General features: G+C 44.2%; 8 protein-coding genes and 2 long non-coding RNA genes across 19 annotated transcripts; 5 read left to right on the top strand and 5 right to left on the bottom strand.

Moving 5' to 3' along the window:
* Nucleotides 1-37,152: 37,152 nt before the first annotated feature.
* On the bottom strand, nt 37,153-58,308 carry mpv17l2 (MPV17 mitochondrial inner membrane protein like 2). 4 transcript variants are annotated; one of them, XR_011883239.1, is made up of 6 exons: nt 57,118-58,308; nt 48,344-48,505; nt 42,904-42,980; nt 39,477-39,605; nt 39,047-39,162; nt 37,374-37,459 (listed from the first exon to the last, which is right to left on the bottom strand). XR_011883239.1 is itself a non-coding variant. In XM_072244250.1 (5 exons), exons 1-5 carry the CDS (start codon nt 57,305-57,307, stop codon nt 37,370-37,372), a joined length of 648 nt encoding a protein of 215 aa, XP_072100351.1. In that variant the 5' UTR covers nt 57,308-58,308; the 3' UTR covers nt 37,153-37,369. The 4 variants fall into 4 exon arrangements, 3 of the variants coding, with proteins under 3 accessions (XP_072100351.1, XP_072100353.1, XP_072100352.1); XM_072244250.1 differs by lacking the exon at nt 39,047-39,162 and having other exon boundaries at nt 37,153-37,459; XM_072244252.1 differs by lacking the exon at nt 39,047-39,162 and having other exon boundaries at nt 37,366-37,459; nt 39,473-39,605.
* A 13,698-nt stretch (nt 58,309-72,006) lies between these two features.
* Nucleotides 72,007-87,226, top strand: LOC140188370 (uncharacterized). Its single transcript, XM_072244583.1, has 6 exons — nt 72,007-72,423; nt 74,206-74,251; nt 75,959-76,137; nt 81,651-81,705; nt 83,515-83,584; nt 85,091-87,226. The coding sequence occupies exons 1-6, from the start codon at nt 72,061-72,063 to the stop codon at nt 85,119-85,121; spliced, it is 744 nt and encodes a 247-aa protein (XP_072100684.1). The 5' UTR covers nt 72,007-72,060; the 3' UTR covers nt 85,122-87,226.
* An 8,672-nt stretch (nt 87,227-95,898) lies between these two features.
* Nucleotides 95,899-121,446, bottom strand: LOC140188373 (uncharacterized). Its single transcript, XR_011883289.1, has 3 exons — nt 121,287-121,446; nt 120,708-120,813; nt 95,899-95,953 (listed from the first exon to the last, which is right to left on the bottom strand). It is a non-coding gene; the product is annotated as an uncharacterized lncRNA (long non-coding RNA).
* Nucleotides 106,039-120,519, top strand: plvapb (plasmalemma vesicle associated protein b). Its single transcript, XM_072244581.1, has 6 exons — nt 106,039-106,486; nt 108,270-108,315; nt 110,022-110,674; nt 116,263-116,317; nt 116,924-116,993; nt 118,480-120,519. Exons 1-6 carry the CDS (start codon nt 106,124-106,126, stop codon nt 118,508-118,510), a joined length of 1,218 nt encoding a protein of 405 aa, XP_072100682.1. The 5' UTR covers nt 106,039-106,123; the 3' UTR covers nt 118,511-120,519.
* Nucleotides 121,447-130,433: 8,987 nt separating the features above from the next.
* On the bottom strand, nt 130,434-157,115 carry LOC140188372 (uncharacterized). The gene is made up of 3 exons (XR_011883288.1): nt 157,047-157,115; nt 135,535-136,407; nt 130,434-131,195 (listed from the first exon to the last, which is right to left on the bottom strand). It is a non-coding gene; the product is annotated as an uncharacterized lncRNA (long non-coding RNA).
* Nucleotides 156,960-274,650, top strand: ano8b (anoctamin 8b). Of its 3 annotated transcripts, XR_011883287.1 has the most exons (18): nt 156,960-157,574; nt 206,290-206,401; nt 215,787-215,921; nt 216,535-216,673; nt 217,341-217,437; nt 219,418-219,534; nt 222,191-222,318; nt 223,139-223,300; nt 224,859-225,011; nt 227,633-227,759; nt 234,936-234,991; nt 247,217-247,291; nt 258,759-259,475; nt 266,470-266,661; nt 267,006-267,137; nt 269,347-269,457; nt 269,600-270,966; nt 273,453-274,650. XR_011883287.1 is itself a non-coding variant. In XM_072244579.1 (17 exons), exons 1-17 carry the CDS (start codon nt 157,460-157,462, stop codon nt 270,278-270,280), a joined length of 3,246 nt encoding a protein of 1,081 aa, XP_072100680.1. In that variant the 5' UTR covers nt 156,960-157,459; the 3' UTR covers nt 270,281-274,650. The 3 variants fall into 3 exon arrangements, 2 of the variants coding, with proteins under 2 accessions (XP_072100680.1, XP_072100681.1); XM_072244579.1 differs by having other exon boundaries at nt 206,290-206,400; nt 215,789-215,921; nt 269,600-274,650; XM_072244580.1 differs by lacking the exon at nt 156,960-157,574 and adding an exon at nt 191,679-191,829 and having other exon boundaries at nt 269,600-274,650.
* A 5,632-nt stretch (nt 274,651-280,282) lies between these two features.
* Nucleotides 280,283-302,253, bottom strand: dda1 (DET1 and DDB1 associated 1). Of its 4 annotated transcripts, none has more exons than XM_072244585.1 (6): nt 302,197-302,253; nt 297,476-297,556; nt 288,037-288,142; nt 287,555-287,616; nt 286,598-286,748; nt 280,283-282,819 (listed from the first exon to the last, which is right to left on the bottom strand). In XM_072244585.1, exons 1-5 carry the CDS (start codon nt 302,197-302,199, stop codon nt 286,638-286,640), a joined length of 363 nt encoding a protein of 120 aa, XP_072100686.1. In that variant the 5' UTR covers nt 302,200-302,253; the 3' UTR covers nt 280,283-282,819; nt 286,598-286,637. The 4 variants fall into 4 exon arrangements, with proteins under 4 accessions (XP_072100686.1, XP_072100687.1, XP_072100685.1 ...); XM_072244586.1 differs by having other exon boundaries at nt 286,621-286,748; XM_072244584.1 differs by having other exon boundaries at nt 280,283-286,748.
* A 4,058-nt stretch (nt 302,254-306,311) lies between these two features.
* babam1 (BRISC and BRCA1 A complex member 1) lies at nt 306,312-326,644 on the bottom strand. The gene is made up of 8 exons (XM_072243971.1): nt 325,928-326,644; nt 324,761-324,819; nt 322,155-322,275; nt 320,686-320,764; nt 319,796-319,820; nt 317,223-317,352; nt 316,001-316,087; nt 306,312-307,241 (listed from the first exon to the last, which is right to left on the bottom strand). The coding sequence occupies exons 1-8, from the start codon at nt 326,621-326,623 to the stop codon at nt 307,041-307,043; spliced, it is 1,398 nt and encodes a 465-aa protein (XP_072100072.1). The 5' UTR covers nt 326,624-326,644; the 3' UTR covers nt 306,312-307,040.
* A 6,799-nt stretch (nt 326,645-333,443) lies between these two features.
* On the top strand, nt 333,444-362,083 carry LOC140188075 (colorectal mutant cancer protein-like). Of its 2 annotated transcripts, XM_072244017.1 has the most exons (14): nt 333,447-333,643; nt 337,298-337,470; nt 338,509-338,651; nt 340,264-340,412; nt 341,860-342,066; nt 343,096-343,221; nt 343,424-343,572; nt 344,255-344,395; nt 347,498-347,568; nt 351,516-351,781; nt 352,428-352,607; nt 353,298-353,359; nt 355,847-355,969; nt 359,504-362,083. In XM_072244017.1, the coding sequence occupies exons 1-14, from the start codon at nt 333,638-333,640 to the stop codon at nt 359,676-359,678; spliced, it is 1,971 nt and encodes a 656-aa protein (XP_072100118.1). In that variant the 5' UTR covers nt 333,447-333,637; the 3' UTR covers nt 359,679-362,083. The 2 variants fall into 2 exon arrangements, with proteins under 2 accessions (XP_072100120.1, XP_072100118.1); XM_072244019.1 differs by lacking the exons at nt 353,298-353,359; nt 359,504-362,083 and having other exon boundaries at nt 333,444-333,643; nt 355,847-355,963.
* Nucleotides 362,084-373,369: 11,286 nt separating this feature from the next.
* Nucleotides 373,370-400,991, top strand: ccdc124 (coiled-coil domain containing 124). The gene is made up of 5 exons (XM_072244065.1): nt 373,370-373,446; nt 385,854-386,030; nt 396,013-396,202; nt 397,346-397,457; nt 399,105-400,991. The coding sequence occupies exons 2-5, from the start codon at nt 385,872-385,874 to the stop codon at nt 399,340-399,342; spliced, it is 699 nt and encodes a 232-aa protein (XP_072100166.1). The 5' UTR covers nt 373,370-373,446; nt 385,854-385,871; the 3' UTR covers nt 399,343-400,991.
* The last annotated feature ends 72,742 nt before the right edge of the window (nt 400,992-473,733 follow it).

Here is a 473,733-nt window from a genome sequence, read left to right as displayed (position 1 = left end):
ACTTAAATATAGCCAATGAACTGGCCTCAACTGTTTCCTGTGGCAGAGAATTCCACAGATTCACCACTCTCTGTGTGAAGAAGTTTTTCCTCATCTTGGTCCTAAAAGGCCTCCCCTTTATCATTAAACTGTGACCCCTTGTTCTGGACTTCCCCAACATCGGGAACAATCTTCCTGCATCTAGCCTGTCCAATCCCTTTAGAATTTTATACATTTCAATAAGATCCCCCCTCAATCTTCTAAATTCCAGCGAGTATAAGCCTAGTCGATCCAGTCTTTCATCAGATGAAGGTCCTGCCATCCCAGAAATCAATCTGGTGAACCTTCTTTGTACTCCCTCTATGGCAAGAATGTCTTTCCTCAGATTAGAGGACCGAAACTGCACACAATACTCCAGGTGTGGTCTCACCAAGGCCTTGTACAACTGCAGTAGTACCTCCCTGCTCCTGTACTCGAGTCCTCTTGCTATGAATGCCAGCATACCATTCGCCTTTTTCACTGCCTGCTGTACCTGCATGCCTACTTTCAATGACTGGTGTACAATGACACCCAGGTCTCGTTGCGCCTCCCCTTTTCCTAATCGGCCACCATTCAGATAATAATCTGTTTTCCTGTTCTTGCCACCAAAGTGGATAACCTCACATTTATCCACATTAATCCAAAAAAACATTCCATAATCCAAATTATGGAATGTTTTTAAGAAAGAGCAGCAGATGCAGAAGATCAGTTCCGGGGATGATATTCCAGACAGTCAGGGTGCATGGTGGAGTGAGGAGCAGAGTGGGAGGCTTCAGAGACAGGGACTGGAGAAACAGAGAGTTGAAGCAGGAAAGGTGATAAGACTGCAGGAAGGGAGCAGGAAGGCTGTGGGACAATGTTTGCTGTTCTCATCAATGCATCAATTTAGGAAAATGAAGGGACTTCTCAGGCTGAGAAAACAGAAATGCAAGGCCCAAATGTTCTTGAGAACAGACTCATAAAGTTGAAACATTACTTTTTGAAGTGACTACATTTTTTTAGTGTCAGCAAAGCTCAATGGTAGAATTTCTGCTCAAGTCAAATAACTGAGGGGTCATATCCCATTCCTAGAAACATTGCTAACACCAGACGGTAGTAACAAGGGAATGTCGTACTTTGAAGGGGACACTAAAAAAGAACATTGCACTCTCAGAAAGGTGGTAAGAAGAATGTGCTTCACTCTTCAGGGGACAGCGTTGAGGAGGAGCAACAAGGGAGGACCGTACTGTTGGAAGGGCAGTATTAAGAAAGGCCCAAACTGTTGGAAAGCCAGTGTTGACAAAGTGCTGCATTATCAGAAGAGCAGCAATGCTGGAGAAATGCTCCATTCAAATGGCAGTAATGATGGAGTGGTACTCTGTCAGAAGGACGTTCATTTAGATTTGACACTAAACTAATCCTTAGAGTCTTATAGAGCAGAAACAGGTCCTTTGGCTCAACCAGTCCCATTTACCAGTGTTTAGCCCATAACCTTATAAACCTTTCTAATCCATGTACTTGTCCAACTGTCTATTACGCTGTTCGGTCTCAAGAAAATATAAAAATATCCGATAACCATCAGGGAGGAGGTTGAGAAGCCTGAAGACCCACACTAATATTTTAGGCAACACACATCAAAGTTGCTGGTGAACGCAGCAGGCCAGGCAGCATCTCTAGGAAGAGGTACAGTCGACGTTTCGGGCTAAGACCCTTCGTCAGGACTAACCAAAAGAAGAGCTAGTAAGAGATTTGAAAGTGGGACGGGGAGGAGGATGGGGAGATCCAAAATGATAGGAGAAGACAGGAGGGGGAGGGATGGAGAATCCATGAATGTTACCTCTCTCTTCCTCTTTGACACTTTTTTGTAAGTTATAGTAATTTTTGTGTCTTACACTGTACTGCTGCCCCAAAACAACAAATTTCACAGCCCATGTCAGTGATAATAATCCTAATTCCGATTCTGAAGATGAGGATGGGAGTTCTCCCCTGTGACCTGAGCTCATTATTCATCCTTCAGATATTATTAATAAAGGAGATTAGTGGGTAATTATCATATTGCTGTGGGCTCTTACTCAGTTGCTGCTTTTTGTACACTACAACAATGGAGGCAGTCAAATATTCAACAGGTCTTCTGGAGTGTGAACCCGTGAAAAGTATCTGGCCCAGATGGTATCCCTGGCTATGTCTTTAGATCTTGCACAGATAAACTGGCAGAGATATTTTCAGGTTTCTTTAACCCCTCCCTAATTCAACCTGAGATTCTTATCTGCTTTAACAAGACCATTATCATCTCAAAACCAAAGAAAAATAAGGTAATTTATGTTAATGACTACTGTTCAGTGGCTTTGACATCCATCATCATGAAGTTCTTCAGGAAACTGATCCTGGCACACATCAGCTCTTGTCAACCAGACAACCTTTGCCCTCTGCAATGTGCTACTGTTGAAAACAAGTCCAAGGTGGATGCCTTCTCCCTAATTCTACACTCATCTCAGGACTCCATCTACAAGTTTGCAAATGACACCGGCTTTGTGGGCTGAATCACAGATAACGATGAGGGGAGGTATAGGAAGGAGACAGAGAACCCAATTACATGGTGTCACATCAACAACCTTTTCTTCAAGATCATTGACTTCAGGAAGAGGGACAGTACACATGCTCCTGTTTATCACATGGGCGATGAGATCAATATGGTTGCGAGTTTCAAGTTCCTAGGAGTAAGACATCACCAAAAGCTTGTCCTAGTCCAGCATGGCCAGGAAAGCTCACCAGCACCTCTTCTTCCCCAGGAGGCTAAAAAAATCTGGCATGTCCCCAGTGACCCTTGCCAATTTTTATAGATGTGCCATAGAAAGCATTCTACCTGGACGCATCATGGCAAATGCTTTGATGAGACTGTAAGGAACTGCTCTGAGTTGTGGACACAGCTCAGCACATCACGGAAACCAGCCTCTCCTCCATGGATTTTGTCTACATTTCTCGCTGTCTGGGTAAAGCACAAAGCATAATCAGAGATCTCCACCCAACCTGAGCATTCTCTCTTCTCCCCCTCCCCAATCAATACAAAAGTCTGAATGCACATACCAGCAGGCACAACACCAGCTTCTATTGTACTGTTATATTGAACCCAATCTTCTTTATGATCTACTCATTATGTTCTTGCACTTTATTGTCTGCCTGCTCTGCACTTTCTTTGTAAAAATACCACCATACGTTGCATTCTATACTATGTTTCCCTTGTACTACCTCAAGGTACTGATGTGCTAGAATGATCGCTCTGTAAAACAAAGTTTTTCACTGTATCATCGTGCAAGTGACACTAATAAGCGAATTTATCAATTTGAGTTCTAAAGCAGTTGGAGACATTCTAATGTCATAAGAAACATGAAAGAATTGTGAAACTTTCTCTGGCTATTTTTAGATTTATTTTTTTGAGATTCAGAACTTGGGGGGGGGAGTGGGAAATTCAAACACAAGTGGAACAGATCATATCTTCACCACTTCCTCTCGTATCAAATTGTCAACTGATAATCTCTACTACACATCACAATGTTAAAGAGGTCTGACTGCAAAACTTGCAAGTGCTGACACTTGCTGTTTATCTCTCCCAGCAGCTCCTGACTGTGGAAGGCTTATCTCTCTCACCTCCGGCTCACATTGGAGTGTGCTCAGCCCTTAATCCACTCACTTCTGTGTAAAAACCAGGCCGATGCCTCCGGGGCAGTCCTGAGGGAATGTTGCACTCTAAAGGGGGCATTAACAAGGAACTTTATCAAAGGAACATGTCAAAGTCAGAGGAGCAGTTGTGAGGAAGCTCTGAATTGTCAGAGGTAAACTCAGTGAGGTGATGATGGTCAGAACCATGGGAAAACGTTCTGACAATGTGGCTCACCCTTATTGCTATTCCTTTGGTAGTGCCACACTCCCTCATTTCTACCTCTTGATGGTGTGACACATCCTTCTTTCTGACAGTGGAAAGTTCCTTTGTTAGTAATCCTTTAAATACTAGAGATCCAGTTTTGATCAGTACGTGGGGCAGAGCTTGTGACACACTGCGCCGTTATGTAACTGATAATACAGAGATCAGCGTGCTGATGTAGATTCTCTCCGGTCCAATTTTGCGAAGTTCTCAATTTCGTTGAGAACTATTCCAAGTAAATTTGATTTATCTGAAAACAGGCATGATTTGTTCCATAAGTGGGTTTCCCTGTTGGCTGGTTAATAAACACAGTAGCTGTATCCAGCATTAATTAACTAAGGGATAGTAAACGTACCCAGACCCTTTGAGCTGTGGATAGTTATCCCAAGGCAGCATGGAGAAAGGAGCGGGACATCCATCTCAAGTCTCTTCTGTAACAAAGTTAGATCATGGCTGGTCTATAACTTTACATGACTAATAATCCATTCACGGCCTCGGCTGTTTCTTTCCTTCCACTACTGGTCTTGTATATGACATCATCTCTGTCAGCTAAGCGGCCTCCGACAGCTCCAGTGTGATCCATGTGCTCGGAAAGAGTTTCTCAGTGAATCTGTAAACCAACTAATGTGTCAGGAAATGGAAACTGGATTATCAAAATGCTTAAAACATACCTGACGAAGGGTTCTGGCCCGAAACGTCAACCGATCTTTTCCACTGGTGCTGCCCGACCTGCTGAGTTCCTCCAGCGTGTTGTGAGTGTTGCTTTGACCCCAGCATCTGCAGATTATTTTGTGTTTAAAACATACCTTTCTTTCTCCGTCACTATATAGTGGAATGTAACTTTTATTGCCATGAATTTTAAGAGCTGCAAAGTCCAGTGTTTAATTTGCACCGTATTTTCATCTCTTGGTGATTTGCCACGAGGAGGAACTTCTGTGTTGAGATTAACCATCTTGTATTTACTCAGCCATTGCTGCTTGACTTGCTGAACATCTCTCAGTGTTTTCTGCCCAAGACTTCTGATGTCCGTAGCCTTGCAGATTTCTCCCAATCCTGCTGTAAATCATGTCTCTTTATCAGCCACTTAACAGAAGGTATACGACAACAGGAACAGAGAATGATTAGCATGATATCTGATCAGCTATTCTTATATTTCTCCTCTTCAGCTGACTGTTACGTAATCTCACTGAGTCTGCATGCTTAAACCTGAATTTGAAAGGTCGGTTGATTTTCATTCATTAATCTTGGATTACCATCCAGAAAATCAACTTACTGCTCAAACCTACTTGAGTGGTATAATAAAACTTTAATTTAAACAGCTTTTACTCCCTAATAATTTTTTCCAATAATGTCCCTTGCTCTATTGAGATTTTTTTTAACTGACAAGGAGGAATTTTCAACATATTCAGAGGGCATAGAAAGATACAAAACACTTGTATGTCCTTCAACTGGAAGCAGGTCTTTAGGATATAGAGCATACACCCAGTGTCCATTTTACTAGGTAACCTGCTTGATAATGTAAATATCTAATCAGCCAATCATGTGGCAGTGACTCAATATATAAAAGCATGCAGACGTGGTCAAGAGGTTCAGTTGTTGTTCAGACCAAACATCAGGTAGGAAAGAAATTTGACCATGGAATGATTGTTGGTGCCAGATGGAATTGTTTGAGTATCTTAAAATTGTTGATCTTCTCAGAATTTTCATACACAACAGTCTTTAGAGTTTACTGAGAATGGTGCAAGAATCAGAGTAAGTCCAGTGAACAGCAGTTCTGCTGGCAGAAATGCCTTTTTAATGAAAAAGGTCAGAGGAGAATCCCCAGTCTGGTTCAAGCTGACAGGAAGGTGATAGTAACTCAAATACCCACACATTACAACAGCAGTGTGCAGAAGAGCATCTCTGAACACACAACACATTGAATCTTGAAGTGGATGGGTTACAGCAGCAGAAAACAGTGGCCAGAGAGTGTACAATCTATTGGTGAGGGTGTACTTGCTTGTTGAATTGGTGTCAGTGTGATTTCAGTCTAGACTAACCATTGTTTCCCATTGTCTTTTGGATGGGGGAGATACAGCTGTGTGTCACTTTATTCAATTCTTTAAGAAAATTACAAAGTTGGGAGCATAGTGGAACTCTGATAAAAATTCCATTACTGACCTTGGGATAGGAGATGGAAGAGGTCAAGACTACTAAACCATGAACTTGGTTTTATGTTATAGAAAACAGCAAATGGTGGAAAGATTCATAAATGACAAAGGGTCATCAATCTGAAACATTAACTCTGTTTCTCTTTTCATGGTGCTGCCTGAACTTGGCTCAACAGGCTGAGGTGAGAACAGGCTTAGGCAAGAACGGGCAGAGGTTCTAAGTAAGTCTCTAGTAAGTTTTTTCCTCTTCCTTTCTCTATTAGTATATGGCTAGTGCAGTGAGAATGGGGCCTGGGTTAGTGGTATCACTTCGTGTGAGATGTGGGAACTCAAGCATCCATGATAACTGCATCTGCATGAAGGCATCGAGCTGCAGCTCTTTAGAGACTGTTAACAAACTGGAGCTGCATACGAGAGACTGAGGAGGTGATAGACAGGAGCTACAGAGAGATAGTCACCCCTAGGTTGCAGGAGGCAGGTACACGAGTGACTGTCAAGAGAAGAAAATGGAATAGGCAGCCAGTGTGAGTACCTCTGTGACCGTTCCCCTCAATAATAAGCACACTGTTTATAATACTGTTGTGGGGTGGGTGGGGAAGCTGCAGTGACTGGACCTCTGACACTGATGTGGCTCTGTGGCTCAGAAGGGAAGAGCAGTGAAGAGGCATGCAGTGGTGACGGGGGATCTCATAATCAGAGGAGCAGAAAACAGCTTCTGTGGAGACACCCAGCTAGTATGTTGCCACCCATGTGTGAGGGTCACGATGTCTCTGATCAGGTCCATAGCATTATAAAGGGGAGGGTGGCCAGTGACATAGGTAGGAAAAGGGAAGCGGTCCTGAAGCTAGAATATAGGGAGTTAGGTAGAAAGCTGAAATGCAAGACTTCCAGGGTAGTAATCTCTGGATTGCTGCCTGTGCCACGTGCCAGTGAGGCTAAGAATAGGATGATTTGGCAGATGAATGTGTGACTCAGGAACTGGTGTGGGGGGAGGGGCAGGGTTTCATATTTCTGCATCACTGGGATCACTGCTGGGGTAGGTGTGACCTGTGCAAGAATGATGGGTTACATCTTAACCCAAGATGGTCCAATATCCTTGCGGGCAGGATGGCTAGAGATGTTGAGGACGGTTTAGACTAACTTGGCAGGGAGATGGAAACTGGAGCAATAGTGCTAAGGATGGGGCAGTCGGTAGTGAGACTTTGAGGAAGGACTGGCAGATGACGACGGGCAAAATTGCAATCAATGAGATAAGTTGAGGCGTAACATGAGGGCAAAATCAAAAAGGGTGAAGGTGTTACAGTATACTTGAATGAACACAGTATACGGAATAAGGCAGATTGGCAGGTTTGGTCTCGCAGACATCACTGAGTTGTGGCTGAAAAATCATAGTTGGGAGCTTAACATCCAAGGATACACATCGTATCAAAAGGACAGGCAAGTAGGCAGAGGGGATGGGGTGGCTCTGTTGGTAAAAAATGAAATCAAATCTTGAGCTTAGAAAAATAGAGGGCTACGTGGTAGGGAAATTCTAGTCAATTTCTAGAGTAGGTTATATGGTCAGCACAACATTGTGGGCCGAAGGACCTGTAATATGCTGTAGATTTCTATGTCTCTATGTTTTTTTATCCTTAGAAAGAGGTGACATGGAATCGGAGAATGTAGAATACTTGTTGGTAGAGTTAAGAAACTGAAAGGATAAAAAGACCCTGATCGGAGTTGTACACAGGCCTCCATACAATAGCCAGCATGTGGGATGCGAATTACAATGGGAGATAGCAAAGTCATGTAAAAAGGGAAATGCTACAATAGTCATGGGGGATTTCAATCTGCAGGTAGATTGAGAAAATCAGGTTGGTGCTGGATCTCAAGAGAGGGAATTTTGTAGAATGCCAACAAGATGCCTTTTTAAAGCAGCTTGTGGTTGAGCTCAATAGGGAAAAGGCAGTTCATGTAATGAACTGGATTTGATTAGAGAGCTTAAGGTAAAGGAACCCTAAGGAAGCAGTGATCATAATATGATAGAATTCATCCTGCCATTTGGAATGGAGAAGCTAAAGTCAGATGTATCAATATTATGGTGGAGTAAAGGGAATTATAGTCACGAGAGAGAAGCTGGCCAAAGTTGATTGAAAGAGCCCACCAGCAGGGATGATGGCAGATCAGCAATGGCTGGAGTTTCCAGTGGCAATTCAAGAGGCATACGATTGATACATCCCAAAGACAAAGAAGTATTCTACAGAGGATTACGCAACCATTGCAGACAAGAGAAGTCAAAGGCAGCATCAAAGCAAAAGAGAGAACATATGATATAGCAAAAACTAGAAGGGGAAATTAGAGGACTGGAAAGCTTTTAAAAATTGACAGAGGGCAATTAAAAAGCAATAAGGAGAAACAAGATGAAATAGGAAGGTAAACTAGCCAGTAATATAAGAAGATACCAGAAGATTTTTCAGATATATGAGGGGTGATTGATAAGTTCGTGGCGTAAGGTAGAAGGAGTCAATTTTAGAAAACCTGGCACATTTATTTTTCCTTCATTTACACACTTAGTCCTTTGGTTGTGGAGAATATGGATCCCTTCTTTGTAGAAGTCGGCATCTTGGACCTTCAGACAGTGGTCCACAGCAAGGGTGATTGATAAGTTCATGGCCTAATGTAGAAAGAGATGAGTTATTATCTTCAAACTTTCTGCATTTTTACTTAAAGTGTTGAACTGCACGTGTATGTAACAAGAGCTGTATAACTCATCTCCTTCTACCCAAGGCCACCAACTTATCAATCGCCCCTCATATAAAGAGTTTCAGAATGTATATTGTATACATTTCTCTGACATTAAATGTTCCTATTGAACCTATTGAGTAAAAGAGAGGCCAGAATGGATATCGGACCTCTGGAAAATGCCACTGAAGAGTAAGTAAAGGGGAACAAAGAAATGCCAGAAAAACTTAAGTACATTGCATTAGTCTTCACTGCGGAGAACACTGGCAGTATGCCAGAAATTGGAGAATGTCATGGAGAAGAAGTGATTGTAGTTGCTATTCCTAGGGAGAAGATGCTTGGGAAACTGAAAAGCCTGAAGGTAAATAAGTCACTTGGCCCAGATGGACTACACCCCAGGATTATGAAAGAGGTAGCTGAAGACATTGTGGAGGCATTAGTAATCAGCTTTCAAGGCCATCTTGATCTTGCAAGATGACACCAGTAACCATTGTGACTAACAGTGACGTCCTGCAGACAGTTCACAAAACTCGTTCTTCTCCTTCTTTTAAATATACTTCTTCTACTAACCTGTGTGTGACTGGAGCCTGTAATTTACATTTTGATAATGTATTTTTGGGCTGACTGAGTGACCTGGCACCTTTGCTGTCTCCGAGGGAATTCAGCGTGGCTGAGAACATAGTGTGTGGCCTAATGGCAGAGTGAAAACCCATGATTGGCTCCAATACTCATCAATCTCAGCGATTAAAGTGTCAAGCAAGGTTGAAATCAATGAGGCTGAGAGCTGGAAGGTGTCTACCTTTTAGCAGCGTCTGCCTCTCTTTGACCAGACACCCTCTCCCTCTCGCTCGTTGCTGCCGGAGGAAGGTGCAGGAATCTTGGGTCTTGGGCAAGGTTTGACTGGCACGCGTCGTGGATCGTACTCATTTTTAGAGGACGCTGCAGTTCATGTTATGTGCTTTTGCTTTCTGGTTACTCCTTTCTTTATTGATATTTTGCGCCATTTGATTGGGCCACTTTGACGCGGACTGGTTCTGCGGCCTGCAGTCAGTGAATGACTCGGCGCTAAACTGAACTGAACTGAACAGAACATTACGTTACATTCTTGGACTGTTTCAAAGACTCTGCCGTTTTGACATTTAATTTTTTTTCCACTCATTTTTTGCCATTTGCATGATTTGTTCTTTTTTTTTTGCATGTTGGACGTTTGATGTTTTTGAGCGGGATCCATAGTCTTTCTTTGTTTTGTTGCTGCCTGTGGAAGGATAAATCTCAGGGTGGAATACTGCATAGATATTTTGATAATAAATGTGTTTTGGATCTTTGAAGAATCGCTAGATTCTGGAATGGTTTTGGAGGACTGGAAAATTGCAAATGTCATTCTACTCTTTATGAAGGAAGGGAGGCTGAAGAAAATAAATTATTGACTACTAAGAATGACCTCAGTGGTTGAGAAGATGTTGGAATCCATTATTAAGAATGAGGTTTCGGGGTACTTGGAGGCACATGACAAAAAAAGTCCAAAGTCAGCATGGTTTCCTTAAGGTGAAATCTTGCCTGACAAATCTGTTAGAATTCTTTTGAGGAAATAACAAGCAGGATAGACAAAGGAGAGTCAGTGGATGGTGTTAACTTGGATTTTTAGAAGGCCTTTGAAAAGGTGCCACACATGAAGCTGTTTAAAAATATCAGAGCCCATGGAAAGAGATTAGCATGGATAGAAGATCGGCTGACTGGCAGGAGGTAAAGAGTGGGAATAAAGGGAGCCTTTTCTGGTTGGCTGCCGGTGACTAATGGTGTTCCGCAGGGATCGTTGTTGGGATTGCCTATTTTCACATTATATGTCATTGATTTGGATGATAGAATTGATGGCTTTATGGCCTGGTTTTTGTATGATACAAAGACAGGTGGTGGGTCAGGCTGTGTTGAGGAAGCAGGGAGTCTACAGAAGGACTTAGACAGATTGGGAGAATGGGCAAAGAAGTGGCAGATGGTCATACACTTTGGTAGAAGGATTAAGGGCATAGACTATTTTCCAAACCGGGAGGAATTCAAAACTCAGAGGTGCAAAGGGATTTGGGAGTTAAGTTGGTGAAGGAAGATAATTGCAGTGTTGGCATTCATTTTGAGCAGATTAGAATATAAAAGCAAGGATCTAATGCTGGGGCTTTATAAGGCACTGGTCAGATCTCACTTGGAGTACTGTAAACCATTATGGGTCCCTTGTCTATTAAAAGATGTGCTGGTATTGGAGAGGATTGAGAATGATTCCAGGAATGTAAGGATAAGGTATGAGGAGTGATTGATGGCTCTGAGCCTGTACTCGTTGGAGTTTAGTAGAATGGGGGGGGGGGCAGATCTCACTGAAAACTATTGAATATTGAAAGGCCTAGATTGAGTGGATGTGGATAGGATGTTTCCTTTTGTGGGGGCATTTAGCACCAGAGGGCACAGCATTACAATAGAGGAAAGTCCATTTTGAAAAGAGATCAGGAGGAATTTCTTTAGCCGGAATTTGTGGTATTCATTGTCACAGATAGCCGCAAAGGCCAAGTCATTGCCTATATTTAAACCGGAGGCTGATAAATCAGGGCATCAAAGGTTATGGGGAGAAGGCAGGAGAATGTGGATGAGAGGGATATTAAATCAACCATAATTGAATGGCAAACAAGAGAAAATCTGAAGATGCTGGAAATCCTAGCAAAAAACCCACAAAATGCTGAAGGATCTCAGCAGGATAGGCAGCATCTGTGGATAAAAAATACAGTTGACGTTTCCGGCCGAGACCCTGCAAAAGGAATGGAGGAAAAAAGATGAGGAGTAGATTTAAAAGGTGGAGGGGGGAATGGAGAAACACAAGGTGATAGGTGAAACCGGGAGGAGGAGGGATGAAGTAAAGAGCCGGGAAGTTGATTGGTGAAAGAGATACAGGACTGGAGAAGGGGGAATCTAATAGGGGATGACAGAAAGCCATGGAAGAAAGAAAAGGGGGGAGGAGCACCAAAGGGAGGCAATAGGCAGGCAAGGAAATAAGGTGACAGAGGGAAAGGAGATGAGGAATGGTGAAGTGGTGGGGGTGGGTCCATTGCCAGAAGTTCGAAAAATCGATGTTCATGCCATCAGGTTAGAATAAAAGGTGAGGCAACACTTCATCTGTGGGCCTGTTGGGGTCATATACTGTGTCCGGTGCTCCTGGTGTGGCCTCTTCTATATCGGTGAGACCCGACGTAGATTGGGAGACTGTTTCGCCCAGCACCTACGCTCCGTCCACCAGAAGAAACGGGATCTCCCAGTGGCCACCCATTTTAATTCCACTTCCTATTCCCATTCCAATATGCCAATCCATGGCCTCCTCCACTGTTGCAATGAGGCTACACTCAGGTTAGAGGAACAACACATTATATTCGTCTGGGTAGCCTCCAACCTAATGACATGAACATCAATTTCTTGAACTTCTGGTAATGGTTCCCCCCCGCCCCCAACCTTCACCATTCCCCATTCCCTTTTCCCTCTCTCACCTTATCTCCTTGCCTGCCCATCGCCTCCCTTTGGTGTTCCTCCCCCCTTTTCTTTCTTCCATGGCCTTCTGTTCTCTCCTTTGGACTCCTCCTTCTCCAGCCCTGCATCTCTTTCACCAATCAACTTCCCAACTCTTTAATTCATCCCTCCCCCTCCCAGTTTCATCTATCACCTTGTCTTTCTCTCTCTCCTCTCCTACTTTTTAAATCTACTCCTCATCATTTTTTTTCCTTCAGACCTGCCGAAAGGTCTCAGCACAAAGCATCAACTGTATTTTTTTTCATTGATGCTGCCTGGCCGATTGAGTACCTCCAGCATTTTGTGTGTAACAATGGAATGACAGATCATGCTTGATGGGCTGAATGGCCTAATTCTGCCCCTGTGTGTTATAGTTTTATGACTTGCTGAGTGTTTAGTGCTTCCAGCATTTTTTGGCTTTGCTTCCTATTTCCAGCAACTGCAGGTTTACTTTGCTTTTCAATGTGACATTTATCCTGACCTGAGATTTCCAGTTGAACTACAGGGATCAGGCATGTGTGCATGAAATTCCCAGGAGTAGGATGTGCCTGGATAAACCTGAAGAACCTGGAATTAGAGGCAAATGTGAGGACAGTCATGAAGGATGGGGTAAGATCCATCGATGGAAGGTGGCAATCGGTCTGTTTATGACTGGGCTTTGCTGACATTGAGGTGTATTGACCCAATGTCTACATCAAGGTGTTTCCAAATGGCTTTTAACTTTCATCTCAGTGATACATTCCAAGGCACTTCATGCAAGTCTTATAAAGCCAACCTGCAAATAGTAAGCGACCAGAGCTTCATATGAATGGCAAGTTTTAAATTATAGTAAATAATAATAAAGCAAGAAAGCGTTGAGCCTTTTGTGCTAGATTTGGAATGTTGTGTTCTATCTGCAGGCGGCATGAAACATGGAAAAAATGTACCCTGGGTGCTATTTTTAAAAAAGCTGTGTGTGAACCATGGTTTGTTGATCTACACAAACACTGCACTTAGACCTCAGAGTCTCTAGTAAGCTCCAATAGCATCTCTCTCACTTAAACAGAGACTTCTATGTCTATGAGCCTCTCCTGACTCATGACTAGTTTTCCAGTTACTTCATTCCTCTTTAATTGGGATCACTTTTCATAGCCAGTTCCAGGAATAGCACCAAGACAAATGAGAGATTTTCCTTTACTGACACTGGTTTATTTGGCTGCTCATCAAACCATGACTATTGGATCTTTTATTTTTATCTTTTTGGCATATAGAACTTTGGTTCAACACTTCAGGCAAAACCTTTGGTATGCAGAATTTACCCAGTACCGCAGTGATTGAAGGCTTGGATTATGTGCTCAGATCTCTGAAAAAAAGTTGGTTTATTGTCTTATAAGTATGGGTGAATGGAAGGTTTTCATGAAAGTTTATAAGTTATATTGAAATGTCTCCAATTTATGTCAGCTCACATTAATCTTTCTGAAGAGACTAACAATACCATACATCATCACAATGGAACAATCAGGCTGCAGTGGGAGAGAAGATAATGAAATTAGAGGGATGTTTGCTAAACTTTTAAACTGGTGGCTATGTTATTCCCGAAATTAATCTAATATGAGACAAAGCTGGCCAATCCTTGCACTGGATGCACTTCTAGAATCATCCAGCCCTGGGACATAATGCTCACAAGGGTCTTGGCTTTGGCTCCCCCGAAGTAAATGGTCTTTATTCTCTTTCATTCTTGTGAGACAGTAGTAGGACTGAACAAGTGATGGGGCTTGGAGGTCACATTACAGACCCAAAGAGAATAAGTGGTCTCCATGTCCTTGAGAATCACTTGGAATCCTTGAGCTGGTCTGGAGCTGGTCTGTTTGTCCAGCACACACTAGAGATTAATGGTTCCTCACAAGGTAAGGAGGAACTGGGACGGAATTCCAGGAGCCAATGCTTCAGTAGCAATTATCCCCTTATTGTTAAATGTCAAATACAGGTAATCGAAGATGTAAATCATTAAATTGTGTTTCCAGAATTCAATAGACGATCCGATTAATTATCATTGACAGAGTCCATTACAAACACTCAACTGCTAAAATATGATGCAAACCAAATTTTGACTGAGAAACTCTTCCCAGTCAAAATGTTAAACTCACTGTTTTCCCACATCTCAATTCACTGGAGACTTGTAATGGGTTTTCTGAAATGTCATCTCTCAAACTGGAATCGCAAAATATTTTCAACAAAAAGTATTACTTTCCCAAAATCTTCAGAAGAAAGGTCAAAGTTGGGTTTAAAAGAGAGAATGAGGGTGGGGGTGGCTCATAGGGCACTGTACAAATGTTTAGTACAAGGAAAACGGGAGAATATTTGGATGGCAATATTATCAGGATAAGGAAGGTGTACTGCAACTTCTAGTTGGCCAGTCTCTGCATCATTCTGATAGCACCAAGTCAGGTGACCCTGATGAAGGATCTAGGCCTGAAACGTTGATCCATAGATGCTGTCTGACCTGCTGAGATCCTCTAGCATTTTGTGTTCGTTGCTTTGGTTTTCCAGCATCTGAGGAATACCTTGCACTTGTGACTCTGATAACATTGGAAGCCTAAAACTTTGTGCTGACAGCCTTGGGAAAAACCTGTGTGCAGGGCATCCTAGCCTTGTGTTTCTGTGTCCAATCCCAATCCAGGTCCAAAACTTAACGTCCAGATTAAATAAAGCCTCAGTTAATAAAAGGCGACATTAATCATTCGGAGTTTTCGTTGCTGTGGTTTAAGTTGTTGAAAACATGTGCATAAGAAACAGGGCCAAGAATCAGCTCTTCACTGTATGGTGGTACACCAGATGACAATAAACTGATACCAATCAGTCTCTTGAGGCTACTCCAACATTTGATAAACTCAAGGCCTGTGTGAGCACAGTTTCAGTTCCACTTTCCTGTCCACTTCCTGTAACACTTACTACCTTCATGGAGCAGAAATCCATTTTAACTTACTCAACAACTGAACTTCTGCAGCTTTCTGGAGTAGAGAATTTCATAAGATTTACACAAAAATAGATTCTCATTTCCATTTTAATCGGCAACCCCGTATCCTATTGATTAAACAGGAAACATTTGCTACTTCAGATCTTCCAGTAACTTAAATTCCTTCCTATTATTGTGTCAACGATACACAGATGAGTTAACGGCCGTTAAATGAAACATGTTTTTCCTCTTGGACTTGATATGGATCCAGTTGCCATCACTTGGTTTAGAGGATGATGCAAATAGAACAACTTAAATCCAACCTTATGCAATGCCTCAGAGTAATGCAGGCTTTGCTGTAGACTGCAAAAACTGGACAACTGAGAAGTGAAAGCTAATAAAACCAGAAGACGCTGGAATCGCTCAGCATGTCAGGCCGCTTCTATGGAAAGTAAGATTCATTCCAAAGCATGTGGCAGGTGAAGAACCATCTCCTACACAGAAAAGTGTAACCAGCTCTCCACGAAGTTCAGAGACATTACTGTCATACAGATGGTCACTGGAAATATAACCGGACCAGCGACATTAAAATGGCAGATGAACCTGAAACATAGAATATCCCACTCCGGTTCTATGATCTATGATCCTGGACTGCTGAGCCCTGAGGAAGGGTCTCAGCCCAAAACGCCCACTGTTTACTCTTTTCCATTAATGCTGCCTGGACTGCTGAGTTCCTCCAGCGTTTTGTATGTGATGCTCCACTCCTTGATCTATCCACTATCTACAAGGCACATAGTGAAGCACGATCGGGTGCTCTCCACCCACCTAGACGAAGGTAGCTCTAACTCCACTCAAGAGCTTTGACGTGATTAAGGACAAAGTTGCCTGTTTCATTGATGGTCCACCCATTTTAAATATTCATTCCCTTTACTACCACTACAGACCACGGTTACTCAACACTTCCCACTCCTGCAGCCACTAAGTACTGATGAGGACAAAGACAGCAGACACATAGAGACGCCACCCCTATTGGGTTCTCCTCAAAGTCACACACCATTGGAACGCCGTTCCTTGGGGCCACCAGGGGTTGCAGGTGCAGGAATCTGCAGCAACCAGTGAGCTGCAGGAGGAGCTTGTCGGGTCAGATCAGGCAGAGCAGCAGGTGGGGGAGAGAAAGAAACTGGGTGTCGGGTTTAAATGGGGTTTAGTGAAAGGAACCCAAATCCATCGGCCAATCACCCCTGCTCACCTGGGTCCATAGTTCGTGCTCCGCTCTTCACTTCTTTGCGCTGCTGTCATCACCCCGCTACTCTTCCAGTCCAGATGAAGGGTCTTGACTGTCCATTTCTCTGACGGATGCTGTCCAACCCACTAACGTTCTCCAGCAGATCATTTACCTTCATCCTTCGCTGGCCTTTGGAACTCCCTACCCCAACGGTGCAGTGGGACCACCTTCACCATGCGTCACAGCAGTTCAGGAAGTGGCTCAGCACCATCTTCACAGGCAGTTAGGAATGGGCGGCAAGTATTTTCCCGTGAAGCCAATAGTAATATCCAAATAAAGTTGGAAATGAATTGACCCTGCAGGTCAGGAAAACAGACAGAGCCCCAGATGTAATGAGTTGGCATACATGGTCAATTTCATTACAAACTAAGTGTTGCCTTATCTGGCTAGGTCCTTCTCAAATGTTTAGAAAGTTATACTTTATTTATTTTATTTTATTTGGAGATATGGCGTGGAACAGGCCCTTCCAGCCCAACAAGTCAGACTGGAGCCTCCCAACCCTCGCCTAGTCACAGGACAATTTATAATAACCAATTAGCCTAATAACCAGTACATCTTTGGACTGTGGGAGGAAACGGGAGCACCGAGAGGAAACCCACATGGTCACGGGGAGAACGTACAAGGTTCCTTACAGATGGTGTCAACTCTGAGCTCCAGAACGCCCCGAACCGGAAAGGTGTAGCGCTAACCGCTAACAATTGAACAATTGCAATACCTGTACATGATTCCTCATCTATTATTTCTCCCCACCTGCCTGGGGCAACATTTATCCCAAAACACAACAGCACCAAACATTGAACTGACCAAAACCACAGCTGGAATCTTCCTCCCGAGCTCCTACTGTCCACAGACTGGCTGAGACAACTGAGATCTTCCTCCCGAGCTCCTACTGTCCACAGACTAGCTGAGACAACTGAGATCTTCCTCCCGAGCTCCTACTGTCCACAGACTGGCTCCCCAGCCTCCTGCATTACTGAGTCAAACAGCAAGGAGGTAGTCCCTAATGCCCAACTCACCCATGCCAACTGTGTTGGTCAACGAGCTAGTCCCATCTGTCTGTGTTTGGCCCCTAGCCCTCTAAACCTCTCCTATCCATGTACTGTACTCATAGTTTCTCAACATTGCTAATATGCCTGCCTAACAATTCCCAACAGCTCTTCCCAAATATGCATCACCCTTTGTACAAAGAAGCTGCCCTTGACATCCATTTAAAATCTTGCCCATGTGATCTTAAATCTATGCCCTCTTGGTTTTAGTACCTCACCCCTGGGAGAAGGGTTAAGTGCCTTCACCTGTCTACGCTCTTCAGGATCGCACATACCTTTATCAGGTTCCCCTTCAATTTCTTACATTCTAGGGATTAAAGTCCTGGTCTATGCAACCTTTCTTTGTGACTCTGGCTTCCGGTTCAGGCAATATCCTGCTAAGTCTTTTCTGCACTCTTTCAAATACAATACCATCTTTCCTATAGCATGGCATTCACAAGTGTACACAATATTCCAAGTGCAGTCTCACTGCAACTTAACCTCACAACTCCTGCACTCAGTACCCTGACTGATGAAGACCAGCATGCCAGAGGCCTTCATTACCACCCTGTTCAAGGTTCAAGTTGATTTAATATCTTTTCCTGTACACAAGTTGAAGGAGAATGAAATAACAGCTAGTCCGGATCTGGTGCTGCACAAAAAACCCCACAAAAGATAAAGAACACAATCAATTTTTTTTTAAAAAGCACAATAAATAAAAATACATATGATAGCTTATATACATATGTAGATTGATTGCAAATCCATAAAGTGACCCTAGGTTGTACATAAGGTGACTGACAGGAAATAATACCGAAGTGGTGGGAATAGTGGGTGCAGGTGTTGGATCAGCTTTACCACTTGTGGAAAGAACTGTAACTGTTCTTGAGCTGCTGGTCCTGGTGTGGATGCTCCCAGATGGGAGTGGGACAAACAGTCCATGAGCAGGGTGACTGGGATCTTTCATGATGTTACTGGCCCCTTTCCAGCACCTTTCTGTATATATGTCCTTGATGGTGGCTAGTTTGGTGCTTGTGATGCATTGGGCAGTTTTGACTGTCTGTTGTAGAGCCCTCCTGTCCACTGTGGTGCAGTTTCTGCACCAAGCAGTGACTCAGCTGGTCAGCATGCTCTCTACTGCGCTTCTGTAGAATGATGTGAGTATAGATGTGTCAAAGTCCAGCTCTCTTCAGCCTCTTGGAACGTAGGGGCATTGATGAGCTTTCTTGACTGTGTGGGACGCGTTCTGGGACCATGAGAGGTTGTGTGTGATGTCCGCTCCTGGGAGTTTGAAACTGCTTGCAGTTTTCACCGCAGTGCCGCCAACATAAAGCGGGGGTGTGAGTGGAGTGAACTGTGCACATGCACTCTTAGGTCCCATGGCTTTTCCCAGCGCCCTACCATTCACCATGTAAGTCGTACCCTGGTTTGATCTCCCAACACTAAGATTACATCCTACTTTGTTTTCAGTCTCAGCTCTGCTTTCTAAATTCAGGTATTCTCACGCTTAACATTTCTAATCAGGATCGAAGTAGGAACTGCTAAATAGACTTTAGTCTTCACCACAATGTCACATTGAACACTCGCAGAATGGGGATATGATGGGTTAGTTGACTGTAAATCTCCGATCAGTACAAGCTAATTGTACTATAGTAAACTGGAGGCTGATACTGGGAGATAATGTTGAAAGGCGGATCGTCTTCCAAATACTTTCACTGGTGGGAAAATGAAGACAGAGACTGGAATCTTGTAAATAATGAAGAGTTTAAAAGTAGCATGTGAAACAGGACCCTGGTGAATTTAAACATGTAAATAGATCAAACGAAGAGCTAAGGAATAAAATAACTCTCTGGGGTTAGTAAAACCACAAGTTCTAAATGGAGTTTATTGAGTTCTCATTAAAGGTTTCAGCCAAAAACGTCGACTTGTGGCAACCCACGTTCTACACAGGCGAACCGGCTCACAAAATGATGTGTGCGTCAGCAGAGAGGCTGGCCCCAAAATGGCACTGGGCCGCCTTCTTCAGCAGCAAGGGGAGAAAACTGCCAACTTTCCGGACGCTGCGACCACGCGTGTGGTTTGACCAAGCAGAAGCCCAGTTCCAGATTCGGCAGGTATCTTCTGATTCCACGCATTACTATTACGTGGTGAGCTCCCTTGACCAGGAGACAGCCGCTCAGGTTGGGGATTTCATACAGTCACCCCCGGAAGAAGGCAAATATGCAGCATTCAAAGCGCTGCTCATAGGGACCTTTGGCCTCTCATGGCGTGAGCGAGGTGCCCGCTTGCTGCACCTGGGCGGTTTGGGAGACAGGCCGCTGTCAGCATTAATGAATGAGATGCTGGCCCAGGCTGAAGGACACAAGCCCTGCATCATGTTTGAGCAGGCATTCCTAGAGCAATTGCCCGAGGATATACATCTGCTGCTGGCCGATGCAGATTTCAGTGACCCCCGGAAGGTGGCGGCCTGGGCAGACGTGCTGTGGAAAGCCAAGGGGGAGAGCCGGGTGTCCGTCCGACAGATTACCAAGCCACGCACCCAACAGCAAGCCAGAGCAGGCCCAGCAACAGAGCGCACACAACCCAGAGGCAGGAGTGAGGAGGCCAATGAACAGTGGTGTTTCTACCACCAGCGGTGGGGCACAGAAGCCCACCGTTGTCGCCCGCCCAGCAAGTCCCTGGAAAACGCCAGGGCCAGCCGCTGCTAATGGCTACGGTGGCTGGCCACCAGGACAGCCTCTTGTACGTCTGGGACAAACAGTTGGGACGCCGCTTCTTGGTCGACACCGGAGCGGAAATCAGTGTCTTACCCCCGATGGGGTACGGCACCCACAACAGGGAGCTGGGACCCACCCTGAGGGCCACAAACAGCAGCACGATTCGGACCTAAGGCACCCGCACAGTACAGCTGCAGTTCGGCGCCAGCCGGTTCACATGGGACTTCACACTGGCCGCCGTGGCCCAACCACTCCTGGGGGCAGACTTCTTGCGAGCTCACAGCCTGCTCGTCGACTTGCAAGGGAAAAGACTGGTCCATGCCAAGACTTTCCAGACGTTTTCCCTGGGTGAAGCCAAATTACCGGCCCCACACCTGAACTCCATCACGCTGTCTGACAACGAATTCACCAGATTCCTGGCGGACTTTCCATCGATTCTGGCACCGCAGCTCATGGCAGCCATGCCCAGACACGGAGTACAGCACCACATTCCAACCCAGGGACCACCCATCCACACCCGTGCACGAAGGCTCCCCCTGGACAAGCTCCGCCTGGCAAAGGAGGAGTTCAAGAGGATGGAGGAATTGGGGATCGTATGGCAGTCCGACAGCCCATAGGCCTCCCCCCTGCACGTGGTGCCCAAAGCAGCCAGGGGCTGGAGACCATGTGGTGACTACCACAGACTGAATGAGGCTACAACTCCAGACTGCTACCCCGTGCCGCACATACGGGACTTTGCAGCAAACCTGCACAGGGCAAGCATTTTTTCCAAAGTAGACCTCGTCTGGGGCTACCATCAAATCCCGGTACACCCTGAAGACATCCCCAAAACAGCACTCATCACCCCATTCGGCCTGTTCGAATTCCTCCGAATGCCGTTCGGCCTAAAGAATGCCGCACAGACGTTCCAGCGGCTAATGGATGCGGCAGGACGCGACCTGGACTTTGCGTTCATCTATTTGGACGACATCCTCATAGCCAGCAGTAGTCATCAGGAGCATCTGTCCCACCTCCGCCAGCTCTACTCCCACCTGAGTGATTTCAGCCTCACGATCAACCCGGCCAAATGCCAGTTCGGACTCGACACCATTGACTTCCTGGGCCACAGGATTACCAAAGACGGGGCAACCCCTCTGCCCACCAAGGTAGACGTGGTCTGCCACTTCCCCCGACCCAACACAACCAAAAGCCTGCAGGAATTCATGGGTATGGTGAACTTCTACCACCGCTTCCTCCCCTCAGCAGCCCGTATCATGCGCCCCCTGTTCACTCTGATGTCGGGTAAAGGCAAGGACATTACTTGGGACGAAGAGGCTGCGGCCGCTTTTGCTAAAGCCAAGGAAGCCTTGGCAGACACCGCAATGCTGGTGCACCCAGAATGGACGTTCCAACCATCCTCACGGTGGACGCATCCAACACAGCAGTCGGTGGGGTACTGGAGCAATTCATCGAGGGGCGCTGGCAACCCCTGGCGTTCTTCAGCAGGCACCTACGGCCACCCGAACTCAAGTACAGTGCCTTCAACTGGAGGTTGTTGGCACCATATCTGGCAATCCGACATTTCAGGTACTTCTTAGAAGGCAGGCCATTCACCGTGTTCATGAACCACAAACCGTTGACCTTCGCATTCACGAAGGTGTCCGATCCCTGGTCGTCCCGCCAGCAACGACATCTGTCCTACATCTCCGAGTACACGACGGACGTCCAGCATGTCTCGGGAAAGGACAACACCGTGGCGGACGCACCTCCAGACCAGTTATCCAGGCCCTGTCCCGGGGGTGGACTATGCAGCACTGGCGGAGGCACAGCAGGCAGACGACGAGGTGCCCAGCTACAGGACCGCAGTCTCGGGTTTGCAGCTGCAAGACTTCCTCGTAGGCCCAGGTGAGAGGATCCTCCTGTGTGATGTGGCTATCGGCCAACCTCGCCCCATCGTCCCGGCAGCCTGGCGGCGGCGAGTTTTCAACTCCATACATGGCTTGGTGCACCCATCTATCAGGACAACCGTTCGGATGGTCTCCAGCAAATTCGTGTGGCACGGACTTTGCAAACAGGTCAGCGAATGGGCCAAAACGTGCACACAGTGCCAAACGGCCAAGGTGCAGCGGCACACCAAAGCCCCGCCGCAGCAGTTTGAACCCAGCCGCCGGAGGTTCGACCACATTCGTGTGGATATCGTGGGGCCCCTGCCAGTGTCGCGAGCAGAGCGGTACCTCCTAACTATGGTAGACAGGTTCACGAGATGGCCAGAGGCGGTTCCGCTCACTGACACCACTGCCGATTCCTGCACCCAAGCACTGATTGCACCCTGGGTAGCACGCTTCCGGATATCGGCCCATATTATCTCCGACAGAGGCGCCCAGTTCACCTCCAGCCTGTGGTCGGCTGTGGCCAGCTTGTTGGGAACACAGCTACACCACACAACTGCCTACCCCCCACAGTCGAATGGACTAGTGGAGCGCTTCCACCGTCACTTGAAGTCGGCTCTCATGGTCCGCCTGAAAGGGCCTAACTGGGTGGACGTGCTTCCCTGGGTCTTGCTTGGAAGCCGCACAGCGCCCAAAGAGGATCTGCACACCTCGTCGGCCGAGCTGGTGTACGGCGCACCCCTGGTCGTCCCAGGAGAGTTCATACCAGCCCCAAGAGGACAAGAGGAAGAACCCGCAGCAGTCCTGGACAGACTACGCGAAAGGCTCGGCAACCTGGCCCCCATACTGACTTCACAGCGCAGACAGATCCCGACCTGCATACCCAAAGACCTACAGAGCTGTAGGTTGGTATTCGTACGAAGGCGCGCACACCAGGCACCGCTACAGTGGCCGTATGAGGGGCCGTTCAAGGTGATCAGGAACAACAGGTCCACGTATGTTCTGGACATTGGGGAGAAAGAGGAGGTTTTCACAGTGGACCGATTCAAGCCGGCCCATGTGGACTTGACACAGCCAGTCGAGGTTCAGGCACCGCGGCGCAGCGGTAGACCGCCCAAACAGAGACTGATCCAGACTGTGGACATTGGGGGTGTATCGCCGGTTCTGGGGGGTGGGGTTATGTGGCGACCCACTTTCTACGCAGGCGAACCGGCTCACAAAATGGTGCGCGCGTCGGCAGAGAGGCCAGCCGCAAAATGGCACTGTGCCGCCTTCTTCCCCAGCAAGGGGAGAAAGCCCATGCACGGGAAGAGACTTTTGTAATGCACCTCTGACGTCATTTCCACCCGGAGAGGGCGGGAACGGAACTGCGTAAAAGCCAGTGCTGTGAAGTTTGAATAAACTGGTCTCGAGTGCCACTTACAGACTGCATGTCGTTATTTCTGGCGCTGTGTGTAGCACATCACTACAGACTGTTTATTCCTCTCCATAGATGCTGCCTGGCCCACTCAGTTCCTCCAGCATTTTGTGTGTGTTTTATTTAACTACATTCTTTTGTTAGTTGAGTTAATCCAATAAATAGGTACAAAGAAGCACGTTTCAGATCTATGGAATGCACATCCATTGCTTTGCGGTATCTCCAGGAAACTCCCCTTACCCTGGACAACCAGAGGAGTAGGAAGAGTCATCACATGCAAGAGCACGAGCTCTGAGTTGTGGAACTTGAGCAACAGCTGATGTCACTACAGTCTACCCACAAAGGTGAGTGTTTCATGTCCAGTACATTTCGGGACAGGATCATCCCATAGCTCAGGGGAGTCCAGAGAGAGTGTCAATGAGGGACAGTCAGACAAACAAAATGCATCAGGCAGGGTAGTGCAGGGACACTCCCACCCCTGAAAGAGCAGCTTATTCTCTAACCAGATTGCTGAATATTAATGGAAAGACTGTAGCCATGGGGAGTGCAGCCAGAGCTAATAGCATAGCACCATGAGTGGCCAAGCAACATAGAAGGGATGCGATAAGTCAAGAGAGCAATATTATTGGGGATTCTACTCAGGGCAGATGCTTCCTTTGCTGCAGTCATTCCAGAATGGTGCACATCTCCTTGGTGCCAAGGAAAAGGACGCTGCTGACAACAGCAGAAAATCCTGGAGGAAGAGGGTAGATCATCAGAAGACATGGCTCATGATGGCATCCAAGGAAACAGCTAGTTGAGGTTACACACAAGGATGAGGTTCTGCAAGCAAATTTTAAGAAGTTAGGAGAAAGAATAAGAAATAGAACTTCAAAGAAAGCAATCCGTGGATTAGATCCTGTGCCAGAGTGGGTTGAATTGGGAGCATTAAACAAAACGAAGGGATTTAGATTTCTGGAGCTTTGGGACCTGCTCTGGGGGAGGTACTACCTGTACAGACTGGACAGATTGCAATTAATGGAACTGAGACAAGCTTCCTCATGCTTAAACTAATTTGGTGAGGTGAAGGTTGTCCATGGGAAGGTAGCATTGAAAAGTATGGAAAAAGTGCAAAAAGTATTGATAAATACCAACAGGACAAGTAAGTGAAAACTATTGGGTGGAACAAGACTAAGAGTACTGAAAGCATGGTTGGAACAAATTAAACATTTTGGCTACTTTGTCTTTACTACAGCTTCACAAACTTTTGGAGAGGCTAAGATTTTCTGAAGACCAAGCAGGGGTTGTCCCTGGTCTTGGACAAGGGCTGACTGCAGATGGGATCTCCCTTTGGGATGGCCCTCGGGAGATCACCATAGAGTGGGCAATTTTATCAAATGTCCGGTCTTTCATTCCCGCTGAGCTCCTCCAAATTCAGCTGCACTACCTGGAGGAAGTGAGCTTCCTCACCTGGCCACTCAGTCTTCGGGGGGGGAGCAGCCCTGCCATGTCGTCATCTACCACTGGCAGACTTCGTAGGCCTGAGACTGAGACAGGGGATGGCCCACAATGTCTTCTGGTTTATAAAGGGATGGCAGTCCATCTCTGCAAGGAGGTGGCACACATTCCAAAGGGTTGCCCCAATCCCTAGGTCACCAATTCCGCGTGTGCAGCTCAGGGTGATACTGATGCACCCCCTTTCTCCCCTGCATAAATCTGGAGCTAGAGGGTGGGGAAAGGGTAAACTACCAAGGAGGAGTAATGCACGGAAGAAATGAAAGATGCAGAGATTTGTTGAAGGATCTGATGAAGATTGACTCCGAAGGCAGCAACCTAATGGACTTGGGAATGTTGGCAGAACTTACCAGTCCCTCGTGGGAACAAACCTCCAGGACTCTTCTGCGGCAAACGGAAGGTGGGTGGAGATCTTTGCATTTCAGGTGTTGACTGAAAGGGCCCATCCTTTTGTGTGACTCTTGACTCATTTGTAGTGGTTACTGTGACACCACACAGCACCGGCTGTAAGATCAGGGTTCAGTTCTCACTGCTGTCTGTAATGAGTTTATACGTTCTCCCCGTGACCACATGGGTTTCCTCTGAGCCCTCCAGTTTTATGCCCACATTCCAAAGACGTAAGGGATGGGGCTGGTAAGTTGTGGGCATGCTATTTTGGTGCCGCAATCATGGCGACACGAGTGGGCTGCCCCCACCACTTCTTCAAAACAAATGACGCATTTCACCGTATGTTTCGACATACATGTGACAATAAAGCTCACCTTTATCAGAACGATCTCTGAATCACTTTCACCACGTCAGGCACTGCTGACTGCTGGCCAGATTACTGCCTGATCCACTCCTGTCTCCATAAACTGTCTCCAAAATAACAGCAAAAGCAGGAACCGTGCCTCATGAAAAATCCACATCTGAGGCAATGTGTCAGGTAGGTGCCTCCTTACCAGAGGGGACAGGACGTTTTGCATGGAGCATCACATCCGCGATGACTTGGGAGACTCCCGAGCCCTGCTGAGGACACTTGGCTGATATGCCAGCAAGCCTTGGCTATGAACATGCCCCTTCAGCTAGGACTCTGGACAGTACTGCTCCGGGTGTTCTCCTTCTCAGAATTATAACCTCTATTACCATTTACTGGAGATAAATAAAGTAACTGCATTTAACTTGCATCATTAGCTGGAAGTATCTCCTCCTTGATTGGGAGGAGGTCTTATCACTCAGAATAGTGAGTATTGACAGCTATACCCCCATCAGAAAAGAGACTAAAGTAATTAGGTAAATTAATCTTTTAACTGTTCATTGTTGCAGTATAATAAAGTGAGGATACTGATAGACCTATAACTGTAAGGTTTTAAGGTTTTAAGTTTAGGACTCTAGAGCAGGTACACTCAGTACCATCACAAGTGGAGGTCACTTAATGCAAGCACCCTCCCCTGCCCTTTTACTTTGGGCAACTTGCACGGAACTTTCCCATAGTAGATCACAGTCTCCCAGGCTTTGCTTCCCTCTATAGTTTGGATGAACTCAAGCAACAAGGAAAGAGAGGGATAGCGGATTGATCTGAATATATAAAGGGTCAGCTCCTCATGTCTGACTTCATTTCACTGACACACCTCTGATCTTAGATTGATCTTTCATTGGATTGCTCCTGGGCCTGGCACAAGGTACCCTATCACAGGCCAGGTGACAGACCGCCAGAGAATTTGTCCATTCTACAGCCTCATCCTCTTCCACTGTCAAAAGTCAAAGTCAAATTTATTATCTGAGTACATACATGTCACCACATACAACCCTGAGATTCCTTTTCTGTGTGCATACTGAACAAATCTATAGAACAGTAACCATAAACAGGATCAATGAACAACAAACTATGCAAATGCAAATCTAAATATACAGCAATAAATAAATAGTATGAAATAACACGAAATGAAAGGGCATGAAATTAGAAGATAAGGAGTACTTAACATGAGACCACCGGTTGTGGGAACACCAGGAATAGAGTGAGTGTAGTTATCCCCTTTTGTTCAAGAGCCTGATGGTTGAGGGGTAGTAACTGTTCTTGAACCTGGTGGTCTGGGTCCTGAGGCTCCTGTACCTTCTACCTGATGGCAGCAGTGAGAAAAGAGCCTGGCCTGGCTGGTGAGGATCTTTGATGATGGATGCTGCTTTTCTACGGCAACGTTTCACGTAGATGTGCTCAGTGTTTGGGAGGGCTTTGTCTGTGATGTTGTGGACACATTTGTACCAAGGTGCACTTGGACACAGAGAACATGTCACCAGCTGGCTCACGAGGCTTTTGTGCAACGTGGTGGTGGGGTGGGGTGGGATGCAGGGGATGGATACGGGGCAAGATTTTAATGTAGTTTTCTTCTGTTTTTAAAACTAAAATATAGAAACTGGAAGTTGAGATATAAAGGCCAAAAATCACAGGTTAGAGTAGAGTACAGTTCACTACATTGTCCTATCAAACACCTCCAGTAAAGAACACATTCTACATGTGTTAAATGTAGAAGAAGGTTGCCTTAATACTTTCCCATCAACATTCCCAGGTTAGACATTAACAGCTTTATGATCCATAATGTATTATTATTGCCATACAGGCTCAGTTGTCACGCACCTATAAAGCAAATTAGAAGCTATTTGTATTCGTTTCTTATCTGTCTTCCCATCTACCTGTTGTTAAGAACGCAAGAACAACCCCGCCTTCACAGGTTCTCAGTATAAACTTGGCAATGGAGAAGCTCTCTGAAATGATCAATGGGGAAAAAATATCAAGTCACTTGCAGAATTCTAACTGAATATTTTTGAATGAGGTAATAGAGAGGATTGATGAAAGTAACGTAGTGGATGTCAATTTTTAAAAAGTGTTTGGCAATAAAAAAGTTAGTTAATAAAATGAAATGCTGCTGAACCATAAAAGGATTTATGGCAAATGGATTAAAAATTAGCAGGGACATTTACACACTAGAAGATCAGAAACAGAAGGTGTAGATAATCTGGGCCTTCATGCCCACTCTGTCATTCAGTATCATGGCTAGTCCTGTACCTTGCTGCCACTTTCCTACACTGGATCCCAACTCCCTTCATATGTAATAAACTTTCAATTCAGTCTGTAATGAAGTCCATGGCTGAACTACACTCAGTGGCCATTTTATTGGGTATACTTACAGACCTGCTCATTAATGCCAATGATGGCAGCCACTCAACGCAGAAAAACGTGCAGACATGGTCGAGGTTCAGTTGTTGTTCAGATCAAACACCAGAATGGGGAAGAAATGTTACATAAGTGATTTTGGCTGTGGAAGGATTGTTGGTGCCAGACGGGGTGGTTTGAGTGTCTCAGAAACAGCTGATCTCCGTGGATTTTCGCACACTACAGTTTACAGAGAAATGGTGCGTAAAACAAAGGAAAAAAGAACATCCAGCCAGCAGCAGTTCTGGGGGCAAAACTACTTTGTTAATGAGAGAGGTCAGAGGACAGACTGGTTCAAACTGACATGAAGGTGACAATAACTCAAACAACCACGCGGTACAACAGCAGCGTGCAGTAGAGCATCTCTGAACACACAAACATGTTGAATCTCGAAGAGGATTAGTCTGCAGCAGCAAAAGACCACAAACATACACTCAGTGGCCACTTTATTAGGTACGGGAGGTATCTAATACGTGACCACTGATTGTATACTGAATAGCCCAGTTCTTATTCTATAACCATGACCCCTGGCACTAGATACACCTTCTACAGGAAACATTAATTTCACATGTACCCTGTGAAACTGTAAGAATTTTGGATGTTACAATGGCAGACTGTTCTTGTTTGAACAGGACGCTGATAAAAAGTGGTGCTTCCCAGAAGTTGGTGTTGGGACCATTGATGTTAGTGACAGAGATTAATGACTGTAGGTCAATTCCTTATCTCCAAATCTATCTCATCATGGCCCTTGCACTTTGCTTACCTGCACTTTAATGTAGCTGCTGCACTATATTCAGTATTCGATTTGCATTTCATTATCTTGATGTACCCGTGTATTGCATGAGCTGCCTGCAAATGATGATAAACCAATTCAATCTCAGGCTCGAGTGTGGGGGGGGGGGGGTAAAAATTCAGGAACCTTGTGAGTGCTGTAAACAGTGCTGAGAATAGATGCAAACAGGGTAAGGAACAGGCAAAGAAGTAGAAAGTGAATTTTAATGCAGATAAGTGCAAAAGACTCATTGTACCAAACCCAGACTGGAGAATGTAGATACCAGAGATTCTGCAGATGCTGGAAATCCAGAGAAACACACAAAAGGCTGGTGGAACTCGGCAGGCCAGGTGGCCTCCATGTACGGGAATAAACTATCGATGTTTTGGGCTGAGACCCTTCAGCAGGTTCAGAAGAAAAGGAAGGAGGATGGGCCACCAGGGCGAAGGTGATAGGCAGGTAAGGAAAAGAGGCAAGAGGACAGAGTGATGAATAGAAGAGAGAAGGGGAAAGGAAAAACAATTTCAGGATGGAGAAATCAATGCTTATGCCATCAGGTTGGAGGCTACCTTGAAGTAATATGAGGTGTTGTTCCTCCACCTGAGAGGGGCCTCATTGTGACAAAAGATGATGTCATGAACAGGATAAGAATTAAAATGACTGGCCACCAGGAAATTCCACTTCTGACAGATGGAGTGGAGGTGTTCAAGAAAGCAAACTCCCAATTTACGTCGGGTCTCATCGATATAGAGCAAGCCGTATCATTATACCGGATACAATAGACAACCCCAACAGGTTCGCAGGTGAAGTGTTGTCTCACTTGGAAGAACTGTTTGGAGGTAAGGGAGATGATAAATGGACAGGTGTAGTATTACTGTCAATTGCCGGGATCTGAACCAGGAGCAAAATCAGTGGGGAGGGAAAACTGGGCAAGGCAATCACCGCGGAAAGTGGTGAGTTAGAGGGGAATTAAGGATGTGTTTGCTGGTGGGATCCCGTTGAAGATTGCGTAAGTTGTAGAGAATGATATGTTGGATGCGGAGGCTCGTGAGGTGGTAGGTGGGGACAAGAGGAACTCTATCCTGTTAAGGCGGTGGAAAGGTGGAGTCAGCACGGACGTCTGGGAAATGGCGGAGATATGGGTGAGGGCAGTATCAATGGTGGAGGAAGGGGGACCAACTCTTTGAAGAAGGAGGCCATCTCTAATGTTCTGGAAAGGAAAGCCTCATCCCGGCAACGGATGTGGAGGAGATGAAGGAACTGAGAAAAGGAATCGCGTTTATAAAGGAGACAGAGTGGGAAGAAGTATAGTCAAGATAACCATTGGAATCAGCTTTATAAAAGATGTCAGTTGAGAGTTTGTCTCCGGAGACGGAGACAGAGAGATCAAGAAAGGGGAGGGAGACATTAGAAATGGAGCAAGTGAACTTAAGGGCAGGGTGGAATTTGGAGGCAAAGTTGATGAAATTGCTGAACTCAGCACGGGTGCATGAAGCAGCACCAATGCAGTTGTCAATGCAGCGCAGGAAGAGTTCCGGAGCATTATCAGTGAAGGCTTAGAACTTGAACTGTTCTACGTAGCCAACAAAAAAAAGCAGGCCTGGCTGGGGCTCATGTGGGTGCCCATGGCTACCCCTTGAATCTGGAAAAATGGGACGAGCTGAAGGAGAAATTGCTGCGGGTGAGGACCAGTTCTGCCAGACAGAAGAGGATGGTGGTGGAGAGAACTGGTTGGGTCTTCTGTTGAGAAAGAAATAGAGAGCTTTAAGGACTTCTTAATGGGGGATAGAAGTGTACAGGGACTGGACATCCATGGTGAAAATGAGGCGGTCAAGGCCAGGGAACTGAAAATTGTTGATGAGATCAAGAGCAAGAAGTTTCACGGACATAGGTGTGAAGGGACTGAACCAAGGAGGAAAGAATGGAGTCAAGCTATGAGGACAGGTATTCAGTGGGGCAGGAACAGGCAGAGACGATGGGCCTACCCAGACAGTCAGGTTTGTGGATCTTGGATAGGAGGTAGAAGCGAGCAGTATAGGGTAAGTGAACTATGAGCTAGGTGGCAGTGGGTGGGAATTCTCTAGAGTTGATGAGGTTAGCAATGGTGTCTGTTATGTTTTGTAACTCCAGAAAATAGTTTATTTTCATATTTTTAAGTGAGGCACTCACATATGACATGGTGGTGTAAAGACATCTGCCATTCATGTATTTCATACACATAATCCAAATTAAATTATTTAAGCAAAAAATGCAACAAGATATTTACAAGATTACTCAAATATCACTTAAATATTAAATACATAACACTCCTCCCAGCTTAGCTATAAACTCAACTCAACATGGAATGCATCTCAACTTGAATATATAATATTATACTCTAATCATTATACACACACACACACACAATATATTATATAACACAATAATTATACAGACATCCACAGCATAGTAAATTTTAAATTGTGACATTCAGGCCAAAAGCCGGAGCTTGGGAGGGATATCTTCGCAAATACCTCTATTTCCACCTTTAATACCCTTATTTTTCCCTTTCAGGGTTGTTTTGAAGACGCAGGCTTCAGTTCTTTGCAGGAATGGGACCAGTTCTCAGGGTTCCACGACTGGCCGTTATTCGTCATGCCAAGGGTTTGGCCTGAGAGTTTCGATCGTGTTTGGAAGTCTAAGATCTCAGGGCTCTGGAGACGGGTGAATCGAGGGTTGGTGTCACAGCAGGAGACTCGTGTGTCGTTGGGGAGGGAGGCCGGAAAATCTTTTGCTGTGGGCCAGAAGATGCGTGGTCTTTGCGATCTTCTGACACAGAGCTCGTAAAAAGCGACAAAATGGACTTTTAACATTGTAAACCAGCGGGTTGTTGTTCTCTCTCCCGCTCGCTGTGAAAATGGGGGACATCTCCCTTTCCCTTGCCAGGGAGAGAGAGAACCTGTGGTTTGTCGAATGTCAGATGAAATACAAAGCCTTTGGGGTAACTTTGGTGTGTCTTTACTATTGCTCAGCAGACGGTTGGGTTCGGTGACGGTACCGATGTGCTTATTTTGCTGGTGGGGGGAGGGGGAATCGTTGCTCGCTCCCGCTTACGCGCGGGAGGGGGAAGCTTGAGAGGGACTTTGGAGTTCTCACGTTTAACTGTCGTTCATTCTTTGGGGCACTTCTTTGTTTTCGTGGGTGTTTCTGAAGAGAAAGCATTTCAGGATATATATTGTATACATTTCTCTGATATTAAATTCGACCTTTGAAGATTTAGTTGTGGAGGTTTCTTACTCTTATGGGATAAGGTCTTCTCTGAAAAGGGGATCACTCTACTTGGTGTGTGATACTTGTGGCTGTGAAACAATCTCAGGTTTTGGGGGCTGCTCCATAGTAGCTGTAGGAGTTGACTCTGGGAATGCAGGAAGTGGTTCTGACAGCTCTGGGCACCTTTCTTCTCTAACAATTGACTCTACTCTCCTGATAGATGTGTTGGCTCCAGATGACATCATATGCAATCTCCACTCTGTGGGAGAGTTGTCCTGTTCTGTCCTTAATCTTTCCAAGTACCCACTTTTGATCAGCTCTGTAATCCCCTGCCAGGACTGCTTGTCCAGGCATGAAACATCAAACCTCCATGTTTGAGGATGTCTCAATTTGTCTCAGCTATTTATCCTGCATACTCCTTCTGAGATTGGATTTGAGAAATGTGAACGACCCAGGAACAACATAGCTGTGAGTTGCTGGTTGTGGAGTGAGCTGCACTGCAATATGAGAGGAGGAAATTTGTGAGCTTCTGATTCAGTGTTAAGCAGTGCAGTTGTTCCCAACATTTTTTATGTCATGGACCCCTACCATTAGATAAGGCGTCAATGGACCACAGGTTGGGAATCTCTGATGTAGTGTGTGTTCTGCTGATAAAACATTCCACCAAGCCATTTGAAGCTGGATGGTATGGGGCAGATGTAATATGTCTTATTCCATTCATTTTCAGGAATGACTGAAACTGCTCCACAACAAACTGTGGTCCATTGTCACTGACTAGGAGTTCTGGAACATCAGTCTTTGAGAAGCACCTTCTCAATACATCAGTGTGCATGGCTGTAGTGGAAGCTGATGGGAATACTTCTGGCCAGTTTGCAGCTGCATCCACTACCAAGAAATTTGTGCCCATGAATGGTCTGGCAAAATCCACGTGGATCCTCTGTCAGGAAAATACAGGCCATTCCCAGGGATACAGAGGCACTGCTCTTGTCATCTTCTGGACATGTTGGCATCATGAATGGGGCACAGCAAGCTGCTCGATCTGCTGATCTATCCCAGGCCACCAACGCTTTGAACCAACACCTTCATTTTTTCCACACCTAGATAACCAGCATATACAGTAGCTCCTCCAACACGCGAGCTCTCAGCTTACATGGTACAACTCAGTCCCTACGTAAGGCAACCCTAGGCAAGGACAAGCTCATCCCAGTGCTGGTAAAAATGGGGGAACTGGAATTTTCACTGCATGTTCCAGCCATTTTGGATGGCCATCTAGACCTGAGACAGTGTGGTGTCTATACTGTTTTCCCCTTGCACCATGTCAGCCAGAAAAGGGAGACGTCTGATTTGCATTCAGGAGAATGTGTTGAGGAGTGTCCTCCTTTGTAAATTTTTCATCAATTTCTTTTTCCGGGGTAAATAAGTCATTCCATCAGCATTTCTATGATTAGTTGTCCTTTTTTTTTACATAATATCTTTATCACAAATTTGGTGCTATATATACAAAACAGTGACCAACACAATTACTTCACTACAAATAGACAATACACATTAAACCAAAATGTTTCTATCTCTATCAATGATGGCACTAACCCCCCCTCCCCCCGCAGAGCCCAGTGGTCCCAGAACGCCTCTAAGGTCACCGTAGACTGTGCATGTCCTTCTCAATATTTACCTGGGCACGAACACACCCCCTAAAAGTTGTCCTCTTGAATTCAATCTTGTAAGTGCATCCTCCAAGAAACAGAGCCCATCTCTGCATTTGTGCTGCTGCTGTTTGTGAATTACTCTTCTGTGGATAGAAAATGGACACTAGTGGTTGATGATCAGTAATGAGGGTAAATTCTCTCCCATACATGTATTAGTTGAAATGTTTCGCACCCCAAACCTGACTCAAAGTTTCTCTGTCAATCTGTGCATAATTTTTCTCTGCAACACGAAGGGAACTTGATGCAAAGGTAATGGAGCATTCACTTCCATCACTCATAACGTGTGACATGATCATAATATGTCAGTACAATGTGTGACGTCAGCTTTTCCTTTATCTTTTGGAAAGTCATCTCACACTACTTTGTCCATTGCTATTTCTTCCCGATCTGTAGCAATGGGTTCAAGGGCTGGAGCACAGTAGCAGGTTTGGCAAGAGCCTGTTATGGTAATAACTGTAACATCCTCTAGCCTTGGTGCATCCATCTACCACTGCTTGAATTTTCTCAGCACACTTGCGAAATCCTTATGCGTCAATGGTATAACCACAAGTGATGCTTGACCTAAAGAATTCAAACGTGGTGTGTTCTGCTCTGAACCCATAATCTTTTTAACTCTGTCTTGATATTTTGCAGATGCTCCTTGTCATGCTCACCAGTAAGGTGATGTCATCCAATTAACACTAGGTGCTGAGGCAGCCTCGCAGCACCTTGGCCATAGCTTTCTGCCAGAGTGCAGGTACAGATGCTAGAATCACCACAGATCCTGACAGACCCATCTTTCTTGGCTACTGCGACCACTGGTGTTGCCCATGGGCTCCACTCAACCTTGGAAACAAGGCCTCCAGTCTCCCATGTGATATAACTCACTGGTTACTTTATCACAGATGGTATAAGGAACTGGACTGGCTTTTGTAAAATGGGTGTGGTAGTTTCATTTAACACTATTTTTACCCTTGATAGATTTGAGTTTTCCAATGCATCCTTGAACACTGCTGGGGCATCAATCTCTCTCTTAATAAGCTTCCAGTTGTCTCTATTGCAGGGAATGTGGCATGCAAATAGCAGATGGATCTCCAATCAAGTTGTAGTTGTCTCACCCACTCACATCCCTACAATACTGGTCCTGTTTTTAACCCACATAGAAGCCCAGTGTGGCTTGCGGCTGTTGTATTTCACTGTTACCAATGTCATTCCCACAGGAGTTATAGTTTCTCCAGTGTAAATTCTTAGTTGGATATCTGCAGGTTTCAGTTTGGTATCTTTGAAAGGCCATTCAAACCCATTTTGTGTAATGACTGAAACAGCTGAGCCAGTGTCCAATTCCATTTTAATTAATCTGCTGTAGCCATAATTGTCTCCTGTTAGTTTTCACATTTAAATCTTACCATTAATAAGAGTTTTCATCAACAGCATGCAAATTAGTGCTCTTTTTGAAACTGCAACTTGAATTTTTATCCTGTGCAGTCCATTATTTTTGGCTGCCGAAGATGCTCTTTGTCTTACTTTGTAGCATTTTTTCCAAGTTTCACCACTAAACCTGCATTGGTCTGGTGTACGTGAACTCCTGCCACAACGGTAGCACAATTATTTCAGCCAGGCATGTTTTTGTTTTGACGTTGCAGTTTTGTCATTGCTCACTTTCATTTTGGATTGCAATTTGGTGGCAAGGCTGGGACTGGTGTGGAAAGAGTGGAGAGCAGTGCATTCAGAGGGGGCAAGGTTGGAGGAGGAGGGAGCAGGGATGAAGTTGATAGTCATACTTTATTGATCCCAGGGGAAACTGGTTTTCGTTACAGTTGCACCATAAATAATATATTGTAATAAAACCATAAGTAGTTAACCATAAATAGTAATATGTAAATTATGCCAGGAAATAAGTCCAGGACCAGCCTATTGGCTCAGGGTGTCTGACCCTCCAAGGGAGGAGTTGTAAAGTTTGATGGCCACAGGCAGGAATGACTTCCTATGACGCGCTGTGTTGCATCTCGGCGGAATGAGTCTCTGGCTGAATGTACTCCTGTGCCCAACCAGTACATTATGTAGTGGATGGGAAACATTGTCCAAGATGGCATGCAACTTGGACAGCATCCTCTTTTCAGATACCGCCGTCAGAGACATCCAGTTGATGTCTCATTGCCAATTAGAAGTGAAAAGATCCGGAGCCTGTAGAGAACCAGAGCAGGGTTTAAAAAGGAGTCACTGGTGCGGGGTGGGGAATTCTCACCAAGGAAGTGGGCTCTGAGATGGAGGTTACAGAAGAAGAGCTTGGCGTCATGGCGGGCACAGAACTCACTGAGGTGCAGGCGAAGGAGGATAAAGGTAAAGTCTTTGCTGAGGACAGAACATTCCACCTCAGAGGAGAGAAGGTCGGAAGGAGTGGTGAAGACAGAGCAGGGATTAGAGCTGGGATCGGTTGGGGGAGGGGGGAAAAGAAAGTTACTGGGCCTCAGAGGAGATGTGATGATTGGACCGCACAGAGAAAGTAGGGTAGGAGGAAAATGGAAGCTCTGAGGACCCAGAGGTGATGTGGGAGCCTGGAGACCGCAGTGTTGGAGTTTTGGGGGAAGGGGAGCCCAGGGTCCAGTGGCAGCAGAGGAGGTCTTGGCCTGGAGGAGGTGGCAGCTGTGGTCCGGGCTGGAGTCGGAGCTAGAGACCACGTAACACACAGTCTGAAGGCATACGGGGTCTTCCAATCTGGAGTTGGCGGATGGATGTATCTAGACAGTCAGCATTTATAGGGATGGGGAAAGCAGCTGGTGAGCCTACTACCTGCCCAGAGAATCCTCGCCCACTCTCCTCCCTCCGCTCCCTGTCAGACTTACCTGGAATCAGATGATGAATCCAAATCTTCACTGGACAGAGGGTAGCAGGAGGAGAGGCAGACCCATCTGCTCCGTCTAGTGGCAGCCCAGTATGTTGCATCCTCTCCCCGAGACCGGAAAGTTGTGCCTTTGTCTGAATTCAGTACAAAATTCCCTAACTAAAGGACTCACCTGCCCTCAAATGGTAAATATAAAAGATAATGGACCCTATCTAAAGAGCTACAAATGGATCGATTATACATCTTCAAGTTGAGAGATTTTGCTGTGTGCAAATTGGCTTCTGTGAGTCCTATTACAGCAGTTACTACAAAATGTACCTCACTAGATCAGACAGCTGAGGCAGTGAAAGAGCCATCAAAATGCAAATTTGCTGCATACTTAAAATATAATTTAATTTGTCAAATAATTCAGAATGTTAAAAATAGCTCTGAAAAATAATTACAACCAGAAATACTATAATTCTTCCCGAGGTGGGGCAATAGGGAAAGTACGACTGGTTTACATTGGCTGACTGACACCGGAGAGGCTCCAGGCCTCGTCCACCAGCTAAGGTCCTGAGGCAGCGCTACTGCTCAGCTTCTACAGATGCCAGTCCTGTCCCCTGCCCCTCTGAAACATTGGTCTCCTCCAACAAGGCCACTTGCTCAGGCGGGATCTGAGGAAGAAGAAAGAATTTGCATTTACTTGGCAATTCCCACATCCTAAAACACCTTGCAGCCATTGACCACATTCCACATTCTTAATGAAGCACATATAACAGCTAATTAGTTCATATAAACAGCAATATGATAACACCGGACAGCAAATTTTTTTGGAAATGAAGTGTTGCTTCCTCAGAAGTATTTTTCTGTTATGATAGATCACTTAAAGCTGAACACAAATATAATTTCAGGCTACCTGTGTCACATAGGAATTTGGGGAAACAAGAAATTAATAGTTTAGCTAAGCTAAAATGTTTTGTTGATGATTTTCATTGCTAAGAAAATTTTCAACAACATCCTTGAATACATTCCATGCGATTTTCTCCGGTCTCACTAGATCTTTGAATTCTTTATCATCGATGACTGATTGTGGACCAACAAAAATGCCTTCCTCAATCTTGGTATCAGTTATTAGAACATAGAAATCTATGGCATATTACAGGCCCTTCAGCCCATAATGTTGTGCCAACCATGTAACCTACTTTAGAAACTGTCTAGAATTACCCTACTTTGGGTATAAAACTAGCAACCAAGTCAAAGCCTGAGCTCCTCGCATTTGTTGTGCAACGTGTTCTGTTGATCTTCGAGCTTGGCTCAGAGGTTTTTTAATAAGAGGAATCAAGCTCTGTCTTTGAGATTAAAGTGTATACTCGCCACAAATATAACAAGGTACATTGTTAAGACAACATTGGCAAGACAAACACAAACACTGCTGAAAATATAATTACTTTATTATAATGAGTACACACAATATGCTATGCTCGTAGAGGATGTGCATTGTGAGCACAAACCAATATGCATGCAAACGAACAGTGTGTACGTGATGCTTTGATAGTCTTTCTAAAACCCGTCCTGCCATGCACCATCCACCCCACCTACGCATGCCTGGATAAGATAGAAAACTTTTCAGCTTAAATTGTGGGCAACATTTTAATTGAGTTAAATTATGAATAGAAATAACAAATTTAGGCAATTTCAAAAAAATGGTGTGTGATAGGAAAACTTCATGGCAATTTTCATGCTCAACAGCCCAAAATCCATAAGGTACACCCAAAAGTATTCAGGAAACAAAATCTTTGTTGTTCAATGTAATCTGCTTTTTATTTTGAAATGAAATTGCTTGAGGGATAAGCATTGAATTAAGTGATGCTAATCAGCAGATTGAGGAATGAGGGATTAAATGCTGCAGGGTTAGGTTAGAGAAGTTTTTCCCCTTTCAGCAAAATCATTTGAAAGGAGATTTGACAGAAGTGAACATGATCACAGCAAGTTTCGACAGGATACACGGTGGAAGGTGCTCTCCTTAGCAGTTGGTTCATCGTTCGAGGACATTCATTTAAAGCTTTGTGTAAAAATACATGATGAAAATGATGGCAACTTTTAAAAAAATATGCAAGTGTAGTTTGATTTTAAAAATCACAAATGGTGGTGAAAATTGTGTGGTATTAGATGACTGATCCAAATTGACTTGTACAGCACATTAAAACACAATACGTGGTGCCAATATGCATTTCTTCAAAAGTTAAGCAATGGATTTTCACCTCTGTGAGCAGAGTTCAATCTGACTTGGAGATGAACCCATCCTGAATTATGGTGATTTTTGAGTTGATCTTTACCAAGTTGTGTGGTCATGGATCGCAGTTTTGCATGCCACCTGCTGAAAAATAATTGCACACACTCACTCCATGGTACAACTCACCCGCAACACAAGTACTTAAGGCAGGGCTAGGAGGATGGTTAGGATAGCAGAGTGACCTTTATGTTGCATCGTCCCTGCCCTGGGAGTGTATGACAGAACAATGCAGATGGAACTTCGCTCCATATCCAACCTTTTTTGGTGCAGAGGGAGCTATAGTCTGGTATCTAACCCATACTGTCCATGGACTGGGGGTTTGTGACTGGTCAGTATAGAAGGACATTATTCCCTTTCTGCACCCACCCCATGCAGGAGTTCAACACAAACTCACCTACCTCGTGCTTAAGGTAAGAGAGGTAAGTGTCCCATCCGACGGTTAGAAAATTCACGTATAGGACACGGTACTTCGGGGACAGGAAGTAGAAGTTGATTATCTGTGCGGCAGGCCACACCATCCAGTCCGCCTAGAAACAACGAGTTCAGTGAAATGTTAGTTTTGTAGCAGTGACCCCACTTTGCACTGGTGAACATGGACAAGACCAACCAGGGCAGCTGCCTCTCTCTCTCTCTCTCTATTGCTTTCTTATGATACATTCCCTCCTAGTGATGGCCAGAGCTGTCAATACCTATCGGGAGACTGGAGCCATCCCTTGAGCTTGGGGAAACAGTGTCATGGCTTCAGGCCCAGAGTGCAAAGAAAAGGCAGGAAACAATCCTTGGCTGTAGAAACACACAGAGGAACTCTGCAAAACAACTGTTTATTCCCCTCCATAGGTGCCACCTAATTTAATGAGTTCCTCCACCATTTTATACGTGTTGCTCAAGATTTCTAGCATCTGCAGAATTTCTTGTGCTTGGCTGTACAAAGCACTGGCCAGTGAGTGGCCTGCATTCACTCTGGGATAGCATAACTCAGTCAGATTCAATTTCCTTGGGAAAAGGGGGAGAAGACTTTTGCTGTGTAAAAAAAAAAAAAAAAAAAACAACCTGATACTCCAAAGGATTCAATTGCAAGGTGTGGTTGTGCCGAGTAGACTCGTGTTCCCTCCGGTCGGGGAGATCTCACTGCGCTGAAAGATGCTGATGAAGTGTGAAGGCAGAACCTTGCAGCAACGGAGAGAAGAATTGGCAAGGGTGGAGTCATGCAAGGGCAGAGGGAGCGGGGAACTTCTCCAGTAGTTTCAATGTGAACAAAGCAACATCACTACAAACCAGGAGGGGCCATCATTTAAAACTGACGTGTTTGGAAACCTCTCTCAGAAGGTGAGGGATCTTTGGAATTCTCTACCCGGGGGTTGGGTGTGGAGGCTGGATTATTAGATAAATTTAAGGTGGAATTGATAATCATTGGAAAGGTGGTGGAGGAACTGAGGAAAAGGCATTACATTTAGCAATGATCAGCCATGATCACATCAAGAGGCAGGACAGACTCGAGGGGCTGAGTGGCCTATTCTCTTATCTTCTGCACTGGGTCTGCGGAACAATTATGAATATGCCAACAAATAGGAGCAGACTTCTTGGCCCCTGGAACACGTTCCTTCAGGGTAATGATCATGACTGAACTGACTAACCCCAACTTTACCTTCCTGCCCAGACCCCAGTCACATTTCACATACTTGTTTATCCATCAGCTTTCATAACTAAAAGACAGTTCAGAGATAACATTATCAAAGGGTAATTAAAGCGGCACGTGAAGCAAAAAAAACCAGATAAGGATCAGCTTTCATCTCACTGAACACGGAACAGTCTCAGCTGGCTGAATGGCTTCCTATGTTTCTTCGGCTGCAGCAGCCACACCCAACTCATGGTCAAAGATGGCTCTCCGGGGAGGGACGGGAGCAGGATCTTTTGCTGCTTCCCAAGCCAAAGGAGGGGTCCGAAGGTGAACGTGACAGATTGGAGGTCAATAAACTCAGCACTCACCCCCACTGCAGGGTGGGAATGGGGTACATTGCTAGCTGCAGTGAGCTGACACATGACTGTGTCTTGTAGGTGGTATATTTATGATGCTGCACTCTCCCAAGGAGATAGCGAGCACCTTAGGCCTTCAGGAGAGGGAAACCAGAGGTCCATTAGCCAGTTCTCACTGGAGAATCAGAGGTGGGGAGGATCGGTTACTTTAAATTCCTGGGTGTTACTATTTAGGAAGATCTGTCCTAGAATCAGCATGTAAGTTTAAATGCAAAGAAAACACAACAGAACCTCTTCTTCCTTAGGAGTTTGCAGGGATTTGGCATGACATCAAAAACTTTGACAAACCTGTAGATGTGTGGTGGAAAGTGTACTGACTGGCTGCATCATGACCGGGTATGGGAATACCAATGCTTCTGAAAGGAAAATCCTACAAAAGGTAGTGGATTTGGCCCAGGGCATCACGAATGAGACCCTCCCAACCATCCCAACCATTGAGCACATCTACATGAAAGGTTTTTGAAGCAAAGCAGCTCCATCATCAGAGGTCCTCACCACACAAGCCGTGTTCTTTTCCCGCTCGCTGCTGCAATCGGGTAGAAGGTACAAGAGCCTCAGGACTCGCACTACCAGGTCCAGGAACAGTTACTACTGCTCAACTATCAGGCTCTTGAACAAAAGGGGATAACTACACTCACCTGCCCATCCATTGAGATGTTTCCACAACCAATGATAACACTTTAAAGACTCTACCCTGTTATTTCATGTTCCAATTATGTTTTGCTATTTATATTTGCATTTGCAGAGTTTGTTATTTTCTGCACTCTAGTTGATCTTTCATTGAATCTTATTACGGCTACTATTCTATAGATTTTCTGCGTATGCCTGCAGGAAAAATAATCTCAGGGTTGTATGTGGTGACATACATAAAGTTGACTTCGAAGTTTTCAAACTTTGAACTGCAGACTTGAGAAACAAGCAGCCGTGGAAGGATAAAAGACCAGGTTAACCTCTGACATCGAGCAACTTGCAGTGCCACTGCATTTCTCCCCCAAACACGAGATGTTTCAAAGCACCTCACACCCCAGAAAGAAGAGCATGGTCACGAACAAAAACACACAAGACCCCAGAGCTATGTGACAGAGACCTGGCTACTCTGTTTTGGAGACAGTGGCTGCAACACAATTACAATTTACAGAACTGTGCAGAGTATTAGGAACCCTAGATCTACACATGTGCCTAGGACTTTCGCACAGTACTGTAATAATTTTACATATTGCACTGTACTGCTGCCACAAAGAAAAGAAACAAATTTCATTACATTTGTGAGTGATGATAAACCTGATCCTGATCTGGGTCTCTTATTGTTGACTGAGAGTGGGAAGGGGGCAGGGAGAGGGGAATCATGGTTGGGAAAAGGGAAAGGGAGAGGGGAGGGAGTGGGAAGCACCAGAGAGACATTCTGTAATGATCAATAAACCAATTGTTTGGAATCAAATGACCTTGTCTGGTGTCTCAAGGCTAGGTGCGTCACCCCTGTCCCAGCTCTCCTTCTCTGCCACCTGTCCTGCAACCCTCCTGTGGCGCTCCACCCTCGCCATTCCCAACAGGTTTTGCTCCCGCCAAATTTACAAACTCGCTCTCTGCTCCACGTTGACAATTCAGTACTGTGCAAAAGTCTTAGGCACCCCAACTATATATATGCGCCCAAGACTTCTGCAAAGTACTGTAAATATGTTATTCACCCTTGCCTTGCTCCAAACCACAGAAAGTGGGGGAGAGAGAGAAATGCTTCAAACCGTATCACGTGAACAAAGAACAAGACATGGATCTTTGATTTCATGACTGTACCTTGTAAAATTCCCAGAACTTGCTCCTGAATTCTCTCACGCATTCCATGGCACTGTGACCTTCCAATGCTCCCATTCCTGCCAGAACAGAATTTAATATTCAAGTCATTTGAGCTAATCAATACCATCATTCCCCCACAAGAACCCCTCAACACCGGCCACATGCCCAGGAGGAAGTGTCCTCCGGTTTCCTGCTGTCCTCCGTTGCTGAACAGCTTTAAAATCATCCCCGAAGCATTCTGCTTCCACTTCATGGCTCGTCCCTCTTGTTCTGGTATAAACGCCATTAAACTTCATCTGCACATCAAAAGATTCATCCCTCAGTCTTGACTATTCTAGGGAATCCAAATGTAGTCCACCAAATTCTAGCAAATACAAGCCCCAGTATTATTTATTATGAAAAGTTTATTATACACCACCTCCTGCAAATCCCAGTTTCCCTACGTGTGATACATAAACAGTAATAGATCTGTTCAAGTCTGAACTAGCCTGTAACTAACATTTTTAAAACCATATCACTTGGGATGTGGACCATGCAGACTTTGCATGTTCTCTCTGTGATTGCACTGGTTTTCTCCAAGAGTTCCTGCTTCCTCCCACATTCCAAAGACATGTGTTGGAAAATTAATTGGCAGCTGTAAATTGCCATTGAAGATAAATGATAAAGATTAGCGTTATTTGTCACATGTACTTTGAAATATACAGTGAAATGCGTTATCTGCGTCAAAGATGAACACAGTCTGCGGTCGCACTGGGGACAGCCCACATGCATCCACAAGCTTCTAGTGCTAATGTAGCATTCCCACAACTTATTAACTTTTGTGCAATGTGGAAGGAAACCACAGCATCCTGAGAAAACACATGGTCACAGGGAGAACATACAAACTCCTTACAGACAGCAGTGGGATTTGAACCCTGATCTTCAGATCACTGGGTCTGTAAAGCTTTACATTTTATTTTCCCTCTTCACCATATCTCTCCCCCACCGCCCATTGTATCTCCTCCAAGATTCTACCACAACCATGAATTCTAAGGGCGGCACAGTATGTTTGGAGGAAATGCAAATAGGGGAGATATGGTGACAAGGGAAATAAAATGGGATAAGCATGGGATCAGTGTAAATGGATGCTTGACGGTCAACACAGACTCGGTGGGCCGAAGGGCCTTTTTGTGACACTGTCATAACTGACTGAGCCACACAGAGACTGCACTGCAGATGATGGAAAAAAGTCTGTATTCAGCAAAAGCAGATATTGAGGAGGAGAGCTAAAGACAAACTCACTTCTGGGAGAATCCTCAATAGAATTTCACTGAACTCAAACTACAAGGAGGATTTTCATTCCCTAAGCATCAAGGCTACCAGCAGAAGATTTAATACAGCTCCAATAGTTTTCTTCAACATTTTGGGTGTTAAGAAATGGGTCTGTTGAATTATACATTTAGAATATCTCAACTGACAAGAACATGTGTGTATTTGGGCACTTTTATTGCTAATGTGGACATCCAAACAGACCGTATTGTAAGATGGCTCTTACTAGAGACAACAGTACTTATTCACACAGCTATCCTGACCTAACATTGGAGACTGGTTCCTGTTTGTATTAACTGGCTGCTATCGCCATAGCGCCTGAAGGATGTCATCTACCAAATAACCCTTGACCCTCGTGGACTAATTACTTTTTCACACGCTTCCCACCAGTACATTTACTCAGTGTCAGGCATGTTGTAATCAATTCTGCTTGTTAAATGTACAAGGTGTTGCTGAGAGCAGACCTGGAATTTTTTTGAACAGCTTAGTTACCTCGTTATAGGAAAGACATCATTAGGTACAAAAAAAATTTATGAGAATCTTGCCAGGTCTGAGTTACAGGGAAGGGTTAGGCAGACTAGGACTATTGCTTGGAGTGTAGGAGACTGATTATATATAGACACACCTTACAGATGTGTATATAATCATCAGGGGCATAGATCAAGCGAATGCCCAGTTCTTTCCCCAGGGAAAAGGGATCAAAAAATTAGGGTTAGGGTGAGAACAGAATGGTATAAAAGTAAAGCAAGGGACAGTTTCTTCAAATAGAAGGGGGAAGCAGGTATGAACACAGAACACTACAGGCCCTTCAGCCCAAAATGTTGTGCCAACCAGGTAATTTTCTCTAGAAACTGCCTAGAATTTCCCTAGTGCATTGTCCTCTATTTTTCTAAGCTCCATGTACCCAAGAGGCTCTTAGAAGACCCTATTGTATCCACTTCCACCACCGCCATCGGCAGTGCATTCCTCCCACCCACCACCTACTGTGTGAAAAACTTACCACTGACATCCCCTCGGTACTTATTTCCAAGCACCTTAAAACTATGCCCCCTCATGTTAGCCACTTCAGCCCTGGGAAAAAGCCTCTGGCTATTCACATGATCAATGCCTCTCATCTTATACACCTTTATCAGGTCACCTATCATTCTCCATCGCTCCAAAGAGAAAAGGCCAAGTTTATTCAACCTATTCTCATAAGGTACACCCTCCAGTCCAGGCAACATCCTTGTAAAACTCCTCTGCACTCTCTCTATAATATCCACATCCTTCCTGTAGTGAGGTGACCAGAACTGAACACAGTACTCCAAGTGGGGTCTGACCAAGGTCTTATATAGCTGTAACATTACCTCACGGCTCTTGAACTCAATCCCATGGTTGATGAATGTCAACACACCACACGCCTTTTTAACAACAGTGTCAACCTGCACAACAGCTTTGAATGGTCTATGGACACGGACCCCAAGATCTCTTAGATCCTCCACACTGCCAAGAGTTTTACCATTACAGGTGTCCCCCGCTTTTCGAACGTTCGCTTTACGAAACCTCACTGTTATGAAAGACCTACATTAGTACCCTGCTTTCGCTTTCAGAAGGAGTTTTCACTGTTACGAAAATCAGCGCGCGATAGAAGGCAGCGCGCCGCACGCCCCGAGCAGCCGCTCTCCAGAGATTCGGAACTGCATTCTCGCTGGCATTGCTTAAACACATGCCTGTGAGCAGCCATTTGCAAGATGAGTTCTAAGGTATTGGAAAAGCCTAAAAGAGCTCATAAGGGTGTTACACTTAGCGTAAAACTAGACATAATTAAGCGTTTTGATCGTGGTGAACGAAGTGAAGACTAAGTGAATTTGGCTTGTGGAAGCTGACGAACATGATGTTGAAGAGGTTTTGGCATTGCATGACCAAGAACTGATAGATGAAGAGCTGATGCAATTGGAAGAAGAAAGGATAACAATCAAAACCGAATGCAGTAGCGAACGGACCAAAAGTGACTGCGTGAGATTTTCGCTGCAGTGATGAAGTACAACTTTAATTTTGAAAGGGTACATAGGTTTAGGGGATATTTACAGGATGGTTTGAGTCTATATAAAGAACTGTATGATAGAAAAATGCGCGAGGCTCAGCAGTCAAGCAAGCCTTCCGCATCAGCCACAGCAGACGACGAACCTCGACTTTCGACATCAAGGCAGGCAGTCATAGGAGAAGATGAGCTGCCTGCCCTGATCGACGACGAGATGACACCCCAGTGTCCCACCACCCCAACCCCCAGGCCGCGGACAGATACTGTACCAATTCGTGGAGAATGCAGCAGTAGCTGGGAGGCACACATTTAAGAAAAAAGACGAAATAAACATGCTAATTAATTAGGTGCCACCCAACACGTAATTAATTAGCATGTTTATTTCGGCTTTTTTCTTAAAGATGTGCTGGATGCCTCCTGGCTACCACTGCACCCCTGCATGCTTCTCGGTTCGGAATCTGTCGGCGGCCTGGAGGATGGGGGCCACTGCACCACCCCAGCCTGCAACGACTCAGTCTAACACACCATCGTCAGTGTGCTCGGCGCTGAACCAATTCCAGCAAGTGATACTACACTGTACATACATTATTTCTAGTCTATATCGGCTGTGTATTTTTACGTGTTATTTAGTATGATTTGGCAGCTTCATAGTTTAAAGGTTACTGGAGAGTGCGTGCGCCGTGTTTTTGCCAACGGCGCTTGCTTGAGACTTTCTGCCGAGAACGCTTGCGCGAGATTTTCGCTACGGAGAACAGTGCAGTAATGATTGTGGAAAAGTATTTCTACTTTATATAGGCTGTGTATTTATCATATCATTCCTGCTTTTACTATATGTTACTGTTATTTTAGGTTTTGTGTGTTATTTGGCATGATTTGGTAGGTTAATTTTGGGTCTGCGAACGCTCACAAATTTTTCCCGTATAAATAAATGGCAATTGCTTCTTCGCTTTACGACATTTTGGCTTACGAACCATTTCATAGGAACGCTCTACCTTCAGATGGTGGGGGAAAGCTGTAATATTATATTCTGTCTTCAAATTTGACTTACCAAAATGAACCACTTCAAACTTACCCGGGTTGAACTCCATCTGCCACTTCTCAGCCCAGTTCTGCATCCTACTGATGATCCGCTGTAACCTTTGACAACTCTCCAGACTATCCACAACACCCCAACCTTTGTGTCATCAACAAACTTACTAACCCACCCTTCTACTTCCTCATCCAGGTCATTTATAAAAATTACAAAGAGGAAGGGTCCCAGAACAGATCCTGCAGAATACCACTGGTCACCGACCTCCATGCAGAATGCGAACCATCTACAACCACCTTTTGCCTTCTGTGGGCAAGTCAATTCCAGATCCACAAATCAAGGTCTCCTTGGATCATTACTTTCTGAAGGAGCCTTGCATGGGGAACCTTATCAAATGTCTTGCTGATATCCTTATACACTACATCCACTGCTTTACCTTCATCAATGTGTTTTGTTACATCCTCAAAGAATTCAATCAGGCTTGTATGGTACAACCTGCCTTTGACAAAGCCATGCTGACTATCCCTAATCAGATTATGTCTCCCCAAATACTCATAAATCCTGCCACTCATGATCTTCTCCAACAACTTACCAACCACTGAAGTCAGACTCACTGATCTATAATTTCCTGGGTTATCTCTACTCCCTTTCTTGAACAAGGGAATAATACTTGTAACCCTCCAATCCTCTGGTACTTCTCCAATCCCTATTGATGATGCAAAGATCATCTCCTCCCTCGCTTCCCACAGTAGCCTGGCATATATTTCATCTGGTCCCGGTGAGCAAAACACAGGCAAATGGGATTGGCTAAGAAGGACATCTGAGTGTGCATGGACAAGATGGGCTGAAGGGTACACTCGATGTGGCTAGGTTTGTTTTACGTGTTGTAGGGTGCAGAAGGTTGGTACCACTGCAGCCTCTATCCCCACAATCTTCGTCGTGATTGGTTAGTTTAGAAACTGCAGCTGCTCCTCCCATTGGTTAGCTACCCAATGTCAAGTTTCAAATAGTTAGCATGGACAGACAGCAATGTCTGAGATAACGATACAAATTCTCTGGACACAAGACATTGTTACACTTACCAAAGAAATAGATGAAGCCGAAGATGGGTGAAGCGATGAACTGGTCCAGCAGCACCTTTTTCAACACCACGGTCACAGTCCGTCCCGGGAACCGCCCATCCAGTGCCTTGTACCAGAAGTGCCCAATGGGGCCGATTAAACAACCCGTGGCAAACATGCGCCCTGGGAAAAGAGGGAAGAAGCACACCACAATGAGCATGGCTAAAATCATGTGCTCACGTACACTGACGGCCATTTTCCATTAGCTTGTCCCAGTCCAACCATGAAGATGCTGTGGCCAAAGCACACCAAGACCTCAGAAGGCCAAGGACATTCAGCATGACCCCTGATGAGCCTCACACAATTTTACAGATGCACCATAGAAAGCATCCTATCAGGATGCACCACAGCTTGATATGGCAACTGTTCTGCCCAAGACCATGGGAAGTGGCTGGATCACTGGCGTGTCTTCCTGTTTGCCATACCAGCCACCTTTGCCTTTCCACACATGCCTCCTGACCTGTTTCATTCCTTTCCCAACAGCATTTTCAGCTTTTAATTTTAATTTCATATTTCCAGATCTTTGGCTTTATAGATCTTCTGAGCCTAGTATCAGAATACTGTCTTGTGGGAGGTGTGGCTTATTCTGATTGTCGAAAGTCGCTTCCGTCGTGATTGGTTAGTTTGGAAACTGCAGCTGCTCTTCCCATTGGTTAGATACCTAATGTCATGTTTCAAATATCCTGGGTATAGAGAGCACATCTGCAAGGATTTCTCTCTCTCTTCCCATGTCTAAGGTGTGCTTCACAAAACCGTTGGGAAGGTACCCTCTTTGCGCACTTTTAACGAAGTACCCACCTGCTGCGTTTTCAACCTGTAGTTTCTGTAACTTGGGGAACTGAATGTTTGGTCGAATTTTTACTGTTTGCAAATAAATAATTAATGTACTTATTTGCAGTCTGTGTTTTCTGCCTCACTCGCCAGACCTGTGAACCTGCTTCAACAAGGACAGAACACCTTTGTCATGGAGCCGCAGAGGCCCTTCTGCTCCCCGAGTCCACAATGACATGAAGCACCCATTCAGATCAATCTTTCACCCACATTCCCATCAGTTCCACAGGGTTTCGAACACCAGACGGAGAACACTAGGCACAATTTGGAGTGGCCAGATAACCTGCCTACCCCCATGTCATTGGGATTTAGAAGGGAAGTGAAAAATCTGGGGGAAATGAGCAAACTCCATATAAATATCACTTGAGGTCAGCATTGAACCCAGGTCACTAGGGCTGGGACAGAGTAGGTCTACTGGCTGGGATACCATTGGAAAATGATGCATGCCCAATAAGGTCTGGGACTTAAACGGGTGGTGTTTCCCTGGACCTGCTGGCTTTGTCATAGAGTCACAAGCACAGAAACAAATGCTTCAGCCCACCAAGCCCACATTGAGCATCAAGTGCCAACCCCACACTTAAGCTATTTTGTTCCTCTCGTACTCCCATCAAACACACTTGGAATATTGTTAAGTTCAGTTAGGGGTCCCAGCGGAGCTACGCTGGCTCTAGAGAGCAGCTTCTTCAAGCTCAGCTGTGGAAACATCTATTTTTAATGTCTCTCTTTTTAAGGTGGATGGGTTTCTGTCAAAGTCCCTGGCCTACAGCTGCACTCAAACTGCGGATGAACATTGAATCACAGTGGATTTAATTTGGCTTTTTTTGGCACTGAACAACAGAAAAAGACTCTTCTGTGTCAAAGTGAAAACAGATCTCTACAAAGGGATCTAAATTAATTACAAATATAAAACACAAAATAATTGATTGCATAACTATTCACCCCCATTAATATGACCAAATCATCACTGGTGCAGCCAATTGGTTTTAGAAGTCACATAATTAGTTAAATAGAGATCATCACATGCAGTTAAGGTGTTTCAATTGATTGTAGTAAAAATACACTTGTATCTGGGAAGTCCAACTGCTGGTGAATCAGTACCCTGGCAAACACTACACCATGAAGACAAAAAAACACTCCAAGCAACTCTGCGGAAAGGTTATAGAAAAGCATAAGTCAGGAGATGGACACAAGAAAATTTCAAGGTCACTGAAAATATCTCTTGGAATACAGTTAAGTCAATCTTCAAGAAATGGAAGTTGTAACTCTGCCTAGAGCAGGCCTACCTCAAAAACTGAGTGTGTGTAAGAAGGGGAGGGAAACCACCAAGAGACCTATGACACCTCTGGAGGAGTTACAAGCCTCCGTGACTGAGATGGGAGAGACTACACATACAACAACTGCTGTCTGTGTGCTTCACAAGTCAGTTTTATGGGAGGGTGGCAAAGAGAAAGCCACTGTTGGAAATAAAAACACTCACATGAACTCTCAGCTAAAGTTTGCCAGAGAGCATGTGGGAGACTCTGAAATCAGCTGGAAGGTTCTATGGTCTGATGAAACCAAAATTGAGTTCTTTGGCCATTGGACTAAACACTGTTTGGTGTAAGCCAAACACTGCACATCATCAAAAACACATTGACCCTACCATGAAGCATGGTGGTGGCTGCATCATGCTATGGGGATGCGTCACTGCAGCAGGCCCTGGAAGGCCTGTGAAAGTAGAGGGTAAAATGAATGCAGCAAATTACAGGGAAATCCAAGAGGAAAACCTAATGCAGTCTGCAAGAGAACTGCAGCTTGGATTTGTTTTCCAGCAAGACAATGACCCCAAGCATAAAGTCAAAGCTACACAGAAATGGCTTAAAAATGAAGTTAATGTCCTGGAGTGAGTCCAGACATCAATCTAACTGAGAATTTGTGGCTGGACTTGAAAGGGGCTGCTCACTTGTGAACTCTATGCAATCTGATAGAGCTTGAGCAGTTTTGTAAAGAATCAGGAAAAATAGCAGGGTCTAGATGTGCAAAGCTGATAGAGAACTATCCACACAGACTCGAGGCTGTAATTGCTGCCGAAGGTACATTACTAAATGTCCACTGTACCTCTTCCTATAGACGTTGCCTGGCCTGCTGTGTTCAGCATTTTTTGTGTGTGTTGCTTGAATTTCCAGCATCAGCAGATTTCCTCATGTTTGCGTACATCTACTAAATATTGACTTGAAGGGGGTGGCTAATAATCAAATATTTTGTTCAATAATTGTTAATAATTTAGACCAATTTGTCAAAATTTGTTTTCACTTTGACACTAAATAGTCTTTTCTGTGGATCAGTGTCAAAAAAGTCAAATTAAATGTACTGTGATCCAATGCTGTAAAACAATAAAATATGAAAACATCTGGGGGAGGGGAGGGTGAATACTTTTTATAGGCACTATATAGTGACTGGTTTGAGGCAAAGTCCAACATCTTGACTCCTGTCATCAAAGCCAAGCGTGCAGCTCTCACAGAGTACAAGTGCTCACCATCCAACCAAACACTCCAGGCACTTCGAGCTGCTAGAATCAAAGTGCAACAGACTGCAGGGCAGTGCGCAAATGAGTACTGGCTGCAGCTCAGTGAGGACATTCAGACAGCAGCTGTGACAGGCAACATCAGATTGATGTATGATGGTACCAAGAAGGCCCTTGGCCTATCGCAGAGCAAGACAGCACCCCTGAAGTCACCCAGCGGTGAAATAATCACTGATAAAAGCAAGCAGATAGAACGCTGATAGAACACTACCCTGAGCTCTACTCGAGGGAAAATGTTGCTGTTAGCTCAGCCATTAATGCCATCGATTGTCTACCAGTCATGGAAGAACTCGACTCTGAACTAACCATTGAGGACTTCAGCAAAGCAATTGGCCCCAGGGAAGCTCCTGGCAATGATGGGATTCCTCCAGACCTGATCAAACACTGCAAGAGCTCACTCCTCCAACCTTTACACGAGATCCTCCGTCAGTGCTGGAAGGAAGGAGCCGTACCATAGGATATGCACAACTCCAAAATCATCACTTTGTACAAGAACAGGGGTGATAGAAGCAACTGCAACAACTACAGGGGGATCTCCCTCCTGAGTATTGTCGGCAAAGTCTTTGCTTGTGTAACTCCGGCACGTCTACAAACGCTGGCAGAATGGGTCTACCCTGAGTCCCAATGTGGTTTTCGCACAAGGAGGTCAACTGTCGACATGATTTTCTCACTACGTCAACTCCAGGAGAAGTGCAGGGAACAACAGAAATCCCTCTATGTTGCTTTCATCGACTTGACCAAGGCATTCGACCTTGTCAGCAGGGATGGGCTCTTTCAGATTCTCCTCAAGATCGGCCGACCCCAAAACTCCAAAGTATAATCGAGTCATTCCATGACGACAGGAGGGCTACTGTTCAGTACAATGGCAGCTCATCAGAACCCTTTGCTATTTGTGGTGGAGTCAAACAAGGATGCGTGTTGGCCGCAACATTATCCGGCATCTTCTTCTCTCTGCTATTGAAGCACGCATTTGGGACATTGACAGAAGGCATCTACATGCACACCAGGTCTGATGGGCGGCTGTTCAACCCTGCGCGCCTGACAGCGAGAACAAAGGTGCGAAAGATCTTAATACATGACATGCTCTTTGCCGATGACGCTGCTATAACCTTGCACACCAAACAGCAACTACAAACTCCCATGGACCTCTTCTCTAAGGCATGCAAGGACTTCGGGCTTACCATCAGCCTAAAGAAATGTCCAAATGTCCTTGCCCAGAACGTAGTGGAGACACCAGTCACTACCATCGACAATTACAATCTAGAAGTGGTCCATGAGTCCACATACTTGGGGTTAACCATTAGCGACACTCTCTCCCTTGATGCTGAAATCAATAGGCGTATTGGCAAAGCAGCATTGATCCTTGTTCAACTCTCCTCACGGGTCTGGGAGAATCCAAAACTCGCTACAAAGACCAAGACTGCTGTGTACAATGCATGCATTATCAGCACCCTCCTGTATGGTAGCGAGACCTGGACCATCCACTCCAAACAGGAGAGGAAACTCAATAGTGTTCCCACACTGGACTTCCCACAATGTTCACGTTTTTAAGACAATGCAGACTGCACTGGCTGGGCCATGTCCGTCGTATGAAGGATGGTAGACTGCCAAAGGACATCCTCTACTGTGAACTAGCCACAGGCAGGAGGACTGTTGGTAGACCCCAGCTTCGCTTCAAGGACCTCTGCAAGTGCGACGTGTTAAAAATCAACACAGAGTGCTGGGAGGATACAGCAGATGACCGCAACACAGGGCAAGGTACTCTTCAGCAACACCGAGAGCAAGGCGAAAGAGTGATCCTGAGTCAGTTTGAGGTGCGGAGAGCACACTGAACAGTGGACAACAATTCCACAATGCCCTACACATGCAGCAACTGTGGCACAGCCTGCCGTTCCAGTGAAGAAATTAAAGGGGTTAAAGAGCAATTTCGATGTTGCTGACACACCAGAGGATGCAGTGGACTAATTATACACTGTTTTCTGAGCATACTAGACATCGTTCCCTAAAAATGCTAGACCAAGATTTAAATAAAGATCACCTGATGAGACAATGACTTGAGGCAGGTTCTTAGAAGTAAACAGGAACTATTCATGCTAAGCAGGTTCTTAGAACAATGATTCGCTAATGATCAATTAAGTTACAAGTACCTTATGTTACCGTTGCTGGGCAAGTAAAGAAGAAATTGGGCAATTGCTTAACAAGTGTATGTGACTACATGTGTATAAAAGAGCCATGCTTGTACAAGTAATCAGAGACCCCGATGCAGACTCCAAGAGGGTGCTGAAGGAGGGTTCTCTCGAGTAGCGAGCTACTAATAAAAAAGCTGTTGCTTTATCTTCCGTAGTACTGTGTGTTGGTGCATTGGGTAACGGGTAATAATTAGAAGTAAGGTTTAACACCAGGATCGGCCTCAATAGCCACAGTCGACGCTGCTCGACAGACCACCGACTACCAGAGGCACAGTACCCATGATTGACTATCACCAACGGAAGCCACACACATATAGCAGGGGAAAAGTTTGCTGTTAATTCTCAAATCGCTGAACTTGGGGGGGGGGGGGGGGGCAGCCTTAAACATCACAATCAGCAAGTTTTATTTTACTTGTTAGTCTCCCCTATCACTGTGTGACACCTCTCTGCCCCTTTATTAGGGAGAGAGAAAGCCTGTGGGATGTTGAATTGGCAGGTAAACACAAACACGAGGAATTCTGCAGATGCTGGAAATTCAAGCAACACACATCAAAGTTGCTGGTGAACACAGCAGGCCAGGCAGCATCTCTAGGAAGAGGTACAGTCGACGTTTCGGGCCGAGACCCTCTGTCAGGACCAACTGAAGGAAGAGCTAGTAAGAGATTTGAAAGTGGGAGGGGGAGATGCGAAATGATAGGAGAAGACAGGAGGGGGAGGGATGGAGCCAAGAGCTGGACAGGTGATTGGCAAGAGGGATATGAGAGGATCATGGGACAGGAGGCCCAGGGAGAAGGAAAAGGGGGAGGGGGGAAAACCCAGAGGATGGGCAAGGGGTATAGTCAGAGGGACAGAGGGAGAAAAAGGAGAGAGAGAGAAAGAATGTGTGTATATAAATAAATAACAGATGGGGTACGAGGGGGAGGTGGGGCATTAGCGGAAGTTAGAGAAGTCAATGTTCATGCCATCAGGTTGGAGGCTACCCAAACGGAATACAAGGTGTTGTTCCTCCAACCTGAGTATGGCTTCATCTTTACAGTAGAGGAGGCTGTGAATAGACATTATCAGAATGGAAATGGGATGTGGAATTAAAATGTGTGGCCACTGGGAGATCCTGCTTTCTCTGGCGGACAGAGCGTAGATGTTCAGCAAAGCGGTCTCCCAGTCTGCGTTGGGTCTCGCCAATATATAAAAGGCCACATCGGGAGCACCGGACGCAGTATATCACCCCAGCCGACTCACAGGTGAAGTGTCGCCTCACCTGGAAGGACTGTCTGGGGCCCTGAATGGTGGTGAAGGAGGAAGTGTAAGGGCATGTGTAGCACTTGTTCTGCTTACAAGGATAAGTGCCAGGAGGGAGATCAGTGGGGAGGGATGGGGGGGACAAATGGACAAGGAAGTCGCGTAGGGAGCGATCCCTGCGGAATGCAGAGAGAGGGGGGGGAGGGAAAGATGTGCCTAGTGGTGGGATCCCGTTGGAGGTGGCGGAAGTTACAGAGAATAATATGTTGGACTCAGAGGCTAGTGGGGTGGTAGGTGAGGACCAGGGGAACCCTATTTCTAGTGGGGTGGCAGGAGGATGGAGAGACAGCAGATGTGCCTGAAATGGGGGAGATGCGTTTGAGAGCAGAGTTGATGGTGGAGGAAGGGAAACCCCTTTCTTTAAAAAAAGGAGCACATCTCCCTCGTCCAGGAACGAAAAGCTTCATCCTGAGAGCAGATGTGGCAGAGGTGGAGGAATTGCGAGAAGGGGATGGCATTTTTGCAAGAGACAGGGTGAATAGAGGAATAGTCCAGATAGCTGTGAGAGTCAGTAGGCTTATAGTAGACATCAGTAGGTAAGCTGTCTCCAGAGATAGAGACAGAAAGATCTAGCAGGTAAACAGTTAGTTTATGTTGGACTGCCTTTGCTTGTTTGGTGGGTGCTGCAGCTTTTTTGCTGAAGTAAGTGGGGGAGGAAGGGTCTTGGGCCGAAGTGTCAACAGTATTTATTTCCTCCATAGATGCTGCCTGGCCTGCCAAGTTCCTCCAGCATTTTGTGTGTGTTGTTTCAAGGAAAGAGCAAGTAGAACATAAAAGGCAACAACCTGTGCAAATGCAAATATAAATAAATAGCAATAAACAACAACAGCATGAAATAACAAGATCAGTGGTTGTGGGAACAATAGGTAAGTGTAGTTATCGCCTTTTATTCAGGGGCCTGATGGTTGAGGGGTATTAACTGTTCCTAATGCGAGTCCTGAGGCACTTGTACCTTATACCTGATGGCAGCACTGAGAAAATAGCATGGACTGGGTGGTGAGGATCTTCAATGTTAGATGCTTCTTTCCTACGACAGCATTTCATGTAGATGAGTTCAATGGTTGGGAGGGATTTACCCATGGCATACTGGACCAAATCCACGACCTTTTGTAGGATTTTCCGTTCAAAGGCATTGGTGCTCCCATACCAGACCATAATGCAGCCAGTCAGCACGCTCTCCACTACACACCTCTAGAAGTTTGATGACATGCCGAATCTCTGCAGACTCCTGAGGATGTAGAGGCGCTATCGTGCTTTCTTTACAATTACATTTATAAGATGAGTCCAGGACAGGTCCACTAATATAGTGACATGCAGGAATTTAAAGTTACTGATCCTCTCCACCTCAGATCTTCCGATGAGGCCTGGCTCATGAACCTTGGGTTTACCTCTTCAGAGGTCTACAATTAGCCTTGGTCTTGCTGACATTGAGTGAGAGGTTGTTGTTATGACACTACTCAGCCAAATTTTCAATCTGCCCCATCTGCTGATTTATCACCACCTTTGATATGGCCCACAACATTGATTTCATCAGAAAACTAGATTATGGTCTTGTGATCCAAATGGACAGTACTACACTGCTAACAAGAGAAAATCTGCAGATGCTGGAAATCCAAGTAACACAACACACAAACTGCTGGAGGAACTCAGCAGATCGGGCAGCTTCTACAAAAGAGACCAAAGGGTCTTGGCCCGAAACGTCGACTGTATTTTTCCCCCCACAGATGCTGCCTGACTTGCTGAATTCCTCCTGCATTTTGTGTGTGTTGCTAGTATTATATTGCTGTTCACAAGCTGGCCGCCCCAGTTCATATATTACACCACTAGCTAAATTTCAGAAGTTCATTCCTTACCTGTCCGAGACCAATCCCGCTGGTAGGTAGCATTCCGCCGGATTTCCCGGGTTTGCTGGATAATGTCGCCCATTGCCATCAGACTCCCACAGCTAACGGTGTTTGTTAAAAGCAGAAATCTGCCACTGAATAGGGGCTTCCAGTAGCCAAGCAAGCGCACAAACAGTCTTCGACTTGGGGGCACCGCCATCCTGGGTACCAAGGGGAGTTGTGGGGGGGGGGGGTGAAGATCACAGCTAAATGCTCAGACACTGAAGACTGCTTCAACACCCTGCCTGTTAGCAGTCGTTACTTCTCTCAAAACAATATTTTACTGTTGATAGTACCTTCCAACCTCCATTCTGAGTTTCTCAATGTCACCCTGGAACTTTGTGCCCACAATCTGGCCAGATACCGTTCACAGCATCAACTGCAGATTACAATCTAGCCTTGATAAATTTGACAACTGCAAACGGTTTAATAAGGATTAAATATTTAATCCTTATTACTAACGGTTATGTTCTAGGAACGTACAATTAAATTTCTTTCTTGCTGATAATGCTTTCCTCGTTTGGCAAACACTTTCAACACATGATCCCGTGAAACCCCCACACCGAGATTCAAACAATGCGGATTTGGAATTAATCCTGGGCCTCAGTGAAAGAGACCGCAAGTCTTAAGACGTTCCTGGGCAGTTGCAAAGATGCTTTACACACTCTTTCTGAGCCTCAATGTGCCATTACAAGTTCAGACTTCAGTGTTCACCTGCTTGTTTCCCTTCCTCTCTTTACCCTTGCCTCAATTCACACACGTTACCACCCTCCTATTTTTTACTTCCTGTCTTCTTTCTCTATCCAATGCAATACACTTCCTAGCTCCAGATTTTCTTTCTTTGCGTCGCCCTATTCCAAAGAAAGATCACCATTTTCCCCACAAATCTTATAAACGCATGAATTCCTATTCCGGTCCCGACAGATGTCCGTCGCCTTCGACTTTGACTTCTTTCACTTTATCCTCGATCGCTTGCTCTGTGTGAGCCACCTCGGTCCTGCTCACTCCCCCGTCACTGACCCTCGCTCTCGCCTTCCTCCAACTCCCCGATTGTCACTTTCTCTATTCTCCGGCTGTCATTTCCACATTTAACAGAGTCCTCCCAATGCTCTCGCTCCCCTTCCCATCGGAACCTTGAATCACATGGCTTCAATTCCGGAAGGACATCCCCCTCCGACCAATACAATCACAGCGTTGCCTTGATTGATGCCAAGATTAGCCAGTAAATAGGCGGTACTGCCATGTTTTACCGGCTTTCTTCACCAATGATACCAATGACTATTAAAGCAGACAGAGGAGCGTGGCTTTGTTACGTACAGGCTGTTCTACGTAAATTAATAGTTAAATACCTGCTGGAAGGGTGTCATCCCTTTGCCCGGATACGTCACCGACTAAAATTTAAGGCAGTCATGTGCTTAAAAGTTATAGAACATTATTATTCATTAATTTGATGAATGAAGTGGTTGATTTTGGCGAAAAACAAAATAAATCTACTGGAACACACTCAAACTGCTGGAGGAACTCAGCAGGCCAGGCAGCATCTATGGAAAAGAGTACAGTCGACGTTTCGGGCTGAGACCCTTCAGCAGGACAGTCTACTGATACACAGTGAATCACACCAGTCATACCACAGCCCAACAGGAGCGTGGGGAGCTGCCTTACTGACTGTTGTCCTGTAGCATTCCTATCTTCTGTGATGAAGTGCACTGAGAGGTTGGCTGTGGCTACAATCAACTCCTGCCTCAGCAAGAACCTGAATACACAGCAATTTGCCTATCACTAATGTAGGTCTACAGCAGATGCAATCCCATTGGCTCTTTATGTGGCCTTTTGAGCACCTGGACAATACTTGTGCCAGGCTGCCATGTATCCAATACAGCTCAGCGTTTAATACAACCATTCCTGTAGGCCTGCATCTGAAACCCAGGCCTCTACCTCCCTGTGCAACTGAATTCTTGACTTACTCACCGGAGGACCATAGTCTGTGCGGATGGGAAATAACATCAGGGCGTCACTGATAATTAACACTGGTGCACCTCAGCGAAGTGTGCTTAGTCCACTGCTACAGGCTTTCTACACCAATGACCACGGCTATGTACAGCTCAAACAGCTTCTATAAATTTGCTGACAACACTATTGTTGGCAGAATTTGAGACGGTGACCAGAAGGCGTAAGGTGCAAGATATATCTGCTGGTTGAGTGGTATCGCAGCAACAGCCTTGCACTCAGTGTCAGTAAGACCAAAGAACTGACTGTAGACCTCAGAAAGGGTAAGAAGAGGGAACACACACCAATCTTCATAGAGGGATCAGAAGTGGAGAGAGTGAGCAATTTCAAGTTCCTGGGTGTCAACATCATTTAGGATCTATCCTGGACCAAACATATTGATGCAGTTACAAAGAAGGCACAACGGTGGCTATATTTCATCAGGAGTTTGAGGAGATTTGGCATGTCACCAAGGACACTTGCAAATTTCTACAGATATGCCCCAGAGAGCATTCTAACTGGCTGCATCACCGTATGGTATGGGAGTGGGGTGTCCACTGCACAGGGTTGAAATAAGCTGCAAAAAGTTGTAAACTCTGCCAGCTCTATTTATGGACACTAGCCTCCCCAGCATCCTGGACATCTTGAAGGAGTGATGCTTCAGAAAAGGGGCATCCATCATTAAGGACCCTCATAAATTAGGACATGCCCTCTTCTACCATTAGGGAGGGGGTAGAAATGCTGGAAATATGTTCTTGTCAGATCAGGCAGCATAGCTGCAGAGAGAAACCTGGTTAACGAATCAGGTAAACACTGATTGAAATGCGCCTGAAACATTAACTTTTTCTCGCTACCTGGCCTGCTGAATGGCATGAGTGAGCTTTCGATGGTTGCCAGATAGGAGTGAATGACAAGCAGAGTCTGTGTCAGGGACTGATTTCTGGACATAAAAGGAATCAAGGGCTCTCAGGCAGGAACATTTTTGAGATAAAGGATCAACCATGATGTTGTTAAACTGTAGAGGAGGCTCAAAGCCTGCCCCTGCTTCTGTTGGTATGTTTTGGTGATGCTGCTTGAAGGGAACATTGCCCAAGTTGAACCACCTTGGCCCCTTTCACTGGTGTGGCAGTGTATCTTGTTTAACACACACTGAATGCTGGAGGAACTCAGCAAGTCAGGCAGCATCTGTGGAGGGGAATAAGTAATTAACATTTCGGGCTAAGACACTTCACAGGTACTGGGAAGGAAGGGAGCTAAAGCCAGAATAAGAAAGTAAGGGTAGGGGAAGGAGTACAAGCTGACAGGTGATAGGTGAGGGGTAGGTGGGTGGGTGGTGGAGGAGGATAAAGTAAGAAGCTGGGAAGTGAAAGGTGGAAGAGTTAATAGCTGAAGAAGAAGTAATCTAATAGATGAGTGTAGCCCATGGGAGAAGGGGAACCGGAGAGAAGAGATGGACAGGTGAGGAGAAGAGGAAGTTTGAGAGGATAACCAGAATGGGTGATGAAGAAAGGAGGGACTGAGGGACGTTAAGAGAAATCGATGTTACTGCCATCAGGTTGGAGGCCATGGGCAGGATGGGAACCATAAGCACTCATTCTCCTTTCTCCCCCCCCCACCCCCCGTATCTTATTCTGGCTTCTGCCCCTTTCCTTCCCAGTTGATGAATCATCTCAACCTGAAACGTTGATTGTACATTCCCGTCCGTAGATGTTGCCTGACTTGCCGAGTTCCTCCTGCATTTTGCTTATGTTGCTCAAGATTTCCAGCATCTGCTGTATCTCTAGCATTCATTGTATGTATCTCATTCAATGTCTTGCCCTGAAAAATCATTAAGAGCACAGCATTTCATTAATATTTGTCCTTCTCTGCCTCACTCTAATCCACTCATCCTCAAATCGACAGCCTGAATTACACCCCGACTCCCTCTTCTCCTGCCTTTTTTAATTGAGCAGGGTAAACACTCAAATGTGATCATGGACAGTAGGTGGCAGCATAGGACAGGTCAACCCCATGGTACGTATTTGTAAATCAATTACCTCATGATAAAAGCAGATGGTTGGAAACATTTACTAGGGATGGCAATTTTCAAAATGAGTTTCAAATTAACATCAAGAGAAAGAAAAATGAAAACGTAAAATGTAATCACAATAAACTGGCAAGAGAAAGAAAAACAGATAGAATCAGAGATAGAAATAGAGATAGGAAGAGACAGAGAACACAAGCATACTAAGTTCAAATTAAAATTTGTTATCAGAGAACATTCATGTCACTACATACAACCCTGAGATTCTTTACCTGCAGCATACTTAGCAAATCTATAGAACAGTAACTGTAAACAGGATCAATGAACAACAAACCATGTAAATGCAAATATAAATAAATAGTAATATATAATGACAGTATGAAATAACAAGACAGAGTCCTTAAAGTGAGACCATCGATTGTGGAAACACCAGAAGTAGAATGAGTGTACTTATCCCCTTTTGTTCAAGAGCCTGGTGGTTGAGGGGTGGTAAACGTTCTTGAACCTGGTGGTGTGAGTCCTGATGGCAGCAGCGAGGAAAGACCATGGACTGGGTGGTGAGGATTTTTGATGATGGATGTGGCTTTTCTATGGCGATGTTTCACGTAGATGTGCTCAATGGTTGGGAGGGCTTTACCCGTGATGTACTGGGCTGAATCCACTACCTTTTGTAGGATTTGCTGCTCAAAGGCATCGGTGTTCCCATTCAGGGCCTTAATTCAGCCAGTGAGCACACTTCCCACCACACATGTGAAGGAGAGGATAAGGCCGAGAGAGAGGGACAGAGAAAGAGGAAGATCAGCTCCACCTAGGTTTGAAAGATCCATTTCTACTTGCAGATCCGAATGAGATCTTAAGGGTTTCGGCCAGAAATGTCAAATATACTCTTTTCCATAGATGCTGCTGAGTTCCTCCAGCATTTTGTGTCTGTTGCTTATAAATTTATTGTTCCCTTGCACCACTCACTATAACATTCTGATACTCGCTACACCCTTCAATGTCAGTCACACTGTTAAAAGCCAGACCCACCATCTATACTCCCCTACCCCTCAGTGTCACACTCCGAGACAATACATGACTCATCGTAGCACCATGATATAAACTGTAACCCTCATCGTCACAATCCCATAAACGAATGTGTGTGTCGTTAACATGCCAGTGTTCTTCACGTCTCTGTAAAACGCTCTGATACACCCAAAACCCTTCACTGTAAAATTCAGATTTTCCTATGTTTCCCATTGTAACTCTCTGATAGATTCATAGAGTAATGTAGCCTGGAGGAAGCCCTTTGACCCAACTTGTCCAGGCTGACAAGAAAGCCGGTTAGCTTTCAGTTCGTATCCCATTAAATCTTTCCGTATATCTGTCCAAATATCTTTTAATTGTTGTTATTATACCCGGCCCGACTACTTCCTGTGGCAGCTTGTTCCATAGATACAACAGCTGCAGCACCCTCTCCATGCTCAAGTTGCATCTTGTGTCTCTTTTAAAACTTTCCACTCTCACCTTCACCCTCTGGTCTCCCACCCCACACCCTCCTCCCCTCCAGTCCTTGATTCCGATTCCCTAAGAATAACTGCATGCACTCACCTTTGCTACCTGTGATTTTATACACTTCAGACTCCTACATTCCAAGGAATAAAGACCCAGCCTGCCCAAACTCTCCCTGTAACTCAGGCCTTCGAGCCATGGCACCATTCGCACAGGTCTTCTCACTCATGCCTCCTTCTCATTGCTATCGTCCATTCCTCTTCCCTCTCTACGCCCATGACTGGGTGGCTAGGCACAGCTCAAATGCAATCTATAAGCTGATTACAGAACCATTGTTGGCAGAGTTTTAGATGGTGACCAGTGAGATCGATCAGCTGGTTGAGTGGTGCCGCAGCAACAACCTTGCACTCAATGTCAGTAAGACCAAAGAATTGTTTGTGGATTTAATGAAGGGCAAGATGAGGGAAAACACACCAGTCCTCATAGAGGGATCAGAAGTGAAAAGAGTGAGCAATTTTAAGTTCCTGGGTGTCAACATCTCTGAGGATTTACCCTGGGCCCAACATACCGATGTAGTTACAAAGAAGGCAGCTGTATTTCATTCGGAGTTTGAGGAGATTTGGTATGTCACGAAAGACATTCGAAGTTTCCACAGGTGTACCTTGGAGAGTATTCTAACTGGCTGCATCACCATCTAGTAAGCAGTTGGGAGGGGGGCACTGCACAGGATCAAAATAAGCTGCAGAAAGTTGTAAACTCGGGCAGATCCATCATGGGCACTAGCCTCCACAGCGTCCTGGAAAGGAACATGGAGCAATGCCTCAAAAAGGTGGCATCCATTATCAGGAACCTGAAGAGAGACACTCAACATTTCAGGAACAGCTTCGTCCCTTCTGCCATCAGATTTCTGAATGGATGTTGAACCCATGAACACTACCACACTATATTTTTGGAACTATTTAATTTTTTATATACTTACTTTAATTCATAGCTCTTTTATTACTATGAAAATCCATTTTTTATTACTAGGAAAATTTTGCCTGATTATCAGTTGGAATTCTTCGAAGAAATATCAAGCAAGATAGACAAAGGAGAATTGGTTGATGTTGTGAACTTGGATTTTCAGAAAGCCTTTGACAAGGTGCCACACATGAGGCTGCTTAACGAGCTATGAGCCCATGGTATTATTACAGGAAAGATTCCAGCAGGGATAAAGCAGTAGCTGATTGGCAGGAGGCAAAGAGTTGGAATAAAGGGAGCTTTTAATGGTTGGCTGCTGGTGACTAGTGGTACTCTACAGGGGTCTGTGTTGGGACTGCTTTTTACATTATATGTCAATGGTTTGGATGAGAGAACTAATGGTTAAATTGTAAAGTTTGAAGATGATATGAAGATAGGTGGAAGGGCAAGTAGAGTGGATGTGGAGAAGAGGATGTTTCCTATGGTTGGAGAGTCAAGAACAGGGAACACAGCCTCAGAATAGAGGGGTGTGCTTTTAGAATGGAGATGAGGAGAAATTTCTTTAGCCAGACAGAGGTGAATTTATAGAATTTGTTGCCACTGGCAGCTGTGGAGGCTAAGTCTTTATTTGTATATTTAAGGCAGAGGACGAAAGATTCTCGATTGGTCAGGACATGAAGGGATACAGGGTGAAGGCGAGACAGTGGGATGGAGAGGAAAATTGGATTAGCCATGATGAAATGGCAGAGCAGATTCAATGGGTCAGATGGCCCAGTTCTGTTCCTATGGTCTTGTAGTCATATGTATTACACTGTACTGCTGCCGCAATATAACAAGTTTCACAACATATGCCAGTAATATTAAACCTGATTCACATTCTGGTTCTTTGAACAATTTCCAGCTTAATTATGTATTCCAAGTGCAGCTTCATCAATGTCTTGTACAGTTGCAAAATAATATGTGAACATCTATACTCAGTGCCCTGAATGAGGAAGTGAGTAAGTGAGGTCGACCATGGATATTGCAACTTAGCTGTCTAGATACGCAAGCCTGGGCAGTATGATATGCAGAGCAAGCTGTTGCCCATGTAGCAAGCTCCCCCTCTCCAAGCAAATGATGAACCCAAAGGAATGGCAAAGTCTGATACAGTTTGATACCAGCAGTGTCGCAGGAGTTGCCAGTCAGCATTGAACTCTATGTAGGACTGCCTTAGGGACTCCAGCTCCGGATTTTTCGCTCTCGGTTTACTCCCGAAGCCTTCCACATGAGTGGGTTTAGCTGCAAGGCAGCAGAGGTTTGAGATCAGTTTTCCTTCTCCTAGATGAGCTGCCAACCACTACTGACGAGCTCCATCTGCCCTAAGTGATTGGTTTCAAAGTACCAGTAACCTGCCCTCGCCCCTTCTCCTCTCATAGAAGTGGCTCCACCGGGCTTAGTAGCTCAGCCACACGTGAAGGCCAGGACCTGGACTTGGTTGTCAGAGGCTGTTAGTGGTGCATGCCGTTGGGAGCATTTAATAGGTAGTGGGAGCTTGTCCCCATTACCACCCCCAGCTATAACAATGTTGAGGAACCAACGAGGAAGATCAGTGTGCCAAAAGAATTCTTCATCACCTTGTCTACCTATGCTGCCATTTTCAGGGAACAATGTAATTGTACTCCTAAGTCCCTCTGTTCCATTACACTCCCTAGTGCTCTACCATTAGATATACAAGTCCTATGCTGGTTTGTCTTTCAAAAATGCATCGCCACACACCTAACTGTATTAAAATCCATTTGCCACAGTTTAAGATCCAATCCACCCCATTCTTTATTCCTTGGAGTTTAGGACTATAGGGGGTGGGTTGTGACCTTAAGAGATTTATAAAATCACGAAAGGCATGGATAAAGTGGATGGTTGGTAGCAGTCTTTTCCCCAGGACAGGGGAGTCCCAAACTAAGGGTGAGAGAGGACAGATTTAAAAGTGTCTTGAGGGGCAATTTTGTTCATGCTGAGAGTAGTGAGTCTACTGGAAGTGGTTGAGGCAGGTACAATAGTGCCATTTAAGAAGCACTTGAAGAGGTCCATGCTATAGGCTGAATGCAGGAAATTGGGACGAGATGGGTGGGCACTATGGGTGTCATGAACTAGTTGGGCCAAAGGCCTTCATGTGTACTGCATTGCTCAAAATAAAAGATCTGAATGTGTCCCACATCATTCATTGTAACAAACTCATCCATTCTGCACATGTAACTCTTTATGACATACTCCACAGAACCTGATGTACGTACAATGTATTTTTCATGTTTTGCAGCAAAGGGCTCATATAACCCATACTAGTCACAACTCACTGCATACTGCGTCTCTCACCCATATATTCTGATACTCTTGATCCCTCCTTGCAAAACTCCAATGTAGCTATCAGCCCCAACTTTAACAATCTGATAGAACCCATACCTTCCATTAAAACACTTTGATAAATCAAAACTCTACCCATGAAGATCGAGAGGGCACAAGTTTTGATATCTTCTTTGATCTTATTCACTAGCTTACCTTCATATTTCATCGATTCCCCCTTATGGCTTTATGGTTGCCTCTATTGGATTTTAAAAGTTTCCCTATCCTCTAACTTCCCACTAATTTTTGCTCTATTAAATAACCCCTCTTTTCCTTATGTAGGCTTTGATTTCCCTTACCAGCTATGGCTGTGTCATCCTGCCTTCACAATATTTCTTCTTTGGGATGTATCTGTCCTGTGCCTTTTGATTTGTTCCCAGACACTTGGCATTGCCATCATCCCTGCTAGGGTGCCCTTCCAATCAACTCTGATGACCCCCCCTCTTGTGCCTCTGTAATTTCCTTTACTCCACTGTAGTACTGATACATCTGACTATAGCTTCTCCCTCCCAAATAGCAGGGTGAATTATATCATGTTATGATCACTGTTACCTAAGGGTTCCTTTACCTTAAGCTCCCTAATCAAATCTAATTCATTACACAACACCCAATCCAGAATTGCTGATCCCCTAGTGGGCTCAGCCACAAGCTGCTCTAAAAAGCCATCTCATAGGCATTCAACAAATTCTGACTCTCGGGATCCTGCACCAACCAATCTGATTTCCCCAATCTACCTGTATATTGAAAATCCCCAATGACTATCATAATATTGTCCTTTTGATATGCTGTTTCTATCTCCCATTGTAATCCATACCCATATCCTGGCTACTCCTATATAACTCCTACCAGAGTCTTTATAACTTTGCAGTTTCTGAGCCTCACCCACAATCATTCTACATCTTCCAATCCTATGCAACCTTTTCTAAGAATCTGATTTCTTTTTACCAACAGAGCCATGCCACCCCTCTGTCTACCTGTCTGTCTTTTCGATACAATGTGTACCGTTGGATGTTAAGCCCCCGACTCTAATCCTCTTTCAGCCATCAATCAATGATGCCCACCAAGACACACCCACCAATCTCTATCTTTGCTACAAGATCATCTACCTTATTCCGTAAACTGCATTCAGTCAAGTCTAAAACCTTCATTCTTGTATCCGTCTCCCTTTTCAATTTTGTCCCCCCTTTGCACTGTAACTCATCCCTCTGACTGTACTTTTGCCCTATCATCTGCCTGTCCTTATTGACAGTCTCACTATACACTACCTCTACTTGTAAACCAACAGCTCTATCCTCAGCTCAATCAGAGTAATCGCTACAGCGGGAAAGATCCTGTTGAAGATGGTAGAAGTTTCACTGAATGATATACTGGATACAGAGGCTCATATGTTGGTCGTTAAGTATGGGAAAACCTATCCCTGTTAGGACAGGATGGGTTGTTAGGGAAGGTGTGTGGGAATTTCTGCTGAGACTTTCTGCTAAGTTTGAGATCAATTTGGTTATTAGGCAATTGGCAAGAGCCAATAAAAAGAAGTTAGTTTTAAGCAGAGCAGCCATTATAGGAGTGACCATAATGTGAGTGAATAGAGTTAGAGTGGGGAATTGAGGCTTTGATTTGAGGCTTCAACGAAAAGAGAAGAGGCCAAGGTCCTGGAGGCCAGTTTGGAGTTGTGAATGTGTGAGTGAGCCAGTGCAGGAGTCTGAGGTCAGAGGCATTGGCTCAAGAGGCTCTTGCAAGCAGGCATAGGTGAGATAAGAATAGGAAAGCTTTTTTTTATTCGTAATTAACTTAATAGTAATAATAGGTAACCGTTAGTCTCATGAGACCATGGATTTGTGCCTGGGAAGGTTTCCAGGGCACAGGCCTGGGCAAGGTTGTATGGAAGACTGGCAGTTGCTCATGCTGCAAGTCTCCCCTCTCCACGCCACTGATGTTGTCCAAGGGAAGGGCATTAGGACCCATACAGCTTGGCACCGGTGTCGTCGCAGAGCAATGTGTGGTTAAGTGCCGTGTTTAAGGACACAACATGCTGCCTCAGCTGAGTCTCGAACTAGCAACCTTCAGATCACTAGACCAACGCGTTAACCACTTGGTCACGTGCCAACACACATTAACTTAAAAGCTACCAAATTACACCTAATTAAATAAATTAGGGTCAGAATCAGATGATGTGCTGTAACCGCATGATGTGGGAACTGGTGGACTCCATTGTAGTTCCTCATGACCACATCTGCAGCAAGTGTTGGTTGCTCAAGAAACTCAAGTTCTAAGCTGAAGATCTGGAATCTGAGCCTCAAACACAATGATGCACCCGAGAAGGAGAGAGTCGCATGGACTCTGTGTTTCAGAAGGCAATCACATCCATTCGACTATCTACTTCAAATGTGGTCTGCGGCCAGGGACGAGAGGGTGTGATTGCAAGTTAGGTAGATAGACAGATCCAAGAGGTAATGCTACGGGAGCCTGAGCCGTAGAGCTTGCCCAACAGGTCTGAAATTGGTGCTCCCTTTGAGAATGAGAGCAGGAGCCACAGGAAGGACGAGTAAATGAACAGTGGCACTGTGGTTCAGGGAGCTCTTCAAGAGGGGAAGAGAAGAGAAATGTAATTGTATTTGGGATAGTATAGTTCGGGGAATAGACACAATTCTCTGTCATGAGAATCGTGAGTCCCAAAAGCTAAGATGTCTTCTTGGTGCTTGGGTTCAGGACATCTAATCTGCAGAGGAATTTGGAAAGGGAGAGGGGAAAGATCCTGTTGTCATGGTTGATGTGGGTGCCAATAATTTAGGAACAACAAGAAGAGAGGTTCTGCTGAGGGAATTTGAGCAGGATAGAACTAAGTTAAAATGCAGAGCCAAAAAGGATAATAATTTCCAGATTGCTATCTGAACCACATGCAAATTAGCACAGGATTAATAAAATCAGAGAGCTAAATGAGTGGCTCAAAGATTATGTGGGACACGTGGGTTTGAATTCATGGGTCATTGACACCAGTGTTGAAGAAGGAAGGAATCACATAACAAGGGTTGTGAATGGGGCTTTAATCTAAGTGGGGGGGAGGGGAAAAGGATAGATAAAGTAAAAAGGAAGGAGAGTGAACGAGATGTAACTGAAGTCTCTAGAATAAAGGACAAGACAAAGTTAGAAAGTATCAAGAATTTAACTTCAGGTGACATGAAAACAAAACTGAAAAGAAGGGTGGTAAATACAGGACCAAAGGTGTTAAATTTGAAAGCACAACAGAATAAGAAATAAGGTAGGTGACCTTGTAGCACAGTTCGAAAATGGCAGGTATGATGTTGAAAATATCACAGAGTTGAGATTGAAAGGAAATGGCAACTGGGAACTTTAACATCCAAGGATACAATACACATCATATTGAAAGGACAGGCAGGTGGGCAAAATGGCTTTGTTGGTAAAAAGTGAAATCAATACTTCGAAAGAAGTAACATAAGATCAGAAGATGTAGAATCCTTGTGGGTAGAGTTAAGAAAATATGAGGCTAAAAAGATGCTGATGGGAGTCACCTGATTATACAGATATCTGCACAGTAGCCAGGATGTGGGATACAAATTACAATGGGAGGTGTAATGGGCGCTGTTTATTATGGGAGATATAAACAGCATGTGTAAAGGGCAATGCAATGAATGCCATCAGGGATTTCAATATGCAGGTAGATTGTGAAAATTGGGTTGGTGCTGGATCTCAAGAGAAGGATTTCTAAAATACCTGCAAGATGTTTTTTTTATAGCAATTTGTGGTAAATCCAACTAGGGAAAAGGCAATTCTGGACTGGGTATATGTGATGAACCAGATTTGATTAGGGAGCTTAAGGGGGGTACAGGAACCCTTAGGAGACAGTGATCATAATATGATAGAATTCACACTGCAGTTTGAGTAGGAGATGCTAAAACTGGATGTATTGGCATTACAGTTGAGTAAAGGTAACTACAGGAAAATGAGAGAGGGTCTGGTCAAAGTCCATTAGCTGTGACGACGTAGAGCAGCAGTGGCTGCAACTTCTGGGAGTAGTTCAGAAGACGCAGGGCCAGTTCATTTCAATGAAGAAGACGCATTGTAAAGGCAACCATGGCTGACAAGGGAAGTCAAAGTCAGCTTCAGAACTTGAATCAGAATCATGTTTAATGTCATTGGCATATGTCATGAAATTTGCTAACTTAGTGTCAGCAGTACATTGCAATACATGATAAATATAGAAACAATGTAAATAAATAAATTACAATAAGTATATATATGTATATTAAATAGTTAAATTAAAAATATTGCAAAAACAGAAGTAAGAAAAAAGTGAGGTAATGTTCATGGCCTCAATGTCCATTTAGAAATCACAGCAAAAGAGACAGCATACAACACAGCTAAAAATGTGGGAAACTAGAGGATTGGAAAGCTTTTAAAAAACAACTGCAGATAATTAAAAGAGCAATAAAAAGAGAAAAGTTGAAATATGAAGATAAGGTAGCCAATAATATTGCATTGTGGAGGGTGCAGAGGACGCTTACCAGAGTGATCCCAGGAATGAAAAGGCTAACATGTGAGGAGCATTTGATGACTCTGGGCCTGTACTCACTGGAGTGTAGAAGAATGAGGGAGAATCTCATTGAATCCTACTGAATATTAACAGACCTAGACAGAGTTGACATGGAGATGATGTTTCCAATGGTGAGAGAGTCTAGGACTGGAGGGCACAGCCTCAGAATAGGACATCCCTTGAAAACGGAGATGAAGAGGATTTTTTCACCAAAGGGTGGTGAATCTGTGGAATTCATTGTCACAGACAACTATGGGGACCACATATTAAATAAATTTAAAGCAGAAGTTGATAGGTTCAAAGATTACAAAGAGAAAGTAGAAGAATGGGCTGCAGAGGGAAATTACTCAGGCATGATCAAATGGTAAAGTATGCTCAATGGGCTGAATGGCCCAATTGTGCTCCTATGTCTTACAATCTTATGGATGTGGAGGAGATGCAGCATCGATGGGAGTGGAAGGGAAACTCCATTCTTTGAAGAATCAGGATATATCTAATGTCCTAGAATAGAAAGCATCATCCTGAGGACAGATATGGGAAAAACAAATCAACTGTGAAAAGGGAATATAATTTTTACAAGTGACAGTGTGGGAAGAGCTGCAGTTAAGATGGAGTGAAAATCAGTAGGTTTGTAAAAGATGTCAGGGCGCAGTCTGTCTCTGGAGATGGGGATGACAAGATAAAGGGGACGGGAGTATTAAAGTTGGACCAAGTAAATTTGAGGGCACTGTGGAAGTTGGAGGCAATGTTGATGAAATTGGTGATCTCGGCACTGGTGCAGGAGGCTGTATTGATGTCCCACTGTCCTCTCCTATTTCTCAGTTGTCCACCATCCTGTCCTGTTCTTCAGTTGTCCACTGTCCTCTCCTATTAGGTTCCTTCTTCTTAAGCCCTTTACCTCTTCCACCTATCCTCACCCAATTTCATTCCTCATCCCACTCACCTCCCCCTTTCCCCTCCTCACCATTTTATTCCTTCCCAGTCTAACAAAGGGTTTCAGCCCATAACATTGTCTGTTCTTTCCCCTCCATAGATGCTGCCTGAATTGCTGAGTGTGTCCAGCATTTTGTATGTGTTATTCTAGGTTTCTAGCTTCCGTAGAATCTCTTGTCTTAATGATATATTGTTTGGTATAAGCAGCATCCTCTCTCATACTGCTCTTTCTTGTTCCCTTTTGTTTGGACAAAGTCTGCTTCCTTCAGGAATGTTGTTGCTTCCTCCCAGTGTCAGGGGACCCACTCCGCACCTTGGAGCTAAACTAAACACTCGTCAGGGATTATGAATGAGGGCACTTCCTGTGCTGTGCTGGGAGAGAATGCTTGTTTATTTCTGGTCCCTGGAATACATGACTTGCAGGAAACGGTCTGACAGTAGACTGGACTGAAAGACCAATCATCTTGAGTGGTGGATGTTTGATTGCATTCACATGTAATTCGCAGCTGTCCATCAGCAGATCACCCCACCCATCCTGTTCTTCAGTATTTTAGAATATTTTCTGGAGGAACTTAGCAGTTTGTGAGCTCCAGCCATGGACCACAACAGCCGCCCAAAGAAGAAACTGGGCTATAACACAAAGGACTACAACACAATAAAACCCAACAACTGCAGTTCCCATTTCAGGTACTGTCTCCTGTTCACCAGCCTCATCCAGATGCTGATAATTTTGGGGCTTGTTCTTTTCATGACCTATGGAAACACCTACAGCAGCCACCAATCTCACCTTGAGACCAGTCAGAACCAGTCTGTTCAGTTGATCAGGGAAGTCCAAAGCCAGAAAGGTGCCGTCAAAAGCCTGACGAAAAATCTGACAAGCTGCAATTTCAAGAATGGCAATCTCACAGAACAACTGAAAATTATGAACAAGACTATTAAAAGATGGATTTCACAGAAGGCAAGTATTTTTTGATTCATGAGGTGCATAAAATTATGAAGGATCTGGAGAGTGTGAATAGGTAGGAACAAGTTTCCTTTGCACTGTGAATTACCAGAGGACTTAAATCAACAAGTGTTAATTAGAGGGGAGATGGGGAGAAGCTTTCTTTTACCCAGAATGTGTCAAAAGCTTGGAACTCTTGATCCGAAAAGATGATAGTGGTAGAAACATTGAACATGTTTAAATTAGGATGGGATAAGCATGCAAGAAGCCCTTCAGGTTTACAGACTGAAACTTGGGAAGTGGGATTGGGTTGGATAATGTGGAGAAGAATAGCCAAATGGTCTTATTTGTAGCTATTGATGTCTATGACTCAGTAATTCTGTAACTGTGTAGTATCATGCCTTTTGCATCAACAATACAGCAGAATGTACTTAAGGAGGCTATGAAGTCTATAGCAGTTTCACATAAATAACTCTAAACCAAATCCCCTTATTTACCTTCTCTCCGAAGCCATGCAAATTCTTTCCTGTCAGATCCTTACCCAGCTCACTAGCTAGAATTGAATCTCCCTCCATTGCTACCCCTGACCTATCTCTCTTGGCTTGGAGTCAGGAATTTCCCAACTATCAACTCTGGAGTGTTATTACACCAACACTGGTATCGGGACACATGAAAATGTGGCCAAAGATTTAGTCAAAGACTGAGGCTCTAAGGAATGTTGTAAGAAAGGAGAGAAAAGGAGGCTTGGGGATTGGCAGCAGAAGACATTACGATCATATATTCGAGCTCCATTCCAGAGATTTGAAAGCAGAGTTTAATCTGTTGATCCCAGTGCAAAAACTGGGGGTGTTGTAGTGCATTGAGGTACTATATTTTGATAAAGGTTTTAATTTTGGTGCCCGTGGAGGAATTAAAATCTGGAAGGAAACATCAAACTTGATTGGGTCAAGGACTGTGGAAACAGACAAACCATTGTCTTTGATCTTGCCATGAGGTCGAAGGAATGGAGGCTGCCGTTCTGTGAAGCGGCTCTGTGACCTCCATTTTGTGGACTGAAATTGCTTGGCTTGATTACTGTTTCAAAGTGGACCCGATGATATTCTTGGTAATCTGCTGGAACAGAGATCATTTCCAAATCCATTTCTGTTTCCAAAAGGTGTTCTTTGGCTGGATATAGCATGCAGGCTTGTGACTGTTGGGGTCTGGGTCTGCTCTGAGTGATTCAAGCTGGTTGCTGGTTTAGTGACTGACTTTAAACAAAGAGCCGTAAATTACCAGTTGTCAGTTGTCACTTGTGGAAGAAGGTCAATTAATGGATACTGGCTTGGACCGGAGCCAATGAGAAGGTGATAAAGGTCAGTCAGTTAACCCATTGCCAATAACACTGAAATGCAACAACTGGTAAGGATTGAATATAAACGCAGAGGTTTTCAGATACCAGATAGCGGCAACTCTCTCCAGAGACCCACCATCACAAGGAGAAGCCCCCGTGCCAGGAGATGGGAGGAGGATCAATCATCTGGCCAGTGGAGATACCCTATTTCAGTATTATAAATTGGAGAAGTGGTCTGAGTGAGTATTGATACAAAGAGAACAGTATAATTTATGTTCTAAGTTGTTGAGGCAGGGTCAACAAAGTTTCATTGTTGTTTGTGAATAGACAATAAAGTGCGAACTTTGATTAATCAGAACCACGTTTAATACCACCGGCATATGTCGTGAAATTTATTCACATATTTATTCAGAAAAATTATTTTGTGCTGAATAATAATAACTCTCTTTCCTTTTGATTTATAGAATTACACGGATTATTTGAATTTACCACTCAACCGCTATTTTGAACGTAAGTCACTGTAATTAACATCTGCTCCATCCATGTGTAATGTAAGGAAACTTCTTGTCATGGGAATATGAGATTCTTCCCAACAAATTTTAAGATGAAGATTAGTAAGACCAGGAGCTTAAGATTTAGCTCAGCAGGAAACTAGGTTGAGATCAACCATGATCTCATTGACAGGGTAGAATTAGTGGGAGATTTAAAATTACATTAGATAATTACCCATCGTGCAAAAGGCTTGGATGGTGTGGAATTTGTTAGAAGTACAGTATTTAAGAAAGCTTCCTCAATCAAACAGTGGGTCCTGCTAGAGAGGATGTAACACTAGACCTTCTCTTAGGGAACACAGTAGGTCTAGTGACTGGCGTGCCAGTGAGGAAGCACCTAGTGACCAATAAATATAATTATGGAGGTATACAAGACCAGTCCACAAGTTAAGGTCTTAAATTTGGGCAGGGCCCTTCTTGGAGCCATTAGGCAGGAACTTGCAGAAGTTGATTGGATGAGACTGTGTGGCATGCGGGAAGTGTTTATAAGCAGGGTATCAAGTGTTCAGAGACAGCATGCACTGCTTAGGGAGAATGACAAGTCTGGCAGATCTGGGAAACCTTGCTTAATGAGGGATATTGAGTCACTGGTCAGAAAAAAAAAAGCATACATCAGATTTGAGCAGTCAGGATCAAGCGAATCGCTCAAAAGGTATAAGAAGTGTAAGAGTACACTTAAGAGAGAAAACAGGAGGGCAAAATGGGGGCTCGAGATAGATCTAGCAGGAAGGGTTAAATAAAAATCCCAAGAGATTCTGCAACTATATTAAGAGTGAAAGGGTGGCCAGCGAGATAATCGGTCCCCGTAATGACTAGCATGCCATTCATGTGTTGTGTCACAGCAGTACAGAGTTCACTGAAAGTGGTGCTACAGGTAGACTATGGTGAAGAAGGCTTTTGGCACTCTGACTTTCGTCAGAGTGTAGGAGTGCAGGAGATTGAGGAGTGATCTTCCAAAGTTATATAACATCATGAGCGGCATTGATAAGTCTTTTGAATACAGGGAATATAAAAGTAGAGGGCATGAAGGAGGGTTTAAAAGGGACCTGAGAAGCAACTTCTTCATGCAAAAGGGTCTGAAATGGTATGAGTTACTGGAGGAAGCGGTGTAGGCAGGTACAGCTACATTTAAAAGGTACATGCATAGGAAACACTGAGGGGAAAATGAGCAAAATGTGGACAAATACGATTAGCTTAGATGGACATCTTAGTCGGTATGGATAAGTTGAGCTGAAGGGCCTACTTTCATGCTGCATTACTCTAGGACTTTGATGATGTTGAGCAAATTCAAAGAGCGAATAACCTCAGTCTATCCAGTAGTCCTAGAAATCTTTGATATACTTTCTACTTTCTACTTCCACATGAAAAGTCATTAGATCACACTGGATGGCAGACATATCAGAGCACACTGTAGTGCAGTGTTCACATTCCTTTCCATCTACTAGTGGTGGTAATCCTACTATGTAGCAACTCAGCATGCTTCCATAATGCATTGGTGCACTACGCTGTTCCCGAAAGCTCTGGCAGACTGTGCTCCTAAAGTGTTCTGCCTGACCATTCCCATAACAAACTCTGTACTGTAACTGCTGAATATGAAAATAGCAGGTAGCAAATGTTAATGCTGTTTCCACATGTTTCGTAACTCCAAACATCATTTTATAAACAGAATATTTCAGCTTGAAGAGAAACAACACTGATCTCAAAATTAAGCTTCAAAAGTGCATGTTTGATCAACAATTGAAGGAGAGTAGGGAGAAATGGAAAGAGGGAGAACTGTATCCGCCGTTTAACAGATATTACCCGTTTAACAGAAGAACTGCCACATCCTTTGAATCTTCCTGCCAGGTGAGTGTATGTGTGTGTTTTATCCCATGGCAAGGTGTCTTAATTTCACGGTGTCACAAAATTTCTTGGTGTTAGGATATTTCCCACCCTTCCCTAGGAACGAACCCTGGGCACCCACAGATATATTTATCATTATAAGCCACTTGCACCCACCGAACTACCACTCACTGGATGGTTTTTGATTTTTGCACTATTCTCTGTAAACTCTCGAGAAAATTGTGTGTGAAAATCTCAGGAGATTAGCAATTTCTGAGATAATCCGAACACCCCGCCTGGTACCAATCCACAGTCAAAGTCACTATGATCAAATCTCTTCCCATTCCCAACAGCAACTGAAATTCTTGACCATGTCTGTATGCCTTTACGCACTGAGTTACTGCCACATGATTGGCTGATTAGATAATTGCATCAGTGAGCAGATGTCTAGATACAACGGCCACTCAGAGTATATCATGAAAATTGTTTTGTGGAAGCCATACAATGCAATACATAAAATTTAATATGTTACAATAAATAAATAAATGGTGCAAAAGAATAGAAATTTAAGACTCCCATCAGCCTTGCCTGCTTCCAAAGGAAACAATTCCACCTTACTGAATCATTCCCTCTGGGTTAAAACTTTTGCAATCTTGGTGACATTCTCACAAATTTTCCATGTTAACACACCTTTCCTGTAACTAATCGCCTTAAATTTACACAGTATTCAAGTAATGTTCAAGCAAGCATTGCATAAAATTCTAGCATATTCTCTCTGTTCTTATATTTAATATCTCATTTAATAAAGAAAATTATCTAGTATGACTTCTAAGCCACCTTATTTACCAGTGACACATACAAAGTGCTGGAGGAACTCAGCAGGACAGGCAGCACCTATGGAAAAGAGTAAACAGGTGACATTTTGGGCTGAGACCCTTCATCAGGACCGAAACGTCAACTGTTTCCTCTTTTCCATAGATGTTGTCTGGCCTGCTGAGTACCTAAAGCATTTTATATGTATTACTTTGATTTCCAGCATCTGCAGATTTTCTCTTGTTTGCTATTTACCAGCAATGTCATCTTTAAGAATCTGTGTATGTGTACTCAGAAATCCGCCATATTTCCATATTTAAGTACTTTTTATCTGTCAATTTTTGTACTGCTACAGACAAATTGCCTTGCACTTCTCAGGATTAAATTCCATTTGCCATTTTCCGCCAGATGTCCTAGCCATCTGCAGAATAGAGCTTCCTCCTCACTCTCAATAACACGTGCATTTTTTTGTATCTCTGCAGATATTTTCACCATGCCCTCTTCAATTAAGTCTAAAATACACAACAAAGAACAAGTGACTGCATACCTAGCCACAGTGCCCCAAACACCTATCAGCCCATATCCTGCTCTGCCTGCCACTGAGCCGATGCTCACACGCACACACAAATCACAATACTTAAAAATGGAATCTGTACAAACAGCAGACGGCCCCAGAGAGGCTGTGGAACACAATGGGAAGAAGCAAGCCCCAATAACTTTATTAGATACAACTTCCTTCCCATACTTGATTTGGCTTAGGGTTTTATTGCTTTAACTCCCTTGGAGCTTTTCTCAATTGCTTCCTTGACTATTATAAGACAAAGGACATGTATTTCTATAGAAACATGCACATAATGCTGGAGGAACACAACAGGTCCTGTAGCATCCATGGAGAGGAATAAACATTCAACATTTTGGCCAAGACCTTTCATCAGCACTGGAAAGGAAGTGGATAGAAGCTGGAATACAAAGATGGGGGTGGGGAAGGAGTAGAGGCTAGAAGGTGATAGATTAGTTCAGGTGATGGGATGGGAAGGTGGGTGGGTGGGAAATGTGAGAAGCTTGGAGGTGATAGGTGGAAAAGGTAAAGGTCTGAAAAAGAAGGAATCTGATAGGAGAGGAAAGTTGTCCATGGGAGAAAGGAAAGGAGGTGTGGCAGCAGAGGAAGGTGATAGGCAGGTGCAGAGAAGAGAAGTGGTAAGAGGGGAGCCAGACTGTGGAATGAAACAAGAGAGAAGGGAGAGGGAGAGAAATTGCTGGAAGTTAGAGGAATCTACGTTCATGCCGTCAGGTTGGAGGCTACCCAGATGGAATATTAAGTTTTGCTCCCCTGATCGTGGCAGTAGAACCATGGAGTGAATCATGTTCTCAAAGTAAGTGGCCAACAGCTCATGACTAAACAGTACGGCGAGCCTTTGGAATTCTGAACTGAGCGGTTTATGGAGATTCAGTTATTGAGTTTGTTGGAGGTGTTTGGATGTTTGGGAAATTAAGAGATATTGTTGCTGAGATCAAAGATCTTACAAGTCCCTCATATTCCTTACGATAAGAAAGGAGGCCATTTGCCCAGTGAGCCTATGGGATTGCCCCCAGAGCAATCCCATTCCACCACTTATTGTCTTTCCGCCTATTCTCCCTCATATACTGTCTAACAGACCCTGGATTCCCCTACCACCCACCTACCTCTGTTAGGGGGGTAATATGCATTGACAGCCAGCGTGTCTTTAGGATGGGGGAGGAAACAGGAGTACACAGGGAAAACCCACACACTCACGGGAGGACATGAAAATTCCACACTGACAGCATCAGAGGTTCCTGAAGCTCTGGGGCATCTGCACTACCCACTGCGGCATCACGCTGCTTATTACTGAGTGATAGGAATATATGGTGTTGTAGGATGGCTTCCCCTATCACGGGTCTATGGATCCCTTGCTTAATGGTACTGTATTGGTTAATGGCATAACGAAAGGTTGGGAGCTCCTGCATGATATTTCTTTATTTATGTGCAATACTGACCAGTTGAAATTTTTTTGGGTGCTGGCAACTTCCTGTCCTCTTCCCTGACAGTATGTAGCAAAAGCAGACATTCTCATCGGCTTGGCATTATTTACTCAAGTATCTGGAGAGGGGTTTGAACCTACTTTCATCATACTCAAAGCTGACACTTTAACTGTATGGTGGTGGTCAAAATGGTCTGGGGTCTCAGTGTGACAAACCTTGGCTCTTTCTGTATCTGCTCCCCACAGGGAAGGTCATATTTATTAATAGAATAAAAAGCCAGTGACTAATTGTCGCCTCTTGAGTCTGTCAGTGAAACCGGATCTTTCATCCTTTGCTCACCCCTGGAGGGTGAGGGATCAATGCCAGTGTCTAATGTTGCTGCATCCTTGTTCATGGTTTGACGCCTACTCTGAAAACTTCCTGCTTCTTCTTGGCAACAGTAATTAGCTAACCTGTGACCCTTATCCCAGCAGCCCCGACGGGCTCTTCCTAATGAGTTGATCGCAGATGAACAACTATCTTCAAACAAGTACTCAGTAACGAGCAACTCTGCTTCATGCTTAGTGCAAATAAGATGGCAGCGCGACGCAGCTCGCAGCGGCCAGTCCGGTGGTGATGTCTGTTATTTGTCAAGGAGGGTGCCGTGCACAATCCTGATTTGATGGAGATGGACGTGAGAGTACGGAGGAACATCTGGTGAAACTTTTGAAATCCCTGCTTCACTGCTGCTGCTAATGTGTGGTCCAGAATCTCCAAAGGAGAAGGCCCCGAGTCCTTGGCTTTGCTTGTTGCTTGGCGGCCGGGGCAAGGTTGAAGCACTCGGCAGAGGATGCTGCTTGGAGAGGCTGAGTCGGAGGGGCTGGTCGGAGCTCGAAGTTTGCAGGTGGACTCAGAGTTTGCTGCGGTCGGGTGCTTCCAATGGTGCTGCATCGGCGAGTTAGCGGCGCTTGGAGGTTCATGGCGGGGAGAGTTCCTCCCTTCTGCCGCCTGCGTGAGATGATGAGTCTATCAGGACTTTGAGACTTTTTTTTTACCCTGCCTATGGTCTGCTCTTTATCAAATTATGGTATTGTTTGTACTGTTGTAACTATATGTTATAATTATGTGATTTTGTCAGTTTTAGTCTTGGTTTGTCCTGTGTTTTCTTGTGATATCATTCTGGAGCAACGTTGTATCATTTTTTAATGCATGCATTTCTAAATGACAATAAATGAAAACTGAACTGACTGACATTGCCATCTCTTTCTGTTCCTCTCCCCCATGTGTCTTTATTCAACTTCAAGCCACCTCTTTTCTTTACCTCAACCCTTCCCTACTACTTTCAGGGGACACAAGTTTCCACAGAATTCCCAGCCGGATTTTGAGTGACTGTTTAACATTAGCAGCCTCTGGCCTCACACTAGTTACATATGATATTGTAAGAATTCATTCGGAGCATTACATCCACACTGGCCAAAAAGAGGGACCATTCAGTTCCCCATTTCTCAGTCTGTCCCTTTAAGGGATACAGCCTTTCATGTGCTCGAGCACACACTTTCCTCAATAGGCTTTTCAGGGAGAAAGTTCCCAGATTCCTGATGAAGAGCCCAAAATATTGACTGCTTGTTTTCCTCCATTGACGCCGCCTGACTTGCTAAGATCTACTAGCATTATGTGTGTTGCTTTGGATATCCAGCGTCGGCAGAATCTCCTGTGTTTATGAGTTCCCAGAGTCCTGACTCTTATTTGAGGAAATACCCTGCCAGCTTTCCACCCGTAACACCCATTGTCTAATCATCACCCGTCAGTTATCCACTTCCCTGCTAAGCAACAAAGCTCCTTCCTGTTCATCATGTATTGGCCTCCTATTATTTTGCTGACTTCTATTAAATGTCCCCTCAGTTTTCTTCATTCCAAAGGAACCAACCACAGCACAGTGAACCTCTCAGTCCTCAGCATCCTTGTAAATCTCACCTGCTCTCCACTGAGCCTGCTTCCAGGGCTGTACACAGTGCTTTAGATATGGTCTAACTCATGTCATCATCTTCCTGCTCACCATATCCCAACTAACTATGGCAAGTATCCCACAAGCCTTCTTAATCACTCTATCCATGTGTTCCCATGCCCCCACATTAAGAGATTTGTAGATACCATCCCATGATCTTTCCCTAGTACTGCTTTGTATCCCAACTTTCATCTGAATTACCTTACTTTGTTTGCCCTCTGCAAGTGTAAAACCCCGCATCTTTATTCCATTTGGCTGATTCTCAAATCTCCAATCTTTGGAACTGCATTCAGAATGAGTTTATTATTGTCACGTGGTGCAGTGAAGAGCTTGTCTTGCACACTGATCATACAGATTAAATCATTACACAGCACATTGAGATAAAACAAGGTAAAACAATAGCGGAATACAGAATAAAGTGCAACAATCTGCAGCAAAGGTGCAGTGCAGGTAGACAATAAGGTGCAAGATCATAACGAGGTAGATTCACTAGCCTAAACTAACACAGAGTGCCTACTCCTATCCCACAGAGCTAGGACTGGGAGTTTCCTGTCCCACACTAATGTAGATCCTAGGTTGCCTCCAGAGGGACTAGGCCATGCCTGTGCTATACTTACAAATGCTCTGGGCCATCCTGCCCCACAGCGAAGGAGATCCTGGCCATTCCTGTCCTGGTCAACCACAGGCCCTGGGTGAAAGTTGCCATACTGTAACTAATAACTTGTTTGTATATAAACAGGAGAACGTCAACCTCTTGCAAAAAATGGTGGATTTACTAAACGACCAATTGGCAGGTAAGGAGCCGAAAGATTCTGTACCTACCATTTGAACTCACACGCATTTACCTACACATAACTTGCATCAGCATGCTGTACGGGTAAAAAGGCCCTTCAGCCCATTTACTCCCCATTGACGATTATGCTACACATGAGCCTTCTTCCACCCCACCCATCACTGCATCCTTCTATCTCTCCTACCTTCCTGAATCTCCTCAGCTTCAGCTTAAAGCTCACTCCAAATGAACCCCAATTCCCTCGCGAAAGCAAATTTCACTCTTTCTATACTGACTGGGAAAATCCAAAATTCCTGGCTGAATTTAATGGTGTCTGTATTTTCTTAGTGGTCTGCCCCATTTTGAATTCTCCGACATATTCATCAAGGCTCACTGATCAAAGTGAGTCACAGAGTGCTACAGTACAGAAAGACGCCCTTTCACCCGTCTAGTTCATGCCAAACTGTTATTTTGCCTAGTCCCAACAATACTCACTTTCTGAGCATAGGCCCCCCCATACCCCTCCCATCCATGTACTACTCTTAAATACTGTAATTGAACCCACATCCACCTCTTCTGCTAGCATCTCATTCCACACTCTCACCACATTTTGGATGAGGAAGATCCCCCTCAGGTTTCTCTTAAACATTTCACTTTTCACCCTTAATCCATGACCTTTAGTTCTAGTCTCACCCAGTCTCACTGCTTATACCAACTTCAACATAACATCTCAACTCCTGTACTCAGTGCTCTGATTTATGAAGGCCAATTTGCCTAAAGCTCTCTTTATGACCCAATCTACCGTATCTGTGACATCACTTTCAAGGATTTATGGATCTACATTCCCAGATCCCTCTGCTCTATAGCCCTCCTCAACGCCCTACTGTTTACTGTGTATGTCCCAACCTAGTTTGTCCTGCCAAAGTGCAACACCTCACACTTGTCTACATTAAATTCCACCTGCAATGTTTCATCCCATTTTTCCAACTGGTCCAGATCCACTGCAAGCTTTGATAGCCTTCTTTGCTGTCCACTACACCTCTAATCTTGCTGGAATCCATAAATTTGCTGATCTAGTTTTCTACATTATCATACAAATCATTAATATAGATGACAAACAACAACAGACCCAGCACCGATCCCTGCGGCACTCCACCAACAGTCACTTACCTCCAGTCAGAGAGGCAACCATCCAGTACCACTCTCTGGTTTCTCGCTAAGCCAATGTTCAATCTAAGTTTTACATCTTCATCCTGGATGCCACATGACTGAACCTTCATGACCAGCCTCGCGTATGGGACTTTGTAAGAGGTTTTGCTAAAGTCTGCGTAGATAAGGTTCACCACCTTTCCTTCTTCAACTTTTCCAGGAAGCTTCCATAAAAAGGTTGTTAGACACAACCTACCGCACACACACCAAGTACTTAGACCCATTTCACCAGTGCAGCTGCTAGTGCTGTTCCTCCATATCTCTGGCAACCTGGGTTCGAGCCCGATCTCCAGTGCTAGCTGTGTGCGGGCCGCATGTTCTCCTAGTGACCCTCTGGGTTTTCTTCCAGATGCTACAGTTTCTTTCCACATCACACGTTAATTAGTTCATCATGTCAGCTAACTGGCCAATGCAAAGTACCCTTAGGAGAGCTAGGTGGGGAATATCGGAGCAATTGGCCAATGCAAAGTACCCTTAGGAGAGCTAGGTGGGGAATATCAGGGGAATATTTGAAAGGAAGAATTATCGGGGAAGACACCAGCCATGGGCTTTGAGGCTGACCGAGAGGAGGAGAAGAATGGAGAAGGTGCTTATGTAAATCATGTTTCTGATGTTATCCTAGCCATGCGGCAGAAAGAAGCATCCATGGACCTGAAGCTGAAAGAACAAGAAGCCAGATGTTGGAACTGGAGGTAAGTTTGTGCTGAAACAGAGGCTTTCTTCCTGGTGATAATCCCCTCCTCCCTGATCACTCTTTGTAACACAAACTCACCAGCTCCCACTCCATAATCCTGACCCTATACCTCAACCCCACATCCCCCCCTCAATCATTGACCATAAACCTGACCCTATAACCCCCACCACCATACCACACCTGATCATGGTACACACTCTCGTTCATTCACCAACCTATCTCACCCCGCTGACTATAACCTGATGTCGTCTTTCAGCCGCGTGACTGTACATAACCATGATCCAGAACCTCCTCTGTGTGTCAATGATGATGACTCTGACCTGTAATCCCAAGTAACTAACCATATCCATAATCAAGATCCATCTCTGTCTGGAGTCACTGATGATGTATTTGACTTCATACACCTCTCCTCTATTTATACTAAATCACCCTTGACCTCTCTCCCTGTCATCATTCTTTCTGGGGTCTACTGAGTAATGCTCAGAACCTACCACATGGCTGCTTTTCCACCTCTGTCCTGAAGTGACGAGAGTTTATCTCTCAGTGAGGGCATCATGCTCTGGCCGGGATCTATGCCGCAGTGAACTGCACACTTTGCCTGCAGAGTGATCGGGAGGAACAACCCAGCATAATCTCTGGGTGACGTTCTGAAAGGGTTTTCAACTGAGGCTGGCTCTTAACACACTGCTGTGCATCGGGACATCTTGTGGACTCTGACATCTGATAGAAGGATGAAAAAGTATAAAAGACATGCAGAGGGTAGATACAGTCTTTTATCCGGGTGGATATGTCAAATACTAAAGAGTGCAGGCTTAAGATAAGCGAGGGGGATGTTAGAGATTTGCAAAGCACATGTTTTTACATCTGGATTGATAGGTGCCTTGAATGTGCTGCTAGGGAGCTGCCAGAAGCAGATATGATTGGAATTTGTAAGAGACGTTGTGTAAAGGCCCAAGAAGAGTTTATTCATGTAAGGGGCAGTTAGACAAGACAAATGAACAGAATGGATAGATGGATATTGACCATATGCAGGAAGATGGGATTAGTTTAGATTGGTACCATAATTGGCACAGATTGCGCTATGCTGACCTTTTGTTCTGGTAGAAAAAATTGGGAAATTAATTGGAAAACTGGGAACGAGTGATCAAGAAAAATGTGATATGCAGCAGGAAAATAATGGGATTAACTGATGGGAAGAAGAGAACATGTGATTTGGAAATGGATAGTAGAAGAGTACATTGGTTGTAAAGTGTTGTAAAGAATAGAGAATAAGGAGTATTGACTGATGGGAAATATTTGTTATTTTATCCTAGGAGATGATTGGCATGAAGGTGTAATGTTGGTTCTCTAGCCCTAGTTGTTTAGTAGTGGAGTCACACACAAGCCCAGTGCAAATGTGGTTGGGAGAGACCCTTCTAAGTTGGGCATGAGTGAACAGAGCAAAGTAAAACCAGATATTGACTAGTGAAAATTATTCACATTTAAATATTGATCTGTTCTCCAGGATGTCAGAATATCGTGTGAAGACACCATGATCTGCATGAAGTCAGAGAGAAAACCCTCATCAGTATCAATACGTCCAGTGGAATCCTCTTTTTCTGATACTTGTGATACACACTCTGTCTTCTTAGTGTCTTGTGTAGCTGTTGTTGTTCCTTTTCACGGCTTGAGGTGCATCGGGTGCCATATTTTTTTCTGTTTCCTTAGCATTTGTCTGTTTTTAAAAAAAAACGCTCAACCCAACACATGGGCAGTGAGACTCATTTGGAATTAAATTAGTGGTTTGAGAGGAGGGGGTAAATATTGTTAATTTATGTTTGGTATAGAGGTGTGGCATAATGGGGTCCCATGGGATTAGTTTGGGATTATGCAGGGATGTCAGAGAGAAGGGGGTATAGGATTAATCTGGGGATGATTCAGTAAAGTGGGAGAGAAGAGGGAAGTGGGATTAGTCTGGAGTACCCGGAGAGCAAAGCCTTCAGCTTCGATAATATTCCTGCTTCAATCAGAGTTGTGGAAAGCCAAGGGCTAACTTTGCACTTGAGGTTTTTTCCCTTGATTTATATGTAATCATGAGGAATCAGGAACAAATCCCAGGATCATGATTTATAATTTATCTGAAGTTGAACTATACCAATAGAAACAGTTCCTCTCAAACCTTCATTCCAAACAAGCCAAACAAAAAGAATTCAAAACATCAACATGATTGGTCTGGGCAGTGCAAGTTGGCAAGTTGGCAAAGTATAGATCAAGGTGCCCTTATTTGGCCTCAGGTTACTGATTGGACAATTTGCAAGAGATGGTCAGTAATTCTGTCACAAGCAGGGCAAAAACTTGGGAAACAGAATTCCATTTCCAACAGCAGCCAGTGTGTGTGATATGCAAGGACTGGGATAACAGGATTCCAGTGGGTGTCGTGTGTGCGCATAATGCTTTCATAACTAGACTGAGGATTTCCTCTGTTGCATTTGGCCATGTGGCAATTCCTTAGGTATGAGAGAAAATTGTTCATGTTTCAAGTCATTCTACTTCTCATTCTACTTTAAAGATGGCAAACATAAAGAAATAAGCAAAATATTAATCAAAAGATGTTAATCACTGGGTTCAAACCACATAAATATTAACTATTGATGTTAATCCAAAAATATTAACCATCAAATATTAACTAACAAATGTTAATTAATGAATGTAAAATAAAGGATTTTAACTCAGTTTTTACTCAATGCTGGGGTGTGACAAAGTTGGGAAGGCCAACAATTACTCCCTGTCCCTATGTGCTCTCAGGAAAGTGCTGGTGAGTTGTCTAGAACAGCTACAGTTCTTCACATGAAGATCCCCCAAATAACAATAGTTAACCAAAAGTTATTAACCAAAGACAGTTAAGTACAATACGTAATATCTCAGCTGCTAGTTCAACCCCTGATCTGGGAACAGTGGTAGATGTATTAACAAGTTTGATCCTCTAACAGACGAATTTTCCATTTGGCTTGCAAAGTCTAATTTTTATTATTTGTTGACACACAGCACGGAACAGGCCCTTCCAGCAGCCCCCGACTTAACCTCAGCTTAACCGCGGGACAATTCATAAAGACTAATTAACCTACTAACCGGTGCGCCTTTAGGACTGTGGGAGGAAACTGAAGCATCTGGGGAAATCCCGCGCATTCCACAGGGAGAACGTACAGACTCCTTAGAGATGACGGCGGAATTGAGCTCTGAACTCCACTGCCACGAGCTGTAATAGCAATGTTCTAACTGCTGTGCTACCATGGTGAAGTGGAAAACAGTTATGAGATTTATATTCTGTATCAGTTCTTTGTCTATTGCATGTACTTACAATATTTCTTTAGATAGCAATACTGTTACGTTGTTACGTACAAGTCTCTCAGTCCTCCATGTACTGGATATAGAATCTTCACATACCCTCTCAATTATCCTTCCCATTTCTTATGCTGTATCCCTCTCCCATCTTTAATTCTAACTGACAGGATTTATATTCAAAGGAGTCTGTGGGCAGTGGAAGGGCTCCCAGGTTAACTTTGATGACAATTGTAACTGGCATTGAAGAAGTTTGGCTCCGGGCTGCCTACGGCACTGTATTGTTCAAACCAAAGGATTAATAAACAAATGCTGAATGCCACTGTTTGCTGGAGTGTGATTCACAGATAAAAAATTAAGAATAGGCTCACACTTCCGCAACGTATCTGAGTCTGCATTTACGTCCATTCATCTGGGCGGTTGCCTTTTGTTTCATATTAGCCAGATTAATGTGTACTTCAACTCCAATTAACTGTTTCTGCGCTAAGTCAAGGACTTACAGAAATCCAAATCCATCAGAAGAGGCCATTCAATGGTTCTGGTCTGTACAAGGTCCATGCAGAATACACACAATGTGCTGGAGGAGCTCAGCAGGCCAGGCAGCATCTATGGATGGGAATATACAGTCAACGTCTTGGGCCAGGGCGCTTCATCAGGACTGGAAAGGAAGGGGGAAGGAGTCTGTTTAAGAAGGTGGGAAGCTGGGAATCTGGGAATCTGATAGATGGAAGAGATAAGGGGCTGGAGAAGGGGTAATCTGATTGGACAGGGTAGAAGACCATGGAAGAAAGGGAAAGGGTGGAGCACCAGAGAGAGGTGATGGGCAGGTAAGAAGTGAAGGTGCGATTCTATGCAAAATGTTGTGTCTCTCTCTCTATCCCTCTCCGATGCATGCAATAATCACAGTTAACTGAATTCTGTTTCCAAACTATTTATTGATCATTTTGTATGTTGGTTATTTAACATGCACCATTTTAACAATCACTAATGCATTTCCTTTCATTGCTAAACTGAGCTATTACCTGCACACTTGCAAAGTATCTAAATTAACAATGAGGGGCTCCCTCAATCCCTATATGTAGTTTACCTCTCGTCTGCAATGGTTAGTCTCTGGAATTGTCACTCCTGATGTCTTCAACAATCTTTCTTTCATACAGTTCTCTTCTCGGCCAGTCCTGTCATCCTTCTCAAATCCATTTACTGGGTGTTTTCACTTTGGCTTTTGTTCAATTCTGGAAGGTGTTCTGCTCACTATTCAAAGGTTCAAAAGTTCAGTTTATTTTCAAAGGATACAACTCTGAAATTCTTCAACTCCTGGTAGCCATGAAACCAAGAAAGAAAAGTAAGGCAGCACAATCACCAACCCCCAAATCCTATCTTAATGCAAAAAAAAGATCAAAAACAGATGAGGCACATCGACCCCCAAATCCCTCCTCCCACACAAAAAAAAACAAAACTGATCAGGCACTCGACCCCCAAAACCCTCCTCCCACACAAAAAATAACAAAACAGATCAGGCACGTTGACCAAATCCCTCCTCCCACGGAAAAAATCAACAAAATTGATCAGGCATGTCGACCCCCAAGCCTGCAGAAGCCAAGGTGACCAAACATACTGCCATCTTACCAGAAGCCAATGGCTTTATCACATCTTCAGTTCATCTTCTTGCAGTTGGTATTTTATTCTGTAGCCTCCATATAAAAAGATCTAACAGTATTCTTTTCAGGTCCCATTCATCCATACAGCACACTTACTGGGTCCTTTCAAGATCACTTCCTTGAATGACATTCCAATACTGTACCCAAATACATCCTTGTACAATATCAGAGAAGGTGACTCCTTATAATATTGGGGACTGTTATATTCTTTATTCAAAGAGCCTTAAACACCAAAGTAAATGTATCATGTAGTCTTGGTGGCGTGACATCCCTTTACCTTTGGAATCTCCCAGACCTCTTTCTTTTTATATGTTGATTCAAGGGATGTGAACATTGCAGGGTGAACCAGCGTTTAACGGCTGTCACTTGCTGCCCTTGAGAAAGTGGCAGTGAGCCTCCTTTTTGAACTGCTGCAGTCCTTGAGGTGTGAGTATGTGCATAATGTTGTTAGGGAGGGATTTTTAGAAGTTTGACCCAGCAACAGTAAAGGAATTGTCCCATGGCCTTCTTCCAGTTATTCCTGATGAACTTGTGCATATCTATCATTCCTTCAGGATGGGTCTTTATGTCAACTTGTCCCATTTCTGCAGTATTTGGGATTTCCTCCTTGGCGCATTTTATTTAACTATGTGTTCCATTCAAATCCCCCGTGTTCCTGGTACACGTTATTATCATCCATCTTTTATCCCATCTACATTCTGGTTTAAGGTGGCACTGGTGAAGCTCTGCGACTACTTTCTGGTGACAAAGAAAACAACTGTGTACTTTATTAATCACACTCTTCCTGGTAAACGATTACTGCAAACAATAGGCTGCAGCTTCCCTGCTGGAGTTGAGCTCTTGAACCACCTGTACAACCTGGCATTTTTGCGGTGTGAACTGAAGTTTTGAAGGTGCAGGACCGTTGTGGCTTGCAGTGTACAGGCTGAAGTGAGGTGGCCGGGTCCAGGGAATGAGCCAATATATGGCCATTGCTGAAGTGGACAATTCGGGGGGCAATTCAATGCAGCAAAACCAAGGTGAGGCAAACGGAGGTGAAACAGAGTTGAGGCGGAGCTTGGGACTAATACCTAGGAAAGACCTGAGGTTTGATTGATTTAAGCACCTGGACGAATTGGAAAGTCGGGTATGGGCCAAATCGAGGCGGCAGGACTTAGGCCTGAGAGCGTATTGAAGCAGCAGGACTTGGATCCAAGAGCGAGGAACAACCTGAGCTTTGGACGATTTAGGTACCGGGCCAGATTGAAAAGGTCAGGGTATCGGGGCCAGAGGTGAGGGAATAGCTCATTCAGCTCGTTGTTCTGCAAGGTTTACTCATTTCTGCATTGAACTGGGCCTGTGGCTTTTCAAGCAGCACGAGTGAATTTGATTCACTCTTTAGTCTGGGTGTCCAGTACCACTATGAAATTATGGAAAAGTTACTACAAAACTCAATCTTCCAAAAGTTATTAAACCCTCACATGATTTTACTCACTTCTATTCCTAGAATCTATAAGATTAAAAATAACTTCAAACATTCAAAGTTTCCTTTATTGTGAAAGTATGAATGTACAATACAACTCTGATATTCGTCTTCTCCAGATAGCCATGAAATACAAAAAACATGGGACCTGCTGAGAAGAAAGGCCATCAACCTTCACCCCAACGACACGAAAAAGAAACAGAACTTGCAAACCCCAAAGCCCCTCCCTCTAAAAAAAACAGCAACGATAACATCAAGTCCCTAGCCCCCTCCCTCACAGAAAAAAACAGTGCAGTAACATTAAATTCTGAAAAGCAGAGTGACGATAACATCAAATCCCAACGCCCTACTTGCAGAAAAAAAACAGCAACAATAGCATTTCTGCTCAGCTTTCATATCTGCATATCATTGAATAGTTTCCCCTAAAACTCCCAATTCCACCTCATATATCCTGCGAGGCTTTTCCCTCTCATTCCCATCATTATCCTTTGTTTCCTTGACATTGTTTCCAATTTAACCATCATGTCCCAGTCTTCAGTGTGAGGCTTACTGGCTGACTGAGGAGTCTGCTTGACATCCCCAACAGCTAATGTCCCATGGAATTTACGTTCCTGGATCTGCACAAACTACTTCCATTGATTAACATGTTGCCACCCCGTCTTCCGCTTCCCATCTTCATCCACTGAGAATCTGTGCACAAAAAATGTTGATGCGGCATCCATGGTTTCCCTTCTTCCCGTGCTCTCTGTCCTTTTCTCACTTCCTCAGGGTCTTCACCTCCCCCACTTTTCGTTTTGGCAAAAACAGCCCCTTGAGGCCATCATCTCACACTTGTGGGGCTCTCCTGTCTTCATCAGGTTCTCCACCAAAAAAGTGGGATCGTTAATTTGTTTTATCTGAATATCTCTTCCTTGTAGTACCGGTGTCCAGAGAGACGGAGCTGACTGACCTAACCATTTTAAGTTCCTCCATCCAATGGAGGCTGGACAGATTGAGCTCTGTTTAAGATGCTGGGGGATTAGTGATGATGATGTCAGTAAAATGCCGAAATGCTATTTTGTAATCTGAACACTCATTTGCATTTTACAAGACAAACACTTGGAGTACATCAAAAACAAGTTTTCCAAAGGAAACCCAACACTCAAAATCGGTCCATGATAAAGTCTTGAGCAACGTCTTTTTAACCTTCTGGGAATACAATTCTTGTTAGAGAAACAACCTTTGTTCTGATCTCCCAAAATACCAGTTTCAAATTCCCAATTTAAATATACATTAATCATTAACAAAATAAAATCCATGGTTGTAAGATCTTTTCTTTGCAATTTTTGCAAACAATGGAAAACTGACAATAAACTATTAATTTCCACAGTAAAAAAAATTAACACAACTTAAAAAATGAAGGCAAATAAAAGATGGATACACACTGTCTCAAACACTCACACATTCACAAAACTTCTTAGTGATATTGCCTCTTAAAGCATAGGAGGTTCTTCAAATTTGTTTCTTATACAGTTAAATAATCTATCAGTCAGTCACATGCTATTCTGTCTGGAGCATAAGATTTATGCAGACATATTTAAACGCAGATTTAACAAACTAGTAATGGCTTTTCATTCATTCAGTCTCTTGCTGCCTGTGATCTCTCTCTCTCTCTCTCTCTCTCTCTCTCTCTCGCTCTCTTTCTCTCACTCTCTCATTTTAAGGCATTCGAGAAGTCTATCGATACTTAAAATTGACGGATCCCGGACTGCAGACTCGGGTTGTAAGTGCTGTTTCCCTTTGAGAAAAAGAAAGCAAGAGAAACGTGCTGGGCTGTAAGTAGGTTGGAAATGCTTTAGACTCCTCACATTCCCAACTATCCTTCTGACAAATGTAAAGTCTCAAGCAAGATTGCAGTATCAGAGGAACATCAGGGACTGCTGTGTACTTTGCTTCACCGAAACATGGCTAACACGTACCATTTCGGATGCAGAGCTGCAGCTCGATGGCTTCACATTTTACAATAAAAACAGGACATCTCAGTCCTTTAAAGGCAGAGGAGGTGGAGTATGCTTTAAAATTGAGTCATTGTAGTGCAGAGATGTGGTGGTTCTGTCTCAGTCCTGTTGACCCAACCTGGAACATCTAGTGGTCAAATGTTTTCCTTTTTCATCTGCTGCAGGAATTTTCTGCCATCATCCTTCTAGCAGAGTATTTTCCACCTTAGGTTAGCATCACATGTGCACTGGAGGAGCAAATCTCCGTGATCAGCAGGTATGAACCTGCACTCCCTGATGCCTTCCCTATCATCTTGGGGATCTCAACCATGCCAGCTTGAAGAAGTCTCTGAACAACTACCACCAACACATCACCTGTCAACACACCTGACCACTGTTATACCACCATCAAGAACGGCTACCATGCTATCCCATGCCTACACTTTGGAAAGCCTGATCACCTGGCTGTACTTCTACTCTCAGCATAAAGGCAGAGACCAAACACTGCAGCACCATGATGAGGACCAAGAAGGTATAGTCAAGATAGATGGAGGAGCACATATAGGACTGCTTTGAGTCAATGGACTCAGCAATATTTAGGGATCCTTCTATGGGTCTGAATGTATACGTCACAATTGTCACTGATTTCATCAAAACATGTGTGGATGGGTGCGTGCCTTCAAGAACATACCGGACATAACCAAATCAAACACTGTGAATGAACCAGGAGATTCATAGCCTGCTGAAGGCTTGATCTGTGGTATTCAAGACCAGTGATCCAGAATTATACATGAAGTCCAGGTACAACCTGTGGAAGACAAATCCGATTGAGGTTAGAGCAGAGTGAACTGCCTCAATGGCCATCACTCAGTGGCACTCACGTCTACAGTGATGAAATGCTTTGAGAGGTTGGTCATGGCTAGAGTCACAAGGACCTGGACCCATTGTAATTTGCCTATCGCCACAATAGGTGTACAGTGGATGCAATCTCATTGGCTCTCCACTTAGCCTTGGTTCAGCTGGACAATAGTAATACTTATGCCAGGCTGCTGTTTACTGACCACAGCTCAACGTTTATCACAATTGTACCTTCAGTTCTAATCAAAAAGCTCCAAAACCTGGGCCTATGTATCTCTGTCTGCCTTCCTCATTGGGGCAGCACAATCTGTGTGGATTGGAAATAACATCTCCTCCCCGCTGACAATCAACACTGGCATACATCAAGGATGCATGCTTAGCCCTCTGCTCTGCTCTCTCTACACCCGTAACTGTTTTTCTAGGCATTGCTCAAATACCATCTGTAAATTTGCCAGTAACACAAATATTGTTGGCAGAATTTCAGATGGTGTACAGGAGTAAGATAGATCAGCTGGTTGAGTGATCTCACAGAAAGAACCTTGCACTCAACTTTATTAAGACCAAGGAAATTATCGTGGAAGCCTAAGTTGAGGGAACCCCCACCAGTCCTCATTGAGGGATCAGAAGTGGAAAGAGTGAGCAGTTTCAAGTTCCTGGGTGTCAGCATCTCTTAGGATCTATCCTGGACCAAACATATTGATGCAGTTACAAACAAGGCACAACAGCGGCTATATTTCATCAGGAGTTTGAGGAGATTCGGCATGTCACCAAAGACACTTGCAAATTTCTACAGATATGCCACAGACAGCACTCTAACTGGCTGCATCACCGTATGGGAGTGGGGTGTCCACTGCACAGGGTTGAAATAAGCTGCAAAAAGTTGTAAACTGGGCCAGCTTTATTTATGGACACTAGCCTCCCCAGCACCCTGGACATCTTGAAAGAGTGATGCTTCAAAAAAGGGGCATCCATCATTAAGGACCCCCATAAATTAGGACATGTCCTCTTCTCATTGCTACCATTAGGGAGGGGGTAGAAATGCTGGAAATATGTTCTTGTCAGATCAGGCAGCATAGCTGCAGAGAGAAACCTGGTTAACGAATCAGGTAAACACTGATCGAAATGCGCCTGAAACATTAACTTTTTCTCGCTACCTGGCCTGCTGAATGGCATGAGTGAGCTTTCGATGGTTGCCAGACAGAAGTGAATGACAAGCAGAGTCTGTGTCAGGGACTGATTTCTGGACATAAAAGGAATCAAGGGCTCTCAGGCAGGACATTTTTGAGATAAAGGATCAACCATGATGTTGTTAAACTGTAGAGGAGGCTCAAAGCCTGCCCCTGCTTCTGTTGGTATGTTTTGGTGATGCTGCTTGAAGGGAACATTGCCCAAGTTGAACCACCTTGGCCCCTTTCACGGTGTGGCAGTGTATCTTGTTTAACACACACTGAATGCTGGAGGAACTCAGCAAGTCAGGCAGCATCTGTGCAGGGGAATAAGTAATTAACATTTCGGGCCAAGTTCACTTCACAGGTACTGGGAAGGAAGGAAGGGAAGGAAGGAAGGAAGGAAGGAAGCCAGAATAGGAAAGTAAGGGTAGGGGAAGGAGTACAAGCTGGCAGGTGATAGGTGAAGAGGTAGGTGGGTGGGTGGTGGAGGAGGATAAAGTAAGAAGCTGGGAAGTGAAAGGTGGAAGAGCTAATGGCTGAAGGAGGAATCTAATAATGACTGTAGCCCATGGGAGAAGAGGAACCGGACAGAAGAGATGGACAGGCGAGAAGAGAAAATTTGAGAGAATAACCAGAATGGGTGATGAAGAAAGAGGAGGGACTGAGGAACGTTAAGAGAAATTGATATTATTGCCATCAGGTTGGAGGCCATGGGCAGGATGGGAAGCATAAGCACTCATTCTCCTTTCTCCCCCCGTATCTTATTCTGGCTTCTGCCCCTTTCCTTCCCAGTCGATGAATCATCTCAACCTGAAACGTTGATTGTACATTCCCGTCCGTAGATGTTGCCTGACTTGCCGAGTTCCTCCTGCATTTTGCTTATGTTGCTCAAGATTTCCAGCATCTGCTGTATCTCTAGCATTCATTGTATGTATCTCATTCAATGTCTTGCCCTGAAAAATTGTCAAGAGCACAGCATTCCATTAATACTTGTCCTTCTCTGCCTCACTCTAATCCACTCATCCTCAAATCGACAGCCTGAATTACACCCCCACTCCCTCTTCTCCTGTCTTTTTTAATTGAGCAGGGTAAACACTCAAATGTGATCATGGACAGTAGGTGGCAGCATAGGACAGGTCAACCCCATGGTACGTATTTGTAAATCAATTACCTCAGATGATAAAAGCAGATGGTTGGAAACATTTACTAGGGATGGCAATTTTCAAAATGAGTTTCAAATTAACATCAAGAGAAAGAAAAACGAAAACATAAAATGTAATCACAATAAACTGGCAAGAGAAAGAAAAACAGATAGAATCAGAGATAGAAATAGAGATAGGAAGAGACAGAGAACACAAGCATACAAAGTTCAAATTAAAATTTATTATCAGAGAACATTCATGTCACTACATACAACCCTGAGATTCTTTACCTGCAGCATACTTAGCAAATCTATAGAACAGTAACTGTAAACAGGATCAATGAACAACAAACTATGTAAATGCAAATATAAATAAATAGTAATAAATAATGACAGTATGAAATAACAAGACAGAGTCCTTAAAGTGAGACCATCGATTGTGGAAACACCAGAAGTAGAATGAGTGTACTTATCCCCTTTTGTTCAAGAGCCTGGTGGTTGAGGGGTGGTAAACGTTCTTGAACCTGGTGGTGTGAGTCCTGATGGCAGCAGCGAGGAAAGACCATGGACTGGGTGGTGAGGATTTTTGATGATGGATGTGGCTTTTCTATGGCGATGTTTCACGTAGATGTGCTCAATGGTTGGGAGGGCTTTACCCGTGATGTACTGGGCTGAATCCACTACCTTTTCTAGGATTTGCTGCTCAAAGGCATCGGTGTTCCCATTCAGGGCCTTAATTCAGCCAGTCAGCACACTTCCCACCACACGTGAAGGAGAGGATAAGGCTGAGAGAGAGGGACAGAGAAAGAGGAAGATCAGCTCCACCTAGGTTTGAAACATCCATTTCTACTTGCAGATCCGAATGAGATCTTAAGGGTTTCGGCCAGAAATGTCAAATATACTCTTTTCCATAGATGCTGCTGAGTTCCTCCAGCATTTTGTGTCTGTTGCTTATAAATTTATTGTTCCCTTGCACCACTCACTATAACATTCTGATACTCGCTACACCCTTCAATGTCAGTCACACTGTTAAAAGCCAGACCCACCATCTATACTCCCCTACCCCTCAGTGTCACACTCCGAGACAATACATGACTCATCGTAGCACCATGATATAAACTGTAACCCTCATCGTCACAATCCCATAAACGAATGTGTGTGTCGTTAACATGCCAGTGTTCTTCACGTCTCTGTAAAACGCTCTGATACACCCAAAACCCTTCACTGTAAAATTCAGATTTTCCTATGTTTCCCATTGTAACTCTCTGATAGATTCATAGAGTAATGTAGCCTGGAGGAAGCCCTTTGACCCAACTTGTCCAGGCTGACAAGAAAGCCGGTTAGCTTTCAGTTCGTATCCCATTAAATCTTTCCGTATATCTGTCCAAATATCTTTTAATTGTTGTTATTATACCTGCCCCGACTACTTCCTGTGGCAGCTTGTTCCATAGATACAACAGCTGCAGCACCCTCTCCATGCTCAAGTTGCATCTTGTGTCTCTTTTAAAACTTTCCACTCTCACCTTCACCCTCTGGTCTCCCACCCCACACCCTCCTCCCCTCCAGTCCTTGATTCCGATTCCCTAAGAATAACTGCATGCACTCACCTTTGCTACCTGTGATTTTATACACTTCAGACTCCTACATTCCAAGGAATAAAGACCCAGCCTGCCCAAACTCTCCCTGTAACTCAGGCCTTCGAGCCATGGCACCATTCGCACAGGTCTTCTCACTCATGCCTCCTTCTCATTGCTATCGTCCATTCCTCTTCCCTCTCTACGCCCATGACTGGGTGGCTAGGCACAGCTCAAATGCAATCTATAAGCTGATTACAGAACCATTGTTGGCAGAGTTTTAGATGGTGACCAGTGAGATCGATCAGCTGGTTGAGTGGTGCCGCAGCAACAACCTTGCACTCAATGTCAGTAAGACCAAAGAATTGTTTGTGGATTTAATGAAGGGCAAGATGAGGGAAAACACACTAGTCCTCATAGAGGGATCAGGAGTGAAAAGAGTGAGCAATTTTAAGTTCCTGGGTGTCAACATCTCTGAGGATTTACCCTGGGCCCAACATGCCGATGTAGTTACAAAGAAGGCAGCTATATTTCATTCGGAGTTTGAGGAGATTTGGTATGTCACGAAAGACATTCGAAGTTTCCACAGGTGTACCTTGGAGAGTATTCTAACTGGCTGCATCACCATCTAGTAAGCAGTTGGGAGGGGGGCACTGCACAGGATCAAAATAAGTTGCAGAAAGTTGTAAACTCGGGCAGATCCATCATGGGCACTAGCCTCCACAGCGTCCTGGAAAGGAACATGGAGCAATGCCTCAAAAAGGTGGCATTCATTATCAGGAACCTGAAGAGAGACACTCAACATTTCAGGAACAGCTTCGTCCCTTCTGCCATCAGATTTCTGAATGGATGTTGAACCCATGAACACTACCACACTATATTTTTGGAACTATTTAATTTTTTATATACTTACTTTAATTTACAGTTCTTTTATTACTATGAAAATCCATTTTTTATTACTAGGAAAATTTTGCCTGACCTATCTTCAAAGAAATAACAAGCAAGATAGACAAAGGAGAATTGGTTGATGTTGTGAACTTGGATTTTCAGAAGGCCTTTGACAAGGTGCCACACATGAGGCTGCTTAACGAGCTATGAGCCCATGGTATTATTACAGGAAAGATTCCAGCAGGGATAAAGCAGTAGCTGATTGGCAGGAGGCAAAGAGTGGGAATAAAGGGAGCTTTTAATGGTTGGCTACTGGTGACTAGTGGTACTCTGCAGGGGTCTGTGTTGGGACCGCTTCTTTTTACATTATATGTCAATGATTTGGATGAGAGAATTAATGGTTTCATTGGAAAGTTTGAAGATGATCTGAAGATAGGTGGAAGGGCAAGTAGTTTTAAGGAAGTGGAGAGGCTACAGAAGGACTTAGACAGATTAGGAGAATGGGCAAAGAAGTGGCAGGTGGAATACAGTGTTGGGAAGGATATAATCATGCATTTTGGTGAAATAAATGAAAGTGTAAATCACTTTCTAAGTAGAGAGAAAATACAAAAAACTCAGGTGCAAGGGGACTTGGGAGTCCCTGTACAGGATCCCCTAAAGGTTAATTTGCAGATTGAGTCTGTGGTGAGGAAGGTAAATGTGAAGTTATCATTCATTTCAAGAGGACTAGAATATACACACAAGGATGTAATGTTGAGACTTTATAAAGTGCTGGTGAGGCCTCACATGGAGTATTGTGAGCAGTTTTGGGCCCCTCATCTTAGAAAGGACTTGCTAAGACTGGAGATGGTTCCAAGGAAGTTCACGGAAATGATTCCAGGATCAAACAGCTTGTCATATGAAGAGCATTTAATGACTCTGGGCCTGTATTCACCAGAATTCAGAAGAATGAGGGTGACCTCATTGAGACCCATCAAATGGTGAAAGACCTCAATAGAGTGGATGTGGAGAAGAGGATGTTTCCTATAGTCGGAGAGTCTAAGACCCAGAGAACACAGCCTCAGAATAGAGGGGTGTGCTTTTAGAATGGAGATAAGAAGAAATATCTTTAGCCAGACAGAGGTGAATTTATAGAATTTGTTGCCACTGGCAGCTGTGGAGGCTAAGTCTTTATTTGTATATTTAAGACAGAGGACGAAAGATTCTCGATTGGTCAGGACATGAAGGGATACGAGGTGAAGGCAAGAGATTGGGATGGAGAGGAAAATTGGATCAGCCATGATGAAATGGCAGAGCAGATTCAATGGGTCAGATGGCCCAGTTCTGTTCCTATGGTCTTGTAGTCATATGTAGTCACTACTGACGAGCTCCATCTGCCCTAAGTGATTGGTTTCAAAGTACCAGTAACCTGCCCTCGCCCCTTCTCCTCTCATAGAAGTGGCTCCACCGGGCTTAGTAGCTCAGCCACACGTGAAGGCCAGGACCTGGACTTGGTTGTCAGAGGCTGTTAGTGGTGCATGCCGTTGGGAGCATTTAATAGGTAGTGGGAGCTTGTCCCCATTACCACCCCCAGCTATAACAATGTTGAGGAACCAACGAGGAAGATCAGCGTGCCAAAAGAATTCTTCATCACCTTGTCTACCTATGCTGCCATTTTCAGGGAACAATGTAATTGTACTCCTAAGTCCCTCTGTTCCATTACACTCCCTAGTGCTCTACCATTAGATATACAAGTCCTATGCTGGTTTGTCTTTCAAAAATGCATCACCACACACCTAACTGTATTAAAATCCATTTGCCACAGTTTAAGATCCAATCCACCCCATTCTTTATTCCTTGGAGTTTAGGACTATAGGGGGTGGGTTGTGACCTTAAGAGATTTATAAAATCACGAAAGGCATGGATAAAGTGGATGGTTGGTAGCAGTCTTTTCCCCAGGACAGGGGAGTCCCAAACTAAGGGTGAGAGAGGACAGATTTAAAAGTGTCTTGAGGGGCAATTTTGTTCATGCTGAGAGTAGTGAGTCTACTGGAAGTGGTTGAGGCAGGTACAATAGTGCCATTTAAGAAGCACTTGAAGAGGTCCATGCTATAGGCTGAATGCAGGAAATTGGGACGAGATGGGTGGGCACTATGGGTGTCATGAACTAGTTGGGCCAAAGGCCTTCATGTGTACTGCATTGCTCAAAATAAAAGATCTGAATGTGTCCCACATCATTCATTGTAACAAACTCATCCATTCTGCACATGTAACTCTTTATGACATACTCCACAGAACCTGATGTACGTACAATGTATTTTTCATGTTTTGCAGCAAAGGGCTCATATAACCCATACTAGTCACAACTCACTGCATACTGCGTCTCTCACCCATATATTCTGATACTCTTGATCCCTCCTTGCAAAACTCCAATGTAGCTATCAGCCCCAACTTTAACAATCTGATAGAACCCATACCTTCCATTAAAACACTTTGATAAATCAAAACTCTACCCATGAAGATCGAGAGGGCACAAATTTTGATATCTTCTTTGATCTTATTCACTAGCTTACCTTCATATTTCATCGATTCCCCCTTATGGCTTTATGGTTGCCTCTATTGGATTTTAAAAGTTTCCCTATCCTCTAACTTCCCACTAATTTTTGCTCTATTAAATAACCCCTCTTTTCCTTATGTAGGCTTTGATTTCCCTTACCAGCTATGGCTGCGTCATCCTGCCTTCATAATATTTCTTCTTTGGGATGTATCTGTCCTGTGCCTTTTGATTTGTTCCCAGACACTTGGCATTGCCATCATCCCTGCTAGGGTGCCCTTCCAATCAACTCTGATGACCCCCCCTCTTGTGCCTCTGTAATTTCCTTTACTCCACTGTAGTACTGATACATCTGACTATAGCTTCTCCCTCCCAAATAGCAGGGTGAATTATATCATGTTATGATCACTGTTACCTAAGGGTTCCTTTACCTTAAGCTCCCTAATCAAATCTAATTCATTACACAACACCCAATCCAGAATTGCTGATCCCCTAGTGGGCTCAGCCACAAGCTGCTTTAAAAAGCCATCTCATAGGCATTCAACAAATTCTGACTCTCGGGATCCTCCACCAACCAATCTGATTTCCCCAATCTACCTGTATATTGAAAATCCCCAATGACTATCATAATATTGTCCTTTTGATATGCTGTTTCTATCTCCCATTGTAATCCGTACCCATATCCTGGCTACTCCTATATAACTCCTACCAGAGTCTTTATAACTTTGCAGTTTCTGAGCCTCACCCACAATCATTCTACATCTTCTAATCCTATGCAACCTTTTCTAAGAATTTTATTTCTTTTTACCAACAGAGCCATGCCACCCCTCTGTCTACCTGTCTGTCCTTTCGATACAACGTGTACCGTTGGATGTTAAGCCCCCGACTCTAATCCTCTTTCAGCCATCAATCAATGATGCCCACCAAGACACACCCACCAATCTCTACCTTTGCTACAAGATCATCTACCTTATTCCGTAAACTGCATGCAGTCAAATATAAAACCTTCATTCTTGTATCCGTCTCCCTTTTCAATTTTGTCCCCCCTTTGCACTGTAACTCATCCCTCTGACTGTACTTTTGCCCTATCATCTGCCTGTCCTTATTGACAGTCTCACTATACACTACCTCTACTTGTAAACCAACAGCTCTATCCTCAGCTCAATCATTCTGATTCCCACCCCCTGCCAAATTAGTTTAGACCCTCCCCAACAGCTCGAGCAAAACTGCCCGCACAGATATTGGTGCCCCTCATCTTCAGATGTAACCTGTCCCTTTTCTACATGTCATACCTTCCCCAGAAGAGATCCCAATAATCCAGAAATCTGAAGCCCTGCCCCAAATCACCCTATTCTTTCCCTCACTGCATGTTGTTCCTCCAATATGAGTTTGGACTCATTATGACAGCAGAGGAGGCCATGGACACCATGCACAGACGTGTCAGAATGGAAAAAGGAGGTTGAGTCGATATGAGTGGACACTGGGAAATCCTGCCCTTTGCGGCAAACAGAGTGATGGTTTTTGATAAAGTGCATCCGGTCTTGTCAATGTAGAGGAGACCACATCATGACAATCAAATGCAATGGACTCCAACAGATTTGCAGTTCAAGTGTTACCTCAGCTGGAAGGATTGTTTGCAATCCTGAGTGGTGGCGAGGGAGGAGGTGTAGGGGGCAAGCGTAGCACTTGTCACACTTGCAGGGATAAGTGCCAGGAGGGATAGCAGTGGTGAGGCATGAGTGGACAAGGGAGCCGTGTTAAGAGTAATCGCTACAGAGGGAAAGATCCTGTTGAAGATGGTAGAAGTTTCGCTGAATCATACACTGGATACAGAGGCTCATATGTTGGTCGTTAAGTATGGGAAAACCTATCCCTGTTACGACTGGATGGGTTGTTAGGGAAGGTGTCTGCTGAGACTTTCTGCTAAGTTTGAGATCAGTTTGGTTATTAGGCAATTGGCAAGAGCCAATAAAAAGAAGTTAGTTTAAAGCAGAGCAGCCATTATAGGAGCAGCCATATTGTGAGTGAATAGAGTTAGAGTGGGGAATTGAGGCTTTGACTTGAGGCTTCAGCGAAAAGAGAAGAGGCCAATTTCCTGGAGGCCAATTTGGAGTTGTGAATGTGTGAGTGAGCTAGTGCCGGAGTCTGAGGTCAGAGGCATTGGCTCAAGAGGCTCTTGCAAGCAGGCATAGGTGAGATAAGAATAGGAAATGTTTTTTTTAAATCGTAATTAACTTAATAGTAATAATAGGCATCCGTTAGTCTCATGAGAGCATGGATTTGTGCCTGGGAAGGTTTCCAGGGCACAGGCCTGGTCAAGGTTGTATGAAAGACTGGCAGTTGCCCATGCTGCAAGACTTCCCTCTCCACGCCACCAATGTTGTCCAAGGGAAGGGCATTAGGACCCATACAGCTTGGCACCAGTGTCGTCGCAGAGCAATGTGTGGTTAAGTGCCGTGTTTAAGGACACAACACGCTGCCTCAGCTGAGTCTCGAACTAGCAACCTTCAGATCACTAGACCAATGCCTTAACCACTTGGTCACGCGCCAACACAAATTAACTTTAAAGCTACCAAATTACACCTGATTAAATAAATTAGGGTCAGAATCAGATGATGTGCTGTAACTGCATGATTGGGAACTGGTGGACTCCATTGTAGTTCCTCGTGACCACATCTGCAGCAAGTGTTGGTTGCTCAAGAAACTCAAGTTCTAAGCTGGAGATCTGGAATCTGAGCCTCAAACACAATGATGCATCCGAGAAGGAGAGAGTCGCATGGACTCTGTGTTTCAGAAGGCAATCACATCCATTCGACTATCTACTTCAAATGTGGTCTGCGGCCAGGGACGAGAGGGTGTGATTGCAAGTTAGGTAGATAGACGGATCCAAGAGGTAATGCTACGGGAGCCTGAGCCGTAGAGCTTGCCCAACAGGTCTGAAATTGGTGCTCCCTTTGAGAATGAGAGCAGGAGCCATAGGAAGGATGAGCAAATGAACAGTGGCACTGTGCTTCAGGGAGCTCTTCAAGAGGAGAAGAGAAGAGAAATGTAATTGTATTTGGGATAGTATAGTTCGGGGAATAGACACAATTCTCTGTCACGAGAATCGTGAGTCCCAAAAGCTAAGATGTCTTCTTGGTGCTTGGGTTCAGGACATCTAATCTGCAGAGGAATTTGGAAAGGGAGAGGGGAAAGATCCTGTTGTCATGGTTGATGTGGGTGCCAATAATTTAGGAATAACAAGAAGAGAGGGTCTGCTGAGGGACACCAGTTTTGAAGAAGGAAGGAATCACATAACTAGGGTTTAATATAAATGGGGGGGGGGGAATGGGAAAAGGATGGATAAGGTAAAAAGGAAGGAGAGTGAACGAGATGTAACTGGAGTCTCCAGAATAAAGGACAAGACAAAGTTAGAAAGTATCAAGAATTTAACTTCAGGTAACATGAAAACAAAACTGAAAAGAAGGGTGGTAAATACAGGACCAAAGGTGTTAAATTTGAAAGCACAACAGAATAAGAAATAAAGTAGGTGACCTTGTAGCACAGTTCGAAAATGGCAGGTATGATGTTGAAAATATCACAGAGTTGAGATTGAAAGGAAATGGCAACTGGGAACTTTAACATCCAAGGATACAATACACATCATATTGAAAGGACAGGCAGGTGGGCAAAATGGCTTTGTTGGTAAAAAGTGAAATCAATACTTAGAAAGAAGTAACATAAGATCAGAAGATGTAGAATCCTTGTGGGTAGAGTTAAGAAAATATGAGGCTGAATATGAGTAAAGGTAACTACAGGAAAATGAGAGAGGGGATGGCCAATGTTCATTAGCTGTGACGACGTAGAGCAGCAGTGGCTGCAACTTCTGGGAGTAGTTCAGAAGACGCAGGGCCAGTTCATTTCAATGAAGAAGACGCATTGTAAAGGCAACCATGGCTGACAAGGGAAGTCAAAGTCAGCTTCAGAACTTGAATCAGAATCAGGTTTAATGTCATTGGCATATGTCATGAAATTTGCTAACTTGGTGTCAGCAGTACAATGCAATACATGATAAATATAGAAACAATGTAAATAAATAAATTACAGTAAGTATATATATGTATATTAAATAGTTAAATTAAAAATATTGCAAAAACAGAAATAAGAAAAAAGTGAGGTAATGTTCATGGCCTCAATGTCCATTTAGAAATCACAGCAAAAGAGACAGCATACAACACAGCTAAAAATGTGGGAAACTAGAGGATTGGAAAGCCTTTAAAAAACAACTGCAGATAATTAAAAGAGCAATAAACAGAGAAAAGTTGAAATATGGAGATAAGGTTGCCAATAATATTGCATTGTGGAGGGTGCAGAGGACGTTTACCAGAGTGATCCCAGGAATGAAAAGGTTAACATGTGAGGAGCATTTGATGACTCTGGGCCTGTACTCACTGGAGTGTAGAAGAATGAGGGAGAATCTCATTGAATCCTACTGAATATTAACAGACCTAGACAGAGTTGACATGGAGATGATATTTCCAATGGTGAGAGAGTCTAGGACTGGAGGGCACAGCCTCAGAATAGGACATCCCTTTAAAACGGAGATGAAGAGGATATTTTTCAACAAAGGGTGGTGAATCTGTGGAATCCATTGGCACAGACAACTATGGGGGCCATGTATTGCGTATATTTAAAGCAGAGGTTGATAGGTTCAAAGATTACAAAGAGAAAGTAGAAGAATGGGCTGCAGAGGGAAATTACTCAGGCATGATCAAATGGCAAAGTACGCTCAATGGGCTGAATGGCCCAATTGTGCTCCTATGTCTTACAATCTTATGGATGTGGAGGAGATGCAGCATCGATGGGAGTGGAAGGGAAACTCCATTCTTTGAAGAATGAGGATATATCTAATGTTCTAGAATAGAAAGCATCATCCTGAGGACAGATATGGGAAAAACAAATGAACTATGAAAAGGGAATATAATTTTTACAAGTGACAGTGTGGGAAGAGCTGCAGTTAAGATGGAGTGAAAATCAGTAGGTTTATAAAAGATGTCAGGGCGCAGTCTGTCTCTGGAGATGGGGATGACAAAATAAAGGGGACAGGAGTGTTAAAGTTGGACCAAGTAAATTTGAGGGCATGGTGGAATTTGGAGACAATGTTGATGAAATTGGTGATCTCGGCACTGGTGCAGGAGGCTGTATTGATGTCCCACTGTCCTCTCCTATTCTCCAGTTGTCCACTGTCCTCTCCGATTCCTCAGTTGTCCACTGTCCTCTCCTATTAGGTTCCTTCTTCTTAAGCCCTTTACCTCTTCCACCTATCCTCACCCAATTTCATTCTTCGTCCCACCCACCTCCCCCTTTACCTGATCTCTCCTGGCACCTGCCAGCTTGTACTTCTTCCCCTCCCCAACCTTCTTATTCCTTCCCATTCCTGACAAAGGGTTTCAGCCCATAACATTGTCTGTTCTTTTCCCCTCCATAGATGCCGCCTGACTTGCTGAGTGTGTCCAGCATTTTGTGTGTGTTATTCTAGGTTTCTAGCTTCCGTAGAATCTCATCTAAATAATATATTGTGTGGTATAAGCAGCATCCTCTCTCATACTGCTCTTTTTTGTTCCCTTATGTTTGGACAAAATCTGCTTCCTTCAGGAATGTTGCTGCTTCCTCCCAGTGTCAGGGGACCCACTCCGCACCTTGGAGCTAAACTAAACACTCGTCAGGGATTATGAATGAAGGCACTTCCTGTGCTGTGCTGGGAAGCAATGCTTGTTTATTTCTGGTCCCTGGAATACATGACTTGCAGGAAACGGTCTGACAGTAGACTGGACTGAAAGACCAATCATCTTGAGTGGTGGATGGTTGATTGTGTTCACATGTAATTCGCAGCTGTCCATCAGCAGATCACCCCACCCATCCTGTTCTTCAGTATTGTAGAATATTTTCTGGAGGAGCTTAGCAGTTTGTAAGCTCCAGCCATGGACCACAACAGCTACCCAATGAAGAAACTGGGCTATAACACAAAGGACTACAACACAATGAAACCCAACAGCTGCAGTTCCTATTTCCGGTACTGTCTCCTGTTCACCAGTCTCATCCAGATGCTGATAATTTTGGGGCTTGTTCTTTTCATGACCTATGGAAACACCTACAGCAGCCACCAATCTCACCTTGAGACCAGTCAGAACCAGTCTGTTCAGTTGATAAGGGAAGTCCAAAGCCAGAAAGGTACCATCAAAAGCCTCATGAAGAATCTGACAAGCTGCAATTATGAGAAAGGCAATCTCACAGAACAACTGAAAATTATGAACAAGACCATGATAAGGTGGATTTTGCAGAAGGCAAGTATTTTTTGATTCATGAGGTGCATAAAATTATGAGGGATCTGGAGAGTGTGAATAGGTAGGAACAAGTTTCCTTTGCGCTGTGAATTACCAGAGGACTTAAATCAACAAGTGTTAATTAGAGGGGAGATGGGGAGACGTTTTCTTTTACCCAGAATGTGTCAAAAGCTTGGAACTCTCGATCTGAAAAGACGATAGTGGTAGAAACATTGAACATGTCTAAATTAGGATGGGATAAGCATGCAAGAAGCCCTTCAGGTTTACAGACTGAAACTTGGGAAGTGGGATTGGGTTGGATAATGTGGAGAAGAATAGCCAAATGGTCTTATTTGTAGCTATTGATGTCTATGACTCAGTAATTCTGTAACTGTGTAGTATCATGCCTTTTGCATCAACAATACAGCAGAATGTACTTAAGGAGGCTATGAAGTCTATAGCAGTTTCACATAAATAATTCTAAACTGAATCCCCTTATTTATCTTCTTTCCAGAGCCATGCAAATTCTTTCCTGTCAGACACTTACCCAGCTCACTAGCTAGAATTGAACCTGCGTCTATTGCTACCCCTGACCTATCTCTCTTGGCTTGGAGTCAGGAATTTCCCAACTATCAACTCTGGAGTGTTATTACACCAACACTGGTATCAGGCCACATGAAAATGTGGCCAAAGATTTAGTCAAAGACTGAGGCTCTAAGGAATATTGTAAGAAAGGAGAGAAAAGGAGGCTTGGGGATTGGCAGCAGAAGACATTACGATCATATATTCGAGCTCCATTCCAGAGATTTGAAAGCAGAGTTTAATCTGTTGATCCCAGTGCTAGAACTGGGGGTGTTGTAGTGCATTGAGGTACTATATTTTGATAAAGGTTTTAATTTTGTTGCCCATGGAGGAATTAATATCTGAAAGGAAACATCAAACTTGATTGGGTCAAGAACTGTGGAAACAGACAAACCATTGTCTTTGATCTTGCCATGAGGTCGAAGGAATGGAGGCTGCCGTTCTGTGAAGCGGCTCTGTGACCTCCATTTTGTGGACTGAAGTTGCTTGGCTTAATTACTGTTTTAAAGTGGACACGATGATGTTCTTGGTAATCTGCTGGAGCAGAGATCATTTCCAAATCCATTTCTGTTTCCAAAAGGTGTTCTTTGGTTGGATATAGCATGCAGGCTTGTGACTGTTGGGGTCTGGGTCTGCTCTGAGTGATTCAAGCTGGTTGCTGGTTTAGTGACTGACTTTAAACAAAGAGCCGTAAATTACCAGTTGTCAGTTGTCACTTGCGGAAGAAGGTCAATTAATGGATACTGGCTTGGACCGGAGCCAATGAGAAGGTGATAAAGGTCAGTCAGTTAACCCATTGCCAATAACACTGAAATGCAACAACTGGTAAGGATTGAATATAAAAGCAGAGGTTTTCAGATACCAGATAGCGGCAACTCTCTCCAGAGACCCACCATCACAAGGAGAAGCCCTCGTGCCAGGAGATGGGAGGAGGATCAATCATCTGGCCAGTGGAGATACCCTATTTCAGTGTTATAAATTGGAGAAGTGGTCTGAGTGAGTATTGATACAAAGAGAACAGTATAATTTATGTTCTAAGTTGTTGAGGCAGGGTCAACAAAGTTTCATTGTTGTTTGTGAATAGACAATAAAGTGCGAACTTTGATTAATCAGAACCACGTTTAATACCACCGGCATATGTCGTGAAATTTATTCATATTATTTATTCAGAAAAATTATTTTGTGCTGAATGATAATAACTCTCTTTCCTTTTTATTTATAGAATTACACGGATTATTTTAATTTACCATTCGACCGCTATTTTGAACGTAAGTCACTGTAATTAACATCTGCTGCATCCATGGGTAATGTAAGGAAACTTCTTGTCATGGGAATATGAGATTCTTCCCAACAAATTTCAAGATGAAGATTCATAAGACCAGGAGCTCAAGATTTAGCCCAGCAGGAAACTAGGTTGAGGTCAGCCATGATCTCATTGACAGGGTAGAATTAGTGGGAGATTTAAAATTACATTACATAATTACCCATCGTGCAAAAGGCTTGGATGGTGTGGAATTTGTTAGAAGTACAGTATTTAAGAAAGCTTCCTCAATCAAACAGTGGGTCCTGCTAGAGAGGATGTAACACTAGACCTTCTCTTAGGGAACAAGGTAGGTCTAGTGATTGGCGTGTCAGTGAGGAAGCACCTAGTGACCAATAAATATAATTATGGAGGTATACAGGACCAGTCCACAAGTTAAGGTCTTAAATTTGGGCAGGGCCCTTCTTGGAGCCATTAGGCAGGAACTTGCAGAAGTTGATTGGATGAGACTGTGTGGCATGCGGGAAGTGTTTATAAGCAGGGTATCAAGTGTTCAGAGACAGCATGCACTTGTTAGGGAGAATGACAAGTCTGGCAGATCTGGGAAACCTTGCTTAATGAGGGATATTGAGTCACTGGTCAGAAAAAAAAAGCATACATCAGATTTGAGCAGTCAGGATCAAGCGAATCGCTCAAAAGATATAAGAAGTGTAAGAGTACACTTAAGAGAGAAAACAGGAGGGCAAAATGGGGGCTCGAGATAGATCTAGCAGGAAGAGTTAAATAAAAATCCCAAGAGATTCTGCAACTATATTAAGAGTGAAAGGGTGGCCAGCGAGATAATCGGTCCCCGTAATGACTAGCATGACATTCATGTGTTGTGTCACAGCAGTACAGAGTTCACTGAAAGTGGTGCTACAGGTAGACTATGGTGAAGAAGGCTTTTGGCACTCTGACTTTTGTCAGAGTGTAGGAGTGCAGGAGATTGAGGAGTGATCTTCCAAAGTTATATAACATCATGAGCGGCATCGATAAGTCTTTTGAATACAGGGAATATAAAAGTAGAGGGCATGAAGGAGGGTTAAAAAGGGACCTGAGAAGCAACTTCTTCATGCAAAAGGGTCTGAAATGGTATGAGTTACTGGAGGAAGCGGTGCAGGCAGGTACAGCTACATTTAAAAGGTACATGCATAGGAAACACTGAGGGGAAAATGAGCAAAATGTGGACAAATACGATTAGCTTAGATGGACATCCTGGTCGTTATGGATAAGTTGAGCTGAAGGGCCTACTTTCATGCTGCATTACTCTAGGACTTTGATGATGTTGAGCAAATTCAAAGAGCGAATAACCTCAGTCTATCCAGTAGTCCTAGAAATCTTTGATATACTTTGTACTTTCTACTTCCACATGAGAAGTCATTAGATCACACTGGATGGCAGACATATCAGAGCACACTGTAGTGCAGTGTTCACATTCCTTTCCATCTACTAGTGGTGGTAATCCTACTATGTAGCAACTCAGCATGCTTCCATAATGCATTGGTGCACTATGCTGTTCCCGAAAGCTCTGGCAGACTGGGCTCCTAAAGTGTTCTGCCTGACCATTCCCATAACAAACTCTGTACTGTAACTGCTGAATATGAAAATAGCAGGTAGCAAATGTTAATGCTGTTTCCACATCTTTCGTAACTCCAAACATCATCTTATAAACAGAATATTTCAGCTTGAAGAGAAACTGCACCGATCTCCAATGGAAGTTTGAAAAGTGCATGTCTGATCAACAGTTCAGGGAGAGGAGGGACAAACTGAAAGAGAGAGAATTGGAAGAGCAGATAAGAAAACTGTATCAGCAGCTGTGGGACATTGAAGGAAACTGCACCTCTATGAGCAAGGACTTCAGGACTACACTGAACGAGGCCAAAGCAAATTATGAATCAAGCTTCAGTAAACTGACCTCAGGAAGGCCATTCTATAGTTCGGACATAAGAGATCAATTGGACCAAATCAAAGCCAACTGCAGCCCGGTTTCATTAAGTTTCGAAAGGGAAATTCAGCAGCAGTTGTCCAGAATTGACAGAGAAATCCAAAGGGTGCTGTGGACCAACGTTGATCAGCAGCGGATGATCAATACCCTGAAAAAGGGAAACGAAGAGTGCAAGAATGGTGAAGCCATAAAACTGGATGATAATACAAAGAAAGTAGAGAAACTTGTGGAGGCCAATAAGCAGTGCTTGGGAAGGATGATAGAGGTTCAGCAGCAGAAGGATGACTTGGAAAATCGTCTGAATAACCTGAGGAACAGACAGCAACCTTACCATTACTCATTTAACAGAAGAACCGTCCCATCCTTTGAATCTTCCTGCCAGGTGAGTGTATGTGTGTGTTTTATCCCGTGGCAAGGTGTCTTAATTTCACAGTGTCACAAAATTTAGTGGTGGAAGGATACTTCCCATCCTTCCCTTGAAACCAACCCTGGGCACCCACAGATATGCAAGTTAATCCCACAGAGGGGAAATGAAGAGAATTGTCTTCAGGTGGAGAGTTGTGAAGTTCTGGAACTGCAAGAAGAGAAATACTTTCTCATTTGGCAGCATAAAAACATAACAAGGGTATTCAGGTTACTGAGCTGCAAGTCTACAAAAACACGATGGGCCAAGTGGCCTCCTGCATTTACACTTCTGTAAAGTTTCGATCCGAATCTATAAAATCACAAGTCACAGAAAAGTTTGACATAGAAAGAGCACATTCAGCCCATCATATCAGTGCCAGTCAAAACAAACGCTAAACAGCCGAATCACAATTGCAAAGATATGATCCATACCTTCACAGGACATAGATTTTCAAGTATTCATTTGCTATTTTCCTCAGTACATTAAATTCAAGCCCCTGAGTTAATATTCCCTCTATCAGGGACCATACAACATATCCTTCGTAAACCACTCTTCCCTGGCCCATTATAATTTTACACACCTTAGTTAGAATTAGGTTCATTACCACTGATATACACTCAGAGGCCAATGTTTTAGATACTGGGGAAGAAACCAGTGTGGACTTCTGCTGCTGTAGCCCAGCCACTTCAAGGTTTAACATGTTATGTGTTCAGAGATGCTCTTCTGCACACCACAGTGATTATTTGAGTTACTATCGCCTTTCCATCAGCTTGGGTCAATCTGGCCACTCTCCTCTGACTACTCTCATTATAAGCCACTTGCACCCACCAAACTACCGCTCACTGGATGGTATTTTTGATTTTTGCACTATTCTCTGTAAACTCTAGAGAAAGTTGTGTGTGAAAATCTCAGGAGATTAACAATTTCTGAGATAATCCGAACACCCGCTTGCTACCAATCCACAGTCAAAGTCACTTGGATCAAATTTCTTCCCCATTCTTTCCCATTCCAAACAGTAACTGAAATTCTTGACCATGTCTGTATGCCTTTACGCACTGAGTTACTGCCACATGATTGGCTGATTAGATATTTGCATCAGTGAGCAGATGTCTAGATGCAACGGCCACTCAGAGTATATCATGAAAATGGTTTTGTGGAAGCCATACAATGCAATACATAAAATTTAATATGTTACAATAAATAAATAAATGGTGCAAAAGAATAGAAAGTTAAGACTCCCATCAGTCTTGCCTACTTCCAAAGGAAACAATTCCACCTTACTGAATCATTCCCTCTGGGTTAAAACTTTTCCAATTTTGGTGACATCCTCACAAATTTTCCATGTTAACACACCTTTCCTGTAACTTATCGCCTTAAATTTACACAGTATTCAAGTAATGCTCAAGCAAGCATTGCATAAAATTCTAGCATATTCTCTCTGTTCTTATATTTAATATCTCATTTAATAAAGAAAATTATCTAGTATGACTTCTAAGCCACCTTATTTACCAGTGACACACACAAAATACTGGAGGAACTCAGCAGGACAGGCAGCACCTATGGAAAAGAGTAAACAGGTGACATTATGGGCTGAGACCCTTCATCAGGACCGAAACGTCAACTGTTTCCTCTTTTCCATAGATGTTGTCTGGCCTGCTGAGTACCTAAAGCATTTTATATGTATTACTTTGATTTCCAGCATCTGCAGATTTTCTCTTGTTTGTTATTTACCAGCAATGTCATCTTTAAGAATCTGTGTATGTGTACTCAGAATTCCCCCATATTTCCATATTTTTAAGTACTTTTTATCTGTCAATTTTTGTACTGCTACAGACAAATTGCCTTGCACTTCTCAGGATTAAATTCCATTTGCCATTTTCCGCCAGATGTCCTAGCCATCTGCAGAATAGAGCTTCCTCCTCACTCTCAATAACACGTGCATTTTTTTGTATCTCTGCAGATATTTTCACCATGCCCTCTTCAATTAAGTCTAAAATACACAACAAAGAACAAGTGACTGCATACCTAGCCACAGTGCCCCAAACACCTATCAGCCCATATCCTGCTCTGCCTGCCACTGAGCCGATGCTCACACGCACACACAAATCACACTTAAAAATGGAATCTGTACAAACAGCAGACGGCCCCAGAGAGGCTGTGGAACACAATGGGAAGAAGCAAGCCCCAATAACTTTATTAGATACAACTTCCTTCCCATACTTGATTTGGCTTAGGGTTTTATTGCTTTAACTCCCTTGGAGCTTTTCTCAATTGCTTCCTTGACTATTATAAGACAAAGGACATGTATTTCTATAGAAACATGCACATAATGCTGGAGGAACACAACAGGTCCTGTAGCATCCATGGAGAGGAATAAACATTCAACATTTTGGCCAAGACCTTTCATCAGCACTGGAAAGGAAGTGGATAGAAGCTGGAATACAAAGATGGGGGTGGGGAAGGAGTAGAGGCTAGAAGGTGATAGATTAGTTCAGGTGATGGGATGGGAAGGTGGGTGGGTGGGAAATGTGAGAAGCTTGGAGGTGATAGGTGGAAAAGGTAAAGGTCTGAAAAAGAAGGAATCTGACAGGAGAGGAAAGTTGTCCATGGGAGAAAGGAAAGGAGGTGTGGCAGCAGAGGAAGGTGATAGGCAGGTGCAGAGAAGAGAAGTGGTAAGAGGGGAGCCAGACTGTGGAATGAAACAAGAGAGAAGGGAGAGGGAGAGAAATTGCTGGAAGTTAGAGGAATCTACGTTCATGCCGTCAGGTTGGAGGCTACCCAGACGGAATATTAAGTTTTGCTCCCCTGATCGTGGCAGTAGAACCATGGAGTGAATCATGTTCTCAAAGTAAGTGGCCAACAGCTCATGACTAAACAGTATGGCGAGCCTTTGGAATTCTGAACTGAGCGGTTTATGGAGATTCAGTTATTGAGTTTGTTGGAGGTGTTTGGATGTTTGGGAAATTAAGAGATATTGTTGCTGAGATCAAAGGTCTTACAAATCCCTCATATTCCTTATGATAAGAAAGGAGGCCATTTCCCAGTGAGCCTATGGGATTGCCCCCAGAGCAATCCCATTCCACCACTTATTGCCTTTCTGCCTATTCTCCCTCATATACTGTCTAACAGACCCTGGATTCCCCTACCACCCACCTACCTCTGTTAGGGGGGTAATATGCATTGACAGCCAGCGTGTCTTTAGGATGGGGGAGGAAACAGGAAAATCCACACACAGGGAAACAGGGAAAACCCACACACTCACGGGAGGACATGAAAATTCCACACCGACAGCATCAGAGGTTCCTGAAGCTCTGGGGCATCTGCACTACCCACTACAGCACCACGCTGCTCATTACTGAGTGATAGGAATATATGGTGTTGTAGGATGGCTTCCCCTATCACGGGTCTATGGATCCCTTGCTTAATGGTACTGTATTGGTCAATGGCATAACGAAAGGTTGGGAGCTCCTGCATGATATTTCTTCACTTATGTGCGATATTGACCAGTTGAAATTTTTTTGGGTGCTGGCAACTTCCTGTCCTCTTCCCTGACAGTATGTAGCAAAAGCAGACATTCTCACCGGCTTGGCATTATTTACTCAAGTATCTGGAGAGGGGTTTGAACCTGCTTTCATCATACTCAAAGCTGACACTTTAACTGTATGGTGGTGGTCAAAATGGTCTGGGGTCTCAGTGTGACAAACCTTGGCTCCTTCTGTATCTGCTCCCCACAGGGAACGTCATATTTATTAATAGAATAAAAAGCCAGTGACTAATTGTCGCCTCTTGCGTCTGCCAGTGAAGCCAGGTCTTTCATCCTTTGCTCACCCCTGGAGGGTGAGGGATCAGTGCCAGTGTTTAATGTTGCTGCATCCTTGTTCATGGTTTGACGCCTACTCTGAAAACTTCCTGCTTCCTCTTGGCAGCAGTTACTAGCTAAGCTCTGACCCTTATCCCAGCAGCCCAGATGGGCTCTTCCTAATGAGCTGATCGCAGATGAACACCTATCTTCAAACAAGCACTCAGTAACAAGCGACACTGCTCCAGGACTGACATTGCCATCTCTTACTGTTCCTCTCCCCCATGTGCCTTTATTCAGCTTCAAGCCACCTCTTTTCTTTACCTCAACCCTTCCCTGAGGGAAGTGGATTGCATATTCCCACAGCTTTCAGGGGACACAAGTTTCCACAGAATTCCCAGCCGGATTTTGAGTGACTGTTTAACATTAGCAGCCTCTGGCCTCGCACTAGTTACATATGATATTGTAAGAATTCATTCGGAGCATTACATCCACACTGGCCAAAAAGAGGGACCATTCAGTTCCCCATTTCTCAGTCTGTCTCTTTAAGGGATACAGCCTTTCATGTGCTCGAGCACACACTTTCCTCAATAGGCTTTTCAGGGAGAAAGTTCCCAGATTCCTGATGAAGAGCCCGAAATATTGACTGCTTGTTTTCCTCCATTGACGCCGCCTGACTTGCTAAGATCTACTAGCATTATGTGTGTTGCTTTGGATATCCAGCGTCGGCAGAATCTCCCGTGTTTATGAGTTCCCAGAGTCCTGACTCTTATTTGAGGAAATACCCTGCCAGCTTTCCACCCGTAACACCCATTGTCTAATAATCACCCGTCAGTTATCCACTTCCCTGCTAAGCAACAAAGCTCCTTCCTGTTCATCATGTATTGGCCTCCTATTATTTTGCTGACTTCTATTAAATGTCCCCTCAGTTTTCTTCATTCCAAAGGAACCAACCACAGCACAGTGAACCTCTCAGTCCTCAGCATCCTTGTAAATCTCACCTGCTCTCCACTGAGCCTGCTTCCAGGGCTGTACACAGTGCTTTAGATATGGCCTAACTAGTGTCATCATCTTCCTGCTCACCATATCCCAACTAACTATGGCAAGTATCCCACAAGCCTTCTTAATCACTCTATCCATGTGTTCCCATGCCCCCACATTCAGGGATCTGAGGATACCATCCCATGATCTTTCCCTAGTTTGTATCCCAACTTTCATCTAAATTACCTTACTTTGTTTGCCCTCTGCAAGTGTAAAACCCCGCATCTTTATTCCATTTGGCTGGTTCTCAAATCTCCAATCTTTGGAACTGCATTCAGAATGAGTTTATTATTGTCACGTGGTGCAGTGAAGAGCTTGTCTTGCACACTGATCATACAGATTAAATCATTACACAGCACATTGAGATAAAACAAGGTAAAACAATAGCGGAATACAGAATAAAGTGCAACAATCTGCAGCAAAGGTGCAGTGCAGGTAGACAATAAGGTGCAAGATCATAACGAGGTAGATTCACTAGCCTAAACTAACACAGAGTGCCTACTCCTATCCCACAGAGCTAGGACTGGGAATTTCCTGTCCCACACTAATGTAGATCCTAGGTTGCCTCCAGAGGGACTAGGCCATGCCTGTGCTATACTTACAAATGCTCTGGGCCATCCTGCCCCACAGCAAAGGAGATCCTGGCCATTCCTGTCCTGGTCAACCACAGGCCCTGGGTGAAAGCTGCCATACTGTAACTAATTACTTGTTTGTATATAAACAGGAGAACGTCAACCTCTTGCAAAAAATGGTGGATTTACTAAACGACCAATTGGCAGGTAAGGAGCCAAAAGATTCTGTACCTACCATTTGAACTCACACGCATTTACCTACACATAATTTGCATCAGCATGTTGTACAGGTAAAAAGGCCCTTCAGCCCATTTACTCCCCATTGACGGTTATGCTACACATGAGCCTTCTTCCACCCCACCCATCACTGCGTCCTTCTATCTCTCCTACCTTCCTGAATCTCCTCAACCTTCCATAAAAAGGTTGTTAGACACAACCTACCACACACACAAAGTATTTAGACCCATTTCACCGGTGCAGCTGCTAGTGCTGTTCCTCCATATCTCTGGCAACCTGGGTTCAAGCCCGATCTCCAGTGCTAGCTGTGTGCGGGCCGCATGTTCTCCTAGTGACCCTCTGGGTTTTCTTCCAGATGCTACAGTTTCTTTCCACATCACACGTTAATTAGATCATCATGTCAGCTAACTGGCCAATGCAAAGTACCCTTAGGGGAGCTAGGTGGGAAATATCGGAGGAATATTTGAAAGGAAGAATTATTGGGGAAGACACCGGCCATGGGCTTTGAGGCTGACCAAGAGGAGGAGGAGAATGGAGAAGGTGTTTATGTAAATCATGTTTCTGATGTTATCCTAGCCATGTGGCGGAAAGAAGCATCCATGGACCTGAAGCTGAAGGAACAAGAAGCCAGATGTTGGAACTGGAGGTAAGTTTGTGCTGAAACAGATGCTTTCTTCCTGGTGATAATCCCCTCCTCCCTGATCACTCTTTGTAACACAAACTCACCAATAATTCTGACCCTATACCTCAACCCCACATCCCCCCCTCAATCATTGACCATAAACCCCCACCACCATACCACACCTGATCATGGTACACGCTCTCGTTCGTTCACCAACTTATCTCACCCCGCTGACTATAACCTGATGTCGTCTTTCACCCACGTGACTGTACATAACCATGATCCAGAACCTCCTCTGTGTGTCAATGATGATGACTCTGACCTGTAATCCCAAGTAACTAACCATATCCATAATCAAGATCCATCTCTGTCTGGAGTCACTGATGATGTATTTGACTTCATACACCTCTCCTCTATTTATACTAAATCACCCTTGACCTCTCTCCCTGTCATCATTCTTTCTGGGGTCTACTGAGTAATGCTCAGAACCTACCACATGGCTGCTTTTCCACCTCTGTCCTGAAGTGACGAGAGTTTATCTCTCAGTGAGGGCATCACGCTCTGGCTGGGATCTATGCCGCAGTGAACTGCACACTTTGCCCAGAGAGTGATCGGGAGTAACAACCCAGCATAATCTCTGGGTGATGTTCTGAAAGGGTTTTCAACTGAGGCTGGCTCTTAACACACTGCTGTGCATCGGGACATCTTGTGGTCTCTGACATCTGATAGAAGGATGAAAAAGTATAAAAGACATGCAGAGGATAGATACAGACTTTTGTCCGGGTGGATATGTCAAATACTAAAGAGTGCAGGCTTAAGATAAGTGAGGGGGATGTTTAAAAGAGATTTGCAAAGCACATGTTTTAACATCTGGATTGATAGGTGCCTTGAATGTGCTGCTAGGGAGCTGCCAGAAGCAGATATGATTGGAATTTCTAAGAGACGTTGTGTAAAGGCCCAAGAAGAGTTTATTCATGTAAGGGACAGTTAGACAAGACACATGAACATGATGAATAGATGGATATTGGCCATATGCAGGAAGATGGGATTAGTTTAGATTGATACCATAATTGGCACAGATTGCACTATGCTGACCTTTTGTTCTAGTAGAAAAAATTGGGAAAGTAGTGGGAAAACTGGGAATAAGTGATCAAGAAAAATGTGATATGCAGCAGGAAAATAATGGGATTAACTGATGGGAAGAAGAGAACATGTGATTTGGAAATGGATAGTAGAAGAGTACATTGGTTGTAAAGTGTTGTAAAGAATAGAGAATAAGGAGTATTGACTGATGGGAAATATTTGTTATTTTATCCTAGGAGATGATTGGCATGAAGGTGTAATGTTGGTTCTCTAGCCCTAGTTGTTTAGTAGTGGAGTCACACACAAGCCCAGTGCAAATGTGGTTGGGAGGGACCCTTCTAAGTTGGGCATGAGTGAACAGAGCAATGTAAAACCAGATATTGACTAGTGAAAATTATTCACATTTAAATATTGATCTGTTCTCCAGGATGTCAGAATATCGTGTGAAGACACCATGATCTGCATGAAGTCAGAGAGAAAACCCTCATCAGTATCAATACGTCCAGTGGAATCCTCTTTTTCTGATACTTGTGATACACACTCTGTCTTCTTAGTGTCTTGTGTAGCTGTTCTTGTTCCTTTTCACGGCTTGAGGTGCATCGGGTGCCATATTTTTTTCTGTTTCCTCAGCATTTGTCTGTTTTTTAAAACAGTGGTTCGAATTAGTGTGTTTGAATTAGTGGTTTGGGAGGGAGGGGGTAAATGTTGTTAATTTATGTTTGGTATAGAGGTGTGGCATAATGGGGTCCCATGGGATTAGTTTGGGATTATGCAGGGATGTCAGAGAGAAGGGGGTATAGGATTAATGTGGGGATGATTCAGTAAAGTGGGAGAGAAGAGGGAAGTGGGATTAGTTTGGAGTACCCGGAGAGCAAAGCCTTCAGCTTCGATAATATCCCTGCTTCAATCAGAGTTGTGGAAAGCCAAGGGCTAACTTTGCACTTGAGATTTTTTCCCTTGATTTATATGTAATCATGAGGAATCAGGAACAAATCCCAGGATCATGATTTATAATTTATCTGAAGTTGGACTATACCAATAGAAACAGTTCCTCCCAAGCCTTCATTCCAAACAAGCCAAACGAAAAGAATTCAAAACATCAACATGATTGGTCTGGGCAGTGCAAATAGTTGGCAAATTGGCAAAGTACAGATTAAGGTGCCCTTATCTGGCCTCAGGTTACTGATTGGACAATCTGCAAGAGATGGTCAGTAATTCTGTCACAAGCAGGGCAAAAACTTGGGAAACAGAATTCCATTTCCAACAGCAGCCAGTGTGTGTGATATGCAAGGACTGGGATAACAGGATTCCAGTGGGTGTCGTGTGTGCGCATAATGCTTTCATAACGAGACTGAGGATTTCCTCTGTTGCATTTGCTCATGTGGCAATTCCTTAAGTATGAGAGAAAATTGTTCATGTTTCAAGTCAGTCTGACATCTCATTCTACTTTAAAGATGGCAAACATAAACAAATAAGCAAAATATTAATGAAAAGATGTTAATCACTGTTAAATATTAACTATTGATGTTAATCCAAAAATATTAACCATCAAATACTAACTAACAAATGTTAATTAATGAATGTAAAATAAAGGATTTTAACTTGGTTTTTACTCAATGCTGGGGTGTGACAAAGTTGGGAAAGCCAACAATTACTCCCTGTCCCTATGTGCTCTCAGGGAAGTGCTGGTGAGTTGTCTAGAACAGCTACAGTTCTTCACATGAAGATCCCCCAAATAACAATAGTTAACCAAAAGTTATTAACCAAAGACAGTTAAGTACAATACGTAATATCTCAGTTGCTAATTCAACCCCTGATCTGGGAACAGTGGTAGATGTATTAACAAGTTTGATCCTCTAACAGACTAATTTTCCACTTGGCTTGTAAAGTCTAATTTTTATTATTTGTTGACACACAGCACGGAACAGGCCCTTCCAGCAGCCCCCGACTTAACCTCAGCTTAACCGCGGGACAATTCAGAAAGACCAATTAACCTACTAACCGGTGCGCCTTTAGGACTGTGGGAGGAAACTGGAGCATCTGGGGAAATCCCGCGCATTCCACAGGGAGAACGTACAGACTCCTTAGAGATGACATTGGAATTGAGCTCTGAACTCCAATGCCACGAGCTGTAATAGCAATGTTCTAACTGCTGTGCTACCATGTACTTACAATATTTCTTTCAATATCAATACTATTAAATACAAGTCTCTCAGTCCTCCATGTACTGGATATAGAATCTTCACATCCCCTCTCAATTATCCTTCCCACTTCTTATGCTGTATCCCTCTCCCACCTTTAATTCTAACTGACAGGATTTATATTCAAAGGAGTCTGTGGGCAGTGGAAGGGCTCCCAGGTTAACTTTGATGACAATTGTAACTGGCATTGAAGAAGTTTGGCTCCGGGCTGCCTACGGCACTGTATTGTTCAAACCAAAGGATTAATAAACAAATGCTGAATGCCACTGTTTGCTGGAGTGTGATTCACAGATAAAAAATTAAGAATAGGCTCACACGGTATGTGAGACTGCATTTACATCCATTCATCTGGGCAGTTGCCTTTTGTTTCATGTTAGTGAAAAAAAATGTGGAACAAACATTAATGTGTACTTCAGCTCCAATTAATTGCTTCTGCGCTAAGTCAAGGACTTACAGAAATCCAAATCCATCAGAAGAGGCCATTCAATGGTTCTGGTCTGTACACGGTCCATGCAGAATACACACAATGTGCTGGAGGAGCTCAGCAGGCCAGGCAGCATCTATGGATGGGAATATACAGTCAACGTCTTGGGCCAGGGCACTTCATCAGGACTGGAAAGGAAGGGGGAAGGAGTCTGTTTAAGAAGGTGGGAAGCTGGGAATCTGATAGATGGGAGAAATAAAGGGCTGGAGAAGGGGTAATCTGATTGGACAGGGTAGAAGACCATGGAAGAAAGGGAAAGGGTGGAGCACCAGAGAGAGGTGATGGGCAGGTAAGAAGTGAAGGTGCGATTCTATGCAAAATGTTGTCTCTCTCTCTCTATCCCTCTCCGATGCATGCAATAATCACAGTTAACTGAATTCTGTTTCCAAACTATTTATTAATCATATTGTATGTTGGTTATTTAACATGCACCATTTTAACAAACACTAATGCATTTCCCTTTATTGCTGAACTGAGCTATTACCTGCACACTTGCAAAGTATTTAATTTAACAATGAGGGGCTCCCTCAATCCCTATATGTAGTTTACCTCTCTTCTGCAATGGTTAGTCTCTGGAATTGTCACTCCTGATGTCTTCAACAATCTTTCTTTCATACAGTTCTCTTCTCGGCCAGTCCTGTCATCCTTCTCAAATCCATTTACTGGGTGTTTTCACTTTGGCTTTTGTTCAATTCTGGAAGGTGTTCTGCTCACTATTCAAAGGTTCAAAAGTTCAGTTTATTTTCAAAGTATACGACTCTGAAATTCTTCAATTCCTGGTAGCCATGAAACCAAGAAAGAAAAGTAAGGCAGCACAATCACCAACACCCAAATCCTATCTTCATGCAAAAAAAAATCAAAAACAGATGAGGCACATCGACCCCCAAATCCCTCCTTCCACGCAAAAAAAAACAAAACTGATCAGGCACTCGACCCCCAAAACCCTCCTCCCACACAAAAAATAACAAAACAGATCAGGCACGTTGACCAAATCCCTCCTCCCACGGAAAAAATCAACAAAACTGATCAGGCACGTCGACCCCCAAATCCCTTGTCCCGCACAACAAAAACAGAGAAGATCGGGTGAAAAAAAAAACTGAATATAAAAGCTATAAGACTGAGAAAAAGAAACAGGATACTTGACACCTTGTCTCTCGCTTTTTTGATCCATTGCATTCTCACACAATTCAATCAATTTAACCCTCCCCACCCCGCATACCAATTTCAGCAATCATTAGATGACTATACCTTGGCTTCAATTTGCAACATAAATACAACACACACATAATTTAAAAGATTATAATGATTGTGGGAACTACAATCGGGTGAATAAACTGGAAACCATCTCGTAAATAAACACCCAGTACCACTTTATCAGATACATCCTGTACCTAATAAACTGGCCATTGAGTGTATGTTCATGCTCTTCTGCTGCTGTAGCCCATCCACTTCAAGGTTTGTGTTCAGAGATGCTCTTCTGAACACCACTATTGTAACATGTGGTTACCTGTCGCCTCCTGTCAGCTTGAACCAGGCTAGCCATTCTCCTCTGGCCTCTTCCATTAATAAGGCATCTTCACCCACAGAACTGCTGGTCACTGGATGCTTTTTATTTTTTGCACCACTCTCTGTAAACTCGAGAGACTGTTGTGCATGAAAATCCAGGAGATTTGAAGTTTCTGAGATATTCAAACCACCCTGCCTGGCACCAACAATCATTCCATAGTCAATGTCACTTAGATCACAGTTGTCCCCCATTCTGTTGTTTGGTCTGAACAACAGCTGAACCTCTTGACCATGTCTGCATGCTTTTATGAACTGAGTTGCTGCCACATGATTGGCTGATTAGATATTTGTATTACTTATGAACTGCAGCTCTGTTACCATCATGACAAACTTCTTATTTACCCATTCATGTACTTTGGCCAAATATTTTGTTACATGAGGGTGAACCTGCATGAATGTTTTAAATTCCTTTAATGAGATAATAGGAGGCAACTATGACCTAATTGACATTGACGATGGAATGATTGTTGGTGACATACTAGTTTACAAGACTCACTATATACTCCCAACTTCGAATCAGGTAACGTCTGTTCATCAAACAATCATAAATTTGATAAATATGTTTCTGGTACTCATTTGTGAAAGGTTCTGCTCATTCTCAATTGTTGTGTATCATATGCTTATTAATTACACATTTCATATTGCTTTTCATCATTAAGAGGCAACCTCTACCACATACAATTTGCTGCAGATACTTGTAGAGAGCATGACTCAAATACAAGTGTATGATATGGACATACCACTCTCGCAGACTATATTCTAAATCCTTTCCCTCATTTGTCTTAGTATCCCAATCATTATATGTGTCATAAAATGCTGGTATCCGTTACTGACCTTCATACATTTGGGGCAAGGTCATGAATTTCCAACAATTCTCCTTTTCAAACCCATCGGTCACCAAAAACAGAGTGTTACATGCCAACAACAAACAAAAGCAACAGGAATTCTGCAGATGCTGGAAATTCAAGCAACGCACATCAAAGTTGCTGGTGAACGCAGCAGGCCAGGCAGCATCTCTAGGAAGAGGTGCAGTCGACGTTTCAGGCCGAGACCCTTCGTCAGGACTAACTGAATGAAGAGTGAGTAAGGGATTTGAAAGTTGGAAGGGGAGGGGGAGATCCAAAATGATAGGAGAAGACAGGAGGGGGAGGGATGGAGCCAAGAGCTGGACAGGTGATAGGCAAAAGGGGAAACGAGAGGATCATGGGACAGGAGGTCCGGGAAGAAAGACAAGGGGGGGAACCCAGAGGATGGCAAGAGGTATATTCAGAGAGACAGAGGGAGAAAAAGGAGAGTGAGAGAAAGAATGTGTGCATAAAAATAAGTAACAGATGGGGTACGAGGGGGAGGTGGGGCCTAGCGGAAGTTGAGAAGTCGATGTTCATGCCATCAGGTTGGAGGCTACCCAGACAGAATATAAGGTGTTGTTCCTCCAACCTGAGTGTGGCTTCATCTTTACAGTAGAGGAGGCCATGGATAGACATGTCAGAATGGGAATGGGATGTGGAATTAAAATGTGTGGCCACTGGGAGATCCTGCTTTCTCTGACGGACAGAGCGTAGATGTTACAAGCATGCCTTAACAAAGGTTCAATTACCAGACCTGTGGTATCTTTCACACCAAATAATCCTTTCCAGTATGGATCCTATCCAGTATATAAATTTAATTTCAATGCACTCCTTTGTTGTTCCATACAACTTAAACTAGAATAGGCTTTATTTGCTTCTCTAGTTAAGTTTACTGTTATTTAAACAAGTTCCATAGAGAGTTACAAATTCCCAATTCTTGACTTGTCCTATTGAATAGAATTTCGTATATCACCACACCCAGTCATTGATAACCATCTTCAATCGAAGTTTAATTGTCATTCGACCATACATGAATACTCATGAATACAGACAAACGAGATAGCGTTATTCCAGGTTCAAGGTGTAAACCACAGTACCAACAGTCACACAGAGCATGTACAAGATAGCAAGCATATATTGGTTCTCAGCCACACAATAGAAGAGTCTAAACTCGAGCCAGCAGTCTACAGTCGACTGCAATAGAGCATGTCTTCTGCTGAGCAAACACTAGGGAAGAGGCACCAGCTGTAGCCTGGATGCCGCACCACACCACCCCCCCCAGTGGAGCGCACCGGCTCTGACGCCTCTCTCTGGTGGCCATAAACAGGCGACACTGTGGACTGGGGCCTAGTCCTTGCTACGACCAAGACCCCACTCTGCGCCACTAAATCAGTGAACCGAACTTCCGGCGCACCACATTAACAATGGCCAAAAGGGTCTTGCAATCACAAAAAAATGTGACCAAGACAACCACTCACAATTAGACTGTATGCCTCCTTCGACTCAGGCAGCAGCCTGTTACTGATGATGGCAGTAAAATGCCGAAATGCCACTTTCTAACCTGAACCCTCATTTGCATTTTACAAGACAAACATCAAAAACAAGTTTTCCAAAAGAAATCCAACAGTCAAAATCAGTCCATGATAAAGTCTGGAGCAACATCTTTTTAACCTCGCAAACACGAGGAACTCTGCAGATGCTGGAAATTCAATCAACACACATCACAGTTGCTGGTGAACGCAGCAGGCCAGGCAGCATCTCTAGGAAGAGGTACAGTCGATGTTTCAGGCTGAGACCCTTCGTCAGGACTAACTGAAGGAAGAGCTAGTAAGAGATTTGAAAGTGGGAGGGGGAGGAGGAGATCCAAAATGATAGGAGAAGACAGGAGGGGGAGGGATGGAGCCAAGAGCTGGACAGGTGATTGGCAAAAGGGATATGAGAGGATCATGGGACAGGAGGTCCAGGCAGAAGGAAGCGGGGGGAACCCAGTGGGTGGGCAAGGGGTATAGTGAGAGGGACAGAGGGAGGAAAAGGAGAGAGAGAGAAAGAATGCGTGCATATAAATAAATAACGGATGGGGTACGAGGGGGAGGTGGGGCATTAGTGGAAGTTAGAGAAGTCAATGTTCATGCCATCAGGTTGGAGGCTACCCAGAGGGAATATAAGGTGTTGTTCCTCCAACCTGAGTGTGGCTTCACTGGGAGATGATGTGGAATTAAAATGTGTGAAATATGTAAAATCTCCCAGTGGCCACACATTTTAATTCCACATCCCATTCCCATTCTGATATGTCTATCCACGGCCTCCTCTACTGTAAAGATGAAGCCACACTCAGGTTGGAGGAACAACACCTTATATTCCGTCTGGGTAGCCTCCAACCTGATGGCATGAACATTGACTTCTCTAACTTCTGCCAATGCCCCACCTCCCCCTCGTACCCCATTCGTTATTTTTTTCTATACATGCATTCTTTCTCTCTCTCTCTCTTTTCTCCCTCTGACTATACCCGTTGCCCATCCTCTGGGTTCCCCCCCCGCCTTTTCCTTCTCCCTGAGCCTCCTGTCCCATGATCCTCTCATATCTCTTTTGCCAATCACCTGTCCAGCTCTTGGCTCCATCCCTCCCCTCCTGTCGTCTCCTATCATTTTGGATCTCCCCCTCCCCCTCCCACTTTCAAATCTCTTACTAGCTCTTCCTTCAATTAGTCCTGGCGAAGGGTCTCGGCCTGAAATGTCAACTGTACCTCTTCCTAGAGATGCTGCCTGGTCTGCTGCGTTCACCAGCAACTTCGATGTGTGTTGCTTGATCTTTTCAACCTTCTGGGAATACAATTCTTGTTAGAAAAACAACCTTTGTTCTGATCTCCCAAAATACCAGTTTCAAATTCCCAATTTAAGTATAGATTAATCATTAACAAAATAAAATCCATGGTTGTAAGATCTTTTCTTTGGAATTTTTGCGAACAATGGAAAACTGAGAATAAACTACTAATTTCCATAGTGAAAAAAAATTAACACTTAACTTAAAAAAATGAAGGCAAATAAAAGATGGATACACACTGTCTCAAACACTCACACATTCATGAAACTTCTTCGTGATATTACCTCTTAAAGCATAGGAGGTTCTTCAAATTTGTTTCTTATACAGTTAAATAATCTATCAGTCACATGCTATTCCGTCTAGAGCATAAGATTTATGCAGACATATTTAAACATAGATTTAACAAACTAGTAATGGCTTTTCATTCATTCAGTCTCTTGCTGCCTGCAAGATCTCTCTCTCTCTCTCTCTCTCTGCCTCTCTTCCTCTCACTCTCTCGTAAGCAACGTCATTTTAAGGCATTCAAGAAGTCTATCAATACTTAAAATTGATGGATCCCAGACTGCAGACTCGGGTTGAGAGTGCAATTTCCCTTTAAGAAAAAGAAAGCAAGAGAAATGTGCTGGGCTGCAAGTAGGATGGAAATGCAGAGGCCTTAGACCCCTTGCACTCCCAACTATCCTTCTGGCAAATGTAAAGTCTCTAGAAAATAAAATTGAAGACCTCAGAGCAAGATTGCAGTATCAGAGGAACATCAGGGACTGCTGTGTACTTTGCTTCACCAAAACGTGGCTAACACCTCCCATTTCGGGTGCAAAGCTATAGCTCAGTGGCTTCACATTTCACCATAAAGACAGGATATCTCAGTCCTTTAAAGGCAGAGGAGGTGAATATGCTTTAAAATTGAGTCATTGTAGTGCAGAGATGTGGCGGTTCTGTCTCAGTCCTGTTGACCCAACCTGGAAAATCTAGCGGTCAAATTTTATCCTTTTTCATCTGCTGCAGGAATTTTCTGCCATCATCCTTCTAGCAGAGTATTTTCCACCTTAGGTTAGCATCACATGTGCACTGGAGGAGCAAATCTCCGTGATCAGCAGGTATGAACCTGCACTCCCTGATGCCTTCCCTATCATCTTGGGGATCTCAACCATGCCAGCTTGAAGAAGTCTCTGAACAACTACCACCAACACATCACCTGTCAACACACCTGACCACTGTTATACCACCATCAAGAATGGCTACCATGCTATCCCATGCCTACACTTTGGAAAGCCTGATCACCTGGCTGTACTTCTGCTCTCAGCATAAAGGCAGAGACCAAACACTGCAGCACCATGATGAGGACCAAGAAGGTATAGTCAAGATAGATGGAGGAGCACTTATAGGACTGCTTTGAGTCAATGGACTCAGCAATATTTAGGGATCCTTCTATGGGTCTGAATGTATACGTCACAATTGTCACTGACTTCATCAAAACATGTGTGGATGGGTGCGTGTCTTCAAGAACATACCGGACATAACCAAATCAAACACCATGAATGAACCAGGAGATTCATAGCCTGCTGAAGGCTTGATCTGTGGTATTCAAGACCAGTGATCCAGAATTATACATGAAGTCCAGGTACAACCTATGGAAGACAATTCCGATTGAGGTTAGAGCAGAGTGAACTGCCTCAATGGCCATCACTCAGTGGCACTCACATCTACAGTGATGAAATGGAGGAGTGGAGGAGGAGAAGATGGCGGTGCGACGGCAGCACGCGCAGCCTCTCCGGTGAATGATATCTGTAATCTGTCAAGTAGAGGACCGTGCACAATTCTGATTTGATGGAGACGGATGTGAGAGTACGGAGGAACGTCTGGAAAACTTCTGAAATGCCCGCTTCGCTGCCGCTGCTACTGTGTGGTAACCAGAACCTCCGGAGCAGAAGGCCCTGAATCCTCGGCTTTGCTTGTTTCAGCGGCTGGGGCGAGGTCGAAGGCGCTCGGCAGAGGGTGGCGCTAAGGAGGCTGTATCGGAGGGGCTGGTCGGAGGCTTGAAGTTTTCGGACGGACGGACTCAGTGTCGGCTGTGGTCGGCTGCTTCCAAGGCATCGGCAAGTTGACGGTGCCTGGAGGTTTATGGCAGGGAGTTTCTCCCTTTTGCCACCTGCTATTGGGGACTCGGGAGTCGATCGACTCGGGACTTCGAGACTTTTTTGCCGTGCCCATGGTTTGTTCTTCATCAAATTATGGTATTGTTTTGCACTGCTGTAACTATATGTTATAATTATGTGGTTCTGTCAGTGTTAGTCTTTGGTTTGTCCTGTTTTCTGTGATATCGCTCCAGAGAAACGTTGTATCATTTCTTAATGCATGTATACATTTCTAAATGAAAATATAAGAGGACTGAGTGTTCTCATAATCTAACCATTGAAATGCTTTGAGAGGTTGGTCATGGCTAGAATCAACTCCTGCCTAAGCAAGGACCTGGACCCACTGTAGTTTGCCTATCACCTCAATAGGTCTACAGTGGATACAATCTCATTGGCTCTCCGCTTAGCCTTGGTTCAGCTGGACAACAGTAATACTTATGCCAGGCTGCTGTTTACTGACCACAGCTCGACGTTTATCACAATTGTACCTTCAGTTCTAATCAAAAAGCTTCAAAACCTAGGCCTATGTACCTCTGTCTGCCTTCCTCGTTGGGGCACCACAATCTGTGTGGACTGGAAATAACATCTCCTCCTCGCTGACAATCGTGTGGATAATCAGACGCTTTTCCCCAGGGCTAAAATGGATAGCACAAGAGGGCACAGATTTAGGGTGCTTGGAAGTAGGTACAGAGGAGATGTCAGGGGTAAGTTTTTTACGCAGAGAGTGGTAAGTACGTGGGATGGGCTGCTGACGGTGGTGGTGGAGGCGGAAACAATAGGGTCTTTTAAGAGACTCCTGGATGGCTACAGGGAGCTTAGAAAAATAGAGGGCTATGGGTAAAGCCTAGGTAGGTCTAAGGTAGGGAAATGTTCAGCACAGCTTTGTGGCCCGAAGGGCCTGTATTGTGCTGTATGTTTTCTCTGTTTCTATGTAACACTGGCATACATTGAGGATGTATGCTTAGCCCACTGCTCTACTCTCTCTACACCTGTAACTGCTTTTCTAGACATTGATCAAATACCATCTATAAATTTGCCAATAACACAACTATTGTAGGCAGAATTTCAGATGGTGATGAGAAGATGTACAGGAGTGAGATAGATCAGCTGCTTGAGTGATCTCACAGAACAAATCTTGCACTCAACTTCATTAAGACCAAGGAAATTATCGTGGAAGCCAAAGTCAAGAACTCCCACCAGTCCTCATTGAGGGATCAGAAGTGGAAAGAGTGAGCAGTTTCAAGTTCCTGGGTGTCAACATCTCTGAGGATCTATCCCACGAGGAACATATTGATGCAGTTACAAGGAAGGCATGACAGCAGCTATATTTCATTAAGAATTTGAGGAGAATTGGTATGTCACTAAAGACTCTTGTAAATTTCTACAGATGTACCAGGGTGAGCATTCTAACCAGCTGCATCACCATCGGGTACGGAAGGGTCACTGCACAGGATCAGAAAAAGCTGCAGAAAGTTGCTAGTTCCATCTTGGGCACTAGCCCCCCCAGCGTCAAGGACATCGTCAAAAGATGATGCCTCAAAAAGGCCGCTGTGGGGTTGCTGATGCGGTGTGGCCTGAAGGTCCAGAAGGGCCTACTCTGTGTTATATTGCTAAATAATCAAAATAAAGTGAATACATTCCTCCTCATCTCTGTCCTAAATGGATGTCTCTCTATTCTGAGGCTGACCCCTCTGGTCCTAGACTCCCCCACTGTAGGAAACATCTTCTCCCCATCCACTCTGTCTAGATATTTCAATATTTGATGCGTTTCAATGAGATCCCCCCCACATTTTTCTAAACTCCAGTGAGTACAATCAGGTACTGCTCACACATTAACCCCTTCATTCCCAGAATCATTCTTGTGACTCTCCTCTAGACCTTCTTCAACGCCAGTACATCCTTAGATAAAACTGCTTATATTCCTGGCACAATCACTCCACAATCCATCCAGATGCAACTTTATCCGTGCTACTTCTTCATCTCTTTCCCTTAACAATCCCTTTAATTATCTATTCTCCTTTTTGTTTCATACATAACTCCTCCAAACAACTAGCTACCGCTGCTGTGCCCTTTATCTTTTCTCGGCCTTCTGTTTGGTAATTAGGTACCATAACTCTAGTTTGTTTGAAAAGAGTTCATACATTTAAAAAGAGAAGGCTGATTCTTTCCTACATATTCATAAACAATAATTTCCCAGGAATTGCCACATTCCATTTTTAAATCAGCTATTATTCCCTGGCTTCCTGCTGCTGTTCTGCTTGCTTGGCTACCTGTCAATTCACCGCAGTTTCTCAGCTTTCACTGAGCCGGCCTTATTCTTTCTTTGTTTTTCTTTCCTTCTTTCTTTCTCTCTCTTTCTCTCTGTCTGTCTGTCTGTCTCTGTCTGACTGTCCATCTATCTCTCCTCTCTCTTTTCTCTGTCTCTCAGTTTCTCTCTCTTCCTCCCTCTCTCTCGCTCTGTCTCTGTCTGTCTGTCTTTTTGTCTGTCCCTCTGATTCTGTCTCTCTCTTTCTCTCACAGTGACAACACTTCCAAGCAAATAATCACTCACCAGAGTTCTATTTCCACACATCTTTATTAAGCCGCGTGACACGAACTATTTTACCATGCCCTGTTAGATGTACTTTATCTGCTAAGCTGGCACATGTTACCCACACACTTGTGAAGTGGTCAGGTTCAAACTGAGGGGCTTCCCCAACCACCAGACTTGGGGGTTTAACCACTTCCCTGTGATGGTTGGCCTCTAGGATTGTTGCTCCTGATATCTTCAGCATGTTTCTTCTACCCAGTCTTCTTGTCCTTGATCATCAGAGGTGAACAGATCCATTTAATTTCTTTCTCACTTTACTTCCTCCATATTTGTTCCCTCCTGACAGCATTTAATTGTTCTTCCTCCCACACAGTCCTGAAGGTTAGTTAACCTTGCATCCACACCCTATCCTGGTCCTTGACTCTGTCAGATGCTCTCTTCAGCCAGCTCCTCAGCGAAGAGTGCTCTGCTCACCAAGCCTGATGGAACACTTGACATCTCAGGCTACAAAGAGCCACACACACAAAATGCTGGAGGAACTCAGCAGGCCAGGCAGCACCTATGGAAAAAAAGTACAGTCAATATTTCAGGCCAAAACCCATTCGGCAGGACTCAAAAAGCATTCCAGTTTGCCCTCCTCTCCTGCTTTATCAGCATAATCTAGTAACATTTCCCCCTTCAACTACTTAATCAGTCTGATAGATCTGTCAATAAGTTAGCTTTATTTATTTTTCCTTATTTATTTTGAAATACAACACGGAATAGGCTACCAACACTCGATTAACTGTTGCCTGGTCACAGGACAATTTACAATGACCAATTAACCTACTAACTGGTACGTCTTTGGACTGTGGGAGGAAACAAGAGCACCTGCAGAAAACTCACACATAGGATATACAAACTCCTTACAGGGAACACTGGGATTGACCTCTGAACTCTTATACCCTCAGCTGTAATAGCATTACACTTACTGCTACACTACTGTGGTATCTGTTTCTGTCAAAAAGGTGCAGAGATAGGAGAGCATGTGTAGGACCAGAGGACTGAACTGAATTGACTTTATTTCTTACATGCATGAGGAATAAAAAGCTTTATGTTACGCCTCCAGCTGAACGTGCAATGTGCAAATTATAGTAATTTGCAATAAACAGTATGTACAACAGGTCAGTCAATATAGCCTATAAATACCATTGTGTCAGTGTGAATTAATCAGTCTGTTGGCCTGGTGGAAGAAACTGTCCCGGAGTCTGTCGGTCCTGGATTTAATGCTGTGGTACAGTTTCCCAGATGGTAGTAGCTGGAACAGTTTGTGGTTGGGGTGACTCAGGTCCCCAGTGATCCGTCTGACAGGGTGAGACCAGGATTGTTGTGGTGATAAGTCGTCGATGAATACTTTGGTGCACATCTGGTAAATAAATATGATTCTGAATCTGAGGCTTTTGGTATAATGGTCAATGAGGGATATCAGGGAGAGGAAGAAAATGAAAACTAACAAAGTACAAAGTAACATGGTAAATGCAAAGAGATAGAAATGCCCGTCAGAATCAGTTTCAATATCATCAACATATGAAATTTGTTAACTGTACGGCAGCACTACAATGCAATACTTGATAAGTATGGAGAAACAATACTGAATTACAAACATTTGTACAATAAGTATGTAGACTGTATGTCTATTACAATAAGTAGTGCAAAAAAACAGAAATTAGAAAAAGAAGTAGTGAGGTAGTGTTCATGGGTTCAATGTCCATTTAGGAATCGGATGGCAGAAGGGAAGCTGTTCCTGAATCACTGAATGTGTGCCTTCAGGCTTCTGTATCTCCTTCCTGATGGTAACGATGAGAGGAGGACATGTCCTGGGTGGTGAGGGTCCTTAATGATGGGCACTACCTTCCTAAGGTACCGCTCTTTGAAGATGCCTTGGATACTACGGAGGCTAGCACCCATGATGGAGCTGACTAATTTTACAGGTATCAGGCAGCTACAGGGGAGAGAAAAATTGAGTTACTACCATAGATGGATAACCTTCAGAGGAACTGGGCAATTCTGACACAAACAAAGGAAATAAGTCACTTGAAATTACTCAGTTTGTTACAGGATCAGGAAGGCTGCAACTTATCCAGAGGAAGCTCAAGCTTATTTTGGATCTTTTTACAGCAGTGTAGCAGTGCAAGGGGCTACAAATAGATAGGTGGGGTTATGATAGAGAATTAAAGTGACAGGAAAACAGAAGCTCAAGGTCATCCCTGTGGACTGTTCTTTAAGGTATTCACTCAGTCTGCATTTGGTTTCTCCAACAGAGATAAGACTACACGGTCAACACTGAATGCTGTAACTAGATTGGAAAAGGTGCAAGCTTCACCTGGAGTAAGGGTTCTTAGATGACAGGAACAGGGGGAGTTAAGAATACAGGTCTTTCATCTCCTGCAATGTCAGGAAAAGTGTTGCGAGAAGGGGAGTGTTTGCTGAAGATGAAGGGATTGCAAAGGGACTGATCCCTTTGGAATGCCAAGAGGAGAGAGAAGGAGAATATGTACTGTATCTGATGGTGGAATCTCACTGAAGGTGGCAAAGTTGTAAAAGATGATCCTTCCTTTATCTCAATATTGTATGATATTTCCATTCTCTCCTCAACCCTTTGATGTCCTTTATTTCTAGAAATTCATCCTTCTCCTTCTTAAAACGGTCAGTGACTTGGCCTGTATAGTGTCAGTGGTAGTGATTTCCACACCTGTACCACCTTTGAGTGAAGAAATTCTCTCCATCTCACTAACAAATCACCAACTCTGCAACCAGACCTGTTACCCCTTATTGCAGCCATGGAAACATCCCTTACCTAAGCAACTATCTAACCCTGTCAGAACTTCACAAGTTTCAATTAGATCTCCTCTCGCTTCCCCAACCTCCAGTGAATGTGAATCTAACTCTCTTAATTTCTCCTCCTACAACAGTCCCACCATTTTAGGAATCAGTGGTGATTTTTTGTTGCATTCTCTCTATGGCAAGAATATGCTTTCTTAGATAAAGAGACCCAATGTGCACACAATATTCCAGATGTTGTCTCACCAAGGGCTGTATAATTGTAGTAGAACTCTTTGTTCTTATTCTCAAATCAGTATGAAGGCCAACGAACCATTTGCCTTCTCACTGCTTGCTGGACCTGTAACTTTACTTTCATTTGGGATGTCATCTAAAACTTTGACAAACTTCTATCATGTGTAGTGGAGAGTTTATTGACTGGCTGCATCACATCCTGGTATGGAAACACCAATGCCTTTGAATAGAAAATCCTACAAAAGGTCATGGATTTGACCCAGTACATAACAGGTAAAGTCCTCCCAACCATTGAGCACATCTACACAAAACACTGCTATAAGAAAGCAGCATCCATCGTCAGAGGTATATGCTCACCAGCCAGGCCATGCTCTTTTCTCGCTGCTGCCATCAGGTAGAAGATACAGGAGCCTCAGGACTCACACCACCAGGTCCAGGAACAGTTACTACCCCTCAACCATCAGGTTCTCGAACAAAAGGGGATAACTACTCTCACTTCCCCATCCATTGAGAAGTTTCCCAGAACTAATGAATTCACTTTATCTTGTTATTTCATTTCCTTGTGATTTATTGCTATTTATTTATGTTTGTATTTGCACAGTTTTTTGTCTCCTGGTTTGTCTTTCCTTGATCCTTTTATAGTTACTGTTCTATAAACTTGCTGATAGTGCCTACAGAAAAATGAATCTTGGGGTTGTATGTGGTGACATATATGTACTCTGATCATAAAATTTACTTTGAACTTTTGACAGGTGTACAAGGACACTCACTTCACTTTGCACACCAGCACTCAATTGATTTTGTATATCTAACACAATTTAAATCATACTGTCTTTCTGCTTTACCCACTAAACTGATAACTTCACATTTATCCACACGACACTGCTTCTGCTACTTTTTGCACACTCGCTCAATTTTCACAAGTCACAATCTCACCCAGCCCCAATTAGTGTCATCAATTAATTTCAAACTGCTACATGTGATTCCCCCATTCAAATCACCGTTAGCTGAGGCTTAAGCACTGACACTACCTATCTTTAAAAAGGAGCTTTCTCTGTTTCCTTTCTGCTAATCAATATTTATTTCAAGCCAATAGATCTTTCCCCAAGCCGTATGCGTTAATCTTGTGCACTAAGCTTTTATGAGGGACTTTCAGAAAATCCACATACAACACTGCTACATCCTCAAAATATTGAGGTAGTTTTATCAAACATAATTTCTCTTGCAGAAATCCATGTTGCATTTGTTGAATTCTGTTGATGTTTTTCTATTGCCCTGTTATTCCATTCTTTACAATAGTCACCAGCTCTTTCTCCACTGTTGACATGTTAGCCATCTCCCTTGTTCTTCCGCCTACCTCCACAGCCCAAGACCTGAGAAGAAACAGACTCAGAGGCAGATCTTTGCTTCTTCTGTCTAACATTAAGTCTTGCTTTCTATTATTGCTTTGCCCTTGCACTAACTTAATTTACTGATGGCATAAATTGATCTGTCAAATTTTTCAATGTACCTCTGTACATGTGGCAGTAATAAACCAACTACCAATTATTAACTCACAACCAGCAACTTGCAGACCCAGCAAGGATAAATTCACTCACCACAACTCTCAACTGATTCCACAACCCTCAGTCTTGCTTTTAAGGACTCTACAACTTTGGTTTCCAATATTATTTATTTATTTTTTTAAGTCACATGGTTTGTCTTCTTTTGCACATTATCAGTCTGTCTTGTGTACCTTGAGGCCCTCTGTTGGTCAGGTCGACCATAAAAGTTGCACCCTTGCCGTCTACTTGTTATGCAAGTATAAAATGGAGAGCAAGCTGTTGCCCATGTAGCAGACTCACCCTCTCCACACATCTGATGAGTCCAAAGGAATGGCAAAGACTGACGCAGTTTGGCACCGGTGGTGTTGCAGAAATTGCATCATGGTTGAAAGCAATGTAGGACTGCCTTAGGGACTCAGCTCCGGAGTTTACTTCCAAAGCCTTCCCCATGGCAGCGGAGGTTTGAGATCAGAGCTTTTCTTCTCCTAGATGAGCTGCCAACCACGGCTGACGAGCCCCATCTGCCCGAAGCAACTGGTTTTAAGGCAGCTGTCACCCTCTTTTGCCCCTACTTCTGCCCTTAGAAGTGATTCCGCTGGGCTTATGTTCATTCAAAGGTTCAAAGATTCAAAGCACATTTATTATCAAAGAATGTATAAATTATACACTTTGACATGGAAGCCACAAAGCAAGAAACCCAAATAACCCAATTTTTAAAAAAGACAGACCAAAAATCAGTGTGCAGGGAAAGAGAGAGGAAAACAAAGCACAATTCATGGAAACAATAGAAGCCAGTTAACATCATTCCGAACGAGACTGAGTCCCCATATCCGCTCCTGCAGCAGCTGGAGTAGGCCCAAGCCTCGGCCCCAGTTCAGCAGCCGGATCAGTTCACAGCCTCGGCACCGCGGAGAAAGAATGAACATTCATAGGAGAGCCAGTGAAATCAACCAACCCTTTGCCTCCATTCCCAACACTTGGGCTTCCAGTCTATCTGTGCTGGCGTTTCAAATGTCCAAGGTAGTGCCTTGCTCTGGGACACGGAGCCCGGCACCGCGATACACTTGGGCCGCCCAGCCCGAAATCATTCTCAATCTCACCAATCGGCTCGGCTCTTGTTTATGTAGAGTTTTTCATTAATTCCATTGTATTTTTTTACTATTATGTAAATACCTGCAAGAAAATGAATCACAAGGTAGTATATGGTAACAAATAAGTACTTTGATAATAAATTTTACATTGACTTTGATTTAAATAAGTTCTGGCTGAAGTTTTACCCTAGGGTAAATTTCCTGCACTAATTTTGATTAAATTAGTATCCAAAAATCTGTCCATGTCTGATGAGAATATCCTCAATGAATCAGACCTCTTGACAGAGAATTCCCAAGGTTCACCATCCTTGGAGTGAAGAAATATCTGTTCATCAGAGTCCTCAGTGGGCAAATCCTTACTTCAAGACAGTATCTCAGGTTTTGGACACCCCTGTCAAGAGAACACCCTGGAGCTATGTCCCGACCTGAGATCCATGTGCCTTCCTCCCCACCTTAAGTACATGAGTGACCACTTTAAGGGAACAATGCTGTCCAATTCTATGAATCTATGGCCAGGACTCTTCAGTCCCTCAATGCTTAAAAACAAAGTTCTCCTATTTTTACTACCTCATATTTGTCAACATTATCTTCCATTTGCCATTTCTCTACCCATTCACACACCTGCCTGCAGCCTCTCAACCTGACAGTGTATCCGCCTGACAACCTAAGCTGTCACCTGGATCCACTTCTTCAGCAGACTTGGATATATTACACTTGATCCCCCTCATTCAAATCATGGGTAAAGATTGCGAACCACTCTTGCCCCCAACACCGGTCCATGTAGCACACTTCAGCCACGGCCTCATAGGCTAAAACTAACTTACTTCTTCCTTCTCTCTGATTTCTCCCAGCTAAGCAACCTGCAGTCCAAAAGACTGTAAGATATAGGAGCAGAATTAGGCCAATTGGCCTATTGAGTCTGCTCAGCCATTTCGTTATGGGTGATTTATTATCCCTTTCAGCTCCATTCTCCTGTCTTCTCCCTGTAACCTTTGACACCTTTACTAATCAAGAACCTGTCAACCTCTGTTTTAAATATACCAATGACTTCTCCTCCACAGCCGTGTGGTAATTAAGTCCATATTTCCACCACCCTCTGTCTGAAGGAATTCCTCCTCATCTCTGTTCCAAATGCATTCTGAGGCTGTGCCCTCTAGTCCTAGACTCCCCTGCTATGCGAAATAATCTCTCCATTTCCACTCTATGTAGGCATTCCAATATTCATGCTAATTTATCACCGCAATCCCCCTTTCCTTGAATAACCGCTTGTGTGCAGCTTGTAAAGAGTGACACAAGGGACTGCAGGTACTGGAATCTGGCTCTAGACGTGAACTGTTGGAGGAGCTCAGTGGATTGGACAGCATCTATAAGGAAATGGCCGTTTGACACATTTCAGCCAGACACACTTCATCTGGACTCAACCTGAAACATCCATTTCCCTCAGTGTGGATAAACGGCCCACTCCACGTTGTATTACTCCATGGCTTTACCACCTGCTCCGTTCCCACACCAGATTGTTCTCTGCACCTTATTGAAGGCCTACTGAAAGTACAAATGTACCCTCCCCCCTGTGGTATCTCCTCATTACAATATCAAAATGTCTCTGACAAACCTGCCTTTCCTTTCATAAATCCAAGCGTATGAACAGACAGAGGCCCTTCGGGTTGGTGTACCACATCTGACCCAGCATGCTGTGCAGGGAGATAAGAAGCTTAGCTTCGTACAGAAGGTGACAGTGATGGAAGGACAGCCTGTCCCTGAGGTACACAACGGGATGGTGGATCTCTGCTTTTGAAGCACAAACAATGAAACGGGCCTGAACAGTGGCCAACACCAACATTCCCAAGAAAATATCTCTTCCTCAAGTCAATGTTTACTAAAATCAAAACAACACCTCTTGCCTTTTGATTGCTAGCTCTGAGGTAATAACCGGTATGGGAGATGCTAAGTAAACACAGCCCGTCTCGTTGGGAGTGTCAAAGCTAATGCAGACTGCAGTGAGGGCTTTTTTTTTATCCCAAGTGCAAAACAGGAAGCCACAAATAGAACCAGGGATTTCTGTTTTAGAAAGCTGCTCCAATCAGCCAAGTTCCAACCATTTCAGTGATCAGCAAATGGATGAAACGTCAGGAGAAGGGCACTTGTTGGAAATGGTCAGAATTAAAACCAAATGGAGCAATGCTTAAAGGACTCAAACATTTCTTTAAGATGATTAAAGACGCTATCAAAGACAAAGTAGTCCATGTGACTGGCATCCCAATCCAGACCAAACATTCATTCCCTGCAGCACTGGAACTCCTTGGCTGCACCATGTACCGTCTACGTGTACCGTGTACCACTCAAAAACTTCTGTAGTTGTTCCATGGAGAGCATTCTGACAGGCTGCATCACTGTCTGGTATGGAGGTGGGGAGGGGCTACTGCACAGGATCGAAAGAAGCTGCAGAAGGTTGTAAATCTAGTCGGCTCCATCTTGGGCACTGGCCTACAAAGTACCCAGGACATCTTCAGGGAGCGGTGTCTCAGAAAGGCAGCATCCATTATTAAAGACCTCCAGCACCCAGGGCATACCCTTTTCTCACTGTTACCATCAGGTAGGAGATGCAGAAGCCTGAAGGCACACACTCAGCAATTCCGAAACAGGTCCTTCTCCTCTGCCATCTGATTCCTAAATGGACTTTGAAGCTTTGGACACTACCTCACTTTTTTTAATATACATTGTTACGTACCCCGTAACTGGGTTGCCAAACCAGCAGAAATGGATCACTCAGTTGGAGTCTGGATTACTGGAACTAAGAAAGTTTTATTAAAGAAACAAGCAACACAGTACTCTAATCAAAAGGATAGTAAATGCAACAGTTCAGCAATGATAAACACACATGTACACAGAATTAAGATAACAGGATCAATCAAGCTCTATCGTCGTCTAGGGGTAAATGACCAGTTTCAAAGTGACGCAAAGTTCAGTTCAACTGAGTTCAGTTCAGTTCACAGTAATCACTGCCGTGGCGATGGACAGTGGGGGGAAGGAGAGAGAGAGCAAAAACGAATGAATATTCAAACGGCTTCCACACAGACCTTCGATATTCTTCGCAGTCAGCTTTCCGGTGAGCCCTTTGTGATGTCTTCTGAGGTCACCGGCTGTGACCCCTCCATTTCCAGATACGATCATTTCTCTGCGGTGAACCTGGCACCCAGGCAAGGGCGGACACACACCAGGTTCCCGCTGATCGTACCTTTCCACCCTGTGCGTCTATAGCTTGGTCCCGCGATCCGCCCTCCAAAACTCCCACCGACTTGTGGGAGGCGCACCACTTCCAGGGTCTCGTTACCTCGTGGTGTCGTGTGCGTCGCCTTAGCGAACCTGTCCCTTTTTATCCCCCTGCTGGGGTATCGCCTGTCCATCACTTCAAACAGTTCAGGGTTCAAAGGGGAGCCGATCTTGACAGCTCTCCTTCCGTCCCTTCATTAACATCTCCAAATGCTGCTCCATTGTTTTCCTTATCTCTCTTTCTCCTGAAGACAGGTGGCAGACCAACTGCTGATCCCGCTGGTGCCAGCACAGGACAGCTAACATCTTAATCTATGTGTACTCTCGTCACAACAGTATTTCTGTTTTTGCACATTTTCAATAATCTATTCAATATACATAATTGATTTACTTGTTTATTTATTATTATGTTTTACTTTATTTATTATTATTACCATTATTTTTCTCTCTCTGCTAGATTATGTATTGCATTTGACTGCTGCTGCTAAGTTAACAAATTTCACATCACATGCCGTTGATAATAAACCTGATTCTGATTCTGATGTACCATGTACCATCTACGTGCACCATGTCCCATGCTCTTCAGTTCTACAGTTACCCATCCAGGCTACTCCACCGCTGAGGGGTTGAGGTGCATGGGAGTACCACACCCGGCAGATTTTTCTTCACTCACTCACCATCCTGACTGAACTGTATCATCATTCTAAGGTACATTACAGAGAACAGCAGTTCCAAAGAGATCCTACCACCAAGCACATCTTTACTTCCACCCCTCTCTCCACTTTCTGCAGGGATCGCTTCTTCTATGGTTCCCTTCTTCACTCGTCCCTCCCCACTAATCCCCCTCCTGGCACTTATCCCCGCAAGCAGCCAAAATGCTCCACCTGTCCATTCACTTCCTCCCTTGCCTCCATTCAGCGCCCCAAACGTTCGTTCCAGGTGAGGCCTGCAAATCTGCTGGGGTTATCTGTTGTGTCCGGTGCTCCCAATGAGGCCTCCTCCACACTGGTGAGACCCATTGTAAATTGGGGGACCGTTTCATCGAGCACCTCCGCTCCATCTGCCAAAAGCTGAACTTCCTGGTGGCCAAACATTTTAATTCCTATTCCCCTTCCTGTTCTGACGGGTTGGTCCATGGCCGCCTCTTATGCCATGATGAGGCCACCCTTGGGGTGGAGGAGGAACCTCTTATACTCCTATATTCCATCTAGGTAGCCTCTCACCTAATGGCATGGACATCAATTTCTCCTTCCATTAACAAAGTGTTTCCCTCCCCCTCTCCTCTTCTTCTATTCTCCACTCTGTCCTCTTACCTCTTCTCAGCTGCCTATCACCTCCCCCTAGGTCTCCTCTCTTCTCCTATCAGATTTCTTCATCTCCAGCCCTCTTCCTTTCCTACCCACCTGGCTTCACCTATCACCTTTTAGCTATCCTTCTCCCGCTCCCCCATCTTTATAGTCTGGCATCTTCCCCCTACATTTTCAGTCCTGAAGAAGAGTCTTGGCCCAAAATGTCGACTGTTTATTCATCTCCATAGATGTTGCCTGACCTGCTGAGCTCCTCCAGCATTTTGTGTGTGTTGCTTTGGATTTCCAGCGTCCCTGCAGAATTTCTCATGTTTATGAATAACAGTCCTAGTTTATACTGCAGAGAGTAGCAGTCTTTTATGAATGGTACATCTAGAAGTGGCTGTAATTTAGGATCCTTTAATACTGATCTTATACAATATTATCTGAAGGGGTGAAATCTGTTTTTGCATTCCCTCAATACTCACATCTTCTCCACTGACTCCCATTATCACATAGCTTGCCTACTAGCCAGGACTGGTAGGGGAAGAGCCTCTCCAGTTAAAATTGGGAAGGCAGATCATCTGATGTTATCATGGGTGACTAGTCCACTACAGACTGCGGTTCCCAGCTACTATTCCATTACTATCTCTTCCCATAGAGACAGGTAGCACCACACTGTTCACAAACTTGCGATTACAGTCCTCAGCTAACTTTCTTTCCCTGTATTCTTGACATCACTAAGGCTACATATTCCATGGTCTCTCTCCCTTTAGCATTACAGTCACTGAAGATCTCTAAGCTCTTCCAACTCTGTCCTTTTGCTCATATCCAAAGTTACTCCACCACACAAAACCACATCTTCATCGATTTCAGTTCCAACCACTGGAATTTTTGATTGAATGATTCCCTAGTCCAACAAGACAGACCCTTGACTTCACCATCTACCTCATTATTATCTTGTACCTCATTGTTTACCTGCACTCATTTTCTCTGGTAACTTTTCTTTATTTTGCATTCTGTTACTGTTTTACTTTCTTCTACCTCAACGTACTGTGTAATGGTTTGATCTGTATGAGCAGTACACAAGGCAAGCTTTTCACTGTATCACAATACATGTGGTAATAATAAACCAATTCCAATTCCATTTCCAATGTCCTTCGTTAACCAACCATGCAGCTGCTTTGTCTTGGATGGTGTCAACTTTTCAAAAGGCTGAAGGAAATGTTTTGGTCCTTTAAGCAGCAGTGCAGTGGATTTTGTAGTGCCTCAGGATTTCAGTTACAAGGCTCGCACTTCTGAATTAAATCTTTAACTTTAATTCGATTAATTACATTTTTAAAAATTGTATTTGGTATACAAGAATATATGGTGACCTCAGAGCTGGCAGATTATCGTATCAAAAACACACCTGGTCTGACAAAGCCTTCATGGGCAAAACCTATCTAACCTGGGCTAGAACATAAGAAACAGACATTTAGCAAGATTATGGTCAATTTTCCACCTCAGCTCCACAGCCCCACACAATCTCCCTATCTTCCCTTGGATCCAAAATTATATTAAAATTCTGTGTCTTGAATGCACTGAGCCTCTACAAATGTTTACTCACTGGGTAAAGAAATTTGTCACCTCAGTCACTATTGCCCAAGGCCTTATTAAAAGACTGTGTTTCCTGGATACACTATCCAGGGGAAACAAGTTCCCCAGAATTACAATCTGCAATAGGTCGGTTCCACTGAAATCACCTGATATTATTGTTATTATTATTATTGTTGTTGTTACTGTTGTAACCTGATACTTTGAACTTTGAACTTTAACCCTAAGGTCCTCTGACTCAGCCCAAGAGTACAGGCTAATTGGAATCTCACCCTCGTGGCCTCACTCCTGTCCGAAATGGCCATACTATCATTTTGAGTCTGTGGCCTCATTTCGAAACTCCACAGCAGGGAAATATGATCAACACGTAATAAGCCCTTTTAAGAATTTTACACCTTTCAAAATCAGAATCAGATTTATTATAACTGACATAGATGACATGAATTCTGTTGTTTTGTAGCAGGACATAAAATTATGTATATTTTATCTTTAATGATACAGCATGGTAACAGGCCCGACTGGCCCAAAAGCCCGTGACCCCCAGTGACACCGATGTGATCAATTAACCTGTTAGCCCATACATCTTTGGAAAACTGGTCCTGTAAAGTGTGACACTAACTGCAACACTACCTTTACTCAACGTTTTAAAAAACTATTATAAATTCCATGATCCAGGAGATTGTTTCTCTTCCGTTTTCCTCACCGGAAAACTAGACACTATCGTCACAGGAAAAAGATGTGTAATTTGCATTCCATGTTGGACAGCAACATCTCTTCCTGAGGGGTTCCTGGCAATCACTCTCATCCTGTTCGAGTGGGCAGCTGAAGGTTTCAGCGGTTCAGGTCTCACCAGCACTCCTGCAGGTAAGTGTGACTCTTTTTCCTGACCATCTGGAGCATCCACCTCGATGTCACTCTGGCACATTTGGGGATTTCTGTCACTCGAGCTACTCCTCCAGGACGTAGCATGACAGGTTTAGACTGGGTGTACCACACAGTTCCTCATTTCTGCTCATCGCCCCACTTAGGAGGAAATTGCGCCTTCTCAAAAGCAGCTCTGAACACCAGGTGGACAGACAAGGATTTCAAATAATTCTCTCCATTTCTTTCCTTGCACGCTCCCACGAGTCTTCTTATAATGGGGGTACCTGTTCCCACAAGAATGAGCAAGCTCGGAGTTGAGAAGTCAAGGACTATGCTATATCACCCTCAAGATGATCTCCAGCCTGAAAGATTCAACAGGACATTGCTGGGCATGCTTGGAACTCTGGATGCCAACAAAGAGAGCAAGTGGAACCAGCATATTGGATATTTGGTGTCCTTCTACAACTGTACTCAGAATGAAGCCACTGGCTACTTGCCATACTATTTGATGTTCAGACACAAAGCCTGTGGATCTTTGCTTTGGAACTGCCGATGAGGACTTGCCACAGAAGAAGTATCTCAAGTACGTGTCTGATATGAGGAAAGAACTGCAAAAAGTTTATGAGCTAGCAGCTGCTTCAGCTACCAAACAAAACCAGGGAAACAAGAAGAGACATGATCCAAAACTCAAGTAGTCTCTACTGATCCCTGGAGACAGAGTTCTAGTAAGAAATTTGGGACTACAAAGGAAGCATAAGTCCGCCGACCACTGGGTTTCTATGCCTTATATAGCGGAGAGCTAGATGCCAAATTTGCCAGTTTTCCAGTTGAAGCCAGAAGATGGGAATAGTCCTGTCAAAATTCTCCAAGGGAATCATCTCTTACCCTTAGGGCAGGGAGTGCATGTTGACCCAGAGCCTGATATGGAGCGTACACCTAGTAAAAGAACTCTGCAAAAGAATAGAAGAAAGGCAACAAGCTGAGGATAAGCCAGATGACAGTGTGATTTCAGTGGAAAGACCTGAAGAGAAACCCACTGAATGGTGTATAGTCTCAGAGAATGAAAAAATATTTGGGAATATGGTATGCCTTATCTTATGGAAATTTCCCAAGAGTTGATGAAGATGCTTATGAATCTTCCAGACCAGACCTGGATGTAGTGGGGAGGACAATCATTGGACAGCCAGACATGATATTAGACAGTGAAGGGGAACTGGGCTCAAATATCATTGGAGATAAAGCTGAGTTCAATCGGGGTGGGGGGGGGGGTGCAGACAGGAGGAACTGAGTTGCCAGAAGGTACAACCTGTTGGTACAACTGATAGACAGGGTGAGGCATCCCCAAGTAAACAGAAACAGTCACAAGGAGTCAAAAAGTCAGGAGTCCTCCAGATAGGCTGGTATATGATGCATCTGGGAAAAGTGTTGTGTCAATCCCAATGGTGAGACATGGTATTTCCATTTACAAATGGATTGGAGGTCCTGTAATCACAAAATTTATTTGAATACTGTATTATTAACAATAGATTGTTAAGTTCCAAAGCCTTACAAAGTCATGAGAGCATGACTATTTTTGGGTGGGGGGGGAGAATTTGTAATACCCTGGTTAAGAAGATGTTTTATCGTATTGGTACAGTTATGCTATTGAGTATTTTATTTTCCGTAGCTTTTCTGTAAAATGTAGTGTATTCTGCTAATCAAACTTTACAGTGTAGTATTTTGGTTTCTGTTAAGATAAGGAGTCATTTGCTCCACTTAGGAACGTTGTGTCAGCCAGTCAGGTTGGTCTTGATAACAACATGGTCAGCAGGCTACCATGGAACATTTGAGAGAGATTGGCGGCATCAGATTTCTAGGAGAATGTTGGTTGGTTTTGGGTCTTCTTGCAGGAGTTTGGGAGAAGTGGAGAAGAGGACAATGGAAGAATTGCAGAACCCTGCATGAAGAACAGACACCGTTGTAAGGATTTCTTTGTGCAGGCAAATGGTTCCACACAGGAAGTGCCAGTACTCCTGAGTTAGCCAGTTCAAACTGTTCTGCAACAAACTGTGGTCAGTGGTAACTGATTAAATGTTCTGGAACACCTGTCCTTGAGAAGAGGCTTCCTAACACATCAACACTGTGCCAGGCTGTAGTGGAGGCTATTGGGAAGACTTCTGGCCATGCTGTATCTGCATCCACTACTACCAACAAATTTGTGCCCACGAACGATCTGACAAAAGCCACATGAATCCTCTGCCAGGACAATGCAGGCTATCTCCAGGAATGGAGACAGGGCCCAATTTAGTGGGGCCAGGGCCCCTGGGCTGGAGGCCCTGATGGGCCCCTGCCGACACCGTAAAATGCTGCTGTACCAAGCAAAAGAAGGCAAGAACAAGAGCAAAGGTCATACTGGTCTAAATATCAAAGCTGTGCACCAAGACATTGGCTTAGTACAATATGTAGGCTATAAACTTACAGGCCTTAAGAGGAAGGACAGAAAGTAATGCAGATTCTTAGTTTGAAGGACAGCATCTAAAGCACTCAGAAATTGACCTAGGCTTAGTTGGCTTAGTAAAGTTATGAGGAAGACGAAGTATGATGTACCCAATTTTAAATCTTTATTTAGCTATTGCTGCACATACCATAGGCTATATTTCTCAAACAATGCCAAAGTATTTTTATCTAGGTATTTTTCTCAACCGTGTGTTCTGAGAAAGTAAAATGGAAATGAGAGACAAAAAGGCCAAGAGAGATGGCACTATGGCAAACTAGTAAACTTGACAATACTCCAACAATCTTTTCGAAAAATGAGATCTAGCACATACTACCCTATTGCTGTGCTGTGTGGCTTGCAGAGTAAAGACCACTTATTAGTAGACACACTCTGACTCAAACTGTTTTTGTAGTTCTGTATCTATTCTTCTACTGTCAGACGCTAGTGTAACGTAGGTCAGTATCGTTTAGATTTTTTTTAGATTATGAGGACACACAGTCCTCTTTTATTGTCATTTAGTAATGCATGCATTAAGAAATGATACAATATTCCTCCGGGTTGATATTACAGAAACACAGGACAGACCAAGACGGAAGAGCTAACAAAAACCACATAGTTATAACATATAGTTACAACAGTGCAAGCAATACCATAACTTGATGAAGAACAGGCCATGGGCACGGTAAAAAAAGTTCAAAGTCTCTCTAAAGTCCCACATCTCAAGCAGACGTGAGAAGGAAGAGAACTCTCCCTGCCATGCCTGACCACAGTCCGACTCTGAGTTATCTGAAAACTTCGAGCCTCCGACCAGCCCTCCGACACCGAGCACCATCTCTGCCAAGCGCTTTGACCCCTGCCCCGGCCGCCAGCAGCAGGCAAAGCTGAGGACTTTGGGGCCTTCCCTCCGGAGGTTCTCGATCGCACGGTAACAGCGGCAGCGAACTGGGCATTTCAGAAGTTTTTCCAGATGTTCCTCCATGCTTCTCATGGCTGTCTCCATCAAATCAGAATTGTGCACGGTACCCTATTTAACGAATACGATATCATTTCACCGGAGGGGCTGCGCACGCTGCGTCACGCCGCCATCTTCTCCCGCCGTTTTCCTGTGGTGTTCGCTATTTTCATGCTCTCCTATGCGCTCAGCGGCATGTTTCCAGTCACTAAAGCCAGTTTGGAAGATGGACTGACAGATACCATCACTGAAGATGCGGCATGCAAAACAAAACACACAGCCGGTGGAAGGGGAATATAGAGCCATCGCCTTGATATGTACTCACCGTTGATGAGCTTGTGTTTGAAGTGAAATTTGGAGAAAAAACATCTTTGCTGTTTGTATACTTGTTCCGAAGCATTGATATCCACATCCTTATTCTGGCAGGACTCCGGCCCTTTCTTAGCCCAGTATGCTCGGACTGAATCATCTAACGTTTCCTTTCCCCAGCGAGCAGGATCAGTGCTGTAAGGATCCTCAGTAGTGGTAACGTTAACATTAATGGTGGCCCGACTTGGTTGTTCAGAGGCCTCTGTGGTCGGGAATCCCAAAGTCATGCTCTCTGCCTCTTCAACGTTAGCTGCTGACTGTGGCAAGGACGGTGGTCCTGTGCTAACGCTGGTGCTAGCGCTAGCTGTTGAACAAGTCTCCGTTTGTCCACTGGTCTCAGACTGTGACAAGAGCGATGGTACTGCTGCATCATCGAGAACAGGTTTAAAAAATTCTGTCAATTTCAATGTCTTTTTTAACGCTTATTTCTCACGGTCCTCTTTTTCTTGTTTATTTTTTCTTTTCTGTGCTCCACTCTCGTATTTTTTTTTGGTCCGCCATGATGATAGCTACCTATTTTGGGCCCCTCTGCAGCTCTGGCCCCTGGGCTGCAGCCCAGCCTAGCCCTGCCTAAAGCCCGGCCCTGGATGGAGAGGCACTACTCTTAGCATCTTCTGGATGTGTTGGAATCCAGAACAGTGCATGGTGAACTGCTCGATCTGCAGATCTATCCCAGGCCATCAGAAAATGCTCTAGGGCAATGCTTTCATTTTGACCGCCTAAATGACCGGCACGTACAGTAGGTCCTCCAACATGTTGGCTCTCTGCGTGAGTGGTATAGCAACTCTCATTCCCCACATAGGCAACCCCTGTCAAGGGCAAGATCATCCCAGCGCTGGTAAAAACGGGGAAACTGGAATTTCTGCTGCACATTCCAGCCATTTTGGGTGGCCATGTAGACCTGAGACAGTGTGGGGTCTTTTCAGATTTACCTTTGGATCATCTCTGCCGTAATAAGGAGACTTTTGATTGCATTTGGGAGAATACATAAAGTGGAGTGTCCTCTTTCGCACATTTTTCAGGTATTTCCTTTTCCAAGCATAAACAGGACAATCCATCTGCATTTCCATGATTAGTTGTCCTTTTGAATTTGAGCTTGTAATTGAGTCCTCCAAGAAACAGACCCCATCTCTGCATTCGTGCTGCTGCTGTTAGTGGAATGCCTGTCTGTGGATTGAAAATGAACAATAATTGCTGAAGATCAGTAATGAGGATAAACACTCTCATTACAAATCTAGGTAGGACTCAGCTAAGTCTACTTTGCTGAAGTGTTTGCCTCCAGAAAAGTTTGTAAAAGTATCCTCTATCCTGGGCAGAGGATATTGGATAACTTTCAGTACTGGATTGATGGTTGATTGCAATGAGATGTTTTTACTCTTACACTGGCGATAATGTCTAATATATCATTTGCCTTTCTAGTTGCTTGCTTCACCTTCTTGTTGACTGCCTTGATTTGTGTCCACGACATCCAGATCTTTAAAACTAAAAATACTCCATTTAATTTTTTTCCCACCAAAGCAAACAAGCTTATTATTGTCCACTTACGTTCCATTGGCCAGATTCTTGCCCTTATCCTGGCAACATCTCCCTGAGACTTTGTGGCATCTTCCTCACAACTCACATTTGTTTCTATAAAATTGGATATGCTACACTTGATCCCCTTGTCCAAGTCTTTGATATGGATAGTGAACAACTGAGTCCCAACATTGATTGCAGTTATGCCCCAATAGTCATTGCCTCCCAACCAAAAAATGAATCATTCACTCCTAATCTCTGTTTTTCGTCTGTTAGCCAATCCTCAATCTATTAGCCCCAAACTCGGAGTTTTAATTTTGCTGCAGGCTGTCTGAAAATCCAAGCATGTTGTCACCACTATTTTGTGTTTGGATACAGTTATTCTCATCTATGAGTGATGCTGAAACGACAGCAAACATGGTTAGCTCTGAACATCTCTCTGAAACAGCCTAGCAAGCCATTCAGATGTACTGTACCTGTTAGTGTGAGGCAGCTTGGGAAGCCAGCTCACCACCACCACCTTCGCACTGGCAATCAGAGATGGACATTGAATACTTGCCATCCCAAACACATTTGCATCTGAAAATCGAATAAAGGAAATAAAAAGATCTCCGTCCCTCTCTCCTATTTGAAATTACTCCTTAAGTCTTGACTTCTCACCCACCTCACCACCACTAGCACTTCTCGGACTATTTTTCTCAATTAATAAACCTCCTGTGACGTCCCCTGGAATGCTTTTGCCCTTTAAAGAAGATGATGATATTGTCAGCTTCAGCCCTGACTCTGCTATGCTGGCATCCATTGTTTTGTTTCAGCTAAGATTAGAATAAGCTGAAAATACTCAGCCAGTCAGGCAGCACCTATGCAGAAAGAACAAAGTTGATGTTTCAGCTTGATTAACTTTCAACAGAAATGGAAACAGTTAGAAATGAAACAATACTCAAGGGAAAGGTGAGAACAGCAGAGGATTTAATCAAGCGAAGTTCTGTGATAGGATAGAGATGAGGAGAAGCTGAGAGATACAAACACTGGTGCTGTGGGAGAGTGGGTATTGAAGCAGGGCAAATAATAACAGAAGTATCTGGGAGGAGGTATTAATTAGAGAGGAATAAAACAGAAATTGCTGAAATCAGAGCTGCTTGTTTGCTTCCACTAGCACTTTTAATGCAGTAGTATTGTCCAAGATCTTTCACAGGCATCTAATTGAAAAAAAACCTAGACAGCTGGCTCTAGCAGATATGAACATCAATTTAACCATTCTTATCCTTGTTTTGAAATCCCTACCTACTGCCCTCCTTTATCTTCAAAACTTCCTGCAGCTCAACAATCCTCTGAGATCATAGAATCACAGAGTTAGTACAACACTCAAAGAAGCAATTTTAACCATTGCAACCATGTTAGCTCTCTTCTAAACTGATCTAGATTTTCCTCCACCTCTCTCCCTCCCCCCCACTACACACACACACTTTCCCTGTATCCCTAGAATTCTTTTACTTTGTAAGACTTTATTCTTTTGAAAGCTTGTAATGAATCCGTTTTCGTTAACAATAGAGCAATAGCACACTATTCAGATCATGTCCCAAATGCAAACTATTCTTTTTTTCTCACTTTCTCCTGATCCCACTGCCAATCCCCTCCATCCATGAACTCAGATCACAGATCTCTTTCCAATGGAAACAATTTTTTTCTTCTTTACTACATCGAAACCTCTCATGATCTTAAATTAAATGGTTGATTAAATTTCCCCCTAAACATCCCTGCTTTAAAGAGAATAATCACAGTTTATCTCGTCTCTCCATTTTACTGAATTTCCTCTTCCTTGGTTTTATTCTATTAAGTCTCCTTTGAACTCTTTAGAAAACCTTTGTATCTTTCTTAAGATGTGGTGCCCAGAGCTGAGTACAGCCCCATACACCAACTGAGGTAGAACCTGTGGTTTATAAAGATTTAACTTCATTTCCTGGCATTTATGGTCTCTGCTGCTATTTATAAAGTTCAACATCCCATGTGATTTATTAAGCCCTTTGTTAACCTGAGATATGAAGTATTTGTGTACAAATTACCCCAGGTCTCCCTGATTTTGAAACCCCTTTCAAATTGTTCCTGTTTTCTACGTCAGGATCAGAATCAGAATCAGGTTTAGTATCACTGGCATATGTCATAAAATTTGTTAACTTAGCAGCAGCTGTACAATGCAATACATGACAATATAGAGAAAATGCAAGTCAATTACAGTAAGTATATATGTACAGTATCTTAAATAATTAAATAAAAAATGGGCAAATAAAGAAATAATATCTTTTAAAAAGTGAGGTAGTGTTCATAGGTTAAATGTCCATTTAGGAACTGGATGGCAGAGGGAAAGGAGCTGTTCCTGAATCACTGAGTGTGTGCCTTCAGGCTTCTGTACCTCCTTCCTGATGGTGACAATGAGAAGAGGGCGTATCGTGGATGATGGGCTCCTTAATAATGGACGCTGCCTTTCAGAGGCACCGTTCCTTGAAGATGTCTTGGATACTAAGGAGGCTAGTACCCAAGATGAAGCTGGTTAATATAACAACTTTCTGTAGCTTCTTTCAATCCTGTGCAGTAGCCCCCTCCCCCACCCTCCGCACCAGACAGTGATGCAGCCTGTCAGAATGCTCTCTACCGTACATCTGTAGAAGGTTTTGAGTGTTTCTTCCAATTCTGACTATGTGTGAATCCCTGATTTTCATTGTTCTGCCTTTGGCAGATTATTTTCAGTTGCCTGGGATTCAGTCTTTGGAATTCCTTCCCTAAAACTCTCCAACTCTTAACTCTCTTACCTCTTTTAATATGCTCTCAAATACCCACTGCTCTGATCACTTGTCTTAATATCATCTTCCATATCTCAGAGTCAGACTTAATAATTATTCTTGTGAAATTCCTTTGGACATTTTACCATGGTAACAAGTGGAAGATATTGTATTCCTGTGGCCATGGGCAACGTTCCCTCTAATTTTTTTTTAACAGTTGTGCAGACCAACCATTCCTATGAGTAGGGGATTTTCACACAACCTGAAAACCGTGCGGCACTTTAAATGTATTTTTGTTATATGCTTACAACTTCCATTCTGAGTTTATTGTTACAATTTGTAATGTTGCAACTTAAAACATTGAAATTGTAACTAGGTTGAAGCTCTAAAATGTTTCAAAGTAAAGGTTGTGCTATGTTTATTATTTAGAATATTTATGGATTATATTCAATGACAAATAATTAATGACAGGGTGTTTCAACATTATATTAACATTCAGTACAGCGCAAAAATCTTAGGCACATAGGAAATTGAAAATTTGGCTGTGAGGTGTCTTCACAACAACGTCTCACTCAATGTCAGCAAGACCAAGGAAATGATTGTAGATTTCAGAAGAAGGAAACCAGAGGTCTATGAACAGGACCTCATCAGAGGATCAGAGGTGGAAAGAGTTAGCAACTTTAACCATCAGGCTCTTGAATAAAAGGGGATAACTACGCTCACTTGCCCCATCATTGACATGTTCCTACAACCAATGATCTCATTTTAAGGAATCTTTATCTTATTATCTTAGAAACATAGAAAACCTACAACACAATACAGGCCCTCCAGCCCACAATGCTGTGCCAAACATGTACTTACTTTAGAAATTACCTAAGCTTACCCATAGCCCTCTATTTTTCTAAGTTCCATGTACCTATCCAGGAGTCTCTTAAAATACCCTATTTCTGATTCCACTCACTGTCACCAGCAGCCCATTCCACGCACTCACTACTCTCTGCATAAAAAACTTACCCCTGATATCTCCTCTGTACCTACTTCCAAGCACCTTGAAACTGTGCTCTCTCGTGTTAGCCATTCCAGCACCGGGAAAAAGCGTCTGACTACCCATACCATCAATGCTTCTCATCATCTTATACACCTTATGTTCTCATATTTATTGCTATTTACTTATATCTGCATTTGCACAGTTTGTTGTCTTCTGCACTCTGGTTGCTCTGTCATTGATCTGTTGTAGTTACTACTCTATAGATTTGCTGAGTATGCCTCACAAGAAAATAAATCTCAAGGTTGTATATGGTAACAAATATGGACTTTGATAATAAACCTTACTTTGAACTTTGTTATATTTTGGTGTCTAAGACTTTTGCAAAATACTGTATTTGTCAACGTGGAGTGGAGAGTGAATTTGTAAGTCTAGCAGGAGCAAAGGATGTTGGGAATGGCGATGGGTGTGGGGCAGGTAGTAGGGTAGGCATGTCAAGGGGTGGGTGGGGTGCCACAGATTCAGACATACCCATGTCAGAAAATTTGAGTTTTTTATGTAAGGAGTACAGTTGTTGTTCCTTTCATCCCCATGTGGAGCATCAGGGGGCAACCTTGCTATTTCCTTAGCATTTGTCTGCTTGTTACAAGGCCAAGTTGCTAGCTCGATGCTCGACAGATGGAGAGCATGCAAGGAGCCGGCCGGATTCGAAACAAGGACCACTCGCCTCCAAGTCCAGTGTGGATGCCACTACACCACCAGCCGGCAAAGCAGTACAGTGCAATACATAAAATTACCACAGTACTGTGAAAAAGTCTTAGGCACATATATAGATTTCAAAATTATATTAGCATAATTTCAAAACTGTATTAATATCACAGAAAATAAAATTCCAGCTGCACAGCAACAAAGGCTATGTACATGGGAGCACCCGTGCAGTTTAGAGAAAACAGTGGCCATGGGTACAGTTTACACCACGACAGATCCATTGAATTTTGCTGAGTATTTGTTGCTTTGCACCAAGAATGAAAGGCAATTCCAAACAGAGCCAGAAGAGGGCAGAACAACCCATCCCAACAAATGATAAACATCTAACAAAGAGCATCAAATTCATTCACAAACAAGAGAAAATCTGCAGATGCTGGAAATCCAAGCAACACACACAAAATGCCGGAGAAACTCAGCAAGCTCGGGGTCTCTGCCCGAAATGTCGACTGTACCATAGATGCTGCCTGGCCTGTTGAGCTCCTCCAGCGTTTTGTGTGTGTTGTATCAAATCCACACCGGGTTTGTTTTAAAAACGCAAACAACAGGAATTCTGCAGATGCCGGAAATTTAAGCAACACACATAAAAGTTGCTGGTGAACACAGCAGGCCAGGCAGCACCTCTTCCTAGAGATGCTGCCAGGCCTGCTGTGTTCACCAGCAACTTTTATGTGTGTTGCCGGGTTTGTCTTACCCTTCTTTGCATAGGAATGGCCCCACTGGCTTTTTGTGACCATTTCTCATGAGTTAGGTAGAGAATAAAGTTCCCTCTGCATCATCACATCAAACACTCTCGGGGTAGTGTGCATCCTGTTCAGTGAAGATCACATTTTAATCTAAAAATGCTGTGAATGTTGTAAGTAAGTAAATAAAGTTATTTTTAAAAATTAGCTCAAGGACACAAGAACATATGCTGGAGATGGCTACCAATTCTCTGAAGCCTGCCCCACTATTAATATGACCATGGCTGATCTATGCTGGCCTCAGCTTCTCTCTCATAACTTTTAATTCTTTGATCTTTCACATATTTATCTGTCTCTGCCCTAAATATATCTAATGATCTGGCCTCCACCACCCTCTAGGTGAGAATTCTAAAGATTCACTACCCTCTGAGAGGAGAAATTTATGCACACCTCAGCTTTAAATGACTGGCCCCTTATATTGTAACTATGTCCTCATGTTTGTAACTCTCCCATCAGATGCATTTGGATACACAGAAGAGCTCTCTGTACACTGCCCCATCAAGGACTCTCAGGGCAGGGGCAGCATAGGTGGCATGAAACGCTCTCTAGGAGAAGATTCACAAACACAAGATGCTGGAAATCCAAAGCAACACACACAAAATGTTGGAGGAACTCGGTAGGTTAGACAGCACCTATAGAAAAGAGTAAGCAGTCGATGTTTCGGGCTGAGACCCTTCATTAGAACTGTCCTGATGAAGAGCCTTGGCCCAAAACGTCAACTACTTACTCTTTTCCATAGATGCTGCCTGGCCTGCTGAGTTCCTCCAGCATTTTGTGCGTGTTGCTAGGAGAAGATTGTACAGAGTCGAACTCAGGGTCGCTGTCTTGTTATCTCTTCTTGCCAGAAAGTGGATGTGGGAGCTTCTTCCCCCAACTCCAGATGAAGCATTTCCCTTTGCACCTAACAAGATATTGTATTTGTGAAGAGGCACAAAACACTGCAAATGTTGGAATTGCAAGCAATCAACAATCTGCCAGATGAAATTCAAGATTGGAACAAAACTGTGGACCAAAGAACCTGTACTGGGCTGTATTGTTCTATGTCCTATAAACTCAGTAGTTTGAACACCATCTGTTGGGGGTGGGGGAGGAATTGTTAAGGTTTTGGTCATCTGCAGTCTCTTGTGTCTCCATTTTACAACTCCGTTGCGAAGTCTCTTCAAGGTATGCCAGCTTTGTTTCTCCTCACTCCGACAGGAGATCTGTGAGACCCTTTCTCACTGCTTCCCCTCCATGGTTTCCACTGGTCTACTGCTCCTTAATGGTGCAGCATTCCCTGAAGGTTAACTTGCAGATTGAGTTGGTGGTTAGGAAGGCAAATTCAATGTTAGCATTAATTTCAAGAGGACTGGGATATAAAAGCAACGATGTTATGCTGAGGCTTTGTAAGACATTGGTCAGATGAAACTTGGGGTATTCTGAGCAGTTTTGGGCCCCATATCAAAGAAAAGATATGCTGGCATTGGAGAGGGTCCAGAGAAAGGGTTAACATATGAGGAGCATTTGATAGCTCTGGCCCTGTACTTGCTGGAGTTTAGAAGAATGAGATAGGATGTCAATGAAACTTACAAAATATTGAAGGCCCTAGATAGAGTGGATGTGGAGAGGATGTTACCTATAGAGGGGAGGTTTAGGACTAGCAGGAATGGATGGGCATCCATTTAGAACAGAGATGAAAAAGAGTTTCTTTAGCCAGTGGGCAGTCAATCCATGGAACTCATTACCATAGACAGCCATGGAGACGAAGCCATTGGGTACATTTAAAGTGGATGTTGATAGGCTCTTTATTAATCAGGGTGTCAATGGTTACAGGGAGAAGGCAGGAGAATGGAGTTGAGAGGGATAATAAATCAGCCAAGATAGAATGGTCAATAAGTCTTGAAGGGCCAAATGGCCTGATTCTGCCCCTTTATCTTATGGTCTTATGGTATTAACAAGATACTTGTAAAACAGAAATGTAGCATCAATATCCACTCAATAATGTCCCTCAAACATGATGCGATGATGATAGTCAGTGATATCTCTCTCCTTGGTGAGGAATATTAATGGAGGGGCAGCAGATGACAAGGCAAATGATCCGATACATCGGTTAGATGCAGGAAAAGAGGACTAGAAATGAAATATTTCTTTCTATGTCCATTCTATACAACAGAATTAATGAACTGGAAAGTCTTATCAGTTCCAAAAGCGACTACTCCCTCACTGCAATCTATTGCTTTACATTGTTAATATATGCTGATATTCATGTATTTGCCCACATTTAATCCATAGGTTTCAATAGGTACATTTAATGTCAGAGAAATGTATACAAGGTACATCCTGAAATTCTTTTTCTTCACAGACATCCATGAAGCAGAGGAGTGCCCCAAAGAATGAATGACAGTTAAAGTGTTAGAACCCCAAAGTCCCCCTACGCTCCCTCCCATGCACAAGCAGCAGCAAGGCAACAATCCTCCCTCATCCTCACCAGTAAACAAGCATCAGCACCCTCAACCGAGCACTCAAGCTTGTATCTTAATCTTGTACTTTATTTTTTATATAATTCTTAAGTCTTCATAATTTTTGAATGTTGTTGTTTTGGGTTGCAGGTTATTCCCGCTGACCAGCACACCACAGCAAATTCCTGATCCACGTAAATGTAAATGGCGGATACTGTTGTTCCTGGATCCTTGATTCAGGAATAAAGGTTGTCGGGGAGACAGAGTGAAACTCTCCCGTTCTTCTTTGCGCCATTTGAATTATGTCCACATCAGTGACAAGCTGGTCCATCTGTTTAAGGTCGCCACCCCCAACATTGTAGCACTCTCTCAGTCCTGCTCCACCCTCAGACCAATTAATGCAAACTTCAATACCAACTTGTGTCTCGGAGGCGACACCGCCAACAGATGCCCACTGTTCTAACAGCAGGCAAGACATCTGTAACCTGCAGTTTAAAGGCTCCCATCTTCTCTCCCTAACCTCCTCCATTACTGACGGAGAGTGAGTTAACTTGGCCCGGCCTCTGTTTTTAAGTTTTTCTTTCGCCTTCTACGCTACTGCCCCATCGCCCTCTCTGCCAAGCAGTCGCTTGTCACCTCTATGATATCCTCTGCCTAGCCCTGTTTGCTCATTTGTACACAATACCTGCGTCAGCTGTCTCACAATATCGCCATTCCTCCGACCATCCATCCTTCCGTCAATCTCTGTCACTCATTTCCCCAAACACCCCCCCCCCTCCCTCTCTCCCTCCCTCCCTCTCTCTGTCTTTGTTCGAGGCTCGGGCGGGGACATGAACCGGATGATTAATCGGCTGGTGCATTTTATCCTCTAGCCTTGCTGTGCTTTACTGGTGTCTGTGTGTATTTGTGTGTGAGAGAGTGTGGTTGGGGAGGGAGGGAGGGGGGGTTATGATCAGTAAGAGCTCGCAAGCATTTCAAAAAGCTAAAAAAAAGCAAAGGACGAGGTGCGCTGGGGGGTATTAAGAGACAGACCCCACGCCCCCCTTCATCCCAATGCGACCCGTGTAGGCAGCAGCATCCGTTCCTCTAGAACTGGACATGCCGGAGATGAGGAAAGCAACGGACAAGGAGAGCATCGAGAGGGACAAACGACCTCAGCCCGAGGAGATGGAAGAGGCGACTGAGAACCGGGCGGCCACCGCTGGAGTCCTGGGTGAGTGGAGAAGCGGGTTTCTCCGGGAAAGGAGCAAAGTCACATTGCAGCTTACTGGGGGGAGACAGAGGGGGGACGCGAATCCCTCTTTCAGTTTGCCACAAAAAAAATGAAGTACATTGGTCGCGGAAGGTGAAGGAGACGGGGTCTGCCCGACATTCAGCGGTAAACTGATGAAAGGAGGCATGGGACTCCCTCATCTTTGGTGGGATCTTGCCTTGCATCACGGGATCATCTGCATTCCCAGTCAGGAGACAAATGGTATTGGCTCCGATTATTTCTTTCCGCAGAAATTCGAGCCTTTTGGGGGGAGGAGGGATGCCGAGTGTGTGTTTTCAAATTCAAAGCTGTATTTACTTATTATAACATTGATCGGAGCGGGTCTGATCATCTCGGACTGCGGACTCCCAGTGACTCCGTGATGCATTAATTTATTGATCCCACAAATGCACCGGATTCCAGTGCTGGCTACGTACGGGCAGCTGTGCACCAGCTGTGAAGGGTACACGTTTGTCACACGGGAGTCGGAGGGTAAATTGTACTCCCAGCAATGCCCAATGCAGTCAGCACAGCTCCTGACCTGCTCACTGATAGGCTGCGTCTCCCTCACATCCGGTCGCCTCTCCCAGCCAGGTGGGTTGCGGTTGTCCATCTTTGTGCCTCCAGTCCCTCACACGGACACGCGCGCACGTATGCAGGCACATTTCCACAGGTATATGCGTGTGCAGACACGACTTCACGGTCACACCTGCCACACACGTTCTGAAACACATGCACGCACGTGTAATCACGTACAAATGCTGATATAAAAAAATGAGGGGCCACAAGTAGAGTGTATGGTCGGAAAATTGTCCCTATAGTGGATGAAATCAAATATTTAGGGTAAGAGGTTTAGAGGGGATGGAAAGAAGAATCTGCATACACACACACACACACACACACGCACACACACGTTGGAATCTGGATCACACCGCCTGAGTAGGTGATGGTAGCAGTGGCTCCCACATCTTCAGAATTATTGAGACGAGCCCTTGAATTTCAGAGGCAGAGACTAAGTGGTGTAAATGAAATTAGTACGGAAACACGGCTTGCTGACTCCTCTCTGCAGACGCTGGCTGAGATCCTCCAGCATTGTGTGTGTGTGTGTTCCTTAGTGTGGAGAGAATGCTTCATGGTCTGACCAGCCTATTCCTATGCTGTCTGGCTCTATGTTCTATAAATCCACCGCTCTGAATGCACACACCTTTGCACAGGAGTGCATGTTGACAGTCACAGGAATGTAAATGCACACCCACACGCTATCTAACTATGGAGTGCAGACACGTGCACATATGCATGCTTCGACTCATAAACAGATACACAGAAAAAACGCAAACACGTTGTGGCAAATGTACTTTGCACCAGTCTTCGTGGTGGGAGACACCAGCAGTGAGCCAGAAGTTCAGGAGTGTCAGGGGGCAGAAGTGTGTGAAGATGCCATCACTAGGGAGAAGGTTCTTGGGAAACTGAAAGGTCTGAAGGTAGAGAGGTCACCTGGACCAGATGATGTACATCCTAAGGTTCTGAAAGAAGAGGCTGAAGAAATTGTAGAGGCATTAATAGTGATCTTCCGAGAATCAATTGATTTTGTCATGGTACCGGAGGACTGGAGAATTGAAAATGTCACTCCACTCTTCAAGAAAGGAGAAAGGTAGAAGAAAGGAAATTATAGGCCATTTAGTCTGACCTCAGTGGTTGGGAAGATGTTGGAGTCGATTGTTAGGGATGTGGTTTCGGGCTACTTGGAGGAACATGATAAAATAGGCTGTCGTGAGCATGGGTTCCTCAAGGGGAAATCTTGCCACACCAATCTGTTGGAATTCTTTGAAGAAATAACAAGGAAGATAGACAAAGGAGAATCAGTGGATGTTGTGTACCTGGATTTTCAGAAGCCCTTTGACAAGATGCCACACCTGAGGCTGCTTACCAAGTTAAGGGCCTTTGCTTTAAACCATGCTAGTATCTTTCCTGTAATAACAGTGGCTGATTGGCAGGAGGCAAAGCGTGGGAATAAAGGGAGCCTTTTCTGGTTGGCTGCTAGTGACTGTGCTGAGGTCTGTGTTGGGGAGGCCAAGTCATTGGGTATATTTAAGGCAGAGGTTGATAGATACTTGATTAGTCGGAGCATGAAGGGATACAGGGAGAAGGCAGGAGATTGGGGCTGAGAGGGAAAATTGATCAGACATGATGAAGCGGTGGAGCCAAATGGCATTATTCTGCTCCAGCATCGTAAGGTCTTATAAAGGCACACACATAACTACATGTACACTTACAGACATAAGCCTGCGCACACACACACACAGATACGTACACACAAACACAAGGAGGGTCTAGGTCTCGTGCACCCAGGAGCATGTTCTTAGATGATCCGCCTCCCACCCCAGGGTGCTGAGTTCCTGCGTATTACTGTCACTGATGCCTCAGCTCCATTCGGAGAGCCCTGAGGGGGTGCTGTCCTTTGCGGCTCAGTAACAGAACATAGAATAGCACTGTACAGGCCCTTTGGCCCACAAATATTGTACCAACCTTCAAACCTGCTCCAAGATCAATTGAACCATTCCCTCCCATGTGGCCTTCCATTTTACTTTCATCCGTAAATGGTGCACAGTTATTGGTAACCAGACCTCAGACATGTAGAGTGAGGAGTGGGAATGGGATGGTGAAATTTAAAGTTAAATAAATCCTATTGGACAGGGCAATCATTTACTGAAATACTAATTATAAAAGAGCCACTTCCCACAGAGTAAATAACATGCCTGCAGCCATTGTTTTGATTTCACAAAATGATCAGTTCAAGGGGTATTATCAACACATCCGCATGATTTATCTAGACTACTTTCACTACTGCAAAATATTCACTGCTAGGTTTCTGCTGAAGTGTTACACTTCCACAAAAAATAATTAATTTCAAAAGCAAATATATTGGAATTTTCTCTTTATTAAATCGAGGGACATTAATGCCACGGATGAATAATTTCCCCTAAGTAACACCACACACTCCCAGGCTGGGTCAAAGTGGCTGAAATACAGAGTAAAGCTCCCTTACGCTAACCCATCAAGCACTCCTGGTAAGTGGGTTCGATACAGAGCAAAGCTTCCCGACGCTGACTAACCTGATACTTCCAGGGCAGGGCTAAAGTGGGTTAGATACAGAGCAAATCTCCCTCTATACTGACCCATGTAGCACTCCTGGGGCAGGGCTAAAGAGGGTTAGATACAGAGCAAAGGTCCCTCCACACTGAGATGGAAATAAGTTGCAGAAACATGTAAAATTAGTCAGCTCCATCATAGGTACTGGCCTCCGTAGCATCTTCAAGGATGCTGCCTTAGGAAGGCAGTGTCCATCACTAAGGATCCCCACCACCCAGGACATGCTCTCTTCAAACTGTTAGCAGCGGGATGGAGACATACACTCAGTGATTCAGGAACAGCTCCTTCCCCTTTGCCATCCGATTTCTAAATAGACATTGAACACTGCCTCACTACTTTTTTACTTCTGCCCTTTGCACTACTTATTTTGACTACACTATTTAATAGACATGTATATTTCCTTTATATTTATTTATCATGTATTTCATTGTGCTGCTGCTGTAAAGTTAACACATTTCATGACAGAAACCGCCAGGATGTTATGTGACAGGTATCACACCAAACTTCTCCAGGCTGCTTAAGTTTCTTCCAAAAGTGAGAGTGTTCCAATTCTGTTGAATACTAGAACATTGTAAATGATGTGGCAGACAATAGAACTGTGTTGTTGCCACTCACTCCCTGTGCCCAGATAACAACTACATGAAGCCCTTCCCAGTTTGGCAGTTTCTCAACCCTCATGAAAGAATAACATTCTCAGGGCAGTGGTGAGGAATGAGGGAGCCCCGCGTCTGATACTCCTGGGTGCTCTTGTGCTCCCTCTTAAGAGTTAAATACAATTCAAATCAAATATCAGTACTCGAGTGAGCCACTGACTAAGCTCCCAGTGTAAAATTGTGAAAAAGTTTCCTTAGAGGGTTGTGTTTAATGGTGTTCTCCCAGGGTTTGATCAGTTCCTCTTAGCCCTTCAGCAAGGAGTGGGGATGTTTTAAGGAATGTGACAGCCTCTGCCATGGCTGGGTGATGACTGTTTGTTCTGTGTGTCAAACAGGGTCAGTGCCTGGTAATTTGTTTTCAATTGCTTTTACCAGATACCCTTTGGAATTTGTTTCATTTTACACTCATTTTACATTCATTTTACACTCGCAAACACTTTGCAATTCTCTATCCTGTGCATTTGTAGATTCATTCAGTGCAAAGATCAGTAGACGCCTGGGTATCAGAGGATCTGGGGGCAAATGGATAAGGCAGGAAAATGGTTGACATAGAAGATCAGCTGTGATCTTACCGAATGGTGGAATAGGCTTGAAGAAGCAAATGGCCAATTCCTGCTCTTGTGCCAAATAATGTTGGGAGTGGAGACTAGTGTTGAGCATGCGTGAATGACCACCATTCTCAAGGAAGGTCATATTGAGGAAGGAGGCTGGCAGGGAAGATAGTTGATGGGGAAAGGTATTCAGGATGTAAAAGTCAAAAGCTCAATGTGCAACGCTTCTCCCCCCTCAACCACAAACCATCTCAAGGCAGCAAATCCAATGGCTATGTGTAACCCTGCCTCAGTGTGTCTTTCTGACTGGCGCAATCAAACCCGGTGGCGTGCAGGTGAGCTGTCCCATGACCTGGCCCATAGTCATCATTTGAGCAGCATCACAAGTCAACTGGGCCAATAGTAATACAGTTTGTGGAGCTTGATGTGCAGAAAATGGCTGCTGCATTTGTTACAGTGTGTCAATAATCTCAATACAGATAACAATAAGTTTGAAAGAGTGCAGAGAAAGCATACATGGACATTGCCAGATCTTGAGGACCTGAGTTATTTGGAAAGTTTGAATAGATTAAGACCTTATTCCCTGGAGTGTAAGAGAATGAGGGAGATTTGAGAGAGGTATGCAATATTATTCGAGGTGTAGAGAGAATAAATGCAAGCAAGCTTTTCTCACTGAGGTTGGGTGAGACTAGTACTAGAAGTCGTGGGTTAAGGGTAAAAGGTGAAATGTTTAAAGGGAATATGAGAGAGACCTCCTTCACTCAGAGTGTGGACTGAGCTGCCAGCGGAAGTGGTGGATGTGGGCTCAATTTCAACATTTAAGAGTAGTTTGGATAAATACATGGATGGGAGGAGTATGGAAGTGGGGCAATGGTCTGGGTGCAGATCAATGGGACTAGATAGAATAATAGTTTGGCATGGACTAGGTGGGCTAAAGGGCCTGTTTCTGTGCTGTAGGACTCTATGACTAGCTGGAATTGTGAAAGGTATTTCCAGGCTGTAGGTTGTTTCTTAAAATGAATGGACATAATTTGCTGTGTGAAGGCTCGTCTTACGGGCTGTGGGTGTCACCGACAAGTTCAGTATTTATTGCCCGTCCCTAATTGCCTTTGAGGAGGAGGTGGTGAGCAGCTGCTTGGAACAGCTGCAGTCCCTGTGCTGAGGACACATCCATGGTGTTGTTGAAGAGCTCCCTAGAACTTCCACCCACTGACGATGAAGGAACGGCGATATATTTCCAAGTCAAGGTGGTGAGTGTCTTGGAGGGGAACCTGAGGATGGTGGTGTTCTTGTCCTTCATGGTAGAGGTTGTGAATTTGGGAAGCGCTGATGGAGTAGCCTGGGCACGTAACTGCAGTGGATCGAGTACTGTGATGTGAGAGGCAGGGACAAACGAAAGCTGACATACCCAGCAGTATCTGTCAGACAGCAGATAGATCGGAGATGATTGAATCACCAGCCCTAACAATAGTGACACTTCAAATTTCCTTTTCTCGCATTCTAACCCAGCTGTCATTCCAGTCAGGAGATAAGGGCAGTGCCATTATCTTCCCTTTGTGTTTATGTAATTGTTTTTGTAAAATCCCGCATGTTGGAAGTAGATGCAGCAACGACCTTCAAGGGACTGGAGTGCAAACCAAGAAGCCGGTTTAATATAGTATCTTTAACACTTTAATGAGGCTTTTTCCTCAGAGTGGCTGAATCCAGATCAGAGGCAGTCTCAAGATAAGGGGTTGGATATTCAGGAGGAATTGCATCACTCGAAGTCTTGTCAATCTTTGGGGCTGTGGGTGCTCAGTCACTGAGATATTCAAAGCTGAAATTAAAGAATTTTGGACTCCAAGGGAAGCAAAGAATAAGGCAGGGGGTGAAACAGAAAAGAGTGTGTGCTGGAAATCCAAAACAGTGGAGAGGGGAATAGAGTTGGTGTACTGAGAAAGCACAAGGTAGGCTGTCATCTTACTGCTGTCTGTCCCTGAGACACAGTGAGTTTCGTCTGGGTGCTTCAGATTCCTTGCACATTCCAAAGACATTCAGGTTGGTAGGTTGTGGGCCCGCTGTGTTGGCATCAGAAGCATGGCAACACTTGAGGCCTGCCCCCAGCATATCGTTGGACTGTGTTGGCTGTTGACGCAAACAACACTTTTCACTGTATGTTTTGATGTTTTGACATACTTGTGACAAATCAAGCTAATCCTTATGAATAATCCAAGAGGGCATAACTTTAGGGATTGGAAGGAAAGCATGGCGGATGATATCAGGGACAGTTTTTTTACATAGAATGGGAGATGCCTGGAAGGCATTGCCGGGGGTGATGCCAGAGGCAAATACATTAGGGACATTTAAGAGACTCTTAAATAGGCACATGGATGAAAGAAAAATGGAGGGTTATGTGGGAGGGAAGAGTTAGATTGATCTTGCAGTAGGCTAAAGGGTTGGTGCATCATTATAGGCTGAAGGGCCTGTGCTGTGCTGTCCTGTTCTATGTTATGTGTTTATTGAATGACAGTGTAGGCTTGAGGGGCCGAGTGGCCTCCTTCTGAAGGTGTTGTATCTGTTGTACCAGAAATATTATTTAAAACCAAATATAGAAAGGATATTGTTTCCAACCATAGGCATCCCCCAAGTGTTTTACAGTCAATAACATACTGTAAATGCAGTCACTGTCTTTCTGGCAAGATGTGCTCCCTCAGCACTGCCTCTCCAACTGTGCAGTGCTCCCTCAGTACCACCCCTCCGACAGTGCGGCATACCCACAGTGTTGCTTCTCTGACAGTGTGGTGGTACTGTCCCTCTGACAAAGTGGCACGCCCTCAGTACTAGCCCCTGAACAGAATGGCACCTTCTCAGTTTCATTTCCATGGTACCTGTGCCCAAGATCACATGCACAAATATTCTGCTGGCCCATGGCATGGAGTGCTGCCCCTCAATTCTTTAAACCCCGCCCATAATAAAATCTAGATAATGATTACCTTTACTGCCAAATGAAGCAGCAAAGGATTTTTTTTACAACCAGAGAGCAGTGAGATGTTTTCACAGGAAACATCTCTCGCTGGATTGGCGCCAGCTAGACAGTTGCAAGGAGACTTGACATTGGATAATGCGTTTTGAAATTCTCACAGTTGACCAATTACAAGCCAGATATAAAATATTTGTCATCATTAGTGCAGCAACAAAAGTCTCACTGAGAGTAAATTGTATTTATTTAACTTTCCTTGATCTTTAATCAATATGCACCAAAGCTTATAATTTCACATTTGCAGTTCTTATGTTATATATGAGGTACAAAAACATTACTATTTAAAAATGATGTTATTTTTTAACTGTCTTTTTAAATGATTTTAGAGATAATTTTCTAAAATGCTGCAATAATTTCAGTCTCTGTTATACTTTATTAATAGTAAAACAATGAATGTGCACAAATAAGCAACAGGCTCATCCTTTTTCCTTAAAAATGTCCATAATTATTGTTATTAATTCAGTAATCAGTGATGATCTCAGCTCAAAATTGCCATGGCAAGTGAGAGAAGTTTTTAGAAGATTATCACCCATTTGGGCCGACACTCTCAAATGTGTTTGTATTCTCCACTTCTGCACTAGGCTCTCTATCTCCTTACCGCTTAGTGCCGCACTCACTAAAGACTGAGTAGCAGTGCGGCCCATCCAAACGAACAGCTAATACACCACACAGCATGATCTCACTAATAGAAATGCGATATCATCAGATAATCAGTTTTAATGATATTCATTGAGTGATAAATGTTGGCAGTCATTGACACTGGGTAGATCCACTGTTCTGGTACTGTGGAATTCTGTATCATTCGTGATAACAAGTGATGATGATTCCAGATGATTTGAATGATAACACCTTTTCCAAAGCATTGCCACTCTGGTAGAGTAGCATTTCCTCAATACTACCCCACTGTGGGTGAGGCACTCCCTCAGTGTAACCTCTCTGATGGTGGGTCATTCCATCAGTCTTGCCTCTCAGTACTGCTGTTAAGTGCTCTCTCAGTCCTGCCCATCCACATTGTGGCATTCCATTAGTGCTGCCCCTCGGACTGTGCAACTCCCCCGGTGCTGTCCCTCAGGCAGGGCGGCTCCCCTGCTGCTGACCCCTGGACAGGGCGGCTCCCCCGGTGCTGCCCCCCCGACAGACAGCTCCCTCGGATAGTGCATCTCCCTCAGTGCTGCCCCTCGGATAGTGCATCTCTCTCAGTGCTGCCCCTCTGACAGAGCTAACACCCCTTATAGTGCACTGGAGCGTCATATTAAAATGTTGCCTGTGGCATTGGACTTGAACCCAGCTGAGTGTAAACTGACACTTGTCATGAACAAAGATACTCAGACAGGTAACTTGGCTGGGCTTGTATCCCCTGGAGTTTAGGAGAAAGAGAGATGACGTGATTAAAACACATGAAATCTCAAGGTGCCTTGAAAACGTGGGTGTAGAAGAGATGCTTCCTCCAGCAGGAGAATCTAGAACAGAAATCAATGTTTAAAAATAAGGGGGTCACCCATTTAAGACAAGGATGATGTTTTTTTCTCAAAGGGTTGTGAGTGTGGAACTTTCTCAATGAGCTGTGGAAGCAAGGTTTGTGTATTTTTAAGGCAGCGTTCAATAGATATAGTAGATGATAAGCAAATGGGTGAAAGGTGACGTTGGCTAGATAGGAATGCAAAACTGAGATTACAGCAGATCAGCCAGGATCTTATTAAATGATGGAGCAAGATCAAGAGGCCAAGTGGCTTGCTTTTGCTTTTAATTTTCATGTTTGTATGACCTTGTTCCAGAGGCAGGTGTTAATGTGTGACTTCGATGAAATGAGAGAGATGGAAAGTGACGAGGTTTAGAGAGGGAATATCAGAGCTCAGTGCCCGGGAACTTGAGAGCACAGCCGACAGTGGTTGGAGTGATTAAATTCAGGAGAAGAACAGCGGTCTCAGAGTGTAGTAATGCTGGAAGAGGTTGCAAAAAGAAAGCTGATAGTTATGGAATTTTAAGATGAAGCCTGAGAAACAAACTATTCTTGTCTGTGTAATTGGAGCAATGAATACTGTTATGTTTTGTAACTCCAAAACATAAAAACTGGTTGGGTTGAGTTCTTCGTTCTTGGCAATTGGAAATTGTCAAGATCAGAGAACAACTCAACCCAACCATCAACCAACTGAGCTACACATTTAACAAATTATTTCCATTCTTAAAAACTAATTGAAAGGAAAACAAGGGAGCCAGGAATGCAAGTCTAACTTAATTTTTACTTTAAGCAAGGAGCATACGAATGATGTAGCGGTGTGATAACGTATGCCATTTACGTACTTTTACATATTTCACACAATGCATTATGTAAACAACAAAGAATGCCTAATTAACCAATATATTTACAATATTACTCAAATATTACTGAAATATTAAATACACAACACTCCTCCCTGCTTAGCTATAAACCAACTCAATATAGAATGCATCTCAACTTGTATACAGAATTGGAAAGGGTGATGAATGCAGGACTAGAGGTGTTATATTTGAATTCACGCAGGATACAAAATAAGGAAGTTGATCTGTGAAGTAGCACAGTTAGAGATTAGCAAGAATGATGCTGAGGGTATCACAAAGCCATGCTGAAAGGCGAACGTAATTGGGATACACAAGGAGACATAGTCTATCGAAAAGACAGGCAGGTAAACAGAGGAGGAGTGGCTATGCTGGTAAAAAGTTAAATCAAATCCTGAGAAAGAGGTGACATAGGATCAGAGAATGTAGAATCCTCGTGGGTGGAGTTAAGAAACTGCAAGGCTAAGGAGACCCTGATGGGAGCCGTTTACAGGCCTCTGAAAATTAGCCAGAATGTGGTTTACAAAGTGAGATAGAAAAAGCGTATCAAAAAGGCAATGTTATATTAGTGATGAGGGATTTTAGTATGCAGATTCATTGGGAAAATCAAGTTGGTGCTGGATCCCAAGAGAGAGAATTTGTAGAATGCCTCCCAGATGGTTTTTGGAGCAGCTTGTGGTTGAGCCACTAGGGGATCAGCTATTCTGGATTGGGTGTTGTAAAATGAAACGGACATGATTAGGGAACTTGAGGTAATGGGCCCCTTGGGTAACAGTAATCATAGTACGATAGAATTTATCCTACAATTTGAGAAGGAGAAGCTAAGGGCTGATGTATCAGTATTCCAGTGGAGTAGAATGAATTACAGAGGCATGAGAGTGGAGCTGGCCAAAGTTGATTGGAAGGGGACACTAGCAGGGATGACAGCTAAGGAGCAGTGGCTGGAGTTTCTGGAGCAATTCAGAAGGTACAGGATAGATACATCCCAAAGAAGAAAAGGTATTCTAAAGGCAGGATGACACCATCGTGGCTGACAAGGGAAGTCAAAGCCAACATAAAAGCAAAAGAGAAAGCATGTAATAGGACAAAAATTCATTGGAAGTTAGAGGATTGGGAATATTTTAAGACCATAAGTTACAGTAGCAGAATTAGGCTATTTGGCCCATCAAGTCTGCTCTGCCATTTCATCATGAGTTTTCCTCTCAACCCCAATACTCTGCCTTCTCCCCGTATCCCTTCATCCCCGACTAATCAAGAATCTATCAACCTGCGCCTTAAATATATATAAAGACTTGACCTCCGCAGATGGCTGTGTCAACAAATTCAACAGATGCACCACCCTCTGGCTAAAGAAATTCCTCCTCATCTCCGTTCTAAAAGGATGCCCCTCTATTCTGAGGCTGTGTCCCCTGGTCTTAGACTCTCCCACAATAGGAAACATCCTCTCTGTCGAGGCCTTTCAACATTCGATAGGTTTCAATGAGGTCACCCCTCATTCTTCTGAATTCCAGTGAGTACAGACCTAGAACCACCAAACGCTCCTCGTATGACAAGCCATTCCATCCTGTAAACCAACAGAAGGCAACTAAAAACCCATAAGGGTGGGAAAGATTAAATATGAAGGTAAGCTAGCCAATAATATCAAAAATGATATCAAACACCCTTTCAGATATATAAGGAGTAAAAGTGGTTGAGAGTAGATATTGGACCACTGGAAAATGACGTTCAAGAGATAGTAATGGGGGACAAGGAAATGGCAGATGAACTGATTAAGTATTTTGCAGCAGTCTTCACTGTGGAAGATGCTGGTAGTGTGCTTGAAGTTCAGGAGTGTCAAGGGGCAGAAGTGAGTGCAGCTGTGATTACTAGGGAGATGGCACTTAAGAAACTAAAAGGTCTGAGGGTAGATAAAGTCACCTGATGGACTAAATCCCAGGGTTCTGACAGAGGTGGCTGAAGAGATTGTGGAGGCACTAGTAATGATCATTCAAGAATCAGTAGATTCTGGCATGGTTCCAGGGGACTGGAAAATTGCAAATGTCACTCCACACTTCAAGAAGGGAGGGAGGCAGTAGAAAAGAATTTATAGATTAGTTAGCCTGGCCTCAATGGCTGGGAAGATGCTGGAATCGATTGTTAAGGATGTGGTTTCAGGGTAGTTGGAGGTACAAGACAAAATAGTCTGAAGTCAGCATGGTTTCTTATAGGGGAAATTTTGCTTGAAGTCTTGAAGAAATAACAAGCAGGACAGACAAAGGGGAATTGGTAGTTGCTGTGTACTTGGATTTTCAGAAGGCCTTTGACAAGGTGCCGCACATGAGGTGGCTAAACAACGTAAGAGCCCAGGGTATTACAGGAAAGATACTAGCATGGCAGCAGGCAAAGAGTGGAATTAAAGGAGTCCTTTCGGGTTGACTGCCGGTGACTAGTGGAGTTCCATAGGGGTCTACGTTGGGACCACTTTTTACGTTGTATGTCAATGACTTGGATAATGTAATTGATGGCTTTGTCACCATGTTTGCAGACAATACGAAGATAGGTTGGGGGGCAGGTAGTGTCAAATAAACAGAGAAACTGCAGAAAGGCTTGGACAGATTAGGAGAATGGGCAAAGAGGCAGCAGATGGAATACAGTGTCAGGAAGTGTATGGTCATGCGCTTTGGTAGAAGAAATAAAAGCATAAACTATTTTCCAAAAGGGGAAAAAATTCAAATTCTGAGATGCAAAGGGATTTGGGAGTCCTGATGCAGGATTCCCTAAAGATTAATTTACAGGTTGAAACAGTGGTAAGGAAGGCCTGTACTTGCTGGAGCTTAGAAAAATAAGGGGGCATCTCATTAAAACTGATTGAATATTGAAAGGCCTAGACAATGTGGATGTAGAGAAGATGTTTCTTATAAGACCAGAGGACACAGCCTCAAAATAGGGGGATGCCCATTTACAGCAGAAATGAGGAGGAATTTCATTAGGCACAGTGATGAATCTGTAGATTCATTGCCACAGGTGGCTGCATTCATTTAAGGCGGAGGTTGATGGGATCTTGATTAGTCAGGGCATGAAAGGTTATAGGCAGAAGGCAAGAGAATGTGTTGAAGAGGGAAATGGATCAGCCATGATAAAATGGCGGAGCAGACTCGATGGGCTGATTGGCCTACTTCTGCTCCTATATCTTATGGTCAAATATACACAATATAACTACTGTATAGACCTCCACAGCATAGTAAATTTAAATTGTCCCATTCAGTCCTAAAGTTTGTGGAACAGTCCATGTTCCAAGCCACACTGGTGTCACTCCCCAACTTTTCCTACGCTACATCGACAGCTGCATCGGTCCTGCTTCCTGCACCCATGTGGAGTTCGTCGACTTCATTAATTTTGCCTCCAACTTCCACTTTGGTCCATTTCCAACAACTCCCTCCCCTTTCTCGACCTCTCTGTCTCTATCTTTGGAGACAGCTTATCCACTGATGTCTATTATAAACCCACAGATTCTCACAGCTACATGCACTATACCTCTTCCCACCCTGTTACTTTTAAAAATGCATCCCCTTCTCTCAATTCCTCTGTGTCTGCTGCATCTGCTCTCAGGATGAGGCTTTTCATTCCGTAACGAAGGAGGTGTCCTTTTTCAAAGAAAGGGGTTTCTTTTCCTCCACCATCAATGCTGCCCTCAACTACATCTCTTCCATTTCATGCATGTCTACCCTCACTCAGTCCTCCCACCACCACACCAGGGATAGGGTTCCTCTTGTCCTCACCTACCACCCCACCAGACTCCACGTCCATTCGTCCCTCCCCACTGATCTCCCTCCTGGTACTTATCCTTGTAAGCGGAACAAGTGCTACACCTAGTCCTACACCATCTCCCTCACTACCATTCAGAGCTCCAAACAGTCCTTCCAGATGAGGCGACACTTCACCTATGTGGTCTGGTGGGATCGTATACTATGTCCGGTGCTCCCAGTGTGGCCTCCTATATATCGGTGAGACCCAACGTAGATTGGCAGACCGCTTCACCGAGCACCTGTGCCCTGTCCACCAGAAGAACCAGGATCTCCCAGTGGCCACCCATTTTAATTCCACTTCTCATTCCCATTCTGATATGTCAATACATGGCCTTCTCCACTGTCGTGATGAGGCCTCACTTAGGTTGGAGAAACAACACCTTGCGTTCCGTTTGGGTAGCCTCCAACCTGAAGGAATTGAACATTGATTTCTCGGTCTTCTGGTAATGCTGCCCCCTCCCCCCACCTTCACCATTCCCCATTCCCTTTCTCTTTCTTGCCTTATCTCCTTGCCTGCCCACTGCCTTCCTCTGGTGCTTTCTTCCATGGCCTTCTGTCCTCTCCTATTAGATTCCCCCTTCTCCAACCCTGTATCTCCTACACCAATCAACTTCTCAGCTCTTTACTTCACCCCTCTCCTCCCCTTCTAGTTTCACCCATCACCTTGTGTTTCTCCCTCCCTTCCCCCATCTTTTAACTCTACTCCTCATCTTTTTTTCTCCAGTCCTGCTGAAGGGTCTTAGCCTGAAATGTCGACTGTCCATAGATGCTGCAAGACCTGCTGAGTTCCTCCAGCATCTTGTGTGTGTTGCTTGGATTTCCAGCATCAGCAGATTTTCTCTTGTTTGTTGTTTAATCACTGTGAAGGTTTCTTACTCTTGTGGAATAACATCCTTCCTGACAAGGGGGATCGCTCTGCTTGCCAGGCGAGACTTGTGGCTGCGAAACAATCTCAGGTTCTGGGGCCTCCTCCATGGTGATTGTAAGTGTTGACTCTAAGACTGCAGGAAGTAGTTCTGAAAGCTCTGGACACCTTTCTTATCTAACAATTGACTTTGCTGTCTTCAACTGATTGATGTGTCGTCTTCTGATGGCATCAGGCACAATCTTCACTGTGTGGTCCAGTTCTTTCCGAGTATCCACTTTTGATCAGCCCCATAGTCCCTCGCCAGGACTGCTTGTCCAGGAGTGAAAGATCAAACCTCCTTATTTGAGCAGCCCTAAGTTTGTCTCAGCTGTTTGTCCTGCCTTCTCCCTCTGAGATTGGGGTTGAGGGGATCCAAATGTGAAGGCGGGGAATGACCCAGGAACAGCTCGGCTGGTGAGTTGTTGATTACGGAGTGAGCTACATTATGACATGCAAGGAGGAAATCGGTGAGCATCTGATTCAGTGTCAGCATAGTGTGTTCTGCTGATATTGCTCATTGTGCGTTCTTTGAACTCTGGACAAACCTTTCCACCAAGCCAATCAGTAGTGGGGTGGTACAGTGCAGATGTAATATGTCTTATTCCATTCATGTTCAGGAATGACTGAAACTGTTCCATTGTCACTGACTAAGAGTTCTGGAACACCAGTCTGTGTGGTTGGATTGTACAACTCTCAATTCCCACATATAGCAACCTCCATTGAGGGCAGGTTCATTCCGGCGCTGATAAAAATGGGGCAACTAGAAATTCTGCTGCACATTCCAGCCATTTTGGGTGACCATGTGATCCTGAGACAGTGTGAGATCTTTTCTAGTTTCCCCTTAGTTCATCCCTGTCGTAACATGGAGACTTTCGATTAGCTTTGGGGAGTATGTGTCAAGATGAGTGTCAAATTTTGTAACTGTTTCAGGTATTTCCTTTTCCAAGGGTAAACTGGACAATCCATCAGCATTTCCATGATTAATCGTCCTCTTGAATTAAATCTTGTACTTGTGTCCTCCAAGAAACAGAGCCCATCTCTGTATTTGTGCTGCTGTTGTTAGTGGATTGAAAATGAGCGCCAGTGGTTGATGGTCAGTAATGGGGGTAAAATCTCTTCCATACAAGTACTGGTTGAAATGTTTTACACCCTCAGCCAGACTCAAGGCCTCTCTGACAATCTGTGCGTAAATTGTCTCTGCAGTGGTAAGGGAATGTGATGCTTTGGGGAATTCACTTCCTTCACTCATAACATCTGACCTGACTGTGTCTGTCTCATTAGGTGAGGTATCACAGGCAGGTTTCACTAGATATGTGTGAGTACAGCATCTGATCTCACTATTTCTTCTGTCTTTTGGAAAGCCACCTCCCACTGCTTTGTCCATTGCCATTTCTTCTCGATCTGTAGCAGTGAGTTCAAGGGGTGGAGCACAGTAGCCAGGTTTGGTAGGAACCTGTTATAGTAATTGACAAACCCTGAAAGGACTGCATATGTGACACGCCCTTTGGCCTTGGGGCAGCAACCACTGCTTGACACTTATGTACACTTGTGCAGACTTAGGTACATCTTGTTCGTCAATAGTGTGACCATAATAAGTGATGGTTGGTTTACAGAATTCACACTAGTCGTGCTGTGCTCTGAGCCCATCATCTTCTTCCCTTTTTAACACTGTCTTCAGATTTTGGATATGTTCCTTGTCATCCTTAGCCGGAACGATGATGTCATCCAGGTAGAACCGAGTGCCTGGGCAGCCTTGCAGCTCCTGGTCCATTGCTTTCTGCCAGAGTGCAGGTGTAGATGTTACTCCAAAAATAAGCCTATTATACAAATAAAGCCATTTGTGAGTGTTTATGGTGAGAAACAATTTGGACTATTCTTCCATCTCCATCTGTAGGTAGTTCTCAACTAGGTCCAGTTGCTGAAGTGTTTTCCTCCAGAAAATATCCTCCATTAGAAGGTATTGGTCTACTTTCATGACTGGGTTGATGGGAACCTTAAAACCAACACAGGTCCTGACTGACCCATTCTTCTTGGCTACTGGGACCACTGGCTCTGTCCGTGGACTCCACTCAACCTTGGAAAAGCCTCCATGAGATCTAGTTCACTGGCTACCTTATCACAGATGGTATTAGGAACCAGATGGGCTTTGTAAAACTTGCGTGTGGTATTTTTATTTAACACTATCTTACCCTTGATATGATTGAGTTTTCCAGTGCCATTCCGGACGCTGCTCTGGCATCACCCAGTAACTTAATTCTTAGTTAACTCTTTTGCAGTGGATGTGGCATGCAAATGCTGGATTGATCACCAATCAAGTTGTAGTTGGCTTAGCCAATCACGACCCCACAATGCTGGCCCTCCTGGTTTTACCACCATACAAGCCCAATAGGATTTGTCATTTGTTGTATTTCACAGATACAGATGTCATTCCCACAGGAATTACCTTTTCTCCAGTGTAAGTTCCTAGTTGGATATCTGCAGGCTTCAGTTCAGTATCTTTGAAATGCCATTCAAACTCATTTTGTGGAATGACTGAACCAGTGTCCAATTCCATTTTAATTAATTTGCTGTTCACTTCTAGTGTAAGCCATATTGTTTGTCTATTGTTAGGTTTTACATGGGTGCCCATTTCCGTGCCATTCTCATCATTATCAGATTTTTCATTGACGTTATGCAGATAAGTTCTCTATCTGGAACTGCAATTTGACCTTTTATCTTTTCTTCTTTCCTGTGCAACCTGTTTATTTTTGTCTTCCTGATAAGCCCTTTGAATGCCTCCTGCTTTGTTGCACTTTTTTGCAAGTTTCGCCTTTAAATCTGTATTGATCTGGTGTATGTGATCTCCTGCCACAATTTGTTCAGCCATCTAGGTTTCTGTTTGGACGTTGAAATTTTGTTCATGCTCACTTTCATTTCTGACTGCAACTCAGTTATGCCTGTCTGCTGTTTCCATTGATACAGCAATTTCAACTGCTCTGTTAAATATCCACTAAAACTGACACTGTGAGGTTTTTAGTTAATAGCAGACAACATGATTCACTTTGAATGCATTTATTGATGATGCAGTAATATCCCAGAATGACATCAAGCCATTCAGCAACTCCAGACCAGGCCAGTGTTTCTGCTCTGCACCTCTGCACCTACCTCCTCTCACCCCCTCAACCACTCATCTCTCCTACTCTTTTTTTCCCCCTGTGTGTTTATTCACCTCCTTTTTAAATCACCTTTATTGTTCATCCCCACCAGGACCTGTTGGTATCAGTTCCACATTTCCCTTGCTCCCTGGGGAATAGTTTCTCCTGAGTTCCTTGTTGGATTCATTAGTGACTGTCTCAGTTGAGGACCCTGAATGCTGGTCTCCCTTGGAGTTAGAAACACCATCTCTACATCTTCTTATTCTCAGGCCCTCACACAGGATAGGGAATGGCATGCTCCTGTTCCAGTTCTGTGATTTCTGATGCACACTATCTCTGCAAATATCTGGTCAAATTCCTTTGGTGTACGGCTCACTGCTCGGTCCTTGGATATTATTTATTTATTTATCCATCTATCTATATATTTTTGAGGTCCATCCGACCCTTCGAACTGCACCACCCAGCAACCCCCAATTTAACCCTAGCCTAATCATGGGACAATTTACAATGACCAATTAACCTACCAACCGGCACGTCTTTGGACTGTGGGAGGAAACTGAAGCACCTGGAGGAAACCCACGCAGTCACAGGGAGAATGTACAAGCTCCTTACAGACAGCAGTGGGAATTGAACCTGGGTCGCTTGTACTACGCTGCTGTGCTGCCCAATGCCATCATCCGTTGCCCTGGAGTCCCATCTCTCTTCTGTCTGTGCCTCATGTACCTGGGATGGAGTTTAACAGAGTATCCTAGCATCCAGACCCGCACTAACACCAGATGTCCTCTCTACCTGGCAAGTTATCCCCTTCCAGTTCTAAACACACTAAATGGAGGCTTTAGTTTGTGGACCCTGCCTGTGAAACTCATTGTATTGATTTTACTGCGCCACTCTGCTGCCACTACAGAGCACTCTGCTCAGCAGGGTTGAGTTTCTCATTTATATTTGATGGGAATTCTATCTATGTTTTGTGAAACATCACATGATCCCAGGCAGGGAACAGCCCAAGTAATCCGTTCCACAATTACACAGGCTGAGAACGGACTCAGAGTTACTCACACCCGGAAGGATAAAGGCAGCGACACCCTGCATCTTGTGTAGAACCTTAGTACACCAGAATATCGCCAGGATTTTCATGTGAACCCTCTGAAACTGAATATCATAATTGGACCAGAATCTGATTTATTATCACTGACATGTGCCGTGAAAATTGTTGTTTTGTGGCAGTAGTACAGTGCAAGACATAAAAATCACTATAATATAAAAAACTGCAAAGGAGGAATGACAAGGTAGTTAACCACAAACAGGAGAAAGTCTGTAGAGGCTGAAAATCCAGAGCAACACACACAGATCACCGAAGAAACTCAGCAGGTCAGGCGGCATCTATAGAAAAGAGTAAACAGATGACGTTTTGGACCAAAACCATTCTTCAAAACTGAAAAGGAAGGGGGCAAGATGCCAGAATACAAAGGTGGGGGGGGGGGGAGGGGAAAGAGGCAAGCTCAAAGTCAGATTATCGTCAATGATTTTGTATGAGGATTGGTGGGGCTTACAGAGAATAGTGAAGGGGGCAACGGGAAGGTCTGGAAACACAGAAGCCAGTGTTTGGGGGATGTTGGGTGAGTGGGGCAGTGCAGGGGATCAGGATCAGAAAGAACAGCATGGAAGTGGGATAGGAAATTAGTTCTCTGAAGACTTCTTCAAAGTGAAATGAAGTAACAGTGGGGATGGAGGGGGGAGGGATAGGGTTAAAGAGTTAAGTCATGATCCCACTGAACAATGGAATCGGCTTGACATGCTGATTAGCCTTCTGCTGTTGCCATGTGAATCACCCCTGAGGAGACAGTTCAAATGATCACTATAGCCGGAGCACTCCGGAGAAGTTTATGCTCAGCTCCGGCTCTGTGGAGGAGCTGAACTGGAGCTTGATGGTCTCGTGTGAGCAGCGAATTCCCTGCACCAGCACAGTCTCTGTACACTATATCTGGAGACTGTGTCATCATAGCCAGTTTGAGCATAGCGAGCTCCCGTGGCCAGCACTCTGATAATGACCCCCTGGTTGGGGATACACACCGGGACAACCTCTCTCAGTCTTCTTCTGAAGTGCCAAAGGATCTTTCTGACCACATAAGAGAGAAGATGTCTCAGGTTCTGCTCTGTCTGACAAGCAACTCATAGGATCGTGCAGGCTCTGGCCCAGGGATGTTGGGATACAGAGGGGGGAGAGGGATCTGAGCCCAAACCTTATGATTTGGAGGTACAGTGACATCCAAAGTACTGCTGGAGGGCTGAGAACCCTCCTCCCAAATGGACACCCTGCACCAGCAATGGATGGAGCAGGGTCAGGGGAACAGGGAAGGGGCATTGGTAACAGCAGTGAAATGATTGAGAGTTGTCGATTGCCGCAGTGGGAGAGGAGGAGCTGGGCTATGCAGACAAGGACCAATCAAAGATCAGCATGACCTCACGCACAACCATCTAGGTCAGAGGGATACCTGGAGAATGGGTCCCCAGGCCCCCTTTTTACTCTGCGATGTGATTCAGGGAAACACAAATGATAAGGAAAAATAGGACTCCCGGTGCCTGCCTGTATCTGTACACTTAATATGGATATTCTGGTCTGGGCACCACACCATTCCCCTTCTTGAAGGAATCTTAAACCACATGGCTACTGCCACAGTCTTCACTCTGCTTGAGGTCTCCCTGACCCTGGAAATCCCTTCATTAGGGTCATTTGTCTATCTCTACCTCAGCCCAGTCCCCACCCGCTACCTGCCCATTGACTGCTGACCTTTGTCCAAAACCCGCACCAGTCACCAGCCTGCACACGATCTTTCCTACCAGCCCATAATTGATGTTGGGAGTGGTTACAAGGAAGAGAGGGCCAGAGGGAGGGAGCCATGATGGTCCCAGATGGCTGCTGGTGATTGAATGACAGAGCAAACTCGATAGGCTGAATGGCCTAATTCTGCCACTAGATTTTATTGGATTATCGTCAGGAATTCATAGCTTTCCTGAGGAGGGTTTTGGGGTCTTTGTCCTGTGCTATTACGTTTCTCAGAGCTAAACCTTCAAATAAGCTAAGGGCGGCTGAGGATATCAAACTGTTCAATGCCTCAAGCTTTCATTTCTAAGCAAATGTGTTTCCTGCTATGAGAAATGTTATCTCCACCCCACTATTAAATCTACCCCAGTCATCTTTATTTGAAAAAGAGGAATGATAGCCTCTCACCCCTTTCTCGTTACAAATGACAGGGTACGTAATACATCTTGCAGCTTATCAATGCCTGTAACATAGTAAACATGGGCTTACTGTCACAGTTATCAACCAATCTTCACAAGGGGTGAAGTTCCTCTGTGCCTCCACACACAAAACGCTGGAAGAACTCAGCAGGCCAGGCAGCATCTATGGAAAAGAGTTAACGGTCAACGTTTCGGGCCGAGACGTTTCATCGGGACTCCAGTCTCAGCCCAGAACATTGACTGTTTATTCTCTTCTATAGATACTGCCCGGTCTGCTGAGTTCCTCCAGCATTTTGTGTGTGTTGCTTGGATTTCCTGCATCTGCAGATATTCTCTTGTTCCCTCTGTGGCTAAGTCCCTTTTGGTCCCAATCTTCCTCTTTGATTCAGAAAGTTTTGGGTTCGAGTACACTTGAGCACAAAAATCCAAGCAGAACATTGAAGTGCATAGCGAAGGGACTTTTGCACTCTAGGGTGTGCTGTCTATAAGATGAAATGCTAAAATGGGCAGAGAGGTGCAGCAGGCCATAATGTCAGAAGACAGATTCAGAGTCAGATTTAATTTCACTGGCACATGTTGTGAAATTTGTTCGCTTTACGTCAGCAGTACAATGCAAGACATGATAAATAAATATAGAGGGGAAAAAACTAAGTTACATTAAGCAACCAGAAAACCAGAACTAAAGTAGATATATATGCCTATTAACTAGTTATCTTAAAATAAGTAGTGCAAAAAAATACAGGAATAAAAAAGTAGTGAGGTTGTGTTCATGGTTTCAATGTCCATTTAGGAATTGGATGGCAGAGGGGTAGAAGCTGTTCCTGAATCAGTGAATGTGTGTCTTCTTCCTGGTGGTAGGTGTTGCCTCAAATCTCCAGCAGTCTGGATTTGAATGATCTCCAGTTCTGTCTGTATTGAGGTTGAACAAGAGAAAATCTGCAGCTGCTAGAAATCCAGAGCAACACACACAAAATACTGAAGAAACTCAGCAGGTCAGGCAGCATCTATGGAAATGAATAAACAGTCAACGTTTTGGACCGAGACCCTTCTTCAGCACTGTGAAGGAAGGGGGAAGACCCCAGAATAAAAAGAAAAGTCTGGGGAAGGGAAGGAGGCTGGCTGGAAGATGATAGGTGAAGATGGGTGGGTTGGAAAGGTCAAGGGCCGGAGAAGAAGGAATCTGATAGGAGAGGAGAGTGGACCAATGGAGAAAAGAAAGGAGGAGGAGACCCAGGAGGAAGTAATAGGCAGGTTTGAAGAGGGGGAATAGAGGAAGACAGTGTCAGGAGAATTTGTTTACCAGAAGGAGAAATCAAGACAGACGCAGACGCAGCATGGATTCAGAAAGGACAGGTCCTGTTTGACAAACTTAGTGGAGTTCTTTGAGGACATAATGAGTGCAGTGGATGGAGGGGAACAGGTGGATGTCGTATACTTGGATTTCCAGAAGGCGTTCGATAAGGTGCCGTACAAGAGACTTATAAATAAGATACAGATGCATGGAGTCGGAGGAAGTGTATTGGCATGGACAGTGGATTGGTTAACCAATAGAAGGCAGAGAGTTGGTATAAATGGGTGTTTCTCCGGTTGGCAGTCAGTGGTGAGTGGGGTGCCGCAGGGGTCAGTGCTGGGCCCACAGCTGTTTACCATTTACATTGATGATTTGGAAGAGGGAACTGAGTGTAGCGTAGCAAAATTTGCTGATGACACTAAACTGAGTGGAAAAGCAAATTGTACAGAGGATGTAGAGAGTCTGCAGAGGTATATAAATAGGTTAAGTGAGTGGGCCAAGGTCTGGCAGATGGTATACAATGTTGGTAAATGCAAGATCATCCACTTTGGAAGGAATAATAGAAGAGCATATTATTACTTAAATGGTGAAAGATTGCAGCGTGCTGTTGTGCAGAGGGACTTGGGAGTGCTTGTTCGTGAATCGCAAAAAGTTGGCTTGCAGGTACAACAGGTTATTAAGAAGGCAAACAGAAGGCCTTCATTGCTAGAGGGATTGAATTCAAGAGCAGGAAGGTCATACTGCAACTATACAGGGTACCGGTGAGGCCGCACCTGGAGTACTGTGTGCAGTTCTGGTCTCCATACTTGAGCAAGGATATACTGGCTTTGGAGGCAGTGCAGAGGAGATTCACCAGGTTGATTCCAGGAATGAAGGGGTTAACCCATGAGGAGAGATTGAGTCGCCTGGGACTCTACTCTCTGGAGTTCAGAAGAATGAGAGGGGATCTTACAGAAACATACAAAATTTTGTAAGGGGTAGATAAGCTAGAAGTAGGAAAGTGGTTTCCATTGGTAGGTGAGACTAGAACTAGGGGACATTGCCTCAAGATTCAGGGGAGAAGATTTAGGACGGAGATGAGGAGAAACTGTTTTTCCCAGAGAGTGGTGAATCTGTGGAATTCTCTGCCCAGGGAAGCAGTTGAGGCTTCTTCACTAAATATATTGAAGAAACAGATAGTTTTTTACGTAGTACGGGAGTTAAGGGTTATGGGGAAAAGGCAGGTAGATGGAGCTGAGTTTACGGACAGATCAGCCATGATCTTATTGAATGGCAGGGCAGGCTCAATGGGCCGGATGGCCTACTCCTGCTCCTATTTCTAATGTTCTTATGTTCAATATTCATGCCATCAAGTTGGGGGCTATCCTGTTGGAATATAAGGTGTTGCTCCTCCACCCTGATAATGGCTTCATTTTGGCACAAGAGGAGGCCATGGATCAGCACATCAGAATGGAATGGGAATTAACATATTTGGCAACCAGGAAGTCCAGCTTGTGACGGATGGTGCAGAGGTGTTTGATGAAGCAGTCCCCCAATTTGCAGCAGGTCTCACAAATGCAGAGGAGACTGCGTAGTCCCTCCTCACTAATCTCCCTCCACGCATATCCCTGTAAACGGCCTAAGTGCTAGATTTGCCCGTTCACCTCCTCCCTCAACTCCGTTCAGGGCCCCAGACAGTCCTTCCAGCTGAGGCAATTGTGACCAGTTCTCCCAAAGTGGCCTCCTCTACATTGATAAGACCTGTCGTAAATTTGGGGACCAGTTCGTCAAGCGCTTCTGCACCATCCCTTGGTGGTCAAACATTTTAATTCCCATTCCTATTCTTCTACAGATATGTTAAGAGCAAAAGGATTTCAAGGGACAAAATCGGTCTTCTGGAAGATCAGAACGGTATTCTATATATGGAGATGGGGGAAATCTTAAATGGATTTTTTTCATCTGTATCTACTGGGAGACCAACACAGAGTCTATAGAGATGAGGCAAAACAGCAGTGAGGTCATGGACCCTATGCAGATTACAGAGGAGGAGGTGTTTGCTGTCTTGGGCCAAGAAGGGCCAAAAGGCCTGTTTCTGTGCTGTAGTTTCTATGGTTCTATGGTTCTATGATACAAAGATTGCGGTATTGTAGATAGCATAAAAGAATGGCAAAAAATACAACAGGAGATAGATCATTTGCAGATATGAGCAGACAAATGGCGGATGGAGCTTAACAGGATCTTGTCCTTAACAATGTATTGCACTTGACCTACCAAGGGGCAAAACCTCATATTTGTCCAGGTTAAACTCCATCTCCCATTTCTCTGTCCATATCTACAAATGATCATTATCCCAGTGTATTCCTTGCCAGAATTCTACGCATTCCAGATGAATTCAATGCCTCTTACACATGCTTTGAAAAGGAGAATAAAACGACACCTGCACTCAACATCAGTAAGACCAACGAAATGATTGTGGACTTTAGAAAGGGGAAATCGAGGGAACACACACCAGTTCTCATTGAGGGATCAGAAGTGGAAAGGGTGAGCAGCTTCAAGTTCCTGGGTGTCACCATTTCTGTGGATCAATCCTGGGCCCCAAAATATTGATACAATTACAAAGAATGCACAACAGCAGCTATATTTCATTAGGACTTTGAGGAGACTTGGTATTTCTCAAAGACGCTCACAAGATTCTGCGGATGTACAGTAGAGAGCATTCGAACTAGTTGCTTCACCATCTGGTATGGAGGGGCCACTGCACAGGATCGGAAAAGCTGTAAACTCAGCCAGCTCAATCAGTGGCACTAATAGGGTTGCCAACTGTCCCGTATTAGCCGGGACATCCCGTATATTGGGCTAAATTGGTTTGTCCCATACGGGACCGCCCTTCTCCCATATTTCCCCCGCTAAGGTAGAGCGTTCCTAGGAAACCGTTCGTAAGCCGAAGAAGCAATTACCATTAATTTATATGGGAAAAATTTTTGAGCGTTCCCAGACCCAAAAAATAACCTACCAAATCATACCAAATAACACATAAAACCTAAAATAACACTAACGTGTAGTAAAAGCAGGAATAATGTGATAAATACACAGCCTATATAAAGTAGAAATAATGTATGTACAGTGTAGTTTCACTTAACAGATCGGGAAGGTTAAGCCAAAACGGATTTGTAGAAAAAAATTGGCACGTACATGCATGCACACGTCACGCATGTGCACATGTGCCCGCGCAAGGCTTCACGGTCATGGTAGTCTTTCTCGGGGTAAACACAAGTGTCCCATATTTGACTGCTACTTTTGTCCCTTATTTGGGAGTGAGAAAATTGGCAACCCTAGGCACCAGCCTTCCCAGAATCGAAGATACCTTCAAAAGGCGATGCCTCAAGAAGATGGCATCCATTATTAAGGACCTCCGTCTCCCAGGACATGCCCTCTTATCATTGCTACCATAGAGGAGCTGCAGGAACCTAAAGACACACACCCAAAGTTTCAGGAGCAGCTCCACCATCAGATTTCTGAATGGACAATGAACCCATGAACACCACCTCACATTTTTTTTTTACTTTTTGCTCTCTTCATGCACTACTTAATTTAATTTATATAGTATATATTTATTGTAATTAATAGATTTAAAGATATGATTAAAATTATTATATAATAATTATTGCACTGTACTTCTGCTGCAAAACAACAAATTTCATGACATATGCCAGTGATTTTAAACCAAATTCTGTACAGGTATTCTGATTCTGAATGTTGATGAGCAGAGTGATCGTTGGGTCTAAGTTCACAGCCTGTTGAAAGTGGCTACAGGTTGATAGGGTGATTAAGAAGGTATATGGCATGCTTGCCTTTATTAATCAAGGCAATGATTTCAAAAGTCAGGAAGTTATGTTGCAGCTTTACAAAACTCCAGTTAGGCCACATCTGGAGTATTGCAGACAGTACTGGTCGCCCCATTATGGGAAGGATGTTGAAAACATATGTTCTAACTGGAAGTAAATGAGAAACTTCCTGTAGCCGTTATTGAGATGTGGTTGCAAATTAAGCAAGGTAGAGAATTGAATATTCCCGGATAGTTAACTTCCAGAGGAGATAGGCAAAATGGAAGGGGTGGAGGGGAGGCCCTAAAAATAAATTTTGGGATAAAGACAATGGAGAGGAAAGATCTTCAACTGGAAGGTTCAGTAAAATCAGTTTGGATAGAGCTGTGAAGCAGCAATGAACAGTAAAGACCATGGGAGTTGTATATAGACCCTCAAGCAGTTGTGGTCATTTGGGGTAATAAATCAGATTAAAGTATAGAACAAGAATAATAATCGTACAGGACTTTTTCTTTTGTATTCTGGGCAAACCAAGGTCATGGAAATAGTGTGGAGTGTATAAGAGCTGGTATTACAGGATGCCAATCTTGAGAAACCAACAAGGGAATGCATTCACCAGCAACTTTGATGTGTGTTGCTTGAATTTCCAGCATCTGCAGAATTCCTCATGTTTGCAACAAGGGAATGGTTTATTTTAGACCCAGTAATGTGCAATGAGAAATGGCTAATTAATAAGCTGACAGTTGAGCCTTTATGGAAGAGTATAGATTTAATGACAGAATTTTATACAAAAATAACAAATAAAAATCCCTTATATAAGCAAAGAGGAAGGGAGAAAATGGGAAACTACAGACCTTTTGCCAGCAGTAGGAAGAGTGGTAACAGTGTTCTCAGAAAATGATAATAGCACTGGGCTGTTGAACGTGGAGTTCCAAAAGGGAGTTTATGTTTGACAGACCTGTAAGAACAGTTCGAAGTTATAACTAGCAGAATAGATTATTGAAATGGTGGATTCAATAAGATGGCATCAATATTCCCCCTAAGGTGTGGTGTGAGTGCGTGCACACATCTTTTGCTACTAGCGCACAGAAGGTTGCCACCCTCTACCTCGCTGGCATGTTAAGTATATTTCCCGATCGTACCCAATCACATTTCCATTTCCAATCCTGCCTTGAGTTACAGAAAGAAATATGTGAATAGATGTATTACTTTGGACTGGAAGCCAACGTGGATAGGGTGGCAGAGGTATCAGCGCGGTCACCCAAGCGCTGTGCACTGTAGGTGGTAATAATAATTTGCAAATGGGTACCAAGTATAACACATCCAAATTTGATGATGGGACAAAGTTGGGTTGCAGTGTGAGTTGTGAACAAGATGATGAGTTGCTTCAGAGTGTTGTAGACAGGCCAGGTGAGTGTGCAAAGACATGGTTTATGGAAAATGATGTAGAGGTTACCTATTGAGAGGATGAACACTGAGCTGTAATAAACAGCAGCCTGGCGCTTGTATAGCTGTTGTCCAGGTGCTCCGAAGCTAAGTGAAAAGTGACTAAGACTGAATCCACTATAGACCTCTTGTAGCAGTAAGCAAATTACATTAAGTCCTTGCTCAGGCAGTAATATAAGCCTTGAGTATTAATGAAGCTGGAGCATCATGTACTACTCTGGTCCCCCCTTCTTAAGGAAGTTTATCCATGAGATTGAGGGATCTGCAATAACCAGTTAACAATCCATGACAGTATATTGCCCCAGTGCAGATAATTTAACCTTTTTACTAACGTCCACTTCTGGGAATATATTGAAACCTTTCTGAAAATTCATTTACATCACATCCCCAATTGTTCCCGTTTATCTATTTTACAGGTCATGTTTCTGTAATCATCTCCAGTCAATAGTTAAACTCAATTTTCCTTTGATAATTTTCTGCACACTTCTATTATTCTTTTAAAGATGTTCTATTGTTATAACATTAATTATACATAGGTCCAAGCACTGTTTGCACTACTAATATTTGCAGTTCAGGAAGGCTCACAAGGTTGTATCCTGGGTTGAACTGTCATCTCAAGGGGAATCCTGGGTGGGTTTGTCCCGTACTTATGGGAGCTCTGAAGAAAAGGAGGTGATGTTATTCTGAAAGGTTTGACAGGGTAGATGCTGAGAGAACGGTTCCCAGGCAGAGAAATGTAGAACTGGGTTACGCTCTTACACAATAGCAGGTCACCCATTTAAGGCAGAGATGTGGAGGAACTTCCTCTTTCAGGAATCACAATTCCTGGAATTCAGACAGCTGTGAAGGTAAGTACATTATGTATAATTGTGTGGGGGTGGTAATAGGACTGGAAGCTCCTGGGAACATTGAAGGTCAGACAGCATTTGTTGAAAGACAGAATTAACATTTAAAATCAAACATCCTTTGTTAGAGCTGGATGATGGGGAGTGGGCAGAATATTTAGTTGGGACCAAAATCAAATCAGCCAAGATGGTATGGAATGACAGAGATGTCTAGAGTGCCTAACCTGGTGAACCTTCTTTTCACTACCTCCAAAAGCAAGTATACCCTTTCCTACAAGAAGAGAGCAAAACTGTTTGAAGCATTTCAGCTGTGTTCTCAGCAGCACCCATAACATTGCACCAGAGCTCTGCTATTCCGTAAGCCTCTCTCTTTGGCCTACCTTTGAACCAGGTGGCATGATAATCAGATTTCTTGCAGAACAACATCAGGCCATTCTGCTCTATGCCTGATCAGACACCTCCATCATAATCTATTTCCAGTCTTAGTAAGTATTCTGTGTCAGTTTTCACTGTGGAAGGCACCAGAAGTTTGCCAGAAATTCAAGTGTCAGGGGGCAGAAGAGAGTGTAGTTGCTAATACTGAGGAGAAGGTGCTTGGGAAGCTGAAGGGTCTGAAAGTAGATAAATCACCTGGACCAGATGTACTGCACTCCAGGGTTATGAATGAGGTAGCTGAAGAGATTGTGGAGGCATTAGTAGTAATCTTTTAAGAATCATAAAATTCCAGAATGGTTCCGGAGGACTGCATCCCAGGGTACTTAAGGAGGTGGCTTTGGAAATCATGGACACATTGGTAATCATTTTCCAATGCTCTATAGATTCAGGATCAGTTCCTGTGGATTGGAGGGTGGCTAATGTTGTCCCTCTCTTCAAGAAGGGAGGAAGAGAGAAAACAGGGAATTATAGACCGGTTAGCCTGACGTTGGTAGTGGGAAAGATGCTGGAGTCAATTATAAAAGATGAAATTATGACACATCTGGATAGTAGTAACAGGATTGGTCTGAGTCAGCATGGATTTACAAAGGGGAAATCGTGCTTGACTAATCTTCTGGAATTTTTTGAGGATATAACTATGAAAATGGACAAGGGAGAGCCAGTGGATGTAGTGTATCTGGACTTTCAGACAGCCTTTGATAAAATCCCACATAGGAGATTAGTGGGCAAAATTAGGGCACATGGTATTGGGGACAGAGTACCGACATGATTGAAAATTGGCTGGCTGACAGAAAACAAAGAGTAGCGATTAACGGGTCCCTTTCGGAATGGCAGGTGGTGACCAGTGGGGTACCGCAGGGTTCAGTGCTGGGACCGCAGCTGTTTACAATATTATATTAATTATTTAGATGAGGGAATTAAAAGTAACATTAGCAAATTTGCCGATGACACAAAGCTGGGTGGCAGTGTGAAATGTGAGGAGGATGTTATGAGAATGCAGGGTGATTTGGACAGGCTGGGTGAGTGGGCAGATGCATGGCAGATGCAGTTTAATGTGGATAAATGTGAGGTTATCCACTTTGGTGGTAAGAACGGGAAGGTAGATTATTATCTAAATGGAGTCAAGTTAGGAAAAGGGGAAGCATAACGAGATCTAGGTGTCCTTGTACATCAGTCACTGAAAGCAGGCATGCAAGTACAGCAGGCAGTGAAGAAAGCTAATGTCATGCTGGCCTTCATAATAAGGGGAATTGAGTATAAGAGCAAAGAGGTCCTTCTGCAGCTGTACAGGGCCCTGGTGAGACCACACCTGGAGTACTGTGTGCAGTTTTGGTCTCCAAATTTGAGGAAGGACATTCTTGCTATTGAGGGAGTGCAGCGTAGGCTCACAAGGTTACTTCTCGGGATGGTGGGACTGTCATATGTCGAAAGATTGGAGTGACTGGGCTTGTAAACTCTGGAATTTAGAAGGCTGAGAGGGGATCTTATTGAAACATATAAGATTATTAAGGGATTGGACATGCTGGAGGCAGGAAGCATGTTCCCGCTGATGGGTGAGTCCAGAACCAGAGGCCACAGTTTAAGAATTAGGGGTAGGCCATTTAGAACGGAGTTGAGGAAAAACTTTTTCACCCAGAGAGTGGTGGATATATGGAATGCTCTGCCCAAGAAGGCTGTGGAGGCCAAGTCTCTGGATGCTTTCAAAAAAGAGATGGATAGAGCTCTTAAAGATAGTGGAATCAAAGGTTAGGGGGATAAGGCAGGAACTAGATACTGCTTGTGGATGATCAGCCATGATCACAGTGAATGGCGGTGCTGGCTCAAAGGACTGAATGGCCTACTCCTTCACCTGTTGTCTATTGTCTATTGACTGGAAAAGTGCACATGACACGCCATCCTTTAAGAAGGGAGGGAGGAAAAAAAAGGAAATTATAGGCTAGTTAGCCTGCCTTCAGTTGTTGGGTGATGTTAATGTCTATTATTGAAGTTGAAGTTTTGGTGTACTTGGAGTCACTATCAAAAAGGCCAAAGTTAATATACAAATACGAGGAAATCTGCAGATGCTGGAATTTCAAGCAACACACATCAAAGTTGTTGGTGAACGCAGCAGGCCAGGTAGCATCTCTAGGAAGAGGTACAGTCGATATTTCCGGCCGAGACCCTTCGTCAGGACTTGAAGGGTCTCGGCCGGAAACGTCGACTGTACCTCTTCCTAGAGATGCTGCCTGGCCTGCTGCGTTCACCAGCAACTTTTATGTGTGTTGCCCAAAGTTGACATGGTTTTTTTAAATGGGAAATGTTGCCTGACAAACCTGTTGGAGCTCTTTGAGGAAATAATGGGCAGGATAGAGAAAGGAGAGTAAGTGGATGTTGCTTACTTGGATTTTCAAGAGACCTTTGACATGATGTCACACATGAGGCTGCTAAACAAGATAAAATCCCATGGTATTACAGGGAAGATACTAGCATGGATTGTAGGTTTGTGGAGTGGCAGGAGGCAAAGAGTGGGAATAAAAGGGGCCTTTTCTGGTTGGCTGCTGGTGACTAGTGGTGTTCCATAGGGGTTGGTGTTGGGACCTTTTTTTTCACTTTATATATCAGTGATTTGTATGACAGAAATTATGGTTTTGTGACCAACTTTGCAGATGCTATGAAGCTAGGTGGAGGGAAAGCGAGTGTTGAGGAAGCAGGGAGTCTGCAGAAAGACTTGGACAGATTAGGACAATGGGCAGAGAAGCTGCAGAAGGGTTAAAGTGTGGGAAAGTGTATGGTCATACACTTTGGTAGAAACAGTGAAGGTGTAATTAATTTTGTAAATGGGGAGAAAATTTTAAAATTCAGGCATGCAAAGGGACTTGGGAGTCCTCGTGTAGGATTCCTGAAAGATTAATTTGCAGTTTGAGTCAGTGGTGAGGAAGGCAATTGCAATGTTCGTATTCGTTTTGGGAGGACTAGAATATAAAAGCAGGGATATAATGTTGAGACTTTATAATGTATTGGTCAGAGCATTATTGGAGAATTGTGAGGTTTGGGCCCCTTCTCAAAGAAAAGGTGTACTGGCATTGGAGAGGGTCCAGAGGAGGTTCATGAGATGATTCTGGGAATGAAAGGTTAACATATGAGGAGCATTTGATGGTTTTGGGCCTGTACTCCCTGGGGATTAGAAGAAAGGTGGGGGGGATGTCATTGATGCCTGATGCCAGCCCCCTAGGCCTGAGTCAATGTTGTTGTAGTAGTAGTAGGTGTCATTGAAAGCTATCAAATATTGAAAGGCAAACACGAGGAATTCTGCAGATGCTGGAATTTTAAGCAACGCACATCAAAGTTGCTGGTGAACACAGCAGGCCAGGCAGCATCTCTAGGAAGAGGTACAATCGACGTTTCAGGCCAAGATTCTTCATCAGGACTAACTGAAGGAAGAGCTAGTAAGAGATTTGAAAGTGGGAGGATATTGAAAGGCCTAGGTAGAGGGGATGTGGAGAGGATGTTTCCTATAGTGGGGGACTCTAGGACCAGGGGGCACAGCCTCAGAATAGAGAGAAAAGGGACTGTCCCTTTAGAATGTGAGGATGAATTTCTTTAGCCAGAGGGTGGTGAATCTGTGGAATGTATTGCCACATTCAGCTGTGGAGGCTAAGCCATTGGGTATATTTAGTGGAGGTTGACAGGTTTGTGATTTGTAAGGGCACCCAAAGGTTACAGGGAGAAGGCAAGAGCATGGGGTTAACAGGGATAATAAATCAGCCTTGATGGAATGGTGGAGCAGGCTTGATGGGCTGGATGGCCTAATTCTGCTCCTGTGCCTTGTGGTTGATCCCCTCTCGCTTTTATTTTATCAGTTTTCTTTTAAACCCATCTCTCCTCTTCTCCCCTGAATCTTCCCATGGGAGTGAGCTCCACATTCTTCCCACACTCCAGAAAAATAAGTTCTTCCAGACTTCATGATTGAGTTTGTTGGGGTCTATTTTATTGTTACAATTTTGTCTGGTCAGCACGCCTGTGAAATTCGGAGGATGGATTTACTCTGCTATAGGGGATATGAAACACTAAAGTCTGTGGCTTCTGCAAATCCAATTAAAGGCAATTCCTATAGTTCACTTTTTCTTCAAACATTTGTTAGATGGATGAAAAGTGATCTTGGAGTTTACTGAATATGACCCCATGAATTCTTGGAATTCCGCATGTCAAATAAAAAGAGGTACTCAAGCATCAGGGTCAAATTGGTTTTAATTCTAGTCTAGCTTCTATCCAAGACTTTGCTTATTTCTGATCTTGGGTTCGGTGATCATGCAAATTCAGTTTTGCCTAGACTTGAGTCCCAATCTGCATTCAGGCCTCATCTGCATTTAAGATGCAGACCGGTTTTCAATTTCCAATGTGCCGCAGGTATCCCAGAAGTTCACGCTTTATAGACTATGGGTCCATTTTCCAGGTTTGACTCTCCCTCGCCAACCACTGAGGTTTGAAGCTTAAAATCAGAGCAACTTCTGTTGTAGAAACCACCAGGACCTGAAGGGGGTTTATTTATTTTTCAACATATTCCTTGCTTTTGGTGGAGATTGAGATAAAGTTGCCCATTTGGAATAATGAATCTGCCTTCCTTAAAAGTGGCTATAGAAGGGTTGTTGATTAGGAGGATGTACCAATGAGGGGCAAGTGGAGGCAGTCCTTTGACAACACCAGATGAAGTTTCAACCAGAGCAAGCACCAGCTGCAGCAGAGGCAGCCAATGAATTTTGAGCCAGTAGCCTAAATTGGCATCAAGGTAACCTGAGAACTGACCTTTCACCGCACTGACCCATCCCTCATCTGGTGCTTAGAGTGCATGAGTCCTTGAAGTGGGAACAGTCTATGGATCCATGGTGCCCAGGGATTTTGAGGGGACCAGCAAGGAGCCCATTGTCTGAATGCTGCGTCAGGAAGCATTTGCTTGGATTCTGGCAACCGATGGATTCACACAGTAGCTGAATTCTCCTGAGCATAAAACTAGAGCAAGACTGAGAGAAGGGGTGGAAGTGAAGAGAAGAGAGAGACAAACAGACATAAAGCAATAGGGAGGGAGCAGAGGGAACAGAGTGCAGAGAGTACGAAAGAGAGACAAGGTGGAGAGAGGGAAAGAAAATGGGGAGAGAGTGAGGGCAGAGGGCAAGATTGTGGGAGCAGAGACAAAATTAGGGGAGAGAAAGACAGAATAGGACAGAGGGAGGGAGAATAGAGAGATAGATAGAGGTAGAGGTTCGGAGAGAGCAGGGGAAGAGTGGAAGAAAAGGCACAGCTGGGTAGAGAGAGGAGACACGGAGAGGAAGTGGGAAAGTGTAAGGGAGAAAGAGCACAGAGGGAAGAGAGGGAAATGTGAGAGAGATGTATAAAAACTGCAACACAGGTGAGGAAAAGGGGCTGTGGGTGTAAGTGAGAGAGAGAGAGAGAGAGACAGACTGACAGACAGACTAGAGCAGAGCAAAGGAAAGAGACAGCCTTAAAAGTAATCTGCTGCTGAGAACATGGGGACTGCTAACCAACCTGTGTTTGCTCAGTGTTAATAACAGCTGAAAATGTGTGGCTCCCTGCTGGAATCTCTTGGCTTTTACAGAAGGGGATCAGACACAAGCTGGACACCAGGTCCTATTCCAAACACTCCCAGGTTTGTGCGTTTTTAACTTTCTGTCTCTGAAAGGGCTGTGAGTGGACAGACACCAACAACTCATAATATCGGGGCTATTTATCACGTGTGGGACCTAGAGGGTGGGGGTTTGGGGGAATGCAGTACAGCTGGGTCTGTTCCTGTCCTGACTTGATAGCCACACTCTGTCTCTGTCAGACTCTCTCAGTCATACATGATGTATCAGTGCACACATTCACAGAAACACAAATGTAGAATTCTTGCTTTCCATCAAGCTCATAAGCAGTAATGCTTATTAATACACACACACACACACACACACACACACACACACACACACACACACACACACACACACACACACACACACACAGAGTTACACAACGCTTGGCAGGGCCAGGGCTGTGATATACTGTATGTTATTAGCCACCACTGCCACCCTGTCACCTTTAGTATGCATGTACTGGAGTGACTCTGTCCTGAGGGAGCTGCCAAGTACATATTTAAATATGTGAACATGTAAATTAAGATTAGTCATTGCTACTAAAAATAAAATTGAGGCCTGAGAGGTTTGAAAAATGGGAGTGGGGTGGATAGGGAGAGTGGGAAGAATCTGCTTCCATTTCGAGGGAGACAAATGTAAGCACAGAATGCAGGAAGGGACGGGAGAGAACTGTCAGATCAGTGAGTGCTGGAGACGTGCGGCTGACTGTCAGGAGTGGCAGAGGTACTCAGGCATTTCAGAGCAGGGCGAGTAACAGGGCCTTCCATTTCTTTTAAATATTTAACCAATAAATAACAAAACGAATCTTCAAAGCTTGCTTGCAAAATACTTTGTTTACACCATATTTTCTTCAGGATGACTGGGGGCCACTTGGCCCATCGGGTTTATGTCAGTTCTGAGAACAACCCCATTCCACGCTAACCAATTCCCCCCATTTTCCTATCAACTGCACCTCTTGGATTTCGCCGTCAGCCACCAAGAGTGTGCAGTTTTCTTTGTTTTTCTTGAAAGATAAAATGGGTTTCCACTGATAGGTGAAAGATAAAATGGAACCAATCCCGTGTGGTTGTGGGTCGTGTTGGTCAGTGGTGTGTTGGCAAGAAAAGTTAACAAGTTTGTACTACTTTGAATGTGTGTGGGCTACTGACCTTGATATGTTTAAGTATGATATAGGCCGGAAGCTGATTGGTTAGTCTTGACTATTTTATATTGGAATTGGTTATCACATGTACAGAGATACAGTGAAAAGCTTGTCTTGCATACTGTTCATACAGATCAGATTATTTCAATGTGCATTGAGTTGGAACAAAGTAAAACAATAACACAGAGAATGAAGTATGACAGCTACAGAGAAGTACAGAGCAGGTGAACAATGAGGTACAAAACAGGCTTGGAGGCGGTGCAGAGGAGGTTCACCGGGTTGATTCCAGAGATGAGGGGTTTAGACTAGGAGCAAAGATTGTGTTGCCTGCAGCTGCCCTTGTTGGAATTCAGAAGAATGAGAGGGGATCTTATAGAAACATGTAAAATCATGAAAGAAATAGATAACGTAGAGGCAGGAAAGTTGTTTCCACTGGTAGGTGAGACTAGAACTAGGGAACATAGCCTCAAGATTCAGGGGAGTAAATTTAGGATGGAGATGAGGAGGAACTGCTTTTCCCAGAGGGTAGTGAATCTGTGGAAATTGCTGCCCAATGAAGCAGTGGAGGCTACCTCAGTAAATATATTTAAGACAAGGTTAGATAGGTTTTTGCATAGTAGGGGAATTAAGAGTTATGGGGAAAAGGCAGGTGGGGGAGATGAGTCCATGGCCAGATCAGCCTTGATCTTATTGAATGGTGGAGCAGGACTGATGGGCCAGATGGCCGACTCCTGCTCTTGTTTCTTATGTAAATTATAATGAGATAAGCTGTGAGGTCGAGAATCCAACTTACCATACTAGGGAACTATTTAATAATAATATAACAGTGGGTAGAAGCTGTCCTTGAGCCTGGTGGTACGTACTTTCAGGCTTTTGTATCTTTTGCCTGATGGGAAAGGGGGGAAGAGGGAATATTTGGGGTGGGCAGGGTCTTTGATTATGATGGCTGCTTTACTGAGACACCAAGAACAGACAGAGCCCATGGAGATGATCTGCTGAACTGTGTCCACAACTTGCTGCAGTTTCTTGCAGTCAGGTGCAGAGCAGTTGCCATACCAAGCCGTGCTGCATACTGATTAGCTGCTTTCTATAGTGCTTTGGAAAAAATTGGTGAGGGTCGATGGGGTTACGTCAAATATCATCACATTATCATTTTTATGTATATTTATCAAAAATCAGGGATAAAAATTCAAATAACTCTCCGAACTGAATCAAAATTCAAAGCCTATAGATAACAGGAAAGAGCAGGTGTAAATGGCTGGGTGGCCACTGTGTGTGGCAAGCATGTGTGGGGAGAAGCTCTTCTGGGATAGAATCTAAAACAATACAACACAGGAAGGAGCACTTGGCCCATCACACCTATGCTGTTTCTTTGAAACAGCGATCCACCCGTGGCTCTTTCCCCACAGTCCTACACACTTCCCATCATTCCCCCCATTTAGCCAATCCTCCTTCCAAGAGTTCCTGCAGAAGCTGTACCCATGGCCTTTGCAGGAAAGAAACACTACCTCAGGGACAGGAGGGCCTACCTGACCTCTCAAACCTGCTGGGCCATTTGATAAGCCTGTGGTTGATCTCATTGCAATCTCAGTTCTGCTTTCCTGTCCGCACACAGGGATCCCCCACCTTTTCTTATCATCAAGAATCCATCGAATTCTGCTGTAAAAATACTCGAAGACTCGGCATCCTCTGGCCCTTAAGGGAGAGTTGTAAAACAGGAACCATAGGGCTGAATAATCTGAATCTGTCATAGTTTGTAAGCACCCTTCATGGTGATGATCACAAACTTGGACACTAACTGGTAAAACCCCAGAGGCCAGTAGTCAATTGGTACTTCAGGGGAAGAAAAGATTCATGCCCCATGGAGGTATCTTCCTTCTAAGGGACTGTTTGGTGAACATTCTGCAGGACTGAAGAAAGTTTGTAAGTTGATTCCCTGCCGAGAATTCCTTTGGCAACTGCTGGCTGGAGTCAAAGTTGAGGCAGCAGTGGTTTCATGGACAGCTTAAAGCTCCTGGCACTGACTCAAGCTGGATCTGTTTCTTTTCGGAGCTGGCCTCAGTGACAAGCAGAGGCTGCAATGTGCTAAGCCTGAGCCCTGCTTTAATTCAGGCACAAGATCATCAATTTGTATTTCTAAAGCATCTTAAACAGATATGCATTATATTAAGCCCCCCGAGATCTAGAAGCAGGAATAGACATTCAGTAAAATCCCGGGTGTCCCCATGCATCCATGTTCTCACCTGATCCCCATTTCCTCAATTCCCTCTTCTCCTTCCTCTTCCCTCCGGGAGAAGGCTCAGGAGCTTGAAGACTCCTACGGCCAGGTTTGGGAACAGCTTCTTCCCAACTGTGATAAGACTGCTGAACGGATCCTGACCCGGATCTGGGCCGTACCCTCCAAATATCCGGACCTGCCTCTCGGTTTTTTTTGCACTACCTTACTTCCCATTTTTCTATTTTCTATTTATGTTTTATAACTTAATTTTTTAATATTTACTCATTTTAACTATTTTTAAGGTTTTTAATATATAATATTTGTAATCCAGGGAGTGTGAAGCGCAGAATCAAATATCGCTGTGATGATTGTACGTTCTAGTACCAATTGTTTGGCGACAATAAAGTATAAAGTACAAGTCCCATTACGATCCCAGTCTTGAATATACTCAGTAACTGAGAAGACATCCTGCAAATTCCTGCATAAACTCAAGGATCAACTTTATTCACCTTGTACGTTTACACAAATAAGTACAGTTGGCCCTCCTTATCCGCGAGTTCCGCATGCGCGAATTCAACCAACCACAAATAGGGAAAACCTGGAAGTTCTTTCTCCAGCACTCGTTGTTCGAGCATTGTTCGCCTTGCGTCTTGTTCGTTTGCTACTTTGTTTCTGTGAAAAAATGGCTCCTAAAAGCAATTACGTGGTCAAAGCAATTCCTCAAAGGGTAAGAGGAAGTGTAAAGTGCTCTCTCTCGCCGAGAAATTAGAAATATTAGATCTTTTGAAAAGTGGCATGTCGCATTCCAAAGTGGGCCGTAAGGTCGGTAAGAACGAATCGAGCATTCGTACAATAAAGCAGAAAGAAGCTGAAATTCGTGGAATTGTTAGTGATAGGAATGGCTGGCTGGCTGTGTAAAGCACTACAGCCTCAAGAACTTAAAGATCACGGGAGAATCGGCATTGGATGATGCCAAGGCAGCATCAACGTTCCCAGAAGAGCTACGATGGTTGCGTCTGTACTGAACCTGTACAGACTATCTTTCTTGTCATTATTCCCTAAACAATATAGTATAACAACTATTTACATAGCAATTACATTGTATTAGGTATTATAAGTCAACGGAACAGAAACACTGAGAGCGGCAGGTCCTGTGCTGCCCTGGGTCCTAAAGTCCACCCACACTGAGACAGGTTAAATAAGGGACTTGAGCATCCGCATTTTTTGGTATCTCCTGGGGTCTCGGACCCAATCCCTCACGAATAAGGAGGGCTGACTGTAATTTACTGTGGTGTGTTGGTCAGTGCAGGCCATGCAAAAAAAAAAAATCAACAACATTCAACAATTATAAAGAATTACATTAAAATTAATAATTATATTTTTTAAATACTTCACCAGCAACAAACCCCAAAGAGCCCCAACCCTCTGGAGAGATTACTCTTTCTCTCAGTCCGAGGTGGTGGCCCCGTATCCTGAGACTGTGCGCCCTGGGCCTAGATTCTCCATTCTGAGGAAAGAGCTCAATATCCATTCCTCTCAGAACATCTCTCCAGGATGTTATGATGAGTCACATCAGAAGATATCAAGGTCAAAGAGCATTTTTAAACACCCAAGAGTTTTAATGAAGACAAACAAGCTGAGGGGATTCTAGAGTTTGTGGCCACCATTGGAAAAGCAATAAAATTCAGGTTAGGATTGGAGGAGTGAGGGAATCTTGGAGGATAAACACAGGTTTGGAGAAAGGGAGGTCCAGATCACTTTGGGATTTGAAAATGTTTGAGTATTTTAAAAGCTGGCCCGTCTGCTTGCCAACCTGGGTAAGCAAGAACACATGTGATGTGTGAACGGGACAGAGCAATAGCCAGCACACAGGCTCAGGAGCTTTTGATGACTGAAGCTTCAAGACGGTTGAACACAACACACAAGTTCCATAGCTTTCGATGACTGAGGCTACAAGAGGGTTGAACACAGCACACACAGGCTCCAGAGGTTCTGATGATTGAGGCTACAAGAAGGTTGAACAAGGTGGCAGGGAGGAGGTTGGAACTTTGTATTCTGGATATATATGAGGGGGCAGGTGAACTTTGGGAGGGTAGGAGATGACTGTGCCTTATGTTGGCTGTAATCTGCCACAGAGTCACTTGTAGTTCAGTGACAGAGCCCAGAAGCTAAAATTGGGAGCCTTCCCCATACCTACTTCAGGTGAAGTCAGTCCAAGACAATGGGAATGAACTTGGAATAAAACATTGCTCAGGATTGATGGATGAACACTGTAGTACTGGTGTGCTGGGTGGATTGAACTTAGACTGCTATCCAAAGTTAACAAAGGCCTTTGCAATAAATTGGTTGCGATTGAAATTACTGGGAACACTTGGGGTCAGGGTGTAGGCTTGGGTTCCTGCCATTCTAAGGGTTTGCTGAGAAATAGTTTGAACTGAACGCTAGAAAGACTCTTTTTTTCCAAGGGAAGGGTAATTAAACTGGAGAGACAGGATTCGGTGAAAGGGAACTAAAAGGATTACCTTTGAGGGATGGTGACAAAAACTGTTGGGTGGCAGGAGAGACATTTATGAAAGGGTGAGGGGAGAAGTGACATTCAATCATCTACATGTCCTATTGCTGTCCTAAAGGCTTTGGGTTAGGAATGCACTGTTTGGAACCCTTGAAGAAAGATACATTTGATCTTAGGGGAGAGAATCACAGGATTCCATAGAATGGAAAACAAAAAAATGGGATGTATGGCTGATTAAGTGCCACCCCTCCCCTTCTCTCACATAAACATCCCCAACCCCAGCAATTCTGCCACAATCTCTCAAAGACAATCCTTTCAGTCCCCTCCCATCCAATCCCATCTCTCCTGTCTACTTACCCTGCCTAGGGGAGAAAAAAAACTTCTGGCATCCATTGAAAATTACTTCTCTATTTAGTGCCAGCATTGTACATTACTAGTTCAATGTAAACTGATGTTAGACCATAAGACATGGGAGCAGAATTAAGCCGCTCAACCTATCGAGGCTGCTCTGCAGTTTGATTGTGGCTGATTTATTATTCTCTTTCAACCCCATTCTTGTGCCTTCTCTCTAGAACCTTTAAGACCCTCAGTAATCTAGAATCTATTAACCGTTGTTTTAAATATGCTCAGTGACAGAGCCTCCACAACCATCTATCTATGGCAATGAATTCCACAGAATTATCACCCACTGGTTAAAGAAATTCCTCCTCATCTCTGTTCTAAAGGGACATCTTTTTAGTCTGTTCTGGTTTCATGTTGAATACTTAACCTTTTTAGAGTCTCTGGTAATGATGAAAGCTCAGAAGGAAGAACCGTTGGCTCTTTGGCAGTAACTTAATCATTGTTGCGCTCAAACAGGGGGTAAGAGATAACTTGGCAGAGGTTAATTTGGCCCTTCAGGCAACACCACTCTACATCAGAGAATCATCAGTTCATTATATAGTGGCTAATGTCGCTTCGAGGCTCCACTATCCCAATGCTCAGCATTCCCTCCTCCCAGCCCTGCCATCTGTAAGCACCATTCAATTACAATCTACAGGTTCCTTTTCCAACCATCACCCCTCACTCACCAGTCCAGCAAACCCCTGCTTTTAAAATTCTCTCCCCTGCTTTCAGATCCTTGCATTACCGCACCTGCCCCCTACCTTGGAAACCTCCCTCTGCCTCCTCTCCAAGGACTCTCTACACTTCCAGTTCCAGCTTCTTGATTAGGTGATTCCAATGACTGCACCATTGGTGGCTGTGCCCCCAACTGTTGGGTCCTTGTGGTCACCTCCTTCATTCGCTCCTCCTCCAAAATTCTTGTTAACCTACCTGACTTTCTGAGGCTCGATGTCAGCTCCTGATGCAGCCCTGTGTTAAAATGTACCCAAGAAGTAGACACGCTTGTTGAGGGCGAGTCCGGTGCCCCTCTCTGTGGCTGGCACTTGTGGAAGGAGCATCGGGAGCCAGCTGCCCGTGAAGCCCAATTCCCGGGAAGTAACGTAACAGTTGGGAGGTAACCCAAGAAGAATGTCAAGGATTGACAAGTGTTGCTTTAGGCTTAAGGGTGAGGGTTTCAGCTTGTTCAGAGCACAAACTAGCATCAGTCTGTTGCCAGAAGACTCATTAACACCGAGATCCCTGGGCTTATTGCTTTATAATGCACTGCAATCAGTTTATTTCATCCCTGTTATATGGTCGAGATCCTGAGATTACATTCATTTCAATGATCAGGGTGGAGATGCCTTCCCAGCCCAATGTTGGTCACTCACACACACCCTACACCCACTGTTCCATGTAACCTCACACCCATATATGAAAATCACATCCCCTGTATACATGCACACAAGTCATTCACCCGCTCAGACTCCTGTGCAACGTCACACATCCCAGCCCCCTCGCCCACCTCTGCAGCCACATCCCTTTAACCCTCAGATCTTCTACAACCATCTGCGTCCTCACATCCCGAGCATTCACACAACCAAGCACCCTCACTACCACTTTCACAGCTCCTGAGCACTGAGATTACACTTTGCATCATCATTCACTGCATGCCTCCACATCCCTCTTGAACCTTCCCATCCTCCATACCCTTTCACACCCCATCCTCACGCGTGTCTCGCATACCCATGTCTCTAGCTCACACAGAGCCTCATCCTCTGAATTATCTGCTTGTTGCAAACATTCGGTGCTGAGATCAGCACCTCCACTGACGGATCAAGTTCCTCCCCTGTCACACCCTGGCAGACAGACTGGCTGTCTCCCTGCAAGGAGTGCCTGTCATTCAGTCTGTCTTACAAATTTACTTGAATTCTTTGAGGAGGTGACGAAGGTGGTTGATGGGTGTAGGGTAGTGGACGCTGACCACGTGGACTGTCTTAGTAGACTGGTCCAGAAAATTAAGTCTTCCTCGCTAGTAAATTGGACACAAAATTGGCTTGGTCATAGTAGATACTGGGTTGTGAGGCAGTTGGGGGAGGGGGAAATGCTCCTCTGACGGCTGGTTTGTAACCAACAGTATTCCTTAAGGATCAGTGATGACATCTCAGCTGTTTGTAGTATACAGTTTATACAGTGCCTTGAAAAAGTATTCAGTCCCCACAACTATTTTCACAAGTTACTCTCCCATTTAATAAATTTTAAAATATGTTGAAGTAGGATTCTTTTAAGTTAATCCTCAAAACATTATGCATCATGTCAAGTCAAAAGAACATTTCCAAAACATGTCAACAATTTATTAAAAATTTAAAACCAAAATTCTGAGGATGAAAAAATATTCATCCCTTTTATAATTACTATGCTAACTTTCCTCAGGTGCAATACTATATATTATCTTACAACTCACCCAATTTGTTGATGTAGGAAATTGGAGGATCACCTGTTTTCAATGAATTCATAAGAATAAATACCCACTGTCTCTGTAGGGTCCAACAGTAAGGTAGATCAGTGGTCCCCAACCGCCGGGCCGCGAGGAAACGATGTGATTTGGCGATATGAAGCGATATGAGTCAGCTTCACCTCTCCTCATTCCCTGGCACGCACTGTTGAACGAGCGCACGCGAGGTCGTTACCCACGCGAGCTCATTACGCACGCAAGGTCGTTACCCACGCGAACTCATTACGCACGCGTCATCCCTGTCAGCGGAGAAGACGATCAGCTCCTCGAGCTTGCAAATGACGGCGGGCTGAAAAGTATGTTTGACATAACATCTCTGCCAGCATTCTGGATCAAAGTCAAGGCTGAATATCCTGAGATAGCCACGAAAGCACTGAAAACGTTGCTTCCATTTCCAACATCATATCGCTGCGAAGCGGAGTTTCTTGCAATGAATGCAAAGAAAACTAAATCGCAGAATAGACTGGACACAAGGAACCCCCTTCGAGTATCGCTGTCTCCCATCACCCCTCGTCTTGTTGTAGGAAAACAAGCCCAGGGCTCCCACTGATTCAGCGATATTGGTGTGTTACAATGATTTTATATGTTCATACGAGGAAAATATGCGCTGTGTGTTTAATATCCAAACGTTACTTAAAATGTTATGATGCTATTGACTTATAAGTGGCTTATATAATTGACTTATCCCTATATTCATATGAGGAAAATATGCCCTGTGTGCTTAATATTAAATTCGTTAGATAAACTCTTTTAGAAACTAAATTGAGTGTATTAGCCACTTACAAGTGACTTATACAGTAGTTGAATTATCACCTATATTCCGGTCGTGATTAACACCCGCCCCCCCCGTCGTCGTTGTTTAATATTGTCAATATTAAACCGGTCTGCGGTGCAAAAAAGGGTTGGGGACCCCTGTGGTAGGTTTTCAACAGGCCAAACCAAAATGAAGACAAAAAAAACATTCAAGACAAGTCAGGAAATGATAATAGGGAAGCACAAATCTGGGGAAGGATACAAGACCATCTCAAAGGCACTGAACATACCTCAGAGCTCAGTGTAGCCCATCATGAAAAAGTGGAAATAATATGAAACCACAGCCACGCTGCTCAGGTCAGACTGCCCTTCTAAACTTAATTGCCATAGAAGAATGGCACCTGTAAGAGAGGCTACTGTGATACCAACAGTCACTCTGAGTGAGCTGCAGAAATCAATGGTTGGAACTGGAGATGAAGTTCATGGCTCTGCAATCTCTAAGGTCTTGTACAAAAAGGGTGTTCATGGAGGAGTGGCAAAGAAAAGGCCCTGGCTGAAAAAAAACACAAAAGCATATCCTTGCCCCTAAAGAGTTTGCAAAATGTCAATGAGACAATACTGTAAAGACGTGGAAGAAAGTCTTTTGGTCAAATGAGACTAAAGTGCAACTTTTTGGCCTCAATACTAAGTGGTACATGAGCCATAAGTCTAATACTTTGCATCAGCCAGGTAACACCATACCGACTGTAAAGTATGGTGGAGGTAGCATCATGTTATGGAGATGCCTTTCAGCAACGGAGACTAGAAATCTGGTCAGGATTGATAGGAAGATGAATGCTGCTAAATACAGAAGATCCTGAATAAAAAATCTGCTAGCCTCTGCCAGAAAGCTTAAACTGGGGAGCAACTTCCTCTTACAGAAAGACAATGACCCCAAAGCACACTGCCAGAGCAACCACTGAGTTGCTTCAAATGAAGGAAATTGATGTCTTTGGGTGGCCCAGTCAGAGACCTGACCTTAACCTGATCAAACATCTCTGGCAAGACCTCAGTCAAGATTGTTGATCACTACTGCTCCTCAATAAAGGGGCAAAGTAGCGATTAACGGGTCCCTTTCGGAATGGCAGGCGGTGACCAGTGGGGTACCGCAGGGTTCAGTGCTGGGACCGCAGCTGTTTACAATACATATTAATGATTTAGATGAGGGAATTAAAAGTAACATTAGCAAATTTGCCAATGACACAAAGCTGGGAGGCAGTGTGAAATGTGAGGAGGATGTTATGAGAATGCAGGGTGACTTGAACAGGCTGGGTGAGTGGGCAGATGCATGGTAGATGCAGTTTAATGTGGATAAGTGTGAGGTTATCCACTTTGGTGGGAAGAACAGGAAGGCAGATTATTATCTAAATGGAGTCAAGTTAGGAAAAGAGGAAGCGCAACGAGATCTAGGTGTCCTTGTACATCAGTCTCTGAAAGCAAGCATGCAAGTACAGCAGGCAGTGAAAAAAACTAATGTCATGCTGGCTTTCATAACAAGGGGAATTGAGTATAAGAGCAAAGAGGTCCTTCTGCAGCTGTACAGGGCCCTGGTGAGACCACAGCTGGAGTACTGTGTGCAGTTTTGGTCTCCAAATTTGAGGAAGGACATTCTTGCTATTGAGGGAGTGCAGCGTAGGCTCACAAGGTTAATTCTCGGGATGGTGGGACTGTCATATGTCGAAAGATTGGAGCGACTGGGCTTGTATACTCTGAAATTTAGAAGGCTGAGAGGGGATCTTATTGAAACATATAAGATTATTAAGGGATTGGACACGCTGCAAGCAGGAAGCATGTTCCCGCTGATGGGTGAGTCCAGAACCAGAGGCCACAGTTTAAGAATTAGGGGTTGGCCATTTAGAACGGAGTTGAGGAAAAACTTTTTCACCCAGAGAGTGGTGGATATATGGAATGCTCTGCCCCAGAAGGCTGTGGAGGCCAAGGCTCTGGATGCTTTCAAAAAAGAGATGGATAGAGCTCTTAAAGATAGTGGACAAAGGTTATGGGGATAAGGCAGGAACTAGATACTGATAGTGTATGATCAGCCATGATCACAGTGAATGGCGATGCTGGCTCGAAGGGCCGAATGGCCTAATCCTGCACCTATTGTCTGTTGTCTCTTGTCTATAAAGCTTGAGCAATATTGCATGGAGGAATGGGAAATCTTGCTGCATCACATTGTGCAAAGCTAATAGAGACTTAGCCAAAAATACTACTGGCCAAGAAGACTACAGGCTGCTGACGACCAATGGCTCAACTAGTTACTGAGCAAAGGCGGATGAATAATTTTGAATTGCTGTCATTTCAATTTTGAATTTTTAGTTTTTCATGCTTTACTATTTTTCTTGTTTTGTGGGCCCTGCTGTGTAAAAAGGAGCATGTGATTCACAAATAAAAATTCTCAGTTAAATTGATCAAAATCCCTGGTTGTAATTCACATGTGTGCTGAATGCTTTTACAAGGCACTGTAAATAACTTGAATGAAAATCTGGTGATCTGATTAGTAAATTTTCAGGTGACTCAAGGATTAGAGTCATAGAAAAGTACAGCACAGAAACAGGCCCTTCAGCCCATCTAGTCCATGCCAAAATAGTTAAACTGCCTAGTCCCATTGACCTGCTTTGGGACCATAGCCCTCCATTCCCTGGCCATCTATGTACCTATCCAGACTTCACTTAAGCGTTGAAATTGAGCTTGCGTGCTTCACTGGTGCTGGCAACTCGTTCAACACTCTCACAGTCCTCTGAGTGAAGAAGTTCCCCCTCATGTTCCCCTTAAACTTTTCACCTTTCACCCTTAACCCGTGACTTCTGGTTGTAGTCCCACCGAACCTCAGTGGAAAAATCCTGCTTGTATTTACCTTAACTCTACCCCACATAATATTTTATACCTCTATCAAATTCCCTCTCAATCTTCTACATTTCCAGGAATAAAGTCCTAACCTATTCAATCTTTGCTTATAACGCAGGTCTTCACAACTATTCACACCTCTGGTGGAGTTGTGAATAGCTTGGAAGGTTGTCAAAGAATAAAGCAGGATATAGGTCAGTTACAGGTTTAGGCAGAGAAATGGCAGATGCTGGAAATCTTGAGTAGCTCATTCAAAATTCTGGAGGAGCAAGTCAGGCAGTATCTATGATGGGGAATAAATAATAACGTTTCAGGCCGAGGCCCTTCATCAGGACTGGAAAGGAAGGGGGCAGAGAAGAGAAGATCTGCAGTTGCTGGAAATCCAAGCAACACACACAAAATGCTAGAGAAACTCAGCAGGCCGGGCAGTGTCTATGGGAAAAAGGACAGTCGACATTTCAGGCTGAAACCCTGCTGAAGGTGTTGCTAGGAAGAGGGCAGAGGAGTTCAGCTGCTCCGCTGTGAAGTCTCTTCAAGACAGGCTCTGAAGAAATTTGTCCTCTCTTGGATGGGGGTTCAGTGAGACCATCCCTCACGGGTCCTCCTTTGTGGTCTCTGCTGCTCTCCAGCTCTTTGGTTCTTCAGCCCTTTACCTTTTCCACCCATCTTCATCCCTCCTCCTCCACCCTCTCACCTTCCTTCTCACCTGGTCTCACCTATACTCTCCTGGCTTCATCCCTCCTCCTCCACCCTCTCACCTTCCTTCTCACCTGGTCTCACCCATCCACCCATCTTCATCCCTCCTCCTCCACCCTCTCACCTTCCTTCTCACCTGGTCTCACCTATACTCTCCCAGCTTCATCCCTCCTCCTCCACCCTCTCACCTGGTCTCACCCATCCCCACCCAGCTTCATCCCTCCTCCTCCACCCTCTCACCTTCCTTCTCACCTGGTCTCACCCATCCACCCATCTTCATCCCTCCTCCTCCACCCTCTCACCTGGTCTCACCTATACTCTCCCAGCTTCATCCCTCCTCCTCCACCACCCTCTCACCTTCCTTCTCACCTGGTCTCACCTATACTCTCCCAGCTTCATCCCTCCTCCTCCACCACCCTCTCACCTTCCTTCTCACCTGGTCTCACCCATCCCCACCCACCTTCATCCCTCCTCCTCCACCCTCCCACCTTCCTTCTCACCTGGTCTCACCTATCAGTTGCCAGCTTTCACTCCTCCCCTTCCACTACCTTTTAGTCTGGCTTCTGCCCCCATTCCTGGTGAAAGGACTCAGCCCAAAACATTAACTGTTTGTTCTCTTCCTTAGATGTTGCATGATTTGCTGAGTTCCGCCAGCATTTTGCAGAGAAAGAGCAGTCTGGAAAAGTGTGAGATGTTGAAATTTGGGTAGTCACATGCAAGAGGAAACTACAAAGTCCTTTGTATTGTTTGAGGCACTGATGTACAGAGGGGTCGTGAGATGCAGGTTTCTGAAAGTGACATCACAAGTGGATAGGGTGATAAAGGATGGCATATCATATTGGAGAGAAATAAAGCTTTTGCTAGGCTACATTTGGAATGTTTTCTGTAGATCCCATTGCTGCACGATAGGAAGGATGTGGAGACTTCGGACAGGGTGCAGCAGAGGTTCACCAGCATGAGGAGGGAGATGTGTTTTAATTGCATGCACTTTAGGGATTGGAGACTGAGGCCGCACTGGGAGGAGTGAAGTTGCATTTGGGCTAAGGTTGCAGTGGTGGTGAGATTGCAATAGGTAGGTGATGTTACAGTGAAGGGAAGATTACACTAGGAAGACCACAAACAAGAGAAAATCTGCAGATGCTGGAAGTCCTGCTGAAGGGTCTCAGCCTGAATCGTCGACAGTGCTTTTTTCCATAGATGCTGTCTGGCCTGCTGAGTTCCTCCAGCATATTGTGTGAGATTTCACTGGGGAGGAAAGTTGTACTGGGAAGAATGCTGATACGTTTGAGACTAAAATCGCATTTAATACAAAAGTGTAATGCTTTAGTACCTTTCTCCTCACTCGATTCCTTTACTTCTTGCCTGCTGATGCTGTTTTTATGTCTCCATGCAGATAAACTATTCGGGAAAAGTTTCCTCCAGGCAGGGCGCTATATCATGTCCCATAAATCATGGATGAAGACAGTTCCGACTGAGAATTGTGATGTACTGATGACATTTGCAGGTATGTCCTTATCCTGTGTTAAGATAATTAGCGACCTGTCTCAGCAGTTTCATACTGAGAACCTAGTCTGGTAAAGTTGGATATAGAGTGTCAGGGATTGGTACCTTACATAAGATCACCTCTCATTCTTCTGAACGCTAGGTGGTATAGGTCTATTGCTGCATTATATGAAGGGCAGTACTGAGGGAGAACTGCAGTGTAGGAGGGGGGCAGTGAGGAAATACTGCACCTTTAGTGTGGCAGCACTAAAGGAATACTCACTGTTACAGAGGCTTTATTGAGGGAGTGTTGCACTGCTGTTGTGTCAGTACTGAGGGAGTTTTGAACTGTTGTGTCAGTACTGAGGGAGAGCTGCAGTGTTGGCGTGTCAACACTGAGGCAGTGTTGCACTGTTGGTGTGTCAATACTGAGGGAGTGCTGCACTGTTGTGTCAGTATTGAGGGAGTGTTGCACTGTTGTTGTGCCAGTACTGAGGGAATATTGCACTGTTAGTGTGCCAGTACTGAGGGAGTGTTGCACTGTTGTGTTAGTATTGAGTGAGTGTTGCACTGTTGTTATGTCATTACTGAGTGAGTGTTGCACTGTTGATGTGTCAGTATTGAGGGAGTGTTTCACGCATGTGTCAGGACTGGAAGTGTTGCACTGTTGGTCTGTCATTAATGTCAAAGTGTTGCACTGTTGTCAGTACTGATGGAGTGTTACACTGTTGGTGTCAATACTGAGGAAGTGTTGCACTGTTTGTTAAGTACTGAGGGAGTGTTGCATTGTTGGTGTGTCAGTACTGAGGGAGTGTTGCACTGCTGGCGTGTCAGTATTGAGAGTGTGTTGCACTGTTGTGTCAGTACTGAGGGAGTGTTGCGCTGTTGTGACAGTATTGAGGGAGCCTTGCGCTGTCGTGTCAGTATTGAGGGAGAGTTGCACTGTTGTGTCAGTACTGAGGAGAGCTGCCCTGCCCCTGGGCAAGTATTGGAGTGCTGCATTCTCAGAAAGATGTGTACCTTGCGTATGCAAAACTGTTGGAGGCTTTCTGTTGAAGCAGTTGTTACACTGTTGAAACCAGTGCTGATGGGAAGAGAAGATGTGGGGTGTCAAGAGGAGGTGTGTGGCACACACAGTAGCACAGAGCCGGTGCTGAATAACCTGCCCTGTGGTGTACTGTATAATACATATCGATAAATACAGGGCACATATGCATAGGATAAGTTTGCAATTATTTGACTCGGTTAAATACATGTAAGTGTAAGTATTAATAGACAATTCAACGTAGGACACTATAGCATGTACAGGCCCTTCAGCCCACAATGTTGTGCTGACATTTCAACCTTCTCCAAGATCAATTTAACCCTTTTATCTGCAGATAAAAATAGGGAGGGTTATGTTAGAGGAACAGTATAGACAATATTCAAAGTCAACGATGAATTTATTGTCATATGCACCAGTACATTTCCACACAGATGCAAAGAAAAGCTTACTTGCAGTGGCATCACGGGCATGTCACATCATATAAGCAGCATTCACAAGAGAAACATAACTTGTGCACAGAACAAAAAAGTCAGTTTTAGTCAAAGTGTGGCTGAACTGCAGTGATCACGGTTTTGCCAGTTTCATCTTGAAGTGAATGGTTGAAAGGAGTGACTGTTCTTGAAGCTAGTGATGTGGGACTTCACAGTTCTGGACCTCCTGCCTGAAAGTGACTGTGAAAAATTGGCATGGTGTGGATAGTGGTGATCTTTGATGATAGATTGACATGTAAGGCTTGAGAAAAGTAAAGTGTATCTATTTGGTATATCATTGACTGTGCAGATACCTATTTAGAGTTATTATTAATGTTCAGTTTGTTACTTTGGTTCATCCTTTTCAGTTAATCTTTTCATTAACTTGACTATTAAAAAATGTTAGCTAATCTACCTGATTGTGTTTTATGCAACAAAATTGGGAATGGTAGTAACCCCTGCACAGTCACTGCAATCTGTCTCCAACCGTGTTGTCATCACTGAGTTATTCTGGAGCTAGCCAGTCACCTTACCCAACCAGCAGATTCTGTTACAAGTCCATAAACAAATTAACCAATGATCTCATTTTGAAAGCTGCATTCTTAAAGCAAAATAATGTATATGGTTCATCCTATACAACTGGTATGGAAATACACACAAATGAGTGTTGTTGAACCATGTCAATTCATGTTGAAAGGTGACCCCAGCTTTTCATTCACTTTCAGGAGGTGAGCACTGCTGACAAGATGCTGTTTACTGCCCGTCTCTAATTGTCGTTGAGAAGGTGGTGCTGAACAATCCTTGTAAACCACTGCTGTTCTGGTGAAGCTAGTGGGGAGGGACCTCCAGAATGTAGACCCAGTAACCACAAAGAACCTACAATCTATTTCCAAATCAGGATGTTGTTTGTCTTATGTGAAGGTGATGGTGTTGCCTGGTGCCAGTTTATTGGAGCATTATGTAAAAAAACAAAACCCGATGCGTTTTTAACGGTGAATTCGACAATTTCAGGAACCAGCTATTCTCCCTCATACTTCCAGTGTCTAGGTTTTCTTCTCTCTCCTCCTGGCTATCTCTGACTTACACCTCCCCAGATACCTGTTCACCCATCCCCTTTCAGCTGGTCCCACCGGGTGCCTCTCTCTTCGTCATGAACGTGCCATTTTGTTCTCACTCTCCTCCCTTTGTCTGCTACTTTGAACTTGTCTTATATCTGACATCCCAGTTTTGATAAAAATATGCTCTTTTTATTCATTCAAGGGATGTAGGCTCTGCAGACTGAGGCAGCATTTAATTGTCCATTTCTAATTGACCTTGTGAAGGCAGTGGTGAGCTGCCTTCTTAAACGACTGCAGTCACATCAGCTTGAAAGCTTAACTGCTTCTCTCCACAGATGAGATTGACCTGTGGAGTGCTTTCAGTATTTTTCTGATTTCTGGCATCTTCAGTGTTTTGCTTCTAGATATATAGGTCTAATGTTAACTGCTCAGCAATGATGACATTTAGATCTGAGAGGAACGAAAGGACACCAACCTTCCACCCAGGGGAGGGGAAGGGATGAGGTTAGTTGGTTATACAAAGTATTAGAGAGGGAATTTAAATGGTCTGGTGGCTTCAGGGAATCTTTAGTTGGGGGCAGTAAGTAATGCTTTTACATGGAAGGATACAGAGAGGGGAGATGTTGGCAGAGTAGGAGGAGGTGGATCGAGGTGGAGAAATGAAGGCGACTGAGGACACAAGAATTAAATGCAGGTTGGCACAGGGTTGGAGGGACACTGCAAAGGTGAACCTGAGGGCTGTAAAATTTGGAATAGTATGTGAATTTATACCGGTACCAGAGTCAGGGAAAGCACAGTACTAAAGAAATTTGGTGGGACTGAGAATATTGTGCACAGGTTCTGGTTTCCTTGTCTCGGAAGGATATAGGTTAGTTGTTCCCAAACCTCGGAAGGATATAGGGCAGTTGTTCTCGAACCTCGGAAGGATATAGGGCAGTTGTTCTCAAACCTCTGAAGGATATAGGGCAGTTGTTTCCAAACCTCGGAAGGATATAGGGCAGTTGTTCTCAAACCTTTGTGGGTTATTGTCCCCTTAGCTCCCAGACCACAGTCCCAGTGTCCACTCTCCCTTTCCAGCCAATACATAAAAACCATAAAGAGATTACGTGATCAATGTAATCAACTCTGAGGCACTGAGGATCAAATGCTTATAATAAGTAACTAATTTCTTAGATGAAGCCTGTAATTTCTCAGCTGCCCTCTTTACGTTTATCACCCCCTTAGAAATTCCCACCAGCTCCGGGGGGGCAGGGGATGGCACGATATGGTCCACTTTGGGAACCGCTGATGTAGACTGAAAGAGGGTGACAGGGTTATCCAGTGAGAGGAAAGTGAGCAGGCTGGGCCTGTATTTGCTCAAGTTTAGAAGAATAATGAGTGATCTCATCAAAGAATACAATTTTTTATAGGACTTGACAGGGTAGACATTGCTGGCATGTCTAGAACTGGTGGTCACATGCCTAAAATAAAGGATCAACTATTCAGTACAGTGATGACTATAAATATCTTTACCCTGAGAATAGTGAATCTTGGGACAGTGGTGATGCTCTGTCATGATTATTTTAGACAGAGAGGAACACGTTTGGATATCAAAGGAATCATAAAGTGGTACTGAGATGAAAATCAACCAAGGTCTTATTGAGTGGTGGAGTATGTGCCAAGGGGTGAAGGGGAGGCCATAGAGTCTCTGCTGTGACTCTTAGCTCAGACACTGAGCGTAACAAACAGGAGCAGGACTGGGTTATTCAGGCCACTCTGGGTTCTTCAAACATTCAGCGCGGACCTTCCACCCCTGCACCCTATTCAGAATCAGAACCAGGTTTTATATCATTGACATGTGTCATGAAGTTTTTAAATTTGTGGCAGCAGTACACGAAATACACTATAAATTACAATATGAAATATATACTTAAAAATAAATTAAATGCATAGTGCAAAAAGACAGCAGAAATAGTGAGATAGTGTTCATGAATTCATTGTGCATTCAGAAACCTGATGGCGGAGGGGAAGAAGTTGTTCTTAAAATGTTTAGTGTGTGTCTTCAGGCTGCTAATACTCCTTTCTGATGGTGGTTAATGATGGATGCCGTCGCCTTTTGAAGGTGTCCTCGATGCTGGGGAGGCCAGTGCACATGGTGGAGCTGGCTGAGCTTGCAAACGTCTGCAGCTTTTTCCAGTCCCTTCCCATACCAGACGGCCAGGCAACAAGTTAGAACGCTCTCCATAGTACATTTGTAGAAATTTGCTGGAGTATCATGTCAGATGAATCCTTCAGGATCCCGGAAATCTCTCCAACCGTAAATGTGTCTCCCTGTTCTCTGGTGCAGAGAAATCAGAAGATTAGCCACCCTCTGAGTGAAAAAATTTCTTTTTGTTTCAGTCCCAGATGACCTGTCCCTTATTCTGAAGTACTGATCCTAAGTTTGAGGCTGCTCACCCAGGGGAAACATCTTCCCCGTGTCTACCCTGTGACCCACTGAATTTTATGCCTTTCAGTGAAGTTACCCAAACTAGTGAATAGAAACATGGGTGTCTCAATCTCTCCTCACATTGCATATCTGTCTCTTATATCAACCCCCCCCCCCCATAACTATAGCTGGAGCCAACCCCAATGGCTGATTCGAGATCCATCACCCTGGAAACTGGACTGATGCCAATTGGGTACAGTTCCAGAGGTGGGCACAGTACCTGAAGGGTCCAGGTAAGGAAAAATGGGTGCGAACCATGTATTCCTCCCTGAAATAATTGCCAAGTAATTCCATGCTAAACCTTAGATCTAGAAATAGTGACAATCAGAGTCAGGTTGGTGGAAGAGGGTTGCTATCAGCAATCTCTCCTCAATGCCAGACAGTGAGCAGCTAATGCACTGGGAGCCACAACACACACCTCACTCTCAGTGGATTCTGTCACCATGGACACACATTCACAACCTCCAACAGAAGGGAGGCGTAAGAGACTACAGCTACTGGACCTTGGAGTGAAAAACAAATTGCTGGAAAAGTACGTTGGTTCAAGCAGCACATTTGGAGACAAAGGGATGGAGACTGCTGGGACCTGACCCAAAGCGGCAACCATCCCTCTGTCTCCACAGATGCTGCTCCAAGCTCCGAGGTCTCCTCAGCAGTTTGGTTTTTGCACTCTCAGAAGGACCAGAGGAACGAAGGAGTCTGGAGGTTCACAAATGCAAATCTCATGGAAAGGGCTGCTGGCAAACACACACGGAGTTCATCATGGGGCCTAGAAAAACAGGAGACAGTCATTCTACCCCTCCAGCCTGTTTCGTAATTCTCTGCATCATGCCCGATTTGTATCCTAACTCAGTTTGCTCCCTTTATCCTTTATCCGTCCGTTTATCCAACAGTAAATTGTTAACCAATACATGGATTATGTAGAGTGTAGAGCATTGAAACAGGCCTTTTGGCCCTTCTGGTCTTGCTGGTATTTCTATTCCACAGCAACCTCATGTCCCTCCTTCCCCCCCCCCCCATCACTGGGGGCAATATGGTAGCGTAGGGGTTAGCACGACGCTATAACAGCTCAGGCGTCAGACTTCAGAGTTCAACTCCAACGTCCTCAGTAAGTAAGTTTATACATTCTTTTTGTGTACGCGTAGATTTCCTCTGGGTGCTCTGGTTTCCTCCCATAGTCCAAAGATGTACTGGTTAGTAGGTTAATTGTTCATTGTAAATTGTCCTGTGATTAGGTCAGGGTTAAATATGTGGGTTGCTGGGTGGAGCAGCTCGTTGGGCCGAAAGAGCCTGTTCTGTGCTCTATGTTTAAATTCTTTTAAAAAATCAATAAATAATCATCTTTCCCTTTCTACCTAGTGTGCGTATCCTGTTTCCCCTTGCACCTTTCCCTGCAGTTGGAAAAGTTGCTGACTTTAATCCAATAACACTGCTCAGCAGATTCTGATTTTCACACCCTTTCAGATTTTGATTTTGTATTTTCTGCCGGTCCTGAATAAACATCGACTGTTTATTTATTTCCATAGTTGCTACTGGACCTGCTGAGTTTCTCCAGCATTTTGTGTGTGTTGTTCTGGATTTGCAGCATCAGCAGAATCACTTGTGTTTATGATCTGCTATGTTTTGTTGTTACACTTGGTGAGGGAATGAACCACACTCACCACCTCGCTAAGAAATGAAGCATCCTGCAGGATTTATAAGTGACTGAGGTTAATGGTTCCACGTTGAGGGGGGTCATAAATCAGCCATGATGGAATGACAGAGCAGACTCAATGGGCCAAATGGCCGAATTCTGTTCCTAAGTCTTATGGTCTAAGTACATCTCACCTACAAGTACAAATATCTTATTTATTTATTTATTGATTTGTTTGTTTAGCGATACAATGTGGAATTGGCCCAGCAACCCTCAATTTAACCTGGCCTAATCACAAGACAATTTACAATGACCAATTAACCTACTAACCAGAACATCTTTGGACTGCAGGAGGAAACCAGAGCACCTGGAGAAATGTTAACGGTATCTCTTTCCACTGTTGCCACTCGTTCTGCTTTTTTTTATTTCTTAATTTTCAGGACCTCTCTCATTCTAGCTCGATTTTCTGTTACTGGAGAGGGGAAAAAAAAAACATAATTCCTATGTTTGCAACCTCCCACTTTTGGCATCTATGAATCTTTTTCTGAGCCTTCCCAGTGCCTTTACATCCTTCCTACAATATGGAGCTTTCAATTGTTCGCAGAGCTCCAAGCATAGTTTAACCAAGAGTTGGTACGAGTTCATCGAACCCACACACAAAGACCAAGGGAAGGTGATCATCCTCTCACGTCTTCCCAGGCCAGATACAGAGTAACCCCAGAATTTCAAGTTCTTTTAACACCAGAGCAGAGCTGACTGAACAGAAGGCTGACAGGATGTTGGGCCGTGGTAGGTCATGCCCTGACCAATCAAGAATCTATCAACATCTGCCTTGAATAAACCTAAAGACTTGGCCTCCACAGCCACCTCTGGCAACAAATTCCACAGATTCACCACTCTCTGGCAAAAGAAATTCCACCTCATCTTCATTCTAAAAGGGAAGTCCTTCTATTCTGGTCTTAGACTCTCCCACCAGAGGAAACACCTTCTCCACATCCACTCTATCAAAGCCTTTCAATATTCGATAGGTTTCATTTAGGTCACCCCTCATTCTTCTGAATTCCAGTGAGTAGAGGCCCAAAGCCATCAAACGGTCCTCATATGACAAGCTTTTCAATCCCAGAATCACTTTTGTGAACTTCCTTTGAACCCTCTCCAACATCAATACCTTCTTTCTTAGATAAGGGGCCCAATCCTGCTCACAATATTCCATGAGGCCTCACCAGTGCCTTATAAAGTCTCAACATTACATCCTTGTTTTCATATTGTTGTCCTCTTGAAATGAATGCTAGTATTGTATTTGCCTTCCTCACCACTGACTCACCTAGCAATTTAACCATTCGGGAATCCTACATGAGGACTCACAAATCCCTTTGCACCTCATATTTTTGAATACTCTCTCCATTTAGAAAATTGTCTGCCTTTTTATTTCTTCTACCAAAGTGCATGACCATACACTTCCCAAAACTGTAATCCATCTGTCACTTCTTTGCCCATTCTTATAATCTGTCGCTGTCCTTTTGTAGCTTCTACTTGCTCAAAACTACCTGTCCTTCCACCTATCTTCATATTGTCTGCAAACTTTGCAACAAATCCATCAATTCCGTCATCTAAGTCATTGACATATAATGTAAAAAGAGTGGTCCCAACACAGACGTTTGGGGAACGCTATTAGTCACTGGCAGCCAACCAGAAAAGGCTCCCTTTATTTCCACTCTTTGCCTCCTGCCAATCAGCCTCTGCTTTATCCATGCTAGTATCTGTCCAGTAATACCAGGTGCTGTTAACTTGTTAAGCAAAGGATGCAAAAGTAGCATCAGGAGGAGACCTGATTGCAGGGGGATATTGATTAGATCGGGAAGTGGGCCAAGGAGTGGCAAATGGTTTTCAATACCGGTAAGTAGGAGTGATGCATTTTGGAAAGTCAAACCAACATACGTAGGACTTCAACTGTCAATGGTAAGGCACTAGGGAGTGCGGTGGAATAGAGGGACCTACAAGTGCAAGTGCATAGCTTGTTGAAAGTGGCATCATAGGCAGCCAGGGTGGTGAAAAAGATGTTTGACACAGTGGCTTTATCAGTCCAGACATTGAGTTTAGGAGGTGGGTCATTGTGTTGCAATTGTATAATTGTGTACAATTGTGGTCACCCTACTACAGCAAAGAGGTTGTTATATGGAAAAGAGTGCAGAGTAGACTTACCGGGATGTTGTCAGGACTGGAAGGCCTGAGTTGGTCAGACTGGCTCTTTATTCCTTGGACTGTAGGAGTATGAGGGCTGACCTTATAGAAGTGTTTGAAATTACAATATGCATGGATAAGCTGGATGGTAATAGTCCTTGCCCCAGTGGCCCTTCAACAAACTGACCTGTACCTCCTTGAGATATAGGAGGAAAATGGATTTCCCGGAGGACACCCACGCAAAGACAGGGAGAACATGATAACTCCACATAGACAGCACTGGAGATCAGAAATGCAGGGGCTGCAATGGTTCAAGAAGGCACCGCCTTCTCGAGGGTAGCTGAGGGATAACTGTCTTTGTGGTGGTAAACATCCTGGGATCCAGGTAAACAAAAGCCATTGAGGGGAGTAGTAAATCATAAAAATAAGAGGATCTTGGTACGAAACATCAACTGTTTACTCCTTTCCATAGATGCTGCCTGACTGCTGAGTTCTTCCAGCGTTTTGCCTGTGTTACCGCTGAAGGGAGATCACTTTCATGTTTTTTTTTCCACAGATACAACTGATGACCACACGTTGCTATGGCTGCTGAATCACATCCGGCTGGGAATCCCGGAGCTGATCATTCAGATTCGGCATCATAAGCACACCAGCGTTTACGCTTTCTTCATCACGGCCACTTATGAGAAGTAGGTGGGAGCCTGGCCTTGTGAGCCCTACAGTGAGATGGAGGCTGAGTGCTGAAGGTTGTAAACAGACACAGGAATGCAGTGGGCTGCAGTAAGGGGTTAGAGTCGGGGGAGGAGGGCACTGTCCTGGATTATCATGCTGGGATGAATCGGAAGTGGGATGGGGACCTGGGGTACCAGTGGGTCCTGTGCACTTGCTGATATCTGTTCCATTATGCAACCATGTCCATCTATCTGCTCCAACCCATTACAGTGAAGGAGCATTGCCTCTGTTTGTGCGCATGGTTCCAGTGTGTGTCCTTGCAGCATCTCTAGTCCTTGCTTGAACACCAGTTCCAGTCTCTGATCACATGCCGATTACAGTCCCTATACATACAGACTCAGTCTCAGTCTCTGTACGCATGCTGATTGTAGTCCATGTATGTGCGCGAGCCGCAGTCTCTATACGCATGCTGATTGTAGTCCGTGTATGTGCGCGAGCTGCAGTCTCTGTACGCATGCTGATTGCACTTCGTGTACCCACGCGAGCCGCAGTACACGATTGCTTTCCCACTTGGCCGGCCCCCCCCTCATCAGCCGGAGTGTGACTCCTCTGTCTTGATATCATGGGCAGCTTGCTACGAGGAGCTGAGGAAATGGGTCTGCGTAAACCAGTGAAGCAGGAGTTCGGCGGCGGGACCAGGGTGCTGTGTTGTGACGAGGATTACATCTATGAAAACATTGAAAATGAAATCTATTTCTTCACTTCTCAGGTGAGACTGGCTGGGGACATCTCCTTACACCAGCTGTCCCATTGCTCACAATGGGGCTACACAAAGGTCGACAGAGAGACTCGGGCACAAAATCCAGGCAGTGAGTGTTGGAGAGGGGTGGCTCTGTAAAGACTTATGAAAGCTGGAGAGAGAGAGTGAGAGAACAAGGGGGACATAGAGAAGGCAGGCGTAAGCTAGAGAAAGACAGAGTGGGAGAGAATGAGTACTGAGAGAAGGAAGAAGGAGAGTGGGAGAGATACAGAGAACAAGCAAGGAGGGGTAATAAGGAGAGAGGGAGAAGTGAGCAGCGGGGGAAGAATAGGAAAGTGACAGCGAGGGGCAAAGAGCAGAAGGAAGGGAGAGAGGGGGCGAAGCAGAGATGACGGAATGGAACAAATGTAGGGATGTTGAACGTTTTTCTGAGTGGAAGCAGCTCAGGTAGTTCCGGAGAAGAATAAGCCACTGCTGAGCAAAGGGAAGCTGCATTTGGGAGAGAGGAATAGAGGGATCGGGGAAATCAGAGAGGGGATGGAGGAGGCTAGAATGGAGCAGAAACCTCAGTGTGGAGCCGTTGCAGCTGCTTGGGCGCTGTACATTGTATGCAACTGAATGCCGCCTTGCCCAAGCAAGCATCAGGAAGTGAAATGAGCTGGTGTGTGTTTTGCAGGAACGGCAGAGTATCATCAAGCACTGGCTGGACAACCTGCGGGCCAAGCAGGGAGAGAGCCTGCACAACATCCACTTCCTGGAGGGGCAGCCAATCAGTAAGGCCTGTTTGAATCGTACAAGCAGAAGCAGGTTTGGTGGAAGGTGGAACTGATTTTGTTTTGTGTTACTGGGTCAGTCTATCCTGCCCAAGTCGTGGGCATAACTGCGGGTTGACACTCCCCTGAGGAATGCTGCACTGTTGTGTCTTAATCTGATGTCTAGCCTGCCCTCTAGGACAGGCTCAATGTATCCCACAATCTGAAGAAGATCAGGGTTAATACTGGTCTTCGTCAGTAAGAACAGTGTTTACCCCTCAGCCGATATCCCTGATAAAAATTATTGGATCATTGTCACAATGCTGTCAGTGATAATATTGTGTGGATTGGCTTCTGCAAACAGTGCTCTCTCTCCCTACGTGACACACCTGTCCACTCAACCCTCCCCGCTGATCTCCCTCCTGGCACTTATCCCTGTAAGCAGGACAAGTGCTACACCTACCACTTCACCTCCCTCACCACAGTTCAGGGCCCCAAATAATCCTTCCAGGTGAGGCGACACTTCACCTGTGAGTCTGTTGAAATCACCTGCAGTATCTGGTGCTCATGGTGTGCCTTCCTCTACATTGGTGAGACCTGAGGTAGACTGGGGAACACAAGCACCTTCCAGCACAAAATGCGAGATTTCCCATTCCCATTTCAGCATTTCCACGGTCTCCTCTACTGCCACAATAAGGCCATTCTCAGGATGGAGGAACAAGACCTCATATTCCATCTGGATATCCTCCAACCTAATGCCATGAACATCGATTTCTCCAACTTCCAGTAATTTCTACCCAATCCCTCCTTCTCTTATTTTCCATTCCCCTCTCACCCCTTCTCTTCACCTGCCAATCACTTCCTTCTGGTGCCCCTCCTCCTTCCTTTTCTTTTCTGGTCCACAGCCCTCTCCTATCAGTTTCCTTCTTCATTCCTTGTGTATAATGATGACAGGCATTGATCATGTGGATAGCCAGAGGCTTTTTCCAAAGGCTGAAATGGCTAACATGAGGGGTCGTAGTTTTAAGGTGCCTGGAAATGGGTACCGAGGGGATGTCAGGGGTAAGTTTTTCACACAGAGGAGTGGTGAGTGCGTGGAATGCACTGCTGGCGACAGTGGTGGAAGTAGATGCAATAGGGTCTTTTAACAGCCTCTTAAATAGGTACATGGAGCTGAGAAAAATAGAGGGCTAAGCGCTAGGAGAATTCTAGGCATTCTCTAGAGTAGGTTACACGGTCGGCACAACATTGTGGGCTGAAGGGCCTGTAATGTGCTGTAGATTTCTGTGTTCAGCCCTTTACTTTTTCCACCTCCCAGCTTCTCTTATCATCCTCCCTGCCTCCTTCCACCCACCCACCCACCTACTCTCTCTCCTGGTTTCACCTATCACCTTCAGCTTGTACTCCTTCCCTCCCCCATCTACTTACTCTGACAGCTGCCCCTTTCTTTCCAGTCCTGATGAAGGATCTCAGCCCAAAACGACAACAGTTTCTTCCTCTCCATGGATGCTGCCTGACTTCTTGAGTACTTCCAGCATCTTCTGTGTGTTGCTCAAGATTTCCAGCATCTGCAAATTTTCTTGTGTTTAGATAATTTAGTGATGTCACGTAAAGACTCCTACCTCGAATCCGCCCTGAGGTTATTAGAGTTGGTTCTTTAACATAAACCACTTTCTTCTTCCTACCTCCATCTCTGTGCCCTGACTCCAGACCCCAGAGGTCCTTGTCACTCTCCTGACTGCCTCCGAAGTTCCCCCTGTGAACCATGACTCTGAGGGCAGTGTGGAATCTTATAATCTCAGGTTCGAATCTCAGGCCAGAGTATAAAGCGCTGTCCCGGTGTACGAGGGACTGAAGAGTAAATGGGTGTTGAGTTCTTCAGGAGGATGTCAGGGGAAGAGGTGGACTGTTTGAGTGCTGGGGAAGGATGGTGACGTGTACAGAAAATGAAGGGAGTGGCCGAATGTCCGTCTTGTCACTGACCACCGGTGCTGTGTCCAGTTGCAGAGCTCATGACTCGAGGAATCATTCAGCAGGTCCTCCCCCTCCACGAGCAGCGAATGCTTAACCGCTTGGTGAAGTCGTGGGTTCAGGCCGTCTGCGAGTCGCAGCCAGTAGGTAAATGCCCTGCCCGTGCTGCTTTACTCATGCATTAGAATGAGCAACTGAGTTGTAAAAGGAAGAGATACAAATGTCGGGAAGGGCCGTGAGGCGGCGAAATTCACAGGCTCAGCACTATATCCAATTGCATTATTCCTCTGCTTCGAACATCCTGCCGCCCTGCACTGTAGGGATACCCTGCCGCCCTGCACCCTGGGGACCCCCCTACCACCCTGCACCCTGGAGCCCTCCTGCCGACCTGCACCCTGGGTTCCCCCCCACCGCCCTGCACCCTGGGGACCCCCCACCGCCTTGCACCCTGGGGACCCCCTGCCACCCTGCACCCTGGGGGCCCTGCACCCTGGGGACCCCCTGTCACCCTGCACCCTGGGGCCATCCTGCTGCCCTGCACCCTGGGGCTCCCTACCGTCCTGCACAGTGGGGCATCCTGCCGCCCTGCACCCTGGAGCCCTCCTGCCGACCTGCACCCTGGGGACCCCCTGCCACCCTGCACCCTGGAGCCCTCCTGCCACCCTGCACCCTGGAGCTCTCCTGCCAACCTGCACCCTGGGTTCCCCCCTACCGCCCTGCACCCTGGGGCCCCCCCACCGCCTTGCACCCTGGGGACCCCCTGCCACCCTGCACCCTGGGGGCCCTCCTACCGCCCTGCACCCTGGGACCCCCTGTCACCCTGCACCCTGGGGCCATCCTGCTGCCCTGCACCCTGGGGCTCCCTACCGTCCTGCACTGTGGGGCATCCTGCCACCCTGCACCCTGGGTCCCCCCTACCGCCCTGCACTGTAGGGATACCCTGCCGCCCTGCACCCTGGAGCCCTCCTGCCGACCTGCACCCTGGGTTCCCCCCTACCGCCCTGCACCCTGGGGCCCCCCCACCGCCTTGCACCCTGGGGACCCCCTGCCACCCTGCACCCTGGGGGCCCTCCTACCGCCCTGCACCCTGGGACCCCCTGTCACCCTGCACCCTGGGGCCATCCTGCTGCCCTGCACCCTGGGGCTCCCTACCGTCCTGCACTGTGGGGCATCCTGCCACCCTGCACCCTGGGTCCCCCCTACCACCCTGCACCCTGGGTCCCCCCTACTGCCCTGCACCCTGGGGACCCCCTGCCACCCTGCACCCTGGGGCCCTCCTGCTGCCCTGCACCCTGGGACTCCCTGCCATCCTGCACCCTGGGGACTCCCTACCACCCTGCACCCTGGGGACCCCCTGCCACCCTGCACCCTGGGGCCCTCCTGCCACCCTGCACCCTGGGACTCCCTGCCGTCCTGCACCGTGGGCTCCCTCCCGCCGTCCTGCACCACGAGGTCCCCCTGCCACCCTGCACCACAGGGCATCCCTGCCACCCATGGCAAGAGGTAGGTGTAAGCCATTCAGCCCTTAAGCCTGCGCTGCCATTTAGTAGGATCATAGCTGACCTGACATTCCTCGTCCCCTTTCCTGCCCTTTTCCAAAAACCTTGGTTCCCCCTCAGTATTTATGATGTTCTACCCCCTTGTAATTGTACACATTTCAGTAAGGTCTCTCATTTGTCCAAATCCACTGAGTAGAGTCCCAATCAGCTGAACCTTTCCCTGTAGTAGAACAAACTCCCACAGCCAGGGTCATCCTGGTGAACCTGCCCTGAACCACCTCCAATGATTTAATACCTTTCCTTGAAAAGGAGAACCAGATTGTTTTCCCAGGACGCCAGATGTGTACAACAGGGTTTCCCTATGTTTATACTCAAACACTTGAAATAGTGTTACATGAGTTCAGTGCACTTGTGGTTCAGCATTCTGTGTTTCATGTGGAAGGCTCCCAAATCCCTCTTGTGCTGCAGCTTTCTAGAGATCTCTAAACAATGCTACGCTTTAGTTTCTTCTTAAATATATACTTTATCCCACAATATAGTGCATTCACTAACTTTAATGCCCACTTACTTAATCTGACAATATCTCCCTTTGAGTTCTGACAAAGGGTCACAGATCCAAAACGGTAAGTGTTTCTTTTTCCACAGCTGCTGCCTGAACTGCAGCTGTTCCAGCATATTGTTTTTGTTTCAGATTTATAGCATCTGTAGCTTTTTTTATTTTTCTCTCTATAAGCTATTTACAGTCTCCCCATAGCCCATTTCCTAGCAATTTTTTTTGTTGTAAACATAATTGACTACTGTGCTCCCGCTTCCTTCCTCCAAGTTGTTATGGGATCTTCCCTGTCCCCTGCAGTATAGGGACTCCTTCTGCTCTGCACCATCATCCGTGTTCTGCCATTCATTGCGGAAGCTTCATGTCATGTAGGGCTATCCCGGTGTCCTGCACCATTGTACAAACATCTTCCATTGTCCTGCGCTGTAGGGCCCTCCTTCTGTCCCGTGTTCTGGGGCCCTCCTTCTGTCCTGTGTTCTGGGGCCCTCCTGTCCTGTGTTCTGGGGCCCTCCTTCTGTCCTGTGTTCTGGGGCCCTCCTTCTGTCCTGTGTTCTGGGGTCCTCCTTCTGTCCTGCATTGTGGGGCCTTCTTTTTGTCTTGTGTTGTGCAGTCCTTCTTGTCTGCTGCACCATTAGTCCTCCACTGTTACGCAGAGTCTTAGAACTCAAGCAGTTTCCTGACGTCTCCCTGTTCCTAAGATTTCCCCTGTAATTTCATCTCTTTAATCTGCCTTCTCTTTGTTCTGTTCCAGACGATATCTGTGACTATTTTGGGGTTAAAATAGCAATGTACTTCTCGTGGCTCGGGTACTACACGTGGTGCATGATCTACCCAGCTGTGATCGGTTTTGGACTCTGGGCATTTACAGAGTCTGACCAGGTAAGGTCTTTGATGAATGAACTCACCGGCCCAGTTTCAATCACTCGGGAATGTGAAGATCAAGTATTGTCCTTAATCCTCTGAGGTTCAAGCAGTTTGGTCAGGTCCATTGGCAGGCCGAGGATCATGGCAGTCATTACAGCCTTAAGAGGTAATGTTTTAAGCTCTACATTAGAAGGTCAGGTGGACCATACTAACACTCTGTTGCAGACCTGAGAGAGCGCTGCACTGTCAGAGCAGTCTTCCGTCAGGTAATTTGTTGAACCTGGATCCTATCTGCTTTCCCAGGTGGATGTTAAAAATCCCACAACATTTGAGGAACAACCCCAGTGATCCAAAGACAACAATTATCTCTCAACAACATCACTTATAACAGCATCACCTTCCAGCTCATGAGGCGTAAAGATAAAGATCACCTTTATTTTTCACATGTATGTCAAAATATTGATGAAATGTGAAATGTGTCATTTGAATCAACGACCAACACAATCCGGCCCTGTATTTGGGGGCAGCCTGCAAGTGTCTGCGTGCTTCCAGCAGCAACGTAGCATGCCCACAACTTATTAACCTGTGTGGGTTCAGAACATGGGAGGAAACCCACACGGTTACGGAGAAAACATACAAATTGCTTACAGACAGGGGCGGGAATCGAATTCCGATCGCTTACACTGTGAAGCATTACACTAACAGTTATGTTATTGTGCTGCCCGAGTTGCAAAAGCCTACCACACTGGTAACTATACTACAGTACAAGAATTCCTTGGCTACACGGACACATGAAAGGTACAAAAATAAATTCAACTCTTTCTCTCTTTATCAGACAAGCCGTGACGTGATTTGTGTGGCCTTTGCCCTGTTTAATGTTGTGTGGACCACCTTGTTTCTGGAGGGCTGGAAACGGCAGAGCGCAGAGCTGGCCTACAAGTGGGGCACTTTGGACCGGCCAGCAGAGCTGATAGAGGAGCCCAGGTCCCAGTTCAGGGTGAGGCAGCTCAAGTATTGTGGTGGCAGTGGTGTGAATGTGGTACAGTGTGAAAATTTGTGAGGAACCAGAGAATTTATGCCATAGAAACAACTGCTCCATGTCAGCCTCTTCCCACCCCTCTCTGTCTCCCCCATCTCCATCTCCTTCCATTCCTGCCTTCCATATGTTTATCCACCTATAAAGACAGGCCTACCATTCCCACCTCCACTGTTCCCTGTTCGAGTGAGATTCATGTTCCCTACACGTCCTGGTTTAGAACTTTCTCCAGATTATCTATTGAGATTATTAGTTGTTATCTTATCCTTATCATGCCACATTCATTTTTTAAACACCCCTAATCTAGGTTGAAATTGCCACAGTGCCTGCACGTGAGAATTTGCTGAACAGTCAGAGGCACTGCCTTGTCAAAACCTACCAAAAGTGGTGGATGCAGCCCAGTCCATCACAGGAAAAGTCCTCCCGGCCCCTGAGCACATCTACAAGGAGGGCTGCCTCAAGCAAGTATCATCCATTATCAAAGACCCCCACCATCTGGGCTATGCTCTCTTTTCACTGCTGCATCAGGAAGGAGGTACAGGAGCCTTGGGTCTCACACCACCAGGTTCAGAAACAGTTATTACCCTTCAACCATCAGGCTCCTGAACCAATGTGGATAACTTCACTCACCCCAACACTGAACTGTTCACTGAACACAACCTATGACCTCACTTTAAGGACCTAACGACTCAGGTTCTCTCTCTCGTCTCCTTCCTTCCTCCCATCCCGTCCCAGCCCATCCCATCCCATCAGACTTCGTAGTTTTTCATTGATTCAATGGTATTTCTTTGTTCTACGTAAATGCCTGTAAGAAAATGGACCTCAGGGTTGTATATGGTGGCATATATGTTCTTTGATAATAAATTAACTTTGAACTTGCTGATGAAACTGAGGTTCCAACTTCTCACTCAGAAGGACTAAAGGTTTCACAGCACTGTTATTTTGAAAAGACCCAGTCCAGTGACTGACCCAACCCAATATCTAATCCTTTATTCAATATCGCTTTCACAGTTGATTGTCACATTGTAGTTGGTGGGGTCTTGACAGTCAAGTTGGCCGCCGTGTTTGCTCCATCCAAGAGGGGCTGGGTGGAAAACATAGTGGAGCACCTGAGGCTCTGAAAGATGATGTCAAAAGTGCAAGACTGTGTATATAAGCTGATGATGAGCCCGTGGTCTGCAATGTGATAAACTCATGTTTTAATTCCATTTTTATTTATTTTGTTTATTTCATTTATATTATTTAATTAGAGATACGGTGTGGAACAGGCCCTTCTGCCCAAATAACCCACCTGTTCAACACTAGCCTAATCACAAGACAACTTACAATGACCAATTCACCTACTAACCAGCACATCTTTGGACTGTGGGAGGAAACCAGAGCATCCGGAGGAAACTTGGTCATTGAGAGAACATACAAACTCCTCACGTCCATTGAACTCTGAACTCCGATGCTTTGAGCTGCGATAGTGTCGCGCTAACCACTATGTTACAGCGGCAACTTCCTTTCTTTCTTTCAGGGTGTCAAACGAGTCAGTCCAGTTACTGGTTGTGAGGACTTCTATTACTCACCGTGGAAACGGAGGTTGTTCCAGTACTTTGTCAGTCTTCCTGTATGTCTCTTCTGTCTCTGCATTGTGTTCCTGACCATGTTTATCTGCTTTGAACTGCAGGTCAGTACTAGTCTTTCGATGAGGGCTTGTGACCAAGTGATTGTATAGCAATATCTGATTATTGTAGCTAAGGAGACTCTCTGGTGTGTAAAGGTCAATTGTAAGCATCAACACTCACTGAGGAAATTGCATCCACATTTCTCATGGGATACTGTGATATATATGGAAAAAAATTCAACTAGCTCCTGTTTACAAAAATGTCAATTGTCGGAATTAAAGAATGGTACAACTCACAGGCATAATTGCTTCATCACTACAAACCCAGTTGAATAATGACATTTCAGTGGGTTAAAGCAGCTGTCCTTTTTAAAGGAAAGTGAACCAGACACCCTCCCATTTATTTCAATGTTAGAAGTGTCAACTTTGAGATGAGATTTTAAACTTGAAAGTCCTAATCTTGAATATTCTACTGAGGTCAATATTCTTCATTCAGTCAACACCTGGTCTTTATCATGGAGTTATCAAGAGTAACACATGCAAAATGCTGGAGGAACTCAGCAGGTCAGGCAGCATCCATGGAAAGGAATAAACAGTTGATATTTCAGGAATATTTGAGTAATATTGTAAATATGTTGTTTGATTTAGCATTCTTTCTTTCTTGAATAATTCATTATGGGTTACGTGTAAGAAGTGCATGAATGGCATATGTCATTACGCTGCCAGATCATATGTACATGCCTCAGTAAAGTAAGGATGTAGACCATACGCATCTCCTGGCTCCATATTTCACTCTCAATTAGTTTTGTTTTGGAATTACAAAACATAACTGTGGTGACAAGGAGGTTTTAAAACAAACACAAGATGACTGCCTACCTGTTGAAGCACAGTGAGTCAAATTTAAAAAAAGCACATCACATGTTTTTCTCTTTGGAAGGGGAGAGAGACATTCAGGTTTTTAAAAAGGCAGAAAATGGAGAAATTCAGTGATTCATAAACAGTGAGTACCAGGTAATAATAATAATAAACAATAAAAAGCAGAAATAGCAAGCTACATCGAAAGGTAGACATGGTTGATGACACAACAGATAACTGGTTGAGGTATACTGAACAAATTGAGCAATATTTTAAAGCAAATGGAATAGCTGATAAGAAAGAATTACCAGTGTTGCTGTTTGCTTAGAAGTTTGACTGCTCCAACCAAACCAGCTGAAATGAGCTTTGCTGATATCATGAAAGTAATATGGGTGCATAAGCCTTACCTGACAAGCAGAAGGATCTCCTTTGTCAGGAAAGATGTTATCCCACAAGAGTAAGAAAGCTCCACAGTGAATAAATCATTAGGCCCGAATGGGACAATTTAAAATTTACTATGATGTGGATGTCTATATAGTAGTTGTACAGTACAGGGCCTGCGTTCTCAGCACACTGCTTTACAGCAGTGAGACCTGGAGCCTCTACTACAGACAAGAGCGGTGTCTCAATGCCTTCCACCTTCACAGCCTGAGACGCATCCTGGACATCACGTGGACTGACCGAGTCACCAACAATGAGGTCCTGGCCCACGCCCAGATACCCAGCCTCTTCACCCTGCTCCAACAACACCGTCTCCGCTGGCTGGACCACGTACACCGCATGTCGGATGGGAGGATCCCGAAAGACCTGCTGTACGGGGAAACTGGCCTCCGACAAAAGAGCACAAGGGCGGTTCTATCTTCGTTTCAAAGATGTCTGCAAGAGAGACATGAAGTCACTGAACATGAATGTCAAGAGATGGGAGGACATCGCAAGCGATCGCTCTCGCTGGAGGGTGGAACTACGCAAAGGTCTAAAAAGAAGAGAAGAGAAGCTGAGGCTTGCTGTTGAAGAAAAACACACTCGTCAGAAACACAGCACCAAGACAACACTGGAGGACAGCGCCTTCAAGTGCAGTCGCGCAGCCAAGACTGTCATTCCCATGTGGGCCTCTACAGCCACAACAGACGCTGCTCTACCATCACAGACTGAAGCAAGACTTTCCAGGCGCAGATCCATGGTCTCGCAAGACTAACGGATGCCACAGGAGTTGTACTATATAATAATCTATATGTGTGGGTAACATTTGAGACATATTGTAACTATATTGTTTGATTAAGTATTCTTGTTAATTTCAATAATTGGTTAATGTAAAAGTATGTAAACAGCATACATACATCATTAAGCTGCCACATCATATGTGTGCACTTCACTAAAGTAAGAGCGAAGTAGACATGTTATCCCTGGTTCCGTGTTTTTCTTTCAATTAGTTTTATGTCTTGGAGTTGCAAAGCATAACAAACATTGACTGTTTATTCCTTTCCATAGATGCTGCTTGACCTGCTGAGTTCCTCCAGCATTTTGTGTGTGTTACTCTGGATTTCCATCATCTCTGGGATCGCTTGTATTCGTGATAATGGTGCAGTCTGTCTGTCTTTACAAATTAGTTGCCATGTTTTCTACAAAAGTGACAACAGCTCAAGAAGTAACTTGGTGACCGTGACCACTTTTCAATGTCCTTGCGTTCCATGGAAAATAAAGAACATTTAGTATTAATTTATCAACAATAATGCACTGGGTACAGTGCCTGAAACCACACCACGCACAGCCTGTGAGAATGCATATCCTGTTGCCTTTATTTATAAAACTTTTGTTTTCCTCTATTCCAGGAATTTGTGATCAGTATCAAAGAACTGCCTCGGATTGTCACCTACTTTCCTAAAGTCTTACTGGCTATTGTGGTTACAGTTCTCGATGATGTTTACAAGAAAATTGCCTATTGGTTAAATGACATGGGTAAGTGCAAACTCACTCCTTCCACTTCCTAGGGTGTTTGCTGTCTTTGAAGGTTTAATTTTTGCAATTTTATTTTTGAATCAAAGTTAAAATTTAGTTGAAGAACAACACACTACAGGTGCTGTAGATCTGAAACTGAAACAACACTGGAAACTCTCAGCAGGACAAGCAACAATTGTGGAAAGAGTAAAGAATTATATTTCAGATAGGCCAAAGCCAGCATGGTTTCCTGAAAGGAAGATCCTGCCTGACAAACCTACTGAAATTCTTTGAGGAAATTACAAGCAGAGTAGACAAAGGAGATACAGTAGACATGGTGTACTTGGATTTTCAGAAGGCCTTTGACAAGGTGCCACACATGAGGCTGCTTAACAAGATAAAAGCTCATGGAATTACAGGGAAGTTACTGGAGTGGGTGGAGCATTGGCTTGTCAGCAGAAAACAGAGAGTGGGAATAAAGGGATCCTATTCTGGGTGGCTGTCGGTTACTAGTGGAGTTCCACAGGGGTAGGTGTTGGGACCATTACTTTTTACAATGTATGTCAGTGATTTGGACTATGGTATTAAGTGATTTATGACCAAATTTGCTGATGATACAAAGATAGGTGGAGGAGCGGGTAGTGTTGAGGAAACAAAGAGCCTGCAGAGAGACTTAGATAATTTAGGGGAATGGGCAAAGAAGTGGCAAATGAAATACAATATTGGAAAGTGTATGGTCATGCACTTTGGTGGAAGAAATAAACGGGCAGACTATTATTTAGATGGGGAGAGAATTCAAAATGCAGAGATGGAAAGAGACTTGGGAATCCTTGTGCAAGATACCCTAAAGGTTAACCTGCAGGTTGAGTCGGTTGTGAAGAAAGCGAATGCAATGTTGGCATTCATTTCTAGAGGTATAGAATATAAGAGCCGGGATGTGATGTTGAGGCTCTATAAGGCACTCGTGAGACCACGCTTGGACTATTGTATGCAGTTCTGGGCTCCTTATTTTAGAAGGGATATACTGACATTGGGGAGGGTTCAGAGAAGATTCACAAGCATGATTCCAGGAATGAAAGGGTTACCGTATGAGGAACATCTGGCAGCTCTTGAGCTGTATTCCCTGGATCTCAGGAGAATGAGGGGGGATTCTGAATGTTAAAAGGCCTGAATAGATTAGATATGGCAAAGTTATTTCCCATGGTAGGGGATTCTAGACTTCAAGATTGAAGGACATCCTTTTAGAACTGAGATGCGGAGAAATTACTTTAGTCAGAGGGTGGTAAATCTGTGGAATTTGTTGCCACGAGCAGCTGTGGAGGCCAAGTCATTGGGTGTATTTAAGGCAGTGATAGGTTCTTGATTAGCCAGGGCATAAAGGGTATGGGGAGAAGGCAGGGAAGTGGGGATGACTGGATGAAGTGGGTCAACCCATGATTGAATGGTAGGGCAGACTTGATGGGCCGAATGGCCGCCTTCTGCTCCTTTATCTTATGGTCTTTCAGAAACAACACACAAAGTGCTGGCGAAGTCAACATGTCATGTGGAAAGGGAAACAGGGTTAATGATGCGGAAGGGTCTTTGACCTGAAATGTTAAACCTGTTTCCCTTTCTGCAGATGCTGCCTGACTGGCTTAGTATTTCCAAAATGCCGCATTATATTTTAAGAACGAAGAGAATGGAGAAGCTGGGATTGTTCTTCTCGATGCAGGGAAGGCCAAGGGGAGATGTAATCAAGTGTCCAAATCACAAGGGTTTAGTGCAGTAAATAAGGAGAATTTGTTTCCAATGGCTGGGCAGTCAGTGGCCAGAAGACATGGATTGAAGGTGATTAGGACAGGATAGGCGGGGGATGAAGAGTCTGCCGTGAGTTGTGGCCACCTGAATGGGCTACTTCAGCTGTAGGGAAATATGACGGGGCTCCAGCAAAGTTGGACTATTGGAGAGCATGACTAAAGTTCCCTTCAACCATCAGGCTGTTGAATTAGTGTGGATAACTTCACGAACCACAACACTGACCTAATCTCTGATCACAACCTATGGACTCACTTTCAAGACTCTACAACTCATGTTCTCAGTATGTATGTATTTATTTATTTATTTATTGTTTTTATTTGTTTTTTTCTGTTTGTCATCTTTTTCACATTGTCAGTCTTTGTGTGTATTTTTTCATTGATGCTGCTATTTTTCTTTGTTCTACTGCGAATGCCTGCAAGAAAATGAATCTCAGGGTAGCGTATGGTTACATGTACAGACTGATAATAAATTCAGTTAGAACTTTGAACAAAGTTTAAGGCATACATAGGAATCTTTGGTGCTCTAAAACTCTTGGCAGGAGGGTTATCTGAGGATGAACAATTCCAACAGCAACCAATCAGTGACAAAACCTTGAAATTTGCGCCTTATTAATGTTAACTGTGGGTTTTTCTGTTAATCAAAGTTGAAGAATATGGAAAATATAGAGTTGTGACACGGATCACTTTGAGATTGAATGTAGGTTCTAGATTGAGGTCCTGTCCATCATTCCCACTTTCCATGCCCGTCGAGCTACAGTACGTAACCCAAACCGATATGTCTTGCTATGATTAGACACAATGGATTTCATAGCCACCAAGCAGGCTGGGGCAGTGTGTCCCATCTTGCAGGAGAACCTGTATCACAGGCTTGCTGTAATTTTTTTAAGAAGACCGCTGTACTCTTTGTTGATTTTGTGTTGACCTACTTCATTTCTGGGTACTGGAGCAGGTTTCTACATCCAGATTCAGCACCAATAATCCCAGGTCAGTTACCTGAGGGAATGAAGACCCCTCCCCCACCCCCACCCCCAGCAGTGCAGCCCCGTGAGAACTGGTGACTAGGTTGGTAGCACTGTGTGTACCACAGGGAATAGATGTAGTTCAAAGTGCCTCATACACAACCCAAGCACAGGTCCTCCCCAGCTTGCAAACATCTGATTTATATACATTCCATACATACTACCGAGCATTTGGGGGAAAGGCAGGAGGGATTTGCCAGCTGCTGCTAAACGGGACCTTTTCAGAATGGCAGGCGGTGACTAGTGGGGTACCACAAGGCTCAGTGCTGGGACCCCAGTTGTTTACAATATATATTAATGACTTGGATGAGGGAATTAAATGCAGCATCTCCAAGTTTGTGGATGACACGAAGCTGGGTGGCAGTGTTAGCTGTGAGGAGGATGCTAAGAGGATGCAGAGTGACTTGGATAGGTTGGGTGAGTGGGCAAATTCATGGCAGATGCAATTTAATGTGGATAAATGTGAAGTTATCCACTTTGGTAGCAAAAATAGGAAAACAGATTATTATCTGAATGGTGGCCGATTAGGAAAAGGGGAGGTGCAACGAGACCTGGGTGTCATTATACACCAGTCATTGAAAGTGGGCATGCAGGTACAGCAGGCGGTGAAAAAGGCGAATGGTATGCTGGCATTTATAGCGAGAGGATTTGAGTACAGGAGTAGGGAGGTACTACTGCAGTTGTACAAGGCCTTGGTGAGACCACACCGGAGTATTGTGTGCAGTTTTGGTCCCCTAATCTGAGGAAAGACATCCTTGCCATAGAGGGAGTACAAAGAAGGTTCACCAGATTGATTCCTGGGATGGCAGGACTTTCATATGAAGAAAGCCTGGATGAACTGGGCTTGTACTCGTTGGAATTTAGAAGATTGAGGGGGGATCTGATTGAAACGTATAAAATCCTAAAGGGATTGGACAGGTTAGATGCAGGAAGATTGTTCCCGATGTTGGGGAAGTCCAGAACGAGGGGTCACAGTTTGAGGATAAAGGGGAAGCCTTTTAGGACCGAGATTAGGAAAAACTTCTTCACACAGAGAGTGGTGAATCTGTGGAATTCTCTGCCACACGAAGCAGTTGAGGCCAGTACATTGGCTATATTTAAGAGGGAGTTAGATATGGCCCTTGTGGCTACGGGGATCAGGGGGTATGGAGGGAAGGCTGGGGCGGGGTTCTGAGTTGGATGATCAGCCATGATCATAATAAATGGCGGTGCAGGCTCGAAGGGCCGAATGGCCTACTCCTGCACCTATTTTCTATGTTTCTATGTTTCTATCCTCTGCCGGGTGGAATCTCGGTTTGTGACCGTATTTCTAACTTGCAAACTCTTTGGGTTATGAACCCTGCTGTAACCTTGGAAGCACTAGTCAAAGAGTCTGCTTCCATTGTCAGCCATGGCTTATTGGTCAGCACGCTTGCCTCTGAGCAAGAGTTGTGGGCTCAAGTCATTTCAACCTTATATCCTCTCAGTGGTCTATGTGCAGTATCAAGGGGGAGAGGGCTGCATTGGCAGGTGCCATCTCTATTAACTGAGCCTCCATCTGTACTCCCAAGTAGATACCAAAAGATCCAATGGCACTGTATCAAACAATCATAGGGGTATCTCACATGTACTGACCATTGTTTATCCCTTATCAGAAAATTCAGTGAAAATTAGCATCTTATCAGTTAAAGGACATATAAACTGGTCATTGTCACATCTCTGTCTGTGCTCCTCTCCTTCCTTCCATCCTTCCATGATCCACTGTTGTCCCCTATTCGATTCCTTCTTCTTCATCCCTTTACGTCTTCCACCTATCACGTCCCAGCTTGTTACTTCATCCCACCCACCTGACCTTACCTATCACGTGCCAGCGTGTATTCCCTCCCCTCCTCCCCACCTTCTTAGTCTGGCTTCTTCCCCTCCCCCCCCCCACTTCTTTCCAGTCCTGATGAAGGGTCTTGGGCCAAAACGTCGACTGTTAATTCTCCTCCATAGATGCTAACCTGCTGTCTCCTCGAGCATTTTGTGTGGCCAGGAAATGCCTGGTCCACTTGATGGGCCGCAGATTTACTGGCCAGGAAATCTCAGTCCTCGTATTTCCACAAAGTGCACATCGAATCTTTAACTCTTTACAAGGTTGATGGTGAAATAGTGATGAGAAAAATAATGTTGATCACAGTGACATTATATTGAAGAGTATTTGATAAACAGAGAGAAAGACTTGCACCTATCAGCACCACAGGACATCCCAAAATCCTGCGCTGCCGGAAGGAGAGAGAGCAGCGCGCCGCACGTGCGCAGCCCTCCGGTGAAAAATGATATCATATCTGTTAAATAGGGGCCGTGGACAATTCTGATTTGATGGAGACAGACGTGAAAGCACAGAGGAACATCTGGAGAAATTTCTGAAACACCAGTTCGCTGCTGTTGTTACTGTGTGGTCAGGAATCTTCCGGAGGGAAGGCCTCAAAATCGCCGGCTTTGCCTGCTGTTGGTGACTGAGATTGAGATTGAATCGTTCGGACAGAGATGGTGCTCAGTACTCGGTGTAGGAGAGCTGATTGGAGGCTCGAAGTTTTTGGACGACTCAGAGTCGGACTGTGGTCAGCATGGCAGGGAGAGTTTTTCTTCCTTCTCCCGTCTGCGTGAGATGTGGGACATTTGGGAGACTTTGAACTTTTTACTGTGCTCATGGACTGTTCTTCATCAAGTTATGGTATTGTTGCACTGTTGTAACTATATGTTATAATTATGTGGTTTTGTGAGTTTTTTCAGTCTTTGTCTGTCCTGTGTTTTGTGATATCACACTGGAGCAATATTGTATCATTTCTTAATGCATGCATTACTAAATGACAATAAAAGAGGACTGCGTGTCTTCATAATCTAATTTGAAGAGGTTTACTATAGTAAAAAAACATATCAGTCAATCTGAACACAGCCTGTATTGTACCCAACCACCTGCTCTCAGGGCAAAGGTGCTCATCTGTGAATATATGATTTTAAGAGCCCATTCCTTACCTTCCAGTGTTTTTGTGGTGAAGTCTCTCTCCCCCTCTGTAGTGTCATCCAGTTGAATTGTGCTCTGAGATCGCTGGACTCTAATTTTGGCCTCTCTCCCTCATACAGTGATCACTGCGTTGCTGCTGTTTGATAACTCTGGAGTGAAGAGATTTGAAATCTTTCCCCAAGTAGCTGAATGTAAAATGCCATTGTAGAGTTCTGTATCATAAAGTGAGCTTCCCTGCAGACCTTACAGGCGACTGACCTTGCGATTATCAACTCTTAAGGCCCACCATCAGGAGGGCTGGGCATTGAAACGTCCCTTTTGCGCAAAGAAAAATGCCGTGGAGAGGAGGAGAGGATCAAAGTTCCTCGATTATCCCTGGATGATGTTCCTTTCGGTTTAAGATTAAAGAAGTTCTGAGAATGTTAAAAGGGACTTGATCGTACGATATACAAGATTTATTTCTTCCATTGGTGTGAAAGCAGACCAAAGGATAAAGATAAAGCTGAAAGAGTCAATTTATTTGTCATATACACACTGAAACATCGAAACATTCAATGAAATCTGTTATTTGTGTCGATGACCAACAGTACAGATATGTGCTGGGGGCAGCCCACAAGTGTTTCCATACTTCTGGTGCCAACAGAGCACGCTCATAACTTACTAACCCTAACCTATGCATCTTTTGGAATATGGGAGGAAACCAGAGCATCTGGAGGAAATCCATGTGGTCATGGGGAAAATGTACAAACTTCTCAAAGGCAGCAGTGGGAATTGAACCCCAATCACTGATTGCAGCCGCTGTAATACCATCACTGTAACCACTACACCACCATGCCAAAGGGGCATGGCTGGAAATTGAAGGCAGGCTGCTCCCACTAAAAGTGTGAAAATCTGGAATCTCTTCCCTGGTTGGTTGTAGGTGCTGGGAATCAATTCCAGAGAATTGTGTGGAATAAGGGTGCTGAACACAGGCTCTGAAGTTCTATTAGTTATTATCAATGTGAATGGCGGAAGAAGGTTAGACAGTCGAATAACCTCTGCCTGTTTTACAGAGCAGTCAGGTCCCTGAAGTCTTAATTGCACCTCCTACCTTTTAGACCACAGACTCAGCTTGTTTTCGTTAAGTTTGTGGTGATTTTGGGTATCTGCTCATCTTTAAACCATGCTGCATCTCACCTTGTTTTGCTCCCAGGTCTTGATCATATGCCTGAACTATTAGGACTGAGCAGACTATTCAGTCATCTCATGGTCTGAGTGGTTATAGAGGAAATATTGCAGGGAGATTGGCTGCTGCACTAGGCTTTGTCTCATTACTACAGCTGCTGTTTCCAATGATTCACAGTCTCGTCTCCTCAACCATCTCTCAGTCTTGTTCTTCTGTCTCCTTTCTTTGCAGAGAATTACCGTTTACAGAGTGCCTATGAGAAACACCTCATCATTAAAATAGTTTTGGTAAGTATTCACTTTCTAAAAGTTCATTCAAGCTGGCATAAATATCCCTTGCAATCATAACTCCCAACCCTAATTGTCCTTGAGAAGGCTTTGGGGAGGGAGTTGTGGCATTTAGACCTGGTGATGTGTAAGACTGATGATATGCAGTACAGTATATCCCAGTCAGCATGGTCTGTGACATATACGTGGGCATTCCCTTGTGCCTGCTGCTCTTGTCCTCCTTGGCAGTAGATGTTATGGGATTGGAAGATTCCGGAATTACACCAGCACCACATTTCAACAGTCCCCCCTTGGCTGTAAAGTGACTTGGGACATCCTGAGGTTGTGAAAGGAATGGAAGAAATGTAAATGCTTCCGATTTTGGGACAGTGCAGTGCGATCTCCAGTTCCTCCCACAGCTGACAGACGCCCTCTCTACTCCTATGTGGTGCAGGTTGGGGGTGGATACTAATTCAATTCAATTCACTTTATTTTCTGTAAGGAACTTTGTGCACTGGTAAAAACAACATCACAGAGCTTATGATACACAACACCACACTACATATAATTAAACACAACATTAAATACTCACAATAGATAATAAACACTAATAATTAATGCATGTAATTTAAAATACAAATACACATAATAAAACTTTTCACTGTCAAAGGTGCTATGCATATGACAAATTCAAAACTGGGTGTTAAGGAGGCAAATGGAGGAAGGCACAAATGAGACGAGGCTCTTCTGGTGCTGATGGACAGGGACCTGTAGCGGCGTCCAGATGGCAAGAGAGTGTAGTGTGTGTGAAATGTGTGTGTAAAGTCCTCTGTTCTTTGCTGAGCCTTCTTTATTGTCCATCTCTTATGGATGCTGCTGAGAGAGTCTTGCTCCTGGCCAATGATTTTTCTACTTATTCCGACAATTCAGTTGGGTGGGCTGAGATCAACAGTGCTCATTGTTCTAAACCATGTCGTGATGCTGTAGGTTAATATTGATTCCATGAAGCATTTATAAAATGTCTGGAGAATCGATGACTGGACCTGAAGTTTCCGCATCTTCCGAAAGAAAAATAAGCGCTTGGAGAGCACCAACCCACCATTGGTCCTAAAAGTGATTTTGTTATATCATCATCATCATCACCAGGTGCCGTGCCCAGTTTGAGCTTTGACTGCCATGGCCCACACGCTCCTGTTTCGGGTCAAGTGTATCAATTCATTGGTATTCATTTCCAGTTCTGTCGCTGCTGTCTCCATCATCATTTGTCTTTGTCTTCCCTTCAATCTTTCCCATAATTACTGTGCATTCCAACTACTCTTTCCTAATCACATGTCCAATGGTTACGTTGCCTTTTCATGATCTCATACATTATTTCTCTTTTTGTGTTTGCTCTGTTCACAACATCCTCATTAGATATTCGTTTCATCCATGATATTCTCTGCATCCTCCTCAAAAACCACATCTCTGCTGCTTCAATTTGTTTCCTCATGTTACTAGATATTGCCCAACATTCTGAGCCATATAACATAACTAGATAAACGTAACATTTCAGTACTCTGAGGCAGGTTGTCATGCCTAGTTTAGTATTGGTCAGTATACTCTTCATTCTCATAAAGGTGTCTTTTGCCATCCCTATTCTTCTTTTCATGTCCATGTCGCACCTGCCATCTGATCTCACCCAGCTTCACAAAGTAGCAGAAGTTCTGTACTTGTTTTATGTCTTTCCTGTTTATTCTCAGCCTGCAGATAGGATTATCCTTCTTTTTGGATATCACCATACATTCTATCTTTTTGCAATTAATAGATAGACCCACTTTTGCACTTCCTTCAACAATTTTATCAATTAAGTTTTGTAGTTCTTCCTCCGTACTTAAAATCAACACAGTGTCATCTGCATATCTGAAATTATTGATGTTTTCACTGCCAACTTTGATTCCCAAGATGCCTCTTATTTTTTGTAATATTGTTTCACTGTACACATTAAATAAATCAGGGGAGAAAACAGACCTTTGCCTAACGCCTCTCTTGATTTTCGTAAACTGACTCACTTCTCCATCTATTCTTACAGTGGCAGTTTGTTCCCAGTACAGATTTCTGATTAGGCGGAGGTCGTTTGAATCTAGATCTAGAGTTTTCTGTAATATTTCAAATAACTTATTGTGCTTCACTTTATCAAATGCTTTTGTGTAGTCGATAAAACAAACAAACAAATCTTTTTGCGCTCGAGTACCACGTTCTGATAGTATCCTTAACAACAATATTGCGTTTCTTGTACCTTTGTCTTTCACAAAACCACATTGTCCTTTACCTATTTCAGCTTGTCTCTCACTTTTAGCTCTTGTCATCAAAATTCGTAGAAGTATCTTGGTGATATGACCCATTAAACTTATGGTCCTATTTAATTCACATTCTACTGCTCCAGCTTTCTTAGGAAGAGTGATAAATACAGATTTTTTCATCTCTTCTGGTATTATTCCAGTCTCATAAATGTCATTGATTAAATCAGTAAGTTTTTTAATTCCATAATCTACAAGGGCAATAATTTGTTCTATTACTAATTTATCAGGACCTGCTGCCTTTCCTTTCTTCATCTTATTTATTGCATTACGAACTTCAGATTTTAAAATACTTGGACCTTCAATATTTCTTAATTTCTGGTTTTTCGACTCGATCGTCTTCAAACAATTCCTGAATATACTCAGTCCATCTGTTCATAATCTCATCTTTTTCCATGATAATGGTACCGTCCTTGGCTTTCAAACATCCACCTGAAGAACAGAGGAGCTTTTTACCAGTGATATTCTTAATTTATTGATGTAACCCTTTTGGATCAGTAATAGGGATTCTTTCTATTTGCTTACATTCCTGGTTTAACCATTCTTCTTTGGCTTTTTGACATAAGCTTTTAACTTTTTTATCTAAGGACTTATATTCTATAGGATTTGCTTTCTTCCGTCTCCTTTCTTTCATTAGATTTTTGATTTCATCTGTCATCCATTTATTCTTTGTGCTTCTTTCTTTTCTGGGAATCACTGACTTTGCTGATCAAGCCAAGGCATCCTTTAGAGAGTTAAATTTCATTTCTACATGATTGCTATCATCCTCAACAGATTCTATTTCTAGACTTTGAAATCTATTCCTTATTTCAATTGTAAATTTTTGTCTTAAGTTTTCTTCTTTAATTAATTGCAAGTAGTCAAGGGATTGTTCAGGTTTTTGCTTCTTTAGTTTTTTAAGTTTTACTTTTACATGACATACTACTGGGTTATGGTCACTATTACAGTCTGCACCTGGATATGTTTTGCATTGAGTCATTGAGTTTCTAAATCTTTGGTTTATAGTAATAAAGTCAATTTGATTTCTAGTGTTATCACCTGGACTTTTCCAGGTCCACAAGTGTCTTGGATGGTTTTTAAAGCAGGTATTCATAATGACCTGACTATTCATCTTGCACCATTCTACCCATTTCTCACCTTGTTCATTTCTTGCCCCAGTCCAAATTTTCCTTTGGTATTTCCATCAGCACCTTGTCCTACTTTAGCATTTAGATCTCCCATGACAATAACAATATCTTGAGATTTGCATCTTTGCTTGTTCAAGCTCTTCATAGAATTTATCTATATCCTCATTTGTTCCATCTGTTGTTGGTGCATATACCTGTATAATTGCTAAATCAAATGGTTGTCCTCTGAATCTAACAAGGAGCACTCCTTCTGATATTGCCCAATGTCCTAAAACACTTTTTGCCATGTTTTCATCCATAAGAATTCCTACTCCATTAGTATGGGATGTTCCACAAGAATAAATTAGTGTTTTATTTCTATACTGACATGTTCCAGCACCTATCTAACAAACTTCGCTAATTCCCATGATGTTAATCTTTAGTCTTTCCATTTCATTTATCACATTGTCCAATCTTCCTGCTGGATATAGGGTTCTTACATTCCAAGTGGCAATAATTTTCTTTTGTGTTACTTGAATTTTATGAGCAGTAGCTTGATGATGGTCGGGGATCCCCTGCTGACCAGAATCAACCCTACCGAGCGAAGCATCTTCAGAATTGTCTTGAATATCCTCTTGAATCTGTTGTTGTGTGATACATTTTGTGAGTTTGACCATGGTTTTCTTAGCAAATAGATTCTCGGAAACCTAGTATCTAGCAACGGTGGTTTGCTATTGCCTACCATTGGGCGAACTAAAGAAATCGCCATTTCCCTTCCCAAATGTTCATCTGCCTGTACTATAGCCGTTGACATTTGAGGTCATAGCTCATCCGCCTTCTCCGTCATAAGTTCAGTTACTGAACCAGCCGGATCTGCCGTTGGCCTTCGCTCGTATCCTGAGCGAGGAAACCTTGCAGGTGCTACCGTTCTGGGTCAGAGCAGCCCTGGGAGCAATGAATGACTAAGGGGTAACTCCACTTTCCCCAAAGCTCTGGGAGTCCCCAATCAGAGCCCCATCGCCGGTTGCAGTTTAGAATCATAGCCAGGACATTTTTGTTATATATAGTTGTAATATCTATAGCTATTACCTTTCCCACCAACAACTGACAGGTAGGTCTGGGGGTGGGTGCAAGGCTGAGTGAGGACCAGTTGGAGTGAGCCTAAGTCTGATTCACCAGAAAATCTTTGGCACAAAGCTTTCTCTTTCCGGCACAACTCATGGAACAATTGCGACCCCACGCTGTCCCACGTCATCACTATTCCCCTTCCCCTCCCGATTTTCTAGGGCACCTGCTGTCAGCGTGATTGGGCAGATTGGAGTGCCACAGCTAGCAGAGTTGTTGCTTCATTCACAGCACCAGAGACCCGGGTCCTGGGTTCAGTTCTGCCCTTGGGTGCTGTCTGTGTGGAGTTTGCATGTTTTCCCTGGGATTGAGTGGATTTCCTGCATGGGTTTCCTCCCATTTGCCAAAGATGCACAGTTGACAGGTCAATTGGCAGCTGTAAATTGTCCCGAATGGTGGATTATAAGGGGAGTTGGGAGAGTTAAAAAGTAGGGTTTGTTTAAGAAAAGTGTAAGTGGAGTGGCTGATTCGGTGGGCTGAAGTGCCTGTGTCTATGCTGTATCTCTGACTCCGTCCATGATACCAACTCCCACCTGCTGAGATGCGATTTTAAATTTCCTCTGCCCAGGTACCTGCTCTGATCCTGGCCACTTTCGCTAAAGCTCAGAGCAGTGGTGACAGGGTCCCAGCAGGCACAGTTACAAAGTCCTGCTAGTATGCCAGAGGAAATGGGGGGAGTAAGAGGATGGGGGAGGAAATAGGGGGTGCAGAGAGAGGGGTTTAATTTCATCTCTTTGGGTTAAAGAGGTGAAAGGAGATGGTTCCCTAGTGACCCTGTAATTCTGATCTGGGCTTGGGAAGGCAGCGGTGTAAGTTACTGCTTTGGATAAAATTAGGGGCATTTGACATTTGACATTCAGCCCAGCCAATAGAAGATGTGAAGCTTTGAGCAGACCTCACAACTCCCAGAGCCCTGCCCACTGTGACCTGGGGCTGGGAAATTGACCCCTGCCTCCACGAATGTGTCTGATGAAAATGAAGAAGCGAGTGGGGACAGTTGAGATACCCTGCGCACCACAGTTTGCTTGGTGACATTGAATTGTGTAGCGGGAGAGAGATTTCAAAAGAAGCGAGTGGGGGCAGTCGAGACATTCTGTGCGCTACAGTTTCCTTGGAGACATTGGATTGTGCACATTGGGCACCTGGCAAGGACCAATAAAAATAAGTTAAATTTAAGTGGAGCAGTCATTGTGGGAGTGGTCATTGTTTGAGTGGATCAGTGTTAGAGTGGGGAGTTCAGGCTTTGGCGAGGAGAGGCGGTGGCAATAGGTAGATTTGTTTTTCTAGTTTAATTTTTCTTTCCTGTTGCACAGTTAGAGCAGTGGGGATGCCAGGCAGGATGGTGGAATGCTCCTCTTTCGTGATGTGGGAAGGTGGGGAGACCTCCACTCTCTCTGTTGACTACACTTGAAAGAATTGCATTGAGCTGCAGCTACTTTCAGACCATGTTAAGGAAGTGGAACTGGATAAACTCCAGATCATTTAGGAGGCTGAGGGGTTGATCAACAGGTGATACAGGGAGTTGGTTGCACCCAAGGTGTAGGATGCAGGTGACTGCGATTTAGGGGAAAAGAGATAAGCAGCCAGTGCAGAGCAACCCCTGTGGCCTTTCCCCTCCATTTTGGGTACTGCTGGGGCAGGATAACTGAGCAGAGGAAATCCACAGCGATCGGGTTTCCGGCACTGAGTCTGGCTCCGTGGCTCAGAAGGCAAGCGGGGATAAGAGGTGAGCTGTAGTGATGGGGACTCATTGGTTAAGGGAAAGGCAGGAGGTTCTGTGGAAAAGAATGAGATTCATGGATGGTATGTTGCCTCTTGGGTGCCTGGGTCAGGGATATCTCAGATTGGATCCACAGCATTCTTACATGAGGACGTGAGCAGCAAGAGGTGGTGGCCCATGTCAGTACCAATGACGTGGGGTAGGAAGGGTGACAAAATCCTGCAAAGTGTGGTCAGGGTGTTAGGTGCCCAGTTAAAGGAAAGGACCTCCAGGGTTATGATCTCAGCATTGCTACCCATACCACGTGCTAGTGACCCAAGAATTAGGGAGATCATACAGTTTAACACGTGGCTGAGGAGATGGTGAAGCGGGGAGGGCTTCAGATTTTAGGATCTTTAGGCTCTCTTCCAGGGATGGTGAGACCTGTACAGAAGAGATGGTTTGCACCTGAACTGGAGGGGACTAATATCTTTGCAGAAAGGTTTCCACAGGGGGAGGCAGGGTGTGGTTACAGTAGAATTGCAGGAAGATGGGAACCAGCGTACCACAGCAGATAGCGGAATGGTTTGGGGCAAAGATGTTGTTAAGCCTATAGGAATTGAAAGGTTGAGCATGGTGGGACTAATGATCTGAGTTAGACTATAAGACATAGGAGCAGAATTAGGCCATCTGGCCCATCGAGTCTGCTCCGCCATTCAATCACGGCTGATCCTTTTTTTTAATCTCCTCCTCAACCCCAGTTACTGGCCTTCTTCCTGTAAGCTTTGATGTCATGTCCTTTGATGTTTGTGTGGGCACGTGGCCAAGTGGTTAAGGCGTCGGTCTAGTGATCTGAAGGTCGCTAGTTTGAGCCTCAGCTGAGGCAGCGTGTTGTGTCCTTGAGCAAGGCACTTAACCACACATTGCTCTGCGACGACACTGGTGCCAAGCTGTATGGGTCCTAGTGCCCTTCCCTTGGACAATATCGGTGGCGTGGAAAGGGGAGACTTGCAGCATGGCAACTGCCGGTCTTCCATACAACCTTGCCCAGGCCTGCGCCCTGGAAACCTTCCAAGGTGCAAATCCATGGTCTCACGAGACTAACGGATGCCATCAAAAAAATCAAATCAAAAAAAATTATGTCCAATCAAGAATTGATCAATCTCTGCCTTAAATGCACCCAACGACCTGGCCTCCACAGCTGCATGTGGCAACAAATTCTACAAATTCATCACCCTTTGGCGAAAGAAACTTCTCCGCATCTCTGTTTTGAAAGGGCGCCCCTCTATCCTGAGGCTGTGCCCTCTTGTCTTAGACTCTCCCGCCATGGGAAACATCCTTTCTGGGAAACATCCACTATGTCTAGGCCTTTCAACATTCGAAAGGTCTCAATGAGATCTCCCCGCCATCCTTTTGTGTATATTGTTGTGTATATTTCAATGGAATGAGTATTGTAGGAAGGGTGAATGAACTTAGGGCCTGGATCAGCATGTGAAACTATGACATTGTAGCCATTAGTGAGACTTGGTTGCAGGAGGGGTAGGACTAGCAGCTCACCGTTCCAAGATCCTGTTGTTTTGGCTGTGATACAGTGGGAGGGATTAAAGAGGGAGAGGTGACATTACTAGCCAGGGAAAATATCATGGCAGTGTTCAGACAGGACTGGCTGGGGAGTTCATCCACTGAGGCTATATGGGTGGAACTGAGGAATAAGAAAGAGATGACCATGTTAATGGGATTATATTATAGACCAGCCGACAGTCTGCGGGATTTAGAGAACCAAATTTGTAGAGAGATTGCAGACTGTTGCAAGAAATATAGGTGAATTTAACTTTCCATATATTGACTGATACTCCCTCACTGTCCTGTAAAAGGGCTGGATGGGATAGAACTTGTCAAATATGTTCAGGAATTTTTCCTTAATCAGTACATAGAGCACCCAACTAGAGAGAGTGTGTGATACTAGATCTCCTGTTATGTAATGAGACAGGGTAGGTAACAGAAGTCTGTGTAGGAGAATGCTTTGTATCTCGTGATCATAATAGCATAAGTTTCAAGATAAATACTGGGAAGTTATTAAAAAGTATTCTAAGGGGTCAGATATATATTTAGATAGACAAGGACTGAGATAGTCAACATGGCTTTGTATGTGGTAGGTCATATCCAACCAATCTTATAGAGTTTTTTGGGTAACTTACCAGGAAAATTGAAGGCAAAGCAGTGGATGTTGTCTACATGGATTTTAGCAAGGCTTTTGATAAGGTCTCCCGTTGGGGGGGGGGGGGGGTTGGTCAAGAAGGTTCAGTCGCTTGGCATTCAAGATGAGGTAGTAAATTGGATTAGATTTTGCCTTTGTGGGAGAAGCCTGAGAGTGGTAGTAGATGGTTGCCTCTCTGACTGGAGGCCTGTGACTGGTGGAGTGCCACAGGGATCAGTGCTGGGTCCGTCGTTATTTGTCATCTACATCAACGATCTGAATAATAATGTGGTAAGCTAAATTGGCAGATTTGCAGATAACACCAAGACTAGGGGGGTGTAGTGACAGCAAAGGAGGTTATTAAAGCTTGCCACATACATCTAATGCTAGAGGAACTCAGCAAGCCAGGCAGCATCTATGGGAAAGAATAAATGCTCGACATTTCATGCCTAGACGCTTCACCAGGACTGAAGCTTGCAGCAGGATCTGGACCAGCTGGAAAAGTAGACTGAAAATGGCGGATAGAATTTAAGACAGACAAGTGTGAGGTGTTGAACTTTGGGAGGACAAACCAGGTAAAATGTACCAGGAGAGTGGTAGGGTACTGAGGAATGCAGTGGCACAGAGGGATCTGGGAATAGAGTTCTTTAATTCCTAGAAAGTGGTGTCACAGGTTGATAGGGCCGCAAAGAGAGCTTTTGGGATGTTGGCCTTCATAAATCAGTATTGAGCACAGGAGTTGGGATTGTATGTTAAAGTTGAATAATACATTGGTGAGATCTAATGTGGAGTATTGTGTGCCGTTCTAAGCAACATCAAAGATAGTCTTAACCCAGGACATGCTTATTTCTCACTGCTGCCAATGGGTAAAAGATAGAGGAGCCTCAGGACTCGCACAACCAGGTTCAAGAACAACTACTACCCCTCAACCAACAGGTCTCTGAACAAAATGGGATAACTATACTTACTTAAGGACTCATTTATCTTGTTATTTCTTGCTAGTTATTATCTCACACAGTGGTGGGACAGAGTCTGTGATTATTCCACACGATGGTGGGACAAAGTCTGTGATGATTCCACACGATGGTGAGGCAGAGTCTGTGATTATCTCACACTGTGGTGGGACAGAGTCTGTGATGATTCCACATGATGGTGGGACAGAGTCTGTGATGATTCCACACTGTGGTGGGACAGAGTCTGTGATGATTCCACACGATGGTGGGACAGAGTCTGTGATGATTCCACACTGTGGTGGGACAGAGTCTGTGATGATTCCACACGATGGTGGGACAGAGTCTGTGATGATTCCACACTGTGGTGGGACAGAGTCTGTGATGATTCCACACTGTGGTGGGACAGAGTCTGTGATTATCTCACACTGGTGGGACAGAGTCTGTGATGATTCCTCGCTGTGGTGAGACAGAGTCTGTGATGATTCCACACTGTGGAGGGACAGAGTCTGTGATGATTCCACACTGTGGTGGGACAGAGTCTGTGATGATTCCACACTGTGGTGGGACAGAGTCTGTGATTATCTCACACTGGTGGGACAGAGTCTATGATGATTCCACAGGATGGTGGGACAGAGCCTGTGAATATCTCACACGGTTCTGGGGCAGAGTCTGTGAAAATCTCACACGGTCGTAGGACAGAGTCTGTGATGATTCCACACGTTGGTGGGACAGAGTCTGTGATTCTCGTACACGATGGTGGGACAGAGTCTGTGATGATTCCACACTGTGGTGTGACAGAGTCTGTGATGATTCCACACGATGGTGGGACAGAGTCTGTGATTATCCCACACTGTGGTGGGACAGAGTCTGTGATTATCTCACACTGTGGTGGGACAGAGTCTGTGATGATTCCACACGGTGGTGGGACAGAGTCTGTGATGATTCCTCACTGTGGTGGGACAGAGTCTGTGATGATTCCACACTGTGGTGGGACAGAGTCTGTAATGATTCCTCGCTGTGACGGGACAGAGTCTGTGATGATTTCACACTGTGGTGGGACAGAGTCTGTGATTCTCGTACACGGTGGTGGGACAGAGTCTGTGGTGATTCCACACTGTGGTGGGACAGAGTCTGTGATTCTCGTACACAGTGGTGGGACAGAGTCTGTGATGATTCCACACTGTGGTGGGACAGAGTCTGTGATGACTCCACACTGTGGTGTGACAGAGTCTGTGATGATTCCACACTGTGGTGGGAAAGAGTCTGTGATGATTCCACACGATGGTGGAACAGAGTCTGTGATGATTCCTCGCTGTGGTGGGACCGAGTCTGTGATGATTCCACACTGTGGTGGGACAGAGTCTGTGATTCTCGTACACTGTGGTGGGACAGGGTCTGTGATGATTCCTCACTGTGGTGGGATAGAGTCTGTCATTATTCCACACTGTGGTGGGACAGAGTCTGACATTACCTCACACTGTGGTGAGACAGAGTCTGTGAATATCTCACAGACTGGTGGGATAGAGTCTGTGAATATGTGCGCTGTGAATCTGTGCGCTGTGAATATGTGAGTCTGTGAATCTGTGCGCTGTGTTTTCCTTGTTTCAGCCGGTGGCATGTTTCCATATCACTTCCACCACCACTGAAGCTCGTCGCAGTGACCCTGTCTGCACTGACCTTTCCTTTCCTTCAGTCTCCGTTACACACTGTGTTCTGGTTGGCTGACCCTTTGGCAGAGATTTTACGACCCCTTCTCATGATTATGTACAATCCTCATGATCATCTTGCTGTTGTATCTGACTGCTTCTGGATTCTGGCTCAAACACACTTCATAAATTAGACCTCGCTACCGACAAGCTCTGGCTCAATGTTTGTACTGAATGTGTACCTGGGTTTCGAACTGAAAACCCAAGTGTTATCCCATCATTAAAAAAGATGCATCATCTGGTAGTTTCTCACTGAGTGTGAGAGCTCTCTTTGTATAATTGTCTGTGTATTTTCAGTTTGACAGATTCATGTACAGATTTGGACAACAAAGGTTCAAAGGATCACTTTATTGTCAAAGTATGCATGTACAATACACTCCGATATTCCTCTTCTCCAGATAGTCATGAAACACAGAAAACGATGGGAGTTGTTGAAAGTAAAGACATCAGCCCTCCCACAGAATAGAAAAAGATACAAAACACAAACTACACAACTCCTCCCTTGCACAAAAAGAAACAGATCGCCCACACGGATAATAGCAGCTGGAACATCAGACCCCAAACCCCTAACCCGCTGTCTCGCACTAAAATTAACTGATCACCCACCCAAAAAATGGCAGCTAGAACATCAATTAGCCCAAAACCCCCAACCCCCACCCTCGCAATAAAGAACAGCAACAATAACATCAACCCCTCCCCACCCTCTCCTTCACAAAAGAGAATTGTGACAATAGCAGCATGCCCCCAATCCCTCCCTCACGCACACAAACTAACAGATCGCTGTCACACTAAAACACAAACAGGAACATCGGACCCCAAATCTCCAACCTCCTCCCTCGCACAAAAAGCAACATATCGCCCACCCTCCAATTGGCAACGAGAAAGAAAACCACAGGAAACTGAAAGAGACCAATATAAACTACAGTCCAATAATGACATAAATCTCAGAATTTCAAAAGCAAAGTGACTATACTTTAAAAAGTTCTTTGTGAAAGATGTTGTGGAAATGACTGAGAGTTCTGGGTAATACATTCACTCTCAGTGGGTGGGGTAATGAGTGAGGGTGGGGTTAATCTCTATGGGCAGAACTCAGCATAATATTTTATTTCATTTCTTCCCCCTAGTTTCAGTTTGTGAATTCCTATCTCAGCCTTTTCTACATTGGATTCTACCTCAAAGACATGGAGCGTCTCAAGGAGGTAAGGCCTCGCTTCACACATCTCGCACTGCACGTGTCCACCCTCTGGGCGAACCGGCTAGCATGGGGATGAATGGCTGAGTGGCCTGCTCCCGTGCTGTCAAACTAGGTAGTGACAGCCAGAGGGTGTGCATTTGCAGTCAGCAGTCTGTGAGGTTGTTGCAAGCTGTGGTATTGCTTTCTGTTCCTTCGCCCAGGGGAGTGGTGGCAAATGACTGCAAATCGCCGTGGTTCATCTTTGTTTCCCTCATGTCTCTCTCTCCTCTCTCCTCTGCAGATGTTACTAGTCTTCTCTCTGAGTAAAAGCCTTCTGCGGCAGGCTAAAGACGCCCTCCTCCCGTACTTTGTTCTCAAAGTCTATCTCCTCATCATCTTCAAGCGAAACATGTTGATGAGAGCCTCCACTGTCTGCTCCCGGTGGTTTATCGGCAAAGTACAGATGTCCCTGACTTGCTACTGCATGCTGTGATACAGGCTGAAGTGCAGGGTTCAATCTAGGCCATGCCACTAACAAAATTTCCTTCAATGTGACTTCTGGCGATGTCGCTAGATGCCACTTCTACTGCCCACCTAGATAACACCTAAAAAAATGCTGCTTCTGTTGCCCTGAGCAGCTGCTTATCAAATGCCCAAGAGGGCATTGAGTGGAATGAGAGAGACAGCGAATTAATGAGCTTTTTTATTGCTTTAAGTCCCTTTGCGTTGTAACTTTACACACTTTCCTGGAGGGTCTAGCAAAATAAAAGTAGGGTTGGCACCATTATTCTTTTCTGCCTTGGCACTCTTCCCTCAGAAAGATGTGCAGCTGCAGAAGGGCTGGGAAGTTAATCTAATGCAGAGAGAAGAGTTTGTGGAATCCTTAGCCCACACACCCTAGATGTGAATATTCCTGTGGGTGGGTGGGAACTCTGGAATTCCGAGCCATAGCTCCGGTTACTGCTAGCCGACTATTTTTGGAAAGCAGTTCAAGCCAAGTGTTTCATAATCTAGAAACAAATGGTTAACCAGTGTCTGTAGGACCCAGAATTAGTATCTCCATCACTCCATCAAGAGTCAATGTCTGTGGGACCCACACCCTAGTGACGGCCAGTGTCTGTGGGACCCCTACTTCAGTGAGGGTCAGTGTTGATGGAACTTATCAGTGTTCAGTCTTGTCAGTGAAGATAGGTTGGAGGGGTAGGTAGTGCTGTGGAAGCAATGCGATTGCAGAAAGACCTAGACAAGTTGGAAGAATGGGCAAAAAAAGTGGCAACACACATAAAAGTTACTGGTGAACGCAGCAGGCCAGGCAGCATCTGTAGGAAGAGGTGCAGTCGACGTTTCAGGCCGAGACCCTTCGTCAGGACTAACTGAAGGAAAAAAAGTGGCAGCTGGAATACAGTGTTGGGAAACGTATGATAATGCATTTTGCTAAAAGGAACAAAAATGTAGACTGTTACCTAAATGGGGAGAAAATTCAAATATCAGATGTGCAGAGGGACTTGGGAGTCTTTGTTTATGACTCCCAGAGGTTAATTTACAGGTTGAGTCTGTGGTAAAGAAGGCAAATGCAATGTTGGCATTCATTTCAAGGGGAAAAGCAAAGATAATGCTGAGGCTTTACAAGACACTAGTCAGGCTGCACGCAGTATTGTCAACAGTTTTGGGTCCCATATCTCAGAAAGAATGTGTTGTCATTGGAGAGAGTCCAGAGGAGGTTCATGAGGATGATTCCAGGAATGAAGGGGTTAATGTATGAGGAACATTTGGCAGCTTTGGGCTTGTACTCACTGGGGGATCTCATTGAAACCTACCAAATGTTGAAAGAACTCGATAAGGTGGATGTGGAGAAGATATTTCCTGTGGCAGGGGCACCCAGGACTAGAGGGTGCAGCCTCAAAATTGAGGGGAGACCCTTTAGAACAGAGATAAAGAGGAATTTTTTTTAGCCAGGAGTTTTGAATTTGTGGAATGTTCTGCTACAGACAGCTGTGGAGGCCAAGACGTGGGTATATTTAAAGCGAAAACTGATAGTTTCCTGATTGGTCAGGGCGTCAAAGGTTATGGGGAGGAGGGGTTGAGTGAGATCCGGCATCATTCATGATGGAATGGTGGAGCAGACTCAGTGGCCTCCACATATGCCTTGTGGTCTTCTGTGGGACATGTATCCTGTGCATGAAGGTCAGTGTCTTTGAAATCTGTGCCCCAGAGAAGATCAGTGTCTCTGGGACCTGTACCCCAGTGAGGGCCAGTATCTGTGGGAGATACATCCCAGTGAGGGTCAGTGTCTATGGGACCTGTACATCCCAGTGAGGGCCAGTGTCTGTGGGTCCTACACCCCAGTGAGGGTCAGTGTCTGTGGGACATGTACCTCAGTGAGGGTCAGTGTCTGTGGGAGATACAACCCAGTGAGGGTCAGTGTCTGTGGGACCTGTACCTCAGTGAGGGTCAGTGTCTGTGGGAGATACATCCCAGTGAGGGTCAGTGTCTGTGGGACCTACATCCCAGTGAGGGTCAGTATCTGTGGGACCTGTACACCCCAGTGAGGGCCAGTGTCTGTGGGTCCTACACCCCAGTGAGGGTCAGTGTCTGTGGGAGATACACCCCAGTGAGAGTCGGTGTCTGTGGGACCTGTACCTCAGTGAGGGTCAGTGTCTGTGGGAGATACAACCCAGTGAGGGTCAGTGTCTGTGGGAGATACACCCAGTGAGAGTCAGTGTCTGTGGGACCTGTACCTCAGTGAGAGTCAGTGTCTGTGGGAGATACAACCCAGTGAGGGTCAGTGTCTGTGGGAGATACACCCAGTGAGAGTCAGTGTCTGTGGGACCTGTACCTCAGTGAGAGTCAGTGTCTGTGGGAGATACACCCCAGTGAGGGTCAGTGTCTGTGGGACCTGTACCTCAGTGAGGGTCAGTGTCTATGGGTCCTGTACCCCAGTGAGGGCTAGTGTCTGTGGGACCTGTACCTCAGTGAGGGTCAGTGTCAATGGGACCTGTACACCCCAGTGAGGGTCAGTGTCTGTGGGACCTGTACACCCCAGTGAGGGTCAGTGTCTGTGGGACCTGTACCTCAGTGAGGGTCAGTGTCTATGGGACCTGTACCTCAGTGAGGGTCAGTGTCAATGGGACCTGTACCTCAGTGAGGGTCAGTGTCTATGGGACCTGTACACCTCAGTGAGGGTCAGTGTCTGTGGGAGATACAACCCAGTGAGGGTCAGTGTCTGTGGGACCTACATCCCAGTGAGGGTCAGTGTCTGTGGGACCTGTACCTCAGTGAGGGTCAGTGTCTGTGGGACCTACATCCCAGTGAGGGTCAGTGTCTGTGGGACCTGTACCTCAGTGAGGGTCAGTGTCTGTGGGAGATACACCCCAGTGAGGGTCAGTGTCTGTGGGACCTACATCCCAGTGAGGGTCAGTATCTGTGGGACCTGTACACCCCAGTGAGGGTCAGTGTCTGTGGGAGATACACCCCAGTGAGAGTCGGTGTCTGTGGGACCTGTACCTCAGTGAGGGTCAGTGTCTGTGGGAGATACAACCCAGTGAGGGTCAATGTCTGTGGGACCTGTACCTCAGTGAGGGTCAGTGTCTATGGGTCCTGTACCCCAGTGAGGGCCAGTGTCTGTGGGACCTGTATCTCAGTGAGGGTCAGTGTCTATGGGACCTGTACCTCAGTGAGGGTCAGTGTCAATGGGACCTGTACACCCCAGTGAGGGTCAGTGTCTGTGGGACCTATAACGAAATGAGGAAAATTGGAAGAGCAATCTAGCTTTTCCAGATTATTCAGAGCAACGATTGTCCTTTTTTTATGAACAAATAATCAGTAGATTTGGATTTCAGGAGATCAGCACCTGATCGGAGACTGACAGATGGACTCTCATGCCTGTAACATTCCTACCTTATCCATTAACTCAGAACAAAACCTTGAGGCATCTGCAGCCACAAATCCCTGGTCCAGCCTCCTGAGCCCAGTTTCTGTCTCTCTTCATCTCATTGCCGCCTTCCCTTGCTCCTATCCGGGGTTGAGTACACATGAGATTGAACACTGCTTAGTATGCATGTGAGTGGGTGTGTGATTTTGGCGAGCTCCTTGTGTGACAGGGAGCCAGCAAGGAGGAGTCAGACTCCTGGTGCGGTGTGGGCTGTTCGTTCAATTTCAGGGCCTGTTTGTGCAGAACAGTACTAGGCTGCGGGTGTCACAGAACGAGTAAGTGGAAAGCAGCACCTCCTACGGTTTGAGGCACATTGTTGCATGTGAAGGCATCCTTTGTCCTGTATCGCTGAACTTGCGTTTTCTAACACTGGCCTTCTCTCAGACCTAACCACTGTTAGCTGCATAAAGCATGATTGTTTGATGGAGTATGAGGTTGTTTTGTGTGACCACGTGAGTTCTCCACTGGTATGAGGGAGAGTGGGCTGGCTAAGTGCACATGGCAAAAATTGAAGGAAGTTTGGGCATGATTTGGAGAGGTGAATAAACTCTTGGAGGACAGGAAAGCAGTGATTTCAGAATTTGTGAATAGGTGTGAATTTGAAACTCTCTCCAGGGGTTGAGTCTATTGATACATCCAGTGCAGTTCTGGGAGAATACTAAAGTGTCAGAGGTGATATCTGTCATGAAAAGATATCTGACGTCTTGAAGATCCCCATGGCCACTACTTGGACAATGACAGGATTCTCACCTGTGTCCTTGCCCAATATGTATCCCTCAGCTGGCACGGAAAAGCGGATCATTTGGTCATGGTGGCAATGGTGTTTGTGAGATCTTGCTGTGCATAGATAAAGGCTCCTCTATTCCCCACAATAGAGCAGTGAGTAAATTTCACAAATGTGTCTCTAATTTGCAGACTTTGGGACATACCGAGGATGGGATCGGTGCTAAGAAAAAGCAAGTCTGTCTTCTGTGTTTGCTAAACAGGAGCAATGCAATAAATTCCCTGAAGCTAAATGTCATAGGACCAATGAGATGGCACAGAGTGAAGCAGTTCACAGGGCAGATGAATGCTTATAGAGACTCCACGTTTCCCTTACCGGGGTCACAGACATTTTGGGGAACTCCTGAGCACAGAGAATCTGCACTGCAAACGACTCCCTAAACAAGGTTTGCTGTAGATTTTCTGTCTGTCAGCACGGTGAGCTCTTTGACCCTGACACATTGCTCTAGGCAATAGCAGAAACACGAAGCTCTCCCTGCACCCTCTCCACTTGCACTATTTGTGATGTCAGCTCAGAGGAATGGTGGCTAGTAACTTGCTTCCATCTGGGCACCGACTTGCCCTGTGCCGAGGAGATGTGGCCCCATCCACAGCAGGTACCTCAAAGCACTGGAGAGGGGCCACCAATGTCACCTTTGCAAAATCCTCTAACTAGACTGGTAGGTTGAGCAAATCAATGCCAGGTTCCTTTCTGGGACCAACATGCCCAGCAACAAGGTTCTAGTCACACCCTGTCAGTTTCGTCGGACAGTTCGCACTGTGTACCACACACTCAAGCACAGCAGGATATGACCAAGCGTATATAACATCTTCACTGACTCATGGAAAACCCTGGCCAGCTGCTCAACATAGACTGGAAGCACCCAGGTGGCACTGTGAAACCCTAGTCTCTCCATCTCACCACTCAGACTCCTAACGGAGTCTGCATAACGATTGCTCTACCTCTCCACGTACTCACTGTGCCAGAAAGCACCCTCACCCTTCCTGTGGCATACCTTGCACTGGCCTCATTAGCCACCTCAGAACCCACAGCACCAGAGAGGAAGCAGGCAGTCCTCAAGATGAAGGTGGCCCAATCCAATTCATCCCGGCCACGATTAGCTTCCTCAGTTCTTGCTTGCTGATGTCCACTCCCTCCCTGCCTTACAAATTTCCTCAGTTCTTGCTTGCTGATGTCCACTCCCTCCCTGCCTTACAAATTTCCTCAGTTCTTGCTTGCTGATGTCCACTCCCTCCCTGCCTTACAAATTTCTGACCCAAAAAAGAGCCCTGGTGGCAAAATTCATTAAAACTGATTATCTGGTTGTTACTGTTATTTATGGGAGCTTGTTCTGCTTAAAACTGCAAACATTTCTAACATTGCAAAAGTGACAACACATCAGAAATGTTTTGTGATGGCGTTCGTTTATCTGGTTCTTGGGGGATACTGGATGCCCCAGTGTTGATGTGGTGAAGTGAAGACTGAGTGAGGGTCAGTCTGCTCAGGTTCACAGTGCTACCTGCTCACGTTCACGTGCAGAGAGGACACGGTGTAGGGTGGAGTGTTGGCGGGGGGTCGTGGATGAGAAAGCGCAACCAAAGAAGGGCCAAGAAAGCAAGACCTTCAGATTCTCTAAGAATTATAGCTGAATTTCCAAGTCACTGCTGTGTGGAAGACCTGGGGTTGTTGAGCAAGGAATGGTTTCCCATTTTCTTTTCTCCTGCAGATTTCCTCTGGGTGCTCCGGTTTCCTCCCACAGTCCAAAGACGGAACTGGTCGGTAGGCTGATTGGTCATTGTAAATTGCCCTGTGGTAAGACTCAGATTTGATTGTGGGGGTGGCGGGGTGGTGTAACTTGAAGGGCTGGAAAGGCATATTCCACGCTGTATCTCAATCAGTAAATAAATATACATTTTTGGTTAGAAGTTACAAGAAGAATGGGGCTGAGGAAGAGATGTGAGCTGGGTGATCTCGTTGGAGATGGGATGCCATGTGATACAATGCCCAACTCTCCATGCATCAGGACACCTTCCAGGTCCCCCGAGGCTGTTCACCATCTCCAGGGCACAAGACAGGAATGTGATGGAGTCCTCTCTGTTTGCCCGGATGACAGAGCTCCAGCAGCACTTGAGAAGAACAACATTCAGGACAAGCAACACACATCAAAGCTGCTGATGAACGCAGCAGGCCAGGCAGCATCTCTAGGCAGAGGTACAGTCGACATTTCAGGCCGAGACCCTTCGTTAGTCCTGACGAAGGGTCTCAGCCTGAAACGTCAACTGTACCTCTTCCTAGAGATGCTGCCTGGCCTGCTGCATTCACCAGCAACTTTGATGTGTGTTGCTTGAATTTCCAGCATCTGCAGCATTCCTGTTGTTAACATTCAGGGCAAAGTAGTCCATTTGATTGTAAGACAACAGTGGCTGCAAAGCATACCATCCACAAGGTGAACTGTGATTAATTGTCAAGATTAGCTCAATAGCACCTCCCAAGTCCATTCAGCTTTAGCACCAGGCAGGACAAGAGCAGCAGGCACGGGAACCACCAAAGTTTTCCGTTCCAGGTCTCCCATCACCTTGACATTTAAATCTTGGTCCCTCGTTAACATTGGGTGTAAGCCCTCCCCAACAACCGTGGGTGGAGGACTGCAGCAGATCAAGAATATGGCTCACCAACACCTTCTCAAGGATAGTAATGAACTTTGGTCTTTACTGCAACACCCACATCCTGAAAACTAAAGAAAATGAAGCTCCCTGCACAGATGTTGTGTGGGAAAGATTCCCAGAACCCTACTGGTGTCAGAGTTAACCCCCCTCACCTGCATGTCTGTCTGCTGCAGCACCTCAGAGAAGCCAGCTTCTGGCAGGCAACTGCAGTGCGGAGAAAGATTAGCCTAAATCAGCACAAGCAGCCCAGGCTTGGGAGAATGGTGGAGGGGGAGGGGAGCAGATTTCCAATTGAAGTGTCCTTGCACGAAGTTGGAGCCTGCAGGCAGTCAATGGGCTACAGCATTGGGGAGGAGTGTGTCTGCCCACTGACCAACATCGTCACTCAATTCAGGCTCTCCCTCTTTCAACACTCTGAATTTACTCAAGCTGTGTCACATCTGCTCATTCATCTCCCAGCTGCCTCTCCCTTCTCTCTCAAACAGGATAATACAGATCTTCCTTCCACACCCTCTCCCCTCCGCTCTCCTGGTGTGGCTTCACCAGAAATCTGACTAAAATTCCAACAGAATTAATTCTTTAGCGCTTGAGGAGGGCTGTGACATCAGGAAATATGCGATTCAGATCTACTCTGGGAAGAGATGTTGGAATCTAGCATGGTTGGAGAAGGTTCCAGTAATGGGGCTGTTGAGGTGAGGAGTGAGGTTTTGCAGAATTGGGAGACTTGCATAAACGCACTACCTCAGGATATCCCTTGCCGAGTCACAGACGATAAAGTGGATCAATTTAGAAAAATATGGGCAGAGCTGTGATGTCGGAAGTACAACAGCCATTTAAAACAAGATAGCCACTGTACAGAAAGTAAGGTTCAGCGCAGAATTAAATGAGTCAATATTCTCTATAAGAGGAGGGGGCACAGATCCTCAGGACACTGAACGGTGAAATGGAAGCATATTCACTTATGGGATGTCAGCATTGTTAATGAGATCGGTATTTATTGTCCATCTCTAACTGCCATTCAGCTGGATGACTGGTTCAAGCACAGTTTTGCAGCTGGTGGAGCTGCCATCTCGCAGCTCCTGCGGCCCAGATTCAGTCTTAACCATGGTCCTCTCTGTGTGAAGTTCGCACGTTCGCCCTGTAACCAACGTGGTTTTCCTCCTGGTGCTTCGCTTTCCTCCACATCCCAGTAACCTGCAGCTCCATTGGTTAATTGGCTCCTGGTGTACAAGTGAGTGATAGGTTCTGAGGGGAGTTCATGGGAATGGGGGGGAATAAAATGGGATTAGTGAAAACAGGTGCTTGCTGGTTAACATTGTCATGATGGGCTGAAGGGCCTAATTCTGTGCCATATCACTCTATGGTCTTCTCAATTTTTTAAAAAATAATTTATTTTTCAGAAACTGTGGGTCATTTAAGTCTGGCATTTACTCTCCTCAGGAATGTGATGGCATGAAGTGGAAGTTGAGTCATCTTCTCGAACCACTGTTTAATGTAATTAATTAGTGGGTCTAGAGTCGCTTCAGGAGAGCAGATTTCCCTCCCTGAAGAGCATTGGTGAACTAGACAGGGTTTTACAATGATTAGTTCATGGCTACCATTCCTGAGACTCACATTATACTGCGGATTTCCCATTGCCATTGGGAGGGTGGGTTGGATTTAAACACATCCCTGAACTTTTGCTCCAAGGAAAAGTGCCTGGCAAAGAAACCCACGCCCTCACCCACCTCAGAGGGAAGCAGAGCCAGGGTCAGTACAGTAACTAGAACTGGCATCTCTGACATTGTAGCATTTCCTCAGGACGGCTCTTGAGAGTGGAATTACAAAGACGTGGCTTTGTAAGGCATTGATCAGACCGCAGTTGGAATATTGTGAGCAGTTTTGGGCCTCTTATCTAAGAAAGGATGTGCTGGTATTGAGAGGGTCCAGAGGAAGTTCATGAAAATGACAGGATTAATGTATGAGGAGTGTTGATGGCTCTCGGCCTGTACTCACTGGAACTTAGAATGAGGGGGGAGATCTCATTGAAACCCATTGGGTATTGAAAGGCTTGGGTCAAGTGAATGTAGAGAGGATGCTTTCTATAGTGGGGGAGTCTAAGATCAGGTGCACAGCTTCAGAATGTAAGGACGCCCCTTTAGAACAGAGATGAGGAGGAATTTCTTTAGTCAGAGGGTGGTGAATCTGTGGAATTCATTACCACAGACAGTGGGGAGAATGGGTTAGAGAGGGTTAATAAATCAGCCATGGATGAATGGCAGAGCAGACTCAAATGGGCCAAAGAAGCAGAATTAGACCATATGTCTTGTGGTCTTTTAGCAGAGATACCTACACCAAGACATCTCACCAGCATGACTGATGGCACACTCAGCCAGCCTGATAAATATGACCAACACCAGCTTCCGTATGTATTATGTCACAGCACAAAACCTGATTGTGATTCACATTCGGTGAGTGGCCAGGGATGTGCTGAGGTGGAGAAGGGAGATTCCCTCTGCAGTGCGGATTGCTTCCTTCAACCTAGGGAACTGCAGAGGGTGATTGACTCGATACTCAGTCAGTGTTGATGCCTGACTGTTCCAGACAGCAAGAGCTGGTGATGTTAGCAACCAGAAGAATGTAGCAATTACAACAGGTTCTTCCTATGTTGAAAGGTCAGCTGTAGATTTACCAAGTGACAACATTGAGAAATCAGTCACACAGGGACAGAGCTGAACAGTTTGAATAGGCTCAGTAAGGATCCAAGTCATGGGAGGGAGAGGGAGCATGAGTGCACACCTGCGTGTTAGTGTGTGTACATGTGCATGTATAGGGACTGAGAGCTCCATCATGAGTAGGTGTGTAACAGGAGCTGACTTCGCGTGTGTTTGTGTGTGTGTGCATGCACGTGTGTTTGTGTGTACAACTGTATACTTTACAAGGACTTAAGAGTCCCAGTAACGACTGGGTGGGTAACAGAGACTTAAAAGCTGATAAATCCCAAGGGAAGGGCTTGGAGATGTATCCAGGCCAGCTACTGGAGGCAAGGGAGATTTGACGGTTAGCAGGACAGACACAAGGTGCCAGATGACTGGAGGACGGCAAATATGGTCCCTTTGATAAAGAAGAACATCAGGAATAGGCCTCAGAATCTAACATCATTGTTAGGGGAGTTATCGGAAAAAGTTCTGAGGGACAGGATTAATGAAGGATATTCAGTGTGGCTTCTTTGTTAGAGGGAAGATCCTGTTTGATCCATTTAAGTGAATTTATTGAAGAAGTAATAAAGTGTGGCGGGGTGGAGATGCGTCTCTACCAAGGGAGGTGTAAGGTGCTCCTTCCCTCCGCTAGCCTGCAGGTCACCCTTACCGAAGGTGTAGCACCTGCTTTGCCCCCCCCCGACCCAAACAGACTCACCTGAAACCATGGGAGCAGGAGGTGGAGTCATACGAGCAGGTGGTGCATATCACAAGTTCTGGTTATGTGACCACTGACATCAGACAGACAATCTCTGAAGAGTATTATAATGGCTGAGGTCACCTGTCATATGAAGACAATGCCCAGAAGAAGGCAGTGGTAAACCACCTCTGTAGAAAAATTTGCCTGGAACAATCACGATTGCCCACGTCCTACGACACGGGACATAACGAACGAACGAATAAAGTGTTTCATTGAGACTAGTGCTGTGATGCATTCTACATGAACTTCAGTAAAGCATTTAACAAAATCCTGCATGAGAGGCAGATCCAAAAGGTTAGAGCCCATGGAATCGAGGGCATTAAATGCAAAAATGGCTTGACGAAGGGAGACATGGTGTGATTGTGAAGGGTTGTTGTTTTTTTTATGATTACAAACTTGTGACAAAAAATTGATGCTGGGACTTTACTTATTAATATTTACACTAATGATTTGGATATGAGTTTATAGGACGTGATTAGTAAGATTGCAGATGATTACTGGTGTTGATAGCAGGGAGAGTGTTCAGGCTACAAATAAATATTCACCAACTGAAAAATGGAATTTAATCCTGATAAGTGCAAGGTGATGTACTTTGTGAGGACTCATAAAGGTGGGATAGTGAATGGTGGAAGATAAAAATATAAGGGAGGACATTAGCTGTGCAGTGTTGACCAGATTGTCTTTCTGCTGACAGATGTTGGCCACGCTTCTGATCACCAGGCAGATTATCTTGAACATGAAGGAGGTTCTCCAGCCACTCTTCTACGAAAAGTACAAGCAGGGAGACCTCACACTTCAAGCACTGTCCAGCACCCTGAGGAATCTGTTCAAAAATGTCCCGGACCGGTTCAGAGGGGAAGGGACACCTCCGGACAACCCGGTCGAGCAGGAGTCTGAAGAGCTGGCCATTGATCAGGGCAATGAGAAAGGGGAAACCAAGTGTGAGAACGGGGCGTGTGGAGCACCTGAAGAAGAGGAGGAGCAGAGGGAGGAGGATGGCGACGAGGAGAGTATCCTGGACTGTGGGCTCCGGCTCTCCAAGAAGGTCAGCTTCGCCGGGGGTGGCCAAGGCCCCGCCAAGGAGGAGAGGAGCTGTGAGATGGAGGGCGTCCTGGATGGCATGCTGATGGAGGAGGGCAGCCCCATCCTGGTGGAGAGAGGCTCCGAGGGAGGACTCATGTTCGAGCTGTGTGAGCATGACGCAAAGATTGAGGCAGACTACGGTCACATTGCAGAGGAGAACAAGGAGCTGAGCGTCACGCTGAGACAGAGGAGGAAGGACAAGAACACAGAGCAAGGGGAGGACACCGAATCTACAGCAAACAGGCTGTCCTGGATGGACCCACCTGATGACTATGAAGACGCCCCCCTTACACAAGGAGAAATTGAGAGCTTAATGCAGAAATATGAGGTTAGTCCGTATTCTCAGTTGTGATTATATACCATCAGTTAGAGAGCAGACCTTCCAGCATATTGTACACTTAGTACTGGAATCTTTGTCCTGCTTATATACACACACACTGCTACACAAGAAGAAATTGAGAGCTTAATGCAGAAATACGAGGTTAGTCCGTATTCTCAGTTGTGATTACATACAGTCAGTTAGAGAGCAGACCTTCCACCATATTACACAAGGAGAAATTGAGAGCTTAATGCAGAAATATGAGGTTAGTCTGTATTCTCGGTCGTCATTATATACAATCAGTTAGAGAGCAGACCTTCCACCATATTGTACAGTTAGTTAGTGCTAGAATCTTTGTCCTGGTTATACACAAACACACATGAAGTCTCCATTATATACAAACAGTGCTGGGTCTCTCAGTCCTGATTATACACACACAGTTAGTGCTGGGGCACCAAGGCTGCATTATATACAAACAGTGTGGGAAGCCTCAGTCCCTGTTATACACACATAATTCAAATTTCACAATGAATTTATTATCAAAGTGCATATCTCTGAGATTCATTTTCTTGCAGGCATTCACAGCAGAACTGAGAAATTCAATAGAATCAATGAAAAACTACACACAAACCAACCAATGTACAAAAGAGAACTAACCGGGCAGATAAATAATGCTGAGATCACGAGTTGTAGAGTCGTTGAAAGTGAGTCCAGTCCGTAGGTTGTGGGATCAGTTCACAGATGAGGTGAGTGAAGTTATCCACACTGGTTCTGAAGGGTAATAACCTGGTGGTGTAGAACCTTCCTGATAGCAGTGGCCTGGACGCTGGGGGTCCTTGACGATGGATGCTGTTTTCTTGCGGCAGCGCTCCTTATAGATGTACTTAATGATGGGGAGGGCTTTTTCTGTGATGGACTGAGCTGTGTCCATCATTTATTGTAGGTTTTTCTGTTCTTGGGCATTTGTGTTCCCATGCCAGGCTGTGATGCTACTAGTCCGGATACTCTCCCCTGCACATCTACAGAAGTTTGTCAAAGTTTTATATGACATGCCAAATCTGCACAGACATCCAAGAAAATAGAGGTGCTGGCGTGCCCTCTTTGTGATGGCGCTCACCTGCTGGTCCCGGGACAGATCCTCTGATATGATAATACCAAGGAATTTAAAGTTCCCAACCCTCTCCACCTCCGATCTCCTATTGAGGTCTGGCTCATGGGCACCCAGTTTCTTCCTCCTGCAGTCAAGAATCAGCGCGAGGGCCTTGGACAGGGGAAGGGGCAAAGGCAGGTTACTGGCTCCTTAAAACCAGTCACTTTGAGCAGGTGGAGCTCGACAGCCATGCTTAGCAGCAAATTTAGAGAGGAAAAGCTCTGATCAGAAGCCGCCGCTGCCTTGCGGTATACCCTCTCAGGGGAGAAGGCTTTGGGAGTTAAACCCCAAACAGCAATCTAGAGCTGAGGTCTGTAAGGAGGCCGTAGGTTGAATTGAACACTGATGGACAACTCCTGCAACGCCGTTGGTGCCGAATTGTATCGGTCTCTGCCGTACCCATCAGCTGCGTGGAGAGGGGGAGCAACATGGGCAACAGCTTGCTCTCCATCTTGTACTGCCGTGGCTTGCTTTGTCACGTAGACATCTGGGCCGCAACCTCCATGGCCTACTCTGACCAACGGAGGGCCTCAAGGTCTTCGCAGTAGCTCTCCAATTGCGCCCTCTGCTGGAGGAACTTGGTGCCTGCTTTTATCGCTGCCTTACAGAGAGGACAACTGCAGGATTACAGTTTAATGTTTAAAGTCTCTGCTGTTTGCTAAAAGATAGCCAGGGCTGCTATCCAGTCCAGCTCAGTCCATCACAGGCAAAGCTCTTCCCACCACTGAGCACATTTACCGGGAGCGCTGCCACAAGAAAGCAGCATCCATCATCAAGGACCCCCACCATCCAGGTCATGCTGTCTTCTTGCCGCTACCACTGGGCAGGAGGTACCCCCCACCTGCAGACTCACTTTCAAGGACACTACAACATGTCTTCTCCAGTATTTATTTATATTTGCTTAATGTATCTTACACATTGGTCACTTGTCATTCTTTATATATGTATAGTTTAATTGTGCAATTCTTTATTTTCCTGTAAGTACCTGCCACAAATGAAACTCAGGGTACTTTATGGGGATATATACATACTTTGATAATAAATTTACTTTGACTTTGACTTGTAAAGGATGGACTACAATGACCGGATAGCTGGAGTTTACAAGATGTTTAACCAACACCATCCTGGTCAACAGCCTGAACCCTTGCTTTGTTTTCTCCTTTCTATTTTCGGTACATTGTTCTCCCACTTCCTATTTCTTTCATTCTTACCGATGGCATTGTTGATTTATATACATAACCTGAGTCATTACTGAGATATCTCTGCACAGTCAGGCATAATCTACCTGATTTTCAACTGAGGATCTTTCTGCCACCTGGGCTGATTGTAAATATGCAGCATCTTGTCATTATTCTGAATGAGGGTGTGGGATTGAGATTCAGATTAGGTCATACAATGAAACTCCTTGCTCACAAGAAGCTCATAGTGTAAACAGTATACATGGTAATAATAAATATGAGTGCCCAGCAGCAGAACGGTGCAAAGATTTTAGAGCAAAAAGAAATGTTAAAGTGACAATTACTGAGTGAAGCAAGTTTTCCTAAAACTTGAATACCTGGAGATCCTCATTTTGCTGTTTAAGGGTATAATTTGACCACTCTAATTGCCACATGCAAAGATGACAACACTTCAGAAAGTCTTTCATTCACTGGGACATATCCTGAGCTGATGAAAGACACTTTTAATTCAAGGGTTTCTTTAAAAATACTTTTAATATAGAATACTGAACCGGACTGTTCGCTAGGCAGTTTTAAATATGTTTATATGCCAGTACGCCAATGTTCGCACAATAAGAACTTCACTCATTCCAAATATAGTCCTCTGAGTAAAATAATTCCAGTGTCAGGAATTTGATGATAGGAAGCAGAGCTGATTCCACATTCCATTTTCAATCTGTTGTTCATTACACCTTGAGTCTCAATGTACAAATTGAAATGTTTTTTTTTTAAACATCCAATTATTTCCTGAAACTGCACCACAATACTTCCCAGCATGGGGAAGGCCAGTTAGTTCACCATGCCTGTGCCATCATTTGAAAGAGTTATCTTCACTTTTCTTCCTACGAGCTTTTAAAGTTTTCCCTCATAACCATTCAGGAATTCACTTTTAAAAGTTCGAATTGAATCTGCTTTCTCTGTCCTTACTGAGTTTGTCCAAAGGCTGTGTTTTGAGGAAAAGGAAGTTTTGCAATAATGTGTCACTAAGGAATATCCCAAGTTGCTCTACACCCATTGGAGTCCTTCAGAAGGGTAGCTTCTATTACTTTGCAGGAAATATAAATACTGAGCAGCACGGAGCAAACCTCCACAAACAGCAATGTGATAATGACCAGACAACACACATAAAAGTTGCTGGTGAACGCAGCAGGCCAGGCAGCATCTCTAGGAAGAGGTACAGTCGACGTTTCGAGCCGAGACCCTTCGTCAGGCCCGAAACGTCGACTGTACCTCTTCCTAGAGATGCTGCCTGGACTGCTGCGTTCACCAGCAACTTTTATGTGTGTTGCTTGAAATTCCAGCATCTGCAGATTTCCTCGTGTTTGCGTTTTTAAAATGACCAGGCAATTTTGTTTAGTAATACAGTGTCCTAGAACCTCCTCTGTCTCTCAGTGAGAAGAACCCTGCTGTTCCTCCTCTTAAAAAGGGTCTATTTTAAATGATCACTTGAGGCCTCAGTTTGACAGCGCCCCAGTGTGTGCTCCATCCCTACTCAGGCTGAGACTATCCGTCTATGTCCTTACGTCTCCAGAGTTGAAATTAAATCACCTTATAAGTCATGAAAGGTCCTGCCTGGGCACACTGACTCTAGGTTGTGTTGTAATCCAACAAAAAGAGATATTTCCAAAAATGAGGGGGTAGAGGGTGGAAGGGAGAAGTGACTGTACAAAATACTCAACAGAGGAGTGTGTGTGTGTGGAGGGGACAGATAATGACGACTGGGGAGAGCTACCTACATATTTAGTAAGGATTGAGACCTGTATCACACATGCTGCTTCACTATTTTTCCTCCCTACTAACCTTTCCTGGCCAGCCGATGGTGTAGTGGCGTCAGCACTGGACCTCGAGGCAGATGGTCCCGAGTACAATTCCGGCCGGTCCCAACCTGGGCAGCAGCAGTATCTGTGCAGAAGAAAGGCTTGGCAATCTACTAACGTATCTTGTCACGAAAACCCTATCCATAGGGTCACCATGTGTCAATGGCACTCAACAATGAAAATCTCTCCCACCCTTTTCCCAGTCTTGTATTTTCCATTTCATTATTCTCCACTCTTCTCCTTATTGTTGTCTCATCCTTCCTCTCTCCCTTTCTTGCCTTTTCTTTCCTTACTGTGTCTGGAGTATACCATCTCAACTCTCCCTTTCCTTCCTTCTAGCTTGTTCTAACTAATCAATCTCGCCCCTTCTCTGATTCCTCTCCATTTCTCTTTTCTTTTCTGTTTCCCTATCCCATCCCACTCTTCCACTCTCTCTCTCCTGCCCCCCTTCTTCCTTTTTCCTAGATATCCCTCAATCTAATATCCCACCATTCCAAATCTCTCTGCACTCATGACTGTGTGGCTAAGCAGGGCTTAAATGCCATTTATAAATTAATAGATGACATAACTGTTGTAAAATCTCAGATGGCGACAAGGAGGCATACAGAAATGAGATGGATCAACTGGTTGAGTGGTGTCACAATGACATCACACACAATATCAGTAAGACCAAGAAATTGATGGTGGACTCCAGGAAGGGAGAGTCAGTAGAAAACACACCATTCTCATTTAGGGGTCAGTAATGGAAAGGATGGACAGCTTTAAGTTCTTGGGTGTCAATATCTCAGAAGATCTACCCTGGGCCCTACTTTGTTTGGCATTTGAGGAGATATGGTATATCTACAGATGTACCATGGAGAGGGTTCTGACTGGGTCAGTCACAGCCTGGGACGGAGGTTCCACTGTACACGACCACAAGGGGCTCAGGAGGTTTACAGAGTCAGCCAGCTCCGTCACGGACACAACCCTCCCCACCATCCAGGGCATTTTCATAGAAGGCATGATCCATCACTAAGGACCCTCGCCACCCAGGACATGCCCTCTTCTCATTATGACCATCAGGGAGGAGCTACAGTGGCCTTAATGATTCCCTACCATTGAGTGCATCTACGAGGGATGATTGATAAGTTCGTGGCCTAAGGTAGAAGGAGTCAATTTTAGAAAACCTAGCACATTTATTTTTCCTACATTTACACACTTAGTCCATTGGTCATGGAGCATGCGGATCACTGCTTTGTAGAAGCCGGCGTCTTGGACTTCCAGAAAGTGGTCCACGGCAAGGGTGATTGATAAGTTTGTGGCCTAAGGTAGAAGTAGACGAGTTATTAACTTCAAACTTTCTGCATTTTCACTCAAAAGAGTTGAACTGCACGTGCATATAACGAGAGTGGTATAACTCATCTCCTTCTACCTTAGGCCACGAACTTATCCATCACCCCTGCTGTGGACCTCTTCTCCACGCTGAGGCTCAGGTAGTTGTTCTTGCACCATTTGACAAGCCTCTCTAGCTCCTTTCTGTATGCCGGCTCATCATTGTTGCTGATGAGGCCAACCACTGCTGTATGATCAGAGAACCTGATGATGCGGTTTGAGCTGGATCTGGCTGTGCAGTCATAAATCAGCAACGTGAACAGCAATGTGCTGAGCACATAGCACGGAGTGGTGGGAGGGTGGGGATACCAGTGCTCAGTGTGTTGGAGCATGAGGTGTTGCTGCCAACTCAGACTGACTGGGGTCCTTCTGTCAAGAACGCCAGGATCTAGTTACTGAGAGGGGTGTTGAGCCCCAGTGAGGACAGTTTACCCACCAGCCTCTGAGCTGAAGTCAATAAACAGCATCCTGGCGTGTGAGGCATCATTTTCTAGGTGGGGCAGGATGGAGAGGAGGAGTGAGGCTATGGAATTGTCAGTGCACTGGTTTGGTCATAGCCAAACTGGCAAGGATTCATGTAGCTGAAATGTGGGATTTTATACAATCCATTACAAGCCACTCAGAGCACTTCATGATTGTCGAAGTCAGTGTCAGTGGGCGGTAATCGTTTAAGCCAGTTACCACTGCTGTCTTGGGCACTAGAATGATGGTGGCTGCTTTCAAGCCTGCAGTTACAATGGACTGTTTCAGAGAGATATTAAAGATGTCCATTAAGACCTCTGTTAGCTGGCTTGCGCAATCCCTCAGCACTTAACCAGGTATGTTGTCCAGCCCTGCAGCTTTGCGTGTGTTTACCCTGGCTATGATCATCATCACCTCGGCTGTGGCCAGACACGGTGCCTGTTCCTCGGGGGGAGAAGGGAGCTTTACCTGATGTCACATCATTCCTTGCATCAAATCGTGCATAGAAGACATCGGGCCTATCAGGAAGGGAGGTGTTGCTGTCATTAACACGTAGGGTGGATTTGTAACCTTTTATGATTTGTGTACCTTATCACATGCGCCACTTGTCCCTGGTGCCACAAAGGTGCCTCTGAATTTTCTGTGCATACTCACGCTTTGCCTTCCTGATAGCATGAGGGAGCGCGGCTCCTACTGACCTTAGAGTCGTTCTGAAGGCAGCAACCCAGATTTCTGAATAGTCCGTGAACTCATGAACTCTAACTCATTATTCCTCTTTTTTTGCACTATTTATTTATTTTGTAATTTATTGTAATCTTATATATTTGCATTGTACTGCTGCCACAAAGCAACAAATTGCATCATATAAGACAGTGATAATTAACCTGATTCTGATTCATTTAACACTTTCTATTCATCCTTCTTTCACCTCACTTTTGTTCCTCCATTCTCTCCTTTTCTGACACTTAACTTCCTTTCCTCTTCAGGACACTTTCCAGGACTACCAGGAGATGTTCATCCAGTTTGGGTACGTGGTACTCTTCTCCTCTGCCTTCCCCCTTGCTGCAATGTGTGCCCTCATCAACAACATAATTGAGATCCGCAGTGATGCCTTCAAACTGTGCACGGGATCCCAGAGGCCGTTTGGCCAGAGAGTGGACAGTATTGGCCAGTGGCAGGTAGGGCAAATATCTGCACGTCCATTTGATAATGCTTTCCTTGAGTATAGTTATGACATTCGCAGTTTGCCTGAATACATACGGTGATGGATGTTTCTCATAATATGCTATAAACAATTTGATGTCGTATAGTCCCACTGATGTGATAATAAACCAGGTTTTCTTCTGCAATTTAGAGTCCCTTGCCCTGGTGTTTATGTTGTAAATGTGACTGAGGACCATTTTTCTGTGGTGATTGACCATCTGTGGCTATGGAGACCCTAATATTCCTGTACCCCCTGGGCCGAGGACAGATACCGAGGCTGCCTTTCTGCTGAGCTCCATTGTTCATTCTTTCTCCACAGAACGTGATGGAAGCCATGGGAGTTCTGGCCATCATCGTGAACTGCTATCTGATTGGTCAGTGTGGACAGTTGCAACGCCTATTCCCATCGCTCAGCTCAGAGATGGCCATTGTCCTCGTGGTCATTCTAGAGGTAGGGGGGCAGCACGGGGTGAGAGGTGTGCAGGGATGATTCAGGGCGATGAGGAGCAAAGATGGATATCAAAGTGTTACAGTGAGGGGTGTGAGACATATTTCTTAAAATCTGTTGTATATCAGAACATCATGGTGAGGGGTGCAGGGTAGATCAGATTACTGTCAGAGCTGCAAAGAACAGTAGTGGTTTATATTAGCGTGTCACGTTACCATAGAGGGTTTGCTGGTATGTATCTGAATTAGGTGCATTCATATATTACTGTATGGTGTATATCAGCATAACCATAAGATACAGTAGAATGAGGCCATTTGGCCCATTGAGTCTGCTCCACCATTTCATCATGGCTGATCCATTTTCCCTCGTAGCCCCAATCTCCTGCCTTCTCCCCCCCCATATCCCTTCATGCTCTGACCAATCAAGAATCTATCAACCTCTGCCTTAAATATACTTTATACTTTATTGTCACCAAACAATTGTTACTAGAACGTACAATCATCATAGCGATATTTGATTCTGCACTTCCCACTCCCTGGATTACAAATTGATAGTAAATATTAAAAATATAAATTATAAACCATAAATAGAAAATAGAAAAATGGAAAGTAAGGTATTTCCAAAAAAACCAAGATACAGGTCCGGATATTTGGAGGTTACGGCCCAGATCCGGGTCAGGATCCGTTCAGCAGTCTTATCACAGTTGGAAAGAAGCTGTTCCCAAATCTGGCCGTACGAGTCTTCAAGCTTCTGAGCCTTCTCCCAGAGGGAAGAAGGACGAAAAGTGGGTTGGCTGGGTGGGTCGTGTCCTTGATTATCCTGGCAGCACTGCTCCGACAGCGTGCGGTGTAAAGTGAGTCCAAGGACGGAAGATTGGTTTGTGTGATGTGCTTGGCCGTGTTCACGATCTTCTGCAGCTTCTTCCGGTCTTGGACAAGACAACTTCCATACCCGGTTGTGATGCACCCTAGAAGAATGCTTTCTACGGTGCATCTATAAAAATTAGTGAGGGTTTTAGGGGACAGGCCAAATTTCTTTAGTTTTCTCAGGAAGTAAAGGCACTGGTGGGCCTTCCTGGCAGCAGACTCTGCTTGGTTGGACCAAGTCAGGTCATTTGTGATACTGACCCCGAGGAACTTAAAGCTTTTTACCTGTTCCACTTGCGCACCACAGATGTAAATAAAGACTTGGCCTCCACAGCTGCCTGTGGCAATGAATTCTGCAGATTCACTATTCTCTGGCTAAAGAAATTCCTCCTCATCACCATTCTGAAAGGACAGCCTTCTATTCTGAGGTCATGTCCTCTGTTCTTAGACTTTCCCACCATCCTCTCCACATCCACTCTGTCAAGGCCTTTCACATTTGTTTCAATAAGGTCACCCCTCATTTATCTGAATTCCAGTGAATAGAGCCATCAAACACTCTTCATACAACAAGCCATTCAATCCTGGAATCATTTTTGTGAACCTCCTTTGAACTCTCACCAGTGTCAGCACATACTGTCTAAGCAGCCCAAAACTGCTCAAATACTCCAAGTGAGGCCTCGCCAGTGCTTTATAAAGTCTCAACATTACATCCTTGCTTTTATATTCTAGTCCTCTTGAAATGAATGCTCACATCACAATTGCCTTCCTCACCACTGATTCGATGGGTAAATTAAACTGTAGGAAATCCTGCACAAGGACTCCCACGACCCTTTGCACCTCAGATTTTTGTATTGTTTCTCCATTTAGAAAATACTCAACCTTTCATTTATTCTACCAAAATGTATGACCATACACTTCCCAACACCGTATGCCATCTGCCACTTTCCTTGCCCATTCTCCTAATCTAAGTCCTCCTGTAGCCTGTCTACTTCCTCAAAACTACCTGCCCCTCCACCTATCTTCGTATTGCCTGCAAACTTTACAACAAAGCCATCAATGTCATCATCCAAATCATTAACGTATAGTGTAAAAAGAAGCGGTCCCTACACAGACCCCTGTGGAACAGTACTAACCACCGGCATTTACAGCATGGGACGCGACGTATGTGCGGGATATTCAGATGTTACCGTGTGGGGCGGGGTGTCTCTGAAAGTGTGCCGCAGTATTTGATGTGGAAAGTGCCAAATGGTTATAGCAGGGTGTATCAGTGGGATGCGGTGAGCCTAGTGTGACAGCAAGGGGTTTCACCAGTGAATTGACTAACGGTTTGGGTTTGTTTTCGGCAGCATTTCGCTTTCCTGTTGAAGTATGTGCTCCAGATCGCTATCCCAGATGTTCCCACCTGGGTGGCTGAGGAAATGGCGAAGCTGGAGTATCAGCGACGGGAGGCTTTTAAGGTAATTGTAGTGGGCGTAGGGGAAGGTGGTAAATGTTCTGTTCCGGAGCCGCAGGGGTTGACAGAGGCTCCGGGACGGGACAGGACAGGACAGGACCGGGACGGGACGGGAGCTCCTAACGCTGTTCTTCCCTCTCGAGCAGAAACACGAACGCCAGGCACAGCAGCGGTACCAGCAGCAGCAGCGGCGGCGGCGGGAGGAGGAGAAGCAGCGGCAGGAACAGCGAGAGAGCGCGCAGAGCCGCCGGGAGCGAGAGGCGGGCCGGGAGGAGGGCCGGGCCGGCGCCGCGCCCTCCGACCAGCCCCAGGGCCGCTCCGGGGGCAGAGCCAAGACGGCGACGGCGGCGCCCAGCGACAAACCGAAGCGGCCCAGCTCGCTGCTGGCGTCCAACAACGTGCTGAAGCTGAAGCAGATCATCCCGCTGCAGGGCAAGTTTCTGTCGGGGGCCGGTGGCGGCGGGGGGACGGCAGGCAGCGGGGCGGGGGCCAAATCCCCGCAGTCCCCCACCGGCAGCGAGAGCAAGCTGCCCGGCTTCCTCACCTTCAGGTTCCTTAAATCGCCGGCGGACGGGCGGAAGGAAGGGACAGCCGAGAAGGTACAGTCGCCCACCAAGCCCTTCAACCCGGGCAAACTCTTCAACTTCGGCAAGTCCGACTCCAACAGCAACGGCGCCGCGCCGCCCCAGCCCCAGCCCAAGGCAGCAGCAAGCGGGAGCGCCCCCGGAGAAGGAGGCGAGAAAGCTCCCGCCAGCCGGGCTGACCTGAACGGGCTGCCGGAGGAGACCACTGCCCCTGGCCCGGAGTCTACCAGCCCCAAGCGTTAACTCAGCCCGAAGGGTTTGTAGCCAGCTGGAGGTGTCTGAAACCTCCTGCAGATTTCCCTTCTCTCGTTATTACTTTGTAAAAAATAATAATATTCAGGGATAGAAGTCTGTATTTGAAAAACAGAATTCTCATCATCTTCAGGTTTTTATACAACATGGTTGGGGGTAGACCCTTTGATTTACCAATACCGCAATCTGCTTTTTTAAGTTGTCCACGGACACTGGAGACTTTTGTGTCAACCTTCCCATCTCGGCAGGTCACGGTAACTAGAGGGACACGATCAATCACACAAGCCACGTCTCACTTTGCATTTTGCAAATCAGGCAGAAGTCCCAGTGAACCCGTCCACGACCAGTTGTATAAAAAAGTTGCATTTGAACCCCTTTGTCACCATTTCAAGGTGGGGAACAGGTGTCGCTTCTGTAGAGCGTGTGGCCAGAGCTGCCACCAATGGGTTCCTGGGTTTGCAGAGCCTGGCTGTCTGCCCCGAGTCAAAGGCAACAAACCTCCTGGAGATTTCAGACGGGAGGGGGAATTGGGACTGTGAAGACTTCATTTCACTGGTTAGGTAAATAATGAAAGTATTCGATTGACGTTTGAAAGGCATGATGGCGAGAGGCTGTTTCCTCAGGCTGGAGAGTCTAGACCAAGGAACAACCTCAGGATAAGGAATCTGTAATTTAAGGTGAGGTGGCAATTCCTGTAGCGGATGGGTTGTAAATCCTTAGACTTTTCTGCTATTGAGTGTTCTCCAAGCTGAGAGCAAATGTTTTTTTATGTTTTGGGTAGTAAAATGGATGTAGAGGATTGATTACAATCTTGAATGGCAGGCTTGAGGGGCTGAATTGTCTCCTGTTATATATGGTGGCCTTGCATATTATACTGTTTGTGACTGCAGGAGCAAAGGACAAAAGGTTCAGGAGAGCCTTGGGTTGCTGGCTCCCACTGGGTGTAGGCAGATACCATATATTTTTTGCACACCACCACAACACCACCTATTCTCCTTGCATCTGTCCCCAGTATTTTCATAACTGTGTTATCTTAAGTGATCAAAAGATATAAAGAAAAAGAATTATAGGATCCCCATGCAGGACTTTCCTCCATTTTGCAGCACGGCCTGGGAAATATTTAAAGTATTATCGTTTTAGAGAAGAGGAATATTGGGCTCATTAAGGAAATGGATGGACTACTGGTGTCAGTAGACGGTTCCATTTGATGGATCACACTTTGTGAGCATGCCAAGCTGATGGCTGAGAATAACACGGGAATGCTGTCCTCCGAAAGGAACATCAGGCTTTCCCATTCATGGGACATTGGTTACCAGGGATGGGCTAAGAGGAAGTCATTCTGTTGTGTTCAATGAAACTTAAATTTATCAGGGATCGGCACCTTGGCAAATTGAATAAGTGGGGCTACAGATACGGCTTTAAAGAAAAAAAGAGTGGTCAAAAGGTTCGGGTGAAGGGAAAACTGCATTTAAAGTGAAAGCAGTTTGGGTAATGGTAGGCGAGTCAGTAATTATGTACCATCACAAACAAAACTGGGAGGAGTTGCATCGAAATGCATAGACAGTGTAACAAGGATGGCAGATTAAAGGTATAAGTAATAATGATTTTGATTTAACGGGCTTTTCTGGGATATGATCATGCAGCAACCGAGGATGGGAATTCCAGCAAGTTTGTTTGGGAATTGGAAAGGAAGGGCATGGAATGTGGTCCTGAATAATAAAGGATTTCACAAAGGCAGTAGGGAGAAATGATCTGGCTCAGAAGTAGAATCGGTGTAGTTGGGATAAGAGATGAAAAGGTACAGAAAACACAGGTAGCAAACGAGAAAATCTGCAGATGCTGGAAATCCAAGCAACACACAAAATGCTGGAAGAACTCAGCAGGCCAGGCAGCATCTATGGAAAAAAGTACAGTCAATGTTTCAGGCCGACGCCCTTTGGCAGGACTGGAGGGGAAAAAAAGCTGAGGAGTAGATTTAAGGAGGGGGGAGGGAGAGAGAAACACTAGGTAATAGGTGAAACCTGGAGGGGGAGGGATGAAGTAAAGAGCTGGGAAGTTGATTGGTGAAAGAGACAGAAGAGTTAAGTGACCCAGAATACCAGTTATACACAGTGGCCACTTTTTTAGGTACAGGAGTGGAACCTGGTCTGGTCTTCTGCTGCTGCAGCCCATCCACTTCAAGGTTTGATGTGTTGTGTATTCAGAGATGTTCTTCTGCACACTGCTGTTGTAACACATTATTTGAGTTACTGTCACCTCCTGGTCAGCTTGAACCGGTCTGGCCATTCTTCTCGTCCTCTTACATTAACAAGCATTTTCACCCACAGAACTGCCGCTCATTGGATTTTTTTTTGGTTTTCCGCGACATTTTCTGTATATTCCAGAGACTGTTGTGCATTTAGATTCTAAGAGATCTGCAGTTTCTGAGATACTCAAACCATCCCATCTGACACCACCAATTATTCTACAGTCAAAGTTACTTTGATCAATTTCTTCCCCATTCTGAACAACAGCTGAACCTCTTGACCATGTCTGCATGCTTTTATGCATCGAGCTGCTGCCACATGACTGGCTGATTAGATATTTGCATTTGCAAGCAGGTGCACCTAATAAAGTGGCCACTGAGTGCATTTTGGAGAGTTAAGTGATGAGATGAGCTTGTAGAAAAGCTAATACAATAACATGGAAGAATTTATTCTTCATAAAGACTGAAAGTTGAAGGAAAATATTAGAGACTGGATTTGGTTTAGTTTACCAGAATGACATGTCATGTAGAGTCAACGAAGGAACAGCCCACTGTAGTGTTTCATATAATGAACTGAACTGAATTAGTAATCTTGGAGTGAGTGATTACTGAGGGGAAAATATTCAGCATATGATTATTCAGATTATATGGCATTCAAGTCAGAGATTTGAGCCTTGAACTTAAAGCTAGTTACATAGTTATGAAAAAAATGTGTAAATCTCTGATTAGGCTTTAGCTTGGGAATTGTGGTCTGGGCTTCATATTTTAAGGATGACAAGAACTTGGAGAGGGTATACTTGAATTTTAGCAGAAATGATGGTTTGTTCTTAGAAGAGAAGATTTAATAATAAGGTTTTTATGTTTCAATAGGTTTTTGTAGATTAAATAATAACAAAAGACTTCTCCTTGCTATCACAGATTTTAGATCATCTGCAAAAGAAAAATGCTGTAAAGAATTTTTTTCACAGTGAGCCGTGATCGGGAACCTGCTGCTTGAAAGAGCAACGAAACACGTTCAGTAATAAATTCCTAAGTGAATTGCATAAATACTTGCAAGGAAAAGTTTGCAAGGCTATGGGGAAAGTCCAGAGTGAACAACTAAATCAGAGTTGGCACAGACATCATAGGCAGGATGGCCTCCTGTGGTACTAAACGACTGAGAAATATGTTCAGAGGATCAGAAGCTTTATTGTAGAAAGCTAACTACAAAATCAGAAAAACATTCAAGTCTTTGCTGCCAAGTAACTTCAGGTCTTCTCCCACTATTCTTTCTCCAATAATGGTGCAGTGATAAACAGAAGCAACACAGAAGTAGGCCTTTTGGCCCATTGAGCCTACACTGCTCACTATTTATGCTAATCTTATGTTAATTCCATTTTATTCACCACCCCACATTCTTATCAGCTCTCTTCACCCCCCCCCCATTTCTACCACAGATCTAAACACAAGGGATAGGTTTTACATAGGTTAATTAACTTACTAATTCACATATCCTCCTTATGTGGAAGGAAACAGGAGAGAACCCATCCAGTCATGAGAATGTGCCAGCTCCATGCCCCCAGCTCCTGAGATCAAGGTTGAACCTGGGTCTCTGGCACTGTGAGGCAGCAACTCTGCCAGCTGTGCCACTGTGCAACCACAAGCCTTGTATCTTTCTTGAGTGACAGTATGGGAAGCATTAAGATACTGACTGCAAAGACAGCATAATAGCACACATTGAGATGAGGTTTTACTAGACAGAAGAGGGTTTTTAGGATATAATCATGTCTGTTCTCCCTATCCGTTCCCTGTACCACTGTGTGTTCCCCTTTATGTTAATTACAGGAAGCCCTGGTCTGCAAATCTGACCTTTTATGAGTTTTAAACTACAAATCAAACCCAAGTATTACTACACCATTCCTGATGAGAATAAAGTTGATAGAAATAGTGTAACTTTACACTTCAGACTGAAGTACTTACTATCCTTTATCAATATATGGTGAATGTGGTTTCTTATGGTTCTATATATAAATGTATATAAGCATGTATAATGGTCTGTGCACCAAGAAACACTTTCAGCATATATGTTTAAAGTGTTCCAGTGTAGAACGGATTAAATATATCACTTGGATCTAAATGGAAATGCTTATATTGAATTTTGTATTAAATGGCACCCTGTGTTTATTGGGTAAGGGAATTACTACAGTAGAATTGTGCCCTCTGGTGACCTCCCATTCCGTTCACCTTTCCAAGAAAGGATTTGCATTTAATAGTGTTTCTTCACAACCTCAAAGCAAGCCAAGACTGATTTTTAAGGGTGAATTCTTGCTAGAATAAAAGCAGCACTGCAATATTCCACAACCATCAACTAGGTAAAGGTTCAATTTTTGAGTAATGCTGATTGTGGAATATTGGCTCAGATGAATATGGAGATGTTGGAAATATTCAGCAGGTTGAACACAATCTATGGTGAGAGAAATAGTTAATGTTTCAGTATTATGATCTCTCACCATATCAGTCAGGAGACAGAGAAAACTCTTGAGAATCTCAGGGTCTTTTATATCTCTCTGAGAAGACAGCTGGAGTCTCTCTCCTGAATGATCAACAATGTTGCTGCAACTTGGGCTGGGATTTTTCTCAAGTCCTGAGAGAAGTGAACCCACAGTCGAGTAATCTACTGAGCCATGGCTAATATTGGTGTTCGAAGATACAGTCAGTTGAGTTCAGTCTACTTCAATAAAGCTGCACTTTATGCCCACTGCCACATTGTTTGGAAGTACTGTCATCACGGTGGCTAATCTATAGTGAAATCTCATTGAAAAATTCTCTCCCTGTCCATTCCAGTTAGAAAGACAAGTTGAAAGGTCTGAACCTAACAATGAGAGGCAAGGGAATAAAGAGCGGAAATTTAACTTCAAAGTGGCCTTAACTGTAAAGGGCACGTGAGCAAATTAGTTCAAGCAAGGCATGCATCCTGGCAAACAGTCACAGAGTTCCCTGTTTCTATTGTCTCATTTTATTCTTGTCAACATTTTGTGAGCTTTGTTCTTTAACGTGAGATTCTGTGCCAAAGTACACAAGAGGCATTACAGGTAGAGAGAATCACACTCTCAGCAAACTTTAGAGATGATTGCAGCTCTGCTCCTTGGGATTTAGTTCTGATCTATTTCACCTGTCTTTCTCTTGTCCTGCTTCCAATAGATGTTGCTTCCCCACTGAGACTTTGCCAGAAATAGTATTGCTGAACACAACAAGCTATTCAGCCACAGCAGCCTTGCATGCAAGTTCAAACACCTCACTCCCACCACACTTAGTAAGCAGTTCTGTAAAAGGAAAGTGATTTAAAATTTTCCCTGTTTGCAGCCTGTGAAGATAGATGTGACGCACCAAGAGCAGAGTTTGGTGTCAGGCCAGAGCACTCCTGGTTTTACTGGCATTGTTCCGCACTGGGAATTCTCTCAGTAACTGAGCTACTCCCTTTGGAATTGGTGCACAGATGGTTCTAGAAATAAGGACTGAGTAATCGTTCTTTGGAATATTCCTAAAGGGGCACTTTGCATCTTAATGACTTAGTATTTAATAAAGGAAGACACTTTGGTAACTATCACTTATAATACAGAGTAGTTTCTTACTCGGTGAGTTCGCATGTTGGGATACCCTCATATTTGAGAAGTAAGGGTTAGGTTGGCTGAGAATGGGAATGGAAACCAGAAACAACTGTTGGAACAGTACTGCTCAGTTGTCAGGAGTGGGACGAGATCCCATGATCTTCTAACGAGAGAATTCTGTCCCCAGAGGCTGAGCTGCCTGCCTGCCTTGCTCAAATATCTGCTGGAAGTTAGAGGGGCTTGTTTTCTTCCAGAACACTATACATTTTATTGGGCAGTTTTTAAAAAAAAATAATTGTTCAGAATCTGGAAGCACCAGCAAGGGGAGTGTTTATTTCTTGTTCTTGAGAAGCTGATGGTGAGCCACCTTATGGAACGGCTGGAATCCTCCTTTGATATTGGAGAGGGAGCTGAATGAAGGACAGTGCTATATTTCTATGTTGTGGTGTGTTGCTTGGAGAGTGGGGATGGGGTGGTTCTGATAGATGTTTGTGTTGCTGTGCTTGCTGCCCTTGTCTGACTTGACAGAGGTTACAAGTTTTGGAAATGTTGTTTTGGCAGCCTAGCTGAGTAGTTGCTGTAGTGCAGGGAATGAATAAAATGGTGGATGGGATAACAGCCTAGCTGGCTGGTTTGTCCACATGGTGGTGAGCCTTCTGAATGCATTCATCCAGGAGTGGTGTTTTGCAGAGAGGGGAATTGCACCAGGAGATGGGTCACACCACAGTCTATCCAGCCTCTGATCTGCCCTTGTAACCACAGTTGAGACCATGATGATACCCAGTGAAGGATTTAGTATTGTAATGCTACTGAAAGTTACAGGGTAGTAGGAAGTCATTTGTTGGGTCTTTTGAGGCATGAATGTTTCTTGTCACATATCAGCCTAGGCTTGAACGTGACCTAAGTCTTGCTCTATGCAGGTATGAATTGTTGCATTTGCTGTGATTTCTCAGTGGAACTGAACATGGAACAATCGTTAAGAACATCATTGTTCCCTTATGCTGGAATAAAGATTACTGATGAAGCTGACTGGGCCTAGGACACTGCCATGAGGTATCCTGTGGTTACACTCTGGGGCTGGGATGGTTGAATTCCAGCAATCACAACCTTTGAGGCAAAGTCCCAACCATAGGGATGTTAATATCCAGGGGCCATCCTTTAAGTGCTCCTGCAGTAAATTAGCATGTCACTATGTGGATCTGTCAACCTGTGCGACTAACCTTTGGAAATACACAAGAACAAAAAAGAAATTGCAGTTGCAGGAAGTTTGAAAATATTCAGCTAATCAGCCAGTATTTATGGAGGGAGAAACTAGGGAAATGTTTAAGGTATTTTACTTTTCATCAGCACTTGGAGCAGGGGTTCCCCAACCTTTTTTTATGCCATGGACTTCTATCATTAACTGAGGGGTCCATCAACCCCAGGTTGGGAATCCCTGACTTGGAGGACATTATAAAAGCTTCAGAGAAGGTGCAGGGTAAAGAGAACAAAGAGAATGTCTGATATAGGTTTGAGACCAAGAGGTAACGCTATTGGTGTCAGTTGACAGGAGCTGGTGAAGGCTTTTTCACCACAGCTACTCTTTTGGAGTAGAAAGGAAAAAAGGGAAAATGCTGGAACTGTGATGTGCAAAATATTGCAGTTGCTGGAATCTGAAATAGCACACTCAGCAGGTTAAATTGCAAGTTGATGGTCTGTTAGAACTATTTCTGACACAAAGTGGAAAGGCTGGTTAACTGAAATAGTTGAATTCAACTTTGAATGTTGATAACTCGACTGATGTTTTTTCCTCAACCATGTTTGGCCTTACAAATCTATGTGACCATTGAAGCCACAGTTAGTCCTATGAAGAAAGGCTGCTTTGAGGAACAGCATCTCAGCCTCTGACTAGGTAAATTATGCATTAAGACTCAACAATTTACAATAACTAGTTTTTCCAAATTGTCAGAGGTGGTCAGTTTTGACAATATGCCATCACCTTGTAATATTAACTCTGTTCAGACATTCCATGACTTGTAACCAGTTCAAGTATTGGAGGATGAAGTGATGCTGTAAATATTACGTCAGTGCATAAGCATCCATGACTAAATTATGGGCTGTTTTGTTTGCTGACATATCATATAAAGGGGGCACATAAATAAAGCTTGAACTTTCTTTGAAAGGACATGAAGAAATTCAACCAACTGCCAGTACCACATAGAACTGTGATTTGTCCTGTGGTTAGTTAGCATGCAGCTAAAGGACATCCAGGAGGAATAGTTTCTAAAAATAAAGAAATGCATTTGCTGTTAGATTCCCATTTCTATGGCACCTTTTACTTCGGAATATCTTGAAGTGCATCACAGCAATGAAATGCATTGTAAAATCAATTTGTACAGAGCAAGATTGTACAACTAAACACTGTGATCCTGTTTTAAGCTTTAATGACAGAAATGTTGGGTAAAATTCCCCACTCTTCAAAATATTGGCTGCGGGTTCTTTACATCCACCCAAGACGCCAGACAGGCCTTGACTTGACTTCTCATCCCAAAGTTTATTTTAATGAACAGCATTAATTCTTCTTGATCAAAAACGCTCTATTTCCAATTAGTGTTACAGTCCAGCCTCTACAAGTATTTGTCCTCAACAGTATCACTTTCAAAGATAATTATGCCCAAGGAATATATGGAGCTGTTGGATGGATAAAAGCATACAAATTAGGAGTAAGTCTAGGCTACTCTGCTGCTTCACCTTCCAAAGGGATTGTGACTGACTTGGTTATAATGCAAGTTGCATATTTATGGAATTGCTATGCAACTGTTGACAGGAACAGCCTATGTAGCAGATTGTACTCATTGTGGACCCAGTCTAAAACCAGTGTTGTCATAACGTAGGATTACAATTTGTCCTGTGGTTAGTTAGGATTGTGCTAAAAAATGCTCAGGATGAATAAAGGAGAAGGGCCATTGTACAAAAAAAAATAAGGATGCAATGTAAATATGTACTCTTCTGGCACATTTACAGAAACAAAGTACCAGCGAGACAAGTCTCCTCATCACTGCATCTTCCATTTTACTGATGTACAGAGGTTTTTAATTAGTTTCTATTTCATGCAAAAGGGTTTATTTATTTTGTCATATTTTTGTAATGCTGCATAAAGAACAATAAAACTGTGCACAGAAATGACTCTGATTTTATCCTACCTTCATCAATTAACCTTCAAGACACTCTACCAGTGACCTAAACCCAACAACAGTTTTTAAGATGTTTCAAATGAAAAGGCAGGGATGTTACTCTTCATACTGTAGAGATGATTATCAGGGCTATGTAAGAGGCAAGAACTGAAAAAGAGTAGACATCTAGGTTATCAGCATGGCAGAGATGATGAAAGTAGGGTGGGCCAAAAAGAGGGATTTGAAAACAGAAAACTTGACTATTTGACAATGTTTGATCAGGAGCTAGAATTAGTTCTTTTCACATAGGGCAATGATATGTTGGCCGGTGGTGCAGCGGCATCAGCAGCGAACTTCGAGGCCAGCCGGCTCCTTGCATGCTTTTCATCCGTGCTGGGCTCAGTGTTGAGCTAGCAACTCGTAAAATCAGTCAAATGCTAAGGAAATGGCAAAAATGCTACCCGATGCATCACAAGGTCTGGAAAAAACGAAACACAACGCGATGATAGAACTTGACAGTCGAATGTTGGCCAGCTCAGGGAAGAAATACTGGCCATTCAGAAACTCTCATCCAAACTGGCCTCTCAGATTAAGTTCAAATTGGAGGGAAGAGCTTAAAGGGGTCTGGACATTTGCTGCAAATTCACAGCGTTAGCCTGAATTTCATGCTCAAGTGGATATTGAAGCCATAGTGGGACCGATGCTACTGAGCACAGGCAGGAAGTTCAAAGGTGCTAAGACTATTTAACATGATGAATTACAAAGTGGATTAGAGCTGAGAAAGTGAATTTGCCACTATTAACAGTTGAGGTGACAAGCGTGAATGTATTCCGATAGGAACAGGATAAGCACAAGGTAGAAAGGATTAGAAAGCGCCTGCTCTATAAGCAGTGGGAGAAGGATCAAATGGAACATGGGCCAGAGGATCAAATAATCTGTATAATCATTCTGTAAAGTAAGCAGGTCACAGATTCAAACACAGTTAAAACAAAAGGTAAACAGCGGTAAATGGTATTTGTCAAAATATTTTAATTTGCATCTAGAAGGTACATTAGCTTTTGTCTGCTAAATTCACAATAGAGAGCTCAAAAAAATTTGTACAAATTGAGAGCAGCAATAGACCAGATCAAGGTAATTATTGACAGTGATCTCACCAGCTCACATCTTTTCCAATTCACTACATCTTTTAAAATGGGAATTAGGAGGAATCCCTTCACACCCTCACTTCCCTCTTTACCATTGTGTCCCACATCATTGTGTGCTCCTGAGCCACACATATTAGAACAGGACCAAGGCTGTGTAGAAATTATGTACTCCAGCTTAAAGCAAAGAAATTGAAGTGGGAGCAAAGGGAGGGAGATAGGGGCACTGATATACATGTTTTAAAAAAATCAAGAAATCTGTTTACTGCCCCTGTTCAATACCAGTCACCCCAACTGGGAAATGCATGCATATGATGAAATCAGAATTCCAGCTTTGTTTGCAATTCCCCACAGTCAAAGAAACCACCACCACAAGCTGTAGCCAATTTAAAGGGAGGGATAAAGGTGGTGATCAGAGGTTGACTGATGATCTTTACATTTCTTCTACACAGTCGAGCTGTTACACGTTGTCTCCTGGAAACCCCTCCAGGTTTTCCTAAAGTAAGAAATAACTGACCCTCCGGGCCCAACTTCTCTTTGTAGTAAACTGAGCTCAAGGAAGGTTCCCACTACACAAGTGCTGTAGTCTTCAAACATTTCTACTTCCCGGCAAGTGACCTCAGTATACATCTTGACACTTTCCTAGGAAAACCCACCCAACCCCACACTCATTCCAAAATTTTCCTACTCTAATATCTAATAAAGGCTTTGCCTTTTGTTCAAAGCAAGAAAAGGTACTGATCAGTGAAAATAACTGCATTTCTATAGCACCTTACACTGCCACAGTACTTCAGAGCCAATGAAGTACATTTTGAAGTGTAGTCACTGATGTAATGTAGGAAATACAACTGGTAACCTGCACTCAGCAAACAGATTATTATTCAGTGATGATGTTCAAGGAATAAAAGGTCTAGCAAAATTCACCAGGGAAAACCTCAACTTTATTTTCCCACATTAGATCCACCTTGATTTAATATCTCACGTGAAAGGTAACACTCTTAGCAGTGCGGCACTCCCTCAGTGCTGTACTGAAGCATCAAGCCAAAATATTCCTTGCCAAAACACTAAGTGGGGGGGGGGGGCTTGAACACTCAACATTCTGACTTAAGTGAGAGTGTAGCCTGAGTCTAGGCTACACAGAACAAAAATAATTTATAATACTTTGGGGAAAATAAAAAAAATCAAAACAAAATGGTTATGACTAGAGAAAAAAAAGTTTGGGTAGTAGTTCTGGGACCCTATTGACTGTCAATAGGGTAGATAAGTCTGCAAGTTCAATAGGACTATACAGCAAAGATCAAATGATATGAACACCATGAGTACTAATAATCAGGGGTAAAGCTAACAAAATGAACACTCAGCACTGAGGACCTGCCACCCAGATTGCTCACCATCACTTCTGTAGACTCCTAGCAGCCACATCCTTTCAAAGTTCCTGTCCTGCCTCACAAATCAGATCCTTCTCAGCCACGTTCAATACCAATCGTCCGGCTATCAGTAGGTTCAACCTTACATTAGCATCATTACTATCTTGCATCACCACTTTGCCACCACCTAAACAATCCCCAGCATCTCAGAGTGACATCTAATGGCTGTTTAACTACACCTTTTTACAGGAGTCTGTAGCTTTTGATGGGGAAGATAATGGGAGAAGGTCAGACAGAACCATTCACTTCAATGTAGATAGATCTAGGAACGCTCTCCCTTCCTGTTAGCAGGCTGTTGCGCAGACTTGTTAAGTGATCAGTCTATAATCCACCAATAGTTTTGATGAGCTCGGTAATCACACTGGTCTGGACCCAGTAATACAAAAAATGTTTACATCCTTCACACTTACAAACACCTTTATTACAAGGCTTCTGTGGCATTTTATTTATTTAAAAAATTCAGTAAAAGCCAGTGATTGATTGGTAGCAGCTCACATAGTTCATGCAGAGCAAATTTAAAAGTGATCAAGGGAACAAGCAGGGAAGAGCAACTTTGTATAATGTGCTGATACAGCGATGGGCAATGATATTTGAACAAGAGTTGGTCCATTGTCCATCTTCTGTGGCCACAGGGATATTTTTGTACGGGCAAAGGACTGCACCAGACAGCAAATTATAAAAAGCAAGGTTCCATTCACTCCAGTGCCAGTGAACAGGAGGGCTGATGCTTAAAACTTAGAAATAATAAGCATATCCAAAGATAATACCCCAAACCACTGTCCATGATTAAAGATTTCAGAAGGATTTCATCATGCCAGCAGGTAGGTGCGTGTGCGTGTGCAGGTATGGGGGTGTGTGTGCACGCATGTGGACGTGTGCGAGAAAACACAGCCAAATCAAACATTCTCACAATTGGTGTGAAATTTTCAGACCAGGAGCATCATATGCACTTCGTCTCAAGTTCAGGAAGCAATTCACTGCAGAGAGAGAAAAGACACACTGAAATCCAGGCTTCCTCTTCACACCCTGATCTTCTTGACCAATAATAATTTCACATTGTGCCTGAAAGCACCAGTTGGTTGAGGGAAGTATGATCTACTGTAATCTTGCCCAAAGGAGCTAGGAGATCTGAGGGTACGGATTGGAATAGCCTATCAGTAACTGCACACACTTGAATACTGTGCAACCAATTCATTGCCCTTCAGTGAATGATAGAAACCCACTTAATGCTCCAGCTAACTCATTTCTGAGTGCCTAATATAATTTTTAAGAGTGAGGAGCACTGGCCCAATCTGGAATAGAAGGGAGACAAATTGTAGAAATTATGTGCTTGGCTTCTCAACACTGCCAATGCTGAGATTACAATCCTCAGCAAGTAACCTGCTGGAAGGGAAGAACATTGCTTCTGTTTTTGTTTGTATTCAGTGCTTTAAATTAAAATGCAAACTGCAGCTTACTGTTTTAAATTCTAGGGGTGGAACTGTACTTTCAAAACCCCCACTTCACTAAACCAGATACAGTACCCAACCCCCTCCCCCACCCCATCTCGCTTGGATGGCCTAAACCAGGCTGGTAAATTAGTGAAATTAAGACCACTTATTGGTGCCATAGGTGTGTAAGCATCTAAGCGGTCATGTCAGGAGAGCTAAGAAATGCTCAACAATATGAACCGCATTTGAAGTCATGCATCTCAAATGAACAGAACACATCCAAAAAAAAGTTCATGAAACCCAAATCCCAATGATTGGAAATAGAAAAATGAAACTGCTGAAAGCACAAGTAGGCAAAAGTGAAGGACAGAGGAACAGTTATTAATTCAGATTGAAGTTTTACATAAACACAGAACATTTAATTTGTTCCTCATGGATTCTGCATGACCAGCTTAGTATCTCCAGTACTTTCTCTGTTCTTACTACGACATTAGAAAGGACCTGTGTTTCTCTGAAACCTATCATGTTTTCCTGACAATGAAACCCTCTCTAGACCATGACCTTTGATTTTATTAACATAGTGATTTTAGACAGACTTAAATGTGGGAAAATTAATTCAACGTTTAACTTGACAACTCTCAGTCCGTCTTCGACAAATAAGGATCAAAATCCAGATGATGCCACATGCTAAACATTGAAGTATTACCAACACTGTGTTTCATTTACTGTGTGGTACGAAGGCAGCCATCTGAATAAGTTTTACCATCCATCAGACGGAAAACTTTGCAACTTTATCAGCAAGTTTTTGTTGAAATTCTAAGTAAGGGTCTTTTTGAAAATATAAGGAGGGAGGAGAAAAGAAATGTGATTAAAGCATCTAACACCAGTTGGGAAACCACAAGAACCACATAAATAGTTTCAGCTTGTATACAGTTTGCACAGTTTTATCAGCAAAGCTTCGGCATAACATTATCTGCTAATGGGGCACATCTGCTAGCTCCAAATCAAGGTCAAACACACTGGGTGATGGGGTCTAACGGCCCCGAAGCACCAAGCACTTCATTTCACTGTGTCCTTTGGTCTAAAACTAGGCCCATCGCTCACCCTCCTCAGTGAAAGCAATGTTGACCCTGGGAACACAAAAGCACCAATCTACCTCCAGGCTGAAGGCTCTGAAAGCAGTTCTTAATTAAACATCACCCTCACTCATATTTGCCACTAAACAAAACCTCATAGTTCCTTAGAAAAGATCATGTAGAGTAAGAAGACCATCACAGGAGAATGGAGAATGGAAGTGCTGGATGACACACAACAGCTCCTGATTAAAAAACACTTTGCCCTCAAGTTTCCACATAATCAGTCACTGGGCTTGGAGGCTTAACTTGGTTGATAATAAAAGGGCAAGTTATAATTGTACCTCAGTCAAATGACAATAGAACATCAGAGAGCTGCAATCTCATGGCAAATGTAGTGACACATATTAATCCAGAACTGCATAGCAGAACTTAATTGAAAGCGAGGCATTTTGGCAAAATTTGAATAGGTATGAAAGACTGAAACAACTCAACTAAATAATTCCCTTTGCTGCTAATCAATAAAGAATAGCAAGGATCAGAAAGATTGTCACAGCAAGGAGCACTGCTTGCAAAGGGAATGAAATAGTAATTGTTTTGGTGTATGGTGCTGTGGGGGGGGGGTTAAAGCAGAAAAGTGGTTGTGAATGTACAAAAAAAATTAACGTAATGTGTAATTGCTGTATAGGACATGAGGTTTTGCCAAGCCCAAAATTCCTCTCATTCCTTAAAGAAACTGAATAGCTTGATATCTTAGCAAGAAGAGAGGAGGAATAGATGAAGTGTGGAGAAAGGAGTAATACTGGAAAACCAGCTCAAGCAGGAAGCAAAATAACACTCCATCATAACGGCCCATGCATGAGACATAACACAACTTTGCACCTCTGTGCATCAGATTTAATTTTAAGTGTCTATCCAATTCTTGCCTCAATGCGTTATACATATTCAGACCAACAAGAAAAGCAGTAGCACCTCTTCCTTTCCCAAGGTTGGTTCTGAAGCTAAGTGTCACACGTGGAAGATTGTTTTTCTCCCCCCACCCCCACCGCCAGTAGTTAAAAAATTGCTTAGAAACAGTATACTGCACCACGAACAAAAGTTGTGACGTGTAAAATCAACACAAGAACAACGTAACATTTTCTTAAGCTACGCTGCATTCTGCTCTCTCCAGTCTGACATTTAAAAAGTCAATGCCTATGTTAAAATTGTGTTGGGGGGAGGGGGGGGGAGAGAGAGAAAACACGATGTTATACTAGTGCATTAAACACCAGTACTTTCATTTCAGGGCTGGGATATCCTACTGAGGCTCCCTGGAAGCGATTCCTCAGCATGCAGAGAGTTAGAAACAGTGATTTGCCAGCATGCCTGACAGTAACTCTTTGGACTTCAAAATTGTTTATTATTTTAAAAAAAAACAACAAACCTATACAAATGGCTTCCCTTTCTTAAACTAAAGCATAAAACTGAAGGTCCCATGAGGCTAGTTAACAGTCCCAAAATCAAATGTTTAATCTGTGAGGGCCATGAATGACAAGGGCCCAGTACACCCAGCAATGTTGCAATTGCCAAAGGTCTCCTAGGTTGCTAGGCAAATCCTGCAATGTTTGCTAAAGAGCTGAGGCTGTTCTGGGGCAGATCAAACCAGTTAGCTCTCATTATCTTGCATTCTGATGCTTTAGGCAAGAACTATTGAGAGGAGGATGGGACAGGGGTCATAGTTGTTTGGATCCTTAAAAAAAAACAAAAAGCAACTACTGGATGATCCTCAATTATAATGAGATCAGGAGGGTTTCAACAATAACTAGTGAAGCAGGCAAGTCTGCCTCTGTCTAAATATCAAGACAAGCACCTCAGTAGCAAAATGTGCCACATCAAACCCATTGGGGGCTTAAAACTGTCTGGTGGTGGATAAGGGAGACACTAATTTAGACATTGGGGTCAGTACCAATTAGAGAGATGTGCACTGCAAAAATATTACCATTCCGGAAGCTCACATTATTACAATGTTTCACCACAGATTTTTCATGACACTCATCCAGTCTTTGTCCCAGGCCCCAAGTAAAACCTGAAGCAGTTAAGTCATTCACTGATACCAACTGGATATGTGCAGGGCTTCCGTTTGTTGTACTTGAAATCCCCACCTGCCTCCTCGCTTCCCCTCCCCCAGGCCTTAAATTACATGTAAATAAATAAAGGTGCTCCTATGATATACAAATGAAGGACTGTATGGTGGAGAGACAGTAAGACATTACATGATGAAAAGGGAAGCACTTGCATCTGCAGTTCGGAGGACTAGGTGTCTTCAATCATATCCTGGCTGTCTGTGCGGGCGATTTTCCTTGGCGGTGCTGAGCTCTCGCCTTCAATGTCCACTTGCTCTTGATCTCGTTTCTTTGCTGCATTCTACAAAGATTAGGAAAGAGAACAACATTTCAGCAGAGAAGAGCACCCATGGAGACGCTTCTGAAGCAAGCCAAGGCAGTTCCCATCTTGATTAATCATCTGTATTGAATTTGCTGGCCTCACTGTGTATGTATGCACATTGGGAGGGGGTAGGGAATGTGGAAGCAAGGGTTTGTCTTTCTGTTTAGCTTGAAACAGTTTGGCCCTGCAGTCAAGTGAAGGCTCATAGATTTAGTTATACACAGAGAAATAGGCCTTTCAGCCCAACTTAGCCATGCTAAACAAGATACTACATGATGTTATGCTTGTTCCATAAGCTATTCTCACTTGCCTGCCTTTGGCCTAAATCCCTCTAAAATATTTATTTATCCATATCCCCATCCAAAGGTTTTTTCCCACAGATTGTAATTGGATCTGTCTCTGTCGCCACCTCTGGAAGACCCAGAAGTCATCAGTGTACTATTTCACTGGAACTCCTGCTCAAAATCTCACTTGCCAAGGCTTTCTCCATAGCAAACCACCCCCCCCCACCCCCATGTGATGCCTTGCTTCTCTGCATGTTCTAATTCCAATGAGCTGTCCCCTATCCCTGGATGTTCCAATGTCCAGGAAAAGCTTCTTAAGGTGCAGCAGTTGTATCCTGAACTTCCTCCATGGTGGATCAAGCCTCAATAATGCCTGAATCCTGCAATATCCTGGCCACCCACAACCTATCAAAGCCAAGTTACTGTGGACGACCCCGCCCCCACCCGCCTCTTCTGCACATCTTCACATGCATCCTAAAAAGCTACTACACCGCCACTCACCTTTTTGTCCCACTGCTGATGGAGATATCGAAGCAAAATATTGGTCTTTTCTGTCACAATGACTGTGAAACGGAAGAAGAGACTTAAAAGGGAAGTTGTCCACAACAGGTTAATACAATAACAACAGCTATTTAAAGAAAAACACCGTACAGCTTTTGGCAATCAACTCTAAGCTCAGATTCAAATTCACTCAAGAAACTGGGGTATTTTCTGGCAGTGAATCTTATTTGGTCTAACAATACTAACCCAAACTGTGAAACTGCATTTACCTAGGGACATTTCCAAAAGGGACTGTAAAGAGAAGAACGTGGAAGTAAACACAGACTGAAACTAAGTCTCAGTGGTAGACGACCAGGAGTGAAGTGGGAAGTAAAGATAGATGTGGACAATGTATGTCCCATCACATCATTTAGAGAACATCCTAGACATTCATCCTCCCCTCCTGTACAGGGAAGTAGAGACACCAATAATACTATATTTACCCAGAGTTGTGGCATTCCTGATGGCTATATCTATATGAGAAAGGGAGCACTCACTCTGTTCCGATGGGTATTCTCGTGTTGGCAGGTATACAGATGGTCTTCTATTCTGCAAGAGATTTTAAAATTCAATAATTCAGGTACACCAGGCAAAATTGTTTTGCATGACCATTTGCTCTTGTTGCTGGCTGTGTTCATTTGTTACGATCCACAGTCCACCACCATTTCATATCCTAATCTATACCGCAACAAATACAGCTCTTACTACTGCATTTCTAGACACACACAAACAGAAAGCTATCTCAAAGGCAGATAAGCTACATCTTATTCAACACACACAAAATGTAGGAGGAACTCAGCAGGTCAAAGCTGAAAGTAAAATTTATTAGAGTACATACATGTCACCACACACAACCCTGAGATTCGTTTCCACCTCCAGCCTTAACCCCAGAGTTCATTAGAAAACCCACACTCGCCTGACTTCAGTTCTTGTTCATCTCCTCCAGATACTACCCAGATGACTGTGCCTTCACTTGCCGAGACACACGTTTTGAAACTTTTGGCCTGAGTTCATCTGTCTCTTCTCTATTCAAGTTTCTTCTCACCTTAACATCTCTTCCTTTAGTTTGAAAATTGCATTTGGGCAATTAACTCTCTGAAGTGCTTGGGAAGTCTGTCTACATTAAACATTAAAGTAAGGGCAGGGAAGGAGGTGAAAACTTATTTTCCAAAGGTGAACTGGAACTGAAGTCACAATGATCTGGAAAGGTGAGGTGCAAAAATAAAAGACAGGTGTGATCTGACGAAAGTAATGAAAACTACAAAGGAGTTTGATATGGTATCTATCACAGGGGGATGTTGAGACAAATAGAAAGATACACTTAGTGCCCACTTTATTAGGTACCTACTGAGGCCACTGAGTGCATGTTCATGGTCTTCTGCTGGTATAGCTCATCCACTTCAAGGTTCAACATGTTGTGCATTCTACATACCACTGTTGTAAAGCATAGTTATCTGAGTTACTGTTGCGTTCCTGTGAGCCTGAACCAGTCTGGCTATTCTCCTCTGACCACCCTCATTAACAAGGCATTTTTGCCCACAGTACCTTTTGATAAGGTACCCCATGCAAGGCTTTATGAGAAAATAAGGAGGCATGGGATCCAAGGCAAAGAGTGGTTGTAGACGGGTCATATTCTGCATGGAGGTTGGAGACCAGTGGTGTGCCTCAGGGATCTGTTCTGGGACCCCTACTCTCCGTGATTTTTATAAATGACTTGGATGAGGAAGTGGAGGGATACGGTGCATTGGCCTTCATCAACCGTGGGATTGAGATTAACAGCCGAGAGGTAATGTTTCAGTTATATAGGACCCTGGTCAGACCCCACTTGGAGTACTGTGCTCAGTTCTGGTTGCCTCACTACAGGAAAGATGTGGAAACCATAGAAAGGGTAGAGAGGAGATTTACAAGGATGTTGCCTGGATAGGGGAGCATGCCTTATGAGAATAGGTTGAGTGAACTCGGCCTTTTCTCCTCAGAGAGGCGGAGGATGAGGGGTGACCTGATAGAAGTGTATAAGATGATGAGAGGCATTGATCGTGCGGATAGTCAGAGGCTTTTTCCCAGGGCTGAAATGGCTAACACAAGAGGGCACAGTTTTAAGGGCTTGGAAGTAGGTACAGAGGAGATGTCAGGGGTAAGTGTTTGGTTTTTTTTAAACATAGAGTGGGATTGCATGGAATGGGCTGCGAGTGGTGGAGGCGGAAACGATAGGGTCTTTTAAGAGACTCCTGGACATGTACATGGAGCTTAGAAAAATAGAGGGCTATGGGTTAGCCTAGGTAATTTCTAAAGTAAGTATGTGTTCAGCACAGCATTGTGTGCCAAAGGGCCTATATTGTGCTGCAAGTTTTTATGTTTCTGTCACTTAGTGGATATTTTTTGTTTCTCGCACTATTCTCTGTAAACTCTGGAGACCTTTGTGCATGAAAATCACAGGAGATCAGCAGTTTCTGAGATACTCAAACCACCCTGTCCAGCACCGATGATCATTCCACATTCAAAGTCACTTAGGTCACATTTCTTCCTCATTCTGTTTGGTCCGAACAACTGAACCTCTTGACCTTATCCACATGCTTTTATGCAAAGAAGAAACAGCCTGCCCCAATGTTTTTCAAATCATTGTCAGGGACTTCAATCAGGCTTATTTTAAGAAATCTCTGCCCACTTGACCACTACTATACTACAATTTGGAATGCCTACCATTCCATCCCTAGACTGCATTTCGGGTACCTGATCATCTGGCCGCCCTCCTTCTACCTGCATACAAGCAGAGGATAAAGGGACAAGGACAGAAAAAAAGAGATGGTCACAGGAGCAGCTAAGGGATTCCGAGTCTTCCCCAACTAGATGCCCTGGATTATCCAAGAAATCAGCAATCTGCAAAGGGCCAGATCAGTGGCGTTTAGATCTGCACACCAAGTAAAATACAAAAGGTCCATGTACAACCTCCAGAATGTATTTCACATGCAAAGTGGCAATTCCAGACCAAACTTGAATCGTGCAAACAGTAAAGGTAAGCAAGTAGCATTCAGAACTGAAGTTCATGAAAGTGAGTCCACAGCCGATTCAGAACCCCATTGCAGGCCACAGCCTCAGTTCAGAGCAGAGACGAGTAAACCTCGAGGAGCAGAGATGAAGTTCAGAGCGGAGACCAGTAAACTGCATGGAGCAGAGAGCTCAAGTTCAGAGCAGAGACGAGTAAACCTTGTGCAGCAGAGAGCTCAAGTTCAGAGCAGAGACAAGTAAACCTCGAGGAGCAGAGAGCTCAAGTTCAGAGCAGAGACGAGTAAACCTCGAGGAGCAGAGAGCTCAAGTTCAGAGCAGAGAAGAGTAAACCTCGAGGAGTAGCAAGCTGAAGTTCAGTGTACAGTCGAGTAAAGCTCGTGGAGCAGTGATTTGAACTAACCTATCCAGCACCTCTAGCCTCCACACCCTGACATTTTCAATCTGGCGCGGCACTCAAGTCGCCCAACCTCAGGTTGTTTTTGCTCTCGGACCCGGGCCCTGCTGCAGTGATACGCTCTCGAGCCTGTGCCCCACTGTCTTGATTCAGCCCATAACCAACCTTTCCGATTTGGCTCAGCACTTAAATCAATCAAACTTTTCGGGCCTGGCCCCCACCTCGACTCGGTTCTGCTGCATCACATTGCCTCCAAGTCAGCTCCAGCAATGGCCATACCTTGACTCATACCCCACTTCAGTCCGGACCATACGACACAACAGCCATCCTGTACCTTCGAGACTTCCGTTCACACTGCAAAAATGCCAGGTTGCACAGGCACTTCAAAAGCTCAGCTCTGACAGGGAAGTTACAGTCTATTGTTTGCAGTAATCACTTACCAGAAAAAGTGTGATTAATATTCGTTTTATTTGCCACCAGCAAGTACTCACTGAGTTTCACCAGCGCCATCTTAAACCAGAACCGACACAGATGACAGCAAGGTTTTGGTCCCAGATGAGCTCAATGCCTTTTATGTCCACTTTGACCGTCAAAGCATGCAGTACCTTCACAAACTCCCATAGCCCACCATGGCTCTGTGACTTTGGTCTCAGAGGCCAATGTGAGAGCATCCTTCAAGAAGGTGAACCCACGGAAATCACCTAGTCCAAATGGAGTACCTTAATTTCCTCAATTGCAGACCACAGTCAGTTCGGACTGGCAACAACATTTCTTCTGCAATCTCCATCTGCACAGGTGCACCACAAGGCTGTGTGCTCTACTCATAACTGTGAGGCAAAGCACAGCTCCAATGCCATATCTAAGTTTGCTGACAACACCACTGTCATGGGCCAAATCAAAGGTAGTGATGGATCAGCATATAGGAGGGAGATTGAAAATCTGGCTGAGTAGTGCCACAACAACAACCTCTCACTCAATGTCAGGAAGACCAAGGAGCTATTATTGACTACAGGAGGAAAATGGAGGTCCATGAGCCAGTCCTCATTGGGGGATCAGAGATGGAGAGGGTCAGCAACTTTAAGTGCCTTGGTGTTATCATTTCAGAGGATCTGTCCTAACTTCAGCACTTAAGTGCCACTACAAAGAAAACACAGCAGCTCCTCTACTTTCTTCGAAGCTTGCAAAGATTTGGCATGTCATCTGAAACTTAGACAAATTTCTCTCGACATGCAGTGGAGAGTATATTGACTGGTTGCATCACAGCCTGGTATGCAAGCACCAATACCCTTGAACATAAAAGCCTACCAAAAATGTTAGATACGGCACAATCCATCATGGGTAAAGCCCTCCCCAACACTGAGCAAACTTACATGCTGTCACAGGAAAGCAGTATCTATCATCAAGGGTCATCACCATGCCATCTTCTCACTACTGCTATCAGGAAGCAGGAAGGTGGTACAGGAGTCTCAGGACCCTACACCTCCAGGTTCAGGAACAGCTACTACCCTTCAGAGAGCAGATAACTTCACTCAGCCCATCACTGAACTGTTCCCACAAACTATGGACTCACTTTCAAGGACTCTATCATGTCTCAATATTTACTGCTTATTAGTTAGTTTTACTTTGTGCTTACTGTGAATGTCACAAGAAAATGAATCTCAGGGCTGTATATGGTGACATAAATGTACTTTGACAAAAATTCTGAGCTGCTGCCACATGATTAGCTGATTAGATGTTTGCAATAATGAGGTGTACAGGTGTACCCAATAAAGTGAGTCCTTCATATACAAGGAAATGGTGGATCAACACTTTCAATATTTAAATTTCATAGTCTCACTTTAACACCACAGCACTGTATCACTGAAGCAGAGGAAGCTTCCAGCATATCCTTTGGGCAAGAAAGGGAGTGAATCAGAGAGACATAGCAATATTTTGCCAAAAATATGGTGTCCAGTTAATAGCAAAAGGTGAGGACATATTTAGAAAAAGGCTAAGCAAAGTGGCACCAAGAAGACCTAAAGAACTGTGTCAGTGAGTTGTATACTCCAGACCTCTATCATCATGCCAAAAAGTATATATTGGTGAGACTGGAAGGCCATCGAAGACCAGGATAGCAGAAATGATGCCTTAAAAAACTTGGAGCAAAACAAAGTGGGATTGCTGAACTCAGCCTATCATGTTCATGCAGACTGAGGCTTGACGAGCCAACATCCTTGGCAAGAGGAAGATTAGGGAATCTAGAGATGGAGCATGTGGGGGACCTAAATGTTAGAGATAGTTCCAGTCTGGAACCACACATTCCTAAAGAGGGTTTGGCCTAAAAATTAGCCAATCAGAACAAGGCCAATTCAAACTAACCAAATCAGGAATAGGCAATTCAGATCCAGCCAACAAGATCAAGCATTATGCTCTGCCCATGCTCTGCTCACTCGCAAGTGTACATATGGAGGTGTCTCTGGGGCACTTGTCATTTAACTAACTTGTGTCTGAGGAAGATGGTCAGGTTTACCGTTGAAACACTGCAATCAGTATTCATAAGTATGTGACTGTTAGGGCCAAAGGGTAGTATGGATAGAGAGAATAGTACTGTACAGCACAAAAATGGGCCCATACAGCCCATCTCACCCATGCTAACCATGATGCCCAACCTCAACTGCATTAGGCCTGTGCCCCTCTACACCTTTCCATCCAAGTAGCTGATCTATATTCTGCTATCCTTTGCTGAACTTCCACAATTCCACTAATTTTTGTGTTGTTTTCAAACTTACTAACCTGTCTACATTTTTCTCCACATCATTTACGAATATTACAAACAGCAGAGGCCCCAGCACTAATCTTTGCAGACCACCACTGGTCATGGACTTCCATCCACCTCTATCCTGTCTTCTATGAGCAAGTCACAATGGATTCCATGCATCTTAATCTTCTGGATCAGCCTATGAGGGACCATATCAAATGCCTTACTAAGTCCATGTAGACAACATCACTGCCCTCCCCTCATCAATAACCTCTTCACCACTTCAAAAGCAAAATCAAATTTGTAAGATATGATCTGCCTCATATTAGCCCATGCTTTTCCAAAAGCCAGTTAACCCTTTCCCCAAGAATCCTTTCCAACAGCTTCCCTACTACTGGCGTGAGGCTCAATGGCCCACAATTTCCTGGAATACCTTTATTTCCCTTCTTAAACAAAGAGACTTCACTTGAGTTAAAGAGGATTCAAACATCTTCGAAGCTCCAGCAAACTCCTCCACTGCCTCTCTCAATGAACTGGCAAAGATCCCATCTACCTGGGAACTAAAGACAACATAATCCACATTCTACCACTCTGCCTTTATCAATTTTTCTCAAAAGAAAAACTCAGCCAGATCTGCAAGTCAAGATCTTCCCTGCATAAAACCAAGCCGAATCCTCCTACTCAGTCCCTACCTTTCTAATTGTATATAAAACCTGTCCCTCAGAATCTTCAACAACTTATCCTACCACAGATACAAGAATCACCATCCAGTCGTTTCCAGGCTTGCCCCTATTGTCCTTTTTAAACAAGCGATCAATATTAAGCATCCTCCAGTCTTCTGGTATCTTACTCATCTTCAGACTCAGAATTAGGATTAAAATCACCAGCATATGTCATGAAATTTGTTGTTTTTGCAGCAGTACAATGCAACACACAATAATAGAAAAAAAACATGAATTGCAGAAAATATTAGTTAAATCACATAGTGCAAAAATAGCATTAAGAAAGTAGTGTTCATGGGTTCAACCCCCATTCAAAAATTTAATGGCGGGGGGGTGGGGGAGAGCTGCTCCTGAATGGTACAATGATACAAACATTTCCAAAGCCTTAGCAATTTCCCCCTTTGTTTCCTTTAACATCCGGGGAGAGATCGCATTCATCTACACTAACGTGTATAAAAATGGATAAAGGGTGGATCAAAAGATTTAGAACAAATGTCACTGCAGTCCTCATTTTGGGAACAAGGACAGACTTTGTTATGCACATTCGAGCTTCTTCGCAGTTTTTGGTAGCAATGGACACTCAAACTCTGCTGTCATTCTTCCTGATTGGATGCAGGGTACAATCTAGGTAAATTAAAGAGGAGCAAAGCAAATAGAAAGAATAAATGTTAAGAAAATGGATGAGGCCACGTACTGAATAAACTGCAGCTTTGTGTAGATTCCCTCTCGGATGGCTGCATGCTAAATATTTGTGTGGCAACTCTCGAGTCATTCAATCAGATTGTCATACAAGTAATTTTCTTTAATCCCAGTCTATACTGAATGGGAATCAGGGACTACCCTTTGTCTATGAAACTGAAGGGAAGTGGCTTCTGGCAACAAGTAATTATATGGATGGCAAATGAAGATGGCTTCAAGGTACAACAGGCACTTACTTGTCCAGGCTGATTGAAACTCACACCTGGCAAGGAACCAGAAGGACTGTGGAATCCTTGGTGATTTCAGGGAATCAAGGTAAGATGTACCAAATCAAAAAAAAACTCCTTTGCCTTTTGTAGTGGAACAGGCTAAATGTGCTGCTATGATATTTATATTCAGGGCCCTGAATGGGTTAATGTCTTCAGAGATACAGTGGCATGCAAAAGTTTGGGCACCCCGGTCAAAATTACTGTTACTGTGAATAACTAAGCGAGTAAAAGATTAACTGATTTCCAAAAGGCATAAAGTTAAAGATGACACACTTCTTTAATATTTTAAGCAAGAAACCTTCTTTATTTCCATCTTTTAGTTTCAAAATAACAAAAAAGGAAAAGGGCCCGAAGCAAAAAGTTTGGGCACCCTGCATGGCAGTACTTAGTAACACCCCCTTTGGCAAATATCACAGCTTGTAAACGCTTTTTGTAGCCAGCTAAGAGTCTTTCAATTCTTGTTTGGGGGATTTTCACCCATTCTTCCTTGCAAAAGGCTTCTAGTTATGTGAGATTCTTGGGCCGTCTTGCATGCACTGCTCTTTTGAGGTCTAGCCACAGATTTTCGATGATGTTTAGGTCAGGGGACTATGTGGGTCATGGCAAGACCTTCAGCTTGTGCCTCTTGAGGTAGTCCATTGTGGATTTTGAGGTGTGTTTAGGTTCATTATCCTGTTGTAGAAGCCAACCTCTTTTCATCTTCGGCTTTTTTACAGACGGTGTGGTTTGCTTCCAGAATTTGGTGGTATTTAATTGAATTCATTCTTCCTTCTACCAGTAAATGTTCCCCGTGCCACTGGCTGCAACACAAGCCCAAAGTATGATCGATCCACCCCCGTGATTAACAGTTGGAGAGGGGAGCTTTTCATGAAATTCTGCACCCTTTTTTCTCCAAACATACCTTTGCTCATTGCGGCCAAAAAGTTCTATTTTAACTTCATCAGTCCACAGGACTCGTTTCCAAAATGCATCAGGCTTGTTTAGATGCTTCTTTGAACCTTTTGAATAGAACTTTTTGGCCGCAATGAGCAAAGGTATGTTTGGAGAAAAAAGGGTGCAGAATTTCATGAAAAGAACCCCTCTCCAACTGTTAAGCACGGGGGTGGATCGATCATGCTTTGGGCTTGTGTTGCAGCCAGTGGCACGGGGAACATTTATTGGTAGAGGGAAGAATGAATTCAATTAAATACCACCAAATTCTGGAAGCAAACCACAATGTCTGTAAAAAAGCCGAAGGTGAAAAGAGGATGGCTTCTACAACAGGATAATGAACCTAACACACCTCAAAATCCACAATGGACTACCTCAAGAAGCGTAAGCTAAAGGTTTTGCCATGGCCCTCATAGTCCCCTGACCTAAACAACATCAAGAATCTGTGGATAGACCTCAAAAGAACAGTGCATGCAAGACGGCCCAAGAATCTCACAGAACTAGAAGCCTTTTGCAAGGAAAAATGGGCGAAAATCCCCCAAACAAGAATTGAAAGACTTTTAGCTGGCTACAAAAAGCGTTTACAAGCTGTGATATTTGCCAAAAGGGGTGTTACTAAGTACTGACCATGCAGAGTGCCCAAACTTTTGCTTCGGGCCCTTTTCCTTTATTGTTATTTTGAAACTGTAAACGATGGAAATAAAGAAGGTTTCTTGCTTAAAATATTAAAGAAATATGTCATCCTTAACTTTATGCCTTTTGGAAATCAGTTCATCTTTTACTTGCTTAGCTATTCAAGATAACAGTAATTTTGACCAGGGGTGCCCAAACTTTTGCATGCCACTGTATGTATAGATGCAAACTCAGTATGACCCAATAGTGCACGCCCAATATTATCACAAACAAATGCTGTCTGGCACTCTAATAACACCACAGGTTAAATACCCAAAGCTGTGTTTAATTTTTTTTTAATCACTTTCATATAGGAATATTAATATTCTTGGTTCAATATGCCAACCCCCTATTTATGCCACATTTGGGACACAGTATCACTCTCAGCGAGGTTTACCCTGGCAGTAAGTAAGGCATACTGCTGATTTTCATAAGCCTTTGGCAAGCACTCACCGAAGCTTTGCAAACTGAATCTGCGTGAAACCGGCTGAAATTGCTTTCGTTATAGACTGGCAGTCCTTTCAAGAAGTCCGCCTACAAATAAACACACATAGACAACCATGAACATGAGAAAGTCTGCAGGTGTATCATTTATACATTCTTTGATAATAAATGTACTTTGAATCTTTGAATCCAAAGCGACACACACAAAATGCTGGAGGAACTCAGCAGGTCTATGAAAATGAATAAACAGTCAACGTGTCAGGCCAAGTGATTCCAAACCATGAAATGCCAATTCTCAAGCCAGAGCAAGTTGCAGAAGGAACCAAGACTTCTGAACTAAAAGCAATGGAAGAAAACATCATTTCCAAACTGACGGGAGGAAATTGGAGAGCCATGGCCCTTCCTTAAGTTACAAAACTAGAACCACTATCCACAGCCTACATCCACTGCCTTCAAAAAAAAAAGGGGTGAAGAGAGTCAAATGATTGCCAGTTTCAATATGCAGTAATTGAGAGATGAAGGCAAATGCACCTCTATCGGACAGACTGCCTCTGACAAATTTACTTAGAGGGAAAAAAGTCATTATTAGAGAGTCAAGATTGTCTCTGAAAAGAGATGGAAAACCATCACAACATGAGATGAGAAAGCATAGTTCACTAATAGCTGATGGTGCAAAGGTAGGTGAAGGCCATCAGGTAGTAACAGTGACTCCAAACTCTGAGCTAAACTGAAGAGAGACAAGTTCAAACTCACAGCGAGTTAACAGACAGAACAAAACATTTGTGCTTTGTAGGACAGAGGAGGAATCATCACAGCAGTTGGAGGCTATTTCCAACAAGTTCACCTACAGAGAACCTTTAACATAGCAAGTTGTCTCAAAACTTTGTCCAATAGAGTTTAGTGCCCACTCAGGAGGTATTAGAACAGTTGATCCCAAGTTAGCAAAGAAGCTTTTGGGAGTTCTGACAGGTTGAGAGATGGTATTCGGAGCTTAGCAGCTGAAGCCGAAACTGCCAATGACAGAATGATTACAATTGCGAATGATCAGAAGTGCAGAATCCTGGAGATGGAGAGACAAGAACAATATGAAGTGGGATCCAGACTCAAAAGTACCAGTAGAAGTCCTATTTACACTTTAGGAGTGACATGGTGGTTTATAAAATTATGAGGGGTATAGATTAAAAAGACAGCCATAGACTTTTCCCCAGGGTTGGGGTGTTCAAAACAAGAGGGCACAAATGCAAGAGGTGAGAGATTTAAAAGAAACTTGAAAGGCAATGTCTTTACATAGAAGGTAGTAAGTTATTGCAATAAGCTTCTAGAGCAGTGGTTCCCAACCTGGGCTTCATGGCACAGAAAAGTTTGGGACCCCCTGTGTTAAAGAAAGTGGTCTGGGCAGGTACAAATGCAACATCCAAGAGGCATTTGGATAGGTACATGGAGGGGAGAGGCTTGGAGGGTTAAGAGTCGAACATGGGCAACTGGGACTAGTAGGGAGGACAATGTGTTTGGCACAGACCAGATGGGCTGAAGGACCTGTTTCTGTGTTTTCCTCCAACTCAGAAGATACAGACACTGCTTCAAACCAAGTGACTCGAAGAAGAAAGTAGATGTAGCCATTAGTAGAGAGTTGAGGTCATGGCTGGCAAACAAGTGGGAGAGCCTCGCAAAAGGTTATTAAGCTCGATAATTCACTGCTTCTGGCAAGTGATGGCAAGAGATTAAATTTAGACTGGAATCCTCTGAACCTCAGCCGATTCTGAGCTGGAAAGGACATCATGTCAATAATAAATGTTCAATAAATCATGTAAATGTGTTACGGTTGGTTTGACTAATTTACATAAACAATGAATTTTTTTGCAGCTATGACAGGTTATCAAGTAAGAATCAAAAATCTAAAAAAACTCTAAATATACATAAAGCATTGAAAGAATTTAAGTAGAATCTCCCAAAGGTTTAACAGCTGAATCCGATTTAAAAGAAAAATCTAGAAGGCATTCCATTGTTCAAAGTCATATGGGTGTCAACTTTCACAGAGCAGAAAAAAATCCCATCAATAAAAACGTAGAATTGCTAGAAAGCACATTGCAAGAGTGGAATTTGAGTAATTCTATCTTAAGATAAATTTCCAGAGGAGTTTCTAGGACGAGATGGAAAATAAGGGCTTCTTGGATGTTGTTTGATAGTAGGGAGTGGCTACTGATTAGTTCCTAAGTACAGGTTCCTACAAATGAAAATGGGGAAAAGTTCCCATAAACACAGATTCCTGCAGATGTAAGTGGGCAGTGATTATAACCTGAGCAAAGATTTCCTACAACACACATAAAAATTGCTGGTGAACGCAACAGGCCAGGCAGCATCTCTAGGAAGAGGTACAGTCGATGTTTCCAGCCAAGATCCTTCGTCAGGACTAACTGAAAGAAGAGATAGTAAGAGATTTGAAAGTGGGAGGGGGAGGGAGAGATCTGAAATGATAGGAGAAGACAGGAGGGTGAGGGATGGAGCCAAGAGCTGGAAAATTGATTGGCAAAAAGGATATGAGAGGATCATGGGACGGGAGGCCTAGGGAGAAAGAAAGGGGAGGGGGGAAGCCCAGAGGATGGGCAAGGAGTATAGTGAGGGGGACAAGAGGGAGAAAAAGGAGAGAGAAAAAATAATAATAAATAAATAACAGATGGAGTACAAAGGGGAGGTGGGGCATTAACTGAAGTTAGAGAAGTCAATGTTCATGCCATCAGGTTGGAGGCTACGCAGACAGAATATAAGGTGTTGTTCCTCCAACCTGAGTGTGGCTTCATCTTGACAGTAGAGGAGGCCGTGGATAGACATATCAGAATGGGAATGGGACATGGAATTAAAATGTGTGGCCACTGGGAGATCCTGCTTTCTCTGGCGGACAGAGTGTAGGTGTTCAGTGAAACAGTCTCCCAGTCTGCATCAGGTCTCACCAATATATAGAAGGCTGCACCGGAAGCACCGGACGCAGTATATCACCCCAGCCGACTCACAGGTGAAATGTCACCTCATCTGGGAGGACTGTCTGGGGCCCTGAATGGTGATGAGGGAGGAAGTGTAAGGGCATGTGTAGCACTTGTTCCACTTACAAGTATAAGTGCAGGGAGGGAGATTGGTGGGAAGGGATGGGGGGGGAACGAATGGACAAGGGAGTCGTGTAGGGAGCGATCCCTGCGGAAAGCCGGGGGGGGGGGGGGAAGATGTGCTTAGTGGTGGGATCTCGTTGGAGGTGGCGGAAGTTACGGAGAATTATATGTTGGTTAAGATTTCCTTAGACACACTTGAGTACAGACTACTAAAAAATTGAGCAGTGTTCTTTCCATATAGCAAGTGATACCCCACAAGGAAAATTGTCTGCTGCAAAAGTACCCTTAGATAATGCAATGCAAAAAAAAAATCACAAGTAATAGCAGTATGAAGAGATTACAGCAGAGATACCATTGTGTTTACATTTCCCCAAATGAAGGTTAAAAACCACAGTCAACCCTGAATGTTTCAACCCTCAACATTTCACTGGCATTTTAACAGAGTTGCAAATGATAGTGGTAACATTAGAGTACAATACTGGTAGGTACAGGTCCATCATTGGAGTAGCCCTCACAGATACAAGTCTTTTACTGTATAACAGGGATGCAGTACTTAAAGAGACATCTGCCACTACATGGCAATAGAACAGTATTAATGGAGTAGGTTTGTCCCATGGCTTTGTAGCCATTTGTACTGCAGCTTGGGGTATCATCTTTCACAATTCCCTCCACTTCTTGAAAACAAAGACCCATATAACTTTGAATATTGGAATACATTTTCTGAGATTTCTCCTTGTGACTTTAAATTGGATTCAGCAGTTGAGAATTACTTCATTTAGTGGATTGTTTCAAAACTTTAATTATCTACCCAATATGTTATCAGTGTTGTACAATATTGGAGGCACAGATCTGACACTGTACAAGATATTAATATCAGAATCAGAAATCAAAAACTATACCCAACCTTTGCCCACAGATTCCCTGTATTCCTAGCCCTTTTTTCCCCTGATACTTCCCACCTATTCCCTTCCCTTACTCACACTCCTGCACTTCCCCACATACACAGCATTCCTCAACATCACCACTTGTCCATCTACTCACCCATACCGCTTCAACTTCGTCATTCTCTACCCACCAACTACACCCACATTCCTCCTACCCCCCCCCCTCCAATTCAAACCTCTTTTCAACCCAGCAGCTGCCCTGATTCACCACGCCCCGGCAAAATACACCAACCTAGTCCACTCCAGCCCCAACCTTACCCCATTCCACCCACTCCAGCACCACACTGACGCCATGTCCAACACCCAACCTCCCGCACTCCAGCCCCACCCTAACCCCAATCCAACGCCCCTGCCCCACATCCCCAACTATGACAATTCACACCACCGCCATTCCTCTATTCCTCCCGCCAATCCTACCCTTCAGTCACTACGCCTCCATTCCCCGTTACCCTTCCATATCCCACCCCACTCTCAACCCCCACCTGCAAAACCTCTCTTCCTTCCTTCCACCCACCGTCTTCCACTACTCAGCTCCATCTCCTCCGCCGCCACAACCCCTTTGCCGACTCCCACCGCCCCGTGTTGCGATTTCCCCAGACACTATGTCTTCCACTCCGACTCATCCCACCCTGTCAGCAGAGAAAGGCCCAAGAACAGGGTCTCTCTCCGCGACTCCCTCACTCACCATCTTCTCCAGCTCCGCATCACTCTACCTCTCACACAAACCTGCTAGCCCGTTTACTCCCGCCTCCATACTAGCGATTGCTCAAATCGCAGAGGACGGAAAAAGTTTTCTCGCTGATTAGTTATTAACCCTGTCAATCAAATGCCGTCTTCCGCCACTAAGTTTAGTTGAGCCGCAGTGACGATTTTCCGTTGCAGCAGGTGACTTACAGACGCCTCATCATTGGTGAGCGCATAGCATTCTGGAAATGGTAGTTCGATCAGGAGGAATTCGGCGAGAACAATTCATGTCACACTACAAGTCCCAGGGGGCGCTGCGGCCGACTATCTCCCCCACGCCCACCCCCACTCCCTGATATGAACAAGGTTCTGGTGGTGGATTTCCTGGGGTATGTTGTTCAGCTGAAAATCGCCCACTTCAAGTTCTATCGTGCATTCATCTGCTGATTTTATTTTGCGTCTCGGACGTTTAGGGGATTTTCCCCCTAGTCTCCAGCACCGGCGAGGAATCACTCTCCCAGACAACTGCATGAATAATTTCATCAGTAGCTTGAGACAATTTATTCTCTATGAATTGATGAGGAGAATAAGCTGTCTTTTTTTATTATATACTACGTAATAGCTTAATACTATATGATTTTGATGTCTTTCACTTTCTGTTTGCATTGTTATTGATATATATATACGAGATAATTCTGTTTGTATATATGCTCTTTTTAAATCAATAAAAAGATTAATAAAGAAAAGAAAGAGACAATTTATTTTAAGGACGGACAGACAGAAGCAGGTTGCAGTGTTCAAATACAAAAGACCCTCAAGAGGCCTTGACATGGCGTTTGTATTTTCTCTCTGCTTCTCTATCCAGATCTGAGGGGCAATAATCTCAGTGTTTAAGAATTAAATAAGAAATGTAGTCTCTCCAAAGATAATGTCCTCTACTCGTGAGCCTTAAATGCAAAATCGCTCAGTAACTCAAGGCTGTTTTCTGGACGGCAGGAAAAAACCACAGATCTTGAGAACTAGGTCTGAAAATTGCCCAAGGATCAGACATGATCTTATTGATTGATAGAACAAGCTTGGAGGACACCTGGCCTATTCCTGCTATTTCTATTGGTCTCATTCAGCACTGTAAGCCTTTCCAATATGTAGTATGCTCCTTGCTGATAGGAAATTAAAATGCATAGGTTATTTATTCTACAAACTAGCAAAATTCTGCACATCTAAGCAGGGCCTGGCATCTACTGCTTTTTCTGTGCTATGTTTTAAGTGCCCTGCATATCTTCCCTCCCAAGCCTAGGACATCTGACTTTGCATTGGCAAACTATACAATGCTTCAGTGTTATCGATACTGGCTTTGGAAGGCTATGGTAAAACTTACCCTCACCCCACTGAATATCTTGATCCTTGACCTGTAAAGGCAAACATTCTATTAAGCATTTTTGCTATTAAATCTCTCATATTAATAAATCTAAATATCTATGGCTTAGGATAACTTTGCTTGCTGTTCCACTACATTTAGTCCTCTCTCCACAGTGCTGAGACTGTGAGACTGTTCCAGCTGCTCCAGGCTTTGTATCTGCAACTCTTAAGATTATCCCTGGGCATTAAAACTCAAAAACCTATTTATAATTCGCATTGCCTCTTCAGAATGCTTTTTTTTTGCATGGAAAGTAAAAGTTACAAAGCCATCCTGGATTTTTCCAGACCCATAGGGAGGGCAGACAGTGCAAGATTGTAAGGGAAAAATGTTTGACTGGAAACGTCTTGAGTAATAAAGTGCATTTGTTGACCATTTATAGGATGTGGCAGGTAGAGCATTCTGAAATTAGAGGTATGAATCTGCAGATGCTGGCATCTAAAGTGACAATGTGCTGGAGGAACTCAGTGACTTAAACAGCAACTGTAGGGTAGCAGAGGGGGAGGAATTATCAATGATTTGAACTGTCAAAATACTACTTCTGGAGTAAATTACAGATGGCCAACCCACCTCCAAGTCCTAATGAAAATGTCCTTTTTATATAACATCTCTCATAATCTGCGAAAGTTCCACAGAATATACAGCCACTAAAGTATCGGCAAAGCCAAAAGTTTGTCCTCAACAATATACCAGCCGCAGCCACGTGTGGTCTACGCAGGCACGTATTCCACCTCTCTGTTACTTAAATCAGCAACTGGCAGATTCTCAAAGCTGCCTCCTGATCAGTGAATTCTTGCGCAATGCACTGCCCCACTCCCGGAAATGTTCTAATAGTTGGCCCAGATGTACCAGCTGATACAACAGAGGAACAATTATCAATGACTGATATTCTCAAGCCCTTAAAAATAAATTTAATCAACATATCTAATATTTTAATGATTAAAAATAAAATGCTTACAGACACGAGAAAGCACTTAAAACATTTTTCCCTCCAAAAGATTAAATTTACCTGTACATGGTCTCTCTTTCGAGACCATTCCTCTGCATTGAAACTGCATCATCTAACGCATCACAGATTTCACCAGGAGAAAACCCAATGCCACTACAGGGGAACAAGAAGCTGTTGCTCTGCAGCTGTAGTCCATGTGGTATCGTACATCAGAGCAAGGTACCGTGTTGGGATGATGATAATGGTAATTTTGGTTCAGGAAGTCCTGCTTCTGTTTGGAGTACTTTGGGGCACTGGGCATCGGAAAGTTTGGTGAACTATCACCAATCCAGCTCCAATTTCAGAAACATGAGGGAAACACAAGATGTTCATGTTATGAAAGACCCCAAGATTTCCCCATCCTATCATGCCAAATTAGTTCTAAATTTATTGACTATTTTGATTTTAAACCCATCTCTTCCTGCAAAAGTGTTCTGCACCAAATCCATACTACAAAGAGAAGAGTAATAAATAATCAAAATGACACACTTTTAATGATGTTCTTGAGAGCTAATTAGCTTTGGTAGAATGCTCTCTGTTTTTCTACCCTGGAGTATTTTAACAATCTATAACAGGACCTTAATTTAACATAAACTCCAAAAGATGAGAGCTCTGACAGGGCTACACGGGAGTCTCAGGCTTTGTTAGGGACTAGGATAATTTATTGATGAAAATACCGCACTGAGCCAAGGCTAAGATTATACAAGGCAAATATAGAAACTCATTTCAGATTGCAAGAAGCATTCATGTTCACAGATTGAGCACAAGGATGAATACCATCTTACGCTGATTCATGGTGAAGGTAAAGAAAACCCTGAAGTGGTTTAAAACGAATCTGGTACCTCAGAATAGAGAAATCTTAGGGTGCTTCACAATGTGAACTAGGATCACTGACAAATATCGTGAAATTTATTGTGCTTTCCTTATGTTTCTAATTTTGGGAGCTGGCCAGGTGACGTTTTATCTGAACTTCCTGACTCCTAGTGTCCCCGAAGTATTCCAAACAGAAGCTAGATTTCCTCAACAAAAAAAAAACCCTTCTTCCCATCCCGCTACTGCTTTGCCCCCCCATCTTAGCACTATAATCCCTTTCAACATTACACCTTCCCTCAAACCTCAATTTACAGGCCAAGTAGATCTGCTGCCTCATGGTTTCAGCAGCCCAGGTTCAATCCCAGCACAGGCTTACTGTGGATGGTCCAGTTTGCTTCCACATCTCAAATATGCAGATTGGTAGATTAATTGGCTGTAGCAAACAGCCCCTTGTGTGTATGTGAATGGTATATATGCAGAACGGGTTGGGGGCATTGCTGAGGAAAATTAAATGAATTAGAATAGGATTGGTGCAGTAAAAAAAATGAGAGTTTAACAGAGGAGGTTAAACTGATCCTCTGTTTCTGTGTTGTGTCCATGATCAACGTTGACAGTGGTTGTGATTCAGCAAACAAATCATCAGCAAGATGGATGGGAAGTTTTCAAACAGGACATGCCAACTGGTCTGAGATGAAGAGGGGCAGCGGGAAGCTCCCTGGAAACATATACAACAGCAACAGAATGAAACAGTGAATACAGAGATCAGGCAGGTTAAATCAGTTAAGGGTCCATGTGACCTACACCTATTTCATTTGGAAGTAGCAGGGACTAGGTAATCCAAGCATCCTACTTCTGTGCTGTACGATCTAGAAATCTTCAATATTAAAAAATACAGAAATTTCTCAAAGTAGTTTTATTTCATTTAAAGCAAACAAAAATCGGCAAAAATGTTTTGCTTCAATACAAGCTTTCATTAAAGAATTATCTTGCCAGTGTTGCTGACTGGGGTTGAAGAGTTGTATTTACATAATATGTTATGCATTTGAAAGCAATGAATGCTTCTGAATTCTCATGAATTAACATGAAGTGCAAAGACTGACATACAGCAGCCATTAGGCACAGTAACACCATAGGAACAAACAAGTAACAAATCAGGCAGGAACGTAAATTGGTCTTGTGCTTTGGATGACAGAAGAACCTGTTCTTCAAAAGCAACACAGAATCGCCATTGCCGAATGGAAGAGACAGGCAAGATCCCGTATGTCTGGTCTTAAAGCAATGCAGTTGACCTTCAATACTACATGGTGCAAGAGTTGGAGATTCAGCCTACATTTTCCAACCACCATAAAAACTTAATAGTGTGCCACCATGCAAGATTGTGCTCATTTCGAAATGCTGAACAGGATCTATATTCTCCATTTTATAGTCAGAGCTAAACTGGACTGGAGCTACAGGACGAGGCAGCAGGTGTAGAACCTCATTGAGATGGTAGTCATTTACTGTAAGGCATGAGCGTAAGAACAATAGGAGAGAAAGACAGACACTGTGTGAAAGGAGAAATAGAGATGAAGAGATTAAGACAGTTGAGAAAGAATTTTAATTTACTTCTCCCAGAAACATCCTTCCATCAGACAGTCGCTTCCACTTCCACTGAATCTTCATCCTCCAGAAGACTATAAACTGCATGGACCTGGACTGGCCTCTGCAGCGGATGTGCGAGTAACTTGGCCATGCAGTTATGCAGCTCCACAGCTTGTCCAGTGAGTGACACGTCGTATTTGTAGCCGGTTCCCTTTGTGTCCAAGTTATTGAAAAATGAATGAGCTTCCTGTGTGAAGAAAGAAAATTTAATATCACTCAGGAATCTAAAAACAGAATAAAAATAGGAAGTACCTTAATGTATATTTAATTATTCCATTCATCATCCTGGCCTCAAAGTCAGAATATTCCAGAGGATCTTGAACCTATTCAAAGCTTATAAAGAATGAAAATTATGCTGAATATCCAGAATACTCAGATAGAATGCTGTATATTACATGTGCTGTGTTGTGGCTGTGACCATTAAACAAGAACCTTCTGCCCAGAGACAGAAAGGACAACAGTTATCTAGTCTCTCAGCCAATATTCCCTTACAGACAATATTAAGTAAAATACATGAGCCTTAAGCACATTATTTACTGATCCCACAGGCAACAATCTGTTGGAACAACTCAGCAGGTTGAACAGCACCTTTGGGAGGACGGGAATTGCCAACATTTTGGGTGGAAACAATGACAATTTATTTCCTCCACAGATACTGCTCAACCTGCTGAGTTTTTGCAGCAGATTGTCTGTCGCTCCAGATTCCAACATCTGCAGACACTTGCATCTCCATTGTCTGCAAGACCTTTCTGTGTGAAGCTCGACTACTGCATTTCCTAGTCACAGTAGCTTTGGCTGCTTCAGTCCCCTTCTCTCCATAAAGTCAGACGAGGGGCATTCACGAAGAACCTCTTATTTATCCGTTACCTATGGCTTCTCAGCCATCACAGTTGATAGAGCTCTCAACCACATCTGTTCTGTTTGCAATATTGCTACTAGGGGGACTGGTTAGGTCGACTTTATCCGCTCAGGGGATCTCCCATTCACTGCTACCAACCTTATAGTTCCCACACCTCGCACTTCCCGTTTCTACCTCCTACCCAAGATCCACAAACCTGCTAATCCTGGTAGACCTATTGTCTCAGCTTGCTCCTGCCCCACCGAACTCATTTCTGCATACCTCGACACTGTTTTATCCCCACTTGTTCAATCCCTTCCCACCTATGCTCGTGACACTTCTCACGCTCTTTAACTTTTTGATGATTTTAAGTTCCCTGGCCCCCACCACTTTATTTTCACCATGGATGTCCAGTCCCTATATACTTCCATCCCCCATCAGGAAGGTCTCAAAGCTCTCCGCTTCTTTTTGGATTCCAGACCTAACCAGTTCCCCTCTACGACCACTCTGCTCCGTCTAGCGGAATTAGTCCTTACTCTTAATAATTTCTCCTTTGGCTCCTCCCACTTCCTCCAAACTAAAGGTGTAGCTATGGGCACCCGTATGGGTCCTAGCTATGCCTGCCTTTTTGTTGGCTTTGTGGAACAATCTATGTTCCAAACCTATTCTGGTATCTGTCCCCCACTTTTCCTTCGCTACATCGACGACTGCATTGGCACTGCTTCCTGCATGCATGCTGAGCTCGTTGACTTCATTAACTTTGCCTCCAACTTTCACCCTGCCCTCAAGATTACCTGGTCCATTTCCGACACCTCCCTCCCCTTTCTAGATCTTTCTGTCTCTATCTCTGGAGACAGCTTATCTACTGATGTCTACTATAAGCCTACTGACTCTCACAGCTATCTGAACTATTACTCTTCTCACCCCGTCTCTTGCAAAAATACCATCCCCTTCTCGCAATTCCTCCGTCTCCGCTGCATCTGCTCTCAGGATGAGGCTTTTCATTCCAGGATGAGGGAGATGTCCTCCTTTTTTAAAGAAAGGGGCTTCCCTTCCTCCACCATCAACTCTGTTCTCAAACGCATCTCCCCCATTTCATGCACATCTGCTCTCACTCCATCCTCTTGCCACCCCACTAGGAATAGGTTCCTCTTGTCCTCACCTACCACCCCATCAGCCTCCGGGTCCAACATATTATTCTCCGTAACTTCCGCCACCTCCAACGGGATCCCACCACTAAGCACATTTTTCCCTACCCCCTCTCTCTGCTTTCCGCAGGAATCGCTCCCTACACGACTCCCTTGTCCATTCCTCCCCCCTCCATCCCTCCCCACCAATCTCCCTCCTGGCACTTATCCGTGTAAGCGGAACAAGTGCTACACATGCCCTTACACTTCCTCCCTTACCACCATTCAGGACCCCAGACAGTCCTTCCAGGTGAGGCGACACTTCACCTGTGAGTCGGCTGGGGTGATATACTGTGTCCGGTGCTCCCGATGTGGCCTTCTATATATTGGCGAGACCCGACGCAGACTGGGAGATCGTTTCGCTGAACACCTACGCCCTGTCCACGAGAGAAAGCAGGATCTCCCAGTGGCCACACATTTTAATTCCACGTCCCATTCCCATTCTGATATGTCTATCCACGGCCTCCTCTACTGTAAAGATGAAGCCACACTCAGGATGGAGGAACAACACCTTATATTCCATCTGGGTAGCCTCCAACCTGATGGCATGAACATTGACTTCTCAAACTTCCGCCAAAGCCCCACCTTCCCCTCGTACCCCATCCATTATTTATTTATATACACACATTCTTTTTTTCTCTCTCTCTCCTTTTTCTCCCTCTGTCCCTCTCACTATACCCCTTGCCCATCCTCCGGGTTTTTCCCCCCTCCCCCTTTTCTTTCTCCCTGGGCCTCCTGTCCCATGATCCTCTCATATCCCTTTTGCCAATCAATTGTCCAGCTCTTGGCTCCATCCCTCCCCCTCGTGTCTTCTCCTATCATTTTGGATCTCCCCCTCCCCTTCCCACTTTCAAATCTCTTACTAGCTTTTCTTTCAGTTAGTCCTGACGAAGGGTCTTGGCCTGAAACGTCGACTGTACCTCTTCCTAGAGATGCTGCCTGGCCTGCTGCGTTCACCAGCAACTTTGATGCAGTGAAATGCGTCATTTCTGTTAACAAATGACACACCTTAGGATGTGCTGGGGTCACCACACATTCTGATGCCAACATAGCATGCCCACAATGCTTGGCAGAACAATGCAGAATGGAACACGTAACAAATCATCAACAGCAGAACAAGCCTCTTTCCTCCTTCCCACACACACGAACAGTCCTCCAACTCCAGGGTAGGCCTCCAGTCGCCAGGCTTCGGCCATTGGGCTTTGACTTCCAATTGACCTTTGGGCCTTGATCTGCGGTATCAACCACCAGACAAGAATCCAAACTCCAGGCTCAAACTCTGGGCACACCAACTCAGCGTCCTCACGCCCCCTCGTGCCTCCTGCTCACACAAACATCTGATCCCAGGACCCAGCAACCTGGGACCGCACAACATGCACAGATGTTCTTTGTCACCCATCCGCATGGCTGGCCTTTCAGCACAGCACAGAGGGCCTAGAATCCAGATGTCTTCCACTACCAGTTCCAACACGCTTCCTTCACCACTGCGGCCACGTTTCTACTCACAACATCCAACGCCAGCCAAACTCTCTACAATGCTGCCTGACCTGAATACCTCCATCCTCCCTTTCACTCCAGTGCGCCAGAAGATGCAGTACTTTGTATTTTGTGATTTAATTTCTTATTTCTCGGACAATAGGGAACATTCAGCTCTTTCTATTTACCTCTCTTCCACACAGATCAGCTGTTACTAAATTTTTAATGCCACCTATCATTCATCCTCTCGAGCTCCAACCTACCACAGATATTCTCTCCTCTTTTGTCCTCTTCCCCCTCATCTCTTAATACAACTTGAAACATCCCAATTTCTGACAATTGAGATTTCTGGTGAAAGTTCACTATTTCACATTCCACAATGAAAAAGGGATTTGTTTTGTTCTCTCTTGTACAACTTTATATAATTTATGTTTAACATGTTTTCCTTGTGATTGATGCTTCTGATACTATGTGCCCACGATGCTGCTGCAAGATTTTCATTGGGGCGGTACGGCAGCGTAGTGGCTTGCACACACGCTTTACAGTCCCAGCGACTTGGGTTCAATTCCCGCTGGTGTCTGTAAGGAGTTTGTACGTTCTCCCCGTGGCCACGTGGGTGCTCCAGTTTCCTCCCACAGTCCACTGGTAGGTTAATTGGTCAATGAAAATTGTCAAATGATTAGGGGTTACTGGGCGGCATGGCTCAAAGGGCCTATTCCACGCTGCACCTCAATAAATAAACTTGACTTTGACTTAGAAAGTGCACTGCAATTGCTTGCTGAGATTTCTTTGATGATGTCTCTCAAAACTTCAGCAGCTAGAAGAGCAAGCTCAGCAATGCACAAGAGCACCACCACCTCTAAATTTTCCTCCCAAGCCATACACCACCTCTCCTTAATTCTGCCTGTCTAAACTCGCTTCTGTCGTGATTGGTTAGTTTAGACACTGCATTGCTTTTCCCATTGGAGAGCTGCCTGGTGTCCAGTTTCAAATATCCTGGGTATATAGAGAGTACGTGTGGGAGGTTCCTTCTCTCTTCTTTTGTTTCAGGCAAGCAGTGCACATGACCATTGGGAAGGTAAGCGCTGTGTGCGCTTTTAACTAAGAATGTTTGTTAAATGCACACATATTTGTTGAGCATTCAGCTTGGTAGTCTCTGTAACTTGGGGAATATGGATGTTTGGTCGAATTTTCACTGTTTGTAAATAAATGATTAATATACTTATTCCCGTTTTCATTGTTTTCTGTCTCACTTGCCAGACCTGCAAACCTGTTTGAACATTATACCACCCTGACGTGGAAATATGTCACTGTCCCTTCTTCACCTGAGCTGAAACAAAGCACACTCATCCCAACAGCACTGCATAACATCTTCAGCACATGGAATGCTGTGGGTTAGGGTTGTGGCTTTTCATAACCTGAGGGGGATTAGAGATTGGCAATAAACATCAGACCGATCAGAAAGGCAACTATAGGTTTCCCCCGGCATCCGAAGGTAGAGTGTTCCTATGAAACGGTTCGTAAGCCGGAATGTCATAAAGCAAAGAAGCAATTACCATTTATTTATATGGGAACATTTTGTGAGTGTTCGCAGACCCAAAAATAACCTACCAAATCATGCCAAATAACATAAAACCTAAAATAACAGTAACATATAGTAAAAGCAGGAATGATATGATAAATACACAGCCTATATAAATTAGAAATACTTCTCTACAATGATTGCTTGCACTGTTCTCCGTAGCGAAAATCTCACGCAAGCGCTCTTGGCAGAAACACTCTCTCCAGTAACCTTTAAGCTATGAAGCTGCCAAATCATACCAAATAACACATAAAAATACACAGCCGATATAAAGTAGAAATAATGTATGTACAGTGTAGTATCAATTACTGGAATTGGGACAGCGCCGAGCACACTGATGATGGTGTGCTAGGCTGAGTCAGAGGTTGGGGTGGTGCAATCGCCACTGATCTGGGCCGACATTTACATGCCGGCTGGCACTTAATTAATTAACTTGTTTATTTCGGCTTTTTTCTTAAAGACGTGCTGGGTGCCTCCCGGCTACCGCTGCATTCTCCGCGAATCAGTATCTGTCCGCGGCCCGGAGGTTGGGACCACTGGGGTGGTGGGACATGGGGGTGTCATCCCATCGTCGATCAGGGCAGGCAGGTCATCTTCTTCTATGTCTGCCTGCATCAATGTCGAAGGGCAAGGTTCGCCATCAGCTGTGGCTGATGTGGAAGGCTTGAAAAACGACGGTATGCTTGACTGCTAGCCTCACGTATTTTTCTATCATACAGTTCTTTGTAAACTACCTTGCAAATATGCCCTAAACCGACGTACCCTTTCAAAATTAAAGTCGTACTGTATCATTGCAGCGAAAATCTCACGCAGTTGCTTCACGTTCAGTTCCTGGACGACTTCACTTTCGGTCCGTTCACTACTGCATTCGGTTTCAATTGTTGTCCTTTCCTCTTCCAATTGCATCAGCTCTTCATCTATCAGTTCTTGGTCACGGGATGCCAAAACCTCTTCAACATCATCCTCGTCAACTTCCACAAGCCAAACTCACTTTATCCTTACTTCGTTCACCATGATTGAAACGCTTAATTATGTCTAGTTTTACGCTAAGTGCAACACCCTTACGAGTCCTTTTAGGCTTTTTTGATACCTTAGAACTCACCTTGCAAACGGCTGCTCACAGGCATGTGTTTAAGCAATGCGGGCAAGAATGCAGTTCCGAATCCGGGGGAGAGCGGCTGCTGGGGGCGCGTGCTGCTTTTTTTTCGCACACTGCTTTTTTCTAACAGTGAAAACACCTCCTGTTAGCAAAAACAGGGAACTAATGTAGGTCTTTCGTAACAGTGAGGTTTCGTAAAGCGAACATTCAAAAAGCGGGGGCCACCTGTACTCCAAGAAGAACGAAAAATATTACGTCTATTCAAAAGTAGTTATTTTGTTCCTGTTGAAGCAACACTACAGAAATACTGGCTATTCCTGACAGTCTTTAATAATCTGCTCACCAAGATGTAAATTGATCTTTTGTCTGTTTTCTGCAGTTGTATTACTTATCCAGTTAAACACTGCTTGTAATATCTGAAGCAGTCAAGACCTTGAGGGGGTAATGAAAAGCCAGCTCACCAACTACACATTCATTATCTTAGGTGCTAGAGAAAGATTGTAGAAAAAAAGATACATAATTTTAAACAGAATGATAGAACATTCCTCCTATTCCCCTACATTCCTCCTTAGAACATCTGGAGAATAAAGACGCATACGTAAGGCTCCTTTTCATTGACTACAGCTCTGCCTTTAATACCATCATTCCAAATAAACTGATTCCTAAGCTCCGGAACCTGGGCCTTAGCACTCAGATCTGCAGCTGGATCTTCAACTTCCTCACAGACAGGACCCGGGCTATAAAAATAGGGGACAAGCTCTCCTCTACAATCACTCTGAGCACCGGTGCCCCACAAGGCTGTGTACTCAGCCCCCTGCTGTACTCACTGTACACCCATGATTGTGTAGCCAAGTTTCCATCAAACTCAATATATGTTTGCTGATGACACCACAATTGTAGGATGTATCTCAGGTAATGATGAGTTTGAGTACAGAGAGGAAATTAAGAACCTGGTGGCATGGTGCAAAGACAATAACCTATCCCTCAACGTCAGCAAGACAAAGGAATTGGTTGTTGACTTCAGAAGGAGTAGCGGACCGCATGACCCAATTTACATCGGTGGTGCGCAAGTGGAACAGGTCAAAAGCTTTAAGTTCCTCAGGGTCAATATCACAAATGATCTGACTTGGTCCAACCAAGCACAGTCCACTGCCAAGAAGGCCCACCAGCGCCTTTACTTCCTGAGAAAGCTAAAGAAATTTGGCCTGTCCTCTAAAACCCTCACTAATTTTTATAGATGCACCGTAGAAAGCATTCTTCTAGGGTGCATCACAACCGGGTATGGAAGTTGTCCTGTCCAAGACCGAAAGAAGCTGCAGAAGATCGTGAACACAGCCCAGTACATCACACAAACCAATCTTCCGTCCTTGGACTCACTTTACACCGCACGCTGTCGGAGCAGTGCTGCCAGGATAATCAAGGACACGATCCACCCAGCCAACACACTTTTCGTCCCTCTTCCCTCTGGGGAAGGCTCAGGAGCTTGAAGACTTGTACAGCCAGATTTGGGAACAGCTTCTTTCCAACTGTGATAAGACTGCTGAACAGATCCTGACCCGGATATGGGCCATACCCTCCAAATATCCAGATCTGCCTCTCAGTTTTTTTGCACTATCTTACTTTCCCTTTTCTATTTTCTACTTATGATTTATAATTTAAATTTTTAATATTTACTATCAATTTGTACTCCAGGGAGCATGAAGCGCAGAATCAAATATCGCTGTGACGATTGTGCGTTCTAGTATCAATTGTTTGGTGACAATAAAGTATGAAGTAAAGAACTTTATTTTACCGAACAAGATTATTCAATGCGAACCGTATCAGATCAATTGTGAGAATGTGGCAAGAGCGCATGTGGCCGATTGATCGCGCAGTGAATCGACTGGGCCTCCTGCACACAGAAGGCTCTCTCTTTTTTGCGCGGGCTTTCAAGTGCACGTTTTTTTGTCTCAGCAGGCCCGGTTTGTCACCACCAAACTGTTAAGTTGCCCACTGTGTACTGTTACTAACGTGATTCAGTAAAAATGTTTAATCCTACTACTCCGTTGTTGGTCTTGCTCTCCACATATACAACACAGCCCATCATCGAAAAGTAGCTATTAAGGCCAATTCTATCCCAGACAAATGATTATCTAGGTACTTATTTTAAACTTGCTTCTTATCACACTTACAGGCAAAGAATTCCAACTATTCTTTTGGAGGAAAACCACTGCCTTCCTCCCTGCCCCCCTCCCACTCCTTCCACCACTCTGAACTCTGACCCCTGACCCTACCACTAAGTAGTGTAAACCTTTATTCCCTGAATAAAGCAACCTCTAATAATGCAGGTTCTTGTTACTCATCTTATCTCTGCTATTTATGAATTGTGCCCTCATATTCTTGTTACACAGAAAATATCACAGGCTTTTCTCAAAATGGGTGTAACCAATATACAGTGCACTAATGCTTTATACATTCTTATCACTTATGCCCTAATCAATAAGAATGAAGATATATATATCTTGTAATATTTATATGGAGCAAATTAGGTAGCACAAACTGTTTTCATTGATTACCTTTAGACCCGATGCATACCTGTCCCACTTTATTGCTTCCCCCTCTCCACATGGGTAAATGTGCTGCCCCACTCCCCTTGCAAAATATCTGCCATATTTTCTTTACAACAGTAGCTGCACCGCACATTATGAGAAAGGTGGACAAAATGAGCAAGACAAACATTGGAGATGTTGGGAGGGTGGGGAGGTAGGGGAAAGTACAACACTACCTTGGAACCAGGCTCCTCTTCCATTTCGTCAGTTCTGTTGTAAACATAAATCACATCGAAGAAAAAATAAGGGGATTGCAGAATTTTCTGTGGGGAGAGGTGTAGAAACACATTGATTATACTGGGCATCAAGTAAAACTGTATATCAACTTAGAAATGTAATCTTTCTCAGCACATTACATCCCACAGGATGGAACAAATGAAAGAGGTGAAAACTGATGAACTTCATTAGGGAGGAATATTGAGCAATAATGGAAGTAAGTCTGTTGAGGTACAAAGTGAACCATTGTCCAACTGGAGTGGATACAAACAACAAAATGAAGCTAAGCAGAAATTAAGTTAGCAGGTTCTCGAGAGGCTTTAAGGCAGAAATAGATAAAGCAATGTGAAAGAGTACAGATGAAGAGCTAGAGATAATCGGCTAGGAAAAAAAAACTCCAGGCCCAGGAACAGTTGAGGACAAATGCAAGAGTGCAGGAAGTTGGAGGGACATGAAGGAATTGAGAAAGTGGAAAGAGGATGACTGCAGGATGACAGTGTCATAGGACTCAGAAAGTTGGCAATCCACCCAAAATGACACAAGGTAGAGACTACCTCACACTCTCATTCTAAAACCAAATGCCCAAACCAGACCTCTCTGGAATGATGGGCTTCTGAGATCTTGCAGATTATTGAACAAAACAAAAAAAACAAAAAAAAAAATTACCCCAACAATCTAGAAACCTTTCACCCTCAACCCCACCATCCCTTCATTTCCAAAATCCCAGATACCCCAATTCCATTTTCCCATTTTATCTCTCAATCCAGAAATACACTATTGTTTTTGGTCACGTTCTCCAGTAATTCTACAGGCTCTGCTTTTTTCTTCCCAACCCAAGAATTATTTGAATTCATCACAAATATGGATACCTTTTCCCATTCTTCTTCAATTTCGATTTCTCATCTGATCAATGCATCTTAAATTACAAAAATCCATTACCTCAATTTTGAGTGTATTGACTGAGCACTCCAAACCCTCTGAGGAATAGGATGCTCAGGTAGTTGGGATCCTTTGAAGGAATTTCTCATGTTGGTGGCTGACCAAAAACATTTTCTAAAATGGATCAAAGTAGCCAAAGGCTGTATCCCATATGCACCCAGCAAGCAGTATCTTTGTCCCCATTATTGCAAGGGTTGGGGGAGTTACAAATTCAAACAGGAGGCAAAATATCATGCTACTTACGCTGAAATGCTCCACTGAAACTGACTGCGGGTTGCAGGGTGTTCGAATGTAGACTAGTATCATCCGTACGATGTATGGAGGCGGGATTGTCTGCACATTTTCTGTCACTGGCAATTCAATTTTCTGTTGTCTGGGATCAGATGCTAAAATGAATTAATCTGAGTAATAAGCTCAGCCTAGCAAGGTTATGAAAGGTCACAAAAACTCAAAGCCCTTCCCAAGATGTGGAGGACTCTGCCAGTTTTCTATCTGGAATGTGTACAGCACTCACAATTCAATGAAGAGCCACAATTGCGCTTGCGTTCAACTGTCACTCACTGGTTAGCACCTCAGCTCAAAGTCAGGTTGAGGATTCAATACTACTCCAAAATCCCATGCAAAAACACAGTTTGGCACTTCCAGTGCAGGAAGCAAGGGTATGCAGTTCTAATAAAGGTGTCAACTTTCAGGTGAAACACTTAATTAAATCCTTGCCCTCCCTCTCAGGTGAACGCAAACACTCCCATCAATTGAGGAGCAGGGCAACTACATTTAGTGCCTGGACAAACTTTATTCCTTTTAGCTGCATCACTAAAGGATCTTTTTTGCAGTCTGTATCATATTGATGTTGTGAGATCTTTCCATGAACACCGTGACATTTACAACACTACAACAGTGTGGCATCTGTTAGTCTCGCGAGACCATGGATCTGCACCTGGAAAGCTCCAGGGCGCAGGCCTGGGCAAGGTTGTATGGAAGACCAGCAGTTGCCCATGCTGCAAGTCTCCCCTCTCCACGACACTGATGTTGTCCAAGAGAAGGGCAAGGGCCGATACAGCTTGGCATCAGTGTCGTCACAGGAGTTGCCAGAACAAGGTTGAAGGCAATGTCGGATTGCCTTAGGGACTCCAGGTCTGGATTTGTCCTCAGGGTTTACCCCTGAAAACCCTGTCCCATGAGTGGGTATGGCCGGAAGGCAGCGGAGATTTGAAATCAGAGTTTTCCCTCTCTTAGATCAGCGGTCCCCAAACACCAGGCCGCCAAGCATGTGCTACCAGGCCGCTAGGAAACGATATGATTTGGCGATATGAGTCAGCTGCACCTTTCCTCATTGCCTGTCATGCCCACTGTTGAGCTTGAACGCACGCGAGGTCATTACCCGCACGTCATCCACGTCAGCGCGGGAAGGAGATCAACTCCTCCAGCTTGCAAATGACGGCGGGCTGAAAAGTATGTTTGACATAACATCTCTGCCGGCATTCCGGATCAAAGTCACGGCTAAATATCCTGAGATAGCCACAAAAGCACTGAAAACATTGCTTCCATTCCCAACATATTTCTGCAATGAATGCAACGATAACTAAATTGTGGAATAGACTGGACATAAGGTACCCCCTTTGAGTATCGCTGTCTCCCATCACCCCTCGATAGGACCGTCTTGTTGCAGGTAAACAAGCCCAGGCCTCCCACTGATTCAGCAATATTGGTGTGTTGCAATGATTTTATATGTTCATACGAGGAAAATATGTGCTGTGTGTTTAATATCCAAACGTTACTTAAAATGTTATGATGCTGTTGACTTATAAGTAACTTATATAACCATATAACAATTACAGCACGGAAACAGGCCATCTCGGCCCTTCTAGTCCATGCCAAACGCTACTCTCACCTAGTCCCACCGACCTGCACTCAGCCCATAACCCTCCATTCCTTTCCTGTCCATATACCTATCCAATTTTTCTTTAAATGATAATGTTGAACCTGCCTCTACCACTTCTACTGGAAGTTCGTTCAACACTTACTTCAAGCTCCCCTGTCCTCCCCTGATAATTGACTTATCACTATATTCATGTGAGGAAAATATGCACTGTGTGTTTAATATTAAATTCACTAGATAAACCCTTTTAGAAACGAAATTGAGTTTATTAGCCACTTATCACCTATATTCCGGTCGTGATTAACACACTCCCCCCCCCCCACCCCGAACAGAATTGCCAAATATGATGTGTAGGGGAAAAAAATCGGCAAGTACACGTATGCGCACACAGGTGCCCGCGCAAGGCTTCATGGTCATTGTAGTCTTTCTCGGGGTAAACACAACGTATTTGACTGCTCTTCTTGTCCATTGGCAATGCTACCCCCCCCCCCCACCCCCAGTCAGCCGGTCTGCAGTGCAAAAAATGTTGGGGACCCCTGTCTTAGATGGACTGCCTTCCCAGGCTGACGAGCTCCATCTACACTACAACAGTGACTAAACGTTAAAGTTGCTCATTAGCCGTACTGCTCTTTCTGATGTCAAATGATTACGACAGGCACTGTAGAAATGGGAATGTCCTGTGCACATTTACAGTGAATCCTCAGACAGCACTGTGCTCTGAAGCAGCACTTACTTGCTTACTGCATACCAAGCTGATGCAAAGTACTGCCAAGCTTATTTTCATACTTATTTACACAGAGGAATGTGTCAGATTCAAAGATTACTCAACCTGGTCTGGAACTCCCCACTCACTGAGAGCTTTCTCAAATATATTTTTTGGATGCATCAGCTCAAGATAGAACACATTTTTTAAAAAGTTGGAGTAAGAGCTACTTACACAAGGTTAAAGAGCCCATCCAGATCTGGAATTAGACTTTAAGGAAAAAAAATGAAGAATTATGTAGCATCACAGTACAGAGTGATCACTAGGCCAAATGGAATTATGCTCTACACAAGCCTCCACCCAGTCACCAATAACCTACCATTTCTTTCTCTTTTATCATAAACATCGAGCCTGCCTTTATTCTGTCAAAGACATTTGCAACCAGTCCCTGCATACTCACCATCTGACGTCTGAAGGATGCCTCTTAAGTTTATTTCTGATTACTGTGTAGCAGCAATTCTTATTCTTGATTTCAACTTTCACATGAGGAAATTGTTTCCAAAAAGCCTATTATTCAAACACTTCTGGATTTGAAGATCACTCACTGATTTCCTCTTCATTTTCTTCATCTTGCTGTAACCTTCCAGTTGTGACAACACCTTTGTAAATCTTCCCTACACTTTCTAGTGTTGCAACTGGCCAACTTGCCCCGTCAGTCTCTTAAACACTGTTTTGTACAGGGCCAGGCTATCCAACAGTATTAGAGTGACAGACATATCTCACTATGACTGCACAGTGCCACTATCACAAAACCCCAGTTCTGTAAACAGCTAAGTACGATCAGTTCTGACTCAAGCCAACTTTAGAAGATGCATATCTCTAATTATATCACTGGAGAGCTTCGACAGTTCAAGTGAAATACAATATGAAACTTCCTCTTCTATTACAGTTTACTAAGCTCTTAATATTGGACATGGAATCCTCGGTCTGGTTTATTCATGCCCAAACATCTCTGCAACAGGCACAGAGCATACCCTGCAATCTTATAGGATGACAGCAACACAGTCCATTACAGCACACACAATCCAATTCAGGACTCATGGACCTCCACGAGAAAAGGATACCGAAAGACTCACAGACATTTGTATCTAGGTCGTACAGACAGCTGCAAACTTCCCGGGGGTCAGAGGTGAAGCCAGACAGCTGGAATGAAGGAAAGAGAAATGGAACATGCATATCAGCTAATAATTCAGATCAATGCTCCAATATTTCCAATCATCTGCTTGGTTAGTACATAGACTGAATTATATTCTAGTGCCATCAACTGGCTTACTTTTGGCACTACACAGTGGTTGTTGACATGGCAGCGAGGGCCAGTGTGCAAATTCAAAACATGCAGGTAGGGAAAATGGTCTAAAATCACTCCAGTGATTTGGTTTTTGATCCCGGTATGAACAGTTAAGGATCAATGCTGTTTTGGGGTCACAGGGCAATTCCAGTGGTTTGAATGGTACCAGCTAGGCACACTTTCTTCCCTCCGACCTCAGCTTTAGACTGTACATTGTACACTCCATCGTCCCTCCCCCTGTCCTCATCTACCACCCCACCAGCCTCCGGGTCCACCATATAATTCTCCGTAACTTCCGCCACCTCCAACGGGATCCCACCACCAAGCACATCTTCCCCTCCCCCCCCCCCGGCTTTCCGCAGGGATCGCTCCCTACGCGACTCCCTTGTCCATTCGTCCTCCCCATCCCTCCCCACCGATCTCCCCCCTGGCACTTATCCTTGTAAGCGGAACAAGTGCTACACACACTTCCTCCCTCACCACCATTCAGGGCCCCAGACAGTCCTTCCAGGTGAGGCGACACTTCACCTGTCAGTCGGCTGGAGTGATATACTGCGTCCAGTGCTCCCGTCCTTCTATATGTTGGTGAGACCCGACGCAGACTGGGAGATCATTTTGCTGAACACCTATGCTCTGTCCGCCAGAGAAAGCAGGATCTCCCAGTGGCCACACATTTTAATTCCACGTCCCATTCCCATTCTGATATGTCTATCCACGTCCTCCTCTACTGTAAAGATGAAGCCAAACTCAGGTTGGAGGAACAACACCTTATATTCCGTCTGGGTAGCCTGCAACCTGATGGCATGAACATTGACTTCTCTAACTTCCGCTAATGCCCCACCTCCCCCCTCGTACCCCATCTGTTATTTATTTATATACACACATTCTTTTTCTCTCTTTCCTTTTTCTCCTCTGTCCCTCTCACTATACCTCTTGCCCATCCTCTGGGTTTTTTTCCCCCGCTCCCCCTTTTCTTTCTCCCTGGGCCCCCTGTCCCAAGATCCTCTCATATCCCTTTTGCCAATCACCTGTCCAGCTCTTGGCTCCATCCCTCCCCCTCCTGTCTTCTCCTATCATTTTGGATCTCCCCCTCCCCCTCCCACTATCAAATCTCTTACTAGCTCTTCGTTCAGTTAGTCCTGACGAAGGGTCTCGGCCCGAAACATCGACTGTACCTCTTCCTAGAGATGCTGCCTGGCCTGCTGCGTTCACCAGCAACTTTTATGTGTGTTGTATTGTTCTTACCCAAGTGACTTCATCATTCACCACCACGAGGGCAAACTCATGCCGCTTGTCAATCTTGTGCTTTGTCCTGACAAACATTTCTATCATTTTCTGAGCAATGTTTAATGCGTTGGTTTTGGAACTAAGTAAAAAAAAACAAAAGAATAAAATCAAATTCAGCAATTCCCAGTACCTAATCAAAGTCAAATCACTACAGTCCCAGTACCTGAGTCACAGCCGATCCAATAGCCTCAAGGATAAATGAACTATCAACCCAACTATCACCCAGTACCACAGAAACTTGCATTGAATGAGACAGTCACTTGGCCCACAGTTCCTACTCACCCTCCCACCACACCACCCCCCCCCAGACAGAAGAGGGATAGTGTTCCGCTGGTCTTCCCACCCCACCACCCTACATTTCCACTACATCAAGCTTCATAACTTCTACCACCAGCCGCAACTTCCCCTCCCCACCCCTTTCCACATGGATTACTCGCTCTGTGGTTCCTCATCTGCTCATCCTTCCCCAAGCACTTTCCCCTCCAACCATAAGAGGTGTTACCTCTACACCTCCTCTCCTACCATCATCCAGGGCTCTAAACAGCCCTCCTGGGTGAGGCAGACATTCACATGCCTTAATTATTAAATCTAGTCTCCCTGACGTGGTCTCTTTTACATTGACGAGACCAGGAATAGACCAGACAACAGCTTTGCTGAGCCACAGTACTCCGTCCACCATGGATGTCTGGATCTCTCGGTTGTTATTCTCCTTCTCATTTCCATGTTGATATGACTGCCCTCAGCATCTTCCTCTGCCAGGGTAAGGCTAAACACAAACCAGAGGAATAGCACCTCATATTCTGCCTAAGTAGGCACCCAATGGCAAGAGTACTGAATCCTCCAACTTCCAGTAAACTGCTCTCCTCCTGATCTACTCACATCAGCCACCATCACGTTGTTTTTTGCCCTTCCTTGAGTCACTCGATCTTCCCATCACCCACACACTCCTCCGCTGTTCCCATCTATCTGCCATTCCATGATCCACCTTACTCCCCGCAGCTTCCATCACCTTCACCTTTAGCCTTTTGTCACCCGCCCAGTTTCCACTGCTGCTTTCAATCTACCTCCCTGCATCTGCTCTTGCTACACCCCTTCCCTCCATCTCTTTAAACCAGCTATCTCCCCTCTATCTTTCAGTCCATAGCAAGGGTCTCAACCCAAAATGTCAACTCACAAACATGAGAAAATTTGCAGGTGCTGGAAATCCAAGCCACACATACACACACAAAATGCTGGAGGAACTCAGCAGGCCAGGCAGCATCTATGGAAAAAGAGAACAGTCGACATTTTGGGCTGAGACCCTTCTTCAGGACTGCTGCCTGGCCTGCTGAGTTCTTCCAGCATTTTGTGTGTGTCGCCAAGAAGTCAACTGTCCATTTCCCTCCATAGAAGTTTCCTGACCCACTGAGTTCTTCCGCAATCTTGTGTGATTCTCCAGATTCCAGCACCTACTGTCTCCTGTGTCTCCACCTGGCCCACTGTACATGGCTGGGATTTTTTTAACTACCTAATTAGTTGCCAATTTTTTACTATTCCACAGCTATAATCACCCACAGCCCCATCGAGTAGTTATCCAATTCAGCTATTAAACTTGCTTGCACATTCCACATCACAACTCACTGTACAAATACATTCTAATCTTTCCTTTTACCAATTATGATAAATCTGTGCTGTCTTTGGTTTTTTTCTTTTTGCTAACTCCTGGAAACAGTAGTCCTTAGTTTCTCCATAAAAACCAAAATAACCTTTAATGTTCTTTGTGAAAATATAAATTCTCCTCTCAGCCGTTTTGCTGCCAGATTAATTCCACAGGGACAAAACTTGAAGAGACTAATTGCATTCTCAAAGTCAATACAGAATAAAATCCAAAACCCTTCCCTATTGGCCACTCCACTAAACAAAATGTTATGACAAAACTAAAATTCCTCACATGGAACTCAGCTCGACACTAAACTCTAAAAACCCAATCAACATCAACTCAACTTACTCTCAAAGCAAAACCCCTCTTTCTTCCTCCTCACCCGCACTGCAGTCCTCCGAGACTTCCATTCCACTCACTCTGCATGGATTCTGCTAAAACTACAATCCTCGATTAGTCATTCAATCTTACAACCTGCACTTGGACACAAGAACAAGCTTGTCTAAAAGGCTGACTTCCAAATCAGATAAAGAATGGCAGCCACACTTGATTCACATAACATTTGCCTCATCCCATCTCAGCTACACAAGCCTCCTCTCACTCAGTCTCACCTTACCTTAGGAATATATTCTATTGTTTTTAAAGCAGTTTCATTTTAAATACATCTCTGCTTGTTGCCTCAACTACTCCCTGTGGGAACTAATGGTACATTTTCACCACTGAGGCAAATGTTTCCACTGATTCTACTTATTAAAGACCCATCTTATCTGTATCTCCTCTAAATCAGCACATTAAATAGCTTCATAAAGTTTCAAGCTTCTTCAGCATTCAGTTTTCCTGCAGAAAGAAAGCGCCAGTCTGCCCAATTTTCTGGCAGATGTTCATAGATGGCAAGCGTCAAAATAATAAGAAGTAGTATCCTAACCCATTCATCGACTCTAGTTTCTGCAGTGACATCTCCTCTGAGAGATCCAAGCAGATGACCTGTGAAGAGAATGAGACAAGACTTGAAGCCAGGCCTTTTGCAGTCTGAGCCTACATGATAGACACATCACTGACCCACGACCCAGATCTAACCGACTCAGCAAAACATTGCAATGCTTAAAACCTTACTCTAATGTAACTAGGACCATCACACCATGACACACAAACTGGTGCTCAAAAGAAATCACACTTTAAAAATGTCTACAACACACAGAGACCATCTTCCTTGTTAGTGGCACTCTCCATAAACTGCAACTTTGTCAGTAATCCAGGATAAACTTTCACTTGGGCTACCTTCAGTCCTTCAATCTCACTGTCCTACACATGCTTCAACATATAATACATTTAAATATATCCCAATCTCCTCACTGTAGATCGTCCCTTCTGCTGTTTCTGATGTATCCTCATCTCTCTGTATACATCCTTCTATGCAACAGCCATCTGTGATGATCAGAACCCCAATAAAAGGACCTTGAGCTGTAAATCCTTTCCCTGAAAGTTTGCTATACAGTAATCACTATCAAACCTGGCTTTTCCCCTCCCCACATACAATACCCATTGGGATTATGGAGAAATATTTGTCATAATTTGGATATTTCCAGCTACAGAATTAGGTTAGGAGCCAGGATGGAAGTAGTTTGGGTCACATAATGACTGAGCACTCAACACACCAGCTTCATACCTACAGAGAGATACTGTACTAATAATCCAAGTTGCATAATCCTTATTCCTAATTTATTTCTTATAACTCAATTATAATGTAATGAGTGCATTAGCTTCCTAACCTCTCTATACACAAAAGGCCATTTCAAATCTAACTAATTCCCTCCCGCAAGACAACCAAATTCCATTTATCAATCAAGGTCATTCAAAACTTCCCCTCCTTTCCAGATAACTCATACATTAAGATGTCTCCAGCTTTCGATTCTACATTACATATTCTTCAGATTTTATTACATAGCTTCCTGCAGAACAGAAGTGCACCATCACAAAAGTTTAGTAACTGATTCGGTCAACATGCACTACAATAATTTTCCCTAATTATATATTTTATTTCCAAACGGTAATTGACCACTGTTTTTTTAAAAGCAACCACAACAGAACTTACCACTTTCTCTGGGCAGTTAACCTTTGGGGTCCTGATCTGAATCTCAGGCTGGGGTTGACTTTGGAACTGCAGTTGAGATTGGAATTGGGGCTGACTCTGGGATTGGGGAAGGGCTGAAGACTGACCTTGCGGCAGGGTCTGGTTTTGAAGCTGAGGTTGGCTTTGAGACTGGGGCAGCGACTGAGGTTTGGACTGGAATTGGGACTGGGACTGAGACTGAGACTGGGGCAGTGACTGGGTTGGACACGGGGGTGTAGGTTGGGACTGACTTTGGGTTTGATTTGCGGTTTGGGATGGATTGGGGGACTGATTTGAAGACTGGGACTGGAATTTACTTTGGGATTGAGTTTGAGTTACGGACTGGGGCTGGAACTGGCTTTGAGATTGGGACTGGGGTTGAGACTGGTTCTGGGTCTGGAACGAGGGCAGACTGTGGGCTTGGGCCTGGGCCTCCTGTTCCTGCTGCCTCCTCCGACTACCCCTGGTCCTTCCCCCGACTCCTGGGCTCTCAGTTCCAGCCTCTCCATCTCCTTCTCTACTGCCCGACTGCGCCCCCTGACCGGGCGGATCCTGTCTGTCCTCTGCGCCCTCGGGGTTGGACCGGGTACTCGGCCGCTGAACGCTCGGGCCCGAAGCCTGGGGCTCGGGTTCAGAACCGGCCGGCGCCTCTCGGCCTTCCTCAACGGGCGCCGACATTTCTCCACTACAAACACCAGGGCGGAAATCGTCCTTAATGGTTTCTGGGAGATGTAGTTCCTCGCCTTCAGTTTCCGCCTGTGAAATCAAAAGAAGGACTACAATCCCAGAGGAAACAGTGGCGCCGCTATTTTGTAGTTCCTGATGCCTCTTTCCCATTGCACTCAACGAGAAATAAACTACATCTCACAGAATGCTGCGTGAAACTTCGCCAGAGCATGTCTTTTGTTTTATCATCTATCTTGTTATATGATTACCGTAAATCAATCTATTTCTAAAAGGCTCATCCATTCCAACACAATGTATGACAACTCATGGATAACCAGAAAATACTAATTTATTTCCTTTCTTACTTACGAGAAGGGAACGATTTTTTGTTTCTCAACTTTTATTGTAGTGAATTATGGTCAGGGAGGGCAAGTATATCTTTAATTGTAGCTGTTAACCTCTATTCTATATGTGGAAATCTCTCCTAATTTTGGCTGCTTCAGAAATTCGTGTTGGGATTTTAGAAATTCCACTGTTTTATTTCTGCTACTTGATGATGTGTAAACTATGATTCTAATCAATTAAACCCATTGTTGATTAGATCCCACATACAGACTGGGCTCAAAAGTGTTCCAATCTTCTCCGCCTTCCTCACTGTACACCTTAGCTTCAACAAGTATCCCGCTGGACTGGAACTGATATACAGCGTGAGCTGGACATTGTTTAAATTTTATTAACACTACTCCAGGACCATTAGCCATATCTCATTTATAGTAAACAGACTATACTGATTTGCATAAGTGCATAATTGGAGCTGCAAGTTATTAATCCTTTCATTGGAAAAATAATTAACTCTTTCATTTGCCCCGCAATAAAACTTGTTATCTTTGCTGTTAATTTTCATTCTACTTTCTCCTTCACACTTTCTATCTCTGACTCCTTCTTGAATTCTGTCTCCAGTTCAGCGATAGGTTAACAACTAGATAATCTATTGCAGGCCACAACTCTGTAGCCTGTTTCTACGATTCCTATACTATACCACAAGTTTCTTTGTCTCTCTTGCTCGGTGCTTCCAAGTTGAAATTCCTTTTTCCACAATTGTGGTTTCTTCTCTGCTCGAGTTGACATAACTGAAATATTAAATAAACAACACTCCTCCCTGCTTAGCTATAAACTCCAACTCAACATAGAATGCAAATCAACTATATACACAGTGAAATACAGTTATAATATAGACATCCACAGCATAGTAAGTTTTAAATTGTCCCATTCGGGCTGGAAGATTTTATTGCTGTGGAGGCTTTCTTACTCTTGTGGGATTACGTTCTTCCTGACAAGGGAGTCACTCTGCTCGGCATTTGAGACAAGGTGGCTGTGAAACAATCTCAGGTTCTGAGGCCTCTTCCATGGTGTTTGTAAAAGTTGGCTCTGAGACTGCAGGAAGTGGTTCTGACAGCTCGGGACACCTTTCTTCTTCTTTTCTCTCTCTGGGTCCACTTCCATCCCTTTCTTTCTCTTTCTCACGTTTCTTCTTTCCACCTCTTCCTTCCTTTTGTTCTCATTTATGCATCTTGATCTTGGGAAGGTCTACTTAGTTCACTGGCGTATCCTCTTATATACTTCATTGCTCCCTTTATGATCTGATTTGTTTCCGCATCATCTAACAACGTTTTTGTTTCTCCATTGACTCCTTTCTTTTTGGCCGTTCATTCATCTAGCTGGTCTTTGCATCTACTTTTACAAACAGCTTTTTGTCTCCCATTTGAAGTTCATGCAACAACCTTAATGCACTCAGAGTAGATTCTGGTTCTTTACACTCACAAAAGCCGAATGCTTGCAACTTTCCTGAACCTTGTTAAACTCTCTTCCAGCTTAAAACCAAGCCACGTTTTGCAAGAAACTGCCTGACTAATGTATCAGAAGCTTTCGCAGACAGGTTGCCTACGAAAACTGTCGTAGTCGGGCCAGTGCTTTCGTCACTTTCACGCTTTCTCTGAGCGGCAAGGTTGTTCCTTGTTGCAATATGCTTTCCAACCAGAGGCACAGAGGTTGGCACCAACACCTGCTTGTCCTCTTTTGGGCAATGGTGTTTGGCATGGAGACAGTTGTGGCATCATCCTGTATCTTTCTTAATTCACTTTAAGTTGGCTTCATTGCATGGGATGTGTCATGCAAATGGTGGATGGATCTTTGATCAAGTTGTAATTGTAGTTATTTCAGCCAAACATGACCTTACAATGCTGGTCCTTCTGTTTTTACCACATACAAGCTCAATGTGGCTTGTTGGTTGTTGTATTTCACTGTTATAATTGTCATTCCCACAGGAGTTATCTATGCTCCAGTGTAAGTCCTTAGTTGGATACCTGCAGGCTTCAGTTTAGTATCTTAGAAATGCTTTTCAAACTCATTCTGTGGGATGACTGAAACAGCAGAACCAGTGTCCAATTTCATTTTAATTAATTTGCCATTCACTTCCGGTGTAAGCCATATTACTTGTCTATTGTTAGTTTTCAAGGCTCCCTAGTCCTGTATCACTCTCATCATTGTCAGAGTTTTCATCAACAGCATAAAGATCAGAGCTCTTTTTGAAACTGCAACTTGACTTTTTAACTTTTTCTCTTCACTGAGCGGTCCATTTATTTTTGTCCGCCTGACATGCTCTTTATATGTGTCCTACTTTTTGCATCTTCTGCAAGTTTCACCTTTAAATCTGCATTTGGTTGGTGTACGTGAGCGCCTGCCATTGAGGTAACACAATTTGTTTGGCCAGCCAGGTTTCTGTTTAGACGTTGCAATTTTTGTTCACGCTCACTTTCATCCCTGACTGCAACTCAGTTGTGTCTCTGTCTGATGTTTCAATTGATACAGCAATCTTGACTGCTCTTTTAAATGTAAATTGTGCTCAGTTAAGAGCCATTTTTGAATGCTTTCTTTTGAGATTCCACAAACTAAACGATCTCTTAGTGTATCATTAAGTCCATTACCGAACTGACAGTGCTTAGATACTCTCTTCAATTTTGTCATCTATGCTGAAATGGACTCCCCTTCTTTTTGATCGCACTTATGAAATCTACAGCATTCTGCAATCAACAATGGCTTTGGTTCTAAGTGTTCCTGCAGTACTTTGACAATAGCAGTGGTTTGGTTGGAGCAGTCAAATGTAGAAGCAATCTGTATGCCTTTAAACCCATTGCATTTAGCAAAATTGGTACTTGTTTCCCTTTGGTTATTTCATTTGCTTCAAAATGCTATTCCAATAGCTCAGTACACATGAACCAATTAATCAAACTCATCAATCTTTCTGGTGTATCCAGCCACATTTGCTTTTTTTTAAATGATTATTATCCGATACTCACTCCTTATGAACCCAGAATTATTCAACTTACTACCTTTTTTGTTTATCTTGATCATGTCTTCCCTTCCAAAGACCAACTCTGCACGTGCTGGGCTGCTTTTATTTTTACTTGCTGCATTTCTTTCTTAGTTTGAACGTCTCACTGCACTTTAATGGGTCGGCAGCTGTGTCGGGTTAATTCTAAAAGTACCTCGTCGCCAAAATTAAACTAAGTCAAAGGAAAAGCCAGGAGTCTGGGAATGTGGGTGTAACTTTGTCGAGGCTCGCATGCATCATGTGGTAGCGTGATGACATGCAATTAATGTATTTGACAGATAACCTGTAATTAATTACTTAATTGAACAAGAATGCTTAATCAACCAATATGTATACAAAATTGCTCAAATGTTACTGAAATATTAAATACACAACTGCATAATTTCTGATAGTTCATTTCTTCCATTCCCTCCCTCTTTCGACAGCTAGATGGTATCATTCCCTTTGGAACTCTTTGGTTCACACTTGCATCTCCTACTTCCCACACAACTGCAAGAGAAGCAACACCTGCCTTCCCACCAGGTAACCAAATGACTACCTGTGTATCATGTTCATGGTGTAATCTCCATTTGAGGAAGCCATTGCCATTAAGAGTGACCCTGAATTTCTGGTTGTCTGTCACTTTGATTTTCCATCCCATTCCTGTTCTGACCTTTCTATCTTTCAGTCTTTAGTGATTCCACTGAAGCACAACATAAGTTCAAGGTCTTCCAGCATGGCATGTTACAGCCCTTGGGAGTGAATGATCTATTCAACAACTTTAATATCTCGTTTCAATTGTGTACATTTCCAGTATTCCGGTTTCTTTCTTCTGCTAATTTCAGATTTCATACTTCCCCTCTTATACATACACCCTGCAGACATACGTTTAGTTTCTTACCTGCCTTTACCATCCTTGTCGAGCAGGCATCATCCCCCTTTCATCACTCCAAATCACCAGCTCCAGCACTGCTTTTTTGGTCTCCAGCTTAACACAGACCTGCCCTTTTGCTCTCCTCACTTCCTTTGCACCTTAAAACAAATTTTAAATTCAAAGTTCTCTCAGTTCTGACAAAAGGTCATCAACTTTAAATTTATTTTCTTCTCCACAGATGGAACTTGATCTGTGGAGTACTTTCTGTTTGTAATCCAGGAGCCCTTTCCCACCACATCATAACACTAACCCCAAACAATTAATATTCTCAATGAATCCCTTTAAAATCTGGAAATTATCCAGTTTCTTGGGAGCCACCTGTCAGGACTTGGAGCTTGTCATTGACGTCTTGGAGGGGGTTCAAAGGAGGTTCACAAAAATGATTCTGGGATTGAAGGGCTTATCATATGAGGAGTGTTTGATGGCTCTGGGCCTGTACTCACTACACTTCAGAAGAATTGGGGGGTGGGGGGATCTCATTGAAACCTATCAGATGTTGAAAGGCCTCAATAGAGTAGATTTGGAGATGATGCAGACATACCACCTCTCCCGGAAGTTCCAGGAGTCTCTGGCATATTGATAGTGGCTCCCTGACGCCCGCAAATTATATACAATATCCCGGAAATCGATTTTTTTGAGAGCGAGCGAGCGAGAGAGAGAGAGAGAGCAAGTGACAGAGAGAGCATCCTGATTGGTCTCTCTTTGTGCTAAGTAGACCTATCAGTTTTCTCTGTGGGCAGGCTTTAGAGTCGACCTCTCTCTCTCTTTCATTGTCCATCAGTTCAGTTTAGTGTCCTGCAGCGCCATGGCAGAGTGTTCCAAAAAAAGAAAATATAAAACGTACTTCACCCCAGACTACACTAAAGTATACCCCAGCCTACTAGGGGTCAAAAATAATGACGGTGTTGCTCGCTGCACTGTTTGCAACAGTGACTTTTCTATTGCCCATGGTGGGTTAAATGACTGTAAAAAACATGTTGAGGTGAGTCCTGGATTATGTCTCAACTAACCTTGAAAAACTGGTGCCAAACTACAAAAGTTTGCCTGTTGATGGATTCTGGGGGAAGCTGTCCAAAGTAAAATCTGTGAGCACAGGGCAGTTGAGATTCAAAGAGCTCTGCCAGTTGATGAAGCTGCTTTTGGTGCTGCCGAATTCTAATTGTGATGTAGAAAGGGCATTCAGCATGGTGCATCACATTAAGACAGAACTCAGAAGTCAGCTGTCTCACAAAACACTTGTGATTCTGATGTCTTGCAAAATTAACAAATTCATTGACATAGACTGCTATGAGGTTGAGACTTCTGGTTGAGACCTCCCTGAAATGAGTTTTTGCAGGGTGGGATGTCTTGGGGATGTTTCCTATAGTAGGGGAGTCTAGCACCAGAGGACAGTCCCAGAATAGAAGGACGTCCATTTAGAACAGAGATTAGAAAGAATTTCTTTAGCTGGAGAGTGGTAAATCTGTGGAATACATTGCCACAGGTGGCTGTGGAGGCCAAGTCATTGGGTATATTTAAGGCAGAGGTTGATAGATTCTTGATTAGTCAGGGCATGAAGGTGGGAGATTGGGGCTGGGAGGGAAATGGATCAACCATGATGAAATGGCGGAGCAGACTCAATGGGCTAATTGGCCTATTTCTGTTCCTAAATCTTATGGTCTAATGATCTATGGACTACCTTTGGCTGACTAATAAACAGGGAGATCAAAGATCAAGATTTAAAGTCATGGTCTACTCGAAGGAAATGATTCCAAAACTGCTGCATACTTGTGAATCACAGTTCAATGTGCAAGAGATACACTGCCAAAGCTGTCTCTGCAAAATGCTTCAAATCCATTGGGAGGATGTCTGCATCTTCTTCCAGGTCCACATCCCCCGCTGTGAGGATCAAACCATGCGTTGTAGCTAGAGTTGAATAAACATGTGAGGGGAAGGGATAGGAGGCAGTAGTGACTGGAGAGGATGTGAAGGGAAGGGAGAAGGTTAGTGTGGGATAGATTCACAAGCATGGAGCAGAGAAGTCACATGATATGTTCAAATTCAAAATCCTGCAGATGCTGTAAACCTGAAATAAAAAGAGAAAATGCAGGGAAATACTCAGCAAGTCAAGTACAGGGATAGAATTAATGTTTCAAGTTGATAGCATTTTATTAGACTAGGTTTAATGTGACCAAATTGAAAAGATAGGATATCAGTGTTTGTGAACTCACGTTGGGCTTCATTGGACTAGTCTGAGAGGCCAAAGACAAAGAGATCAGATTGCAGGTGAGGTGGACAATTGAAGTGAATGGTAACTGGAAGCTCAGGGTTATCCTTGCAGATTGAATGAAGGGGTTTTGCAAAACTCATGCATGCCACGTATAGTACAACAGACTGAAGAATGACCTGTTTCTGTACATGTAATTCTACTCACTTGACAATTTCTTATGTGTTGCCTTTTGCTCTTTGAGGGTTAATCTGAAAGAGGATGTTAAAATCCAGAGATTGTTGACTTGGAAGCAGCAGCAGAGGAAGGGCACTTCCGACCTTTGCTGAGACAGGAAATCCCAGGGACTGCCAACGACTAGCCTTTTGTTTCACAAATTGAACAAATCTCTAAATTGAGGTTGCAACCCAAAAGAGAGTGAAGCCTGGGCAGAGCAGCAAACGGCAAGAAGTCATAAAGGCCAACCTCTCCTTTACCTTTCTCCAGAACGAAAGGAGTTGGAATTTCTGCTCAGGAATGGAGGTATGGTCTTATAGTGTTATACTCTCTGTCACTCAAATTGATCCTGAAGACATAATAGGCTGGGATCAAATGCTGGTAGATGGGATTAGTATGGATCAGTACTTGGTGATCAAGGTGGACAGACTGGGCCTGTTTCTATGCTGTATTCTCTCATTCGGGGCATTCGTTTCTGATCTATTAAAGCCCAATAGCTCTGGCGTGGGGCTCCCATCCTGGGATCGGGGCTAAGCCATGCTGGATTAGCCAAAACAGGGACTGATACAACTCAATTCTACTTGCGAGTCAGACATTCATGGGTTCAAACCCAACGAGAAAGACAACGTCTAGGCTGACTTTGCTGTTCTGCTCTGTCAGATGCGACGTCTTTCTGATGAGAGGCTAAACCTGAGGTCTGGTCTGAGAAGAGCAGGTTGGTTCTCTCCGCCCTGCTGCCTACTCTTAATTCCCAAGCATTAGAGCTAAAGAACAGATTGTGTTGTAATGGTGTAGCAGCTGGTGTAGCGTCATTACAGCACCAGCAATCCGTGTTCATTTCCACTGCTGTCTGTAAGGAGTTTGTACATTCTCCTCGTGAAGACGTGGGTTTCCTCTGGGTGCTCCGGTTTCCCTCCACATTCCGAAGACGTACAGGTTACGGTTGCTAAGCTGTGGACATTCTATGTTGACACTTGCAGGCTGCTGCCAGCACCTACTTGGACTATGATGATTGTCGAAGCGAACGACATATTTCACTGTATGTTTCAATAAATAAAGCTGATCTTTTACCTTTAATCTTAATTCTCTCATTTCTCTTTAAGGGAGCTCAATGTATGCAGGTTATCTGGTGTAAATCACTGCATTCATTTACACGATCACCATTTACTGTCCTTCCCCTATTACCCCTCAAACAGAAGTTAAGATTCATGAGACTGGAGTTACTATTACCTCAGTCTGGGAAAGGACAAATTCTGTTCCTTCTGTTTCACCCTTTACCTTTTCCACCTATCACCTCCCAGCTTCTTACATCAACCCCCTCCTCCACCCACCCACCTATCACCAGCCACCTGGTACTCATTCCTCTCCCCCACCCCTTCTCTCTCCCGTTCCCTTCCAGTCCTGATTAAGGGCCATGACCCGAATCGTTGACTGTTTATTCCCCTCCATAGATGCTGCCCGATTTGATGAGCTCCTCCAGCGTTTTCTGTGGGTTGCTGAAGTTTCAGGTAGAGGGTGTTGCGGAGCCATTAGGTTACGAAAGCTGATGCATCAGTTCAAATCTTTTCAAGGCTGTGTGTGAACTGTTTGAGGGTTGATGTCAGGCAGTGCATTTAGCAATAAGTTCGTTCTCCTGATGTTCCTGTTGATACAAGAAAAAAAGTCAGGGGTATCAGAATGGCCCGGGACTAGAGGGACTCGATCCACTGAGAGGCTGGAGAAACTGGGTGGGCTCTTCTCAGAGCAGAAGTTGTTAAGAAGAGATTTAAAATAAAGACAAAAATTACTGGGAATATGCAACGCACCAGACTGTAACTTCGGGAAGAGAAACCAGAATTACTGTTTTTAGGTCAAACACCGCTTATAAATCCATTTTCTTAAATGTTCACTTCAAAAGAGATTTAATGGAGGGGGTAAGGAGGGAGGGAGAGGGGGAGAGAGAGGGAGAGTGAGAGAGAATTCCATTTTGTAGAGCTTTCACAGACTAGTATTGGGTGACAGAGTTGTTCTTGAAATGATAGCACTGTCATGACATTAGAATATGACAGGTCCAGCATGGTAAAACAATGTGATTTATTGACATGATGAAGCTGGAATGGTTCTTTTTAAAACAGAGAAGATTTTAGGGTGAGGTTTTCAAATAATGAGGGGTTCTGACAGATTAACTCGGGTTTGGAGCAGCGGGAGGGTTAGTGACCAGAGGGACGAGGATTCAGAGTGATTGGTAGGAGCAGGGGGAATGAATATAAATGCAGTGAGTGATGTGGAACATGGTGCTTGCACTGGCAGGGGAAGAGGCTCAACGAGAACCTTCAAAAGGAATTGAAGAAAGAGTTGAAGGATAAAACGTATCATAGAATGGAGGTTATTGGACAGCTCCTTCAAATAGCTGATAGAACATCCTGTGGGAATTTTGAATTGAATTTTTAAATTGACTTTAGTCCTTCACATACGAGGAGTAAAAATCTTTACGTTATGTCTCTGTCTAAATATGCAATGTGCAATGTATAGTCATTTGTAGTAAATAGTATGTACAACAGGACAGTCAATATAGCATAGAAATACAATTGTATCAGCATGAATTAATCAGTCTGATGGCCTGATGGAAGAAGCTGTCCCAAAGCCTGTTGGTCCTGGCTTTTATGCTGCGATACCGTTTCCCAGATGGTATCAGCTGGAACAGTTTGTGGTTGGGGTGACTTGGGTCCCCAATGATCCTTCGGGCCCTTTTTACACACCTGTCTCTGTAAATGTCCTGAATAGTGGGGAGTTCACATCTACAGATGCGCTGGGCTGTCCGCACCACTCTCTGCAGAGTCCTGCGATTGAGGGAAGTACAATTCTCATACCAGCCAGTGATGCAGCCAGTCAGGATGCTCTCAATTGTGCCCCTATAGAAAGTCCTTGGGATTTGGATTTAGAATTTAGATCACACACAGGAACTTCAGGTCATGCTGGCCTGTTACTCAGATCTGTGTACAGAACCATTTCACTGCTCCATCACATCTCTTGGTGTCACAGGCCATCAGTGACATGGAATCATCTTACTGGCTATTGGATAGTCACATCACAGACATGACCCCAAGTTTATCACACTAACACTGAGCGCGTCTTCACAGAGTGACAGAACTTTAGAGCCAAGGAGGAGAATTCACGCAACATGTCCATGCTAGGAAATGGATTTTGTGTTCATCCTATTTCTTCCCCTAGGCCTATAATCCTGTAGAATACAACCCTCTGTGCTTCTTTGATTATATTTTAGACTTCAAACATTTGTTTACTATCAAAGCATGTATCTGAAGTTTGTCTTCTCCAGATAGCCGCGAGAAAAAGAAAGAACACGAAAGTCATTCAGAGAGAAAAGGCAAACCCAACCCCCCCCCCCAACCCCGCGCACACAAAAAATCGGAACAGGAATATCAACCCCACAAAAAACATTCCCTCGCACAACAAAACAGAACAGGAACAGGCAATAAAAAACACAACATAAAAACCGTAAGTCTGAAAAAGTCCACAGTCCTTAAACACAATAGTCCAATCCATAAGGCAGAACCACGATACCATCCTATGATACCACTGACATTCATCAAAAGAGAGGGACAGCTCATGAGGCAGAGAGGACTACCTGCCTGCCACAGCGAGCCACACAGTGATAGGCTGCTCACAAACTCCTTCTCTGGTAGTGATCAAAAGGAAGGCAGTCGGCCTTCCACTTAATGAAGATTTCTACCTCCATTGGCCTCTCAGATAGTGAGTAAAAGAGCTTCACCATTCATTCAATGAAATACTTTTATTTCACCCCCCCATTCACTACTAATTAACCAAAATCTATGCTCCTAAAGATTGACCACTCGAAAGAGAGGGGAAAAAAGTCATTCTATGTACAGTGTCCAGGGCACTCAAAATCTTGCACATTTTGTGTTGTGACCATTACTCGACTCTTTTTGTTCTGTCTCACAGCTGGAGGTATTGCTGGAGGAGGAGGAGGAGGAGGAGGATGAGGAGGAGGAGGATAAGGAGGACGAGCAAGAGGAAGTGGCTGTCCTGCGTTACGAGAGGCAGATCACAGAGTTACTTGTTGTTATTCTCAAGCTGAACAAAAAGATCGACAGATTGACTCTCACCACCAGCAGGTAGGCCTAGCTAAGGATTCCTGATTTTCCCATTGTTACTGTGAATGGCAGTAAGGAGAGTTTCCTTTTAATTAATCAGCTATCAAGAAAGCTTTGAGGCTCCCATCTTTCATTCCAGCAACCCCCCCCCCCCCCAAACAGATGGGCAATTCTCCACTGCACCTATTGATAGATGATGTCAGTCATTTAAGAAGGAAAGACTCATTTCTGTTACATGTTTTGCATTCCTTTCAAAGATTTCCAGCCAGTGAGATGCTTCCTGAAGTGCACAGCTGTTGAAATATAAGAATATGAGGTCACTTAGTCCCTTCAGACTGTTCCAACACTCTCCGAGATCATGGCAGGTCTGATGCTTTCACTCTGTGTAACTGCTTGCCAGCCGAGCGTGACCCGCTTGGCGTAACTGGCTCTGAGTGGCCATTCAGGAGGGCCAAGTCAGCATGGAGTGACTAGAGAAGTTTGACTAGCTCAGCTGGACGACTACTATCCCCTGCCCATAGATGGTAGCTGTTAACCTCAACATGGTCAAGCTGCATGAGGTTCCTCCACCTGCTGCTTCAGATGTGTTGTTCCTTCCGTTTTCCCTCTGGACTCCATCTGGCTGCTCATTAACCTGTCCCCGGTCACTTGCGGGTTCCTTAAACCACTTATTTGGGGTGATCTCATTGAAGCCTATCGAATGGCGGAAGGCCTCGATAGAGTGGATGTGGAGATGTTTCCTATGGTGGGAGAGTTGAAGACCGGAGGACCCAGCCTCAGAGTTGAGGGGCGTCCTTTTAGAACGGAGATGAGGAGAAATTTTTTTAGCCAGAGAGTGGTGAATCTGTGGAATTCCTTGCCACAGGTAGCTGTGGAGGCAAAAGTCTGTATGTGTATTTAAGGCAGAGGTTGATAGATTCTTGATTGGTCAGGGCATGAAGGGATCTGAGGGGAAATCGGGAGATTGGGCTGAGAGGAAAGTTGGAATGGTAGAGCAGACTTGATGGGCCAAATGGCCTCATTCTGCTCCTACGCCTTATGGTTTTATTCTCCTTGCAGGGTAGACGATGAATATCTGGAAACCTGCTCCGATCTCAGTGACAACCAATACCCAGAGAGCAGGATGTTTCAATTTCCAGACCAGGGCCTCTCCACAGATTCCAGCTGTCCTGGACAGCCTTGTCCAACCTCATTGCTAGCAGGTTAGTAGGAAAAGCATTGCTGAGTACCAGGTATTGAATGCCAGCACTGGTACAACATCAGAGAATACAATCAGCTCAAGTCTCTGGACTGGCATGGTGCCCCAGTAACAAGGGAGTGCTGCACACTCATGTTCTGAATGCTTGAGGAACTCAGCAAATGAGGTAGCGGCCATGGAGAGGAATAAGCAGTTGGCATTTCAAGCCAGGACCCTTCATCAGGACTCCTCATAACGTATCTAGGCCCGAAACATTGATAGTTTATTTCCTTCCATTGATGCTTCCTGATTTGCTGAGTTTGTGTTGATCAATACTTCCAGCATCTACAGAACTGTTTATGTTTAGTCATGCTCTGGCCCTCCATAAGCTTCTCCAGCTCCCTGCTCTGTTCTGATCCCTAACTAACAGTATGTGGGAAAACCATCACCATAAGGGCTATAGGGTCTCAAAATGGCAGCTCATCATCATTGCCTCCCACTACTTCAGACATGGACAAGCAATGCTGGCTTTCTGTTTGATGTCTACATCCCAAAAAATTAGTAAGTCAAACTGAAAATCCTGGTCACATACAGTAATTGCTCTTTAAATGGCGACTGTGCCTTCATCCGCCTGAGCCCTAGGCTCTGAAATTCCCTCCCTAAGTCTCTCTCCATCTGTTCCTTAATTAGATTATGGGAACATTCAGTCCTCTTTTATTGTCATTTAGAAATGCATACATGCATTAAGAAATGATACAATGTTTCTCCGGAGTGATATCACAGAAAACAGGACAGACCAAAGACTGACACTGATAGAACCACATAATTATAACATATAGTTACAGCAGTGCAAAGCAATACCATAATGTATTGCTATAAGAACAGACTATAGGCACAGTAAAAAAAGTCTCAAAGTCCCAAGTCAATCGACTCCCAAGTTTCTGATAGCAGACGGCAAAAGGGAGAAACTCCCTGCCATAAACTTCCAGGCACCATCAACTTGACGATACCTTAGAAGCAGCCGACCCCAGCCAACCCTGAGTCCATCCATCCGAAAACTCTGAGCTAACAAGCAGCCTCTCCGATACAGCCTCCCAAGCACCATCCTCTGCCGAGCGCCTTTGACCTCTCCCCGGCTGCTGAAACACGCAAAGCCAAGGATTTCGGGGCCTTCAGCTCCGGAGATTCTGGTTACCATACAGTACCAGTGTAGCAAAGCAGACATTTCAGAAGTTTTCCAGATGTTTGGCTGTGCTCTCACATCCGCCTCCATCAAATCAGGATTGTGCACAGTCCCCTACAGATAACAGATATTCATCACCGAAGTGGACGCGCGCGGTGTCGTCGAGCCGCCATCTTCTCCCTCCTCCCGGGAGAATTAATTAACCCTAATCAACACACTCCTTGAAACCAAATACTTCATCCAAGATTTTAGTTACCAGCCCTGACAACCCCTTTAGCGGCCTGGTGTCTAATTTAGTTTGATAACATCCTGAGAATACCTAGAGGTGTATAAATGCAAGGCTCGTCGACTCAAGATTCCGGCCACATTGTGCAGTGCACTGATCAGAAGCACAATTCTTAATCAATACTACCCGTGCGTTGTTTGCTCACTGCTGCTCCATTTCCTTCTGCAGGTGAACCCTGCGACCTCTCGGGGGCGCTGCACCAGGTGCTGACAGAAATCGAGGACACTGTGCACACGTGGAGAGCTGAAATCCCACACCCTGGTGACGTCTCTGAGGAAAAGGAGGCTACCCTCACACGCTGGGAGCTGGTCGCTCAAGTAGGGATCCAAAAAACCAACCACTGTCCCAAAAGCTAGACACTTGTCCACAGAGAAGACACTAATCGAACCCTGAGAACTGATACAGACCCTGGAGGTTGTGTCAGAGACTGGCTGGTGGATCAGGGAATGGTCATTGGGAAAAGACTACTTGCTTCTGAGGATGGAAGTTTTCTGTGTCCTAATGTTGTTGTTGGAGCCTAGTAAAAGAGGAGAGCAGAGAAATCTATTTAAGTTGATTGGACAATAGTGGAGAAACGGTTTCCTCCTATAGTGAAGTCTGGAACAAAAGGATGTAACTGTTACCCAGTCACTAACATGACATTCAGTAGCAGTTTGGTCCCACAGTGACTGGTAAGAATGTGGAACATGCTTTCACGTGGGGACGTGGGGACTCTAAATCAGACGTCATTGAGTCCTGGTGTGAGGGAGGTAGTGGTAGACAGATAAGCAGGACACCCCAACAGGGAGGGGTCATGTATCGGCCAATAGATTTTTGGGCTGAACGTTCTGCTCATTACATGGTTTTATTGTCTGGAGTTTAAAAGGTTATGATTTTTATCTATTGAAGTTTTCGAGGTTTGGGGATGGTTGCATCCGGGGGTTGGGGGGAGGGGGCATCTCCAGAGGTTTGGACGCAATTTGTTCAAGTGTGAAGTTAGGAGACACAACACTGGGTGGTACAAATTTGGAGCAACTCACCCAAAATGCTGGAAGGACTCAACAGGCCAGGCGGCATCTATGGAAAAGAGTAAACAGTCAACGTTCCGGGCCAAGACCCTTCTTCAGAATGCCCTGATGTCCTGTCCTGAAGAAGGGTCTCGGCCCGAAACATCCACTGTTTACTCTTTTCCACCGATGCTTCCTGGCCTGCTGAGTTCCTCCAGCATTTTGTGCATGTTGCTTTGGATTTCCAGCATCTGCAGATTTTCTCATGTTTGTGGTAGAAATTTGGAGCTCTTCTTCTCCAAACGGCAAATAATGCCTGGTCAATTGTTCAATCTCTTTCGTTGATTCAAGGGACAAAAAGCAGTGGGAGTAATTCTAAGTGAGGCCACAGATCAGCCTTGAACTCACTGCGAGTTAGGAGGCTTCCTGTTTCTGTGTTGTACCCCTCCACCCAGTTGCCGGTGCCAACCTCTTGTTGATTCCACCAGACATCCTACCCCCCACATCCTGACAACCTGCTGCTCGGGTTTCAGATCCCCATGGTTGTACTGGCCTTCCTTCCTTGGCAAATGCCCACCCCTGTTCACTAATTATACCTCCCCTTCCACCCCAGCCATCAGCAGCACATTCACTGGACTTCATGACAACCAAAAGTCACACGCCAGGGAAGAAGACGACTCAGTGAATGAGTGAGCACTTGTGTTACCTAGTAGCCCCCACCCCCAACTCAGTATGTCCATGTTACCGTGCCTGCCATAACCTCTCCTCCACCCCACAGACAATCGAGGAGGTGGAACGGGAGCTGGACATTGACCTGACCCCAGAGCTACGGGAGGAGAGGACGCAGTGGGAGTTGGACATGGAGTGCCTGAGGGAGAAGAACCAGCAGCTCAGAGACCAACTCCACGGGAAGGAGCAGGAGCTGCAGTCTACCATGATGGCTGTTGGCAGGATTCAACGGGAGAGGGACAAGCTTCGTCTCAAGGTGAGTGCACACTGCCCCACCAGCCAACGTGGCTCCCAATGGATGGAATGGGTGCCTGCTCTGTTGTACTTCGAAAGGGTCCAGGAACTTACAGAGTACTCCAGAACATCTTAGGTATACTTGATCCATTCAAGAAACAAAAGCTTACCTTTTCACATGAGCTTGTGCCAGAAAGACAGAGTCAACACTGAACACTCCCAGACCAGGTACAACTTGAGTTAGATTTAGGGTGGAACTCCCTCTGCATTGACCCATCAAATATTCCCTGTCCCTGGACGAGGACAGCATGAGCTGTATACAGAGCGAAGCTTCCTATACGCAATCCCATCAATCACTCTGCAGTCATGGAGTCAATCTCTATCTAAACAGACCCATCAAATATTGCAAACAGGGGCAGAAGAGGTTAGATACAGAGCGAAGCTCCTTATGAATATCCCATCAGTCATTCACAGAAAAGGGACGGCTGAGTCTATATAGAGAGTAAAACTTATTCTGCACAGTGGCTTATGAGCATCAAATGCCTTTCTCCCAGCGTGGAAATTACTAATATGAGGGGACATGACTTTGGAGGAAAGTAGAGGTGGGATGTCACAGCTATATGCGTTATAAGCATGATACATGATGTCAGGGGCAGTGGTAGAGGCAGATATGTTAGGGACATGGATGAAAGAAAAATGGAGGGCTGTGTGGGAGGGAAAGTTTGGATTGATCTTGGAGTAGGTTAAAAAGTTGGCACAACATCGTGGGCTTAAGGGCCTCTACTGTGCTGTTCTGTTCTCTGTTAAAACCAGTCCTTCATGGCTTTGGATTGTTTTTGCATTTCTAGCAGTGTATTATGTTTATGTGTGCATATGTGTATATAATTGTGGATGGTAGTTGTTCACAAAAGAGTTTGCAATGTCTATGTATGTGCATGAGGTAGTTTTTTGTGCATGTTTGTGTCTAGCTGCATGTGTTTATTGTGCTCTTGACTGGGCAGCAGAGTTATTCCATTTGGTTACATCCTGATTGCTTTTGTCCCTGCTTTAGGCTGATGAGTTGCTGTCATCTCTCCAGAACGTGCAGCAGACTGAGAGAGACTCTTCACCTCCCAGTGTTACGGGCAGCACTGGATCCGACACCATTGGCAATGAGATCGAGGCGCCGGTGAACAAAGTAATTCTCAGGGCACAGGGTTTCAATACTTAACCAGGTGTGCGTCTGTGAATTCCATTCTGTAGATGATGACTGGGGTGCTGTTACCATGGATACCCCTCAGACCTGATCCAAAGCAGTGGGTAGTGTTGGTCTCTGTAGGAGGGGTTCTTCCTCCATTTGAGAATGAGCATCTTCATCCCTGCCCTCATCTCCACTGCAGGATCCTGGCTTTGCCCTTGAACGATTGATGCAGTCATTCCAGAATTGTTCAGGCGTGCAGGAGTTCTCCCGATTCCTTCTGACACACGAATCCAATGTGGTCGGAGTCAGGATTCAAGACTCAGAAATGGAAGTGGATCAGCTGAAGAAGTAAGCAATTGAACTGACATTGTAGAATTCCCAATGAACCATGTACTTTGGAATCTCACCCACTCCTGTATTTTTCTTGATGAATAATTTGGAGGAAGATATCTTAATCATTTCATTCTTGGATGTGGATATTTTTGGAATGGCTGGTAGTTATTATCTTAAGATGTTGGAGGGAGCTATCCTGGCCATTTTCCATGTGCCTTTACTGCAAAATTCATCAAGGAACAAGGATCAATTTTGTTTGCCATACGCATACATTTTCACGGATTGGAAATTTTCTGTGGTGTGATGGTCAGGGTGCGATATGCAACACAAAACAACATTCAACTATTATAAAGAGTAAAGAATTATATAAAAATAAAGTTAGAATACTGAGGTGGAATAAAATGTGCATAAATACATGCAAACAGTGGTTCAAAGTGTTCACAGTGCAGTGCAGTAACAGTAATAGATAGAGTGGGGTGAGGATGGAGGCTAACTAAAATGGTCGATCAAATTAACTGCACGGGGAAGAAGCTTTTAAGGTGACATGACATTTTTCTTTTAATAGTCCTATCAGTGCTTTCCAGAAGGGAGCTTTGGGAAAAGGCAGTTTGTGGGGTGGGATGTCTCCAGTCAAGGTGACTTGGAGGGGTGAAAGATGTCCGTTTTGATTGCTGCTTTGCTCCTTTTCGTTCTGTAGTTCCATCGGTGAGTGGAAGGAACGCAATAACCTCCTGTCCCGGGTTCTTCAGGAGTGCAAGGGTGACTGCGAGAGGCTGAGTATGTTACTGGGGAAGCACGAATCAAATAGCACTGCACTGAACCTTGCTCTACAGTACAGGTGAGACCTACACCCCCTTAAGCTGTGAACCTATAAGGATTTGAAACTTTTATGCACAAATTGTACAAGGGGAAGGAGAATCCTAAGGGATTCTTCAGATACGTTAAGAGCAAAAGTATTGCAAGAGACAAAATTGGTCCTCTGGAACACCAGAATAGCAAGCTATGCATGGAGTCAAAAGAGATGTGGTTAATCTTAAATGGATTTTTTGCATCAGTCCTTACACAGGAGATGGACATAGATGAGGCAAAGCAGCAGCAAGGTCATGGACCTTATACAAAATCAGAGGAGGAGGTGTTTGTTGTCTTGAGGTAAATTAGGGTGGACAATCCCCAGGGCCTGACAAGGTGTTCCCTCAGACCCTGTGGGAGGTTAGTGCAGAAACTGCAGGGGTTCGAGCAGAAATATTGAAAATATCCTTAGTGATAGGTGAGGTACTGGAGGGCTGGGGGATATCTAATGTTGTTCCGCTGTTTAAGAAAGGCTGTAAGAATAAACTAGGGAATAATAGGCCAGTGAGTCAGAGGGGAAGTTATTGGAAGGTATTCAAAGGGACTGGATATATAAGTATTTGAGTAAGCAGGGACTGATTGGAGATAGCATGGCTTTGTGCGTGGTAGATTATGTATAACCAATCTTATGGGGTTTTTTGAGTAAGTTACTAGGAAATTTGATGAAGGTAAGGCCATGGATGTTGTCTACATGGACTTCAGCAAGGCATTCGACAAGGTCCCGCATGGGAGGTTGGTCAAGAAGGTTCAGTCACTTGCATTGAAGATGAGGTAGTACATTAAATTAGGCATTGGCTTTGTGGGAGAAGCCAGAGAGTGGTAGTAGATGGTTGCCTCTCTGACTGGAGGCCACAGGGATCAGTGCTGGGTCCGTTGCTGTTTGTCATCTATACCAATGAACTGGATGATAATGTGGTTAACTGGATCAGCAAATTTGCAAATGACACTAAGATTGGGGAAGACTATCAAAGCTTGCAGCAAGATTTGGACCAGCTGGAAAAATGGGAGATGGAATTTAATGCAGACAAGTGTGAGGAGGACCAGCCAGGGTAGATCTTACACAGTGGGTGGTCGGGCACTGAGGAGTGCAGTAGAACAGAAGGATAGGGGAATACAAGTCCATAGTTCATTCAAAGCGACATTAGAGGTAGGTGGGTTCATAAAGAAAGCCTTTGACACATTGGCCTTCATAGATGGAAGTATTGAGGACAGGAGTTGGGCTATTATGTTGAAGTTGTATAAGACATTGGACAGACTTAATTTGGAGTATTGCGTGCAGTTTACCTCCCTACAGGAAAGATGTAAATAAGGTTGAAAGAGTACAGAGAAAATTTACAAGAATGTTGCTGGGACTGGAGAAATTGAGTTATAAGGGAAGATTGAATAGGTTAGAACTTTATTCCGTAGAACATAGAAGATTAAGTGGAGATTTGGTAGGGGCATACAAAGTTATGGGGGGTATAGGTAGGGTAAATGCAAGCAGGCTTTTTCCATTGAGATTGCGTGAACTACAACTGAAGTTCATGGGTTAAGAGTTGAATGTGAAATCTTTAAGGGTGGAGGGAAACTCCTTCACTCAGAGGGACACCAGAGTAAGGAATGAGCTGCCAGTGCCAGTGGTGGATGCAATTTTGATTTCAACGTTTAAGAGAAGTTTGGATAAGTACATGGATGGGAGGGTTTGGGAGGGGTTTGGAGGGTTATGATTTGGGTGCAGGTCGAAGGGACTAGGCAGTTTAAATGGTTCAGCCTGGACTAGATGGGCTGAGTGGCCTGTTTCTGCACTGTAGTTTTCTATGAGTTTGTCGTAGGGCACTCTCTCCCTCCACTCCCTCCTCCAATTTGAGGAAAATGGTTTAAGGAGGAAAATATAATACTGAACAGGATACTGACTGGTCCCCTACAGCCAAGTGAATCAGTATTACTCCGGGGCCAAGGTGCAAAACACAGCTCTCTGTGGTACATCTATTGCAATTTGCTTGAGTCTTTGGTGACCCACCAAATCTCCTTAAATTCCTAATGAATTATAGCTACTGGCATGCCTTCACCATGATTGCATCAATATGGTGGGCCCAGGATAATGCCACATTGTCCTGGCTCTCTGGGGAAAGGATTTTCTCCTGAATTTCTGACTGGGGACTTAGGAAAAAACATATTTCTGAAATGACAATACTCACCAGGTTAGGCTGTATCTGTGGGAGGAGGAACAGAGTTCACATTTTAGGATCAAGAACCTTTGTCAGGTGGACGACGCTCTTCAGATCTTTGACTTGAAACATTAGCGCTTTTTCTTCTCCCACAGATTCAGCTTGACCTGCTGAGTATTTCAAACATTTTCTATTTCTGACATCTGTTGTTTTAAAAATTTCACCTGTGGTTACGGCTTTTGGTCTCTGGTTACTCCCATGATAGAAAGAGCTCTTCATCGATCCTATTGATCCCCTTCATGATCTAACAGATCCTTCTTGGGTCATTGCTTATTTTGCAAGAGAAACTACCCCTCTTGTTCAAACTTGCTTGATAAGTACAACTTCTTGTTTCTGTTAATCACCCTTTGCACTTCCCCAGTGTTTTCCCATTCTGCAACACAAAGGTGAGAACAATAGGTCTGGCCCAGGTGTTCAAAGGACAGAACTGTGCAAGATATTTCAAGTAAGGTCCAGCCAAGAAATATGGAGGTCAGTTAATGAAAATTTTTGAAAAAACTGCAGATGCTTGAAATCTGAAGTAGAAACAGAAAGTGCTGGAAATACTCAACAGGCCAGGCAGTGTCTGTGGAAAGAAAAACAATGTTAATATTTCAGGTTGGAGACTCTGAAGTGGGAAAGAGAAGTGTTAAAAATAGCTATTTTAGGTTGTAGTTGTTTTTATTACAGCATCTGATTTTTTAAAATTATTTATTATGTGAAGAACAGAACTACGCTGTAAATATGTTGTAAATATGTTCTAAATATGGTCTATGCTCTAAATATGACCTGACAAGATATTAGCAAACCAGAGCTGCCTAGTGCTTCCAGTTTTGATATGTTCAACTACTTCATTTCAGTTTGCTTTCTCTAGAAATGACTCTTTGTAAATCGGTTTCTTATAGTGAGGACTGCATCGAGGCCTGTGGAAAACTTCTGGTCAAGGCTGAAACCGTAGGAAGACAACCGGATGCAGGTGATACAGTTGCTTGGGTGAATAGTGGGGCTGACCATACCAAGGAAGTGTAGTCCAAGCTGGGGCCAAGGGAACCCTGTCATCACAGCGCTCAGATCACTTGGCTGTGTTAGCCAGTTCCTCCCACTCTCTGAACAGCTTGCAAATTTAAGAAGCCTTTGGTTGCAGACTGCAGGCTGAGGTTTTTCGGAGGAGTGTAAACCCACAACTTCCATAGATGTGAGCTAATATGCTGCTCACTGAACCACAGATACCCGAGTGAGGGAGTGGTACGTAGTTGATGCATCCTGAATTGGTGTCCCAGTGACAAGCAAGTCAAGGCTAGTCCAGTGGTCAGTGGAGATATGAGGTTACATTCCAGTCACTTGATACCAATAAGATTGAAAGAGTACAGAGAACATTTACAAGGATGTTGCCAGGACTTGAACAGCTGAGTTATAGGATAAGGTTGGACTTTACTAATATAATCTTTTACAGCTATAAAATACAGAAATTCAGCAAATTAGTATATATATATATATATATATATATATAATTAATAAAGATGAAAAGAAAACATATGTATGCTAATGAAAAAAATTTTATAAAAGAAAAAGAAGGAAAAAAGAGAACCCCAGCTAACTAAAAAAAACCCCACTAACTATAAAACAAAAAAAAGGGGAAAAAAACCCATTAGGAACCAACTCCCGGAGCGATACATCTTACAATCATAGAAAACAACCACCAAATCACATTTATATAATATAAAATTGGAAGGTAATCATGTAAATTGATTCAAATTAAATGATAGTATTTAGCAAAAGAGCCCCACTTTCTCTCAAAATCAAATCGGGGGTCAAAAGTTCTACTTCTAATTTTTTCCAAACTAAGACATAAATTTACTTGGGAAAACCATTGAGTTAGTGTAGGAGCAGAGGTATCTTTCCACTTCAATAAAATAGCTCTTCTTGCCAACCATGTGACGAATGCAATTACATGTTGGTTTGAAAATGAAATACCCTGAATATGATGTGGAACTATTCCAAAATAGAACAGTCAATGTATTAGGTTGTAAATTAATTTTCAAAGCTTTAGAAATTGTAGAAAATAAAGATTTCCAAAAAAGATTTCAACGAAGGACATGACCAGAACATATGTGACAAAGTAGCTATTTCATTTTTGCACCTATCACAGTAATTACCTATATTAGGAAATATTTTGGATAGCCTCTCCTTTGTTAAATAATAATGGTGAACAATTTTAAACTGAATTAAAAAATAATTGGCACATATTGAAGAAGAATTAACCATTTTCAAAACTCGCGACCAGTCTTCATTAACAAAAGTCATATTAAGTTCTCTCTCCCAATCTTGTTTAACCTTTAGTGAGAGATTATCTTTTTGTAGTAAAAATAAATTATAAATTCTACCAATGGAACCTCTCACTAAGGGATTCATATTCAAACTAGTGTCCAACAAATCAGATTCTTGCATATATGGAAACGTAGAAACATACATTTAAAAATGAAATGTAATGGACTTTACTCCCTGGAGCGTAGGGAAATGAGGGAATATTTGATGGAGTATACAAAATTATGAGGGGTATAGACAGGATAAATGCAAGCAGGCTTTTTTTCCACTAAGATAGGGTGAGACTAGAACTAGAGATTATATGTTAAGGGTGAAAGGTGAAATATTTAAGGGGAATTTCTTCACTTACAGCGTGGTGTGAGTGTGAAATATGCTGCCAGTGGAACTGTTGGATGCAGGTTTCATTGCAATATTTAGGAGAAATATGGGAGGGTTATGGAGGTCTATGGTCCAGCTGAGGGACAATAGAATCACAATTCGACACGGAACAGATGAGCCCAATGGCCCGTTTCTGTGCTTAGTGCTCTGTGAGTCTATGACCATGACTCATTCACAATCAGAATTTGACACTGAGCCCTGGGCAGCCAACCAAAGGATTGGGCATAAGGGCAAGATTTTAGAGCGCCAGTGGGAGGACAGAAAGGCAAAGAAATGAAGGGAGAAAATTGCATACCAGGCAGAGCTGCCAGCGATGAAGTGATGTCAATAGTAAAGGAAGAGGCCGCACTTAGAGAAGCATAGAGATCAAAAATTTCTTCATTAAGTGGGTAGTGAACTTTGCAATTCTCTATAAAGGGTGCAGTGGAGATGCAGTTACTGTATATACACCCGGTGGCCACTTTGGCAGATATAGGGGTGTAGAGGTACTGAATATATTTCTGTATGTTTGTGGTCTCCTGCTGCTGTTGCCCATCCACTTGATGTTCAACGTGTTGTGCATTCAGAGATGCTCTTCTGCACACCACTGTTGTAACATGTGGTTATTTGAGTTACTGTCGCGTTCCTGTCAGCTTGAACCAGTTTGGCCATTCTCCTCTGACCTCTCTCTCTAACAAGCATTTTCACCCACAGAACTGCTGCTGACTGGACTTCTTTTGTTTTTCACACAATTCTCTGTAAACTCTAGAGACGTGCGTGAAAATCCCAGGAAATCAGTAAATTCTAAGATACTCAAACCACCCCATCTGACACCAACAGTCATTCCACAGTCAGTCACTTGGATCACATTTCTTCCCCATTCTGATATTTTTTTTCTGAACAACAACTGAACCTCTTGACCATGTCTGCATATTTTTATGCATTGAGTTGCTGCCACATGATTGACTGATTAGTTTTGCATTATCGAGCAGGTTTACAGGTGTATTTAATATAGTGACCACGAAGTATATTTTCAAGGTAGAGGTGGATAGGTTCAAAGTTCAGAGTAAATTTATTATCTATGTACATCTATGTCACCATATACAACCCAAAGATTCTTTCTCCTGCAGGCATTCACAGTAGAAACATAATAGAATGAAAGACCGCACCCAACAGGACAGACAAACAACCAACGTGCAAAGAACAACAAACTGTGCAAATACAAGAGAAAAATAATAATAAATAAATAAGCAATAGATATCGAGAACATGAGATGAGGAGTCCTTGAAAGTGAGTCCATGGGCAGTGAGAACAGTTCAGTGTGTGAAGTTATCCTCTCTGGTTCAAGAGCCTGATGGTTGAGGGGTAATAACTGTTCCTGAACTTGGTAATGTGGGTACTGAAGCTTCTGTACCTTCATCCTGATGGCAGCAGTGAGAGGAGAGCTTGACCTGGTTGGTGGTGATTTTTGATGATGGATGATGGATTTGATAATTTGATTTGATGATTTGGATTTGATGATGGATGATGGATTTTTGATGATGGATGATGGATTTGATAATTTGATTTGATGATTTGGATTTGATGATGGATGATGGATTTTTGATGATGGATGCTGCTTTACTGCAACAGTGATCTGTGTAGATGTGCTCAATGGTGGGAGGGGCTTTAGCCGTGATGACCTGGACCATATCTACAACTTTTTATGGGCTTTTCCGTTCAAGGGCATTGGTATTTCCATACCATGCCATGATGCAATCAGTCAATATACTCTCCATCACACATCTTTAGAAGTTTGCCAGAGTTTTAGATAACATACCAAATCTTTGCAAAATTCTAGAAGTAGAGGTGCTGCTATGCTCTCTTCATAATGGCACTTGTGTGCTGGACCCAGGGCAGTTCCTCAGAAATTGTAACACTGAGGAATTTTAAATCGCTGACCCTCTGCACCTCTGATGAGGAGCAGCTCATTGACCTCTGGTTTTCTCCTCCTGAAGTCAATAATCAGCTCCCTGGTCTTGCTGACACTGAGCGAGAGGCTGTTGTGGTACCACTCAACCAGATTTTCAATCTCCCTCCTATGTGCAGATTTGTCACCACATTTTTTTTAAAGAGAATTGAGGAAAATGGTGGATGTGTAAGAGAATGACACTGAGATAAAAGATCAGTCATGAATTGATTGGATGACAGTACAGGAATGAAGGGAGAATGGTCTAGTACCTTTTTTTTTAACATTCTCAGGGGAGCCAGAAGTTGACAGCAGTATCGCCCATCTGAGAGGAGACATTGTCAAACTAAGGCAGGGCTACACTGCCATGAAACAGACCATCATCAATCTGGGGGACATTTCACCCGATCTGAAGCGCTACCAGCAAAGTGGAAACAGTGAGGTCATGCCAGTGGTGCGGGATCTACCCCCACCTGGGTTCTGCTCACGTTTTCCTGGCATGCTTCAGCAACAGAATAAAGGGAAGGAAGAACTGCAGCAAGATCTTCTAGCTGTCAGGGTGAGTGGCTGGGCTGGCAGCTGCTGGCTTTTTTTGTAAGATGGGGATTTTACAAATTATGAAATGAAGTTGGTTAAATTGGTTTAAAATTCCAATTACCCATAATGTGACTGAATTGGGAGGGGGATCAGGGTTTGTTGAGCTGAATGGCCTCCTCTTGTTATATAATACTACAGCACAGGAGGAGGCCTCGTAATGTTAGAGAGGCCCCATCTTACTCTTGAACAAAATTATTGGCCATCAAATCTGAAAGTTTGAACTGTGGCCTCAGTTTAAAATTTCAGCTAATATGCTCTGAGAGTATATCAATTCCCTTAGAGGTACCAGTAATCTTAGACTGTAGGTGGAAGCCTTTGGAGGGTTTTGAACCCACAACTTTCTAACATAAGTGTGAGGCAGAGTGCTGTTCACTGGACCACAGGCAACGTCCTAACATAGCTGCTAGGCAGAACCACAGCTGACACCTGCGAGAAGGAGTGGAGGACAGTTGGTGTCTCAGTGACAGCCAGATCAAGGCTAGTTCAGTGGCCTGTCGAGGTTTGAGCTAACACCGTAGAGGTTCAGTAGTCATTGTCTTATGCATTAGATGGTCAAATGACCTAATAGTAATATATTCTCCATCTCCCTGGATCACTGTGACTATCAGGAAGATATGTCCTGGATGAAAAGTCAGCTGAGTTGGATGAAGAAGGAGAAGAAAAGATTGGAGCAGAAGCTACAATCTCAAGACCATCAGGATGAAGCCATAAACCTCCTTCTTACACACTGGCAAGAACAGCGGGATGAATGGTTGCAGGAGGACCCCAGGACAGACTGTGTTAGGCAGGTATGTCCAAGGATAGAGTCACCAACAATGTGCAGGAATTTTGCCTATGGATATTAGGACATCGACCAGTCTGTGCAGATACCTTAATTATGGGATGTTTGTGTTCCTGCTCCTGACCACAATCCAATGACCACTGATACTCTGCTGGGATCGGTGTTCACTCTTGAAGTCAGGGGTATAGTGGTGACTGAGGAAGTTATGAAATAGGAGTGGAATGGGGTTATTCAGCTGGCATTTAGTATGACCTTGCCAGATCTGAAATCACAATTCCACTTTCCTTGATTCCATGACTGTCCAAAAATCTAACAGCCCCAGCCTCAAACGTTCTTACAGAACTGAGCAGCCCAGGTCACTGAGGGAGGGAATTCCAAAGATGGACTACCATCAGAAAAAATTCTCAGCCCCAAGTGGCTGACCTGCCTACCCACGGCCCCAGGCTCCCCAGCCTGGGGAGGGAGTATCTCACCATCTGCTCTTTTGACCCCGCTCGGATCCTCGTGTGCATCAATGGAATCACTCCTCACTCTTCTAAACACTGTCAGTGCAGGCTGGACCAATAACCTGCTGGGAACCAGAACTTCCCTTCCGAGTCCGGCAGTAGCAAAGAGGGGATAATTTTTTTAAAAATCAGCATTTTACATTCCCTGTGCCAATCCTGCTGAGGTCTGATTGACTCCGCTCTAATTTTAGGAAACCAAGTCAGCAATGCATAAGGAGGAGCTGGTGTCTGAACCCACAATGGTCTCCCCGCCGTAAGTACAGAATTCACAGGGCAAAATGTCCTGGGGTTACGCTCAGGGTAAGCTCACATTCTGCCTGCTCCTTAGGGCACACCACTTACTTGAGATGCCCCCCTAAACCTTTTGTTTTCCTACATGTCTTCCTTTTAGTCAGGCCCTCCGCTCCTTTCCGACCTCTGGATTTACCCCCAGGTCTACTGCTTCTGGTGTGGGGTAAGAGGGAACAGCAACAGTGAAACCAGTGGCCTGAAGACTGAGGTAGCTCATTCCAACATGCTCTGGCTGCTAGTAGCTTGGCCCTGGGTCTCGTCCGGAGCGTGTGGCATGCGGACGCCTGAAATGCACAGGGGGAGTGCCCTGTTGGGTCCTCCTCCCACAGCAGCTGGAGAAGAGCCAGATGATGGCAAGAATGGATAGGATTGGGGTGACGGTTAACATTGCCTCCCCCCACATCGTGCAGGTGGGGAAGGATGACCATCTCACCAGGCCGTTTGATAACATGACCCAGTCTATTTTGCTCTCTAGGGTTCCACCATCAGAAAGACTGAACCCACAGGGAGCCCTTTACATGGGGTTAAGGCCACTGCCCGCTCCTTCAGAAAACACAGAACCTTCCCATACAGAAGCTCCCTGGGCTTCTGTAAGTTTGGCATAATACTGTTACGGTGCCAGCAACCGGGTTTCAATTCAACCTCTACCCGTGAGGAGCGTGTACATCCTCCATGTGCATTTCCTCCAGTTGCCCTGGTCTCCTCCCACCTTCCAGAAGTGTATGGGTAAATAAATAAGTGGTCACATGGGTGTAATTGGGCACCTCAGGCTTGTTGGGCCGGAAGGACCTGTTACCGAGCTGTATCTCTAAATAAATAAATAGGCTGATTTGATGGGGCTAGGGCTGGGAACAGGACAGGAAGCCCAAGGAAGGAGGGTGTCTGTAAGTGCCAGATGAGCCCCAGTCTCACCCAAGTCAGCAGGAAATTTTCTGGATCTTTCCACAGTTTAAGGTTTAACAATAAACTTCCTTAATCCAGACAGTTCCAGCAGATCTGCAGCAGGTAACCTGGGCGTGGAGGGAGCTTGCTTGTATCTTCTGTCTCTCCCAAAAGCATCCTGCATCCAGCAACTTATAATGTATTAAATGATGTTCTTCATTTTCAAAATTAAAATCTCTTCCCTTCCTCTATCCTACCAGAAAATGTTGTTGGAAAAACGCCACTCTTCTCTCCACAGTTTGTGCCAGGTTTAGAGTTGCCTCCGCCTTCATTGCTATCTGGTGTCTGGACGTGTCCTGGAGCATTTGGTGATACAGTGCTGAGGTGTCACACCCTTCTTCACAGATGTCTAGGACATACTGTAGGAGTTGGGATATTACGTTAAAGTTGTACAAGGCATTGTTCACCTGCCTACAGGAAAGATATCAATAAGATTGAAAGAGAACGGAGAAAATTTACAAAGATTTTGTCAGAACTTGAGGAATTTATAAGGAAAGATTAAATAGCTCAGGACTTTATTCCTTGGAGCATAGGAGAGTTAGGGGAGATTTGATAGCATACAAAATTATGAGGGCTGTAGAGAGAGCAAATGCAAGCAGGCTTTTTCCACCGAGATTGGGTGAGACTAGAACTAGTGGCCATATGTTGAGGATGAAAGGTGAAATATTTAAGGGGAACCTGAGGGGGATCTTCTTCACTCAGAGAGGTGTGAGTGTGGAATGAGCTGTCAGTGCAAGTGGTGTACGTCGGCTTGATTGCAACATTTAAGAGAAGTTTGGTAACTACATTGATGGGAGAGGTACGGAAGGCTTTGTTCCAGGTGCAGATTGATAAGACTAATAAAAATAACAGTTCGGCATTTACTAGATGGGCCGAAGAGCTTTATTGACTTTATTTCTTACATCCTTCACATACGTGAAAAGTAAAAATCTTTACGTTGCGTCTCCATCTGAATGTGCAATGTGCAAATTATAATTTGTAATAAATAGTATGTACAGTAAGATATACAACAGAACAGTCAGTATAGCTTAGAAATACAATTGTGTCAGTGTGAGTTCATCAGACTGATAGCCTGGTGGAAGGAGCTGTCCCGGAGCCTGTTGGTCCTGGCTTTTATGCTGTGGTACCATTTCCTGGATGGTAGCAGCTGGAACAGTTTGTGGTTGGGGTGACTCGGGTCCCCAATGATCCTTGGAGCCCTTTTTATGCAACTGTCGCTGTAAATGTCCTGAATAGTGGGAAGTTCACATCTGCAGATGCGCTGGGCTGTCCGCACCACTCTCTGCAGAGTCCTGCGATTGAGGGCGGTACAGTTCCCATACCAGGCAGTGATGCAGCCAGTCAGGATGCTCTCAATTGTGCCCCTGCTGATAGGTTGTTTGTTCCTGCCTGTTGCAGTGCTGTAGTGCTCTATGACTCGATAACATTATTCACTAAAAACAGCTGTTCTTTAACTTGATCTGTTGCAAAGTATTTCAGCGAAAACTCAATCTTAATTGTTTTACAGAGAAAAGCATCTAAGAGATCATATTGAGGAGTTGGCTACATCACTTGCAAGGCTAATAGAAAAGAACAATAACCAAAAGTATCGGTCTGAGGAGCTGGCCACTGAGCTGAAGAATACGCACAGGTACAAGGGAACAAGAGCTAAAGTGAGGGTGTTTTATTTAATGCACGACAGGAATATAAGAAGCTGGAGTAGGTCAAACAACCCTCTGAGTTCAGTAAGATCATGGTTGATCTTACTTTGGCCCAGACTCCACTTTCCTGCCCATTCCTCACAGTTCTAGTCTTCCCTGTAGATAAAAACTGCTGATTTCAGCCTTAAATAATAACTCAGTTGTTGACACTTCACAGCTCTCTGGGACAGAGAATTCCAGATATTCATGACCCCCTGAGAGGATCAACCCCTCCTCGTCTCCTCGTTGGATGGGAAGCCCCTTATTCTGCCACTGACCTCTAACCTTAGATTCTCCAACACCAGTGTGGTTACTATAAGAGTCCACAATCAATCTCACGTTTCAGTGTGACAATGCCCCATGTTTCTGAATTCAGATGAGAACCAGTCCAATCGAAACACCCACTATTAAGGCGCCACTTCTTTTCAGACTTACAGATATCGACCACCTGACTCATCAGGTCCAGAGGACCAGTCAGTCCCATTAGTTTATCTGCTACCTTTTCACCTGTGATTGCGATCATTTTAAGTACATCCTGCACCTGGGTTTTCTATTATTATTGGGATACGTTAAGTAGCAACTACTTTCAAGATAGGTAAGATATATCAGTCCAGTCTGTGCTACTCACTTTTTCCCCTTTATTAATTCCCCAGTCTCACTTTCAAGGGACCAACATTCACTTTATTTTCACCCGTAGATTCTTACTGCCTTTTTTTTTTACTTCTTGCCAATTTATTCTCAATCTATTTTCCCACCATTTTTAGTCATCATTTTTAATTTCTAAATTGAAAATGAATGAGGGGAAAGGGCAAAAGAGTTGCTGGATTGATTCATCCTTTTCTATCTGTACCTCCTCCAGACAGATTAGTTGCCATTTACAGGACTTCACTGCCCTCTCACCTGACACCCTTCAATCTCACTCATTGCTCTCGGTTTGCACCGTAACATAGACAATCTCTTCATCCTCTCTATCTCTGCAACTTAAAATATGCTTGTTTGCTAACTTTTCCTAGTTCTGATTAAAGATTATCGATCAGAACAATCAACTCTCCACAGACGCTCCCTGACCAACATTTCCAGAATTTTATTTTAAATTCAAGTTTCCAAGATCAAAACGCAAACAACAGGAATTCTGCAGATGCTGGAAATTCAAGCAACACACATCAAAGTTGCTGGTGAACGCAGCAGGCCAGGCAGCATCTCTAGGCAGAGGTACAGTCGACGTTTCAGGCCGAGACCCTTCGTCAGGAGTCCTGACGACCTGAAACGTCGACTGTACCTCTTCTTAGAGATGCTGCCTGGCTTTGATGTGTGTTGCTTCCAAGATCAAAAGTTTTTTTTGCTTTTCAATTAGATCATGTTTTTTCTAACACGCCAGATTGCAGCATCTATAGTCTTGTGTCTCTAGATTATGTACTCTCTTTTGTTATATACCATTTATCCTCATTACCTAACAAAATCTATCTATTAAACTAATCAATGAGTGAATGAGTCACTCAGGCCCAGATCTACCAGCAGCCTGGCTGGTTCCCTTATTAAGGACTTCCATTTGAAATCAGAGAAAATTATCTATCTACCCAATTAGCTCATTAATCAGCCCCTTTCATCTTTCAACATTCTGGATATAAATCCAGGCTGTGCAACCAGTGTTAATAACTCTTAACCCCTTCCAACCTGGAATAACTGACTGGCATCCTGTTGCACTCACCTCAATAATAAGCAAATGCTTTAAGAGGCTGATCAAGGACTACATCTGCAGCATGCTACCACCCACACTGGACACCCTACAATTCGCCTACCGACACAACCGATCGACAGAAGATGCAATAGCCACAGTTCTACACACTATCCTTACACATCTGAAGAAGAAGAATGCTTATGTGAGAATGCTGTTCTTGGACTACAGTTCAGCATTTAACACTATAATTCCATCCAGGCTCGACAGGAAGCTCAGAGACCTCGGCCTTGACCCTGCCTCGTGCAGCTGGATCCTGGACTTCCTGTCAGATCGCCGGCAGATTGTAAGAGTGGTTTCCCTCACCTCCACCCCTCTGACTCTCCAGACAGGAGCCCCTCAGGGCTGGGTACTGAGTCCCTTGCTTTACTCCTTGTATTCCCATGACTGTGCCGCCACCCACAGCTCTAATTTGCTAATTAAATTTGCCAATGACACTACACTGATTGGCCTTATCTCAAACAATAATGAGGTGGCCTACAGGGAAGGAGTCATCTCTCTGACACAGTGCTGTCAAGAAAACAATCTCTCCTTCAATGTCGCAAAAACAAAGGAGCTGGTTGTGGACTACAGGAGGAATGGAGATGGGCTAACCCCTGTTGACATCAATGGATCTGGGGTTGAGAGGGTGAACAGCTTTAAGTTCCTTGGCATCCACATCACCGAGGACCTCACGTGGTCTGTACACATCAGCTGTGTGGTGAAAAAGGCACAACTGCGCCTCTTTCACTTCAGATGGTTGAGGAAGTTTGCCATAGGTCCCCAAATCATAAGAACTTACTACAGGGGCACAATTGAGAGCATCCTGACTGGCTGCATCACTGCCTGGTATGGGAACTGTACCTCCCTTAATCGCAGGATTCTGCAGAGAGTGGTGCGGACAGCCCAGCGCATCTGTAGATGTGAACTTCCCATGACTCAGAACATTTACAAGGACAGGTACGAGAAAAGCACCCGAAGGATCATTGGGGACCCAAGTCACCCCAACCACAATCTACTCCAGCTGCTACCATCCAAAAAATGTTACCGCAGCATAAAAGCCAGGACCAATAGGCTCTGGGACAGCTGCTTCCACCAGGCCATCAGACTGATTAACTCACGCTGATTTGGGTATATTTCTATGTTACACTGACTGTTCTATTTATTATAAATTGCTATGATTGCACATTTAGATAGAGACGTATCGTAAAGATTTTTACTCCTCATGTATGTGAAGGATGGAAGAAATAAAGTCAATTCAATTCAATATTCTGTACACCCCTTCACTACGATCTCCTTAAGGGGATCCCAAAAACGGACCTCACTTTTCACATGGTGGTCTAAATGGGCTCTGTACAGCTGAAACATAACTCTGCCAGGAACTCGTACTCTGGCTCCTGGGTCATTCCAGGGTATTTTTTTAAACTAGCTCCACACTCATCCACAAGTTTTCAGGAATTAAATGTTCATATTATGCAACAGCCTGATTAAAATGCAAAGCAAGACACACAAAATGCTGGAGGAACTCAGTAGGCCAGGCAGCATCTATGGAACTGAATAAACAGTCGACGGTTCGGGACGAGACCTTTCTTCTGGACTGAGCTCACTCCTGAAGAAAGGTCTCGGCCCAATATGTCGACTGTTTATTCATTTCCATTGATGCTGCCTGGCCTGCTGAGTTCCTCCAGCACTTTGTGTGTGTTGCTTTGGATTTCCAGTATCTGCAGACTTTCTCGTGTTTATGATTAAAATGCACGGTTTCTTTGTGCAGCAACTTGTGCGCAGCCTTCAGAAGGACCAAGAAGAAGTACGACAACCAGCTGAACAAACTGGAGTCACAGGTGGATGCCATGTCTGAGCGCCAGGCTGCCCAACTTCAAATGTTGGAGCAGAGACTGACGAGCCTTCAACAGAAGCTGGACCATAACAATGGCACACCACTGTAGCTGAGATCCAAAGACCACACCTGGGACACCTGGGCAATCTCTGCACACAGAAAAGTTTTGAGTATTTTAAGTTTGCCATCAACAGATTGTATGGGAGAGTGACATCCGTGGGTCTAGTAGGAGATTCAATGAATGAGATAGTGTAGAATATCCTTGGCCATTAGGGAGAGAGTCAATGACTGGTTTTAGGGAACAGATTCAAGGGTTGTTCCCTCCCTAAGCCTTCACAATTTTCCCCTTTAAGAATTTATCGAGTTCTATGCAGTAAGTTCTTTTTCTTGAAACCGCATCCACTGCCAAGCATAGCATTGTGATTTCAACAACCAGCTGTTTAAAACATTTCTCTTTCTCTCCCTTCTGATTCTCTTGCCAATCCCTTTCGATCTGTGTCCCCTGGTCACAAACTCTTCTACCAATGGAAACCATTTCTCCCCATTTACTCCAGCAAATCACCATTGATGACGTTCAACATCTCAATCAGAATTCCTCTGGTCCAATAAATGGTCCAGTTTATTCCCTGGTCCACTGTGAAAGCTACTAGATAGTTAAGACAACTACCACATCTAAAGTTACATTGCAAAATAGCCCAATAAAGCAGAATTTTAAAATACTTCAGTTTGCAATATATATTTAAAATGTTACATATATTATGGGAGAGGTGGTCTAATAATGCTATCAGCTGGTTTTTTGTTGGAGGGAAGGCGGGGGTAGAGCCACCAGATGGGATTTTTGATGACCACCGCAATGGGAGACTGCCACAAGCTCTAAGCAGAAGATGCGGCTGGGCTCCCGGTTGCCAATGACACTCACCCACTGGCTGTTGACAAAAAACTAGCCCACTAGTCATCTGGGAGACCTTTGAACTAAAAACAATTAGACCAGTCACACGAATACTTTGCCTGCAAGGGAGAGTAAGAGTTTGCGTACCCTCTGTTAAATAACTCAACCCAAAACTGAGAAGTGGCAGATGGAGTTCAACCCAGAGAAGTGTGAGGTGGTACACCTTGGAAGGACAAACTCCAAGGCAGAATACAAAGTAAATGGCAGGATACTTGGTAGTGTGGAGGAGCAGAGGGATCTCGGGGTACATGTCCACAGATCCCTGAAAGTTGCCTCACAGGTGGATAGGGTAGTTAAGAAAGCTTATGGGGTGTTAGCTTTCATAAGTCGAGGGACAGAGTTTAAGAGTCGAAGGGTAATGATGCAGCTCTATGAAACTCTGGTGAGGCCACACTTTGAGTACTGTGTCCAATTCTGGTCACCTCACTATAGGAAGGATGTGGAAGCATTGGAAAGGGTGCAGAGAAGATTTACCAGGATGCTGCCTGGTTTAGAGAGTATGCATTATGATCAGAGATTAAGGAAGCTAGGGCTTTACTCTCTGGAGAGGAGGAGGATGAGAGGAGACATGATAGAGGTATATAAGATATTAAGAGGAATAGATAGAGTGGACAGCCAGTGCCTCTTCCCCAGGGCACCACTGCTCAATACAAGAGGACATGGCTTTAAGGTAGGGGGTGGGAAGTTCAAGGGGATATTGGAGGAAGGTTTTTTACTCAGAGAGTGGTTGGTATGTGGAATGCACTGCCTGAGTCAGTGGTGGAGGCAGATACACTAGTGAAGTTTAAGAGACTATTAGACAGGTATATGGAGGAATTTAAGGTGGGGGGTTATATGGGAGGCAGGGTTGGCACAACATTCTGGGCCGAAGGCCCTGTACTGTGCTGTACTGTCCTATGTTCTAAAACCTTCCCACCCACTATGTAGACTGATAATAAATTTTACTTTGAACAAGGTACAGGAGTACTCTCCACCTCTCTAGTTAAGTGCAGCCCTAACAGCTCTCAAGAAGGTCAACACCAGCCAGGGTAAGTTTGGTTGACCAAACCAAACATTTATTTCTTCCACTATACTGCTGTGGAGCCCTTCAGCCCATTTGCCTGTGCTGGCTCTGTGAAAGCTCACCATTTACTTCCAAAGCCCTGAAAATTCTCCTAATTCAAGGATCCAGCAATGTGAAGGTTGTAGTTGGTCTGGCAGGTAGCATCGGATTCAATTCTGGGGACAGGGGATTCTGGAGTCGGGGAGTTCCATGTTTGGATATGCCTGCTCTGAGATCTCAAGCTTGTGTACATTTAGATGGATAAACGTGCCCTGGAACTGCAAGATTCAGCCCAATTGAATCTACTTTATCACCCTTCAAACAATGCACTTTGGACAGCTGGCAGAGCTACTACTCGAGTCTCAAGCTGTGCTGTCCATGTGCAATCTGCACGTTTTTCTGTGACAGTGCGGGCTTCCTCCACGTGCTCCACTTTCCAAACACACCCCAAAGGCAGGCAAGCTGGGAGGTCAGTTCTTGCATGCAGGTGACTGCTGGAAGCTGGGAGGGGATGGGAATGGGGGTGGGCGGGGAAGTATTATTGTAAATGGTTGGAGCTGACTTGGTGGACTGAGGGGCCTGTTTCTGTGTTTTGCCTCCACCGCATAAAAGGGTAATTCCTCATCCCACCACATGCATTTTTTTTGCAAAAAAACAGCAAATCTGCTCGAGGAACTCGGCAGGTCAAGCATTATCTATGGGGGCGGGGGGAGGAATTGACGAAAGTTCCCGGTCAAAAACCCTGAAGCACATCCTTCCCTACCCCCCCACCCACCCCACCACAGACACTGCTCAGCCCCGGCTGAGTTCCTTCAGCAGACTGCTGTTGCTTCAGGTTTCAGCACCTGCAGTTTCCTCTGTCACCACTAACATTTTTGCATTTTGTTCCGAAATCTTGAGTATTAAATAAAATACTGAAGAACTACAGGGCGGTATGATGGCAGAGCAGTTAGCCTAACAGTTTTACAGCGCTGGTGATCGCCAGTCAGGGTTCACTTCCCGCCACTGCCTGTAAGGAGTTTGCAATGCTCACCCTGGGCGCTCTGCTTTCCTCCCACATTCCAAAGATGCACGGGTTAGGGTTAGTCAGCTGTGGGCACGCTATGTTGGCACCAGAAATATGGCACAATCCTCATTGGTTTGATTTGAAGCAAACAACACATTTCACCGCCGGTTTCGATGTAACGTGACAAATAAAGCTAATCTTACCTAAATTGGAAATGCTGCTGTGCAAATGGATGTGAGTTTGCAGTATGCAGCCTTTGAAAGCTAGTATGTGGATGCAGCTGTTAGTTAGGAAGGAAAATTGTAAGCAACACACACACACACACACACAACATGCTGGAGGAACTCAGCAGGCCAGGCAGCATCTGTGGAAAAGAGTAAACAGTTGACGTTTCGGGCTGAAACCTTCATCAGGACTGGAGGGAGAAAAAGATGAGAAGTCAGGGTAAGAAAGTGGGGGGGGGGGGGGAGAGGAAGAAGCACGAATTGGTAGGGGATAGGTGAAAGCCAGAGAGGGGGAGCTGTGAAGTAAAGAGCTGGGAAGTTGGTGAAAGAGATAAATGGCTGGAGAAGGGCAAATCTGAAGGGAGAGGACAGAAGACCATGGAAGGAAGGGAAGGGGGAGGAGCACCAGAGGGAGGTGATGGGCAGGTAAGGAGATAAGGTGACAGAGGGAAACCGGAATGGGGAATGGTGAAGGACAATTACTGTAAGTTCGAGAAATCGATGTTCATGTCATCAGGTTGGAGGCTACCTACATGGAATATAAGGTGTTGTTCCTCCAACCTGAATGTGGCCTCGTCACGGCAATAGAGGAGGTCACGGACTGACATGTTGGATGGTATGTTAGCTTTTATTGATACAGGACTGAGTACAAAAGAGAACATATCCAAATTACCTGGGGCCTTGTGATGCCGCACCTGTAGTGCTGTGTACAGTTAGGGTCAGGAAATCAAAAGCAGGCGTTTTAGAGGGTGACTGCAGGACAGATCCACCAGATTGGTCCCATGGACCACTCATCCGTCATGAGGAAAGCAAAACATACAAACTGCCAGAGGTCCACACCAGTCAAGCAGCAGCTGTGGGGAAAAGGGAATTGTCGATGTTTCTGGTCAATGCCCTTTGCAAGGACTGAGAGCAGAAAGGGAAGATAGGCAGTGTGACGAGGAGGGAGGAAAGACAAAGGTGGGTCAAGGAAGATGGGCAAATGGAGCCAGGTGGGGAAGAGGGACTGGTAGAGTTGAGTGACAAGCGGGTGGGTGACAGGGGGTAACGAAGGGCAGGGTGAATGGCAAGTTAAGAGGCTGGAGGGTGACTAAGCAGGAACACAAGGGCAACCAGTGCTGGAATCTGTAAAGGTAATACTGGGAACCAGTAGGTGAGAGAGGAAGGGACGGTGGCACCAGATGGGGGAAGGTTCTGGTGGGTGGTAGGACATGGAGTGCGCAAAAATCGGCTGATGGAGGTACTGGGGGAAAAGAACAAAAATGTGAGGAGAAGGAGAGGGGACTACCCGAAACTGGAAAACTCAAATGTCCTTACCGCTGCATTGTAGACTTCCCAGCAAATATGAGGTGTTGTTCTTCTAGTCTGTACTTGGCCTCGCCATGGAAATGGAGAAGGCTGAGGATCTTAGGTCAGTTCGGGAACGGGAAGGTGAATTGAAATGACATGCAACTGGGAGCCTGGTATAACAAAGCATGGGTGTTCGGCAAATATGGCTCATTTTCTATTCTTCAGACTTTGTTGGAATAAGAAATGACGACACTTGAAATCTACATTCTTACGGGAGTCTAGAGGGTGACGGTGTTTTCCATAGCTAAAAAAAACAGAATAAGGATCACAACCGTAAAATATGGGGCAAGCTATTTGGGACTGAACGTTAAAAGAAATCCCCTCTCAGAGTGACGAGTCATTGGAATCTCCACCCCAATTCATTGATAATATTCAAGACAGGCATGGATTTTTTAAGGTATTACAGAAATCAAGAAATACGGGGCAATGACAGGAATATAGCATTAAGGTAGAAGATCAGACATGACTTTGCAGAATCTTGGAGCAGGTTTGAAGGGCTAAATGGTGGACACCAATGCCTATTTTTTTATGTTCTAAAACCTTTATTTCTTCAATTGATAAACATTACTGCAACTGATTATTCAATTAGCATCCTCTGAAAAACAGACTTTGCACTAAGTTACTTTAAATTGTAAATTTGACAGAGTGGAAAGCTTCAAATGTTAGACATAACATTAATTGTGATTTTTGGCCGTTTATCAACTTTCAGATTTGCTTATGGAAATATAAACGTAAACCAAGAACTAAAGGACAAAAATCAGGCAAGAATCCAAAATCTCGGTAATCTTTAAACTATCTTCGTACAAACTTTCAACCATAGTATCCATTGGCCCAGGCAATGAAGAGAATCAGGTTTTGGACCACATCGAAGAAGAATGGGAATCCGTCACACCGACCAGTTCTTCAACTTGGACCAGAGAGCCAATAGTTGTGGCCACTTTGCTGTAGAATTTCTGATCAATATCGTACATAATAGTTTATAAACAGTGTTGCAGTTGACGGGGTGCAGGCCAGAGTCTCATCTTAAACTGGACAACATAGAAGAATGTATTTAGGTGTTTCCAGGAAACCCACTCTGGTCTGGTCTAGAAATCTGACGTTCGGCCCTCTCTGGTCTGGTGCCAGGCTTTCCCACGGACTCACCAATCCTCCAGCATCTTGTTGGAGTCTTCAGGCAAGTTACCGAGCTGCAGCAGGTTGGGGAAGCTGAAGTTGGGCTGGTTGATCTTCTCCAGGAAGGAGGTAAGGAGACGTTTATTGAGGTGGTCGGTCTGCGTGAGCTCCGGCCCATCCCTGCCTTCCTTCTCCTCTTGTCTCGGCTTCTGCTCTTCCTGCTGGACCTCCCTGTGGCCGAGGTTGAGGCTACTCTGCAGGGCCACGTTCTCCATCTCCTTGTGCCTTTTGGTATCATTGCTGTAGGGCGGCCTATTGGCGCCCTCTTGTACATCAACCTTGCTGATATCTTCCTCCATTTTTCTGTCCACTCGCCGATAGCGGAAAACCGAAACCGCTGTCAATAAAGTTTATTGAGATGGACACCATTTTAGTGCGGGGCAAAAGACTGTTGTTAATAAAGTTTATCCATACAGACCTCTGCCTCAGTCGGCGGGGCGGAAGTGAAAGTATCTGAGCGAAACCGGCAAATTGAACAAAAATTATATATTTTGGCCAAAACAAAAATCTGAAGAATGATACCAAGTCTTTCAATAACCTACAAACATATTTATTTTCCTGGAGAAATTATACGCGACTTAAAGATAGGAACATTGCCAACATTTGCAGCTTGATAAATATTAAACTGCGAATGGACGCAGGAACGAATGTTAATATCTCAGGATGAAGATTCGTTATCAGAACAGGAAAAGAGAGAAAACGTTTTAAATTGGCGAAGCAACGGAAATATTGGAAAAGGCCGGGCCTCTTGCATTGATCAAAAGAAGCCAATTGTAGGCTTGAGGTAGATCAGCTGATTTTGGCCGGGCCCATTTCAACCTTTGACACTCAGTATGGAATATTACAATTTCGTGTAACTCATTTTATCCTCTTTGCATCAGAACTAATAAAAAAAAGTAGCCATATATAATATTAATTTAAGTTCTGCTTTTTTTCCCCCCACAGACGTTACCAGCATTCCCATATTGCTTTCTGCTGTAATGGAAGGCCATTTGACCTGTCAAATACCTGCTAGTGCCCAGAGAAAACCCATTCTTCATTCGCATCCAAGAAAGCTACTTTCTCACACACGTCCATTAGTATCCTTGATTCTCAAACACCCACCTTCACCAAGACAATTTACATTAGCCAATTATCCAAACAATCAGTACTGTACATCTTTGGGATGTGGGAGGAAAGGTGGAGAAGGCAACACCGGAGGTCAGGAGTGCTGTTTCCCTGACTGCAGTGACATGGCGTCACACATCTATTAGAATACTTTCTGCTGCATTTATCTTCCAGCCACGTATTCTATTTGCTTTGTCTCCTTCTAGGTCCAAAATCGGGTTTTCTGACAGTGAGCCCATTGGTTCCTTGATGAGGTAACATAGGAACTTACTTTCAAGGAATCTACAACTCATGTTCTCAACAACATTTATTATTTAGTACTATTGATGTATTTTTTCTCAGCTGAAGCTGCTAAAACCTGAGGTACAGGCGTATCTAGGCAGACTCATATGTCAATTGCTAGGAACTTACAGACTATTCAAGTGCTGTTTAGTATTGTGGCTTTCTGAAAATTTACATAAATATCACTGTGTAGCCCTAATTGTTTAATGCTATCGTGTAGTGCCTTTGGGATGACAGTTGTAGATATTACTATTGGGACAATGTATACTCTGTTCATGTTCCATAGTCTCTAAATTTCCTCTTTTAATTCAGCATATTTCTGGTGTTCTTCACTTATTGATTTCTGTATGCTATGTGTGTTTGGAATGGCTATATTTATTAAGTAAGTTGTTCTTGCTTGTTTATCCTATATTATTATATCTGAATGGTTATTACGGATTTTTCAATCTGTAATAATAGATCAGTCGAAATATAGGCCTCTAATACTGAAATCGAGGTTGTAGTTATAGTAAGGTATGGTGTCTTTTAAGAGTTTGTATTTTAACACAAGATTTTGTTGAATGATGTTTGCCACTTGACAATGACGAGGTGGCCAACAGGGAAGCAGTCATCTCTCTGACACAGTGGTGTCAAGAAAACAACCTCTCCCTTGATGTCGCAAAAACAAAGGAGCTGGTTGTGAATTACAGGAGGAATGGAGACGGGCTAACCCCTGTTAACATCAATGGATCTGGGGTTGAGAGGGTGAACAGCTTTAAGTTCCTCAGCATCCACATCACCGAGAACCTCACGTGCTCTGTACTCATCAGCTGTGTGGTGAAAAAGGCACAACGACGCCTATTTCACCTCAGACAGTTGAGCAAGTTTGGTATGGGCCCCTAAATCCTAAGAACTGTCTACAGGGGCACAATTGAGAGCATCCTGACTGGCTGCATCACTGTCTGGTATGGGAACTGTACCTCCTCCAATCGCAGGATTCTGCAGAGAGTGGTGCAGACAGCCCAGCGCATCTGTGGTTGTGAACTTCCCATGATTCAGAACATTTACAAAGACAGGTATGTAAAAGGTGCCCGAAGGATCATTGGGGACATGAGTCATCCCAACCACAATCTATTCTAACTGCTTTCATCCAGGAAATGGTACCACAGCATAAAAGTGAGGACCAACAGGCTCCGGAATGGCTTCTTCCACCAGGCCATCAGACTGATTAACTCACACTGATTTGAGTTTATTTCTATGCCACACTGACTGTTCTATTTATTATAAATTATCATAAATTACTATAAATTGCACATTGCACATTTAGATGGAGACGTAATGTAAAGATTTTTACTCCTTGTGTATGTGATGGATGTAAGAAATAAAGTCAATTCAATTGATTATGCCCATGTCAGTAATCAGACTGAGTTAAACTGCTGCAGGATCCTGTTATGTGTTAGGTTGTTTCTGGTTTCTCATGGCATTTTCTGCATTTATCATCCTCAATTTGTTGGTCTTTTATTACATATATTTTTGATAATGTTTGGTGTTACCCACCTGGTCCTGTATTGCCACAAGGAACTCTTCTGTTTCTGGGAAGAGGTCTCCAACTCTGAGCCAGGCGGTTCGATGCTTCCTTGTTGACACCTAGCCTGCTCAGACCATCGGGATGTCTTTCGTGGAGGGCCATGCTCTTCAGTGGATGCCTTTTCCTTCCATAATGAAAATTTCTGCATTTTTCTGGGTTGTGCTTTCATTTAATTTCAGTGGTGTGTACTTCTTATCAGAATTACGAACTCTCACGTGGTGTGCTGAACCCTGTTTTTGTTGATGAAAATACATTCTTAGACGTTTTATCCAACTGCTGTGTAATTGTTATGTGTTTCTTATTTCTCTTCCTCCTCCCGTCCTAGGTTGCGTTAATCTAAGTACATTTTCTGATGTGTGTCATTTCAGTTCTTATTTTTCTTTGTAAATTTTTCAGATCGGTTTCAGACCAAGATATGACAAAAGAATACGTTAATATGGGTATAGTGAAAGTGTTTCTTGTGCTGCCTTTGCTGAACCTTTACTGTTGAGCTCTGTTTGGCAGATTTTGTTAAGCCTCGAAGTAAATTCTTTAGAAAGTTTTCCCCTTATTGCACTCTGATCTATTTTCTTTCTTTGTTGATGTCCCAGATACTTATGTGTCATGTTCATCCATTGGTTGTATTGTTCCTGCTGCTCTGATTTATGTTCTTTTATTATCATTGTTTGTTTGTTTTTTTGTATCTGCACAACCTGTCTTCATTTGCACGTTGGTGGTTTGTCCGTCTCGTTTTGTGAAGGCCTCTGTATCTCCTCCCCAGTGACGGTAGTTAGAAGAGGGCAAGGCTGGGATTTGACGAAGAACGCTGCTTTTTTGAGGTGGCACACTGTGTAAACGTCCTCATTGGTGGGGATAGACCGGGCTGTGTCCCCCGCTCTCTGTAGCCTTTTCCCTTCACACATTGCCTGTGCGAGCCCAATATTTACATCAGCTGTCTGGTTATTCGATTAGTTTTAACTCAATGTTTTAGGAACAGCTCCCCCCCCCCCCGCCCCCGCTATCAGATTTATGAATGGTCCATGAAGCCCCGAACACTACCTAAACTATTTTGTTCTGTTTATTTTCAATGGTGTTTCCACACCAGGCCACGATACAACCAGTTAGGATACTATACTCTCCACTGTCCATCTACAGAAGTTTGTCGAAGTTTCTGGTGACACGCTGAATCTATGCAAACTTCTGAGAAAGTAGAGGCAGAAATATTCCCACACAGAGAAGTTCAAAATTCAGAGTAAATTTAGTAACAAAGTACATATTTGTCTCCGTATATGAACCCTGAGATTTATTTTCTTGTGGATAAGTCATTAGTAGAATCAATGAAAGACCGCACTGACAGACAGACAGCCAGTGTGCAAAAGACAAGCTGTGAAAATATAAAAATATAAATAATAACAATAGTCCATAATGACTGTCTGGATATAACACAGGACAAAAAGCAAGAACAACTTATTTCAAACACACATAACTTACAGAAATCAGTAAGTGAAAAACACCAGAAATATCAAAGTTGCTGGTGAACGCAAGACATCAGTGGATAAGTTGTCTCCAGAGACAGAGACACTTTCTGTCTCTGTCTCTGGAGACAGCTTATCCACTGATGTCTACTATAAGCCTACTGACTCTCACAGCTATCTGGACTATTCCTCTTCTCACCCTGTCTCTTGCAAAAACGCCATCCCCTTCTCGCAATTCCTCCGTCTCCGCCGCATCTGCTCTCAGGATGAGGCTTTTCATTCTAGGACGAGGGAGATGTCTTCCTTTTTTAAAGAAAGGGGCTTCCCTTCCTCCACTATCAACTCTGCTCTTAAACGCATCTCCCCCATTTCACGTACACCTGCTCTCACTCCATCCTCCCGCCACCCCACTAGGAATAGGGTTCCCCTGGTCCTCACCTACCACCCCACCAGCCTCCGGGTCCAACATATTATTCTCCGTAACTTCCGCCACCTCCAAGGGGATCCCACCACTAGGCACATCTTTCCCTCCCCCCACCTCTGCTTTCCGCAGGGATCACTCCCTAAGCGACTCCCTTGTCCATTCGTCCCCCCCATCCCTCCCCACTGATCTCCCTCCTGGGACTTATCCGTGTAAGCTGAACAAGTGCTACACATGCCCTTACACTTCCTCCCTTACCACCATTCAGGGCCCCAAACAGTCCTTCCAGGTGAGGCGACACTTCACCTGTGAGTCGACTGGGGTGATATACTGCGTCCGGTGCTCCCGATGTGGCCTTTTATATATTGGCGAGACCCGACGCAGACTGGGAGACCGCTTTGCTAAATATCTACACTCTTTCCACCAGAGAAAGCAGGATCTCCCAGTGGCCACACATTTTAATTCCACATCCCATTCCCATTCTGACATGTCTATCCACGGCCTCCTCTACTGTAAAGATGAAGCCACACTCAGGTTGGAGGAACAACACCTTATATCCCGTCTGGGTAGCCTCCAACCTGATGGCATGAACATCGACTTCTCTAACTTCCGCTAAGGCCCCACCTCCCCCTTGTACTCCAACTGTTACTTATTTTTATGCACACATTCTTTCTCTCACTCTCCTTTTTCTCCCTCTGTCCCTCTGAATATACTTCTTGCCCATCCTCTGGGTCCCCCCCCCCCGTCTTTCTTCCCGGACCTCCTGTCCCATGATCCTCTTGTATCCCCTTTTGCCTATCACCTGTCCAGCTCTTGGCTCCATCCCTCCTCTCCTGTCTTCTCCTATCATTTGGATCTCCCCCTCCCCCTCCAACTTTCTAATCCCTTACTCACTCTTCCTTCAGTTAGTCCTGACGAAGGGTCTTGGCCTGAAATGTCGACTGCACCTCTTCCTACGGATGCTGCTTGGCCTGCTGCGTTCACCAGCAACTTTGATGTGTGTTGCTTGAATTTCCAGCATCTGCAGAATTCCTGTTGTTTGCGTTTAAAAACACCAGAAATATACTGAATTAATAGAGGAAATTGAAAGACCATGGAACATGATCTGGGTATACATTGTCCCAATAGTAATATCAACAACTGGTGTCATCCCAAAGGGACTGCATAATAGTATTAAACAATTAGGGCTACACAGTAATATCTATGTAAATCTTCAGAAAGCCACAATACTAAACACCAATAGAATAGTCCGAAAGATCAGAAGACCATAAGACATAGGAGCAGATTTAGGCCACCTGGCCCATCAAGTCTGCACCGCTATTCAATCATGGCTGATCTTTTTTTCTTCTTGTCCTCAACCCCAGTTCCCAGCCTTCTCCCTGTAACCTTTGATTCCATGTTATTTATCTCTGCCAACAACCTGGCCTCCACAGCTGCATGTGGCAACAAATTCCACAAATTCACAACCCTCTGGCTAAAGAAATTTCTCCACATCTCTGTTTGGAAAGGAAGCCCCTCTATCCTGAGGCTGTGCCCTCTTGTCCAAGACTCTCCCACCATGGGAGGCATCCTTTCCACATCCATACTGTCTGGATCTTTCAGCATTGGAAAGGTTTCAATGAGATCCCCCCCTCATCCTTCTGAATTCCATCGAGTACAGACCCAGAGCCATCAAACATTCCTCATATGATAACCCTTTCGTTCCTGGAACCATTGTTGTGAACCTCCTCTGGATTCTCTCCAATGCCAGCACATCTTTTCTAAGATGAAGGGCCCTGTTCACTATACTCAAGGTGAGGCCTCACTGGTGCCTTATAAAACCTCAGCATCACATCCCTGCACTTCTATTCTAGACCTCTTGAAATGAATGCTAACATTGCATTTGCCTTCCTCACCACTGACTTAATCTGCAAGTTAACCTTTAGGGTGTTCTGCACAAGGACTCCTAGGTTCCTTTGCATCTCAGATTTTTGGATTTTCTCCCTGTTTAGAAAATAGTCTGCACATTTATTTATACTACCAAAGTGCATGACCATGCAGTTTCCAACATTGTATTTCATTTGCCACTTTCTTGCCCATTCTCCTAATCTGTTTAAGTCCTTCTGCAGCCTACCTGTTTCCTCAACGCTACCTGTCCCTCCACCAATCTTCATATCATCTGCAAACTTCACAACAAAGCCACCTATTCCATCATCTAAGCCATTTATATACAGTATTAAAAGTAGTCCCAACACCGACCCCTGTGGAACACCACTAGTTACTGGCAGCCAACCAGAAAAGGATCCTTTTATTCCCACTCACTGTCTCCTACCAATCAGCCAATGCTCTAACCATGTTAGTAACTTTCCTGTAATACCATGGGCTCTCAACTTGGCAAGCAGCCTCATGTGTGGTTCCTTGTCAAAAGCCTTCTGAAATTCCAAATATTCAACATCCATTGCATCTCCTTTATCTATCCTACTTGTAATCTCCTCAATTTTCTAGTTCCTAGCGATTGACAAATGAGCGTGCTTGGCTATGCCTGTACCTCAGGTTTTACCAGCTTGATCTGAGGAAAAATAAATAATAATAATAAATAAACAATGAATATCGAGAACCTTAGATGAGAGTCTTTGAAAGTGAACCCATGTGTTTTGAGAACAGTTCAGTGATGGGGCAAGTGAAGTTGAGTAAATTTTCCCCAACTAGCTGAGTGTCTTTAACACTTTCTCTTTTTGTTTTAAATTTCCAGCAACTGTTCTTTAATTTTCACAAACAGCTCGTTGTCACTTTGCCCCTTATAAATATGGTCATCTTTACAATTTTCCCTCCTCACCGCGAATAGTATCGTCGCTTTTCCCCTCACCAATATGTCCGCGAACCCATCTTCCCCTCACCAATATGTCCGCGAACCCATCTTCCCCTAACCAACATGTCCGCGAACCCATCTTCCCCTCACCAACATGTCCGCGAACCCATCTTCCCCTCACCAACATGTCCGCGAACCCACCTTCCCCTCACCAACATGTCCGCGAACCCATCTTCCCCTCAACAGCATGGCTGTCAAGCCCACCAAAGCCTCAAAACGGAGCTGGAGTTCACGTTTCCTCAGGACCCCACATTTTGAGCCGTTTTGTTTCTTCAAAACAATTAGTCGATTGGATGGAATATTTTATATGCTGATAAAATGTTTGGAAAAATAACTGTTTGAATGAGACGTGACATGTGTACTGGCAGCGGAAGAGACAAGCCCTTGTCGTCATCAGGAGGCGTCAGAGAGAGAGGGATCTGTTGTGGGGCTGAATGTTCAGGCGTTTGAGTCGGTGAGTAATTTTTTGACGAAGCTTTTGAACAGATAGAAATTAATGTCGATGTTAATTGTGTTGGTGGAGGAGAGGGGTGCGGGGGCTGGTTGCTCTATAGGAGAGTGAAATAGACCCTTCCAGGCACAGGCTGCCTTGGCGATGATGTTGGATTCTCCTTTCCCACCAACTGGTCGGATACAAGAAGGTAAAACTGACCCAGCTTGACAGGAATGGAAATGAAAATACTATTTAATTTCCTCTCTGAGCTTTAGTGAGTTCCTCTCGTGGGTCCAAGTCTCTGTGCCAACCCTATGCCTATATTTTTTTCTGGATTTATGTATTGGGGTTCTAGTCTGATAGGAGGTGTGAATGTAACATCTAAGCTTTCAGTTTAGTGTAGAGCTGAGTGCGTACGTGTGTGTGTGTTGGGGGGGGCAGTGTGAGAGTTTGCTGGAGAAAGGATGACAGTCCTGGAAGGGTGAATCAGACTCAGATTTATTTTCACATATGCATGTCGGAAAATTTGTGGTAACAGTACATTAAATCACTACTTTGATGATAAATTGCCAAAATCAAAAAAAAAAATTAAAAAAAAAGGAAGGATGGCAATGCCTAATTGTTGTCTATCTATTATTACTGGATGTAAACCTTGTATCTCTGCACAATAACGTTATGTGATTATCTTCAGGCTACTGGTGTGAACAATGTCACTTGATATCATGATTAATGATACCTTCTTTCACTTAGTTGATTGATGGTGGACTGATGGACTGATTCAGTAGTAATTAATTTGTTTGGATTTGTCCTGCTTTTTATGACTAGGACATACCTGGGCAATTGTCAACACTGCCAGGCAGATACACGTGTTATACAGTAACCAGTCCTTAATTTCATTACAACTCATTTCAGCTCATTCCCTTTCATCTGTAACCATTCTGGATGACGGGTCTTGGCCTGAGATGTTGACTGCCCATTTCTGTCTCCAGTACTTTCTTTGTTGTATTCTGATTTTGGAGTAGTTTGGCCAGAAGAATGGCTAGTTTTGGAGCATAAACATCCGCGGTGGATGTCTGAAAATGTTTGGAAAAATAACTGTTTGAATGAGACGTGACTTGTGTACTGGCAGTGGAAGAGATTGGGACATTGTCTGACCCCTGTCTGTATGGAAGCATTTCTTGATTGCATGTAAAGCAGATCATATTGGCTTTTTTATTGTTCAGGATCTTAGTAGGTCGCTGAGATAGGTAATCAGTAGCTCTTTTGGCTGAACATGACTGGGATGAGAGGGAACAGCGAAAGAAGTTAGATCTTTTTTGGAATTCAGAATAATAGGGGGTAATCTTATTGAAACATGTCAGATCCTGAGGTTGTACGATAGCATAAATGTCAAGATATTTCAGCAGTGAGGGAACCTAGAATGAATGGACTTTGTTCCAAAATTGGGGTGGAGTATGAGAATTTAAATTTTTTAATATGATTTTGTTGTACTGAATGGTGAATCTGGATTTCTCTGTTCAGGAGGGTTGCGGAGGCCAGATCACAGGGGGCATTTAGAGAGACGTGAAATAAATTGATCAAAGATCAGAGAACCGGGGGGGGAGGGGGGGGTCGGTGCTAAAGGGAATGGACACAGAACAAGAGAAGAAGCATGAGTCATATCAGTCATAATCGTACTGACTGATGGGCAAGTGGCCCACTCCTCTTTTCTTGTATTCTTACGGTAGTAATGCTTCAGCCTTGTCTTTAGCAGTGACAAGTTCTGAGTTCTATTATCATCGAGGGTGGGAATGTTTTTGGAGCCACGTGATCCCATTAATTGATTCATTCCTCACCCATAACTAGGTGTGGCAGTGTTGCAGAGAATTGCCAAGGATTTCAAGGTTTCTGGAACATCTGATGGATGGGACCAGCAATCTATCTCATAACTTATTAAAGTTGGGTGTAGAAAAGGGAAGAGTGAATGAAGAGCAATTTGAGTTGTAGTGAAATGAAGAGAGGAAAGTAAAGGACAAAGCAAAAGTAAAAAAAAAATCTTTGTAAACCTCCAGGTTTTATTTGCAGGAGTGAAGGTGCACTATTTCCTGTTACTGGGCCCAGCCACAGTTAGTTAGATAAGTCACGTGTAAATGATAATTTACACAGTGACATAACAGTCCGAAGCTTCGGGTTTAATTTGCATTTGTAACGAAGTACACAGAAGCTGAGCTTTTGTTTTCAAAATGCTGATGGTGGTGCATTTCAAGTCACCCAGGTGATTTCTGAGCCCCCCAATCCCCAGGAGGAGCTCTGATCTCTCACTGTGTGATTGTGACAGAGAGGTCGACTGCTTGCAGCCCTCGACTCAGTTGATCACACCATCACCACCAGTGGCTGTCTGTGCGAGACCCAGTCAAGCAGCTCTCCTGGTGCCACTCTTGGGTTTCCCATTACAGGCAGAGAACCAACAGCAATGGATTCTCTTCTGTGTACTGCTCGTGGTGATATTATCTCAGAACACGATGCCGGTTTCCACGTGTACACTGGCTAAACTCAGCTCCCACTGCACCCCCTCCCCACCTTTCGTCACCTCACTGTCAAACTCCTTGCCAACAGTAGTGGCTGTGGAGAATTTCCTTTGTCCAGGTATTAGGCAAACTAAATCCAAGTGATTGTTCCCATCACATATTTTGTTTCTGAGTTTTAAAACTTCAGGAACATGCTAATATTAAGACTTCCTACTGCATTTCCAGTTCTCTAATGTTGCCCATTTCTTAACTGTCTCAGCTCTTCTTCTGTTGAGAGTCTCGTACATACCTTTGTACACTTGGCTATCCCAGTCCATTCTTTCTCGTGTAACACACACACAAAATGCTGGAGGGATTCAGCAGGTCAGGCAGCACCTCTGGAGGGAAATAAACAGGCAATATTTTGGGACGAGAGCCTGTATCAGGACTGGAAAAGAAGGGGGCAGAACCCAGAGTAAGAAGATTGGGAAAGAGAAGGGTTAAGGAGGGAGAAAGGAGAAATTGAAATTGATGTTCATATCGTCAGGTTGAGGCTACCCAGACAGGATACAAGGAGTTGTTCCTCCAACCCGAGTGTGGCCTCATCGTGGCAGGAAGAGAGGTCTGAAGAGGAACGGGAAGTCAAATTGAAGTGGGTAGATGCAGCGAGATCCAGCCACATTCGGTGGATAGAGCAAAGATTCTCGACCCAGTGGTCCCTCAGTTTGCACCGGAGGGGGCCGCACCAGGAGCACTGGACAGTAGGTGACCCCGGCAGATTCTGAGGTGAAGTGTCGCCTCATTTGGAAGTGCTGTTCGGGGCTCTGAATGGTGGTGAGGGAGGAGTTGTACGGGCAGGTGCAACACTTGTTATGCTTGTAGGGATATGTGCCGGGAGGGATGAGTGGACAGGGGGTCACATGGAGAGCAGTCCCTATGGAAAGTTGGGGGGGGGGAGGAGGGAAGTTGTGCTACGTGGTGGTTTGGATTGGAGATGACGAAAGTTGTGGAGAATAATGTGTTGGATATGGAAGCTTGTGGGGTGGTATGCAAGGACAAGGGGAGCCTTATCCCTGTGATGACTAGGAGGGTGAGTGAGGGCAGATGTATGGGAAACAGAGGAGACATGGGTGAGGGCAGTGTCAATTGTGGTGGAAGGGGAGAACCTGGTCTTCGAAAAATGAACCTCTTGTTCTCCACCCACAATGCTGAAGTCATCTGCCCATGACCTAACATGCACTGTCCAAGTTCAGTCATTGTGTTCCAGTGTGAGTCATTTGACTGTTTCAACCTCGAGGAATGTCCTGGTCATTAGGCAATACTGGATTCTCATATACACTTTGATATGTTTGTGCACCTATATAAAGCCCATGTTATGTTCAGATGATAAGTACAATTCTGAACAAATGTTGTTGAGAAGGAATTGGACAAAACCGAGAGAGAGAGAGAGAAGTTGCTGCCCTGAGGAAGGAGCTGGGGCTGGGACTAGCTAGAGAGCTGTTTCAGAGAGGAAAGTCATGATGGATTCAGTGGCCGCCTGTACTGCGTGTTTCACTTTCTGTTTTTGTCATGACTTACACCGTTTAATCTACGTGCTTTGCAGAGCATTGGAGTATGGATTTCCAAATCCTGTGTTGGTGTGATCTGGGCCCGACCCTGTCTTGCCGTGTTCCACTGCAGGATGTGTCAATAGTACCAGGAATAGGCCCGACTGCTCCACCATTCAGTAAGATCATGGGCTCAATATCACTCGTTCTTTCTTTCCCCGTATCCCTTGATTCTGTAGTTTTAACATCTGCTGAACTGTTTCTTTGTTATTCCTCTCCGCACCTTGTTGCACTTTGGGTGGCAAATGTGCCGTTTCTTTAGCATTTTATCTGCTTTTTACGAGGCCGAGTTGCTAGCTCAACACGCAGCTCAGCAGGGATGGAAAGTGAGCAAGGAGCCAGCTGGGTTCGAACCAGGGACCACTGGCCTCAAAGTTTGGTGCTGATGCCACTACACCCTGGCTGGCTGATGAACTATTCCTTGAATATGCTAAAATGTCCCTCCCTTCACAGCATAAGATTCATAATTCTTAAAGGGAAGGAATTCTTCCTTATCTCCTTCTGAAATAAGTAGCATCATTTTCTGAAACTGTCTCCTTATTCTAGATGCATCACAAAGGAAACAGTGTCATCTTACACCATCAATCACCTTCAGAATCTTCTGTTTTAACAAGATCATCTCTTTTGCATGCTCTAGTGAATACAGGCCCAGTTTGCTCAACTTTTCTTCGTATGTCAATCCCTTCTTCCCAGGATTCAACCTAATGGCCTTCCTCTGTACTGCCTCCAGAACAATACGAGTGGTTTCACCAGCGCTGTGAAGCTCCATCAACATTTCTCTACTTTTGTAATCCTTATCCCTTTCAATGAAGGCAATGCCCTTTCATCCTGCTCACTTACTTCAGTACCTGGGTCCTAACATTTTGTGTTTTCTGTACTGGGAGCCCCAGATCCCTCTGTACTGATTCCTGTTGTAGATTTGGGTTGTTTAAGTAATAATTTTTTTCTTCATTCTTCTTTTGGAAAGTAGATAACCTGATTTCTCCACATTTTAATCTAGCCCACAGGTTATTGCTCATTCATTTAACGTATCTAAATACTTTTAAAGACACTTTGTGTTCTTGTTGTAACGTTCTAACTGATCCATCTTTGTAAGGTCAGCAAATTTACATAGGATTGTTCATTCAAGTTGGTAACGTACAGATCATAAAGAGTGGATGATCCAGCACTAATCGCCTAGCTTTCCACTACTGATTGCCCGTGGGGGAAATGACCCACTCATCTCAACTGTTTTCTGTTAATTAGCTCCTCTCCTATCCATGTCAATCTGTTGCCTCCAACACCATGCACTCTTATTTCTTGTAGTAACCTTTTAAATGTGGCAATTTTCTTTGAATACCTTCTGGAAATCCAAATATTCTGCATCGATTATTTCCCTGTTGACCACCCTATTTGGCAGCTCCTCAAACAAATCTAGCAAATTTGTATACCGGTGTTTTCCTTCATAAAATAATGTTGACTCTCTTTGATAATCTTGTGATTTTCCAAAGGTACTACCAGTACCTCCTCCAGAAGGGAGGCTTTCCCCAGTGACAGTGTTAGGTAAACAAGTATATAGTCTCCTACACACAAGAAAGTCTGCAGATGCTGGAAACCCAAAGCAACACACAAAATACTGGAGGAACTCAGCACGTCAGGCAGCATCTAGGGAAATGAATGCATGGTCGACATTTTTGGCCAAGACGGAAGGGGAAGGAGGGTTAGCTAGAAGGTGATAGGTGAAGCCAGGTGAATGGAAAAGTTAATGGGCTGAAAGAGAAGGAATCTGATATGAGAGGAGAGTGGACCATGGGAGAAAAGGCACCGGGGGAGGCAAAAGGCAGATGAGAAGAAGAGGTAAAAGGCCAGAGCGGGAATAGAAGAAGAGGGAAGGGGATGGAAGTTTTTGCTGGAAGAAGTTGTTGGTGTTTTGATAGCAGGTTGGAGTTCACCTAGATAGAATATGAGGTGTTGCCCCTCCACCCTGAGAGTGTGTCTCATCTTAGCAAAAGAGAAGGCCGTGGACCAAGATGTTGGAATAGGAATGGGGATAGTAATGAAGATGGTTGGCCATTGGGAAATTCCACTTTTGGCCTTAAAAGCACCTCATATTCTGTCTAGGTAGCCTCCAGCCTGATGGCATGCACATGGACTTCTGATAATTTTTCTTTCTCCCCTTCTCCCTCCCCCTCCTCCTATTCCCCACTCTGGCCTCTTACCTCTTCTCTTCTCATGTTCAGGGGACTTGATGGCCAAACAGGTTTTGTTTCTAGTGATAAGAGTTTATTTTAACTCTCAGAACACAAGGGTGCTCCCTTAGAACAGATATGAGGAAGAATTTCTTTAGCCAGTGGGTGGTGAGTCTGTGGAACGCGTTGCCACAAGTGGATGTGGAGATCGTCAGGTTCCTAATTAGTAAGAACATCAAAGGTTATGGAGTGACGGCGGGAGAATGAGATTGAGAGGGATAATAAATGAGACGTGATTGGGTGGTGGAGTGGATGATGGGCAAAATGGCCTAATTCTGCTCTTGTGTCTTATAATCTTATTGTCTTATGGTCCTTAAGTTGCTTCTATCATTATCGTCTTTCATTATTGGGATACCCAAGATAATTATTGAGAACATCTGCTGTTTCTCTTTCCTGTTATTAAGTCCCCAGTCTTTTCCTTTAAGGGACAAAAGTTTAAATCCATATTCTATCTTTATATCCCTGTAGAAGCTCTTGTTTTATTTTGAGTTACTTTTTGCTTTCATGCCCATACTTAAATATTTTAGTCATCTTTTTAATGTGTAAAAAAATTCCCTTTCTTCTTGTCTGGCACTAACCAATGTTACATAGTTTTTCTTTCGATTCAGTGCAACCTTTAACTCAGTTAGCGGTATTTTCTTCAGCAGAATGTACTTCTGCTACTTACGTAATATCTCCTTAAACGTTTGTCACTGCTGATCTATCATCTTATTTATTATATTTTCCTGTTCCCTTATATCATTAGATGGAGACAGGACATGAAGCTTAAAAGGGTACTTGGTCCTTAATTGAGTGCAATTAAGACTCTTGAACAGACTAGTACACTAAAGATGAACTCCTGATTGCTCAGTCTGCACTGTCATTACACTTTCTCTGTAACGGTAAACACTATATTCTGCATTTTTGTTTCTTTTGTACTGTTAGAGTGGATTTCTTTTTGGATAGATGATTTGTTAACACTTAAATGACTTTGGCCACCAAACTTCTATTTTAACTGTTTGACAAAGGACTGTGGATTGAGTCCACCACAATGGGCTTCCTAAAAGGTGTAAATACCAGATACTTCTGGTAGTTTGACCTGATACTGTAGTTTCAAAGACAGTATCACCTATACATTATAAGTATTAATTGTCTTCTATGTTAGCACATAAAATGCCAAATAAATGTATTGTTGATTGAACTAAAGGCTGTGGATACCAACCCAGACATGTTGGTGTCAGAGGGAAAGGATGAAATCCGAAAGTGTGTAGCTTCAATAGGAAGCATTGTCTAACTATTGTCTATAACCTTTAAGTAGCGATGACCTTTGTGTTTAGCATATAAATATCGTGCCCACATTGAGCTAACAGACCTTTCTGCAGAAAGCGTCTCGGTACGTAGGTACCTGCTGTACCTTGTTGTGTCGAATAAAGAAGCTGCTTTGTATCTACCAGTGACTCTGTCTCTCCAGTAATTTCATCCACGCTACAACATGTACAACCTCGATGTACTACTGTATGGAATGCACTGGCTGGATTGCATGCAAATAAAATCTTTTCACTGTATCTTGGTACATGTGACAGCATTAAATCCATCATCAATTCGGAAGCATGTTTTCTACAAATGTGAGTATTTAAGTCAGAGGGTCAGTTGCATTCAGGCCTGAGGGCCGAATGAGTTTCCCAGCCTCTAGATTTCTCTCAGATTTCTAAAAATGTGGAAAGGTAAACAACATTGGTTTAGAACAGGGGTTCCCAGCCTGGGGCTTACGGACTCCTTGCATTATGGTATTGGTCCATGGCATAAAAAGGGTTGAACCCCTGGTTTAGAGTGAGGGATGACTTGGAGTTTTCACTTCAGATCTGTGTCTTCTCCCTTTTGAAGTGCTTTCCTGAATTTGTTTAAATACTCTCATACCGTAGGCATTGCTGGTGCGACTGGCAGAGAGGGTGGGTTTAGAGTGTGTTGTAGCTCAGGTGAGTAACTGTAGTGTCTTTTGTAGGTGGGCAGTATTCTGGGTGGGTGGAGTGAGTGATTGGAATTGGTTTATTATTGTCAAATGTACAAGGATACGGAGAAAAACTTATCTTGCACACTGTTTGTACAGATTAAATCATTACCCAGTGCACTCAGCAGGAATGAGGTTAAACAGTGCAGTCTGAATCACCATCTGGTGGGGAGGGGTGGGGGGAGCCACTACTGCACAAGATCCAAGTAAGTTGCAGAAACTTGCAAAGCTCCATTGCGGGTACCAGCCTCCATAGTATCCAAGACAATTTCCAGGAGCAGTACTTTAGGAAGGCAGCATCCATCAATAGGCAACCCCTTCATCCAGGACACGTCCTCTTTTCACTGTTACCGTTGGGACAGAAGTACAGGAGCCTGAAGGCACACACTCAGTGATTCAGGAACAGCCTCTCCCCCCCCCCCCCCACCCCCCGGCTAGGCGATTCCAAAATAGACATTGAACCCATGAACACTACCTCACCACTTTTTTATTTGTTTTTTTTTTGCACTACTGATTTAACTTAACTATTTAATAGACATATATTTACTATAATTTGGTTTTTTCTCTTTTTAAATTTCTATGTTCTATTTATCATGTACTTCATTGTACTGCTGCTGTAAAGTTAACAAATTTCATGACATATGCCAGTGATATTAAACCAGATTCTGAAGTGTAAAAGCCACTGAAAAGTGCAGTGTAGATGAATAATGGAGTACAAGAATACAGCAAGGTAGATTGTGAGGCCAAGAGTCCATACAAGTGATCTGTTCAAGAGTCTGCTAATAGTGGGTTAGAAGCTGTCCTTGAACCTGGTGCAATCAGATCAGGTTTTTGAAACTTCTCATCAGAGAGAAAGTTCAAAAATCAGAGGAGCAAAGGAACTAGGGAGAACTCGTGCAGGATTCCCTGAAGGTTAACTTGCAGGTGGTAAGGAAGGCAAACACAATGTTAGCATTCATTTCGGGAGAACTGGAATATGAAAGCAAGAACTTTATGCTGAGGCTTTATAAGGCATTGGTCAGACCACACTTGGAATATTTGAGCAGTTTTGAGTCCCTTATCTAAGAAGATGTGCTGGCCTAGATCGAGTGGATGTGGAGATGATGCTTCCTATAGCGGGGGAGTCTAAGACCAGAGCACACAGCCTCAGAATAGAGGGACCGTCCATTTAGATCAACGATTTGGAGGAATTTCTTTAGTCAGAGGGTAGTGAATCTATGGAATTCATTGCCACAGACAGCTGTGGAAGCCAAGTCATTGGGTGTATTTAAAGTGGAGGTTGATAGGTTCTTGATTAGTCAGGGTGTCAAAGATTACGGGGAGAAAGCAGGAGAATGGAGTTGAGGTAGATAATAAATCAGCCATGATGGAATGGCTCAGCAGACTCGATGGGCCTAATTCTGGTCTTATGGGAGAGGGGAGAAGAGAGAATGTCCTGGGTGGGTGGGATCTTTGATCATGCTGGAGGCTTTACTGAGGCAGTGGGAACTAGAGACAGAGCCAATAGAGGGGAGGCTGGTTCCTATGATGTGCTGAACCAGGTCCACAGCTCTCTGCAGTTTCTTGCAGAGTAGTTACCACACCAGCCATTGTGCATCCAGACAGAATGCATTCTTTGGTGCATGGATAAAAATTGGTAAGAGTCGAAGGGGACATAACAAATTTCTTTAGTCCTGAGTAAGTAGAAGCATTGGCAAGCTTTTGTTTTTTGGCAGTGATGTCAACGTGATTAGACCAGGACAACCTATTGGTGATGTTCATACCTCGGAACCTGGAGCTCTCAGCCTTTCGACCTCAACACCGTTAATGTAGACAGGAGCATGTGCACCTCCTCCCCTTCTGAAGTCAGTGACCAGACCCCTTGTCGATATTGTGTCATGACCCATATCACTAAACTCTCTATCTCCTTCCTGTACTCCAACACATCATTATTTGAGATACGGTGGTATCATCTGCAAGCTTGTAGATGAGTTGGAGCAGAGTTTGGCCACGCAGTCATGAGCGTACAGGGAGTAGAGCAGGGGACAATCTTGTGGAGCACCTGACTTCAGAATAATTGTGCTGGAAGGGTGGCCACCTAGCCTTACTGATTGCCAGGAAGTCAGTCCTGGGTCGTTTTGCGGTTCTTGTCTGTTAGAGCTGCACTGAACTAGTCAAGTAGAATTTATTCCATCTCAGTACTTCCTTATGCCTAGTAGAGTCACAGAACACTACATCAGTCCATTTGGCCCATCTAGTCTGTGTTAACCATTTAAACTGCCTAGTCCCATCAACCTGCACTTGAACCATCACCCTCCATGCACCGCTCATTCATGTACCTATCCAAATTTCTCTTAAGTGTTGACATCTACCCTGCATCCACCGGAAGCAAATGTCGGAAAGATTTTTCATTTTAAGTTGGAGATACAGCATAGTAACAGGCCCTTCCCGCCCAGTGAGCCCCACCGCCCACTTACACCCCATGTGACCAGTTAACTACTGATCTGCACGTCTTGGGACTGTGGGAGGAAACCGGAGCACCCGGAGGAAACCCACGCTGTACAAACTTCTTACAGCGGCAGGATTTAAACCCCGGGTCACTGGTACTGTAAAGCACTACGTTACTGTGCCGTCCGATCATGCGGATAGCTGGACCTGGAAAGTTGAATGTATTGTAGTTCCATGCTCTAATGTGGGATAAATATTATCCAAGATGCTCCAACCACTTCTTCTCCTGAGTGTTGTGGGCACTATAATTTTGCGAAGGCTGATGGGTTTTGATTAATTGTTTAATTCAAAGGATGGTGCGTCCAGGAACTCAGCACTCCCTCTGCACTCGACTGTACTGTTGAACTGGGTTTTGTGCTCAGTTTACTGGAAGCCTGATCACTTGACTGGGTCGGAATGCCAGCCTGGTAACTGCAGAATGTGGCCTGATAGATTGGTATTCCTCTCATGACACATCTGTTACATCCCAGATATCTGGTGTAGCATAGTGATATGGTTAGTAAAACCACTCGCTCACAGTGCAAGAGACCCGGGTTGAACTCTGACCGATGGTGTGGTCTGATTTGGACTCTCCCTGCACCCATGTGGATTTCTTCTGGGATTGTGTTTCCTCCCCACATCCCAAGGATGAGGATTGATTGGTTAATTGTCTATGTATATTGCTCCCTGTGTTTAGGAGGAATCATGATGGTGTGGGGAGAATAAAATGGCAAGGGGTATAGTAAGCATAAAAGTTGGTGCCTGATGGTTTGTGTGGACTCTAGGCTGAAGGAACGGTTTCCATGCTAAATCTCCCTGACTCAATGACTCTGATTCTTTAATCGAGTAATTTAAAATTAACTTGAGGTTAATTTACATTTCTGATCTCTGCGCACAACCAACATCACTCATTCCTGCTTACGTCCTGTTGAATCTCCTCTGCCCTATGTCAATGCCTTGACATCCTCCCTGAAGTGCAGTGTCCAGAACTGAATGTAGCTTTCCAGCCGCGGCCTCATCACTGATTGATAGCAGTTTGCTGTTGCTTCCCTTTTCTTTAAAGTTCAAAAACTGAAATTTCTTGAAACCACCCTGGGGATTACCACAGGGGTTTCAGATCTGGACGTCACTACATCCTGTGGCGTATCCCAATCTGTTCGATAGACTATTTTCTGTCCTTCACTGTACAAATGCCGCTGATTCGGTCTGGCTGCATTTTTTGAACTGCATCACCTGTTTGTGCATCGTTTTTTAAAAATCCAGGCGTGTGCCTGTATTCCTGTGTTTGTCTCTGGCGTGTGCCTGTATTTCTGTGTGTGTCTCTGGCGTATGCCTGTATTTCTGTGTGTGTCTCTGGCGTGTGCCTGTATTTCTGTGTGTGACTCTGGCGTGTGCCTGTATTTCTGTGTGTGTCTCTGGCGTGTGCCTGTATTTCTGTGTGTGACTCTGGCGTGTGCCTGTATTTCTGTGTGTGCCTCTGGCGTGTGCCTGTATTTCTGTGTGTGCCTCTGGCGTGTGCCTGTATTTCTGTGTGTGCCTGTATTTCTGTGTGTGCCTCTGGCGTGTGCCTGTATTTCTCTGTGTGTCTGGTGTGTGCCTGTACCTCCGTACCCCTGGTGTTTCTGCTCTAATTCCTGTGTTCTTTTTGTTTCAGCCGGTGGTAACAGACGGGATGCCCAAGAAGTTCCAGGGAGAAAACAGCAAGTCAGCGGCTGCCAGGGCACGGAAAGCAGAGCTCAAGGCAGCAGCTGACGCAAAGCTGCAGCGGGAGCTCGAAGATGCCTACTGGAAGGACGATGACAAGCATGTAATGAGGAAGGAGCAGAGAAAGGTGTGTCACCAATCTTGTACTGGTTTTATATACCTTTTTATCTGTGCTTGATTGACACCAGGTATTGTGATCCCAGTTCTGAACTCTGATCTGCTCTCAGTTAGCTGTTCTCTCCCAGTATGTTAGTACTGGCAGACACTCCCATGGTAAAGCGTCCTCTACAGTAGTCTCTCAAGCATACTTGGGATATGAAGTAAAAAATAAAACACTATGCTGCAAGCCATCCCAGGGTATGAGCAGCCTAAGTTGGGTACAGAGCAAATGCTACACTTTCAACGGTGTGGCCTTTCTGATGAAGGGATAGATCATTTGCCTCCGTGTTTAGAGATAAGAAGTTTTGAACAATAGTGGGAGAGTTCTTCCCATTGCCCTGGCTAATGTTTATTCTTTCATCGTCAGGAGAAAAATATTAATTTATTTTCTTCTCAATGCAGAATAGAAATGTATTGCGTAATAATGACTGCACTTGATTACAATTCCTTGGCCGTGCCATGCCTGGGACATCTACAGGTTGTGAAGGCACTGTTGTATACAAAAGCAAGTTTGTTCTTCTAGCTAGGATGTATTTTTAGCTCAGATTGTCAGTGGCACATAAACATCTGAGAGGCATCTCCTACTGAGCACCTGTAAGCAGATGGCAGTTCAGAAAACCCACTGATGCAACTCGCAGCTCCACAGTGTTAGTACTTCAGGTCAGTTTTTTAAACACTTGCAGCTGCAGCTTGCTGCCACCAGGTGGCAGAGCTGTTGTCTAATTGGGTATTTAGTCATAGTCATAGTTTATTAATCCCAGGGGAAATTGGTTTTCGTTACAGTTGCACCGTAAATAATAAATAGTAATAAAACCATAAATAGTTAAATAGTAATATGTAAATTATGCCAGTAAATTATGAAATGTCCAGGACCAGCTATAAGAATTCAGAGCTAGCATATGCCATTCTGCCCTTTGATACTCCTCTACCCTTTAATAAAGCTATGACTGATCGAATCCCACCCCATCCACTTTCTTGCCTGGTCTCTATGATCACTGATTGCCCAATTATCCATTTGAATTTCCCTTGTACTTAATGATTCAGCACTCACAACTCTCTAAGGTAGGAAATTCCAAAGTTTCACAACCTGCTGAAAGGAAATTTCTCATGTTTTAAACAAGTGATTCTAAACCTGAGAATATGCCCTCTCATTCCAGATTTCCCACTAGATCCACTAGAAGAAACATCCTCAACATTAACCCTTCATATGAAGTCCCCACCAAATTCTGTATTTTGACATAAAATTATTGTAGGTTCTTACAAACTCGAGTGAGCTAGGCTTAATCTGTTCAATCTCTGCTTTTCAGTTATCATTAGTGCTTAAATTTATCTAATTATCCTTTCCTGTACTATTTCCAAAGCAAATACATCTTGAATAAGGAGAGCAAAATTGTATGTGTAGTTGTAAGAGAATGTCTCTATTTTTGTGCTCTGTCTCTCTTGTAATTAAGGCTTGCACCCATTTGCATTCCTAAATGAAAACTGTATACGTGCAGGATAACCTTGTGTATCTGGTATGAGAATACCCAGATCTAACAGTAGACCAGTATTCAAGAGGTTGTCAACCTGAAATGTTAAATCTGTTCCTCTCCCCACAGATGTTTTTTGACTCATTGAATATTTCCAGCATTTTCTGCTTTAGATTTTGGATTTCATTTGTGATTTTTTTTTGGAATCTGATTGCTTTCTTTATACCCTTACAAGCTTTGACACAACACACTTGTTTCACAACCTTTCCCTCATTTTAAAATGTAATATAGATTTTAAATAGCTGAGGCCACAGCTCAGATTCCTGTGGCACCTCATTAGTTTCAGCCTCCCCGCAAGTGACCCATATATCGGATTGTTTTCTGTCTGTAATGGATGATTATGTTACCACTAATGCCTGGGACAATGAAGTTCTATGTAGTACCTTATCAATTGTCCTTTGAGACTAAATACACTACGTCCATTGTTTTGGTCATTTAACCTGCTCAAGGAAACATATAAAAATTGCCACATTTCTTTCATGTCGACTAAGAAAAGAATTTTTTCAGTAACTTGTTCCCGTTTCTTTGTAATGCATCCTAGCATTCTTTTCAGGCCAACATACTTCAGGCTAACTGGCAAATGGTTCCCAATGGTCTTCCTTCCTCCTCTTATTGATTCCTGGTATTATGTTTACAGTTTTTAAATCTGTTGGGACTAATCTGGGGAATTTGGAGTCATCGTTAACAATCAATCCACTCCTTTTGATGCCACTTATTTTAGAAACTTTAATGCAGCTTTCAGCTCCTGAGGACTTGCTAGTCTTTAAACCGTGATTTTGACCATGATTAATATAAGGATCCAGACATAAAGATTGTCTGGTAAAATTATAGTGTCGTTTCTCAGTGCAGGGCTTTCATCCGTGTGGTGAATTCAGCTGTTGTGTAATCTTGCCACTTGGCATCTTTGTGCGAGCTTTCTCTGTGCAGATCAGCTGTCGTATTTTCAGCATAACAATAATGACTGTCGCTGATCTTCAAAAATGTTTTAATTCTAAATGATTCTGGGCATACTGAAGTTGCACAAGGCGTCATAGAAAAGCGCGTGTTTTGATACTCCAGCTGTTCCCTGTGCAGTTTTAACTGCAGGGAAATTCCAGAGACAAAAAGCAAAGTCAATATGAGCTCGTGACAAGTTGAGAATGACCAAAAGCACTGAGTGTAAAGATCTGGAGAAGACGATCGAGGAAGGAAGGATGTTGGACCATGGAGAGATTTGAAAGAAAGGATGTGTTGGTTTATTTTATTTAATTAGAACAAGAGCAGGCCCTACCAGCCCAATGAACCTCGTTGCCCAGCAACCCACCTATTTAATCCTAGCCTAATCACATTTGTTGTGACCAATTAACCTACTAACTGGTACGTCCTTGGACCATGGGGGGAAACAAGAATTCTTTGAGGAAATATCAAAAGGCTAGACAAAGGAGAGTCAGTGGACATTGCTTACTTGGATTTTCAAAAGGCTTTTGACAAGGTGCTGCACATGAGGCTGCTTAACAAGGTAAGGGCCCATGGAATTACAGGAAATATACTAGCGTGGTTAGAAGATTGGATGACTGGCAGAAGGTGAAGAGTGGGAATAAAGGGGGCCTATTCTGACTGGCTGCAGGGGTTGGTATTGGGACTACTCCTTTTCACATTATATGTCCACAATTTGGATGACGGTTTTGTGGCCAGGTTTGCAGATGATACAGAGATGGGTGAAGGGGCAGGTAGTGTTGAGGAAGCAGGGAGTCTGCAGGAGGACTTAAACAGATTGGGAGAATGGGCAAAGAAGTGGCAGATGGAATATAGTGTAGGGAAGTGTATGGTCATAAACTTTGGTAGAAGGAATAAAGGCATAGACTATTTTCTAAACTGGAAAAAATTTCAAAAATCAAATGCAAAAGGACTTGGAGTCCCTAAAGGTTAACTTGCAGGTTGAGTTGGTGATAAGGAAGAGAAATGCAATGTTAGCATTCGTTTCGAGAGGACTAGAATATAAGAGTAAGGATGTATGCTGAGGCTTTATAAGGCATTGATCAGACCACACTTGAAATATTTGAGCAGTTTTAAGCCCCTTATTAAAGAAAGGATAGAACATAGAAGAGTACAGCACAGGGAGAGGCCATTCAGCCCACAATGTTGTGCCGAACCAGCTAAAAAGCAAATCAAAAAACAACCGAACACTAATCCCTCCTGGGAATCTCAACCCTGGGAAGCACATATTCTCTGTCCACTTTATCTATGCCTCTCATAATCTTGTAAACCTCTATCAGATCTCCCCTCAGCCTCCTGCGTTCCAGAGAAAACAACCCAAGTTTATCCAGTCACTTGGGATAGCACACGCCCTCTAAGCCAGGCAGCATCCTGGTAAACCTCTTCTGCACCCTCTCCAAAGACTCAACGGCCTTCCTATAGTGGAGTGACCAGAACTGTATGCAATGCAATACCCCAGATGTGGTCTCACCAGAGTTTTATAAACTTGCAACATAACCTCCTGCATTTTGAACCCAGTGCCTTGACTAATGAAAGTAAGCATTCCATAAGCTTTCTGAACCACCCTATCAACCTGTGTAGCCACTTTCAAGGAGCCATGAACTTGGATCTCACGATCTCTCTGCTCAACAACCAAGATAAAAAGCTATGTAAGGACCTTGTCCTTAACATTGTACTGTCTCCTTTTACTTGCCCTACCAAGGTGCAACACTTTATATCTCTCTGGGTTAAACTCCATCTGCCATTTCTTAGCCATATCTGCAACTGGTCTATATCGTGTTGTATTCTTTGCCGGTTGTCTACACTATCCACAACTCCACCAATACTGGTATCGTCCACAAATTTACTAACCCACCCGGGTCACTTATATACATTACAAACAGAAGAGGTCCCAGCACAGATATTTGCAGAATGCCACTAATTACAGACCTCCAGCTTGAATAAGTCCCTTCGATCACTACCCTCTGCCTTCTGTGTGGAAACCAGTTCTGAATCCGAACAGCCGATTTGCCGCAGACTCCATGCATCTTAATCTTCTGGATTAGCCTCCCATGAGGGACTTTCTCAAATGCCTTACTAAAATCCATGTAGACAACATCCACTGCCCTACCCTTATCAATCTGTCTTGTCACCCTGTCAGAAAAACTTAGTCAAGTTGGTAAGACAGGATCTGCCCCACACAAAGCCATGCTGGCTCTCTTTAATTAGGCCATGGGTTTGCCAATGCTCATATATCTTATCACTAAAAATTTTCTCCAGCAATTACCCCACAGCTGATGTGAGACTCACTGGTCTATAGATCCCAGGATTTTCTCTTGTTCCCTTCTTAAATAGAGGTACAACATTAGCCACTCGCCAATCCTCCGGGACCTTGCCTGCAACTAGAGAGGACACAAAGATACTAGTTAAGGGTCCTGCAGTCTCATCTCGTCTCTTGCCTCCTTCAATAACCTGAGGTAAATCCCATCAGGCCCTGGGGACTTATCCACCTTCATACTCATTAGAAAGCCCAACACTTCCTCCTCCTTGACCTCTAAAAGCCCTCATGTAGTTATACATGCAGATCTGATCTCCTGGCCCTCCATATCCTTTTCCTAGGTAAACACTGAAGCAAAATATTCATTAAGGGTTCCACTACCATTGACTTGAGGCAGAGTTAGAGCGAAGCAATCTTTTCCAAAATGGCATATACTGATGTGTGATCAATATAATTAAATGTGATATTTGGGTTGAGAATGATCTGGGTCAGCCTTGAACTTTTGTCACTGAATTGAAGAGAGTCGATGACATCCCCTGCTCATCCCTGAGCCTTGCTTGGACCTTGCTCCACTGCATCCTTCTTAATTTTGCTGGGCTTAGTGGAACTAGAACAAATCAATTGAATGGAGGAATAGTCTTGAGGATCCAATTGGCTTCTGCTTCTAATTTAAATGATTGGATGTATGGTATGTAATTCAAATAGGAAGAACATCCTGTCTCCATTGGCTACTAATGATCGATCGCTTCCCAGAAACCAAAGGAGCCATCACTGATTTCCTTTTGCTGGCAAGCTATTGTAGTGGTCAGCACAGTTGCTTTACGGTGCCAGTGATCACTGATTGGGGTTTGATTCCCAAAACTGTCTGTAAGGAGTTTCTACGCTCTTCCCATTGCCGTTTGGGTTTCCTCTAGGTTCTCCAGTTTCCTCACACATTCCAAAGACGTGTGGGTTAGTAAGTTGTGGGCATGCTGTGTTGGTGCCGGAAGTGGGGCAAAACTTGTGAGCAGACCCCAGCTCATCCTCTCTGATTTGACTTGACACAAATAATGCATTTCACTCTATGTTTTGATGTATATGTGACAGATAAAACTAACCTTTAATCTCATTAACAGTGAGTTACAGAGTCCTGCTCATTATCTGTGCGTTTCTGACTCAGGGCTGAATGGGTAATGATGAGTTTGAGGAATTCCAGCTGGTTTCTCTCTGTCACATCTATTGGAGTCTGTGTTGAATTGTCTTATTACTTCTTGTCCTACTGCTGCCGTTAGAACTTGGAATATTTTCCCATAGGCTATTTGCTTTGTCCTCAGAAACTTATCACAAATGTGAATCATAAAAATAGACCTGTTGCCCCCAGCAGCCCACCCCAACTCCATTGCCAGTGATTTTGCTCACCAGCCACCTCCATCTCCTGTTCATCTCCCTTGATCACCGTCCATTTCATTCTGCCTCGTGAGATCATCCAGCTTCCTCTTAACTGCTCCCTGTGGGAGCGTGTTCCACATTCTCGTAGATCTCTGGGGAAAGTATTCTCTCCTGAATTCCCCTTTGAATTTATCACTGTCTCATATTGTTGGGGATTTGTTTTGGTCTCTGCTATAACCGACAGTGAGATATTATCTCTCTATCTAGTCTGTTGGAAATAATTTAAAAGATCCCTGACAGTCATCATTAGACCGTTCCAGATTATAGTTCTGGGTTGGGGGGGGGGTGCGAGTTCTCCCCTCCCCATTCAGGTCGTATATCAGAAGCATTGCATATGCAGTGCTTCCAGCTTTGTCAAAGACCCCTCCCATCCTTTCCAAAATCTCTTTGTTGCTGTTTCACATATTTTTATATAACTGCTTGTTTTATTATAATAGTGCCAATAGCGTTATTCTGTCTTACATAATCATGCGCCTCGCACTTTATGTCAACCTGTCAATCTTTCAGCCTTGCCACTCAGGGACTTGTGCTAATATTATTTTGTGACTGTTATGTGTTGGATCGTTACTGTACACGCTGTGTGTGACTGTATGTACTGTGCTTTTCACCTTGGCCCCAGAGGAATGATGTTTCGTTCAGCTAGATACTGCACGTGTGTATGGTTGAATGACCATAAGTTTGAACTTGAACTTTGGTTTAACCTTTACATATTTGCGCCAAACATTCATGTTTTGAAAGAAATGAAGGGTGGCACAGTGGGTAACGATAAATTGCAGGAACCTTGAATAATTTCTCTGTCACAGACGTGGGTTGGAGTCTGTACTGATTTCTGTTTTCTCTTGCCCTGCTGCTACTTTCAGAGTTCCAGTGGCTTGTGTATGATCCAGACCTTTGGTACTGTCTGTGTGGAGTTCGCTTGTTCTCCTGGGTGGGTTCCTGCCAAACTCCTCCTCCATCCCAAAGACCTACAAGTTAGGATGTTAATTTGCCATTGTAGCCTAACCCTAGTGCAGGCAGGTGGTGGAAATTTCAGGATAGAGTTGACGGGTATGTGAGAGAGAATAAAGTTACAGAGAAGTAATGTACGAGTGGCTAGTGGCGTAGTGGCATCTGCACCAGACCTCGAGGCGAGTGGTCCCTGGTTCGAATCCGGCTGGCTCCTTGCACGCTAGGTTGCGCGTCGAGCTAGCAACTCAGCCTCGTTTTTAAAAAAAAAACAACAAATGCTAAAGAAACAGCAAGGTTGCCGGCCGATGTGCTGCAAGGCATGGAAAGGAACAACGAAATAATATAAGGCTAAAGGATTAACAGGATTGTTCTGAGAGCTGGCATTGACTCAATGGTCTGAATAGTCACCTCTTATCAAATGTTAAGTGAATATCTCAAGTTGGGCTGGAAATGAAAGGGAAGGCAGTTCTCCTTTGTGGTTATGCAGAACCCACCTGCAGTAACTGTATTTGGTTCTGGACATAGTACCCTAGAAAGGAGACTTTGGTCTTGGCAGAGCACAGCTGCACCAAACTAGGGAAAGAGGCTATCACAATTAAAATGTAAAAGCTTGTGGATGATAACAGACCCATCATTGGCAGGGTAGCACAGGCCACCACTAGGGTCGATTAAGAAAGCATGTCGATCTTCTGGAATGCAGATGTTTCCCGAACCTTTCAGTAGGCTGCGCCACACCAACATTTTGCTCCTTGTTACGCTAATGGGCTTTGCCAGCCAATTTTCTTAATCATTCCGGAACCTGGGTCTTTAAGAAGCGGTGAATCCAAGAGGCGAGTCTCGTGTTACGTCCAGTCTTTTGTGCAACTGAATCTTTCCCTTCATGAATATACAATGCATTCTCCAACATGCCCTCTCCATGTTCCCTCTTCACCAAATTAAAAAGCTGCAATCCAACCCAGACTGGGCACTCTGCCCTTCCCGAGTCATCATTGGGCACCACTTCCTTGCTGCTTGCTTCCTTCTCCTTCCTCGATCTGCACTACCCCTTCGCCAGTTTAACATGTGCTTTAGAAATGTCTATCCTTTTACTTTTATTTAAATGTGAATCTACATTTTTAATGGGTCTTTCTCATCCCCAGAGATGCTAGTGAGGTATTTAGAAGTGCAGTCATCAACGTAATGAGGGAAATCTGATATTCTACCATCAGTAATATGAAATAAACTGTTAATCTGGTGGAAAAGTAAATATTGTCCAGGTCTGTGGGGCGAAGAATTATTAGCATGTACTACTTTAAAGGGAAACCCTTGACTTAACGTTTCATTCGAGACACTGCCCCTCCAACAGTGTTACATTAGTCTGATTATATCTTCCTTCTCTGATGAAAATTTGATCACACTGAGGCAAGAGTGTTGCCCACTGAGCCAAGGTGACACTGGCACAGTGCACCACACATGGTCTGTTTGGCCCACAGCATCCACACCAAACACCAAGCACCAAGCCCCTGTTGTTATGCTAATCACACTCTGGCCCATTTAATCTCACCACATTCCCATCAAACCGCACCCCCCCCCTTAGATTCTACCACTCTGCTATATACTGCAGGTAATTTACAACGCTCAATTAACTTATCTACCCATACATTTTTGGAATGAAGGAAGAAACTCTGGCATTCCTAGAAACCAATTTGGTTACAATAGGTTTCAATAGGTACATTTAATGTCAGAGAAATGTATACAATATGCATCCTGAAATTCTTTTCTTTGTAAACATCCACGAAAACTGAGGAGTGCTCCAAAGAATGAATGACAGTTAAATGTTAGAACCCCAGAGACCCCCCAACTCCCCCCCCCAGCATAAGTAGCAGCAAAGCAGTGACTCCCCCCCCACCAGTAAAGAAGCGAAGGCACCCCCCACCGAGCACGCAAGCATGCAGCAGCATCAATAGAGACACAGACTTGCAGTACCCCAAAGACTACTCGTTCACCTGGTAATTCGACATACCACAGGCTCTCCCTGTCCCTAATGAGGTTTCACAGAGGGAATGTGCAAATTCCGCATCAGGTCTGGATTGAATGCAAGTTGAATGAGCAACGAGGCAGAAATTCTAGCTGACAGACTATTCAACCCTTAAGATGGAAAATGTCTCCTGATTAATTACCTACTCTTTTCAGACTGAAGTTAAGGCTCACAAAATACACTGCAGGAAGTGAATCCTCAGCTCACCATGTCTGTATCAACCACGATGCCAATCTTACAGTCCTACCTCCCTGCACATAGTCTACGTCCTTCCATTGCTTGTCTGTTCATGTGCCACCTGGCAGAGTTCAATGGACTCTGTACCACTGAAGTCTGGGGGGTGTTTCGAGATGCACTGCAGGGGAGCTTCACTCTCTCTAACCTCTGCTCTCCCTATCCTGGTGGAGATTGATGCTAGCTGGCAGCTGGAATGGGAAGTATTCCCTTCCATATCCACGTATCTCTCATCTCTTTATGTATAGCAAATCTATGGTGCTAAGCCTAATGGCGCTTTCGTCTAAGAGAAGCCTTTGTGTACTTGTTCCCTTTGGTTCTTTTGAATTTCCAAAGGACTTATCAACATCTGTCTAATATTAGTGTGCCTAATTTTAGTTTTAAACCCTAATGCCTTATTGTTGTTTTTTTTCCCTCCTGACTTTCTCGCTCAGTGTTCGGAGTTTTAACTCCAAGTCACTTGGGGCATGAGGTTGTGCTTTCTTTGGTCCATTTTTGTCTGTTACGGTGCAGCCCGTGTTGCCCAGTTGGAGTTTTGACCTTTTCCCCTTTTGGCCTTCAGGTTGAAAGAGAGAGGAAACGTATGGAAGTTCTGGAGCGGAAGAAAGAAATCCAACGGCTCCTGGACGAGGAAGGAAGCAGTGTGAAACCAAAAGCCAGCAAGTCGCCAACACCGGCCAAGATAACCCGAGCTCAGATTGAGGCTACCGTTAAAAAGGAGAATGTTCGGCAAGCTACAGAGGAAGTCAAAGGTATCTTGATGCTCTCTTAAGCGATTTGTTTAGCATCAGCTTCCTTGGCAGTTCTCTTATGTTATTGAGCCTAATCAGAATCAGGTTTCATATCACCGGCACGTCATGAAATTTGTTAACGTTGCGGCAGCAGTACAATGCAATACAGGATAATAGGAGAAAAACCTGAATTTTATATATAATTATTATTTTAAATAGTTAAATAAGTAGTGCAAAAAAAAAAGAAATAAAATTCCAAGTAGTGAGGTAGTGTTTTGGGGTTTAATGTCCATGCACAACTCTGACGGCAGAGAGGCAGAAGCTGTTCCTGAATCGTTGAGTGCATGCCTTCAGGCTTCTGTACGTTCTACCTGATGGTAGCAATGAGAAGAGGGCATGTCCTGGCTGGTGACAGTCCTTAATGATCGACGTCGCCTTTTTGAGGCACTGCTCCTTGGAGATATCCTGGATACTACAGAGGCTGGTGCCCATGATGGAACTGACTAATTTTACAACTCTCTGCAGCTTATCCCGATCCTGTGCAGTAGCTCCCTCGTACCAGGCAGTGATGCAGCCAGTTAGAACGCTCTCCACGGTATATCTGTGAAAACTTGCAAGTATTTTTGGTGGCATGCCAAATCACCTCAAACTCCTAATGAAATATAGCAGGTGTCTTGCCATCTTTATAGCTGCATTGATATGTTGCATCCAGGTTAGGTCACTTCCATGGGCCGTTGAGAAAGCGACTCGTGCGTGCAGCAGCTCTGGTTGAGCCTTATTGCCAGGAAGTGCTGTTTTGTAAATTTTCCGCTTGTAGGGTCAACACAAGGCAATAATTTCCATATTTCCAGAACCATGACAAGAAAACAGTCCCCGGGTTCCTTGGCTAAGTTTTTAGCCCTTGCTGGAAAAAAAAAACCATACAAAATGATGTGAAGAACCCAATTTCAGGGGAAGAATAGAAAAGGGTGCTTTATTCTGCATCCAGCCTATGCTGTGACTTCCTGGGATTGTTCATGGGACAGAGTATTTTTCATTGTTCACCTTCTGCACTAATGTAGCACTTTCATGCAAGGAAATATGGGTTTTTGGCTCCCTTGTTTTTGAAAGGAACGGTTTGACCACGGGCTCCTGTTGTTGAACTGCTGTGATTGTGAATTGCAGAGAAACAGATGAGCCACCTGGAGGTGCCGTTGGAGGAAAACGTTAACCGCATTATACCCAATGAGGATGACGTTGATGCCAGGACCATTGAAGATGCCATTGCTGCCCTGAGGTGAGGGGGTTAATGCCTGCCCACGTGCAGTTGTGTTAGCTCAGGTTTTCCGGGAGCAGAGTAAGGGAGGAAATTTATTTAGCCATTTGAAAATGAGCTGGAGCTTTGCAGCCCTTCAGGGTGGCGAGGCTTTGCATGTATTGGAATGCGACAAAGCCACTGTCCCTTTCCAAATCCATCAGCCTGGTCCTGCCTTTGGATCATCAAGTTCCTAAGGTGACTGAGAAGTAAAAGATGAGTTGTGATTTGACTGAAAGGTTGAGTAGGCACTCTTACTGCTTCCATTTCATAGGTTCCTGTGTTCTCATCTCACCTTAACTCCAGTCCCAAATCTCCTGTTATTCTCCACAGCTCCAACTCCAGCGTTGAAAGGTTTGTGCCTCTTCTTTTCACAACTCAGCCACTAAATGTTTAACCACTGACTTTACTAAACTGGCCAGTTTTGCAAAGATGTGATTGCCCTCACTCTTTGACCTCCTCTGGTAGTGTCTGTGTCCCTATTTCCCTTTTAATTGGTCACTTCCCCGGAGAGTGTGCTGTGTGCTAAATCTCTTCCTGCCTTGCACTCATCAGAAGTTTAAATATTCAGAGCCCACGGATGTCAAGCAATTTCAGTATTGAGCAGGTGAGGCGTGGATAGTGGCAGGGAGGGTGGGGGGACGAAGTTTGTACTCCACTGCATTGTATACCCAGGGAATCATGACAGAGCCAGAACTGGGACTCCTACTGTGTCAAATTGACCAGAATTTCAGATGACTAACAGCTAATCTCCCATTTCTCTTAGAATCATTACAGACACTGTTATATGCATCAGCCAAATTAGTGAGGCTGATCTGACTCTTCCGCTGCTATGTCTTGTTTATCTGTATTATTTATCTCTCAACATACAAAAATCCCAGTGCTCTCTCCAATTCTCCAATGTAATTTTCAATTTCTGCTTAAGATCTGTCACTTTAGTAAATGGAATGTTGAAAATTCATTAGATAGCGATGGAACTATCTGCATTAGTGCTCGAAGTAATCCAATTGCCATCACAGCCAGTGACAGTCCAACTCTACCCTAAGTGAAGACCTGTCCCAAATAGAGCACCACAGTGTTGACAATGACAGGCCTGTCTCAAAGGGTTTCGGCCCAAAATTTCAACTGTACTTTTTTCCATGGATGCTGCCTGGTCTGCTGAGTTCCTCCAGTATTTTGTGTGTGTGTGTGTTGCTCAGATTTCCAGCATCTGCAAATGTTCTCTTGTAAGTGTTACACAGTGACTGACCAATCCACACATCACTATTTCTGAGTTCTTGTGGCCCGTTGCCATTTGTTGATGCACATGACACAAAATTTTGAAGTATCAAAGCCCGTAGTCTTGCCAATTCTGTGAAAGAATATTTTTATTAACCCCACTCTTGCCCTGTATCACTCCACATTTCTAATTTATAAATTAGATGCTGGAAATCTTGAGCAACACACGGGAGGAACTTGGGTCTTCATCGGATCTTGGCCAGAGACGTTGACTGTTTATTCTCCATAGAAGCACTTGTGTATGTGCAATTACTCACTCAGCTCCCTCTCGGTCCCTCACACACGCCCTCACAGCTGTGCACAGGCTCGGAGAAAAGTGCTCGGTATTTATTGTTTGTGCTCTGCTTTCAGCACCACCGAGACTGTGGACCACCACCCGGAACGACGGTTGCGGGCTGCCTACACTGCCTTTGAGGATGCCAACATGCCACGGTTGAAGAAGGAGAATCCCAACATGCGCTTGTCTCAGCTCAAGCAGATGCTGAAGAAAGAGTGGATGAAATCACCGGACAATCCCATGAACCAGCTGCACGCGTCCTACAACACCAAGAATGAGCGAGCAACTCCGAGAGGAAACTGCCTTGCCTGAGCTTCAGAGTCATTGTGAACTTTGACCCCGTAGTGTGAATGTGATTTCAATTTGGCATCCCCATTTAATAACCTAAACAGCAGAAAATAAAACAAAATGACTTGCCCTATGCCAGAAAATGTGGAGTGTCGCACAGTGGACAATGTATCTCTATCCTATCAATTTTCCAGTCAGAAATCCGCTCCTGTGAGGTGTTGAGCAGTACTGGCAGCAGCTGTTCCTCCCAACCCTCCATCCCACTCCGATCAGTGTCAGCCCCTATGCTGCGGCACGACTTCCCTTGGCAAGTTACTGAACTCATCACTGAGAGCTTGGATGAAGTGTAAGGGAGGGTGATTTTGATTGATGTGTAAGTTAGAAGGTTGAGTGATCTAATCTATATCAGGGTTTCCATGATCAGGAATGTTCCTTTATTTATTTCTCTGTTTAAAGATAAACTGGGAAAATCCTGAAAGGAGACATGGAGTGTTGTAGGAGGAGGAGAAAACTCGGTCACTGTAAGATCGCTATTTGGCATCAGCACCTCATCGGGTTGGGAGCTGCAGGAATCAGTACAATCTGGAGCTGTTGGGGTTGTTTTGTGTCAGGAATCTATGGAGCCGAGTGTTGGTTTGCAACGGTATATTAATGAAGGTCAAAGGCCAGGGAGTTACGATAAGGAGAGATCAGGGATGAGAAGGGAAGGAGGTGATTGCTCATAGCAACCCTAACCTTTTTTAATTTTAATATTTGGTTTTATTTGAAGTGTTTGGTCAAGTGTGCCGTCAGTTCTGAGCTTAGGGTGAGAAAGGAGCAATGGAATCTCGCGCTGAAGCTTCAGTGAGCTCTTTGAATGAAGCATTAGCAATTCCTTCATGGGTATTGAGGCTCCCATCCCTGTTTCTTGCTCAAAAGGAGAAGGAAATCAGTATGTTTAGTGGGAATTGAAGTCTTCCATTGTAGGTTGTGTTTGAAGAAATACTGGGTAATGTGAGTGAGGATTTTTACTTCTGATATTTTCGCATTGCTAAGAACTTAGCAGCAAGCCACAACACTCTGCCGTCAAGAGAGTGGCAGTGAATGGCCTCTTCCTCCTCATCTTGATTCTACACACTCTCGATCTAATCTATGTCTGACAGTACAAGTGGTCAAATCTGTTCAGGCTGCTGTCCTTTGTACCCATTTCACTGCTGCCTGTGGGCCACTCCTTCCACACGGTTTTACTGTACAGTTTTGGAAATCAGAGACTTCGATCAGCAACCACCTGCCGACCAATTGGATTTTCCTCTCCTATTTTAATCCCCAAAGATGCCAGAACTTGTGATGCTGAGTTAAACGAAAAAGTGATTGAGTTGTGGCATCATGAAACCATGCTCTTTCCTACAGCTGTTGGTGAGTAACCAGCTCACAACTTCACCAGTCTTGCTAAAATCTGAAATGGAACCCATTTGGGAAGAAAGTGGTAAATGAATTTTTCCACATCGTGAGGTATCCCTGAACATTGCAGGAGGAAGGATATTGCAGAGTTTGGAGAAAGTGTAATATGAATGGGTTCCTCAGTTAAATTAAATACTAAATGAAACCATTTGACCTTTGTGTGTGATTGGGCTATATTGTAAGATTTCAAATAAAGAAACACTTAATATCAAACTCAAACAAAATTTGAGTCATAATCTTCAGTGTGAATCAGAAGTCTTCATAGTAATTTGATGTATTTGAAAGGAAGAGGTTCTGTGTGCAACACAGAGCTCCCTTTTAACTTCTAAACTTTTAATTGTCCCACACAACACTCTCGGGATAGGCACAGGTAAAGAGTAAAGCTCCTTCAATACTGCCCCTCTCAAACATTCCAGAGCACAGAGAACATGGGTTAGATATAAATACATCTCTACTGTTTTGAGCAGGATCACAACTGGGTGACAAACGAAAAAAGAAATAAAGTTCCCTTCTCACTACCATGGGTGTATTTGACAAGACAGTCACATAAAGGTAAATCTTCCTCTACACTGCCCTGTCACAGACTCTCAGTTTGGGGACAAAACAAGTTAGTAAAGAGCAAAATACTGTCCTGCTAACATTAACAGGACAGGCACTGACTGTTTTAGACACAGAGAAGTCCTGTTTCTGGAGAGGAAATATCTGGAGTGAATGTCTTTGAACTAGTTTGAAACATTCTGCAGAACAGTCAGTGAATCAACAAGCAAATGCTGGAAACCAGTTTTTGCATTCAAGTGTGAACCCTTAGCCCGAGTTGCATTCTCCAATTTCAGAACCTTACAATTGGTTGATTGTGAATGAGACGAGGAACAAGAATGAGGACAGAAGTACTCTCGATTCTGTGAATGTATGTCAGAGCATTGCCTGGGGTGTTGGATATATATATATAATATGATTTACCAGCACGCTCTCTAAATTAAGAGTACACCATTGAGCAGAATGAGAAGTGACATCCCTGCTGTGAATTGCTCCTTTCCACTACAAGCTTCATTCACCATTGCAAAGATGGTGCCACTTGTGGCTTCAGCTGTGTTGTCAATCCTCTCTTAGTTTCCTCCTCCCTCATTTTGTTTGAGGAATGTATTCTCAGGATCTGAGTTCACTGGCAGGCCTGGTATTTATTACTCATCTTGAGGTTCCCTTGGTGCTGATGATAAACTGCCTCCCTGACCCATTGTGAAGTTTGTTTCAATGCAACTGAATAACTGTTTCAGAGGTAAGTTAATCATGGCTGTGTAACACTGCTGTCATTTAAAGGTAATTGTTGTCTTGAAAGAAATGGCAAAACAGTTGAGGTTTTGACCATCTTTCAAATTCAAGTTCTCAGAGATGAGCGTTAAATATGAATTTTGTGTTTATCAATCTCAGTGTAGTCATTTCTCTAGTCGTTCCTGAGGACAGTAGTAGTAGTCATACTTTATAGATCCTGGGGGAAATTGGTTTTCGTTACAGTTGCACCATAAATAATAAATAGTAATAAAACCGTAAATAGTTAAATAGTAATATGTAAATTATGTCAGTAAATTATGAAATAAGTCCAGGACCAGCCTATTGGCTCAGGGTGTCTAACCCTCCAAGGGAGGAGTTGTAAAGTTTGGTGGCCACAGGCAGGAATGACTTAATATGACGCTCAGTGTTGCATCTCAGTGGAATGAGTCTCTGGCTGAATGTACTCCTGTGCCCAACCAGTACATTATGTAGTGGATGGGAGACATTGTCCAAGATGGCATGCAAATTAGACAGCATCCTCTTTTCAGACACCACTGTGAGAGAGTCCAGTTCCATTCCCACATCACTGGCCTTACGAATGAGTTTGTTGATTCTGTTGGAGTCTGCTACCCTCAGCCTGCTGCCCCAGCACACAACACCAAACATGATGGCACTGGCCACCACAGACTCGTAGAACATCCTCAGCATCGTCCGGCAGATGTTAAAGGACTTCAGTCTCCTCAGGAAATAGAGACGGCTCTGACCCTTCTTGTAGACAGCCTCAGTGTTCTTTGACCAGTCCAGTTTATTGTCAATTCTTATCCCCAGGTATTTGTAATCCTCCACCATGTCCACACTGACACCCTGGATGGAAACAGGGGTCACTGGTACCTTAACTCTCTTCAGGTTTACCACCAGCTCCTTATACCTATACCTATACCTCCTAGTGGACATTTCCTGAGAGGCTGTAGGTGGAAGCAGGGAGGAAGGTGACGCGTGATGTGTGTGGTATGCTGTGTTTTATTCTCAACAGTAATTATGTGTCCCATTGATTTGGGGCTGTTAAAGCAATATACCTTATCGTGAACAACCCTGGTAAGAGGTATTAGTGCAGGGAAAGCTTGGTCATAGCTAAATTCAAGATGAATGTTTTAAAATCAAAGTCTTAGCTAAATAGAATGTAAGATTTGTTAAGAAGCATGGTTAATGTGAAAATAGGATTTGGTGTAACTTAGGACATGGGCAAATCACTTTTCCATGGTCTTAGTTTTAAGGTGTATTAGACGAGTTGGTCAGACAAGAGCATATTGATATAGTCAAGTCTAAAGATAACAAAAGATTGGATGGATGTTGAGGTTTGCATAGAACTTGACATTGGCAGAGAAATAAAAGATTTTTTTTTGAAGGAATGTACTTTAAACCAATATTGCATTCAAAAGCAACACTTGCAGAATTTAGGTACTATATGTTGTGTTGTAATTTAGCAGGGGCTGCATGATTGTGAAACCATTTGAAGTGGGACCTTTTATCTTAAAGCGTGCCCTGCTACACATTGTGATTGCTGACTCAGTTGCCATGTGTATTATGACAGATATCATCAGTTCTTTGGCAGTAATCTGAGATTTAAAAAGATAGTGACTGGTCTAATAGTGACGAAAATTTCACTTGGCATTGCAGGTCAGGATTTTTTCCCCCTCATTCACACTTGGGAAGGATACTCCCAGGCTGTGATGGGACTCTGTCCACTATGGCTCAGTGGATAGCACCTAACTTCAGAGTCATGGATTCTAAACCTACTTCAAAGACCCATACTCAATGAAGGGACGCAGGGATTGCAGCACTGTCTTAAGGTGCTGATATTCAGGTCAGCAGTTAAATTCTCATCTCATTTACTTCCTCCACTATACAGTAGTATAAGAGATCTTGTGTACACTATTAAAGAATAGCCCTACTTAGGTCAACACTTATTGCTGAGAAAACAACACTGGGGGAAAAAAACAATAATTTGGTCAGTTTCTCAATGTTGGTTGTGTAGCAGTTGTGCACAAAATGGCTGCTCTGCTTCCAAATTTACAAGAGTGACTGCCTTCTGAAACTAAAGTACTATAATGGCCATAATCTCAGCAATGTTTTCTGGACTCAGCAACAAGTTCTGTTCGGACTGGATGCTTCTCCTGGGAGGGGTAGAGATGCATAAGAGTTCAAATCCCATTCGGGCCTACAGAGAACCTTGCCTTTGTACTTGCATCACTTAGTCAATTTAACTGCCAATGTTGTGTCCTAGGATTATTAACTGGGCTACAGTTATTGATTATTTCCTCTAATTAGCAGCTCAAGCCACACCCTCCTCACTGCAGTGGGTAAAATAAGAGGTGGAAAAGCATATAATGTAAGGTCATCTCTCTTAAAAGGAAATAGAAGATCTTGAGATTAATTTGCAATTTGTTTTAATGGTCTTGCAAGTTTTTTTCCCTGTGCAAAGTACCTTAAATTGTCCTTTCTGCTTTCAGTCTATTAATGAAAGAGAGATTTCCAGCTCGCATGCAACGAGGCTAAGGTTATTACCTACTGCGGGGAAATGTGTCACGAGGATTGAACATAGAGGTGAGGCCACGTGTGCAACCTCTCTTCCGCACTGCCATTGGGCTGATGTTACCTATTGCAGAGTTGCTGAGGGCCACGTGTAAGCTAAAAAGAAATGGGTTTTGTTGGAGAGTCCCTTGGGCTGATAAATGTAAAAGCTCCTGCTTTCATTGCTTCCAGGCAAAAGAAAGAGTGTGCATCCAGCGTCTTACTTTGCATTACAGACAGTGAAACTGAGTTACTGTTGTAATATGGGGAACACAGCACCCAAATTCTGCAAACTGTATCATGATGGCCAGATGTCTTTTTGTTTTCTTTTGCTGATGATGGCAATGAATATTGTCCAAGATACTATTTCTGTGATCTTTGTGTGATCTTTCAGGTATCCCCAAAAGAGCTGATGTCTCTTTAGAATTAAGATAGAGTCCAAGCCAGCAGCACTCCCACAATGTTGTACCAGAGCAGCAAGCTGAATTTTCTGCTTGTGCTTGTATGGTAATAACATTCTGGTGCAGCGGCAGGAGTGCTACACATTGAAACTTGATTAACTCCAATTGAACCAAATGCCCCTCTCCCCCTTGACGGTTTGGTTTGAGAATAAAACAACAAAAATGTAGAAAGTTTAGAGAACTCCTAAGGATGCAGGCTAGACACTGGCCCCTCATTTCTGAAATTTGAATCCAAATCAAGCATAGGATGAAAGAAGGGGCATCTAATCTGCGAAGACCCAGTGGTGGAACATTATGGAAGAAGCTTCAGTCTTTATCTGACCCATGCTGTCCTCGCTTCTGAAGTGTTTGATGGGTCAATGTTGAAGGAGCTTTATCTTGTAACTAAAACAACAGGAATTCTGCAGATGCTGGAAATTCAAGCAACACACATAAAAGTTGCTGGTGAATGCAGCAGGCCAGGCAGCATCTGTAGGAAGAGGTGCAGTCGACGTTTCAGGCCGAGACCCTTCGTCAGGACTAACTGAAGGAAGAGTGTCACTCTGGCCTGCTGCGTTCACCAGCAACTTTTATGTGTGTTATCTTGTAACTAACCTGTTTGATTTTTGCCTTTATTCCCAGTCTCCTTTTTGCCTGGGACAGATCAGATGCTGATATTTAATGGGACAGCTTTGAGGAGCCATGAGGCCTACTCCTACTCCTTTTTTCTTGTGCTGTTCTGTTTATTTTCCACCCACGTTAAAATATTTCCTTTGCTCGCCAGGATCCACTCCTGTGTCTGCAGTATCCATCAGTTCCAGGAGCTTTCAGTAAGCTGGCATACATCACATGCAGCCTCTCCAGGCACACTAGGCACGAATGTAATCTTGGCAGTGAGGTAAGCAGTTAGCTCTGAATGGACCCTCAATTATTTCATCAATGCTCTCAATCTTAGATCTTTTCCATGACCTTTTTGTCTTCTCCTGATAGATTAGTCTTGCTCATTGCCACCATATCCTTAAGGACGAAAACCCTCCTGCTTCCTTCTCCAGTTGCCCCAGAACTGACTACATGAATTTTGGAACTGCCTGTCCTCCAATAGCCAATTGTTAATATGCCAGTACGCAGGTGTCACCTGCATTTGCAGTGGGATGGGCTGCATGCGCACTAGCTGTGGATCTGAGCATTATGCTGCACACGTGTTAGTCACCGCGTCACAGGAGACCGGCAGTAAATTCTATGAATGGTACAGATAATCTGTTCCTGGCCATCCTTTTCCAGACCTCCGGGCAAAGATGTCAGAATCGGAGTGGAGTATTTACCGGATGTCCACCAATTTGAGAAAATCAAACAGTTCCTTCAACTTCACCACTTATGCTTAGCCCTTCTGAGGGCCAGAATCATCCCTCATCAAGAGCATACAGAAAAATTCTGCTTTTCCCTTATTCCCCCAACCACAGATGATCCACCTGCCACCAGTGATGGAGCTCAAAGAGAGAAGACAGTTATTGTAAGAAGTCCTTGCAAAGTGCTGGCTTGGTGTTATGCAATTTCTAAAAGTGAAATGGCTTGTCAGCTTGGAGCAAATGGTCTTGCACAAGTTCCTCTGCTTTCAAGATCTCTGGCTGAAGACCCATCCTCCCACTGGGAGAAGATCTGCATAACTTTCCTGAGCACTGAGAGATTCACTTTGCAGAGAGACTCACTACTCTCCTTGACGTCGAGGCTAGCTATTTCCTCATGTTAAAAGTATTTTAAATCCCATCATCAACATCCTGAAAAGGAGTGGGGACAGTGGATTCACTCAATGGCCTCCACTCCCATGGTAGGTCAGTGAGAAATGCCTTGAAACTGCCACCTCTCAAATGGGGTTATGTCTGTATTCTTCCCCATCTTTGACAGACTTCTAGCAGTCTCGAAATCCAGGACTTCCCCAGCGGATGTGAGGTGAGATTTAAGGAGTACAAGCGTGTTGGTAACAGACTCTCAATCAAGTGCAGCTCCCACGTGATCCTCCTCTGGGCAGTTGATACTAGTGGCTGATAAATCCACCCCACACTGTGCATTGAGTGTCTGGCCACGCCAGCTAGCCCCAACTCCATCAGAATCCTGTGCCCTAGGATGCATGGTGGAGGAGCCTCCCCAGAGTCACTTAGGAAATGCAGATCTGTCATCGCAGTGAGCCAACACACCTCTCCACCCAGGCATAAAACTCAAACAAAAGGAGAGGATCACCAGACTGAGCAGTATCTACCACATACAGTCCTATGCTTTTCTATTCTCAGTTCCCAAAGTTGTTACGTAGAAGTTTACTCAGAATCTCATTCTGAAAAGCACATTAAGTGTAAAGTCAATCCCTATCATTTAAAAGTAGCGATTGACGATGGAAACTTCTCAGCCAACCCCATTCTGGCTGAAAACAGTGGTGTCACCTGTTCTAGCCTCAAGATCAGGTATTCCCAACCTGGGGGTCCATAATGTTGGGGTTCATGACATGAAAAAGCTTGGGAACCCCTGCCCTAGAGGTACAGTGCATTTTGCAGGAACTTCAGTGCCTGTACGTAAGCTATTCTTTATATCATTTCCTGCGTGGGTTAATTTGGATTTAATTGTGAAGCGCATGTTGGAAAGACACCCATCTCCATCCTCTCTTTATTTGCCCTTGAAACGGTAATATCTGTGAGTCGTAAGCTTTAATATCGTTAAACATATTGTAGTTGTATTTTGAAGGAAGTATTGTGTTTACTGTTCATGGCTGTTAAGATAATCATTGCACCACAAGTTACTCGTGTTTACGTCGCATAGTTATGGAACGCTGCATGTTCTCTAGGTCCTCCGGTTTCTTCCGACAGTCCAAATGTACTGAGTAGGTTAATTGATCATTGTAAATTGTCCCGTGATTAGGTTAGGGTTAATCAGGCTTGTTGGGTGTTGCTGGGGCAGCATAGCTCAAAGGGCTGGAAGGGCCATCTCTGCACTGTATCGCTAAACAAATAAATGAAATTAAATTAACACTGATTGCGAGAATAATTGAAATTATTAGTATGTTCAGGCACGCGACAATTCAGTATTGAATTTAATACATATTTTACTTAACTTGCTGCAGTTTCACAAGTGAGATCTCATTAACAACCCTGAAGGATGCTTCTGTCTTGGGTGATTTTTGAGGAGGTGTTTAACTCACTGCATAGCTTTGTGTATCCGCACTGCGACAGTAATAGAGTGAAACGATAACTCCTCTTAAAATGCATTGCCCGCGGACCAGCGACGCATCTGAACGCTGTGCATAACAATGTCAGCTTCCGAGCTGAGCAACATTGATCACCGAGACCCGGAAGTCGTGTCAGAATGCGGCGCGTCGATTGCGTCTTTGTGACGCTCGAGCAAATGCACAATTAGCATAGCTGCAGCACGAGCTCATAGCAGAGCTAAAGGAACAAGGATGAGAATGGCTTATGCTCAACACAAGGTTCAGATGCAAATGTAGAAAGCTCACATAGACATGGAGAGAGCATGGGTAGAAGCTACGTTAAGCGCGCTCAGGGTATGAAGCTGAGGCCGCCTCATCAGAGGCAGAGGTATATGAAGCAGCAGCTGACTTTGGGAGTTTTGAGTTTACAACCAGAATCAGTCATGCTTTGCAGTCACAACAGCCAATGCAGCTTCTAAATAATATGCCCAAATGCATTTTGGCTATAAAGATGTGCTCCAGCTCTACAAGGAAAAGCTGTCTACACTACACAGCAAACAAGTCTCTCACGTGATCCAGGTGTGAACTATGGGCTACAGAAGCAAAGACTTACAACAACCCCTTCTGCAGTTTCATCACAGCAAAGACATGAGTCAAAAGATGATAGTGATGCCAACCTATCTGTATAGACAGACAGGTCTTCCATCCATCCCTGGGCACACATTTGGCAAACTGGTCTCCACAGTGCCCTCAAACAGGAGCTGCAGGTGCATTAGATCTGGCTCATTGAAACCTAGTCAGAGCAGGACTTAAAGTGTTCGACAACCAGTCTGCCAGTTATCTGTCCTGAAAGTCAAGTTTATGCAATGCCGTGGAAGGACTAAATCTCAAAATTAGTGAAGAGCTGGACCTTCTCTGTAAAAATAGCTTGATGGGCAGTCACTGCAACGTGCAACAAGGGCTGGCTAGAGCAGCGCATATTTAATAATCCAGCTAAGGGTTTACAAATGCTGTGGCAGAGGCTGGACAAATGCTACTGTTCTCCAGAGGCAATTGAAGAATCTCTCTTCAGCAGACTCTATTTTTCCAAAGCTCTCCTACAAAGAACCATGGAGCCCTGCAGATCTGTTGTCAGAACAACAAGCTGCAAAAAATGAGGGTTACCTGCTAGGACTGAATTTATAGGACGCAGCGAGAGGAATAAAACCTACAGCAGAGAAAGTACCGAACAGCATCAAAAGGTTCAAAGGTTCATTTATTATCAAAGTATACAACTCTGAAATTCTTCTTCTCCAGATAGTCACGGAACCAAGAAAGAAAAGGACGGCAGCACAATCATCAACCCCCCCCCCCCCCAAATACAGAACAGGGACACTGACCCCCAAATTCCCCTCCCACACACACAAATAAAGACAGATCGAGCGAAAAACCCAGAATATAAAAAAAAACTTTAAGACTGAAAAAGTCTATGGTCCAAGTTTTTATCCAAAATGCAGAAAAACTGGGTAACATTCTCTGGGCACAGTGGCAGCCTCTCCCCTCTCTGATAATAGATCTGTTCCCCCAGCGATCAAAAGGCAGTCTCTGCTCGCCGATAGAGCGGTTTCCCCCAGCAATCAAAAGGCAGTCTCCCCTTCGATAGCAGAGTGATCCCCCAGCGATGAAAAGGAGTCTCTGCTCCCCGATAGCACAGCGATTTCCCCCAGCGATCAAAAGGCAGTCTCTGCTCTCCGATCACAGAGTGATCCCCCTGTGATCAAAAGGCAGTCTCCCTTCTCTCCGATAGCAGAGTGATCCCCCAGCGATCAAAAGGCAGTCTCCCCTCGGACAGCAGAGTGATCTCCCAGCGATCAAAAGGCAGGTAGATGGTGCTCACCTTCCTCATTGGCTTTGCTGTTTCAATCTCACTCGTCGCTTTAATTGCCGAAATGGAGTCAAACAACAGCTCATACCCCATCCCGGAGAATGCAGAGCGCTGAAGCACCCAAATGATCTCCAAACTGCAAATCAAAGGCTCCAACAGTTCCAGAATCACATTCATGATGAAAAACAAACATAAAGGAAGTGCAATATATGGTTGCATAATCTATCCAGATGTTGATGGAAGAAGCATTGTATGCGGACGCCATCTTGCCTGGAAGTTAACATGCAGGAACAGTGGATAACAGAAGGGTTAGAGTATAAAACAAGGGATCGTACCCTCTATTTACCATTTTCGTTCTTTGCGAAATTTGTCAGCAACCATGCAGAAATGCAAAATGCCCCTGGATTTACTGCATACTCTCAACTTCCAGCAACACCCCATTCAAAAGAGAACTCTCCATCAGAAACACAGAAAACCAGAACCCCCATCACAGTCAACAAAACTGAAGGAGAAAACTCTCCTGAACCCGGATAGACAATGTCCTGTCTTTAAGAAACCTCACCCCGTAAAGAAATGCCGAGAATTCAGAGGAAGAACTATTCGCAGAATGAAGATGCTTTTTGAAAGAACACTCATAATGCTTCAAATGTTGTGCTTCAACAGCACACCAAGCAAAGAACTGTAAAGCTATCATACATGTAATAGCGATCAGCACGTATCGGCTCTTCATTTAGCATCTTGGGTTACGACTACCCACAGCAGAGCATGGTGGTGAGTCAACTGACCATCTATCAGATGGAGCTACTTCCTCATGCACAGAGGTATCAGAATCAGGGTTAATGTCTGGCATATGTTATGAAATTTGTTGTTTTGTGTCAGCAGTACAATGCAATACATAGTAATAAAAACTATAAACTACAATAAATATATATAAAATCATAAAAAAATCAATGCACACCAAACACTGGAGGAACTCAGCAGGTCAGGCAGCGTCTATGGAAAAGAGTAAACAGTAGACGTTTTGGGCTGAGACCCTTCATCAGGACTGAATTAAGTAAGTGGTACAAAAAAAGAGGGGAAAATTACTGCTGTAGTGTTCATGGGTTCATTGTCCAGAGCACGGCAGTCAGCCAGCTGACCCTTTACATGTGCTATTGACTACCAACAGCCTATTTGACCCTCTTGGATTTGCTGTTCCAGTCAGTATCCAGGTACACTTCACGTTAAGAGAGTTGACCTTGGGATGCCCCAAAAGAGAAACGTGAGCAATGGCAACAGTGGTGTTCTTCCCTTCAGGATCTTAAAGGCTTGAAGATTCCAAAAACCTGCGCCCAGAGAGTTGGCCCCGAAAAGGCTCAGGTCCCTGGTTGCACAGTCCACGGCCGCTAACCTGGTACTCCCAATGTTCTGTGCTTTCCTGCAACGCCTCAGTCAGGGGCACCGGCCTTGAATCAGCCCATCTCCAGAGCCACGAAAAATCCGGCACCCAGAAGGTATGCTAGTCTTCCAGGCCACATCCTTGGGATTTCAAAAAGCGGCCAGTCTTGAGGCCCCAAGAGCATGTCCCATTCACACAAAGAACCGAAGTCAGAGTGTAACTCCAGGTCAGGGTCTTCAAAAGAACCTTGAAAAGGTAAAGAGATATCAAAGATAGAAATAGAGCCGGTTCTGGAGATACAAGCAAAGGAGTCACCGTTTAATGCCATCATCACTTCACTCCACCCTTCAAGGTGTGCATCTTCTGTGATGCATCAACTAAAGCTATTGCTGCTGTTGCGTACCTGAAAGTAACAGACACTGCTGGTTATATTCTGGGCAAGGCAAAGCTTACTCCGAAACCAGATCTCACCATATGTCATCAAGGACGACTTCTTTCAAAGTGCGAGTAGTTAAAGACTGTGTAGTAAGACTATTTTCAAGGCCATTCTCTGAGACTATTCTTATTTTACCAGAGACTTAACAAAACAATCATTTGACTTCCAGCTTCACTAGTTAAGTTTGACTATGGATGCCAGGCAGGGAGTGTTCTGGCCTTTAGAGGCGCGGTTCGTTTTGTATGAACATCACTTCCTGTATGTAAGCTGTTTTTATATCATTTCCTGCATGGATTAATTTGGATTTCATTGTGAAGCACACAGTGGAAAGACAACCATCTCCATCCACATTATTTGTCTTTGAAATGAGAATATCTGTGAGTCTTAAGTTTTGTTAACATCGATCGGTAAACACTTAGTAGATGTATTTTGAAGGAGGTATTAAGTTTATCATTTATCGCTATTAAGATATTGTTAAGCCACAAGTTACTTTTGGGCATGGTGTAGCTCTGGGGTACTGTGTGTGTGTGTGTGTGTGTATTAGTTAACACCGATTGCAAGAATAATTGATAATATTAGTATCACAAACACAAGGAAATCTGCAGATGCTGGAATTTCAAGCAACACATCAAAGTTGCTGGTGAATGCAGCAGGCCAGGCAGCATCTCTAGGAAGAGGCACAGTCAATGTTTCGGGCCGAGACCCTTCGTCAGGAAGGGTCTCGGCCCAAAATGTCGACTGTACCTTTTCCTGGAGATGCTGCCTGGCCTGCTGCGTTCACCAGCAACTTTGATGTGTGTTGCTGATAATATTAGTATATTCAGGTGTGCAACGACTCAGTATTGAATTTAATACGCATTTTACTTAACTTTCTGCAGTTTCACAAGATCACATTACAAACCCTGAAGGAAGCTTCCATCTCGGGTGATATTTGAGAAGATGTTTAACTGACTGCATAGCTTTGTGTATCCACACTGCGAGGGCAGTCAAGTCAATGAGCAAGAACTGCAAGTTATTTTTATTACAAACATATCTTTGTGTCTAGGGCATTACTGCAACCAATGGCAGATCAGAGGAAGTTGAAGGTTTCAGCCAGTTTGTGGCATTCCTTCCTGGTACAGGAATGCCATCTTCAGACAAAGTTATGAAGTCCTGCATTTCTGTAGCAACTTCCACATCCCTTTCGGGTCATTGCAAAGCACTTCACAGCTCATGAAGCATTTTTAAAAAAAAAAGTATTCACTGCAGGAATCTTAAATTGTGGTAACCAAATTTTGCACAGCAAACTCCCAGAAGTAATATTGTGACATTGACCAAGCTTTTTTGGGACGTTAGTTTAATATTCATTGCAAGGATTGACAATTGATTTTTGAAGTATTGCCCTTGAACAATTTAGATCCTCCTTGGATGACTACAAGACCTTGGTTTATTGTAATATCAAAATAGCATCTCTTCCAATGGTGTAGCACTCCTCTTCATGTAGGCAATGTCAGCTTTGTGCTTTGGTTGTGCACTGGAGCAGAAGGCAGCCTCCTTGATCAGGTGCAGTCGAGAGGCCTGACTTTAACGACCATCAAAAGATCTATTTGCAGCTCCTGGATGTGTTTGTCAGAAGATTTTCAGGTCACAGACTTCTGAGAGCTTCTGGAGATGAAAAGGATTTTATTTAGTTTTGACTGCCTGGCAATAGGGATCTGCCCTGAGGGAAAAGAGAAAGGCTTTAACCTTTTCATTGGTGAGTTTTCATTCTTCTTCCCTTGATTTCTCAGTTGACTTCACTTTTCCCAGCCATAACGGGCACAGTTGAGTAGTTTCTACATCAATCAGTGCTTTAAATGACTGGTTTGACTTTACACTTAATTTGTTTTTTAGTATGATATACTGACTTGAAATTGATTTCCCTGGGCCATATTGAGTTGAATCTTGTTCTTCTGGTGTGGTCACTGGATCTTGATGAAATTTGGATCTAAGATCAAAGTTCAGAAGTAAATTTATTATCGAAGTACATACAGTATATGTCACCATATACAATCCTGAGGTTCGTTTTCTTGTGGGCACACTCAATGAATCCAATAACCATAATAGAATCAATGAAAGACTGCACCAATGGGGCTGACAACCAGCGTGCAAAAGACAACAACCTACAAATACAAAAATAAAGGAAATAAAGAAATAATAGGAATAATAAATAAGCAATATATATTGAGAACATAAGATGAAATGTCCTTGAAAGTGAGTCCAGGGGTTGTGGTGCAGTTCAGTGATGTGGCAAGGGAAGTCGAGTGACGTTATCCCCTCTGATTCAGGAGCCTGATGGTTGAGGGATAATAACTGTTCCTGAACCTTGTGGCGTGAGTCCTGAGGCTCCTGACCTTTCTCCTGAGGGCAGCAGTGAGAAGAGAACATGACCTAGTTGGGGGTGGGGGTGGGGGCTCCCTCACGACGGACGCTGCTTTCCTACGACAAGGCTCCATGCAGATGTACTCAATGGTGACGAGGGCTTTACCACGATGGACGGGGCCATATCCACTACTTTTTGTAGGATTTTCTGTTCAAGGGCATTTGTGTTTCCGTATCAGGCAGTGATGTAGCCATCAATACACTCTCCACCACACATTGATAGAAGTTTGTCAAAAGTTTTAGATGTCATGCCGAATCTTCACGAACTTTTAGGAAGTAGAGGCACTGCTGTGCTTTCTTCATAATTGCCCTTGTGTGCCGGGCCCAGGACAGATCCTCTGAATTGATAACGCTGAGGAATTTAAAGTTGCTGACCCTTCCCATCTTTGATTGCTCAATGAGGATTGGCTCATGGACCTCCAGTTCCCTCCTCCTCAAGTCAATAATCTGTTCCTTGGTCCTGCTGACACTGAGTAAGATCAGCACTAGAGTTAGATACAATCAGCAGCGCCAACCTCCCTGGAGAATTTAATGCAGACTTTGAAAATGGGGCTGTGGCATTCCTCTGCAGAGCTATTTGGCAAATGGTTCTTTCCAAGTCACTTAAAGATTTCATTCACGAACCTGTAAATAATGAGAACTGAAATCCATTCTCCACAGGTCTATTCCAATTAAAGGGCTAAAAATTCTCACTGTTACAAGAAAAACCTTGAATAGCATACTAAACCACTTTATACTCTCTGCCTTTGCCTTTGTCTTTGTGATCACAACCACAATGTGGATTTCAATTCCTCTCTACCTTTCCCTTCAAGCTGCTGTTTGACTCTTCATTTCTGGTCTCCTGCAGTTCTCAGGTTTCTATTGTACCCCACCCCTCTCCACCATTTTAATCTACGGATCGTAAGCACTGCTGTCAAGGACTTCGCTTATCGACTACATCTAGTGGTCCTTTTGGAATCTGGTGATTTACTCAAAGGCAACCATTCACCGAAAGCTTCTCTGGAGCTGCCACGTAAATAGTCTGGCCAGAAGAGCAGGTCAGAGACTGAAAATGTTGTGTGCGATTTCTCCCCTGACACCCCAGAACATTTCCATCAACTGCAAGATATGAGTCATCAGTGAGGTGGTATACTCTGTGGATCCCTGAAAGAGTACAGCTCGAGCAACACTGAAGGAGCTTAACACCACCTGTCTGTAAACCCAAACACTCATTCTTTGAGTTCAAAGAAACTGCAATGTGCTTCATCCACAAAATACACAATTACTCACATAACCTAGTGTGACTGCATGATACACAAAACCCGCCTTCCGGGGCAAGCACAATCATTTGCATTTTCAAAGTGCATTTATTATCAAACAATGTATAAATTATACACTTTGAGACTTGAGGCAACCACAATGTAAGAAACCCAAAAGAACCCATTTTTTAATAAAAAGGCCAACACCTGATACACTGAGAAAGGGGGGGGGGGACACAAACCATGCAAACAACAGAAGCGAGCAACAATATTTCAAACTAAAATGACTCAATATCAGTCCATCATATTCGTGGAGCACAGCAGCCAGGGGCAGTCTTCATAGCCTCAGCACCATGGAGAGAGGAGTGAACGTTGCAGGAGAGCGAGTGAAATCGGCTCTCGCCACTGATCCTGACAGCCTGTCTTTTCCAGTCTATCTGGGCCAGCATTTAAATTGTCCAGACAGCATATCGTACCTCACACTAGGACCTGGGTGCCACTGCAGCAAAAGGCTCCAGGCCTAGACCACTCCACCCAGGCCCATAGAACTCTCACAAACAAGAGAAAATCTGCAGATGCTGGAAATCTGAGCCACACACACGAAGTGCTGGAGGAACTCAGCAGGCCAGGCAGCACCTAGGAAAAGAGTCCAGTCGACGTTTCAGGCTAAAGACAACATGCCAGTCCTGCTGAAAGGGTTCGGCCCAAAACATTGACTGTACTCTTTTTCCTTGATGCTGCCCGGCCTGCTGAGTTCCTCCAGCATTTTGTGTGTGTTGCCCACAGAACTCTCTCCAGGCCCAGATTTCGCTGCCCAGCCCAAGACCACTCTCAACTTCTCCAGATCAGCTCGGTGGCCAGAGTGATCTCACTTTGCACCTGAGCCATTTGTATGGACATCGCAATCCTTTGCCTCAACTTCTCCTCTGCGATTTGCACACCATCCCAACTGGGATGCTGTTATTCTTTCATTATTGCTTTCTAAGTCCTTTAAATCAGGGTCTGAGTACCTTCACCACATGGACTACAGTAGTTTCAAGAAGGCAACGGGCCTCCACAATTTTCTTAAAGAGTGATGGGCCACGAAAGTTGGCTGTGAGGACAATGCCCATACTCTTGTAAACAGATAAAAGGGAAAGAAGCATCCCTTTCAGAGCTGAGGAGAACGTGTTTCACTGAAGGCTGTGATTCTGGAATTATTCCGTTGAAAGAGCTGCAGATGCAGAGTTATTGAGTATAATCAAGGTTGTTATTGACGGATATTTGGACAAGGAATTGGGAGGCGTGAGGAAGTGGACTTGATGTAGGAGATCAGCTGTGATTGTAATGCTGAGCAGACTGGAAGGGTCAAAGGCTGAAGCTTGCTGCTTCCACCCAGTGTTACAAGCAAGCAATCTACGCTGATGCTCCTTGCATAGTGCTGATGAAGAGTGAGCACTGTAGGAAGTGTTGAACTTTGTATGTCACCTCTTCTTGGGAAAGCTGGAAAGCTGTGGGAGAGAAAGGAGAGAGAGAAAAGGAAGGAGAAATTAGAGAAAAGGACTGGACAAGGGAGGGAGAATTGTAGAGAGTGGAGGAGAGCAAGATGATCTAAGAGAGGTATGGGAGTAGGAAAAGAAAGTTAGAGAGTGGGAGGGGAGGAGAGAAAGAGATGATAGGAGAGAGGGAGCGATGTAAGAGGCCAAGAAGAATGGAAAGAGGATGAGAGGGATGAGGTGAGAGAGGAGTGATGGGAGACAGAGAAGAGGAAGGAGAGAGCTGATCCAGCTGCAGGAAAGGGAGAGGTAATGGATAGGAGATGAGGAGAGACAAAAAGGATAATAGGAGAAATGAAAAACAATACAGGTGAAGGGTTGAGATAACAGAGAACTGGTAATGAGATTGGGGAATAACATGACTGACAGAGGAAAAGAGAGGAGAGAGACCAAAGGCAAGATCGAGGAAGAATGTGAATGGCTGAGTGCAGGCAGGAATGCCACAAATACTGCTCAGGGAATAGGCAGGCAGCATTGACGTGTTGCGGTAGGGATAAAATTGTGGTGTACGCAGAGCTGCTTGGTTTAAAATCCTTATACACTTCCATTCTCCATCAAGAAGGTCTCAAAGCCCTCCGCTACTTTCTGGACAATAGACCTCACCAGTTCCCCACCACCACCACCCTCCTCCGGTTGGCGGAACTGGTACACACACTTAGTAACTTCTCTTTTGGCTCTTCCCACTTTCTTCAGACCAAGGGTGTTGCTATGGGCACTTGCATGGGCCCCAGCTATGCCTGCCTCTTCATTGGTTATGTGGAACAGTCTGTGCTCCAAACCTATACTGGTACTGCTCCCCAACTTTTCCTTTGCTACATTGACGACTACATTGGTGCTGCTTCCTGCACCCATGCTGAGCTCGTCAATTTCATCGACTTTACTTCAAACTTCCACCCAGCCCTCAAATTCACTTGGTCCATCTTGGACACTTCTCTCCCCTTTCTCAATCTCTCGGTCTCCATCTCTGGAGAGGGACTGTCACTGACAGCTTCTATAAAAGCCCACTGACTCTCATAACTACCTCAACTTTACCTCTTCCCACCCCGCCACATGCAAAAATGCTATTCCCTATTCCCAGTTCCTCCATCTCTGCCACATCTGCTCCCAGGATGAAGCTTTCTGTTCCAAGACATCCCAAATGTCCTCTTTCTTTAATGATTATGGTTTCCCTTCTGCCGTCATCAATGATGCCCTCACCCGCATCTCCTCCATTTCCCGCACTTTGGCCCTCACCCCATCCTCCCGCCACCACAACAGGGACAGAGTTCCCCTTGTCCTCACCTACCACCCAACAGCCTCCGGATCCAGCACATTATCCTCCACAACTTCCGCCACCTTCAACAGGACCCCACCACTAAGCATATCTTTTCCTCTCTACCCCTCTCCACTTTCCGCAGGGATTGTTCCCTCTGCGACTCCCTGATCCACACATCCGTCTCCACGGATCTCCCACCCGGCACTTATCCCTGTAAGCGTAAGTGCTACACCTCCTCTCTTGCCACCATTCAGGGCCCCAAACAGTCCTTCCAGGTGAGGCAACACTTCACTTGTGAGTCTGTTGGGGTCATCTATTGCATCCGGTGCTCCTGGTGCGGTTTCCTCTACATCGGTGAAACCTGACACAGATTGGGGGACCACTTCGTTGAGCACCTCCATACCGTCTGCCAAAACAGACAGGATCTCCCGGTTGCCACCCACTTCAACTCTGCTTCACATTCCCATTCGGATATGTCCATACATGGCCTCCTCTACTGCCATGATGAGGCCAAACTCAGGCTGGAGGAGCAACACCTCATATACCGTCTAGGTAGTCTCCAGCCCCTTGGTATGAACATTGAATTCTCCAACTTCCGGTAATTCCCTACCCCTCCCTTCCCCCATCCCAGTTTCACTCTGCCCCCCCCCACCCACCCAGCTGCCTATCACCTCCCTCTTGGTTCCGCCTCCTTCTACTACCCATTGTGCTTTCCCCTATTCCTTCTTCACCTTTCCTGCCTATCCCCTCCCTGCTTCCCCTCCCCCACCCCTTTATCTTTCCCCTTACTGGTTTTTCACCTGGAACCTACCAGCCTTCTCCTTCCCACCCTCCCCCCACCTTCTTTATTGGGCCCTTGCCCCCTCCCTCTTCAGTCCTGACGAAGGATCTCGGCCCGAAACGTTGACTGTTCGTTTCCACAGATTCTGCCCTACCTGCTGAGTTCCTCCAGCGTGTTGTGCGTGTTGCTTTGACCCCAGCATCTGCAAGAGTATTTTGTGGTTTAAAACTTTGTCTGATACGCAGCTGAAGACTGGGCCATCAATCAGAATTACGCTGTTGACCCTGTCTAATAGAATAGCTGAGAAGTAGCAAAGCTCATTTATTCACACCAGCTCACGATCTGATGACTCTGGGGAATTCACTCAGATGCAGCTGCTATTTTAGGAACAATGCAGGGAGGTGAAGATGAAATCCCAGGCTTTTCCACAGGCAATGGTTACTTGCTGCACAATCGTCATAAAAATAGAAGAAACAGACACGGTTGACCATTCAGCCTCTTGCACCTGACCCTACCAATCATGGCTGATCCCTGGATTCAGGTTCACTCCCCCCCCCCACCACCTCCATAGCCATATTGTGAGTGTCTCGAGGTCTCTTGATTACCAATGTCGGCCTCTGAGCTAGTGGAATCTAAAGATTCTCAGTATTTTGAAAAGGTAAATTCTTCTTTATCTCTTACCCTGAGAATATACCCCTTTTCAGGGCAAGTGCTTTCAGTGAGAGAGGAGTTAAGTCTCCGTGCAGGCTAAGATACTAACAGAGGAACAATCCGACTCAGCTAGTAGTTACTAGTTTAGACTTGGTCTCTACTTTCCCACGCACCCACTCAGACACTTGCCTCTCCTCTGGGTAGCAAGGTATTGGTTCAGGTTCCACTTCAGAGACTTGAAACCTGTATCCAGGCTGACATACTTACTGAGGGAGCCCTCGCTGTCAGCTTGTCTGGCCCGCTAGGCCGATGTAAAAGGACTCAAGACAGCAAATCAAAAGCAATCAATCAGGCCACTGAAGCTAATTATCAGGGGATCTTGATATGTACAATTGACCTCGAGAAGTTTCTGGTGAACAGCCTGATTGAGCTACTGCAGTCTGCAGTCTTAAATGTATAGGATCGTTTCAGGGACAGAGAGGAGAGTTAAGGGTCAGATTAGGGTTTAAGAACAGGGATATGGAGTAGTTAGAGGTCAGGCCTCTGCTCCATGTTCAAAGTCCAGCGATATGGACGTGGGGATGAAGGCCATCCGGAGTCTAGACCTCCACTCTGTGCCCAGAGGCCAGCAACATGGACGGATGATGAAGAACGTCTGTGGGGGTAGGGCTGTCCCAGGTCGGTGGCTGCCTGGATTGCGTGAGCAGGAGGCACGAGGGCCTGTCAGTCGGCGAGTCCGCTCAAGCCTGGAGTTTGGAGTTCCGTCATCGGCTGGGGTCGATAGCAAACATCGAAGGTTGACTGGAAGTTGAAACCCATCGGCAGACTGGATTCTGTAGACTGGAGGCTTGCCCTGGAGCTGGAAGGTTGTCTGAGTGTGTGGGTGGGAGGGAAGAAAGTTTGATACTGTTGCTTTGTAGCTTCTTGTTCTGCCGAGCATTGTGAGCGTGCCATGTTGGCGTGGAATTTGTGGCCCCAGCACGTCTTTACTGTTACAACCACGCGAAACTCTGCAGATGCTGGAAATCCAAAACAACGCACACAAAACGCTGGAGGAACTCAGCAGGCCAGGCAGCATCTATGGAAAAGACTAAACCGTTGACGTTTTCGGGCTGTGACCCTTCATCAGGACATACTTAGTGTTGGATGGAAACACAAGCAATACATTTCACTGCATTTCCATGTACATGTGGTAAATAAATCTGAATCTGCAGGTGTAACAGAGTCCAGAGGAGGTTCCAGGATTCCCATCCAGCCACGGTGAAGGAATGGCAATATATTTCTAAGTTAAGGGGGTGTAATTTTTTTTTGGTGAGGTGGAGACGTGCAAAATGATAGGTGGCCAATTCGACTGAACTATTACTGTCCTTGGCTAGAAAGGTTGTTGTTTTGGGAGATGCTGTCAAAAGAACCCAGGCGAGGGTTATCAGTGTATTATAAAGACAGTATATACTGGAGCACAATACTCCAGAAGTGAATTGCATACCATCCAGCTGGGATGGTTTCTCATTGATGACGTTGAGTTTCTTAACTCTGAAGTTGCTCCAGTGCAGGCAAGTGGAGTGTACTCAGTTCTGATTGTCTCATTGTAGAAAGGATGTGGAGGCTTTGGAGAGGGTACAGAGGATGCTGCCTGGATTAGTGAGGTTGAGCAAGTTATGGAGCGAAGAGGATGAGAGCTGGTTTGATAGAGACGCAGGAGATTTGATAGAGTGGACAGCCGGCACCTTTGCCCCAGCTCTCCAATTTGTTCCCTGTTCTCAGGGAGTGCAAGTTGGAACTAGTTTATCCCAGATGCCATGCACTGAGAACTTGCTGTGTGACAGGGCAGCACATGGTGCAACTGTCTCAGAGCTCTGGGTCATCTCTGACCCCGGGTGCTATCTGCTGGAATTTGCACATGCTCCCTGTAACTGTGTGCCTTTCAACCAGGGGCACCGGTTTCATGGGTTAATTGGCTACAGTAAATTCACCCTGGTTTAAATGGTTGGTGGGAAAATTAGGGCGGCGTATGGGCAATCCAGGTTAATTCATTTATCCCATGAACATTGAAACGTACAGAGAAATGGATCGTTGCGTTAACGACCACACAACGCAAGGATGTGCTGGCGCAAGAATAACCACACATTCCAGTGTCAACAATGTTCAGCAGAACAACAAATCAACAACAGTGACAGAACAGGAGCAACTAAGCAACAACAGCAAGACAAGCCCTGTTTCTCCCACCCACGCACACAGACAGTCCTCAAACCCAGGGACAGGCTGTCTTCGGCCTTCAGCCTCCAACGGACTTGAACTCACACGCATTGGGCTTTCGACTTCCCCAACGGACTCACATGGGCTCTGGCCATCAAGCCTCAACGTCCAGATGTCGAATTGACCTTCAGGCTTTGATCTTTGGTATTGACCCAGGACGTACTGATGGCAGCAAATAAGGAACTCAAACTCCAAGCCTCGAACACCGGACTCTCCGATGACTAGGACTCCGAATACTAGGCCCCCAAACATTAGGCCTTGAATTCTGGTCTCATTGACATGTCCCTAGGCCCTCCTGCCCGCCAGAACTCCAATCCCGGAACACGCTAACGACTCACTGACCTGGGGGCACTAGCCCCCATCCTTGCTGGTCTGCCAGCCTGAATAGTATAAAGGGAAGTAAGTGGGGGAATACTATTATTTTAAACATGGGAGCTGAGTGGCCTCTTTTTATGTTATAAGAAACTACGAGATCATGTGAGACACTGAGCTAATCTCTTTGTTATTGATTTGGATTTGAGCATGATGTGTAGTGTATTGCAGAGCATTGGAAATAGATTCACCAGGATCTTTGAAATTGCAGAAGATAAAAAGGCTACAGGGCTCTGGAGAGTGGAGGAAAGTAGATGAATCAAAGAGCTTGGTACATGCACAATGGGTCAAATGGTCTCCTGGTCTGTAAAGGTCAAAGGTCACAGTGAAATAACAGACTGGTCCATAGGGGCAGGGGATGTGGGTCTGAAGAAAGAGAATGTTGATATGCTTTCATATGTTTTATGATGGTGTAGCCATCTTTGTTTGAACAGCCAGGGATTTCTGGCAAGAGGAGGCTATTCTCATTCTAAGCTGAATTAGTCAGCTTCACCTGGTTGGAACAGAGGCATTTGTCCATTCACACAATCTGCCTGAGGGAAGCAACCACAACTAAATCTGGCAGGGTCTGCTCCTTCAGTCCAGCGACCTGCCAGACGTTAACACTGATTGGTACTGCTTAGGCCAGAATATTTCTGTGCCTGGATCTGAGCTGCCCCTAAACTGCATCCATTCCTCAAGTAACTTTGTCATCCTGGATCGATGCTGGGAATTCCAACCCTGTCTCAAGTGATATAATATCCATGAAGAAACCATCCACAGCCCAGTGCAGAATTGTATTTTTAAAATATTCTTCTTTTATTTTCTTCCTTCTAATCATTAATGAACTATTGCTGATTGATTGCCCAACTAGTTTTCTATGATTTCATACATATGTGTTTATGTGTGTGTAACACGTTCTAAGGTTTCACCGCTAATGTAATGGCCTCTCTGTAACGTTTCACTGTTAATGTATGGTTTCTCTATAACAGCAATGTTTGGGTTATGACTACAGATAGCGGGGCTTTGGAATGTATGCTAGCCAATGAGAGGGATGTTGTTCTTTCTTGTGTGTTTGGGAGTGGGGATTTCATGGTCTTTTGCCGGGGAGAGATGAGGAGAGAAGACATGAATGGAGAAGCCGGATGGAGTGGAGGAGGAGCGAGGGTCCGAGGGTCGGCTATGCTCAGAGGAGGTCGACGGGGACAAATGAACGGAACCATGAGCTCCAATGTTGCACATTAGTCTGTTTCATGAGAATGGGCCCCTTCCTTTTTTGTTTTTGTTTCTTTACTAACCATATACTCAAATTAAGAATTATAAAGCTCAATTGTTTAATCGCACATTGTGTACTGTTTGTTATTTCATGGTACTGATTTGTAACGGGGACACATCGAGCATCCACCCAAACAAGATTTCTTCAGTTTGGCTGGGCCAAGGGCTGTCTTCCCCTAGATTAAGTCGCTGGCCGAACTGAGAGTTACATGTGCAAATCTGTCTGTGTGTGATAGATTAATGGGTGCACATATATTGGAATTGCTTGGTCCTTTATAAAGACTTGCATTTTCATTGCACCATTCACATCCACAGTGTCCAAAGGTGTTTCCCTGCAAAAGAGAAGTATAATCATAGCAATGTTTGCAAAATCGATGAAGACCAGGTCCATCCAGTTTACTGTCTCCCATCTTGTGTGTCATTTGGTTATAACGCCAGTGATAAGCATTGATTAACACCTCCTCTAGGGCCATCCATTTTATATAAAACATACTATATATTTGAACGTTATGTACAATAATTGGTCAGTCAAGCTTTGTTGAATACAGGGATGTTTTTGTTCTGTCAGAATAGCAGAGTAGGGATTTCTGAGAGAGCTTACACAAGGATTCTCAGCAAAGGAAGGTTGTGGAGGTTTCAAGTAGTCACCCAATTAGTACATATGTTCACAGACATCTTATCCTTCCCCATTAGAGTTAGCTAGGAGCCAAATAAGCTCTGGTTTGCCTGGCTTTGCTGAAATGTTCCAAGATTGGAAAGTGTGCAATCTGTTCCAGCAGGTTACCACCCAGCAGGCAGGGATAAAGAATCTCTTGTAATACGTCACTAGCTGGAATAGAATTTTGGGTGGCTTCCAATGCAAGCACTGTACCAAAGAGGAAAGATTAGAAGCATTTTCACGCAGAGAATATGAATTTCTAGTGGTGTTTATACTGATCTCTTTATTCACGTTAGAGGATGTGGGTAATACTGGCCAGGCCAGCACTTCTTGAGAAGCTGGTGATGAGTCGCCTTGGACAGGAGCAGCTTTTCTGGTGACGGCACTGCCACAGTTTATTGCAGAGGGAGTTCCCAATGTCAACGCATCAATAAGGAAGGAATGGTGATGTATTTCCAAGTCAGGAGCCCATCTTGAAGGGCAACCTGGAGGTGGTGGTGTTCGAAGCATCTGCTGCCCTTGCTCTCTATAGTCGAAACTGTAGGTTTTGGAAGCACAGTTGAGCAGCCTAGTCAAGTACCTGTAGTGTATTTTGTAAACAGTACACACTCTAGCCAACCTATGCTAGTGCTGGAGGGAAAGTTGTTTAAAACGATGGATGTGTACTACCAAAGCAGCATGCCTTGTCCTTAATGGTATTGAGCTTATTTTTGTTTATTGTTTACTCATTGAGATACAGAACGGCCCGTTCTGTCCCTTCAAGCCGTGTTGCCCAGCAACCCCCAATGTAACACCAGCCGACTCACAGGACAATTCACTACGACCAACCGGTACGCCTTTGGACTGTGGGCGGAAACCAGAGCACCTTGAAGAAACCCACGCATTTCACAGTGGAAGCGTCCAAACTCTTTACAGCAGCAGGAATTGAATCCGGGGCGCCTCCACTGTAAAGCGTTGTGCCAGCCACTACGTCTCTTGGTGCTGCACTCATCCAGGCAATGGAGAATATTCTATCATGAAGGAAAGGCTTTGTGGTGTGAGGTGGAGAGTTGCTCACTTGTGACCTGCTGTTGCAGCCACACTAATTATGTGCCTGGTCCAGATGAGTTTCTGGTCATGCAACTCTGAAAGTGAGGATAGTGAAGGCAGTAGTGATGATAATGCCATTGAATGTCCAGGGTGGGTAATCTTAGAGCAGAGTCTTAAACATCATTAGTGAAGAAATTTAAAAAGCAATCTGGAAAGGAAAATGTTAAAGAATCTAGTGAATGGAAAGGAAAATGGAATTCATCAGATATTAATGTGGAATTTGGCTGAATAGCTTCTCTCCGTGATGGCCATCATGTTAACACCAACATCCCAAATCCTCGCTCAATATTAATTGTATCTCACAACTTTTTTTTGTACAGAATCATTCTTTAATTTCTGTGGAGAGACTTTGGAAGGAAAGTAATTAAGAGAAAATTTAATTGCAGCATTAAAATTATGACTGTATTTAATAGTGTAAATAAGCAGACTGATAATCAGAAGCACAGATTAACTGGTAAAAGAACCAGAGGGAGATAAGAATCACTTTATTCAGCAAATTATTATGATCTGAAATGGACTGCCTGAAAAATTAGAGGAACAGAATTCATTAGGAACTTTCAATAATGATTTGCATAAATACTTAACAAGGAAGGTTGCAGTTCTGCTGGTAAAGAGCAAGGTCTAACCAATTAACTCTTTCAAACAGTCAGAAAGGCTTGTTGGGCTCGATAACCTTCTTCACATGAACACAACAAAATAGGAGCAGGAGTTAACATCAGGCTCTGGCCTGCCCCACCTGATCTATGCTGGCTTTAGCTCTTCACACCCCCAGTCTTCAATCTTTCAAATATTTATCTAACTCCACTTTAAACACTTCTAATGATCCAACTTCTGCTACCCGCTGGGGCAGGGAATTTGAAGTTCACGACACTGTTCAAGAAAAAACTTTTACGTAACTGCTCCTTGTAACAATGGTGTCCCCCTTGTTTGACACTCCTCTGCCCCTATTTCCCAACATCTGTCCTGTTGAACCTCTTTAGGATCTCATGTGTTTCAACAAAATCACCCCTCATTCTTCTAAGTTCAAGGAATATAGGCATGATCTATTTATCCTATCTTGATGGGACAAAGCTTTTATTCCAGGAATTATCCTACTGAATGTCTTTTGCTTTGTCTCCAAAATGACTATCTGTTTTTCGATAAGGGCAACAAAACTGTACGCAGTACTCCAGGTGTGGCCTCACAGACACCCTGTACGATTACAACAAAACCTTCCTAATTTTAAACTCCAGCCCCTTTGTAATGAAGGTCAAAATGCTATTTGTCTTATTGGACCTACCTGCCAACTTTTTGCAATTCATGCACTTGAAATCTTGAACCCTCTGTATGACTCACTTGCAGCCCCTCTTGATCAGACTGATCTGCATTTTGATTTATCTGACAATGTGCATGATCTCACACTTTTCCATATTAAATTCCAGATGCCAACCTTTTGCATAACCACGGTATCCTTATCACATCATGCCCTGCCATCTACTTTTGTATCATAGGCAATTGAGGAACTTTACACACAATTACAGTCCAAGAACAAACCTCTGTGGTAGTCCACCAAGTTTTCCTCCCAGTCTGCAGAGGGACCATTCATTCCAACTCTTTTTGATGAGACATCCCGTTCTTAATCCATTCGGACACATTTCCTCCAATACTTCCGTGTTTTGGTTGATGCACTGGCCTCCAATGTGAGAGCTTTATCAAATGCCTTTTGAAAATTTAAACGTACTACATTTATCCAGGACAACACACACAAAATGTGGAGGAACTCAGCAGGCCAGGCAGCGTCTATGGAAAAGAGTAAACCATTGATGTGTTGGGCCGAGACTCTTCATCAGGACTGGAAAGAAAGAGGAGAAGTCAGAATAGGAAGGTGGGGGGAGGGGAGGAAGAAGTACAACGTGGGAAGTGATGGGGGGGAGGGTGTGAAGTAAAAAGCTGGAAAGTTGGTCAGTGAAAGAGATAAAGGGCTGGAGAAGGGGGAACCTAATAGGAGAGGATAGAAGACCAGAGAAGAAAGAGAAGGAGGAGGAGCCCCAGAGGGAGGTGATGGGTAGGTAAGGAGATAAGGTGAGAGAGGGAAATGGGGAATGGTGAAGGAGAGGGGGGCAATTACCGGAAGTTCGAGAAATCAATGTACATGCCATCAGGTTGGAGGCTACCTGATCCATCGCAGCAGTAGAGGCCATGGACTGACATGTCGGAATGGGAAGTAGAATTGAAGTGTTTTTTTCAAGTTCCCCTCTATCAGAATCAGAATCCTTTATTATCGCCAAGTATGTGGACACATACGGGGAATTTGATGCCGGTTTCCCTGAGCTCTCGCTGTACAGAATCAAAAAGCAAACAAAACAATAGTGCAAATAATTGTGAACTATATACAATGAGGTATACCTGTGTATGTACAGGTGGACTTGGTTTACAATAGACTAAAATTCAAGTGTTCATAAGACTGATGGCATACAGAAAGAAACTGTTCTTGTACCTATTTGTCCTGGCATACAGTGATCTAAAACGCCTACCAGAAGGAAGGAGTTGGAACAGGTGATGTCCAGGGTGTGATGGGTCTACAATGATGCTGCTTGCTCGCTTCCTGACTCCAGATGCATATAAGTCCTGGATCGAGGGCAGCTTCACACCAATAATCCTTTCCGTAGCCCTGACGGTTCTTTGGAGTCTATTCTTATCTTGTTTGGTAGCTGATCCAAACCAGACAGTGATGGACGAACAGAGAACAGACTGGATTATTCCTGAATAGAATTGAATCAGCAGCTCCTGAGGCAGGTTGTACTTCCTGAGTTGACGTAGGAAATACAACCTCTGCTGAGCCTTTTTGATAAGAGTGTCTGCGTTGGGTGTCCACTTCAGGTCCTGGGAGATTGCGACACCCAGAAACCTGAAGGTCTCCACAGCAGACACAATGCTGTTGAGTATAGTGAGTGGGGGGAGTATTGGGGGGCTCCTCCTGAAGTCCACTGTCATCTCCACAGTCTTGAGCATATTTAGCTCCAGATCGTTCTGACCACACCAGAGGGCCAGTCGTTCCACCGCCCGTCTGTATGCAGACTCATCATTGTCTCGGATAAGGCCAATGACAGTTGTGCCGTCTGCAAACTTCAGGAGTTTAACAGATGGATCCTGTGAGGTGCAGTCATTAGTGTTTAGGGAGAAGAGCAGTGGGGAGAGCACACATCCCTGGGGGGCACCAGTACTGATTGTCCGGGTGCTAGAAAAGATGCTCCCCAGCCTCGCTTGCTGCACCCTGTCAGTCGGGAAGCTTATGATCCACTGACAGATGGCGGGGGAGACAGTGAGCTGGGTGAGTTTGGAGTGGAGGATTTCTGGGATGATGGTGTTGAACGCTGAGCTGAAGTCAACAAACAGGACCCTCGCAGAAGTTCCTGGGTTGTCGAGGTGTTGTAGTGTGTAATGCAGTCTCATGTTGACTGCATCATCCACTGACCTATTTGCCCGATAAGCAAACTGCAGGGGGTCCAGCAGGGGCCTGTGATGTCCTTCAGGTGAGCCCACACTAGTCCCTCAAAGGACTTCATCACCACAGATGTCAAGGCAACAGGCCTGGTGTCATTTAGTCCCTTGATAGTGGGTTTCTTAGGGACTGAGTTTCTCTGTTGCATCCTCAAATAATGCAAGCATATTTATCAAACCTATTATCAGAATTCTTTATTTATCTTTCATAAAACCACACTGACAAGGTTTAATTTTAACTATTTCTTCTTTGATAGTTGACTCTGGCATCTTGCCCATACAACTACTGAACCACCAGGCCGCACTTTCTGCCTTTCTCCTATTTTGAACATGGGAGTCACTTCAGCTGTTTTCCAATCTTCTGATTTCTTTCTGGAGTTTCATGATAATGTAGGCATCCGTCTGGCTCAAAGGACAATGGATAGCGGAACAGGAGTGACCTCTCCAGGGTACGTCTGAGCAGAAGGTATGGAGATCCTGGGATGTCCAGTTGCCAAGACCCCCAGCCCTTGGCCTTACCGGTGTAGTCCAAGGGAAAGCAAAGCAATGTTTGGCACCAACTTGGCTGCAGGAGCTGCCGGAAGGATGTTCGGTGATATCCAACTGCCTTAAGGGCTCCGCTCTGGATTTTCTGATTGAGTTTACTCCCGTAGCCTTCATTTCTCCCAAGGCTGTCCACAAGGCAGTGGGGCTATTTACTCATAGCTAGGGTGGAGTTTAGTGAGTTGTGAAAATTTTCAACCAATGGGTCCACTATGTCTGCAGCTACTTCTTTTACAATCCTCGTGTACAGACCAAGCTGGTGAGATGGAGATTTGTCCCTACCAAAGGAAGTGTAAGGCGCTCCTTCCCTCCGCTAGCTTGCAGGTCACTCTTGGGCAAGGTGTAGCACCTGCTTAGTCCCCCCAGTCTGCATTACATGGCAACAGGTGGTGGATGGTGGTACTAGCCACTGATGCATATTACAAGTCCTGGTTATTGAACCAGGAAGACAATCTCTGAAGACTATCGATAATGACTGGGGTCACCTATCTTGTAAAGACACTGCCCAGAAGAAGGCAATAGCAAACTATTTCTATAGAAAAAATTGCCATGAACAGTCATGGTCATGGAAAGACGATGGTCGCCTACGTCATGTGACACAGCACATAACACACGAACAAAGTGTACAGTCCAGTGGTTGTTCGATTTGTCTACTTGAGCCCCTCAGAGCTTCTCAATCATTCATCCTTTGTAATTGGGATTTTTTAAATTCTAGTGTTATGTATAATTATCCTATTTGAAATCTTAGGGATCTTAACAGCTTTGTCCACAATTAAGATTGACGCAAAAATTTGTTCAATTTATCTGCCTTATCTTTCTTTATGCTTATGAATTCACCAGCATCATTCTCCAGAAGCCCGACATTTACCTTAGCCATCCTCTTCCTATTTATGAATCCTATTTATTTCTTCTGTGCTCTAAGATTCAATGATTGACTGCTGAAAAATAAGTGTTTGGGCTCTAGTTATTACCAGAATAACAAAAAAAATCATTTTAAAATCCCAAATCAGTGCCCATAAGATGTGTGTGAATGTCACTTTGATGGGAAGTGATAATACCAAATCTCTCTGCATTACTGCTGGACACCAATAACCTTTCTTTTCACGTACTAATATCTTGTTCACTCACTTGTATCGCAGTTTGGCCTAATCAGCAGCATTTCGCATTTTATTGATGGGTTGTCATATATTTTGTAAATTATGGACGAAATGCTCCAGTCATCCACCGAAGCTCACTCCCGCTTGTCACAATTTTTGTATGCATGGAAGAAAATTTACAATTTATCACATCAGACTGAAATATTTTAATGTCAGTGCCTATGCTTCTTTCTTTACTGCAGATTGTGATTAGAGGTCACAGGAGCTTGCAGTCTGAAGAGTGGAGAAGGTTGCGTAGGTCGTAGCTGGTATGAGCGATGTCAAGAACATTGATGAAGGGATGCTGGAATTTTGCTAAGGTATGTCTCGGTTTTGAGTTCGGGATAGAGTTGGAACTCCGAGAGTCTTTGTTTCATTGAAGCAACTGTTTGTTTGACTCACGATTTACAATGTGTTTGATTAATTTTTTACTTGTTATTATCCATCCTGGATTGATCACACTATGGATTGAGGTTCAAGTCCTATGTCCCATGTCCAATGAACGAGAAGGGGTATATAATATGATGGGGACCCAGTATTTTAGAGTGATGATTAAGGATTAAAGATTAGGCTTTAGAAGTATTTTAGGGGGGATTAGAAATTGATTACAGATAGGTGTAAGGGACAGGAAGGTCAGGAAGATGGTTGGGTTAGAAGTGGATGAGGATAAGGGATAGGAAGAGGTTTCATATTAAACTTAGAGTGAGGGGTCCAGGCAGGATAAGACTGTTCCCTCTAATACCTTCCTCCATATCCGATGATGCCATTTTTGTTTGGTTCTCATGCTTTGTGTGATTTACCCAGATTAACTCACCATTAAAGATTTGATAAGTCTTCCTGATTTTATTCTGCATAAAACTACTGTATTCACATTGTTTGTTCTAGGAATGAAGGTTAGGTTAGGGATTGGCTCTAAGGTTTGGGGTTAGAGTTTGGGTTTAGTGGGGAGCAGGACCATTACCTTGTTACGTTGGTAATACTGGAAATGCCAGTCCAATTGTGCCCCTGTCCACCCACCTTAGTTAGGGATTATGTCCAAGGGTTCAAGTATCACTTTCATAGGGTGCATATTTTGAGAAAAGCAGTTGCGCATTTCAGTGTGAAGTTAAGAGTTAAGGATTTTAGCAGGGGTTAGGTTAGAAGTTTAGGGGTTGGAGTTAGTGATTACGGTGTAGTGTAAATTTTCCTTCTGACTCCAATTCTTGAACCGTGACCACAGCGGGTTTGATTTCCTCAGGTTCCCATCATCCCTCCCCACCTTGGGTTAATTTTAGAGTCAGGTGGGTCTCCTAAAAATGGTGATAGTTTGACTGATATCAGGGCGTAGATCAAATAGATAGCCAGAGACCTTTTCCCAGGGCGGAAATGGCTAATTCAAGGGGTCGTAATCTTAAGGAGACTGGAGGAACATATGGGGGAGATCTTTACACAAAGATTGGCAAGTGCGTGGAATGCCTTGTCAGATAGACAAATACATTAGGGGCGGTTAATAAACTCTTAGACAGACACATGGAGGGTTAGATTGATCTTAGAGCGTGTTAAAAGGTCGGCACACATTTTGGGCTGAAGAGTGTGTACTGTGCTGTCATGTTCTGTGTTCTAAGATGGCCCTGATCTTTCTTTAGCTCCTTCCTGTGATGAATGGGAGCCCAACATTTTCTGGTCACCCCTGAACCTTCTCCCCAGCCACATTTCAATGTACTGTATAATGCATAAATTCCTCAGATACAACAAATAGCAAACCTTACAAAGAGGAAGGACAGAGGATATATAGAGGGCGAGGCAGATATAAAAAGACATTCAAAGGCAGAGGAAAAAAATTGCAAAACCAATGTACATTTATGTAGCACTTTTAATGCAGCAAAAGAACACAAGATTAATAATGATAGGAGATGACATAATACAATGCAGAGAATAAAAAGGCACGCACACACACACACACACACACACACACACACACTCTCTCTCTCTCTCTCTCTCTCTCTCTCATTCAAACCCCACCCCTTCGAAAAAATCAGTGGAAAAGAAATGAGATTAATGTAGAGAGGATTGCCCAGGCTTGGAGCTGTGGAAATTTATAGGGAAGCCCTTTCTCAGGAAGTCACCCCTCTGCGGCTGTGTTAGATTTCCCAATGGAGTGTTGAATAGAAATAACAAGGGATTCCCCAGCCTTTTAAACTCTAATTTCAAATCCAATAGCCTTGTTTATGAAACCTCCTGTCTCCTGACCAAGCTTTGCTCGTTGGTACTGATGGTTGCCAAGGCGACCAGAATCCATTATAAATTCCCTAGGCAGGAGTTGATGGGGAGGAGGGGGAGGTTGTTGGGGGGAATCACTCAGTGAAAAATCAATGTTGCTGAGGAAACACTTAAAAGCAGGCTGGCAGCTGGGAATACCCAGGGATCAAATTATTTCTGCTGTGCATGATTGATGGAGCAGTTAATGTAAAAAGCAGCAATAGCTAAAAATAGCCTAGAATCTCAGAATAAACCAGAGCTGTGAAGAGGCAGCAAAGGAGAAATCAGGCACGTGATTTTTATTCCTGATGTGAAATGTTCTTGGGGTTCCCTGCAAGCCAGGATTGACCAGGAGTCCCCAGAAATTAAATATCACTTTAGTATAGAGCAGAAGCTAGAGTAAAATTCAGCATTTATGTATTTCAGTTTAGGTGAATATTTATTAGCTTTTAAAGCTTCAGAGATTGAGAAGGGGAAGAAAGACTGATGGTAAAGAATCATCTAATCCTGTAATAAATGTAATAATCACTCACCCCACCCCCCCCAATTTCCAACCAGTGGCGGAAGGCTAAACACCTTGAGTAAGGGTGTACAAATGGCCGACGGGAAAAGGGTGAGGGGCTGCGGTCAGATACTGAAGGGATCTATCCAGCCAGAGTAGGCAACGTTAGCTGTGTTAGTGGTACACTGGAAATGCGTATGCCAGAGCCCAGCAGCTTCACCCGTGGCAGATGTCGGCCGCTTTTGTTATTGAAATAGGCACTTGCACAGCAGGATCCCACAGGTGGCTCAAGGCAGAAGACTGGCTTCTTCAGTGTTGGTAAGTCAAAAGAATGACTTGTTTTTCTCTGACATTTTAAAAGAAATAGAATGTTATCAAGCAGTCCATGGCTTATACTTGGAGCACGCCGTCACTGATTCATGTAGTACAAAGCAAGGCCTTTCAGCCCTTCTGAGATGAGTTCTGATAGGGCAGCAGGAAGTTGGGAGCACCACTTCTACAGGTTCCCCTCAGAAGTGCACACCACTCCGAAATGGAAATGTGTTTCTGTTCCTTTATCATCGCTGGTGCAAATTCTGGACCCTGTGGAATCACCTTCAACAGAATGACTGCCACATTTTAGGAAATCAGTGCACTTCCACTTCCCAATAGCAATACATGCTGGTCTTGCCAGGGATGGCCACACGAGGCAAGATATCATGTGGCTTTTTCTCCTATTCCTACATTATGTGACCATTGGAGCAGAATTAGGCCATTTGGCCCATCGAGTCTGCTCCGCTATTCAATCATAGCTGATTCTTTTTACCCCTCCTCAGCGTCACTCCCCAGCCAAATGCATAAATCAATGGGCGGGGTCAAAGTGCTCGCCAGAGGATGCTGCTCGGAGAGGCTGTGTCGGAGGGGCTGGTCGGAGGCTCGAAGTTTTCGGACGGACTCAGAGTCCGCTGCGGTCGGGTGCTTCCAATGGTGTTGCATCGGCAAGTTGTCGGCACTTGGAGGTTCATGGCGGGGAGAGTTCCTCCCTTCTGCTGCCTGCGTGAGATGATGAGTCTATCGAGACCTTGAGACTTTCTTTTTACCGTGCCCATGGTCTGATCTTTATCAAATTATGGTATTGCTTTGCACTGTTGTAACTATATGTTATAATTATGTGGCTTTGTCAGTTTTAGTCTTGGTTTGTCCTGTGTTTTCTTGTGATATCATTCTGGAGGAACGTTGTATCATTTTTTAATGCATGCATTTCTAAATGACAATAAACGAGGACTGAGTGTCCTCATAATCTAAATATTCAGGGCTGCACATGAGGCCGCTAAGCAAAATAAGAGTTAATGATATCACAGGAAAGATACTGGCATAAACAGGGGATTGGCTGACTGGCGGGAGGCAAAGAGTGGGAATAAGGCGGGCCTCTTCTTGCTGCTGGTGATGAGTGGGGTTCTCTGGGTGTCAGTGTTGGGTCTGCTTCTTTTCACATTATATATCAATGACTTGGATGCCGGAATTGATGGATTTGTGGCTGAGTTCGCGGAGGATACAAAGATGGCTGGCGGGACAGGTAGTGTTGAGGAAGCAGGGAGTCTGCAGAAGAACTTGAACAGATTAGGAAAATGAGCAAAGAAGTGGCAAATGGAAAACAGTGTAGGGAAGTGTATGGGCATGCATTTTGATAGAAAGAATAAAGGCATAGACTATTTTCTAAATGGGGAGAAAATTCAGAAATCAGAGGTGGAAGTCCTTGTGCAGGGTTGCCTAAAGGACTTGCAGGTTGAGTTGGTGGTAAGGAAGGCAAATGCAATGTGTGCAATTGTTTCGAGAGGACTAGAATGTAAAAGCAAGGATGTAATGCCAAGGCTTTAAAATGCATTGGTCAGACTGCACTTGGAGCACTGGGGGCAGGCTTTGACCCTTATGTGCTGGCATTGGACAGAATCCAGAGGAGGCTGACAAGAATGATCCCATGAATGAGTGGGTTAATGTATGAGGAGCATTTGATGGCTGGGCCTGTACTGTCTGGAGTTTAGAAGAACGAGGGTGTATCTCATTGAAACTTATAGAATATTGAAAGGTCTAGACAGAGTGGCCATGGAGAAGATGTGGGGGGAATCTAGAACAAAGGAACACAGCCTTAGAATACAAGGATGTTCCTTTAGAATAGAGATGAGGAGGAATTTCTTTAGCCAGATGGTGATGAATATGTGAAATTCTTTACAACAGATGGCTGTGGAGGTCTAGGCACTGGGTATATTTAAAGTGGAGGTTTATAGGTTCTCAATTAGTAAGGGCATCAAATGTTACGGCAAGAAGGCAGGAGAATGGGGTTGAAGTTGAAAATATGTCAGCTATGGTTAGGTGGTGGAATAGACACAATGGGCCAAATGGCCTAATTCTGTTCCCATGTCTTATGGTCTTAATAACAATGTCATCGACTTAATAACAATGAAAGTAGAGATGAGCACACCTTCACTGAGGTGCCATATAGAAACTTGGTAAGGATCATGGAAGTGACTGTATTTGATGGAGAAGAGGATTGCATGGAAAGCTCAAAACTGAAAGAAATAACTGGACTAGCACCTAGCCAAAGAAAGTAAGCTCTGATTTTTAAAGAATGGAAAGAATAGTTGAATCCTGTAGTTTTCTCGCCTCCACTTCTGTTCCTTGAGGCTCCAGTCTTCTAACTAATTATTGGAAAAGTTTCATAAGGCAAGTTTGATATGAGCAGGGTGGTTGAGTTTCTCAAGCATTTCACTGACATTACGCAGCTGGTGTTAAACTCCTTCCACTGGCAGTACCATTGCTGACACACCAGACACAGTGATCTCACCATCCTCTATTTAATTCTGTCTGATTGCTCAGGTATGTGGAGCTTGGGGTGGCATGTCCAGTGCTATACTTTTTTTATGGTCTACGTTTCTCAGTGTTAGGTGATTATTATACCCTGGCTTCTCTTGAAACTTGTGTTCATCCACTTAGTGGTGTAGCTAGTCGAGCTGCTGTCTCTCAGCTCCAAATATCCAGGTTTGATCTTGACCTTGGCCCAGTCCTTTGCAGAGTCTGTATGTTTCCTGGGTTTCCTTGGTGCTCCATTTACCTCCCACGTCCCAAAGATGTGTGGGTTGATAGGTTAATTGGCCGGTGTAAATTCTGCCACTCACCCACGCACTGTAAAGTGTGTAGGTGACCGGTGGAATCTATTGAGTCAATCGTTTGATAGGGAGGATGAAATGGTTGCAACTGGATGATTGTACAGGCTTGGTGGAATCATGGATCAACCTGCTGGGTGTGGGTGGTAAAGGCAGATACATTAGGGGCATTTAGATAGGCACGAGGATGATAGAAAAATGGAGGGCTATGTAGGAAAGAAGGGTTAGATTAATCTTAGAGAAGGTTAAAAGCTCAGTACAACATTTTCAGCCAATGGGTTTCTACTGAGCTGTAGTGTTGTATGTTCTACTGTGGGACAAAAGCCTGTATCTATGACTATATAACTCAAAGCTTTTCTGCCACCCCTTCTCCTGTCTCAATTGGCTCCAAGTTATGCAATGCCTGAACTATAAAGTTTCCATCTAGACTCATGTGTTCCTGTTTTTTTATAAATTTTACCAGCCATTCAGCCCGTTCTCTGCACTCCTCCAGGTCTGGCCTCAGCCCACCGCTGGTGCCTGTGCCTTCAGCTACTGATGTCACACGCTCTAGATTCTCTCCCTAAACCATTTTCACCTCTAGATCTCTCTGAGATGCTCCTTAACAATTACCTTTTTGACTAAGCTTTGCCCAGCCTTCAGCACATCATGGACTGAGTATATTATAATGGAAATGCAAGTTCATTCTGTTTTTGTTGTCAAGGTGGGGTTCTACATGGCTCTGGGTTTGAGGCAGTGCCCATTTGCCGGGTGCCCGAGGATGATTCCCACCTGCTACTGACATGTTCTGTCCCATAGCCACACATTTGGCAAATGTTACCATGGAATTTACTGGGCCCCTTGGCAAAACTCAGAAAGCAAGACAATCGGATTAGTTTAAGCAAAGCCATTGCGATTTGTCAATGGAGATGGAGCCTCAGCTAAATTCAGCTTGGAAATTTCACACGCAAAAGAAATGACAGAAAATCATCGAACTGCCTTGTAGTGTGACCTGAGACCACCCCCAAAATCCTCGCCTCTACAGATCCGGTGACTGAAATATATTAACTTTACATCAACTTCTTGTTCACACATCTTTCGTTTCATAGATCATAGAACACCACAGAACAGTACAGACCCTTTGGCCCACAATGTTGTGCCAACCTTTTAACCTACTTGAAGATCAACGTAACCCTAACCTTCTGCATTTTCTATCATCAAGTACCTACCTAAGTGTTCATTAAATTCATTAAATGCCCTTTATGTATCTGCCTTTACCACCACCCCTGGCAGGCTGTTCCATTCATCCACCACTGTCTGCAAACAACTTAAATCTTCCATCCCCCTATACTTTCCTCCAGTCATCTTAAAATTATGCCTCCTGGTATAATTTTAAGCCTCCAGAGATTCATTCCACTGAGATGCAACACAGAGCGTCATAGGAAGTCATTCCTGCTTGTGGCCATCAAACTTTACAACTCCTCCCTTGGAGGGTCAGACACCCTGAGCCAATAGGCTGGTCCTGGCTTATTTCCTGGCATTATTTACATATTACTATTTAACTATTTATGGTTTTATTACTATTTATTATTTATGGTGCAACTGTAACGAAAACCAGCTTCCCCCGGGATCAATAAAGTATGACTATGACTATGACTATTAACCAATTCTGCCGTGAAAAAAAGTCTGCGGCTATCCATCGATCCTTGCCTCTTATCATCTCGTACACCTCTAATCTTCCTTCACTCCAAAGAGAAAAGCCCGAGTTCACTCAGCCTGTCCTCGTTAGGGTTCAGTCTTCACACTCGTCGCAGGCCTGCTGCTGATGTTTCCCCAATTGTCCAGATTTCGCACCTTCAGCCCTTTTGATCCTGAGCCTTTAATCCTGAGCCGCTGATGTTCACTTAGCTTCCTCACAGAGTGACAGAGCAGAATGTCAGTGTCTCACCCACACCTTGAGAAGGGCGATGACTGCTTACTGCTGCATCCGATGAGGCATGCGGAAAGCATTTCGCTTCACACCTACACATGGCCCACGCTCCCTCCCGATGACTGGTGCTGGGTCTCCAGTGTGTGCGTTGAAATGAAAACCCTCATAGTCAGCAGTGGAGCATAGCAAGTGAAAGGTCACCTACATCGATTAGGGATGTGACAAGTAAAACCCTCCTGTATAAACCACAGCAAACAGGAAAGTCTCACAATCACAGGATATCCCACAGTGCTTCAAAGACATTGAAGCATTTCTGATGTTGAACCTTATTTATTCCTGAGTTGTGTATATTTTTGGTAAACCCGGGATTTATTGCCTATCATTAATCATTCCAAACTGAGTGCCTTGCTAAAACATTTCAATTAGTGATCAGCTGTGGCCCTTTAAGTCTGGAGATCAGATCAGGCAATGAGGGCTGATTTCTTTCCCAGAAGAACATTAATGAAATAGATAGGTTGTTAGTTGTTTCACAGTTGCCATTTTCAAGGCTTGCTTTTTAAGTTTTTATTTAATTAATTAACCCCCCCCCCCACCCCCCTGAGTTCCCATAGTGGGATTTGAATTCTTGATTCAGAATCAGAATTTGTTGATCAGTGTTTAACACCATCATTCCCACAATCGTGACTGATATGTTACAGAACCTGGGCCTCTCTACCTCCCTCTGCAATTAGATCCTCAACCTCCTAACCGGAAGACCGCGATCTGTGCGAATTGATGATAATATCTCCTCCTCATTGATGATCAACACTGGTGCACCTCAAGGGTGTGTGCTTAGCTGCTCTACCCTCTCTGTATCCAAGATGTGTGGCTATGTATAGTTCAAATACCATCTATAAATTTGCTGACGATACAACCATTGTTGGTAGAATCTCAGGTGGAGATGAGAGGGAGTACAGGAGTGAGATATGTCAACTAGTGGAGTCGTGCAGCAGCAACAGCCTTGCACTCAATGTCAGTAAGATCAAAGAGCTGATTGTGGACTTCAGGAAGGGTAAGACAAGGGAACATGAACCAATCCTCAGAGAGAGATCAGAGGTGGAGATTAGATTAGATTATGAGAACACTCAGTCCTCTTTTATTGTCATTTAGAAATGATACAATGTTTCTCCGGAGTGATATCACAGAAAACAGGACAGACCAAAGACTAACACTGACAGAACCACATAATTATAACATATAGTTACAGCAGTGCAAAGCAATACCGTAATTTGATGAAGAACAGACCATGGGCACAGTAAAAAAAAGTCTCAAAGTCCCGAGTCGATCAACTTCCGAGTCCCCGATAGCAGGCGGCAAAAGGGAGAAACTCCCTGCCATAAACCTCCAGGCACCGTCAACTTGCCGATACCTTGGAAGTAGCCGACCACAGCCGACACTGAGTCCATCCATCCGAAAACTTCGAGCTTCCGACCAGCCCCTCCGATACAGCCTCCCGAGCGCCATCCTCTGCCGAGCGCCTTCGACCTCTCCCCGGCCGTTGAAACACGCAAAGCCGAGGATTTCGGGGCCTTCAGCTCTGGAGATTCTAGTTACCACACAGTAGCGGCGGCAGTGAAGCAGGCATTTCAGAAGTTTTCCAGATGTTCCCCTGTGCTCTCACGTCCGTCTCCATCAAATCAGAATTGTGCACAGTCCGCTACTTGACAGATAACAGATATTCATCACCGAAGTGGCCGCGCACAAGAGAGTGAACAGTTTCAAGTTCCTGGGTGTCAAGATCTCTGAGGATCTAGCCTAGTCCCAACATAATCAATGTACACAGAGGCTATATTTCATCAGCAGTTTGAAGAAATTTGGTTTGTCAACTAAAGCACTCAAAAATTTATTTAGATGTGCCATGGGAAGCATTCTGACAGGCTACATTACTGTCAGGTACAGGTTTGGGGTGGGGAGCAACTATACACGACCGAAAGAAGCTACAGAGAGTCGTAGGATTAGTCAGCTCCATCCTGGGTACTAGCCTCCAAAATACCCAAGACACCTTCAAGGAGCAGTGCCTCAGGAAGGCAACGTCTATTATTAAGGACCCCATCACCCAGGGCATGCCCTCTTCTCATTGTTACCATCAGGTTGGAGGTACAGAAGCCTGAAGACACACGCTCAGTGATTCAGGAACAGCTTCTTCGCCTCTGCCATCCAATTCCTAAATGGACATTGAACCCGTGAACACTACCTCACTTTTTAAAATGTAGATTATTTCTGATTTTGCACTATTTTAATCTATTCAATATACATATATGTACTTTACTTTATTTCCTTCCTTTCTATGTTGCTGCTGCTAAGTTAACAAATTTCACGGCACATGCCAGTGATAGTAAACCTGATTCTGATTCTGATACTTAAAGTACAAGTACATGGTCTCCTGAAAGTGAACTCACCGGTAGACAGGGTGGTGATATGGGGAAGTTATTTCCCATGGTAAGGGAGTCCAGGACAAGAGGGCATGACTTCAGGATTGAAGGATGTCCATTTAGAACAGAGAAGTGGAGAAATTACTTTAGTCAGAGGGTGGTAAATCTGTGGAATTTGTTGCCATGAGCAGCTGTGGAGGCCAAGTCACTGGGTGTATTTAAGGCGGAGATAGATAGCTTCTTGATTAGCCAGGGCATCAAAGGGTATAGGGAGAAGGCAGGGGAGTGGGGATGACTGGAAAAATTGAATCAACCATGATCGAATGGCGGAGTAGACTCGATGGGCCGAATGGCCTACTCCTGCTTTTATATTTTATGGTCTTATGGTGTAGAAGGCTTTTGGCATGACGGTTTTCATCAGTCTGGTTAGGAGGTCATGGTACAGCTGGTTCTGGTTCAAGTTCAAGTTTGTCATCATTCACCCACCCACACACACACACACCCACACCCACACACACACCCACCCACACACACCCACACCCACACACACACACACACACACACACACACACACACACCCACACCCATACACACACACACTCCACACACACATACCCACACACACACACACACCCACACACACACCCCCACACACACACACACACCCACACCCACACCCACACCCACACACACACACTCACACACACACACACTCACACCCACACACACACACACACACACACACACACACACACACACCCACACACACTCACACACACACACACACACACACACACACACACACACAGCTAAACGAAACATCGCTTCCCTGCGGCCAAGGTGTCACACACAGCACATACACTCACAAAATACTCGTCATACAGGTCCCTGAAAAAGTTCAAAAGGTTCAAAGTAAATTTTATTATCGAAGTACATGCAGTAGGTCACCATATACAACCCTGAGATTCATTTTCTTGTGGGTGTACTCAGCAAATCTATAGAATAGTAACTATAACAGGATCAGTGAAGGATCAACCAGACTGCAGAAGACAATGCAAATGTTAGTAAATGGCAATAAATAATGAGGATGTAAATAAATAGCAATAAATAACAAGAGTGACATGGCCTGAAGGTTGACAGGCTGACATAATGTAAAGTGTGAGCTGCATGATTATGGAAGAGAGTAAAATGTTACGGGCATTATTATAATAAAGCAAACAGCAAAAGTATGTGCAACAGCAGCAATAAAGAATGGGAAGTGACCAGGGCAGGATGAGAGTGTGTCTGTGAGATGGGGAGGGGGGTGGTGGTGGCAGAATATTCAAACAGGGAGCACATGTGTGCTTGGTGCCTGCAGGGTGTTAAGAAGTCTAACAGCCAGGGGGAAACTATTGTTCCCCAGCCTGATAGTTCTGCTTCCAGTGCTGTGGTGCCTCCGGTCTGATGGCTGGAGCTCAAAGAGATTGTTGGAAGGATGGAAGGGCCTCTGCCAAAGCTGGAGTGTTGTGTTCAGGTTTGGTGGAAAGGATGTTATTAAACGGGGTGATGCAGTGAAGGTTAACGAGGATGCTGCCAGGGCTTGAGGGACTGAGTTTTCAGGGCGAGTTTGGACGATGTTATTCCTTTGAGCGTCGCAGTTTGGGAGATGATCTTAGTCAAGTATATAAAATCATGAGGGGCCATGATAGGGTGAACGTTCTCAGTCGCTCTCCTGGGTTTAGAGAATCAAGAACTAGAGGGCACAGGTTTACGGTGAGAGGGAAAGGATTTAAGAGAAACTTGAGGAACCACTAGCGTTACCCAGGGGATGGTATACATGCAGAATGAGCTGCTGTCAGAGGCAGGTACAATAACAACTTTTAAAAGATAGTTGGACAGATACACAGATTGGAAAGGTTTAAAGTGTTATGGGCTAAACCCTGGCAAATGGGACCGGCTTGGTTGGCAGGGACCAGCTGGGCTGAAGGGCCTGTTTCTGTGCTGCATGACTCTATGCACCTTTAACTGGCCGACACTGCACCAGGTCTCTCTCCGACCCTGACCCTCCCCTATGGGTATCACCTGTTCAGCACATCTATGTCCTTGTGCACTCGAATTCCTTGCCGAGTCTGTTTTAGTGGAGTTGGCTGAGGGATAACTATCGGCTTCAGGGCATCAGGAGCCACTGCCCTGTTTTTCAAAATATCAGCCCCGTGGTACATTCTGAACAGCGGCTGAAAAGGCCTCGGTCTAAAATCACATCAGGAAGATCACCCAGAGCAAAGCTGTGCTCAGCACAGTGCTGGGAGTGTCCAGTCTCCTCATGGTCTTAGAATCAGGTTGGAGCTCTGGGACTTCTCTTACCTCTGGAGCTTTGTGTCTGATGAGATTAGATGGATTCACAGCAGCCTTTGGTGGCCATGTCTGTCTTTAAATTGAATATAGGGAAGGGGAGCACCTGAACTGTTTACAGAGTATTCCCGGGGCACTGGGATTGGCTCTTGGTTAACCCAACCTCCCAGTGATCCACACTGCATCGTAATATCTCAATTAATATGGTTGAGACTGCCAAGGGAATCATCGGGGTCTCTTCCCACTAATTTGAGACATTTACCGAGAGTGTTGCAGACAAAAGCACCAAAGATTTGCCAAAGGTAACATAAAGACTTTTACTCCTCATGTGTATGAAGGATGTAAGTACTGAAGTCAATTCCAATTCCAGAGCATTGTTGAGGACCCCTACCACCCATCTCACAATCTCTTTGATCCGCTTCTGTCATTGAAGGAGGAACAGAAGCATCAAGATGAGGACCACCAGCCTGGTTGACAGCTTCCCCACCCCCACGGGCTGTGAGATTAATGGATACCCTGCCATCACCGTGGTCTTGTCACTAGGACAGAGAGCTGTTTACTCTTTACCTTTGCTGCACTTTACTATGTGCCTTTTGAAGTATATTTTATTTACTATTATATAGTATAATAGCTTGGTTTATGTCTGTGTGTGATATATGCTGTGTAGGTGTGTTGAGGCTGTTTCGTTGGGATGTACTTGAACTTCAACTTAATCTGAAGGAGAGAAGTTACTCCCTAAAATTCCTGGATTCATTGCATCTTGTAACAGTAACTTGCACCTTAATGAGTGCTCCAGGATTAAATCGATGAACATTAATTTCACAGAACGTGGCTAAACGTTTTCTGAGTGATTAACACTCTTTCCCTGGCCTGGGAACTATGCCAAGCATTTTTCAAATTCAGGTGGATTAGGAATGTAGTGATTTAGCGACATTAATTCGCTGTTGAGAAAGTTAATTTGCTGTGAAATGCTTGCCAAGCAAACTTGAGTACATAAATCCAAGGCCAGGCATCTCTCAGCATTAAAAACTGGGGCCTACCTCTCTAGGCTGGATCCTGAGGTGTTCTGGGTAATGATCTACAGCATCCTTCTTGCCATTAATTGCTTTAGATGGTTGGGATTTAATTTCCTCCAAAGAAAAGTTAATCTCATAGTGGGCACTGTAAGTTCCTAACAAGACACAGAGATGTCTTTAGCTTGTCTGAACAGATGATAGCTAAGGCCTTATCTAAATTACATAATCAATATTGTGGATTCAGGAATATCAAACCTCTAACATGATGGGTGTAACTTCAGTCCCAGTTACTCTGGCTACCTTTTGGCCTGTCCTGGGGTCAGTGGCCTCCTGTTCAATTATGCCTAGGGACACAATCTTCTCCCCTCAGCTACTCCCAGGGACTCTAGCCTTCCACTCAGTCTCTCCTAGTGTTTCTGGTTTTTGTCTCTGTCATTCCTACAGGTTTGGTTTCTATTCAGTCAGTGCTAAGTCCAAAGTTCTACATTTGACGCTGGGATCTAATCACCTCCCTCTGTTGAAGCAACAGGCAGCCAAAGGATGTGCACAGGAGACACAAGTTAGTGAGGTAAAGCATCCACTATCAACAGTTAATGACATAATTTAAATGTTTAAAAGAAACAAGGAAAGTCTATCTGCCTTAAACAGTTTTCTGCCAAAAAGAAATTAACATGTGTACTAACTTCTGGAAATCAGTAATTTTAATCATAGTAAATATTATACTTCCATGATTTTGTCTGCCTTGCTGTATTCCAATTGCAACTGCAATTTTAAAAAATTATCCTAGATTGATCAAAGCATTAATAATATAGGCTGCATTGTCGTATAGTGAATAGAACTGCTTTCTTGGAACTTTAGTGATCCTCCATCGATTCTGACCTCTGGTGCTGTCTCTTAGCATCTTCTCCTTGTGAATGCACGTTCTTGTTCCTCTCCGCGCCTTGTGTTGCATCAGTCGGTGCGCCGTTTCTTTACCATATGTCTGTTTTATACGTGGCCAAGTAGCTAGCTCAACACTCAACCCTGCACGGATGGAAAGAGTGCAAGGAGCTGGCCGGATTCGAACCAGGGACCACTCACCTCAAAGTCCAGTGCGTTTGCCACCGCACCACCGGCCGGCTCTGAATGCATGAGGTCCTCCAATGTTCTCCCATAATGCAAAAACGTGAGGGCTGGTAGGTTAACTGGTCAGTGTGACAGGTCCTCTGTGTGGAAGAGGGTGGTAGAATCTGAGGATGTATTAATCTGGGGTGTGGGGAGAATAAAACAAGTGGTGTAAGATTAGGGTAACACTTAGAGTGCTGATGGTCAGTGTAGACTCAGTGGTTGAAGGGCTTGTTTCTGTACAGTATCTGTCCATGACTCCAATACAGGAGGAAGTCAAAAGCTAAGTCAAAGTAAAATTTATCATCAAAGTACACATAATTTCTTGCAGGCATTTATAGGAAAATAAAGAAATACAATAGAATTTTATGAAAAGTCATACATAAACAAAGACTGACAAACCAATGTGCAAAAGGACAAATTGTGCAAATAATGAAACATACTCAGGACAGGAGTTGTACAAAGTTCTTTAAAGTGATTCTGTAGTTTTCTGTTGTGCTGACTGAAGTTATGCGCACCAGTTCAGCAGCCTGCCAGTTGTAGAGTAATAACTGTTCCTGAACTTGGTGGAGTGGGACCTCCTGCCCAATGGTAGTAGCGAGAAGAGGGCATGGCCTGGATGATTGAGGTCTTTGAGGATGGTTGCTGCTTTCTTGTGGCAGTATTCCATGTAAAGGTTCTCAATAGACAATAGGTATTAGGTGCAGGAGTAGGCCATTCGGCCCTTCGAGCCAGCACCGCCATTCACTGTGATCATGGCTGATCATCCACAATCAGTATCCAGTTCCTGCCTTATCCCCATAACCTTTGATTCCATTATCTTTAAGAGCTCTATCCATCTCTTCTTTGAAAGCATCCAGAGACTTGGCCTCCACAGCCTTCTGAGGCAGAGCATTCCATATATCCACCACTCTCTGGGCGAAAAAGTTTTTCCTCAACTCCGTTCTAAATGGCCTACCCCTAATTCTTAAACTGTGGCCTCTGGTTCTGGACTCACGGGTGGGGAGAGCTTATTTTCTCAATGGTGGGGAGAGCTTTGCCTCTGATGAACTGGACCCTGTCCACCACCTTCTGTATAGGTACAATTCCATTCCTGGACTTTGGTGTTTCCATAACAGGCCTTGATGTCAGTATCCAGTTAGAATACTCTCCTCTGTGCATCTATAGAAGTGTAGGGATCATCCCATTAACCCTGTTCTATCATTTAGGTTTGTATCTCAGTTTAGTTTGTTCCATGTTCTTTGATACTTTTACTCTGCAAAACTTTTATCAGTTTTAATTATGGAAGATCCACTGTCTAGTCGGAAGATTTTGTGCAGCTGAGTGGACTACACTCTTGCTTTGGAAGGCTGTGGGTCCGAGCATTATTCCAGCTTAAAAATCCAGGCTGCCATTCCCAGTCCAACACTTAAGGGAGAGCTGCACTCTCAAAGGTAACATGTTTTCAGCCATTAAATAGGGATCTGATGTATTCTCTCAGGTGGATGTGATGGATCTCCCAGCACTATTTGGGAGAAGAGCACTGGGGTTCTACATGTCTGGTGTGGATTGGTTCTTGCATCTCCCACATCACAGTAGTGGTAGTCGATCAGCTGGCGAACGAAACAGAAAGTTTGCATTCTCTTGTTGGCTACATGTAATGAGAGGTGTCTCAGTGATGGGGCCTCAACATTTCACAATTTTTATGAATGACTTAGATGGAGGGGGACGGAAGATATATTTGCTAAATTTTCTGATGACACCTGATAGCTAGGACAGCAAATAGGGAACAGGACATGAGAAGGCAACAGTAGGACATAGACTCTGTTAGTGAGGTGGGCAAAGATCAGGGGAATAGAGTGTGATTTTAAAAAAGGTGTAATTGTCCATTATGGCACAAAAAAGCATATTTTCTAAATGGCAAGATACTTTAGAGCACTGAGCTGGAGGGGGATCTGGATGTTATGGTGTATGACTTATAAAAGAATAGTATTCTGGTGTAGCAGATAAATAGGAAAGTTAACATAACTTACTGTTAGAGAACTGAGTACAATAATAGGGGGATTATATGTCAGATATATAGGGTGTTGGTGAATCTACATCTGGAATATACTATACATTTTTGGTATCCTTATTTAAAGAAGGGTACCAATCCTGTGGAAGCACTTCACAGAAGAGTAAGGAGTGATTTGTTTGGGACATATATATCTTGAATGGTCTTGACAGGACAGATGCTTCCTCTTGTGGGAAGATTTAAAACTAAGGATCATTATTTAAAAATAAAGCTTCATGCAGTTAAGGTAGACAGGAGGTGATTCTTTTTCTCTCTCGGAACATTGTGAGTCTTTCAAGCTCTTCCTCAAGGGGTGATGAAAGCAGTGTTTGAAGGTTTTTAAGGCAGAGGCACATATGTTTTTAATAAGTCATGCAGTGAAAGGCTATCCAGAATGGACTTCGATGTGAAGTTGAGGTTGCAATTACACCTGCCATGACCTATTGAACAATGAAATAGGTTTTGGGGGGGCGCAAATGGCATATACCTTATCGTATATTTGATTAACATTGACTGTAAAACACTTTGGTTTAAACTCAAGTTGATTGTCATCTGACTGTACATATACACAACCCAATGAAACAACATTCCTCTGGACCATGGTGCACCCAAAACATGTATTACACAGCACCTGAAACAAAATACTACCACAAATAAGTTAATAAAATATAACTCAAAGTGCGCGTAGTGTACAGCACAGCTAAACAGTAAACAGTAAACAGCTTGTTGTCCTGGTGATGAGACCTTGGTGATGACAGGGTATCATTAGTCTCACAGCCTGAGGGAAGAAGCTGTTATCCAGTCTCGCAGTCCTAGTCTTGATGCTCCTGTACCTCCTTCCTGACGGTAGTGGGTCAAAGAGATTGTGGGATGGGTGGTAGGGAATCCTCAACAATGCTTTGGGCCCTTTGTATAAATGTCACAAATAGGTGATAAATACATCCTTTAGAAAATTGTATCCTAGCAACCAGAATGCAGTGGGGTGGGGTGAAGTCTAGATTTTCAGCAGCCATTGCGTGAGGAAGAGTTCATAGTCTCACTCTCTGTGGCCTGACTCTAAATTTATGATGCTGCTTATCCTGAAGTGGACCCCACAAGGGAGGCTGATGTATGGCAGTCTGTCAAAGTAACCCCAGCAGAGGCAAATATTCTCCTTCTGTTGAGGCATCTATAGGGAGTCGGGTTCTTGCTCCAACAAATTCCCTGTGTTTGTTGATTTAACTTTTAGCTCCAAGGAGAGCTGGCCTGTGCACTAAGGAGCAAGGGTACTGGGTAGGTCACTGGAGATGTGGGTGGGTCACCTGCAGGCCAAAGTGATGAGGTTGGTCTTCAGTGGGGCAGCGAGACAGCCACTAATAAACTGGCAATGCTGTTGCTCCCACGCAATGTGATAATGACCGAGTGATTCTCTGAGTGATGTTGGAAGCCCTCATCATAGAACATGGGGCGGCACCATAGTGTAGTGGTTAGCACAGCGCTTTACAGAACAGGAGACCCGGGTTCAATTCCCGCAGCTGCCTGTAAGGAGTTTGTATGTTCTCCCCATGACCACGTGGGTTTCCCCTGGGTGCTCCGGTTTCCTCCCACAGTCCAAAGACCTACCAGTTGGTAGGTTAATTGGTCATCGTAAATTGGCTTGGATTAAATTGGGTTGCTAGGCAGCGCGTCTCAAAGGGCCAATAGGGCCTATTCTGTGCTGTATCTCAATAAATAAATGAACATTACACGCCCTTTTAATCTACTTGAAGGTGAATCTAATGCTTCCCTTCTACGTAGCCTCCGTTTTTGTTTCAACCATCTGTTTATCTAAGAGTTTCTTAAACGTGCCTAATGTACCCACCTCTAGCAGCACCCCTGGCAGTCACCACTCTCTGTATACCATCTTCAAGGTGGTCTCTGACATCCATTTGTGACGGGGAGCCCTGTTGTAATATCCCGGCCTAACAGAGAGCATTGGGCTGGGACTTGCCCCAGTGATGCAATCTGCCTAAGAATCCCCCCGCAGCAACAGTATCAACATCGAACAGCTGTCAGGTGGTGTAGGCAGCCTCGAGGAAGCCGGCTATGAGAAAGCTGGCTTAACTGCACTTGATGGCTGGTTTTAGACATTGAACAGGAAGTGCCCAGAGGTACTGAGGAATGTGTAATGAGACGAACAGCAGTGGTTCAACTGTGAGAAGTGTTGTGTTTGCCAGCCTGACATTAAGCTGCTCCAGTGGACTGGAATCACTCTGTGTCAAGTCATATTAAAGCCAATGCCTGTTCCTTTTGCTAGCCAGAGACTTCACCCCTTTCCCTAACTGTCTCAGGCTGAACTGAGCTCCCACAGCATCCACCTCCTCCTAGATCCTGCACTGCTCTTCCTTCTCCAAGGCAGAGATCTTCCAGTTCCTCCCCTTTGTCCCATTGGAATCCGTCAGACAGGGACTTGGTCCTCCATGGGTTTCTGCCTCCCCATTTGCTTAGCACAAGATCCCAGTTCTTCTATCATCCTTTCCTCAGAGCCACCTCTCATTTCTATTGCAATAAGACTGGAGGTATGCTTTCAGCACCCTGTAAATACCCAAGTCTGAATCTCACTTTGTTGGTTTAGGGAATTTAAATTCAACTAATTAAAACAGCTCATCTTAGCAACAGAGTGCCAACAATGAAACCACTGGATTATCATAACCGCTTCCCCTCTACCCAAGGATCTCTGATATCCTTATGTGAATCCAGACTCACCACTTTTAACAGCCTCCTCTAGGAGCAATTGGAGACAACATTACTAGAGATGTCCTTAGAATTAGCCATCAAACTCCATCTGATCTCTTTTCACACAAATTGAAGAACAGGGAATTCCCCCACAGTGCCGTGGCATCAGTCACCTCCTAAATAACAGGTGAGTTCATCATTGTGAATTTAATTCCCGATGGAGCTTGCTTGGCAAAACTCGGCCGCTGTGTTTGCCGCATCCTTATACTTCAGAAGTACGTCTTGGGCTGTGAAGAACTTCTCGGTATTCTCAGACTGTGAGAATTGCTACAGGAGTGAAAGTCTTTCCTTTCACCATCTGCACATGTTGCACCTGGTTCTGTTAGTCACCGCTGAGATCTAGCTCTGTTTGCCGACGTTTAAACCCAAAGATCCCAATAACTTTTGGTTTGCGCTGCTTATCAGAAACCATGTTCGCTGTAAGGCCGCATACTAGCGAGTTGTACAATGGCTGAGAGCAATGTAATCCAATTCAATTTGCATGTAATCTAATTAGAGCACTGTAACTGTCTAATCCATTTGACATGACAGATTCTTGTCTCTGGACATTGATACTGGAAACACATTTGATCCAAACTCTACCCTCCCACACCCTCTGCTAAGGGATGTCATTATACAACATGGAAATTGCCAGAAAAACAGTCCAGAAAATATGCTGTATACTGTAGAATTTTACACCACAACATAAAGGAATTTAATTAGAGTCCCTGTGGCTAAATGGGGTTGGTTACAAATAGCCTGATTCCTGTGGGATATAATTTCCAGGTCTCGTGCAAATGATGCACTTCCACAAGGAGCTGGCAAGAAATGCCAGTGACGTAGCATTCAAAGCTGCTTACAATGCCACTTGCAGAAAATACACTGTGGAGCAGACCACACCTCAGCAGCAGGCCCCCATAGTGCAAGAAAGACTTGCTTAGATACCAACGTGAGTTTGGAGCAGGAGGAGGTCACCCAACTGATGTCTCATTCGAATGTCACCTCAACTCCATATTCCAGTGTACTGCAGTCATTTTTCACGTTTACGCGTGCCTTCAAGATCTTCAAGGTCTCTGCTTCCACTCCCTTTGTGAAAGGGAGTTCCAAGGACACAGTGAGGGAAAAAAAATGCCTTGAGTCCATCTGAGACGAATTACTCCTTATTCTGAAACAGTGGCTTCTAGTTCTCTGAAAACAGCATAAAGGGTTCTATTGAACAGGGCTGAACTTGCAAAATCTAGAACCTACAGGTAGGCTCCCTTTAAATCTTTACCTACCTCTTGCTCTGGAGCCCTGCTTGCACCCTCACCACCATATCTCAGCCTAATCTTCAACCACCAACCAATAACAATCCTGAACCTCCAACCACGTTTCTGATGCTCAACCCTAGTCCTCAGACACCTCCTGACTGGAGATCCAACACTCCCATTCTACAATGGAACAGTGAATGGAGGGAAGGCAATTTAGTAGAATGGAGATAAGGAGGAATTTCTTTAGCCAGAGAGTGGTGAATCTATGGCATTCGTTGCCACAGGTAGCTGTGGAGACCAAGTCTTTATGTATATTTAAGGCAGAGGTTGACAGATTTTTGATTGGTCAGGGCATGAAGGGATACAGGGAGAAGGAGGAAAAATGGATCAGCCATGATGAAATGATGTGGCAGACTTGATGGGCCAAATGGCCTAATTCTGCTCCTATAGCTTATGATCTTATGGTCTAAAGGCATCGTGCCTGATGGCATATCTTTTGTTTGGCATGATATCTCAATGGAAGACACCAACTAGCTCCCCTCTGCCCCATGCATTTCTGGTTTAATGAGACTTAGAACTATTTCCAGCCACCCTCTTTGAAGTACCACAGAATGGGACATACTAGGGCAGCTGATGAAAAGCTTGGTGCAGGAGGTATGTTTTAGGGAAGGTCGTAAAAGAGGAGAGGGGAGAGTTCCAGGCTGTCAAAAGAAATGTCAATTGACCTGTGCTCTTCTGTTCCCCTATGACCTCGTCTCACCTCTTTACATCTATTCTCCCTCGTGTGTTTATCAGCTTCCTCTCAAAAGCAATAGCAATATTAGAATTATGTTAATCTGAAAAGTGAGCACCAGGCAGAGTGTTACAGTCATCTGCTAAACTGTAAACAGATTCACTCAATGAACACCCCTGGACTTTCCAGGAGATTTTAATTGCATTAAAGTTGCTCTGTAAATGCAAGTAGTTGTATATTGTAGCTGCAAGCTTCTATTTAGGGTGCGTGCACTCAAGTAAGACTGCAGCTATTGTGTGTGATGCTCTAGCGAGGACTTGTGTGGCTCTGTAAGCTACGAGCAATGATTGTGCATTGCATCAGTGGCAACATGTAATGTTCCTTTGACTGAAAAATTACTCAACAGAATATCTAGTGTGGAATTAGCAACACAGTTCCACCTTTGCACTTGAATAGATGTTAATTCTCTTCATGAAGTAATAAATAATGCAGAAGATCTGAAGTCTGGCCATCTTCCGGTTAATTTTATTGCTTTGAGAGAGGGACTTCCAGCAATTTTGATCTGCTATCTCCATTTCAAAAAGGCACCGGCTTTTGTTCAAGGGCAGGCTGATTATCAGGTAAATATTTCCTGCTTGTTGCTGAATAATCACAACTGCTACTCAGCATATCAAAGCCGCCGTGGTATAGAGGAAAAACCAGCTGCTTTTATGTTAAAAAAAATCATTGAGGAGACTATTATGTAAAATAACACAAAAAAAGATTGGTAAGAGGTTTTGGATTAAATCTGAAAATATGCCAGGTTTGGAATTGCTTGCTGACGTGAAAGGAAAAAATATTGCATGAGTGACAAAGGACACGGATATGGAGCTTAAAAATCAACATCAGTTCTAGATTTCACTGTGGGAGGAGAGAGTTGCTTCATCCTACTGAGAGCATGATTTTAAACACACCAGTCAATTATCTCCCTTCACTTATTCCTCCGGGTATTCAGTCCCTTGAGCCTTCTCCCCCACTCAGCAAAATCTTGTGCCTTAAGTCCACATCTCGTCCATATTTCTGCATCATGGATTTCCCCTGCCAACCCAAAATCTATGGATCTTTCGGCTTGGCTCTAAATAACCGACCCCTTATCTTGAAACTAGCCCTCTTAGTTCGAGCTGCACTGTTATCAGAATCATGTGTCATTCAACAAAATCACCTCTCATCGTCCCAAACGCATAAGAGTTGTTCTATATTCTTCGCTTCCTCAAGACAGATTCAGATTTATTTACTACGGGTACATGGAAACAGACAGTGAAAAGCATCATTTGCGTTAATGACCAACACACACAAAGGACATGCTGGGGGCAGCCCGCCGATGTTGCCGCACATACTGGCGCCAGCACAGCATGCCCACGGTGTTCAGCAGAGCAACACAAACAGCAGCAGCAACAGTAACCACAACCACAAATCAAAACAACAGCAAAGCAAACCAACGTCCCACCCTCCCATCCACTGACATACTGAGGCACAGAGAACCGCGTCCAGCCACGGGACAGATCACCTCCAGTCCCAGGCCCAAACTGCAAGACAAGCTCACATCAGGACAAGATGACCCAGGGGCTTTGATCTTTGAGCTTCTGTGTCCAGGCTCGCTGTGCTTTGGAATTTGACCTATGGTTTCAGTTCAATCATCGCAGTAATCATCAATTGATTCATCTCTGCATCTCATCTGAGGTTAGTCTTCAGGTATGGGAACCAAACTTGTGCACACTGTTCCAAAGGTGGTCGCAGTAAAGCCCTGAGCAATCTCAGCAAGACTTCCTTACTTCTGTAGCCTAATTGTCTTGTAATAAAGGACTCGAACTCCATTTGCCTTCCTAATTGAATCATGAATGTTCACATTATCCTTCTGGTTTTGAACTAGCAGCCTGATCCCTCTGTACATTGCATTTACTAGCTTCACACTATTAAAAAAATACTGTGTATTTCTGGGCTTCCTTCCAGAGTGCATGGCCGTGTTTTCTTACATTCTGATCCATCTGCCATCTCCTGAAGTACATTTCAGCTTGATTTCCTCGTCCCCAAGGAACGTCAGTCAATGAACTCTGGATCAGCTTTCTCCAATAACAGTAACGCACATTTATAAAACACCTGCTAGAACAGCAAAATGTCATGAAGCACTCACAGAACAACTCATGGCACAAAAATCTTAACACTGAGCCACATATTATAACAGGTGACTGCAAATTTGCTTCTTGAAATTGATTTTAAGGAATGCCTTAAAGGAAGAGAAGAGGAACGAAATGCCTAGAGAAGGGATTGTCGTGCTTGCGGCTCAGGCAGCTGAAAGCACAGCTGCCAATGGTAGAATGATTAAATTAAAAGACCAAAAGACCCTAATCATAATCCTTGATTTATTATCTCACTGCGAAGATGGAACTGCAAAAGTTTATACTTTAATATTGGTGTGGGGGTGTGTTTTCAGTATGTGATTTTCTTAATTGAAAACAGAATATGCTTTTCACTGTTAAAAGTGAAATTTAATTTCACATCACACTTGTTGAAGCCTTCGACGAGGATGCACGAATTAGACTCTGCTACATATTTAATGTGTGTGTGTGTGTGAGAGAGGGAGAGAGAGAGAGAAAGAGATATGCATCATTTTAAATGTTCCCCTCAATCAATATTCACCGTTCATTACTCAACCTTTTTAACCCTCCGCCTCCCCTCTCCATAAGGAACTGGAGTATTTTGGAGACCTCCTGCTATGACTAAAAAGTAGAGAAGGGGGAACGAACAGAATTCAATGGGGGAACGTACATCTTGCCCAGGACAACCTATGGCGTAGTGTCAAAACTGAGTGAGCAACTCCTCACAGCTAGAGGTTTGCACCTTTCGGGATTTGGATGCAGAAGCAAAACTTAAGTCAGAAAGCATAAACACAGAGTTGCAAGTGCACTTTCAGGTGTCTATTTTTAAAGATGGTTTCAACCTGCTGATTTCAAGTTGGACTTCCTTTAGTTTTTGTTTTCCATCAGGGAGAGTGTGACAGTCTCTCCAGTCTCATCAGAAACCAAGCAACGAGCTGGGGTGGGGGTGGACTGGGATTACACAGAATCTGCGTCAAAAGGGCAAGGCAGGGGGGTAACTATTCCAAATGGACTAGATGACACCTGAAAACACACACTACACAATTGCACTTCTAAATTTCCAGCAATCTTCAATTCCCACCAAACCTCTGTAATCCATCTGAACACAATTTGAGATTGGGCGATGTCCAGCTGGTTAACTATCAGGCATCCATTTGCTGGGGTGATTTTACAGTCAAGCGGCTGATTATTTACCTGCTTTGATGAGGCCTGTTTTACACTCAGCAATACTGCCCATTAAGCTGGGCTCTAGTGCAGTTTTCCTGCCTCCTGGAATAGTTTTGGAATGCTTCACACTTTTGCCTGCGTTTCTGTGTCTGTAGGTGATTATGCATTTGTGTGCTTCCCTGTGTTCCTATATGTGTCTGTTTTCCCAAGTCTGTTTGTGACTTTATATCCTTGCCTGCAGAATGCCTTTACGTTTAGCTCCTGATTCTCATTCTCCTGTGTTTAATCCAGTACCATCTCGGGTATTTCTATGGAGTACACTTCTAAGGAGTACACTTTGGGGTAATCTAGTATTTCCAGGGTTCCCACGGTATATTCATGACATTCCCACTCTTTAGTCTATTTTCCGACAGACAGCCAGGCAACAGAGATCTATAGAGCACAGAAAGATGCGCTTTGGCCCGTGATGTCTGTACTGAACATGATAGCATGTGAACTGGTATCCTGAGAAGGAACAGGTGATGGGCAGAGAAGTCTGCCAGGAAGGTCAAGACAGACTGAGTTTTGTTACTGAGGGCCAGAGCCCAGCGATTCGGGATGGGTGGAAGATCAGGGTTCGATTAACAGCCTGAAGGGTCAGAAAAAGGAAGGAGAGGGTTTTAAGGAGGAGGGTTCCCTTTTACAGATGCCCATGGACATTCTATCCTTGAGTATATTCAAGTATGGGATTGATAGGTTTTTATCTTGCACATTAAGACAACTGAGGAATCTATGGCTTAGATAGGAAAGTCGAGGACTGGCTGTGAACGTATTACATGGTGGGGATAAGCTCAAGGGCCTAGGTGACTTCCTGCTCCTATTTTATCTGTTGCTAGATTAGGGTTAGCGTAGGAGGAGAGGTCAGGGATCAAGGATAGGAGGTGATATAGGACTTAGGTTCAAGTTTATTGTCATTCAACTGCATACATGTATACCGCCAAATGAGACAATATTCCCCCAGACCAAGTTAAACAGCAAAGTACAGATAACTCACACACAACACAAAATAAAATTACCACACATAATGAAGTGCATCTATGATGCAAGTTAGAAAGTGAACAGCGTAACGCTACTGGGAGCTTCATACATGATGAGACCTGGGTTGTGGCAGAGAGGTCAGTCGTCTTATGCCCTGGTGGAAGAAGCTGTTTCCCATACTAATAGATCTTGTCCTAATGCTACGGTACCTCCTGCCTGATGGTGGGGGTAGGGGTCAAAGAAATGGTTCGATGGATGGAAGGGATTATTGACAATGCCAAGTGCCCCGCATATGCCCTCAGGGTTAAACCAGAGGTGGGGATGGCGTGGAGTTAAGGCTCAGATTGTGTCTTGTGTTGGAGGGTTGGGATCAGAGATTGTCACCCGCACGTGAGTTTGGAGCAACAATGTGCATTTTCTCATTTTTAACACAAATAAATTCTCCTCCCACCCTCTGCAGGTTTAATATCAACACCAACCCATCTCCTGCTCCTCCCATAGGTTCCCTTCAAGTAGAATTCATTCACTGCCCTTATGGTCTTATTCTCAGTCATTGTAATGAGTCCCAGAGATATTTCCTTCCTCATCTTTCCCATATCGTGACTCTAGGTCTGCCCATACCCTTCACCTACGGTTTTAGCTGGGATGTTTATCAAAGGGTTCAGTGGGGTTGATAGGAAAAACATGCTTTTTCTGGTGAAGCCAACTACATCGAGAGTGATCCGCAAGAGAAGTCCTCAACACAATGGATAATGGAAATCTGAATTCTGTCTTTCTGAGAGGAGAATGAGGATGGGGAAGGATCAGTTGAAAATTTCAGAACTGAAGCAATGCCACTAAATGATGAAACCTTAGAATTCAGTCTTGAATTGATTTTCTGTAGGAGCAATCTTGTGTTGACTGGCATCCTCCGGTTTCCACATTCAGACCAAAATAAGGCACACATTCCCCTCTGAACTGCCCATACTGCCTCACTTTTCCACCACTTTGGCCATATCTTGCAACCAGACTCATTACAGACATGAGGTATTTTTCCCAATTATTCTCCCAGAGAGCAAGCATGGATTTAATGGGCTGAATGTTCTCCTTTGGCTCAGTAACGATGCTCTAATTCCTTTGATCAGAGGGTAATGTTTACATGAGAACTTGTATTTGGGAGTGGGAATGGTGATGTGGAGTGTGGCAGGGAGGGGACAAACTCTCTGACGTACCCCTGCAGCAGGTACGTACAGTAGACAGCTGTCAACATCAAGACTGAGAATTTCACTCTCCTTTTATTAACAATCCTCAAATACAAAATTGTTTCCAGCACCCTCATCAGTTCTCACAGTGACACCCAGACTAGATTTTGCAGAGACAGTGGGATCAATCAAACTCAGTAAATTATTTAGGAGTGTAGTTTGGTTAAGGGTGGTGGGACTGTGGTGTTGGAAGGAAGCAGGGAATAGGGATGGTATCATTGGAGGGCGACAACAAATGTTCCAGATTGAATTAATCCTGTAAGGGGCAGGATTCTGATCGAGCATATTGGAATGATTTTTCTCATGAAGTCATTATGACACAGAAGTAGACCATTTGATACGTCTGGTCAATGCTGTCTCTCTGCAGAGTGATCTAGTCAATTCCAATCCTCCACACTATCTCCAGAGTTTACCTGCAAGTTTATTTACCTCAACTGTGGGTCCAGTTTCCTTGGCCTTTGCTTCCATCACTCAGCCAGGCTGCGAGCTCCAGGTCTTTATCACTCACTGCTTGATGAAGTTTTTCCTCAGATTTCCTCATTATCTCTCACCTCAATCTAGTGCTCAGAAATACTCCAGAAAAGAATTACAATGCATCCCAAAACAAAACAAGGGCAAATAAGAAAATCCAAATTTACAAATCCATTTACAAAAAGACAGAGTACTTGGCAATAATTGCTCCACAGTAGTAGGAATGGGAATTGATTTAAATTATCATCCATGTATCCAAATTGCTCCATGGCTTTGCCTCTCCCAAAGTATGAAGCTTCCTTCTACCTCCAAAATATCTGGAATCTCTCCCTCCTCTGATTCTGGATTCTCGGTCATCCCAGATTTCTATCACTCTGTCACTGACAACTGCCAAATACCCTACTGAAATCTCTTGGCCCTCTTCATCACACTTTTTTCCCTGGTCATTCCTTAAATCTTGTTTCGCTCATCAAGTTTTGGTTCACATCTCACAGCAGATTTGTAAGCAAAGCCGTTTCTCACTGATATGGGCACTGAGAATGTCTGAACATGGTGCCTCCTAAAGTGCTAAAATAATTCTTCTCTGGTAATGCTTCTGTGAAATGCTTTTGGGAAGTTTTATTACATGAAGTGCAATGTGTAAATACATTTTGTTGATATTTAGGCAGAACAAACCGGCATCTTTACCTTAGATTCATGTAAACATCCCAACTCCATCTTCTCATCTCACCCCCCTGAGCCTCACCCATTCATCTTATTTCTGCATTTCTTCAAAAAATCGGACAGTTACTTTTTAGCACAGACAGAAACTATCTGAACTGGTAAGAACTCAGTTTAAAAGCCGAAAACGTGGCACTCTTTCAGTAATAACCCTCTGCTGGCGCCTTTGTCAATATTGTCCCTCCAATCCTGGTGCGTCCTCAGTGCTAGTCAGGCCACAGGTCTCTCATTACTGCTCTTCTCAGAGCCGCTGCCCTTCAGATAGAGATGCGCTCACTCAGCACTGCCACCTTTACTGCGGCAGAATCTCAAATGAGACCCCTCTAGTGGCACGTGGGATGTCCTCAGCAGTACCCGCCCCCCAGGTAGAACCGTTCACTCCAGTACTGCCTTAGCATTGCCCATCTGCCAGTGCACTAAACTCTTAGTACTGGTCTCTAACATTGCTCCCTCAGTACTGCCTCTCAGATGATATAGCACTTCTTTAGTACTGCTTTTCTGATCGTGTGATATTCCCTCAGTACTACCTCTTCAATTATATAACAATTACAGCACAGAAATAGGCCACCTTGGCCCTTCTAGTCTGTGCCGAACTCTTACTCTCACCTAGTCCCACTGACCTGCACTCAGCCCATAACCTTCCATTTCTTTCCTGTCCATATATCTATCCAATTTAACTTTAAATGACAACATCGAACCTGCCTCAACCACTTCTGCTGGAAGCTCATTCCACACAGCTACCACTCTCTGAGTAAAGAAGTTCCCCCTCATGTTACCCCTAAACTTTTGCCCTTTAACTCTCAACTCATGTCCTCTTGTTTGAATCTCCCCCACTCTCAATGGAAAAAGCCTATCCATGTCAACTCTATCTATGCCTTTCATAATTTTAAACACCTCTATCAAGTCCCCCCTCAACCTTCTACGCTCTAAAGAATAAAGACCTAACTTGTTCAACCCAGTAGCACTTCAATCCTTCCCCTCTAAACAGTACTACGCTCTGGCAATGAGATATACCGGAGTGGCACCTGAGATTTAGTGTGCGAGACTCCTGGAGAGCACCGTAATCATGTGAACTCTGACACCGGAAGAAGGGGGCAGCGACCAGAGATCATTAATTGAACCCCAGTTGCCCGTGGAGCTCTTGCTTCCACTTGGTTAAACTGTGAACTTGCAGCCACTATTTTTTCTTCATCCAAGAGGCTGCTTTGAAGGAAAATAAATTTAATTCCATTATAACCAAGGACAAAAGATTAGCTGCTGCCACTGACGGCTGGCAGATGGTTCCTGCTCCAGATGTCACCTTACTGTGGGTTTTAATGGAGTTAGTATAAATTGATGCTAATTTACATTGAATTATAAGGGCATCGAGCTGATAAATGAGCTCCTTAAAGAACACTTGCAAAATGTATTCTCCATAGCAGTTGATCATCTGAGTCAGTACACAACGTGAATGTTGGAAGAGTTGGTTTAGTCTGTGGGGGAATAAGATTTGCCGAGAGCGGGACCTCTGGGACTCTGATTTTTGGGTGTTGGGGTCAGGAACAAGTTATGGGGAGAGACTGGAGAAACTGGGATTGTTCTCCTAATAACACACACAGAAATGCTAGGGGAACTCGGCAGGTCAGGCAGCTTCTGTGGAGGGGAATAAACAGTCGAAGTTTTGGGTCAAAATCCTTCGTCAGGACTGGAAAGGAAGGGTGAAGAAGCCAGCATAAGAGGATGCAGGGGAGATGAAGAAGTACAAGATGGCAGATGATAGGTGAAGGCAGGTGAGGGGGAATGTAAGTAGGTGGGGGATGGGAGGATGAAATGAAAAGCTGGGAGATGATTGGTGGAAAAGGCAAAGGGCTGAAGAAAAAGAAATCTGATAGGAGAGGAGAGTGGACAAGGGAAAGGGGAGGGGCACCAGAGGAAAGTGAGAGGAAGAGAAGGGGTTAAGAGGGGAGCCAGAATGGAGAATGGAAAAAGAATGAAGGGGGAGGGGGAGAAATATTGTCTCCCTAGAAATGGGATAATTTTACAACTCTATGGATTTTAAAAGAAAAAAAACTGTTACCATTGGCTAGGTCCATAACCAGAGGATCCTGATGGCAGGTAATAGGTTAAAAAAAGGACAGAGAGAGTCTTTTCACAGAGCAAGTTGCTTGATGTGGAATATACAGTGTAGTGGAAGCAGGTTCCACTGCAAGGGAATTGATTAAATATGGTCAAGGATAAAATTGAGGGGTTATGAGGAAAAGGCAAGAGAGCAGGGCCACATGGAGAGTTAGTATGGGTGTGACAGGCTGGTAACCTTTCGCAATCTGTCACATGGTGATTTTCCATAGTAAGTTATTGATTTGATATTTTAATGAGAACTCCCGATAAACTTGCCAGACAGTATTCGCACCCCCGTGAAAGATGTGACACTGCATCCCCATGACTGATTCTGTATGTTTACATGAATTATGAATCTGCTTGCAAGGTCTCAGCTTGGTACAAATGCAGGCAATGGATTTAGCGAAATATCCCCACTAGCCGCCTCACCCTACCTCCCACTCCCAACTTCTCCCACCGCCAAAATGTGTTCACTTTCCAATGGACCACCATGGGCTATTAGAACCAACTGATCACATTGCTTAGGCATGTTTCAGAACACAGACTACCCTGCATAGCAACAAAAATTCCATTGCAAACGGGTCTCACAGCCAGCTTGTGTACAGCATGACTCCACGTACAGCATTCAGGTAATTTAATCATTTCCTTAACATAGGCAGGATTGGTTGTGGTTGTGTCTCTACCAGTGCCACTCTCCCGCAGGGTTTCCCCTCTGACACTGCAGCCAGCCCTGAGTGTTTCATCCATTCGCTTTCTCTCCGGAGGTCTTAGTCTTTGAGTTTAATTGGTTTGAGTTCGTTGGTTTATTGGCGGCTGGTGGGGTGGACGGCGGGGGTGCTGAGTGGCCTCAGTTGTAGCGCGGACTCGGCCTCAAGCCGCTGTGTCGCCCGTTGCCAGCCGCTCTGGGGGAGGAGTCAGAGCTGGGCATACCACAGGAGTGCTGGAGCCAGTGTGGCGTGGCACCCATGCTGGAATTGGTGCTACCCCCCTCACTCAACAGAAGACAAGTCATATTGCGTTTGACTGCAGACTGTGGCAACATTGATGGACTCAGGAACTTGGACGATTTTTTTTGATGTGACTGTATTTTACTGCTATCTTATATGTGCTATCTGTGCCTTGTCCTGTGTGTGACTGTTCGTACTGTGTTTTTCACCATAGTCCCGGAGTAATGCTGTTTCGTGTGGCTGTATTCATGTATGGTTGAATGACAATTAAACTTGAGTCAGTATTTTAAGGGTTTAATCCCCATTCCTGAGACTTGAATTTATTTTTCCACGTTAACACCCCAATGCACTTGAAGTCCATCTACTTAACTGAAGCCAATTTATTATTCAGGTTGGATGTAAAATGTTCCATTACCATGATGCCAGGCAGTTACGGTATGAGTTCTCCATGTTCTGGCCAATATTTGCACCTTGCCCAATTAATCACGTTATAAACCACATTATGTGGTTAAAAAATTATGAGATTCAAAAGTGCTTGTTAACCATGACGCTCCCTACATTATAACATGAAAAGACTTCTTCACTTTGGCATGTCCTGAGATAGTGAAAGGTGTTATACCCATGGGAGCTCTTTGCACCACTTTGTCTTCAAGAGGTGACAGAGGGCAATGCATTCAAACAAAAAGGGTGTAGGGAAGAGCAGGAACAGAGCTTAGATCCAGAGGGCTGTGGAAATCCACCCTCGCCTCTCATTTTCGAGGCTGCAATATGTTTCCGCAGATGACAAGGCGCAATGATTTCGCCTGCCCGGGTTATCCCTCCTGCGACTCGCAGTTCCTGCAATGCAGCCAAATATAGCGGCAGTGACGTTTTTCCTTGCTTGAGGATTTCTCGCAGGAATCCGCTACTGAGTTGCTGTGCTTCACGTCTCTAAGATTTGTAGTGACTCAGCGAGATTCACACTGACTCACACACACGCTGCTCACAACCTGCTCGGTCAAGAGGGGTCCGAAATACTGGATGGGGATGATGGAAAACCCGGTGCGGATTCCCGGAGGGAAATTCACGCAGAGTCTCTCAGCAATCCGGGAAGCTCTGTTATAATGGAGGAAACACAGCGACGAGCTCATGCTCAGCGTGATCCCCCAAGAAGCAAAGCAATAGTGAGCAGTTAACTGTTTATGAAGATGTTGAAAGATAAGTATTAGCCAGGACACGGTGGAAATTCAAATTCAAGTTTATTGCTATAGGCAAGCATACACAAGCTATGAATGTTAAGGGTAGGAAAAAATATCTTTTTGCAGCAGTATAAATGTGGAAACCATAAGTCAAGGTGAAATTCAATTAATGTACATTATACATAACCAACATGACAGATTGAAGATAAGGATGTTAGTGCATATTGAGAGGAAAAGAAATATATTCCAAGGGACTGTCAGGGTGTTTCAGATTTTTTCCAAAGACTGATGGCAGTGGGGAAGATGCTGTTGTTGAACCTTGAGGCGTGAGCCTCCAGTCCCCCAGCGCCTTTCAAAATGGAGAGATGGAGCCTCGCCCAAAAGCCACCTGACGAAGGGTCTCAGCCCAAAACGTCGACTGTACCTCTTCCTAGAGATGCTGCCTGGCCTGCTGCGTTCACCAGCAACTTTGATGTGTGTTACTTGAATTTCCAGCACCTGCAGAATTCCTGTTGTTTGCTTCTTTTTATCCTGTTGTCGTCATATGAGCCACATGTTGTTGATATAGAGGTGAAAACATTCCAATACTTAGAATAACACCTTGCACAAAGGAAAATGGTTCTGGGTTTCGGAGATCAATCATCCCCGCCCTGGGACGTCACTGTGGGGGTTCTTCATAGCATTGGACACAAAAATCTTCAGCTACTTCATCGATAATATTCCTTCATCATGGGTCAAAGTGGGAATGTTAGCTGATGATGTGCTGTACAATTCTCTGTCCTATGACTATGCAACATTCATTTCTCCTCACAACTCAGCAGCACGTGAAGTATGTTGGCCGAGAAGACCTAGATGACGTCCGGGAGTGAGCTAATACGCAGCGAGTAGCGTCGCCCAGAAAAGTGTCAGGCATTGATCATCGCCAACAAGCAGCAGTCTAACCACCTGCTCTTGATATCAAATAACACGAACGTGGCGATTGTCCCATCAGTAACATCCTGGGCGTCACTACTGACCAGATCCTCAACTGGACCAGCCTGAGGTTACACAAGGAAGTCAGAGTCTGGGTATCCTCCGAGGCCCAGCTACAAGACATAGGTCAGGAGTGTGACTGAACAATTTTTATTTTCCTGGATAAGTCTAACAACCCAGAAGAAGCTCAGTGCCACCCAGGATAAAACAGCCTGCTTGGGTACCCCGCCAGACACCACCACTGATTTCCTCGACCATGGTCCCACAGTGACCGCAGCATGTTCCTGTGCTACTCTGGTCATATTTCCCAAACCATAGCTGCTACCATCAAAATGCCAAAGAACAATAAGGGCACAGGAATACCACCACATCCCTTCCAAGTGGTACGCGACCCTGACTTGGTCTCTATAATCGCAAATCTTTTCACTGGGTCTGAATCCTGGAATGCTCTATCCACTGTGTGATGGAAAGACAGGAGTGATTTAAGAAGACAGCTCACCAACAACTCCTCATGGGCAATAAACGCCAGCCTTGCTGACATTGATCAGATGTGGTAAAGTGGATTAATAAAACTAATGAGACTAGTTGCATTAGGCATATACGCAACACAGGGCCTAAAGTTCACACAGGTGAAGGGATGTCATAGAATTGGCAAACACAAGGTCTGTTCTTCACTGCTGGAAGGAGTCCATGTTGTTCTTACATTGAAGTGGTTTACAAGTGTTCAAAGGTGGACTGCTGCAATCAGCAGTCACGATGACGGGAATAAGAGTTTCCAGCGCAGTTGTTGTTACTGTTGGATTAGAAAATGCACCATTGGCTATTGAATGCTTCTTTGTGATTGGGTCTGGATATAAAAGTAGTATTGACAATCAGTTCCACGTTAGAGAGAATGGGCTCCAAGCTCTGTGCATCCATGCCAGCTCCTCCATGATTCTTGCTACTGAACATTGGCTTTCTGACAGCCTTTGCAATGTGCAAATCATTTAATTGAGCATATGCCTCAGTCCTTAAAAGCTGCCTTTTAAAAATTCTTATCTGAGTTCTCTGGGATGGAATTTGTGTCTGGCCTCACCCTCTCTCAAGCAGGCATCAGGTCACCTAGACCATAAGACAATAAGACATAGAAGCAGAATTAGGCCATTCGGTCCATCGAGACTACTCCACCATTACATCATGGCTGATTCCGGATCCCAAACTACCCCATACACCTGCCTTCTCGCCATATCCTTTGATGCCCTGACCAATCAATAAACTATCAACCTCTGCTTTAAATATACCCACGGACTCGGCCTCCACCACAGTCTGTGGCAGAGCATTCCACCGATTCACTACTCTCTGGCTAAAAAATTCCTCCTTACCTCTGTTCTAAAAGGTTGCCTCTCAGTTTTGAGGCTGTGCCCTCTAGTTCTGGATACCCCTGCCATTGGAAACATACTCTCCACGTCCACTTTATCTAGTCCTTGTGCCAAGATTCCCAACATATGTAGCAGTTATTTTCCTTTCCTTTTAAATCCCGGTGCTTGTGTCTGAACTGATGTCCACAAGTGTCAAATTGTGTGATCCTGTGGCTTCCTTCTTTTCCTATAGTCCTGGTCTTGGAGATCTGGAGTGAAGAAAAGCACAAGGATTTGGTTGGGAGGGGGAATAAGGAAGGGAACGGAGTGGGGAGGTTGCTTATACTGTCCGTAGCTTGTAACTTAGAAGCAATTGGGAGGTAGGCTCAAAGAGGAGGATTAGGCAAGAGGACACAGCTATTTCAGATCACTGGTGCCAAGTACCCATCATATGGAGATCCCACCAAAATGCTTTTTGTTTTGAAACCCTGGTATCCAGTCACTTCACATGCTATGACTGCAGAAACATACTGCTACGGGGGTGGGGGTGGAGTGGGGTGAGGGGGAGGTGAGGCGAGCAGGTACACCTATCTCCCCCGCTCCTCTAAGCGTGTGTCTACAGGAGCGAGGGCTTCTTCCTGCTTCCACCATCAATGGAGCCATTTCTCCCTCCTGCTGTGTTCATTTCCACAGTTTCTTGGAGCAGTCCCTCCCTTAGAATGCCTGGCAGCCTCTGCATCTGCCAACCTCCTCTTTAAGAGGAGCGAGCTATTGCTCGCCTAATGATGATGTAACTAATTAATTAACATTGCAGTTGGAATTGGCTGCATGCTAAAATTGTTGAAAGGAAAATTGTTGGTGAGTTACCTATGCTCCAAATAACGAGAAGTGTCTAATCACATATCGTGAACCCCATACCTGCCCATTTTTGGAGGCTATTGATTTGGCTGTCAAAGCTCATGAGGTCACTTTTTATTCAGCAGGGTCACTCATTTTGTTTTCTCTGTTCTGTTTGTGCGTTATTTGTGCCTCCGTCCCTTACTGGCTTTCCTTAACTGCTGCAGTGTGGCTATTTTTGCCGTATTCAGCCTATTGGTTGGATCATCAGTTTCCCCAGGCAGTGACTGTGCTGCACCAACCTTTCTCAGGTGACCTTCCTTCCAGAGACTGATGTGAACTGAGTTCTCAATGGGAGTGCGGCGAGAACGCTAATGCATTGGCCCCCAAGAAGGTGACGAGGCACTGCCTTCTGAAGTGCTTCGAGGTAGTGCAAGGGAAAGCAGTAACAGAAGGCAGAATAATTTTATTCTCTTCAATTTTATTTAGAGATATAATGCGGTAGCAGGTTCTTCTGTCCCAGTGTGCCTGTGCAGCCCACTTAAACCCACGTGACCAATTAACTTGCTTACTAACCTTCAGAATGCGGGAGGAAACCCACACAGTCACGGGGAGAACGTACAAACTCCTTACAGACAGTGATGGGAATCGCTGGTGCTGTGGTAGTGCTGTATTAACCGCTGCTCTACAGTGCGGCCCCAACTCCCTGGGAAATGTTGTGACAAAGGGCTCTCAGTTAGTGCTGTTAGTGAACGCGTTCCACTATCTTAACCCAGTGATGATGACGAAATGGTAACATGTTTCCAAGTCAGGTAGCACGAAGGAGAACATGTAGATAATGATGCTCTCCTGTGTCTGGTGCCCTTGTTTTTCCTGCTGGTGATCGTCGCACGATCGAGAAGGGCTATCAGAAAAGCCTAGGTAGGCATTTGCAATGTACTTTGTAGATAGTGCACACTGCAGCCACGATGGAGTTAATAAATACGCTTCTCCACATCTTCATCCTCATTTTTCAGCTGGATGGGAAAGGGTTAAAACTTGACGGATCTTGTAGTTTACACTGCTGAAGGGCATCACGTAGCAGGAGAAAGAAATTATTCCAAAGTGCTAAGGCTTTCAATCCATCTTGTTGGACAGATAAATGTTTTTAAGATATGTTTCTATTTTAATTCAGCCCTGGCTTTTTATGGTCTTGGCTGAGTGGAGAAGGGAGACTTTACCCCACGGGATGGATGTGCTATATTTAGTCATGGTCCATGCTGACTATCAAAGGCAATGGCTAAGTCTGAAGGCTAAAAAAAGGCATAAATTATTCATTTTTATATTAGCCATTACACCAAATGTAACAATCAGATAGTCGGGAAATCCAACAACTTCAATGGGCCAAGAAACCTCCAATTAAGCAATGAAATATACTTCTTTCTGATTAAATCCGGTGTGCTGTAACCCATTCAGCTCCATTGCAAACACTTCTCAGGGTTCTATTGCTTGACAAGTTACCTTGGCCTACATCCCTGGCTTTGCTCAATTACCTGCTCCCCTCATTTCACCTTCTGGTTGTTGATCTTACTCTGCAATAGATCAGCAGCTATTTTTACCATTACAATATGGTGGTCATTCTTTGGCAATGAAGAGCTTCAGGTCATCCAGGGGTAGTGGGAAGATACTATTTAATTGATTCTCTTTACTAAAATGGACCGTTGTGAGGCAAATTACCTGCGAGTGACTGATTTTATTTAAACAGGGAAACCAAGACAGAGGATCAAGGTAGAAAATCTTAGATCATATAAAGCATGTAGCAAATAAACAGACTGTTCAGCCCTCCAACTTCATACTAGTACTTCTTCTCTGTATATGTCATCTTCCACCCCTTTCTTACTTCTCCCATTAAATCCACTATTCTCCTCTCTCTCTATTCCTCTCTCTCTCTCTCTCTCTCTCTCTTTCTCTCTCATACATTTATTCAGTTTCTCCTTAAACAATCACTGCTGTTTGCCTCCACTAATCTCTATGGAAACACGTTGCACATTCTCCCCACTCTGGGGAGAGCAGTTTATCATTTTTTTTTTTGGCAGGAGTTTTTAGAGGCTGTTTTATATCTACATCACTGCATCAACCCCCATCAAATCCTTTCACAAAATTCTTTAACAGGTTAGCCCTCTTTTCTGTGTAAAGGAGACGCCAGTTTTTTTTTCAGATTTTCCTAAACAGAAGAGATTCTGCAGATGCTGGAGATTTTGAGCAGTTCATGCAAAATGCTGGAGGAACTCACCAAGTCAGGCAGCATCTATGGAGAAAAATAAAGTCGATTTTTTGGGGCCAAGACCTTCAGGATCTCCAGCATTTTGTCTGTGCTACAGATTTTCCTGATGGTTACCCTTCCAACAGATGAAGTCAAGGCTGAAATGATATCATCCAGGCGTTCGCAAATTGAGAATGGGACAGAAAGGTGGGCAGAGGGGGTGGGGTGGCCCTGTCGGTGAGGAATGAGGTTCAGTCCCTTGCAAGGGGGGACATAGAATCAGGAGAAGTAGAATCAGTGTGGATAGAACTGAGGAACAGTAAGGGCGAAAAGACCCTAATAAAGTGTTATCTACAGGCCCCCAAACAGTAGCATGGATATTGGGTGCAAGTTGAATAGGGAGTTAACAATGGCATGTGGCAAAGGAAATGTCGCAGTAGTTACGGGGGATTTCAACATGCAGGTGAACTGGGAAAATCAGGTTGGTACTGGACCCCAGGATAGGGAGTTTGTAGAGTGCCTACGGGATGCATTTTTGGAGCAGCTTGTACAAGAGCCGACTAGGGATAAGGCTATTCTGGATTTAGTGTTGTGCAATGAACAGGATTTGATAAGTGATCTTGAAGTAAAGGAGCCATTAGGAGGTAGTGACCATAATATGATAAGTTTTTATCTGCAAGTTGAGAGGGATAAGGGCAGATCAGAAGTGTCAGTATTGCAGTTGAACAAAGGAGACTATGGAACCATGAGGGAGGAGCTGGCCAAAGTTGACAGGTCGGATATCCTAGCAGAAAAGACAGTGGAACAGCAATGGCAGGTATTCTTGGGAATAATGCACAAGGTGCAAAATCAGTTCATCCCCCGGAGAAGGAAGGATTCAAAGGGGGGAAAGTGGCCACAGTGGTTGACAAAGGAAGTCAGAGATAGCATAATCATTAAAAAAGAAGTATAACAGAGCTAAGGTGAGAGGGAAGACGGATGATTGGGAAATTTTTAAGGAGCAACAGAACTTAACTAAAAAGGCAATACGGGGAGAAAAAATGAGGTATGAATGCAAGCTAGCTAGGAATATAAAGGAGGATAGCAAAAGTTTTTTTAGGTATGTGAAGAGAAGGAAGATAGTTAAGAACAATGTTGGGCCCTTGAAGAATGAATTAGGAGAAATTGTTATGGGAAACAGAGAAATGGCAGATGAATTTAATAAGTACCTTGGATCTGTCTTCACTAGGGAAGACACAAGCAATCTCCCAGATGTATGGATGGGCCAAGGACATAGGGTAACAGAGGAACTGAAACAGATTGACATTAGGAAGGAAACGGTGATGAGTAGACTGAAGAGACTGAAGGCTAACAAATCCCCAGGTCCAGATGGTCTGCATCCTAGGGTACTAAAGGAGGTGGCTCTGGAAATTGCGGATGCATTGGTGATCATTTTCCAATGTTCCTTAGATTCAAGATCAGTTCCTAAGGATTGGCGAATGGCTAATGTTATCCCACTTTTTAAGAAAGGAGGGAGGGAGAAAACAGAGAACTATCACCCAGTTAGCCTAACATCTGTAGTGGGGAAGATGCTAGAGTCCATTATTAAAGATGAAATAGCGGCATATCTTGATAGCAGTGATAGGATTGGGCCGAGCCAGCATGGATTTACCAAGGGCAAATCATGCTTGATTAATCTATTGGAGTTTTTCGAGGATGTAACCAGGAAGATAGACGCGGGAGATCCAGTGGATGTGGTGTACCTTGACTTTCAGAAGGCATTCGATAAGGTACCACATAGGAGATTGGTGGGTAAAATCAGAGCTCATGGCATTGGGGGGAGGATATTGACATGGATAGAAAACTGGTTGGCAGATAGAAAGCAAAGGGTAGCAGTGAATGGGTGTTTCTCTGAATGGCAGGTAGTGATTAGTGGGGTGCCACAGGGCGCGGTATTGGGACCACAGCTGTTTACGATTTACGTCAATGATTTAGAGGAAGGCATTGTGAATAACATCAGCAAGTTTGCTGATGATACTAAGCTGGGTGGCAGTGTGACATGTGATGAGGATGTTAGGAGAATTCAAGGTGACTTGGATAGGCTGGGTGAGTGGGCAGAAACTTGGCAGATGGTGCTTAATGTGAATAAGTGTGAGGTTATTCACTTTGGGAGCAAGAACAGGAAGGCAGATTATTATCTGAACGGTGTGGAGTTAGGTAAGGGAGAAATACAAAGAGATCTAGGAGTACTTGTTCATCAGTCTCTGAAGGTGAATGAGCAAGTGCAGCAGGCAGTGAAGAAGGCTAATGGAATGTTGGCCTTTATTACAAAGGGAATTGAGTACAAGAGCAAGGAAATCCTTTTGCATTTGTACAGGGCACTGGTGAGACCACACCTGGAGTATTGTGTGCAGTTTTGGTCTCCAGGGTTAAGGAAGAACATCCTGGCTGTGGAGGAGGTGCAGTGTAGGTTCACTAGGTTAATTCCTGAGATGTCCGGACTGTCTTACGCAGAGAGGTTAGAGAGACTGGGCTTGTACACGCTGGAATTAAGGAGATTGAGGGGGGATCTGATTGAGGCATATAAGATTATTAAGGGATTGGACAAGATAGAGGCAGAAAATATGTTCCAGATGCTGGGAGAGTCCAGTACCAGAGGGCATGGTTTAAGAATAAGGGGTAGGTCATTTAGGACAGAGTTGAGGAGGAACTTCTTCTCCCAGAGAGTTGTGGAGTTGTGGAACGCGCTGCCTCAGAAGGCAGTGGAGGCCAATTCTCTGGATGCTTTCAAGAAGGAGCTAGATAGGTATTTTATGGATAGGGGAATCAAGGGTTATGGGGACAAGGCAGGAACCGGGTATTGATAGTAGGTGATCAGCCATGATCTCAGAATGGTGGCGCAGGCTCGAAGGGCCGAATGGTCTACTTCTGCACCTATAGTCTATTGTCTATTGTCTATAAAGGAGGAGCACATCCACCCATTGTACAAGCTCGTGCTCTGTGCTACCCAGTACAAAATGGGCTTGTCCAGTGTGGGAACACCCTGCCCACACAGAAAGTATTGACCCAGTGCTGAATGACGACTGTAGAACCATCCCTGTCTGAGACAAGCTTGTGTGTTCTCAGTAGAACAGCACCACCAGACATCCAAAGAGCCCTGGCCAGGTAAGGAGACAGGGAAAGGCGGAGGATGCCAAACACTCATTACATGACAATCCCACTGCAGAGCAATACCTGAAATACAGGAGTTTCCTCATTACAATGGAGGTAGCCAGCATCACTGTCGCAACCACCCTGGGGGAGTTAAGGCAGCTGTGACTTGCAGAACCTGACAGAGGGGCCAACATTAGTAATGTGGTCCAGGCTTCTTCCTGTGGGACAAATGAACCTCAAGGTATTTGCTTACTGAGATAATAAATTTACTTTCAACTTTGAAAGGAGAAATGGGTACAAGGAAGGCCTACACAATGTTAAACCACCAAGGTGGCCACTCAAAACTCTTAATGGTGCAATGAGATCATGTTCCAATATCTGAAACCCAGTTTGTCTCCTGCTGAGCTCAGCTCTTAAGGTTTGCAATGAGAACTTCAGCAGGAAGATTCCATAATATAAGTGGAAGGACGGGAAAAGGAGGAGTTACAGTATTATCTTTGTGAAGGATGCGCTCTCTTCTGTAGTGACTCCCAGTTTAGTGTTGGTCAGAAGAAGACCTGGCAGAGGGTAGATGAAGAACTCCAAATTTGGAGATCTTGAGAATTATTTGAGTGAAAGACCTCTGTTTCAATGTGGGGAGAAGGTAGAGAGTGGGATTTATAAATTTACAGTGTAGCCAAGTTCAGAAGGTCAGTAACCATGTGATATTGATGAAACTAAGGGAAAGCAATGGAGTGCAAAATGGGAGGAGGAGAGGTAGCCCCTTAGACAAGGCAGTAGAGTCAGAAACTGGTTTGAGGCAGCATACAAGGTCTGGGAACAGCATTTGAATCTTGATTTGTCCCAAGCTTTATGGAGAATTCAGTGTTGTGGAGGGAACGAGATGTCTTTATTGGAAAAAAGAATTCCGTTTCTCAGTAATCTGGTTAAACCCACCATGTAAGTGGAGAGAAAATTCAAAATTCTGAGGTGTAAAGGGACTTGGGGATCCTCGTGCAGGATTCCCTAAAGATTACTTTACAGGTTGAGTTGGTGGTGAGGAAGGCAAATGGGATGTTCATATTTATTTCAAGAAGACTAGAATTTAAAAGCAAGGATCTAATGTAGAGGTTTTATAAAGCACTGGTGAGGCCCATCTTGGAGTATTGTGAACAATTTTGGGCCCCTTATCTAAGAAAGGATGCTGACATTGAAGAGGTTTCAAAGGAAGTTCGTGGAAATGATCCTGGGATTGAAAGGCTCGTCATAGGAAGAGCGTTTGATGGCTCTGGACCTGTACTCACTGGAATTCAGGAGAATGAGGGGTGATCTCATTGAAACCTATCGAATGTTGAAAGTCCTCGCTAAAGTGGATGTGGGGAGGATGTTTCCTATTGTGGGGGAGTCTAAGACCAGAGGACACAGCCTCAGACTAGAGGGGTGTCCTTTTAGAATGGAGATGAAGAGAAATTTCTTTAGCTAGAGAGTGGCGAATCTGTGGTAAATCATTGCCACAGATGGCTGTGGAGGCCAAGTCATTGGGTATATTTAAAGCGGAGGTTGATAGATTCTTGATTAGTCAGATACTGACAAAAGGCTGGAGGTTGGGGCTGAGTGGGAAAATGGATCAACCATAATGAAATGATGGAGCAGACTCAATGGGCCAAATTTCCTAATTCTGCACCTATATCTCACCGTCTTTTGTAAATGCAATTCTTTCCAAATCATTAGACAGAAGGAATTGAAGGACGAATTGGAGTCCTTTGATTCTTCATTGAGAAGAATATTCACTGAGTGAGGACACCAAGAAAACAGACCTCATTTTTTCATATATGTGTTTCCATATGTCTGGATAGTCGATGACACAGGATAATAGACATTAGTGTGCTGTGTTCTATGCCTTCTGAGGCTCAATGCATAATACCCACCTTGGTGTCAATTCCTCTTCTGGAAGCCTAAGCACATTGTTTCAGCCAAAATAAAACAGAAAACAAAAATACAGGCTGAGCATCTCTGGAAATAAAAGCAAAATGATCTTTTATAATTGAAAACTTCTTCAGCTTCAAGGCTGCTCCTCCAGGGGTGCCTTGTTAGCAACACACCTTGGACAAGACATTGAAGTGAGGTTGAAAACAGTTCCGGAATTTCTCAGCAGCAATGCAGCAAGAAATAGAGCTCAGAGTTCAGGACAATGACCTTTGATCAGAACTGGTCAAAGTCAGAAATACACCAATTTCAAGTAACAAAGAAAGAAGCAGAAGAGAAAATAAAGAAAAGGTCTAAGATGGGGTGGAATTAATAGGGTGAC

Source organism: Mobula birostris, chromosome 26 (assembly GCF_030028105.1).
Source record: "Mobula birostris isolate sMobBir1 chromosome 26, sMobBir1.hap1, whole genome shotgun sequence".
In the NCBI taxonomy this organism is placed as follows: domain Eukaryota; kingdom Metazoa; phylum Chordata; class Chondrichthyes; order Myliobatiformes; family Myliobatidae; genus Mobula; species Mobula birostris.
The sequence above is the reverse complement of the archived record's forward strand: the minus strand, read 5'-3'. Positions and strand labels throughout refer to the sequence as shown.

Excerpts from the sequence above, each read along its gene's own strand:
- mpv17l2 (XM_072244250.1), bottom strand. The coding sequence starts at position 57,307 with ATGGCGGTGCCCCCAAGTCGAAGACTGTTTGTGCGCTTGCTTGGCTAC. Across the intron at positions 42,981-48,343 it reads CGGCTTCATCTATTTCTTTG|GAATGGGAGCATTGGAAGGT; the intron begins GTAAGTGTAACA and ends CTGTTCTGGCAG. Across the intron at positions 39,606-42,903 it reads AGTTCTGGGAATTTTACAAG|GCGGACTGGATGGTGTGGCC; the intron begins GTACAGTCATGA and ends CGTTGTTTCTAG.
- LOC140188370 (XM_072244583.1), top strand. The coding sequence starts at position 72,061 with ATGGACCACAACAGCCGCCCAAAGAAGAAACTGGGCTATAACACAAAG. Across the intron at positions 74,252-75,958 it reads ACTCAACCGCTATTTTGAAC|AATATTTCAGCTTGAAGAGA; the intron begins GTAAGTCACTGT and ends TTTTATAAACAG. Across the intron at positions 81,706-83,514 it reads ACTAAACGACCAATTGGCAG|CCATGCGGCAGAAAGAAGCA; the intron begins GTAAGGAGCCGA and ends ATGTTATCCTAG.
- babam1 (XM_072243971.1), bottom strand. The coding sequence starts at position 326,623 with ATGTCGGCGCCCGTTGAGGAAGGCCGAGAGGCGCCGGCCGGTTCTGAA. Across the intron at positions 319,821-320,685 it reads AAATGTCTGTGAGTCTTTCG|ATCTGGATGGGCTCTTTAAC; the intron begins GTATCCTTTTCT and ends GTCTAATTCCAG. Across the intron at positions 316,088-317,222 it reads TTTCAGTGGAGCATTTCAGC|AAAATTCTGCAATCCCCTTA; the intron begins GTAAGTAGCATG and ends CTCTCCCCACAG.
- ccdc124 (XM_072244065.1), top strand. The coding sequence starts at position 385,872 with ATGCCCAAGAAGTTCCAGGGAGAAAACAGCAAGTCAGCGGCTGCCAGG. Across the intron at positions 396,203-397,345 it reads AGCTACAGAGGAAGTCAAAG|AGAAACAGATGAGCCACCTG; the intron begins GTATCTTGATGC and ends TGTGAATTGCAG. Across the intron at positions 397,458-399,104 it reads GATGCCATTGCTGCCCTGAG|CACCACCGAGACTGTGGACC; the intron begins GTGAGGGGGTTA and ends CTCTGCTTTCAG.
- plvapb (XM_072244581.1), top strand. The coding sequence starts at position 106,124 with ATGGACCACAACAGCTACCCAATGAAGAAACTGGGCTATAACACAAAG. Across the intron at positions 108,316-110,021 it reads ATTCGACCGCTATTTTGAAC|AATATTTCAGCTTGAAGAGA; the intron begins GTAAGTCACTGT and ends TCTTATAAACAG. Across the intron at positions 116,318-116,923 it reads ACTAAACGACCAATTGGCAG|CCATGTGGCGGAAAGAAGCA; the intron begins GTAAGGAGCCAA and ends ATGTTATCCTAG.
- dda1 (XM_072244584.1), bottom strand. Across the intron at positions 288,143-297,475 it reads ATTCAGTTTGCAAAGCTTCG|AATAGAAGACCATCTGTATA; the intron begins GTGAGTGCTTGC and ends AATCTCTTGCAG. Across the intron at positions 286,749-287,554 it reads ATCAGCAGTGGGACAAAAAG|AATGCAGCAAAGAAACGAGA; the intron begins GTGAGTGGCGGT and ends TAATCTTTGTAG.
- ano8b (XM_072244579.1), top strand. The coding sequence starts at position 157,460 with ATGCCGGAGATGAGGAAAGCAACGGACAAGGAGAGCATCGAGAGGGAC. Across the intron at positions 217,438-219,417 it reads CCTGGAGGGGCAGCCAATCA|TTGCAGAGCTCATGACTCGA; the intron begins GTAAGGCCTGTT and ends TGCTGTGTCCAG. Across the intron at positions 267,138-269,346 it reads TCCTCGTGGTCATTCTAGAG|CATTTCGCTTTCCTGTTGAA; the intron begins GTAGGGGGGCAG and ends TGTTTTCGGCAG.
- LOC140188075 (XM_072244017.1), top strand. Across the intron at positions 337,471-338,508 it reads TTGACTCTCACCACCAGCAG|GGTAGACGATGAATATCTGG; the intron begins GTAGGCCTAGCT and ends TTCTCCTTGCAG. Across the intron at positions 344,396-347,497 it reads AACCTTGCTCTACAGTACAG|TGAGGACTGCATCGAGGCCT; the intron begins GTGAGACCTACA and ends GGTTTCTTATAG.